The sequence below is a fragment of the Pan troglodytes genome, chromosome 7 (assembly GCF_028858775.2).
Source record: "Pan troglodytes isolate AG18354 chromosome 7, NHGRI_mPanTro3-v2.0_pri, whole genome shotgun sequence".
NCBI lineage: Eukaryota > Metazoa > Chordata > Mammalia > Primates > Hominidae > Pan > Pan troglodytes.
This window is the reverse complement of record NC_072405.2, coordinates 48,786,050-49,314,672: the sequence shown is the minus strand read 5'-3', so window position 1 is coordinate 49,314,672 and position 528,623 is coordinate 48,786,050. Positions and strand designations below refer to the sequence as shown.

The window sequence follows — 528,623 nt, the reverse complement described above, 5'->3', positions numbered from 1 at the left end:
AAATACAAAAATTAGCCAGGTGTGGTGGCATGTGCCTGTAGTCCCAGCTACTTGGGAGGCTGAGGTGGGAAGATCACTTGAGTCCAGAAGGCAGAGGTTGCAGTGAGCCAAGATTGTGCCACTGCACTCCAGCCTGGGCAACAGAGCCAGACCCTGTCTCCCCCTGCCCCCCAAAAAAGGCAAGTATAGTTTCTATTGAACACATATTGTTTTCATACTATTGTAAAGTCAAAAACTCTTGTCAAACCATTGTAAGAGACCACCTGCATATCGTATGTTGAAACTACAAATAGAACAGCCTCCCTTCCTTTCTATATTCTTTTTTTTTTTTTTTTTTTTTGCAAATATGGCCTTCTCTCCATGCTGCCTCTCTAATCTTGCTTTAGTTGGTCTTTTGATGATAACAAAAGAATGCCAATCCCTTTTCACCTAAATTTCATTTTCACCAGTAAATGAATGTTTATTGGCAAAAATTTATCAGTTAAAATATTTATTGGTGAATATTAATTCATTTATTGGTTGGCTAGACTGAATCATCAGTTTAGTTGTCAATAAACATATAAGGAAATATACATATGAGATATATATCTGAATATCTGAAAAGTCACATGTGAAAAACACAGGGGCTATTGAAAAATTCTGTGGACACAAAGTTCTCCCTTAGGAGTCTGTATAAGTGGCTAGACTGTCTTTCGGCATTTATTTTTGTAGAGAAATATGAAGTCAAGGGGTTTTCCTCAATTTACATAACGTTTTTAAAAACGCTTATTTTTTTTCCCGGACTGAAATCTTGTCTTACCTTTTCTTTATCTAATATTTGCATAAAAATTACAAATCAAACATCTGTCTTTTATATAAACTCTCTTTTCACTAATCCTTGTTGTGAAACCTTTTATCTGCATGGTCTTTTTCCTTGTCTGGGTTTTCTAGAAAACAGAGCCTGAGATAAAGCTTATATGCTAAAGCCTCATGGAAAGTATGATCCCAGGAAGGCAAGGCTGAGGGCAAGGCAAGAAGAGAAAGAAAGCAAATATAAGTTGGCGAGTGACAGAGCTGGCTGTAGCTTCTCATTCCTTGATTATAAGTGTGTCTTCCAGAGGTGCCATGGGACCACTGCACCTTAGAACCACCACTCTTCCCTTGGTTATGAGCGCGCCTTCCAGAGTTGCTGCGGTACCACTGCACCTTGGAACCATCATTGGGTGCAGAATGAGAGAGAAATCGATCTGTTGCTCCTTACAGTCTCTTGCCTTTCATTGCTCGGAGTTCCTCCTTGGGTGTTAACCTTCTCTCCTTTCCAGGTCCTGATGTGCTGCCTCTTCCAGCAGCCACTGGGGAAGCCACACCCAGTCCCCTGAATCAGGGTGTGCCATTGGGGTTCAGAAGTGCAGGAAGGAGGATCAGGGCTTCTGGGGTCAGATGGGATCTGGCCTGGCTGCTGAGAGCTGCCTGGCTTCAGTCACAGTGGTCTGTGGAGGCCTGGCCCACTCTTACCAACGGAGGAGTGGCGCTCGCCTCTTGGGACGTGAGGCAGTGATGGGGTCAGGAGATGAGGCATCAAAGCCAAGGCTCTCCACTGAGCAAGTGGCCAAGCATCCTTGGGGCCAGAGGCACCAAACAAATCCAAGGAGGAGCAGGAACTACAGCGAGCACATTTGCAAGCTCGTGCTTCTCAGGCGAGAATTTCCTTTCCTTTCCTCTAGATTCACAATCTTAGGTTTAAGTTTAAAAGAAGTTCTTGGTTCTCTGTATTTAAATTTTGGGGTGTTCTTTAGGTTTGTTTTACAAGTAACTCTTTCAGCCCCTTTCCCAATGGCTTTTCTGCTCTTCACTGCCTACATTTAATCCTGATCTTGCATTTTTCGTTTCCTTGAAATCCTCACCTCATTTAGATAATTCTGTCATTCTTTTGTCAGAATCTGTTCTTTCCCTCTTATAAATACTAAATTAATTTTCTAAGGATTTTCATTCAGTTGAAATAGCAAATACTTTCAGAGGATTTTAAAAAATCATCAGTTCTATTTTCCTTGATCTCAGCATTTTTCCCTACTTAGATATCTTGCCAGTATTTTTCATCTTTTTCACTCGAACAAGAGGGATAAACCTATCCTGATGAGCTTTGTAGATTGTTGTTGGCCCCACTCTGTCTATAATACGCACTGGTTAAACTGTATTTTGGGCATCAAATTTCACAGTGTTTGCAGGCTTTCCTTCAGTGTTACTCCCCTAGAATGAGAGAAAATTTCTCTTATTTCTATGGCCCGGAGATCATACACACTCCCCGTTACACACACATACACTCTGTTTGTAAGGATGCATGACCCAGGTGAGCATTAAGCCTCCAGCTTCTCCTTTAATGCTTTCTTTGAGGGGGTTATATCTCCCAGCATATCCACTTTCAAGGGCCTCTTCCTACTACTGATATGATTTCTGGATGATATAGCCCTTGACTGGATATAGAAAGAGGTAATGTATGCATCAAAAAAGCTTGGTGCAATAAATACAGAGCTAATTGGTGGTGTGGTGTTTTTCTAGCCAGGGGCCAGGTGATGGGATAGAGGTGAGGAATTCAACCACCTTCTTTAAGAAAGATAAGATTGCTCTGTTACTGCCAACATCACGTGGATGGAGAGTTTTTCAGTTCAGTTCCACCTGCTTTATAGTCAGTGGAAATTTGTACCAGACTGTGGAAATAGATTAGCCATCAGTTCTAGTGTTCACTGTTCTTTTCAGTTTTCGTCTTCCTCTGTGTCTTTGTGGGCATTTAGAGAGGGGCTACATCAGAGGCCGCTGGTCCCAGGACACTTTAGGGTAGACTTCCTCTGAGTCTATCATTGTGCCCCCACCAACAGCCCCACACATGAGCCCCCTCCTCCTTAAATTAGACACCTCCTTGCTGTTAGCAAACCCTCTACTCTTGTTCCCCATACCAGTACACCCCTCTTATTTCCTGTGCAGTCTCAAATTCTGAACATCTTGCAGTTTTCACTTCTTGCTTGAAGTTCTCCTGGCTGTTCCAGCTCTCCCTTGATTCCTAGGCTCCTGGCAATCTGTGCTGTGCAACCATGCAAGTAGTTACCAAGGGCCTGGTCCTGTACATGTGTTGGATTTCTTCCACTAGATTGTCAGTTTTGACTGAGAAGGGGTCGTGCCTTATTTATCCTTCTGTCTTCTTTATGGAAATAGACATGTAGTAGACAGTGTCCTTTTGTGATAGCCGCCTATGGGTGTGGCATTTTAGAAACATATCTAGAAGCCATCTTGATACCCACATTTGCTCCAAAGAATTTAATATTGCCATATCAGTAAACTCTTTTATTAGGGGGTAAACACAAGTGTGTAAGACAAGTTCAACTACCTATCTATGTGTTCATCTATATGACCTTTTTTTTCCTGATCTCTGAAAAAGAAACTCATATATGAACTCTTTACTGAAAAATATGTAGTTCATTAATATGCTGATGAATATCAAGGTTAAGAACACGGGTTCTCAGCTGGGTCCGGTGGCTTATGTCTGTAATCCCAGAATATTGGTAGGCTGAAGCGGGAGGATTGCTTGAGTCCAGGCATGGGAAACCAGCCTGAGCAACATGGTGAGACTCCCTCTCTACCAAAAATTAACTGGGCACAGTGGCACGTGCTGGTAGTTCCAGCTACTCAGGAGGCTGAGGTAGGAGGATCCCTTGAGCCTGGAAGGCAGAAGTTTCAGTGAGTCAAGATAGAGCCACTGCACTCCAGCTTGGGTGACAGAGGAGACCCTGTCTAGAAAAAAAAAAAAACACACACAGGTTCTGGTATTAGATGCCTTAAGGTGGAATCCTGTTTCTGACATTGGCTCAGTTTTGTCTTCTGTAAAAGGGACAAATATATTATTATCTGCTACAATAGTGTTTTTGTAAGGATTAAATTATTTAGTAGCATTTACTTAATGAATACTTACCAGTGCTTGGAAATGGTTATACTGCATAAGCTGGCCTTCTTCATTTCAAACCCGTTGCTGGTCTCACATTGGATGTTTTCTCCCCACTGCCTAGAGTGCCCACAAAAGCATTTTATACAAGCCTCACCCTCTCCCCACAGCTTTATCACCATCTTTACCTGGGGTTTACTCCTCCAGGGACACCTGACTCACATTTCATTCAATGAGTTTTTTTTGTTGTTTTTTTTTGTTTTTTGTCTTTCCTGAGAGTTTTGGGATGGAAGCAAATGCTATTTTGGTCTCTTTTCAATAGGAACTGGAAGAGAACACCAAGACTGTCTCTCAAGTCAGCAGTGGGCACCCTACGACCTCTACGGTGGATTACCCGTCATGCCTACTTGACCCACTTGGATTTGTTGTCTTGTGGAGTCTCACATTTGCTGTTAACTTTTCAATTATTAGCCTTGCCTCTCCAAAACTTTCAAAATCTCCCTTGAAGAAAGAGAAAGAAAGTAATTTATTGAGCAATTCCAGGTACCATGCTTGGTTCATTTAGTTCATTTTGTATTTATCAGGTAGTTTAGCCCATATACCACCTCCAAGATGCATTATTCACATTTTCTCTCTGTCTTTTTTTTTTTTTTTTTTTTGAGATGGGTGCTCAGTACTCTCTTCAGGAAGATGGGTAGTTTAATCCATATATCAACTCCAAAATGCATTATTCACATTTTCTTTTTTTTCTTTTTTTTTTTTGAAATGGAGTCTTGCTCTATTGCCCAGGCTGGAGTGCAGTGGCACGATCTCAGCTCACTGCAACCTCCGCCTCCCAGATTCAAGTGATTCTCCTGCCTCAGCCTCCCAGGTAGCTGGGACTACAGGCATGCACCACCATGCTAAGTTAATTTTTGAACATATATATATATATATATAATATATATATATATTATATATATATATAATATAATATATATATATTATATATATATTTTATATATATATATAAATTATATATTTTATAATTTATATATATTTAAATATATATATTTATATATATATAAATATATATAATATATTATATATATATAAATATATATATATATATATATATATATATATATATTAGTGGAGATGTGGTTTTGCTATGTTGGCCAGGCTAATCTCAAATTCCTGACCTCAAGTGATCCTCCCACCTTGGCCTCCCAAAGTGCTGGGATTATAGGCATGAGCCACTGTGCCTGGCCCATTATTAATATTTTCTAGCTGAGGAAATGAAGGCTCCAAGAAATTGTGACTTGCCTAAGATCACATAGGCATGAGCAGGTTTTAGTACAAAACACTTAGCATTGAGACTTACATATAGTTAGAAATCATTAAAGAGCCACGCAAAAGTCATCCTTAAAAACAAAACAAAAGAAAACAAAGCCACCTTTTGGACAGAATGCAGGAGGATATGTCAGTCAATGTGATCACATGCATATGTGTTTTCTCCCGTTGCCTCTGAGTTCGAGTCCTCTCTCTTGCTTCCTGAGACACAGGATGTTCTGTGGCAATGCTGAGATCGCTTGTGGCAACATGACTCAGGTATCTGTTACAAGAAAAATTTCCCAGGAAATACACTACAAACCTGTAGACAACCTCAGTGCTCTTTTCAGGAAGCCCCTACACTTCAGTTATTGGAGACAACTGTCTGTTCACCTGGGGAAATGGCTCACTTACTGTCTTGGTTTGTTCCGGCTGCTATAACAGAATACCGTAGACTGGGTGGCTTATAAACAACAGAAATGTATTTGTCACAGTTTTGGAGGCTGGGAAGTCCAAGATCAAGGTGCCGGCAGATTTGGTGCCTGGTGAGCCCTCTTCCTGGAACAAAGATGGTGCCCCTACCTGTAATCTCACGTGGTAGAAGGGGCACAGCTGCTGTCTTACGTTTCTTCCTATAAGGGCACTGCTGTCATTGAAGAGGGCCCCTCCCTCATGACCTAACCACCTCCCAAAGGCTCCCTCTCCTAACACCATCACATTGGTGATTAGGGTTTAACATATGAATTGTGTGGGGACACAAACATTTAGACAACAGCACTTACTAAATAGAATTTTACTTATCAGGACCTGCTTCAGGGTTCTTGCTTTGCTGTGGCTGCTGCATCTAAAGTCTTTTATCACAAATCTTCCCAGTCAGTCCCCTGCCTTGAATGACCCAATTTAACCACTTGAGCTGAGACATCAAAGCCACAAAAATATCTCACTTCTCTCCGCCCCCTTCTGAGACTCCGTCATGGCGGTGTTCTCTCTTATGGCAATGCCTTGAAATACAGTGGCTTTTACTTTATTAACAGGTTTCCTGGTGACATTCTGGGGAGTTAAACACCCCTGAAGTCTTGGCTTATTTTCATCTTTGACAAGATGATAGCTTTGGGTTGGCTGTTTGGAATACTAGGTTCTGGTGACAAACTCTGAGTGACTGTTTGAGAAAAGGCACTCCAAATGGCCTGTGATGAAGACTCACTTTCATTTCCCTTTCACCAGGGGCTAGGCAAGGGCTGCATAGCTTCTGTTAGTGTCTAGCCTTTTTTCAGAAGCCAGTCTATAGAACAAGTCAAAGGTATAGCTTCTGCTTTCTTGGAGTTGAAATGTGATACACTCAGAGTACGCTCTTTTAAGCCAAGGCTTCTATTAAAATGTTAAGTATATAACCTAGTGAGAGGAGAGCACTGTGGTTTTTTTTTTTTTTTTTTTTTTTTTTTTTTTTTTCTGAGACAGGGTCTCACTCTGTCCCCCAGGCTAGATTGCAGTGGCATGATCTTGTCTCACTGCAGTCTCGACCTCCCAGACTCATCTGAAGAGGGCCCCACCCTCGTGACCTAATCAATCCTCCCACCTCAGCCTCCCAAGTAACTGGGATCACAGGCACACGCCACATACCGGGGATTTGCCATGTTGCCCAGGCTGGTCTAGAGCTCCTGGGCTCAAGCAATACTCCTGTCTTGGTCTCCCAAAGTGCTGGAATTACAGGCGTGAGCCACCACGCCCAGCCAGGAACACTTATTTTCATATAAAATTTGCATACCTTATTGTATAAAGGGTTGTGGAGAAAATCTTCAGTCCATCCAAACTACCCTTTTCTCCTTCCATAAAACCATTTTTATGCTTGGGGTTTTGTGAGGATGTGGAAATATCCTTTGTGGGTCTGAATTATTGTGTGTGAAAATTTTAAAGTAGAAGTTGTTTATGTGACTCACACTATTGTATTGCAGGAACATAGAATTCTGACTTAATAACTTAAACAAAATAAAATGCATTCTTCCACATAACAAGGGGCCTGGGATGAGACAGAGCCAGGCATGGCACATGGGGCAGGGCCTCCCTGTGGTTCTCTGGGCTCCTCTGGTTTCACTCTCAGTCTGGGGCATGGTCGCTGGGGACATTCCATTCCAGGCCTTGCCTCCAAGCATAACAAAAAAAGGGTGCTTATTCCTTTGTCTCATTCTTGAGGGTGAGAGGTCCTTCTCAGGAGCACCCTGGCATACTTCCTGTCATGTATCCTTGGCCAGAATTAAGTCATCTGTCTATTGTTAAGCCAATCAGGGCCAGGAGGAATGGCGTGAAGCAACATTGGCTCAGAATAGTCAGGCTGGCCTTGGGAATGGGGTCTCCTTCTCCTGAACCACTCAGGGCAGATACTGAAACAAAATAGGACTCTTTTAGAAAGGAGGAGGGGGAAATGGATAATTGATGGATAACTAACAATGTCTGCTAGATTGGCACATTTAGTATAGCATTCTATACATGTAGTGTATCGCACCTTACATGTAGCCTATAGCACCATACACATAGTGTATCTCACTATTATGTGACACAGAGCATGCATCCTCACCTCGAAGTCCCCTAAGATGATGGTAGAAAAGGGGACTTGTTCAAAGTATGAAGCATAAATTGGGAGCTGGTTTATTTCCCCTAGGACTCTTAACTAATAACTGCTGGGTCAGTGGTTCTGGAGTACAGGGGTTCTAGAGTCTTCTCTGGTGATCTTAAGACATGTAGGGAGGGCAGGGCTAGAGGCTTCTGATGGCCACTTTGCAAATCACATCATAAACAAATGAGTGGGTAAAATCCTCAAGCCACCTCCTGGAGCGTGAGCAGTTTTTAGAACTTCTTTCTCAGAATTCCATAAAAAGCCACTCTAGTTGCTCATTTGTTTTGAAGCTCAGAAAAGGGTTAGCAAGCCAAGAACCAAAGAAGAGGCTGAGACTTTTCCAATTCCTATTTTCTACTCTCACAGTAAATAAAGATGGGAGGGAGAAACAATCAAATCTTCTTAGAGATGCCAAGGGCATCTGCCTTTGCTCTCACTTTGGTCCCCAGATAGCCTAGTACAAAACTGTCTGTTGCCAGAGGAAACTATTATGAACCTATTTCAGGATTTTGCAATTCAAACTCAATATAAACCCCTCTATGGTACTTGCAGGATATTCCCAGATGATGTTCACGTCAATAGCAAAGGTTATTATTTTCTCATTCCCTCACCTTCTCTTGTTCCACTGCCAAGGTCTAGAGGCCTCTACATCTGGGTTGGCCACAAATCCTACTGAAATTCCTGGTAGGATGGTATCTATGTTTGTCTCTGGCTTGTATAAAAAAAACTTCATATTTTTATGGCATTTTCTACTTTTTCAGGCACGCTCATATTTCAAAATAGCTTTGCAAGATAATTACCCCAGCTTCATACGTAAGCCGCATAAATGAAAGACAGTTAGTTCATTTACATTTGTGATAGTGACAATTGTTGAGTTCAGAAAGGTAAGTTGTTCCCTATGGGCATGTGATGAGGTGGGGTTAGGGAGAAACGGAGCTGGCCTCTACATCTTCTGACCTCACTCTCAGTATACTATTTTATATGTGGAACATTTTCTCACTGGACTCCAATGTAAATAGAACCTGCCCTGCCTTATAGTGATGAGGTAAAGGATTATTTTGGGGGGACTGGGGGACAGGAGAAGACATAGGAAAAAGAGGACATGGGGATGTGGGCTTCCTATGCGATCTCTGGACCCTCCAAGTGTTCTGAAAACAGAAAGTGTCTCTCAGCTACTTCCTAAGTTAGGGGATGGCTGAGTCCAATCACTTTATGTAGCTTCCATTTTTTAACCATTCAACACATTTTTATGAGTGAGGCCAAGTTAAGAAATTCCAGAAAAAGTTTGAAGAGGTAAAAAGGAATCTTGAGAGTCAGTTGATTCAGCAATCCCTCTACTGGGTATCTACCCAAAGGAAAAGAAATCACTAAATCAAAAAGATACCTGCACACATATGTTTATTGCAGCACTGCTCACAATAGCAAAGTCACGGAATCCACTTATGTGTCCATCAACAAATGATTGGATAACGAAAACGTATATATACACCACGGAATACTATTCAGCTCTAAAAAAGAATGAAATCAAGTCTTCTGCAGCAATGTGGCCCTCAAAACTGAAGGCCATTATCTTAAGTGAAACAACTAGAAACAGAAAGTCAGATACTGCCTGTTCTCATTAATGAGTGGGCGCTAAATAGCATGTACACATGGATAGACTGTAGGATGACAGACGTTTAGACTCAGAAGAGTTGGGGGGTGAGGGATGAGAAATTACTTAATAGGTGGAATATGCACTATTTGAGTGATGGCTACACTAACAGCCCAGACATCACCCCTATGCAAGATATCCATGGAATAAAAATGCACTTGTACCCCTTAAATTTATACAAATACAAAAAATGTTTCAAGGTTAACTTAAAAAAAGGCAGTTGGAGGAACCTCCAAGTTCTCTTAGGATCATAGTGGCTGCCAAAATTTTAATCTCTCCATATGTTCTGCAAAAACCATATAGAGCAACAAAGAGAGCAAGTCATAGTATCTATAACCCATGTCTACAACATTACTAGATGACAGAGAACACTGCAAGCTTCAGTGCGGGTGTAATTAAGAGACAGACATCTGAAACAATAGTGCCAGCACTGGCACCCTCCCCACAGTGGAGTCAGATGGGCACTGCAGAGCAGAGGGAAGGGCACCCGGGCCCCAGCAGGGAAGGAGCTCAGATGAAATTACTCTTAGGAAATGAGAGACCCGGCCAGGCACGGTGGCTCATGCCTGTAATACCAGCACTTTGGGAGGCCGAGGCAAGCAGATAGCCTGAGCCCAGAAGTTTGAGACCAAGCTGGGAAACATGGCAAAACCCCGTCTCTACTAAAAACAGAAAAATTAGCCGGTTTGGTGGTGTGCACCTGTAATCCCAGCTACTTGGGAGGCTGAGGCATGAGAATTGCTTGAGCCCTGGAGACAGAGGCTGCAGTGAACTGAGATCAGGTGACTTCACTCCAGCCTGGGCAACACAGTGAGACCCTGTCTCAAAACAAAACAAAACAAAACAAAAAAAGTGAGGTCACTCTGAGTATGAGTGGGGAAAATGAAAACAAGTGTGAGCTGTGTGAACTTGACAAAAAGCTACTGGAGGATCAAAAAGAAAAAGTATTCTCAGGGCAGTGGCTCATGTCTGTAATCCCAACTGTTTGGGAGGCTGAGGCAGGAGTATCACTTGGGCTCAGGAGTTCCAGACCAGCCTGGGTAATCTAGCAAGACCCTGTCTCTATTTTAATTAAAAAGAAGGAAGAAGAAGAAGAAGGAAGGAGAAAGAAAGGAAGAAGAAGAAGAAGGAGGAGGAGGAGGAAGAAGAGGAGGAGGAGGAAGGAAGAAGGAGAAGAAGAGGAGGAGGAGGAGAAGAGGAGGAGGAGGAGGAGGCAGCTGCAGAAGCATAAGCATGTAGTGGACCGGAGGTGGCGGTCTCAGGAAAGCGCCAGTTCTGGCTGGTAACTCAGAGAGGGCAGGTGTTCTTTGGAGGCTTAATGGGAAAGAGAAAGAAGGAATCCAGAGACATAAATTAAAGTTTCTATGGAAACAAAAGAGCACCACAGGATCAAAATACACACCCAATCATTCCCCATAAAAAAGACATTTGTACTAAAACAAAAGCAACAAACTGCATCTTATTATAGTGAAAGATGAGTGGAATCTTGAACTAAGAAATGTAGTCCCCTAAATCCTCCTGCCCACCTACATCTGTTATTGCTGACCCAGGAAAATATTAGACCCGCTAGAGGAACGCAGCACAAAGGACAACTTCCATACAGAGCCACCGTGAGATGAAAATGGGAAATGACAATGAACGCTACCCTCCCCATCAAAACCACCACAAACCAGGGGAAAGCGTAAGTCAACACCTCATCCAATCTACACCTTCTTTACGAATAATTCTCAGATTGGAAGCAAATATCTTGGATCAGAAAACTAAAGGCAAAGTGACTAACTTGACAAAAATTTAAAGACAAAAATGACAAAAGCCAGAAATTTGTGAAATGAATGATGGATTGCTATCAGAAAAGATAAGTAAGAACCATCTCAGAAATAAAAACTCCATCACAAGATTCATTGAGAGAATGGATTCACTTGAAAATAAAACAGGGAAATTGAAGAAAGGAATGAAAATACCCAAGAGAACAAAAATAAAATTAAAATAAGAGGTAAAAATGGGATCACAAAGACAATAAAAGCTATAAATAAATAGGCAAAGAAAATCTGACTTACATGTAATTGAAATAGAGGAGTCAGACTAAGGAGATAGAAGAACAGCAACAACAACTAATATTTATGTAAAGCTATGGCACAAAAACTCTTTCTGAAAATAAAGACAATCTTCATATTTCAAAGATCTGTTGATATGTTCTCAACTGTCTTAATAAAACAATCTGACTTTAAAGACAAAGGAAAAAATCCTTTAAGTGCTCAATACAATCCTCCAAGCCATTTACAAAGAAAAGAAAATTGTGCTGGCGTCAGCGTTCTTAACTTCAAAAGAGAGGCAAGACAATAGAGGAGGAATATTGTAATAAATAAATTTGTAAGACTAGAAGAACACTAAATATTATGAGTTCTAATAAAGTAATAATTTAACTAAAAATGTGAAGAGAAAGAGGAAAGGGAAATAAGCTCATTGATTTCTAGATGCTAATAGGTAGGTGTCAAATAATACCCTTTGAAGCTGACAAACCAAACAGTAGAAAAATAAATAAGGAAAAGGAAATAAATTGGTTAGAAATGATATTAATATAGGGGAACATGGTAGAACAAAAACACAAACCTTCAAAACTCCACTCTTCCCTAGTAATTTAAAACAATGAAAGAAACATACCACATAAAGAAAGAAAAACAAAAAGAGTAAATAGAACAAAATGCACCAGTAAATAAATGATTAAAAATATGTCAAAGTTGAGATGAAACATGTTGCCTATGTTAATAAATATAATGAATTTATGTTCCCTACTAAAAGAAAAAGAATTTCCAGGCCAGGTGCAGTGCCTATAATCCTAGCACTCTGGGAGGCTGAGGCAGGAGGATTGGCTGAGCTTAGGAGTTGGAAACTAGCCTGGGCAACATAGCGAGACTTTGTCTCTGCTAAAAATAAAACAAAAATTAGCCGGGTGTAGTGGTGTGCACCTGCAGCCCCAGCTACTTTGGAGGCTGAAGCAGGAGGATCACTTGAGCCAGGTAGGTCAAGGCTGCAGTGAGCCAAGATTGGGCCACTGCACTCCAGCCTGGGTGACAGAGATAGACCTTGCCTCAGAAAAAAAAAAAAAAAAAAAAAATTCTGACTGGCTCATAACACAAAAATCAACCATATAAAAGAAGCATAACTGAAATAATGTGATTCAGAAAGGCTAAAAATAGAGATGAGTAAATGCATTTCCAGAAAACAGAAACAAGAGATTCTGATATCAGACAAGGTAGAGTTTAGTCTCAAAAACCTTGCAGAACAGCAACACAATAACAAACAAATAAAAATTGTATACTGTAAAATGCTAAAGGCTACAATTTACAATAAAGATATGTCAGTCCTGAATACCTAGCCAAATAACAGAGCAACTAACCCCTTAAAGCAGCAACAAGAAACACAGGGAGAAATAGAAGCATGCTATTGGCATGAGACTTTAACATTTAGTCCAAGACAGACCATGTGGACACAATGTTAGCTGAGATATGATATAACTTAATAAGGTGGACCTAACAGCTCTACATCAAACTTGACACGACTTATAGAAATACACATTCTTCTCAAGCATACATAGAACATTCATAAGGATTGGCTATATATTAAATCACAAGTAAACCTCAATAAATACCACGAAGTAGAACTAACATAAATAACATAATCTAATCACAATGCCACAAAATTGAATAACAAAATCAAAAGTGTAGAAGAGCCTTCTGCCTGCCAGTTAAAACAAACAAACAAACAAACAAAGAACTTTATATACAAGCACATTTAGGACAAAGTGGGAACTACAAATCAAAATTGTAGAATTTCTAAGAAATAAAAAAAATAAGGAACATCACCATCAACCTTACAGAAATAAAAAAGATTACATACAAACAGTTTGAACAATTGTTGCCAACAAATTAGATAATCCAGAAGTAAATGAACAAATTTCTAGAAATACAAAAATGACCAAAACTAACCTAAAAAAGAATACAGAATCAAACGTACCTATAACAAATAAAGTGATTGAATTGGTAATTTAAAAACTTCTTGCAAAGAAAAGTCCAAGTCAAGGTGGCATTACTGGAAAATTCTACCTAACATTTTTTTAAAAATTGACACCAATCATTCACAAAGTCTTCCAAGAAATAAAAGAGGAGAGAACTCTTTCCAATTCATTTAATGAGGCCAGTATTATCCTGAAACTGTAACCAGACAAAAACATGGCAGAAAACGATAAATCAATATTGAATAAAGAACAAATCCCACTGATCACCTCAATAGACACAGAAAAATTATTTCACAAAATTCAACACATTTTCAGGATGAAAATACTCAATGAACTAGGAAAAGAAGGGAACTTTCACAACCAAATAAAGGCCATCTGTATAAAAACCACACCTCATGTCATACTTGAAGGTGAAAGATGGAATGCTTTTCTCCTATGATCAGGAACAAGACAAAGATGTCTACTCTCATCACCTCTTTTGAATATTGTAATGAAAATTCTAGCCAAAGCTATTAGGCAAGAAAAAGAAATAAAATCTATCCAGATTGAAAAAAAAAGAAGTAAAACTAATCTATTTATAGATGAAATGATCTTGTACAAAAATTTCTAAGGAATACACAAAAAATATTAGCACTAATAAATGTGTTCATCAGTGTTTCAGGATGCAAGATCAACGTCATAGGCAGAATGATGCTCCCCCAGCCCAGAGATGTCCATGACCTAATCTCAGAACCTGTGAATATGTCAGGTTACATGTCCAAGGGGATTGAAGGTTGCGGAGTTGAAATAAGATTGCTAATCAGATGATTTTTAACATAGGGAGATTGCCTTGGATTATCAGGAGATCCAATGTAGAGATGAGGGTCCTTCCAAGTGGAGGATGGAGGCAGTGGAGGAGGTCAGAGTGATGGAACATGGCAAGGTGTGACCTTATGTGGAGGGAGGAAGGGACCATAAACCAAGAATCCAGAGACTGAAAAAGGTAAAACAAGAGTTTCTCCCTGACAGCCTCCAGAGAGAAATGTAGCCCTTCTGCCACCGATGAGACCATATTGGACCCTTGACCTGTAGAACTGTCAGATAATACATTTGCATTATTTAAAGCCCCAAGTTAGTGGTAATTTGTACAGCAGCAATAGAAAACTAATAACATGAGCATACAAAAATCAATTGTATTTATATACACTGACCGTGAACAATCTGAAAATGAAATTAAGACAGCTATTTCATTTACAGTTGCATTGAAAATAATAAAATACTTAGAAACAAATTTATAAAAGGTGTGTAAGGCTTGTACATTGAAAATCAGGAAGTATTCTTAAAAGAAATTAAATAGAAGTCTGGGCGTGGTGGCTCACACCTGTAATCCCAGCACTTTGGGAGGCGGAGGCAGGCAGATTATGAGGTAAGGAGATTGAGACCATCCTGGCTAACACAGGTGAAACCCTGCCTCTACTAAAAATACAACAAAAATTAGCGAGGCATGGTGGCGGGCGCCTGTAGTCCCAACCACTTGGGAGGCAGAGGGAGGAGAATGGTGTGAACCCGGGAGGCAGAGCTTGCAGTGAGCCGAGATTGCGCCACTGCACTCCAGCCTGGGGGACACAGCAAGATTCTGTCTCAAAACAAAACAAAAAAAAAAAAGAAAAGAAAAAAGAAATTAAACAGAAAGATATCCTGTGTTTCTGGATTGGAAAACTTAATATTGCTAAGATAGCAATACTACCTAAATTGATCTACAGATTCAACACACACCTCTCAAAATACACTGGCTTCTTTGCAGAAATTAATGAGGTGATCCTCGTGTTCATATGGATATGCAAGGAACCCAGAGTAGCCAAAACAATTTTGAAAAAGAAGAACATAGTTGGAAGACTCACATCCAAATTTCTAAACTTATACAAAACTACAATAACCCATAGTGTAGTACTTGCATAAAGACAAACATAGACTAGTAGAAAATAACTGAGGACTCAGAAATAAATCCATAAATTTATAGTCAATTGAGTTTTGACAAGGATGCTAAGATAATTCAGTGGGGGAAAGAAAAGTGTTTTAAACAAACGGGGTTAGGGCAATTGGGTATCCACATGCAGAAGAATAAAGTTGGACCCCTTACTTACACCATCGACAAAAATTAGCTCAAAATGGATCATATGGACAGAGATGATGGCTTATGCCTCTAATCCCAACCCTTTGGGAGGTTGAGCAGGGAGGATCCCTTGAGGCTAGCAGACCAGCTTGGGCAACATAGCAAGACACCATCTCTACAAAAAATACAAAAGTTAGCTGGGTGTGGTGGCACATACATGTAGTCCCAGCTACTCAGGAGGCTGAGGTGGGAGAGTTGCTTGAGTGCAGGAGTTCCAGGCTGCAGTGAGCAGTGGTTGCATCATTGCACTCCAGCCTGGGCAACAGAGTGCGAACCTCTCTCTCTTTCTCTTTTTTTCTCTCTCTCTCTCACACACACACACGAAAAAAAAAAAGAAAAAGAAAAAAAAGAAATTGAGGGAAATAAAAGATTAAAATCCCGATAGAAAAATGAGAAAAATAATGAACAAAGAGTTCACAAAAATCATAAATAAGTGACCTCTAAGCTTATAAAAGATACACAACTTCACGGTAAAAAGAAGAATGCAAATTAAAACTGCGTGGGGATGTCATTTCTCACCTATGGATTTGGCAAACATGCGAAAGACTTTTTAAGAGCACACCTTTGGCAAGGCTGTGGGGAAACCGGCCCTGTCCTACAGGGCTGATGAGCCTGCGAAATAGGACAGGTCCTAGGATGGGAAATTGGAAAAGAGCAAACAGAAAATAGCATTTACACTTTGACCAGCAACCCCACTTCTAAGAATTCTCTCTGAAAATGTATCTTTACTCATCACATGTTTAAAACAATCCGCTATGCATAAAGTTATTTGTTACTGGAATTATTTGTAATGACAAACTGTTGGAAATGAACTAAAAGCCAATCCATAGGAGACTGGTTGACTAAACTGTGGCTTATCCACATAATGGGAGACTGTTGACACCATCATGGAAATGAGGAAGATTTCTCTGAATGAACACTGAGTCTTCTTCAAGATATATCATTAGCAGAAAAAAGAAAAATGTGAAAGTTACATATGTTTTATTAACTTTTGTGTAAGAAACATGGGGAAACTAAATCGTGTGTGTGTGTGTGTGTGTGTGTGTGTACATTTGCTAATTTTTGCAAAGAAGAAATACAGGGAGGATAAACTTGATCCTAATAAAAGGGTGGATTTCCATGAATGACATGCTGGTGGTCTTGCATTTTTTTTTTTTTTTTTTTTTTTTGAGACGGAGTCTTTCTCTGTTACCTGTTCTGGAGTGCAGTGGCATGATCTCAGCTCACTGCAGCCTTGACCTCCCGGGCTCAAGTGATCCTCTCACCTCAGCCTCCTGAGTAGTGTGTGCCACCATGCCTGGCTACTTTTTGTACTTAGTGTGTAGAGATGAAGTCTTGCCATGTTGCCCAGGCTGGTCTCGAACTCCTGGCCTCAAGCTATCCTATCACCTCAGCCTCACAAAGTGCTGAGATTACAGGTGTGTCAGTGCCTGGCCTTTCTATTCTCTTCTTTTCTTTTTTTTTGGTAGATTTGAAATTTTTAGAAAATAATGTTAAAAATTAAAAGAACAAAATCACCACAAAAGCCCAGCCTACCAGGGGTGTTATGTCAGGGAAGAGAAAGTGTCCTGAGGTTTTGCCTTGCTGATTGGCAAGGAAAGCAGCGTGGGGTGAACTGTTGTCATGTGTCTGGGGACAAACCCTTTCTAAAATTAATCACCTGAGGGTCTGCTGCATTTATCAGCAACGTTCCTGCAGCAGTCATAAGTCTAGTCTCGGCTTCCCTCCCTCCCTCGGGCCTTTTGTCCTTCCTCCCTCTGTCTTTTTTTTTTCCCTTTTATTTAACATTTATTAGGTGCCTGTTATTTATTAGGGTCTGTGTTAGGCTCTGAGGATGCAGAGATGGAAGAGATACCGTTCCTTTAAGAGGCACATAATCTACGGGGGCAAATGGGGAAGCAACAGATAAGTATAATTCTCACTGGCATGCGCTGCAGGAGAGGAAATTGACGGTGCTCTGAGAAACCAGGAGCGGGACTGTGTCTCTTTCATCTGATCCTCATCCACCAGGGCTGTCTCGGGGCCACCACCCTGATTCTTTGTACTGCGGGAAGAGTGCCAGCCACCCCAAAAGTGGACCACCAAGCCAGGTGGTCGGGAGGCATGTGCAGAAGTGTGCCCACTTGACCTCACAGGGTTCTCCCATATTTCCTGCAGGTTCCCTGCAGAACCTTTCCCTCAGCTTTTTCACTTGGGACTCGGGTTCCGTCCTGCACGGCCTGTGCTGGCCCATCCCTCGTTTCCTTAGAGACAACTCTGGCCTGTCTATGGTGCCTCTCCTGGCTGATCTGAAAAGGGGGCTTGGAGGTGATCGCAGCGGTGGCAGAGCCCCCCTACAGAGGGAACTACCCTGCTACCTTCCAGATAGGGTCTCCGGAGACGTTACCTCCTTTGTCTATTACTTATATATAGAGAGAACACAGCACAAGAAGTGGTAAACATCCCCACCATCCTGTTGCTTTTCCTTTCCTTTTTGTTTGTTAAAAAAAAGAAGAAGAAGAAGAAGAAGGAACCGGGTAATCAGTAAGTTCCCTTCTGATAATCTATGGTTCTTTTATCAAGAGGAATTATCTAGGGCAGGGGGACTCTGAGCCCGGGACTTGATTTTTCAACCGAAGTAAACGGCGAATTCTTGATATCCCTTTGATTGTGCAAGCTGAGAAAGTAGACTGAGAATGGTTCCTTGCTGATCATCGTTTTGAGGGCCCTTTGCTGTGTTTTGACTTTGTGTTTTGGCTCAGAACATCCCTTTGTCCTTGTGGAAGCCAGATTTTTGGACAGGCGGCCGCAATGCCACCGTCTTCCACATGGTGGCAGGTTTTGCCTGGAAAAAGAGGACCTGAATGGCGTGGGTTCACAGAATTAGGTTCCTTGACAAATGTCATTCATATTGATTGCTTTTGTTGATGCATTAGAGAGAATGTGTGCTCAGGATACATTCCTGGTAATGTTTATTGCTTTTTCTATTTAGGAAAAGAAACTCAAACAAATAAAGCTTTAACCCTTTTAATAGCTCGTTACCGGGGACCAGCCATAATAATAACGTTAGAACTCCGGGGAGGATGTGGCAGGGAGAGGTGAAAGAAACAACTTTTGAATGTAGGTAGATACAGGCAGAAAGCCTTCCATACAATTGTTTTCTTCACTGTTTGTAGTTAATATTTCTATATTGCCTTTTCAGTAATTCGGAAAGCTGGGAATGGCTTTTCTATCATTCCTTTGTGTTTGTAAAGTGAGGTTCAGGAACAGGGTCTGGATAGATTCTGTGTCAGCGAGCGCTGCCCAGCTCACACAGTTGCAGGTGCCTGCTCTCATCCAGACCTCAGGATATTTTCCCTGAGTCCTGACGCCAGGGTTCTGCGGGCTGCTTCCTTCCTAATTGCTGAAAATTGTTCCTAGAAATGCTTCCTAAACAAAAATACAGAGGAGTCATATTTCAGAGGAGATAGAAAATTAAGGAGATGCTGGGAGTCTCTGCTTCTGAGCCTTTCTTTACTTCCAGCCAAAAAGACATTAGAAAAGGCAACGAAACACGTCACACATCAGAAAACTCTTATAATTACCATTAAAACAATATTTTGGTGAGCATTTTTCTCACTCTTTGTGTTTTGTGTTTTATGTTTTAAATTCTTAAGTCAATTTGCAGTCATGATACTGATTTGAAATCTCACACGAAGGCAATGAGCTTGCAGATAAACAGGTGTACAATGAAGATGACGGAGTTCCCTCACAACTGCTGCCTGTCCCCCTCATGCCATTGTCACGGTCCCTGGCACCTGCTCACCTGATCACAACCCACTGTGCACTAACAGAAATCTAACAGGAGAGGTTCTGTTCCTGGAATTTTGAGCTGTGTAACCCAGATGACCACAGAGGCCCTCTCAGATTAAAGGCAGAAATCACCCAAATGACTCATGTCAATTACACAAATAGGGGAAGAGACAGCTGGGAGGAAATTTGCCTGGAAGCCAACAGTAAAGGCAGGGAAACCAGCCACTCTGCACTAACAGAGAGGCACAGCTGCAGGAGTTGGGGATTTGGGCTCCTGGCTGGGCATGAGCCAGTTAGTCCCGGCTGATGTACGGATCAAGGAGCCCTGCCAAATATTGCTTCCACAGGCTTTCCTCAGAAGCCATTTCTGTGGAGTAATGCTAATAGAGGGCCCCTTTTCTCACAGTGCTGTGCCTAGGGATGCAAACGTAGCTCCTTGAATTCCAAGCCTGTTGCTTTCAAATCCTCAACCCAAGAGAATGAGTAACAGGGATTCAGAAGCTAGGCAGGTCCGATGTGACAGCATCAGTTGGTTTTTATTGTTGGCCCCTAAAATGCCTGGCAGTAGCAATGAAAAGTTTGACACCCGAAGGCCCAGGGAGTCTCAGGAAATCCAGCCTCAGGTGCCCCCACCCCAAGCAGTGAAGAGCTCCTACCCTTTTCTCAAGGTGGGAAAAAAAGACACATCGTGAGAACTGGTCCCATTCGACAATCGCAACCTCTGAACTTCAATGGACCTCACCATCTCCAGGCAATCCTGCTATATTTTCCTGATCGAGTCACTTTCCTTGTTTTCTACATATCTAAGAAAATTTTCCTCTCTCCTCACACAGCCAAACTTCTCTCACATCCTATTTCAATGGGAAAATTGAAGCAGCTGGAAGGAAACTTCCAAAGACTCTGCTGGCCACCACATCTGTCCCTCGCGGCCTCCAGCCTGTCACCATGGAGGAGCTGTCCCCACTCCTGTGCACGCCCATGTGGTGAGGAACCCTGCTCAGGGCCCCAGAAGTGCTCCCCTCTCTCCCCCTCATAAACGATTACCCCAGATTATTTCAATTGGCAAACAAACATGCTGTTATTTTTCTCACTTTTAAAGAAAAAGTAGAGAAGGAGCAAGATTGACAAAAATACCATAAAAAATTAAGAAATAAAATAAGATAAAAAAGACAATAAAAACAAATGTGTCTTGATCCCACTTCTACTAGATTTCCCTCCAAATGTTTGCTTATCTTTGCAACAAAACTTCTTTCCTCCCACTGGAACCCTCTCCAGTCAGGCTGACGTGCCTCCACAGTTCTGCTGAAATGGCTCTTCATGTCACCAGTGACCTCTACATAGTTAAATCCGGCGGTCAATTCTCAATTCTCAATTTCCGGCACCTGTCAGCAGCACTTGACCCAGCTGATGGTCTCCTCCTCCAGGATGCACTTTTTTCTCTTTCCAGGACAGCACAGTCGCTGGCTCCTCCTCTTACCTCACTCCTCTCTCCCGCAAGGGCTCCTTTGCTAGTTCCTCCCTGAGGTGCAGCTTGTAGACCTCTCCTTTTCTCCAATACGCTCACCTATTGTTGAGTGATCTTATGTGTAGAGTGGCTTTAATGATAGTTTCTACATCAATGACTCCCAACCTCCATCTTCAGGCCTCACGCCCCTTTGTTAGACCCCACACTCATATCTCCATTGCTTTCTCACGTTTTCGTTTGGTAGCCCACAAATGTGGCAAACTCCAAGTGAACAAAGCTTCACTGTCGTCTTCCCACTTCAAACTTGTGCCACTGGCTGCCTTTCCCATCTCTCTTTATGGTAACTCCATCCTTACAGTTGCTCTGGCCTGTCAATCTTAAATAATGAGATTCAGAAAATAGGATGAACTATACAGTTTATTAGAGTGCCAATCTTAAGGATAGCCATATGCGAAACACAGACTCCAAGAAAAAGGGTGAGCATTCCAGAGTGAAGTTATGGTTTCACTTACACAGGCGGAGACAGAGAGATTGAAAAGGGTTGCAATATCTCCCAGGCAAGGTCAGTACAATGTCATAGCAACTTGATCGGTTACAGCTTGCTACATTCCAAGGAAGATTGCTTAACATTCTGTGAGGAGGGGTGATGATCTGAGGGGGTCTTATCTCTGGTGCCACAAGACCTTCTCTAATCTTTTACAGGAAAAAGCAGAAGTTGCAACTTCATGCTGCGGGGCCCAGGCCACATAGCCACATTCCTCTCAAGGCTCAAAATAAGTTCCAACCACTTTAAGTTTGAATTATTTAATTTTACAGGCCAAAAATCTGAATGTTAACATTGACTCCTCCCTTTCTTTAAGCTATCAATCTATTAGGGAATTCTACTTGCTGTACCTTCAAAATAAGTCAGATGCTAATCAATTTCTCAGCATCTCCACTGCTACCCGCCTGGCCCAGGCCACCATCATTATTGACCCTTGTGCCCTATAGGGCAATGGCTGTTATGTCCTGTCAGTTCACAAGTTAAAACCTGATGGCTCTGATGGCCCCAGGGTAAAAGAATGGAATATGAGCAATAGCTTACTGGGTCTTGCATGGAAATCTGACTCTTGGTTACTCTTACTCCTGCCTCCCCTCCCCTGCTCACTCCACCACACTGGCCCGGCCGCTCCTCTGCAAACAGGCTGAGGGCCTCTGCTCCTCTTGCTCCCTCTGCCTGGAACATTCTTCTCCAGGTACCTTCTTGGACTCCCCCTCACCTTCTTAAGATGTGTGCTCAATTCCCTTTACATCAGCTCTGCCCTGACCACCCCTTTCATAGCGCCCCCTATGCTCCTTATCCTGCATTACCTTTTCTTTTTTTCAATAGTTCTTATCACTGTTTTCTCATGCTTGTGTGTATTTATTATGTTCATTGTTTCCTTTTCTCTTTTCCCTAGGTTGAAACTCTGCAAGGCAGAGATCTTTGTCTATTTTACTCACAGATGAATAAGCACCTAGAGCAGTGCTCATAGTCATCATCAACAAATATTTGTTGCTGATGAATGAATGATCGAATGAATACAACTGGTCAGTGATATTAACACCTCAGTCCCTCCTGGGGTGTGGGTAGATCCTGGCTATTTGATAACCTTTCTTCATTAGCCAGCCACACGTGGATGGGGTGTGGGTCCTGCTGCAGCTAACATCAAAAAGCACTTCTTATGGGGTGCAAGGCTGTGTGGGTCTGGGCCATGCTGCATGTTTGCCATCAGCTGCTGGTCAGGGCGGCCCAGGGAAGTTGGGCAGAGCCTCAGGTCTAGTGGTTCACAGGGGGACATACACAGCAAACTGAGCTCAGAGGAGTCTGAGTGCAAGAGGATTCAGGGAGAATTGAGATGCAGGGAGTAAAATGAAATTGTGATGCACTGTTGAGACCATAGTCATGCGTGACATGGGAGCTGGAGGTCTGCTCTAGGAGTGTTGCTAGTGTGAGGCACAGGACAAAGCTTCCAGACTTCTCTCTGTGAATGCGTAGACCATGGCAGATGTGCTCATTGCTGTGCAGCCGATTTCTAGGAGTGTGCCTGGCGTCAATGGTGGGTGGCCGGTAACCCTTTACGAAAGGATTGAATGTGTGTTGAAAGCGGTTTCATAGGATGGGACAATTTCCAACCTAGTACCTGCCACAGTTCCCTGGCTCAAAATTCTAATCCAACAGCCTCCTATTCCCAATCCCTATCACCAGAAAGTTCCTCTTTATTGAGTAGATGGTGATATGGCGGCAGGTTCTCTGCTGTGTCTCTCTGCATTCCCAAGGAGCATCAACTAGGTTTGCTCTATCTGAGTGACTCTGCCTACATTTTTAGGCCTCAGTTTCTTCATCTGTAAAATAAAGATAAGACTACTATCTACATTATAATGTTGGGCCTGGCTTATATAGTCACAGGAATTGTTAGTTTTGGATAGAAGTCTGAAACCTTGGGGACTGTGTTCCTAGGTCCGGCAGCTGCTAAGTAAAGTTCTGTGGGATCATAACGCCATGGTCACTTGATGCCAGGTTTCAGACTGCATTTGAATTTGTGTTTCCCTGCCCTTCTTACTCCCTCCTTTGATAATCATTGGATGTTCAGACCAACAGGAGGCTCCTTCTGTCCCACTGCACGGACACTGGGCCCCTTCTTAAGAGCCATCTCCTGGCCATCAGCCCAGCTCTGCCTGTACAGCCCTGATGGATTCCTCATTGGACCATGGCACTGGGGGCTCTGTGTCACAGCAGAAGGTGATGGCCAGGGGTAGATGGGACCCAGGTGACCTTCAGTGCCTTGACTCCCTGGGTAACTGCCTGCCCCTTCTTCACTCCAGACAGGCCCTGCCCGGATCACTGGCTCATTCTCCCTATGACTGCAGAGTTAAGAACATCTCGGGTCTTGAGCAGCAGCAGTGTGGTTAAGTGATCACATGTTTGGATGCGGAGGATTCATCTGTAGAGTCAGCTCCACTTAAACATGGAGACAAAACTGCCGCCATCTGCTTATGCCTCTGGGTGTTTGCCTAGAAACTTTGCTTTGACCAGAATCTGGAAGTGTGAATGGGTTTGGAAACAGTGTTGTTGCTACCAGAGTGTGGCTGATGGGACAGGGTAGTGTGCAGGGGGGCTGAAATTACTAAGTTTAGTCCTGGATGTGATGTTTACTCATCTTATGACCTTGGACAAATCACTTTCTTATTCTAGTCCTCGAGGTTTTCCGTCTCGTTTTATTTATCTCTGATAATTTTTTAAAAAGTTATTTCATGTGGAAGGCAACTTTATGGCTATTACAGATCAAATCAAAATTAAAACTGCTCTCAAAAGGGGAGAGGTTGAAGTGGCCCAGAGACCCCTGATTGAGAACCTCCCCTCAGATGTGCACACTAGCTGGCTCGAGGGGCATCTCCATCCCACTCCGAGGATCCTATCCCACCCCATCCTGCTGAACACAGCTGGAAGCCCCGGACCAGGTGATCTTTCAGCCTTTCTGGCTCTGACAGTTGTTGAGATTCTGAGTTAGCCCCTCTGTTGGGAACTGGAAGCAGTAGCTCCTGATCTGCAGTGCAGATTCTAACTCTGTTGGGATCTGGGTGCAGAGAGATAAGGGGGCAATGATGTGGAATGGCGGAGAGGATGAGGAGAAGACAGTGCATGCCTAGGGGAAAGTCATTCCCAGGACTGCAGCCTTCCCTGATTCTATCTTGTGTACCTGACTGGGCTCTGCCCGGGACATACCCCCAGGGATCTGCCAGCCATCCTGCTCCAGGAGGCTTCCCTGCAAGGAACCCCAGACCTGTGACCACAGATGCAAGAGGCGTCTGCCGGCTAGGGCTCAAATCTCTTATTTCTGATTGCCTAACATCCCTGTTGAAGATGTGAAGACAGATGTGATCCAGCATCCTTGGGCCACTCGGTCTGGTGGGAGAAATCACCTACAGGCTCTAATGGGGACTTGGGCAAGGGCCAGTCCAGTCCAGAAGAGTGTGCCCATCCCTCTGTCTGTAGGAGGCCAGGAAGAGCTCGGAGAGGAGCTGAGGTCTGAGCTGTGAATGAAGGCGTGAGTCCTAAGCCAGGCAAAGTGTGGAGAAATGGGGGAGTCAGGAGGGGACCCTCAGGCAGAAGGAATAGCACAGGCAGAGGCCTGGGGGGCTGAGAGAGCACAGGACCTCTTTGAGCATGTGATGTTATGATATCTCTATATCTGTCTCTGTCTCTGTATCGGCATCTGCATCTGTATCACCTATCTAACCTATATATGGGTTTTCACCCCCTGTTCCCGATCAATAACTCCCACATCTCTTGTTAGAGTCTTTTGTTGTAATGGCGGCTGTGTTAGGCCTCAGGAAACAGAACCTCTCTCTGCCCTCCTTTCACCTGCCCCAAGGCAGAATTCACTCTTCCCTGCCTTTCTGACTGTGGGTCTTAAGGTGCTCCCCTGAGAAGCCTCCATCCTATATACCCTGAGGGAAGGAACACTGATGACATGAAGCTTTCATAAAAACCCAGGAGGATTGAGTTAGGAAAGCTTCCCAACATATGAGGTTCCTGGACGGTGGTGCCCAGGGAGGGCATGGAGGACCCGCACCCCTTTCCCCACACCTCACCCTCATGTCTCTCCATCAGTATCCTTTGCAAAATCCTTTATAATAAACTGGTAAATGTAAGTAAGTGTCTCCCTGAGTTCTGTGAGCCACTCCAGCAAATGAATCCAACCCAGTGAGGGAGTCATGGGAACCCCAACTCGAAACAGGTCGGCCAGGAGTTCCGGAAGCCTGGACTTGCGAGCAGGGAGGGGTGGGCAGTCTTGGCAGTTGAGCCCCCAGCCTGTGGGATCTGATGCTACCTCTGAGTAGACAGCGTCAAAACTGGATTAGAGGACCCCAACTTGTGTCCACTGCTTGGTGTGTGTGGAAACACCCCCTGCCCCCACATTTAGTCACAGGAATCTTCCTCTGCGTTGATGATTGTTCTTCTGGTGTGAGAGCAGAGGAAAAGCATGGGTAAAGGGAGTTTTTCGTATGCAGAGACAGAGTCTGTTTCCATCTGGAAGCTCACGCACCTGCAGCCAGGTCCAGGTGTTCCTCCCTGGAGCCCAGGCTGCAGGAGGAAAAGGCCCCTCTATGGAAGCCACCGGCTTAGCTTTAGTTAATGGCTGGATAATCTCCATTTAGCCAGAAATGATGTCAACCCATTATTAAAATGGTGAGAATCATACATATGACTTGTTCCTGGAATAAATAATCACATCAGACCCAATCCAAACATTTTGTTTTGCTGCTATAGGTATATTTCTAATGCAACAACTGGTTAACCTGCTGAAGGGAGTGCTTCAAATAGATTCTTCTAGTGCGTACTTGATCTGTGCTCCCAGAGGGCAAAGAAAGGGAAAGAGACCTTGGAGAATTCTCACAGAGATTTGCAAGCAAAAGCAGCTATTTCAGTCAGTGACTTCTCTTTTTATGAAAGAAACATTCCATAAGTTACAATTAGGGCCTGGCCAGAAAGAAGAGCTCCCTAAGAGAGAAACTTTCTCATACCTTTGCTGGGCTCATCTTCACGTCCCTGGATGAATCCCTGGATATCCAGATCTCACCTTGGGCACCTTTCTGGAGAGGATCAGGAGGCTGTCATTTGGTTCTTATTTCTAAAATAAATAATAAATAAATAAATAAATAAAAAATCAACATTCATAGCTCAGGCTGGGCAACGGCCTTCCCATCCTGACTGCGTCTCCACCACCTAACACATAGCAGTCTCTCTCCTTTCCCCTCTGCTCTGTGCCTGCCCAAGTGCTTATTCCATTGAGACTTATGCCCCCTCACACTGCCTGCATGGGAGCTGGCTTGGTGAGCAGACTCCTTCATGGACAGGAATATTCATGCCCGTGAGCTGCATCACAGCCTCTGCAGCTCTCATCAGGGTTCCTCCCCACAAATCTCTGAGGATGTCCCAAAGCCTGAGGTTGCCCTCACACACATTTGAACCAATGCAGCTGATTCTGTATCTACTCTTTTTAAAAATATGAAAATATGTAAATATAGGTATGCAATTTCTTAACAGATTTACTATCCACTTTTAAGTCTTTTGGCAATAGGAGAGTTGTAATTTACCAATAGTCAGTTACAATAGTTATAAATTAAAATCCTAAATAGATCGCATGGTCCTGGGATCAGGGATTTCTGACACTCCCGCTTGAGGAGGATCAGCAGGACATTTGATGGGGGCTGCAGGATGGTGGACTGTGGGCAGCAGGCTTAGAGGCAGAGCCTAAGTCCTACCTCTTTCTTTCCCTTGTGCTGAGCACAGCAGCCAGCACACGGTGGGCGCTTAGCAGCCATTTAGCAAGTGCATGATCAACGTGGCTTCTTTGAGAATTCAAGTGCCTATGTTGATCAAACAAGATGACGGGTTGACAAAAGTCCTGTCTTCGGGAAGGGTCATGCCCGAGATGGTGGCTGAGCATGGGGTGACTTCTAAAATAAGGCCCAGGGATGCGGAAGTCCTCTCCTGGCCAGGCCTGGGAAACAGCAGGCACAATGGGAGTGATGGAGAAAAGGAAAGGGGCCAATTCTTCCACAGCAGTGGAGCTAGAGCCCTATCCACAGTGCAGGGGAGAGCTTCATTGGCAGTCCTTCCTCCTGAAGAGGCCTGGTGGCTTTCTCCTTTGCCATCATCTTCCTGGCCTCCCGTGGATCTGGGAGGAAGCAGGGCATTCTCTCCATTCCCGGGGGTGGGGTCGGGGTGGGGAGGAGGCCTGGGGCTGCTGCTTTGCCTGGACTTGCCCTGATCAGAGTGCCAGCCTCCTGAAGGAAGCTCTGCCTGGGGGTCAAGGAGGGAGACCGGGACAGTCCACCACTCTGTATAAAGCGGGTCAGCGGCTTACGCATGCTGGATCACACTCAAAGCCACCAGTCGGCAAGCGTTTCTGTAAAGGGCCAGGCGGTAAATCATTTGAGTTTTATGAGCCTTATGGTTCCTGTTGCAGCTACTCTATTCTGCTGTTTTAGTGCAAAAGCAGCCACAGACAATACATGAATGTATGGGTGTGGCTGTTTTCCAATAAAATTGTATTTGCAAAGTGTGCAATGGACTGGATTTGGCCCATCAGCTGCAGTTTGCTATTTCCTTCTGGAAACATCTGGAAGCTTACGTCTCTGACAAGATGACTTGATTTTTTTTTTTTGGATACAGAGTCTCGCTTTGTCACCCAGGCTGGAGTGCAGTGGCACGATCTTGGCTCACTGCAAGCTCTGCCTCCCAGGTTCACACCATTCTCCTGCCTCAGCCTCCCGAGTAGCTGGGACTATAGGTGCCAGCCACCACGCCCAGCTAATTTTTTGTATTTTTGGTAGAGATGGGGTTTCCCCATGTTAGCCAGGATGGTTTCGATCTCCTGACCTCGTGATCCACCCACCTCGGCCTCCCAAAGTGCTGGGATTACAGGCAGGAGCCACCACGCCCAGCAGTTTGATTTTTGTCTCTATTTTTCTGACCTTGTTTTCTATTTGCTGAATGCCACAGATCCTGACGTCTGTGTGTCGGACCCTAGCCTGGTCACCCAGGCCTTATTGCTGTGGTGTCTGCTGCCTGGGCTGGACTCTGGCTCCGAATGGCCCTGGCACAGCCACACACCCATGGAAATGGAGAAGAGGCACACGGAAACCAGTGGAGAGCAATGAGCGAAGAGAGTGGAGCTGCCCAAGAAGGAAGATGTGAGTACTTATCTTGGGTGGATTGATGAGGAATAGCAGTCCACCAAGCTTGTTTTCAGAAAACTGAAACTCAACTGAAACTGCTATTTAGAGTCTCCCTGGCACAAAACCAACGTTACAGTGTTAGATTTCTCCTGGGAGGGATTTGCAGAACTCTGGTCCAGGCTGGCTTACATGCCTTTGAGAGTTTAGATGAAATCTCTTGACTTTACTTTGATGTCACCTGAAGCCAGTGGAGCCCTTCAGGGGAAATGCTTTTTCCACCTTGGGCTAGGGCTCCCTCCTCGCCTCTAGATTGACTCTGGGGTGTTAACTTTTTTTTTTTTTTAGATGGAATCTTGCTCTGTCGCCAGGCTGGAGTGCAGTGGTGCGATTGTGGCTCACTGCAACCTCTGCCTCCTGGGTTCGTCCAATTCTCCTGCCTTACCTCTCAAGTAGCTGGGACTACAGGCATGCACCACCACACCCAGCTAATTTTTGTATTTTTAGTAGAGATGGGGTCTCATCATGTTGGCCAGGCTGGTCTCAAACTCCTGACCTCGGATGATCCACCCACCTTGGCCTCCCAAAGCACTGGGATTACAGGCTTGAGCCACTGCGCCTGCCCGGAGTGTTAACTTTTTCTCTCACTCTCAAAGCCTGAGGGAATTGGGTGGGGCCAGGGGATCACTGGATCTAATTTTGTTGTGTTTTACTGGCAAATAAACCAAATCTCCGACGGAGAAACTAACTTGCCCAGTGTCACAAGCCAGTCAACAGCAGAGCTAGGACCCAGACTCAAGCCTCCTGGTGCTGACATCTGTCCCGGGCATGGCACTTACCTCTTCCACCTTGCTCCCTTTTGGGTGCCTGTTTTGAAAAAACCTTTCAAACTGAGTTTCTCCTCTACTTTCACACCAACAACAATCATCAACACAGAAGACTTCTGTGACCAAAGGTGCAGGTTTTTCCCACACACACCAAGTGGTGGCTACCAGCTGGGCTTCCTCAAATTCAACTCCAACACTGTCTACCTAGAGAGAGTGTCAGACACCACAGTGTGGGGGCTCAGTCCCCAAGAATGCCCTCCCACCCCAGACACCGCTCGCAAGCCCAGACCTCCGGAATTTCTGACCAACCAGCTTCAAGCTGGGGTGCCCAGGACTCCCTCTTTGGGTTGACAAATTTGCTGGAGTGGCTCAGAGAACTCAGGGAAACACTTATCTGTTTATTATAAAGGATATTATGAGAAATACAGATGAAGAGGTGTGTGGGGTGAGGCATGGGGGAAGGGTTGCGGAGCCTCCCTGCCTTCCCTGGGCCCCACCCCCAGGAACCTCCACGTGTTCAGCCATTTGAAAGCTCCTAACTCAGTCCTCTTGGGTTTCTATGGAATCTTCATGGTGTCAGCATTCCTTTCTCCACGATATAGGACAGGGCCTTCTCTGGGGTGAGACTCTTAAGACCCACAATCAGAAAGGTGAGGGAAGATTCGAGTCCTGCCTGGGACAGGTGAAAGGAGGCCAGGAAAGGTCAGGAGATTCTGTTTCCTGAGGCCCAACACAGCCAACATTATAGCAAAAGACTGTAACAAGGTCCATGGGGATTATGAGCCAGGAACTGTAGATGAAAATCTACAGCTATCTACCTACCTACCTACCAATCTACCTATCAATTCTATCTATCTATCCATCCATCCATCTATCCATCCATCCATCCATCCATCAGATCACAACATCACAGTGTCTCACTCCTAAATTTCCTGAGTTGGTCACATTTTTGCTCCAAAAAGGAAAAGCCATGAAATGTGAAAATGACCCCCATGAAATTTCTTCTCATGACCGTTTATTGTGATTCTGGTTCTCCCTGCCTTTGTTCCCCGCCTCACCCTGGAAACCACTCTGGTTGAGATTCCTGCAGCAGGTCCTTCTCATCCTTAGGTAGCTCGTGGTGCTTTTAGAATGAGAGTTCATTATGAGAAGTGATTATTCATGTGCCGTTGGCAAAACAAATTCCACCTTCCCCTCCCTACTCACCCACCCCCCGTGAATTGTTAGAACACAGTCTCATTACCCATGTCCTGTCCATAAAATATGCACTCGCGTTGTGGGAGATCATGGCTGTTCTTCCTTAATTTTTTAAAAAGGCAAACATGAAATAAAAACAAGAGGACCGAGGAGATCTAGTTAAGACTCCATAAAGCAGGGGTTGGTATCTCCATTATCTGGCCAGAGTAAGATTGCTGTTTTCTTTCTACCCTGTCACTGATATAAATGAGTTCTTAATTCCTCCTTTTGTGGAGAACAGGTTATCGCGTTCCTATTCATTAAGCAACTTCAAGGCCCTGCAGCAGAGCTGAAAGCTGGTTTAAATTCACAGACTCTTCCCCTGGTGTCATTGGTGGGGCAAGAATAGGGAGTTCCAGGAAAGGTATGCAGCCCCCTGAGCACCCACCATTTCTGGGTTTGGGGGCTGAGGGATGAGGAGCCAGATAAGTGACCTTGGAGGTATTTGAAGGACATTCCCATCCATCCCTCCTCCCTGCCCACAGGATAAAGCTCAAACTCCTTACCGTGCATGGAAGGATATTATGTTGTTTCCTCTGTAGCTTCCTTTTCCAATCTTTTTTCCTTTTTCTTCTTCTTTTTTTCAATAGGGACAGGGTCTTGCTCTGTCACCCCAGATGAAGTACAGTGGCTGACCATGGTTCCTTGTAGCCTAGAGCTCCTGGGTTCAAGCAATCCTCCTGCCTCAGCCTCCCCAGTAGCTGGAACTACAAGCACATGCTGCCTGCCCAGCTAATTATTTTTATTTTTACTTTTTGTAGAGACTGAGTCTTGCTATGTTACCCAGGCTGGTCTTGAACTCCTGGGCTCAAGCAATCCTCCTGCCTCAGCCTCCCAGAGTGTTGGGGTTTCAGGTGTAAGCCACCGCTCCTGGCCCCTCTCCGATCTTAACTGATATCTTTCTTCCTACCTTGTCTCCCCAACAGGTGCTCACTGTGGCCGCAGTGAGTCACCCTTGGGGCAGCTCCTGCAGCTTCCTGTTTCTGGCTTTTGCTCTTAGGATCCACTGTAGGGAATGCCCCACTCTTCCTGCCTGCATCCTGTCCCCTGCCGGAATTTTTCAAATCTCACCTCGAACGTCCACTTCTCTAGGAGAACATTTTTAGCTTTCTAGATATAGCCAGTAGCCTCCTTATAATTTGCAGAGATATTGAAAACACCATGGTTAATACACCATTGCACATTCTTGCTGGTCCTACCTGGACCATAGACCCTTGTGAACAGGGTCTTCATATCCACTGGGCCTCACTGATGTTTGACACATAGTTGTTCACACTTGTTCAGGAGGGAAGGAAGGAACTAGGAAGATGGAAGGGCAGTGCAGGCTACAAAGGAGGGAAAGGCCATTTGACACTCAACGCATCTCTGGGCCTGGGCATTTGGTTAAGGAACCAGGTAATACTCTGCTTCATGGCTACGTCCCTTTGTTCATGCAGCCAACATTGAAGGTTGGCTTTGAGCACTGTTCCTTCTCTGCGGTTTCTGTCCTGGATTAACCTGCAGACTTCAACCCCAATGCACCATGTCTTAGGACCACCCCCATTTGTTGGGATTACCAAGCTCAAGACACACAGATGTCTTTTCAGGACCACTTTGAAAGTGGAGTTTTAAATTAGATGAGATTCTTGACAAGAACATCTCATCCACCAGTCAGAGAGATTCAGTGACTCTTAGGTGCTGTGAGTCTGTGTCTATTTGTTTCAGGTACAAATCTCTTTACTTTTCAGTAACATAGCACCTCAGATGAAGAAAGCTCTTCTACTATTATTATTATTGTTTTGCTCTGCCTATGAAAATGTGTGATTATGTCAGGTTCTCCAGAAACAGATCAAGGATTTATTAAGGAAATTTTCCCAGGAGAAACTAAAAAAAGAGTCAGAGAGCTGGATAGGGAAAGAAGAGGCTGGGTGAGGGTGTCAGCCTCAGCCTGACCCTATAGTGGAGCTCTGTGGGAGGAATTACTTCTGAGTTTGTCCCGACACGGGGAAGGGCGCTGAACACCCCCAAATTAGGTGTCAGCTAAGAAGAGAGAGGGTATAAACTCCTGGACACTTCAGTTCTTTGGGCTTGAGGACAAAATGGCTCTGGTAGTCCAAGGGCAGCCCTGAGAAGTGAGCCCCAGATGCAGGCTGTTAGATGTGGAGTGCACAGATAGGGGCAGTGACGGGATCCAGAGTGTCCACTACAGTCCGCACTCAAAACCCAGCACCGCTAAAAGCCGTACACCTTATAAGCATGGATAGCCTCGCCTCGCTTTCCTACATCTGAGGCAAACAAGGTCAAGGGAAGGAAAAAGACGCTTTCAAGCCCGCGCGGCTTGAGAGTGGCAGAGCTGGGACTTGAATGCAGCTCTTCTGACCTCAGTCCAGGCCTTTTGTCTGACATCCAGCCATCTGTTCCCAATATGGTGTAAGCCAAAGATGTTTACTGGTAACCCACTTGGAAAAAAAAAACTCAATATATTGGCTCTAAATTTAGGAATCATTATTTTCAAGGTAATTAATAATGGTGCAAGAAGAATTCTTCTCTTTAAAAAGCATTTACAGATTTGCATTAAATTGCAAGATCCTCTACCGTCTGCAAGGTCCTCTACCGTGTGCAAGGTCAGATATTTTACAAGATATTTAAAGAGCTCAAAAACTGAATACATGTACATCATGTTTCTTGCCCCTCTAACCTTGCCGTCCTTCATTTTGTCCTGCTCCAGCCGTATGGGTCACTGAAATGTGGTCAAGTGATTTACCCACTTTCCTATAAATGATCAGCAGGTAGAATGGGAAGAAAACCCAGACCCCATGGGAAACTAAGTTGAAGGTCAGTACTTTTTTTTTCTGAATTGCAGGTTGTAAGGGATATCATAGTGAAAGTGACATGTAGGGCTTGTGGATTTGGCATTATCAAAAGTGGATTGTTCAGCTGATGGTCAAGAAATGGGTATCATGGGCCAGGCACAGTGGCTCATGCTTATAATCCCAGCACTTTGGGAGGCCAAGGTGGGTGGATCACCTGACGTCAGGAGTTCGAGACCAGCCTGGCCACATGGTGAAACCCTGTCTTTACTGAAAATACAAAAATTAGCTCGGCATGGTGGCAGAATCCCAGCTACTTGGGAGGCTGAGGCAGGAGAATTGCTTGAACCCAGGAGGCGAAGTTTGCAGTGAGCCGAGATCACACCACTTCACTTCAGCCTGGGCGACAGAGCGAGACTCCATCTCAAAAAAAAAAAAAAGATAACATGGTTGGAAATGTATCTTACATGATATCTCCATAACTTCACATTCCAGCCTCTAAGTCCTGCCAAATTTTGAACAGTGACAAAACCAAAACATTGCTTCACCGTTGTACTAAATTCTTCAGCGAAGTTTTTCAAGAGCAAATTCCCCAGCTGCTGCAATCTTCAGCACACAACACATTGGCTCTCTCCACTGTGGGCCTTTCAGGGGACAGCCAATGAGTTTGGCACACAGAACCACACTGGAGTCCACACTGAAACTGCATCTTTTCTGCGTCAGTCATAAATAGCAAAACTTAAAAGGGGGATTGCAGTGTTATTACCAGCAAGAGTGTTGACAGTGTCACATCCCTGTTAATAGCATTCCAAAAATTGGGGTTTTATTTTGGACATTGAAATTCTTTTGAGCACTATAAAAAAAGTCACATGGAAAAGCAACGTAGGCCGGGCATGGTGGCTCACACCTGTAATGCCCACACTTTGAGAAGGTGAGGCAGGAATATTGCTTGAGGCCAGTAGTTCAAGATCAGCCTGGCCAACACAGCGAGACCCTGTCTCTGTTTAAAAAAGAAAGAAAGAAAAGCAAGGTAGATGTTTGACAAAGAGCAATTAGATTTTATGGTCAGGTAAGGGAGAAGGATTCCAGCATGCTGGAAAAAGGTAGGGCAGGAGGCAGAGAGGGTAAGAAAGCCTGCAAAGGTCCATCCTTATTCATCCGTGTAATGCAAACAAAAGTTGTCTGGGGCTGACTGGAGAGGGGACTGTGTGTGATGGGATCTAATTGAAAACCCTGACAAATGAAGCTCGTGACTGGCAGGACTAAATGAACAAACATCTTCTTAGGCAGCTCTTATTATCTTTGAGATTTTTTTTTTTTATTCCCTTTCCAAGGTAGAAAGTGCTCTCCCGGCTGGGGTACTTGACAATGATTCACCCTGGGCTAATGTTCACTGGGACCAGGGATTTATTTGAAAGAGGTGCTCAGAAGGAACTGCCTGGTTTCAGACAGGAGCACTTAGACTTCTCTGAAGGGAAATGGAATATGTGCCACCTGAGGTTTGCTCTCAATTCACTCACAGGTTTGAGAATCCTTGGATATGTGGCTTGAGTCCCAGGAAATACACCTGGAATTTGGCACTCCTGCCATTGTTGAAGCACAAGCAGGGGCCCCTTGCAGAGATCACTGGATGCCAGGAGAGAGCATCCCACTTGGAAAGCAATCGATCCATGCTTTGTCTTACCTTAAACTTAATTTAGAGTTATGGAATTCTTGCTAGTGCAAAATGTGCACAGTGTCCCTGAGTTGCTGAGTAGACCTGGGAAGAATGTGGTTTGGGTCAATCTGGAGTCCCTTGTTGAAGATTAATTTTGGGGGGATTTTCCAGGTTTTAATAGTTGTGTCTCTATCAAAGAAAGAGGTTCCTGAAATTAAAATTTAGCATCTGTGAGGGGCCTTGTGGAGTAGCCAGGGGAGGTGGTGAATCTTCTTGAATCCCTATGACCATTTTTGGCTCAAGACAGGTGAAATTTGATCACCTCTGGAAATCAAGTAGCCTTAAGATATTATAATGTTGTGAAATTCAGATTTTATATCAGTTTGTGGGAAATCTTCCTCCCAGTGTTTCTGAGTCCGTCTTCTCACCTGTCAAATGGGAATAATAAGAGCACTTCCCTCATTCAGTTGACTTAGATGATGCGAGGCTTGGACACAATAGCTCAAGGGAAGGCAGAACGCCTAGGATGTAGTAAGTGCTCACAACTATGTCTTATTTCCAAAGGGAAAGTCATCAGGCTTGGAGTTAAGAAATTGACATAAGAAATATAAGAATATAATATAATATAACATAGTATTAAAAACTTTCGGTTTTCTCATTCATATAATGGAATCAAAACACCTGCCTGGCTGACCTCACAGGGTTGCTTTGAGAATCAAATGAGATCCTGTAAGTGAAAACGCAGATGAATGAGAAAATGCAATGCACATCTGGAAAATTAGTAAGCAAGCCTTTCAATGTCCTCTCACCTCCCCACAGAGTCACATTCCTTTGGCCACATGGAACTTTTCCTTCTCATTTTCTTGTATATAATTTAAGAAAATTCCCCTTCCATACTATTTGAGCTATGAACAACCCCCTTTGTCATAGACAGGAGCTAACTGGTGCTTCTTCCAAAAGGGAGCTAGTGAGGGGCAGGAGGCGGTGACCCCGAGGGGAGCAGGAGGCTGGCAGCCCCTCTGGGCATGTGGCCACCATTGGTTTATCCCTGGACCCACCCAGGCTGCTTGGGTTCTGGGTCCCTCGGCACCTGGAGGGTTCAGTCATAGTTGGGATATGGGGGCAGTGATATAGTTTGGATATTTTTCCCTGCCCAAATCTCATGTTGAAATATAATCTCCAGTGTTGGAGGTGGGGCCCAGTGGTAGGTGTTTGGGTCATGGAGGCAAATCCCCCATGGCTTTGTGCTGTTTCCATGATAGTGAGTGAATTCTGGCGCGATCTGCTCGTTTAAATGTGTTTGGCACCCCCTAGCCCACCGACTCGCACTCTTTTGCTCTCGCTTTCACCATGTGAGGTGGTGGCTCCCTTTTCACCTTCTGTCATGAGTACAAACTCCCAGAGGCCTTTCCAGAAGCCAAGCAGGTGCCACCGCCATGCTTGTACAGCATGCAGAACTGTGAGCCAATTAAACCTCTTTTCTTTATAAATTACCCAGCCTCAGGTATTTCTTTATAGCAACATAAGAACAGCTAACACAAGCAGCTTAATAGCTCACCAGATGACTGTGGAAACCTCCACTTTGAGAGCACAAGGAGGGCCGGGCACGATGGCTCATGCCCGTAATCCCAGCACTTTGGGAGGCCAAGGTGGGCAGATCACTTGAGGTCAGGAGTTTGAGACCAGCCTGGCCAACATGGTGAAACCCCATCTTTACTAAAAATACAAAAATTAGCCTGGTGTGGTGGCATGCATCTGTAATCCCAGCTACTTGGGAGGCTGAGGCAGGAGAATTGCTTGAACCTGGGAGGTAGAGGTTTCATTGAGCCAAGATTGAGCCACTGAACTCAGGCCTGGGTGACAGAGAGAGACTCTGTATCAAAAAAAAAAAAAAAAAAAAGTACTCAAAGCACAAGGAAGCGTTTTTCAGGGCTCTGTGTCTGTAGGAGTTAGGGCTGGTCTGGGGGAGGGCAGTGCTCATGGGTACCTAGGCACTGCCCTACCTTCTAGAACTGTTTGGATTCTTTCCAAAGAGACAGCCCCAGCACCAATACCTTAGCTACACGTGGACATTCCTGTGGGACAGTGGGACCGCTGAGCGTGCCGGTGGGTCCTCACATGGTCCACTCTGTGGATGGTACTGGGCAAGTTTGATAAGGCTTCAGCATGAGTCGCCTTCCACCTGGATCTGTGTCCCCAAGAGCAGCCTTTCCTTGTAGGTCAGAGTCTCCCCAGCATCTGAGTACCAGGCCTTGACTTGATGAAACTCTAAAGAGTTCTGTTCTTTCCTGGCCCCAGAAGGATTACGATTCATTTCTGTCGATCTCTGACACCATCAGATTCCTCCTACCCCAGGTGTAGAACTGCCAGTCCCCAAAATACAGATGTATTCTAAATGATCAGTCAATGAGCTCTCTGTTCATCCGGAGTGTAGGGCATCTGCTGTGTTAACTAACTCTCTTTTGATTGTAAGCAACAGAAATAGACTTTAACTATTTGGTGGGTGGAGAGGAGATTCATTCAAAATGTCTCATAGCTGGAGACTGCTGGCATCAGCCAAAGCTGTTCTTCCTTCTTCCATAGCAATGGAGTTGAAGCAGGGTGTGGCTGCCCAGCCAAGGACATGGCCCAGCCCCACCCGTGCAGCTAGGTGTGGCTGATGTTCAAGTTCCTTCCAGGGAGCATGAGCAGAAGTTTTAGGTGTCACTTCCAGGCCTTGCCCCCAAGACTTTGCAGGTTCACTTCTGCATCTTTTCCCCTCCTTGTTTCTGGCTGGAATCATTTCAGCCCGAGCAGCTCTGGCAGGCACTTAGTGTTGAAGGAGGCAGAGCTGCTGGCGGTCAGGGCCGATAAATGACTGCATGGAACCGAGCAGTCCCGATGGACTGTTATTTGCAATAAATAAACATCGAGTTTGTTTGAGCCATTGCATTTGGGGGCCCTTTGTTTTAGCAGTTTAACCTTTACCCTAATGATTTCAGGAGACTGAATTGAAAGAATTGCTGAATAACTAAGCCTCAGGAAGGCAGGGATGGGGCAGCTTTGATATCTCAAGCGACAGGATTTATAGAGCTAACTCTCTCAGATGCTGCCAGGAAGCCAGCTCTCTTTATTGTCTGTCACTACTGTGTCCTTCCATTCAAGTTTCAGATTCTCACAAGATGATTTGGCTGACCCAGCTTGGGTCAGGTGTCTATGCTGGGATCTATAAGCTATGGCCGGAGAGAGCAGGTGCTTATGGAAATGTGAACACTGAGGCCCTCCACCTCTTGCTTTTTACAGTCTTTTCTGGAAATGGGAACACTGAGCAAGTGTGTCTCATACCATGTATATGTCAGAATCAGATGAGGCAATGCACACAGAGGGAGGACCAGGAGTTTGGATTTCAGTGGGGGAGACAGGGAATTGAATAGACAATTATAAAGAGGTAAGAGTTAGGTTTCAGATTTTCATGGGCTATCATGAGAGCTCAAAGGAGAGGCAACTAACAGGTTAGAAGAAGGGGTTTAGGAAGTCTGTATTGTTTGAAAGTGGGCTTGCTCTCGTGGAAGAGGTCAGGCCGACTGGAGCTAAAATATCAGCACCAGTGAGTGGCCTGGGGTCAGCTACTCAGATACTTAACCATTCTGAACATTTGTAAAATTAAGATGATAATACAAAATCCTGTGTGGCAAGGCATAGCTCTAGAATTCCTGGGAATAAGAAGGGGAAGTGGTAGACCAGGAGGGACAAGAGGTGAAAGCATTACCCTGATGCTATTTGTGGGTAGATAGGCCTAGACTCTCAATTTTCCATAATGAATTTGTTGTCGATGACTATTCTGGATCTGTATCCCTTCTGGATACAGTCTGTGATGGTCGGTTTTATGTTTCAAATTGACTTCTATAGTATCTCATTATTAAGCCAAACACTAATCTAGGGGTTGCAAAGGTATTTTACAGATGGGGTTAACTTGGACAATCAGTTGACTTTAAGTAGAGGAGATTGTCCTTCATAATGTGGGTGGGCCTCATCCAATGAAAGCAAAACAGGTTTTCCTAAGAAAGAGGAAATTCTGCCTCCACACTGCAGCATCAACTCCTACCCAAGAGTTTCCAGTCTGCCCTGTGAATTTCAGACTTGTGAGCCCCCGCAATTGTGGGAACCAATTCCTTGATTATGTCTCTTTCTCTCTCTATATATATAGATCCAATGCATCTTCCTCTGTTTCTACGTGCAAACACACACACACACAGACACAGACACACACACACACACACTAGGGGACTTCAAAAAGTTTATGTAAAAATGAATTATAATATAAGACTAAAAATATAAACTTAGTTTCTCAACATAAGCTCCATCAAGGTCAAGACACTTTTGAAAGTGATGATACCAGCCATTTAGTCCATCCCTAAAGAACTGAGGGTCCTGGGAATGTAACCATGTCAATGCAGTCTTTTTTTTACATAATTAACTGAAGAAAAATGCCTGTCTTTTACAGATTTTTAAAGATTAGGAAACAAAAAGAAGAAAGAAGGATCCAAATCAGTACTCTAAGGTGGATGCCTAATAATTTCCCATTGAAACTCCTTGTTTATTGAAAGGAATGAGCAAGAGCATTGCCGTGGCGAAGGACTATCTGGCGAAGCTTTCCTGGGTGTTTTTCTGTTAAAATTTTGGCTAACGTTCTCAAAACTCTCTTGCAATAAGTGGATGTTACCATTCTTTGGCCCTCCTGAAAGTTGTTTTTTTGGTTTGTTTTTTGAGACAGGGTCTCGTTCTGTCACTTAGGCTGAATTGCAGTGGCACTTATCACAGCTCACTGCAGCCTCCAACTCCTAAGCCCAAGCAATCCTCCTACCTCAGACTCCTATGTAGGTGGGACCACAGGAGTGTGCCAGCATGCCTGGCTAACTTTTAAATTTTTTTTGTAGCAATGAAGCCTTATTTTATTGCCCAGGCTGGTTTTGAACTCCTGGCCTCAAGTGATCTCCCTGCCTCAGCCTCCTAAAGTGCTGGGATTACAGGCATGAGCCACTGTGACTTGCAAGCCCTGCAGAAAGTCAACAGGCAAAATGCCTTCAGCATGCCAAGACACTGTTGCCATGTTCCTTGCTCTTGGCCGGTCTGCTTTTGCTTTGGCTGGACCACAGCCACCTCTCAGTAGCCATTGCTTTGCTTGCTCTTTGTCTTCAGGATCATACTGGTAAGGCCATGTTTCATCTCCTGCTACAGTTCTTTGAAGCAATGATTGAGGATCTTGATCCCACTTGTCTAAAATTTCCATCGAAAACTCTGCTGCTGTCTGCAACTGATCTTGGCGCAACAGCTTTGGCACCCATCAAGAGGAAAGTTTGCTCAACTTTAATTATTCAGAGAATTGTGTGAGCTGAAGCAGTTGAAATGTCTACGGTGCTGGCTATTGTTTCTGCTGTTAACCATGAGTCCTCTTCAATTAGAACATAAACAAGATAAATTTTTTCCTTTCAAATTGATGTGAATAGTCTGCTGCTTCAAGCTTCATCTTCAACATCGTCCTGTCACTTCTTAAAATGATTTATCCACATGAAATTCCTGATTTCTTTGGGGAACTCTCCCCATACATTTTTTGTAAAGCATCAGTGATTTCACCATTTTTCCACTGAAGCTTCACTATCAATTTGATGTTTTTTCTTGGTTCAATTTTAGTAGAATTCATATTGCTCCATTAGGGGCTATTTTCAAACTGGTGTCTCATCCTTCTTAGTGCCTCAAACTAGATCCTGTTCAGACATATTATAACAAGTTAGTACAAGTTTATTTTGGTATAAAAAATTAAAATCCATGCAGACATAGTGTTTTCATATAAGCATTTTCCATAAACTTTTTAAAATTTCCTTGTAAACACACACACTATATATAATACATATTATATACATATATCCTGGTGGTTCTGTTTCTCTAGAGAATCCTGACTAATCTGCCATCTTTCTCTTTTTGTTCCCATCCAAATGCTGATTAGACCCTATGAAAGTTTAAGCAGCTTTTCATAGAAAAGTAGACAGAGGTGGAGATTCAGAGGTGGTTCCTCTGGAGGAGCTCCTCTGCCTCTTCTCCATGTGCCAGCGGGAGAGACCTCTGGGCCAAGCATTCAGGGAATGCCCCAGGCAGTCACACTATGATTTTCAAACTCTTGCACTTTTTTTTTTTTTCTTACTTTAGGTGCAGAAGATTTAGTTAATCGTGGTATTTGTTTCAGGGCATCTTACCATTTATTTCTGCAAGGCTCCTTTCTTATTGCTATGCTTTGTTATTTATGACTTTTAAATTCTCATTTCCTTTTACTTCCCTCTCTTAGAAGATCTTTCTAAGCTACCTGATATGTATTCTTTCATCTTGGTTTGTGTTGCTGTAGAATATGTATTATATATAGTGTTGATAGGTGCAGGAAGAAGATAAGGTGGAAGGTCCCGGAGAATCTCCCACCAGCCTGAGCACTGGGAGGACGGGGTGGAGCCTCAGGACGTTCTCGCCATTTGCAGGAGGGGAGGAGCCTGGCCTCTCCTGTTCCTGGGTAGAGACCTGGAATTCAGTCTGTGAGGTGGGGGTCTGTTAACAGAAACACCTCTCGCTTTGCTGAGTTATTTTCCTTTTTGCCCAGTAAATTCCATTTCCCCTCACCCTTCAAAGTGTCTGTGAGCTGAATCTTTCCTGGTTGTGTGACAAGAACCTGTTTTTTTCTACAACAGTGTGTGGAAGTATTCTAATGTACATAAATGGAATTGTTATTTCTGTGTTCTAGTACAGCAATATATTTGTAGCCTCTCTTCATGTTGGTCTGTGTACTTCTGGTCTCTTGCTTCTAACTGCTGCGGAGCATTACACCTTGTGCACCGACCACATATATTCTATGCCTTCCCCTCTAGAAAGGACGCTCAGGTTGCCTTTTATCCTCCCTCCAGCACAACCAATACTGCAATAAACAGCCTCATATGAGTCCCTTTGGGACCTATGGAAGAATTTCTCTACTATACTTACCCAGGAGCAGAATTTTTAGGCCAGAGAGAGTAACTAAATGTTTCTTCTGAGTTATTACAGAATGATTCCTAGAACTGGCTGCACCTCTCCGCACCCTTACCACCACTGCGCCAGGACTCCCACATTCTCACAGCCTCAAAAATCACTCGCGTTATCCAGGGTTCTAAGTTTTTGCCAAGCTGACAGACGTTAAGATAGAGCATTGTTGCTTAATACATTTTTCTCTAATTACTAATCAATTTGAGCATCTCTTTAGTGCTTCTTGTACTTTTGGGATTTCGCTTCTGTGAAATGACTATTCATAGTTATTGACCATTTTCTTTTTTTTAAATTATACTTTAAGTTCTGGGGTACATGTGCAGAATGTACAGGTTTGTTACATAGGTACACATGTGCCATAGTGGTTTGCTGCACGCATCAACCCGTCATCTACATTAGATATTTCTCCTAATGGTATCCCTCCCTCCCTTTGCCCCTCACGCCCCAACAGTACCCGGTGTTGTGTGATGTTCCCCTCCCTGTGCCCTTATGTTCTCATTGTTTAACTACCAATTATGAGTGAGAACATGCGGTGTTTGGTTTTCTGTTCCTGTGTTAGTTTGCTGAGAATGGTGGTTTCCAGCTTCATCCATGTCCCTGCAAAGGACATGAACTCATTCCTTCTTATGGCTGCATAGTATTCTATGGTGTATATGTGCCACATTTTCTTTATCCAGTCTATCATTGATGGGCATTTGGGTTGGTTCCAAGTCTTTGCTATTGTGAATAGTGCTGCAGTAAACATACGTGTGCATGTGTCTTTATAGTAGAATGATTTATAATCCTTTGGTATATAGCCAGTAATGGGATTGCTGGGTCAAATGGTATTTCTGGTTCTAGATCCTTGAGGAATTGCCAAACTATCTTCCACAATGGTTGAACTAATTTACACTCCCATCAACAGTGTAAAAGCGTTCCTATTTCTCCACATCCTCTCCAGCATCCCTTGTTTCCTGACTTTTTAATGATTGCCATTCTAACTGGCGTGAGGTGGTATCTCATTGTGGTTTTGATTTGCATTTCTCTAATGACCAGTGATGATGAGCAGTTTTTCATATGTTTGTTGGCTACATAAATGTCTTCTTTTGAAAAGCATCTGTTCACATCCTTCACCCACTTTTTGATGGGGTTGTTTTTTTCTTGTAAATTTATTTAAGTTCCTCGTAGATTCTGGATATTAGCCCTTTGTCACATGAATAGATTGCAAAAATGTTCCCCCACTCTGTAGGTTGCTTGTTCACTCTGATGATAGTTTCTTTTGCTGTGCAGAAGCTTTTCAGTTTAATTATATCCCATTTGTCAATTTTGGCTTTTGTTGCCATTGTTTTTGGTGTTTAGTCATAAAGTCTTTGCCCATGTCTATGTCCTGAATGGTATTGCCTAGGTTTTCTTCTAGGGTTTTTATGACTTTAGGTCTTAACTTTAAGTCTTTAATCCATCTTGAGTTAATTTTTGTATAAGGTGTAAGGAATTGGTCCAGTTTCAGTTTCCTGCATATGGCTAGCCAGTTTTCCCAACACCATTTATTAAATAGGAAATCATTTCCCCATTGCTTGTTTTTGTCAGTTTTGTCAAAGATCTGATAGTTGTAGATGTGTGGTGTTATTTCTGAGGCCTCTGTTCTGTTCCATTTGTCTATATAACTGTTTTGGTATCAGTACCATGCTCTTTTGGTTACTGTAGCCTTGTAGTATAGTTTGAATTCAGGTAGCGTGATGCATCCAGCTTTGTTCTTTTTGCTTAGGATTGTCTTGGCTATATAGGTTCTTTTTTGGTTCCATATGAAACTTAAAGTAGTTTTTTTTTTTTCTAATTCTGTGAAGAAGTCAATGGTAACTTGATGGGAATAGCACTGAATCTATAAATTACTTTGGGTAGTATGGACATTTTCACAATATTGATTTTTCCTATTCATGAGTGTGGAATGTTTTTCCATTTGTTTTGTCCTCTTTTATTTCCTTGAGCAGTGGTTTGTAGTTCTCCTTGAAGAGGTCCTTCACTTCCCTTGTAAGTTGTATTCCTAGGTATTTTATTCTCTTTGCAGCAATTGTGAATGGGAGTTTTCTCATGATTTGGCTCTCTGTTTGTCTATTATTGGTGTATAGGAATGCTTGTGATTTTTGCTCATTGATTTTGTATCCTGAGACTTTGCTGAAGTTGCTTATCAGCTTAAGGAGATTTTGGGCTTAGATGATGGAGATTTCTGCATATACATTAATGTCATCTGCAAACACAGACAATTTGGCTTCCTCTCTTCCTATTTAAATATTCTTTATTTCTTTCTCTTGCCTGATTGCCCTGGCCAGAACTTCCAATACTATGTCGAATAGGAGTGGTGAGAGAGGGCATCCTTTTCTTGTGCCAGTTTTCAAGGAATGCTTCCAGCTTTTGCCCATTCCGTATGATATTGGCTACAGGTTTGTCATAAATAGTTCTTATTATTTTGAGATATGTTCCATCAATACCTACTTTATTGAGTGTTTTTTAGTATGAAAGAGTGTCGAATTTTTTCAAAGCTCTTTTCTGCATCTATTGAGATAATCATGTGGTTTTTGTCATTGGTTCTGTTTATGTGATGGATTACATTTATTGATTTGTGTATGTTGAACCAGCCTTGCATCCCAGGGATGAAGCCGACTTGAGCATGGTGGATAAGCTTTTTGATGTGCTGCTGGATTCAGTTTGCCAGTATTTTATTGAGGATTTTGGCATCAATGTTCATCAGGTATATTGGCCTGAAGTTTTCTTTTTTTGTGTTGTCCCTGCCAGGCTTTGGTATCAGGATGATGCTGGCCTCATAAGATGAGTTAGGGAGGAGTCCCTCTTTTTCTATTGTTTGGAGTAGTTTCAGAAGGAATGGTACCAGCTCCTTTTTGTACTTCTGGTAGAATTCGCCTGTGAATCCATCTGGTCCTGGGCTTGTTTTGGTTGGCAGGCTATTAATTACTGCCTCAATTTCAGAACTTGGTTTTTGTCTATTCAGGGATTCGCCTTCTTCCTGGTTTAGTCTTGGGAGTTTGTATGTATGTGTCCAGGAATTTATCCATTTCTTCTAGATTTCCTATTTTATTTGCATAGAGGTGTTTATAGTATTCTCTGATGGTAGTTTGTATTTCTGTGGGATTAATGGTGATATTCCCTTTATCAGTTTTTATTGTGTCTATTTGATTCTTCTCTCTTTTCTTCATTATTAGTCTGGCTACCAGTCTATCTTTTTTGTTAATCTTCTCAAAAGCCAGCTCCTGGATTCATTGATTTTTTGAAGGGTTTTTGTGTTTCTGTCTCCTTCAGGTCTGCTCTGATCTTAGTTATTTCCTGTCTTCTGCTAGCTTTTTGAATTTGTTTGCTCTTGCTTCTCTAGTTCTTTTAATTGCGATGTTAGGGTGTTGATTTTAGATCTTTCCTGCTTTCTCCTGTGGGCATTTAGTGCTCTAAATTTCCCTCTAAACACTGCTTTAGCTGTGTCCCAGAGATTCTTGGATGTTGTGTCTTTGTTCTCATTGGTTTCAAATAACTTACTTATTTCTGCATTGATTTCGTTATTTACCCAGTAGTCATTCAGGACCATGTTGTTCAGTTTTCATGTAATTTTGCAGTTTTGAGTGAGTTTCGTAATCCTGAATTCTAATTTGATAGTACTGTGGTCTGAGAGACTGTTTGTTATAATTTCCATTCTATTGCATTTGCTGGGGAGTGTTTTACTTTCAATTATGTGGTTGATTTTAGAATAAGAGCCATGTGGTGCTGAGAAGAATGTATATTTTGTTGATTTGGTGTGGAAAGTTCTGTAGATATCTATTAGGTCTGCTTGGTCCAGAGCTGAGTCAAGTCCTGAATATCCTTGTGAATTTTCTGTCTCGTTGATCTGTCTAATATTGACAGTGGGGTGTTAAAGTCTCCAACTATTATTGTGTGGGAGTCTAAGTCTCTTTGTAGTTCTCTAAGAACTTGCTTTATGAATCTGGGTGCTCCTGTGTTGGGTGCATATATATTTAGGATAGTTAGCTCTTCTTCTTGCATTAATCCCTTTACTATTATGTAATGCCTTTCTTTGTCTTCTTTGATCTTTGTTGGTTTAAAGTCTGTTTTATCAGAGACTAGGATTGCAACCCTTGCTTTTTTTTTGCTTTCCATTTGCCTGTAAACATTCCTCCATCCCTTTATTTTCAGCCTATGTGTGTCTTTGCACGTGAAATGAGTCTCCCGAATACAGCACACCGATGGGTCTTGACTATCCAATTTGCCAGTCTGTGCCTTTTAACTGGGGGATTTAGCCCATTTACATTTAAGGTTAATATTGTTATGTGTAAATTTGATCCTCTCAGTATGATGCTAGCTGGTTATTTTGCCCATTAGTTGATGCAGTTTCTTCATAGTGTCGATGGTCTTTACATTCTGGATTGAAAATTCTTTTCTTTAAGAACGTTGAATATTGGTCCCCACTGTCTTCTGGCTTGTAAGGTTCCTGCAGAGAGATTTGCTGTTAGTCTGATGGGCTTCCCTTTGTGGGTAACCCGACCTTTCTCTCTGGCTGCCCTTAACATTTTTTCCTTCATTTCAACTTTGGTGAATCTGACGATTATGTGTCTTGGGGTTGCTCTTCTTGAGGATTATCTTTGTGGTGTTCTCTGTATTTCCTGAATTTGAATGTTGGCCTGTCTTGCTTGGTTGGGGAAGTTTTCCTGGAAAATATCCTGAAGTATGTTTTCCAACTTGGTTCCATCCTCCCTGTCACTTTCAGGTACACCAGTGAAACGTAGGTTTTGTCTTTTCACATAGTCCCATATTTCTTGGAGGTTTGTTCATTCCTTTCCATTCTGTTTTCTCTAAGCTTGTCTTCATGCTTTATTTCATTAAGTTGATCTTCAATCTCTGATATCCTTTCTTCCACTTGATCGGTTCGGCTATTTATACTTGTGTATGCTTCATGAAGTTCTTGTGCTGTATTTTTCAGCTCCATCAGGTCAATTATGTCCTCCTCTAAACTGGTTATTCTAGTTAGCAATTCCTCTAACCTTTTATTAAGGTTCTAATCTTCCTTGCATTGGGTTAGAACATGCTTCTTTAGCTCAGAGGAGTTTGTTATTACCCACCTTCTGAAGCCTACTTCTGTCAGTTCGTCAAACTCATTCTCCATCTGGTTTTGTTCCCTTGCTGGCGATGAGTTGTGATCCTTTGGAAGAGAAGAAGCATTCTTGTTTTTAGCATTTTCAGATTGTTTGCACTGGTTTCTCCTCCTCTTCATGGATTTATCTACCTTTGGTCTTTGCTGTTGGTGGCCTTCAGATGGAGTTTTTGCTTGGTCATCCTTTTTTTTTGATGTTGATGCTATTGCTTTCTGTTTGTTAGTTTTCCTTCTAACAGTCAGGCCCCTCTTCTGCAGGTCTGCTGGAGTTTGCTGGGGGTCCACTCCAGACCCTGTTTGCCTGGGTATCACCAATGGAGGCTTCAGAACAGCAAAGATTGCTACCTGCTCCTTCCTCTGGAAGCTTCGTGCCAGATGCCAGTCGGAGCTCTCCTGTATGAGGTGTCTGTTGACCCCAGCTGGGAGGTGTCTCCCCATCAGGAGGCTCTGGGGTCAGGGACCCAGTTGAGGAGGCAGCCTGTCCCTTAGCGGAGCTCCAGGGCTATGCTGGGAGATCCACTGCTCTCTTCAGAGCTGGCAGGCAGGAACATTTAAGTCTGCTGAAGCTGCGCCCACAGCCACCCCCTCCCTCAGGTGCTCTGTCCCAGGGAGGTGGGAGTTTTATCTATAAGCCCTTGATTGGGCCTGCTGCCTTTCTTTCAGAGGTGCCCTGCCCAGAGAGGAGGAATCTAGAGAGTCGGTCTGGCTACCCTGGCTTTGTGGCACTGCAGTGGGCTTTGCCCAGTCTAAACTTCCTGGCGGCTTTGTTTACACTGACCATTTTCTTTTGATCTTCTCAATTTTTCTTGTTGACTTTTTGATTTGTGGGAGTTCCTTGAAGATTCTTGATATTGGTCCCTTCCCAGTTTCAGATGTTGTAAATATCTTCTCCCATTCTCCTATTTGTCAGCCAACTTTTATTGCATGACTGTTTGATGTCATGCATCCAGCAGTTTTATAATGGATTATAAAATCCGTTAATTTTTACCTTATGGTTTGTGTTTTTTGGGTTTCGTCTATGCAGTTCTTTTCTAGCCCTAAGTTATAAATAAGATGTAAATATTTATCTTTCATATTTAGATATTTAATTCATCTGCAGTCCTTTGTGAGATGCTGAGGTAGGTAAGGATCCATTTCTATATCTCTGTCTTTTTTTAAAGTTTTATTTTATTTTCATTGACACATAATATTTGCGTATATTTATGAGGTACAATGTGGTGTTTTGACACATTTATACATTGGGGAATAATCAAATCAAGCCAATTAGCATATCCTTCATCTCAAATATTCATCATTTGATTTCTTTTTTTTTTTTGAGATGGAGTCTCATTCTGTCGCCCAGGCTGGAGTACAGTGGCATGCTCTCTGCTCACTGCAACCTCTGCCGCCCAGGTTCAAGCTATTCTCCTGCCTCAGCCTCCCGAGTAGCTGGGATTACAGGCACCTGCCATTGTGCCCGGCTAATATTTGAAAACATTTAAAATTTTTTATTAGCTATTTTGAAATCAACACACTATTATTGGCCATAGTCACCATGCTATGCAATAGTAGATCACCACAACTTTTTATATGTATCTAACTGAAACGTTGTACCTGTGGACCCATGTCTGCTCTTTCCCCATCCCACCCTCACCCTGCCAGCCCTTGAAACCACCATTCTACTCTCTACTTGCATGAGTTCAACTGTTTTAGATTGCACATGTAAGTGTCATACAGTATTTGCCTTTCTGTGCGTGGCCTATTTCACTCAACATAATGCTTCTAAGTTCATTCACGTTTTGCCAATGACAGAATTTTCTGTTTTTCTAAGGCTGAATAGAATTATATTGCATGTATCTATAGCACATTTAAAAATTATTAATCCATTGATGGACATTTAGGTTTTCATAACTTGGCTGTTGTGAATAATGCTGCAATGAACATGGGAGTGCAGACATCTCTTGATATACTTATTACAGTTCCTTTGGGTATACATCCATTAGTGGGATTGCTGGATCATATGGTAATTAATTTACAATACCACCAACAGCATATAAGTGTTCCTTTCTTTTCATATTCTCACTAACACTTGTTATTTTTCATCTTTTTGATAATAACCAGTGTAACAGGTGTAAGGTGGTACTCATTGTGATTTTAATTTGCATTTCTCTGATGATTAGAGATGTTAATCATGTTTTTATTTATCTGTTGGCCATTTCTATGTCTTCTTTTGAGAAATGTCTATACAAGTTGTTTGCCCATTTTAAAAATAGGGTTATTTGTTTTCTTATTAATGAGTACTCTGAGTTTCTTGTGTTTTTTGGATTTTATCCCCTTATCTGATGTGTAATTTGCAAATACTTTTTTCCAATCTGTAGGTTGTCTCTTCACTCTATTACTTTTTTCCTTTGCAGTACAGAAGCTTTTTCATTTGAAACAATCCCATTTATATATTTTTGCTTTTATTGACTGTGCTTTTGGGGTCATATTCAAGAAGTCACTGTCCAGACCAATGTCATGGAGGTTTCCCCCTATGTGTTCTTCTAGTAGTTTCATAGTTTCAGGTCTTAAGTTTAAGACTTTAAACCATTTTGAGTTGATTCTTGTAAGAGGTTAGATAGGGTCCATTTTTATTCTTTTGTCTGTTGATATTCATTTGCCCACTTATTGAAGACATTTTTCTTTCCACATTGTGTGTTCTTGGCACCTTTGTCAAAAATCAGTTGACTGTGTGAGTTTCTGTGCTTCCTATTCTATTCCATTCCATTCGTTGATATATCTGTTTTTATGCCGGTTTCATGCTATTTTGATTACTGTGGCTTTCTTATAGATGAAATTCTGTAGTGTGATGTTTCTAGCTTTGTTTTTGTTGGTTTGTTTAGTCAAGCTTGATTTGGTTATTTGGAATCTTTTGTGGTCCCAACGCAAATTTTAGGATTTTTTTTTCTATTTCTGTGAAGAATGAATTTTAATAGGAATTATATCGAATCTGAAGATTGTTTGGGGGAGTATGAACACTTAATTATGCGAACTCTTCCAATCCATGAACATGAGCTATCTTTCCATTTATTAGTGTCATCTCCTATTTCTTTTTATTAAAGGTTATAGTTTTACATATATAGATTGTTGACTTCATTGGCTAAAATTTTTTGGATACAATTGTAAATGGGATTGTTTTCTTAATTTATTTTTCAGGCAGCTTGTTGTAGTGTGTAGAAATGCCACTGATATTTATTACTAAATTTCGTGTCCTTCAACTTTACTGAATTTGTTTATAAGTTCTAGCAGTTTTTGGTGGAGTCTTTAGGATTTTCTATATACAAAATTATGTCTTCAGAAAACAGGGATGATTTCACTTCATTCTTCTCCATTTGGATTCCTTTTATTACTTTCTTTTGCCCAATTGCTCTTGCTAGGACTTCCAGTAATATGTTGAGCAGCAGTAGTGAGACTGTCTTGTGGGCATCCTTGTCTTGATGATGCTTTTCACCACTGGGTATGACATTAGCTGGAGGATTGTCATATATGGCCTGCATTGTGTTGAGAAATATTCTTGTTATACTTAATTTATTGAGTTTTTTTTGGTCATGAAATAATATTGAATTTTGACTGATCCTTCATTCTGTTAATATGGTGAATCGAATTTATTAATTTGCACATCCTAACCTTGCATCCCAAGGATAAATTGCACTTGATTATGGTGAATGATCCTTTTAATGTGCTGGTAAACAAAGTTTGCTAGTTTATTTTTTGAGGACTTTTACATCTATATGCATCAGTAATATTGGCCTGTAGTTTTCTTTCCTTGTAGTATCTTTCTCTGGCTTTCATATTAGGATAATGTTGGCCTCATTAAATGAGTTTCGAGGGCTGGGCACAGGGGCTCATGCCTGTAATCCCAGCGTTTTGGGAGGCCGAGGTGGGCTGATCACAAAATCAGGAGTTTGAGACCAGCCTGGCCAATATAGTGAAACCCCGTCTCTAATAAAAATACAAAAATTAGCCAGGCATGGTGGCAGGTGCTTGTAGTCCCAGCTACTCAGGAGGCTGAGGCAGGAGAATCACTTGAACCCAGGAGGCAGACGTTGCAGTGAACTGAAATTGGGCCACTGCACTCCAGCCTGGCAACAGAGTGAGACTCCGTCACAAAAAATAAAATAAAATAAATAAAATAAAATAAAATAAAATAAGAGTTTCCAAGTGCTCACTCCTTTAACTTTTTGGAAGAATTTGGAAGAATTGGTATTAGTTCTTCTTTAAATGTTTGCAGAATTCAGCTATGAAGCCATCTTCTATTTTTCTTAATCTAGTAAGACAATTTTCCCAACACCATATATTAATAATTAGTTTCAGTTTAATTTGTGGGTTTCAGCCCCATACATACAAGGACTCTATCATAGTTTTCTTTTCTTCTTTTAGACTGTTATTTTTTAAATTTTACCTTTTTTTTTTGCAGAGGAGTCTTGCTCTGCCACCCAGGCTGGAGTGCAGCAGCATGATCATGGCTCACTGCAGCCTCAGCCTCCCGGACTTAGTGATCCTCTCACCTCAGCCTCCAGAGTAGCTGGAACTATAGATATATGCCATCATGCCTGGCTAGTTTTTAAATTTTTTTGTAGAGATAGGGCCTCCCTATGTTGTCCAGGTTTGTCCTGAACTCGTGGCCTCAAGTGATCCTCATGCCTCAGCCTCTCAAAGTGCAGGGATTACAGGTGTGAGCCACCATGCCGGGCTTTGGACTGTTTTTTTTTCTTAATTTTTAATTTTTGTGGGTACATAGCAAGTGTATATATTTATGGGGTACATGAGACATTTTGATACAGGCATCTAATGTGTAATAATCACATCAGGGTAAATGGGGTATCCATACCCTCATGCATTTATCCTTTCTTTGTGTTACAAACAATCCAATTATACTTTTAGTTATTTTAAAATGTACAATAAATTATTACTGACAGCAGTCACCCTGTTGTGCAATCAAATACTAGATCTTATTCATTCTAACTATATTTTTGTACTCATTAACCATGCTCACTCGCCAACCTCACTATTCTTCCAAGCCTCTGTAAGGGGTACATCCATCATTCTACTCTCTATCTCCATGAGTTCAATTGTTTCATTTATTTATTTTATTTATTTATTTTTTGAGATGGAGTCTTGCTCTGTCAACCAGGCTGCAGTGCAGTGGTGCAATCTCGGCTCACTGCAAACTCTGCCTCCCAGATTCAAGTGATTTTCCTGCCTCAGCCTCTTGAGTAGCGAGGACTACAGGTACGTGCCACCACGCTCGGCTAATTTTTTTATTTTTTATTTTTAGTAGAGACTGGGTTTCACCATATTGGCCAGGCTGGTCTCCAACCCCTGACCTTGTGATCTGCCCGCCTTGGCCTCCCAAAGTGCTGGATTACAGATGTGAGCCACTGTGCCTGGCCTGAGTTCAATTGTTGTAAATTTTAGCTTCCACAAATAAGTGCAAACATGCAAAATTTGTCTTTCCATGTCTGGATTATTTCACTCAACATAATATTCTCCAGTTCTATCCATGTCATTGCAAATGACAGGATCTCATTCTGTTTTCATGGCTAAATAGCACTCTATTGTGTATATGTACCATATTTTCTTTTTTTTTTTTTCTTTTTTTTCTTTTTTATTGATCATTCTTGGGTGTTTCTCGCAGAGGGGGATTTGGCAGGGTCACAGGACAATAGTGGAGGGAAGGTCAGCAGATAAACAAGTGAACAAAGTTCTCTGGTTTTCCTAGGCAGAGGACCCTGCGGCCTTCCACAGTGTTTGTGACCCTGGGTACTTGAGATTAGGGAGTGGTGATGACTCTTAACGAACATGCTGCCTTCAAGCATCTGTTTAACAAAGCACATCTTGCACTGCCCTTAATCCATTCAACCCCGAGTGGATACAGCACATGTTTCAGAGAGCACAGGGTTGGGGGTAAGGTCACAGATCAACAGGATCCCAAGGCAGAAGAATTTTTCTTAGTACAGAACAAAATGAAAAGTCTCCCATGTCTACCTCTTTCTACACAGACACGGCAACCATCGGATTTCTCAATCTTTTCCCCACCTTTCCCCCCTTTCTATTCCACAAAACCGCCATTGTCTTCATGGCCCGTTCTCAATGAGCTGTTGAGTACACCTCCCAGATGGGGTGGTGGCCGGGCAGAGGAGCTCCTCACTTCCCAGTAGGGGCGGCCGGGCAGAAGCGCCCCTCACCTCCCGGACGGGGCGGCTGGCCGGGCGGGGGGCTGACCCCCCACCTCCCTCCTGGACAGGGCGGCTGGCCGGGCAGAGGGGCTCCTCACTTCCCAGTAGGGGCGGCCGGGCAGAGGCGCCCCTCACTTCCCCGACGGGGCGGCTGGCCCAGCGGGGGGCTGACCCCCCCCACCTCCCTCCCAGACGGGGCGGCTGGCCGGGCAGAGGGGCTCCTCACTTCCCGGTAGGGGCGGCCGGGCAGAGGCGCCCCTCACCTCCCGGACAGGGCGGCTGGCCGGGCGGGGGGCTGACCCCCCCACCTCCCTCCCGGATGGGGCGGCTGGCCGGGCGGGGGGCTGACCCCCCACCTCCCTCCCGGACGGGGCGGCTGGCTGGGCGGGGGGCTGACCCCCCCACCTCCCTCCCGGACGGGGCGGCTGGCCGGGTGGGGGGCTGACCCCCCCACCTCCCTCCCGGACGGGGCGGCTGGCCGGGCGGGGGGCTGACCCCCCACCTCCCTCCCGGATGGGGCGGCTGGCCGGGCGGGGGGCTGACCCCCCCACCTCCCTCCCAGACAGAGCGGCTGGCCGGGCAGAGGGGCTCCTCACTTCCCAGTAGGGGTGGCCGGGCAGAGGCGCCCCCCACCTCCTGGACAGGGCGGCTGGCCGGGCGGGGAGCTGATCCCCCCACCTCCCTCCCGGACGGGGCGGCTGGCCAGGTGGGGGGCTGATCCCCCCCACCTCCCTCCCGGACGGGGCGGCAGGCCGGGCAGAGGGGCTCCTCACTTCCCAGTAGGGGCGGCCGGGCAGAGGCACCCCACGCCTCCCGGATGGGGCGGCTGGCCAGGCGGGGGGCTGACCCCCCCACCTCCCTCCCGGACGAGGCGGCTGGCCGGGCAGAGGGGTTCCTCACTTCCCGGTAGGGGCGGCCGGGCAGAGGCGCCCCTCACCTCCCGGACGGGGCGGCTGGCCGGGCGGGGGGCTGACCCCCCCACCTCCCTCCTGGACGAGGAGGGAGGACGCTCCTCACTTCTCAGACGGGGTGGCTGCTGGGCGGAGGGGCTCCTCACTTCTCAGACGGGGCGGTTGCCAGGCAGAGGGTCTCCTCACTTCTCAGACAGGGCGGCCGGGCAGAGACGCTCCTCACATCCCGGACGGGGCGGCAGGGCAGAGGTGCTCCCCACATCTCAGACGATGGGCGGCCGGGCAGAGACGCTCCTCACTTCCCAGATGTGATGACGGCCGGGAAGAGGCGCTCCTCACTTCCTAGATGGGATGGCGGCCGGGCAGAGACGCTCCTCACTTTCCAGACTGGGCAGCCAGGCAGAGGGGCTCCTCACATCCCAGACGATGGGCGGTCAGGCGGAGACGCTCCTCACTTCCCAGACGGGGTGGCTGCCAGGCAGAGGCTGCAATCTCGGCACTTAGGGAGGCCAAGGCAGGCGGCTGGGAGGTGGTTGTAGCGAGCCGAGATCACGCCTCTGCACTCCAGCCTGGGCGCCATTGAGCACTGAGTTAACGAGACTCCGTCTGCAATCCCGGCACCTTGGGAGGCCGAGGCTGGCGGATCACTCGCGGTTAGGAGCTGGAGACCAGCCCAGCCGACGCATCGAAACCCCGTCTCCACCAAAAAAAAACGAAAACCAGTCAGGCGTAGTGGCGCGCGCCTGCAATCGCAGGCACTCGGCAGGCTGAGGCAGGAGAATCGGGCAGGGAGGTTGCAGTGAGCTGAGATGGCAGCAGTACCGTCCAGCTTCGGCTCGGCATCAGAGGGAGACCGTGGAAAGAGGGGAGAGGGAAGAGGGGAGAGGGGAGAGGGGAGAGGGGAGGGGGGAGGGGAGAGGGGAGAGGGGAGAGGGGAGAGGGAGCTCTATCTACCACACAGTCTTGGGTGCAAAGTCCCTGTACCACATTTTCTTTATCCATTTATATATTGACAGACACTTAAGTTGTTTCTAAACCTTGGTATTATGAATAGTGCTGCAATACACATGGGAGTGCAGCTATCTCTTCAATATACTGATTTCCTTTCTTTTGGGTATATACCTAGCAATGGGATTGCTGGATGATATGGTAGTCTTATTTTTAGTCTTTGCTGCTTTGGACTGTTTTTGTCCTTGCATATGCCATATTGTTTTTATCAGTATGGATTTATAATATATTTAGTAGGGCAAGTCTTTCTACTTTAGTCTTCATTTTCAAAGTGGACTTAGTTTTGTGTGAGCTTTATTTGTCTATATAATTTTTATTGTTTTGACAAAAACTGGTTAGATACAAAATATTTATAAAATATGTGTATAGTATGAAGGATAAAAGTAGAACAACTAGCCATGTACTTACTCCCAGTAAATAAAATGAAGCATTATCTTTGAAGTTCCCAACGCACCATTTCCCAATTCATTCCTGAGATTCATTCTTCAGAGGTCAACTTTATGCTGAATTTTGTGTCTATCATTCCACTGCTTGTCTCAGCCCTTTGCGTAACTAAATGTAGATTATTTAGATTTGATTTTTTTTCTGTTTTTAGTTTTGATTATTTTTAAGTTGTATAGAAATGTAATTATACTGGATGTGTTCTCCTTCTGCTTTCTTTTATTCCCTTTGACATTATATTAGTGAAATTCATCCTTGTTGTTGTGCATGTTTTAGATCATTAATTTTCACTGATATATGGTATTCCATTGTATGAATATACTGTATTCCATGTATCATACTGCTGCTGAATGGTTTCCAGTTTTTGCTATTACTAGCAGTACTGCTATAAATATTCTTGTATATTTTTCATGCTGCTCATGAGAAAGGGTTTTTCTACAATAGAGCTTCTTAAATTGTTTTACCTCAGGACACTTTTCATTTAAAAAAATTATTGAGAACTCTAAAGAGTTTTTTAATTATACAGTTTGTATATACTTATATTTGTTTTATTAAAAATTTAAATTGAGAACATTTAAAGGTATTTATATATTCATTTAAAATAGCAGTGGTATGCTGGGAGAACTGGGTATCTACATGCTGAAGAATGAAATTAGACTCTTTTTTTTTTATTATACTTTAAGTTTTAGGGTACATGTGCACATTGTGCAGGTTAGTTACATATGTATACATGTGCCATGCTGGTGCACTGCACCCACTAACTCGTCATCTCGCATTAGGTGTATCTCCCGACGCTATCCCTCCCCCCTCCCCCCACCCCACAACAGTCCCCAGAGTGTGATATTCCCCTTCCTGTGTCCATGTGATCTCATTGTTCAGTTCCCACCTATGAGTGAGAATATGTGGTGTTTGGTTTTTTGTTCTTGCGATAGTTTACTGAGAATGATGATTTCCAATTTCATCCATGTCCCTACAAAGGACATGAACTCATCATTTTTTATGGCTGCATAGTATTCCATGGTGTATATGTGCCACATTTTCTTAATCCAGTTTATCATTGTTGGACATTTGGGTTGGTTCCAAGTCTTTGCTATTGTGAATAATGACGCAATAAACATATGTGTGCATGTGTCTTTATAGCAGCATGATTTATAGTCCTTTGGGTATATACCCAGTAATGGGATGGCTGGGTCAAATGGTATTTCCAGTTCTAGATCCCCGAGGAATCGCCACACTGACTTCCACAATGGTTGAACTAGTTTATAGTCCCACCAACAGTGTAAAAGTGTTCCTATTTCTCCACATCCTCTCCAGCACCTGTTGTTTCCTGACTTTTGAATGATTGCCATTCTAACTGGTGTGAGATGGTATCTCATTGTGGTTTTGATTTGCATTTCTCTGATGGCCAGTGATGATGAGAATTTTTTCATGTGTTTTTTGGCTGCATGAATGTCTTCTTTTGAGAAGTGTCTGTTCATGTCCTTTGCCCACTTTTTGATGGGGTTGTTTGTTTTTTTCTTGTAAATTTGTTTGAGTTCATTGTAGATTCTGGATATTAGCCCTTTGTCAGATGAGTAGGTTGCGAAAATTTTCTCCCATTCTGTAGGTTGCCTGTTCACGCTGATGGTAGTTTCTTTTGCCGTGCAGAAGCTCTTTAGTTTAATTAGATCCCATTTGTCAATTTTAGCTTTTGTTGCCATTGCTTTTGGTGTTTTAGACATGAAGTCCTTGCCCATGCCTATGTCCTGAATGGTAATGCCTAGGTTTTCTTCTAGGGTTTTTATGGTTTTAGGTCTAACGTTTAAGTCTTTAATCCATCTTGAATTGATTTTTGTATAAGGTGTAAGGAAGGGATCCAGTTTCAGCTTTCTACATATGGCTAGCCAGTTTTCCCAGCACCATTTATTAAATAGGGAATCCTTTCCCCATTGCTTGTTTTTCTCAGGTTTGTCAAAGATCAGATAGTTGTGGATATGTGGCATTATTTCTAAGGGCTCTGTTCTGTTCCATTGATCTATATCTCTGTTTTGGTACCAGTACCATGCTGTTTTGGTGACTGTAGCCTTGTAGTATGGTTTGAAGTCAGGTAGCGTGATGCCTCCAGCTTTGTTCTTTTGGCTTAGGATTGACTTGGCGATGCGGGCTCTTTTTTGGTTCCATATGAACTTTAAAGTAGTTTTTTCCAACTCTGTGAAGAAAGTCATTGGTAGCTTGATGGGGATGGCATTGAATCTATAAATTACCTTGGGCAGTATGGCCATTTTCACGATATTGATTCTTCCTACCCATGAGCATGGAATGTTCTTCCATTTGTTTGTATCCTCTTTTATTTCCTTGAGCAGTGGTTTGTAGTTCTCCTTGAAGAGGTCCTTCACATCCCTTGTAAGGTGGATTCCTAGGTATTTTATTCTCTTTGAAGCAATTGTGAATGGGAGTTCACTCATGATTTGGCTCTCTGTTTGTCTGTTGTTGGTGTATAAGAATGCTTGTGATTTTTGTACATTGATTTTGTATCCTGAGACTTTGCTGAAGTTGCTTATCAGCTTAAGGAGATTTTGGGCTGAGACAATGGGGTTTTCTAGATATACAATCATGTCGTCTGCAAACAGGGACAATTTGACTTCCTGTTTTCCTAATCGAATACCCTTTATTTCCTTCTCCTGTCTAATTGCCCTGGCCAGAACTTCCAACACTATGTTGAATAGGAGTGGTGAGAGAGGGCATCCCTGTTTTGTGCCAGTTTTCAAAGGGAATGCTTCCAGTTTTTGCCCATTCAGTATGATATTGGCTGTGGGTTTGTCATAGATAGCTCTTATTATTTTGAAATATGTCCCATCAATACCTAATTTATTGAGAGTTTTTAGCATGAAGGGTTGTTGAATTTTGTCAAAGGCTTTTTCTGCATCTATTGAGATAATCATGTGGTTTTTGTCTTTGGCTCTGTTTATATGCTGGATTACATTTATTGATTTGCGTATATTGAACCAGTCTTGCATCCCAGGGATGAAGCCCACTTGATCATGGTGGATAAGCTTTTTGATGTGCTGTTGGATTCGTTTTGCCAGTATTTTATTGAGGATTTTTGCATCAATGTTCATCAAGGATATTGGTCTAAAATTCTCTTTTTTTGTTGTGTCTCTGCCTGGCTTTGGTATCAGAATGATGCTGGCCTCATGAAATGAGTTAGGGAGGATTCCCTCTTTTTCTATTGATTGGAATAATTTCCGAAGGAATGGTACCAGTTCCTCCTTTTACCTCTGGTAGAATTCGGCTGTGAATCCATCTGGTCCTGGACTCTTTTTGGTTGGTAAGCTATTGATTATTGCCACAATTTCAGCTCCTGTTATTGGTCTATTCAGAGATTCAACTTCTTCCTGGTTTAGTCTTGGGAGAGTGTACGTGTCCAGGAATTTATCCATTTCTTCTAGATTTTCTAGTTTATTTGTGTAGAGGTGTTTGTAGTATTCCCTGATGGTAGTTTGTATTTCTGTGGGATCGGTGGTGATATCCCCTTTAACTTTTTTTATTGCATCTATTTGATTCTTCTCTCTTTTTTTCTTTTTTAGTCTTGCTAGCAGTCTATCAATTTTGTTGATCCTTTCAAAAAACCAGCTCCTGGATTCATTAATTTTTTGAAGGGTTTTTTGTATCTCTATTTCCTTCAGTTCTGCTCTGATTTTAGTTATTTCTTGCCTTCTGCTAGCTTTTGAATGTGTTTGCTCTTGCTTTTCTAGTTCTTTAATTGTGATGTAAGGGTGTCAATTTTGGATCTTTCCTGCTTTCTCTTGTGGGCATTTAGTGCTATAAATTTCCCTCCACACACTGCTTTGAATACGTCCCAGAGATTCTGGTATGTTGTGTCTTTGTTGTCGTTGGTTTCAAAGAACATCTTTATTTCTGCCTTCATTTCGTTATGTACCCAGTAGTCATTCAGGAGCAGGTTGTTCAGTTTCCATGTAGTTGAGTGGTTTTGAGTGAGATTCTTAATCCTGAGTTCTAGTTTGATTGCACTGTGGTCTGAGAGATAGTTCGTTATAATTTCTGTTCTTTTACATTTGCTGAGGAGAGCTTTACTTCCCAGTATGTGGTCAATTTTGGAATAGGTGTGGTGTGGTGCTGAAAAAAATGTATATTCTGTTGATTTGGGGTGGAGAGTTCTGTAGATGTCTATTAGGTCTGCTTGGTGCAGAGCTGAGTTCAATTCCTGGGTATCCTTGTTGACTTTCTGTCTCGTTGATCTGCCTAATGTTGACAGTGGGGTGTTAAAGTCTCCCATTACTAATGTGTGGGAGTCTAAGTCTCTTTGTAGGTCACTCAGGACTTGCTTTATGAATCTTGGTGCTCCTGTATTGGGTGCATATATATTTAGGATAGTTAGCTCTTCTTGTTGAATTGATCCCTTTACCATTATGTAATGGCCTTCTTTGTCTCTTTTGATCTTTGTTGGTTTAAAGTCTGTTTTATCAGAGACTAGGATTGCAACCCCTGCCTTTTTTTGTTTTCCATTGGCTTGGTAGATCTTCCTCCATCCTTTTATTTTGAGCCTATGTGTGTCTCTGCACGTGAGATGGGTTTCCTGAATACAGCACACAGATGAGTCCTGACTCTTTATCCAATTTACCAGTCTGTGTCTTTTAATTGGAGCATTTAGTCCATTTACATTTAAAGTTAATATTGTTATGTGTGAATTTGATCCTGTCATTATGATGTTAGCTGGTTATTTTGCTCGTTAGTTGATGCAGTTTCTTCCTAGTCTCGATGGTCTTTACATTTTGGCATGATTTTGCAGCGGCTGGTACTGGTTGTTCCTTTCCATGTTTAGTGCTTCCTTCAGGAGCTCTTGTAAGGCAGGCCTGGTGGTGACAAAATCTCTCAGCATTTGCTTATCTGTAAAGTATTTTATTTCTCCTTCACTTATGAAGCTTAGTTTGGCTGGATATGAAATTCTGGGTTGAAAATTCTTTTCTTTAAGAATGTTGAATATTGGCCCCCACTCTCTTCTGGCTTGGAGAGTTTCTGCCGAGAGATCCGCTGTTAGTCTGATGGGCTTCCCTTTCAGGGTAACCCGACCTTTCTCTCTGGCTGCCCTTAACATTTTTTCCTTCATTTCAACTTTGGTGAATCTGACAATTATGTGTCTTGGAGTTGCTCTTCTCGAGGAGTATCTTTGTGGCATTCTCTGTATTTCCTGAATCTGAACGTTGGCCTGCCTTGCTAGATTGGGGAAGTTCTCCTGGGTAATATCCTGCAGAGTGTTTTCCAACTTGGTTCCATTCTCCTCATCACTTTCAGGTACAACAATCAGACGTAGATTTGGTCTTTTCACATAGTCCCATATTTCTTGGAGGCTTTGCTCATTTCTTTTTATTCTTTTTTCTCTAGACTTCCCTTCTCACTTCATTTCATTCATTTCATCTTCCATCGCTGATACCCTTTCTTCCAGTTGATTGCATCGGCTCCTGAGGCTTCTGCATTCTTCACGTAGTTCTCGAGCCTTGGTTTTCAGCTTCATCAGCTCCTTTAAGCACTTCTCTGTATTGGTTATTCTAGTTATACATTCTTCTAAATTTTTTTCAAAGTTTTCAACTTCTTTGCCTTTGGTTTGAATGTCCTCCCGTAGCTCAGAGTAATTTGATCGTCTGAAGCCTTCTTCTCTCAGCTCGTCAAAGTCATTCTCCATCCAGCTTTGTTCCTTTGCTGGTGGGGAACTGCGTTCCTTTGGAGGAGGAGAGGCGCTCTGCTTTTTAGAGTTTCCAGTTTTTCTGTTCTGTTTTTTCCCTATCTTTGTGGTTTTATCTACTTTTGGTCTTTGATGATGGTGATGTACAGATGGGTTTTTGGTGTGGATGTCCTTTCTGTTTGTTAGTTTTCCTTCTAACAGAGAGGACCCTCAGCTGCAGGTCTGTTGGAGTACCCTGCCGTGTGAGGTGTCAGTGTGCCCCTGCTGGGGGATGCCTCCCAGTTAGGCTGCTCGGGGTTCAGGGGTCAGGTACCCACTTGAGGAGGCAGTCTGCCCGTTCTCAGATCTCCAGCTGTGTGCTGGGAGAACCACTGCTCTCTTCAAAGCTGTCAGACAGGGACATTTAAGTCTGCAGAGGTTACTGCTGTCTTTTTGTTTGTGTGTGCCCTGCCCCCAGAGGTAGAGCCTACAGAGGCAGGCAGGCCTCCTTGAGCTGTGGTGGGTTCCACCCAGTTCGAGCTTCCCAGCTGCTTTGTTTACCTAATCAAGCCTGGGCAATGGCGGACGCCCCTCCCTCAGCCTCGCTGCCGCCTTGCAGTTTGATCTCAGACTGCTGTGCTAGCAATCAGCGAGACTCCGTGGGCATAGGACCCTCCGAGCCAGGTGCGGGATATAATCTCATGGTGCGCCGTTTTTTAAGCCCGTCGGAAAAGCGCAGTATTCGGGTGGGAGTGACCCGATTTTCCAGGTGCCGTCCGTCACCCCTTTCTTTGACTCAGAAAGGGGACTCCCTGACCCCTTGCGCTTCCCAAGTGAGGCAATGCCTCGCCCTGCTTCGGCTCGCGCATGGTGCGCGCACCCACTGACCTGCGCCCACTGTCTGGCACTCCCTGGTGAGATGAACCCGGTACCTCAGATGGAAATGCAGAAATCACCCATCTTCTGCATCGCTCACGCTCTGAAATTAGACTCTTATCTCATACTACATGCAAAAACCAACTCAAGATGAATAAAAAACCTAAACTTAAGACCTAAACTGTAAAACTACTAGAAGAAAACATAAGAGAAAGCTTCATGACATTGGTTTGAGCAATGATATTTTTATATGACCCCCAATCATAGGCAACAAAAGTGAAATTAGACAAATGGAATGACACAAAACTAAAAAGCTTTTGCATTGCCAAGAAGACAATCAACCAAGTGAGGAGACAGCCTATGAAATGAGAAAGAAAATATTTGCAAACCATACATCTGATAAAGTGTTAATATCCAAAATACATGAGGAACTCAAACAACTCAACAGCAAGAAAACAACCTGATTAAAAAATGGGCAAGGATCTAAGCAGACATTTCTCAAAAGAAGACATACAAATAGCCTACAGGTATATAAAAACATGCTCAACATCACTTATCATCAGGGAAATGAGAATTAAAACTACAATGAGATATCACATCACAGCTGTTAGAATGGATATTATCAAAAAGATTAAAGATAAGTTCTGACAAGGATGTGAAGAAAAGGCAGCCCTTGCACTCTGTTGGTGGGAATGTCAGTTAGCACAACCATCTCGTGGAAAACAGTGTGGAGGTTCCTCCAAAAGTTAAAAATAGAAATACCATATGATCCAGCAATCCCACAACTGAATATACACCCAAAGACAATGAAATCAGTATGTTGAAAAGATATCTGTGCTTCCATGTGTATTGTAACACTATTCACAATAGCTAAGATATGGAATCAACTGATGTGTCCATCAATGATGAATAAAGAAAATGTTGTATTACAGACACAATGGAATACCACTCAGCCTTATAGAAAGATAAAAATCTTATTATTTGCAATGACACGGATGAACCTTAAGGACATTATGTTTAAGTAAAATAAGCCAGGCACAGAAAGATAAATACTATATGACCTCACTTACATGTGGAATCTAAAAAAGCTAAAGTTATGGAAGTAGAGAGATAGTCAAAGGATAAAAAATTTCATTTAGATAGGAGCAATAAGTTTAAGAGTTCTATTGTACAATGTGGTAACTATCGTTAATAAAAATGTGTTCTTTAAAATTGCTGAGAGTAGGCCAGGCACAGTGGCTTATGTCTGTAATTCCAGCACTTTGGGAGGCTGAGGTGGGTGGATCACCTGAGGTCAGGAGTTCAAGACCAGCCTGGCCAACATAGTGAAACTCCATCTCTATGAAAATACAAAAATTAGATGGGTATGGTGATGGGTGCCAGTAATCCCAGCTACTCAGGAGGCTGAGGCAGGAGAATCACTTGAACCCAGGAGGTGGAGGTTGCAGTGAGCCAAGATCGCGCCACTGCACTCTAGCCTGGGTGACAAAAAAAAAAAAAAAAAATTGCTGAGAGTAGATTTTAAGTGTTCTCACCACAAGAAATGATAAGTGTGTGAGGTAATGCTTATGTTAATTAACTATAGCCATTCTAGAATGTATACTTATTTCAAGATATAATGTCTTATGCAATAAATATATATAATTTTTATTTGTAGTTCAAAAAATAATTAATAAATTAAAAATTATAGCAATAAGCCCATTATATGTTGATATAAATAACATACTTTCATAAAAAATAATTCTGTTTTTCAAAATAAGAAAAATTTATGAAGAGGGTATTGTTTTACATTTTTGAAAATCTCTTCAGCAGAAAGCAGCTAGATCTTCATATGTGCCTCTATGTTCAAACTGTAACATATTATTTTGGTTGAAGTATGTGAAAAAAATTTGGCCTCACTCAAACATGTAGTTGGAAAAGGTAATGGTATTTTATGAACCTTTTCAGATAATTGTGAATCTTCTTCTTTGGCACTATACCTAAATTTGGCCAATGGTAATTTCTTAAAGATTAGTTGCAATATGGAATCTGAAACCGTATCAATGACCTTTCCGTCCTCTGTTACATTAAAATTATTGCTCTTTCTTGCCCTTTGTGTGGAAATTTTATTCATGTATTATTTTGTAAAATCATGAATGTGTCATTTGGATGTTCACTGACTTATGCAGATATCACAAATACTGATACATTTTCTTATAAGACACCGAAAGTTTGCATTCATTAATATCACCACTGATCTCATCAGAAAAGCCTTTACATTTTGGGAAGTTTTTCAAAATTCCAAGTTTTGCTTGAAAGATTGAATTTTATCATTGACAATAAAAAATAACAAATAATGTTAGTTTTCCCTAAAGTGATAGACTCACTTCATCCATTTTGATGAATTGTTGGTCAGATAGTCAAGTCTGAATAGATATGGTTTTTCTGTTAGTATTTGTTTCAAATAAAAATGGTGTTCTTTGGCAACAATGGTTAGTTCAGCTCAGAATTCAAACAATGGCACAAGGGCTTTTGAGAGACACACTTCATGCTTCAATATGCAGCTGAGGTGTTTCAGGTATATTTCCCATTTCATCACATAGAATGTTAAAAAGATGTTTATCTAGAGTTGAGATTTAGGCTGAGTGTGGTGGCTCATGCCTGTAATCCCAGCACTTTGGGAGGCTGAGGCAGGCAGATCATGTGAGGTCAGAAGTTCAAGACCAGCCTGGCCAACATGGTGAAAACCCGTCTCTACTAAAAAATACAAAAATTAGCCAGGCATGGTGGCAAGCACCTGTAATCCCAGCTACTCGAGAGGCTGAGGCAGGGGAATCTCTTGAACTCGGGAGATGGGGGTTGCAGTGAGCCAAGATGGCGCCACTGCACTCCAGCCTGGGAAACAGAGTGAGACTTTGTCTCAGAAAAAAAATATATTGAGATTTAATAAAGTTAGTACCTTTTCTTGCCTCAAGGACATTCTTAAGTAATACTGGCAATTTTTTTTTCTGTGCGTACATGATAGTGTAATGTAAACAGAATGAAAAAAGCAAATTATGTCTAAGTGTGATAACGAACATAGTTTTGACTTGTGGAACCTCCTAGAGGGTCTCAGGGACCCCGAGGAGTTCATGGACCACACGCTAAGTACCTGCTCTAAATGCCTCAAAATGAAATTGCTGGGTTATACGTATTCACATCTTCAGATTTCCTAAAGAATGTCAAATTGTTTTCCAGGTAGTTGTAACAATTTCTGCTTCTATAGGGAGTGTAAAATAATTCTCATTTCTCTGCATTCTTGCCAACATTTGATATGACCAGAGTTTTACATTTTGGCCAGTATGGTGCATATGCATGAGCACCCCACTATGGTGTTAATTTGCATTATCCTGTTGAGTATTTTTTTTTATATCCTAATGGGTTATTTGTGTTTCTTCTTCCATCAAGCACTTAAGTGTTTTGCTTAGTTTTCTCCTGATTGTTTGCTTTCTGTTGTTATTTATAGCCATTCTTTGCATGATATGGATTCCTCCATCCTTTTCTCATTCCAGAATCCTTACCCTTTATTTCTTTCTTCTCTTCTTTTATCATGGGATCTGTCACCCTTCTCTATAGAAATCATACATTTTCAAGAATTTTTTTTTTCAGTTTCTTCTTATGTCTTGCAAGGCCTGTGGTCGCTGGCATTGCGAGGTAGTCCACATCTCTTCTCCTCCACCCGTCTGCTGATGCGTGACAGTACACTCTGGTCTCAGTGTCTGGCAGATTTCCAGAGGAGGGAGGGAAGGGTGAACTCTGGACGCTGGACATCTCCCACTAGGATTTTGTCCCAGACTTTTGTTTTCTCCGAGGTCTAAGCTCATTATGTAGATTATATGTGGATAGGTAAGGGAGAGAAAGGAGAGAGAACATACAGCCTTCTCTGTGACTGGGGAAGGGGACATGATTGGAGGAAATGCAAGCAGCAGGAACCTGCACCTCCAGCCCTGGCAGCTCCCTGGGGGAAGGGCAGCATCTCAGAAGACAGGGGCATTTTCAGCCTCAGCAAAGATTCCCATGCCCCAACGACCTGTGGAAGGGGAAGACGCCAATCTTCAAGGGTCTCCTGCAACTAAGGACAACGTGGATGCCAGCACTCACCATGGGAATTGGGGGCTGTTCTGTTTCCTGGGTACCACATGGACCTCAGCTGGCTGAGGGATGGGGTGGGAGAAAAAACTGAGAGGGACTTTGTTGTCATCCCAGAGAGATGAGCTTTAAACTTAGATTTTAAAGAGAATAAATAAATTGGTGTTTCTTACACACAACTTGAGGGACTAACGTTTATGCCTGTTAAAATTGTAGCTTTGATTTTATTTCTTATGAACAAATAACGCTGGCTTTATAATGCTTTGAACACTCCCTTCCTTTCTGGCCCTGAGTTAAAATTTCCAAACTTCCTACTTTGACAAATATAACAAGTCCATGACCAAATCAATCAAGGAATCTGTGATCTGTGGACATGTGTGGGATCCAGGAATCTACAGTTTAACAAGTCCCCAAGTGATTCTGATGCTAGGACCCGTGTTTTATTTAACGCTAGATTTCTCTAAGTGGTTGGTGAGAGATAAAGTTTCATTCAGTCCTGCTTCCATATTTGTCAGGCAAAATTGTTGCCAGGATTGAAGATTTGTTTGCAATGTGCCCAGCCTAAAGTAGAGAGGATCAATTAGGGATACGTTCTATTATTATGATCACTAGGGAGGGTGACACTTGGGTTAAGTTTTAAAGGTTGAGTAAAAATTGGCCAAAGAACAAAGGAAAGGAATATTTCGGCCAGAAATCAGCATACCCATGTAGCAGGTGTTCCCGAGGGAGCCTGCTGGAGAGGCGGGCAGGGACCGAGTCTCTCATGCCAGGTTTGTACGTGGCACATGGGACGTGTGGCAAATGGATTGCAAGGGGGAGGGATTGGAGCCACAGAAGGAGTGAAGGGTTATTCTAATAATACAGCCTCGAAATCCTGACAGCCAGTGCTGCGTGAGTCTTCTAATACTCCTTTTGGCCTTTAAATCCATGCTTTAGTTGTTGCCTTCCTTGAAGACATGGCTGGGGGTGTCATCTTAGTATTTATAACCATCAGTTATGATTACATTGACAGCATCTAGTGGGAGGGAGAGTCCACTAGACCCCATGGCTGGAAATCTGAAGAAAGAAAGCTGGCATGCGTTATAAAATCACAAGAATAGCCAGCACCATCTCCACAGGCTGTGGAACCCCGCGCGATACCAAGGGGATTGGAGCAAGCAAGTTACTCTCTCTGCTTCTCTTTCTAAGGTAGGTGACCTCAAGGTAAGTGAAACATCCTTGACTTGGGGAGCAACCATCAAGTCACAGGGAATGGGTAGTATCCCTACCCTGTTCAGAATACAACCTGCCAGCCACTTCAGGGAAAAAGTAGATAAAGCCAGAGCCAGCTGCCTAAACCTACCGCCTCCCTCCCCAAGAAATTGGATGGAATTTTGCTGTAGATTTCACACCCTAAGCCCCTCTTTGATACCACACTTCTAGCCTCTGATTTTTATCTCTTTTTATTTACTGCTATCCCCAGGATCTAGAACAGTGTACATTACATCTTAGAGGCTGAAATACTTGCTGTCTGAACGAGTAGCCTCAGAGAAGATGAGTCTGCTGCAGGCTCATCCTTCTATGTACTCCCAGCTCACCTCATTTTTTCCACCTCCCGTCTCTGCACCTCAATCTCACTTTCTATTGGAGCCTTCTCACAGCTGATAAAGGGGCTCAAGTCTCCCTCATGTAAAAATAGAAACACTCTCTGGCCCTCTAGCTGATAGTCTGATTACCTTGGCTTATTTCTATTTATTCCTCATGCTTCTCCCATGACCTCTGTCTCCCCCACTCCCCTAGAAGGACCTTCATCAAGGTCGTGAGTGGCTGTACTGCTGAGTCCACTGTCGGCTTTTTAGTCATTATCTTAGCTTTTGTATAAGCCGCTTCCTTCCCAAAACTTTCCTCTCTTGGGGGAGGAAACATTGTGCTTTAACGGTGGTTCCCCTGATTTTCAGATCATTGTGTCGTATTCTGCCCCCAACCATGGGTTCTTCTATCTGCCCCCTAAACTTGGGGTTCCTAAGGGCTCCACCTTCAGCCCTTTTTCTTCTCACTTCCTACGCTTCCCGAGGGATTAATATGACCCATATGCTGAGGGTGCACAGATATTCATCTCCAGCTGCACTTCCCTTCCCAACTCCAGACTCCTCCTGGGTGGCTCCACATGGATGCTTCCCAGGAGACCCAGAGAAGCGAGCAAACCAATCACAGAATCCCATCTTTGGGGAAAGTCTATTTCCTGAGACCACCTGGGTACTAGCAACTATACCAGTCAAGATGTAGTATTTATTAGAATGAATGGAAAAGCAGAGAATAAGCACTCAGATAACCAGAGGAAGCAGCTACTGCAGCACCGCAGGGTGAATGAAGGAAGAGATTGCTGCTAATGGAACCCAGAAAGTTTGAGCAGAGCTGGGGAGAGCTGAGACTCAGACTCTGCAGAGGGCACAGCCAGCTGGGGGTGAAAACTCAGCAGAAGCCACAGAGCTGGGACTCAGGCCTCTGAGGAGGGACCCTGACCGGCTGGTGCTGCTATTTCTGAAGGGATACAGGGGGCTGATTCTTGGGGCTGAAACTTCAGCATCTTCTGCTGCGGCCTGGAGAATGAACCATTGCTGGCACTGTGGAGGGGAAAGGTGCGTCCTCTCCTCCTCCAGCCTTCCGTTACCCTCTAGCGGCCCCTGTTGGTAGAGCCTGGTGGGGACCCCTCCAGAACGGGAGCAGTGGTTTTCAGATTTCACAAGGATGAGTTTGGAGGTGAACTGATGATTAACGTTCTGTCATTCACCTCTGAACCTGCTCCTTCCGCCATGTATTTCAACGTGGTAGGTAATGATTTGTCTGCTCATACTCCACGCCAGAAAAGTGAAGTCATCCTGGACTCCACTCTCTCATATCCCATAGCCAATAAATTTGACTTCCTATTTATTTATTTATTTATTTATTTATTTATTTATTTATTTAGAGACAAGGTCTTGCTCTGTCTTCCAGGCTGGCCTGCAGCGGTGCGGAATGAGACCTCATCTCCAAATAAATAAATAAATACATTTGTTTCTTCCTGTATGTCCCCAGTGCCTCTGCACTTTTTTTTTTTTTTTTTTTTTTTGATGGGGTGTCACTCTGTCATCCAGACTGGAGTGCAGTGGCATGATCATGGCTCACTGCAGCCTCGATTTCCCCAGGCTCAGGTGCTCCACCCACCTCAGTTTTTGTATTTTTAGTAGAGATGGGGTCTCACCATGTTGCCCAGGCTGGTCTCGAATTTCTGGGCTCAAGCAATCCACCCACCTCGGCGTCCCAAAGTGCTAGGATTACAGGCATGAGCCATCGCACCTAGTCTTTTTTTTTTCCTTTTTCCTTTTTTTTTTTTCTTTTGCTAGAGAAAGTGTTGGTTTTATTATTCAAAGAATACTTTGGAAATGACACATAGACATCAGTGTCATTTTGGAAATGACACAAATGACAATTGACCAACTAGTTTGCCTTGCATTTTTATTTCAGTTTTGTAAAATATATCGAAAGGTAGATAGATGTGTTTGCACTCATTTTGACGTTTGTCATCATCAAACTGAGCAACTGCTGCAATACCTTTTACCTGATCTTTTTGACTCTTTTGTTGTTCCTTGCAAGCCTAAGTGTTCTTTTTAAAATGCTAATTGCTAACATTGCGTCCGTGTTGCACACCTGTTTATGGCTCTTCTTCACGACATAAGATGCATTCTAAGACTTTATCACCCTGCCTTTGCCTCCCTCTTCATCATTAACTTCCTCTCACCTTATACTTTCTCCATGTACGTGGTCCCAAGCACTGCACTTTTACTCCCCCATCCATGTCTGTAAGTGGGCTCCCTCTTTGAAATGCCTACCTATCATCCCATATCCAGGCTGCCTGGCAATCTCCTTCTCATGCTCTTAAATCTGGCTACTGTTGCCTTTCCTGAGAAGCCTTCCCTAATCTCCCAGGTTAAGTTGATCTTTCATTTCTTTGTGACCATGGCTTGTTTCCATCATGTTATTGACCACACTGAATTTTGTATTTTCATTTATGAATCTGACTCCAGATCTGAATGAGGATTATATTCAGCAGTAAGTGACAGCAAATCAAAAAAGACAGTAGCTTACACAGTGTCAGTGCTTATTTCCACATAGAAGTCATGTGCAAGTCGGCAGTGCCTGGTCAACATGGCTTCCCTGGCCCAGGGAGATGGGGGGCTTACCTTGTTGATCCACTTCCCTTAATGCACAGCTTCCACTTCCTGGTCCACAATGGCTATTCTAGCTCAGCCTGTTAGGTTTGCCTTCTGACCAGCAGAGAGGAGAAACAGAGGGGGAAGGACACATCTCCTTGGTCCAAGGCCACTTGTCCCCTGACTCAAACTTGTAAGAACAGGTTTATGTTAGTTTGCCAGGACTGACATAAAAAATTACTACAAACTTGTGGCTTAACACAACAGAAACTTATTCCCTCACTGTTTTAGAGGCCAGAAGTCTAAAATCAAGGCATCTGCAGGGCCGTGCTCCCTTTGAAGGCTCTAGGGAAGGACTCATTCCTTGCCTTTCTCCCACGCTTTAGTGGTTGCTGACAATCCTTGGTGTTTTATGACTTGTAATGCATCACTTACATCTCTGCCTCCACCTTCTTTCTGTGTCTTCACATGGCCTTCTCATACAGATACCAGTCATTGAATTTAGGGGCCACCTTAATCCATGGCAACCTCATCTTAACTAGTTACAAATGCAAAGACTCCATTATCAAATAATGTCACCTTCTGAGGTTTTGCATACACATGAATTTTGGGAGGACACTATTCAACTCATTACAAGGTTCTTATCTCTTCATCTTGCAACATGAGGCACCGTGTCTAGAACATAGTAGGAGCTTAACAAAAAGCTTTTAGAATTGAATACAACTGATTACTGGCTTCCAAGGTGTTTGGTTTCAGTTCTCTTCAATTAACATTCACTGAGTTCCTTTTTCCACAAGCTGGTTAATCATTTTATAATATTTTCCCATGAAAAATTAGAATCAAGTCAGCATGGGATGATTTCCTGGTAATTTATCCAAATTATATACCACTTTATCCTGGTAAAGTGAAATAATACTTTGAAACATTAGGACAAAATTATAACAAAATGTAGTCATCCCTTTCCCATTCCTCAGTCCTGCTCCCTAAATGCAACTGCTGTGAATTCTTCCAGCTGGGTCTTGAGGTATTGAACTCCATGTTTCTAAGTAACATATGCTCACCACAATCCTTTGGGTCATCAGTTTCAGGCATTGCAGTTGACCTGCCAGGGTCCCACCTGGTCCCTTGGACCTTATCCCTCAGTGCAGCTTGCCTTCTTCTAGCTGGCAATATCTTCATCTCTTTGCCGGAGAATTTTCTTCAAAGACTGCTCACCTGTGCACAGGAGCGGGCATGAAATGTCAGGCAATTTCCTCAAAAGCAGATCCAACCTGGCAGGGCTTGGTGTATAAATCCCCCCACTCCCTTGCCCTTGTTGTGGGCTAACTCAGGCAGGTGCTGCACCATTCTCCGGAGCTTCTCTGAGGGATTGAGACATAGTCTCCTCAAGGGGTTTCTGGTTGATCATGCACCATTATTGGTGGCTTCCCTGCCTGTCACTCTCTCCACTCCTCTATGGTGTTTTCTGTATCTCCCAAGTAAGCTTTTTAAAAATACCTTTTATTGTAGTAAAATGCACAGAACATTTATCATCTTAATCATTTTAAGTGTACAGTTGGGTGACATTAAGTACCTTCACATTGTTGTGCAACCATCACCAACATCCATCTCCAGCACTTTTCATCATCTCCAACTGAAACTCAGTATCCATTAAACAGTAACTCCCCATTCCCTCTCTCCCTCAGGCCCTGGCAATCCCTTCAAATATGATTTTGCATTAATTCTTGTCTCTGGGTCTGCTTCAGGAGAAACTCAAGCTAAGACAGACATTAATTATTGATTTTCTGTCATGGTAATTCATTCATGACTTTATTCAACTAGTATTTATTAAAAATCTCCAAGGTGGCAAGCAATAGTCTATAAGTTACATATATCTGTTAGAAAATGTTTTGAAGAAAAATAAAGCAGAGTAGGATGATAAGAGTGCTACAGTTTGGGGGATCATTATTGCTGATACATTGGACAAAAGAAGAGACATTTAAACAGGGACTTGAATGAGATGAGTGAGTGGGCCTCGTCCTGTCTGGGGAAGGGAGTTCTAGGCAGAGGCACCTGCTAGTGCAAAGGCCCAGAGGTGGGAATAAACTTGGATAAGGATTCAGCATTCTTATTCTTCCCACCTGCAGGCATATACTTCCCTTTCAATCTTCTCAGTACAGTTATAGCACATGCTTTGGATAAGTTAATAGTTGATTATTCCATTATTTGGCTTATGCAAATATTGTTGACTGCTAACCCATCCAATGTACAAATTTTTTTCTTGTATAAACTTTTGTTTTGTTTTTCCTGGAGCTAGACATGCTTTTCATGTGCTTAGTTTAGCATAGGTAAGAATTTTATCAGAGAAGCAGAACCACTATGGTTTCTAAAAGTTATTATTATGAGTTCTCCTTTTTTTCCTGGATATCTTCCCCCTGAAGCTTTCTGTTTTTCTGTCCCTTCTCTAGTTATGGCACATGGGACATGGCTGTCCTTCTGGGACTTCTCTCCCCTGTTTCTCTGATGTGTCACTCATTTCCTGCATCCAGTCTTCTTCTTTCTTGGCTCACTCCCCCCATCTATCTGTTTATTGGTATGTATGCACGTGTTTATTGCTGCAACTCATCTTCTGGTAGCTTCTAGAAAATAGTGCATGAGAGATAGAAACAAATCTACCTTCAAATTTGGTTGACAGGTTAAGTATTTAATTCTGAACTAAAAGTTATTTTTCCCCTCAGAACTTTAAAGAAATTGTCCCACAGCCTTCTAACATCTGATGAAATTCTTGAGAAATCCAATGTCATTCATATCCCTAGTTCATTGCATGTAACCTACCTTCCTTCCTCCCTTCCTTCCTTCCTTCTTTCCTTCCTTCCTCTCTTTCCTACTTTATTTTGATTATTATTTTTATCCACATGTTGTAAAGTTTCATGTTAAGGTTCTTTGCTGTGAACCTTTTAAAATTCATTGCATTGGTTATTAAATAGGCCCTTTTAATCTGCCCAGATAGGAATTTTTCCATATTATTTCTTTGTTAGTATCATCTTATTCATTTTTTTCTCTTCTCTATGGGACTTCTATTAGTTAACTCTTGGTCTCCCTGAATTGCTCATTGAATTTTCCTCCTTGCCTCTCCATAGCTCATCTGTTTGTTCCTCCTCTTCCTCCTCCCCTTCTACTTCTTCCATTTTTAAAGTATTTTCTGGAATAGTTCCTTGACTTTATTAACTCTTTTATTGATTAAACAATGTTTGATGTTCATAATTTTATTATTTCATTTTTTAATAGAGTTTCTTATTCTCTAATTGCTCCCATTTTGCTATTGGGGCCCTCTGTTCTCATTTCATGGTGTCATCTCTTTTTTGTATCTCTCTAAAGATATTGATAGTCTTTGGAACTTCTTTTCTGTTCTTCGTATAATCTCTGTTTCCTGATTTAAAAAATAATTTGTTTTGATCTTCATATTAGATTCTTTCCTTAAAAAAATCTGTTGATACTTTGCTGTCTGTTTACATTTTGAAATTATTAAGGACTCAAGGGTTGATGTGAGGCTCTCTGATTGCAACAGGGCACTGATTCTGGACTTCACGGTAGGGTGGTGGGGCTGAAAACTGGCTTTTCCCTTGAGAGACACTCAACTGTATCTGTACATATACTCAGGACTTTCTGTTTGTTAGCATAGAATTCTGTTTCTTGAATATTTTCCCATCTCCTGTCTGGCCACTGGCATTTGGGGACTGGGACTGGAAGAGGATGGTGAGGAGTGAAGGAGGATGAAGGTGTCTTTGTTCTGTAGACAGAGATCATTCAGCCCCTCTCTTCAGCCTGGCAGCTGGCCCATGTCTGCCTGTGGGCCTCAGGGGCCCTTTTCTGAGGTTCATCCTGCAGGGCCAAGGAAGGGCCATTCCTTGGCTGTGCAGGGTATGGGGAGGGGATTTAGGAGCCTGACTACTCTGTATGAAAGCTTTCAGACAGGTCTCTTTTTAGTCTCTTCTCTTGCCCCACTTTCCCTCGGAACTCAATGCTTTCATTCTGGGCCTCCCAGGGTCCTGCAGTGAGCGGCGAGCTGCCCAGCCTCCCTGGCCTGTGTGGGGGTGCACCGCTCTTTCACCCGCCATTTGACTTCTGGAATCTTGCTGCCTCTGCTGCTATAAATTATTCTCTTCTCATTGTCTTTGTAGATTTACTCCTCTTTTATTACTTTCTTATGATATTACTACTATTTCAGGAGAGTAGGTATAAATGCTTATGCTCATTTCACCTAGTTAGCTGGAAATTCGCCTATTTTGCCATGCTGATTTGCATGAACAGTTGGTGGCTAATGCTATTCACTGCACTTTAGACTGTTCTCCACAGAATGTGTGCAGGGCTCCTGGCAACAGCAGAATAAGGCAACGCTGAAGACCTTGAGCTCTGGCCTGTTTGCTTGGAGAAGTCACATCCTCTTTGTTTCTCAGTTTCCTCATGTGTGAAATGGGGATTATGATAGTTCTGATCTTAGAGGTAAATTAGATAATGCTTGTAAAATGCTTTGCTGTTTTGAGCACAGAATAACGGTTCAATAAATTGGAGCAATTATTGTTATGAATACAATTAATGTATCCATGTATTACTCAGTGATAAGAATGTCTTGCAAACACTATTACTATAGCTGAGATAGGACCCAGTAAGAAAAAGACTCAATATTATAGACAGAAGCCCCTAATAATTCCAACCAAGCAAGGTATTTATTAAGCACCTAATGGATACCAGCATTATGCTAAGCACTGTGGAGAACACAGAGAACAGTGTTCAGATGCAGAGTCTGTCTTTAGGGAGCTTGCCGTTCAGCTGGGGAGAACATTTAAAGAAGAGCTAAGACCTAAGTCATAAGTTACTGGTCAAAGTAGAATAGAGACAGAAGGGAGAAGATGTGGGGGTTAGATTAGGGGACACATGGCTGCCTGGAAGATAGAGAATCTGGGCTGAGTTTGGATGAAGAGGAATTTCTTGATGCGCTAAAGGAAGGAAAGAGTCATCCAGGTTGCAGAAACAGCAGGAGCCCAGCAGGATGGGAGGGAGAAGCCTTGTGTCTGCAGAACAGTGAGCAGAAAGCTCAGGTGAAGGAGAAGCTGCTGGACGTAAGGCTGGATATTAAAGGTGTGATTAGACTCTGAACAGCTCAGAAAGTGTGACAGAGGAGCTGGCAGGCCATATGGCAGACTCTGGCTTTTGAGCAGGGAGCAGCAAAACCCTTGAGGTACAGGAGGTACCCGATGCTTTACCGCGGTCTCCAACCACCCGAAGGAGAAGGAGAACGTAGTAAGGTCTCCAAACTTGCCTGAGAAGTGAGGGATGAGATGGATAAAAAAGTTGATGTGGATCTTAAATACTGTAGGAGCAAAAGCGCTAGATACACACAAGGATGGTGTTCAGGGAGCGGCTTCCCCTTCACTTGCAGTGGGAAGAGCTCCTTTCTGGGGACAGAGGAAGGAGACAGAGGTGCATGCCCCCGGTGGATGGTGGGGCTCATCTCAGGGGTTAGGGTTGCTGCTGCTCTGGGGAGCCCTGAGGTCGCAGGTTGAAGCTGTCCATGTGGTGGGGGTGGGGAGTGCATCCCCTCTCAGCCTTGAGGCCGCCGCTTCCCTGGCTTCCCCTCAGCTCCTGCAAGGGGAAAGACAGACTTGGCCTCTGCTAAACTCACTGGTCCTTGCTGACAATTATTTTTCTTTTCTGTGTGCCTCACAGGCTTGTCCTCATGAGCCCCCTCTATGGGCACTTCTGTGCTTTGGGTTGACATTGAGAAGTCCCTGTGACCCTATGGGGTTTTCCTCTTTCATCCACCTGCCCCTCAGAGAACTGGCACGGAGATCTTTCACCTCTAACAGGCAGCAAAGAGTTCTTGTACCTGAATATCTGCCGACTAACTCCCTTCTGAGGAGCAGAGAGAAGGAGAGACCAAGCTCTAGAGTCTCTGCATCCGCTCTCAAGGGCACTCTCGCTGCAGCTCAAGCTGTTTCTCATTGGCCGTCTCTGGCAGTTTATTTCTGAACTGCTGAAGATTTTGCTGGGCTGTCTGGGGGTGGGGTACGTAGTGTGAGGGCAATAGTTAAGAGTAAGTGAGGCAGGCGAGGGAAGTGAGAAAGGGCCCGCCTAGGGGTGTGTTGATAAATGTTTAACAGGGATGGAAGCGGAGGACGTTGATTTGTAAAGTTTGCTGATTTCTGTGGTGTCAACAATCTCCCCCTGGCCAATTTCAAGCTACAAACAGGATGTTAAGAGGCTAGCATAATTCTTAAACTCACACAAGCTGGTTGGAGCTTTCACCAGTGCATCCCTGTTTCCGCTGTCTCTGGAAGTTTACAAGCCCAAGCTTCCATCGTGCATTTTACCATTGTAAAAAATAAAGTAAAAGTTCCTCTTCAAAGACTTTCCTCCCCATTTAATTAGGAATAAATAGTAACTTCTCTTAGAAGCAAAATTTATTCAAAGACCTGTGCTAACATTCTTAAGTATCTGCTAGCCGTGATAAAGAAATCAATGTACTTTATGTTCTTAGCTCCTACAGTTTAGCCTAAATATTTGCCCTAGCATACTTATACTGGTCCAAGCAAGCATTAGGTCATAGCCTGTTCCTCTTCCTTATTTAAAGGTGTTTTTACCTTTCTCAGCATTCCACAAGTTACTTCCTCCTTCCTTTGTTCTCCACTACCTGTGCCTCTTTTAAAAAGGTCTAAGTTGCTAGCCAATCAGGACAAATACAAAATGTAAGGTCCCGTTCCAGCCAATGAAAACTGGACACAGCAGTAGGGTGGATGCATCAGGATATAAATGACCCTGACTCCTTTGTTCGGTGTACTCTCGTGGCAAAACCGCTGGCGAGTGTACCTTTTCTGCAGAAAGTATAAAAATGGCCTTGCTGAGTAAATTAAATTTACGTTCAAGTGCTATTTCTTTATGGCACTGGGGACAAGCATTTCAAACACCACCAATCACAGTTGAACTGAGTATCTTTCCTCTCTGTGCCTCAGGTGGCCAAGAGCTTGGGTCTCTCTGGCCCCAGGGCAGGTCACCAGTGCAGAAGTTATCAATTGGAAAGCTACATGGAGCATCGGAGAGTTCTTTGGGCTCTCTGACTGCTGTGGGTACTGCCTAATCACAAAGCACAGTCAATTGCAAGAATGAGGGAGGGACAGGAAGAAAACAAGGCCATCACCTCAGAAACAAAGGGGTCAGCTTGCTGGCAATTGATCCAGGTCTGTTTGCCTGCTTAGGGGTATAGACTGTTGCTCCTCTCACCAGCTGCAAGTTTTCTGATATTGCCCAAGCATGCGTCCTTGGTTTACGTTCGTGATGGCTAACATCAATCGAGCTTCATTAACAGGTCAGGCGCCGCAACGGCTGCCAAACAGACTTCATCCGCTAGTCCGTATAACAACCCTGGGAGGTAAGCACAATATTTTTCCCTGCTTTAAGCAGAAGAAGACTGAGGCTTGGAATAAGTTGCATGCCGAGTGACACAGTTGTTAAGTGTAGAGCTGGGATTTGAAGCTGGTTCTGTTTGATTGTGGGCCCTTTCTGGAACTCTGGACATTAGTGATGTGGACATATCCTCTGCCATTTCTTATTTCTGGCTCTGTGAGGTACAGACTCACAGGACCTTCCTTGACTGGCCCCAGAAGCCAGATTGCCACATTTAGTTCACCGAAGGCCTGTCTTCGCTCCAGTACCCCTGCAGTCAGTGGGGCGTATGGAAGCCCAGGTCGACTTCACCCTGAGGATAGAGGCAAGGAAATGCCACCCTCTGCAATGGAAGCAAATTAAATCCTGCCAGAGGCAGAGGAGGACAGCCACCTGAGAAGAATATCCACTCTGAGGAATAATTTGTCTCTATGTTGCTGAGAAGACTAGAGGGTCCCTTGGCCCTTACTGCAGAGTCAAGGGTGCTCTATAGAAGGCTGTCAGAGGCCTCTGATGCACAGAATAACTCATGCGAGATAAGCTACAATCTAATGGGCTGTAAGACACCATCACCATGTCACAAAATGGCAGAAGACTTGAATGACTGATAAAGAACAAGGGACCCTCCCAGCACTTTGGGAGCTGAGGCGGGCGGATCCCCTGAGGTCAGGAGTTTGAGACCAGCCTGGCCAACATGGTGAAACCCCGTCTCCACTGAAAATATGAAAATTAGCTGGGCGTGGTATGGGCACCTGTAATCCTGTAATCCCAGCTACTTGAGAGGCTGAGGCAGGAGAATCACTTGAACCCGGGAGGTGGATGCTGCAGTGAGCTGAGATTGCACCACTGCACTCCAGCCTGGGTCATGAGAAACTCCGTAAAAAAAAAGAAAAAGAAAAAGAAAAAGAAAAAAAGAACAAGGGACCCAAACAGAGCAGGCTGAGGCATGTCAGGGTGTTCCCACAATACATGTGTAGACCAAAAATAAAATTCTAAGGCCTCTGACAGACAGAATGGACCCCCATGTTGGCCAATGGGATCCCAAAGAAACCTAAAAAACTAGTTAAAGCCATAATGGTTGTGGGGGGAGGCGGGCATGGTGGCCCATGCCTGTAATCCCAGCACTTTGGGAGGCTGAGGCGGGTGGATCACCTGAGGTCAAGAGTTTGAGACCAGCCTGACCAACATGGTGAAACCCCATCTCTACTAAAAATACAAAAAATTAGCTGGGTATGGTGGCAGGCACCTGTAATCCCAGCTACTCAGGAGGCTGAGGCAGGAGAATCAGGAGAATGAACCTGGGAGGTGGAGGTTGCAGTGAGCGGAGATTGCGCCATTGCACTCCAGCCTGGGCAGTAAGAGTGAAACTCCATCTCAAAAACAAAAACAAAACAAAACAAAACAAAACAAAACAAAAAAGCAGCCATGATGGAAAGTGGGGATCAGACATGCTCATCATAGCCTCCCTCCTTTGGAGTTGAGACTCAACTTACCAGCATTAACACCATAACAGAGATCTTAAGACTGATGAAGCAGACTCTGTAGCAATAGGATACCAAATTTTAACCTGACTCTGGTACAGCATCACATGACAGATAGCAGGCCGTGAAGGAAATAAAAGTATTTTACCCCCAAATATATTTCTTTGACATATTTTGAAATGGCCCTGCAAAGCTGTCTCTTGTGGGGGAAATTTACAGTCTGCAGAGAATCTCCTTCCCTTACTAGATCCTTTCTGGAGAGTCTGACACTTTTTAAGGTCCAATAAGAGATATTCACATCTTTCTGAAGCCTGCTACCCGGAGGCTTCATCTACCTGACAAGAACCTTGGCTTCCACAACCCCTCTTACCTTAACTCAAGCTGACTTCAACTTTTCAGGCAGAGCTTCACTCTTTCAACCAATTGTCAATCAGGAAATCTTTGAATCCACCTGTAACCAGGAAGTCCCCCTGCTTCAAGATGTCCCACCTTTCTTGGCCACACCAATGTATACATTGCATGTACTAATTTATATATTTTCCAGTAACTTATGTCTCCCTAAAATGTATAAAACCAAGCTGCAACCCAACTACCTTGGGCACGTGTTCTCAGGACCCTCTGAGTCTGTGTCACAGGTCCTGGTCTTCAACCTTGGCGAAAGAAACGTCTAAATTGATTGAGATCTGTCTCAAATACTTTTTGGTTTACCCATGGAAGATGCAATTTCAAGTGGCTAGAACAGATTATGTAGACAGAAGGCTCCACACCCTGGAAAAAGCAACTTCATCAAGGTTTCATTTCTCCATGGACACTTCCCTTAAAAGTTCTCTGCTCTCTCTGGGTGAGGTGACTCATGCCTGTAATCCCAGCAGTTTGGGAGGCCAAGGTGGGAGGATCACTTGAGGCTAGCCATTTAAAACCAGCCTGGTCAACATGGTGAAACCCCGTCTCCACTAAAAATACAAAAATTAGCTGGATATGGTGGCACTTATCTGTAATCCTAGCCACTCTGGAGGCTGAGGCAGGAGAATTTCTTGAACCTGGGAGGTGGAGGTTGCAGTAAGCCGAGATTGCGCCACTGCACTCCAGCCTCAGTGGCAGAGCGAGACTCCGTCTCAAAAGAAAGAAAGAAAGAAAAAAGAGTTCTATGTTCCATTTGTTTGGTGACTGTGAGGCCGAATCTGGTACTCCTTCATAGTTCTAGCACGTCTTCCCTCCACTGCACACAAGACTTCCTCATTTTCCAACCTCCATGTCTTTGCTCACCTATGTTCTCCTTGGAATGGCCCCCCTGTATCATATTCCTTACAAACCTTTACACTTCATTCTAGACTCAGCTTGAATGCTGCCAAGAACAAAGGGAGGTTCTGATTCTCTCCCTACTCCCCACACTCCCTGCTGGAAGGATCTTTCCCTCTTCTGTGCTCCCTTAGCAAGTCATCTGCATCCTCCTATAGCACGTTCTCATCCATGTTGTATTTATGTGCAGGGAAGCTTCTCGAGGGCATGACCCATATATAACTTATCGCTGCCCTCACCACAGCATCTGGCATGGCGCCTTGTGCATAAGTAAAGACTCAGAAGGTATTAGCTGAGCAAGATATTTAATTTTATTTTAGGGCAGAACCTACCTACCAAAAATTAAACCTGGGCAATGACCTGAATGGGCCATCCTGCTGGGCCCACATCTCCCATTGAGGGATTACTACCCAGTCCCTTGTGAATTTGGTGATTATGGATTCTTCCCCAAATATGTGTTCATCCTTAGATGAACCAATGCAATTTAATTTATTAACTTTAAAACAGACTCAGACACATCTGAACTTTGTTATGGCCACCTTAAGGCACAGCCTGATAAAGTATAATGCCTCTGGCTAACCTTCTGACTGTTAATCTTCCTCAGAACTTTTGCATTAAGAGCAACAGTCTCAATTAGGTGAGAAAAGTCCATGATAATGTGTTCAGTGCTGCACTTCAAACTGATTAAGCCCAGAAACTAGCCATGCAGGGGATCCCAGACATCTAAATGTGGAGTTGTATCAAATTTAAAGTACCTTTTCTTGGTCTGGTTGTAAAAATCGCCTTTGTTGGCTTTACCTTCTACTTTGCTGAGGAGCAGGAAAGGTGACGGCAGAGAAACCCAAGCTGCATAGGGGATAATCTGTGTTCTAGGAGGAAAATGCAGCATGTCTATCTGCAAAGAGGAGAGTAAACTCCATGCTCTTCATCATGATGCCTGAGGCTCCAAAATGTAATGGGAGAACTCTAGGAGTGATGGAGAAGCAAATTTCCCGCCTGGTGCCTGGAAACCATGGCAGTCCCAGTACATCCGCATCAACAAGCCTGCAGGGCCTCCAGCTCTGATTGCCTGCCTGCTCTAGCCTCCAGGCCACACAGCCCAGTGGCCCAGCACATAGTGTTAGCATCCTCCAAACAGGCTGGCTGATCCCTGCAGGGCCGGAAGAGAGAGGACTCTCCCTGCCTCTGCCTCTTCCTTTGCTGGAATTTGGATTTGAAGCTCTGGGCCTAACGATGTCCTCAGGATGAGGACGGAAGCTGCCATGCTTCATCCATCTTGAACGTCACCTTTAGCTTTGGTGGACACTTGTGTCTTCTGGATTTGTTTTTGTTTTCCTTCCCTCCCTCCCTCCCTCCCTCCCTCCCTCCCTCCCTCCCTCTCTCCCTCCCTCCCTCCCTCCTTCCTTCCTTCCTTCCTTTGTTTTTCTCTACTTTCTTTCTTTTCTTTCTTTCTTTCTTGATGGAGTTTCCCTCTTGTCGCCCAGGCAAGAGTGCAGTGGCGCAATCTTGGCTCACTGCAACCTCCGCCTCCCGGCTTCAAGTAATTCTCCTGCCTCAGCCTCCCGATTAGCTGGTATTACAGGCGCCTGCCACCACGCCCAGCCAATTTTTTGTATTTTTAGTAGAGACGGGTTTTACCATGTTGGCCAGGCTGGTCTCGAACCCTTGACCTCAGGTGATCCACCTGCCTCCGCCTCCCAAAGTGCTGGGGTTACAGGCATGAGCCACCGTGCCTGGCCTGGATTCATTTTTCATTGCTGCACAACAAATTACCTCATAGCTTCTGTGGGTCAGTGAGGATTCTGGATGACTTAGCTGGGTCGCCTGCTCAGGGTCTCAGGCTGATGTCACAGTGTCACCTGGGATTGCAATCTCATCTCAGGCCTTGGGTCCTCTTCCACACTTTCTTGTAATTGGCAGAACCCAGTTTCCTGTTTTAAGACTGAGGTTCCCATTTTCCTGCTGGCTGTTGGCTGGGGTCACTCTAAGCTCCCACAGACTGCCCTCAGGACCTTGCCCTGTGGCCCGCTCCATGTCACACCTCCAGGAAAGTGTCTACTGCTGCTTCTTGTCTCTTTCTCAGCTCATCTGATGAGGTCAGCACTGCCCAGGGTAGTCTTCCTTTTGGTGAACTCAAAGTCAACTGATTACAAACCTTATTTCTCCTGCCATATAACAAAATCACAGGAAAGCTATCCCATCACAGTCATGGTCCAGGCCACACTCAGGGGGATGGATGGATTATACATGGTGTGTGCACTGGGAGGGGTATCATGGAGCCACCTTTAGAATTCTGACTACCACAGCTTCTTTCATCAGCTCCAGGTGTCTGGCTGAGGGATTTCTCTGGCCATAGGAGCACTGGGGAGGCCTGAAGTGCAAGGAATTTACCACCACCAGGGGGCACTTTCAACTGTGAGGGGAGAAAGTGGCTGCATAAGTACCCTGGCCTTCTGGTCCCCTGGTGAGACAACTCTGAGGTGTGTTTTGCCCAGTTTCACAAGGGTCTCCAAGAGGGAGTGAACTCCATGTCCTAGAGCAGCACTCCACCCAATAAAGTTCCCTTGAGTAGCTTTCCTCCCTTGCCTGACTCAGTTCTCTATTCTTCACCACACTTCTGGGGACCACCTCTTAAATACTATTTGCACCTAAATCAGGATACTAAGTCAAGAAATTTATTCCTCATGTCCCTTTTGCCTTTCCCATAGCAACCTTGTTAAAACACTTCACTCTCCTCAGAGTCTCCACTGCTTCATCCCACCCCAGCCCTCAGGAAATGACCCAGCCTTCTGACTGAATCTAAAAGGTGGAGGCTTCTTCTGCTTCTGTGATGTCTCCTTCAGGATTTCCTTCCTCGCCCACTACATGTATCTTCCTTTCCTTGTGTGCAGAGAATGAAGGGCTCCTTTCCTGCACAAGTCAGATTCCATCCTTTCTTTTCTACCTTGGGACTTTACCTTGGCTGCCATCTTTTTTCTTTTTGGGTTCGCTCCCTCTCAAGCTACTAGCTCTTCTCCTTCTCACCAATACAAAGGCTCACATCTCCCCTGAAACAATGCTTTCTTTTGTTCAGTAACACCTAAGCCACCCTCCTTCAAAATGAGGTCAGTTCTCTCAGCCTCTACTAATGCATGGTCATGGACTCTCCAAGCCCAAGTAGGTTCCTCCTGACTCCCTACCTGCCAGAAGCTGCCTCCCCGTGGGTCCCAGTTGTGGCTTCTTTTCTTTTCTCTTCTTTTCTTTCTCTCCCTTCCTTCCTTCCTTTCCCCTCCCTTCCTTCCTTCCTTCCTTCCTTCCTTCCTTCCTTCTTTCCTTCCTTCTTTTTATTTTTTAGAGACATGGTCTCCCTGTGTTGCCCAGGCTGGTCTCCAACTCCTGGGCTCAAGTGATCTTTCCTGCCTCAGCCTCCCAAAGTGCTGGGATTACAGGCATGAACCACTGTGCCCAGCCCTGAATGACTTCTGATGGCAGCCTCTCAGCCTTTCTTGCTCTCATTCTCATTCTCTCTGTTGTCTCTGTAGGATTTAAAACTCCCGCTCCTTAAATAAACTCTTTCCTCTTTCAGTTTTCATGAAAGTGACATTTTTCAGTTTCTTTTTTTTTTTTCCTGGCAACTCCTTTTAACTTCTGGTCTCCTCCTTTCGTCTTCATGTCCCAAGCATCAATAACTGCTCAGAGTCTCCACTTGCTTTGTCGTCCTTGGCAGTCCCAGAGCCCCGATAACCACTTGACCCCCTGCTCCCACTCCCCTGGGGTCTTCACCGCTGAGACTGCCTCACACTCTACTCCCGGCTTCAAGACCACGTCTTTCCTGAGTCAGGAATGATTTAATTTGTGCTAAACCACCGTTTGAGAAATATGGCATCCAGGCAAACATTCTGCCAACAAACTGTGGTGCCTCCTTGTGTGAAACGAGACTCCAGTCTGTCTGTGTTGGCCTCCACCCTCCCTCCAGGACCAGGGACAGTGGGAGACCGCCCCTCCTTGAGTGCAGGCAGAGCTTCTCTGGTGTCATTTTGTTCATTTCATTCTTATGGAGGCTACATGGGGTAAGAAATCCTTCCCTACATTTTAAAAATGAGTACACTGCATCCTAGAAGCCTGAACTATTTGGTCTAAGTGGGCTCTCAGCCCCTGCTGCCTTCTCTTTTGTTGTCTACACCACCTTACTCCAACCCCCTCTGCCTGGCATTCGATCCCTCTCCATAAAAAAGCACTATAGTGTTGGGGACTGAAACAGTAGACATTTTCCTACAGTTCTGGAGGCTGGAGGTCCGGGATCAAGGAAACCGACCTGCAGGTTCGGTTTCTTTTGTGACCTCTCTGTTTGGCTTGCAGATGGCTGTCTTCTCCCCGTGTCTTCACGGGGTCTTTCCTCTGCATGTATCTGTGTTCTAACCTCCTCTTATGAGAACAATGGCTGTCATTGGATTAGGACTCACCCTAATGACCTCATTTTAACTTGGAGCCCCTATCTTTAAATAAAGTGACATTCACAGGTACTGGGGGTTAAGACTTCAACATATACACTTTGGGGTAGGAGGCACAATTCATTCCATAACATTCCCATTAGGCAGATGGAAAAAAGATGAGGGTCACATGGTTGACCTTCTGACCATCGCCTTGTGCTACCAATACATGGCTGTAGCCCCTCTGCCTACTAGGCCCAAGGGTGCCTGTAGGGGATGTGGCCTAAGCTGTCACCGTCCCTCCAACCTCCTGCTAAGGCCCAAGATGACCCAGCAGATCTGCCCAGCTCTGTTCCTGTCTTCTCACCATACCCTGCTGCCTCCAGGTGGATGTGGCCCACTCCCAACGACCTTGCTTTGGACAGACGGAGGCCCTGAGGGAGCCTCTGTGATGTGATTCCACAGGGAATGCCTTCTCTTCCTAGCGTCTTCCTTGGTGTCCTCTGAGACGCCCTTCCTCCCACCTCCGTGCACACTGCCTTCCCTCTGCTAGCAGTCAGCACCCTCCCTTTCTGTTCTTGATTAAGTCTCTTCTTGTTCTCTAATTGTTCTCCCTTGTGTGGTCTTGTCATTCCAACAACGTTGCCAGCTCTTTGAAAGCAGCAACTAGGTCCATACTTTCATTCCTCGCAGGCCCTGACTCAAGACTAGACCCATGCTAGACGATCAGTAAAGGCAGAGAGGAACAAAAAAGTGTGGAAATGCTTCCTTCCGTTCCTCACACTCGCTTTACAGAATGAAGGAAGAAAACTGTTTAACTTTAGGAGAAACCTTCAATCATTTTCTTCTGCTCTCTTCTGATTTCCTCTCCCCACTCTTCTAAAGGACTTAGGATGTGAAGGGAGAGTGGGGGGCGTTTCCAGGTACCTCTCAGAAAGTCACTGCCTCCTCTGCTGTTTCTCCAGCTCCTCTCTCCTCTTTTTGCTGTTCTCTGTCCTCTCTGGTGCCCACGTCACACACCCTCATGAGCAGCGTGCATCCTTCGTCTCCCTCGTTCTTTCTGTCTACACACACATGCACACACGCATGCATACACAGGCACACACACAGGTACACACACACACGCATGCAACTCCTTCAAGAGGGTAGACCAGTGTTGGAAGGGGGACTGTAAGGGCCCGGTGTCTTGCTCTTCTGAATGCGGGATTCTCTGTCTCACCAGAAGAGAGGTGCTACCGGCGTTTCCCAATCCCCCCCATGCCTCCTGCCAATTTTTGTGTTGTCAGTGGCTGCCAAGTGCCTGCAGTGATGTTTCATGAAATAGGGCTCAGAAGCCCTAGTCAACGAAAAGTGCCTTGAAAAATGCACTCTCTTGTAAAATAAGTTAGGGGAACATGACTACTCTATTTTCCTCTGGGGAATTCACAATCTGCATGTATATTTAAAGGCTCTGAGAAGTTCTGCGGTAAAGAACCCGCTCATCTTTACCAAACTCAGCTTTTTCTATTTTGTGTTACAGTCCCGCTTACCCTTCAAATCTCCTCCTACACATAACACCATTTACTATCCTGCAGAATCATTTAGGACTCACGGGCTTACAAGTGGGGCAGCACACGGACAGTGGCTGATGGAGGAGAGAGGAGGCATCAGAAGAGATGCTATGATGGAATCTGCAGTCGCAGTAGCAGCAGTGGTGCCAGGACCCAGGCTGTCAACCTTCCCCAGGCGCTCAGATCGGTGTGTGACACGGAAGACAGCCGGACGCGCGAGTTGAATCTCCTCGGGGTATGGAACCGTGCGGGAAGGGGGAGGAATGAAGTTTCCTAAGTAGCAACCATGGCTGCGCTGCTGGAGGCCTGACTGTGTTTCTTTCCCTTCTCCTTGTCTCTCGGACATACACCCTCGTCCACCAAGTGAAGGCCCTGAAACATTAAAGCTCAGCCCACAGCTCAGTCAACAGAGGCAAGGACGGGAGAGTCCCGGAGGCAGCCAGGGGACAGAGGAGCTGTAGCTTTGGTATTCTGTTGAGAAAGGCTGCCGGCACCCATATCAATAGACTGATATTCTTCTGATGAAATCTCCCATGGCCTCAGGAAAGAGCCTGGGAGGCAGAGAACAAGGGAAGCAGCTTGACTTCTCCGGGGCTGATCCTGAGTGTGCAGAGCGGGTCGGCTGCTGCTCTTGGGAGAGACCTGGGGAAAGCCCGTGCTCCTCGGGGAGACGGCAGGAGGCCCTAGCAAGCTTCTCAAGAGCCTTCTCCCCGCTGCCCTTACTTCTTCCCAGCCCCAGCCTCGGGGGCAGCCACGTGGGGGCTGCTGGGGTGGGCCTGGTGCAGCTCTCAATCAGGGGCGTTGCCGCTGCGGCCTGCACCTCTGGGCACAGGCTATGCCCGGGGCGCTCTGCTCTCACGGAAGGCATGGGGAATCTCATGGGACCGCCGAGCTGGCAGAGCAGGGATGGAATCGCTGAGGTGGAAAACGTCGTAAGCTGAGTTGCATTAGGGAGATGGATTTCCTGCTCTTTTCCACGTCTCATAATTAGTACAGAAGCCTGAACAGCGTGCATGGCGAGCAGGCCCACAGGAGGTGCTGCGGAAGGGCTGAGGGAAGCCCAGACTCCTCTGAGCGTCTGCTTTTCCTCTTGCAGGGGCGGCGGGGGTGGGGGTGTGGTTCTGGAATCCATGCCAGCTGCAGATATTCCTGAAGTCTGATGACGAGAGACCGAGGAGGCAGGGTGCACGGCACACACACAACCTCAGACAGCCGGGCTTTCTCCTCTGCCTGTGGCACCTGCTTCTCCATTTCCCACAGCAGCCCTGACAGCTGCTTGTTCCCAAAGGCAAGAGAAGGGAGGTGGGCACGGGGTGTCTTATTATTGTGAGCATGGTGCATGCGGGGCCCGATGGGGACTGGATAAGGATACAGTGGAAAGGGCTGTGCCTGTGGGGCCTGAGAAACGTAGGTTCAAATCCTGGCTCCACCACTTCCTGGTGTTTGGCAGGTGATTAACTTCTAGAGTTTCTGCGTCTTCATTTGTAAAGCTGGAGCATGATACCTGCACTCATTTATTTAATGAACAATATGAATATATGTAAATCCACACTAAAATGTATTCTAGGTGCTAAAAGTAAAGCAGTGAACAAAATATAAAGTCTCCCCTCTTAGGATTTTTTGTTTGTTTGTTTTTGAGGCAGGGCCTTACTCTGTTGTCCAGGCTGGAGAGCAGTGGTGCTACCATAGCTCACTGCAGCCTCCAACTGCCAGGCTCAATCAATCCTCCTACCTCAGCCTTCCAAGTAGCTGGGACTACAGGTGTGCCACCATGCCTGGCTAATTATTTTGTTTTATTTTTTGTAGAGTCTCCTTATGTTGCCCAGGATGGTCTCAATCTCTGGGCTCAAATGATTCTCCCACCTTGGCCTCCCAAAGTATTGGGGTTACAGGGATGAGTCACCATACCTGGCCATAGCATGTTTATATTCTAATGTGAGAGGGTGAAAAACTCAATAAATAAATATATGATGTATCCGGTGGTAATAATATTATGAAGAAAAATAAACAGGATAAGTAGATTGAGAGTGACAGTGATGTGTGTGTGTGTGTTCATGGGAAGGGTTTTTTTTTATCTTTTAAGAATGGGCAAGGAAATTATCTCTGATGGGTGATACTTGAACAGAAACTGGAAGAAAGTGAGGTTCCATGTAGATGTCCAGGCACAGGCAAGAGCAAGGTCAAAGATGCCAAGTGGAAGAGCGCCTGGTGCGTTCAGAGAGCATGGACACCCTCAGTGTGAGGACCAGAGGTTTATGTCCTCTCAGACGCATGCAGGGAAATCCCAACTCTCCAGGTGATGACATGAAGAGGCGGGGCTTTTGGGGGGTGACTAGGAATAGGATTAGTGCCCTTATAAAGGAAACTCCAGAGAGATCCCTTGCCCCTTCTGCCCTGTACAGTTACAGTGAAAAGCCAACCATCTATGAACCCGAAGGCAGGCCCTCACCAGACACTGAATCTACAGAAACCTTGATCTTGGACTTCCCAGCCTCCAGAAATAAATACAAGAAATAACTTTTTTTGTTCATATGCCACCCGGTCCATGGTATTCTTTGGTATTCTTTTTTTTTGTTTTGTTTTGTTTGTTTTTTTGAGACAGAGTCTTGCTCTGTCACCAGGCTGGAATGCAGTGGTGCGATCTTGGCTCACTGCAACCTCCACCTCCCAGGTTCAAGCAATTCTCCTGCCTCAGTCTCCTGAGTAGCTGGGACTACAGGCATGCACCACCACACCCAGCTAATTTTTGTATTTTTAGTAGAGATGGGGTTTCACCATATTGGCCAGGATGGTCTTGATCTCTTGACTTCATGATCCACCTGCCTCAGCCTCCCAAACGTGGTATTCTGTTATAGCAACCAGAATGGACTAGGACACTCTGTGTGTCTAGAGTAGAGGGAATGAGGAGAAAGTAGAGAAGAGGGTAGAGAGATTGTGTGTGTGTGTGTGTGTGTGTGTGTGTGTGTACAGGGAAGTCAAGTCATGTGGGCCTTGCATAATTACTTTAAGGGAAATGGACAGTCATTGGAGGCTTTGAGCAGAGAAATAACATGGCTTGACATACATTTTAGAAGCATCACTCTGGCTGCTGAGTGGAAAGAAGATGTTAAGGCTGTTGTTGGGGAAGGAGGAAGACCAGTTGGGAGGCTGCTGCATCTTCAGGTGAGAGATGGTGATAGCTTGGATTATGGAAGTAGTGATGGTGTTAAGAAATAGTCAGGATCTGGATATATTTGGCATTTAGAAGCTAAAAGACTTCCTGATGGATGGATGTGGAGTGTGTGTATTGTGAGACACAAAGAATGCCTTCAAGGCTTTGTCCTGAGCAGCTAGTAAAATGGAGTTGTCATGAACTAAGATGAAGAATCTGCTGGAAGGAGACTGTTTCCATTGTGGCGGGGGCTGAGATCAAACGTTTGGCTTGAGGCATGTTAAGTTGCAGGTGCCTATTAAACATCCAAATGGAGGTGTTGAGTAGGCAGGTGGATGTGAGAGTCTGAGCCTAGGGGAGAGACTGGGGCTGGGATATAAAGTTGGGAATCACCAATTTGTAGGTAATTTTTTAGATCTTGGGACTGCGTGAGATGATAAGGAATGCATTAGGATAGAGAAGAGAAAAGGTCTGTGGAATACTCCAGTGTTTAGAAGTCAGAAAAATGAGAAGGAGCCAGCAGGGGAATTTAGAAAACATGCTAAAGACAGGCATGTACATAGCACAGAGCAGGAACTCAGTTAAAACCCAGCCACCACCATCATCATAATCATCCCAATATTTATGGTTCAACTACTGGAAAAAATAGTTTTAAGCAAAAATAGCAAGTGTGCAGGAGGGTGTACCTCACCCACATTTTGTCTGTTTTCCTTCTCTTTCCTTTCTAGCTCCCGATTACTCATGGTTTCAGACTTCCATCAATTTAATAAAAACAAAACAATAGAGTGAAGACTGAAAAATTACCTATTGAGTACCATGTTCACTGTTTGGATGATGGGTACACTGAAAACCCAGACTTCATCAGCATGCAGTATATGCATCTAAAAGCTCTGCACTAAATATTTGTGAAAAAGAAGACAAAACAGGCAATAAAATAATTCTGATATATTAAAACAGCCAGCCCATAACTCAGTTCAAAATATTCGAGCAAAGCTGAGGTCTTTGGGTAGTTGGTAGGGTGAGTAATAACTGAATGGGGTGACAATGAGGAGAGTCAGGAGGGCTAAACATGGCTTCCACCTCTTGCCAAAGCCTGGTGTGGCCGCAGCCGAACCATTTCATGCCTCCCATCCTTGAGGAGGGTGGAGACCACCATTCAGATAGGAAGATGGATCATACTTCTCATATGGCATCTGCGCCATTTGCTTTTCTGGTTTCCAAGGCATCTGGATCCTATCCTCAATTATCAATGTAAGATAACGGTTCTCTTGTTTTTCTTCTGAGAGTCTCACCTAGAATTGTTGCCCATTTAGTACCCACATTATGTGGTGAGAGAAGTGCCATCTAGGGGTGACTGTCCAAAGTCCCACATGCCATCCACCCCTGTAAGCACTCTGAGACATATGATCTTAGCAGACCATCAGAAGGCAAATTTCTTGAAAGATATTCATTTGTTTTCTTACATAATTACCTTCCTTGGATTGCATTTTGAGAATCATGCCCTTGGCTTTAATTAAACGTGCTAGAAACAGTCATGCAAAGTTCACTGCTACATTTGCAGAAGAACTATGGTCGCAGACACCATCCTATACCATTCTGGAAAAGCCTTTTCCAAGTGTGTTTTGTGGAGTGCAAGTCTGCAAGATACTAATAAAAATGTCATTATGTGGTGGGCACGGTGGCTCACCCCTGTAATCTCAGCACTTTGGGAGACTGAGACGGGCAGATCCCCTGAGATCAGGAGCTCCAGACCAGCCTGGCCAACATGGCGAAACCCAGTCTCTACTAAAAATACCAAAAAATTAGCTGGGTGTGGGGGTGGGCGCCTGTAATCCCAGCTACTGAGGAGGCTGAGGCAGGAGAATTGCTTGAACCCAGGAGGCAGAGTTTGCAGTGAGCTCTCCAGCCTGGGCGAGAAGAGTAAAATTCCATTTCATGGAAAAAAAAAAATTCTTCATGGGGAAATGTTAGAAAGTTTGCGAAAAACAGGGATGATTTTCCTGAAGGTTGTTTAAGAGGTTTCACTAACAACAACAACAAAAATAAACATCATGGATCCTTAGAAAGGGGATACACTGTGCAGCATTTCCCATTCCATTTCATTGACCATAGAGTCCTATTTTGGGCTGCATCTCTTGGGAGTGTGTTCCATGCATCCAGCGGAAGAGGCTCTGGATGCTTCTTGCTCAGTCAGTTTAGCACCATGTGCTGGGTCATGCGAGATGCGGAGAGGAGGGGTACATATGCACTTCATGGTGTGGAGAGCTGCAAGTGGCTCCTCAATGCATGGTGGTCTTTGGTGCTAAGGGTTCCAGGAAGCTGTGCAGCATTTTGGCTGCATTAGATATTAACTTCTGCTATTCATGATGTCAGGGGTCCAATTTCAAATCTATCACTCAGCACTCTTCTGTAAAAACAGTACACAAAGTTAGATATTAAAATTTTAATGTTGGGAAAGGGGTATGGAGATAATTTTGGTATATTAATGTTTCATGGTGGTGATAGGGTGTGATGCCAATTGTTACTACAACTTGCTACCTAGGAATAGCACTGAGGGGCTCCCTACCTCCTCCCCTACAGAAGAAGTCTCCCCTTGTCACTTCCAAACACATACATTCCCTAAATTTCCCATCATTCCCTAAACTTCAGTCTCTGAAGCTCCAAGGAAACCCCATAGGAAAAACTTGCTTCTCCCCTTCACTGGGCAGATCGACCACCATAGGTGTGTGTGGAGATTGCATGCCCTCCTATTGACACAAGATTAATTATTTAGAGGCTGGTGATTGCACTTTAAAGTGGGAATTGAAATGTGTTTTGCTATAGCTTCCAAAGTGGGAAGGAAGAAGGGAGGAAGATGTAGATCAATGGGTGTGATAGCCTGATGGTCTTGGTGTAGCTTTATCGTTAAGCCTATATCTTTAGCCAGGAGAGACAGCAAGATTCACAATATTGAAAGCACCCTTAAGAGAACCAAACTGGTCAGTTAGAGTCAGCCTAGTGTGGCGTTTCAGATGGGGGCGTTTCAGCTAGAGTCAGCTGTCCATGTGGTGAGATGTAAGGGAATGCTTCATAAGTTCTCTAGCCCTAAATAGGGCTACCTATAATTTTATCACTAGAGCTAAGTCAATTGTATGGTTTGACTGTGTCCCCGCCCAAATCTCATCTTGAATTGTAACTCCCACAATTCCCACATGTCGTGGGAGGAACCCGGTGGCAGGTGATTCAATTATGGGGGTAGGTCTCTCCTGTGCTGTTCTCGTGATAGTGAATAAGTCTCACGAGATCCAATGGCTTAATAAGGGGAAACCCGTTTCTCTTGGCTCTCATTCTCTCTCTTGTCACTGCCATGTGTGACATGCCTTTCACTTTCCACCAAGGTTGTGAGTCCTCCCCAGCCACATGGAACTGTAAGTCCAATAAACCTCTTTCTTTGATACATTGCTCAGTCTCCGGTATGTTCTTTATCAGCAGCATGTAAATGGACCCATACAATCACTTTGACTCTTAGAGATTTTTCTGCATTCAAGAGCCCTTGGAAAGCCAGGCATGGTGCCTCATGTTTATCATCCCAGAACTTTGGGAAGCCAAGGAAGGAGGATAGTTTGAGACCAGGAGTAGGAAACCAGCCTGGACAATATAGGGGGACTCCTTTTTACAAAAATAAAAATAAAAATTAGCCAGGCATGATAAATGTGGTCCCATGGCAAATGGGACTACATGCCTGTAGTCCCAACTAATCAGGAGGCTTAAGTGGGAGGATTGCTTGAGTCCAGGAGTTGGAGGCTGCAGTGAACTATGATTGCACACTGCACTCCAGCCTGTCTCTAAAAAAATGAGCCCTTGGAAATTCCTGAGATTTCTTGCTATCAGCTAACACGGTAGCTGGAGTGGAACTGAGGGTAGTAAGAATGAAGAAACCATGCCTTGGGGGTCCCTGGTGTGTGTACCTGACGCCAAGGAAGTGAGGGTGACTGTTTAAGAAATATATCCAGAGCCACGAAACTGATTGGAGAGGAAGTAGGGATCTTTACAGGCTCACATACATCCCTCCCCTCATATCATTTGGTGGTTTGAGAGATGAGGCAACATGAGTTTTGCTGTTGAGTCATGGTCTGAGTCCTACTCTCCAAACTTAGGGGCAGGGAGAGAGAGACGGATGTGCTTTGACCATGTGCAGAGCCCCTCTCTCCAGGCCTTGTCCCAGGAGGTTTAGTCTGTGTCTTCCAGGGGGATGTGAGGGGTTTCTCTAAATAGGTGACTGCAGCAGATGAGACAGGGAGTCTACATGATCCTCTCTGATGGAACCAGCACTAGAGAGGCCAGTACATTAGTCAGGGTGCTTCAGAGGAACAGAACCAATAGGAGTTCTATATCTGACATAGAGGTATATGTACATATCATACATATATACGTATATATATATGAGGGGATGTATTGTGGGAATTGGCTGATATGATCATGGAGGCTGAGTAGTCCTGCGATCTGTCATCCGCACGCTGAAAAGCTGGGGAAGCCGGTGCTGTAATTCAGTCTGAGTCCAAAGATTCGAGAACAAGGTTGGCTGCTGGCGTGCTTCCCAGTCCAGTCTGGAGGCCTGAGAACTGGATTGGGTGGCAGACTTTGTAAGTCCTGGAATCTGAAGGTCCAGAAACCAGGAGTACCAACGTGTCAGGGAGGAGAAGATGGAAGTTTCAGTTCAAGAAGACAAAGAGTAATTTGCTCTTCCCTTGCCTTTTTGTTCTACAGGGCTCTCAAGGGATTGGATCTTCTTTACTCAACCTACTGATTCAAATGCTAATCTCATCCAGAAACACCCTCACAGACATACCCAGAAATAACATTTTACCAGCTATCCGGGCATCCCTCAGCCCAGTCAAGGTGACACATGAAATTTACCATCACATGCAGGCAGGGAGAACTTCTGGGAGTCCTGTTGTGGAGTCCCATTAACTCCCTGAGTGGGAAGCAGACAGGGACATCAGAATTCTGCAATGAAGTTTGCCTGGGAAGCAGCCCCCTGCAGCCCCTCAAAGCACAGGCGTCTTTCGTGAGTCTCAGGCTTCAGTGGCTGTGCTCTCTCTGTGTAGGCAGATGACTGGGGGACACAGAAGAAGAGCCACAGTAAGATGCAAGTGGGTGGTGACTCCCAGGAAGTGGCTCTGCTGGGCTGGAGCAGCCACCATGAGCTTGCGTGGAACCTGGAGAGGGTGGTCCTTGGTAGAATTGGCAGCTATGCAGGACTGCCCTGCTGAAGCTGGCTGCAGGGCCAACTTTTCAACATTGTCTTGGAGGCTCTTCCTGGGGAAAACAAATGTATGTGTTGGGGGGCATATGGATGGAGTTAGGGAGAAGGTGAAATTATCAAACTTGGTGATGCGAGATATTTACAGAGCTTGCTTTGCACTAATCTGAGCTTTCTTGGGCCCCAGTAACAGCCTGAAGAAAAAGTGGTCCCACAGGCTTCCCCAGTGTTAATGGGGCTGTGTGGAAGCCAATAGCAAAAGCCCCAGGCTGGGCGCAAAGGCTCATGCCTGTGATCTTAGTGCTCTGGGAGGCTGAGATGGAAGAATTGCTGGAGGCTAGGAGTTCAAGACCCACCTGGGCAACATAGTGAGACCCCCCCCATCTCTACCAAAAAATTTTTTTTAAAATTTTTAAATCCTGAAAAACAAAGGACCCAGGAAGACGAGGGTAGGGTGCCTGAGTGGTCACATTCATGGAGGCCCATCAACACAGCAGGGAGCAGTCTATTACTGACAGCAGGCAGGCCCAGGCGAGAATCCTGGCACCCGTCTTTTCACAACCTCCTCCCTGAGCCGGCTCTTCTTGGTGGAGACCACAGAACCTCACTCGCAGCAGGTGCTCAATCACTGCTCACAAAGCAGACAGGTTATTGAATACAGCAGAAAATGGCACAGAGGGGAGGAAGGGCACACGCAGAGACTTTCTGTCTTTGCGGTTCTGTACAAGGCTGTGCCCAAAGCCACTGATGTTGGCTTTATATTATCCAAAGGGGCAAGCGAGTGACCCTACCCAACCCAGAAATCCTGAAATATTCAGAAGCCCTAATGTTTGTGTGAGGAGAGAGCCGAGCCTCTTTCCGATGGGAAATTCAATTATTCAGTAAGGCTAGAGCTCTCTGGGTGTCCAGAAGTGCTGGAGCACACTGGGAGGCTGAGGTCTCTGTCCCACTGATTGGAGACCGCTTTGCTGCCGGTGGGGATGAGCACTGGAGGTCCTGCCCCAGAGACCCACCAGCCACCTGCCCTCTGTTCTGCTCCACGGGTGCTGTGGGGCTTCTTCCCAGAGTACTTAAGCTCTGGGGCGCTACCCACCCCCTCAACAAAACACGCAATTAAAGTGTGACAACAACCTATTTCTTGCTACAGAATGTATTTCTGATTCAGACTAGGGTTTGGTTTGAGGCAGGTGACTATTGCAAACACCCACTTCAGCTGCTGTCAGGGTCTGGCACCAAGAGTTGTGTGAATTTAAGGTGACTTTGTTCCAACAGAGCTTGTCATTATCTGTATAACATAAACAAAGGTGTACACAGGTATACACTAGTTAGATCTTTCTCCTTTTCCGGGAAGTGTTGTTCCCAGCAGCATCAAGCTGGGGAGACAGACATTTCGCTATTCTGCGAGTCCTGGGGTGGCGGGGGGGCAGCTGTCACACAGCGTTAATCTGGCCGCCCCCGGCCCACGCAGAGCAATGTGATGAGGAATGCTCCGTCTAGCACGAGTGGCAATGGGGAATGGTTGAGAGTCCTGCTGCATTCTACATGGCTCCTAAGGGAAGAGCTGCTACAAAGATGAGCTCAAGTAAGGGTTTCTGTGGTGGAAATATGCTTTGGCTCACTCATGCCTTCAAGAAGCATTTATCCTACTATGTGCCAGGCATACAAGGGGTGGCATAAATGTTTTCAAAGAGTCTGCAGTTGTGTGGTGGGGTGCACCTGTACTCAGCTACTCAGGAGGCTGAGGCAGGGGAATTGCTTGAAACTGGGAGGCAGAAGTTGCAGTGAGCCGAGATCGTGCCACAGCATTCCAGCTGGGGCAACAGAGCGAGACCCTGTCTCAAACAAACAAACAAACAAACAAACAAAACAAGAGTCTGTGGTTGTATGAAGGAAGCAGCTGCATACATTGTTTCAAAATACCATGAAAAATACTAGAAAGGAGCTGTGTCATTGTTCATTCACTCATAACAGCTAAAAGGGGTTTAACCTGTCCTGGATGCTCCAAACTTGGTCCACTGACTTTCAAGCTAGACCAGACTGCTTCCCAATGGAGAAAGGCATGGGAAAGGCAAAGGTGGAGGAATTGCAGAAAAGAGGGATGAATTCCAACCACTGAGATCAAGTTCATGGCAGGCGGCTGTGTGGTTTGTGTTCATTCCTCCGGGGGCTGCTGCAGCGTTTCCAGGAGAACTGCTCCCTCTCCAGAAGTGTGAGGACTGCCACCCTTCTCTCCTCCTACTGTGCCTCAGGGTCACCCAGAGGGCATCTTCACCAGCTGCAGGGACTCTGCTACCATGCTGGGCTTTCAGGCCCCGTCCTGGGAGAACAGAGGCGCAGCTGTGCTCCATGAAACACAGCCTGATTCAGTCCTCAAGTGGAGGCAGGAGGAAGGTCATGTCTCTGAGACATCACACGTTTTGCAGAATCCTGTAGCCCTAAAGTTCCAGCCCTGGCTCCTGGTGCATTTCTAAACTAGGGACCTGACAATGCCCACAGCGCCACCATGATTCAATGGATTAGCCACTGCCTCCAGCTTCAGGTCAGTTGCTGATCGGAATGACGTTTGCTAAGTATCGAGGAAGCAACTGTCTTTCTTTCATGGAGAATGAACTCTGCCTCATCCTCACCACAAGTGGAACAACGCTAAGTGCTGAAAAGGTCAGGCAGAGCCTCCTTGGGGTCCTAAATTCCAGCATCCCCAATCATAGTGATGGACAAACAGGAAGAACATGATAGGACATTCACAATAGAGCCGGAGCTGATGCCCAACAAACAAGGAAAGACATGGACCCCACAGCCATCAAAGAAATGCAAGTTATAAGCATGGAAAGTTTTTGCCTATCTCATTGGTGGAAATTTACTGCAGAGGATGTGGAGAAATGGGTGTTCTCACCCCTCACCCACTGCTGCTGATGGGGATATACATTGGTGCAAACTTTCTGGAGGGTTATTTGGCAATTTATGTATGAACAGCCTTGAAGTGTTCATACACTTTGAGCCAGTAATTTTAGTTTTAAGACTTTATCCTAGGCAATAATCAAATTTATGTACAAGATTTATGTTCGAGAATATTCATCTCAGCCATTAGTGTAATGGAAAAAATATTAGAGGCTACCCAAATGTCCCACATAGGAGGTTGGTTAAATTACTGATGATACAACTAAAGAATGGAAAACAATTTATTCATTAAAAATGGTTTTCTCAGGGCTGGGCACGGTGGCTCACGCCTGTAATTCCAGCACTTTGGGAGGCCAAGGCGGGCGGATCACGAGGTCAGGAGATTGAGACCATCCTGGTGAACATGGTGAAACCTCGTCTCTACTAAAAATAGAAAAAATTAGCAGAGGGTGGTGGCATGCACCTGTAGTCCCAGCTACTCAGGAGGCTGAGGCAGGAGAAGTGCTTTAAATTGGGAGGCAGAGGTTGCAGTGAGCTGAGATCGTGCCTCTGCACTCCAGCCTGGGCAACAGAGCGAGACTCCATCTCAAAAGAAAAAAAAGATTTTCTCAAAGAATATTTAATGATGGAAGGAAACAGTGAAAAAGCAGGGCACAAGATGCTGGATGAAGCATTTCAATTTTGTTGACATTTGATAATACAAGTACAGAAAAAGTTATCAAAAAACATCAGGTATATTATTACAGGGGCATTTTTTTCCTTTGCATTTTTCTGTATTTTGTTTACAATAGTGAATCACATCTTCTCTCTGAGCCCCAGTGTACCGTTCTGTAAGATGGAAGTCATCATGCCTATGTCACATGATGCTGAGAAGATCCACTTCAATATTTTTAAAGCATCCTGCACAGTGACCAGCGTATTATGATACTCAGTGGATGGTTTATGATATCATTATCTGCAGTTGCCAATGAGACACACCTAGTCCAGATATTGATCATAACAATTACTAAAGTTGTTCCTCCTCACTGTTTTTTTCAAGACTGAGTCTTGCTCTGTCACCCAGGCTGGAGTGCAGTGGCACGATCTCGGATCACTGCAATCTCTGTCTCCCTGGTTCAAGTGATTCTCCTGCTTCAGCCTCCCGAGTAGCTGGGATTACAGGCACATGCTACCACGCCTAGCTAATTTTTTTGTATTTTTAGTAGAGACGGGGTTTTGCCATGTTGGCCAGGCTGGTCTTGAACTCCTGACCTCAAATGATCCTCCTGCCTCGACCTCCCAAAGTGCTAGGGTTAAGATGTGAGCCACTGCACCCGGCCTCCTCCCCACTTTTTACCAAGATAACAAAAGGATTAATTGAAAAAAACCTAAGATATTTTTACGAAAGTTCTAGTGTTAACCTTCTGTTCTTTTTCACAAGGTTGGCTGGACTTTAAGCATTGTGTCCTGTGCAATAATCTCCGATCTTGCCTAGTTCAGAGTTCCCCTCATTCAAAATTCAGGCTCTGTTGATCTTTAGTATCTCATCCCCCTACTTATCTCAGGTGATTCTATGTTGGGGTGATGCATGCAACATATTTACTAATTACAGAGACTTCCAGTCCCTGTAGTTATAGTAGCTCATAGCTCTGTTTTAAGTAGTGTTACCTTCAATGACATTGAAATACTGGTTTGCCCTTAATGCTCTCTGCAATATGTCTGTTTTTTGCCTCTTGATTCGGTTTTCTAGCTCTCTCCTTTTTTCTCTTTCTTGGGTCTGTTTGTGTCTCATCTGTTGCTCACATTCTCTTGAGGCTGAGATTTATATTCTGAGCATTTAGGTGAGAAAAATAACTTCTAACTCGGGTCAGAGTTGAAAAGGACCCCACCTGCACAAAAATTTAAAAATGAGCAAAATACATGTCTTTTGAGACACTATTAATTAGTCTTTGGCTGGCATAGCATAGAGTTTTATTAGTTAACTAATTCATACCTATCAACTAATAATTCCCCACTAATGGAATCATTCAGGAGCTCTGAGCGGGTGCCCAGCACAGGTGGTAAGGCTGAGGTAACTGGCAGTCTGTCTTCTTTATGTACAGGTATGAGAGCATCTTCTTTTCCAAGTTACACATTCCCAGCCCATCTGACTCATTTAGAGGAAAAAAACACTTTCACCTGCCAAAGTGATTAGAAAAAGATACAGCCTACAGAGAAGAGGGCTATCGTGGGGAGGCATTCTCTTATTTGTCCAGATACGAGCCTGAGCTCCTGATTCTATAAGACACACAGTCTTTTAAAAATGTTATGCGACCGATGCAATGAACAGCTCATGGCCGGGCGGCTCACCCAGGGTCTTTGCCCCTGACCATCCGAAGATGAGAAAGCCCCAGTTCTACTGACCACCACACTTTCCCCACCTTGGAAGGAAAACAAGATGAGGCAGAGAGGAGCATCCAGCATCATGGTTGGAGTTGCACAATTCCATTTTGACTCCTACGAAAGTCCCAGACTCAGATGGCTGGGCGCATGCAAGCTGTGGGCTTATGTATACAAGGGTTTGTGGGCATGGGTGTGTGTTGCAGATGAGAAATGTCCTAGTGCCATGCAGCTCTTGTGCAGGGAAACTTGAGCTCCAAGTGAGTGCTCCAGATTTCAGTAGTGACCCTTTTGATGACAGAATGAGGTGGCTCTCTGACCCTGTTTCTCCTCTCTGAAATGGGAATAATACCTACCAACGTCTTGCCTTCCAGGGATGCTGCGAAGGCTCCATGAGCTAATGAATGTGGAGTGCTTTAAAAATCAGTGGTGCCCACAAGTGGCATTGTTACCCCTGGCAGAAGCTTCTGCTTTCTTAATCCATTTGAGGAAAAACATCCAGCTTCTCTCTGATGCCATCTGCTCGGGAGGTGTTCAGCTGGAAAAGGATTATGTGGGTTTTAGTATATAAATGACGTGCAATTTGTTCTGTTTATAAAATAACTTATTCTCAATGTAAGGAATTCAGAAAATACTGAAAACATAAAAAAAGGAAACAAATTTCAACCATAATCCCATCATATAGAGGCAACTACTTTCAGTGCTTTTTGGGAGTTTGCTCACTTCGTTAGCTAGACAACTAGGTCAGTTAGAACCCCCTGACCTTATGGGAGAAGGCACTCCCTTGTTTTGGGATTCACCCGTTTGTGGTGCCCAGGTCCCCAGCCTGCTCTCGACTCTCTGACACTGGCTTGCTTTCCCAGGTACAGAGTAAAGCTTGAGTTGACTCCATGGCTTCTTCAAGGGCCCTGCTTTCAGGACTGAAGGATGACCACCTGCCCTTGGGAAATGTTACTAAATATCAGGACCTCAAGTTGGGCGGGACTGCCAGGAGGGAGAAGGTAGTGTCAGGGGAAAGGCACTGACATTTCAAACACAACTGGCTACTCTAGCCTCATGGCAATGGCTTTAGTAACTTCACATCTGATCCCTGGGATTGAACATCAGGACTATTAAATGCTAATTGAGTTGAAAAGCCTTCCCCAAATGCTCTAAAACTTTTAGGCAGTAAAGAGCTCCTGGCCACATCTGGAGCTGTGTGCTGGGAACCACTCGGCAACACGCTCTGCCCACCTCTGCTCCTGTTCATCTTCCCCTTCTTGACACAGCATGACTGCTATATACAAACAGGTGTTTTTCTTTTTAAGCAGAATGCCCATTTGCTGTGGCTGCTGAGTCAATGCTTTGGAGTGAGCTGTTTGCTCTCAAACGTGCAGGTGCCGCAGCCATGAAGCCTGGACACTCTAATGTGTGCCTGGAGGTCCTTCCACTGTGTTTTTTTTTCAGAGATGCTGATTAGGCAATACCGCAGTTTGAATGAACTTCACAGGAGTTTCCCCAGGATGGATGTGATTCTTTTCTTGTGCCCAGAAGAAAGATCCTCTGTGAAGCTCTCATTGACATCTTTGCCCCTCCCCACTCTCTGTTCTTTTTATTTTCTCTTGCTCCCCTGTCCCACTCCCAGGAGAAGATCTGAAAATTACATCCAAAAGTAAGATTATTGGGGAATTGTGTTTTGTATTTACTCTGAAAATAAACTGTCATTAAACAGGTGAGGAGGCAGAGAGCCAGGCATTAGTCAAGTATCTGCCTTGCTGCTGGAACCTGTGTCTTCCCATCTGAGTCCAGCACCTTCATCACCCTATCACATTGTGAGACAGAGGAAGGACCCCCACCCCCCAAGCCCCGCCTTAGGGACCTGTGGGGGCCCCCAAGCATGGAAATAAAGAAAAATCTTGAGTTCCTTCAAGGGAAATTCCAGGCACCCAGCTAGCCTCGAGAAGTAAATCAGCAACTTGATAAGCAATAAGGTAATAGTAGCCTAAGGCAGCAGCCAAGGACGTGGGAGGCAGGAGATGTTTGGTTCCTGTGGAAACTGAAGGTAACATCTTAGCATGTGTCCCTGGGTTGTTTTTCACAAACCGGGACCCCCTTCTCAATAGATCCGCTGACACACAGACCTCAGATAAGGAGAAACTAAGGACTGAGCTCTGACCGCTGTTCTGCGTTCTAAATTTCTTCCTAAGGGGCCTGGAGGAGGTCACACCCAGGAGCCAGAGCTAACATTGTTTTTCTGCTGATCCCAAATTTTTAGACAAAACTTTGATTCCTTAACCAATTGTGAACCAGAAAAGCTTTGCATCCACCTATGACCTGCCCCCGCTTCGAGGTCTGTTTTTGGGTCAAACCAATGTATAGCCTCCAAGTACTGACTTAGGACTTTACCTGTACCCTCTGCCTCCCTGCCTTTCAAAGCCCTTACCTGTAACCCATCTGAGAGCTCTAGTCTTAAGCATGAGCTGCCCGATCCTCCTTGCTTGGTGCCCCATAATAAATGCCTCGCTTTCTCTCCCTGCAGGCCCAGCATCAGTGTTTGGCTTTGCTGCACAAGGCCAGTGAGCCCCAGTTTGGTTCAATAACCATCAGTACCTCCTCTTCTCTAAAGGAGGCCCACACCATATTTTGAAAATAAGAGGCCAGGCATTGAGACCATCTCAGCTGAGAGAGCAGGAAGAGACCACGCTCCTGTTGCTCTCTCTGAAAGATGAGGAACTTGCAGGCTACACGTTGTTTCTTCTCGGCATATTGCAGGGGCTCCATTCCTGTAGCACCCCTGAAATGCCACCAGACATCTGCATCTGTGCTTCTTGATCATCACTGAGAAAATGAATGACACAATGCCCATGATGAATCGAGGGCTGATGTCATAAAGGGGACCTTGCCATATGGCGACAATATTTGTGGAGCTTTTTACCAGCTAGTATGTAAATGCTTTATATGTGTTCACTCACTTAACCCTTCCAATAACACTGTTAAGTTAGGACCTATTACAATGCCTATTTTACTGAATGGGAACAGAGGTGCAGAATGGTCAAGTGTAAAATCTTGTGATTTTAGTCCCTACACTAATATATATTATGTAATAGATAACTTATGATACATATTGGCTGGGCACGGTGGCTCATGCCTGTAATCTCAGCACTTTGGGAGGTCGAGGTGGGTGGATTACTTGAGGTCAGGAGCTTGAGACCAGCCTGGCCAACATGGTGAAACCCCGTCTCTACTAAAAATACAAAAATTAGCTGGGTGTGGAGGCGGGCACCTGCAGTCCCAGCTACTCAGGAGGCTGAGGCAGGAGAATCGCTTGAACCTGGGAGACGGAGGTTGCAGTGAGCCAAGATCGTGCCACTGCACTCCAGCCTGGGCCACAGAGTGAGACTCTATCTCAAAAAATAAAAACAAACAACAAAAAAGATAACTTATGATACATACTATATGTAACGTTTCATATTATATTATTATATATATTATACATTTTATGTATTTCTTATAATCTTCACAAAAACCTTGTAAGGTAGCTATTATTACTCTTATTTTATGGATTAAAAAACAGAGAGTCTAACAGCCTGAGAAATGTATACAATGTCACTAAATCTACTAACAAATCATTGAATGGCAATTTGAAACTAAGTAACACCTTTTTTCCCCCACAAAAAATCTATACTTTGTTCATGCTCCACCAAGACATATTTTGGTCGTGACTTAACGTTACTCTCCCAAGCTGGTCACTAAAGCAGATGATAAGGTGCTGATGCTTTACCAGAAATCACCAAAAGGCAGCATCAGGCAGGAATCATATAAAAAGGTTGAGGAGCTGGGTAATGCATATTGGCTAAATAGTTCCCTGGAAAGCAGAACCCCCTTTCAGAGATCTCTCTGGCAAGCGATGCACCCGGGTCTACAAGAGAAGCTTGTCCTGAACCCCAGGTGCCTTTCAGAAAAGCAGGGCAGAGGACTCTTCTGCAAATCTCTGAAGTTAACAGCAAATGGAACGTTCTTTCCTGAGCACTGTCTTGTCTTTTAAAAAATCCTATGAGAGGAAAACACATTATACCTCCAGCTTAGCCATAAAGATTACCATATTTTGGTTAGGCATAGTTTGAACAAGAAAGAATACTGGCTTTTAGAAAACAGAAAATGGTCTAAATTGGGGTGTATATAAATACAAGCTTTGGGAACTAAAAAAGGAACACACAAATTGAATATGTTTGTATCATCAACTTGGCTTTAAGAGAAAGGTTGGTAAGGGAACCACTTTATTTAAATGAAGAGGAAGCTTCAAGCAATACTAAGCAGCTGGTAAACCCCAATTTGTGGGCTAATGTTGAAGTAAGTTAATAAAGTGACCTTAGGGAAAGATCAAAGTGATGTTTTATAGAATTCTGGAGCTAAAAGGGACCTTGGAGAACATCTGCTCCAAAGATCTCATTATAAAAGTGCAGGAACTGAGGCTGGAAGAGTAGGGGTGACCTCCCTATGCTCACAGAGATATAGTTGTTGTGCATAAAACCCATTAAATATTTTTTTATTTGTATAAGTTTAAGGGTTACCAATACATGGACATATTGACTAGCTGTGAAGTCTGGGCTTTCAGGGTAACCGTCACCCGAGTAATGCACATTGTACCTATTAGGTAACTTCCCATCTCCACGTCCCTCTCACCACCCTACCCTTTCTCATCTCCACTGTCTGTCATTCCACACTCTATGCCCATGTGTACACATCATTTAGCTACTTCTCATTAGTGAGAACATATGGTATTTGACTTTCTGTTTCTGAGCTGTTTTACTTAAGATAATGGCCTCCAGTTACATTCTTGCTACTGCAAAAGGCAACCAGTCAGAATGGCTATTACTAAAAAGACAAAAAATAACAGACGTTGGTGAGGAAGTGGAGAAAAGGGAATGCTTATACACTGTTGGTGGGAATGTAAATTAGCCCAACCTCCATTGAAAACAGTATGGAGATTTCTCAAGGAACTGAAAATAGAACTACCATTCAACCCAGCAATCCCACTACTGGGTATTGACCCAAAGGAAAAGAAGTCATTATATCAAAGAGATACCTGCACTTCCAGGTTTATTGCAGCACTATTCACAACAGCAAAATCAGGGAATTGACCTAAGCATTCATCAAAGGATGATTGGATAAAGGAAATGTAGTATGTATACACAGCAGAATACTATTCAGCCATAAAAATATTAAAATCATGTATTTTTCAGTAAATATTATTTTTTGAGTAGTTGTGTGGATGTGCGGATGAGAAAACAGAAAAGGTGGAGAACATTTGCTTTCCTAGTTTATTACCATTCCTCTTTAATACTATTTGACTTCAAAACCTTACTCTCTCCCTATGTTGAACACTCTTTTTTTGATTAGCTGTAAACAGTAAGGTCTCGTTAAAGAAAAGAATAAAGTCAAGGACTTTAAACGTTATTTTATTTATTTATTTATTTTTGAGACAGGGTCATCCAGGCTGGAGTGCAGTGGTGCGATCTTGGCTCATTGCAGCCTCCACCTCTCAGGCACAAGCAATTTTCCCACCTCAGCCTCCTGAGTAGCTGGGACCACAGGCATGCACCACCATACCCAACTAAATTTTATATTTTTTTTGTAGAGATGGGGATCTCACCATCTTGCCCAGGCTGCTCTCGAACTCCTGGACCCGAGTGATCCTCCTGCCTCAGCCTCCCAAAGTGTTGGGATTACAGGCATGAGCCACTGTGCCCAGTGTTTTGTTCTTTAAAACAATTTGTACAGATGATACAAAATCAGAAAGTTACAAAAGCTCTAGACTTAGGAAAGCATCTGGATCTCACCCTGGCTCCGACTGGGCAGCACCCCTTCCTGGTGGGACTCACCCACTGCTGATGAGCCTCGCGTGCCCTTCCAAGGTATTCCAGGCATGCACACGCACATTTGCAAATGCGCACTGCTCTTTCTTTTTCTGTTCTTACGCAGCTGTTAACACTCTATTCATGGCATTCTTCATCTTGCTTTTATTATTTAGCAATGCACCTTAGGGACTGCTGACATATCAGGCTCTACTGAGCGGCTTCTTTTCTTCTTAAATGGCTGCATAGTCTTGCATTGTCTGGAAGTACTATAATTTATTTAATACATTTGGGTCATGTCCTCTTTTTTGCTATTTCAAACAATGCTGTGATAAATATCTTTGTACATACATCATTTCACACATGTGGGAATATAACTGTAATATAAATTCCTAGAAATGAAATCATGGGGACAAAGGGGACACGTCTTACATTTTTTCGATATTGCCAACTTTCTATACCACTAGCAAAATATGGAGGGCCTGTTTGCCCACACTACAGCCAACATACAGCATTATCAAGCTGTTTATCTTTTTAAATGTTTAGGCTAAGTGAAATTGTGATGGGTGAAAAAATCTGATTGTATTTTTTTAAAATCTGCATTTGGAGTTGAGTATTTTTTTATATGTTTAAGAGTTTTCACAGGAAAAAATATGCTGTTTCTTTTGCTCATTTACCTGCTGGTTACTGGTCTTTTCCCTTACTGATTTATAAGAAATCTTCATAAATCATAGAAATCAGCTGTTTATCTGCTCTATTAAGTGTAAATATTTTATTTTTATTTTATTGTTATTATACTTTAAGTTTTAGGGTACATGTGCACAACGTGCAGGTTTGTTACATATGTATACGTGTGCCATGTTGGTGTGCTGCACCCATTAACTCGTCATTTAGCATTGGGTATATCTCCTAATGCTATCCCTCCCCCCTCCCCCCACCCCACAACAGTCCCCAATGTGTGATGTTCCCCTTCCTGTGTCCATGTGTTCTCATTGTTCAATTTCCACCTATGAGTGAGAACATGCAGTGTTTGGTTTTCTGTCCTTGAGATAGTTTGCTGAGAATGATGGTTTCCAGTTTCATCCATGTCCCTACAGAGGACATGAACTCATCATTTTTTATGGCTGCATATTATTCCATGGTGTATATGTGCCACATTTTCTTAATCCAGTCTATCGTTGTTGGACATTTAGGTTGGTTCCAAGTCTTTGCTATTGTGAATAGTGCTACTATAAACATACGTGTGCATGTGTCTTTATAGCAGCATGATTTATAATCCTTTGGGTATATACCCAGTAATGGGATGGCTGGGTCAAATGGTATTTCCAGTTCTAGATCCCTGAGGAATCGCCACAGTGACTTCCACAAATCTCCTTAAGCTGATAAGCAACTTCAGCAAAGTCTCAGGATACAAAATCAATGTACAAAAATTACAAGCTTTCTTATACACTAATAACAGACAAACAGAGAGCCAAATCATGAGCGAACTCCCATTCACAATTGCTTCAAAGAGAATAAAATACCTAGGAATCCAACTTACAAGGGATGTGAAGGACCTCTTCAAGGAGAACTACAAACCACTGCTCAATGAAATAAAAGAGGATACAAACAAATGGAAGAAAATTCCATGTTCATGGGTAGGAAGAATCAATATCGTGAAAATGGCCATACTGCCCCAGGTAATTTATAGATTCAATGCCATCCCCATCAAGCTACCAATGACTTTCTTCACAGACTTGGAAAAAGCTAAAGTTCATATGGAACCAAAGAAGAGCCCACATCGCCAAGTCAATCCTAAACGAAAAGAACAAAGCTGGAGGCATCACGCTACCTGACTTCAAACTATACTACAAGGCCACAGTAACGTGTAAATATTTTATCCCTTTTGTTACTTGTCTTCTGATCCCACACCCCATTAACTTTGCAGAAGCTTTTTTTATTGTTGTGATCAAATATGTGGACCTTTCTCTTTATTTGTGTTTGGATTTTGTGTCATACTTAGACACTTTAAAAACTATAATATGAAATCTTCTTATGGTATACTTTGAGTACTTTTAATAGTTCCATTATTGTATTTCAACTTTTAATATATCTAAACTTTATTTTATGTAAAATATGCACTAAAGAATATAGCTTTATTTTTGCAGATGTTTAAACAGCTGTTCCAATATTATTTATAAAACAATCCACGTTTACTCATTTGAAATGCTATCTTTATTACATGAATTTGCGTCTACTTCTGCCCTTTCTATTTGAAGCCATTAATTGGTCTGCTTAGTCAAGAAACACTACGTTATTTTAACTCCTATAGTTTACAGCATATTTTAATAGTTGTTGGGGTTCTACTTAAAAAAAAATTTCTCACTCTTCTTGCTTATTTGTTTATTATGAAAAATAAAATCAGTTTGTCACTTTGCCCCTCTTCCTCCCCAAACACTGTGGGTTACATTACTTTTAAGATGAATTTAGGGATAATTGACATCTTTATGATGCTGTATATTTCTCTTCAAGAACATGGCACTCATTTTATTCATTAAATTGTTCTTTTATGTCTGTCAATTGCATTTTGAAGTTTTAATTACATAGATGTTACACATTTTTAATATATTTTCTAGGTATTTTACTTTATTGTTACTATACTTTCATTATATCTCCCAAACAATTTCTATTTTTGTTTATATAAAAAGTATTTAGTTTGATATGTTAATTACATACCCAGTCATCTTTATCAATTTTCTTATTTGTACTCTTTGTAACTATTCTCTTATGCTTTCCAAGTATACAATAATATTATGTGCAGATAATAATAGTTGTACTTCTTTTCTCCCCAAATCCATACCTCGTTTTTCTTTCATATAATTATATAGGCTGGTGTCTCCAGAACAATGTTAAGTAAAAACGGTTGCAATAGATATACCTATTTTGTTTCTGATGTGAATGAGAATAGTTGCTATATTTCTACATTTATCTGGCTTTTGTGGTGATCTCTATACATGGATATACACAAATATACATATGTGAGTTCTACATTTTTTATTAAGTAAACTTTTATTCCTATATCATTAAAAATTTTTATCAAGAAGAATTGCTGGTTGGTGGTTGGAGAAATGTTGGTCAACGTATACAAAATTTCAGTTAGGAGGAAGAAGTTCAAGTCATCTATTGTACAACGTGGTGACTACAGTTAATAACGATGTATTGAATACTTGAAAATCACTAGGAGAGTAGGTAAGTAAGTGTTCTCATGACAAAAAAAAATGCTTGCATGAGGGAACACATATGCTGATTAGTTCAATTTAGCCATTCCACAATGTATGCATATTTTAAAACATCATATATTTGAGGTTATTTCCATTTTATTTTCTCTTATGTTGAATAATTGTACTTCTCTCTTTTACTTGATTGGGTGAGTTAGCAATTTATTAATTTCAGTGTCTGCTTTAGTCAAAGCGTCATAATTTAGGAATTAATTCTTCCAGTTTTAGTTTCCAAATTTATTAATTTCTGGTATTATTTTAATTAAACACTAATTTACTCTAGGCGTATTTTGTTGTCTCTAATTTGTGGTATATATTTTTTTATTTTATTTTGATTATTAATAAAAGTTTTCAAGGCATTCTTGTTTATTAATGCATTCTTAAGGAGTTTTCTTCAAAACACTAGTTGTATTAAATAGTTTATATTACATAGTATTTTAAAAACTATTGATGCTAAACTGATACATGTCCCTATAATGCTCAAGTCAGTATCCAGATCTTAAAGATTCTTGAGTAGAAAAGTAATTTATAAACTCATTTGAAAGAATTTTCTACTCTAATATTTGGGAGAATAAAATCAGGTCAGCTTAACATGAGTTCGATAAAAGAACTGAGTTGTATTTATTGTTTAATGTCCCTCATACATCGTTTCTGAATGGTCTCTTTTGAATTAATGTTCATGTTTAAAAGGATTGATAATTTTTTCACTAAGTAATACCTAACAAATAAAAAATTACTATCATCTTTGGCCTCCAAAAGTCCTTTCAAGTAACAGTCTTAAGAGGAATTATTTTAAAATTCATAAAGAAGAAACTATAATATACTTCGTAGCAATGCACTTCAGTGAAGGAGAGTTCACCTGAAAAGCAGTGAATGGTTTGGCACTCTTTGATATATAAATTAACAGGAAGTAATGCATTACTCTCATGTAACATTATTCAAATTCAAAATACATTTATTGAGAATTATGGTATGTCTAGCACTGTGTTGATGAATTTAGCTACATTATCTAATGTAGTAACCCTCCTTAATAGTGTTGTAAGATAGGTGCTGATTACCTTTTAAAGTCATGGAAGCTGAAGCTTAGAGAAGCTCTGGGTAGAAAAGGACATAGGTGAGAATTAACGCCAGATCTGCTGACTCCTGATCCAGCACTTGCCAGATGAAAAAGAATGAGCCAAATATCGGTACACTAGTCTTTTCTTCCATCCTGCTATGCTACGAAAACGGCAATTATGTTAGAAGTGCCATTCTTCCTTGAAGCATTTATTGAGCACCACTTTCTATAAGACCCTCCTCCGGAGATCTCCCAGTGGAAGAGATCTCTCTGCCTTCAGAGTGTGTCTGTTCATGCGACAAGGGGGAACAGGCTGTAGGACTTGGAATGACAGAGCATGCCAGGAACAGGAGGAGGAATTTAAGGAGAAGTGTGCAGACCGGGATTCTGGAGGGGGCTCTAAAGACTGAAGATGCAGTTGGAGGCTCTGAAAGGCAGGAATATAGCAGGCAGGAGGGGAGGTTGCCAATAGTGCAGGATACCATCTATTGCAACCTACAGTCAGGCTTATGTCCCACGCTTTGTTTTTAATGTTCAAACGTTGAAAATTAGTGAACTTGGGCCGGCGCGGTGGCTCACTCCTGTAATCCCAGCACTTTGAGAGGCCGAGGCGGGCGGATCACAAGTTCAGGAGTTTGAGACCGTCCTGACGAACATGGTGAAGCTCCGACTCTACTAAAAATACAAAAAAAAAAAAAAAAAAAAAAAAAAAATTAGCCGGGCGTGGCGGCGGGCGCCTGTAGTCCCACTCGGGTGGCTGAGGCAGGAGAATGGTGTGAACCCAGGAGGCAGAGCTTGCAGTGAGCCGAGATCGCGCCACTGCACTCCAACCTGGGTGACAGAGCGAGACTCCCATCTCAAAAAAAATAAAGAAAATTAGTGAACTTAATGGCAACAACAGTGACAAGAAAAAGGAGAGGCAAAATAAAAGGAAAGAAAAGACAGTTTACGGAAACCAAGAACAATCACAATTTGGAAGGTAAAAGATGTTGGAATCTCATCCTTTCCATTTTTTCATCTTCATGGAGAATTAGATATATATATATATTTTTTTTTTGAGATGGAGTTTCGCTCTTGTTGCCCAGGCTGGAGTGCAATGGCACAATCTCTGCTCACTGCAACCTCCGCCTCCCAGGTTCAAGCAATTCTCCTGCCTCAGTCTCCCAAGTAGCTGGGATTACAAGCATGTGCCACCACGCCCGGCTAATTTTGTATTTTTAGTAGAGATAGGGTTTCTCCATGTTGGCTAGGCTGGTCTCGAACTCCTGGCCTCAGGTGATCTGCCCACCTCAGCCTCCCAAAGTGCTGGGATTACAGGCATGAGCCACCGTGCCTGGCCTATACTCAAACTATTTTAATGAGGTGAGGGAACACTCTCATGGACTAAATTGTATCCCTCCCCTACCCATATTTATGTTGGAAGCCCTAACTCACCTGCCCATGTGACTGTATTTGGAAATAGGGCCTTTATGGAAGTGGTTAAGGTTAAATGAAGCCATAAGGATAGGGCCCACCCTGATTCCACAGGATTAGTGTCCTAATATGAAGAAACACCAACTAATCAACGGGATTAGTGTCCTCATAAGAAAAGACACCAAAGAGCTTCCTCTCTCCCCTCCATGTGAGGACACAGCCAGAAAACTGTCATGTGTGAGCTGGGAAAAGAGCCCTCACCAGAGCCTGACCCTGAGAGACCTTGATCTAGGACTTTCAGCCTCCAGAGCTGTGCAAAAATAAGTTTCCTTTGTTTAAGCCACTCAGTCTGCACTTGGTCTGTGGTATTTTGTAACGGTAGTTTCAGACGATGAATGCAAGCACACTCATATATCTCAGAACTCTTCTCTAAAACTAGAACTCTTCACTAATCTCTCATAAACACCAGTGGCCTTAGCAGTGATCAGAAATAAACAAGCAGCGATGAGGTGAAGTGCATCTCCCAGAGCAACTCAAGTTAAAACATTAAGCAGGTCTTCTGTTAATGACATATATCCCACCATCCTGAGGTAGTTGCAGGCTAGGTTAGAGACCCCTCAACATTTGGTGGAGATGTTTGAGGAGATAAGTTGGAAAAGTTGAGGGTAGCTTTGTGTAGAGTTGCTTGTGTGTATAGAAACTTACAAAGATGTGATGTTTAGGAGACATTCCTAGTCTTTAAATGTGAAGTCAAGAAAGAAAATCCTTCCTGGGAACATACTTGGAAATGAAAGGTCATGCTACATGGGCCAAGGTTTAAGTCAATGATACAATTCATTCATTCATTCATTCATTCTTCAATAAATATTAATATTTATGGAGCCCTAGTGTGCACCAGCCCCTGTGCTCTGGTCACATCAAGAAGCTGCTTGCTTAGATCCTCCCACTTACATCCTCATCCTTTTTTTTTTTTTTTTTTTTTTTGAGACTGCATGCCACTCTATTGCCCAGGCTGGAGTGCAGTGGCACAATCTTGGCTCACTGCAACTTTCCTCTCCCAGGTTCAAATGATTCTCCTGCCTCAGCCTCCCAAGTAGCTGGGATTATAGGTGCCCACCACCATGCCCGGCTAATTTTTGTATTTTTAGTAGACACAGGATTTCACCATGTTGGTCAGGCTGGTCTCAAACTCCTGACTTCAGGTAATCTGTCTGCGTTGGTCTCCCAAAGTGCTGGGATTACAGGCATGAGCCACCAGGCCTAGCCCCTCATACCTCTTGAAAAACACTTTTTGCTGATCTTCTTGGGACTCAGAATGTTCTATTGGCCAGGGCTCTTTGATGAACTTTTGTTTATCTACCACTCAAGACCTTCAGCGTCAGGATGAGGAGTCCAGACATATTTTCCAAGCCCAGTCTCCAAGAAGATCTGTGATTACTTCATAACCTCAGAAAATATTTTCTTAACCAGTCAGGATGGTGAATTCCAGCTAGGACTTCCTGTGAAACTGACTATAAGCTTTATTAAAACTTCCACTCATGAATCCACATTTGTGCTCTTATTCCTGCAGACCAGGCCATTCCACTGTGCCCACTACAAGGGCAGAAGAACCATATTTCCTTGCACAAATGCCACCCTCAGTGGCACCAAGGAGGAAGAATCATGAAGAGAACAATGGTTCCTAGACCCTGTAAATCACAGAAGCCTAGCAGTGCCTCGGAAGTTGGAAAAAAGATTCAAGGCCAGCCCTATGCACAGCAGTGGCTCTAAATATGTTGGCAGCTCCGTCCTTTTCCAGCCCTTCAGTATCTTGGGCTGTGGAGACTTTTTTAAGGAGCTTGTGTCAATTTCAAAGCTTTCCTCTGGAAGTCTAAGCCCTTCTTAACAGTTCTTTAATAGCTAAAAGGCAGAGTTGGATTCTGAAACTCCGTCACTCAGACATTTTGTAAAACTGATGTTAAGAAGATTTAAGTCGAAATGTTGGCACCATCATTCTTTTCTTTCTCATCTGTCACTTTCTTGATCCTTGGCCCCCCTCAGACAACCCTCCCTGATTAGAAATGGGAGTAATTTTAATGAATTTCCGCACTAAGGAGTCATTTGCTGAGGTTACCTGAGAATAATCCCCCACAACCCAACTCCTGAGAAAAATCAGTAATGTGTTCTGTAGTCATTATGCTATGACTGTATGTCATACTGGTCTCATAAATAACTTTTAGCCTAAAATCTTTAAAAAAAATTAAGTATTTGCTGTTCTGTTTTTTCCCCCCTAGGAAATCTAGGTGAAGAGGTGGAGTTGCATTCCCTCCAGTAAGACTAGAGATGAGATTTTCATGTCCCCTTTCTTCTCACTGGCTCAAAAATCAGCATAGGCTGATTTGTAAGAGAAAGAAGTTACCTTTAGGAATATCTGTCATGAGGGTCTAATGTGGGAAATTGAAAAGGAAAGTAGGAAGTATAAGGAAGGGAAGAAAGATGAGAGGGTATCTCCAGGGGACATGGAAGGCTCACCTGCAGGAACACTCTTTGACAGCATTCCAACAGGAGGAGAGGGTCTTCCTGTTTCCTAAGATCTGCGGAGCGGCTGGCACTGCCTTCCAGTCTAGGATCCAAGATCGCCTCTTTATAGCCAGCCCATCTGTCATCTGCTGCAGCTTAAAACCCGCCCCCCTGCCCTGGTCTCTAGGGCAGTTGGTCATAATTGGGCATTCCCTACTTTTTACACGTGGGAAGAGACCTTGTTTAAAACAGCCCCTCCTCCTCCTTTTTATAATGATAAAGTGAAGTAAAAAAAAAAAAGTGTTTGTGGCTCAGACCTATAACCCCAGCACTTTGGGAGACCAAGGTGTGCAGATCCCCTGAGCCCAAGAGTTCAAGTCTACCCTGGTCAACATAGCGAGAGCCCATCTCTACACAAAATTTTAAAAAATAGCCACGTGGTGGCCTGCACCTATAGTCCAAGCTACTTGGGAGCTAATGAGATGGGAGGATTGCTTGAGCTGAGAGGTCCAGCCTGGGCAACACAGTGAGACCTCATTTCTTATAAACTAGCTGTTGAAATAGAAGCAACTCTCATTAAGAAGAAGAAAAGAGGTTTTGTTTTTTTGTTTGGTGGAGAGAGGGAAATGGGGAGAACCTATCAGAATCTTATCAGCTCCTGTTTGAGAAAGGTTGTTCAAAACCTTTGGCAAAGACATAGAATAAAAGGCTCAGCACTCTACCAGCAAACCAAGAGGGGCAATGGTGGGGAGAAACCACTGGAAGCTGCAGTTCTGGGAGCTGTTACAGAGGAAACCGCCCAGTCTTCCTGTCTTCTGGGGGAATAGCTTGGAAGAGATGGTTCAGATGCTGGGGAGTGCTTCTAAGCAGATCTGAATGGGAGGAATAAAAGTGTTTTTCTCTAAGTCTAAACCAAACTAAACATTAAGGTAACCAAAGCCCGTGACTGGGATGTGTAGTTAATTTCCACTTCACAACATTTTGTATTTTTTTTAAATTTTATTTTAAGTTCTGGGATACATGTGCAGAATGTGCAGGTTTGTTACATAGGTACACATGTGCCATGGTGGTTTGCTGCACCTATCAACCTGTCATCTAGGTTTTAAGCCCTTCATGCATTAGGTATTTGTCCTAAGCATTTTGTATTTTTTAAACTTTGAAGTAAATAGATGGTTAAGGTAGTTTCTATTGTAGCTACCTTCTATTAAAGGCAACTATTGTATAGTAAACTCTTGTAGAAAGAGTTATTCTTGAGATCTGTCTTTTCTAAACGTGTGATGCTGTCTTGAAGTGACTATACATTAGAATAATCTCATTTTTCCTTAATAATTTTGGGTATCACCATAATATCAATTATTTACCCCAGTCACCTTATAATGTAACCAGTTGGCTGTGCTGCAGTGATTGGAAAGAGGTACAGCTCATCACTGGTCAGAGAAGACTTCTAGTATGAGCCCGTCCTGAACATGAGGAGTACAGAGGAGTCTTCAAAAATGTTGGTTTGCTTTTTCCATCAATCACCTTTCCATCTTAACAGTGACCAACTCGTTCCATCTTAACAGTAACCACTTCTGTTGAGCAACCAGGAGTTCCTTCCCTTTCTTGCCTTCCACTTCAATTCATTTCTCACCTCCCTTCAGTTTTTCTACCCCAACCTCACCCACCCCCAGGACTCCTCGTTTATTTCAAAGAGGGCAAATATACCTGCCCTGCAACACTGAGATAGAAAGTGCTTCCTCCAAATACAGCCTCACGGCAGACCAGTGTCTCCTTGCTTGTGTTTGTCATTAATACTTTTCCTGGGTAATGTACATGCAGTCTTTGCTAAAGCACAACTGCCCAGGCCTTACTTACCAAGGCTTCTTCTGTGCTGGAGAAAGAGTAAGGGAATAGAGAAGAGGGAAAATGAGGTCCTGCCACCATCTCAATGCTTTTGGTGCTTCGCTTTCAATGGATGCTGAGTGGGACTTGTGTGTCCCAAAGATGGGATACTTCACTCTCTCCTGAGTGCTTTGAACATTCCTGAGCGACCTTTGGGCTAGATGTTACCTGAGCATTCTTCCTTTTGTTAAAGTGGTCAGTTTCCCCCAGCTGTGAATAGAGCCGATCTGCCCACTTTCTCATCAACTCTCCAGTGCTGGGATTTCTATACGTGTTTGTCTAGGAGAATTCTAACTGCTGTGGGCATCATTGTGGATTGCAGCGGTGGGGGGGTGGGGGTGGTTCCTATGGAAACAATAATGAAAATACAAACAAGAATGTGATTCATTTTAAATTCTGTGGTGCAGTGTACAATTGAAAGGGCTGGGCAGACAGGAGTAGTGAGGGAAGGGGAGATGTGGGCTGGGCCTTCAAGGATGACTGCAATCTCACACGAGAAGGCAAGGTGGGAGGGAGAAACTGAGGCAGCCATGCGAAGGTCAGGAGGTCAGAATGTGCAGATTCATGGGAAGGCCGTGATTAAATTGGGGTATGTGAAGATGAGAGTAGAATAAGGTTAGGCAGATGGGATGGAGACAGATCTCACCCATCTCCGGAAGCCAGGCTGAGGGCAAACTAGGGGCGTTCGGCTTGGGATGCTTAAACCCCAGCCTCCTTCAATATGGAGTGTGTTTCCGGAAAGTCAGTGCTACACAAATATTTGGGGCAAATCTATTGATTAATTGACTGATTGAGACAGAGTCTCACTCTGTTGCCCAGGCTGGAGTGCAGTGGTGGAGTCTCGGCTGGTCAATTCAGGTCTGGGTACTAACTGAGTCAAAATATAGCAAAATGGAATGAAGGGGACCACAGACCGATCAAAGCAGGCAGCAGCGAAGAATGTGCGCAGCGTGTCCACATAGGTGTGTGCCTGCACGCACATTTGCATAAGGAAGGGGCTGGAAGGGTCTGCGCCATGGAAACAAGAAATTTTTTTTTTTTTGGTTGGAGTCTTGCTCTGTCACCCAGGCTGTAGTGCAATGGAGTGATCTCGTCTCACTGCAACCTCCGGCTCCTGGGTTCAAGGGATTCTCCTGCCTCAGCCTCCTGAGTAGCTGGGACTACAGGTGTGTGCCATGACGCCAGGCTAATTTTTATATTTTTTGTAGAGACGGGATTTCACCATGTCGGCCAGGCTGGTCCCTCGGCCTCCCAAAGTGCTGGGATTACAGGTGTGAGCCACTGCACCGAGCCCAAATCATTTCTTTAACTCATATATCAAAGTTGATACATTTTGGAGTAGCATAGAAAGTCCACGTGATTTGAATAATAAAGCACGCACATTTGAAGAAATTCTGGCTTGTGGCAGATCACTTGGATGACACCTTCACATTCGCAGGTCCTCTCTTCCAGAGCAGCATAAATCAGTGGAACAGTTTGAGAATTTCCTTAGGAAACAATTTCCCGCAGCTGTGCCCCTATGTCCAGAGCAGCTTTCCTGCCCCTCTGAGTATCTTCAGGTCCCACCCCAAGAGCGGATGTAACATCTGGTCTAGGACAGCCAAGTGGCTATGCATCACAAGAATATTGACCCATGCCAAGACATTCCTGCTATTGTCACTAGGCTTAACATCAAGGGCAGGACATCTGCGTCTTCTTTTGTAGGTTTATTTGCCATCATTCTCTCAACAGCCTTAGAAACAACGATCACTCTGCTTTATAAATGAGGAAATGGTGTGTGGCAGGTGTTGTAAACACATGTTCAATGGGTTCTTTCAAGAAAGCAGCTATGTTAGAATGTGGGTCCTGGCTGGCAGGGGTCCAACAGCTGTCTCCATGTGTGCAGACCTTTATTCTAGAAGGGTGCTTCACACTACACATGGCCTGCCAGCCTCACAGAAGGCAAGCTGACCTTCTTAATTCAGCTCCCCTACCCCTGTCAATTGTTGCATCGCTGGACAATATTTCATGACATCTTTTAGCTGCATATTTCTTATGAAGAATTTAACTGAAGCGAAACAGAATTTAGGTGGGCAATCTAGCTTTGCAAGTCTTTCTCTACCTCTCCATCTGTCTCTGTCTCTGTCTTCCTCTTTCTCTTTTTCAGATTATTTACAACTCTGGCTCACTAATAAATATGATTGTGATTTAAAGAAACAAAATCACCTGCTTTATTCATCAGGGTATGTTAAATAATAAAATATCCTTACTGTTTTCAAACCTCATGAAGCCTGTATATTCTAATACCAACTTTCTAAAGACTCATTAATAATTAATGAAATCATTAAGAATGGTTCATGTTGACTGACACCCTCCTGGCAGCTACAGTCTCCTCTTATGCTTTGTCAAAATGTCACTGGCTCCACAGGTTTGATTTTCATGGTGGGAGTGGGGGTGTGGGTGGAGGGGGAGGGAGTTTGATTTCACAACAGCTATCAGCTAGAGCAGAAAGCTATGAAAATGTTCTTCCAAGTTTCTCTACTTAGGAGACTGTGCTGGGAGAAGTTTTCTGAACAACCTTTCATTCTTCCAATGCTAGGTTCAAGAAATCCTGCTAATATGTTTTCATTGAAATGGTATTGTAGGGCTGAAGTCAATAAGCAAAGATGTAGTGTTGAAAGTCACCCTCTTTTTTTTTCTTGTTTTCACACATTTTCCTCTTTCTTGGCATTGCCTAGATTTATTCTCCTCTTCTCCCTTTTAGAAACAGAATTTGGCATAAATAAATGATAACTGAGAAAATGGCATACACGGACAAGTAAATGCAAGATTTCTCCAGCCTCCCACACTAGGTCATGGTAATTTGTTGTAGCAAGTGGTTACCCACAAGAATGATGGAGGTTCTGGCGGCTGCTATCTAATTTGTGTTTTAATAAAGAAACCCACATTCTTTCCCTAATTACTCAAAATGGAACAGGAACCCCCAAAAGCCTTTCTGACCATTAATGTCCTGAAACTGTTAAATCAAAATGGACTGCTTTGCCGAGTATGGCCCACAAAATGGAATTTGGTACATTTCATACCCCAGTGAATTTAAATTGTATGGAGCTGATATTTAATACTAATGCAAGTACCAGTGGAATCTGCATATTTAATATTCATTCTCTAACTCTCAGAATTAAGCGGTTGATCTATGGGACACAAAGGGAGCATCCTTCTCTCAAAGAGAATATTTTATGACCAGGCAGTTTAAAAGACACTGACATAAACAACTGTTTGCGGCTTGCTCTCTTTCTTTCTCTCTCTCTCATCTTCAAAAGGCAAAAAGTACATGTAAGGACATGCTGTTTTAGACAAAGCATTTTAGAAAATCACTTGAAATGTTTTCCTTTTCCTTCAGGGACAACTAAACCTTTGATAGATACTCAAGAGAGTTCTTATAATTTAGTTTATTTCTCTTATTTTCTTAAGGGGGGCAGAAAAAGAGATAGTATGAAGGCACAAAGCTGAAGCCTACTTTCACTCGAAAGTAAAAATCATACTGCTTAAATAATAAAAGTGTTATTTATGGTTTTTACACCATGACTGAACACACCAGATTTTCTAGGACAGTGTCAATTTCAAATGTATAGCTAAGTTTAGTTTCATTATTGTGCCTTTGTGTGATTTCACCTAGACAAAAGAATGAAATAGAAAACAAATATTTTGCTACATCCCTTGCCCTAGTTTTGAATTCCTAATATACGGTCACTGTCTTCTACTCATGCTGATATTTGGAAAGCCATTATGGAAAGGACTTCATTTTTTGAGGTCATGCCTTACAAGTAAAATGTGCATCCCACATCCTTTCATTTCCTTCAAATGCTTGAGGGAGGAGGAAGGTACTGGGTGAAGACCTGCCTCATTTTCCAGAGAGAACACAGAGAGCTTCGAGTGACTCTGGAGCTGCCGCATTTCATAGGCATTTCACAGTGGTTAGTCCTGAATTTTTAGCTCTTGGACTCCAGAGTGGGCCCCCTCCACACTCTGCTCTGCTGGAAGAGTAATTGCAGTGGAATGAGGATCGCATGAGGCTTAGGGCTGTGCACCCTGGATGCTTTGAATTGGGTTTTAGTAGTCAGCCCACTTATTGAGTGCTAGGTGCTATCTGTGGAGTGATAAAAATATGCATGATACCATCTCTGTCTTTACAGGGCTTGAAATGTATTTAGGGAAGCCAGGCATGTATGCGTGAAATAGAAAGTCACCATACAAGGCAGTGGGGCACCTGCCATTTGCTGCAGAGGACACAGCTGAAGATCAGGACTACAGTCGTTCAAGGCCCCAGGGGAGGCCAGGGCAGGACTGGGACCATAGCCTCACCAAAGTCATGGAGATCCTAGGATAAGAAGGCTGAAGGGTTAGTTTCTGGATCATCTGAAATTTGATATTTTAAAAGCTTTCTTTAAAAGACGCTTTTATAATTCTCTCTTAAAAAATTCAGCCCATTTTATCCTTTGCCATTTTTGAATTGGGTTATAGGTCTTTTACTTATTGATTTATAAAAGCTCTTTCATTTTAGAAACATTAATAATAAATATTTTACCTAGTTAAGAAAATTTAGCTGCCAAGTGATGTCTTTTCCATATGGCGACAAATACATTAAGGAGAGGGGAAGGTCAAAATTTGTGCTTTATGATTTCTTCTTAATTTTAAAAAATTTTTAATTTTATGGGTACATAGTAGGTGTATATATTTATGGGGTACATGAGATATTTTGATACAGGCATGCAATGTGTAAAAATCACTTTAGGGTAAATGGGGTATCTGGCACCTCAAGCATTTAACATTTCCTTTTCTTACAAACAATCCAATTGTACTCTTTCAGTTATTTTAAAATGTACAATATGTTTTGCTGACTGTAATAACCCTGTTGTGCTGTCAAATACCAGATCTTATTCATTCTATCTAACTCTATTTTTGTACCTAGTAACCATTCCACCCCCGCCCCTTCCTAGCCTCTGGTAACCATCATTCTATTCTCTCTGTCCATGAGTTCAATTGTTTTAATTTTTAGCTCTCACAAATGAATGAAAACATGTGAAGTTTGTCTTTCCATGCCTGTTTTATTTCATTTAACAGAATTTCCTCCAGTTCCATCCATGGTGTTGTAAATGATAGGATCTCATTCTTTTTTATGGCTGAATAGTACTCCATTGCGCATATGTACCACATTTTCTTCATCTAATTTATCTGTTAATGGACACTTACATTGCTTCCAGATCTTGTCTATTGTGAATAGAGCTGCAATAAACATGGCAGTGCAGGTATCTCTTCAAGATACTGATTTCTTTTTTGGGGGTATATACCTAGCAGTGGGATTGCTGGATCAGATGGTAGCGCTATATTTAGTTTTTTGAGAAACCCCGATACTGTTCTCCATAGTGGCTGCATTAATTCACATTCTCACCAGCAATGTAGGAGGGTTCATTCTCTTTTCTTCACATCCTTGCCAGCATTTGTTATTGCCTGTCTTTTGGATAAAAGCCATTTTAACTAGGGTGAGACTTTATGATTTCTTGGTGAACAAGGAAAGGTGTTTAAGCTGTTCCCACCCTTTGATGGGTATGTTCTCTCTTCACGTGCGTAGGTTGTTGACGAAAGTCTAAGCGATTAATTTAAGCCATGTCAGAATAAACCAAAGTGAGGGTCCCAGCAGAATCATTCGCTCTAGAATGCTTGGCTTTCTGGACCTCCCAGTGAGAACAGTGAGAAAGTCCAGAGTTTTATGGATTTTAAGAATAGCTCTTCTGAGACTCTTTGGACAGGGTGCAAAGGAAAATTGTCTCCTCAGGTTGGGGGATGAGGGGGACTGTGAGATAAAGTACTGATAGATAAACTCCAGGTATGCACCTACCATGCTCCCCAAGCAATCTGCCATGTCCTTCACATGTCCTCCAGGGTGGCCCTGTGAAAAGCATTACTCCATTCCTTCAGCCTTCAACCTTGCTCGGCTTTCTAGAGTGTGTCTCATGCCGGCAGACACCCTATAGTTATTATTCTCTCTGCCCTCAGCAACATTTACCAGTTAGGGGGAAAATAAAGCCAGAAAATTGTTGCTATGGGCTCTGTTTTGTGGAAGTTAAAATGCTAGAGCAAGAATCTGATTGCTTGATAGCTCCATCTCTCTCTCTCTCTCCCTCCTACCCCCCACATCTTCTCCTTTTCCTCTCCCCTCCACCTCCTTCCCCTACCCCGCTCCCCCACATTTTCCTACTCATCTCCCCTCTCTCCACTGGCCTCCCGGTCCTGCCCCCACATTGGGCTGGAGGAGAGCCTTACAGGTTGTCAATGAAACATGGAATTATTTCCTTTGATGGCTTAGATAATAGTAGGAGCCAAAGCAATGAGTGAGGTCGGCTGAAACCAATGCAGTCCTGCCCGGGACTGGAGAGCCAATCGCAAGAGCAGAGGGCGGGGCGTCGGCGCCAGCAGATAATTGCTAAGTGCATCGCTAGCACAGTTGGTCCGAGCTGCCGAAAGGTCTGGTCGCAGAGACAGGAACGCGTAATCCTCAGCGTGCTCCAGCCCACAGCTTCGCTCTACTGCTCGGCAGGGCAGCTGGCCTCTGGGCACCGGCGGCCCCTCTGCTTCGCGGAAAAGGTACCTCTGCCTGCGTCCCGGGGGTGCAGCGCCTGCGTCTCCATTGCCAGTGGCTTTGCAGTTTAGCCTAGGTGGAGGGATTGCAGAAAGAAAAGTTTCTGGGAGGAAATGTGATAAAGGTGGGAAATCACTGTCTTTTGTTGGGAGGAAAACAAGCGGACAATTTGGGAAACTTCTGCGCTGGCAAGAAATGGGCTTGTTTACTACTCCTAATTAGCTGCGCTCAGGTCTGTCTAAATAGGTCTGGTCTCGGGCTAGGGTGTCTGCAGGGCTGGGGTGGAGATTCGGGTGTGCTGGGTGAAAGAAGTTGGATCCCAGGGTGTGCTGTTTCCTGGTGCACCCATCATGGATAGGCTGGTTCCGAGAAACGTGATTGGTTGTTTGTGTTTTCCGCTATAGGGTCTGTCCCCTTCGTATTACCTTGATCTGCCTTCCCCAAACTATTGTGACCTTCAACTGGAGTCCTTCCTCAAACTTCTGCCTCCTTCCTGCCTGTCTCAGTTCATTTTATTTGGTGGAAGGAGACATTCCCTGGGGTGGGTGGGTGAGGATGGGCTATTCTGTGTGACCTGGTGGGCACCTACGTGACAACTTGGTGACACGCCAGCAAAACAGTTCTCAGAGGAGAGGAAATCACATAATTAATTAGCTCCCGAAAACTCTGGAAGACTTTCCAGGCTTGGGGTGTCCTTAAAAAAAAAAAAAAGAAAAAGCCAAAAAACGGGATAGAGAGTTCGGTTTGGTACCGTGTGAAGCTTACACCCTTGTCCCCAGAAGGGGTGCCTGGCCCGGAGCATCCCCGCAGCTCTGGGAGGTGGAGGCTGGTGGAGGGGGTGGCTCCGTGTAGGTGCGCAGGTTGTTTTGGTGCACAGGTGCATTTGTGGCAGAGGTGGTGCTGAAGTCACCATCCACACTGCTTCTGCTAACTGCTCTTGAAGTAAAACAGCTCACCCCGGCAGGCAGCTGGTTCAGCCCAGAAGCACCCTTGAGCATTCTAAATCGCGAGACCTCAGGGGCCTCTCTTGCTCTGAGACCCTTGGGAAACTCCTTTCTCCCCCTGCCTCCTCCGCCTTTGGCTTCTGCTAAAGGGAGATATTAGGTAGGTGAGTCACTAGGAAGCAGGGACCCATGGGGAAGCAGGCGATGTGCTTGGTCTCGAACTTTCTTCCTCTTCTGCGAAGGCAGCTTCTGCTTGTGTGCCCACCGCACTTCACCAGGTGCGCTGCCTACCTGCGGGATACTCTGAAGCTGATAGTCTGGGGGTGATCTTCCAAGTCCTAGGGGCATTGAAGAGTTTAGATGATTTTCATCCCTCTGATTTCCGTTAAACCCGCAGCTGGGGAGTTCGATTCCCAGTCCTGACAAGACTGCATGTTCTGGGAGGGATTCTCCAGTGACACCTCTTCCTCAGGGCACCCTTCCACAGAGATGCAGATGACAGTCTTGATTCTCCAGCTCCACAAATCCCTTCCACTTTTTAATTCTTATTTTCTTTAACCACCACAACAGATTCTCCTCCACCTCCTGTAGGCAGCTATTTTGGGTGGGAACTGTGATTATTGAAACTCTATTCACAATGGTTAAAGAAAATGCCTGCCCACTTTTTTTTGGGGGGGGGGGTGTCAAAATACCATCAGCGTTCTCTTCTGTACATCCTATCCAACAGTAAACAAAACAATTTTGCAGCCCTGCCAATTATAATCCTTTTGTGTTTGGGGGGCCTGGAGCGGAAGCTGAACTTTTCCCAGCCGGTGGGCATGGTTAGTCATGGACGTCGTCCTCTGTGGCCTCTCCAGGGCACGTGACCCCCAGGGAGCCCAGGAGGGGCAGCCCCCAGCACGTGGGGGATCTTGCATGAGAGCACCTTGGTTTTCATGAAGGCAGTAAGGAAACCAGAAAATGCTTTTGAGTTTGAGGATTGCAAAACTGGGGGTTCCCTTTAATTGATGCCAATCTGTTGGATTTCTATCGTGATAGGAAACATTAAAAGTAAGGCATTTGAAACAGCTCCTGAAGGGTGACTCATGCACAGAGGGAAGAGGCAGTGTGGGGGGAGGGGGCGGAGGGGGCCTTGGAAAGTACAAGTGGGACACGCTGGAGCGCTCGCTTTCCTTCCCTCTGCCTCCTCCTCAATCCTCTTTCTTGTATTTCCCCATTCGGAACAGAGATCATTAAAATAACAACTTTAGACCAAAAAAAGGATCCTAGGAGCTGAAAAATAATTGACAAAGTGCAAAACACCCTCATCACAGCTTCACCTTGGATGGGGTGAGGTGTGAAACCCAGGACCCAGCGCCTCTGCTGCGATCCAGTTTGGAGAATTTAATTGCTGGTGTTAGGCTAATTAACTCCTTGTGAAGCTGGGTGCCTGTTTGTGTATGCAAGGACCGATGGATGCCTAGGAAATTAAATGTGTTACTTGTCATTTCATCAAACATGATGGCTTTGGCCAGGACCCTGGATAAGCACTATCCACAGACCCAGCGTTTTCTCCTCTTCCCAATTGGCCAAACTGGATCTCTCTCTCTTTTAACCACTGTGGTGGGAAGGGGTTGTGTCTTTCTCCTTTTCCAAGCCCTGCGTGAGTTACCTGGCAAATAAAAGTCCTCTCCTTACCCCTCTGTCCCTCCATCCCTGTCATCCTTCTGTTATCCCTTTTCATCATAAACATATCAGTAAGTAATCTTTTTGCCAACCTACTTTGATCTTGTCATTTTGTGCTGATTTTTCTGTTAAAGAAAATTGTCCCCTGAAATAAGACTGAAAACATATTAAAATTTTTATCAGAGAAGAGCCTTTTTGCCTTCTGCTTTAAAATTTAATTTTGTGGTTTTGGGGAACTCTAATAAGCACGCCTATTGTGTTCGCTGTTTTGGTAAACGCTTTTACAATGTCTTGTTTTTTTTTTTTCCTGTGGATGTGTGAATTCCCTTCCCGTCCTAGGGGAAGGTGTGTCTGGAGATTTGAAACACTCTGGAACACCTCAGAAAGTTGAAGAGGTTGGAGCACGCTATTTCCATGTATTCAAGGTGGGGTGAAGGCTGTTTTGAAACCTAGACCCTGAAATGTATTCACCACACTCTGCTATTTTCCCTCTTCATCTTTCATTTAGGAAAATTTCATAGCCCAAATTATGAGTAAATCGTTCATCCGACTCACTCTCCTTCCCATGCTCGTGCCCCTTCCTCCCTTCCTCCATTCCCCCTTGGGAGCTATTTCACACTGAAGCGGGTACCTGGGTAATCTTAATCTGACATGTAGGGTTACCTCTCTTTCCTGGTTACTTTTTGTTTCTTCCTTCCTGTCATTTCAGGGGGCCCCAGGGTGGAGATCTAATTGTAGATGTTTTGTGCACCTCACTCCTGAAACAGTTAACCAGGGGACATCAGGAATTGTGGAATGTGATAGGAGCCTACCCTAGGGGAGCAATGAGGTAATCCTGTCCCCAAGTTCAGTTCTATGCAGACCTCACCAGAGCACCTGGAGTGGTGCAGCTGACCTGCATGAGGCAGACAGGGCAGATGCTTCGAAGCACAGTCCTGTCTGACACCTGGAGAGTCCCACCAGCCGCAAGCCCTCACTGTGCCACTGTCCTGAGGCCTGCGCCTGCTGCAGCCCCATGCACAGAGCTGACCTTGGAAACATTAGCATGCAGGGAAATTTGCCTGCTGTGCTCTCAGTTTCTTTGCTCTTTGTTCTCACCCCTAAATCTGTTAATAGTTGGAAAGGATCAAATCTACTCATTCATACTAAGGTGTGAACAGTTAATAGTGTTGCTACTTACAGAGGTATTTACATTCTTAAAGGAAATCAAAGATGTGTGTATGTTCTCACTTATAAGTGGGAGCTAAGCATTGAGTACACGTGGACACGAAGAGGGGAACAATAGGGGCCTACCTGAGGGTGGAGGGTGGGACGAGGGTAAGAATCAAAAACCTGCCTATCAGGTACTATGCTTACTACCTGGGTGATGAAATAATCTATCTGTACACCAAACCCCTGCCACATGCAATTTATCCATTATAACAGACCTGCACATGTACCCCCGGACCTAAAATTAAAAAGTTGGAAAGAAAACAAAAGATGTGCACAGTCAAATTCCAGGCAGCTGCTAGTGGGATTGGGCAGAGGCAGACTGAGTTTGGATGGGGAGCAGAGTGGGGAACGGCGGCCTTCGCTTTTTAGCTCTGGCTGGTCCTGCTCTGACCCATGCTGAAAACATGCTGCAGTGTCCCAGGGCTTTGTGATCTTACTATCTGGGCTCTGGCACTTGAGCTAGATCCCTCAGATTTGAACTTGGGCATGTGCTTATGTGCCTTTTCTGACTTTTAGTCCCTTTAGATATGGAGCCAGGGGTCAGGACTACGTTCTCACAGGCTCCTTTCCGCTCCAACCTTCTCTCTTGATTTTGCCACAGAGCCCTACATCCCACTGCAGATGCTACAGCTCTGGAAGCTCTCGGAGCCTGCAGAGCATCCTCTCGTGCGGGCCATGGTGATCAGCGATGCTTTCAGAGCTGGAATCCATGAGGGCAGCTCGGAAGATGTTGTAACAGAAGAAGCACAGGATGAGGGCTGATGTAATAACTGATTTTGGTTTAGGAGGGGATGTTATATGGAGGATGGCGACCAGCTGTTCTCCATCTCCAGCAAGGATTGAACTAGAGAAAATAGACAGAAATTGCAGCAGATGGACTTAGATTAGATATGAGGAAGAATTTTCCATCAGCAAGAGATGTTAAAAAGGGAAGGTTGTTGAGCCTCTGTGATGATCTTTAGGAAACGGATAAGCAGGGGCTTTTAGCTGAGGGAGGAGCCACAGATCTGTGAGGAGGGGAAGGCAAGGGCCATGGAGTGCAGGCATCTGTGCCCTCTGCTGATGAGAGCCCCTACCTATTTCCCTGAGCCTGGAGACCCTTCCCCTGCCCTGCACCAGCTGCCACCTGGACTGGCAGATTCTGTCTATTGCATGGGAATCATTCATTAAGTCTAATCTTTCACTTCCAGATGTGGCAGATGATGCCCAGAGAGGTAACAGGCCTTGGCGTTGTCACACAGCGAGCTGATAGCAGAGGGAGGACCAGAATCCAGGTCCTCCATCTCCCAAGTCAGTGTTATTTGCTTTGTAGTTCATTTTCTTCTTGTTTCCAAATTGAATAGACCATTTGCTTTCTCTAGGCTCCTAATTTCTCTGTAACCAAATGGCAAAGACAGGAACACCTGTGGTTAAGCAATATTTATTGAGTGCCTGTTACTAACACCATGCACTCCACTCCAGCTTCCCTGTTTATGCCGATGACTCTTTAGTTCTGGTTGAGTGGCTGGGAGGGGCTGCTGACCCATCCCTGGGGGGGCTCCTGAGTGTGGCTGTGAGGCCAGGGTGGTGGGAATGTGTTCTAGAAACCAGAGCTGAGAGGAGGGGATGGGTAGACCAGAAGAGGATGAGAAGAGAGACACTGGGGCAATGAGATACTTAATCTGAATCTTATGAAGGGAAGAAAGACTTTAGATATCTCTGCAAACTTCTCATTGGATAAATGAAATAAGATGGGCCCATAGCATGGGATCACTCTAGGTAAGACAAATCACCTGTTACCTTACGGAACGGGATGAAACATACCATGTGAGGGCGTTCAGGGAGGGTGGAGTGGTGGCCCAGTGGAGAGTGCGCACCGCCACACACGTGGTGGCCTAGCTCCGGACCCAAAGGCAGGCTGTCAGTGAAGTCGGGAAGTCTCAGTTTTGAGAATGAGGCTGTGACCAGCTGTGGAGGGTTTTGCTTTGTGTTGGTTTGAGCCAAGTAGGAAGCAAGATAAATTGGTGAACTGAGCACCACAAAATAAAACCATTCTGTGTGTAGCCCTGAGAAGAAAGAAGAAAGCACCCCAGTTAGTGATGAGCTAGGCATCAAGAGGACAGCGCAGGGTCGGCAGTGAGTGTGGGGAGGCGCAACCCTTCCATGCCCCTCGCTGGCCAGGGTGTCCCTGTGCTAACAAAGGCATCCTGGGCCTTTGTGCCCAGCACGGAGGTAGGCACTAGGGGATCTACCAGAAGGAAGAGGGGTTTTTTCTCCTGCAGCAACTGGCCCAGCGAGACCATCAGCCCCTCAGGCAGCAGGGCAGGGTGCCCTTCCAGGGATTGGCTGAGACAAGGCGTGGAGAAGCCTCAGGGGCAGAGGGCCCAGGGAACGCCAGGGGCTGGTGGGCCAGGCAGGGAGCCCAAGGTGTGAGACAGGCTCAAACTTGGGAAGGTGCAGATGCGGGAAGAGCGGTGGGTCAGCCCAGAAAGGGAGGAAACCCAGGGACCACAGTGCCCATCTGCAGAGGGCAGAGCAGCCCACATGGCCCATGGAGAGAACCCAAGGGATACACCAGGCAGGGTGGCCAACCCGGTGACCACCATGTGTCCTTACCACTCACAATGATGTTCACTGAGATCACCACACTGTCTTCAATTTCCCCTTCCCCCTCCCCCTCCCCTTCCCCCTCCCCCCTCCCCTTCCCCCTCCCCCCTCCTCCTTCCCCGTTCCCCCTTCCCCCTTGCTCTCCTCTCAAGTCTTCTCCTCTCCTCTCCTCTCCTCTCCCCACTCTGTTGCCCAGGCTGGAGTGCAATGGTGCAATTATGGTTTACTGTAGCCTCGAACTCCTGGCCTCAAGCAATCCTCCCACCTTAGCTCCCAAAGCTCTGGGATTACAAGCACACACTGCCGCATCCAGCCCCTGCCCTGGATTTTGATGCTGCAGACATTACTGGAATATAGTCAGGTGTATTAGGTGGATAGAGTGCATCTGGGTGTAGGGTACACCATGATTCTCCTTATTTGGGGTGGGCAGAGGAGCCTCTGGGAGTGAGGAACACCTGAATGGGACCTGAGGCTTGAATAGGTACCATCAGGTGGATGGGAGGAGGGTAAGAAAGAGGGAGCCATGGTGGCAAAACTCCATCCAGCGCATGATTGGCACAATGTGTCGGTGAGATGTGGATGTTGCTGAATCTGCCCATACGAGGCATGTTTTGGGGGCAAGGGGAGGTAGGGTTGTGGGTGCCCACCAGGTAGGGAGGGAGGGGCCACTGCCACATGAAGGAGCGAAAACTGTCAGGCAGGAAATGACATGCTCACATTTGCATCTAGGAAAAATGGTCCAGCAGTTGTGAAATGAAGAGTGGAGGTGAGGTTTGAGAGGGGCGCAAAGGAGAGAGGCCAGTTCAGAAGTAATTTGCTGCTGTCCAGGTGAGAAATGGCGAGGGCCCGCAGGAAGACAGTGGCAATGGGGAGGGGGAGGAGGGCAGCATCAGAAGCCGATACTTTGACTTCATAAGTTACACTAGATCAGGGAAAAATGAAAAGGAATTATTCATCCCCGGGAGGAGAAGCTGACAGGTGACAAAGAAAGGTCATAGTGTTAGGTGAAAGAGAGAGCAGTGTTCCCTCTGAAGATGGGATGGGAGGAAATGGGTTTAAACTATAGGAGAAGGATCCACACTGGACATTTAAATTAATGCTTCAGTGGAGGTGTTCGTGAGACGTGGGGAATGGGGTCTTTCAAGGGGTTTGTGGATTCATTCTCTTTTTCAAAAAGTGTTTTTAAAAATCAGCCTTTCCCTGATAGAGAAGTGAGCAAAGAATGGGAATAGACAGTTCATGTAACAAAAGAAGTAAGAAAAATATGTAAAAGAAAAGTGTCTCTCCTCACTAATAACAAAAATGTGAAATTAAAACAAGTTATCGTTATCCATTTAACAGATTAGCAGAAATTAAAAATGATCATGTAATATCCAGTGTTGCTGGGAAATGGACATTTTTAGACTTAGCTGGTGGATATGTGAAATGAGATAATTTGGAAACATAGGAGATGTGTCTCAAAAAAATATACCCTTTGAACCAGTCAGCAATTCCTCTTCTAGGAGTTTATCCTAAGGAAATAGAGATGTGCAAAATAGTTCTAATTAAGAATATTCCTTTCAGCATTATTCATTACAGCAAACATTGCATGGAGGCATTAATTAAATATATTATGGTTCCTCCATAAAATGGAAATCAAGAAAACTATTAAAATTACATTGAATAATACATAAGAATATGGGAAAATGCTAATAATATATATTAAGTAAGTAAAGACTTAAAAGTAAATAGAGTATAATTGCAATTAAAACAAAAGGTGTATGTAGTCCTGAGAACTAGAGCAGAATATTATATTATCAAAATTTTCATGGTGGTTATCACTGCATTTTGGGAAACATATGACTTTTGATTTCTTTAAACTTTTTTGTGCTATCCAAATTTCCTCCAGTAAACATGTTATTTTACAAATTAGACAACATGCTTTCTAAATCAGTCATTCCAACCACAAATGTTCAAGTAGTGACTATCCATGTAGCAAAGCTGGGTGCGATGCTGTTCACTAAGATGTGAAATGCCTGTATCCTGAGTCCATTTGGTGGGAGAAGATAAACGCTCACGTGAAATGCGGCAAGTGCCGCCTGCTTCGTCAGTAAGGGCTGGACCTCTGCTGCAGCCAGATGTGAAGTGTGCAAGATCCCTGTGCAGGGAATATCCTTGTTCATTCCTCTTCGCTGCATTCCCACCTCCGGGCCCTGTCACCTGCAGTGGTCAGGCCTGTCTTAGCATTTCAAGGGGTGCATCACATATATCTGCTCATTTCACAAGCAGAGAAGTTGAGGCTCCGAGCAAAAGGCTGTCTTGGTCAGGGTCACAAAGTCAGTGAGTGGTTTTGTTAGGTATGAAAACAAGAAACTTTACTGCCCCACACCATGCTCTTTTCAGAGTGGGCTACTCTGGGGGTTCCGTGTGCTCTAGAAGGGGGTGGTAGATTTCTGCAAGAAGGTGTGAAGCCACCCTTTCTTCCTGTCATCCTTCCTTCCCAGAAGCCATGCCTTTGGCTTAATCCACTTATTAATTAAGACCAAATGCATGTGTGGCAGCTATTCCATTTACAGCAGGGACTTTGGGTGCTGCGGGTCCCCCCGAGGTGGCCCTCTGGGTCTCCTCCTGATGGAGTGTCGCATTTGTTAATGCTTTTCCAGAATGTGTTTGCTCCCTGCTGTGGTTTCCTTTGTTGCATAAACTCTGGGCAGCCTGAGACAGTCTCCACAGGGTGAAAGTCACAGCTGGCTGGCTCTGTGATGGGTGCCAGGGCCACCTAGGGGCTCTGGGGCACCTTCTCTAAGCAGGTGACAGCTCTGATGGGCATGCCTTTGGACCGTTCACAGGCTAATTGGGAAAAGTGGACAGGCCTGCCTGAAGGTAGGGCATGACAAAGAGGAGTGGTGGAGGCTGCATGGCTGTTTGCTGCTCTGTTTATTTTAATAATAACTCATTGTGTGGTGTTTTGTATTTACAAGCCTCAGAGGTGGGTGGGGAAGGTGCTGGCATCCCCATTTTGCAGAGGGGGAAATCGATACTTGGAAAGGCAAAGCCACTCTCCTTAGTTTGTAAGGGCAGCAGGCATAATAGCCAGGCATGGAAAGAGCTAGATTTTCTGTCTGCAAATACAGCCCTACCTGTCATGGAGAAGGGCTTCCTGCTGGCCTACCTGATGTTTCTGGAAAAGGAGGGGTGTGGAGTAGCACTCTGTTCGGCCCTGGCCGATGCTGAAGGAGTTAAGAGTAAGAGATGACTTTGGGTCCAAGGGTGTATTCAGCTGAGGTAGAGTGTAGGTGCTGAGAAAAGTGGATAGTGCTGAGGGTGAACACGGACTCACAGGATTCATGGAGGCAGAGGGTCCCAAGCCCTGAGCATTGAAGGATGAGGGCCTCATGGGAGGCAGGAGGGTTGTGCTGGGGACAAGCGGAGATCTGGAGCTGAGACCTGGCGTGAACTTTGTGTGGCTCCTCAGGGGCAGATTGGCTCCACGAGGGGATGGGAGGGGACAATGGCAAGAGGTGCCCCAGCATTCCAGGATCTGTCTCAGAAGTCTCTCCTGTTTATTACACCTGCGATAACATGGCTGTGAGAGGACCGAAGGGAGGGGGAGCCGAGAGGCAGGGGAAGTGGGTTGAGGGGTCTCATACCTGTTCTTTCCCCTCTGCCCTGTCTCTGGGTTTTGTTCCTGTTGAGAATGCAATTGCTCTGTGGGGTTGCAGGAAGAGAGAAAGGAAGACTGGGAGGGTTGCTCGCCTGCCAGTTCTTACCATGCTTTGGGAAACACATGACTTCTGATTTCTTTAAACATTTTTTTTGTATTTTCCAAATTTCCTATACCAAACCACTATTTTACAAATCAGAAAACATACTTTTTTTTTTTTTTTCTCTCAGATGAAGTCTCGCTATGTCGCTCAGGCTGGAGTGCAGTGGTACAATCTCAGCTCACTGCAACCTCTGCCTCCTGGGTTCAAGCAATTCTCTTGTCTCAGCCTCCCGAGTAGCTGGGATTACAGGTGCCCACCATGATGCCTGGCTAATTTTTGTATTTTTAGTAGGGATGGGGTTTCACCATGTTGGCCAGGCTGGTCTTGAACTCCCAACCTCAGGTGATCCACCCTCCTCAGGCTCCCAAAGTGTTGGGATTACAGGATTACAGGCGTGAGCCACCGTGCCTGGCCAAAACCGGCTTTTTTTTTTTTTTTTTGAGACGGAGTCTTGCTCTGTCACCCAGGCTGGAGTGCAGTGGCATGATCTCCACTCACTGCAAGCTCCGCCTCCTGGGTTCACGCCATTCTCCCACCTCAGCCTCCCAAGTAGCTGGGACTACAGGCGCCCGCCACCACGCCAGGTTAATTTTTTGTATTTTTAGTAGAGACGGGGTTTCACCATGTTAGCCAGGTTGGTCTCGATCTCCTGACCTCTTGATCTGCCCGCCTTGGCCTCCCAAAGTGCTGGGATTATAGGCGTGAGCCACTGCGCCCTACCTCAAAACTGGCTTTTTAAATCAGTCATTCCAATCACAAGTGTTCAAGCAGTTACCATTCATGTAGCAAGGTTAGGATAGGAGGATTTTCGGAATGTGGGAAGAGAAAGGAGAAGTTATGAGACACCAAGAAAAATAAAAAGGAAAAAAAGGGAGCAGAGTGGGGAGTTTTTGGAGAACCCAGGAGGGATGTTCAGAAATTCGGGAGCAGCTCACGGCACAGCAACAAGCCTGTGCGTAATCTCTTTTAAAGTTAGAGGTAGACTTTTGGTGTGATAAGACACAAACCAGAAAGAAAGAAAAAGAACCTAAGGCTGCCTGCCCACTGTTTTCAGATGTTTAAGCATTTGGTCATCACCCTGGTTTTACAGATGAGAAAACCAAGACTCACCAAGGTGACACTTGTCCTGACTGGGCGACTCCAAGCCTGTGCGCCGTCTGCTGTGCTGCACTGTCCACTCACCCTTCCTGGGCTGCAGCCAGGACTCCAAGCTGTGTGACTCTGGAGGCCTGGAAGAGCGAGGGAAGGAAGCATTTGGGGCATTGCTCTGTCTGCCTCCAGAGAAGCTGCTTCTGCATTTGCCCCTTCTGATCCCCAGGGGCCTGAAGAAGGATGCCAGCAGGGCATTCCCTGATCAGTCCCCTTTGTCTCTGGGGACTGTTTGGCTTCAGTCTCTTTAGCAAGGGACACCCTGGCTCTGGGGTTGTGTGAGCTCTGAGCCATGGCTCTGTTCTTTGATTTCTCCATGAGGCAAACAATGTGCTTCTCTTTCCCATCCTTCAGTTTCCTTAATAGGAGATATGAGCTTTTGACATGTTATGTGTTCTTTTATTCAGTGCTCAGAATGTTGGGAATTGGTAGGTACACATCTAAACTTAAAGGATTCAGAATGGACAAAACTGACCCAGTTCCCAGCCTCTCAGAGCTTAGATTCAAGTGGGGGAGATGGACGGCAAACACATAAGCAAACCTGTGGAAGGGCCAATGAGTGCAAGGGAGAAACGTGAAGCCCCACAGGGGGAACAGGGAGTGAGAGGGTCTCACTTATACATGCCACTTAGGCAGAGACCTGAAGGCAGCGAGGGATGGTCCCCGTGGGTATCTGGGGGACGGGCAGTCCAGCCCAAGAAGACCCTGAAGCTGGAGACACTTGGGGTGCCAGGAATAGCAGCGAGGACAGGGTGCGCTTCCTTGAACCACTGGGAGTTTTGAGCTGAGGAGTAACACAGTCCATGATTTAAAACGATTGCTCAGGAGGATCACTTGAGGCCAGGAGTTCGAGGCTGCAGTGAGCTATGACTGTGCCACTGCACTCCAGCCTGGGTGACAGAGCAAGACTCATCTTAAAATAAATACATGAATAAATAAAAATGTAAAAAATGAATAAATAGGTTACTCTGGTTGCTATGTTGACAGTACAGTGGAGTGGGGCTGTGTGGAGGCAGAGGCACCCTCGGAGGCACTGGTCCTGGCAAGAAGGGAGATGGCTCGGGTCGGATGGTAACAGCGGGGAGGGAGAGGGAGAGGGCAGATCCTGGATGTATTTTGAAGGGAGAGCTGGCAGGATTTGCTGATGGGTTGAAGGTGGGGTTTGAGAGACCAAAGGGTTCGAGGATGATTCCAAGGCTTTTGGCCTGAGATGGTGGGAAAGACTGTAGAAGGAGCAAATTAGAAATTGTGAGGAGTAGAGAGGGAGGAAACGAGTTTTTTTGGGGGGTTGCTGGAGCTCTAGTGAAATGCCCACTAGATAGTTGTGTTTTGGTCTGGAGTTCAGAGACGAGCTCTAAGCTAGACAACCCTGGGAGTGATCAGAGTTTCATGGTGTCTGTGAGATCACCTAGGGAGTGAGTGTAGACAGACAGGACGTAGAAAGGCGGATCCTGAGAATGGCAGTATTTATAGATCTAGGATGGGGTTTGCAAACTCTTTATTAAAGAGCCAGATAGTAGATATTTTAGGCTTTGCAGGCTGCACAGTGTTTACTGCAGCTACTCAGCATTGCTGCTGCAGCACAGAAGCAGCTATAGAGGACATATAAATGAAGGAGCATGGCTGTATTCCAATAAAACTTTATTTACAAAGCCGGAAACCCACCCATAGGCCATAGGTTTGCTGACCTTGGATCCAGGACACTAGAGAGGAACCAGCAATGGGGACTGAAGCAGGAGCAGCCTGGAGATTGGGGTGGACCAGGAGAGGAGGTTGCTTCAGAAACTAAGCAAAGCATTTTTGCAGAAGAAAGTAGTGATCTGCTGGGTCAAATCCTGCTGGCATAAGAAGTAAGATGAGGACTGAAAATTGCACGTGAGCAGTGTAGAGGCCATGGATGAGCTGATGAAAGCACTTTGGTGGAGGATGAGGTGAGAGGCTCTTTGGAGTGAGTTCAAGGAGAGGCATTGGAGATAGTGCATGCAAACAGCTTCATGGAGGAGTGGAGCTGTAACGCTGTGCAAAAAAAAAAAAATGAAATGTCAACTCTAGGGATACATGGGGTCAAAGCTAGTGTTGGTTATTTAAAAATGGGAAAAGTAGCGGGATGTTTGTATTGGATGGAAATGGGCCAGTGGGCAGGGCACAAAGATGATGGGTGGGGGCGGAGGTGAGAATGGCCTTGAGTGGGTGAGGGAGTGAGGCCTGGCCTCTTTGACAGCTCTCAGGGGAAGAGGAGTCCGTAGCCAGAGGCCATGTGATGGGGTGGGTGAGGCAGGGTGGGGGACCCTCTTGGATGCCTTCATTTTTCTCAGAGAGTAGCATGGTGGATCACAAGCTTCGAGACAGGACAGCGAGGACCTCAGTCCAGCGGGTCGTGGAGACAAATGCTCCCTGCACACAGAGCGAGAGGGATGCCAGACAATGACAGAGAGTTATGCTGCGTCTCTAAATCAAAATTAAAAGGTTTCTGCCGATGCTATCACTTGAGCTTTTCACTACGAAAGGGGCTCTGTGAGCTCTGGAGAGTTATGACTGAATTAATAAGGCCAGGATGAGGGCATGGATCGAGATCCTCAAAAGCAGTCTCATAGATTCCTACAGGCCTGGAGCTGCTGCGGAGGTAGCTCTCGTAGGATTGAATTGAAAAGAAACAAGAGTTGTTGCCCAGAGTGAGTAATAACCCTCCTCAGAAGTCAGACAGGTGGCAATAAAGAGTCCATTGGCCTGGGCTCAGGGGGAGTTAGGGGAGATCAGGGCACTTTTTTCTCTCCTCCTAAAGCTTTTTGCTTTCGAGATCTCTTGCTTCGTTTTTAAAAGTATCTTCCTATGAGGGAGGAGGCAGTGAGAGGAAGGCCACCTTCTCTAACTTTTACCTTAAGAAACTGTCTTGGAGAGAGAAGGGGCTTACCTACGGTTGTGTGATTTGAATGGGAGGGTGGATCTCAGAAGGTGGGAGCTGAATCCTTTGCTGTCTTCCTCTCAGACATCCAGGAGGGAGAAAGGGAGGCAAGGAGAGGAAGAGACTTCCTGGAGAGGGGTTCGACATTCCAGGTAGTCCGGGAAGAGGGAAATGCTGGTGTGAACCATGAGGAGATGGAACACCTAATGGTTCTATTTCCATGTCTACAGGAAAAGAAATAGGAAAACAGACTAGGGAACATGTGGCTTGTCAGGAAGGAAACTGCCTTGGGGTTTTGGAAAAGAGAACCGTCCAAGGTCACATACCTGGAGAATGACTTTTTGTGGAGACTGCTCTGCCCAGGACTGAGGGTGGGAACTGAGGCTGAAGGGACACACAGCATTTGCTCAGGGAGCCTCAGCAAGGGTGCCAAGGGACCTGTTTATGTCAGTGCACCATCAGCACAGCCCGGAATGGCTTTGGCCTCATGATGTGCAATTGGCCCTGGGTCTGTCAGTTTCTCTGAGAGGGAACTCCTCCTGTTGCAAAGGGTCCAGCACACTGGGTTCACTTAGACGGCAAGGTTGAGTGCCAGAGTGATAACGGCAATAAGGAGTTTGTGGCTCAGGATTAAGCAGGGAAGAGAACTCACCCATCTTTTCTTCACATCTGACTCCCGGTGGTCTTTTTGGGATGAAATAGAGAACGTGGGAGCACAGAGCTATAGCGAACCGAAGTTGATCTAATCCAAGGTAACTCCACAGATTTCTCTCAAATAGTCCAGGAGGCTGCTCAAAGTCCCAGTGTCCCCAGCTCTGAAACACCTGGTACCTGTCTCATAGTGGGGGGATTAGATGGAGTGCAGGTGCCAAGCGTCTAGCGTATTGCCTGTAACATACAAAGTGTTCCAGGATTTATGGCAAGTGATAAAAGCCGCTGCTGGTGGTGGTGGTGGCAGCAGGCATGTAGGGGTTCTCTCTCCCAGTGTGCCAGGCCAGGGGGCTGGGGTGGCCAGGTCCTGGGTAACCTGTGCTGCTGCTTGCTGCAGAGCTTCTGGGTTGGTAAGTAAGAAAGCTACAATACCTGTGTCCGACTTTCACAGCTCCAGCACTTCCTTCCAAATATTGCCGGCCAGGGTTTTTGCGTTCTTTGGAAGAAAGACACCGGAGAGGAACAAGGTAGCGTTGCCAGGGTAGCACCTTCAGAAAAATAAATCCTGGAAAGGAAACTCTGAAAGCTTCTAGAACCATAATATTGAGACAGATTTAAAGGGAACCCAAAATTCCTGCAATGCTTGGAACAGCAGAAACATAGATTTCTCATACTAATCAAGTGATTTGTGGGAAAACCCTATCCATCTCTCTAACCTGAGCTGAATCAAGTGAATGATCAGCTGTGAGTTGCAGAATGAGCTCCGAGGCAGCCACAAGGCTGGTTTATGATTCTGCAGAACTTTTCTGCGGCATGAACTCCTGGACAAGCAGGTGATTTCAAAGGAAAGAAATGCCCTCCCTCCTCACCTTTCCTTCAGCTGTTGGTGCAGGGATTGATGTTGGGTGAAAGGGTGTCCTCTAATTAGGCCCTGGGCGGGCTTTCCGGGGCTCTCATCCTTCCAGGTGATTCTGCACACTACAGGGGAGGGTGGTGGCATGTGTCCTCAGGCTTCTGAGGAGTGGCGGTGATGGAGAGTGGCTGGCCTGACTGTGCACTTAAACACTACATTGTCTTGGGAGCTGTTGGGCCGAGCTATTCCCATCTCTGTATGGAAAAAATACAATCAACTTCGCGCTGCACCTCCTACAAGGAAAAGAATGGGTGTTCTGATAGCATGGGCTTTGGGGAGAGCTGTTTTTTCAAGCTGATCCATGTTATCAGTCCCCATACAGTTGCTCCTAAGTATTGCTGCTTTGACAAGGAACTGATATTATTCTTTCTTTCTTTCTTTCTTTCTTTCTTTCTTTCTTTCTTTCTTTCTTTCTTTCTCTTTCTTTCTCTTTCTTTCTTTCTTTCTCGTTTCTTTCTGTCTGTCTCTCTCTCTCTCTCTTCCCTTCCTTCCTTCCTCTTTCCTTCTTTCTTTCTTTCTTTCTTTCTTTCTTTCTTTCTTTCTTTCTTTCTTTCTTTCTCTCTTTCTTCTTTTTCTTCCTTTCTCTCTCTCTCTCTTTCTTTCTTTTTACAGAGTCTTGCTCTGTTGCCCAGGCTGGAGTGCAGTGGTGTCTCACAGCTCACTGCAACCTCGACTTCCTGGGCTCAGGTGATTCTCCTGCCTCAGCCTCCCCAGTAGCCAGGACCACAGGTGTGCACCACCATGCGTGGCTAATATTTTTTTGTTTCTACAAATTTTTGTAGAGATGGGGACTCGCTATGTTACTCAGGCTGATCTTGAACTCCTGGCCTCAAACGATCCTCCCAGTTCGGCCTCTCAAAGCACTGAGATTACAGTGCATCAGCAACCATGCCCAGCCAGTGAACTGGTATTTTTCAATCAAGGCTTACATAAATTCCAGAACATTCTAAGTAGTCTCGAGAGGTTAGACGAAACCAGTTTAAATGTTTCTTAACCTACAGGGAAGACGCTGTGTCATACTTAATGGTGTGGGGAGTTGGGCGGTTGTTTGGGTTGGGCTGAGCTGAGGAGGAGTTAGGGGGTGATGTGTGAATCTCGGCACAAGCGTAGAGTGTCAAAACATTCAACATTCTGGGGGGTGTTTTCCACACAGAAAATAAATTTACTATAGTTCAGAGAAAGAGAAATATAACAGCTAAAAATACATGGAAGGATGTTTAACTCCCTGAGTAATTAGCATAGTATCATAGTCAGGTGGATAGCTTTGGAGCCAAGCGTGGAGTCCCGGCTCTGAAGTTAGAGGTTTGGCTTTCTGCAAGTTACTTGGTTGTACCTCGTTTCTTCCTCTCAGAATGAGGACAACATGGCCTACCTCATAGGCATTTTGTGGTGAAGGGAGATGATTCAAGCCAAGCACTTATCACCAATAAGAATTCCAACAATAACAATAAGAAAAATGTTAATTAGAATGGAAATGAGTTGCCATTTTCCAGCTATAAAATTATTGAAGGTTAAAGATGACATTGCTCAGTGTCACAGAGATACAGTAAGGAAATGTAATTGGTGCCCTCTTTCTGGAAAGCGTGATTTTTTAGGATTTCTGTACTTTTTTTTTTTTTTTGAGATGGAGTTTCGCTCTTGTTGCCCAAGCTGGAGTGCAATGTCATGATCTCAGTTCACTGCAACCTCTGCCTCCCAGGTTCGAGTGATTCTCCTGCCTCAGCCTCCCGAGTAGCTGGGATTACAGGCATGTGCCACGACGCTCGGCTAAGTTTTTGTATTTTTAGTAGAAATGGGGTTTCACCATGTGGGCCAGGCTTGTCTTGAACTCCTGACCTCAGGTAATCCACCTGTCTTGGCCTTCCAAAGTGCTGGGATTATAGGTGTGGGCCACCACGCCTGGCCGGATTTCTGCACCTTTTGATTTAGTTCTAGGATCCTATCCTAGGGAAATAATCAGAAATGTGGGGAAATATGCGTGCACAAAATCGTTCACTGCAGTACTATCTATCTTCCTCAAAAACTGGAATCAACCTCCCCAGCAGTGGATAACTAGTTAAGTAAACTAGTTCGGTACGTCCATACAATGGAGTATTAGGCTACCATATAAAATTATTTGAAGCAGGTTAATGATGCGAGACAATGCTCATAAAGCTGAAAGTGAAATATCTTCAAACTGGCTAATGGAATATGTCTATGTGCATAAATGTAAATAAAATACGCCAAAATGCTAATAGAGATTCTCTCTGGATGGTAAGATGATTGATGATTTTTGTTTTCTTCTTTATATATTTTTTTGCGGTTTTCAAATATTTTACAGTGAGTCTTTATTCATTTTTATAACACAAATAATAAAAATTACAGAAAGAAAATGAGACCCAGTTGCCTCTGAGTCGTTCCCCTTTTTAGGGAGTGAGTGTTTTACTATGGATCCGTCCTGGCATGGATTTCCTAGAAGCCCATCAGAAGGCTTTGTGTGGAACCGTTGTTTACTCCTCCCTGATTCACATGGAAATAACAAATGTTTTGGGGATGGAAACAAACGTTTATTTCATTTTTATTTTTTAAGAGACAGGGTCTCTCACTTTGTTGCCCAGGCTGGAGTGCAGTGGTGTGATCACAGCTCACTGCAGACTGGAACTCCTGGGTTCAAGGGCTCCCTCTGCCTCAGCCTCCTGAGTAGCTGGGACTACAGGTGAGAGCCACCATGCCTGGCTAATTTTTTAAATTTTTTGTAGAGCTCGGGTCTGGCCACGTTGCCCAGGATGGTCTTGAACTCCTAGGGTCAGGTGATCCTCCCGTCTTGGCCTCCCAAAGTGTTGGGATTGTAGGTACGCACCACCATACTCGGCTGAAACAAATATTTTGGAACAAAGAGGTAGACATGGGTGTGCTGTGGAGACAGCATCAGGCACACTGCATTGCCTGTCCTCGTTTGCATGCTGCCCTGAACTTCATTAGCTTCCAGGAAGCCACAGACAGGGTAGACTCCCCAAGTGCTAGTCAGCAGCAAAGCCACAGCCAGAATGGAAATCAGCTGCCCTCTCTTCTTTAGGATTGTCATTGGAAAGCCAGGAAGCAGTTTCTTAAAACAAAAAAGCAGCCCTGCCCACTCAATGCTAATAGAACATGGGGCTGGAGATGCCTGGGATGCTGGAAAAACACTCAGCAGAGGCGATGGGCCCAGAGGAGGGGGCATCTCCCAGGAAACAGTCCTCCGAGGCCAGAGCTGCATCTCTGGTTTCTCTCACCTGCCGCACCTTGCATGGCGAGAACGGTGCCATGGGAAGGAAATGTTTGTAAATTCTGTGGTACATTGAGTGCACCAGGGGAACGGGCTACTTAACAGAGATAATTTTCTTATACAACAAATATCTTTTGAGGATATGTAGCATGTCAGGTCTTGGGCTATGTGCTAGACATTCCCTGCTGAGTATAAAATAGAGGCCTTGGCCTGTGTGGAGTGAACTCATTTTTCTAAGTTGGACAACTTACTTCTGATATATCTGGTTTCAAATCAGAATTTTTAAATGTATTGGTTTTACTGAAAGTAGGACACACTTGCTTTAGATCTGTGAAATATTGTAGAAGTAGTGTTTTTTTTCTTTTAGTGCAGATGTCCCAAGTGTTCTATAAGTTTAAATATTTTTGTTTAATTCATTCTTAACACCATCATCTGTGAGATGGGGCAAGGAGGGGGAGCCACCTGACTTCAAGTGAGGACCGGGGGGACAGGTTTTGGCCCTAACTTTGCCCCTTCTGAAATGTTTCAGGCCACCCCTCGACTTCCGTTCAATGATACTGGCTTTCATGATTGATGGTTGACCACTGGCCACTTGGAGGCCCTTTGTTGAGGAGCCGCTATATGTTTTCTGCCATTGGAAGCCATTCATTCATTCATTGTAGAGCTTTTTTAAGGCTTGAAAATTCAGTGGCTATTGTGTTATTCTTTCATTACACTGGGTGCCAGAATGAGCTCCCTAAAATCCTCGGAGGCTCCAGGTTCGGTTTAGCAAATGTAAATTATGACTTCTGTATGGATGCAGCTTTCCACTGTTCAGTGCGTCGGGACTTGGGTTCCCTCTCCCTGCTTTTGGAATGCGCCCAGGTGTTTTGCTTCTTTTAAAGATCTGACATGACCGTGGCCAGCTCTATAAATAGTTCCAAACAGCAGCTATAATGCTGGTGTGATGCTGATTTTTTTCTCTGCCACCCACTGAAAGTCTTGGGAGAAAACTCTCTCCGTCTTTCTCTGTCTCCCTACTCCGTCTCTCTCTGTCTCTGTTTCCCTCTACACACACACACACGCATATGTTTATAGTTTCACGTCTAAACAGAAGTAAAAATTTTGAATGTGTTCAAACACATCTGTGGTTTTGTTTCTTTCATTTTTTTAGCATTTAAATAAAAAAGGAGTTAAAAAGCTTTTCAACAATGGAGAACAAAATGACTTGCCTAAGTACGTACTATGTCCAGGCATGGTGCTGAATTAAATTAGCTCCTGTCTTCAGAGGGCAGAGTTCAGCAAGAGGGCACCTTTGTCAGCAGCCAATCGTTCCAGGCTTCCTGGGGATGAAACATAAGAAGATACCTTTCATGTATTCCTGGGGACTTCACAGCCATACAGAGGATCGTTAACTATTGTATTAGTTACTAGTGCAGTGGTAATGAAGTACCACATACCAGGGTGTTTCAACAACAGAAATTTATTGTCTCCAGTTCTGAAGGCTGGAAGTTCAAGGTCAAGGTGCCTGCAGGGCTGGGTCCTTCTGAGGGCTGTGAGGGAAGGATCTGCCCCTGACCACCGTTCTTGGCTTGTAGACGGCCATCTCCTCCCTGTGGGTCTTCACCGCATCTTCCCTCTATGCGTGTCTGTCACTGTGTCCAGATTTCCATTTTTATAAGAACATAAGTCATTTTAGATTACAGCCCACCCTAATGGTCTCGTTTTAATTTGACACCTGGGTTAAGACCTTCTTTCTAAATAAAGTTGCATTCTGAAGGAGTGGAGGCTAGGATATTAACATGTGAATTCAGAGAGGATACAATTCACCCTGTAACAAGAGTCTTTTAGGTAATGCTTCTCCCTCTGGGAATAACTTTCCTTAAACCATCCCAGGCTGCCAGATTCGTAATACAGTCCATCTGTGAACAATGAAGGGGTTAAGGGTGCCAACCCCTTGCACAGTCGAAAATCCATGAATAAATTTTGACTTCCCAGAAACTTAACTACTAATAGCCTACTACTGATCAGAAGCCTTACCAATAACATCAACAGTCAAATCACACATATTTTGTATGTTCTGTGTATTATATACTGTTTTCTTATTATAAAGTAAGCTAGAGAAAAGAAAATACTATGAAGAAGATCATAAGCAGGCCGGGTGCAGTGGCTCATGCCTATAACCCCAGCACTTTGGAGGCTGAGGTGGTAGGATTTCTTGAGCCCAGGAGCTCGAGACCAGTCTGAGCAACACAGCGAGACCTCATCTCTACAAAAATGTTTTCAAAAAGTATCCAGGCATGGTGGCGCCTGCCTATAGTTCCATCTACTGGGGAAGCTGAGGTAGGAGGATCACTTGAGCCCAGGAGGCTATGGAGCTATGATTATGCCACAAAGCATTCCAGCCTGGGCCACAGAGAGAAACCCTGTCTCAAAAACAAACAAAAGATCATAAGAAAAAGAAAATGCATATACTATTTATATTTACTATTCATTAAGTGAAGGGATTATCATAAAGGTCTTCATCTTCATTGTCTTCGTGTTGAGGAGGCATAGGAGGGGTTGGTCTTGCTGTCTCAGGAGGGGCAGGGACAGAAGAAAATAAGAAAATAAGCGGGTCATTGCAGTTCAAACCTGTTCAAAGGTCAACTGTATTTCTCTCCCCCTGCTCTCACTAAGGAGTGAGTTCCACAGTTCACATTATTTTCAGATTTAATTCTACAAGCCCAATCCCTTTACTATAGCTAAGCCCATTTCCTCTTCTGTGGTGCTGGTGGAGAACAGCCTGTCGCCACCCTTGGTCTAGTGGGTTAATAGCCATTTTCAAGGCCATGACATATCCGTCGTCTTTCCCATTCCCACATCACTTGTTGGCCTCCCCTTGGTACAGAACTCTTCTAATTCAACACAATCGTGCACACCTACAAGGAAAGTCTCGGGGGGTTGGGTCCTGGGCCAGATGGATGCACAGAAGGGCGGACCAATGACCTCCTCCATTGTCTTACTGCCTGACCGGCCCGGGCACTGTGGGCAGAACTTGTACTTCCTGGGGGAGTAGCATGACCTCAGTTGCATTTCAGCTTCCATCCTGGGCTTGGCAGTGCCCTGGGGCTGAAGCGCTGACTCTGTCAGTTCACACACCCACCACCCCCATGGCCCATGAAGATACCACACCCCACACACACTCTAGCCTGCTTTCCCACTGTTCTTTCCAATTTGGAAATCCCGTAGGCAATAACTGGTATTTTTGTTGCCAAGATGGTAGGGGGGTGGCTGCAAGCACCAATATGCTGTATTGACTGTCAGTTCCTTTTGCACCCATGCTTATTAACTCTTTCTTTTCAACCAATTCCCCTGTAACAACAACAAGCTTATCAGCTCGTCTGTTGTCTCCCCCTCAACATGTGCTTGTCTTAAACCTGCAGTCACCACACCTGGGGGGTTGGTCCTGGGTAAAGGCAAGATGCAGTCCAGTGGTACATTTGATTTGAGCACACACATCTGGACAAGAGCTTGTATGTGTACTATGGGAGGGGACACGTGGGCAGGGACTCAAGGGGTCAATTATGTTTGCCCAGGAGGAAGCCAGAGATCCACCAGGGAGAGCTAGAACTCTGAAGGCCAGGAATAGACAGAGAGGCAAGCATCTAGCTTTGTCCCTGGATGTCTGAATGCCTTCTCCAGATGTTGCAGGGGTTATATTGGACAGTTCCTGGGTGAGGTACCAACAAATACAGCCCGGGGAGGACTGGCCAGCATATGTACATTTTGGGGGGGCTTTCACCTGCCCTTCCCTGACATTCTGGAGTGCGCCATGTGCTATAGACTGGAAATCAGTAGGAAAATTGGAAGAGGGAGAGGCATTTTTCTTCCATTGAATTCTGAATCCAGCCATCACTGCCTTCTTTGATGTTGTTTACTAAAATAAGCCATGTCTGAAACCACGCCTGCTGCAGTCCAATCAGCTCAGACCAAGAGTTATAATTAGGAAAGGGCTTGGGTCACTGTTCAGATAAAACTACTAAAATAAATTCCAATAGCCAGAAACCATCCAGGTGCAAAAGTGTAACCATCAATAAATTGTGCTTAAATTGGGTATGCTTACCTGCCCTGGGAGGGCTACAGAGAAACACATTCTTAGTATAAAGCAGAATTTTCATAATTTTCACCTGTGGGTGAGAGAGAAGGGGAAGCAAGGGAAAGATGCATGTGTGTAGTTTAGGGACTGCTCTTCTCTGGGTGTGCCAGAGACCCAACTGTGAGATTCGAGGCAGGTGGATCATTCCATCGGGGAAGTAGGAAAGGGTTAAGGTGAATGCTGACATTTACTCCCGTATATATTATATCCATTTGTTAACCAAAACAAACACTTTCTTCAGAACCCACTAAATAGCCACCACCCACCATCTTCAGGTGAGCCCCAAAGTTAACTCTTGCCAGGAGGTTCTTCTCTGCAAAAGAATGCCCGGTGCTGATCTCCACAGCTGGACGTGATGGGTGTGGCCAGTGCGGGTGCAATGCTGGGTGGCACCAGTTCTGCCTCTGGAAGAGCACTGGGCACAGCAGGCATTCACTGGCATGCTGAGTGCTCAGAACTTAAGCCACGAAAGAGGCCCAAGGCATGGATTGACCCTACCTACAAATTGCAGAGAATGAGGTGGCAGAACAATCAAATGTTTAGAGAACAAGGAAGGGTTCAGTGGGGTCAGCAGGGTGCTGTGAGCTTGCAGAAGTGGGTGACCCTGATAGGTGGCCAGAGCAGGTTGCAAGTGCAAGGAGGGGGTTGAACCAGGGCCTTCTTAGTCTTTAAGAAGTAAAAGGTGCCCTGGCTGAGAAGATAACCTGAGCAAAGGCTCCTAACAGGCTGGGCATGGGAGGTGTGGGTGGAAGGGAGAACAGCCTTAGCCCTCCCGGCCATCAATCTGTAAAGGTTGATGGTGTTTTGAAAAATAGTCCCAGTTAGTGTTTTTATAAAACAGAAGTCACTAAAAGGAGACCAATACCTCCAGCTCATTACAATATCCCCAGCAGCTTCCATCAACACAGTCCTGTCCCTGGCCATCAACGCTATGGCTCCAGTCTATTCTTCTCAAACTATTTCTCACCCTCAGCCTGCCCATTGCCACTCTGTGCCTAATTGAACCCACTCTTCTCTAGAGGACCTCTATAAACCACTGACCCCCTCCGCCTGACTACTCTCCTGTCAACTCTGCAGGTTCAAACCTATTCATCCTCCAAAGTTTTGTTCAAATATCATATCCTCTATGCGACCTTTCTTGACATTCTCTCCCTCCCATCCCTGGCTCTAAGAGATGCTCATAGTCATTCATACGTAGTGTTCTTGATTATTCTTACTATTTACTAGTAAAATATTGATTGGGAACCTACTAGGTATTAGGTATTATTCTCTGTACTTTGGGTAAATCAATGAACAAATCAAAGACTTCTATTCTCATTGAGCTTACATTTTAACCACGGAACACATATAATGGATAATAGAAATAACATAAGTAAATTATATACAATGTTAGAGATAATAATTTTTTTTGAGACAGGGTTTTGCTCTGTTGCCCAGGCTGAAGTGTAATGGTTCAATCATAGCTCACTGCAGCCTGGAACTCCCTGGATCAAGCAGTTCTCCCCGTTCAGCTTCCTGAGCAGCTGGAGTTGGGACTACAGGTGCACACCATCACACCTGGCTAATTTAAAAATAAAATTCCAGAGAGATAGGGTCTCACTATGTTGCCCAGGCTAGTCTTGAACTGCTGGGCTCAAGAAGTTTTCCTATCTCAGCTTCCCAGTTGCTGGGATTACAGGTGTGAGCCACTGCACCTGGCTTGTGATAACTGTCATGAACAATAGAAAAAGAGAGCAGGAGAATGGGGTTGGGAGTGCTGAGATTGGGAAGGCACTGGGTTGCAACTTTAAATAAGGAGGCCTTTAAGCAGCCTCCTGGAGGGGGGGCATCTGTGCAAAGGCCCTGGGGTGGAAGTGTGCCTGATGTATTCAAGGAAGAAGGAGGCCAGTATTATCATACAAGGATGGAAAATGGGAAGAGAGGTAGGGAATGAGCAAGAGAAGTCATAGTGGGAACACCCACATAGGGCCTGCTAGGCTGTTTTAAGGACTGAAGGAGACAAGAAGCCATCAGATGATTTTGAATAGAAGAGCAATATGATGCGATTTGCTCTGCAAAAGAGTCCCTCTGGGTGCTGTGTTTAGAACAGACTAAAGGTCATGAAGAATGGAAGCAGGCATGGGGCAGGGGGGCAGTCAAGAAGCTGTACTTTAGTCATCCAGGTGGCCTGACCGGGAGGAGGTGATGAGAAGGTGGCCCCGTTCTGTGTGTATTTTGAATTTTATTTTTGATGAGTAGATTGTGAGACAGGGGAGAAGGCACAGAATCGAGAATGACTGCAAGAAATTTGGCCTGAACAACTGGAAGGTTGGAGTTGCCAGACCAGAGATAAAGAAAGCTGCAAGGAGGGCGGCTGATGAATGAAGAGGGTTGAGTTGGTCCCCGTTGGACTGGAAGCTACTTAGAGTGGGTTTGCTGCACGATTCATCTTTGCTGCCTCTTTGGGGACTCAGGAATAATAATTGATGGATGCCTATTTCAGAGGCTGTTATGATTGCAAAGCATCCCTGCCATGGGAGGGCATTCGTGAATTTCAGGATGGTTGCTGTGGTTGGAGCTCTGTGTCTGGCTGCTTCCCTGACTGGACATTTGCGCTTTTTTGACACCATCCAGAGGTTCAGTGCTGAGTCTCCAGGGGAGCAGGATGGGTTTGATGAGGATTTCATCTTGAGTGGGTTAATCTCATGAGCACCTGGAACGCTGGATATCGGCACAGAATATTGTGTTGGCAAAAATCTCTTTCTAATCTTTTCTCTCCCTAATGAAGATGATTAATTGGTGTTAATTGGTGTGCTAGCAGAGTATGAATGCATTAAAAATTAAATGTTCCTTTTGGATTCTGGGGAGGCCACAGTGGGGGTGGGGGGGTGGGTGTGTTTAGCATTGCATGGGACCTGGACTTCAGAGGCTTCTGGTCGGAATCCCACTTCGTTGATAGAGAGATGGGGGAAAGCATACCTAGGCTAAGACAAGGGGCTGCTTAGTTACAACAATCCTAGCGGGGTTGTACCAGTGATGAGGACTTATTGACACTGAACCTGACCATGACCAAGTCGGTGCAAGAGGAGACTGTACTCCACAGGTGCTTAGAGATCATCTGCTCAGTGCCAGCCACTGTGTCAGGCATGGCGGGACACACAGGGGCCTGACACCCTGTCCCTCCCTTTAACACATAGTTTATTGGAAGAGGCAGGAGCATGAACAGTAACCGGGAGAGTTGGGTTCTGGAAGAGGAAGCGGTCAGTTACCCAGTGGACCTGGAGGTGCTTTCTAGAGGAGATGGTGGTTGAGTTGTGTAGAGAAGGATGTGGAGTGTTCTTGAAGATGAAATGGAGAGGCCTTTCCAGGCTGATGGGAGCAGCCTGGTAGGAGGGACACCCTTGGAGGCAGGGCTCAGTCACCAAAAGCCTTGCGGGTCATGACAGAAGTCTGGACTTTATCCAATAGCACTGGGTAGATAAAGTTTTTAAGAAGAAGAATGATGGAAATTAGTGACTGGGTCTCTAGAGTGTCATGAAAGTGAGATTGGAGGATAGAATTCTGGAGTCAGACAGGCTAAAGGCTTTTTGCAATAGTCCAGGTGAGAAGGGATGATGACCTGGATTAGGGCATTAAATGGTGGAGGCCAGTTGGAGAGGTATTGGTACCTTTCTTCACCTCAGTTACTTTTGAGTCTTGAAACTACTCTACAATGGTAATGATGGCAAAAACTGCAGTTACTTTTGCACTAACCTGATATTAAGAGCTAGGTCCTTTCCTCAGTTAATTTCCATGACCACTCTATGAAGTAGGTATTGTTATGAATTCATCCCATATGTGAGGGAAACTGAGGCACAGATTTGAGTAAGCTGCCCGAGGTCTCACTTAACCACGGTGTAAGTCTGGGCTTTTGATTTCACCATCCACACCCTTAATCACATCATTATTACTGCCTCCCAGAGAGGTAAGACTGTCCATTGCATGGATGAAGGGCCTGAGGGAGACAGAGGAGACTTTGGGAAATGAGGGAAAGGAAAGCATCTCGGATGGCTCCTGGTTTTGGATTCTCAAATCTGGGGAAATGTGAAAATGCTGACAACAGGTCTGAGTGTTTTATAGGGAGTAGTGTCTGGGGCGGAAGTTACAGAAAAGAAGCAGCAAGATGAGTGTGTGCTTGAGTGTGTGTTCCTGGCGGAAAGGACCTCTGATAGGAGAAAATGCAGCTCAAATCCCACAGAGTCACTCATCATCTTCCCTTTTCCCTAATCTCAAATGGGAGCAGTAGGTTTGTGGTGAGAGTTGAACAGGATCATGCACGCCGGGCTTACTCTGTTAATGTTAATTAAGGTCCTCACCCCCTCTCACCACCATCCCAGGGTGGAACGCTCAGGTTGTCTGAATGGAATTTACATCATCAAAAACAATAGAAGTTAAAAATAGTGAGGAGGACGGACGTTCTCCAAAAGGTCACATGTCCTAACCGCTGATGAAGTGAAACCATTTTAAGATCCTCTGGGACTACTTTGTGGGGTGACCTTGTTTGACCAGATCCTGTGAATCTAGATCTTCCATGGGCAGAGCATGGCAGGCAGGTGTGGGGGCTCCTTTGTTGCTGGATGACCTAGCTTTGTCATCAGAGATGGGTAGACTGAGGAATCAACCTCTTGAAGGAGAAGCCATCTTGCCTAGTAAGGTCACAGAGACTCCTCTGTAAAACAAGGGACCCATGCACCATTTTGGGGTCTTTCACTCCCCAAAGCCAGGGTGAGGGATGAGCATTCCACGGCCAAGTCAGGGAATCCCTGCACTGAGTGGGGCCATCACAGAAGGCTGTCGTTGATTTGGAAACATCTGCCCTGCCACAGGAAAGGTCATGGCAACAGCTTTCGGTGACTCATTTGCATTTTGTATAATGTTTTAAAATAGCTTTATTTCTGAGAGCCATTAAATCCTGATAAGTGGGCATTTTTGTAGCCAGAAAAACAAATAAGAAGCAACATTAGCATTATCTTTTCTGTGCACATGTGGCAGTGCATCCAAGGAATGCTGATTTGGGACTTGGGTTGCCAATCAGGTGACACAGGGGGCTTCTCAGATGGGCTGAAGGCAACACATCCCTCAAAGCTGCAGTTGCCCCCTTTGTTCCTCCCAAGGATTCTTCATCTAAATCTCTCTGTCACCTTGCATGGATAATTTTTTTTTAACCTCTTGGGGCTTCAGAGACTGAGGCTTATTGGTACTGACAAGCCCTGATTATTTAGAATCCTGGAGGCCATGGTTTCTGCTGTGCTGGTCCACAGAGGGTTGAGCTGACCGAACCCTGCTGACGGCTCTAGTGGTCTGTGTTTTGTTAAGGGCTGTGTGGAATAGCACTTCTTTCCCTTTAAATTCCAAAACAGCTGACAAAAACTAAAAACAAAAACTAAAGACAAGCAAAATCTCCTTTGGGCCCCTCCACCCCCTACCCCAATTGGCATCAACCATCCCCCCGAGTTCAAATCCAGTGTTGTCTTTTTGACAATTGTCTTATAATTCTAAGCACCCAGAATGTTGCAGACAGCTTACTTCGGGCATTATCTGAGGGGGTGTGGAGTGAGGGACTGCTGGAAGGAGTACTCTGCTGTCACCAGCACCTTTGATCCACTGTGCCACCCTTGGCAATCCCCCTGGCCCCCTAAGGCCCACCCCTTACCCCCAACAGCTCACTAAGGCAGAGAGGACAGGTGCCTGCCTGCCCAGGACAGGAGCTTTGAGAGCACACTGGTGGCATTTCCCAGCTTGTTTACTCTCCTTCTCCAGGGTTGGGGGGTGGTACTGGGGACCCCGAGGCCTACAGGGAGGGGGAGCCACTGTTACTTAGCAACAGCCACATCCTGTGACATGACTTGGGTCTGAAGGAAGGATGTTTCCACTGGCACCTGGAGGGCTGGGCAGCTTTTGGTGGTGCTCTGTGGGATGCCCCCTTCAGACTTCTTCCTTGTGGGATGCTGTTTCTGCCTGGAGCAGAGGCTTGCCTGCTCAGTGTGTGCGTGTGTGCATGCATATGTGTGTGACTATGTACACTTGTGAATACGGTGGATGTGATGGGAGTGGAGAAGCTGCTTGAGCAGCTCCTCAGTCAGTGCAACCTCAGAGGTCCTGGAAGGTGCTCTTCACTTCCAAGCAGAAACTCCCTCCCCTGTGGCTGATGGCTGCAGCTGCCAGAACTTCTGAATTTGTCAGTTGGCCCTGATTTCAGATATCCTCTTCTACTTTGAAATCAAGTCCCATGTTTTTCCCTGAAAGTCTAAAATTTGAGATGAATTTCTTTCACATTAAGCTTTAATCTGAGCTGAAAAACCAGTATATTTAGGAGTGGAAACTCATTTTAACTCATCAGGAGGTAGTTTGTCAAATCCTTTCCTGAGAGCGCATTTTTATAGAGGAGAAAAGAGCATGAGGGAATGAGCCACGTGGTGGAAGAGACAGACTTCCCTGCAGAGGAAGTGCTGAAAGGGAAATTGTGCATGCTGTCGATGAAGGATGAGTCCACACCTCAGTGCTGTCCTGGGCTAGCTAGCGGGTGGGTTGTCTTATTCCTCTTGGGAAGACCAAACTCACTATTGGCAATGGTACCCTTCATTGCTCCATGTCCTGGTTGGGAATCTCTTTTTTCCCTGCCTCTTCCCACTACTCCCTTGCTTCCCTTCTGCCCCAGCCTTCTCTGCAGCTCAGTGGAGATTTTGAGAATTCCTTGTATATTGCAACTTTATGCTTTTGGTATTTCTGGATATGAAGTTAGAGAAACATGGCTGTCTTTTTTTCTGGTGCCTGAAGTTCAGCCTTATTGTGTCTATTTTCTCCACATCCCTTTGGACTTGAGAGTGGGTAGGGATGGAGTAGGGAGGAAAGAGAAAAGAAAGATTTAGCTTTATAGGAAGAGGAGGGGAAGGTGAAATGAAAAGTGGAAAGGAGTCTTTGGACATTGTGCACTCATAGAATTGTACTAATCTTCTCTTCTTGGGCCTCTTTATTTGCCCTGTAGCATATTTAAGCAAATGTTGTAGCAACTCTTGTAAAAGAGAAACTAGTGCCTGATGTCTCTGTGGGGCAGGAAGGCACAAGCTCTGTCTTTACCTGAATGAATGGGCAGTGGAGTCATGTATCTTCCCATAGAGTAGCCCTTTCCTTTGGGGATGGAGAATGTCTCAAGTGAATGGTCTCATTCGTCAAGCAACTTCCCTTGAAGGTCACTGAAGAGGTTATGGGGCTTGCTTTACAAATAAGGGAGCTGGTAAAGAGAGAGAAGAGTGATGTACATGCACTCATACCACTGTGCAAAATGGGCAAGTGACCCAGGACACAACAGCTGCTGACATTGTGGCTCCAGCATCCTCTTCTTTAGCCTGGTAAGGGAATCTCTGCTTTATTTGCAAAATCTCAATGCAGACCCATTTCTGCCTTGAATTGTTAAGGTCCACAGTTATAAAATGGCTTTATTGAGTCAATTGTCTCTTTTTATTCAGTTACTCAGCAATTATGTTTTTCAGCCTCTATCATGTGCCTGGTGTTTGAGGGACATGTTGGTGCCAGAAATATTCTCGGGCTCTATGAATCCATTCTCAGTCTTGTACGAGGACATAGGACACGTAAGGAAAGAAACATACTGAGGGCTTTAGCAACACAAGAAAGATGCAACTGGAATAAATAATTCACTTCTAGGGAAGGATAATCTTCTCTTCTAGAATTAATCAGACTTCTTAATTTTTAAGCTGTGTGTATAGGGGAGGGAAAAATGGCTTCTCTCTGCCCTCCCAGGTTCTTTAGTTGGGCTACAAATTAAACTGACGTAAGACAGACTAACAGGAGAAAAAACATTTTAATTACATGCATACACATGGGAGTCCCACCAAATATGAGACTTGAGGAAGGGTCAGATGATTGAAGCTGATACAGAGTCCTGGGCTACAGAAAGGAAGAGGGGCCAGAGCCTCCAGGGGAGGCCACAACCAGCCACTGGAGGGCGAGGGGAGGAAATGCATGATGAACAAAGGCTGTCTTGCTGTGCAGGTAAAAAGTCTCTTAGGGAATAAAAGTTGTCTGGAGCAGCCCTTTTCCTGGTACAGATACATTCACTAATCAGATTTCCTTTATAGATGTACATTTATTTTACAAAAGGACATCTTTTCAGAGCTACTCCTGTGTCTGCAGTTTCCTAGAATAACCAGCCCAAAATATGCTATAGAAGTGTATTTTGGGGTGGCATATTCTGGTCTCCTGCTATCATATTTTGGGGTGGTGTGTCCTGAGCCCCAACATGTGGAAAGTTGGAAACATGCCCAAGGATGGTAAAGAAAAGATCAGGGGACAAGCACAGTAAGAAAGAACCCAGAAGTCCATGCTGTCTCAGCCAGGAGGAGAGAAGGCGGATAGGTGCCCTGCTAATGGTGCTCAGGTGTGTGGAACTCTTCTCTGAGTGGTCATGCATCGTCCTTCAGTTGCCTAAGAATAAGACTGTCAGGAATAGCTGCTTTTTGAGGATATAACACTGGGTATTGTTCGAGGAATTGTATGCACATGATTCACTCACATTTTCTCGTGATTGTGAAGGACTAAGTGTCAGTTACTGTCCTGGGCACTCAGGTGGACGTGGTAAAATCCCTGCCCTAATAGAGCTTCAAGATTATCTCCTTTTCCCCTTTTGTTCTTCTAATAATCTTGTGATGTAGATATTCTTATTCTTCTTTTCTAGATAATGCAGTTGAGACTGAGAGAAATTACATGTGTTAGCCAAATCCAGCCATAGTGCCTGGCAGGCTGGAGGTTTTAGTCTAGATCTGTCCGACACCAAAGCCCAGCATTATGTTCCTTTCTTGTGGGCAAAAAACAAAAACAAAACAAAACAAAAATCCCCTTAGATATCAGTGTAAGGGAAATAGACACCAGCCAATTGGTAAATGTTCACTGGGGATCTCAACTAATATTCTGTAAGACAGTGGTGTTATGCAGACTCGAGGTGGTGTAAAGTTTCATAAGATGAGTAGAGTTTCTTGAGGAAGATGAAGGTTGTCTGGATCTTCTAGAAGCATGGCTCATATTTATATGTCTAAAGGGTGGGCTTTCCAGGTAAAGGGAGTAATACAAACATAAGTGAATAGAGGAGAAAACAAGCCCAGACATGGGAAATGGGAGGGAATGAAGAACAGTGTCTAAACCAGTGGGCTCAGGTTGGGGGATTCATAGCAAACAGGGTTGGACAGGTAGAGAAAGTGCAGCCCATCCCTGCAGGACTGTGAGGTCAGGAAGGGGCACTGCAGTTTGGTATAATGGGCAATACTGCCGATTTTAAAATAGGGACACCACATGCAGTGATGGTGTTTAAAGATTGTGAATCCTCTGGCGGGGGTGTGCAGTATGAACTAGACAAGCGGAGTTGAAGTCAGGGAGGCTGGCTGGTGTGCCTGCTTTTGGTGGCAGCCAGGCAGTGGAGAGGCACGGGCAGGCACTTCTCAAAAGCCTGTTAAGGCAAGAATGCAGCATTAGAGATCACCCAGTCAGCTTTAGGAACCGGGGGGATTTGTGATAATCTTTGCTTGAAGATGGGAGAAGAGAGTAGACAGGTCAGGTGACCTTGGACCCTCTTCTGCCTTAATAATTCCAACCCACTCATTTTCTTTCCTATTGTTTTCTTGTATTGGCTGCCACTGAGCCCTCCTTGGTGCCCAAGTGCAGTCTGTGGTGGGTGGACTTTCTTGACCCTGGTCCTAGGGTAGTGAGATGTTGTATCCTGAGAAACTGCTGGGATAAGCCCTCAGACAGTGCAGACATAGGTGGGGTGCCAGGTTTACTTCCTCCCCTGTGGTTCTGTAGCAGGGCTTAGCTGCTCCTGCAGGCAGAGTCCTGGAGCTGCAAGGAGCTGCAGGCACAGAGGAGAATGGCTTGTTTTCCTTATATAATGTAGGTTTCCAAGCTGCTGTGGCCCGCACAGCACTCTGTCTCCTGATATCCTGTGGTCCTCTTGATTTTGTCTAATTTTATTATTTTGAATACAGGAGATTTATAAATGGAAACCTAAATGGCTTTTTTTCCATGTAAATACACTTGCAAACCAGAGCAAAACATTTGTTCATTCTGCACTCAACAAATATATTATGGATATGTGTTATTTATATATCATATATATGTCCATAATGTATTTGTTAATATATTTGTGTTAATATATTCTTGCCTCTGGGGTACAGTTAAGGACAGAAATCCTTGCCATCATGGAACTTACAGTCTGCTAAGTGGAGACAACCAGAAAAATAATTAGGCAAATCCTTTAATTTTTTTTTTTTTTTGTATTTTATTTTAGGTTCCGGGATATATGTGCAGGCCATGCAGGTTTGTTACATAAGCAAATGTGTGCCATGGTGGTTTACTGCATTCTATAGTATTTTATAGGATAATAAATGCAGAGTGGGAAAATAACAGAGTAAGAAGAGGGATTGGGAAGTCTGGGGGAAGGTTTGCAGAAGAGGAATGGAATCCTACAGATAGTGGTTAGGTGGCAACTGAACAAAGACTCAAAGGAAGTGAAAGAGATTGAGCTGTGTGAACATCTGAGAAGGAGACTTCCAGGGACAGGAAATGCCAAATCCAGTGGCCTCAAGGCAGAGTGTGCTGCTATATGTAAGAGGCAGCAAGGAGGCTGGTATGGCTGGAGTGGAGGAATGAGGACAGAGAGTTAATGGTTTGGACGAAGAGGCAGAGGGTGGAGGGTGCAGATCATGCAGGACCCTGCAGCTACTCCAAGGATTTTGGCTTTTACTCTGAGAAAACTGAGAAGCCACTGGGGAGGCCTGAGCAAAGGAATCATAATCTGACTTCTGTTCACCAGGATCACTTTGAAAACAGACGCTACGGCAAGCTTGTCCAACCTGCAACCCACCAGCTGCACGTGGCCCAGGATGGCTTAGAATGTGGCCCAACACAAATGCTTAAACTTTCTTAGAATATTATTTTATATATATATATATTTCTTTTAGCTCATCAGCTACCATTAGTGTTAGTGTATTTTTTGTGTGCCCCAAGACAATTCTTCCAATGTGGCCCAAGAAAGCCAAAAGATTGCACACGCCTGCCTAGGGGATAAGATGCGGTGCAGAAGGTCTAGGGGGAAATCCATTGTAATAACATCGGCTAGAGGCGATGTTGCCTTCCAATGGTGGAGGCTGTAGAGATGGTGAAAAGAGATGGATACATTTTGAAGTTAGAGAAGAAGAAAGAGAAGAGTTAAGGATGACTTAGTTAGAGCATCTAGACCAGTCTAGCTCTTGCAGATCTTAGTCATTCTGTGGCTAGCCATTGAGCTCACTGTGCCCTCTGAGTGCTGTCTAAATGTAGATTAGGGGGATTTGTATGCCATATGTATGTGTATAAATATGTTCACATGTTGCATGCATGCATATTCATGTGTGTGTATGCATGTTTATATGTGTATCCTGTTGGATATCCACATACACAGCACTGAATTTCTTACTCGAGGACTCCCCGGGTGCTTGCCAGCTATTTACACACCAGAGAGAAGCAAAAACTCCCCCTTGCATTTGGTTGCACATTTTGCAGGTGTTGCCCTCCTCTTAATTATTCATCAACTTCCTTTCCTAACCCTCTTCTTTTAGGAACTTAGGGGGAAAAAAAGATAAAACAGCCAGATGTGAGCCCAGTCTCATCAGTAATGTATAAAACACCAAGCACACCCCACTCATCTTTCATGCTTTATGAAAAGTTAAAATTAAATCAGGGCAGCGTTATTAAGCTAAGTGATTTTTGCTTGGTTCGGATGAATTCCTATGTGTGCCACATTGTTTGTTGGAAACGTGCCTGGGGTGCCAGTGGGCTCAGAGCGCACATCCACCAGCTATTAGCGGAAATGTTTCTGCTCACAATGGGGCATTTGGGGCGTCCCAGTGCCAGCCCTGGGGCACCAGCATTGTATGCAGAACCCTTGTGCCCATAGCCCTAAGTCCTCTTGTGCCCACCAATTCTTAAAACCAGAAAGACAAGATATAGAACTAAAGCAAAGGAGTGCAGCTGCAGCCATCATCCCTGGTTTAGCGATAGATACAAATTCAAGTGAAAGAACTTTAAGGAATCACTTTCTTTCTAGGGGCCCTTGAAGGTCAGGGTTGGTGATAGTGTATTTTCGGAATGCCTTGTTCTAGGAAGGCTGTTAAACAGAATTGTTGATCCCTGCTTTCAGCCAGGAGACATTCAGAAGCACTAAGCTTGTTTGGCACTTGGCACACAGAGGGCACTCCTGGGGCCGAGCCTTTGTCGAATCCAGTCTCTTGCATCGTAGCTCTCTTCTTTTGAGCAGCTGGAAAGTTAGTTGGTTTGGCCTTCTAAAATCTAAAAATTGGTTGGGACGATCAGATTGCTGTTTAGCAAATGGCGGGGGGAAGAAAGAATGTCTCTTAGGGCCCAAACTTCTCCACATTCTGCGTAGTACAGTTAAAACAGCAGAAGACGGAGTCTAAAAGTCCGGGTTCGAGTCCCAGCTTTAGAAACTGAGGCTGTGTGATTGCAGGTAACCAACATTCTAAATTCCAGTTTTCTTCTGAGTGCCAGTAGAATATAAATGGCATAATCCCTCCCACCACGGTTGCTGGGGAGAGCAGACCGTGTATTTCAATCCCCCAGCTGGCTGTGCAGCATGGCACAGATGGCAGATGGATGTTGATGGTCATTGTCCATCCTCTGAGGGTTCAGGAGCAGAGAGGCCTGGGCTCACTCATAGGGTTTCCCAGAGGCTGAAGCCACATCCTGCCTGGAAGATCCCTCTGCCATTGGTCATTTCCAACTCCTCTCCATGGCCCAGATCTGCACGGCCTAGCACAGGCTGCAGTGGTGATGCAGGCTGAATTGGGGGAAGATTTCTTTTTTCTGGAAGGTGACATTTTCAGAGGGATATCAGTCGTGGCTTGTATTTGCACCTTGTATTTTGCTTTCATGTCTTCCTTTTTGTCTTGGACTTTGTAAGGCAAAACATTGTGTGATACTCCGAAGCGAGAGAATAAGTGGCATTTGTCACTCTTGCTACGAGCCGTTGAGAATGTGTGAATGCAGCAAAAGGTTGATTCTTTCAGCCCTCACTTTTGCTGAGATATGTCCGTGCAAAAAGCATACGTTTAAAGGGAATCTTGCATCAAAATTTGCCAGTATGATTTAATTTCACATTTTTGCTTGACCTTGCATAGAATTCATTGAGTAAAATTCTGGGCTGTGTGCAATGTCACCCTTTTATTTAAAAAGCTGACTTCCTAAATAGAGGAAGAATTTCAGTAAGCATTTCAATAAAAGCTTTCTGAATTTTATATTTTTAGGAACTTCGTACCTCATAAATATTGGAATTTTATATCCAAATCAGCTTCAGTACATTTTCAATTTTTGAAATGTTATGACATATAGTTCAGGTTTTGGGAAATATAATTTGCTAGACTTTTTACAGCCATCTCCTCACATGCTAGAGGCTGTCTCTATGTTTTTGCTGAACTTAAAGTTATACCATCACAGTGCATAAAAATACCAGTCACTGGGGTAGGTCACAACCCAACTGTCATCACTGAGACAAAGAATTTAAAATGGAGACACTGTGGCACCTTTATGACCTGGGGTCATGATGTCATCACCAGCTCATCACTGCCACAACTGGGGTGAGTACCCAGGCCACACAGGGTATGTGTGATGCCTGACTTTTTTGTCCCTGCTACCACATTGCATTAGCTGCCAGAATCATCTTTTCCCACCTACATAGGGAGGACCTGAGGTGTGCCATCCTGGTCACCTGTCATCCTCAGACCATCTTGCGTGACACCCAAGCATTAGAGACCCACTTTTCTCAACTTCTCTCCAACTGCTTTTAAAATACAAATGCTTTCATTTATGCAAAGTTCTAGTGACATATTAATATCAGATCTGAGGGTGTACATCCAGCATAGTAAGAGGAGAACAGGAAACTCTCAAGGAAAGAGGAATCCCAGGCGAGGTCATTTCCTGCTGATTTTCGTGGCTCAGGCAGATTGGCAAATGCCTTTCTTTCTGCTCCAAGATGAAATGGGCCAGATTTCCTGAACCCGGGAACACCCACCTCTGGTTTATGTCCATCCAAGCACAGGTCAGGTGCATTCATTAATTGGGAAAAGAATTAAGAAAGTTATTTAATCCGGGAATCAGATTCCATGCAGTGCACACGGTGACTGAGTACCTTCCCTATGTTGGACACCATGTGAGGCACAGGAGATACAGATATAAATATGGACAAAAATACATTCCCATTTTCTAGGACTTTATGATCTAATTGAAATAATGTGTGATAATTATTTTGATATAGGTAAGTGTTGTAATAAACTTGTGTGTGTAAAATATGAATAGTAGAGCATGAGTAGTGGTGATAGATGGCTTTACTTTGGTTTCTGACATAATGATTTTCACAAGGTCTTCCATAATTGGTATCTCATGAAAGTTAACTATTCTAATTAATTTTGAGGGTAATTTTGTGTATTCCCCTCATCAATGACTGTCCTTATATGGATTTTTAAAACTCTCTACCCCTTGTCTAGATCTTGCTATGAGCTGCTTTGCTGTGGTCCAAGCAATTAGTACTGGACATTTCTACTGGAAGCTGCATAGGAACTTTCAACTTAGCTGGTTGTGAACTGAACCCATCATCTACAGCTCTTCTCACAGCCTCCACTTCCACCTCCTCTTGTGTTCTTCTCTGCCCCAGTGAAAGGCACCACCGTTCACACCACATGCCAGAGGGTAGTTCTTGATTCTCCTTCTCCCTTTAGCTACCTCATCAAAGGATGCCTAAGACATGCAGATTCCACTTCATACTGATTTCCTTTGTACCTCCGCTCTCCAAATTCTCCTCCATTTCTGGAACAGCCCTCCATAATCCTTCACATGGTTTAATCTACACGCTTTTACCAGTTTTTTTTTTCTCCTTTCTGAGCATTTTCCACATTGTAGCAACAGTAATACAAATCAGATCACCTCACTCCCCTACTTAAAGCTCTTCTGAGGTCCGCGCCATCCTTGGGATCACACCCAGACCCTTTCAGCAAGGCTTCCGTGGTGCTGCGTGGCTTGCTCACTGCTTGCTATTCCAGCCTCGGGTCTTGCCACTCTCCTCACCCTCAGATGACCTCTGCTTCACCAGAATGGATTTTTCTTTGCACTGGCTGCATCACCTGCTTCCAACAGTTAGTCCTTTGCACAGGCTGTTCTTCCTTTCTTTCTTTTTTTTTTTTTAAATTATGCTTTAAGTTCTAGGGTACATGTGCACAACGTGCAGGTTTGTTACATATGTATACATGTGCCATGACGGTGTGCTGCACCCATTAACTCATCATTTACATTAGGTATATCTCCTAATGCTAGCCCTCCCCCTCCCCCCACCGCATGACAGGCCCCGGTGTGTGATGTTCCCCTTCCTGTGTCCAAGTGTTCTCATTGTTCAATTCCCACCTATGAGTGAGAACATGCGGTGTTTGGTTTTTTGTCCTTGCAATAATTTGCTGAGAATGATGGTTTCCAGCTTCATCCATGTCCCTACAAAGGACATGAACTCATCCTTTTTTATGGCTGCATAGTATTCCATGGTGTATATGTGCCAAATTTTCTTAATCCAGTCTATCATTGATGGACATTTGGGTTGGTTCCAAGTCTTTGCTACTGTGTATAGTGCCGCAATAAACATACATGTGCGTGTGTCTTTATAGCAGCATGATTTATAATCCTTTGGGTATATACCCAGTAATGGGATGGCTGGGTCAAATGGTATTTCTAGTTCTAGATCCTGGAGGAATTGCCAGACTGTCTTCCACAATGGTTGAACTAGTTTACAGTCCCACCAACAGTATAAAAGTGTTCCTATTTCTCCACATCCTCTCCAGCACCTGTTGTTTCCTGACTTTTTAATGATTGCCATTCTAACTGGTGTGAGATGGTATCTCATTGTGGTTTTGATTTGCATTTCTCTGATGGCCAGTGATGATGAGCATTTTTTCATGTGCTTTATGGCTGCATAAATGTCTTCTTCTGAGAAGTGTCTGTTCATATCCTTTGCCCACTTGTTGATGGGGTTGTTTGTTTTTTTCTTGTAAATTTGTTTGAGTCCTTTGTAGATTCTGGATATTAGCCCTTTGTCAGATGAGTAGATTGCAAAAACTTTCTCCCATTCTGTAGGCTGCCTGTTCACTCTGATAGTAGTTTCTTTTGCTGTGCAGAAGCTCTTTAATTGGATGCCATTTGTCAATTTTGGCTTTTGTTGCCATTGCTTTTGGTGTTTTAGACACGAAGTCCTTGCCCATGCCTATGTCCTGAATGGTATTGCCTAGGTTTTCTTCTAGGGTTTTTATGGTTTTAGGTCTAACATTTAAGTCTTTAATCCATCTTGAATTAATTTTTGTATAAGGTGTAAGGAAGGGATCCAGTTTCAGCTTTCTACATATGGCTAGCCAGTTTTCGCAGCACCATTTATTGAACAGGGAATCTTTCCCCATTGCTTGTTTTTGTCAGGTTTGTCAAAGATCAGATGGTTGTAGCTGTACACAGGCTGTTCTTTCAGGAGAGTCTTCTCAGTCATGATTCATCTAATTCATACCTACCGAGCACTTAGCATGTGCCAGGTACTGGACCAAGTGCTGCTAAACAAAAGAGACAGGGTCCCCCCTGGCCCTAGCAGAGTTTCAGACTAATAGAGGAGGAAGCATGAACTATGAATATGTAAATACCGATAATGATCAGTAAGAGAAAGAACAGGGACTGTAAGAGAGTGTCAGAAGCTCTGAATTTAGATTAGGAGGGGTGGTCAGCACAGGCTTCCTTGAGGAAGTGACATTGACCTTGAGATCTGCTCCTTTTTTGGGTCTGTCTCCCACCACTTCTCCTGGGAAGCTTTTCTTGGCCTTCCCGATGGTGGGTGCAACAGCCTCCTAAGGGCTCACATAGGGCCAGGTGCTTCCCCTGGTCAGTCATTGGTCCGATTGCACTGCATGTAGCTCTCCACCTCCAGACTGCAGACTCCAGGATGACCAGGCAGAGCCATGCTTGCTGCTTCTCCCATTTCAAACAGACAAGGGGTCGCTCATGAACATCTGTGGACCATTTTGGGTAAAGCCAGAAGCTCTTCCCAGTCAAGTGAGAGACATGTAGTATGTGGTCTGTGTTCTCTGCCAAAATTCTCCATAGACTGAAAAGATTTGGGAGCTATTATCCTAAGGTCCAAGGTGGCAAACACACAGATCTATGGCTGGGTGCTATTCTCACCCTGTGGCTCTTCACAGAGCTTCATGTGTGGGCCTGGAAGCTCATAGGAAGGAATATTGCTGTTGTCCAATGTAACAATATCATGGTGAAAAGGAATATTATATTCTCTGAAGGACCTAAGATGATATTGGATAAATAAAGTGAAAAATTGTCTGTTTTAATCAATACGTTAATTATGCCTGTAAATCTTGCGGACAGAGTGTGGCAATGACCTTGATAAATACTGGATCCTATCTGGGTCCAGCTTGGCCTCTGCTCATCTCATGGTCCCAGCTTGGCCTCTGCTCATCTCATGGTCCCAACCTCCCCTCAGGCTGTAAAAGCCATGAGAACCATCATCATTTTCTTTTTAATTGGGAGATATCTACAAAACAGCCTTTTGTGGCAGGTGTCATTACTGAACGCTGACTCTATATAAGCAAATATTATTCTCCATATTTTCAGATGTGGAAACTGAGGCTGAAAAGATCTGTGTCTTGCTCCAGGCACAGCTCTCAGAGCTGGGATTAGTCCTTAATGGGTCTGGCCACACGGAATCCTTTTCTAGACCATATTACATACAAATTTGTTACTTTTCATTCAGTAGAGTTAACAATCTCTTCCTTCAGCCTAACCTCGACATCTTTCTCTCTATTTTAAAGTTGCTTGGGTAGTAAGACTGGAAAGTAGATCCGGGAGGTGCTGCAGAAATTGCTCTTCTGATCTCGTTACACCAAAACAGAAACTTCTGTGACCTCTCCTGCCTTTTTTTTTTCCACTCACCCCTCATGACCTAACTTGGCTGCTCATAGTCATCAAGGGCTCTTTTAGAAGCTTGGTTATACTGCAGGGTAATTTACATTCTCCACCGCCCATTGGCAATTAGTGCATCTCTCACGTGCACACACAGCATTTGGTTTGACATTTGATGGGACATGTATAGACTTGTAGAGGAGAAACTGCCTCTTACCTGGAGCTTCTGTCCTTAATTGGGGTTGTCTTGCTTATGTTAAAAGCCCACTGAAGGCAATAGCTGGGCCTGTAATTCCCCTTGTCCGATAATTAACTCAGAATCCTTAAGGGGTGTGTGTGTGTGTGCATGTGTGTGTGTGTGTGTGCGTTGCTAGACACTTCTACTGCCACCGGCAGGGATTTTGAGGGATTGAAGATTTGGGTTTCCATACATGCACTCCTGTCAGGGGAGGAGGGTGGAAAAAGGGCAGAAGCAAAGGAAGGAGCATTGCCTTTCATTTTGTGAATTTGTGTCACCTGAGCAGCCTCTTCACCAGCTGACAAGGGTGGGGACAGCATTCCTGCAAGGGAGAGCTACCTGGGATGGCTCCTCTGCAGCTTCTGAGGCAGGGGGAATCACGGCACCTTGAAGGCACAGGACTTCACTGGGTATTTTGCATAAATCTAATTTCCCAGGAACGCACAATCCTTCTGAAGTTGCTGAGGTCAGGACCGGAAAGGCAGGCGCCAGCAGCCCTGGTCCAGGTGGGGAAGAAACAGCATTTACATAGTGTTTATTTGCTCCTCAAGGGTGATGGCAGAGGCTTTCCTTGGGTTTCTGGAGTCTCCTCAGTTTAGTTAGGTGCAAACAAAGTGCATCCTAATGTTGAGAGGATGACAGGACATGCTTCACCATGGATCGTAAACATGGCTGTTCTGCAGGGTCCCCTTTTGTCTCCCAGGGGATGGCAAAGACCCGTGTACAAATGAGCATGGACAGATTTCCTGTATTTGATCATGTTGATATGGAGGACCAGGGGCAGGAAGATGAGCACGGTGGAGAAGAGGAGAGGAGTAGGGAGAAGAAATCTCTAATGAGAGGACCTTGCTAGTACCTTGAAGACTGAGGTGGGCTCTTCATTGGCGGAATGAGCCCTGTGAACCGAGGGGCATGGGAACCTTTTTTCACCCTAGCTCTGTGACTGATCTTCCATGGAGCCTAAAATTTTTCCAGTTAGTCATTCCTCTGGGTCAAGACATTGAATCTCTCTAAGACCCAAAGAAATGAAGCCATCTTCTCAGCCAGTGTAGCACTTTAGCCTGACATTATTCATTAATGCATCCATATACTTGCTTATTAAACCTGTCAATCTTAGGATCCAGAAGGAAGAGGAAAATTACCACCAGATCTCAATTCCAAGCCAGCTTCCAGTTACTGAGGATCTGTTTTGCACATGGCCTTGTACTAAGGGGACTTCAGGGAGCTTGTGGTCTAATAGGAGGCAAAAGACAAAAACAATGTTGCAAAGTATAAAGAGTGTTTCATAAAAGGTGAAAATGAGCACCACCTCACCCCCATTGATTTCCCTGTTTCATTAGTGGCAAATTTCTTCTTCCGGTCTGTCTGTTGGAGCTCTTGAGTCACTTTGACATTCTCGTTTTCATGTCTTCTCATGTGAAAAAAGTATTGAGGTCTATTTTAAAGCATACGATAAAACGCATAGATCTTAAGTGTAGAGCTCAGTGAGCTTTGACAAATGTTTACCTTGTGTTCCCTCCACCCAAATAAAATATACAACCTTTCCATCACCCCTTTCTGGTCAATAACTCCCATTCCCCAGAGGCAATCATTGTTCTTATTTCTCTCCTATAGGGTGGTCTCGTCTGCCCTTCAACTTCATATAAATGGATCATACAGTATGCACATTGTAATGTCTGGCTTCTTTTGCTTCAATAATAATGTTTTTTGAGATTGTCCCTTATATTTGTAGTTCATTCCTTGTGTTGCTGATTTTTTAATTGTTCCAGTGTATACATATACCAAAGTGTGGTTATTCATGTTCTGTTGATGTGCATATGGGATATTTCCAGTTTTTCTGCAAAGTTTCAATGTATATTCTTATATGAGCCTTTTTGGGGACATATGTTTTTATTTCTCTTGGATAAACTTCTAGAAGTGAAATCGCTGAGTGATAGGGTAGATATATATTTCATATTAGCAAAAAGTTTCTAAACAGTTTTCCAAAGTGGATGAAACATTTTTTCCTTTCACCTACAGTGCATGAGAATTCAAGGGACTCTGCCTCCTCCCCAGCACTATGTATTGTCAGCCTTTTTAATTGCAATCATTCTAACAAATGTGTAGTGGAATTCCATTGTGGTCCTTCATGTAAAATTAACCATCAAGTCCCAGAGAATCATTTCTTGACATTGTCTCTTAGACCCATCTTTTCTGGTTTTTTTTTTTTTTTTTTTTTTTTTTTTTTTTTTTTTTTAAGAGACAGGGTCTTGCTATGTTGCCTGGGCTGGAGTGCAGCGGCTATTCTCAGGCATGACCACAGCTCACTGCAGCCTTCACCTCCTGACTCAAACGATCCTTCTGCCTCAGCCTCCTGAGTAGCTGGGACTATAGATCCATGTTTTTCTTTCCTTTTTTTGGCCTACAGTTGTAACCCAGTCTTATATACTTTTTTGTAACCCAGTCTTAATCAACTTGTCTGAACTAGGCAGTGGTCTCTTCACTTGCCTGCCTCCCTCCAGGTAACCAGGCTCCTGGTATTGCCCAGGTAGCTTCCTGATCATCTCGATCTTTTGCTGCTGAAAATCTGTAATAACTAACACCAATATCAGGATTTTCAAACCTTTAATTATTTATGACTTTAGTGGAGAACACTTTCTTCACAGCAGAGCTTGCCTGGTTAAAAAATGGATGAGGCCAGCTTCTCCCCCATCCCCATTTGCAATCCCTTTCCAGTGGCAGACTCTGGGGTTCATCCACAGGACTCCTGTGCTCTTTGGAGTCTATGCTGGAAACCACCTACTGACCAGATCTCCCTGACCTGGTGCCAGCCATGTGTAGAGCATCCCACATCTCCTTCACCTTCCCTTCCAGCCCCTGAATGCAAAATGCTCTTCCCTGTCCCTGGAAAGGGGATGCCCGCCCATCTCCCAATGTCACCTGGGGAAATATGACATCCTTTATGACAACATGCTCCAGGATTCATCCTTCAAGAGGTCTTCAGGGTTGATGTCTCCTGGCTTTATGCTACCACCTGCCTGTAGTCATAATCACCTTTGATTCTGCAGTGCCCAGATGTCTGACATTCAATTTCCTTTATATTATGGCCTCAAGCTACTTTTCTCACATTAGCTCCATTTACCTCCATGCTTTAACCTGTACTCCTGCCGAGTGGTACACAGACCATCCTGTGCAAATTTCTCTGTCCACATCTTTGCCCATGCTGTCCTCCCTTACCTGGAGTTCTCTCTTCCTTTTGCTTTCTTTTTCCAACCCTTCCCATCTTTGCGCTGGCCCCTGAATTTCACTTCCTCCATGAAACCTTCTCAGGACACCCAATCTAGCAGTGCACTCTTTCTCCTCTACTTAGTACCTCTAAATTCCTTTGGCGCTCACATCTTTCCTAATGGTTCCCCCTTAGAAAAGCTCACCATCTATTTAGAGAGTTAAGACAAACACAAATGCAGAGATCAGTAGCCGCATGATTTAAACTTCATTGTACGTCCCCTCTGCCTGTCCTGTGGGCCTGTGTGAACCAAGATTTACTGGGGCCCATGTACTATTCCCTACTGGGGGGAGGGTCTTGTGGAAGGGATAACTAAATTGTATCCCACTTTAAAAAGTTGTGGTGGTGGCTGGGTGTGGCTGCTCATGCCGGTAATCCCAGCACTTTGGGAGGTGGAGGTGGGTGGATCGCTTGAGCTCAGGAGTTGGAGACCAGCCTGGGCAACATAGCAAGACCCCATCTCTACAAAAAAAATAAAAAAATAAAAAATAAAAAGTAGCTAGGGATGGTTGCATGCACCTGTAGTCCCAGCTACTCAGGAGGCTGAGGTGAGAAGATTGCTTGAGCCCAGGAAGTTGAGGCTGCAGTGAGCCATGATCACACTACTGTACTCCAGCCTGGGTAACAGAGCAACCCTGTCTCAAAAAAAGAAAAAAAAAGTTTTGGTGAACAGAATGACAACACCAAATGCTGGTGGAACAGAGCTACCTGTAGGTCTTGTGTAGGACTGAAGGACAAATTTTACTGTCACCAAGATTTGTCACTGGTCAATTCTGCTTGGGAAAATGCCCCAGTTTCCATGAGACCTGGTTTGGATTTGATTCAGGGGCATTGGCTACCTAGTGGAACTCTTTGGTTCTCTACTCCTACAGAACCTGTGGAGTTTTGTGGAGGGAGACAGTTTTTATCTCTGTTAAAGATGTCTTGGGCCCTCTGCTTGGAATCATCTGAGCCTAGCAACAGAGAGCCAGAGGGGTTTTGAGTCATTTGGCACTAGGGCCAAAAGCAGGCAGCAGAAAAGCCCATAACCACCTCTGATGGGCTCCAGTGGGCTCCATTAGGATGCAGGATGTTCTAGCTCTGCAGGGTAAAACCACAGCTTGTCAGAAAAATAATACAGGCTCAAATGGCTCCTGGTCTGGACACACCGTTTACAAAGAGCCTAAGTTAAGTGGGCAGGTGGCCAATTTTTGAAGTCTAGTGTCATTTGAAATGAACACAAACAGCGGGGGATTGCAAAAACCCGTGAATGCCACTGTGTTCAAATTAGCTGTGGGAGTTTCAGATATTGTTGGTGTACACTATGCATTTGGCATAAACTTCATCTCAAAAATGCCCTACCTGTCCTTGGATTTTGATCTTTCATTAAATCAATTTTTGTTGTTTTTCTGCGTGTGTGTGTGTGTGTGTGTGTGAAAACAATAATTAGCCCTTTAAAAAATTGAGTCCTTTAAAAAATAATTAGTCCTTTTATAATTAGCCCTTTAGGGTATCTCGCAGTATTTCTCCTCCTTTCTTTTCCAAATGCAGAAATTGACCACTACCGGTACCCAGGCAGGGGCTTTTGCCTTTCCCTTCCATACTGTTTTAACTGCCAGGAGCTGTGTGCACCTGTCCTCCCTGCCATCCTTTTGCCTTATCCATGCCAGCTCCACCTGCAGGCTGTGGGCTGAGACCTTGGTCTTTGGGATCCTCGTAGGTCAGGGGACCATTCCCAGGAGTGAGGTGGAAGAAGAAACCCACAAGCCTGAGCTAACTCTGCCGAAAGACTGGACTCCTGGAATCCCTTCTGCCTGATGCATTGGACTCCCTGAGGTCCACAGTCTGCATGCTTTCAGCACTTAGAATTCTTACCACAACCTCCATTTTGTCATCACTGAGGTTCTCTTATATTCCTCGGAGCTGTTTTACCAATCTGCTATTTGCATAACTATATTTTAAAGGGAAGTGTTTTGGTCTTCATTTCCTTTGTGCTGTCCTAGCTTCACTCTCTGTAGGAATTTCAAATGGTGTCTACATAAAGTCAGTGCTCAATACATGTTTTCATTTTGGAGTATCTCACTGGAAAGTCATCCAGAATGGTGGTTCAGAACATAAGGTCCGTAGACCACTCAGGTTTCCTAAGACTCTGATATAGTTTACTATGCATCCCCTCCAAATCTTGTGTTGAAATATGATCTCCGGTATTGGAGGTGGTGCCTGGTGGGAAGTGTTTGGGTCATGGGGGCACTCTCTTCATGGTAATGAGTTAACATGAAATCTGTTTGTTAAAAAGAGACTGGCTCCTCCTCCTCTCTGTCTTGCTCCTTCTCTGGTCACGTGACTCACTGCTCCCCCTTCACCTTCTTCCATGAGTAAAAGTGTCCTGAAGCCTCACTAGAAGCAGATGCTGGCACCATGCTTCCTGTACAGCCTGCAGAAACATGAGCCAAATCAACCTCTTTTCTTTATAAACTACCCAGCCACAGGTATTCCTTTATAGCATCATACAGACAAATACAGACACTTTCACAGGTTCTCTGGGGTCAAAACTACTTGCTTAACGATGTTAAAACATTATTTGCCTTTTTCACTGTGTTGAAGCTTAGACTGATGAGGTAAAAGCAAAATGGGTGAAACTGTGGGTGCCTTCATCCAAATCAAGACAATGGCACCAAATCACTGAAAATCAGTGCAACTGCCTCACACCCACAGTAAAAAGAAACCAAAAACAAACAAAGACTGCCAGTTTTACTTAGGAATGTCCTTGCTGAAGTGGTAGAAATTATTTATTTTATTTATTTATTTTTTTGAGACAGAGTCTTGCACTGTCACTCGGGCTGGAGTGCAGTGGCAAAATATTGGCTCACTGCAACCTCTTCCTCCCGGGTTCAAGAGTTTCTCCTGCCATAACCTCCTGAGCAGCTGGTATTACAGGTGCCTGCCACCACACCCAGCTAAGTTTTTTGTATTTTTAGTAGAGATGGGGTTTCACATGTTGGCCAGGCTGGTCTCGAACTCCTGACCTCATGGTTCACCTGGCTCGGCCTCCCAAAGTGCTGGGATTACAGGCGTGAGCCACTGCGCCCAGCCCACAAATTATTAATTGTATTAAATGTCAACCTTGAAAACACATCTTTTTAATATTCTGAGTTGCAAAATGAGAAGCATACATAAAGGACTTCTGCCTCCTACCAAAGTACAAAGATTGTCTTGGGGAAAACACTTAATGCAATTGTTTGAGTTGTGAAATGACCTAGAGCCATTTTCATGGGATGTCATTTTTACCTGAAAAAAAATGACTGGTAGACAAACCATGGCTATTCAGACTTAAATATTTGGGAGGCGTTTTCTTAAAATGGCGTGAAATGAGCCTGCCATTTTCAAGGAACATAACTGACCACATTTTTTTTTTGCCCATGATAAAATTCAATCACTCAAGCAAAAATTAGAATTGTGTTAAAGTTTGGAAAATTCCATCATGATGAACTTGACAGCTTCCCAAATCTTATAGGCTTTTCTGATGAAATGGTTGATATTAATGAGTGTTCTTTTTGGGTATTATATAATGAAATGTATCAAAATTTGGAAGATCTACATAACTCTGAACAGTTTTACCAATGCATGATGTTACAAAATCATGGGTGGGTAAAGGATCTCTCTGAAGTGCAAGATACACCAAAAGAAGTTTTATAATGGAGTACAAAAAGTTCATTGGTGTGGTTTCATATTGCCTATTGCAAGTAACCTTTAAGGAGCTATCCCTTGTCAAGTTTTGGTGAAAAAACAAACAAAAAACATTCATAACTACCTGATAAAGCTATTAAAGCTTCCCTTTTCCAACTATATATCTGTGTGAAGCTGGATTCTCTTCACATACTTCAACTAAGACAGTATATCACAACAGATTGAATACAGATGCAGATAAGAAAATCCAGCTATCGTTTAATAAGGCAGACATACAAGGGATTTGCAAAAATGTAAAAACCATGTCCCTCTTCTCACAATTTTTCTAAAAATACAGCTTTTTAAAATGAACCTTTTATTTTAAAATAATTTTATATTTAAAGTAAAGTTGCAGGAAGCTAAACAAAAGTCAATATCATAGAAATATAAAGTAGAACAGAGGGTACTAGAGGCTGGGAGGGGCAGTGGGGCTGGGGGATAGAGAGAGATTTGTTAAAGGACACGAAATTATAGCTAGGCCTGTAATCCCAGCATTTTGGGAGGCCAAGGCAAGTGGATCACTTGAGGTCAGGAGTTCAAGACTAGCCTGGCCAACATGATGAAACCCCGTCTCTACCAAAAAACACAAAAATTAGTCAGGCGCCTGTAGTCCCAGCTACTTGGGAGGCTGAGGCATGAAAATCACTTGAACCCTGGAGGCAGAGGCTGCAGTGAGCCGAGATTGTGCCACTCCACTCCAGCCTGGGCAACAGAGTGAGACCCCATCTCAAAAAATAAAATAAAATAAATAAAAAATTGCAGCTAGATAGGAGGAACAAGTTCTGGTGTTCTATAGGGTGTTCTATAGGAAGTTCTGTTGATTTAACATCCTACAACTATAGGAAGACTGTAGTTAGCAATAATATATTGTATAGCTTCAAACAGCTATAAGGGAGGACATTAAATGTTCCCAACACAAAGAAATGATAAATGTTTGAGATATGTATATATGGTAATTACCCTGATCTGGTCACTGTACATTGTATGTATCACAGTGTCACTAGGTACTCCATACATATGTGCAATTATTATGTGTCAATTAAAAATTAAAAATAAAATGTTGCAAGCATAGTTCAAAGAGTATTTATAAACCCTTCACTCGGTTTTCCCCAATGTTAACATCTTACCTGACTATGGTACACTTGTGAAAACTAGGAAATTAACATTAGTACACAACTATTAACTAGACAGTAGATTTTATTTGAATTAGTTTTTCTATTATATATCCTTTATGTGTTCCAGGATTCAACCTAGGATACTACATTGCATTTAAAATATAGTTAAGTTTTTTTTTGTTTGTTTGTTTCCTTTTTTTGAGATGTAATTTCGCTCTTATCACCCAGGCTGGAGAGCAATGGCGCAATCTCGGCTCACTGCAATCTCCGCCTCCTGGGTTCAAGCGATTCTCCAGCCTTAGCCTCCCTAGTAGCTGGGATTACGGGCAATGCGCCACCACACCCAGCTAAGTTTTATATTTTTAGCAGAGACAGGGTTTCACCATGTTTGCCAGGCTGGTCTCGAAATCCTGACCTCACGTGATCTGCCTACCTCGGTCTCCCAAAGTGCTGGGATTACAGATGTAAGCCACCATGTCCGGCCAAAATATAGTTAACTTATAGACATATATTACATATATTAACATGTAATGGTTTATTTTTATTTTAAAATGAGTTAATAAAGATTTTAAACATTTCTCAGTTTTAACTTTGAACACAGTAAATAATGATAGATATGCCGCACATAGACAAAAGCCCTTTTGAAATCTCAATGATTTTTAAGTGCATAAAAGCGTTCTGAGAATAAAAAACTTGAGAAGTGCTGACCTAGAATATTCTGCCTGAGGAGAATGTTTACATGTGTAACTGCCGGACTGTAAGGAGAGGCATAAGGTGAGGGTTTACGTAATGTCTCTGGGGAGTTTAATCCCACCCCATGTGATCTGTAAATGCACGAGTGTGCGAAACTAAATTTAGTGAGAAAGAACTCAGAGACTGGAGACAGCTCTAGATAAAGCACTTCATTTAGCCAGCCCACAAATGTTTTCTAAGTGCCTATTGTGTGCCTGTCAGTGGGGATACAGCTATCCATAAGATAGAAGAGATCTCTACCCCACAAAGCTTACATTTTGGGGGGCGGAAATTAGACAAAAACACATAAACAGAGACTTTCCATGACTGTCTGCAGTGATCCGCCCTGTGAAGCAGAGAAAGGAGAGTAGAATGATGTTGGCAGGGGAGGCCTGGGCCGTGCAGATGGGGGCTCGCTGTAGGGACATTCCACATCTGTGCTTGCTCCACAGTCGATGAGGGGAAGGCTAGTGTGGAAGGAGGGCAGTGAGTGGCGGGGGAGGCTAGCAGGGTGCAGATTGGATGGGGTTCACAGGCCAGCGGAGGGCTTTGGAGTTTATTTTCATTGCCTAGGCAGCATTTCCAGGCTTGAAGCAAGGGAGGGCCGGGATCTGATTGACTGCATGAAAAATGGATTGTGAGATGTCTGGATGAAGGCAGGAAGGGCAGGTGTCCTCCAGGTGAGAGACAGTGGCAGCTTAGGACCTGGGTGTGCTGCCTGAGGACGGTAACATACTGTCAGATTCAGCATGGACTGCAGAGGTCGAAGTGACATGTCCTGCTCATAGATCAGATGGGTGGGAAGAAAAGGGAGTGGATGAGGAGCGATCCCAGGTTTCCATTCTGAGCAGCGGGGTGAATGGTTGTGCCAGGTACTAGGTGGGGAAGCCTCCGGGGCAGCACACTTGCTGATGGCATTTGGTTGAACTCTTTGGGCTCAAGTGAGGTTTGAGCCCCTTTAGATATCCAGGCACATAAACTGCTATGTAATTGAGCAGATAGTGGTCACATATCTACTCTGTGCCAACCACTGATCTAGACACGGAAGGAGATCCTCATGAATGAGACACACACACGCACATAATAAAAGATCATGTTGATCCCTCTCTCCCGTCTTGGTGCTGTGGACATGGAGAGAACAGAGTGAGTGATGCCATCTGGGTAAGTTGTCTTCTCTCCCCACCCTTTTCTTGGGGATATGTTGTGGGTGACGGAGGTACAAGAGAACATCTGAGAATCCAGGCAGGTGTGTGTTCTTCAGGGGACAGGTGGCATCCCTGGGAAATCATTTTGCAAGTTTTTGGGACCCAAGAGATTTAAATAGAACATCTTTTATCTCTTTCTCTTGGGAGGCTTCTAGCATTTTAAGTTACTCTTTCTTCCTGGATCTGTGGGAGAGAGGTGGGTGGGGAAATGTCATTACTTATAAATATGTTACGAGTAAATAATGAAAGGACTCAGAAAGGCAGAAGGGAAGCCTGTTTTTCTGTGGAGTGCCTGGCTGTGTTTGTTTGGTTTAAAGATGATGAAAACAGGGCAATTGTGTGTTGAGAGTGGCCTGAGGCCAGTGCAGAGCCAGGGAAGAGGCTAACAGGCTTTGTCGATTCCTCCCACGCCCCTTGGCCCCCAGCTTTGTTCCTAGATTTGCAGGCTGGGTTCCTGGCTGTCTCTAGGCAGCTGTGCAGGCCTGACCCGGGAACTTCTGATGCCAGCATGGGATGGGATGGCATGGGATGGGATGGCACCTCCAGCCTGACAGCAGCTTGTCCTCCCGCATGGCTCGCCATCTGTCAGGACACAGAGCGGTGACCTGCAGGGGACCTTGGAGAGCTCCTTGCTGCTGAGTCTGGAGTCATTTCCAAAGCAGGTCATTTGGGGGTGGCTAGAATGATGTAGGTGCCGACTTTGTTTTTGTGGAACCAGGAACCACAATGGACGGATTTTTGAATTAAAGAAGGAAATGAATAAAGAATTATACAACCACCCCCAATTCCTGAGTAACAGTACTGGTATTACCAAGAGTAATAGTACTGGTAGTAATAAATATAATAGTAGCGACCATTTATTTAATTCCTACTATGCACCAAGAACCATTGGGTACTTTTTATATTTTTTTCTCCTTGTAACAGTGTTATGATGTGGTTATTATTATCCCTGCTTTACAGATGAGTCAACTGAGGCTTGGAGATTAAATGATTTCCCCAAATTTATATGACTAGCGAATGGTGAAGTCAGCATTCACAGCTTGCTGCCTGTGTCCCCAGAGCCTGTGCTTTTTCCTCCTCAGCTGCCTGACTCATGCCCAGGCCACCTCCCACTTTTCTCCAAGAGGTTCAGATTCTTCCAAACAACAGAAGAAAATCACTATGTTTTTTCAGTGATGGTGTTGGTAGAATCCTTAATTCAAATATTTTATTGTGTTCCTGAGAATCATCACACTAAAAATCAGATGTGATGGACAACGGGTGGAGTCCTACAGTGGAAAGTCTGACTTCCACATCGAGGGCAGATGTGTCACCCATAGGCTTGTGTTCTTTCTTATGGGCTGGTGTTGCTTTGGGACAATCATTTCTCTTCAACAGTTATTACTTTCCACCATTGGAAGCCCTCTCCTTTTGTTTCTCTAGGCTGTTGGGTTTCGTTTTCCTTTGTTTGGGTTATTAACATCTTTTTCCCAGGACAGTGGATGACACAAGGAGCAGGTAGACAGAAGGGGAGACAAAATCTAGTGTTCCAGCAGATAAACCGCTCCTCATTTACAACATTGCCCACTGCCAGAAGGCAGCCTGGTCCCTGTGGGTCGGAGAAAAAGCCTGGAACTTAAAATTAGAGGACACATCATGTGTGCTTTCAAAATGATTTCACATAATCTGTGGGTAGGTTAGCACTCTCTGGAGGCAAAGAAAGGCTGACCTCAGGGTTTTCTGTTGGAGCCCTGCAGACATCGGTTTGATTAAGCAGGGCTGGCTTGCACTGGTGGACGGACTTCAGCTGCCACAGAGAGGGGATGCCAGGGAAGACTCCTGGGACAGAAGTCACCTCTGCAGGTGCCTTCATTTCCCTCACAGCCCAATTATAGGGAACGTGAAATTTAGGGGGGAAGGAGTTCCTTGGGAAAGCAGTCTGTGATCTGCAAGCTCTGCTGGCTGCCTCAAGCCTAAGGGCCATGATAATGAGGTCTCAGAGCATACCTGACATGCTGCAGAGGAAGAAGCGGAAATTTCCCAGGAACGCCCATTGCCTTCTCACGTCCTCCCCTTCCCTGTTCTTCCTCAGCGCACCTGGCTTAAACTAGGGAGGCTTAAGTTGCTTTGGGAAACAGCCAAGCTCTCTGCTTCTCCACTCTTGAGTTGCAAGGAGGCAAGAACAATGCCAGCAACTTCCTGACATCATGTAGACATTGTGGTTTGAGGAGCGCTTTCCTGGGTAACACGTTGTTTAATTCTCATTAACACCTTAGTGTAATCAACAGCAAATATGACTCTACGCATTTTTTAGAGGGAGAGGCTGAAACTTACAGAGGCTATTTTCTCCAAGGTGACTGGATTTCCCCCAGTTTTTTTTTTTTTTTTTTTAGATGGAATCTTTCTCTGTTGCCCAGGCTGGAGTGCAGTGGCACAATCTTGACTCACTGCAACCTGTGCCTCCCCGGTTCAAGCGATTCTCCTGCCTCAGCCTCCTGAGTAGCTGGGATTACAGGCACACGCCACCAGACTGCTAGTTTTTCTATTTATAGTAGAGATGGGATTTCACCGTGTTGGCTAGGCTGGTCTCGAACTCCTGACCTCAAATGATCTGCCCGCCTTGGCCTCCCAAAGTGCTAGGATTACAGGCATGAGCCACTGTGCCTGGCATTCCCCACTCCTTTTTTATAAGGGATTGGGAAGGGTGTGTGTGTTTAAAAGCCATACAGAACAGCCTGAATTATGCTTTTAGTGTTCCCTATAAAATGATGACCTACCTGAACTCCTCCTGCCGTTAAACATTGGAACGAACGGTAGCAGCTCTCTCTGAGAGGTGAGCCTCATACACGTTTGCAGCAGCTGTGCGGGTCTGCCCTGCCAAGTCCCCACTCTTTGGCAATGCCCAGCCCTGCTCCTGCAGTTCCTGAGTCAGTCTCAACCTGGAAAGATGCAGGATGCTCCTGGAAACGGGGACGCCAAGGGGGAGTGAGGTGGAACGACGCTGCCGTGGCTCGTTAGCAGTTTTCACCATTTATCAAAGGAAATGAAAAACAAACAGCGCAATGATTTTAATTACTCTGCATCGAGGAGGTGATCAAACACCCAGTGACTTTAATTATGGAATCCAGAGCCAGGCAGCTCCGCGGCAGCTTCAGCCTTGCCCAGGACACCCTCTCCCTCTGCGGACCAGAGCTCTGCTGTCCCAGCCCTGAGCTCTGCGCCTTTGCTCTCCCTGTGTGTCCCAGAAGAATTTATGGAAATGGGAGAATCTGGCTTCCTTGTGGGCTGGGGATTGGGTTGAGTGGGATGATAGGGGCCATGGTGGAATGGATCATGGATCAGGGAGAGAGAGAGATGTAAAAGGTTATATATAAGAAAAGAAACACCGCCAAGTATATTTATTTATTTATTTTGGTAGGGAGCGGGGTGGTGCGTTTGGAAGAAGGTGTACAAATAGTTGCTATCTCCTGGTCTCAGCTGGGGCTGGCTGGTCTGCAGACTGTTTAGTGAAAGTTTGACAGATCCAGCTGCTGTCTCTCCTAATACCTTGGGAAGGCTGTGGTAGAGATGCTCTCTCTGGAGTTTAAAAGAGGCTGAAGTCCAAACCTTCGAATTCCAGGATTCACAGATTAGGAGAAGTCCTGCTTCCTCTCTGCTGGAGGGCCATCTGTCAGTTGGCTGGTTCTCCTCTTGACATCTTGTTGTCTTTTGGGGCCGGTCCTAATTGATGCTTGGCTCTATCATTGTTAAGTACATTTTTCACCCTCCCTGCCCCCTCCACCCTTAGTCTCTCTCTCTTTTTTTTTTTTTTTTTTTTTTTTTTTAACTACTAAGTGTATTGAACTAGTGAGGTTGAAACATTTCATAGCAGGCTTCTAAAAAATTTTCTTTTTTTGCAATTCCTTGGGACAGCAAACACAGGTTTTCACTGTGTCTTCCCAGTGGTCTCTTGGGGTTCTCACTGTGTCAGGACTATCTTGCCTGAACATAAGCCCCTGTCTCGCCTGTAGTTAGATTACAGGACACTGTTATTTTTTTTTTCAGAAGGCTGCTATAATCTGCCTATTGATAGACCATTTTACCAACTTCAGCAAAAGCCGCATTATTTTTCAGAAGCAGAAAAATTGTCAACTGGCACACAGTGTCTGGGAGAGACCAGAATCTGAGGGCAGCGTGTTTTTAATTGCCTGGAGATACCCATTAATAACCTCTAACTTTTTGTCCTCTTCTGTGGGCAATCAACAGACTGTCAAATCTTGAAATAAGAGCGTTTTCTCTAGAGAAGCAAGGCTTTTGAAAATAATAATGAAGATGCCTACATTTTTTTTCTTTTTGGAGCTGCTTGCCCATATTGATCTGGGAACAGACCCAGGGCATCCACACACTTCGTTCAGGAGGACATCCAAGTTGCATGAAAGTGGAGGAACTGAGCTCACTGAAAGGTGAAGTTGTAAGAGCTGTAGATGCGATATTTATTGGTGATTGATATTCTACCCAGAGACTCGCTCAGCACCTGCAGTCATGTTAACGGGAACTGAATCTTTGGTGGACCAGGGAATTCAGTATCTTGCTTTTGTCTTTCTGGTGCATGAGTATGTGCAGTTTATGGTCGTGAGGTCACCCAGTGGACCATCCTTGCTGGAAGAATCTTATTATTTGAGCTCCCACCAATGCAATCAATAGGTGCCTGAGTTCTTACCCTGATTCTGTCACAGTCCATGTGACATTATGCAAGTCACTTAATTTCTTGAGGCCTCAGTTTCTTCATCTGCCAGATGTAAGAAAGACACTTTTACTACCCCAGGTGAGTTTAAAATATGATGAATGTGGGATCACTTTGGAATGCTGGAAAGTTTATTGCTAATGCAAGGTGTATTAGCCAGGGATCTCCAGAAAAACAGAACACACACACACACACACACACACACACACACACAGAATGAGAGAGAGCATGCAGAGAGAGAGAAGAGAGAGAAGAGAGAGAAAGAGTATATATACATATATGAGATTTATTTCAGGAATCAGCTCACATGATAATGGAGGCCAAGGGAAGGCCTGCATTCTGACATTTGCAAGCTGGAGAACCAGGAAAGCTAGTCATGTAATTCAGCTTGAATCTGAAGGACTGACAATCTGGAGCACCCATATCCCAGGGGCCAGAGAAGATGGATGTCTCAGCTCAAGGAGAGAAAGAGCAAACTCACCCTTCTCTGCCTTTTTGTCCCATTCTAGCCCTCAACAATTGGGTGATGCCCATCCTCATTGGTGGAGGTGATCTCTGCTCAGTCTACGCAATTCAAACACTAATCTCTTCTGGGAACACCATCATTGACATACCCAGAAATACTGTTTTACCAGCTATCTGGGCATCCCTTAGCCCAGTCAAGTTGACACATAAAATTACCTATCACATGTGGTAAATTATTATTTTATTTACCTCCTTTCTTTAGAAAAAAACAATATTCTCTTCTCCTGTCACTCTTCAGCGGTTAGGTCGGCTGGTGGAATCATTGGGCATTTTCCAGAGTGCTCCAGGCTGGGCTGAAGAAGAAGCCCAGGGTCTATCAGTTGGACTTTTGCTGAATTGTTCCATTTCCAGTTATGTGAGTCTCTGTTTTCTAGGTGCACTGTGTACATAGCCTATAAAATTGAGGGGAAAGACAGAAGGGACTGATCTTAAAAATGTGTGCACTTTCTTGCTGGATTTATTTTCCTGTCATGCCCCAATTGCCCAATCAGCCAAAACTCAAGGCTGGCATCAAACCCACTCAACTGATTTTCATTTCTCTGATAGCTTCTGCCATCTCATGCCACCAGGATGTAGTGATGACTTGCATGCACACATTCTGCAGAGAGTAGACAAGGAGCAGTCTCAGGTGTGATTCTTGAGTCTCCTTGAGATCCTAGAGCTGGCAGCTGTTGAGTCAATATTGCACTTCTGTGGAGTAACCACTGTGAGTGTTGAAGGCTGGAAAAGTGCTAAGAACATGGAGATAAAAGCCCAAAATACTAGGGCTTGCTGCTGCTGCTTTAGAAAGATCAGAGAAGAGATTTTAGTCCAGTGGGAAGAGGAAGTGTCCACTCTCCTGGGAAGCATTCTGTCCCCTGTAAAAGCAGGATCTTATGGGTCTCTTCCTCAGCTCCCTTCCAGTTCTGACCCATCTTGCAACATACAAACGCCACCTAGGAGTGAGCTGGACACAGGGCCCCATGAGCTCCTGCTGGGTCTCTGATCCAGCCAGCACTTGGTCAGTTGTACATCTGGGGCCTTTGTCATGGGGCTGTGGGGTCGAGCAGTGACTGGAGAGGTTGCCCAAATGAAATGTGTTAGAATGAAGGACTTGATTCATATTTATAAACAAGGTCCTAGCAATGAGAGACTTTGATACAGTTTTGCTCCATTTAGAAGAGATGGGTAGAAGGAAACCAAAATTGCTTCTTGGCCTTGCCTCTCTGTCAGGGGCTTGCATTTCAGAGCTACAGATGCTTTGGAGAAGTCATTTAAAAAATGTGTTTTAGGCCGGGGACAGTGGTTTATGCCTGTAATCCCAGCACTTTGGGAGGCTGAGGTGGGTAGATCACCTGAGGTCTGGAGTTCGAGACCAGCCTAGCCAACATGGCGAAACCCCATCTTTACTAAAAATACAAAAAATTAGCCAGGCATGGTGGTGGGCACCTGTAATCCCAGCTACTCCGGAGGCTGAGGCAGGAGAATCGCTTGAACCCCGGGGGCGGAGATTGCAGTAAGCAGAGATCGCGCCATTGCACTCCAGCCTTGGCAACAAGAGTGAAACTCCATCTTAAAAACTAAATGTATTTTATAATACCCTGTAGGACTCTGGTTGACTAAAGACCAGACAAGGACCAGCCATGTCACAGCTCCATCATTATTACCTTCTTCTTGCAGAAATTTAAAGTGGAATTAAGTGATGAGAAGTGCCTAATTGTTCATGGACTTTCTATGTCACTGGCAGGTGAGGATGACTTGTAAATCACTGCTTTCTCTTGACCCCCAAATCAAATGGAAGAGTGCAGGCAGGCACTGTGCAAGGCTGGGTGGACTGCAGCCTAGAATCGGCTTTGACTTTTCTGACTGTGAAATCTAGAATTCTGTCAGGGCCACAAATTATTTCTCCTTTCAGCAATTGAAAAGAAAGAAAGATAACTGGAAGATAACTGGAGTGCTTTAATAAGGATTACAAGACCCTTGAAGGAAATGCTAAGCCAACAATTTGATTTAAAAGCCCTGGAAAGACCCCCGGATTTGGAGTCCAGACACGTGGGCTTGAATCACTGCCCTGTTTCTGCAAGTTCACTGTGGTCTGAATAGTGGATGAGGCCATGGGAGGGTATAGCTCAGAACAGAGGTGCACTTGGTGGGAAGAGGGGCAGTTGATGCACTTGCTTAGTCCCTTGGGGGACCACCATTGCTGCCCCCAGGAGCCACACTTGCTTCTTTTTCTTGGCATCACCTGCATGTTCAGGTGCCTCACCTATAGGAGGGCCGTGTGGGGCTTGGGGGAGGGAAGACCTAATACTTTCTACCCAGACCTGTTTCTGATCACAGAGGCATCATTTTCTAACCAGAGAGTGGAGGTCCTCCCTTGGCTCTAGACACTGGAATGTCTACACCTGTGGGCACGTGCTGCCAGGCTCTTCCTGGAGACTGTTCTGCCCCAGGAGAGTGCAGAAGTGCATCCTGCAGGTGCTCTCTTTAGGACCACCCTCTGGACTCTTCTTAACAATGTTCAGGGTAAGACTCAAAATAGAAACAGGGAGTTCTACTGAGAAGCAATAGATTACACTAGTGCATTTTACTTTTATTATCCATTCCCAGTGCATTTTATCTTGTTATTTTATCAGTTTATTATTATCGGGCTAAAGTGCTTAGAATGGTGCTGGGTACTGAGTACAGAGAAGAGAGATACTTTTTGCCTCTAAGGGGCTCACAGTCTAGAGGAAGAGCAGGCAGCCAAGCACAGCATTGCAGGGGTGTACGACACCTGTCGGGCGTGCACACCTATGGGGGTGCACAGGGAGCCTGGGAGCCTGGGGAGGGGGCACTGACCCAGCTTGGGTAAGAGGAGTAGGGGGATGTCTCAGAGAGGCAATGCTTAGCACATGACAGATGCAGAGGAGAGAACACAGTCTAGCATTTAACAAGACGTGGAAGGGACAGGGAGCAGGCACATTTGTTGGTGGCAGGGGGGCGGGCCTCTGGAGTGGCTGGGATTGATTGGTCATGAAGCTGAGCTGGAGGCCTTGCCTGGTCCCAGATGCATTTACATCCAGTAGGAGTTAGCAGTTACTCAGGTTTCAAACTGGCTCTTATCAGAAACTGAGGGGTAGGCTGAGGTCCTGGGGAGAGTGCAACTGCCACTGGGGCCAACTCCTCATTTGGAGGGTTCACCGCAAAACACTTTAGACTGTACTACGTTTCACCCTGGAGTCGTGCTGCAGATCGAATGACGTTGCCAAGGACCATTGTTCCTATAGGACTAAGTAGCCTGTGATGTTGCTCTTCTTTTTGCCCCTGACGCCAGAATCCAACAGGGTTCTATTGTACACAGTTTCCATTATGTGGGGCTCCACAGAAAATTAGCCGAAGAACTCCCCCGGGTGCCAGGTGGCTTGTAATATCTCATTAGGAATAGCTGTGTGGGAAGAAACAATATTTTTAGCAGTGGGTAGGAAGTGTTATTGAAATATGACTTCTTTGACATTATGGAACTTAGAATCATCGGTTCAAATCAGATGGTACTATAGTAACTGTAACTACATTGGGGACTGAGATCAAAAGAATGGGAACCAGAATTCGGCACTAGCTTATTTCTCTCTTTTGCATATGATTAAGCAGTATTGAACCTATCTCAGAATACAGCGTCACCAGAAACAATGCCTTGCCTAGTACTGCATAAATGCTACTCAGACAATACGTTTCTGGACTCCTGGAGGAGTTCTGAATCTTTGGGAATGGATCTGCTGTCTGACTAACGGATGTAGCAGGTTGCCAATGTCTAATGAGGTGAGGTCCACAGTAGGGCTGTGTGAGCTCTGCTTCATAGGGAGGTGAGTGAGAAGAAATGCCACAGTCAGGGTTTGCCAGGGAACAGACTTTGCAGAGTTTAGTGCTCAGGGTGCCTACCGGGTGGCTCTTGGGAGGGATATTTGTGGAGGGAAGAGCAGAAGCAGGATTGGAAAGAGGGAGAAACTGGGCTTTGGTGCAGGTACAGTAGCCTCAGCCAACTGCATGGGGAGTCATGGAGCTGAAAAGGCCCGTCAGGGTTGGTCCATGTTGTGTTGCAGTGACTGGGCTTTTTCACCTATGCAGCTGTCAGTTAGTAGCCGTGGGTACCCTGGAGGAGTGTGATTTTGGGGGCATGGCTCTCTGAAGCAAGCCGTTCCTGAAGGGACAGGCTGCTGAAGGCTGAGTGCCAACTGTATTCTCAGCAAATAGAGGCAAGCCTTTCTTCCTTGAAAGGGCACCTCAGCCATGCATCTCCCTTGTCCACCACAAGATTTCCAAGTACTTATTTTTATGTGAGTCCAGGCCACTCCATCAGTAAGCATCTCACAGCCCACTGACTTGGGAGGATCACCACTTAGTTTTGTTTGGTGGGAAATAGGAATTACTGCTTATAACAGGAATTGCCTTTTAAAATTCATACAAATGTATGGGGTACATGCACAGTTTTGTTACATGCATAGAATGTGCAGTGGTAACATCAGAGCTTTTAGGTTAGCCATCATTCATTAACTAATTTCTCATCATCCACCCCCTCACTCTTCCAAGACTTCATTGTCTTTCATTCCACACTCTATGTCCATGTGTTATACATTTTTTAGCACCTACTTATGAGTGAGAACACGCCTGGCTTTTGACTTTCTGTGCCTGGCATGTTTCACTTAAGATATCGACCTCCAATCCATTCATGTTGCTGCAAAAGGTGTGATTTCATTCTTTTTATGACTGCATAGTATTCTATGGTAAACCACATTTTCTTTATCAATTCATTCATTGATAGACATTTAGGTCGATTCACTGTCATGACTAGTGCTGTAATAAACATACAAGTGCAGGTATCTTTTTGGTATATTGATTTCTTTTCCTTTGGGTAGATAGCTGGTGGTGGGATTGTAGCTAGCACTCAGTTTGAGGTGGAATCTGTACTTAAATGTACTTTCCAATTTGACCTTAACATCTTCACGTCTCACAAACCTCTGGGCTTTGCCATTCTAGACAAAATGCTTACTTGTAAGTTTCTGGAGGGTGGCAGAAGAGGCAAGGCACACCTGAGCACAGCTGCCTGTCGCTGGCCCTTGCTTTCGTCTCGCCAGCCTCTGGGGATCTGACCTGGAAGGTAGTCTTTTTAGGCATCTCTGCACCATTGCTTCTGCTGGTCAGAGTCACAGAGGGCTTGTTTCTCCAAAGCTTAAAAAGGTGTTTTTGATTTCTGCCTTCCCAAGGTGATTCTTCAAAGGAAGGTAGTAAATATTCTGGACGAGGCAGTGAGCTGCAGGGAAAGAACATTATTTCAGGAGTTAGAGATCTCCATTTTGCCTTTTATGTACAGGGTACATTTGGATAAGTTTCATCACATTCCAGGGTGTCTTTTCCATATTATTTGGGAATGTGAAAGGGTGAGATTAGATGGTCCCTATGGCCCTTTCTGGTGCTGTGATGTTTTCATTCTTATCTCCATCATTAATGTGACCTCATTCTCTCTAAGCCACTCAGTTCCAATTGCCTTCATGTCCCGCCCCTTTATTTTGGCCTCTTCACCTTCCAAATCCTTCCTTCACTGCCCACCTAACTGTTCATGTCTTTTGTTTCCTTCCAGCTCTTCCCTGATGCTGGTCTTCTTTCCCCCACCTGGCAAGCGTGAGAGGGTGTTAGGAGGGGCAGGGCTGGTGGCATTGACTGAGAGTCAGTCTGGCCATGGTAGGTGGGCAGGATGGTTGAAGACACCAATAGTTCACTGCCAGGCTTAAGCAGAGCTGACGAGGAGAGTGAGGAGTGCATTAGAAGGGTATCACCCCCAGCCTGGGCAATATAGTGAGACCCCATCTTAAAAAAATCAAAAAGTTAGCTGGGCATGGTGGCACACACTTGTAGTCCCAGCTACTCTGGAAGCTGAGGCAGGAGGTTTGCTTGAGCCCAGGAGGTTGAGGCTACAGTGAGCCATGATCATGCCACTGCACTCCAGGCTGGGTAAGAGAGCAAGACACTGTCTCAGGAAATAAAAAAATAAACAAAAGAAGGGCATCACCAGCTCACAGTGATGCTTCCGTGCTGTCCCCAGAGCCAGGAACTTCCCAGCCAGGGAATGAATCTATATCCATGCAGTCTCATTTCCTGGAAACTGGCCAACTGCTGCTCACCTCAGCTAAAAGGCGTGAAGAACGGATTTGAGGGAAGAATTTGACAGTGTAACTACATTAAGAGGTGGAGTGATGAGATGTGTGCCTCCTCCCCAGCATCAGGGCTGTTGCCAGATGGCCCAGCTATCTGTCATCTCTGGCGAGGTGACAAGACCCTGCGACTTCGATGTGTGGCACTTGCTCATTACCTGGCATCCCAGTGGTCAGGGCCATCTGCTCCGTTTGCCCCTCACAAGATGGCAAAGCAGATTCTGCAAGGCACCAACACCAATGTGCCAGGGGTGAGGAGCATGGGTCTGTTCCAAACCAGAGAGAAACAGAGCAGACTTCTTGGCAGGTGCCACTGGTACCTGAGAACATTCTCCTGGTTGGCGCATCTGTAAAGATGCTCCCAGCCCGTGTACCAGGACACACGCCTTGTCCTGCGATGATACCCTGCTTTCCCACGAGTTGCTTGATTTTAGCCCCCAGAAGCCACACTCTGTTCAAATGAGAAATCGAGCGGTACTGACCTGAATGAGCATTCTCAGTGAGGTCTGCACTGTTTAGTGCCATGACCCAGAGAGCTGAGCTGGAGAGACAAGAGATTAGGTTTGGTCTCTGGACTCTCAGACCCTTGAATATCTCTGGCTTTTTCCAATGCTCCGCTACAAAGCACATAAGAGGTTTCACTGGGTAAAAAGTGCACTTTGTGTATTCTTTTTCCCCAGCCGTGCCAAGTGACTCAGGTTCAAGTAGAGTTAGTTAAGGTCATGCTGGATAAATCCTGGAATCATAGTGGCTTAGTGCCTTAGAGGTTTAGTTCCCATTGACACAAAAGTCCAATGGGCACCAGGGGTTGGGGAAAGGGGGTTCTGCTCCACACAGTCATCCAGGAACCAAGACTTTCAGAGACCCTGCCTTCTTTACCATGTGGCTTCCAAAGTTGACCAGGACTGCAACGTCCAGCCTGCAGAAGGAGAGGAGGTTAGATCAAACAGCAGGTTTTTAAGGGCCAGGCCTGGAACTGTGTCCATCATTTTTGTGCACATTTCATCAGCTAGAACTCAATTATGTGGTGCAGTAACTGCGAAGGAGGCTGAGAAATTCAGTCTGATCTTTTGTGGCCAGGAGAAATGAAAAAAACAATGTCTCTATTGCAGAGGGTGTGGAAGATTCATTTCTAGAAAATTGTCTCTCATCATTATTGTGTACATGGTATCTATCCAGCCATTATTTGTCTATGTATGTATCTATATTTCTGTCAATCAATCCATCATCTATCTAGTTTCTATCTACCTATGTTTCTATTTATCTACCTATCATCATCATCTCACTATCACTAACATCAGTTACCGTCGTTAATAACAGAATGAGCACCCGTACAACATCTTCTAAAGCAAAGCTGAGATCTGGCAACCGCTTACATCTGTCCATGTGTTTCTCTCTCATCCCTTCTGTCTCCCCAACCTAAGGCAAGCATCATCCTGAATCTTGTCCTCATTTCTCTGCCAAACATTTTTAGAGTTGTATCTTTTCTACATGTAGGCCCAAGATGTCTATATTTTCATTTCAGTTGTTTTTGACTTTATAAAAAGGATCTTGTAGATGTGATCTTCTGATTCAAATTCTTCATGTAAATATTAGATTGCTATGATTCTGTATTCTGTATTCTGGTTTGTTGCTGTGACTGTACCTCAGTTTATTCATCCACTCTCCTGTAGGTGTGCTTTTGGGCTGATTACAGGCTTTGCTATTTGAACAATGCTACTATCATCATCTCTTACATGCCTTGTGTTGTACGTGAGCAAGATTTTTTCTTGCCTGAAATTAGGAGTGCAGTTGCTGGGTTGTTCAGCTTGATGAGATGATGCTTAACTTTCAGCTTATCCTCCTGTGAAAATGTATAAAAATTCCTGTATCCATTTTCACACCTTCTTCAACTCTTGATGTGGCCAGATATTTTAAGTTTCATCAATCTCCCCATTGTTTGTTGATGATCCTAATACACATACAATAACCTTTCTATGGTTAATTTCCCATAGTGGCTGAATTCCCAAACCAATCATTATTTTCCCGATTTCTTACTGCATCCCAAAGTAGGGGGTGTCACAAGATCTCAAACCAGCTCTGAAATCTGAAAGGAAGTTCTAATGGAAAGATTTCATGGATGGGGGAGGCTGCTGTGTAGAGATTTGTAGGGAGCAACTGGATAGTGAGTCCCTTCCTCTGCCTTTGCAACATTTAAATTCCTGTATCTTCCTGTCTTGGCCACTCTAGATACTTTTACATGGACTCTACATTTTCACTGAGTTTAGGAAGGTCAGGAGACAAATCAGCACCGAGCAGTTAGAATTCCTCGGAGAAGCCCAGTCAAGTTAATATGCGGTAGAGGAGAAGGGAACTAGAATGTCTGCTGGCTGACTGACAGCACTTGCAGCAACCTCGGAGTATGGATTCAAATAAAAATAATAGTTTTCCCTGCAGCAGCTTGGTCTGTCTCGTCGGTGCCTTCCTCTGCAGTTGAATACAGGTGCAGAACTCTGCTTCCCTGGGCCCTGAATGCCATTGCTGCATTTAAATCTGCCCTCAATCTGTCTGGTTTTGTAGGGGCAGTCTTGTGAAGATAAATCATGTAAACAAGTTACAGTAATGGAATACTTATTTAGAAACTGTATTTTTGAAGGCATGCATTCACATTGAAAGGAAGCGTCCTGTAGTCGTTCAGCTTGTTAAGAAAATCCACCTGTCTGGAGCAGGTACTTGCTTCACTCAGGTAGCCAATACATAGTAAAGTGGGGGGACCCACGTAGGCTTTTCTCCGTTGAGTGGGGGGAGGGTAGGAGCCTATTCTTTAAAATGTGAGTGGCTTTTCCGCCTGGGTGCACAGCCCTTTGGTGTGATGGAATGAGCGACAGGAAACATAAGGAGCATGTTTTATTCCCTCATATTTTCTCCTCCTCTCCCTGCTTCTCTTTGCAGGCTAGTGATCTTTTCTGTTTCTCTCTGCCTCTGGCTTTCCCCCATGATATGGGCTCTGTTTTTGGTCTGACTTGAAGTGGCAAACTAGTTGAAAATCCAAGCTCTCCACCTGTCACTCACTTTCATCCCTCTGAAAGTGCAGAAAGAGAAAGCAGATGCTTTGGGCCCGCTGTGACTGGAGAAGGTGCTGGAGTTTATCCATTAGTGCTCTACAAAAACATCCGCACTTTCCCTGACATCTGCGCTCCATCATGCTGCCCGGACCCATCAGCTGGGTGCATTTGGGCTTGCTGCGCATTACCACCTGACACCTTGGGCTCTCCCCAAAGCTGCCACTGCAGGGTACCTTTGGAAAGCCAGATAGAATGGCTCTTGCCTTGCAGAGTCTCTGCTAGTCCCCACCTGCCTCTGGTACTCAGATCCCTGGTCTCCCTGTTAGGTGGAGGCAAAGGTACAGTACTGGAGCCTTAGCAAGGACCTACAGGCTAAGGAGATGTTCCAGAAGGATGACACGTGGGCCTGCCAGAGCCATTGTCTTCCAGCTGGCATGAATATTCATTCTATTTATGTGTTGAAGCAGGTGGGAAGTCTGTCTGTGTTTATGGAGGGTGGTGTGTGCTGGATCCCAGAATGTGAACCTTTCCCGTGAGATCAGAACCTTGTTCCCTGCTGCAGACTGAGTGCTTATAGCAGCACCAGCCGTATAGTAAATGCTCAATAAAAATTCGTTTCATGAATAAAGAGAGAATCCAAGTGATGTTGTATGTCCAGGACTTAAGCAGAGGCCATTTGGTGAATCACATAGAAAATCTGTGGGATTTGCATAGAATTTACAGTGAAAATCTGAAGTCTTGGTCTGGGCTGGTCAGCACCTGCTCTGCTCATGCCCCCTGGAGTCTACAATTCAGACTTGTCCACGCAAACAAAGGACAAGGGATCAGAGAGAGGAGAGGTGGCAAAGAATCAGTTGCGTGTGCCTGCCCTTGGAGGTTGGACCAGAGAACCGCCCTGCAGGCTGGGGCTGCCTTTGCTGCTCTGCTTCCCAGATGTCATCAGGCCAGCCTGTGCCGTGTGAGACTGACAGCTCTGGTTCCACGGCCCGCGGCTGGGGTGAGGTGCTTGTGCCCAGCAGTGGCCGATGCCTCTGAGTCAGGAATCAAAGAACCTGGTTTTATAAGTGAAGAAAATGGTGCCATTAAAAGGCAATTATTCAAGTGGTGTGAGTCAGCGATGCAGCTCCTGGCAACGCCAGGCAGGAGAAGGCAGTGGTGTGGGGAGTTTTCTCTCCCTCTCCCTCTCTCTCTTTTTAAACAAAGCTCAGGCTGGAAAGCAGCGCTTGCACCTGCATCTGGGTGATGTACGGTAAGCTACCTAGACTGCCAGATTCCTTTATCTGAGCAACATCAGGAATGGGAAAGACAGCCTCAGACCAGAAGAAAGATCCTTATCCTGTGGAACAGGGAATTGAAAGGGTCCTTCAAGCTGGCTGTGTACTTGACCTTCACCCTGCTCTCAGATGCTGCATGGGGGATTCTCCTGCCTGTCGACCCAGGTGGTGTGTGAATGAAAGAAAAGTGTGTGCTGGAGCTGGTGGTCCCGGGAGTGGGGGTCAGACGTCTTCCCCTGCGCTGCACCCTAGCTGCCTGCTGTTCCCTTTCTCTGGCATGATTTTATGGAAGACCATGATGATTTCATGTCATTTTTTTTTTTTTTTTTTTTTGCTGGAGTGTAGTGGTATGATCTCGGTTCACTGCAACCTCTGCCTGCCGGGTTCAAGTGATTCTCCTGCCTCAGCCTCCAGAGTAGCTGGGATTACAGGCGCGCACCACCACACCTGGCTAATTTTTGTATTTTTAATAGAGATGGGGTTTCACCATGTTGATCAGGCTGGTCTCGAACTCCTGACCTCATAATCTGCCCACCTCAGCCTCTCATAGTGCTGGGATTACAGGTGTGAGCCACCACGCCCAGCCAGATGATTTCATTTCTAGAGTACTTTTCTTGTTTCTGTTTTTTTTCCCCTCTAAATCTGCTTTGTCTGCTGCCACGGCAACCAGCACTGCATTACCACCTTCACATGGAGAGAGGTGTGATGGGGACAGGACAAACCCTGCTTCCAGCCCATCCTCTGAGGCTCCTGCACTGGCAGGCATGGCAGAGATGATCATGAAAACCACCCGCTTGCCTCCTGAATCTTTTTCCCATTGTTGGTAGACAGCCTAGAGAGCAAGGAGTTTTTTCTTTCCACAGAAGGACAGTGGCAGGGGAAAGGGAGCAAACGTCAGGCAACAGCCACCAAAGTACCAAATATGGGTTTAAGGTTCAGGGAATAAAAACTCAAAATTATAACAAAAGGGCAAACCAAGTATGGAAACAAGTCAGCCCTCGCTCCCATACTTCCCTCCCTTCTGAGCAGAGTCTTAGCCCCTCTCCTTTGTTTTAATAAATCAAAGTAGAAACAAGTTCAATTGCTTTTTTGAGAGGAATAATTTTAAAATTGGCTGAGTTTAAACAACAGTGGAAGGCCTCCTGTCTGTTTCACATTCATAACCAGGTCATAGTTCATCTTAATTGGTAGCATTTTTAGTCGGCTGTGGAGTTTGTCAAAATTGAAGGAGAGAAAAGTTCAGCCTCTCTGCCTTGGGTTCTGGGAGCTGGTGAGCTGGTCAGCACTGCCAAGGGCAGCTGGGCTCGGGGCCAGGCTGTTTGGTGGTGGCATGGGTGAGCAGGGGGCATCATCTGGTGGAAGGTCCCAGACTGGCTGGAGAAGGGCCAGCAGGACTCAGCAGAGGGCACAGTGGCTTTTCGAGGTGTCAGGCCACGTTGGAGGGCAGCAGTAGGTCCTGGATCTACTGAGGGCGAGTAAGGTTGCAGAGGTGCAGAATCGTGGTTGTGCAGGCAGAAGCAGAACTAGAATGTCCAGGCAGATGTTAGCCCGTCCCAGCTCAGTTCAGGCAAACACAGAAAAGAGAGTCTGAGCACTGAGGTCAGAAAAAGCTTCCAAGGCTCTACCTGGACAGTCGAGGCTCTTCAGGCCCCAGCATATTAATTCTGCACTGAATGTCTGTCCTTGGCTTTCCTTTTATGAATTTTTATGGTGGTCACGAGCTGGAGGTGGCAGGGGACAAACTGAAGGGCATGCCCAGTGCTGAGGACAGAGGCCCAGGGTAGGGGTGAAGGCCGTGGGCACAGGGGTCAGCCCTGGCTTGGAAAACTGAGCACCACTTAGGAGCTGAGTGACCTCTGGGTGAGTTACTTAATTGCTAACCCCGAGTCTTCTCATTTAGACAATGAAGCTGACAAGTCTATACAGCTCTTTGAGGGAATTAAATCGGATGATTTATATAAAGCCCTCAGCACAAGGCCTGGCTCAGGGGAAGTACTTCAGTGAAATCTTTATTCCTTCTGGGTCAGGAGCTCTCACAAGGGGCCAGGTCCTGTTGGGATCATTGTTAGAGTAGTCACAATCCCTGATACTGGAGAGCTTGCACAGTCACACGGAGTGGCAGTTTGGAAATTCAGAAATCCTACCTTAAAGGCAAGAGCTGCTCTTTAGTTGAAGTGTCCATGAGTCTTAAATTCTATCTTTAAAGGGCCAGTGAGGGATAGTATGGGTGGAAAGTAGGTTATTAGATATTCTAGAGAAGCTTTATAGGGAAATAGCCCAAATCTGTAACAGAAGGATGCTCACCTGGTGGGGAACACCAAGCCAAGAGCTTCTCTCCTCAAGGGACTGGGCTGGAGGAGATGCCACCCTGGGGCCCTGATGGCTGCGGCCGCCTGGGGACTGCCACGGTGAGTGCTGTGGGTTCTGTTTGCTGGAGTCCCTGGCCCTCTGCCATATTTTGAATGACATGCTTCTCCCTTTGCATCCCCCTGGGAAACAGGTCATGGGAGGTGAGCACTTGTGGGAGGACGAGAGGGTAAGACAAAGTTCTCATCAAACTTCTCCGTCCGTCAGGGTCAGCACCTTGTGACAACAAAAATAGATTTTTAAATGTTTATGCAGTACGGGGTCTTCACAGGCCTGAGTTTCAGCTGGCAGGAGGAGTGGGCAGCTGCATTTCAGTGGAAACGAGCCATCTTTGTGGATGGTATTGTTGATACAAAAGAGAAAGACTATAATAGCAATAAAAGCTATGATTTCAATACACCGACTATGTTATCTTCCCTCTTAGCCTTTCATGTGGTTCTATTTATTTCTCTTCTTAAATATTTACAGCATTCCTCTGAAAATAAGAATAATGATAATACAAAATTAATAATATTAATGATAATGATGGTAATATCCCCTTTTTGTGTGTCTCTGCTATGCCACAGTCTGTGCTAGATGGTTTATCTACATTATTTCTAATCCTCACAATAACCCTGTGAGAATTTTCCTCCTATTTTACAACTAAGGAAACCAGGGCTCAGTGAGGCTGTGTAAGTTGCTGAACAACCTAGTTGGCAAGCAACCACACCTGGATTTGAACCAATGTCTTTCCCTCTGAAGAGCCCTGCATGGGTTTTGGGCTCTCTGAGTCAGAAGTTATTTCAGCACCATCAGAAATGGAATGGAATGAAGAATATTAATCTTTTTAACAGAATGCTTTTGTTTCCTCTGCACAGATACCCCAAAAGACACCTGCACTTACATGTTCATTGCAGCATTATTTACAATAGCAAAGTCATGCAGCTAACTTAAGTGTCCACCAATGGTTGATTGGATAAAGAAAATCTGGTACATATATACCATGGAATACCACACAACCACAAAAAGAATGAAATAGTGTCCTTTGCAGCAATAAGGGTAGAGGTAGAGGACACCATTTTAAGTGAACCAACTCAGAAGCAGAAAATCAAATACTGCATGCTCTCACTTATAAGTGGGAGCTAAACAATGGGTACACGTAGACATAAAGGTGGAGAGAAGGACACTGGGGACTCCAAAAGCGGGAAAGAGTGGAAGAGGGGGTGAGGGTTATACCATTACCTAGTGGGTATAATGTTTAATATTTGAAGGATAGCTGTACTGTCCCCACCATTATGCAGTATACATATGTAACAAACAAGCACCTGTACCCCCTGAACCTAAAATAAAAATTTAAAAAGAATATGACTCTTTTCCATGAAGCCCCAGGTCTCTCTGGAATTTTAGCCTGCATTCATTCCTTCAATCTGTTCTTGAGAAGCAGAAAGAAGCAGAAAGGAAGGTTTCATATCTACCTCTGAGGATCCTAAAAAAGGCCATTTCTTGCACCTTAAGAAACATTTCGGGACCTGGCTTTTCTCCCCCAGCCTCTTTTTCTTCCATCTAGGTTTTGAGATTCTCTTCCTTTCATTTTTCCACCTTCCCCCTTATGTTAAATTATTCCAAATTAGCCCCACCTATGTCCCTCCTATTATCTTCTCATGCTTCGTGGTAGTAAGATTTTTCTCTGTGCCAGGGAAAAGAATTAGCTTCTTTGTTGGAACTCATTTCTCTCCACTCTAATCCTATCCATCCTCAAATTTTCAACCCTAGTAGAACTTTCTTGAAGAGATTCTTGATAATCCTTTCTGTCTTCTCAAATCCTATATCACTTTCCATCCCCCAAGTTCTGTTGGAATTAGTTGCCTGTGCCTTAGGTGTTGGTGTGTGTATGTCTCTTCTTACTCAGTAGCTCAGCAAGATTTGGAAGACAGGGGTTGTGCCTCTGTTATCCCTGAGCCTCATTCATGCTAGATTTCCCCAAACCATTATAGAATCAATAAAAGCACTCCTCCTCGATGCTTCCTTTATTCCTGATACCTAGATGCACCTCTGAGCCTCACACCATCACTGCTATACACATGGATCTGTAGGAACTCAGACCCCCAGACAGCACGTGAGAATGTGACCAGACTCCCTGCTCTAGTACTGCGTCCACATCGGGTGGAGGCCTCTTACCTCCATTGCAGATAGTGCCAACCTCTGTGAGTACTGCAGAGTGATGAGAGGTCATTCAGATCCTCCAGTGGTTGCTTGGCAGTGTGCCTGCCTTTGCAATGTGCCTTTGCAATGTGCTGGGCCTGGGAGTACAGATGGTGCTTTCTTTCAGATCTGTTTCAGACCCAGGAAATCAAATTCCTGTCTTCCCCTACTCTTGTATCCCTCCTCAGAATGTCCCAAGGCCTCATGGCACAGCACAATACGAATGTTTCCAGGGGCAGGTCACTAGACACTGGATCTGATGGGACAGATTGGACTGACCAGTAAGTGATCAGTGGCTCTGTCTCTACTCCAGTTGCTGGAGTACAGCATGGGCTCCTCAGGATCATGGACAAGGCTAAAAAACTGGAAATCTTTTTTTTTTTTTTCCTTTTTCTTACCAGCTGTCTTGGTGAAGACAGTGAAGGCCAGTGAAGCTAAAATCCTCTTCTAAACAAACCAGGGGAGGGGAGCAAGTGACATCCTCCCTTCTTGGGAATTCCAGTCTCTGCATGATAAATCGGACCCTCTGGTTGTCTAAAGTGACCTACATGGACTGCGCTCTCTTTTTCTGGAGGGAAAGCCCTCATGTACAAAACAGGCTGACGCTTGTCCACTAATTGCCTCCCACTGGAATGTGACTTGTTCAGATATTCCACTCAGGTGTCATCGATTTCAGAGGGGTCCTTATTGCCTTTTAAAAAATTGCATATGGACTTGTTCAAATCAATATTCTTATATAAAACAGTGGAAAAAGCCAAGATATTTTCTCTTCCCTTGAATTTTTTTTAGTATACACATTTTATATTCTGCCTTTAAAGCTATTTCTGTTGCACAGCTGCTTTACCGAGACTCAGACTCCTACGGGCCTGCTTGGTCCGACACGTACCTTGAATATCCTTTCACAGTGTTTGATTTTTGCAGTTGGTTGTATAATGAGGAAGGAGTGTGCAGTGAGTTTGGAGATTCCTATTAACCAGGTCACCCGTGAATCTATTTTTGTGTGCTTCTTTATTAGAAATAGCAGGGAACACGATAATATTTAAACACAACCACTTATAGGAGCTTGGTTAAAAAATATACCTTAGTAAGTTTTCTTTTCCCATTAGACATTTCAAAATGTTGTACTACAGTTCTTCATCATCAAAACATCTTTTCTTCATTTACATTCTGGGACATGAATACAGACCATTACAAATGACTATGATATTGTCGGTTGGCACTGGAATTGGCAATCCTTTGCCTCAGGTAGACCATCTCCGGAGTGCCCGCATTCTGTTCTTGGTCTTGCTTTTGAAGATGGACTATAATGAAATAGACTCAGGGCAAGATGATGAGGCTGGGTAGGACTTGGAAGTAGATAGAAGAGTGTTATCTTCAGACACTCGAGGGAGGATATCTCATGAAAAAATGGAGACTGGTGTGGTGCCATGTTGTACCTAATGACAGAATCACTGAATGAAAACTACGGTGGGACAGATTTTAATTCAACCTAAGAAAAACTTAACAACTAGAGCTTCTGGCCTCTCTGGAACAGGTTGCCTTGTGGGGGAGGAGGTGAACCTGCAGGCACAGTAGGTGCTAGACTCCAGGCCAATTGGGCCACCTGCCAGGTGTGGTCCTTCTTGAAATAACAGGCCCATATCAACCATGAGACACAGTGGTACCTGGCATAACTATTGCTTGCTGGGGGCATTGAAAAACCACAGGCATTATTGTCTCTTAGGAGCAGAAACTGTGAATCCTTTTGAATTGCTGAATACAAATGCCCTGAATGAGCCACTAGAGCCAGGGCCAAGGACAGAACATGAGATTGGAGTAGATGAGGTAGACATCCTTTTATTTCAGGCAGATACTTTATGAATGTGGCCTGGTTATTTAGATCATTTCAAAAATCACCTAAAGTGAACCACAGTTCACTTTACTTTACACAGTTCACTGTTGAATTGTTCAGGACTTGGCCAACATCTTGCCAACATCAGGATGTTATTAAAAATATACTACTGATCCCTTTCAAATGCAGAGAGTTTTACGGTTGATATAGCACTTTCTCGTATATTTCTCCCTGTGATCTTCACTATCACTTTCTTAGAAGGCATGGTAAATATTATTATCTCAATTTTTATATGGGGGAAACTGAGGTATGGAGCATTGAGTGACTCATCCAATGCCATGTGGTAGCATCAGACCTAGGATGGATCTAGCTTGTGGAAATTGGAATCATGCAAGCGAGGCCATATTTTTGGCTATGCAAATGACTAGCAATGTAACTTTGGACTGTCTTATAGGTAAGATGATGGTGGTGGAATAAGATAAACTCCAAAGTGCCTACCATATTGCTGTTGTCTGAGATTCTTTTGCCTCTTCATACAGCATGCTGTCTGCCATGGTCTTTACTTCTTGCTTGGCAGGTAGGAGGTGAAACAAGTGGAGTTTGTGGGCTGGGTGAAGGAATCGGATGCACTGGGGTGTGTTTCCAGGGTGGTAACATGAGATCCTTCAGCTGCCATAAGATCCGTTTCCGACAGATTGCTTTCAGAAGCTTGAGATCCTTGGCTGCATTTTGATTCCGGGTTTGGAATTTGAGAATATGTTTATTTACTTTGTGGGATCATTTGTGGTGTGCGGTGGTGGAGGTGGCCTTTATGAATTCAACCACCCTAAATGGAGAAGAGTCAGCTTGAATAGTGAGGTCTCCCTGTGTTGCAAAGTATGGGGTTACAAGGAAAGTTATAGTTTAGTCTGATTTTATTTTTTAATTTTCTAAGTGCAACTATTTAACTCTAAACTAGATTTTATACTGCTTAAAGGCTCTAGACAAAGCTAACTTCTTCCTTGACTACAAAAGTAATATGTGATTGTTGAAGAAAAATTTAAAAATGAAGAAAATTGCAAAAGCAATTTTCTATCATTTCCCAAAGATAAGTGCTATTAAAATTATGTTATAATTTCCTGGAATGTTTTTTAATGCATCTATACATATTTTAAAACAAATTTTGTATAATGCTATATGTACTTAAAAATCTCTTTTGTTAATGGTAAACCTTTTCCTAATGTTCCCTGAAAGAATAATTTATCTGAATTTGGATTTGGAAGCCACATAGTTTTCTAGTGTGATGATATATCAAAGTTCATTTAACCCACTTTCTATTGTTGGATATATTAGGTGCTTACAACATTTCATTAACATATAAATATATATAACATGCAAAAATATCTCACATAAATCCTTTTTAAGAATTTTTATTTTTGTAGAGACAGAATCTCTCTATGTTGCCCATGCTGGTCTCAAACTCTTGGCCTCAAGTGATGCTCCCACCTCGGCCTCCCAAAACACTGGGACTACAGGCGTGAGCCACGGTGCCCTGCCCTCACATAAACTCTTGACAAGGCATTAGATATAAGTCTGGCTTGTTCAACAGAAAAACTATAGCTGGATTTCTATTTTTTAGGGTATAGCAACTCTGTTGGGCATTTGTGAGAAAACTATAACCTATGCACATATTATGGTTAATCGATATGATAATGTCAAGAGTGTAGGGAGATCCACCCCTCTGTCACCATTGTCAGACCTGTTACTGTGATCCTGGCTTTTCATACGGTTAATATCTTGCATAAACATCAAAGCAGTGGATTCATTTTTCTTTTCTGTTGATTCTCTTGTAGCCTGATGAAGTCCTCCGATATTGATCAGGATTTATTCACAGACAGTTACTGCAAGGTGTGCAGTGCACAGCTGATCTCCGAATCGCAGCGTGTGGCCCACTACGAGGTAAGGACAGCGTTTCCCACTCTGTTTGCAAATGTAGGAGGGAGCAGCCCGGGTCATTGTTGTAGGACTCCAGGATCCTCCTTCTGGACTTGGGGCACATTTGAAGAACCACAGGACTTGAGCCTGTACAGTCTGAGGTCAAGGCCAGGACAAGTGTATATGTGTGGGGTTGGGAGTGAGGGTTGGGGATGTCATTGTCAGACTCTGGCTGCTTCCCAGATCCTTTTTTTAAAATTTGTATCTCAGCCCCCGGAGACTCTGCTTGGGCTTTCTCTACTTGTTAAATCTGTCACTGTGCATCTACAAAGTTCCTTTCAGGGATCCAGGGTGCAATGCATTGTGCCAGCTCCTGTCTCCACCTATGACCCCGAAGATAAGCTCAGAAGACCTTTGTTAAACACTGTAGGGAAAGACAGCAGCAAGTAATGAAGCAGCCGTGGGCCACTTCCTCCCTGAAAATTGCTTCCACCTGATGGCCAATACCCAACATGTGCTTATCACAATCAAGATGCCTTCTGCAGAGTTATAACCAAGTTTTAAAGTGCAAATACTCTTCAAAGTCATAAATTAGTGGCACTGGCTGTTTCGAATCGGGGAGCAACAGACCACTTTTTGATCCTCTATTGGGAGCAGAGGATGAGAGGAGAGAGGTTGGCCTGTGTCCGAGGATGAGGAAGGAATGAGGTGCTGTGGATTGAATAAAGAGAACTGGGGGATCCCAGGATGCTGAGAGCTACTAGGGCATGTTCTGTTTTCAAAAGAACATATACTAGTAGGAACATGAATTTCTTTCTTTTCTTTCTTTTCTTTCTTTCTTTCTTTCTTTCTTTTTCTTTTCTTTCTTTCTTTCTTTCTTTTTATTTCCTTTCTTTCTTTCCTTTCTTTCTTTCCTTCCCTTCCTTCCTTCCTTCCTTTCTTCCTTTCTTTTTTTCTTCCTTTCTTTCTTTCTGAGCTAGCATCTCACTCAGTCATCCAGGCTGGAGTGCTGCGGCATCCCAAGATGCTGAGAGCTACTAGGGCATGTTCTGCTTTCAAAAGAACATATACTAGTAGGAACATGAATTTCTTTCTTTTCTTTTCTTTCTTACTTTCTTTCTTTCTTCTTTCTTTTTGAGACAGGGTCTCACTCAGTCATCCAGGCTGGAGTGCTGTGGCACGAGCATAGCTCACTGCAGCCTCCACCTCCTGGGCTCAAGCGATCCTCCCACCTCAGCCTCCTGAGCAGCTGGGACTACAGGCACATGCCACAGCACTCAGCTAATTTTTTACTTTTATTTTTAGTAGAGACTGGGTCTTGCTAAGAACATGAGTTTCCAAGTGTAAGAACTTGTAAGTAATTTTATATTGGAAGGCTTAGCCAGCAATTTTCTTTTTGTCTGACAAGTCTGACAAATGCCAGTTGTCACTATCATTCCTCAAACTCCTCTGGGCCTCAGATTCCTCTGTGCACAATAAAAATAACTATAATAACACACACACACATATGCACCCAGAAAGACAGTCAATGGGCCCTGCATACTCCTCAGGATTTTGTGGTGACCAAATGAGATCTATCGAAATTGTACCTGTGAAAATGCTTTGGAAGCTGTGAAGTCTATCAAATATGCAAAGTTATATGCTTATTCATCATTAACTCCTTTGCAGCAATGTTTTGATGAAAGCAAATGTTTGACGAAAACTTTTAAAATCAGCACCTGTGAAAAAATTCGTATAGTCATTGTTAAAAGGCAACCAAGTGTTAGAAATCAATTTGAGCTTTAAAGAATTATCTAAAAAAGTCTATCGTTTGAAATTAAGGACTTTCAAATTTCTGTGGCTATGGCTTCATAAACACACACACGCACACACACACACGTGTGTGTGTGTATATATATGTATATATATGCATATGTGTATATATATGTATATATATGCATATGTGTATATATATGTATATATATGCATATGTGTATATATATGTATATATATGCATATGTGTATATATATGTATATATATGCATATGTGTATATATATGTATATATATGCATATGTGTATATATATGTATATATATGCATATGTGTATATATATGTATATATATGCATATGTGTATATATATGTATATATATGCATATGTGTATATATATGTATATTTGTGTGTGATGGAGTCTCACTCTGTCACCCAGGCTGGAGTGTGGTGGCACGATCTCAGCTCACTGCAACCTCCTGCTCCAGGGTTCAAGTGATTCTCCTGCCTCAGCCTCCCCAGTAGCTGGGACTACAGGCACGTGACACCACACCTGGCTAATTTTTTGTATTTTTAGTAGAGACGGGGTTTTACTGTGTTAGCCAGGATGGTCTCGATCTCCTGACCTCATTATCTGCTCACCTTGGCCTCCCAAAGTGCTGAGGTTACAGGTGGGAGCCACAGTGTCCGGCCAGATTGTTTTATTAGTATGTTTTCCCCAGTTAAGGAAATGGGGGAATTTGTCCCTGCTCTGAAATTCCATAGCCTCCTATTAGTACTTTATGTTCTTCCTTTATTAGACTTTTTGTGTTCATTTGTAATCATCTTACTAGATTCATGGGGACAGAAACAGAGTTGTATTCATTTGATCTTTCGTAATTGCTGGAATAGTGCCTGCCCATGACAGGTGTTCAGTGAGGGTTCGTGGAGGGGGTGGGTGTGTGAAAAAACTGCACTGGTGACCCTGCCCCACACTGCCTGACTAGAAAAGTAATGTCAGAACATTGAAAACAATGAAAAATTGTTTAAAGGAAGAAAAAATTCAGCTGCTCAATGAAGTGTTTAGTTATTTGATCGCACATTTTGCACGTTTTCCTGTTAACATACTGTACCCTCGCTGTTGCACAATCTAATTGTTTAGAGAATGTGTTAGTGTTTGTTGGATGTAGCTAGATGACATAGAGAAAATAAAGCAATTACAATAGATCTGCAATTAACAGTGTTACACATCATCGAGATAACATTAAATGCATTCCCATTAATTGTGGATGGGAACTCTGAATGATATTTCCCTCCCTTCTTCCAGGCAGAGGTAAGGCCCTTCCTACAGTGAGAAAGAGCTGTGCATTCTTGCCGCAAAGCTGCTGAGCATGTGAAAAGGGCACAGTCAGGACTGAGGATACCTTATATCAATTTCGGGCCTCCCCAGCTTTGGTTGAGGTTTCTCCAGCACTTTCTTTCTCTCTAAGAAGATGGCTTGCATCAGATGATCTCTAAGGCCATTTGAAAACTGATATTCTATCAATCTGCCCCTTCCCTCCAGAGACACCTTCCCTGCTGAAGTGACTTATGGAGTGGGTCTCTAGGAGATCGAAATTCCATTCAATTCATTGAAATTGTTGTCACACTTAGTCTCCATGCCCTATTACTGATTTACTGTTATAGTATGATTTCATTTTTCAGTTCAACCTGATAGTTTTCTCAGCTTCCTTATGGGGCAAATCAGTGAGAATCCACTGCGTATTTTCTGTATATCCAGCAATATTAGGGTTAGTTATTGCAGGGGATTCTGAACCTATATGAGAAATGATCCTTGTCCCTGAGAAGCTCATAAACTTCATCGAGAGAAAAAGTCACCAGTAGTTCAGTGTGGCAAAAATACCTGTACGATTCCAAGCACATGATCTGTAGAATTCTGCTGTCTGCTTTTAAGGAGCTACTGACGGAATTTGATACGAAGAAAGTGTTAGTTCTTTTTCCCACTTGGCGTCCTGTTGTACATTACATCGTGCTGTTAACTTTGTAGATATTTGCATATTACACTTTAAAAGAGGGAAGCATCATTTAGAGCTATTATGGCCAAGAAAGACTTGTTGGAGAATGTCATGATTTATCCATGCCTCCACAAATGGGTTAAGTTTAGGGGCGAGGGGAATGAGAAAAATCTTGTTATCTATCTTTAAGGAGTATTGAGAGGGCTACCCTGGCATCATTGTGTTAGGAAAGGATGGGGTCAGGATATCAAGGAAAGAAGAGTTTGGAATCTGTGAGGCTCTTAAGCATTTGGCAGCATAACTCTATAACTGAATATTTCTAAATGAGAGATAGTTGGTGGTGGTCAGGGCATATTGTTGGGGAAGAGAATGGCTTTTGGTATGACTTTTGCTGTGAGACGAGTGTGTTAATCTTCCAAAGTAGGAGAGCAAAACAAAACAGATGGGTTAATGCCTAATAGCTGCACACCCCTTTTAAAAGGCTGAACCTTTGCACGAGAGGACAGAAAAACCTAATATATGTCTAACCAACCAAACCTTTACATGCTATGCTTTAAAAATCTCTTTTTGCATATGAAGTCCTCAGGTGAAAAAAAATAGGGAACATAGAGGCATTATTATTTTTCTTACTTGCTAAGCGTTAAGAACACATTAACGTTTCAGTAGGAAATATAATTAGATGTTGTCTCTATTCACTGGACGAATAGTCTGAGTCAACAGAACAAGTAGACACAGACACAGAAGGAAGAGAAAGCTTTCAAAGGAAAGGGCCTAAGCGTTACGGGGGTAAAAAACAGTTTCCCAGGGAGGTCATTTGTGTGGTTTGCTGCAGTTTCAAGTGACTAAAGAATAATTTCCTGCAAAGGGAAAGAGTTGCTTGTATGAATGAAGGAGTGGTTTTCTGCAACGTGGGAAAAAGAAAAAAGTACAGGGCAGAAAGATGATATATGTGTGTGTACACACATACACACTCCCCCCATACACATACACACACACCCATCCCCAAACCCCCAACACACACACCCACACCCACACATACATACACATACACACACATACATACTCCCCCCACACACATACACACATACACCCACCCGCAACACACCCACACATACACACACATAAACCCACACACACATATACACACATACACACAGACACACACATATATGCCCCCCACTTCCTACACACACCCACACACATAAACACACACATACACACAAACACACACATAAACACATACACACAAATGCACACATAAACACACACAAACACACACATAAACATACGCACATACACACATAAACACACACATACACACACCCACACATATATACACACACAGACACACCCATAAACACATATACACATACACACACCCATACATAAACACACACATACACGTGTTTATACACACACATAAACACACCCATATACACATACACACACAAACACAAACACATCCCCGCACATAAACACACACACGTAAACACACATACGTATGTGTTTATACACACACATACACACACCCCAACACACACACATATGTATGTGTTTATACACACACATACACACACCCCAACACACACACATATGTATGTGTTTATACACACACATACACACACCCCAACACACACACCCACACATACACACATACACATATACACACATACACCCCATCACCCCACACACACATAAACACACACAGATACACACAGCCCCCCCACATAAACACACACAAACACACAAACACCCACATACACACAAATGCACACATAAACACACACACACACCCACATAAACACATACATAAACAGCCACACACACCCACATCCACAAATACATAAACACACACATAAACATACACACATGGCCTGGCACAGTGGCTCACACCTATAATCCTAGCACTTTGGGAGGCCAAGGTGGGGAAGATCATGAGGTCAGGAGATCGAGACTATCCTGGCTAACATGGTGAAACCCCATCTCTACTAAAAATACAAAAAATTAGCTGGGTGTGGTGGCGGGCGCCTGTAGTCCCAGCTACTCGGGAGGCTGAGGCAGGAGAATGGCATGAACCTGGGAGGCAGAGCTTGCAGTGAGCCAAGATTGCACCACTGCACTCCGGCCTGGTCGACAGAGCGAGACTCCGTCTAAAAACAAAACAAAACAAAACACATACACACACATATACACACACCTACACATACACACACATAAACACACAAACATACCTCCACACATAAACACACACATACGCATGTGTTTATACACACACATACACACACACCCCAACACACACTCACACATACACACATACACATACACATATACACACATACATATACATAAACACACATACACCCCAACCCCCACACATACACAAATAAACACACACAGATACACACACACCCCACACACAAACACATATACACACAAACACACAAACACCCACATGCACACAAATGCACACATAAACACACACACACATACACCCACATAAAGACATAAACACCCACACCCTGACATACACACATACACACACACAGTTAAACACACCCACACACATACACACATCAACACCCACATACACACATACATAAAAGCACACACATACACACATAAACACACAAACACACCCCCACACATAAACACAGACACATAAACACACACATACACACAATTATATGCACACGTAAATACACCCACCCCAACACACCCACACACACGCATACACACATACACATATACACACATGCATACACCCCTGACAATCCCCACACATATGCACATACATACACACACACGTAAACACACCTACATGCATATGCACAAATGCACACATAAACACATACACAGACATACACACATACCCATACACACATAAACATACACATAGACACACACACATATACACACATACACACACATGCCCCAGACACTCCCACACACATACACACACATACACACATATATGCACTCCCACATACAGATACACACATAAACACCAAAACACACTCACACACATACACACACAAATGCACACATAAACACATGCACATACACACCAATACACACATACACAATATACACACATACACATAAACACACATACACCCCCAGACCCCCACACACAAATACACACATAAGCACACACTATACACACACTTTCACACACACACACACAAACACCTCTACACACCCACACACGTACACACACACAAACACACACATAAACACACACATACACATATACACACCTAAAGACCCACACCTGCACACACATACACACATAAATACACATCCACAGATACACACCAATACTCACATAAATGCACACACATACACACACATACACAAACGCACACATACACACATACACACCCGCCCACACACACACACACATATATTCGGATATACACACACACATGGAAAGTCCATAATGTTATGCATGGGTTTTTGTAAACTATGACTTTAAGTGAAATGGTGTATAATGGAACCAATTTTTTTTCCTCTTCAATGTTATACTGAAATTACATTGAATGAAATGATGTTACTTGAGGACCTGCTAGACCTGGTTTCACTTAAAGGTTCAGTTTCCAAGAACCTATGGATGATGTTAAGTAAGGACTTTCTCTCTCCATATATATATATATATATATATATATATATATATATGAACATATGAAAACATATATATTCGCTATATGTTCTCTATGTATTAAAATATATATTTAGAATATATACATATATATTAATAAAGGAATTCATAAACACACACACAGCCAAAGGAAGAAGGTACTGAGTAGACCTAAGAGAGCGGAAAGAACTCTTGCTGGGCAGATCCCATCAAGCCAGCCATACATGCACCAGCCCAGTTGCTTGTCCCTTCCTGTGAATCCTAATAACCCTTGTGTTGCTGTGCCACATGTCTCATGAAATCAGTGGTTAGGCATCCTCGTCCCTCCCAAGAGGACTGCAAGCTTCCTGAGGGCAAGTGGGAGCCATGTGCTGAGTGTTTTTGTGCATTCTTGCCATACCTCCCGTGCTCCCCCCTGTAGAGCTTTGCTCCTGGCTGTCATTTACTGACACTGACAGGGGATGCACAGGCTGGGGGCTGAAGGTGGGGGAGACTGGAGGAGGAGAGGGGTGGGACAATTTTGATGAAGGCCTAGGTTTCTGCACCAGAAGAAGGGATGACGTATTAATACATTGAGCATTGGTCTGTACTTGAGACCCCAATGTCAAGATATGGGTTATGGGTGATAGTTTTATAGTTATGGCAAAGGCATTTCTTCAAGCCAGTGGGAAAGTTTTCAAACATCTCTGAATCTTGATGAATATCAGTACTGGTGAAAGAGCCCTTTTAGCCCACCTGGGAATGGCAGAATCTAGTATTGTTCACTCATCATGGTAGCAGCAGGCATATTGGACCTACAGAGACATGCCAAAACATATATATTTTTTCTGTTTCTGCTGTTCTGATTGACTTCCAACAGAACTTTGGCCTTGGCTAGCTTCTATTTAATCCAGGGGAATAGCTGGAAGGGCATTTTCTATCTTCTGTAAGTCAGGTTGGAGATCAGGTGTAAGTGTTCTGTGGGTAGTGATAAAAAGGTGAAAATTAAGATTCTTAAAATGTGCTGATTAAAGTTTCATGACTTTCCAGAGCTACTAATGCCTTTGTTGCCTTTTCTCCCATAGACTCTCATACCTTCTTCTTGTTACCTTTGCTTTTTCTTTTTTCTAATAGCCCGAAGTAAGCATGCGGGCTAAATGACTTCCTTCTGATGCGTGAGAGTTGTGGGTTTTAGATCAGGCTGTGTGACTGTAGCCTGTCAGCACCACCCAGCACTGCCCCAACTGGACTGGACTTGAGTACTGTCAGGGCCTGCTAGGCCCACACCTACCCTGGGTAATGCAGGTGAAGTGTTCAAGGAGATGCAAGTGCTAACTGGGTAAAGACTAGGAAAAGTCTTTATGGCAGGATGCCTGGGAGGATGCCTTCTTTGCACTACACATTGAGAATCACTGTTTCAGTATTTTTGAATGTCTTGGCATCATGAGTGCTTAATTTCTCCCAGATGATGTTAGTACAGTTATTGGTACATTTGTCCAGGGTAATATCTTCGTAATATCCTAGGACTTACTACACAGATAATACTTCTGATATGATAAATACAATTATTCCATATGGAAGATCTTTTTGGATGATTGGTGTGTGGTGGCTTATCCCTGATTTCCTGTTAATGTACAACTTCTGTTTCCTTGTCCATTTTATTGAAGATTCTTAATCTTCTGTAAGATTTCTAACTACTTTTATATTTTCCTTTTGTTTTATTCCAGCAGGGCCAGCATGGGCATCTTACATTTTATCAGTCATTATTAGTCAAAATAGTTCACTGGAACACAAAGTGAATTGCTGGTAAGAGGCTATAATGAAGTAGACAATAGGCTGAAGAGCACACCCAACTCAGGGCAACATGCACACGGCTAAGAGCAGTTGTTAGATGATGTGCTTCATGCTCACTGATTAAGGGGACATGGGTAGGGTATGCTCTGTAGCCTGAGTTCTCATTTGCAGACAGCAGTTGATGTCACTTAGTGGATTTTAGGAGTCAGACCATATCCCATTGGCTAGCACTCAGTCACATAGCCCACCTACCTGCAGGAGAAGTTGGAAAATGCAATTTAAATGTGTGGGTAAAAGGAAATGGATTTAACAAACACATAGCACCATCTCTATCATGGTCTACCCTTCTGGCCACCAACTATCCATCTCATTCTTTCCCTAACATGGAACACACACATCCCCTCTTAACAGGAGTGACCTCAAGTTCTTCCCAATCACTGTGTTCAGCTCACATTTCAGGATCTCCAGGAGTGGGCCTCCCTGTTGAGTGGGAATGTGGCTCCCCTTGGTCCAGTGACCTATGAGCAAAAGAGAAATATTACCACTTTCCCCTACACTTTTCAATGGTGACGATAACAGTGACATTTCTCACCCAGAAAAAAGAAGAATGAAGACAAAGAGAAATCGCTGGTCCACAGCAAACCTAGTATCCTGCAGGGCAACACTGTGACTTTTCCCTTTCCATAAAGTGGGGCAAGTTCCCAGAATAGAATCTGATCTTCCTCTGCAGGATAGACTTTTCTTTTTCATTATCCCAATGACCCCTGGCACTGATCCCTGGAGTTCTTTCCTGTCCATTATTCTCCTGGCCACATCAGAAATGGATCTTGGGTCTTCTCTCCTCCTAGGGACTGCCAGCATTCATAGTCTACTTCCTTCCTGAGACTGATTTAAGGCTTGCAGAATATTAAAAGTGTTTCTAATTTAGTGTCATAATGTCTTTAGTAATATTATTCTTTTAATAATGTAAAAAGGCTTCTGATTTATTTTTTAGAAAGTTCCATGTATCAGTAACAAAATAATTCTCTCCTAGATACAATTTCAAGACTGCTTGTTTATTTTAATGCTTCCTTACCCCTGTGAGGAAGCATTGTCTTTCTTTTTTCCAATTTAATGGTGGGTGTCTTGAGATTATCTAAAAAAAAGCAAGTGGAAAGGCTATGCCCTTCATTTGATTTTTGCCAAAGGCCTGAGTCACATGCTCAACTGAGAAGTTTCCCTGGGTCTCCAACACTCAATGTGTTTAAAAATGCCGTCTCTCATGGTTGGATGTCTAGAAGCAATTGGCAAATGGTCTTTCCAATTCTCTATGTCCCAAATTTATGGATTGTCTCTCTTTCATATGACTTCTATCTGCTAATGGGTCAGTTGCATTCTGACTTTTTTTTCTTGAAAATCTTGACCAAACACTAATATAGACAATTAGTAATGAATATAGTAACAAAATAACATATATCAAAGTATTCTTCATCCTCTTCCAATTTTTCTAGAACTCTATCCATGTCCTAGAAGTCCTAGAATAGAACCCTCTGGTTTTCCTACAACTGTAAGCTCCGTAGGCAGATAGTGTGCCTTCCAGAGTATTGTAGGCAAGTTTTGCCAGTATTTTGCTACCATATAACCTAGATCTACAATATCCTAACCATCCCCATTTACTACCCACCTGCCAAGCCAATGTCATATTTTTAGGGTTTGTTTGTTTGTTTGTTTCAGGATAACCCCAATATCTACGTTAGACAAGGTAGGCTAATTCTGGCAACAAACACTTTCCGCATCTTAGAAATAAAAAAAAAAAATTCTTTCTTCCTTACATTATAGTCATTATAGGTTAGTGGAGGGGGATTTTGGGCCACAAAATTATTTAGAACTCGGGCTGGCAGAGGCTTCTGACATTGCCCTGAGTATCAAAATCCAACTGGTATCTGGGGAACTGATGGGGATTGTGGGTGACTGCACAGGACATTTTAGAGGACAGCCCTGGAATTGGCAATATCATATCTCCCAGGTTCCATGGACCAGAACTCAATCGCATGTTTTCTTCTTACTGTAGAGAGGCTGGGGCATGTCACTTTGCCGGGTGCCCAGGAGGAAAATGAAACTGGTTTGGTGAACACATAGTATTGTCTCTGTGCACTGTGTATGTGTGATGCTGGAGGAAATGTGATTAGGACCTGCATTGGGGATGCTGGGGTGAAAAAGAAAGAGAAGGAGAGGAAAGACTGTGATTCCCAAAGGGAGTGGTTTTGGCAAATGAATGAAACAACTGTTGAAACCAAGTGTTTGGGAGCTGCCGTGAAGCTGATGCCCATTTTATTACAGTGCCGGGGAGGAAATGGAAGCAAACAACATACAGTTTGTCTAAAAGGCAAAAGAATAACAAGCTATTGACTTAGACTTTTCTCTTCATTTCCCCTGACTTAGTTGATCAAGCGCAAGAGGTTTTCTAGTTGGAACTTGGAGCCTGTGTGCCAAGTGGCATGTCTGACCTATAGCATTTCTCTTGTGCCCACTTTTTGGGGCCAGCTGTCTCCTAGGTCCTGAGCTCTGTGCCTCACTGCTAAATAGCCCGAACCATCCCACCTTCTGCGTGGAGATGGAAGGACAGGACTCTCCTGGGGGTCTCCTCAGCTGTGCCCTGTGGTTGAGGACACTGCCTGTGGTATCCCAGGGTCTTATTTAGATGGATGTTTGAGAGAAATTTTCCTTTGCTCTCCTCTACAAGAAAAGCCATTCCTCTTTTGAGTGGCAGCTCAATGTAGACCCTTGACTCAGTTTTTTGATTTGCTTTTGACACCAAATTCATGGCCACATCCAGCAACCAAACAGGATGCTGTGTACACATTTCTTGTGCTTGACTTACCTCTGATTGTTATTTTATTTCCCCTGTTTTATTTTATTTTATTTTTATTTTTGGATGGAGTCTTGCTCTGTTGCCCACACTGGAGTGCATTGGCATGATCTCAGCTCACTGCAACCTCCACCTCCTGGATTCAAGAGATTCTCCTGCATCAGCCACTCGAGTGGCTGGGATTACAGGCACACACCACCACACCCGGCTAATTTTTGTATTTTTAATAGAGATGGGGTTTCACCATGTTGGCCAGGCTGGTTTTGAACTCCTGACCTCAAGTGATCTGCCTGCCTTGGCCTCCCAAAGTGCTGGGATTACAGGCGTGAGCTGCCGAGCCTGGCCCCTCCTGTTTTATTTTAAATATGTATCACTCATTTATTTTATATGATGGTATTAGATGTAGATATATTTTGGTATTTGTTCTTGAAGTCTTTGAGCAAAATGGTTGAGTATAAATATGCGAATATTTGTTATTTTAACATTTTATTCATTCATTTTTTTGAAGAGGCAGCAAATTCACAATTCAAAAACTATGAAAAGTATAGTATGTGAAAAGTCTCCCACCTATTCCTAGTTCTTAGCTACCTAATTCTCAGATGAAACCACTTTCCAATTTTCTTTGAAATATTCTATGCATATAGATGCAACTTAATTTTTCCTTTTATATATTTTTCAGAAATGGTAACATGCTATAATCTTAGTTTCATTTGTCTTAATTGTGGCATAGATTTTCATTTTATGATTGTATCATAACTTGTAAAGCACTTATTGAATTGCCTGATAACTCCTTGGTAGCCTTGATAAAACTCTGGTAGAAAAAGACTTTCTCCTTGTGAATACTTGTGTAGTGATGCACATATCAGTTGCTTTCCAGATCTCGACCTGTAATGATTGGTTATTGACTGTGACAATTTTTCTTTCAGCTTTTCTATTCCCAGTATTCACTTGAAAACATATGCATTCCTGACCCCCAAGTAATTCAGCCATCTGGGCTTGTTTATTGTTTCAAAAAGATATTAACAGGACGGGGAATCCCCAAAGCAGGTGGGCTTGAGTGTGGAGCAAAACCATGTGTCTTTGCCTAAATCTCTTCTGATACTTGGAGGTGTTGAGAACAGCCTGCTCTTGTTTGCTGTGATTTGAGAATTTAATTAGTTTCCTCCGGCTTCTATACTAAGATGATTTAATTTTGAGTGGAACTTTTCTAACTTCAAATGCTATCACTTTCTCAGAGGATCCTACGAATGCGTAACTGCACCTGTTCAGGAGGTGCTCAGGCCATCTTCACATCTCTGCTCCCGTGACTCCTCTCCACCCCGTCCCCAGCCCCCTGCTCCCCGACCTCTGGGATCACCTTTGCTGTCACTATTCCAATTGCAGGAAAGGCTCTTAGAGTCCTTTTAAAGTTTTTAAGTTTTATTAAGAAAATAGGAAAAAGAGAACAAAACTGTTTTCTATCTCTGCCAAATATTCCTCTTCTGAGCCTCTCTACAGGCCTGGCTATGCCATTCCCCAACTTTGTTCTGATTTAGGAAATTTCCCTGCCTTCTGGTACAAGAAATCCTTCCCATTGATGTTTTTCATTAATTCCATGGAGCTATCAACTTGTCAGTACGTCTTCTGGAAATTTAGCTTCTTCAGGCTTGGCCCTAGATAATACCTTTTGTCTGACTCACTGGGTCTCTGGCCCTAAAGCCAGCTCCGGTGTATAACCTTACGGCGAGCCCTTTGGCAAGCCGTCACTTGCTTTAAAGACTCAAAGCCACATCTTCCTTTCCCACTTCATGGAAAGGTTCATGCTTCCTTTGGATTCATCTACTGAATTTTCCTTCTTCTACCCCTGGAGTGAATTCACTCTTAGTTTATCCTTAGAGCAGGCAGAGCAGGTCTTAGCTATGAAAACAGCTTTTGCTGTACCCAGGGTCAGAAAGCCTATGTTGTAGGAACAGTCTTAGCTAAATCACTTTACCCTTCCTGATTTTAATTTCTTCTTCTGTAACACGAGGTTGGGGATCTTCTTTGTTTTTAACCCTTTTCTCATACCCATCCCCTCCCTATGCCCTCATGGGCAACTAATTCATGAGGTTTGATATGACTTTTATTTATATATGTTCTTTAAAGTATGCATGGCTTTGTGGGCATGGATTTTTTTTACATAATTTTTAAATTTTAGAATAGTTTTAGATTTACAAGAAGGTTATAAAGTATGGAATATTTTTGTGTACCCAGACATACTTTGTTCCCCCTATTGTTAACATCTTACATTGCTGTGGTACATTTGTCACAGCTAATGAACCAGTATTAATACATTATTACTATTATATAACATATATATATTTTTTATTTTTTAAATTAAATTAAATTAAATTAAATTAAATTTAATTTAATTTAATTTAATTTTATTTTTGAGATGGAGTTTTGCTCTTGTCGCCCAGGCTGGAGTGCAGTGGCACAATCTCGGCTCACTGCAACCTTCACCTCCCAGGTTCCAAGTGATTCTCCTGCCTCAGCCTCCTGAGTAGCCAGGATTACAGGCACCTGCCACCACACCCAGCTAATTTTTTGTATTTTTAATAGAGACAGGGTTTCACTATGTTGGCCAGGCTGGTCTCAAACTCCTGACCTCAGGTGATCCGCCCGCCTCGGCCTCCCAAAGTGCTGGGATTACAGGCATGAGCCACTGCACCTGACCTATATCCTATATTTTAAAGTGTCAAGTCCAATCTTTGTTCATATTTCCTTAGTTTCTCTGTCGTGTCTTTTTCTGTCCCAGGGTCCCACCCAGGATTCCATGTTATATTTTGCATCACGTCTCCGTAGGCTGCTCTAGACTATAACAGTTTCTCAGGTTTTCCTCGTTTTGGATGACCTTGACAATTTTGAAGATTACTGCTCAAGTATTTGGCAGGATGGCCCTCAGCCGAGATACGTTTGATGTTTCTCTTATAATGAGATTGGAGTTATGTGTCCTTGGAGAATAAGACCACAGAGGTTAAAGTGTCCTTCTCATCATGTCACATCAAGAGTACGTGCTATCGACATGACTTATCAATGTTGGTGTTGACCTTGATCACCTGGCTGAGGGAGTGACTGTCAGGTTTCTCCACTTCAAAGTCACTCCAGTCCTTCTCTTTCCATTGTGTACTCTTTGGGAGGATATCATCAGGCACAGTGTATGTAGGCATGTATTTTTATTTTATTTTGTTTTTAGAGATGGAGTCTCACTCTGTCACCCAGGCTGGAATGCAGTGGTGCAATCTCAGCTCACTGCAACCTCTGCCGTCCAAATTCAAGCAATTCTCCTGCCTCAGCCTCCTGAGTAGCTGGGATTACAGGTGCGCACCGCCACGCCTGGCTAATTTTTGTATTTTTAGTAGAGACGGGATTTCATCATGTTGACCAGGCTGGTCTCGAACTCCTGACCTCAGGTGATCTGCCCAGCTCAGCCTCCCGAAGTGCTGGGATTACAGGCATGAGCCACTGTGCCTGGTCCGGCATGTATTTTTAACATGTTATTATATGACATTGGGGTGTGAATCTCATTCTTATCTTGCTATTCATTTGGCAGTATGTTTCCAAAAGCCATCCATGTTCCTGCATTTACATGTAATCTATGGCTTCTAACTGCTGTCTAATACTCCATAATGAGCATCTATTACCTTTTAACTTTCCCATTCCTTCAGGGATGGGTAGTTAGTTTGCCTCCAATGCCTTACTAACACAAGCAATGCTGTGACAAACATCTTAACAGATTCCCTAAGGAACCTTGGGGGTTTTCTCTGAGACCGTGTGGAGACAAAAGTGACTCCACCTTAGATGCAAATCCACCACGTTGGCTTCCGATTACCCCAGTCTTGTGAATGCCTCCTGATTGCTATTTTATCTCCTGTGCGTAGTGCTGTCAACCTTGATGTTATGGCACACATTACAGGCTGTGACATTTGCCTGTTCCGGAGGATGCCTTTAATTGTCTTGCACAGATCATGTATCCCCTTTCCCTATGGAAATATACCCAGCCCTGGGTCTGGGGGTCACAGTTGTGAAGATCCACCCGTCTTACAACCACCCAAGACCATGCTTCTGTCTGTAAGTTCCTCCAGTAAAACACACTTTACCTCCAAACTGAATTTGTCTCCCCTGTTCTTTTTTGGCTCCTTCAGCATTTGGGGGCCACTTAGTACATTCAACCCTTTCATGGAACAGATGAATATACAGCCACCATAAGGTATATTATTACTGAATTGGACTCAGCCTTGCTCTACTCTCCAACCAATTGTACATGAGGGTTCCCAGATCTCTACATATCTGCCAATCATTGGCTTTATTCAGCTTTCACGTTTTTTCCTAATCTAGTCAATATTTGATATATATTATTGTTAATTTAAATTGTATTTCCTTAATTATTATAAAGCTTGAACAACTTTTAAACATACTTTTTAAATGATTTCATTTTTAAATGATTTCTGTTCGTATCGTTTGCCCATTTTTTTATTGGTGTACTTGTATTCTTTTTATTTCCTCCTATATTCCTTGTTGAATTTATACATTGTGACTATCTTCTCCCATTCTGTCATCTTCCTGTTATATCTGTTCATGGTGCCCTTTGTTAGTTTTAAGCTTTTCCATTTTATGTGATCAATTTAGTAAACATTTTGCTCTACAGTTTGTTTAAGAAGCCCTTTCCACTATTAGATAAAAAATATTAAGTATACTATAATTAATCTGACACTTCCATTTTTCATATTCATATTTTTAACTCTGTTTGGAGCTTACCTTTAAATATTGCATAAGGTAGAAATCCATTTTGATTTTCTTCCATATGGGGAGCCAGTTTTCCTACCACCATTTACAATTCGTTCTTTCCCTGTAATTTGGGGTATCACTTTGCTGTGTGTTAATTCCCACATGTGCATGAGTCTGAATCAGATCCTTTTCTTCTGCTTTATGAATTTAATTTTCTTGATCTTGGTCAGTCTTTACTGTATTTAGTTACTGTGCTTTAATATCTGAGAGGGACAAATCACGTATCTATCTTCTTTTATTGTAGAGTTGACTTAGCTATTTGTTTAGTGTATGCTTTTGAATCCATGTGAATACTTGAAGAAGTCCGCAAATCCATTGGAAATCTTGATTGGAATTTCTTCAAGTTTAAGAATTAATTTAAAGACAATGAATATATACATACACACACATGCATATATATTATATACATACATATATACACATATATATGTATGTGTGTGCATGTTTGTGCATGTGTGTGTATATATATATTTTGTTTGTTTGTTTTAAGACGGAGTTTAGCTCTTGTCACACAGGCTGGAGTGCAGTGGTGTGATCTTGGCTCACTGCAACCTCTGCCTCCTGGTTCAAGTGATTCTTGTGCCTTAGCCTCCCAAGTAGCTGGAATTACAGGTGCCCGCCACCACGCTCAGCTAATTTTTGTATTTTTAGTAGAGATGGGGTTTCACCATGTTGGTCAGGCTGGTCTTGAACTCCTGACTTCAAATGATCTGCCCACCTCAGCCTCTCAAGGTGCTAGGATTACAGGTGTGATCCACTGCACCCAGCAACAATATTTTTATAGTATCAAGTCATCTTATCTTAAAGCAGGGGTATCTATCTATCTATTCAATTTTAAACCAATTTCTATATTAAAATTTCAGAGAAAGGTAACTTAATAAACATATAAACCATGAGAACACACAAAATTGTTGTGTGATTTGATTCTTAAAACTATGTTTTTTCTTTCCATTATTTTGTCAAGGTTTAATCATTAGTCTTTTAACTAAATTGTAATCATGTTGAGAACAAAAGCCATGCCTTTAATTTCTTTTCTTTTTTTATAAATAATATCAAGAAGTATTTGAGATTCTGAGGATACATGTACAGGTTTGTTACATGAGTATATTCCCATACCCCAGGTAGTGAGCATAGAACCCAATAGGTAGGTTTTCAACCCATGACCCTCTCCCTCCCTTCTCCAGTAGTCAGCAGTGTCTGTTGTTCCCATCTTTATGTCCATGTGTACTCAGTGTTTAGCTCCCACTTATAAGTGAGAACATGAAGTATTTGGTTTTCTGTTCCGGCATTAATTAATTTAAGATTATGGCCTTCAGCAACATTCATGTTTCTGCAAAGGACATAATTTTTTCTTTTTTGTGGCTTTCCATGCTGTGTATGTACCACACTTCCTTTATCCAATGCACCGTTGATGGGTACTTAGGTTGATTCCATGTCTTTGCTTTTGTAAATAGTGCTGCAGTGAACATACTAGTGTATGTGTCTTTTTGACAGAATAATCGACCCAGCAGTCCTAGTACTGGGTATATACCCAAAGGAAAGTAAATCATTCTACCAAATGCCTTTAATTACTTTTTATCCTTTCTGTGTCTCAACATAGAAAGAGTTCGGGAATAGTTTTTTTTTTTTTTTTAAATAGTTGGCATCCAGGATAAGCATCTTACCAGAGGCGAGTTTTTAAAATTAGTTGGCATCCAGGATAGTTGGCATCTTATTGGAGATTTTCTCTGACATCCTCTTTTTCCTTCTTCACATTTCTTTTTTTTTTCTTCCTCTTCACTGATTTGCCTGCTCTTTCCCTCTCTTTCTTGTTGCCTCCCCTGAGTGAAGATGTCTAATGTGACCATGTAACGGGAGCTCACACCTACCTCCATTTATTGAGTGAAGCTCAGCACTTTTTTCTTTTTTGCAGTGTGGTGCAGTTCCTCTGGGAATGAGCAATGTAACTTAAAACTAGCTGTGTCAATAAGTCAAGGTGAGTTTTCAGCTTTATACTACTGCATTGCCAACCGTTAGAAAGATGTTAACATTTATTGCCAAGCTGTCTCTTAAATATCCTGTAATAAAAAGCCAAAATATGCTTTTTTTTCCCCAATTTCACCCTTAAGCTGCATTTTCATTACCACATTTTCTTTGCAAAGTGCTGTAACATTCTTTATTGAAACCTTTATTGTTTCAGGTGTTCTCATAGTAGTCTCCTTTGATCTAAAGAAAAAAAATTATTTTCTTAAATGAAGGGAAAGGAAAGTATTATAGTGTATCCTTTTTATTTTGCTAGTGACCTGTTTAACCTCTGCCTTGTGGGCTGTTATTGCCTCGTGTCTGCTTTTCAATCTATATAATTATGATGATCCAGAGACATAATTTGACCTGTACCCTATCAAAATCCATATAATAATAAGCTATATGATAATGCATTTTTCCTACTTTAAAAAGTGTTTCAATCTGATTGTGTCACTGTGCACAGAATGAATCAAGTCAGTTTTCTTTGACACTATGTGCACTGGGAAGGCAAGACCATGTTTGAAGAAATAATTATAAAAATCAAATGCTGAATTTGCTGAAGGCACTGAAAAAGCACAGTATGCCTTGCCTCTAGTATTTTAAGAACCTAAATGTCTTTGGAATTCTTTGGCATTGCTGAGATAATTGATATTGGTGATGCCAATTATGGACTAATCAATTTTCTAATCCTGTTGAGGAGGAAACAAAGTTTTGAAATTAATGATGTCACTGTGTCTCTATGGCATTTAGAATTTTTCATGAAATGTTTTCTCAGTAAAGGAATAAGAGATAATATTTACTATATTAGCACCTGAAAGACCAAAATGTGTTTGCTCAGAAAAGCAATCCTGTAGCTAAAATGTGAATGTGGCAGAGAGGTACATACTCTGTTTCATAAAAATAAAGAGCCATGCCGACTTGTAAGATCCAGGGTTATTTCTTTCATCTTTGAGGACTTGGAACACTTAGATCATCCGTAGCCACTTAGACTTGACTCCAGAATTCAAGAGGGACTTTTGTTTTGTTTTGTTTGAGACAGAGTCTCGCTCTGTCACCCAGGCTGGAGTACAGTGGCACAATCTCAGCTCACTGCAACCTCCGCCTCCTGGTGTTCTTAGAGATTCTCCTGCCTCAGCCTCCTGAGTATCTGGGACTACAGGCGTCCACCACCATGCCCGGCTAATTTTTGTATTTTTAGCAGAGACGAGGTTTCGCCATGTTGACCAAGCTGGTTTTGAACTCCTGACCTCAGGTGATCCACCCTGCCTTAGCCTCCCAAAGTGCTGAGATAACAGGCATAAGCCACTGCGCCTGGCTGACTTTTTTTTTTGTTGTTTTTGTCCTCACCCCACTACCTCCCCCTGCCCAAGAGAGTTTTATCTTGCTCTCTGGGCATATTCACTCTGGGAAACTGCAAGTTCCTTCTGCTTGTTTTTCTGACAGTGGTACACAGAAAGATACACTGGTTAATGTTCTTATATTTAGGTCAGCCAAATAGCATAAGATCCTAAAGGTGGGTGACTTGCAGCTATTTCTGAGCGTTTTCTTCTAAGTTTGGAGCCTGGTGATAAACAACTGTGATGTGTGCCTGCATTTATTATCCCAACATATTTTTGAACATCTACACTGTGTAAATGTACCATAATAGCTTCTATTTTCTCCTCTATGGGGATTCTAGATTTTAAAAAAACACATCAAAAATCTTGCACTCATTTTGGGTAGGGAATTAAGACAGAAGCAGAAATGACATCCATACAAATGAGAAGGGTGTATGTAGCATTACAGATGCATAAATATGTGCCGTCCATCACAGAGATTTAGGATGACTTGGTGAGAAAGAAAATACAACTTGACTTATTCTCTATTCAATGAAATGTGAAAATAATATAAAGAACTGCCTGTGTTTTTTAGTAGAGTAGCTCTGTATACATAATATATTTAATAATTAAAAAGGAATTGTGGTTGTTTCGTATACAGAGCAAAGCTCTGTTTATGGCAGCACTTGTCTGAGAATGAAGGCTGCCCAAAGCCAAACTTTAGGAAGCATTGCTTTTCTGTATTTGGACATTTTTCATATGTGTGATCATGAGGAGCTGCACATCCATGTCATTAAGAAATAAAGTCATTGCTAATGGCCTGAATTAAAAAGAAAGAAAGAGAGAAAGAACCAAAGGAAAACTCTGATGTGATGCTTAGTGTTTGCTTCCATAGAGGTTTAGACGTTTGAAACTCCAAGTGCCCCAGTGAGTATTCACACACTGTGGATCGAACTGCCCGCATGCAAAAAGTTGTGAATGCTGTTTCTCAAACTGGGTATAACTTTGACATTCTACAAATTCTTTTTGACCTTTACCGTTTTGGTTTTTAAATAATTCTTAATGCATGTATTTTACCAGGTATAAAGATGAAATGTTCCCCTTTTTCGTGATAAGAATTAAGATATATTTTTTCTAGAATAAGGTGAGATTATTGTTATTTTTTCTCAGACAAGGTTCATCAGATCTTTGAGAATTTTGTTCTTGTGAAAACTTTTTTTTTTATTATTATACTTTAAGTTTTAGGGTACATGTGCATAATGTGCAGGTTAGTTACATATGTATACATGTGCCATGCTGGTGCACTGCACCCACTAACTCCTCATCTCGCATTAGGTATATCTCCCAATGCCATCCCTCCCCCCTCCCTCCACCCCACAACAGTCCCCAGAGTGTGATGTTCCCCTTCCTGTGTCCATGTGATCTCATTGTTCACTTCCCACCTATGAGTGAGAATATGCGGTGTTTGGTTTTTTGTTCTTGCGATAGTTTACTGAGAATGATGATTTCCAATTTCATCCATGTCCCTACAAAGGACATGAACTCATCATTTTTTATGGCTGCATAGTATTCCATGGTGTATATGTGCCACATTTTCTTAATCCAGTCTATCATTGTTGGACATTTGGGTTGGTTCCAAGTCTTTGCTATTGTGAATAATGCCGCAATAAACATATGTGTGCATGTGTCTTTATAGCAGCATGATTTATAATCCTTTGGGTATATACCCAGTAATGGGATGGCTGGGTCAAATGGTATTTCCATTTCTAGATCCCTGAGGAATCACCACACTGACTTCCACAATGGTTGAACTAGTTTACAGTCCCACCAACAGTGTAAAAGTGTTCCTATTTCTCCACATCCTCTCCAGCACCTGTTGTTTCCTGACTTTTTAATGATTGCCATTCTAACTGGTGTGAGATGGTATCTCATTGTGGTTTTGATTTGCATTTCTCTGATGGCCAGTGATGGTGAGCATTTTTTCATGTGTTTTTTGGCTGCATAAATGTCTTCTTTTGAGAAATGTCTGTTCATGTCCTTCACCCACTTTTTGATGGGGTTGTTTGTGTTTTTCTTGTAAATTTGTTTGAGTTCATTGTGGATTCTGGATATTAGCCCTTTGTCAGATGAGTAGGTTGCGAAAATTTTCTCCCATTTTGTAGGTTGCCTGTTCACTCTGATGGTAGTTTGTTTTGCTGTGCAGAAGCTCTAGAATTTTTTTTTTTTTTGCTTACACTTGAGAAATATTGGTTTAAATGATATTATATCTGAGCCTACTACTCAGTTACTCCTTTTTGGTCTTAATATTTTATTTTATTATTATTATTTTTTTAAGACAGAGTCTCACTCTGTCACCCAGGCTGGAGTGCAATGGCCTGATCTTGGCTCACTGTAACCTCTACCTCCCGGGTTCAAGCAATTCTCCTGCCTCAGCCTCCCAAGTAGCTGAGATTATAGGTATGCGCCACCACACCCAGCTAATTTTGTATTTTTAGCAGAGAGACAGGGTTTCTCCATGTTGGTCAGGCTGGTCTCAAACTCCCGACTCAGGTGATCTGCCCACCTTGGCCTCCCAAAGTGCTAGGATTACAGGAGTAAGCCACCGCTCCTGGCCTGGTCTTAATATTTTAAAATTGCTTTTGTGCCAATAATCTCCAAAGTCAGTCAACCAACAATTAAGATTATGAAGATGATCATTAGATAGATAGATTGACTGATTTATCCATTTCCCAGATATGTTGTGGTTGTGTTTTCAAAATGGACTTCCTTTTTTTTAGGACAGTTTTAGTTCACAGCAACATTGACTGAAAGGTATAAAGATTTCTCATGTATCCCCTGCCCCACACATGCACAGCCTCCCCTATTATCAACATCACCCACCATAGAGGTGCATTGTTAAAAGTAATGAACCTACATTGACTTACATCATTATCACTCAGAGTCCATAGTTTACCTCAGGGTTCACTTTTGGTGTTACATATTCTATGGGTTTGGACAAATGTATAATGATTTGTGTCTAGGATTATAGTATCATACAGAGTAACTGTATTTCCCTAAGAATCCATTGTGTTCTGTCTGTTCATCCCTTGCTCCCCACTAATTCCTGGCAACCACTGATCTTTTTACTGTGTCCTTAGTTTTGCCTTTTCTAGAATGTCATATAGTTGGAATCATACATTATGCAGCCTTTTCAGATTAGCTTCTGAAATGTAGTAAATGCAAGCTGCATTTAAGTTTCCTTCATGTCTTTTCATGGGTTGATAGTTCATTTCTTTTTAGTGATGAATAATAGTCCATTGTTTGGATGTCCCACAGCTTATAACTTCATCTACTGAAGGGCCTCTTGGTTGCTTCCAAGTTTTGGCAATTATGAATAAAGTTGCTATAAATATTCGTGTGCAGGCTTTTTTTGTGGGCATGAGTTTTTCACTCCTTTGGGTATATACCAACGAGTGTGATTTCTGGATTATATGGAAAGAGTATGGTTAGTTTTGTAAGAAACTGCCAAATTGTCTTCCAAAGTGGCTGTACCATTTTACATCTCCACCAGCAATGATGAGAGCTCCTGATGCTCCACATCCAATACTACTGTCAGTGTTCTGGATTTTGGCCATTGTAATACGTAGTGGTATCTCATTGTTATTTTAATTTGCAGTTCCCTGATGACGTCTGATATGGAGCATCTTTTCATATGCTTATTTGCCAGCTGTGTACCTTCTTTGGTGAGGTGTCTCTTAAGGTCTTTGGCCCATTTTTTAGTGGGGTTGTGTTCTTGTTGAGTTTTAAGAGTTCTTTGCATATTTTGGATAACAGTCCTTTATCTTTTGGGTAGGGAATTAAGACAAAAGTAGAAATATTTTGCAAATATTTTATCTCAATCTTTGGCTGCCTTTTCATTTTCTCAACAATGTTTTTCACAGAATAGAAATTTTTAATTTTATTAAAGCCCAACTTGTCAATTTTTTCTTTTATAGATCATGCCTACGGTGTTGCAACTAAAAAATTATCACTGGTCCCAAGGTCATCTAGATATTTTCCTGTATTATCTTCTAGAAATTCCATAGTTGTATATTTTAAATTTAGGTCTGTGGCTCATTTTGTGTTCCTTTTTGTGGAGAATATAAGGTCTATGTCTAGATTCATTTTTGTTTTGTATGTGGATGTCCAGTTGTTCTAGCACCATTTGTTGAGCATACTCTTTTCTTCATTGTGTTACCTTTGCTCATTTATCAAAGATCAATTGACTCTATTTATGTGGGTCTATTTCTGGGCTTTCGATTTTGTTCCATTGATCAATTTGTCTATTCTTTTACCAATACCAAACTGTCTTTATTACTGTAGATTTATAGCAAATCTTGAAGTCAGATAGTGTCAGTCCTCTGACTGTTCTTCTTTTTCAATATTAAGTTGGCTATTTTGGTTTTTTGCCTCTCCATCTAAACTGTAGAATCAATTTCTAAATTGATTCAAAGTTATCCACAAAATAACTTTTTCAGATTTTGATTGGGATTGAATTGAATCTATAGAATAAATTGGGAAGAACTGATGCCTTGACAATCTTGAGTCTTTCTATCCATGAACATGGAATATCTCTCTACTTATTTAGTTCATCTTTGATTTTATTCGTCAAAATTGTACAGTTTTTCTTATATAGATCTTATACATAGTTATATTTATAAATAAGTTTTTGTGTGCTAACATTCATAGTATTGTATTTTGATTTCAAATTTCACTTGCTGTTGGTTATAGAAAAATAATAGACTTTTATGTACTAGCCTTGCGTTCTGTGACTTTGCTATAATCACCTATGAATTCTAGGGGCCATTTTATTGATTCTTTGAGATCTTTTATAAAAACAATCATGTCATTTGTGAAGAAGGATAGTTTTATTTCTTTCTTCCCAAAAGGTATACCTTTTATTTCCTTTTCTTTCCTTATTGCATTAGCTAGGACTTTCAGTATGATGCTGAAAAGCAGTGGTGAGAGGAGACATTCTTGTCTTTTTCTGATCTTAGCAAGAAAGATTTGAATTCCTCACTGTCATGTATGACATTAGCTGAAGGTTTCTTGTAGATGTTCTTTATAATATTGAGAAAATGTTTCTCTATTCCTATTTTACTGAAAGTTCATAACATGAATGGGTGTTGGATTTTGTCAAATGTTTTTTCTGCATCTTTTAATAGATCATGCGATTTTTTTTTCTCTTTATCCTGTTGATGCAACGGATTACATTACTTGATTTTTAAATGTTGAACCAGTCTAGCATACCTCAAATCTCACTTGGTTGTGGTGTATCATTTATTTTGTACGTTGTTGGATTAATTTGCTAATATTTTGTTGGAAAATTTTGCATCTATGTTCATAGGAGATATTGGTCTGTAGTTTTCTTTTTCTTATAATACTGTTTTCTGATTTTGGTACTAGAGTAATGCTGGCCTCATAGAATGAGTTAAAAAGCAGCTTATGGAATTATTGAAATTGTTATTATTATTTTTTTAAGACGGAGTTTTGCTCTTGTTGCCCAGGCTGGAGTTCAATGGTGCGATCTCAGCCCACTGCCACCTCTGCCTCCTGGATTCAAGTGATTCTCCTGCCTCAGCCTCCTGAGTAGCTGGGATTACAGGTGTGCACCACCTCACCCAGTTAATTTTTTGTATTTTTTAGTAAAGACAGGGTTTCACCATGTTGGCCATGCTTGACTCGAACTCCTGACCTCAGATGATCTGCCTGCCTCGGTCTCCCAGAGTGCTGGGATTACAGGCGTGAGCCACCGCACCCCACCGAATATATATATTTTTAAGAAAGTATCATCAGAAAGACACCATAGAGAATTGGTATAATTTTTCCTAAAATATTTGGTAGAAGTCATTAGTGAACCCATTTAGGTCTGGTGCTTTCTGTTTTGGAAGGCCATTATTAATTCAATTTCTCTAATATATATAGGCCTATTAACATTATTTCTTCTTGTGTGACTTTTGTCAGATTGTGTCTTTTAAGAAATTGGTCCCATTTCATCTAGGTTATTAAATTTTTGGACATAGAATTTTTCATGGCATTTTTAAATTATTGCCTTAATGTTCATGAGACCTGTAGTAATGTTCCCTTTTTAATTTCTGATATTAGTAATTTGTGTCATCTCTTTTTTGTTCTTAGCTTTGCTTGAGGCTTATTGATTTCATGTTTTCAAAGAATGGGCATTTGGTTGTGATAATTTTCTCTATAATTTTCTGTTTCTAATTTTGTTTATTTTCATCTGCTTGCTTTGAACTTAATTTTTTTCTTCTCTTTGTAGTTTTCTGAGTTAAAACCTTATGTGATTGATTTTAATTTTTTCCTCTTTTCTAATGTATGCATTCAATGCCATGAATTTTGCTTTAAACACTGCTTTACTGCATCTCACAAATTTTAAGTTGTGTTTTTATTCTCATTTGGTTCAAAATATCTTAAAGTGTTTCTTGAGATTTTTTTTGACCCATGTGTTATTCAGAAGTGTATTGTTTAATCTCCAAGTATTTTGGGATTTTTAAACTATCTTTCTGTTATTGATTTCCAGGTTAATTCCACTGTGGTTTGAGAACTGATAGTGATTTCTATTATTTCTATTATGATTTTTATTATTTTAAATTTGTTAAGGGGTGTTTTAAAGCCAGAATGTGGCTTATTTTGATGCATGTTCTAAATAAGTTTGAGAATGTGTATTCTGCTGTTGTTGGATGAGATAGTCTATAGATATCCATTATATTCCGTTGATTAATGGTGTTGTGTTTATGTTCTTATTAGTTTCTGCCTTTTGGCTTTGTCCATTTTGGATAGAGATGTGGTAAAGTGCCCAAGCATAGTAAGAGCTTCGTTTATTTCTCCTTGAAGTTCTATCAGTTTTTACCTCATGTGTTTTGACGCCTTGTTATTAGGTCTATACACTTTAAGGATTGTTATGTCTTCTTGGAGAATTAGCCCTTTATCATTACATAATTCCTCTTTTTATCCTTGATAACTTTTCTTGGGCGTGTGGTCCATCGTTGACTCCAATGCTGTCATGCAGCAAATGACTGTAGTTAGATTAATATCTAATATATTTGTTACTGTTTTCTATCTGTTGCTCTTGCTTTTTGTTTCTGTTTTTATTTTGCACTGGTTTCTATTGAGCATTTTATATGATTCCATTTTCTCTCCTTTATTAACATATTAGTTATTCTTATTTTTTACTCTTTTTATTGCCTGGACTACAGTTCATAATATTCACTTACAACTAATCCAAGTCTACTTTCAAATAGCAGTATACCCCTTCATGGTTGGTGTATCTCATAATATCAAAATGGTCCTAATCCCTTTCTCCTTTCCCTTGTTTTATTGCTTTCATTCATTTCACTTATACATACTTATACAATTGAATACATTGTTGCTATTATTATTTTGAACAAATTGTTATCTGTTAGATCAATTAGAAAAAAAATTCTTTTATTTTACCCTCATCCATGCTCTTCCTGACTTTATGCAGATCTGAATTTCTGACCTTCTTTATTTTCCTTTACATTTTTAAAATTGTTTTAAATTTTTAAAATATCTGCCTTTATTTTGTGCATTCAAATGGAAAACCCTTCAGAGAGCCCTCAGAGCCCTCAGGATAAAACTCCAATGTAAAGAGGCACAAATCTTTAAATTTGGAATAAAGAAAAAACCTTAGTCTTTCTTGTCTGTCTTTGCTTTTGTCTGTCTCTGTCTACACATATCAGAACGGAAAGGGAAAGAGAGAGAGAGACAGACAGACAGGAACAGAAATATTTTTAAACTATCTAAACATCATTGATATCTAAATATAGTTTTGGATATATATCTGTCTCTCTCTCTCTCTGTCTCTATCTATCTATCTATCTATCTATCTATCTATCTATCTATCTATCCATCCATCCACCCATCTATCCTTCTCTCTGTCTCTCTCTCTCTCTATTCATCCATCCATCCATCCATCCATCCAGCCAGCCAGCCAGCCAGCCATCTATCCTTCTATCTATTTATCAAGATGGAAATGGACACACAGACAGACACAGCAAGAGAGAAGCTAGGCAGGATGCTAAAGGTAAGGCCAGCTGGGAATATGTCCCAATTGAGGGGACTGGCCTGAAAAAAGCCCCTTCCAATGGCTAGAAACACAGTTCAAAAACTTGGAGTAGAGAAGAGAGGCGGAGGAAAGTCTGTATGCTGTTAAAACTGCCTTCAGGTTTAACCATCGTTTTATTTACTGATAGAACCCTGTGTCGGTCTAGGTCGAAGCCCTAGGAAGTAATATTGAGAAATAGTAGCAATAGCAATAAAGGCAAAGGGAAATTAATCTCAGCCGAGTGCTGCTCTGGGAAAGCAGGTAAGAATTATCCACTTTGTCAATGAAGTTTTCTTCTGTCAGAGCCAACAGAAGTTGAAAGTGATCAGGACTATCAGGAGCATCAGCAGGGACCTCTGTGGCTCTAAAGTGGGGTGGATTTATGCAGCATATGGAAACTCAAGGCAGCTCTTCACGGTGGAATCAGTCAGGGAGTAAGAGGTGTTTATTGGTTTCTAGTGTTCTTTTCTGCTTTTCAGCAACGTCTTTTCTCATAAAGCCTGCAAGCGGGGCTTGACAAATAAGATGTCCTGCCCGCTGTGGGTTGTCATACATTAAAGAGCCTGGCATTGGGACCTTGGAACAGAGCGATGCCAGTCAGCAAGAACACATTCTACTGTGGAGCTTGATAAATGTTTGCCAGGGGAGGAGGAAGAGAACATCAGAAAGTTCTTTCCGAGATGTGTGCGGATCATTAACTTGCAGATCAGGTCCCTGAGCATATCTGCTCTGGTTTGTGTGTGGATTTCCAGTTCTTTGAAGACTTTCCTAGATCACAAGGGGATGCAGGAAAAAGCCAGTGAGGAGCCTGACCGCTTAGCCTGAAGTAGAGGTTCCCCCTGCCCCCGGTTCTTTGGCGACATACTGTGCCCTCTTGCTTCCCCTGCTAGGAAGCTGGGCTGTGCCTGGTGGAGCAGTGAAGACCCTGGAGAAGAGTGAAGGGCATGGACACCTGATACTGCCTCCCTAGGACCTTGCCTTACCTGCCAGCCCCTCAGTGCCCTGGCTTAATTGCCTGGCTCACTCCTTAGAGGGTTCTGACTTGGAATTCAAGGTCTTGCCCCATATCCAAAGGCTGCCTGTCCTAGTGCATGTTCTAATGTTCAACACAGCTACCTCAAAATGGGGGATGCTGCAGGTGAGGAGGCTGTGACCTGTCGACAGATCCCCTGCCTGATAAGCTTACTGGTGGCAACATTTCCATTTACTGAGGACCGAGTGCTGTACCAATCTTTCTGTGCATCCTGTCATTTCTTTCTTCCGATGACCTCTCAAGTGGTAGATATCTCAATTTTGCACGCTGTTCCTTAGAGGAAATTGCAGCTCATGGAAGTCCTGTAATGTGCACAGCTACCATATCTGGGCCCTGTTATTTTGCAAATTCTCCAAATACCACCGTCCTTAGTCTTGTCACTCCCTCCCCCTCCCCTTCACTGTCTGAGGTTAAAGGACAGGTGACAATGCAGTTGAGTTCAATTGTGGTCTCTTTAATTCAGTAAGGATGTATTGGGCTCTTAGAATGTGCCAAGCACTGAGCCTGGGGCCCAGCACGCAGGATGGGCAGTAATGTTGGCACTGTCTGGGTAATGGCATGGAGCTCCTTGAGGCCAGAGATCAATGTGTGAGGCACAAGTGTCATATCACTCAAGTGGCCCTAAGTGCACCGGCAGAGGCACACTGCTCAGACAGGTGCTGGTGCTTTTTTTGGTGTTAGTGGCTAGTGGAGTAGGATGTGGTGTGGTGGACAGGCCCGGATTCACAGAGGCACTGTGAGGTGGGATCTGCAGAGTGAATGAGGGTTCAGTGGTTAGACAAGGGGAAAAGGACACTCCAGGTGGATGGCACAAAAGCTGAGAGCTCTGAGTGCATGGAAATGGTGTGCAGTGTAGCTTTGCTGGAGCATAGAGTGAGGGGAGTGAGTCTGGGAAGCTAACCAGGGGTGATTCCCTGCCTGTGGCCCCTGGAGGTGAAGATCAGGCGAACTGGCTAAGGAGGGGCCAGTTAGCCAGTTATGGGGCTGGAAGGCCTTGTGCTGCATGGATCCTGCCCTGGGAAGGAGATAAGATCTCCGAGCACAGCAGGTGGCTGTGTGTTCTGGGACTTCATGCAGTTTCCCTGACACCCAGAAGAAAGAGAGAAAACAAGGTGACCTCTGACTGAAAGGGGAAAGAATTCCAGACTAGATCTGATGAAGAAACAAAAGGGAATACTGTGAAAAATGTTTCAGACTTGCAATTCCAGGCACCTTCACCTCTCCAGTCTCTGCAGCAGCTGTGCGGGGCGGGGCCGGGGAGGGAAAGAGATACCATTCTAACTAGTGCATTGAAGGGAGAACTGTAGGTCTGCAGTTTTGAAAGTTTTTCTTTCTTTCTTTCTTTTCTTTAAATACCACAGAGACAGTGATAAAGAGCTGGGTGAGATTCAAGGGTTCTGGTTAGCAGACAGCCACTTGGCGAGTTGCTGACTTCAGCACTTGCTCTCTCCCTTCCTCAAGTGCTTTTCTCCTCCTCTGCTAAATACACAAAAAGAAGCACCCTGACATGAAATATCAATGTTTTTTGTTTTCATTTTTCCGTACTGATCTGAGTAAATCATGCCAGGGTCATTTATTGGGAAGGAAAATGTGGCATGGCAGGCGATATGCCTTGAGGTGAGTGTCATGTTTAAGCAGAGCAGACAACGGTGGGGCCGGTTTCCTCTCCCTGGGGAGCCTCTTGGAGCCTGCTGTTAGGTGCATGGGCGCTGTGGATGCACACTGGGTATCTGTTGATATACAGGCTTTCAAGGCCGGTTAAATATGGAGCGGAAACATCCCCTTTCTTTGTAGCTGCGTCAGCCCCTGAGAGTCAGCCAGAGGGGGAGAGCTGGGTTGTTCTGAGGAGGGGCTTCACAGACCAGAGTTGCTATTCTCTATCTCTTCATTCAGAGATAGAGAATACACACCAGAGTTCCTATTGAAGACTCTGAGTGAGAAGAAAGTGGGAAAGAAGAACAAAGAAGAAAGTGTGGAAAATTAAGAAGCTGTGATGATATATTTTAAGCACTTCTGTTGCTTTTCAGGTTCATTTTGTAACAGGAAGGGACCAAAACTGGTCTAGGCAGTGTCTTGGCTAAATGCTATGATACTTGTGGTGGTAGTGAATGGAATATAAAACATCCCTTTGGATGCTCAAGAATGTCATCAGTTTGCAATTTGCAGAACGGAAAATGTTTATTATAAAGTATGGAGAAATTTTTATATGCAACATTAATGCAACGGATTGTATAAAATAAATCTGGGGATTGAAAGTTTATATCCTGAGTTCCTGAGTCTCAGACCTTTAAATCAATACTCCACTCCACTGATGAGAGCAGTTTCCCAACTGATGCATCAGTACAGCCAGTCAAAACATAAAAGGAGCCCCCAGGGAGGAAGCAGGTGTGATACTAAATTCTCCTCTCAGCCTAGGGACAGCCTAGGCTCTGAATTGAATTTCTGTAACTGTAAATTCTGGAGTTAACTATGTTGGCCAGAAATTGCACTAAAAAACAGTCTCATGGTCTGGTGATCATGGTATTCATAAGGATCCCTTACAGCTTTTAATTCGTGTCCTTGGCTGCCTGATGGACAGACCTTGTGAGGTTTGTATTTGTGTCTTTAGGAGTCAGGTGTGCCAGGGCCTCTTTGCATGGGTGTTTCACGTGAGTGTGCAAACCATTGGCCACAACTGCTCTTGGAGGTTTGCCCCCAAATCAGCTGCAATGATTGGATGCTTGGCTATAAACATGGACTCAAGGTTAGGGCTTTCAAGGTAAGGGCTAAGTCCAGAGTAGATGTGTGATTAGACTAGGGTCTGGGGAGTTGTACCATAACGCCAGGACCATAGAATAGCATTGCTGATGAGACATTGGTAAGTGGAGAAATAAAGGTGCAGAGAGGACTTCTGAGGCTTTGTCTTAGGTTCCTAAGCTAAGACAGAGTGTTTCTGCATCTGTCACCCTCCCTCTTCTGAGCTTCCAGGGCCATCTAGTCCTCCTCTGCTGTCAGGAAAATGAGATTCCATTTGCCACTTTTGCCCAATGCCCACCCCCCCCACCTGTAAGCCCTTGTCTTCACATGAACGCAATCATTGCCACACAAAAGCACAACCCCTTGACGATGACAGCTGGCCGTTTGTGTCCCCAGCTGAGACAAAGACCCAGAGAGGAGAAAACTGATCCACAGGGGAGGGACATGCCTGACCTGGGAATACCTGTGTCCATTGGGGAAAGGAGAGTTAGAAAGGCAGCGGGACTGTGTGTGTCTCACAGCATCAATGAGCTAAAACCCAGACCACGCTGCCCTGCGGTTTCCTGTGCCAGGCCACGTGCTCTGCTGTTGGGCTGCATTTCTTCTGTAGTTGTCTTTCCCCCATCCCTAAGACAGGGAGGCAACACCAAGCCCAAGTAAACTCCCCCAGAAGAAGGCTGATAGAGAAGCAGGACTGTGGGCTATTCTGTAGAGAGTTCCTGGAGTCATCTGGCTGGAGAAAGGCTTTGTGAAATGCAATGTAGTGTGTTTCCTTTCTGGGTGCCCTAGGTTTCAATGAGTAGTCAGAACCAAGACACATAGTGCTATATGGTGTGTTGGGTAACTCCATGTCTGAGTCAGGGGAGATTCTGATGCCTCCAAATGCCCATGGAGTCTCTTATGGTGCCAACAAGCTATTTCTCATCCATGTGCATGAGGTCAGTTCTTCCTAAAAGCGTCTTACCCTGTAAGAAAGTGAGGCTTGTTATCCGAGTTCTGCACCACATTATGCATCAACACTAATGCATCAGTGCATTTGATTAAATGATATTTATGTTTCAGTTCAAAAATTTCCAAAAAACATAAAAAAAATTGCCTTTTGATGTCTCCTAAGGCAGCTGGCAGAGAACTAATTGCAAGGGAAATTCTCTTTGGTGAAAGTGGACATTCTGCTTAACTGAATGAGAATACCAGGGGGTGGGGAGAAATAAACATGCTTTGTTTTCCACAGAAGGGAGCTTGCATATGTCCTTGAGGAGTGTACAGATCTGGGGCAGAAAATACACAAATATGTGCTTCTACTAAGAGATCCCAAGGAGGGGCGAGTCCGTCACACTTTTCCTGAAGAAGGTGACAAGAGGAATTCAGATGGATTGTAATTACAGATGTCACACCTCAGGGGACCCCTCAACCTTGAGAAACCTCAGGGCTTAGACAAACGACATAGATACAAATCAGTGGCTCTGGTCCTCACAGACCAGCAGGTTTGAAAACATTGGGGACATTACTTGTCGTGAGCAATTCATTTTACTTGGAAATATTTGCAAGTGTTGGACTTTTCGGCATGACTTGGAGATGAGATTAAACATCACGAGAGCTTTAGAAACACCCCCAAATGGAAAATTTGTAACGCTTGAAAGGAAGCAGCAAATTCGCAAAAGGATTTCAAGGCTGTTGTTAAATCATGCTATTAGGAAAGAAAGGTCAGCTCTTGCCCGATTGGAAAATCGATGGAGCATGGCTCTGGAACTTGTCTTCCTCCTTGTGTGGACAGCGAAAGATGGCATTCCCCCTCCAGGGGCACACGGCCTATTCTGTGCCTTCTCTCAACTGTCCTTCAGTCTTCTTACCTGGCAATGAAAGGCAAAGTAGGGTTTTGTTTGTTTGTTTTTTGTTTCTGTATTTTTAAATTCACAGACTTATTTTTGTGCTCAGTTTTAGGTTTACAAAAAATTGAGTGAAAGTATCCATGTACCCCCTCTCACCACGGTTTCTCTCTGTTATTAATATCTTGCATTAGTATGGCACATTTGCTGCAATTAATGAGCCCACATGGACACATCATTATCACCCAAAGCCCACTGTTGCGCTCAGGGCTCACTCTTTGTGTTATATCTTTGATGAGTGTTGACAAGTACATAATATGTATCCACCATCACAGTATCATACAGAGCAGTTTCCCCAGCTGAAAAATCCTGTGTGCTCTGCCTATTCACCATCCCCACACCCCTCAGGCAACCACTGATCTTTTTGCCATGTCCATAGTTTTCCATTATTTAGAACATTATATAGCTAGTATCATATAGGATGCAGCCTCTTCAGATTGACTTCTAGTACTTAGTAATATGCATTTAAGTTTTCTTTATGTCTTTTCATGGCCTGATTGCTTAGTTATTTTCTTTTCCTCCCCTCTCTTCCCCTCCAGTCCCCTCCCCTTCCCCTCCTCCCCTCCCCACCTCCTCCCCTCCCCTCCCCTCCCCTCTCCTCCCCTCCCCTCTCCTCCCCTCCCCTCCCCTCCCCTCCCCTCTCCTCCCCTCCCTTCTCCTCCTCTCCCCTCTCCTCCTCTCCTCCTCTCCCCTCTCCTCCTCTACCCTCTCCTTCCCTCCCCTCCCCTCCCCTCTCCTCCCCTCCCCTCTCCTCCCCTCCCCTCTCCTCCCCTCTCCTCCCCTCTCCTCCCCTCCCCTTTCCTTCCTTCCTTCCTTCACTTCCTCCCTCCCTTCCTTTCATTCCTTTCCTTCCTTTCCTCCCTCCCCTCCCCTCTCCTCCCCTTCCCTCCCTCCCTCCCTCTGTCCCTTCCTTCCTTCCTTCCTTCCTTCCTTCCTTCCTTCCTTCCTTCCTTCCTTCCTTCCTGAATACTATTCCATTGTATGGATGTGCCATGGTTTACCTACTAATCTATTGAAGGATATCTTGGTTGCTAATGGCAAGATTTTTAATCTTATCATTATATTAGTATTACTGAACTTGAGAAGGGAAAGTGGCCAATTCAGGGAATATATAACTATTTATAGTCTCCTTTTTAAAAATAAAACAAGACTTTTGTCAGTTTATAAAAGAAATAAGGTTGAACCATATGAAACTGCCAATATTTAATCCTTTTTTCACATACAAAAATAGTAGTTTCATATGGTTCAACACAGCATATGCTCACAGTATATAGCTCACATACAGAAATGTAGAATATTGAAAGTGAAACATAGGATTTTTTTGTAGGTAAGGAAATACAAAATTAATGTAAAAGTATTTTCTGCCTCAAAGTCCAGTCAGACTAGTTTCAACCCCATAGCTAGTTTTAGTCTTTTTAATCCCAGAAAGAGGTGAACTCATTACATGCTGTGGGTGGATAGCAACACTGGTGGATTTTGAAGCAACCCACCCGGACATGGAGTTATGGCCCCTCTGCTGTGCAGCGGCCCTCCTGATGAAGTTAGCTGGTGCTCATAGCTATCCAATTTATTGACAAGCCAGTGGACACCAGGGCACAGGGCTGGCCTCCTATAGCTTCCTTGTCTGTGGGCTATAAGGGAGAGCTTCGATTTCTCAGGCTAAGACAAAACATGGCAGAATATGCTGCTCAGTGTAGTGAAAAGTGTGCTGGTCTTAGAGTCAGTAGTTGGTCAATAGCTATTATTTAAAAAAATCTATGTTCTGAGTTCTGGAGATTTAGCAGTGAGCAATTCAGACTATTCCCTGCCCTCAACAAGCTTATATTGCAGAATGCTGGATGTGGGTGTGGGGAACTACATGAGCAGAAGATGACCCAACTCAGCCATGAGCCAGGACAAAGGACCTGTGTGACCTTGGCTGGTTGCTCAGCCTCTCTGAGCCTTAGGGTTTTTGGAGGATCAGAGGAGATGGGCTATTCATAGTATACATGAAATCACTTTGTAAATTGTACATTACTCTCTCAGTGTAGTTTCTGTGGTTATCTGTTTTCAAACTATAACCCTCTGCTTTGGAAGCGGGATTTCCCAGGCTTAAGTACTTTGGAGCTCCTAGGAGCGCTTCCATGTTACCTCTTATTCCATCATGATTTTGGAACCTGGTCACATCTGTGCTCCCCTGCACTCTCTGGATGCCATCCCATGCTCCTCCAGTCCCTTCTGAACATCTGTTCCCTGAGTGGGTTCTGGATATTTTTTCTAGAAGTTTTATTATTTTAGGTTACACAGTTAGATTTATAATCCATCTTGAGTTAATTTTTAATACGGTGCTGATATAGATCAAAGTTAATTCTTTTGCTTATGGATATCCAGTTGCTTCAGCATCTTTTATTGGAAAGAGCAGCCTTTCTCCATTGAATTACCTTTGCTTCTTTTTCAAAATCAATTGACCATATAAATGTGAATCTCTTTCTGGCCACTGTGTTCTGTTTTCATTAATCTGTTGGTGTATATTGATAGTAATACCACACTGTCTTGATTACCATAGCTTTTTGATAATCTTGAAGCAGGTAGTGTAAGTCCTCTATCTCTATTCTTTGCTTTCACGGTTGTTTTGGCAATTCTAAGTGCTTTGCATGTTCAAATGCATTGTAGAATCTGTTTGTCAAATTCTACAAAAAATGGCTACAGAGGTTTTCATTGGAATTGCATGGAATCTGTAAGTAACTTGTCAGATAATTGACATCTTAACAATATCGAGTCTTTAATCCATAGTATTAATATATCTCTCAATTTTTTTGTTTTCAATTTCTCTCAACAATGTTTTATATTTTTTAGTGTATAGGTCTTGCACATATTTTGTCAGATTTATCCCCAAATATTTCATATTTCTGATAGTATTATAAATGGTATTTAAACAATTAAATTATAAATGTTATTCTTTAAAATTTAAATTCTCTATGATCACACCACTGCATTCATTCCGGGTGACAGAATGAGATCCATCTTTTTAAAAATATCAATTTCTAATTTTGTGTTGCTAGTATGTAGCAATGCAATTGGTTTTAGATATCAATCTTGTATCCTGAAACATTGCTAACCTACTAATTAGATCTAGAAGCTTTTAAAACCATTGTTAGCTACCAATTAGATCTAGAAGCTTTTAAAATAGATTCTGTATTTTCTACTGCTACAATCATGTTGTTTGAGAATAAAAACAGGTTTTTTTCTTTATTTTGTGGAAATAAATGAAGACCATCCAAATGAAAACAAACAAAGGGTATTTATTCAGAGCTTGCTATAGCAAGAAAGTCAGCCACAATCATTTGTGTTTAACAGAGACTCAAAGGCAGGCAGGGGAGTGGGGAAGCTTCATGGTGGAAAAGAGAGGGAATCATGTATGCCTTGACTGGAAGTGATTGGCATGGGGAAGCTTTAGGTGGGTTAACTAGAAGTGGGGCAGTGTACATGACTGGTTTGGGGTGGATATTTGGCTTTTTTTCCAGTTGGTTCTAAGTTGGAAGTGGGAGCAATATGAGAAAAGCTGTCAATTACTCATTATATTCTGGCTGTTCTGTGCTGATTGCTACAGGAGTTATTGTTTGGCTTTCTGGGCTGTCTGCTACACAGTAGTTTGCCTTCCTGGACTCATTACTGCAGATAGTAGGTTGGCTTCCCAGGCTGATTGCTACAGTTTGTGGGTCAGAGTACTATTTGTTTTTAATTTTTAATTTTTGTGGGTACACAGTAGGTATGTATATTTATGGGGTACATGAGATATTTTGATACAGGTATACAATGCATAGTAATTACATCAGGGTAAATGGGGTCTTCATCTCCTCATGAATTTGTCTTTTCTTTGTGTTACAAACAGTCCAATTATACTCTCCTAGTTATTTTAAAATGTATAATAAATTATTGTTGACTCTAGTCACCCTGTTGTGCTATCTAATTTTTGTTTTTATATATGGTCTGACCATTGTCCATTTGCATATTCAGTCTTTCATTTTGCAATTTTGATGCACTGAATTTCTTTTTCTTGCCTTATCATGCTGGCTAGAACTTCCCAGTACAATATTGCATATAGAAAGGGTGACAGTAGACACCTTTGCCTAATTCATCTTGGAAAAAACATTCAGTCTTTCACCATTAAGTACAACGCTAGCCATAGGTTTTCATAGGTGCCTTTTACAGGGGTGAGGAAGTTTCCTGCTATTCCTAGTTTGCTGAAAGTTTTCTTTTTTAAATCAGTTTATGTTTGAGTTTCTCACATGCTTTTTTTTGGCATCTATTCCACAGTTGCAATGTTGATGTGAGTTTTCTTCTCCCTTCTTTGCCTTCCCTCTCTCCTCCCTCCCTCACTCCCTTCCCTCCCTTCCCTTCCTTTCCCTTCTCCTTCCTTCCCTCCCTCCCTCCTTTCCTTCCTCCCTCCCTCCCTCCCTCCCTTTCTCTCTCTCTTTCTGTAGATATGATAAATTCTATTAATTGATTTTTAAATGTTAAATCTACCTTGGATTCCTGGGACAAATGTCCCTTGGTCATGATGTGTTATTCATTGTATATGTCCTTATATTTGATTTGCTAAAAATTTGTTAAGAATTCTTATATCTATGTTCATGAATGATATCAGTTTGTGTGTTTTTTTTTCCTTGTAATGTCCTTGTTTTTGATATCAGAATATTACTGGCATCAGAATGAGTTGGAAAGTATTCCCTCTTTTTCAATTTTGGGAAGAGTTGGTGTACAATTGGTGTTTTTTTTTTTTTGTTAATGTTTGGTAGAATTTCTTAGTGAAACCATTCAAATGTGATGTTTCCTTTGTGAAAAGATTTTAACCACAAATTTAATTTCTGTCACCCAGCTGAGATTGTGCAGTGGTGCAATCTCAGCTCACTGCAAGCTCTGCCTACTGGGTTCACGCCATTCTTCTGCCTCAGCCTCCCGAGTAGCTGGGACTACAGGCACCCGCCACCACGCCTGGCTAATTTTTGGTATTTTTTAGTAGAGACGGGGTTTTGCCATGTTAGCCAGGATGATCTCGATCTCCTGACCTCGTGATCCACCTGCCCCGGCCTCCCAAAATGCTGGGATTACAGGCGTGAGCCACCGTGCCCAGCCTATTTATTCTTAAGTAAGCTTTGGTAGTTTGTTTTTTCAGGTAATTTGCTCATTTCATCTAAGTTGTAGAATTAATTGGCAGAGTCATTTATAATATTACCTGATTATTATTTTAATATATGTAGAAGGAGTCATGTTTTTTTATCTCTCATTCCTGATATTCATGATTAGTGTCTTTTCTCTATTTGTTTCCCCACTGGTCTGACTAGAGATTTATCAGTTTTACTGATCTCAGAGAACCAGCTTTTGCTTTCATTGATTTTCTCTTTTGTATTTCTATTTTTGTTTTCTTGATTTCCACTCTAATACTTATATTTTTTCCTTTCTTCTGCTTTCATGAGGATTAATTTATAGTAGTCCTCCTTATCCATGGTTTTGCTTTCCACAGTTTCAATTACCCTCAGCCAACCATGGTCTGAAAACATTACAAGGAAAATTCCAGAAATGAACAATTCATAAGGTTTAAGTTGCATTCTTTCCTGAGCAGCACATGAAACCTCACACCATCCAGCTTCATCCCGCCCTGGCTGTGAATCCTCCCTTTGCCCAGTGTCTCTGCACTGTGGGTGCTCTCTGCCTGTGAGTCACACTTGTAGACCTCATGGGTTGTCAGATCCACTGATGAGGCCTCACCATGCTTGCGTCCAAGTCACCCTTACTTGACTTAATAATGGCTCCAAAACACAAAAGTAGTGGTGCTGGCAACTCAGATACGCCAAAGAGAAGCTGTAAAGTGTTTCCTTTAAGTGAAAACATGAAAGTTCTCAACTTAATAAGGACAAAAATTGTATGCTGAGGTTGCTAAGATTTACACAAGAATAAATCTTCCATCCATGAAATTGTGAAGTAAAAGAAATTTTTGTTACTTTTGCTGTCTCATTTCAAACAACAAAAGTTATGACCACAGTGTGTGATAAGTGCTTAGTTAAGATGGAAAGGCGTTAAATTTATTGATGGATGACATGGACAGAACATGTTCTGATTGACAGCCATGGGGATTGGCACTATCTGTAGTTTCAGGCACCCACTGCGGGTCTTGGAACCTATTCTATAAAAGAAGACTGCCGTACTGTTCTTTTTCTAGTTTTATAAGGTGCAAGCTGAGGTCATTGATTTCAGATCTTTCTTCTTTTCTATTATAAGCATTTAGTGCTGTAAATTTGGGATGGCATTTCAAAGTCTCCATATAATGAATACGGAGTGTTAAAATTGATTGGGACACTTGAAATTCTCATGCTCTATCTTTACATTTTACAGTTAAGGAAACATATATTAGTCAGCATTTTACAATTAATTTATGTACCACTCTTGGTGTTTATTGAAAAAATTTCTCGGGTGAAACCAGTTTTGGAATGTTACCTATCTTTATATTCAGAGACAGACTCTGTCTGTTCTGTTTTAATCTTGTTAACTGAATCCAAAATTACATTCTAGTTACTCTTTGTGGACCTAGAACAGCCTTCAGTGAAATGCAATCCCAATTTTCTTCTGTAAGCACAGTCTGTTTGTTCCCATCTATCCTAGGGTCCAGAATTCTTGAGGAAGGGGAATTTCATTAGACATACTAAGCCAAAAGAAGATGTCACACTGAAGAAGGTGGCTGTGTGAATTCTGACCCGTAAGTTGGGAGGCACAAGGACTGAATGAGGATGGTTAATGAACGGATGTTCACAGAAGGAGATGCTGAGATTTCACAAGAGAATAACCAGAACGTGCATGCTAGCTGTTCTTTGTTTTGGTAGCAATAACTCAACCAAAATACTTCACATTCCAGATTACTTAAGCAGGTATATTTTGACCCTTGTTTGTATATGGTATGCATCAGAGGTTTGAAGAATGAATGAATGAATGAATGAATGAATGTCATGTACTTCTGTGTACTATTTACCTTCTATAATTCATAACCGTTCAACTTTTCTCATAGCTGAAATATAGCATAACTTGTTTTTCTTTTTTTGGTAGAATTGGTTTAATCTAGTAAAAAAAACTATGAATATTAATAGGACTCAAACCTTTGTCAATTTCCTTTCTCACTTTGGCCCAGTTTTGTAAATTCACTCTCAGCAGAGAGGAGTAAGATTAGAAATACCAGAAATTGGATTGAAATGTGACTTAGAATCAACACATCACCCCCTTGTTGAAGTCCAGAAGAAAGGGCTGTGCAGAAGAGAACAGATGGTTCTGTTTAAGGCACAAATTTCTTCTGGCTTCCTAATTCAGCAAGGAAGAAAGGAATCCGCAGCCACAGCCTCCCCTTGGCTGCTGTGTTTTGTCATGGAAGTCAGAAACAACTGCAGTGGGCTGTCGAGGAGCTGAAGGCAGCTAAACCCTCTCTCCTTTAAAAAAAAATAAAGGTCATCATTTTCCACCCTTATTAACCAGTTTTCAGAATCTTAGTACATTTCTATGAAACAGCAAATTAGTTAGCAGGTAAAAAAAAAGTGGGCCAGGCTTATTTGAAATCTAGCTAAGAGCAGATGGTGGGAGGGAAAGGGTTATGCATGGTACTGCATAATGTGGTGCCCAATAACGTTAGGATGAAGACTTTATTATTTTTCCTGGATGAGAAAATGTCCAGCCTGAATGCATGACTACACTGGTTAAACACTTCTCAGTAGTTTTGGACTAACTTTATATGTGCATATTTATCTGTAGGCTGACTTTTGTGAAGAGACTGAATCAAAATTAGATTGTCAAAAATGATGAGGGTCAGGAAGAAATTATAGAATCCTGACCATGTGTTTGAGAAAGACAAGCAGAACTGAGTTTGACAGACACTTCTGTTTCTTTTGCTTTAACTTCAGTCTGAGACAGTGAGACTAATTAATATACCAGAGGTAATCATTTCAAACCAAGGAGCGTTTTTTGGACACCTACAGTACATTGTACCTTGTTAGAATACAGAAGATCTAACATGCATTGTTCTTTGCCAAAGGGTTGTGGTTTGGAACCACATGAGACAAGCTGGGCAGTTATTAATCTGTCTTTTATGAATTGCCGAAATGAAAATCAGAAAGGGCTAAACTATGTGGCCAAGACAATGAGAGCTGTGAGAGGTCAGTATAGGATGAAATTAGTGTTCTGGAGATACAGGAGAAGATTTCAGAGACGGGTCAGTCTTGCAATAGACATTGAAGGGTCTGTTTACATATACATAGTCTAGTATATCAAAGGGAGGCATATGTGTATCCCAGGAACTGGGGTGAGAATCAGCAAATGCTTAGAAGCATCAATATGCAATGCGTGATCTTGGGTGCTAGGAAAACGTATCCTGCAGTCCAGCACTGGAGTTAAGACTTTAGTCTCTGAAGTCAGAAAGCCTGGGTTCAAATCCTGGCTCTATACAGTGTGTACTTGTACAAGTTAAATATTATTTAACCTCAGAATGCAGAATGTTAAAAGTTCATAATATGTTTTTCAACTCAGTCTATGCAAGCCACCTCTCTTATTATTTACTGACTTATGTACTTTTATCATCACACCCTGGGATGGATTTGACCTTAGGCAAGGCAGCTCTCTGCAGCTCAGGGGATCCCTGAAAAGGCTGGGGTCTGTCAAACCCCAGGAGCAGGGGTAATGATTCTCTGTTGAATGGGGATCGGGGCAGTGTGTCTTCACGTCCATCAAACTGATGGAACTCTGAGTTTTAAGGGTCTATGTATGGATTCTGCCAAATTTTCTAGATAAATGTTTGTTATTATTTGCAAACAATACGTTTTAGCTCTTCCCTTCCTATTCTTAGATCTCTTTCTTTCTTGGCAGGGAACTCCAGTGCTATATTCGGCAGCAGTAGTGATAGTGGCCATATTTTTCTTGTTTCTAGTCTTTAAAAGAATGCTATCAATATTTCCGTATTAAGTATAATGGTTGTTATAGATTTTTCATATAACCTGTATGGAGAGAAGAACAGCCCTATCTTTCCCTAGCTACTTGAATTTTTAAAATATTATAAATAGGTGCCGGATTTTGTCAAATGATTTTTCTGCATTGATTTAGATATGTAGTTTTTCTTCTGTTAGTCTATTAATGTGGTGAATAATATTGATTTTTTAATGTTGTGCTATGTTTGCGTTACTAATTAATCCATGATTGATCATGATATATTATTTAAAAAAAACACAATGTTGTATTCAGTTTTACTTAAGGGTTTTGGCATCAACATTTAAAAGCAATGGACCTATCAACCTCATAAAATGATCTGGGCATTTGAACCTCTAAAAAATATTGTTGGTGGTGTTAGTGGTGGTGGTGGTGGTGGTAGAGAAGAGAGGAAGTGGTTGGTGATCATTTCAGTTATTATTATTTTTTGAGACGGAGTTTCGCTCTTGTTGCCAAGGCTGGAGTGCAGTGGTGCCTTCTCTGCTCACTGCAACCTCCGCCTTACGGGTTCAAGCAATTCTCCTGCCTCAACCTCCCAAGTAGCTGGGATTACAGGCACCTGCCACCACGCCCAGCTAATTTTTGTATTTTTAGTAGAGACGGGGTTTCACCATGTTGGCCAGGCTGGTCTCAAACTCCTGACCTCAGGTGATCCGCCCACCTCGGCCTTCCAAAGTGCTGGGATTACAAGCGTGAGCCACTGTGCCTGGCCTCAATTTCTTTAATACTTGAGATTTTTTTCAAGTTCTTTTTTATTCTTGGGATTTTTTATCATGTTTCCTAGATATGCATCTCTTATGTTTATGTAGTTATTTATAGTAGTTTTTATAACTTTAATTTTTAAATAACAGCTTTATTTTGATATAAATACTATGAAGTTTACCATTTTAAGTGTATAGTTTGGTGATTGTTGGTTATTTGGTGGAGTTTTGCATGGATCACCACCACTGCTTCCAGAACATTTACACCACGTCCTCCAAAACCCCTAAACTCACTAGCAGCATAGGTTAGTAGTATTAAACAAACTCTGTGCCTATTCTCCCCTTTGCAAAGCCCCTAGCAACCATTAATCTATTTTCAGTCTCTGTAGATTTGCTTATTCTGGATATTTTCATGTGTAGAATCATATCATGTGTGCCCCTTGTTTCTGACTTCCGTCACGTAGTGTAATATTTCAAGGCATATCCATGTTGCAGCATGTGTGAGAGTTTCATTCCTTTCTATAGCTGAATGATATTTATCATAGGATATACTGCAGTTTTAAAATCCATTCATCAGTTGATGGATATATGAATTATTTCCACATACTGATTATTATGAATAATGCTACTACAGTCATGGACAAGTTTTTGTGTGAATATGTTTTTCAGTTCTCATGAGCGTACACCTATGAGTGAAATTTCAGAGTCATATGGTAACTCTCACTTCTTCACGAACTGCCAAACTGTTTGCCAAAGTGGCCACACCATTTTATGTTCCCACCAGGAGTGTGTAAGGTCTCAATTTCTCCACCTCCTTGGGGAACACTTGTTATTGTCTGTCTTTCTGATAGCCACCTTAGCATGTGTGAAGTGATATTCCAAGGACCTATTTTTCCAGTGACCAATGATGGTGAATATTTTACCAATGACCAGTGATGGTGAGTATCTTTTCATCAACTTATTGACCATTTGTATATCTCTTCTGGAGAACCAATACCTCCCCTCAAGCCTCACAACTCGCGCCTTGACTATAAATCCCCACTTGTTCTGATTGTATTTGGAATCAAGCCCAGTTCCATGCTGGAGCATTTCTTCCCTTCTTGCAATAGTTTTTGAATGAAATCTATCTTTACCACTTTAACATCTGCCCAGCTCTGGTTTTCTTTAACTAAGTCCTTTGCCCATGATTTTAATTGAGATATTTGTCTTTTTATAATTAAGTCGAAAAAATTGTTTACACATTTGGGATAAAAGTCCCTTAACAGATATATGATTTGAAAGTATTTCTCCCATTCTGTGTGTTGTCTTTTCACTTTCTTTTTGTTTTTGTTTGTTTGTTTGTTTGCTTGTTTTCAAGACGGAGTCTTGCTCTATCACCAGGCTGGAATGCAGTGGCATGATCTCTGCTCACTGCAACCTCCGCCTCCTGGGTTCAAGTGATTCTCCTGCCTCAGCCTTTCAAGCAGCTGGGACTACAGGCACCCGCCACCATGCCCAGCTAATTTTTATCTTTTTAGTAGAGACGGGGTTTCACCATATTGGCCAGGCTGGTCTTGAACTCCTGACCTCGAGATCCACCCGCCTCAGCCTCCCAAAATGCTGGGATTACAGGCGTGAGCCACCAGTGTCTTTGAAGCACAACATTTAAAAATTTTGATGACATCCAATTTATTTATTTTTCTTGTCACATGTGCTTTTGGTGTCACATCTAAGAAGCCATTGTTTAACTCAAAGTTACAAATATTCAAAGGCTTTTATAGTTTTGGCTGTTACATCAAGGTCTACAATACATTTTGAGTTAACTTCCATATATGGTAGGAGGTAGGAGTCCAACTCCACTGTTTTGCATATATTTAATTGTCCCATCATTATTTGTTGAATTGTGCTGGCATGGTTGTCAAAAATCCATTAACCACCAATGGAAGGATTTATTTATGGATTTTTAATTCTATTCCATTGATCTATATATCCATCTTTATGCCAGTACCACCCTGTCTTGATTACTGTAGCTTTATAGTAAGTTTTGAACTGGGGAGTGTGAGCTCTCCTACTTTGTTCATTGCAAGATTGTTTTGGCTAATCTGAGTCCATGTGAGTTTTAGAATCAGCTCGTTCCTAAGTATTTTTTTTTTTTATGCTATTGTAAATGAAGTTGTTTAATTTCATTTTTAGATTGTTAATTGTTAGTGTTTAGAAATGCAATTGGTTTTTGTATTTTGATCTTGCTTCTTGCAACCTGGCTGAATTAGTTTATTAATTATAATTTTTGGTGGATCAGTTAGGATTATGTCATCTGCAAGTAGAGAGAGTTTTATTTCTTCTTTCCAGTTTAGATGCTTCCCTCACCCTCCTCACCCCCACGATTTGTCACTTAATTGTCCTGTTGTGAACCTCTGCTACAATGTCAAATGGAAGCGGCAAAAGGGGATGTTCTTGTCTTGCTCCTCATCTTAGGGGGAAAGCTTCTGATCCACCGTGAAGTTTGCTGGTAGGGCTTTTCACAGATGGCCCTATCAGGTTGGGAAACTTCATTGCTATTCCTAGTTGTTGAGTGTTTTTGTCATGAGAGGGTGTTAGATTTTGTTCAAAGCTTTTTCTGGCTCTATTGAGATGATCTTAGGGTTTTTGCCTTTCCTTCTATAAATGTGGTACATTACATTAATGGGTTTTCATCTATTAAACCAATAAATCTTACTTGGCCATGGTATATATTCCTACTACCCAATATGTCTGCTTTATATTTTTTATGATTTCATGTTTTTGCTTCATATTGGTAATATCTTCTCAACTTCTTAAATATATTTGTCTTTCTTATTTAAAATTCTTGGTTCATATATTCCAATATTTTGGTTTCACTTGGTTTTGTGCTCGTTGCCTACAAGAATGTCGGTGCTCTGGACTAAAACAGGAACATTGAGCAAGGGATTTGATATAGGAGGAAAGATAATGGTTCTTTCTGGAAGTACAGACAGTCCCCAACTTACAATGTTTCAACTTAACAGTTGTTCGACTTTATGAGAAAACGATTCACCTTCTGTAGAAGCCATACTTCAGTACAGTATTTAATAATTCACATGAGATCGTCAACGCTATATTATGAAACAGGCTTTGTAGTAGATGATTTTTGCCAGCTGTAGGCTAATGTAAGTGTTCTGAGCTTGTGTAAGGTAGGCCAGGCTAAGCTATGGTGTCGGGTAGGTTAGGTGTGTCAAATGCATTTCAATTTAGGTGATGCATTTCAATTTCAGTTTACCGCAGGCTTATGGGGAGAAATCCCATCGTGAGTCAAGGAGCATCTGTACTGAGTTTCAGTAGGGTGTTCGGATAGCTAAAGGGCAAGGTTGTGAAGGTGGTTAGGAAGAGGAGAAAAAAAGTTGGGAGGGGAGGGAAAGATAAGATTCTGAGAAATGAAAACTGGCAGTTGAAGAGGTTGAGAGCTGGAAGGCATTAGAGCAGTGCCCCTGCCAAAAGTGGGCTTCCTTTATGCTCCACATCTCTCAGCCTGCTGTTTTCAGGTTGCCGGCGGGTTGGCCTTGAGACTATTTCTCCCTGATTTTGCCTCTCACTGAGGTGCTATCCAGCTGAAGCCAGAAGACAGCTCACTCAGTCTGGTTTCTTTTCCTGCCAATCTGGGCTTGGCAGCCACCAGGGAGAGATGGGAGAGTTGAAAGGAGAGGAAAGGAAAGCCGCGATTTTTAAAAATCCATTTTCCTAGGAAGCACTGGGGGAGCTGGTGAAACATCTAATGCCCCAAACTCTATCCCTAGTAATTCTTATTATTCAGTCAGGAAACTGCCTTTTAAAAAAACTCCCTGTGATTCTGAATAGGTGATCCAGGCATCAAACTGAGAGAGAATGGAAAGGAAAGGACTCTTGCAGTTTGACTTCTGGCAGTCCCCTCTCAGCTCTCCCCAGGAGTGGGTGCTTTGCGTGCCCTCACCTCTAGAAATGTAAACCTCTGCCTGTGTTTCTCTCTGGCTCCTCTCTGGTCCCTCTAGTTGAGGGAGAGGCATGACATAGAGCTCTGGGAGTTTCTTGGCGGATGGGTACTTGCATTAGTTCAGTTTTCACCCTGCTGATAAAGACATTCCTGAGACTGGGTAATTTATAAAGAAAAAGAGGTTCTACGTGGTTGGGGAGGCCTCGCAATCATGGTGGGAGGCAAAAAGCATGTCTTACATGGTGGCAGGCAAGAGAGAATGAAAGCCAAGCAAAAGAGGTTTTCCCTTATTAAACCATCAGATCTTGTGAGACTTATTCACTACCACAAGAACAGTATTTGGGGAAACTGCACCCATGATTCAATTATCTCCCACCAGGTCCCTCCCACAACATGAATTATGGGAATTATGGGAGCTACAATTCAAGATGAAATTTGGGTGGTGACACAGCCAAACCATATTAATACTGATTAAATACAGATAATATATTTCCAAAATATATAATCCAGCTTCTCTAGCCAGGTGGTTGAGTTGAGGATGCATTACAATTTAAAATAAAAGTCCTGCAACTCAAAAAATCTTCTACTCAACAACATGGCTAGAGATGATGGATTACGTATTTCAGAAATTCTTTCATCATGCCATCAATTGAAAGCAACCTGCAAACAGACTAAAATCTGGGTCTTTGAGTAAGCAAATAGAAAAATTGAAAAGCAGGTGGGGGTTGAGCTGCAGGTGATAATGGAATTGCAGCTGGCAGCATGCGCCTGCTTCCCCTAAGGCCTATAAAGTTGGATTAAATAAAACAAATACTGGTGGAATAATCAAATATGCTTTGGAGTACTTAACTCTGTTTGGGGACTCAGAAAGATGGGATTCAAAAGAAAAAAATTCTGTTTTCCCATCATTAGGTGAAACAAAGCTGCTTACCTATTTTTCTACAGTATTATAGCTGGCCCCAGCTGCATTGGTGAGAGAATTTTCATCCCTGCCCCTCTTCCACTGAGTAATTTTCTGTGCAAAAAACTGACTCAAGGGTGGGGAGGGCAACATTAGTGTAGAGATGGGAGCGACAGATAGGCTGTTCTGTGCACATTATTTTACACTGAGAAATGTTCTTTATAGAACTCTCTGATCACTTTTTTCAGGTTATAAATGTTATGTATTCCTAGAAGTATTTTTTGAAAATAATGTGGATACAAAATCTTCAAAAATAAAGTCACATTTTAAGTGCACCCTAGGAATTTGACTTTTAAAATATAATTTGATGAGAGATGGAGAATCCCTTTGTTCAGCAAATACTCTACTATTTTGTTTGTTTAGTTAATCCGACTTTTTCTTCTATTATTGCTCTGTTTAAAGTGAGTTTCGTTTAAGTTGTGTTTACTGTAATCCGATTTACCTAGCTACTTAAATAGTTAACGAGTATTTAAAGAGCAACAGCCCTGTGCAGAATATTTAAAGGTGTGTTGTGGGGTTGGATCAAGAGAAATAGAAGATTCACTCAAAATAACAGAGTTCAATTTGAGAATAATTAATGATACATGCTACAAAGTATAAAGTAATAGGGTAAAAAGATAATCTAATATAAAAATGTTATACAGAATAATGAGGTGATCAGAGTACGTTGGGGGAGCTCCTGGGAGCCTTGTTGCAGCTGTTGACCTTATTGGGGTTGTCTGAGAGACTGCCCTGCCTGCCTTGTCATTCACATAAGGGTGGGGACACTTGTCCATTGTTTTTTCCCGCAGACTAAACCTCACTCGAAATCAGTGGCTATCCATTCACATGTGAGCTCTCTGTGGCCCCTCTCAGTGATCCCAGGTGATCCAGCCATGCCCTCCGCCCCTCTGCCCAGATGCTTCAGGGGCCCTGCTTTTCAGGCTTGCCCTCACCAGTGGCCATCAGCCAACACTCAGGGATGTAGCTAACACCACTCCACCAGTGCTTTCGGTAGGAAGAGCTGAGGCTGCCTGGGAGGCCCGGGGCAACAGGAAAAGGGCTCTCTCAAGAAAAGAGAATCTCCCACCAGATGGAATTGCAACCCCTAAGCTTGTTCAGCCTTATGGTCTGAATTCAGATTAGGTTGTCACTCAGTCTGAGATGTCAGGAAAGGCCTTCTGCAGACAAAATGTCCCCTCTCCCCGCCCATCTGCAGCCAGGTGTGTGCTGCACGGCAACCTTCCCAAAACATAGTGTGGATTTTAAAAATTTGTTTATTTTTGATTCTCAACCACTTTATAATGTATTTTTAAATTTATTTTGTAATATCTTGTTTTTAAGTATTGCTGCTATCCCTGTTATCCTTCCCATTGTTTTCATCACTGATTTATTTTGTGAAAGTTGTACACTAATGTTCTGTTTTATGTCAAAATCAAAAGTATTTAATGAAATACTAGTTCTATTTAATGTGGTTATGGAACCAGCTGGAAACACAAAACAAACAGTGATTGTACAGCAGGCTGGACCCAGGAGGTCAGGTTCATTTTGTTACATACGCAATAAACTCATGACTTTACAAAAAAAAAAAAAAGAAAGAAATCGGTGGCTATCACACTAGTCCTTGCTCTTGCCAGTGGTGAGGTTAATTTTTGGACTCCACACAGTGCTATTTTTACAAAGTGCTATAATTGTTCTTAGTCCAGCCACAAATTTTATAGAAGAAACCTGAGACATTAGAAACTGTAGCTCAGGATTGGCTCATGTTGTTTAAGATTCCACATTTCAGAAGGATTTGTTAACTTTGTTACTTCACATTACCCAGTCTTCTCTGACTTTAATACTGATCACATTGGCTTTATTTTTTCTCTTATCCCTACCTTTAACTTCTCTTCAAGGGCTTTCTGGGGAAATAGTGCTTTTTCCCCAAACTGCAAAAGAGAGGCCTAGATGAGCCTGTGTTCTTTTATTTCTCATGTGACTCTGTTTAAAATGCACAGACATCATAGAGACATATTTAGCTCTGTACTGAACACCACAGAAAACTGTTCCTCCAGGCTTTGGTGGTAATTTAATTTTTTGAGTTGCAGGACTTTTATTTAAAATTGTAACACATTGATGTAGTCACTTGTGTAGGCAGACAGCCACGTAGATGATTACAAACATGATTCCACAATCACGGGCACTGCACATCCCACCGTACATGATTTTTTTCTCCAGCAAAAATTTGCTTTTTCCTAATACTTTTTATGGTAAGTGTTCCTCACTTTAAATGCTGTTTTAAACATATTTTGGAAGAAACGAAGTGACCTAATTCTAGAAACATTGGGACTACCCTTTTTGCTTTTGGAAATTGAACTGATTGCTGTGTAGAAGAAGAAAGACCCCAGGAGAACATCTAGTGTAGATGGATGGCATATGTATTAGTCAGCCTAGGCTGTGTCATAACAAGATACCAGATTTGGGGGCTTAACCAACAGATATTTATTTTTTTGCTGTTTTGGAGGCTAGAAGTCCATGATCAAGGTGCCAGCAGGGTTGGTTTCTGGCGATGGCTCTCTCCTGGCGTGTAGACAGCCGCCTTCTTGCTGTATCCTCACATGGCCTTTTCTCTGTGCACATGGACAGAGAGCACAATCTCTGATGTCTCTTCCCCTTCATATAAAGACACCAGTCCTATCAGTTAGGGCCCCACCCTTGTGACTTCACCTAACCTTAATTACCTCCTGACAGACCCTGCTTCCAGATACAGTCACATTGGGCATGAGGGCTGCAACACAATTCAGTCCAGAATAAAACAAATGTCCACGATCCTATAATTAAAAGCTAAGGCATGGCACCTTCAGCCACAGAAGCCTGCATATCTGATCACAGGTCAAAGGACACTTTACCAAGCTAGTATCTAGTGGATCCCTGACTCTTGGAAACAGTAGAGGAGTTAACTCTGCCTTGTCCCAAACCTCTCTTCCTCAACACACTGCCTCTGTTTGAGCTGTGGACTCTGCAGCAAGACAGCTGCCACCCTGAATCTCCACTTTTGCACCAGTTGCAGCAAACCCTCAGTTTCTTCAGAGCTTATGCTTCAACTGCAGCCTTCATCAGCTCACCTGCTGAGACGTTTCCTCCACCGTGCACTCTGTCAAATGCCTGTGGGCAATGCCGCTTAGGACTATCTCTGGTCTGCGGGCTCCCTTGCTCCTCTCTGACCTGTACTGCAGCCATGGAGTTTAGAGATGGAAGTAGATGTGTGAGGCTTTCAATTTCATTTTTTGAATGCAACGGGATCTGTAACAACATGATTCAAATGTACACGACACTTTTACACAATGGTCTTAATTCTTCAAGGGTCTTGGGTTCTTGTTCCGAGGTTAACTTATTCTTTCCTTCACATGCTGAATCACTGAAATGACAAATCTTTATTGAGCACCGGCCATGTGTCAGGCATTGTGATAGATTTTGGGGATACAACAGTGAAACCAACAGATATAATCTCTGTTCACTGAGAACCTGTAAGTTGTGGGATCTTGAGAAAATCTCTTGGTCTTTCTGGGACATATATTCCTCATCTTAAGGCAGGACTATTAGAATGATAAATCATCAGTGTTAGAATGAATCTTTAAAATGATGATTTTTCCATCTGATTATTGGAATGATTTGATCTTCTAAGTAATCTAAAATTTCCAAAAAGCATTAATAAGAAAACTTAAAGTCACTTGTAATCCATATAAACAATGCTAATCCTTTTGTACGTTTCTTCCTAGATCTTTGCCTTGTATATGCATACAGATGCATATACATTTTTGTTTAAAAATTTACATTCTGATTAGAAACTGCCTTTTAATATTTATTTTATATATATATTTCTATGTCATTGAATAGTATTATTATGCTTGCCAGTGGCTCTTTGGTATCTATTATATGGATATATTACAATATTTGTCCCTCTTGTTTTAGGGCATTTAACTTATTTTCCCATGTTTACTACTATAAATAAATGGAAATACATGTCTCTGATTGCTTCCTTAGAATAAATTCAAAGAAGTAGGATTGTTGACTCAAACAAGTTTTTGCTTTGGATATATATTGCAAAATTTCCATCCAGGAAGCTTGTATCAATTTACATGCCTATTATCTATGTACACAAGTGCTAGCTTTTTCTGCATCTTCACCAATATGGATATATATATTTTGTAAATCCTTGCCAATTTGATGGGAGAAAGAAACACATTTTTTAAATTAAACAGTTGTAAGGTAGCACTTGGATGAATTTCTTTTTGTAAGTCTTTTAACTATTAGTATTTCTACAATTCCTATTTCTATCCTTTGTCTATTTTAATGTTGTTTCTTTCTGAATAAATTTGTGAGGACACTTCTGATCTCAAAGATAGTAAAGCCATTTTCTTTTACAAGCTGCAAATATTTTTCCTACTTTGTGGGTTTCTTCTTACACATACGTATTTCAAATTTGTAGCCAGGTCCATCAGTCCTGCATTTTTTTCTTTCTTTGCTTAGAAAACTTTCCCATCACAAGGTTAAATATATTTTCCTAGTTTTCTTTTAGTCCCAAATTATTGACTCTATTTTGGGACTTTTCATTATATTCCATGTATTTGTCTGTTTATTCTGCCATTAAAGCCATATTACATTTGTTCTGTTTTTTCATGTATAAGATCTTTAGTTTCTTTTTTTTCTCATTTTACTTTTTATTCTAAGCATTCTAGAAATTGTCTCTATCTTGACTTCTACATAGATCTCCTGTGTTGATTCTGCTATTAAAGTGAAAGACCTTCACGATTAAGCTATGATGTTTTAAATTTCCGTTCTGCATTAACTCAGACCCTAATACCTTATCTCAATCTGTTGTCTTATCTCATCTTTCAGCTTTTACCCTGTTGATATTTTCTTGAATTAAATGACAAAAAAGTGCCATTTAAAACTTCTACTTATTGTAGTAAATATTTTGCAAACAATTCCTTAATTTCCTTGAGAGTTTCTCAAAAGCCTTCTTTCATATTTTTTTCAGTTTTTTTTTTTATAGATGCCACCAATCTTTGGCAGAGCAGAAGGTTATTAAGGCCAGCCATGTTTCCCTGCTATGTGTGGTTGGCCTTGGATCTTTCCAACATCTACCTAAAGCCTTTTAGAATCTTCTGATTTGATTTTAGCACTAGGACTCAATTAAAGACCATTTCAGTAGCCCAGTGGCCTGGGCAGGAGGTCTGGGACCTGGCACCTCGGGGTCTTCCAGCAGAGGAGTTTGACTTCTTCCTTCCCTATGTTGGAGAAGCCTTCCTTTAGGGACCAGCTTTCTCTTCCTAGAGTTTTAGTTGACCCATCATTCACTCTAGGTACAGGGAGTTTCTGTGCCCAATGTTCTTCCCCTGACAAATAAGAGAAGATACATCCATTTGGAAAAGAGTTCCATTCGTTAGAGGGAATCCCCGGCACTTGTGGTTTTCTATTTGTCTTGTCTGCATTTAACCCTGCCTCCTAGTGAGACCATGCTGCACCTTTTCCAGGGCTCATCCCTGGGACCCTCAGTGAAGGGATGCTTCCTGGGGTTCTGCCAGGATGCCCTTTCATTTCATCCTGTGTGATGGAGTCCCTCATCTCGCATCAGCCGGTTGTTTTGCAGGAACCCCAGTGTTCTAGATGTTTGGTGTTTGCTGTCCTTTCCCTATTGGCTCCTCTTCTCCCCGGAATGACCTCAAATGTGGTGGCACGTGAGAATCACTCTTTGTTCCAGGTTTTCCTGTTGTATTGAGGTCCTCGGCTTATTTTAGCTGGTTTCTAGAAGAGGTATAATTAGATCCTTCTGATGAAATAAGATGGTGGAAGACTTATTTAGGAAATCAGAAATGGATCTTAAAGCTTATTTGAGATAACACCTCTCCTGCCAGCCTCACAACTGTGATTCGGGGATGAAATAAGATGATGAACGTGGAAGGACTTTGAAGACTGCCTGAAGCATTATGCAAATACAAGGTTGCTTTGTTATCGCCACGTTTTATGATACCAGAAATCGGTAGCCCTGCTGGAAGTAAATTTGAGTTGTGAATTTTTTTGAGGCATGTGTGATAATGGAAGATGGTTATTTAGGTGAAGCAAAAAGCCATTCTATTTCTATGTGTTTCACCTCCTTCTTTCACAGCAATACATCTGAAATAGAGGTTTGTCTTGTTCTTTATTCCCCCAAAGAGAAGGCTGGCCTGAATTTCCATTTTAGGCTATTTCCTTGAGTGCCAAGAGATTGTTTCAGCAAAAGAAACTAATCTTCAGATAGGTCTGTCCCCGCACAATGCCTAGGATCGGGGGTAAAGGCTTTAATTAAAATGGAAGAGTTGGTAATTTCTGGTTGATCTGGGAAGCTTAAAGTTGATGTGGTTTGAATGAAATAAATGAGTTTTGCTCAAAATGCAAATATTAATGCAAAAAAGAGCCTGGGATTGACTCTCAGTGTAATTGGAAGAGATTGTTAATTCTTTTTCATGTCTTTTCCCTTAATGTAATGGTTCTTTTTTTCCCTCTGAAACTCTGTAATATATACATTTAACAAGTGAGTATTAAGTATTCTCCTTAAAGTTCTTTTCACTTGGCAGTTTGCCTGTCTTTTCAGACTCTTAAAAGCAGTGGAAATTTTGGTACTAATAAATCTTGGGAAAAAGTAATAAGGATGTGTTTTTGCTTGTGTTTATTTGGATGACGTAAGAGCCAGTTTCAGATGTAGCTTTTCCTCCAGTCCTTCACAGTGTAGTTGTGCGTATAGCTTAGGCCCAGCCATCCTCTAGTCTCTATTTATACACAGAAAGTGAAAGTGACACTTATGTACCCTGGCATATGTATGTACTAAAATGAAGTTTTAAAATTGGAAGTAGCATATATTGCTCTTGGGTTAAGAAGGCTCATCTAATACCAAGTACTCCAATGAAACAGAAATGCATTTTGAATGTTAATAAGACATTAACAAGGGTTGATGAAAATGTGGACAATTATACCAGTATACATTAACAGCATTTCTGATAAGTGATGCTTTTTACTAATTACAATAATTGTGGGTAAAAAGTATACATAATGTGAAATCAAAATGGCTTAAGCATTGCAAAATTATTATTATTATATTTATGTTATAGGCAAATTTGTTATAAAAATAAAAAATAAAAACCAATCATACTCCCCATATCCTAATGAATCATGGGTTTTTTTTTCTTTTTCTTTTCTACCTGTATTATCTACTTAAGCACTTTTGTGTAATTGTAATCATAGTATCTGTGCAGTTTTGAGTTTAGCATTTTTCTTTCAACATTCATTATATATGTAGGTACATATATATGTATATATATAATATACATTTAAAAACCTTTATATATATGTGAGTGTGTGTGTATATATATAAAGTTTCTTCCCCCCCCCGCAATTCTCCCTTTAACACAGGGCATGCCACGGCTGCTTTATCAGCCTTCTGTTGTTAAATCTGCAATTGTCTCCCTAATTTTTTGTTCCTATTTAGGTAATGCGGCAATGGATATCTTTGTTTCAATTAATTTTAACTTTCTTGTTGTAGGAAAGTTTTTGTTCATTTGTTTGTTTTTTAGAATAAATTGAAAGGAGTGAGATTACTGTGCCAAATCTCATAGAAATTCTAGTAGGTACAGGGTAGAGAGGAGCCATTTAGAGGAAGACACTGTGTCTCAGAGAGTCTCATTTAGAGAGAGAGGTGAGAAAGCCAGGAAGAAAGGAAAGGATGGCTGAGGTGGGCGGCTCACTTGAGGCCATGAGTTAGAGACCAGCCTGGCCAACATGGTGAAACCCTGTCTCTACTAAAAATACAAAAACTAGCCAGGCGTGGTGGCATGCTCCTATAATCCCAGCTACTGGGGAGGCTGAGGCAGGATAATTGCTTGAACCTGGGAGGTGGAGGTTGCAGTGAGCTGAGATTGTGCCATTGCACTCCAGCCTGGGCAACAGAATGAGACTGTGTCACACACACACACAAAAAAAGTGAGAGAGAAAGAAAGAAAGGGAGGAAGAAAGGGAGGGAGGGAGGGAAGGAGGGAGGGAAGAAGGAAGGAGGGGGCTCCCTGGCAGGTCTCCATCCTCAGGTGCCACAGGCCTAGGTTGGAGGCAGGGCAAGCTGTAGAAACCCCAGGAACGATCTGCAGGGAACCTCTTTCCCTTTGTCAACCAACGTAATTTGGAAACAGCTTTGGATTTGAGTCAGGCTAATTGGGAATGTGACTCCACACTCGTCCCCCTGAGAAGTCTACAGATTTTCACTTCCTGCTGGAAGTTGTGGGCAGGGAAGGCAATGAATCTGGTCCAGGCACCCTGGGGAAAGCAAAGAGAGGGAAAAAAGGTGCCCAGGGAAAAGGAATGCTGCTAAATAATGAACTAGGATGCCTCCGCCATCGTTCCAGAATCAGGTGGTATTTGCCAAAGCTCTGATTTTCCTCACAGGAAACCCTAGGCAAGGGCACTGCTTGCGGTGTAGCCATTCCTTTTCCTGCCAAAACTGGAGGTGGGGGGCCCCGAGGGAGGAAAACAGGCCTGTACTGATCAAAATCACTAATAAGCCTCAAATCCCAACATCTCACATCACTAATGGCTTCATATCAGAGCTTGGCATTTATTTTCCTTTCCTTTTCAGCCAATGGGTTCTGACTAGTTTGTCTAGCTGTAATTAAATAACTCAGTGAACTCTGCCTTTACTAGAAGGTCTTTTTAAAAGAAATGGAATACTTTAGATTAAGAGGAAAAAAAAAACAGCCACAAACCAGGCCGCATGATGAGATTTCCAGTTTTGCCATAATTTCATTCTCTGGAAATCCAGAGCTTTAGGAGATTGATAATGCAGGGAATGTGAAAAGAAGTTCCTCTATGGTAACAAATGTAAAATTGAAAATCCACTTCAGCCACATTTGAGCTCACATTGTTCCCACTTATTTTTCCACCCATTATCGTCTGCGTGCTTTATCACCAGCTCAGGTTCTGTCCACATTCAGCATCTTGCAGGTTAAATGTTCCTTTTTATTCTTTTGACTGTAGTAGTAGTCCCAATATAACCATGACTCCTTCCTTACCTCTAAAATACCCTCAGCAAAATGGCAGAAAATATGTACAGATGTTAGTAAGCTGCAAATTTATTTGCAAAGAGAAAAATATAAGCCTGCATTGTCATTTTCAAAAACATGTAGAAGCCGCAAAATAATGTTGACTCATCTGACATACATCTACATGTCTGTTTCTCTTAAAAAATCTTCTAGACAAAAACAAACAAACAAACAAACAAAAAAAACTCCAGATGACCTTGGATTAAAACCTACTATGTAACCTAGAAATGGTGCTATAAGTGTTGACAATATATTTCTAAGTCACATTTCAGTACTTTTACACATTTGTAAAAATTTTTCATGTTTCATTGGCACTTTTAAACCCATTTAAAGGCCTTAAAAGTGTTCAGGGATTGTCTAGAAGCTTGGTCTTGTTGCTCTAGACAGAATATAGGAATTAAGAAAGTGATGAATGAGGAAAATGGACAGGAAGGATTTACAATCTATCCTGTAAACAAGATGCAACTTTCTATGTGTTCTCTGAAAATCACTTTGCCTTCATGGCTGATTCATAAAAGTAAACCACCATCCAGGAGATGGGCTAGGATGCAACTGTAAATAAAGTCATAGTGGAACAAAAGCCTGGAAAAGAAGGAAATAACCTCTGAGTAAAGGAAAGGGAAGGGGGATTGGAATTAGGGAACAATAGATTCGAGAGGTGATGCAGTCAACAGTGAAAAATGTTTAATATTATGCAGATTGCAATTTTTCATATGCAATGTCTCATTTGATTCTTATGACACCCTAGCAAATATTGTGGTATTCATTTTGTACATGGAGAAAATGTGACTCATTCTGATATAAACACATTCCAATAAGAGACTGGCCTAATATCACACAGCTAGGAAGTGGTAGAGCTGGAACCCAGATTCTGAATGTGTGATGACTCTTAGTGTTCTTTTCACTCCGCCATCTTGCCTCAGGTAGAAACTTGAAGTTCTAACTGTATTCTTTAAACGTGATGGGAATCCGGGATGAAACTCTCAGTTGAGCAAAGAAGAGGAAATAGGGAACAAAGAAGGCATCAGTTTCTCCATGCTGGGCATGGACCAGTCAGTATAGCCAGAAATCAACAATCCTGCTAATTCCAAAGAAAATGAGTCTTTATTTGCTCAACTGCATCATCTGCTGGCAGGTAGCTTAGGCTGTGGTCAGTCCGCAGACTGACATACAATTCTCTTTAGTTTGCTCATGATATCTGACCTTAGAGAATCCCATCCCTTTTGATAGCTTATTAATGAAGTCTGTGTGTGGGAGAGCCGTGAGAAAAGGCTTCTACTGGGGGTGAGGTGTACCAGGCTCCCAAGGAGGCGTTGTCCCCAGACCCTGAGGGCAGGGCAGCAGTAGTGAGAGAGATCACTGTGCCTCTTCTTATCACAATTAATGCTTATGTTATTTCCTTTGCTTATTTGTTTTTATTTTTGGGGAAAACTAAATATAGTATATTATCCACCCTAGGCTACATGATTTCAATGCCTTCACCTTCTTCATTACTGTGTTTTCTCATCCTGAAATTACATTGGCTTTAGAACTTGGGGCAAGCCACTTAACCTATCTGAAACTACATCCTACATCCCTCACAGGAGTATGCAGAAGTGTCTTCTACTGAAAATACATTTCTTTTTGCATTTGCGGGCACTGGCTAGGTTTCAAAGGTTTTGAAATGGCTTATCTTTTACAGTGTCTGCTTATGCTTTTCCTTCCCAGAGTCGAAAACATGCAAGCAAAGTCCGACTGTATTACATGCTTCACCCCAGGGATGGAGGGTGTCCTGCCAAGAGGCTCCGGTCAGAAAATGTGAGTATCTGGTACCACGTGATATCCTCAGATGATTTGTTCTGTGTACTGAGAACTTTGCAGGTGTAGGAATTGTAGTCTAGTCCAGATTCATAGAAAAGCTGAGTGAGTAGAAATAGTTCTCACTAAATATTACAGGTACTATGATATATATCGAGGTTTTTTTATTTTCCTGCCAGAACTTGCCCATATAGTATTGGAGGAGTTTTTGATGACATTGCACTGGGACCATAAACAGTGAGAATACACAGAGGTTGTGGGGCAGAGAGCAAGGCTGGGTAAGGGGAAGCAGGACCACAACATGATGAAGTATTAAGAAGACAGGACCTCAGGGGCAAATCTGTCAGAAATATTAGATACTTCACTTTTTACATACTTTATTTTTCCTCTGGTGTATAAAACAGAATGTCTTGTTTGTTAATTTATAATGAAGAGTGTGCATATTTTGCAAATAAAAATACCCAGGCTTCTTGATCCCTCTCTCTGAAGGAACATTTGCTTGGGAAGACAAGTGACAATTATAAAGTCGCTTTGAGGGAGTCAAGTCAGAGCAAAGGGCTTATTTCAGCCAGGCCAAGGCAAAGGCTGATGAAATAAATATTCCTTCCTCCCAGCAGGCGTTACTTTTCCTAATGAGTAGAATATTCATATCCACCAGCTGCAGAGGCTCCTCCTGATAAACACTGTGGATTAAACACAGAAATTCCTCGCCCTTTGAGTTAAGAGGAGGCTGCAGGCGTAGAATTTATACCCCACACCATCCGTGTGCTTGTGATCTTGTTTTCTTGCTGCTGCCATGTAGATGACGGTTTTCTTTTCTCATTAAAAATTAATACATGATCATTGAAGAAACTTTACAAAACCTTCACTTGTGTATTTTTCACAGGGGATAAAAAGAGGGAGCAAGAGAACTGCCTATGAGCAGAGGTTGTGAGCATCAGGGCTGGTGTTTTTAACAAATTCTAAGCATGCCTCTTGGTGTCACAAAATGAGCTGTTCATACACAGACTAATCTGGAACACTGCAGATCTGTCTTTACTACCTTGTTGAAGCAGCCTTTAGAGCTTATTGGAAGCAAAAGATGTCTTGAAAACTTTGCAAGCTGCTAAGAGCCGGGACTGAGTCTAGTTTTTTTTAGCCCTTAGCGTTAGGACCCTGGGCAAATAATTGATCTCTTGAAGGCCCAGTTTTCTCAGTCAGGCAGGCCATAATCATCATATTTTACTTTCCTCACTGGACTATGGTGAACATTAAATGAAGTGGTAGATAGGAGGCGTACTGTGACTTGCCAAGCATCACATGCAGGCACTGACAAAACAGCTAAATAAGACGCAGTGTTGCCTTAAAGAAATTCATAATGTAGTATGGGAGATTGACATTGTATAAAGAGTGGCTATAATATCACAGCATAAGTGTTTATTAACATCCTGCACAAAGAAACATGGAGACAAAAGGCAAGCGGATCATGCCAAGGGGCTCTGGTCAGGGAAGGTGCTCCTGAAGAGTTGGCATTTGAGCTGGAGCTTGGGGGCATGAATGGATTTTACCAGATGGAGGCCGCAGGAGGGAGGGAGGAGGATACCAATTTCGTAGGCACATTCCTCTCAGAAAAACTTATTAAGCCATGGGAGAGTTGGCCTACACCAGCTTTTATGTAACCTCTGAACTCTATGGCTACTGGAATCGTTCTTCCCATTGGGAGAGTATCTATTAGCAGAAAGAATAGAATTCGTTTTTTACTTCTTGAAATTATCCAGCAATCAGATCTGAATCCCTTCATATAATAGCCATTTAGTGTCTTATGCTAATGGTCAGAGACAATGGGGTTCACGGCCACTTGACAATTAGCTTAAAGTGGCAAAAAGCTTAAAGTGGCAAACAGAGATGACTGCACTCAAGCTAGTGTTGTATTTGTACAGACTCAAGATGGTCCTTGCCACTCTGGTCAGGTGCACAATCCCCTTTAATCAAGCTCTGGTGCTGCCAATAACCGCAAGGACAGTTTACAGTGGGAAAGATGTTTGGATTTCAGAGCAAGAAGCATCTGTTTGCATTCTTTATCAAAGTCCCCGTGGAAAACTTTTTTCTCTGCTGTTTCCTGGGTTTTGAAAAACCTTGATCTACCAATGATTTATTTATCAAATCATTTTTCTATAATTTATTGAGCATAATATAAAAGCAAACCAGTAAACAGAAAAAGCAATAAAATCATCTTACTTTTTGAGAGTGATAGTTGATGCTTTTGTTACACTGTGTGTACATTTGTAGGTGAATATATACTTTCCGCTATGCATTTTGATCTATTGGACACAGCGTGGAAGTCACCCCCAATACTTCTCAGGGGCTTTAAGAGTGTATATTGGTAATTATATGAATCAACTTTCTTTTGTACAGGCTTATACCTAAGAATTGAGAGACTGAATATATAAGGACGTTGTCTGGAGAATAAGAAATGGTGTCTTATTTTTGGGCATTGAAGCCATTGCTGGGTCCGGGGCCAGGGATGACTGCCGTTCTGGGTGAGTGGGTGCAGTGGCTCACACCTGTAAACCCGGAACTTTGGGATGCTGGCAAGAGGAACACTTGAGGCCAGGAGTTCAAAACCAGCTTGGACAAGATAGTGAGACCCTGTGTCTACAATTTTTTTTTTTTTTAATTAGCCAGGCATGGTGGTACATACCTATAGCCCCCGCTCCTCAGGAGGCTGAGGCTGGAGGATTGCTTGAGTTTAGGAATCAGAGGCTGCAGTGAGCTATGATTGTGCCACTGCACTCCAGTCTGGGCAACAGAGTGAGACACTGTCTCTAAAAATAATAATAATAATAATATCGAAGGTATAGATTTTTCATAAGGCCCAACTGACATAAGTCATATTTATTTAGTATTTTGTTTTCAAAGCACTTTCTGCATGTATTATTATTACTGATACTCTCTCCACTAGCACGCTGTATTCTCAGAAGGATATAATAACACTTTATTCTACTCACCTCACTTCCTACTCAGATTCTGTGCTCCCGGGGGCTGTGAGAGGTTTGCATCCCAGTGTTAACTGATTGAGAAGAGCATTCACATCTGCCCTGAATACCACCAGTGTATGGCTTCTGTAAACAGAGAAAATGTGTTCCTGATTTCCCACACCCTGACCATGTATGAACCCTGCTCCCACCCCATTCGTAGGAACTCGAAATTTACTTACAAACGCAGTGAAGGGCCTATTATACTTCTAAGGTCTATTGTTGCCATTTCTACTTCAGGCCATTTGGCTTTTGCTGTTGTTGTTTTAAACACCCAAATTCATTTCTATCTTCTGTTTTGACATTGTCAGCTGTTTAAATTTTCTCTTCACATGCTTTTATCTTTAGAATCCTTACTCGGATCTTACATTTTTTCCCCCTGGAAGACATTTTTCCCTTGGGGCCACAGAGTAAAATTAAGTGAGAAATAAATTGTTATGGTCAATTGCCTTAGAGAAATTTTCAGTAATCCCTCCAGCGTTAGAGACAGAAAGGACTTCAGTGTTCACGCAGTCCATTGAGAGTCTCCGTTTTTCACCCTTTTATTATCTTCACACCCATGGTTCAGATGCTTTGGGAAAAAATGATCTGTATGGGAAACAGCATTTTTAAGTAAAAAAGGTGATTTAGTTTTACCTGGGTTTTTTAGTGTGTGTGTGTGATACTTTGATTTTTGCAAAATGTAAGTAACTGCTGACCAAAATCGCAAGTCAGTTTTAAGTAAACAGTATTTTTATGTGGGGTTAAGATAATTCCCTCTAAACATAGAGAAGCTTGGCATTTGGTTAGTGTCATCAGTGTTATTACTCTCAATATACATGCTTTCCTTCAGATCTGAAATATTCTGCATAGCTTGAGAAGCTGAGTGTCACTTTTACAAGTCCCTAAACATCCTAGAGTCTAGATGGGGAAGAATCAATCTAATCTAAACCCTTCTTATTACAAAGGTGAAAATAAAGAAGTACCATGACTTGACCAAAGTGGTCAGACCTGAGATTAAAATCCTGCTTCCCTAAATGCTATTCCTAGTCTTTTCCCACATATCTTGAAGTGGTGTCTTATTTTTCGGCCTTGTAACTGTTACGGGGTCTGGAGCCAGGGAGCACTGTTGTTCTGGGCAGGGTAAAAATAGTGGCTGGCTTTTATCATGCACTTTCCACACATGTTCTAAATGCTTTATATATATGAGTGATCTTTCATCTTCACAAGCCCTGGAGAAGGCAGGAGTTGTCACTGTCCCCACTTAGCAGAGAAGCAAACAGAGAGATTAAGTAATTGACTGTGATCACCCAGCTAGTACTTGACAGAGACATGGCTGGAAAAGTAGAAAACAAAAGGAGATTTACTCTGATACTGTAAACTAGCTCCACAACATCCCATCGTAAGACGATAATGAGCATCTGCAAAGTGCTGGGGGACATGGACACCTTCCCCAACACAGATCAGGATCTAGTGGGGAAGTCAGATGTGTAGACCCTGTATCTCAATGCAGCGTGATAAGTGCTACCATAGACATATGCCTGGGCATGGTGAAGGGTCCCTGGCCTCTCCTGATAGGATGGGGCTAGATAAGGTTTCCTGGGGAAAGTGACACTGAACCACTTCTTAAAGGATAGATTTGGGTGAGCTAAATAAAAAAGAGTGGGAAAAGGCCCTTTTGAGTGTACAGTCAGCATTGGTAATGTCTTCAGGGAAACAAAGTCAGAGGCATTTCTTGAGTATGAAGTTCTAGCACTGTTGACTACCTAAGGCTGCTGTAACAAATTGCCACAAACTGGGTGGCTTCAACAAAGAGCATTTATTCTCTGGCGTTCTGGCGGCTATAAGTGTGAAATTGAGGCATGGGCAGGGCCTTCCTCTGGAAAGTCTGACTGAGAACCTCTTCCTTGCCTATCTCATAGATGCTGGTGGTTGCTGGATTTGCAACTGTACCACACAAACCTCTGCCTCTTCTATCTTTCCATTTTTGTTTTTTTTATTTTTAGAGATGGGGTCTTGCTCTGTTTCCCAGGCTGGAATGCAGTGGCATGATTATAGCTCATTGCAGCCTCGAACTCCCAGGCTCAAGGGATCCTCCAGACTTAGCCTCCCAAGTAGTTGGGATTGCAGGCATGCACCACCACACCTGGCTAATTAAAAAAAAAAAACTTGTAGAGATGGGATCTTGCTGTTTCCCAGGTTGGTCTTGAACTCCTGGCTTTGAGTGATCCTCCCACCTCAGCTTCTCAAAGTGTTGGTATTACAGGCATGAACCACCACACCTGGCCTTCTTCTCTGTGTGTATCTCTGTGTGTTCTCTCTCCTTCTTATAAGGACACCAATAACTGGATTTATGGCCCAATATAATCCAACATGACATCTTCTTAACTACATACATGTGCAAGACCCCATTTCCAAATAACATTGCATGTCCTAGGTTGATATGCATTTGGAGGGGGACATTATTCACTTAGTACTATGGCAGAGGCAGGAGTCGAGGTTGGGATGGTGGGACATTGTGCGTAACATTGACATTTACTTTGTCAAATGTCCCCTTGTCTTCTCAAGTGGTCTGCTGCTGACTTCGTGGTCAGTTCTCAAAGACAGATGCGTTTACCAACAAGTGCTGTGTGTTTTGGCTTCCAGCTTAAATAGTACCCAGCATTGAGAGTTAGAAGTGGAGATTCTATCCCCAGTTCTGCTACGCATGAGTTTCACAACTTTGCTTTAGACTTTCTAAGACTCAATTACCATGGTTATAATCAAGCAATATAATTGCTGTCCTGACTGTCTCTCAGAGTTGTTAAGGGACTCAAGATAAAATCATGTTTGTGAAGGTGCATGATAAATTGTAAAGTGTGTGTCAAGTATTCTGTCGTGGAATTTTTTCTTCTTTCTTGTGGATTATCTCCTGATCTATGGGCCCTTTCATAATTAATTAATCAATCAGCCAATTTCTACTGAGCTTCTACTATGTACAGAGTACAGAGCCGCATACTGTAAAGGACACAAAAAAAAGAATGAAATATGGAGTTCATCAGGTAGTTGGAGAGAAAAGTCATACAGAAAGCAATTTAAAAACAATCAAGGGCTAATTTGTGTGGCCCTGCCTCTAATGAAGTTGATGATCAGAGAAGTGATTTTTTGATGGAAGCTGGAGTGCTTAACAATGGCTTCCCCAAGGCAGAAGCTTTAGAAGGCTCTGAAAGATTTGTACCATGACGGGGCGCCTGTTCTTGGTGGAGCTGCCTGCTGTGCAAAGCCTTAGAGGCAACAGTGAGGAAGGCCTGTGGGAGACCTGGTTAGGCAGAGACTTGCAGGGGCCCTTCAAACTGACTTTCATTCAATATTTATTTAGAAAGCCCCTTTGAAAAATTAGCAATACATATAGTTGTTTTATATTCAAAATAAGGAATCAAGTCCATAACCCAGTTATAACATTAAAACTTGTTTGGAATTGGATCTCTTGTGGATAGCTATAGTTACACACATTTGGCCAAGATAGAGATTATGTTTGTGGATATAATTATGAAGTACTATATGACATATGTTTAAAATTTCCCTTTATTGCCTTTTGTTATAGCAAATTATGCCTCCCCCCACTGCCCCAGCCCACCCTCACCTTTCTTTCTTCCTTCTTTTCTCTTCTTCAGCCTCCTTTTGTTAATTTCCGAACTAGCAATTTCTTGGGAGGATAATTAAAGGTTTATAATGTAGGTAACACAAATCCTTCATTTTTAGGAAACCACATGCAGTATCGGGTTCAGGATTGTAGCTGACCGTAACTGTCAATTCTACGTTGGCCAAGCCCCAGGTTGGTGATGAAATCTGCTGTAGCTCTGTGCAACTTGCAGGTGCATGGTGCAAAAGCACGAGAAAGAGAGAGAGAGAGAGAGACCGCGACAGAGAGAGAGAGAGCATGACAGAGAGAGAGAGAGTGACAGAGAGAGAGAGAGAGAAAGATCTTTGCGGTCAGAATGTTGCCTCGACCATGAAACAAGTCAGCTTTGCCAGAAGCAAGAACCATTCAGAGTTAGTCAGTGGAAACTTGGCTTAACAGGCATTTTGTTTTTTCTGACTTCTTTCAGTGCAGATTTTGTACTGCTTTTAGTTAGGTGACCCAAGATGCTGCTTAGCTCTCCTACCCCCAATCTGGTTCTGGTGAGGGTGCTGCGAAGCAGGGCTGGAGCCTGGGGTATGTTTGGGGAGGGATGGAGACTGGGTTGGCCAGTAGGAGGGGCTCGGTGCCTGAGGGCAGGTGAAAGATTTGCAGAAGCAAGTGTATGCCAACTTACAGATGTTTCCAAAGGGTCAAATAAAAGAAAAAAATCAGCACTTAGGTAAGGACTGATCATATATGGAAGTCTATTGCAATAGGGGGAATGTCCCAACCACTTGGAGAAGTAAAGCATGGCTAGAAGGAGCTGGGTGTTGGAGAGTCAAGGGAGTAGGTACTGTGAGTGAGCAACTAAACAGGAATGTTTCTCTGCATATGTAGTCAGTCGATTATAGGGAAAGGCTGTTGGCAGTAGTGGTGTCTTGTCTGCATTCTTGCATAAGCTCTCAGTGCTCGCACAAGCATAAGAGTGGGACAAAGTTCAGGGACCGTGGGAAAGCAGAGAAGACTGACCAAAGTTTGGTCAGGCTGCGTTAGTGGGCATTTTGTCCAGATTTGTTAGTGGGGACAGATAGTTCAGTTAATTATTTATGAGCTGAAGAATGGGAATTGGGAGAGTTTGTGTCTGGCCTTGTCAATAGGTAAATAAGATGATCATCCACACATCTTATCTATGTCTTTTGGGGAAAGGTTGGTCTTTGCAGCAAGCCCTTTCCTGGAACAGAAAAGGATGGGAGATTTAAAAGAAACTTCCTGTTTTCCAGAAGCAGGAGCTCATGTTTTTCCAGGACTTCAGCTGAAGTTCAACATTGTCATGTGGGTGGGGCGCGACCAAGACAGTCGACCCTTGTTTTAGTTGGCCTGTGCTGCTATAACAAAATCCCACAGCCTAGGTGGCTTAAACATCAGAAAGGTAATTCTCACAGTTCTGGGGAGTCTGAGATCAAGTTGTCAGCCGATTCAGTTTCTGGTGAGGGTTCTCATCCTGCTTTGCAGATGAACATCTTATGGCAGTTCAGGTGGCATATGGGATAGCAAGAGAGATCACCTCTTTGTGTCTCTTTTTACGAGGGTACTAATCCCATTCATGAGGGCTCCACTCCCATGACCTAGTCATCTCTCAAAGGTAATACTATCTTATGACCTTTACATATGATCGCACTGGGGATTAGGTCTTCAATATAGGAATTTAGCAACCATAGATTCTAGACTGGCTTTTCCCTTTTTTTTTTTTTTTTTTGAGATGGAGTCTCTCTCTGTTGCCTAGGCTGGAGTGCAGTGGCCCAGCCTCGGCTCACTGCAACCTCCATCTCCCAGGTTCAAGTGATTCTCCTGCCTCAGCCTCCTGAGTATCTGGGATTACAGGCACGCACCTCCATGCCCTGCCAATTTTTGTAATTTTAGTAGAGACGGGGTTTCATGATGTTGGTCAGGCTGGTCTCGAACTCCTGACCTCATGATCTGCCCACCTCGGCCTCCAAAGGGCTAGGATTACAGGCGTGATCCACTGCACCTGGCCTAGACTGGCTTTTCTCAGATACCATTCCAAAGGGCTGATGTAATACAATTATGATTGCAATAGCGTTATGCATGTTTCTTTTCTCCAGTAGGTGATTAGAAAGCATTACTGATTCTCTGTTTCATTTTCTTTGAATGTCTAGCGTCCTTTCCGTTGTTCTGTCTTTAACCAGTAGAGACAGTTCTCTCTGTGGCATTAGCAAGTCTGTGTCTCTGCTTTGCTGCACGCTTATGCTAGGGAGCACTGTCACCATCCAACTCTCAAGGGTCAAAATCCTATTTATTCCCAAGATCCATTTTTCTTTGCTTCCTTCTAGAGACCACCAGGTATTCAGCTTTTCTTCTTCTTTCTATTTAGTATTTTTTTCATAATAAGTAATTTTTTTGTGTGCTGTTCACACAAATGGAAAAGACCACAGACAGAATTTTAAATTAGACATTGTCATTTACAGAAAATCTATATTCAGGGAAGGAATGGTTGAGGGTCCTTAATAACTAAAATCTGGTGATGACAGTGCCATAGTTCTTTAATATGTCAACACAGGAATTGTTGCTCTGTTTATTTTTTGAAAGGGATAATGATAACATACATTTGAAAAGAGTCATGGTGACTAATGAAAAAACATTACAGATTGTCATTTCACTGAGTCTACCAACTTTCTCTTACGACTGATGTGGAGTGGTGACTGTGGAGGGACTGGCTTCATGACAAGAAGAGAAAGGGAATACAATGAAGTCTTCCTCCCATTTCTGTCCTTCAGTTGTTCAGAGGAGTATTAGGGTTCTCTAGAGGGACAGAACTAATAGGATAGATGTATATATAAACAGGAGCTTATTAAGGAATATTGACTCACACGATCACAAGGTGAGATCCAACAATAGGCCGCCTGCAAGCTGAGGAAAAAAGAAGCCAGTCCGAGTCCCGAGACCTCAAAAGTAGAGAAGCCGACAGTGCAGCCTTCAGTCTGTGGTCGAAGGTCCAGGAGTCCCAAAGCTGAAGAACTTGGAGTCTGATGTTCTAGGGCAGGAAGGATCCAGCATGGGAGAAAGACTAGGCTGGGAGACTCAGCCAGTCTAGTCTTCTCATTTTCTTTTGTCTGCTTTTATTCTGGCCACACTGGCAGCCTTGATTAGATGGTGCCCACCCAGACTGAGGGTGGGTCTGCCTCTCCCAGTCCACTGACTCAAATGTTAACCTCCTTTGGCAACACCTCACAGACACACCCAGGAACAATACTTTGGATCCTTCAATCCGATCAAGTTGACACCCAATATTAACCATCGTGAGAGGTAATTCATTGCCCTTCCAAGGATATTTGATGTATACATAAATAAAGATATTATTTTCCTATATTTTACATAAAGTATGGTACAGTATATGTACCATTTTACCTTTTCTTTTTTCTTTTTATTTTTTTTTTGAGATGGGGTCTTGCTCTGTTGCCCAGCCTGGAGTTCAGTGGCGCAATCTTGGCTTACTGCAATCTCCGCCCTCCAGGTTCAAGTGATTCTCCTGCCTCAGCCTCCCAAGTAGTTGGGACTACAGGCACGTGCCATCATGCCCGGCTAATTTTTTGTATTTTTACACATCTTGGAGGTCATTTGACATGAGGTAAAGCGTGTTTGTGTGCGTGTGTGTGTATGTGTGTACAGCGGATGCTCGTTATTTGTGGATTCCATATGAGCAGATTCGCCTACTCATTGAACTTTACTTGTAACCTCCCATCAGTACTGGCACACATTTGTAGTCATTCACAGCCATGGGCAGGGTAGTGAAAAGTTTGAGTCACCCAAAGTGCATGTTTCCAGCTGAGGTCAAACCAAGTAAGACTCTGCCTTCCTGCTTCGGCTTCCATACTATGAACAAGTGTCCTTCTCACGGTCTGTTTAGAGCCATGCTTGTTACCTTTTTGTGCTTTTTGTTGTCGATTTCACTGTTTAAAATGGCCTCCAAACACAACGCTGAAGTGCTGCCCTGTGTTCCAAAACACGAGAGGGCTGTAAGGTGCCTCAGGGAGAAAAGACATGCATTAAATAAGCTTCCTTCAGGCTGAGTGACAGTGCTGAGTGACAGTGCTTCAGGCTGAGTGACATTGCTTCACGGCTAATACTGGCCGTGAGCTCAGTGCTAACAAATCACCAATGTATATCAAATAATGTGTCTTTTAACAGAAACATACATAAAATGAGGTTACATATTGATCAGTTGAAAATGTTATAAACAGAGGCTCACAGGAAGCTAATCTTGTATTTAAGAGCAATGGTTCAGTATTTGCTAATTCAGTGTTCATAGCAACTTTATAGAACAGAACTACCACAAATAATAAGAATCCAGTACACACACACACACACACACACACACACACTTATAAACATAAACCCGAACAGATGCTGAGTATTTCATTGTAAAGATATCCCATAATTTATGTAGTCCCCTACTTACGGATATTTGGGTTTTTCCTATCAGTTGCTATTACAAAGAATGCCATGATTAATAAATGTGTGTATCTCTTTTTCAGGTATACAAGTGTGTGTGTGTGTATATATATATATATATATACACATATATATATATATATATGTAAAAGAACATTTCCTAGACATGAAATTGCTGGGTGAAAACATGTGTGCATTTATAATTTTGATAAGTGTTGCTGTGTTTCTCCATGGAAGCTGTATTCGTCTACACTGCCCGGGGCTGCCAGCACCTACAGTCTCCTGGAGCACCTTTCTCCACAAGCCTGGTGGCAGAATGGAACACAGACTTTGGACTTTTCTTTGTGTTTTTTAAGACAAATACACAGAACTTGATGTTTGAGAGTCTGCTCTGTATGCCAGAGGCATGAGAGTAACTTTAAGCATCCAGATGCTTTTTATCTTTCCCCACTCAAAGTACACCTGGTGGGAGGAGAGTGAAGCAATAATGTTTAAGTTCCCAAGGAGAGGATCAATGTGTATGGGTTCCCTTCATTTGGGTCTCTTCAGGGTAATTTGCAACTTCTATAGTCCAGTTAGGACAGGCCTGCTGTTCCCACCTGGAAGAACTGAAGGGCAATTAGAAAATCAATAGATGCGATTTAGTATTTACTAATGTGCCTCACTGGCTCAAGTCAGGAGTCAGAAAATAACCACTGGCCAAATTCAGCCACTGCCTGTTTTTGTGTGGTCTGTAAGCTAGGAATAATTTTAAAAAATTTTAATGTTTGAAAAAAATCAAAAGAAGAAGGGTGTATCATGGCACATAAAAATTACATGAAATTCAGGCTGGGTGCAGTGGTTCGCACCCGTAATCCCAGCATTTTGGGAGGCCAAGGCGGATTGCTTGAGTCCAGGTGTTTGAGACCAGAGTGGACAACATGGAGAAACCCTGTCTCTACAAAAAATACAAAAATTAGCCGGGCATGGTGGTGCGTGCCTGTAGTCCCAGCTTCCCGGGAGGCTGAGGTGGGAGAATTGCTTGAAGCCGGGAGGCGGAGGTTGCAGTGAGCCGAGATCGGGCCATTGCACTCCAGCCTGGGTGACAGAGTGGGACCCTGTCTCAAAAAAAATTACAGGAAATTCAAATATTAATATTCATAAATAGAAAGTCTTATTGTAACACAGCCACACACATCCCTTTACATGTTATCCACAGCTGCTTTCATGCCACAAGGGGAGAACTGAGTAGTTGCAACAGGGATGGTATATCCCAGAAGGCCTAAGATATTTACTGTGACCCTTTACGGAAGATGTTTGCTGCCCATTGAAACTCTAAAGGTGCCTTTCTTCTCTTCCTTATCAGACTTTCAGTTTGTGGCTGTTAGGTTGAAAGTTTCACCTAAGAGAGAAGCATCATTTCAAACCCCTGAGTTTCCATTTGCATTGTTGCTATTTGGCTTTGTTTCTTTTCAGAGAAAAGTTTGAAATTTGTGAACATATGATGTGGAAACAATGAGGACAGCTTATTTCTGTTTCTTTCTTCTTTTCTTTTCTCTCTCTTTCCTTCTTTTCTTTCTTTTCCTTCTTTCAAGATAGGGTCACTCTCTGTTGCTCAGGCTGGATGGAATGCAATAGCATAATCGTAGCTCATGATCTCAAGTGATCCTCCCACCTGAGTCTCCAAATTAGGCAGACCACAGGCATGCATCACGGCAACCAGCTAATTTTTAAATTTAAAAAAATTTTTTAGTTGATACAAGGTCTCACTATGTTGCCCAGGCTGGTCTCGAACCTCTGGCCTCAAACGATTCTTCCGGTCTTGGCCTCTCAAAGTGCTAGGATTACAGGCAACAGTCAGCCCACCTGGTCGTTTTATGCCATCTGTCCTCCAAGCCAAATTATGGTAACCCAAATTTCTGAGTTTTCTAGGACAGCCCAGATTTAATATGTTCTTTCTTGTCAATACAAATCACCTCACCAAACTATACCCCCAGGTGGAATAAAAATTTTTTGTTATACAGGTACAAATACACAAATAATAATTTAAATGAAAAAAAATTGTAGAACTCGTCATTGGTGGAAACATATGGCATATTGCTTCAGCTACACATGATTTTCTCGGCCTGAGACCAATTCTCTAGCTTGGGACTCTGCTTCTGAAACTCATTTATACTGAGATATGTATCATAGTTATAACTTCTGCCTAGAATCTGATACAAAGGAGAGGAAAGAAGGATTCATTGGAAAGACAGCTGTGGAAATAATTGTTTTCCCTGGTGGAGATAGTGCCATGGGTCTTTGATCATTGGAAAGCCTGGTAGCCCCCTCCTGTACTCTAACTCCACTGCTTTGTTCTTAACATATCATTGCATATACTCTCTTGTTTGTTTGCATGCCATTTGTTAAACCTTTTTTCTTTTTTTTTTTTTTTTTTTGAGATGGAGTCTTGCTCTGTTGCCAGGCTGGAGTGCAGTGGCGCGATCTCGGCGCACTGCAACTTCTGCCTCCCGGGTTCAATCAATTCTCCTTCCTCAGCCTCCCGAAGCTGAGACTACAGGCATGCGCCACCATGCCCAGCTAATTTTTGTATTTTTAGTAGAGATGGAGTTTCACCATGTTGGCCAGGATGGTCTCTATCTCTGCCCACCTCGGTCTCCCAAAACACTGGGATTACAAGCGTGAGCCACTGTGCCCGGCCTAAACCTATTTAATGTGTCAGGCCCTATGCTAAATACTTGATAGAAATTTCATGTGAACTTTATAAATATGAGTAAGAATCTTTGTCACCTCTGGTGAAAAACATGTGGAAGGAGCTTAAGTCAAGAATCTTATCCAAAGTTACACACCTTGTAGGTGATACAGCCAAGATTCAAACTCAATACTGTTTGGCTCTAGAACCTGAGGTCTGTATTATCCTGTGATCTTCAATCATTTATTTTTTCATTCAGAAAATATTAATTGCTTGCCTACCAAGAGTCAGGCAGTGTGCTGATTGCTGGGAATTCAACAGTGAATGAAACAGATGCAGTTTCTGTTTACAGAACTTACAAGGATAGTGGTGGGGGGGAATGGATGTTAATTTTTAAAAATCGTACAAATATTTAAATAAAGAAACATAGTGGAAAGCTTAGAATAAAGAACTCCACAAGGTCTTTGGAATCAGAGAAGGGCTTTCCTGAATACATGATGCTTGAGCTGTGTCTGGAAGTTGATTAGTGATTAACTAAGCACAGAGATATATGTTTTGCAGTGATGGTGGGGAAGGGTGCGGTGTGATAATTCCAGGTAGAGTAAGTAGGATGTGCAAAGGCCCTAAGGTCTGAGAGAACATGGTCTTTGGAAGGAGTAAGAAGGAAGTCATAAAAAAGAATGAGTTCATGTTCTTTGCAGGGACATGGATGAAGCTGGAAACCATCATTCTCAGCAAACTAACACAGGAACAGAAAAACAAACACTGCATGTTCTCACTCATAATTGGGAGTTGAACAATGAGAACACATGGACACAGGGAGGGGAACGTCACACACCGGGGCCTGTTGGGGGGTGGGGGGCAAGGGGAGGGAGAGCATTAGGACAAATACCTAATGCATACGGGGCTTAAAACCTAGATGATGGGTTGATAGGTGCAGCAAACCACTATGGCACATTTATACCTATGTAACAAACCTGTACGTTCTGCCTATGTATCCCAGAACTTAAAGTACAATTAAAAAAAAAGAAGAAGACAGCCAGCATGAGCACGGCTGGTGTCTGGAGACAGAAGCAGGTAGTGATGGGAGATGCAGAGTGGACTCAGGGAAGAAGAGCTGAGGGGAGCTGTCGAGTATCAGCCTTGCAAGAGTCCACTGAATCAGTGTGGCCTTGGATGAGGCTGATGGCAGAAGTGAAAAATGAGACATTGATAGATTTGGAGGATACCTGAGTAGGTAAAAATAGATGAATGGGATAATTAGTGTAAGACCAAAGGAGGTTTCCAAATGACTTCCAGGCTGGGAATTGGAACATTGCTGTCCTGTCCCGCGGTCACAGGGATGCTGATCTTTAAGGCCATGACTGCAGAGAGTGGGAGGACCTGAGAAGCAGGGAGGATGTGAGGAAAAACCCTTTCTCCAGGTTATTCCAGGTTCTTCATGTGGAGCAGGAGTGAAGTTGCATGAAGATGCAGTTTGCTTCCAGCCAAGGGGGTAGTGGGCAGCCTGGTAGAAGGGACTGGGCAAACTCTTGTTCTCCGAGCTTCCTTTAAGCCAAGCCTTTCTCCTTCTCTGATGACAAGAGGAGTAGGGGGAAGGAGGAGAAGTCAGGGCAAGCCCAGTGGCAGAGGGACACAGGGACAGAGGCTAGAGGCACCCTGCAGTTGTGCTGATGCCCAAAGCCAGGAGAGTGGGCTGGGTTCCAGATAGGTGCCAAGTGAGAGGGCACCCTGGTGTCACAAAGTAGGGCAGCAGAAGGTTGTCTGGATGGCTTCCTGGGGGAATGCAGAAGTCAGCAGTGATTTGATATGTGCTTCCAGTAGGAGGACTGGGGTTACTTAAACAGCTGGTAGAACTCAGGTGTGGTCTTGGGATCTCAGTCCCAGTAACTCCCGGAGGGTCCACCCTGTTCTTCCTTAAATTTAAAAGGCAGAGATGGGAAGACCCAGAGATCACAGCGTTAGACTTTAGGAGGACAGGGGTCTTTCCTTATGCATCTTTGCATCCTCAGCATTTTGCACAGGGGGGGTTGATGTTCATATTTTCATAATACTGCCCTATTGTTTTTCTTTGAAACAATTTTAATTTTAAAAATTATTTTAATTAAAACCTGTCATTTGTATAGAAAGTCTTACAGAGCAACAGAATTGCATCTGGTTTTCATTATACACCTATTGAAGTCATCCTCTTCTTCTGTAACCGCCCTCTTACTGGCTGTCTCTCTTGGTCATCGCTACCCTAAGCTTGACCTTATTTCACATCAGGCCCGTTAGTGCAGGGGTTGATGTTATAGTTTGGTTATTTGCCCCACCCAGATCTCAGGTTGAAATGTAATTCCCAGTGTCGGAAGTGGGACCTGGTGGGAGGCGATCGGATCATGGGAATGGATTTCTTGTGGGTGGTTTAGAATGGTTTATCTAATTAATGGTTTATCATGAGGACTGCACCATCCCCTTGGTGCAGTCCTCATGAGAGTGAGTGAGTTCTTATGAGATCTGATTGTTAAGTGTGTGGCACCTACTCCCCACATCTCTTGCTCCCACTCCTGCCATGTGAGACACCTACTTCCCCTTCTGCCATGATTGGTAGCTTCCTGAGGCCTCACCAGAAGCAGATGCTGGCACCATGCTTCCTGTAAAGCCTGCAGAACCATGAGCCAATTAAATCTGTTTTCTTATAAATTACCCAGTCTCAGGTATTTATTTATAGCAATGCAAGAGTGGCTTAATAAAGTTGATTTGCAGCTAGCAGAGGTCAATGTCCTTCCCAGATTCAATCCATATTTCAGCCATAAGAGAGAAGGAGTGTGTTCCTCAGGAAGTTCTTATCTGGAAGACATTATGGCTGTGCCTCAGGGGTGAAAGGATTGATCATACATATTGCATGACCCTTTGTCATGGAAGATTATATGCCACATCCTTTAGCAGTGTCTTTCCTTTGACACACTAAATGGGCCCTTGAAAATGAGCCCAAATCTATTTTTGTTTAGGGTAGTTTGAATAAAAGAATTCTGGTGGCAACAGACTGCAAAAAAGAGTGATTATTTTATATCACAATCACTCTCTAACTTCAGTTCTGCAAGGTTAATTTCCAATGCTGGTGTTTGTTTCTGGGGGGCCCCACTGGGGTGGCCAGGAATCTCCAGACATGGTCTGATGGCCCACCTGGGTGTGGCAGCTGGGTTCTTCAGTATTCTCTTTCCTTTCTGCTCTGTTTCTTTTTTTCAGGTGTCTGATTCTCCAGTATATCTTTCCTGACCCCATTTTTCCCCTGATAGATGGATTTCTTTGGTTAACATGCTAGAGTCCCACAAAACATAAGTTTATTTTTCTCATGAATCTCAACTCTTTCCTGAAAATTTGTATCATTCGCTTTTAATAAAATTCCTTTCCTTCTATGTCTGGGTCCATTTGTCTTCATCTCTTGCTGGGGTACAGGGAGGGATCTGGGAGGATCTTGCCTCTTTGCCTTCCTTTGTCCTACATAGCACCGTGAGTCTTCACTCTCATATGGCTCTCATAAATCACGCTTGCTGTCTTCCCATTAGGTGACCCCCTGTGACCATTCTGTTTCTCTTTAGTAACCTCTGGGCATTCCCCATGCCTAAAATATTATTCTTGCAGAACGAAGAAGTCTGTTTCCTTCACTACATTCTGGCTTGTGACTGTTTGGCTTTGTTTAGGTTCATGTGTTCTTTTAAGAGTATATATATATATATATTTTTTCTTTTTGCCTTAGAATCAGCCAAGGGTTGTGACATTAAAATACAAGATACATTTATAACTTCATGTGACCTGGATTTGGTGCAGGTCATGCTGAGACAATGATGAATGTCTCCTGATCAACACCAGAAAACCTTGCAGAAAATACATTTAAAAATAGGAGTGATGTACTGAGTTCTACTAATTTGCAGTAAATTGTCTTTTTGGACTTAGGTCTGGAAAACCCCTACTGTGCACCTGCCCTGTGTCACAGGCTGCATTGAGAAATCTGCATATGTTATCTTACATAATTTTCAGAAAATTCTATCATGTAAGCATTACTGTGTGCATTTTGCAAATGATCTTAGGAAGGGGCAGAGGGCAGTGGAAGTAGAGATAAGATCAAAAGTGAGGTCACCTAAATCTAGCACCTTTTTTATCTTGTCACCTCCCTGTGGCCGCCTTTGATGCATTGCATTTCTTTATTTTTAAGAACATAACTTTCACTCACTCCTGCCTCAACCATTTCATGCATAAGTGACCTTAGTAGTCCCAGGTTCCTGTAGAACATTTTTTGTGAGAGTAGCTCAAGGAATTCTTCCCCTCAAAGCCTGCAGTGGGTGGAGCAGTGTTCACAGGGTCATCCTAACTTTGTTCTTTTTTCCCAGGTGCCTGCTGAGAGTTGGTGGCTTGCAGACTTGTTGAAAATCTGAGGGGTCAGATAATGTGATGCCACTAATTCAGCATCATGTAAAAGAGAGGGCATAGGCTTTGAAAACTCCCCTGGGGTCAAGTCGTGCCTCCAGTTCCTGCTAGCTGAATGACCTCAGTCAATTTCCTTAATTTTTATTAGGTTTAGTTTCTTCATCTAAAAATTTTAAAGAATAAATATGATAATCTAAGCTTAAAGCAAGGAGTACAGGATGTGGTGAGAGACAGGTGCTCATTAACTATTACCTCCTTCTCCTTTCCAGTGGACCAGATGATCCTGAACCTCTTTCTGATTGGATAGTTGATAGTGTATTAGTCTGTTCTCATGCTGCTAATAAAGACATACCCAAGACTGGGTAATTTATAAAGGGAAGAGGTTTAATGGACTCACAGTTCTATATGGCTGGGGAGGCCTCACAATCATGGTAGAAGATGAAGGGCACGTCTTACATGGTGGCAGACAAGAGACAGTGAGAATCAAGTGAAAGGGGTTACCCCTTATAAAACCATCAGATCTCATGAGACTTCCTCAAGAACAGCACTGGGGAAACAGCCTCCATAATTATTATCTCCCACTGGGTCCCTCCCACAATGCATGGGAATTATGGGAGCCACAGTTCAAGTTGAGATTTAGATGGGGACACAGCCAAACCATATCTGATAGGGAGTAAGAGAAATCAACAAAAAAAGACTGATTAGAATGAGCTAGTGGGTCTGTATTCCAAGATCAAGTGCTGCTTAGAGATGCATTTCTTAAAAAAAATAAAAGCCCTAAGTAATTGTCGATGAATTAGAAAAACAGAGAGAAAATATTACTGTGTTCAATACCATTCTTGTTTTAAAGAAGCTAAACGAATACAAAGAGTAAAAAAATATGGTGTTGGCATTTGCACATTGGGGCTTTGCTTGGAGGAACACAACTTGTCATTACTTGGCTGTGATCCAGCCCCAATATTTAAGTCTAGCCAGAAGAGAGTTAAGATATTTTGAACAGCTCTAGATGACAGCACACACAGCCCTGAACTGTGTGCATGGAGCAGCTGGTTGTATTCCCCTCCCTTCTGCTTATGGGTGGTGTTATTCAGTCATGGCACAGTGACTTTAATAGATATTAAAAATGCAGCTATTTGAGCGTGTTATTCTCAAAGCCCCATTGAAATGCTCTACAGCAGCATATGTGACTGAACATGGTACAAGGCCATTACCTGCCTGCAACAGGAACCATTCCTTTTGATCTGTGACTCCGTATAGCAAAATAGTTTTGTAATCATGTATAATTCGTCTATTAGTTTTGTCTTTGTGCCAAGCATAGTTAAAAGAAAAATCATGTGGAAAAGATTATTTTTATTATGAATTCCTGATGGAAAAAGGCATTTTCCTTCAAAGTTATTATCTCGGTTTTACAGCTGACCTTTAAAAGAGTGTTTATGACTTTAAATACTCCAGAGCTCAGCAAATATTATCCTCCATATAATTTTAAATAGTCATTATAGCTTTGTCTATAAGCACTGAGTATGTATCATAAGACACGATGTTGGTCATTTAAAATTTTTGATATTTTATTGTAAAAGAAAAAAATCTTGTTTCATTGGTACATTGAGTGATGATTGACCTTTTCTTATTAAATTTCCTCTTCACATTTCATCTGTATGTAATCCTAGAAGGTCACTGGTTGGCATTAGCAACCCCAGAAATGAATGGTCATGATGTCACATCCTAGAATTAACAAATTAGTTTGTTTGGTTTCTCATTATCTATTATATCCCCTACTGTAATGGGGGATGAAAAAATTCAAGATGGAATTGTGGCCTGCAATGTCTTGAACACCAAGAATTAGGGATCCTCAGTGTGTCCCTCCTCCCACCTCTCTTACCATACATACTTTGCATTTTTATGTGTTGTTGTTTTTTTTTCTGTATGCTTTATGACATACTCCTGGGCATGAGTTTTTTGCTATCATGGCTGATGATGCAAAAAAAGGGGGAAAGAGAAAGAAGGGAGGGAGAAAGGGAAGAAATAGAGTGCTATCGAGGGAAAAGTAAAACTGAATCATAACCAAAGAATATCTGAGCCTGGAAGGGTTTATATGGCTTTTCAATGGAGTCTTGCCACCTAGAAATAAAACAGAAATCTATACTCCTGTGTGCATTTCACTTGGACTTCCAGAAAGGCTGGGAGATCATGGGCGAGTCATGTAACTTCCCTGCATTATTTCCTCCTCTGCAATAAATGATCAATTGTTCCTTTCTAATTTTAATAGCATGTGATTTAAAAGCTCCTTGGAAACCAATACCATGATTTAATAAACCAAACAGATCAGTGGATTGTTGATAATTTCAAGTAATTCTTTTATTTTATCATGAAATCATTATCCATTTTTATAAACCATTAATCCAAGTTTCGTGCGTATTCTGGCATAGCATAAGTAGTGAGCACAGCCGGGAAGGGTCCCTGCCCTCCATTGAAAGTGGCAGCTCTCATAAGTGCTATGGATGAAGGGTCACGGTCCCTGGGAGAGCACGTGGGGAGAGATCACCAGCCTCGGAATGAGGGAAGTTTTCTGCAGCAGTGATTCTGAGTGGCATCTGAAGGGTGCACAGGCTTTTACTGGGTAAGAAGGTTAAGGAAGAGCATTCCAGGAAGAGGGACAGCATTATGAAAGTTTGGGGAGAAACGGAAAGAAGGCAAGTGAGGCTAGTGCAGAACAAAGCAGGATGTCGTCATAGAAAAGGCTAGCATGACCAATATGGTAGGAGCCAGACCATGTGCGGTTTTTAGGGAAGGAGTGACAATATCATTTATCATCCAAACATGACACTTCTAAAAGTGAAAGGGCACTATTAGTAGTAAAACTGGGCCGGGCATGGTGGCTCATGCCTGTAATCCCAGCACTTTGGGAGGCCGAGGTGGGCAGAGGTCAGGAGTTTGAGACCAGCCTGGCCAGCATGGTGAAACATGTCTCTACTAAAAATACAAAAATTAACTGGGTGTGGTGATATGCGCCTATAGTCCTAACTACTTGGGAAGCTGAGGCAGGAGAATTGCTTGAACCCAGGAGGCAGAGGTTGCAGTGAGGTGAGATTGCGCCATTGCACTCCAGCCTCGGCAAGAGAGCGAGACTGTCAAAAAAAAAAGAGAAAGAAAGGAAAGAAAGGGAAGGAAAGGAAAGGATAGGAAAGGAAAGGAAAGGAAAGGAAAGGGAGAAAGAAAGAAAAGAAAGAAAGGAAGGAAGGAAGGGAGGGAGGGAGGGAGGGAAGGAGGGAAGGAGGGAAGGAGGGAAGGAAGGTGGGAAGAAAGAAAGAGATGTTAACCAGGAGTGGCAGTTCCTCTGCGGAGCTCAGAGGAGAGATTTGGGTGGGAGAGTTAAATTAGTGTGTGAGCTCTGCAGTTGAGAACGTCTACCAAGAAAGCTTGAGGAGAGGAGAAAAGTGAGCCGGGAAACCTACTGGCTGCGAAGATGGTGAGACCACCAAGGAGACCTGGAAGAAACAGGCAGGTAGGAGGAAAACTAGGAGTGTGTTGTGTCAGGGAAGCTAAGGGATGCTTAGCTGAGTACTAACAAATTAGTGCTAGAGGATGAAATAAAAATCATGTGCATTTTATTACTGTATGTTCAATAACATATATATTGAGTGGACCATTTTTGTTTCCTCAAGAGAGGAATTGAGTGATGAGCAATATAAAACACCAAATGTCCCTATTTTCTCACCTTCACAGTGATTTTGATGATCTTAGAGATAGGCATAGGAGAAATCCATCCTCTGGCTGGATATGGGGGAATATTGCCTGGCAGATCTGGCTCTGAACATTGTCCTAAGTTAAGGAATGTGCCATCTGCCATCCTCTTTCAGCACTTATTCTCTCTCAGAGCCATTGTGCTTGAATTTCTAACAGGATCTTCACCCTATTTCCAGATCCTTGGCTTGGGAAAGGACCTTGCAAACTCATTTATATTAAGGTGTAAAGGATTGATAAGCCTAAGTCTATTGTTTTGCTCAGAGAACTACACCTGAAACAACAATAAAACTGTCTCTGTTCTGGAAAATGCAGTTTTCTGAGTGTGGGGAGGATGTTCTGAACCTGCCTCTTTTACTTGAATTACTTGCTTGTAGTTTGCTTTTAAATACCTTCGAAATAGAACCCTAGGGTCACACAGTTGTAGACTTTGGGGTGCTTTCAGTCTAGAGTAATCACACCTCAGAGGACTTATCTTTCCTTTCTCTCCAAACCTGCTTCCTCTTTTAAATTTCCTTTTAGAATTTGATTAATAACACCAACTTCTTCCCTTCTTCCCTTCACCCAGGCTAGAAACGATTGAATTATATTTGGCCTGCTAGCTCACCACATCCGGATGCTGTGAGTCGGCCCTGCCTGCCACTGCTGGCTTCATCTTTGTCCCTTCCTGTGGTTTCAGAGTGAGATCACGCTTTTATCAACTCCCCCTTGGCTTCATGCCTCTGCCTTCTGACCCTTGTTCCAAGTCTGTTTTCTTCTATTCAGCCTAGAAATTGTGCTAACAGAATTGCCTTTCTTATGTAAGGATCTGAACTTGGGCCCATCCTCTCTATACATCTTTGCTGGTGCATTTTCTCCTAAAGCCTAAATTTCTCAAAGCACCTATTGTCCCTTCTAAGGGCTGCCGAACTAGAGCTTGCCTGCCTTACTTGTTATTTTTGTTTGACGTTAGTTGAAAATTGCAGGATAGCAAGAGAAGAGACCAGCTAAAACATTTTACTCTTTCTTCATTCCTAGCCGAAGGTGGGGGTCTATCATTTTATGCCTCTTTGTGAAGATGCAAGTCTCAAACTACCCAAAAGAACCTAACACCTGGGGTGGGTGTTGCTTAATCATTCAATGGGGAGGAACTCTGTGGGTTACGGCTGAGCAGCTCCAGGAGGCTGCAGTGAGGAGGGTGCTGGAAGTGGGGTGAAGGCTTCAACTTGATGTATTCTTTTGCTTAGGACAGAAATGGTGAGCCCTTGGGTAAATATTATCACATTTCTTAATATTTATTTAAGATGCCCTTATTTAAGATGCTGAAGAGCAGGGTGTTCCTAATATTTTCTAGAAATATAAAAGGAAGCCAGCGTGATGACTAAGCCAGCTGGACACCTGCAGATGTGTCTTGCCACCTGGCCTCGGCTCCATCTCCCTACCCCATCTTCACCCCTAGCAGGAGCAGACTGGCCTTTGACTTCTGCTGGCTAGGGACACGGACTCCCTGGATTCATCTGGATTAAGAATCCAAGACAGTAGTCATGATCTGTGAAGCAGTCTCTTCTGCTTCCCAGGAGGAAGAAACATCTTAACAGGTAGGGTTGGAGAATCCAAGGTCCCACGGAGGGGACTTGTCATAAAGAGGCCCTTCACAGGCCTGTATTATCTCATTCTAGTCTCTATCTTTCTGGGCTCAGTGCTGGACATTCACTGAGGTGAACCATAATCATGTCAAACCTGATACTCCTTGCTCCTGGGAGCATTCATTCTAGCCATATTTTTTCAAAGCTGTTCACCCTTCCAGAAATGGACATATGCTCTCCTCTTCCTTTTTCTGGAGAAGCCCATTCCTCACTCACGGATCTGCTCAAACAGCACCTGTACCACGAAGGCCACCGTGATCTGTGGCTCCACAGCCAGAATCAGCCGCTCCTTCTCCGTGCCCCTGTCCCCATTACCACCATGATCTGTGGCTCCAGAATCGGCCGCTCCTTCCCCGTGCCCCAGTCCCCATGACCACCATGATCTGTGGCTTCACGCCGGAATCGGCCGCTCCCTGCCCATGCCGCTATCCCAATTCTGTTTTGCGGTGTATGTGTGTGTCCTGTGTACCCAGGGCTTCCAACTCTCTGAGAGGAGCCAGGATCAATGGGATTCTATTAGTCCGCTGTGGTCCTCCTGCGTCACTCATGCTTCAAGTCCTTGTGCGTTGTAGGCACTCAGTGAGTGTAGGATGAATAAATGAAGGACCAAATGAGAGAACAGCCCCTGGGTTTTAGCCAGACCTCTGTCAGTGCAGAACGTCCCTTGCGAAGCTGACATCCTGGCCCTGGGGAAGTGTTTGGTGGACAACTCAGTCAGGAGAACCTCCAATCCGCTGTCTGGGGCTCCTCCCGATTTCTTGAGTCCATTAGAGAATAATCAGGAAGGAAGCTCCCTGTTCAGCTGTCATCCCAGGTCACTGCTCTCAGGTGTTCACTGAAACGATGCAATCAAATAAATGTTTTAAAGCCCTAAATTCTTCCTGAGTAGGGAAAGACCTCAATTATTCAAAGGCTTCTTTCAGAGAGGTCAGCCTTTGGCCAACACAGAAAATAAATAAATGTATTTATTTTCTTTTCTGATTATAAAATGATGTACAATGATTGTTTTTTAATATTGTAGCTGGGATTATAGGTGCCTGCCACCATGCCTGGATAATTTTTGTATTTTTTTTTTTTTTAGTAGAGATGGGGTTTCACCATGTTGGCCAGGCTGGTCTTGAACTCCTGACCTCAGTTGACCCACTTGCCTCAGCCTCCTAAAGTGCTAGGATTACGGGCATTAGCCACCGTGCTGGGACAATGTCTTTTTTAAGCTTTCACAACCTTTTCCAAATTTTCCATTGTTATTTCTCCTTAATTATTGACTTCTACATTTTATTCTTTGTGCTTTTTCCCCAGTTTGTGAAATTGTCTTCTAACTTTGAGACGGCTGTTTGTGTGTGTGTTTGTGTGTGTGTGTGTGTGCATGCGTGCACATTTATCAAAGGTTGTTGCTGTTCACATGAATTTTTGCTAAAGGAGATAACACCCACTGAAATAGATTCTTCAAGAATGTATGAAGTAGATTAGAGGGAGGAAATGAAAATTGGAGGGAGGCAACTTTGAATTTGAGGTCCCTATGAAATCAGTTTGTACATTTCTGCTGCAGCATCTCAGTCCTTCAACACTGGCCCCCAATTATTATTTTTTAAATATTGTTTATTTATTTTAGTTGAAAATTAAAATCCCTCTCCTAAGACACATCACTGTTAACAGTGGGATATAGATTGATCCTTTCAGATTTCTTTACTTTTATGTATCTGCAAATATATATATATATTTATACACATATATTTATATACAAGTGATATATATTTATATATATAAACCACATATAGAAACTATATTTCTATATTATATATATATGGTTTTTTAGGCAGAATTGGGGTTACATTATCAGTAATATTCTGTATTCTACTTTTTTTTCGAGACAGGGTCTCACTCTGTCACCCAGGCTGGAGTGCGGTGGTACGATCACGGCTCACTGCAACCTCTACCTCCTGAGATCCCACCTTAGCCTCTTGAGTAGCTGGGGACTACAGTCAGGTGCAACCACACCCAGCTTGGTTTTTTGTTTTTTGTTTTTTGTTTTTTTTGTATTTTTAGTAGAGACAGAGTTTTGCCATGTTGTCCAGGCTGGTCTCAAACTCCTGGCCTCAAGTGATCTGCCCGCCTCAGCCTCTCAAAGTATTGGGATTACAGGCGTAAGCCATCATACCTGGGTATTCTACTTTTTATATACTAAAATAGTTTAGTCAGATTTCTATTTCAATACATATGTTTTATTTTTAATGCTTTCTTGTTTGGTGTTATATTGATGGATATTTTCTAATATATTTAACCAATCTCTTACAATTGAAAATTTATGTTGTTTCCAACTTTTCGCTATTATTTTTGTCCACTGGTACAGGAACTTACCTAGAGACAGTCCGACACTTGGCATTGCCACAATTCAATGCAATGCACATTTCACAGCCTTTGAGCTGTGTAGCCAGGCTGCCCTTGCTGCCCTGCAGAAAGATGGGAGTCATTGATATTCCCAGCACCGATATATGAAAGTCTCCACTTTACCTCGTCTTCACAAACGATATTGTTAATATAATAATACTGGATATTACTAATCTTTTTAATCTTTATAAATTTGATAGGCAAAAATGCAATTTCTTTCATTAATACAGATTTAATCACTAGCAAGATCATCATTTCCTATGTTTATGTCTTTTTTTTTTTTTTTTTTTGAGACAGACTTCCGCTCTCTCGTCCAGACTGGAGTGAAGTAGCGCAATTTAGGCTCACTGCAACCTCTGCCCCCTAGGTTCAAGCGATTCTCCTACCTCAGCCTCCCCATTAGCTTGGATTATAGGTGCATGCCACCACGCCTGGCTAATCTTTGTATTTTTTTAGTAGAGATGGGGTTTCGCCATGTTAGCAGGGCTGGTCTTGGACTCCTGACCTCAGGTGATCCACCCTCCTCGGCCTCCCAAAGTGCTAGGATTACAGACATAAGCCACCATGCCCAGCCAATGTCTTTTTTAAACCTTCACAACCTTTTCCAAATTTTCCATTGTTATTTCTCTTTAATTATTGACTTTTACATTTTATTCTTTGTGTTTATTTCCAAGTTTGTGAAATTGTCTTCTAACTTTGAGATAGCTGTGTGTGCGTGTGTGTGTGTGTGTGTGTGCATTTATCAAAGGTTAGTGCTGTTCAAATGAATTTTTGCTAAAGGAGATAACACCTATTGAAATAGATTCTTCAAGAATGTATAAAGTAGATTAGAGGGAGGAAATGAAAATTGGAGGGAACACCTTTGAATTTGAGGTTCCTATAAAATCAGTTCACACATTTCTGCTGCAGCATCTCAGTCCTTCAACACCAGCCCCCAGTTCGTTCGTTTTATGTGTAAGGAGTTAGAGCACACAGATTTTTCACAAGGCTCCATAAACTGCTGTGTGCACAGTCCTAGAGGTCTGTGAACTTAGATGGGAAAAATTGCATCTTTATATGCACCAATCTCTTGAAAGTTAATATTTCTTTCAATTATAAATGTGAGTAACAACTAACAGTAATACTAGCAGTTTCTGACACCAATAAAAACCGATATTTTAAAATCACATTACTGTTGTTGAAGATATCTTAAAATATCACTACTATGAATTGAAACTAGATTTTGTTATTTTATAAAGAAGCATATTGTTATTGTATCTTTTATCACACAAGCATTACATATTTTGATGGTTGCATTTCAATAGATTGTGACCCTGTGCGTTTTGCTTTATGCATTTAAAAATGTTGTTTTGTGCAAATCAAAACCACAATGAGATACCATCTCACGTCAGTTAGAATGGCAATCATTAAAAAGGCAGGAAGCAACAGATGCTGGAGAGGATTTGGAGAAATAGGAACACTTTTGTATGTTGGTGGGAGTGTAAATTAGTTCAACCATTGTGGAAGACAGTGTGGCAATTCCTCAAGAAATACCAGAAATACCATTTGACCCAGCAATGCCATTACTGGGTGTATACCCAAAGGAATATAAATCATTCTACTCTAAAGACACATGCACATGAATGTTTATTGCAGCACTATTTACAATAGCAAAGACTTGGAACCAACCCAAACGCCCATCAATGGTAGACTGGATAAAGAAAATGTGGCAACATATACACCATGGAATACTAAACAGCCATAAAAAGAATGAGTTCATGTCTTTTCAGGGACATGGATGAAGCTGGAAACCATCATTGTCAGCAAACTAACACAGGAACAGACAACCAAACACCGCATGTTCTCACTCATAAGTGGGAGCTGAATAATGAGAACACATGGACACAGGGAGGGAATATCATACACCGGGGCCTGTCGGCGGGTGGGAGGCAAAGGGAGGGAGAGCATTAGGACAAACACCTAATGCATGCTGGGCTTAAAACCTACACGACGGGTTGATGGGTGCAGCAGAACACCACGGCACAGGTATACCTATGTAACAAACCTGCACGTTCTGCACATATATCCCAGAACTTAAAGTAAAACAAACAAACAAACAAAAACCCTGATAGGTAAAGAGTTTAAGTGGGCACATAGTGAGTAAGTAGCTTATGTCAGCTCTTTTCTTCCTGTGTCAGTTGTACTGCTGGAACTCAAATAGATCACTGTATTACCTTTTACAATCCCAAATTAAAGAATTTCCAGAATCAAGCTTGTCATCTACTATCAGTGTCTTACACACTTTAATATTCTCTTCTCTCAGGAGGGGGAGATTTCAAAAGAAATATGTTATTTTGAAAAGGGGTCTTTAGGCTTCAACAGGCTGCTAAGGGCATCCAAGGCACCCATAGGTTAAGAATCCCTGAGCTGGAAACAGCGTTAAAGTTACGAGAAGGGTCTAATTTGCTCCTTGATGAGAAGCTAAGGTTTCTTCTGTTGCCGTGACTCCTTTTGGGTATTCTTTTGCCCATGTGACTGAGTTAAGAGCTTTTCGGAGGCTCCTGGAAGCTTCTCAAATGCTGTATCAAATGTATTAACATCCACCCACGTTCCACATTAAATGCATTTTCATTATAAAAACTTGAAAAAATTATTTAATTTTGTTTTTTAAATCCTTGGTTTTGAGAAACTAATTTAATTTACAACTGAATGCAATTTCTTGACAACCAGTGTGCTTACTCAGGGGTTCTAGTAAAGAGGGAAAATCTAACATACAAATTGTTTTCTAAATGTAATGAAATTTTTATGAGCACTAAATTTCACGATTAATGAAGTTGACACACGATACGTTTTGTGTACATTTAATTAAACATTTAGCAATAGCAATTTTTGTGATTTTCTTTTCATATTTTGGAGCCATTTTTTGAAAGTCTGTTTTACAGGTCCTGGAAAGCACCTAGACGCTTGTGCCAGTGTCTAACAGATTAAATGTCGACAGGGGCCGCAGCCTTTTATACTCAACCTTTTCACAGAGCACAGCCTCCCCCTCCTCTCAGTAACTGAACACTTGGTTCCCTCTCTTCGTGCAAGGACTTTCCTGCCGCCATCTGTAGGAGTGGAGGCTATTGGCTGCCCCTTGCTGGGGGGACAACAGGCAGTGTTAGCACATTCCTACTTCTTCCTTGCTGCTTGCATGCTTTTACTCAGTGCAAAACCATCCCCTGTACTTTAAGATTCATTTTATCCACAGATATCATCCTGATAGTTCTCCTTTTGCTGTAAGCTGTTTTAGCCTTTATGCTCTTTGATCCCTGAGTTAATAGCCTTCCTGCTGTCCAGCCACCGCCTTGCACAACTTTCACCTCCCATGGGGACAAGGTATCCTGCCTTCTAACCTCAGAGCTCTGTGGCAGGGTCTGAACTTTGTTCAAGGCGTGTCTCCAGCTTCCCAAACAAAGCAGAGTCATTTTCTCAAGAAATGTTTGTTTCTTAACAATGCATGAATTCTCTTTGTCTCCACTGCAATCCAACTCCCCAGTTTGACTCTTATTCCTTTATTAACACCTGGTACCTCTTCTGTATTAAAATGCAATATATAAACTTCTAGTCAGAACCTCCTACCCGTCTAATTCTCCAACTCCTGATTCTTGGGACTCATTCTTTACCTCATCCATATCCGCCGTCCCTTCCTGCTTTTCTTTCCAACCCATCCAATACTGACTTCTTTGCTTCTCTTTTCGCAGCTCTCCCTTAGACCAGTCTTTTGCCAGCATCCTCAATATCTTAGCTGTAATAAGAACAATGGCAGTCATATTAATCACTAACATGACCAAGTGCCTGCAGTGGACCAGACTCTAGGCTCAGTGCTTCCCATGCATTGCTTCATGGAACTCTTTGATGTAGGTACTATTATTCTCTTCATTAAAAAAAAAAATAAGCAAAGGATAAGACAGATTAACTTGCCTCATATGATTTGAAAATTCAGACCTGATATTTTATGCGATTTTCCACTATATGTATACATAATCAGACTTCCTCTCAACTCCACTTCCTCTCCTTGAGCAAGTTTACGCAGGCTTCTCATCTCATTTACGTCCTGCTCACATGGCTACGGGCACCTCTGAAACATTGGCCAAGGTTACTGATGACTTGCTAATGACCGTGCCAGTAGGCCTTTTTAGTTCTTTTCTCACCTGCTCTTGAGCATATGATACCAACAATTATTCAAGTATTATTTAAAACAACACTTTATTTTTTTCCTCTTGGATTCAATGACTTTTCTTCCTCCTCCTTTTCCTTCTATTTCTGACCACTTCATTCTCTGTGGCTGGCTTGCCTTCCATTGCTCTTCTTTCAAATTCTGACCCACCCGGAGATCTCATCCTTGCCTCCCATCCCTCTTCTCCTTAAATCGGGGGTGTCCAATCTTTTGGTTTCCTTGGATCACATTGGAAGAAGAAGAGTTGTCTTGGACCACACATAAACTACACTAACACTAATGATAGCTGACGAGCTAAAAAAAAAATCGCAAAAAAAATCTCATAATGTTTTAAGAAAGTTTACAAATTTGTGTTGGGCCACATTCAAAGCTGTCCTGGGCCACGGGTTGGACAAGCCTGCTCTAAATGTGCTCTCTGTGTTGTTTTATTTGCTGCAGTGGCTTCAATCACCACCCAGCCTGTTGACCTTCAGACCTCCTGCTTACTTCTGGACCTCCGTGCCCAAATGCTTTATAGATCTTTCCATCTGGAAGTTGCTTAGGCACTGCTTATGTCCAGTCAGAGCTACCTCTATTCCCTGTATTTCCAATCTTGGTCAATGAGCCTGCCCAGCCCCTAGGCTGGAGTCTATCTCACTTTTACCCCTATTTTCAGTCCATGAGTACCTCGTCTCTGTTGTTAGCTGCTTAGCCCCTCATCTCTGTTTCCTCCACCTGCCCCTCACTGGTTTTCACATCCTGCTTTGCTTCACTCCTGCCCATCCTCACAGACTGCCAGAGGACTGTTCTCAATTGCAAAACCCATTACTTCACGAGCCTTCCTCTGCTCATACTATTACCTCCAATCACTCCTTATTCTTGTGGACTGCCTCCCTTAACTCCTTTTGTTATGTATTTGTGCAATGCTTCCAAGAATTTTGGTGACTGGTTTTTCTGCTTTCTTTAGTTTGGCTCTGCGTGCCTTCTGGGCAGCCATGATGCCTCTTCATTTTGTACCTCCAAGTGCTTATATGGTACTTTTCTTATAGTGGGTGTTCTGTAAATATTCACTGAATGAATGAGAATCATGAGATGCCACTTGAGACTGTGAGCTAGACCTTACTGCTGAAAGATGTAAAAATAGCATTCCAGGAAAGCAAGAGTTCTGGGTAATATCTGCCATTGCCTGACTGACATTTGTTCCTTGATATTGGTTTAATGTGGCCAACAGGGTCCCTCCTCCACCTCCTGTACATTTTCCTGGTGAGCTGTTTGCAGCAGTCAGGAAAGGTTAGAGGAGTTGTCATCATTTTTACCAGCTTGATGTGTTTTCCTGGACTCAGTCCTTCTCCATGTTCCTGAGGCCATTGTGGTTGAAAGATTCCTAGGAGATAAGGTGAGGTTGGTCAGAGTCTTCCTGATCCCCACTGATGGGCTGTAGGTCTGAATAGCATTGGTGGACTTTATACAGTGTTTCTCCCGCTCTGCACTGTGGCATTACTGCATCTACTGAGACATTTACTTGTCTTATCTGCATTCCTAAATAATCCATCTTGGATTCTTAGCTTCTAAGAAGACTGAATTTGAAAGATCTAATTTCCAGCTTCATCTCAGCTACCAATTTACTGTGTGCCCTGGGACAAGTCACTCCCACTCCCCGTGCCTGTTTCTTTCTCTGGAAAAGGAAGATGCTTCCCAAGCGCCCATCCAGACATGCTGTTCTGGGACTCTGAGTGTTGTGATGGGTCCTGCAGTTAAACGTCCATATGTCTTTGTTTACAGTGTCTTAATAGTGAGACACTGAACTCACTGCTTTACAGAGACTATTGAATACACTGAACACCATGCTTAGCAAATTGTGATTGCCAGCTATAGGAATGTCCCTTCTGAGAGAAGAGTTGAAAAAGTGGCTATAACACAAAACCTGTTTCCTCAAGCTTTATGATGGGTTAAATTCCTGAAACCAGCTCTCAAATATTTTTTAGATCCAGTTTCTAACTCATATCCTTTATTTTAGTAATGCTTTTAAAAAAATCTGGCACTGTCTGAAAATGGACTATTCTAAGTAAGTATGTTTTTCAGATAACTGACTATGACTCTATGAGCACAAAAACTGAATAGTGCTCTTTTTATAAGGATGGAAATCCTTACAAAATGTATAGAACATTGTCTTGTCTTATAAAGAGAAAATATTGAGTATAATAGAATTTAAATTTCCTATGTGACTAAAGTCATGTCTTTTATTCCTTTATTCAACAAATACTTATTAAACTCCAAATATATGCTAAGCACTGTGCTTAAGTAATGGGTATCTCATGTCTTACTTTGCAGATGTATTACCACCAAAGATTCCTCCTTATTGCTTCATTTATACAAGTTGACTGTTTTGATTTTATATATTAAATTTGGAGTTCTGAGCAATGATAAGGCAGAGTTTCTGCCTAGAGCATCAGATTTGGTGGGCAATTCAAACTGTCACATGCTCAGTCAGTAAAAAGCTGAGTCAGCTGTGTCTCACACCAGCCATTTTAGTCATCTAGACATAGGCGTTCCCACAACAAAGAGTTTGAAATAGCAAACAGCAAACTCAACAGGCTCTGTAATCTTTAGGTCCCAGTAGATTCTAATTTTATTTTATTTCAAGCAAGAGGGCATTATTGCAAAATATTTAATTTCTGCATTAATGTTTTTAGAGATTTTTTAAATTTGGGACAATTCCAATCATATAATTTTTTCGTTAGGAGATTTTCAAGGTTGGCCTCCAGTAACCTTGAAAACAGACTTAAGTCATATTATGGGATGGTGGCGTTCTGGAATAGTTGCTGTTAAATGTAAGGTGACTCCTACTTTCCCTTTGACATTCATTTTAAACCTGGAGATGGTTTCTACAGAGAGTTGGGAGAACAGACTGGGGAATGTTTTCTAATGAGAGATGGGTGATTACTAGAGTCTTCCAGAATGTTAGAGCATGCCGACAGGCTACTTCTACTCTCTCTCTCTCTGCTCGGTTGTACTTTTCCATCTCCAGAATCTTTCACCTAGGACACAGGGCAGTCTCTTCACAAGGAAATCGTCTAAATTTACACCCAAATCTTCCAGACTTTGTTTTCTTTTATTTTGTAAAGTCTCACGAAGTCGATTGTGGTTCACACGCAGGTGCCGATGATACATTACACATTTCACACACTGCATCTTAAAACTGGGGCTTGTAACTCCTCTTAAGTGCCATTTAAGAATGTGCCAGGGTGTTTTTTATTGTTGCAGTGGGGTGTTACAGGTACTTAGCAGGAGAGGCCAGCCATGCCAAATGTCCTGCAATTTGGAGAGCAATATTTCGTAAGACTATTCCCATCTAAAATGCCAAACGTGTGCCTATTGAGAAATAACTACCATGTCCAGTGCATTCCTTGTAGCTTGCTGTCCTCATTCTGCTAAGCACTGTTCATCTTTACTACTTGCAAACACTAATGGTTAAAATCCTGTTATCTTTGAGTCTTACCTAGGAACTACCTTCCTTGTGGAATTCTCCTTGAATTTCTTGCTGGAAATAGTGTCTCCACCATTTTAGTGTTCATAGTATCTTGTTTTTACAGATCACTTCTGGATGTAGCTAATTATTAATATCTACCACCAAGGTGTCAGCACCTTCAGGGCAAGGATGTGTCTTACTCAGAGTATTCCTGGAATACCATGGGGATTCATGGCAAGGCTCAGGAAACATTTGTTGAATGAATGAACGAGAGTTGTTGAGTAATAGAAAACTCTTCATTCCTGCTAATTTAGACCTGTTCTAAGGCTGCCTTTCACAACCAGTATTTCTTAAACTGGATCCCACCTATAATAGTTATCTGAAATCCCTGCATATGTCATTCTTAATGAAATCTGAAAGCAGTGCCTAAGGCTCCACCAAGAACAGCGATTCTCGTTGGCCTGTCCCTGAAATTGTCTTGACACAACTTGTAATAGGCTATGACTGCTCAACAAATCCAAAAGCTTCTGCATTTCAGCAACTTGTTAACAGGCCCCCAAACAACTCTAGTTAATTCTGTAGAATACACAAGATTCACTTTGAAGTATATAATAATATTAACACAAGTCCTGTGAATTAACATTGTGACTAGGCATGCATTGCAAATTAGATGCAGTTACCCTCTCTCTGACTTTTTAAAATGTAGAACATAATAGAGTTTCAAGGCATTTTAAGCTTGGAAATGAAATATACCAGATTTTTGATTTTTGCAAAGACAATGACAAACTTAATGAAAGACCAAGAATGGGTCTGTTCTATTCACTGAACCCCCTGCAATAATTGTCTGCTTGCAAAGATGAATTCAGGGCTCTTAAAAAGGATGTCAGCTCCCTTTAACTGTGCTCAGATTTTTAAGTTAGAAGTGTGGAGGTCAGCCAAACATGTTGGGTTTTGCTTGTAAGCCCAGCTACTCAGGAGGCAGGATTGCTTGAGGCCAGGATTTCAAGACCAGCCTGGGCAACATAGCAAGACCTCTAAGAAAATGAAAATTAAAAATTAGCTTGGTGTGGTGGCCTGTGCCTGTCAACCCAGCTACTTGGCAGGGTGAGGTGAGAGGAATTCGCTTGAGCCCAGGAATTCGAAGATGCAGTAAGCTATGATCATGCCACTGCATTCCAGCCTGAGCAACAGTGCTAAACCCCCAACTCAAAAAAAAAAAAAAAAAAAAAAAAAGGAGGTCTTGCTCAGCCCAGGTCTGCCAGATGTCCCTGGTTCCCAGTGTCTGCCTTTTTCCTCTTCCCACAGTTGAGGCCACTGGGGCATCCAGGCCTCAGGGCCTTTTTGGGAAGAGATGATGAAGGCCTACCCCATAACGCTGGACACCAGTACCAGTCATGCTTGCTCCAAGGCTTATCCTGCCCTCATGGACCTGTGGATATTTTGGATAGCTATAGACTGTCCTTCCTCCTCTGCCCCTGTGGCATCTTGGTAATTTAGCTGCCACTCTGGAGCAGGTGACTGTTCCTGCCAGGGAGAAGAGTCCTGGATATGAATCCAGCCCAATGGCTTGGGCCCTGCTCACTGCTGCCCGACTGTACAGATGCCAGATGCCTCTTTTCTACTTGGGTTCCTAAGGCTGCAGACCCTGGCACCTCATTGTGCTGGCTCCAGCTCTTTCTGGTGCCAAGTGTGTGCCTAGGCTGGCATCTCTTTCTTGCTGGAGCTGGCTGCCTGCCAGTACCTGCTGCAGGGTCTGACCTTCCCGTTGTAGGCACTCTTCTAAGGTCCCTTTGTCTTTTTTTCTTTTTGTCCCAATTTTTAAAAATTGGGGTAACACATGTATATATAAAATTTACCGTCTTAGGCATTTTAAGCATACAGTTCATTGGTATTAAATACATTCACAGTGTTGTGCAAACATCATCACTGTCTGTCTCTAGAACTCTCTCCATCTGATAAAACTGAAACTCTATACCCATTAAACAATAACTCCCTGATTCCCCTCCTCCCAGCCCCTGGCAATCACCATTCTACTTCCTGTCTCTGACTCCCATAGGTACCTCATGTAAGTGGAATCACACAGTATTTGCCTTTTCATGAGTGACTTGTTTCACTTAGCATAATGTCCACAAGTTTCATCCATGTTGCAGCATTTGTCAGAATTTCCTTCTTTTTAAAGGCTAGATACTATTCCATTATATGTATACATCACATTTTGTTTATCCAATCATCCATCCATCGACACTGAATTGCTTCCACCTGTTAGCTGTTGTGAGTCAAGCTGCTGTGAACGTGTGTGTGCGAATATCTCTAATTCTTATTTCGACTTTATTCATAAATCATTTTCTTGACTTTTTCCGTGTCTTCCCTGTAGTCTTTGATCAGCTTTACGACAGCTGTTTTCAAGTGTTTGTCTCATAGATTTGCCATCAGGTGCTCTTCAGGGGCAGTTTCTGCTGATTTACTGATTTACTGTTTTTCCTTTGAATGGAATGTACTTCTCTGTTTCTTTGTATGTCTTGTGACTTTTTTCCTTTTTGTTGATAATTTGAGTCTAATAAGGTAGTAACTCTGAAAATGATTCTTCTTCTTCCCTTAGGTTTGCTGTTTCTTGTTATTGTTTTTGTCTGTTTCTCTCTCTCTCTCTCTGTCTGATCATTGTAGGCTGTCTCTGTGCCAAGGATCAACCTGAAGTATGAATTTAAAGTCTTCTCAGGTCTTTTCTGAGCCTGTGCCTTTTACTGGGCATGTGCAGTCATTTTCTAATTCCCGCCCCCCCCCCCCCCACCATATGCAGTTACTGTGGAATGTTCCAGTCTTTCCTGGCTGGCTCCCGAAAAAGAAAAATACAAGGGAAGGGAATGGGTACCAGTCCTATAAATCCCCTGGAACGCACTCCAACCAGGGGAAGTTGGGCCTGCAACAAATTGGGAGGTGCAACAATAGTGTCCCCCCAGCTCTTTGCACCTCTGTGATCAGAAGCAGTGATCAGAGATTAGGGTTCAGATCCCTGATATTTGAAGGCCAGGGTTCTTTTTGCCCACCCTGGCTCCTGCAACTCTGTGTAGGTTGCTCCAGGAACCCATACACAGTAGCCTGCTATGGGGCTGTGGCTGGGAGATGAGTAGCTGCTACTGTGCAAGGAGCTGAAATTGACTAAAATTCACTGCAGTTTACTGTTCAAGCCTGCTCTTGGAAGTTGCAAGCCTTCAATGGACTCCAGAGTTCCAAAACAGTTACATTAGATAGACTCCATAAGTGTGACTGCTTTCTAGATGGGGAAACAGATTCCAGGAATTTCCTACTCCCATGATCTTCCCAGAATCCTTTCTTGGGCTCTTTTTCTTTGAGCCAGATTTGTTTGCCCTTCTTTGAGGGGAGTTGTTTCCCTGGGGTTTCCTTAGAGCCTTCTGAAATCCCCACCAGGCTATGTCAATCCCACTCAGACACACACTTAGATCTGAATCCTTTGGGGCAACATGGGTTGGGAACACCTTCAGAACCTACATACACAGAACATAGAATGAGTACATACACAGAACATAGAATGAGTACATACACAGAACATAGAATGAGTACAAATTTAGAGGAATAAAGTATTGTGAATGTGTTAGATTAGGCAAATAAAAAAGGATCATCATAGGATGGCACATTCATGCACATTTATAAATAACATTTCTATTTTTGTATGTTGGAATCCCAACAGACATGCTCATATTTCCAAATGAGGGATAGATTTAAATCAATTCATCTTCAATCACAGTTTTCCTGTTATGTATTTTTATCATGTTCTCATATATGTGAAATCATTAGTAAAAGTAAAGCAAAGAATGCTGGTCTCTTTCATCTTTCAGCATTATTGAAGCAGGAAAGATGACTTTTCACAATGTGTTTTTAGGGTGCCAACATTTAAAGGGACTGGGAAAAATTTTACTGTAAAAATATTCATGAATTCATGACTATGGGCTTCCATTCATGGGTAATTGTGATAAATGTTTCATTTACATTTCTATTATTATGGATTATCTGTTTTCTTTTTAGTTTAGATTAAAACATAATGTACTCACATATGAAATTCAAGTGAAGCCTTGTGTGAATCATAGGTCTGAAGATTTTAAACATAATTATGGTTACTCAAATATATTGTTTATGCCTGATCAACCATGTTTTAATCAATGCCAAATAATTTTGTTTTTTTAAATACTGAGGCTTCAAGAAAGAAATATATGCCCAAGCGGGCCTTTAATCCCAGCACTTTGGGAGGCCAAGGCAGGCGGATCACAAGGTCAAGAGATTGAGACCATCCTTGCCAACGTGGTGAAACTCCATCCCTCCTCAAAATACAAAAATTAGCTGGGTGTGGTGGCACGTGCCTGTAGTCTCACTTAGGAGGCTGAGGCAGGAGAATCATTTACTTGAACCCGGGAGGTGGAGGTTGTAGTGGGCCAAGATTGTGCCACTGCACTCCAGCCTAGTGACAGAACGAGACTCCTTCTCAAAAAAAAAAAAAAAAAAAAAAGAAAGAAAGAAAGAGAGAAAGAAGTATACAAAGAAAGCACTAATATGCATTAACTAAAAATTATTTGTTGCTTTGGATATTGGTTGATTATTTAGTATCTACTTAGAACATGTGTATAACTACTTGAAATATGATGTTGCTTTGCTGTTTAACATGGTTAACAGTAAAATGTTTAAATGAATAATAATGCTTTAGACTGGATTTCAAAACGTACTATATATGTAGCATGAATACCCCCACAGCTTTTACTTAGCTCTTCTAGCTTAAAGGTCAGCACAATACACAGACCTCCCATTTGGATACTTGATATGACAGAGATAATTAACTGTCCTCCAAAAGATTTGTACCGTACCTCCTAGAGTACAGAATTGTTGCTGACAAGTGTCTTTCCTACTAAAGACATCATTTCCTAGCCCTCCTTACAATTAGATGGGTCATGATACTAGTTCTCACCAGTGGAATGTGAACAGAAGTGAAATGCATCACTTTTAGGTCAAACTGTTTAAAAAGAAAATGTAAAACGGTTGAACAAAGAAACAAATTCATGATGTATTCATGCATTAGAATACTGTTCCTCAATGGGAAGGAAAGAACTACTGATTCTGGCAAAACATGGATAAGTTTCAAAACATTGTGTGCTAGAAGCCAAACACAAAAGAGACCATACTGTATAATTCGATTCGTATGAAGTCCAGTAATAGACAAAACCAGTCTATGGTGAGAAAAATCAGGAAGTGGTTGCCTGCGGGGAATGGCGGGTTGACTACACATGAGCACTAGACAACATTCTAGGTAGAAAAAAAAATGGTTGGCGTCTTGTTCTGAATGGTTATTACACAGGTGTAACAGTTGTCAAAACTCATTGAACTCAGCACTTAAGATCCAAGCATTTGTGTGTGCATGTGTAAATTACATTTTAATGAAACCAGATGTGCCTTCCCGACTCTCTCTTTCCCCATCCGCCAACTCAGTGGTTCTCAACCAGAGGCAATTTTGTCTCCCAGGAGACATTTGGCAGCAGTAGGAGGCATTTTTGATTGTTGTGCCTCTGGTGTCTAGTTAGTAGTGGTCAGTGGTGCTTCTCAGCATCCTACAATGGCACACAATGGCCCTCCACAACAAAGCATCATATGTTCTGAAATACCAGTGATGCTCAGGTTGGGAAACTGCTGTAGCTGAATGCAGTATGGACCCACAAGATGGAAACATTTTTGCCACCAGCACAGGATGTTACATGAACAAGAAAAAAATTTATACTCTGTTAAGGTACGGAAGTATTAGAGTTTGTTTGTTTCAGTGGTTAGCATCACTTTAACTAATATACCAGACTTTAAATCCTTGATGCTAAGAATAATATTTATGATGAAATGTGAGTGAAATTTATCTTAAGTTTTAATATCAAGCAAAGCTATGCCTAAACCATTATTGTAATTTTATCTTAAGGACATTGTCAGTTTTATAATTTCGTGTGTTTCCCTTCTTGTTTCAAATCACAGAGAGTAATTCTTAGGCAGCTCTTAACTCTCCAGGAACACATGATTTGCGTTTCTGCATGCTCCCCTTGTCTTTAATATTTTTCTATCTTTATTTCCTAGCACTAATCTCATAACTACCTATTTTTGCTTTTGGTATTTCATTATTTTTTAAAGGCTAGCTCATATTCTTTGCATAAAAATTCAGCTTATAAAAAATAAATAAAATGTTATTCAAATACTTAACATTCCTTTATTTTAGGTTTTGAATTAATAATGGTTTTTGTATCTCAGACCTTGAAGGGATTTTTATCTTGTCTTAACCTCTTAAGATCGAGAGAGATAAAATGTTCATAGTGATAGTTCATAAAATTATTTCATGTCTAAAATAGAAGGTGTTCTCTACTGTATATAAAAGTTCTATACTTTATACATGGATTATAACTTGTTCATCTGTAATTGGACACACCTTTTGAATTATTCTTCTGATAAGGAAATGGGATTCATGCCACTCTGTAGTAGACATTCTTGGCTGCCTACTCAATATCCACCCTCTTCTCCTTTTTCCTTCTGGCAGATCTCCAATTTTGTTCAAGTATCCACTCATTTCAGCTAATCTATAAGCTTCACAGGAGAAATACATCCACTTAGCACCACGGGTGGCATCGTGGTTGGATTAAGCTGTGGCCTTTGCCTCCTTGTCAGTCATTGGTTTAATCCATGGATCGGTGGTGCTATTCTGGCTACTGAAATGCAGAAGCCAACTGAGGTGGGGAGTGGAAGTTCCAGGAATGATTTTCCTCAACCTTAGAAATAGACACGAGGGAAGATGATTGTTCTGTTGCTTGTGGACACTGTTGTATCTGCCTGAGATGACGAGAACTCTGGCAGCCATCACAGGACTATATGGAGAGTTAGGCAGAAGCACAAACCAGGCAGGCCAAAGATAGCAGCCAAAGAGATAAAAAAGAACCTGAGTGTTTATTAGACCTCCAAACCACTAACTAAAAGGACTCCAGAGCTAAATTCCCTCTCCCTTTGTTGTATGAGAAAATAATTTCCTCAAGCCAGTTGGTTTAGGGTTTTCTTGTACTTGTAATTGAAACTATCCTTCCGAAATATCTTCTTGTACCTCTCCGATGACTTAGGGTGGTTTTAACATTTACAATGTTCCTGTGTGTGGCCAGTATGAAATCCAGGCTTATGAACTAGAGGATGTGAGACCTTTACCTTAGTCAAACTATGCTCTAAGAAGCGGAACGCATTAGCCCAAGCCCCCAAGAGAGTTGGCAAAGTTCTTCTGTGAAGAGCCAGAAAGTAAGTATTTTAGACTCTGCCGGCCGTATTGTTTCTGTTGCCACTCCTCAACTCTGCTGTTATAGTACAAAAGCAGCCACTGAGACTACATAAGTGAGTGAGCATGGCTGTGTGCCAATAAAACTATATTTACAAAAAGCAGGCAGTGGGCTAGGTTTGTGTTGTGGGTTTGCTGACTATGGTTTGGGTTGTGTGGTTTGCTGACTTCTGACCTAAATTACATTCAGTCCAACTATAGATAATCTAGGTTGATGGGGACACGGAACAGCTGTGAGATTACTTACCTGGCTCCACTTTCCCTCCTTTTTCTTGCATTATCTGCCCTCTGGTAGAATAACCATTTTGCAGTAAGGCGGCAGAAAGGCCAAAAGTCAGGAGAGAGAAAATTGAGAACAAGAGATTTACATCATAGACATTGTACTTAATCAGTTACTGAATAACCAATGTTTGGCTACACTCCTCTGAAACTATTTGTCTAGAAAACCCCATGATCTTGATGCCACCAAATGAATGAGAAAAATGCATTTGAACCAGGTTTACTCTGATCTGTCTGTTTTAACACAAAATATCTTTGACCAAATAAAAGGCAACATGTTCCGACTTCAGAGTTTTCATAAAGGCAGGTGCATCTGGGCAGTCTGTGCAAGGATGCTGTTCTAATTAGGGAAATGGAAAAGTCTTTAATTCTGAAAGTGCCAGCCTGTCATATTTAGCCAGCATACTCTGAGATCTAATAAACCTCTGTCAAAAACAACAAGGGGTAATGGAAATCAGGTATGATTGATTTAGGAAAATGCCAGTGATGAGTATCTGTTGAGAAATAAATAAGACAGGAAAAGCAGAATGGAAATTGGAGCATCCTGGCTTAGCTGGTCCGATGATAAAAATTATGCTAATGTGCACAGCTCATCTTTAGAATACTATTATCAATTTTACAAAGCCCATCTCTTACTTCTCATTCCCCTGTTTCTTTAAATGCAATGCTGTCTCTGAAAGTAGGCTGACATGAAATCATGATTGTTTTTTCTTTTTTTCTTTTTTTTTGAGGCAGAGTCTCACTCTGACACCAGGCTGGAGTGCAGTGGCACGATCTTGGCTCATTGCAACCTCTGCCCCCCAGGTTCAAGCGATTCTCCTGCCTCAGCCTCCTGGAAATCATGACTTTAAAGGAGATATTTAGTGTACATAAGCCCCAGAGTGAAAGCATCCCAGAGAATCACTTGATTCCTCTGTGACAGCTGCAGAGGATCCGCAAAGCACATGCATCTTAGACTAAGCATTTTGTTTTCAAGCAACATTGGACTTTGAAGCCCATTCCAAATAGAAGTATACATGCTTCACATGAATACATGCCATCTCGAGACATTTTTATCCAGGACTTTAGTGGACTCTGATTAATACTAATACATACAAAAATGAAAATAGAACAAAAGATATCCCCCCTGAGGAAGGCCCCTCAGGAAAGACGTTACATTAGCTTTGTTTCTAATTAGGTCCTTTCTGCCTTTTGGGGAATGGAGGAGACCTGAATCCCTCTAACTCTTTCATCCAGTCACTCCCCACAGCCTGACTGCCACTTTACAATTAATTGAAAAACCTATGCTTTTAAGTTGATGCCAGATGACTTAGCAGGAATAAACACACTTACAGGTGTCTCAGGAAGCACAACTCTAATGCCTAGGAATTCTTGATGACTTCCCTCCTGATGGCACTTCCCGCAGTTTGCAACTAACTAGGCAGGCGTTCCATAGCAAAGTGGTTTACTTGCAAGTCATGTAGTGATGGAAAAGGAGTCATAATTTTAGCACTATTAATGGAAAATATAGACAGGTTAAACAAGAAGTATAATGCTGAGTTCCAATCCTTCAGTTAGTAAAAATATTCTGCAGTGAGTGTGGGGAGCTAAAGGTATCATCCCAGCTAGGTCTGGAACCTTCTTTTGGCCTGGATCCTGCCTCCCTATCTACTTCATCTCCTGCTCTGCATTTCTTTCCCTTTTCCAGATGATGCCATCTCCTTTCTCATCTCCACATCTCACATAGGCTTGGCCAAGTCCTATGCATCCTTCAAGACTCAGTTCAAATGCTTCTTCCTCTGTGAAGGCCCCAGTGCTCTTAGGGAAAGTTATTGTCTCTTCTGTGCTTCCCCTTGTCTACTGTAGATCCCATCACAGTGCATTGAGGTTGACTGACCCAGTGATGTGTCATTCTCCTTCTTTCACTGCAAACTTCTGAAGATTGGAATTATTCATCATTGTCTCCTCAATGCCTGGCATATAGTAGATGATCAATACATATCTGTAAGTATGAGTCAGACCACTGAAAAGCTAGATGTCATCTTCAGACATTGTCCAATGATGTATTTATTTATAAAACAGGTTGAAACAAAGTCAAACGTTCTTTGCAAGGCTGTCAGAACACACTACTGGACCGAAAGCCAATAAGCTCCAAATCTGACAGCTTAGAGAATGATTTCACATCTGGACTTCCTATGTGACTTTGGTCCACCATAGAGACCACATCTGGCTTTTCCAATGGTGTTGCCATCCCTTTTTCCCCATCCAATTTTGGATTTTATTACCAAGTAAAGTCCCAGAATGAGGTCTACCTACCCCTTTTCTTGTGGTTCTTATCCCAGGGCTGCTTTGCTGGGCAGAGAACTGAAAACAATGAGAACACTGGGGAATGTCTTTTGTGCAGAGAAATCTAAGTGCAGTGGGAAGAACAAGCCCAAAGGACAAGAAAAGAAAAAAAAAAAACCTCACATAAACTAAGCAGAGTTGCTTATCTGGATCTTTGGGGAAGAGCCTTGGCTGGGAGCAAGTGAAGGGATGTGTACCAGGAAGACTTGGGGAAGCAATTTTGCACATAGGGACTCGGGAGGGTGGAACCAGGGTGCATTTTCACATGTGGCATTTTCAGGAAGTGGCCCCTCTCTGCTGGCTCTCACTACCCACACAGGGGCAGGGGGCACAGTCCCCCTCTCCACCAGCAGCACCTTTCTCCAAGACAAAGGGCAAAAATCTATCCCCTGGCCCTCCTCATTAGTCACCAAAGGACAAATGTATTGTGTTCCAATGGTTGATTTATAAATATGTTACCTAGAGTATGAAACAGTTTTACCCCACAGGAATAATATAAAATCTGGTTAGATTCCTAAATCTGGTTAGATTCCACCAATCCTCATTAATTTAGAATTAATTTAGAGAATTAAAAGAAACTTTTGGCTTTCTTTTAATTTAATTAATACCCAATCTTTTTTTTTTTTTTTCTTTTTTTTTGAGATGGAATCTTGCTGTGTCACCCAGGCTGGAGTGCAGTGGTGCAATCTCAGCTCACTGCAACCTCTGTTTCTGGGGTTTAAGCCATTCTCCTGCCTCAGCTTCCCCAGCAGCTGGGATTACAGGTGCCTGCCACCATGCCGAGCTAATTTTTGTATTTTTGGTAGAGACGGGGTTTCACCATGTAGGCCAGGCTGGTGTCAAACTCCTGACCTCAGGTGATCTGCCCACCTTGGCCTCCCAAAGTGTTGGGATTACAGGCGTGAGCCACCGTGCCCAGTCCTACCCAATCTTTAGAGCATGATTTCTATTAGAAGGTATATTTTGGGCTCTAAATGTAGATACTCATTCTCCTATCCCTTTCTTCCCTGCCTGAGGAGACTTCTAGGTCCTTGGTATTCATAGGCAATGCTCTGGGGGTTACAGTTCTAAGCACTGGTTAGTTTCTCACTTTTAAAACAAGTGACACCTCTGTTGCTGCATTGAGAAGACATTTTCACATCCCTGTCTTCTCCCCAAGTGAAGATGCAATTCCAGTTACAATGGGGTGGGAAGAAATGGCATGGTCCCAGTGGGTAGGGGCCTCACATGCTTTGGAAAACCTTTTCTTGTACATGAGCCATTCTTGTGTTGAGAATTTGTATGTTGGTGATGTTGAGGACTAACTTCTGAGTATGCATGTGGACGCTCACAGGTGGAGATGTATGTGAGCACTTATCACCCGGTGTCTGATTCCACCTCTGTCTCCTTCCCCCGGTAGAGTCAAACCATTCTGGAGGTGCTTCGTGCAGCCTGCTACAATCCCCGCAGGTTCCTCCTCCTGACTGTGAGCAGGGAGGGTGTTTGTTGGTGGTGTATGTGCAGCTTTTTCCTTTGGGATTTCATTAGATAGCTTTATTTTTATGCATCAAAGAAAAAAGAGCAGAAATATTAGGCTTTTTGAGAGTAATGTGAATGTGACTTTATCATATTTGATGGCAATTTACTTAAGGACACACTTAGGGCTCTTTGTAAAGAAATGCAGAGAGTCTACAAAAAAATCATTGCAAGCATAATAAAGCTGGGGAAGTGGCTTCAAGATGTGTGTGATCCAATTGTATACAGTACTTATCTGGTTATAAATACGAATTCCCTCCCTACTAAGATGCTTCTGGCTAATAGCTCTAAATTACAGTCGCATGGCCTGGCTTTAAGACAAAGCTATATAAGGTGTAGGAAACCTCCACCCTCAGTGTCACCTTAAAGCTTAAAAATAGCTTTCTCATGACATTGACTACTCTGCCTCTGAGCCTCTATTTCCCCCCCTTCCCTCCCTCCCACCTTACTCAGATTGTGCTAAAAGGAAACAGGGCTTCTAAAAGAGTCTATCTGGCTGGGCATGGTGGCTCATGCCTGTAATCCCAGCATTTTGGGAGGCTGAGGTGGGCGGATTACTTGAGGTCAGGAGTTCAAGACCAGCCTGGCTAACATGGTGAAACCCAGTCTCTAGAGAAATACAAAAATTAGCTGATCATGGTGTGGGTACCTGTAATCTCAGCTACTTGGGAGGCCGAGGCAGGAGAATTGCTTGAATCCAGAAGGCAGAGGTTGCAGTGAGCCAAAATCATGCCACTGCACTCCAGCCTGGGTGACAGAGCAAGACTCCATCTCAAAAAAAAAAAAAAAAAAAAAAAAGATTCTACCCAGGCATGCTGATATTTTATCTGGCCTGTGATCTAGCTGGGCATTGATGCCACACTTCCTGTCTGCCTTGTCCTGTAAGTCAGATGGATGATTACAGCAAGGAGGAGGGGATAATGCAAGTCCTTCTGACCACAGACTAATACCTGCATTCATCCAGAGCCACAATAAAGAGTTCTAGAAAACCAAGTGTAGATTTTATTAAGTTGGGAACACCTACTCTGAATGGTCTGCTAACACCCTTTACATTCATACTCAATAATAGTGCTGGTTAATAAGATCAATAGTGACAACAATCACCTGAATGGAATTGCTTTTATTTAGATCATGAATCATGACCATGTTGATGTTTTCAAACAAATTTCTGAGACTAAATAACATGCCCCAAAAGTTGATAAGAATGTTCAGCTGCAGACATTCATTATTACTTTGCAATTAGGGAGAGGCAAGTCCATTGTTGACCTAGGTTCATGGGAGGCAGAGAATTAAGTAGATGGTCACTGGGTCCTACTTCAGAGGGCATGGTGGAATTGTCTACATATCTTAACATCCAGACAGGACTCACCTTGGAGAAGCATGAGGAGTGTGGGGTCTGTGCCCTTTGCCTCCAGGGAGAGCAAGCACATTAAAAGGCTTTGAATGGGCCGGGCACGGTGGCTCATGCCTGTAATCCCAGCACTTTGGGAGGCTGAGGGGGGGCAGATCACCTGAGATCAGGAGTTCAAGACCAGCCTGTCCAACATGGCAAAACCTCATCTCTACTAAAAAATATAAAAATTAGCAGGGTGTGGTGGTGGGCACCTGTTGTCACTGCTACTCTGTAGCCTGAGGCACGAGAATCACTTGAACCCAGGAGGCGGAGGTTGCAGTGAGTTGAGATTGCACCACTGCACTCCAGCCTGGGTGACTCTGTCTCAAAAAAAACAAAAAACAAATAACAAAAAAAAGGGCCTTGAGTGCCTTCTCCACGAACTCGCTGCCTGTCAGTCACTGTTGCTGAATATTTCTCCCTGCTTTCTCTAATTTACCTTCATTAAAGTCTATTTATTTATTTATTTATGTTTTGAGACAGAATCTTGCATGACACCAAGGCTGGATGGCACGATCTCAGCTCACTGCAACCTCCGACCCCAAGGTTCAAGCAATTATCTTGCCTCAGCCCCCAAGTAGCTGGGACTACAGGCGCCTGCCACCACGCCTGGGTAATTTTTTTGTGTATTTTTAGTAGAGACAGGGTTTCACTATGTTGGCCAGGCTGGTCTTGAACTCCTGACCTCATAATTCGCCGTCTCAGCCTCCCAAAGTGCTGGGGTTACAGGTAGGAGTCATCACACCTGGCCTCAAAGTCTTAACAACTCATATGTCAACTTCTTAATTACCAAAAGAGAGAGAAGAAAACATCAGTTTGGGGTAATGCATTTAAAGGGAGCCCTCGGGCTGATTTCTAGGCCCCATCTGGTTCTCATCTGAGTGAGCAGTATTTTGAAGTTGCCTCCAAGAATTGGACTTGATCATTTAGTTTCCTCTCATTTCTAAGGATTCCTGGGATTCCAGGTCAGTGCCACAGGGGAACCTTGGAAAGTGTATATATGTCAGAAATTTAGAGGAAGAATGTCATCAGAAATTGGAACTGGAATCCACAAGAGTATGAGAGATAATTGCTTCCACTTTGGAAGTCATTATCTTGTGCCCCCAGAACCCTTATGTATAGAGCAGGCATGAGAACTATGGTTTAGATGGGCTGTTTGCACATTTTACTTTGTGCTACAAATTTTTTGCTTGCTTTTCTCTCTGTGTGTGTCTCTGTGTCACTGTCATGGAGACGAACTGGATGAGGGAAGGAAGAAGGAGGCTGGGTGAGCAGGTAATTGTGCAGTAGCTGTTCTCCAGAGAATCCTACCCAAGGGTCATGGGTGATTTATGTTTTTCCTCCACCTTTGCCCAGACTTTCTTTCTACTGTTGCCTTTGAATAAACTGGAAATTAAAAAAAAATCATAATTGCAGTTTCCTAAATCATTTGACACTCCAGTCATCCTGCAAGTATTGTTATAAGGAGTTTCCCACAGAACAAACTGGCTTACTTCTATCTTCAAGGATGGGATCAGTAAGCTTGGCTAGATTGTCCAGTTCATTTGGGCCCAAAGCAGATTTCTTCCTCTAACCCAGGCCTACCTAAGAGGATGCTGGGGTCTGAGTAGAGCTAGCCTAACCTCCCTCCATGGCAGGCTGGTGACACTGCTGACGCAGACTGGTCACTGCCCTGTGGATTGCTTTATTTTTGGGCAGAATTGCTACCAGTTATGAAGTGCAGGATGCTGTGTTGGGTAATTAACAGCTATTTATAAGTGGCTATCTATACGAGGTTCTAATCCAGAAGTTGGCAGGAAGAAGTAAAAGAGAAATGAAAAACAAAATGCTAAATGCAGCGTGGTATCCTGGATTGGATCCTGAAACAGAAAAAGAACATGAGTGGAAAAACTAGTGAAATCTGTATAAAGTCTGGAGTTTTGTTAATAGTAAGCTATCAAAGTTAATTTCTCAGTTTTGATGAATGTATCACAGTTATGTAAGATGTTAACAGGAGGGGAAACAGAGAACAGTATGTGGGAACTTACTGTACTTTCTGCAAATTTAAAATTATTCATAATTAAAAATTTATTAAAAATAAAAAGAAACACCATCCAGAGTCACCATAACTTTAGTAAAGTAGGTCCCTATTGACAGATTCTTTGAAGTTTTAAGTTTATGTATTTTTTCAAGAAATGTACATTTTTACTGAATGCTTTATTTTGTTTTTATTTATTTATGATTTTAAATTAATTTTTTTGTCTGCTTTTTAGAGACAGAGTCTTGCTCTGTCACCCAGGCTGGAGTGCAGTGGTATAATTACAGCTCACAGCAGCCTTGAACTCCTGGGCTCAAGGGATCCTCTTGCCTCAGCCTACCCAGTAGCTGGGACTAGAGGCGTGCACCACCACACCTGGCTAGTTATTTTTTATTCTTATTTTGTAGAGATGGAGTATCACTGTGTTGCCAAGGCTGGTCTCAAACTCCTGGCCTCAAGCAATCCTCCTGCCTGGACCTCCCAAAGTGCTGGGATTACAGGCGTGAGCCACTGTACCCTGCCTGAATGCTTTATTTTGACTATTTTGTATTAGAAGATATTTCTTGATGGAACTAACACAGAAAAGCTAATAAATATGTGATTTGTTTTGACCTTTTTGTACAATCTGTATCAGAGACCAGCTACTTATTAAATGGTGAGTGGAAATCTCAGAATACTTTCCATCTGGGTCCTTCAAATTGGGACTTAAGGACCTTCATTGTGTGCAAGGTTTGATAAGCAAAAGGATGACTTCACCCTACTGGGAAAAGATGGTATTACTGAGCAATCAAAGATAAAATTACAGGATTATAGACGAGATACAACATGTTTCAGCTCTTCTCTTTGTTAAAATCAAGTGCTCAGAGCTTTTCATAGGAGGACAGAGTTTTATATCCAGAGAGATTAACTTTCCAGTGACACAGTTTCACAATGATAGGTATGCTAGCGTCCAGGGAACAGGAGGAGAAAAGGCAGGTCCACGTGATACCCATGGGCTTCCTGGAGAAACTGCTAATGACAAAGCTCCAGCTCAGTCTGACCAGCTAACAAAGTAAAAAGGCCTAGGTCGGTGTTGATATCTCAAGGAGACTTGCTTTTAGAAACCTCCGTGGAGCACAGAGTAGTAATGAAGATCTCCTGCTAGAGGGCGAGACATTTGGACCCTAATCAAACTGACTCGCTCTTATTTATTTTTATTTATTTTTGAGACAGTCTCGTTCTGTCGCCCAGGCTGGTGTGCAGTGGCACGATCTCAGTTCACCACAACCTCCACCTCCCAGGTTCAAGCGATTCTCCTGCCTCAGCCTCCCAAGTAGCTGGAATTACAGGCATGCACCACCACACCCAGCTAATTTTTGTATTTTTAGTTGAGATGGGGTTTCACCATCTTGACCAGGCTGATCTCATACTCCTGACCTCAGGTGATCTGCCTGCCTCGGCCTCCCAAATTGCTGGGATTACAGGCATGAGCCACTGTGCGTGGCCCAAACTGACTCTCTCTTAAGTAAAGGGAGGAAGAGTCCAAGGAAACACCTCCTGTAGTGGATTTGTGGCATTCTTTAGCATGGGGCTGACTCTCTCCGAGGGCTTGATCCCCTTCCCATATTTCTGATGCAGCAGGTCTGGCGAGGGGCCCTGGGCATTTGCATTTCCAGCAAGCTCTCAGGTGACACTGATGCTGCAAATCCGGGTACCACATTTTGAGAATCCAGACTTTCTTTTCTGAGTATCATGAATACAGTTGAGATTTGAAATCTTTTCCCCTATAAAGCCCTCCATTAAAGTTATATCTTTTCTTTAGGTCTGATCCTTTTCTTTTCCTCTGTGCTGAGTGATAAAGATAGCAGTGGAAATTGGAGGACAAGTGTCTGTCTCTGATTGGCTTCTCTACAGAACTGAGGACCTGAGGTAGCACTTGGGGTGATAAAGTTATAAAACCACAGGCGCTTATAGGCTTGGGCAGAAAACATTCATCTTGATGCCTTAGCAGTTTTTCTCCATGACTTGGAGGGCCTGGCTGTTGTCAGGGTTGCAGGTTGTTTGGAAGTCCACATGGCATGTAAATGGACCCACAGGGGAACCTGCTGAACGAAGGGACCCAGATTAGTGAGGTGGGCCACGCTGGTGGCAGTGCCAACTAGAGACATCTCTGTAGATTTGCCCCATGCATGTCTGGGCTTCCTTCCAAAGAGCGAAAGGAGATCTTATCTTGTAAAGCACACACTCTCTCTCCCCTTTCATCTGTTAACCCTATAAAATTGTGGGATGAGGGGTTTACTTACTCTAAATAATTATTTTTCAAAATTTGATTTCTTTTTTAAAAGTAAAAAAGTATCACCTACTGTGGAATGTTTAGACAATTCATAAAGGACAAAGAAAAAAATAATTTTGCATAATCAGATGTATATATATATCACCTTTTTAATATTTAGAGGCTTGCCTTTCAGGTTTTGTTTTTACTCTTGCTCTTTCACACATGTGCAAATCTTCTTTCTGGGTACTATGTAGATCATGGCTGTTGTTGCCTCTCTATGGCTTTGCCTCTCACTCTGGGTACCAGCTACGTCTTTATAATCAGCTACAAGGCTCTGTTTGGTAGTCATCATTTCCCCATCACTGCCTGAGCTCATTGCCTCTTACTCCCTCTCCTCTCGTTTGGCTGGTTTCCTTTGCTAATCTGTGCACATGCTGCTCACCTCATGCTCAAGGCCTCTCTACTCACTGTTCCTTCTACTTCGAATGCTGTTCCCCAGTTCCTCACTTCTTTCTGGCCTTTATTCAAAAGTTGCTTCCATAGCGAAGTCTTCTTGGACCCCTTTAACATTTCACACACTTTTTTTTTTTTTTTTTTTTTTTTTTTGAGACGGAGTCTCCCTCTGTCGCCAGGCTGGAGTGCAGTGGAGCGATCTCGGCTCACTGCAACCTCCAACTCCTGAGTTCAAGCCATTCTCCTCCCTCAGCCTCCCAAGTAGCTGGGATTACAGGTGCGTGCCACCACGCCTGGCTAATTTTTGTATTTTTAGTAGAGATGGGGTTTCACCATGTTGGCCAGGATGGTCTCAATATCCTGACCTCATGATCCGCCAGCCTTGGCCTCCCAAAGTGCTGGGATTACAGGCGTGAGCCACTGCCCCCGGCCTATTTCACACACTTCTTCCTGTAAACTTATTTCATTTCTTTCCTCCTTAGAAAGCATGACTAACTAACATAATATGTATTCTACATTTTACTTACTTGTCAACTATGGTCAGCTTCTCCAGCTAGAATATAAACTCCATGACAAAAGGCATCAATGGATTGCATTCTGCACTGTCCCCAGGACAGTGCCTGGTGGAGGGTTGACACCCCATAAAAAGCTGCTTTAAGATGTCAAATGAATGAGCTCAACAATACATCATAAATTATATTCCATATTCCATGGCATATTTTTCTATATCATGATTTTTAATAGCTGTTTCCAATAATAGCTTTTTCCCATTGTATCAATATATGACTATACCATAGTTAATTAAACATGAATTTAATAATGAATACACAACAGTTTGTTCAAATATTATCCTCTATTAACTTCAGTATTGTAAGTTTCTGCTTATTTTGCTGTTATAATCGGCACCTTAGCAATCAGCCTTGTATGTATTTGCTCAAATCCTGATAATTTTCCTAGAATAAATTTCCAGAAATTAACTTTCTGGGTCAAGAAGAATGTACCTTTAAGGTGTTTTATCCACATTCTCAAATCACTATCGAAAAGACTGTTTCTCTAAGCAGAGATTTCTAATGCTGATTTCTTTGCACCTTTGACAATAAGACATTATTTTTCAAAAATATTCCAATTTTTATGAGTAAAAAATGGTAACTCATTAAATAATTTTATGTTCCTTAGGTCACTGGTAAAATTGATCTTTTTTATATTTTTTTAAAATTGGATATGTATATTTCTTTTCTTTTCTTTTTTTCTTTTTCTTTTTTTTTTTTGGTTTTGTTTTTGAGATGGAGTCTCCCTTTTGTTGCCCAGGCTGGAGTGCAGTGGTGGGATCTTGGCTCACTGCAACCTCCACCTCCTGGGTTCAAGTGATTCTCCTGCCTCAGCCTCTCAAGTAGCTGGGATTACAGGGACCTGCCACCACACCAGGCTAATTTTTGTGTTTTTAGTAGACGCCAGGTTTCACCATGTTGGTCAGGCTGGTCTCGAACTCCTGACTGCAAGTGATCTACCTGCCTCCGCCTCCCAAAGTGCTGGGATTAGGGACAAGAGCCACTGCGCCTGGCCTGGATACGTATATTTCTTTTTATCCATTTTTAGTTTATGTCGTTTGCTTAACTGGTGGGGTGTTAACTAGCTTTCTTTTAACACTTTGCAAGTGTTCTTTATATAGATAAGCATTTAAAAATATGTATGGTTAATATTTTTTTGCCATTTGCTTTTAAATACCTTCATGTTGTTTTTTTTTTTCTACCATTACCTTACCTTGATCTTGGCTTCGTGTTATTTCTTGATATACAGAACATTTATATGAAATAGGATATGCATATATTTTATGTTTTGAACTGTTTTCAATGTAAGGCTTAAAAAGTTTAACTCATCCTAAGACTGTATGAGTATTTCTATTTATTTCTCCTAGTGACTTTATGGTTTCATTATTTTCCCCAAATTGTTATTCAGTCCTTCAATTCCATTTATTGAATAATGTCCTTTTCCTCCCTGACTTGACATTTCCTTTATTACATACTAATTTGAATGTGTTATTTTGTTGTTTTGGCTCTGACTGTTTTATTAACTTGTGCCTTTCTGTAGCAGAAACCAACTTTAAAAATTATTAGAGTTTTATAATATGTTTTTCACATTTCAGACTACAACCACTTCTCATTTTTGATTTTCAAAATTATCTTAATTATTTAGTATCCGTATTTTTCTTGAAGAAGAAATTCAGAATCATTTTGTTCCAACCTCCAGTGTTCAAACTTGCATCAGTTTTGCAAATACATATGGGAAGACATTATTGCTGTTGGCTAATTCAATTGGCAAATTCTTTAGTCCCTTTCTTTAGTGCCATTATGAGATGTGATTTGATATGCACTGCTTCTGGGGCAATTCCCAATTTCTGGAAGTTCTTCAGCTAGCAAAGCTCTGTTCCTCCAGGTGCCATCTTTTCCTGCTCCTTGCTACCTGGTTTCCCAACATTAGGAGACAGGGCCTTCTGTGAAAACCTTGATTTCAGGATATGGCGCTATTGGAGCTTCCCTGTCTGCCCATGTAGCCTGTCTGTTTGTGGGTAAGATGGGGAGCTGCATTCACCAGCATGCAATGTACTAATTGCCTTCCCCATCCTGACTGCTAAGTAGGCATGGATGTCACAGAATGGATGTAGAAAGATGGCGAAACAATGTGTGTTTTATTTATTGATGTGATAGCATGTGCTAAAGAAAGAATGGAAACAACAGAAGCCCATGGTACAGGATAACAGGTCAGCGATTTTGTTAGTACAAATCTGAGTCTGGGGGACGCAGTGGAGATATCCTCCATGCCTTATCTTTGTTTCAGAGGTTTCTCTTTTATGGGACACAACTCTGGGTTGGTTGGTTTTTAATAAAAACAGTAGCTTATTCTTAAATATAGTTTTTGCTCTCTAGGTTAGGCACCATTCTAAGTACTTTCCACATACAAACTCATTTAATTCTCAAGACTGCCTTATGAGAGAAATCCTATTATGATTTGAGTTTTATGGCTTATCTCAATTGAACTCCTTATGCCTTACAGCAGGTAGAAATTCACTTTAGATTCTGGCATCAGGTGGTCTATCAAATTAATTTTTAGTGTGCGCTTCATCCTTTTCTATCTTCGTCAATATTTAAAAGTTATAGTTAGGGAGACATCTAGGGCTGCTAACCAGGTACATTTTAATCTGGAATTCATCTTTTATAAACCTTTTATTAGAAAATAAAACCCACATACAAAATTTAGAAAACAGATGTATCCCTTAATGAGTCCTAAAGTAAACACTATTATAACCACTACCCAGGTTGTGAAATAGATCTTTGCCAATCATTCCAGAAGCTTTTCCCATTGTCTCCTACCAAGGTTGACTCTCTCTTTTCCACAGAAGTAACCACTATCCTGACTTTTCCAGAATCACTTTCTTGAGTTTTTGTAAAATTTTATCACTAATGTACCCCTCTAATGAGCATAGTTTAATCTTGCCCAATTTTTAAAATCTTGACATACTTTTTACATCTATTTTAGTCTGCAGGTTTCTTTTTCATCTTTTATTCTTTACCATTTACCTATAAAAGAACCTGGGGGCATTTGACCTAAAGAGTTTTCTAAAGTATAGGTTTTGCTGATTGTGTACTTGTGATCCCCATTCAACACTTTCCTCTGTCCTTTCCGTCCTCTGAAAATTGGCAGATGGTTCCAGAGACTTGATTGGATTTGGGGTTGATACATTTGGCAAGACTATAAATGGTGTTGAGTTCTTTCATTAAGAGGCAGATGATATCTGATTGTCTCTCTTTTTGTGATGTTAGCCGCTGCTGATGCCCAATGCCTAGATCCATTAATTCATTGGAGGTTGCAAAGCTGTTTTCTTCTATTTTTTTCATTGATTAATTGGAATACTTTTATAACAAGTGATTTTCCTCATTTATTGTTTGATACTCTGTGCATTTAGGAAAAGCAGAAAAAATACTTCATTCTTTTCTTTTATCAGTGTCTAATTAAAGAACTGGTTCCCTATCATTCTACAAAGTGAACAAACAGGTTTTTAGGAAATATTACTATGAATTCATGTATTTGGAGCTATTTGAAAAGTCTTGGCCGCACACAGTGGCTCATGCCTGTAATCCCAGTACTTTGGGAGGCCAAACTGGGTGGATCACGAGGTCGAGAGATCGAGACCATCCTAGCCAACATGGTGAAACCCCGTCTCTACTAAAAATACAAAAAAAAATTTTCTGGGTGTGGTGGCACATGCCTGTAGTCCCAGCTACTCAGGAAGCTGAGGCAGGAGAATCGCTTGAACCCGGGAGGTGGAGGTTGCAGTGAGCCGAGATCGCGCGACTGCACTCCAGCCTGGCGGCAGAGTGAGACTGTGTCTCAAAAAAAAAAGAAAAGTCTTGATCTTTTTAAAGATCCAATTGTCTCATTTGCTTCAAGGTTGCCTTTGAGTCCTTGTGTCATGACTGTAGTAGTCATTCCTAGCTTTCGTGTTGTCTAGCATGGCAAGATATTCCAGGATCATGTGGCACACTTCTTAGAATTAGTCTTTTTTTTTCCCCCACAAAAGGCTGGGTTTCTTTTTGTGGCAATGGCACTTCAAGATTGCTAGGGTTTTTGAGTGCTAGGGAAATTTTGTAGAGTTTGTCATTGTTTTTAAGGCCTCTTCACTGGTTAGAATTAAGAAACATATATGTTTATATGATATCTCAAGGGTTTATACTAACATTTCCAATTCAAATCACAATTACAGGGTTTGATACTCGCCTGTATGCCATCTGCTCACTCTTTTTCTACACTGAGTATGTTGGTTCACAAAGACGCAGGAAACGATGAATTAGAATATTCCATAATTATTGATATACTTTATCCAATAATATTGCACATATCCCGTGAATAACAATATTGATGCTACAGCACCAGTATAATTAACTGAGAAATTAAATCTCTTTATTGCAGCACATATTCTCCCCAGTGTCTCCCCATCTTTAAATATGCTGTATCTATGGTATCTGAGTTCACAGCCATTTTACACTGTACTTTATCCCCATTGGTTCTATTTATCTTAATTATATCTATTTATATATCTATATGTATATATCTCAGACTACCATCAGTTTTTTTTTTTTTTTTTGAGACTGGGTCTCAGACTGTTGCCCAGGCTGGAGTGCAATGGCACGATCTCGGCTCACTGCCACCTCCACCTCCGGGGTTCACGAGATTCTCCTGCCTCAGCCTTCCCAGTAGCTGAGATTACAGGCGAGCACCACCACACCCGGCTAATTTTTTTTATTTTTAGTAGAGACAGAGTTTCACTATGTTGGCCAGACTGGTCTCAAACTCCTGACCTCGTGATCTACCAGCCTCAGCCTCCCAGAGTGCTGGGATTACAGGCATGAGCCACCACGCCCAGCTCAACTACCACCAATTCTTATATCAATGTCTCCATAGTCATTTTGGTTATTAAAATCAATCTTACATTCTAGTAGGCACATCAGAGACAGCTCATGAGAACAAGCTTCCCCGAGTTCTGGCCTGTTTTCTCACTGGGGCCTTTATACTTATATGTCAGCTTTGCTGGATATACAAAATTTGTCACACATTATTTTGCAAGTCTAAAATATGTTACATCATTTGTTTTTGAAGTAAAACATTGCAGTTGAAATGTCTGATGATAATCTAATTTTGTTTTCCTTCCATCTTTTTCTTAAAGGCTCAGGTAATTTAAAAATATCTTTCTATACGGTTTAGTAATTTTACTGAAAAATTTTTTTGTGTTGATTGTTTTGGGTTGACATTTAGGGGTATACATGAGGCTCTTTCAATACAGTTGGCCCTCCATATTCGTGGGCTCCACATTCATGGATTCAACCAACTGCAGGTCAAAAATATTTGATAAAATGAAATAAAAATAATACAACAATAAAAATAATACAAATAAAAGATACAGTATAACTATTAGCATAGCATTTATATTCTCTTAGGTACTATAAGTAATGCAGGGATGATTTAAAGTCTACAGGAAGATGCATGTAGGTTCTATGCAAACACTGACATTTTCTTTCAAGGACTTGAGCATTTGCAGACTTTGACAACTGTAGGGGGTCCTGGAACCAATTCCCCATGGATACTGAAGGATGACTGCATATACTTCCTTTAATTTTAATTGTAGGAGAGTTTTCTCAATTTATAGTTTGTTTTGTTTTGGTTTGTTTGCTGGGATTATGCCTGTAATCCCAGCACTTTGGGAGGCCGAGGTGGGTGGATTACCTGAGGTCGAGAGCTCGAGACTAGCCTGGCCAACATGGTGAAAGCCCATCTCTACTAAAAATACAAAAATTAGCTGTCGTGGTGGTGCACACCTGTGATTCCAGCTACTCGGGAGGCTAATGCAGAAGAATCACTTGAACCTGGGTGGCGGAGGTTGCAGTGAGCTGAGATTGCGCCACTCACTGCCCTGCAGCATGAGTGACAGAGCAAGACTCACTCTCAAAAAAAAAAAAATCAAGATTGCTTTCCTAACTTAACAGAGCTTCTTTGAGAGAGAGAGAGAGAGAGAGAGAGAGAGAGAGAGTGTATGTGTGTGTGTGTAGTGTAGCGTAGAGTTTAAGAACAGAATGGTTTGTTTACGGAAGTGTATTAGCTCCACTCTCCCCCACATTTGTCTGAACCTTTTCTTTGCTTTGTCTCCATTGTTTTTGTCCTCAGTTTTAATTCTACTCTCAGCAGTTTCTCCTCAGTATGAAGCTGTGGTCTGAAAAAAGTTCTGGTGGGTTGTACAGAAAATTTGCAGGTCTAGGCTGTGTCTGCCCCTCCAGGCTCTCCACAGACCTCTCTTACAATCTGCTGTGGGGATGGGACATGCGCTCCTGATGCCAGCTGCTGTTCTCACACAGGGCTGCCAGGCTTTCTGTGAATACCTGCTGCTATTGAGGGGTTCCTCTGGCTCCAGGTCCAGCAGAGCTCTCATTGCCTCACTCTATTTCCCTGCACAGATGCTGATAGCATGCAGATTTTGTGCTATTACTGGTTTATTTCCATTCACTTATTTTTGAGGTTCATGAGAACAACCATGTCACCTAGTTTTGTAATAAATATTATCTGTGAGTTTTTTATTTGCCTTTCTAGTTCTATTTTTATTTGGGAATTTAGAGAGATTTAAAAAAAACGATACCACTGCTGCCAACATTTTCTGAGAAATCTCATTTTATTTTGTATGTACGTAGTTTTCATCAATCAATAGATATTTACTAAATGGTCTATGGCAGGTCCTATTATAGACACCAAGGATATAGCTATGAACAAAACAGAGTTTCTACCCTCAAGACATATAATAGGAAAAGAATGGTATTGAACATATACACCACTAAATAAGTGAAAAAACATCAAATATACGTAAATTTCATGAAGTAAATGAAGTGAGATAATATGTATCTATTCTTTTAAACCATTTGATTACATGTATATACACACAGACATACATACACATACTTTATATACACACATATACTTATTATATATATGTATGCACACACGTATACATACTCACACACAAAGATATTTGACTTACATACAAATATTTTTGAGTAGTATTTTCTGGATTACAAAGCGTGTTTCCATACAATGCATTATATTTTTATGAATAGGCAGATAGGGTAGGTTTTACTCCCCATGTGACAGAGGAGGAATTTCGTGTTTAATAATTATAAGTGACATCCAATACACTTACAGCCAAAGCTTCATCAAGTATCTTTTGAATCTGAATCTGCTCTTTTAAACTTAATATTCTATTTTTAATACCACATTACATAAAACACTGTGCTGGGGGTTAGAGATGACACCTTTTCAGCCCAAATAATTGAGTTTCAATGAGAGACAATAAGATATATGCTTAGTGCTGTCAGATGGGGGTGGGAGGGTCGGGGGGCAGGCCTGAATGAAGTTCTGCGGGAGTGAGGAAGCATCAGCTGTCTTTGTGTTGGGATGTCCCGGGGAAGCCTAATGAAGGAGACTGCATCTGAGTGGCCCTTGCATATAGAGAGATGGGGCATTTCTAGTTGGAGTGAACCATGTGAACAAAGACAGGTAGACATATCCTTAACGTAGCTGGAGGAGAGCGAGAGTTGAATCAACTGTTTAGTTTTTCTTCATACACTCATCATTCAATGAGTTTTTAAGTTACTATGTGCCAGGGCAGAGATAGAAAGATAGATAGATAGGGAAGGAGCTTAGTCTAGTGGGGGAGAGGTGTGCTCCCCACCAGATTCGAAAGTGAGACCTTTCAGTGGGACTGAATCTTCACTTACCTGCAGCATCCAACAAAAACAGGCAGCCGGGAGATGAGGAGCAGAGGATTTTAGTGCTGGGATTCTGAGCCATTTTCTTGGCAGGCTGCTTGGCTGCTTGGTGTTCCTAACCTTGAAAAAAATCAATTTGCTTGGAGCATATTATGTCTGAAAAGCTCCCGTGGAGGAAAAGACTATAAAAGTGTGTTGAGTGTTAGATGTTAGTGGAATTTAAATGTCATGATAAGGAATTTATTTTGGGGTAGTAAAGCGTGGTTGAGAGTTTTCGACAAGAAGACTGACCTAAGATGCCAGTGTGTCCATGAATTCGGCCAAAAATTCAAAAATCAGTCCCACCGCTTTCTGAAAAGATGACATATTGAAGAATTTATTTAAACCCTCTGAGCTTCATTTTCTTGATCTGTTAAAATTGGGAATTTATTTATGTATTTATCCACTGACACCTCATTTATTCATTCATTTTTAAGTTCAACTGATATTTAATAATTACTCAGTTCTGGCTGGGCGCAGTGGCTCACGCCTGTAATCCCAGCACTTTGGGAGGCCGAGGTGGGTGGATCACGGGGTCAGGAGATTGAGACCATCCTGTCTAACACGGTGAAACCCCGTCTCTACTAAACAAATACAAAAAATTAGTTGCACATGGTGGTACATACCTGTAGTCCCAGCTACTCAGGAGGCTGAGGCAGGAGAATCGCTTGAATCTGGGAGGCTGAGTTCGCAGTGAGCTGAGATCGCATCACCGTTGCCTGGGTGACAGAGCGAGACTCTGTCTCAAAAAAAAAACAACCAATAATAAATAAATAAATAAATAAATAAATAAATAAATACTCAGTTCTGGAGCTACATGGTGTAATGCAGTAGCCACTCACTCAAAAGTGCTATCGAACACTTGAAATGCAGATAGTCTGAATTGAGATGTACTATCAGTGTGAAATATACACTTGATTTGGAAGTGTTAGTATGAGAAAAAGAATATAAAATACCTCATTAATAATTTTTATGTTGAATACATCCTGAGAGGAAAGAAGAAATAAGTTTAAGAGAGCTATTGTACAGCATGGTGACTATAGCTAATGATGATAGATTATATTACTGAAAAATGCCAAGACAGTTGGTGTTAAGTGCTCTTGCCACAAAAATTATTGCTATGTGAGGCAATACATATGTTAATTAGCTAGATTTAACCATTCCACAATGTATATGTGCTTCAAATGCATAGAATTTTATCTGTCAATTAAAAAATAAATTTGAAAAAGTGTTTTTTGAAATTAATTTTTTTGGTTCTTTTTTTCAAAGATATGTCATTTAGAATATTTAAATGTGGCCTCATTTACAGCTTGTACTGTATTTCTATTGGACGATGCTGCTGTAGATACTGAGTGTACAATATTGAATAGTGGTCAGAGACAGATAGTAAATAAGCCCATTTAAATATCTAAGTCATCTAATTCTAGACTGTGGAATAAGTGCTGTGATCTTCCCACCTGCCTCTCATCCCACCTTTGCTCTCTCGGGCCCCTCTATTCATTTGCAGCGTTTTCTTAGCCACTTCTCTTGGTTAGTGGGGCTTATCTAACTTACATAGTTGTCCTCTCTCAGGAACTCTGGCTAATTTCTCCCTTTTGGGGTCTTGCAACTAATGTGACTATCTGTTTAAATATTTCTTCAATGACTGAAAAAACAAACTAAAGCCATCCAAATTCCAAAGGCAAACAAAATTCTTCAACTGTCTTCAGTAGAAATCTTCATTCTGTCTTTCCTTTATTGTCAAAAATTACCATTTCCCCCAATACTATGGAAATTGGGAGTTTTCATCCACAGAATGTGTGGTTTGTATCCAAACAGCAGGGCATATATCTGTCTAGTTCATGCCATCCTTCCTGTAGACACTACAGCTTCCCCATGGGACTCTGAACATCACCCACCTTCTAGCCATAGGACACATCCTTTGTATGTGGACAAACTGACACAATAACATGTCATTCCAATTATATCCATTTCAGTACAGAGTATGATGCCACTTTATGCCAATTGGCCTTTTCCTGAGACAAAGCAGTCATATTGGTAAGAAAGCGAGGGAGATAGTACATTAGGTGGAAAACAGAGTTAAGTGACCAAGTTAGAAATGGTTAATGAATGGCCATGTCAAGTCGTTCAACTATTTAGTTCATGTTTATCAAGTCTGTTTTATAAATCCAGACCTGTGTCAGGCACTGGCTATGATGGGAGGATAACTTCTAAAGTTCTTATAAATTTTCTGCCTTTAAGATGTTTTTAGAAAGCCAATTCTAAAACAAAAACAAAATGCGAATAAAGCAATTAAAGGGCAGGACCAAATCAAAATGTATGGCAAGGATGTTAAGGACTGGGAGAGGTCAGGAAGGAAGATGTGGATGAAATTTGCAGACGTCTTGAAATAACTCTTGGAGAAAATGGACCTTAATATCTGGATGTGACTTAAACAGGTCAGGAGGAGAGAGAACAGCTTGACCCAAATGGAGTGGAACGGGATGCATGAGAGAGAACAGTGGGAGACAACGTTACCCAGGACCCTGTAGTCAATCAGGAAATGTGACTTCCAGGCCTTTTGATCCCAGTAAAGTGGGAGAGAAGAGACATCATTTTCTGCATTCTGCTTTTCTCCAAAGTTAAGTACCAGAATATAAGGAGCAACATGCATAACACTGGAAATAGTGGCATTTATTGGACATTCTATCTTACTACAGGGTATGTGCTGAGAGGTGCAGTTATTTCTGCGTCTAGCAGAAGGTATCAGATGACTGTTGCCTTCAGGTGTAGCTTAGTAGCAGCTGCAAGTGGAGTTTCATTATAGCCACAGAATGTCTTTTGCCAAAATCAACACCAGTGATCAGGATCTTAGAATGTCTAGCCAGTGCTCAAAGAAATTCCATATACTACATGGGAGCCAACATGAACAAACTACTTCTTATTATGATTCGCTTCCTGAAAGAGTTTCACCTACAAGAAGAGGATGCCTAGAAAAGAGAAAAAACAACAACTTAAGCTTCAAATTTCAACATTATCTTTGGGCTTTTGAAATCATTTAAATGAATCTTTTAGACTTTTCCTCTAGAACAGAATATTGACATACAATTCATATGTCACAAAACTCACCTATTTTTAAAGTATAAAATTCAAGGGTTTTAGGTATATTCACAGAGCCGTGTGACTGCCAGATCTACAGTAACCTTGGAAACTCTTTACTCATTAGCAATCACTCCTCATTTCCCCTCCCATCTCCCTCCTCCCTGCTCCCCCACTGCCCTCTGATTCCTAGACAATCACTAATTCACTCTCTGTATTTATAGATTTTATTCTGGAAATATCACGTAAACAGAGTCATACATTATGTGGTCTTTTGTGATGGATTGGCTTCTTTTATTTAGCATAATGTTTTCAAGATTCATCCATGTTATAGCCTGTATCAGTTCTTTAATCTTTTGGTTGCAAATACCATGCCATTGTATGGACATACCACATTTTATTTACTCCCTCTGCAGTTGGCAGACATTTGGGCTGTTTCCACTTTGGGCTATTAGGAATGATGTAGCTATAAAAACTCATGTAAAAGTTTTTATGTGGACATATATTTTTATTTCTCTTGAATGAAATACATTCAATTCTCATTTTCCACAGTAGTTATGTTCTATAAAGTTGTCATCAACACTGAATTAGCAAATGCTGAGCCACTGCTCCTAGGTAAAATTCAGGATTAGGTCTGGGAGACCTCTGGTCACAATATTTTTGTCAATCCATCCATATGTAACCTTGTTTTGTGTGTGTTTCTGTTTAGAGGCACCTTATTGTGTGTGTATGTGTGTGTATATATATATATATATATATATATATATATATATATATATAGTAAATTTCTTTGCTTTTTAGCCTCACAACAATGCTATCCACTATGCTTTTTTATCGATTGTTATCTCCGGAATTCACAAATTTAGACAACTTTTTTCCATCGCTCCATTACTCTCTATGCGTGTTTCTTTAGCATTTTCTGGAGTGGTCTCACATACAGACCAGTGAATTTTCTCTCTCTCCTTCTGGATGTAAGTACTAGTGATTGATTCACATTGAACTCAAGGCCAGCAGCACTATGACGCATGCCTGAGTGAAGCTTAGCTAACTCGTGTGTTTTCTCCATAAAGAGTTTCACCAAACTCCTCACTCTGCCATTCTGAAAGTGCGTGCCTCCCTCTTAGGCTTTCTACCTTCACCTAAAGCAAATGAGAATGAGGACAATCATCTGAATTAAATTAAAGAAATCTTTATAACAAAAGGGAAAGGTGTTTGGGGATTAAATTTCTAGCCAGTCAGTGAGGTTTTCCATCCTGATTGAATTCTTCTGAAAACTTTTTAACTTTGCAAAATGCTTTGACTGAACAGCTTTAGGTTACTCCACAAACATTCTTTTTATTTCTTTCAGCAATGTGGACGTTGCATTTAAAAAGCCTGACTGAATTTTTGCCTCCAGTTTGAAACTCATATTTTAAAGATAATCTTTAAGCCAGAAACTTTAAATATATTCATTGAGGTCAATTAATCAAACTGTATGGAGTTTCTACCCCGGGCTATATATCAACCTTGCTCTGGATGCAGCAAGATACTCTAATGAAAGTGATGTCTTAATTCTTTTTGTGCTACTGTAACAGAACACCACAGCCTGAGTAATTCATAATGAACATAAATGTATTCAGCTCATGGTTCTAGAGGCTGGGAAGTCCAAGATTGAGGGGTTGGATCTGGTGAGGATTTTCTTGCTGTGTCATAACGTGGTGGAGGGCATCACACGGTGACCGAAAGCAAGTGAGGGTTGAACTTGCTTTTACAGCAATCCCACTCTCTTGATAACAAAACCCATCTCTCCATAACAGCATTAATCCATTCATGGGGGCTCAGCCTTCTTAAAGGTCCCATCTCTCAACACTGTTGCATTGGGGATTAAGTTTCCAACATATTCAAACCATAGCAGATGATATAATCTAGAGTTGCAAAGAGCCATTAATTTGGGATTTTGATGGCTAAGAATATGCAGTTAAAATTCTGCATAGTGGGCTGGGCGGTGGTGGCTGATGCCTGTAATCCCAGCACTTTGGGAGGCCAAGGTGGACAGATCACTTCAGGTCAGGAGTTCGAGACCAGCTTGGCCAACATGGTGAAACCACATCTCTACTAAAAATACAAAAAATTAGCCAGGCATAGGGTGCGCACCTGTAATCCCAGCTACTCAGGAGGCTGAGATGGGAGAATCACTGGAACCGAGGAGGTGGAGGTTGCAGTGAGCCGAGATCGTGACACTGCACTCCAGCCTGGGAGGCAGAGTGAGACTCCATCTCAAAAAAAAAAAAAAAAATTCTGCATAGTTGTGTATCCACCAGTGTCATTAGAGCAGTTAGTGTTAGTGGCAGTTAGAATTGCACTATGTGAATAACTGGCCCCTTTTGTAAAGTATCTCACTAAGTGTGTACTGTTGGCATGAAAGGCTGCCTAACTTTTCAGGGCCTCACAGCCCCTCTATTGTCAGGTACCTAAAATTGCCTGGTCCCTCTTTTACAACTATGGCATAACTATATCCCATGATACATTATTGTATAAGAATTAGTTTTCCTCTTCTATTACTTTTTATTTTTCTACATGATAATGAGATTGCTCAGGAGAGCAGAAATCTAGGAATATATATTAAAACTACCATTGTGAAACTAACATATTTCCCTACTGAACCCTCAAGTTGGTTTATAAATTGTTGTCACCTCTGGTTCTTTACCTGGCCATCTTTCTGTCAGTTGGAAAAATGGTGGGTTGCCATAGACCTCCCTGTGTTACCTGTCTCTTCTTTTGACTTTTATGTCATACAAGTTACTAATCCCACAAACGAACCCTCTGCTCCATTCATTCAGTACACATTTGAAGGTCCTCCAGTGTGGTAAATGTGGTGCTAGGTGCTGGCTCCTCACTATCAATGAGACAGTTTCCTAGACCTTAAAGAAGTTTTGCCATCTCATGAGGCGGACAAATATGAAAACAAGTAAGTGCAATAATTCCATGTTCTGTAGAAGAAGAATGTACAAGGCACCCAGGAGACCCAAAGGCTGGTTCTCACTTCTCCCAGACAGTAGAGGGAGCCAGAGGGAGTTTCAGGCTGGTACAGTGGCTCACTCCTACAATCCCAGCACTTTGGGAGGCCAAAGCAGGAGCATTGCTTGAGCCTAGGAGTTCGAGGCCAGCCCGGAAAACAGGTTGTAGACATTCTCTCTCTACAAACAATAAAAAAGTATTATCCAGGTGTAGTGGCATGTGCCTGTGATCCTAGCTACTCTGGAGGTTGAGGTGAAAGGATTGCTTGAACCTAAGGAGTTCCAGGCTATAATGAGCTATGATGGCACCACTGCACTCCAGCCTGAGTGACAGAGCAAGACTCTGTAGCCAAAAAAAAAAAAAAAAAAAAAAAAAGCAGCAGCTTCCCCTCAAGGAAGTGATGAGCCAGGAAGACAGATTCTGGTACGACTGAATTAGACACGAAGTGATTCAAAAGGGCATTCCAGCATTTCCTTTAAGAAGGCTTAAAGATGAAAACCCACACAGTCCTGATTTACATTAATGTTTTTTTTTTTAAATCTTACAATTAGGAGTATGTGAGTCCAATATGAGACTCTAGTTCTTTGATTATAATACTTCCCCTTATTTTCTGTCTACTTCTCCAATTCTCCTGGTGCCAGCCTCCTTGATAACAGGGCATGGAGTCATATTCATCTACCACAGCACCTAACACAATTAGTAGGTCCTTAAAAATGTGTTGGGTAAATAAATACCATAAATCCATTTTTCATTCATTAAGGGCAACTCTTTGCCCTGGAAACTAGTTCTCAGTCATTTTGTATGGTGATGCTGGCCTCTATGTCTGGGCCTCTAGACTTTCTTTAGACATTTCTACCGGTTAGAGCTTCAGGAAGAAAGGCCAGGCATGGCTGGAGTTTTCACTGGAAGTGGTGGAACAGATGCATAGATTCTAAAGAGAATGCACAGATGAACAGATACACAGATTCTAAGACTGAGAATTAAGCTCTGGCTTATGAACTTGTTCCTAATTTTAAAAAATTACACGCTTTGACCTATGTTATGCGTAAGTAGTTAAAAAATGGTATAATTCAAACACTCACTTTCACCCTTATAATCTTCCTTTTTAAAAAAGGGTAAGACTTGATTTCATTCTTTTTTATGGCTGAGTAGTATTCCATGGTGTTTGTGTGTGTGTGTGTGTGTGTGTGTGCATTTACATTTTCTTTATCCAATCGTCTATTGATGGACACTTACGTTGATTCAATATATTTGCTATTGTGAATAGTGCTGCAATAAACATAAGAGTGAAGTTATCTTTTTAACACAATGATTTTTTTTCCTTTGGGTAGATACCCATTAGTGGGATTTCTGGATCACATGGTAGTTCTATTTTTAGTTCTTTGTTACGCTAATAGCCCAGACTTCACCGTTCTGCAATATATCTGTGTCACAAAACTGCACTTGTATCCCTCAAATGTACACAAATTTTAAAAAGTGAGACTAATACATATCCTCCAGCATGTAGTAAAGAGGCACCAAGTTTGGTCTCTCATTCCTCTTGCATAATCTACTCCTCATTTAATGGGCTGGAACCCTTCAGGAACTCCCTGATTTGCCTCTTCCTGGTGATCCTGGTATATGCCATCTCCCTGGCTTCCATCCTGTCTCCTAGGCTTGACTGAGGAGGTAGGTAGCTCAGGGGAGCCAGGAAGCCAACCCTGCCCCTTACCTCCAGGTCCATTTCATTTCCATAGTATTCCACACAGAACTAAAAGTATTCGTACTATTTTGTTTTTTTCTCTATGGAGAAAACTGAAAGCACTTTGGCTTTAAACCCTCAGCAAGAGTATTGCCAATGAGCACAGCCTCAGGGCTACTAGATTTCCTAGCAGGAGAGGACCTATTGGGAAAGCCCCTCCTCTCTCCAGTGGTCATTTCCACTCACTGACAACCTCCATCCTAGCCCCAATGTTTGAAGTCTCTCCCTGAACTTCAGGCCAGCCTCCTGCTCCTGGGACACACACACAACCCCTTCCTTCCAAGGATGAAATGCTAATTATCAGAGATATTACAGAATAATGTCTTAAGGAGGAAGGAGTTCATTTCCTAACTACCACATAATTTGCAAGGCAACACTCTCTCTAGCAGTCTGGACATCTTATTACTACGCAGATAAAATATGTAATTCCTTTCCTCCAACCAGTTGCGACCCTCATCCTCCTCACCATCCAATTTTAAATTGTACTCTCTGGGCTTACTAGGAATAAGAGAAGCGGCCATTGTGGGGCCATATACTCATTCCAGCTTGCTCTTTAACAAAGAGATGTTTGGCTGTTGCTGCACCATTAAGGAATAGATTAACTTCTTATTTAAAAGTCTGTTCTACCCTCCATTTCTAACTAAGCAGGAGGGGAAGCAATGGATTACTCCTTCCCTTCATAAGTATAGGTAATTGATGACCTGCGAGCACAATAGCAGGTCACATGGTCTGACCAAGGATTTATTTTTTTCTGAATTATGATTCATTTTCATTAAGTCTTACAAAAGAATAAAAATCCAGCTGGATTTAAGCATTTTGTGCAGCATTTAATGAATCACCTTTCCTGAAAAAAAGGAAAATTATGCAAACTCTCCCAGAAAATCCAGCCAGCACAGTCATCATAGCTTTATGATACAGAATCGAGTTAATTATGAAAAACACTCAATTCCTTAAAGAAATCTCTAAAAATCTTGAACATCATGGCCATGTATCCTGGTGAGGCTAAAATTGGTCAAAAGCAGAGTGGAATAACAAATGATAATTTCTGCTAAATAATTCAGGCTATCTGAACTCTGATATTTTACAGACTTTAATGAGTATAATGGGTCCAATTAGAGACTGCTTTCCTTCACCATGCCAGGCTCAATGTGCCCTCTCTTAATTGTGGGCCCCGTTTTTATTTGGATAACTCATCTCTACAAATTTGTCCTGAAATCCCAGTATCTGGCATTAATAGCTACTAACTGTATGTCAAAGTCAGTCACTGAGTAAGTTTTGATGATGATTATCATGAAGAAAAAGAGATTGCACCGGGGCCTGTCAGGGGGTGGGGGGGCTAGGGGAGGGATAGCATTAGGAGAAATACCTAATGTAGATGACAGGTAGGTGGGTGCAGCAAACCACCATGGCACGTGTATACCTATGTAACAAACCTGCACTTTCTGCACATGTATCCCAGAACTTAAAGTATAATAAAAAAAATTTTTTTAAAGAAGAGAGTAGAAAGCAAAGCAAAAAGAGAGAGAGCTTGCAGAACAAAAACTAGATATTTCAATACACTAGTTCATCTGGGTAAGTCTCATTTGTAAAAGAATGGAATGGGTTTCTCTCACACGTGGCCTTTCTTTCTCCCCGCGCAGGGAAGTGATGCCGACATGGTGGATAAGAACAAGTGCTGCACACTCTGCAACATGTCATTCACTTCAGCGGTGGTGGCCGATTCCCATTATCAAGGCAAAATCCACGCCAAGAGGTTAAAACTCTTGCTAGGAGAGAAGACCCCATTAAAGACCACAGGTACGTGCAGGAACAGTGATCGTGGGGAGACCCTGAAAACCAAGTGCTGGCCTGTCATGCGGATCATGCTCCTCCTTCAGACGCAGTTGCCAGAACCAGAGCCTAATGGTGGACGTCACTCAAAGCCTAAAGGGATGGGTGGCTGACCTCAGCAGACCTGGCTGTCCTAAGACCCCTAAATACCATTTCAGGTGCTCATTCTATCACCCTAGTTCCTTTCGATGAAGTAATGCAGCAGCTTGCAACTGCTGAAGAGCTGTGTGCATTGTCTATCATGCCTACTGTGTATTATATAAGATGTGATATCTATTCTGTTTTCTAGATTCCATTTGCAATTAGTGTGGATCATGCATGCTGTGTCATGTGTAATAGAGAGGTCCCCTACCAATGTCTATAATGCAGGACATCATCCTTTTTTTTACCTTGGCAGGGGAGAGTGGGAGGAAAAGAAAGGAAAACTGTAATCTTTAAAACTACTTTAGTGTGCCAAGAACTGATTTATTTATTTTTTTTCTGAGATGACATTCTCATCATCTTTGCAGGGGATCCTGTGATTCATCTTGCAGGAGATCCTGTGATTCAAGCCTATTAACTTTCACAAGTAAAACCTTAAATATTGATAACCGATGATTTGACCTTCTAATTGCTTAGCTAAAATAAATTCTTCAGAGGTCTATCACACCATGAAACTAAAACACTGTTATAATTTAATCAAGATAAACTATTTGGACAAGATTTATGTTGTGGCAGAAATGTGACCAGACAGGTTAGAATCCAGAGAAGTTGGGGGCATATTTCATGGTGCCTACTCTTTCCATGCGATTAAAATTTAGCAGTACATTTTATCTGCTGTCTAATGAATCATGCATAAACTGTAGGTGTAATTATTTTGTAAATGCCATTTTGCAAACTGGAGAGAGCCTAAAACAATGCTTTGCTTTTATCCTTACCACTGTTTTTCTTAAGAAAAAATGTATTCTTTTACCTAGAGAATCACAAGGAATCATTTTACTGTATTTTTCTATTTAGTTTAACTAAACAACATTGTTTTTATAAAGGTGGCTGTGACATTCAGGCATAGGATGAGGCTGCAAAACACATGAAATCTGGAGACAAGCTCAGTATGTTTGGGGGCACAGGTTGTGTTTCAGCCTTTGACAAGCAGCCAGTCAATTGAAACTCCTGATTCTTGCTCCCTTAAATGATGCATATTCACCATGTAACCTACTTCCCATCAAATCTCTTAAAATAGACACCTCAAAAAAACAGTCACTGGAAAATTTTTACCTGTTTTCCATGAATTAATAACCAGTCCATTTGTTCTCTCTGCTGAAGCAGAATATTACTGTTAAATTAAATTTTGGAGGTAATGATGGAAGAGGAGAAGGTGTGTGTTTGCTTATCACATCAATTAGCAAATGGGAGAGTTATTCTTTCTGCAAAAAAAAAAAAAAAATTGCCACATGGCAAAACCAGTTCTTTGTGAATTTAAATACAGCTTCAAGACAACCAAGCATCCAATTGTTTTCCTGAATTCAAACACCCTCAGATCTGGGAAATAGAACTCGAGTGTAATTTGTTAGCCGTCATCAATATATTCCAAAGGAAAAGGAAAAAGCGAAGTACAGCCTTTACTTAATGGCTTAGTCTTGGCTGTTCATGGGACTAGCTCAGCCTTCCCTGTTGCAGAAACCAGGTTGCTGGATAGGCAAGAAGGGAACGAATAGGGTGTGGTGCACCGAAAGCTATGGCTCAGGTTGGGCCTGCCTTGCGCCAGCTCCCCCTTCACACCCAGCTTATACCCCCTTCTGCAGCGTGCCCTCCCATCCATTCCCCTCTGCCGCTGCTTTGAGCAGAAAGGATCTTGGAAAGTGGCAGCACCAGACAGATCAGAGGGCCTAGGAAGCTAAACTGGCTCCTGGCTTGGGTTGGTGTCAACCCAGCTGTTGGCAGGGAGCAGAGAAAGCAAGGCCTCCTACTAGAGGGAGCATGTAGTCAGACATGAGGCAGATTGGTTAATAGGAGAAAAGACATGCAAATGTATGCAATGTGTGTACACGAGTGCCTTCAGAATGAAGACCTGAATGCAGTAGAAATTGGTCATTTTTATGGTTACTTCAACAAAGTAAGGGCAGCCTTGTAGAAATATGATTGCACAAAAAGGGAACGATCCAATGCTATTGGACAGAGTGGGGACACCCGGCAAAGCCTGTCTGTCTAGATTCTTCTTGGCCTCTCTGAGCAGCACTCCTTCCTTCTGGGTGTGGAGCAGGACCCTCTCTGGAAAGGGGGTCTCATGTCCTACTCTCCAGCAAGGTCAATCAGATAATTTCTTTATGGTCAGTTTTTACACAGAAAGGGGAGGGGAGTGAGGGGAAGTTAGATCAATAGTTTTTAGGTTTTATGGCTGGCTTTGGGGAAAAGGGGGTTCTGGTTTCTAAGATCTGCTTTGGAGAAGCAGGTTTCCAGGCTATCCTTGGGGGAGAATGGGACTGGGAGACAGGAGGGTAGGAGAATGTCAGAGAAAAACTTCACTTCTGAGGCTGCTGCTCAGGTCTTCATTTTGAGATATTGTTTTGAGTCCCAACAGCAGAAGTAGGCATTGTGGGGGTGTCCCAGTTTAAGGGTTGAAGGCCTGATAGGAGGATGGCACCAGCATCGGAGGCTCTGGGCCCAGGGAGCATGCAGATGAACCAGCAGTGTGCTGGTGTTGGGAAAGCCTGGCAGATGGTAGCAAGGCCTGCTGCAGTCCTGGGTTCTAGGAAAGGATAGGCTGAGAAGACCATGGCAGGACACCACCATTTAATACAAGCATGCTGGGCTGGAGACCAAGCGTAGAAAACAAAACAGGAACCTGAATTCTAGCCTTAGAGTATAAGGTGGAGGCTTGGTCTCAAGTTACTGCAAGTACAGGAGAAAGACCAGGAGGCACTGGAAAAGAAAACCCACACTATGGCCTCCTGAATTATCAAGTACAGCTCCCTGAATGGAGTCTGGATGGCCATCCTCCCTTACTGCCTGCAGCCACACCCAGCAGCACCTTCTCCAGGGCTTCACCTTCCACGTGGTGGCTGCCTTGTGCTCCTCTAGGAACCGCACTGCCTAATTAACCAAGCTGGCTTGAAATTGCTTCTATAATAAAAACAAAAGGAAAAAAAAAGGAACACAGAAAATCCAGTCAACTGAATCAAGATGTAAGAGAAACAATTCTGCTCAGGTATGCTGCCCCCACCCCCGTGAATAACAGGCTCTTGAACTGGGGTGATTTCTGTGTTGGAATAATTGAACCACAACTCATTGCTTCTGCCAGCTACTTCATCTGATGAGGGTGAGCAGTTGGGATCTGTGAATCACTACCTTTCCACCCCCTCCAGCTGCACTTTGATCAAGCATCTTCTGGGTCTCCTGCAGAATGAGTTGCAACTTGAGTCGCCTTCTCCAGATGGGTGCATGTTTACTAGAATTTCTGAAATGCTTGGCAGAGCCGCTGGAATAACACTCATTCATTTACATATTGTCTGTGGCTGCTTTTATGCTGCAATGGCAGAAGTGAGTTGTTATAACAGGGATGATCCAGGTCACAAAGCCTAAAATATTTGCTATGTGGTTCTTTACATACAAAGTTTGACTCTTGATCTAGAGACTGGATGATTTTGAGGAACATGCATCCAGGAGGCAAAGGGTTTTTTATACAGAAACTCACAACAGGTGCTAGGGTGAGTGTCTGTATAAAATGAAAGCAGTCTTCCAGGCTGTGCACCAGTCAGGAGCTGGGGAGGTGCCTGGGATAGAGATTGATGAAAAGGATGTGACTGAGAGCAGGCTCATACCTGTAATTCCAACACTCTGGGAGGCTGAGGCTGGAGGATTGCTTGAGCCCAGGAATTTGATACCAGCCTGGGCAATGTAGTGAGACCCTTTCCCTACAAAAAAATAAAAATTAGCCAGGCATGATGGCATATGCCTATAGTCCAAGCTCCTTGGGAGGCTGAGGTGGGAGGATCGATTTAGCCTGGGAGGTTGATGCTGCAGTGAGCTGAGGTTGCACCACTGCACTCCAGCCTGGGTGACAGAGTGAAATCCTGTCTTAGGGAAAACAAGAAAAAAGACCCCAGTCATTGGGTTTAGGGCACACTTTAATCCAATATGATCTCATTTTAGCTTAACTAGTTACAGTTGCAAAAAACCTATTTCCAAAAACATTGACATTCTGAGCTTCTAGGGGGACATAAATTTGAGGGGACACTAACCCGGTATATGAGCAAACTCCAGTTAACTGCTGCCAACTGGCAAAGATCATAGGCCCTGATTCAGTGCCTGCCACCTGGTGATTCTCCTCCCCCAACCTCTTTTTTTTTTATGATAAATCCATATCAGCAAGATCTCATTCAAAATCCTGAAGAAAACATCATTTAACTGTTCTCTTTAGAAACTTACTTTTGGAGAAAATATGAATGAGAGGAAATCTGATGTATGGAAAAAAATCCTTAAACTATAGTTATTCTCCATTTTCCACCATTCATCAAAGTGATTTTTAAGATTATGCATAATTGGAATGGTTAGGTTCTATCCAGCATTAATAAGAACATTCATCTGTGTCTATAGCAGAGACTTTGCTTATCAGACACCCATTTGCTTTTTATCTGCCCCAGACTTGCAATTGATTGTGTGTTAAGACCTGGCTACAAGATGGAAGAGAGCCATTCAACTGCATTAGACTTTGCACGAACAAGAAATAAGCCTTTATTGTGATACTTTGCAGTTGTCTGGTATTACAGGAGAGTCTAATCTATCCTGGTGGCTACATTATCCCTTAAAGTTATTGTTTCAGTTATAAGCTTTTATGAACACATCTATCATTCACAGTAAAAATGGATATGAGTGCAATCTTTCATATAATTCCAAGACATCATTAGTTTGACAGGTAATGACATCAAATTTAGCAATAACCTTTCTTTCATTTTTGACCCTTCAGAGTTTGAAGTGGCCCTAGGGTTATGTGTGTCTTCAGTAACAAGGCTGGATGGATAGAGAACCATTCTGAGGTGTGCTCTGCAGGGACCACAGTTATTACCGCCTCTGTTCATGACTGTACCTCTGGGCACATAGTAGGTATTTAATTAATACTTGTTCGATGTGTAAAAATTGGAAGCATACATTAGAATAATAATAGGCAGTTAGGTGTCTATAGTTTTATTTTCAAATTTAGTTACCTTGGTTATTTAAATTTTAGTCAAGTATGATGGTAAAAAACAGTGGTTTTCCAATTTAACAGGAATGTATCGTCCCTGTCCACTTGCTTGATCTTACAAAACTCCTTTCTTTGTAAAATAGGTGATATACCAAATACCAGAGGCCACAAACAGAGGCTGTGAAGTCAGACCCAGTTTTAAATTCTGCTTATATCCATGGGAACATTCACAGGTGGTTTTAACTGTTCAGCCCTCAATTTGTTAAAGGTAAAGTGACAGAAACACATTACAGAATTACTATAGTAAGGCAGAAGATATAAGTAAAATACTTACTATAGTGTCTGCCACACAATTCAGTGTGGAATGGATATATTATTATATGTAAATACATGCAAGTGTAAGCATACACACAACTGATTCTCATTGTTTGAGGATTCTGTATTTATGAATCCACTATGATTTATTTGTAACTCCAAATTAATTCTCCTGGCACTTTTGGGGTTATTCCCAGACATGTGTGGAATTGTGAAAAATGTGAGTCATGCCAAGTGCACATTCCCAGCTGAGGTTGAACACGGTGACATTCTGCCTTCTTGTTTCAGCTCTCATTCTGTAAACAAGTCTCTCTCTCTCTTTTTTTTTTTTTTGCAGTCTATTTAGTGTCACGTGTTTTGCACATTTTGTGTCTTTTGTTGGTGACTTTGCCATTTAAAATGGCCCCCAAGAGCAGTGCTGAAGTGCTATCTAATATTCCTAAGTACAATAAGGCTGTGATGAACCTTACTGAGAAAATAAGCTTTGCTCTGACATGAGTTACAGTGCCATTGGTGGTGAGTTTAAAGTTAATGAATCAAACATTTATATTAAATCAGACACATTTAAGCAGAAACACACATACATCAAGGTTGTATATTGATTGATCAAAACCTTGTAACCACAAGTTCCTAGGAACCTAACCCTGAATTTCTCCTAGGAGCAAATATTCAGTATTTGCTATTTCAGTGTTCCTGGTAACTTTGTAAAACATAACTATCATGAATAACAAGAATGGACTATATTCATAGCAAAAGTACTTTGTATTCATTGCATTTATATAAAAAAATTTCAAAAATCTGTTTATTTCTCAACAATTAAATAAGAATATGTAATATTTAAAAGATTCTGGGTGTGGTAAAACTATATATAGTCGAATAGACTGAATCTAGCTTAATAATGAAATCAGTAATCATAACTGATAATTGTAATTGTAAAGATATTATACAGATACAACACATGCATTGTTTGACCTAATCTTCATAAAAAGCATGACATTTACAGTATTATTGTATCCAATTTACTGAGGAGGAAACTGAGACCCTGCAGGCTGAGTAACTTGCCTGATGTTACATTGTAAGATACAGAATTGTAAGTCAAACCTACCTTTTTTCATTTCTAGCAATACATAATGTTTTATAAAGTGATTTACTGGTATTTGCTGGTCTACTGAATAGAACATTTCAAAATCCAAGGCTCTCACTAAGTGGATTGGTAGCAACAAAGACAGATATTTATACACTTTAAATCAAGTATTTCATATTTGCAGGAACAGTAAACAATGTAAGAAAAGCAACAGATAAGCAATGATCTCATTCATTGCATGTATTGTAAGTGTGTTTATTGTATATTCCTCTTCTAAAATCTTATTGGTTCTCTTCTTTTTTTCCTTATTTCCTGTTGAAAATTAGAGAGACAGAGCTTCAGAACTTTTACATAAATTTCCATGCCAGACACAGAATTGCTTATTTAAGTTCTCTGTTGAATAAGTAAAGATCAGGGTAGTCTATATCTGCTTGAAAGTTACATAAATTCAAATTTTGAATAATACATGCACTCTAGGTTCAATCAGCACCTCATATTTGCATATAAGATTTCATACACCATAGCAGTTATTTCATCTGAATCAGGTTATTTGGTTTGTGTGGCATAATCTGTCTAGATGCTTGCTTTAATAGATGCAAACAATAGTTTGTCAAACAAGCAGATCTTAATAGTGGTGCATCTTCTTTTAAATTAGGAAAGCTGGCATGTTCTGAGGCATCATCTCTAGATCAGTGCATTTGTTCCAGTTGATGTTTTGGCTTTTCTAAGCTTATAAATGTAAGTAATAGATTCACAGAATTGCAGAGCTGGAAGGGGCTTAGTGATCGTTATTTTAGCCATCTCAGATACCTTGTGAGAAAACTGAAGCCCAGAGGGGTGAAACCATTTACCCAAGGTGATACAAGTGGCTGACAGCAAAGACACTTCTCTTGCAGTAATGCTTCCCTGGTGTCACTGGCGGGAGAAACCATGCCTGTTAGTCCATGCCTATCCTACAGCGAGTAGGATTTAAATCCATTAGCAATGTGAGGTAAGCTGAATTCTTTTGGCCATAATTTTTCTGCGCTGGGTCATAGCAAGCTTGGGGCAATGATTAGATTAAGACTGCTGTGGTTTTTGTTTTATAGTTGATGACTAATGAAACAAAAGATCAGTGATTGGATAAAACTAAAGATTTTAACAAGGAGCCTACTGCCTAGGTGATTTTCACAGTCCTTTTCAATACCATAAACTCGATTTTCTCTTTTGAGTGATCACATAGTGGTATAAGACAGTTGATGATCTCAGCATCTTTTATGATGTGGTTATACCTTTGTTTCAGAAAATATTCTTTGACATACTTCTATAAAGGAAAATAGTAGAACAATAAAATAATCAATTTCCTGTGCATACTCTGAAACTGTCAACAGGAGACATGGTCAGGACTTGAAATCCATACGCAAAACACATTACTATTCAAAAAAAAAAAAACTACAAGCAAAAGATTTTCTGGCAACAACTCCTGAATCATCTATTAAAGATAAGAACCCTAAAAGTGTCTAGTCTATGAAATTGAGAAGACACTCATAAAGTAAGCATCACACCTGAAATAATGGGTAGTAAATGTCCCAAACTATATTCCCATTCTTTGAAATATCTATACATTTTAAATATCAGCCTCAAAATTCTCACTTAATGCTCAGATTGGTTTCTTTAAGAATCAGATGCAATAGGTGCAAATTACTGCATGGCATTTGAGTGCGATTAACATAACATTTTAAAATATTTTCTAAATTCATGTAAATTACTTCTGTTCTCTGACCCTGAAGGTTGGTGAGAAGACCGGCCCCAGCCATTCACTGGGGTATCCTCCCTCTCCCTCTTTAGTGCCACTCAGAGGGCTCAGAGAAGTCTCCACCTGTGGACTCTGGCTACTTGATGATCTCACCCAGGATGCTCTTGTGTTCTCAGCCTCCACAAGCTGGAGGTCCAGCCCTGGGGCTCCCTCAGAAGTGTATTTTAATCATCTGTTTTCTTCATGGGCCAAGTCTCCTCCGTTTCAACCTAGACCATGGAAAAGAAGACCAAGGCCCCATGGGAGGCATTCCTAGGGAGGTCCCACCATGTTGGACACACTGTTTTTAAGCTGCTCCGGTCTCTATCAACAGTTACAACTCCCTTTTTTCCTAGTCCCCAAGAAGCCAATTACTTTCTTGACACCAGGCATACTCCTCTTTGACATTCAGATCCCTTTGCCTCTCAGACAACTCAACACAAATCCATTTGCTCATCCTCTCCCAGAGGTGGGGAAAACCAGACTTCAGAGCCTAGCTACGTTTTTGGAATGGAATGCAAAAATTCCTCTCATTTTAATGAAGTGAGCCTATAAGAAAATAATTTCTAATTTCTCGATAGGTTACTCTGCTATGTTAATTGTCACATGACACAGACACCTAGCATGTTCACTTACTGAAAACAGAAATATGAAATTTAATATATTTTCCTCACTTTACCAGCCTTCAGAGAAGTTGTTTCTCTTGTGTAGGATTTCCTGCTAAGTGATTTTCTTCTATTGTTTGTTGAGCACTCAGTAGTTTATGGCTCTAATCATAAATCCACCTAAGGTTTGTAAGTGTATTTTGGCCATCTTGAGGTACCATGAATTGCAAATGGGAGATTAAAGGGGCCCAACAAAGTTTATTTTATTTTATTTTGTTTTTATTTTTATTTTTATTTTTGAAATGGAGTCTTGCCCTGTCACCCAGGCTGGAGTGCAGTGGTGCCATCTCAGTTCTCTGCAACCTCTGCTTCCTGGGTTCAAGCAATTCTCCTGCCTCAGCCTCCCGAGCAGCTGGGATTACAGGTGCATGCCAATACACTCAGCTAATTTTTGTATTTTTAGTAGAGATGGGATTTCACCATGTTGGTCAGGCTGGTCTTGAACTCCTGACCTTGTGATCCACCTGTCTGGGCCTCTCAAAGTGCTGGGATTACAGGCATGAGCCACCGCCCCCCGGCCTATTTTATTTTATTAAATTTGTTGTGGTGGTGGTGGTGTTGCTCAGTTGCATTGAAGGACTAAGCAACGAAGTTTTTGCAACTCTTTTTGGAGGCAGCAATTTGTCTTGGTCGTGGTACTGGCTGAAGAGATGATCTGGGCATTCTGAGTGCAATCCTCAAGACTTAGAAATCAGTAAGTCTATGGAAGCTAAGGGTCCTCAGTCATCTGAAGGAAGGATTGCTGCTCTCTTGCCACTTGTTGAGATCACTTAACTGAGAAGCAGGAGATGGGTTGAAGGCCTACCCGTGAATTCTTGCTGTGATTATTTCCTGATTAGTGGAAACTGCTAATCATTAGCATCTTCATTTTGCACTTCACTCTACAGAGCAGATGAAATCTTAATGCCTGGCCTTTCATTTTCAGTTAGCAAAACTAATATATCAAGAATGCTGATGAGAAGGTGAGGGAAGGATTCACTGTAGTATATGTGGTAAATGGACATTTAGTCCATCCTTTTTGACACAAAGGGAGGTTTTATTTGTAGTCAAAGTAAGTCAGAGAGAAAGAGGTCCATACAATTGATGAAACCTGATGATTTAATATTCAAAAATTGTGCTTTAAAAAAAATATTTCATCCAGAGTATAGGGTATAGAATGACTTCTACCTAGAAGTTCATGAATCTTGAATCACCAACATGTTTTCTGTTTCCAATAAGATTCTATTTAACTCTTTCTCATTGGCTGGTATGCTTTACCCAATATCTCTCCCTCCCCCATCAGGTATTAATAATCCTAAATTCTACCAACCTCCCAGAACCGCCCTCCTCGGGACAGTCAGCATGCCTTCACATCAGGGATCAGCTCCCTTAAGCTCCCTCTCTTCTGTGTTTCAAAACTGTTTTTCAGCAGCTTTGGGAAACAGCTGGCCATCAGCCCAAATTCTGTCACCTTCTATGTGTCTCAAGTGTCATTAAGTTGTACTTCAGTGCCCCGTCTTCTGGCTAAGTAATTCCACATCCTTTATGCTGCATCATATACTTTTCTTCCTCATATCATCTCTCTGCCTCTTATATATACTTTCTATTATTCTGTAAAACATCGTAGATAGCTTTGAAGGAATCTCTGACTGCTGGAGTGTCAGCAAACTTACGACCAGCTACAGGAACATGCCACCACCACTGCACTAACTTTTCTGACTCACTCTTACCAACTGCTTTTCCCGCCTCATGTTCTTCACAGCCCAGCAATGTGGGATTGAGGAAACAACACAGGGCAGCAGTTAGGGGATCTGGGTTCTAGTCTTAGTTTTCTCTGTGGTCAAGATGCCTGCAAAGTAACTTTTGTCAAACAGACACTTTCAAACCTCACAACAAGGTTGTGAAATTGAACCACTGGCCCCATTTTATTTTAGGAAACATTCTCACTAGGTAAAATAACCCACCAGAGTTGTGATTTGAATCTAGTTTTGGTTTTATTTCAAAATGATATTTCATGATATTATTTTCTTTGTACCTGTTGCTCTTATGATTTTTAAAAATTGTTATTACTTTTTTTTTAATTTGTAGAGACAGGGACTCACTCTGTTGCCCAAGCTGGAATGCAGTGGCGCAACCACGGCTCACTGCAGCTTCCTGGGGTCAAAGGAATCTCTCACCTCAGACTCCCGAGTAGCAGGGACTACAGACGTGCATCACTATGCCAGGCTAATTTTTAATTTTTTTTCATTGAGACTGGGGTCTCACTCTGTTACCCAGGTTGGAGTAGAGTGGAGTGATCATAGCTCACTCAAGCTTTGAATTCCTGGGCTCAAGATTTCCTCCTACCTCAGCCTCCCAATTAGCTGGGGGTGCAGTCTCACTATGTTGTCCAGGCTGGTCTTGAACTCCTGGTTTCAAGCAGTCTTCCCACCTCAGCCTCCCAAAGTGCTGGGATTACAGGTGTGAGCCATCGTGCCTCGCCTGTGATTTTTTTTTAAGTACATAGACTTCTGTAGAATTAATACATCTTAATAAAATAGTCCTGTAAAATTAGTTCAAAATATGTCTATTTCAGACTTTAAGCTCCTTGAGGTCATGGATGGCTCTCTATACCTAAGGCAGGGCACAGTGCCAGAACATAGTTGAATGAATGAAACATGACTATATGAATATTTGGTATGGCTGAGGTGCAAGTGAAGCCCATCCCTACTCTGTTGCTCCAGTCTGAGGGTTCCCAGTCCTGTCTGCCCATTGGAGGTACCTGCAAAGCTTTAACATCTATCGTGGCTGGGCCCCACCCCAAGCCATTCTGAGCTCATGGCCTAAGTGGGTCTGGAGTCTTTGAGTGTCTAAACATCCCCAAGGTGATTCTGACAGGAACCTAATCCAGTGCTTTCCTAATTTAATTTGCATATGAGTCACTCAAGCCTCTTGCAAAATGCAGATTCTTATCCTGTGGTCCAGGTTGGGGCCTGAGATGGGCTTCTTTAATCAGCTACCTAGTGCTTTGAATGGTCTTGGTGGGTGGTGCACACTTGGAGCAGCAGGTTTTAAAGCAGCTACATCCTCACTGGCTGTTAATGATACACTTGTCCTAAAAAAAATCCCTCAAAATAAATCATTCATATTTTGTCTCATGTGCTCCCTTCCATCTGTGTCTGCATGGCAATAATGAAGTATGCAATTTTTGACCAAGCCATAGTTAAATTAATAATTGTGGGTGACACAGCAGAATAATTCAGGCTCTAAGTAGGCTTCTGCTCCCCTAGGGACTGAATTTGCTTAAGGATTTTCCAACTTTTGTCTGCAAGTCTTATGTACCCTAAAACCGACTTCCTCCTTTGCAGTGCTCCTTTGTTCATCAGCCTCATTGCTCAATTGGAGAAGCAGTGGTGTAGGGGTGTGGTCTTCAAGCCCTCAGGGACTAGGGTACCTTCTTGCTTTTACATTTAATACTCTGAATTCTTTCAATCTTGGTGATGGGAGGGACTTGACATGATGGAGCAGAGTAGCCCCATCTACCTTACATCTGATCTCAAGAGTTCTAGAGTTGCTTTTGATTTCATAGACTGACTCAGAACAGCAGTTCCCAAATGGCAGTTGAGATAAAGTGCTTTATTTCTAGATTAAATTCAAAGTGATACATGCAAAATATATGCATAACTAATATTCATCATTTAAATACAAAACGCAGCCAATTTTCATAGCTTGCAAACCATGGGTTATAAAGACCAATGTTATTTTTAGGGATATATGCTTAAGGCAACTCAAAATGGAGGTTCAATAGAGAAACCATGAGGTCCCTTTTTTCAGGGGTGGGGGTGGTAGCTGAAGAGCGGTTATAGACACAGGCATTCCACTCACAGAATGGAACAGCACCAACTTCCGTAAATTCATTCTAAAGTCACAGCTCTATTCTAGCCCAGGACAAAAGGCCACCCTCTTTGCCTCTCTTCCTCTAAACTTAGCCTGCACTTTCTCTCTGCTGTGCCTCTGGCACTGATCACTTTCCTCATCTTTGAATTCTCTATAAATATTCATAAGGATATAAGAAATGATCCAGGAAGCTGGCTCTCTAGTTGAATAGCTAATGCTGCCGGATAAGTAAATCATTCCCCAACCCTGAGCACGGGGTATGGATTAGGTGTCTGGGGAAGACTGGTAGAATTAAAAGAACCAAAGCTGGTTTCAGTTCCCAGGTGTCAGTGCACCAGTCCTGTAGCTCCTATAGGATACTGCCAGTGATCCAGGGGGTGCCTCCAGCTCAGTACTCCAAGAGCGGCACCTGCAGTGGGCATTGGGAGTGCCAGTGGCTCAACCAGTTCCTGTCAGGGAAGCCCACGTTGTCCTTTTGGAACTCCGTGTTAAATGTGGGGTTTGAGGTTTACGACAAAAGGCCATCATGGTTTCTAGCAGTGCCCAGTTAGCAGATCATTGATTCTTGCTAAGCAATGCGTGAAGTCATAACTCTTAGAGTTTCTGAAATTTTACCACAGTCTTAATGTCTCTGTACTCTTCTTTTTCTTTTGCTATTCCCTTAGGTCGAAAGAAATGCCTAATAGGTAAGTTTATTAAATAGCTAGGTCCAAACAACTTAAGTACTTATGTCCTAATAATTTAGTAGCCATCTGATTTTTTTTTTTTTTTTCTAAGACGGGATCTCCTCTGGTCCCAGGCTAGAATGCAGTGGCACAAATATGGCTCACTGCAGCCTTGACCTTATGGGATCAAGCAATCCTCCCATCTAAGCCCCTCCCTGTGTAGCTGGGACTACAGGCGCATGCCACCATACCCATCTAATTTTTGTATTTTTTGTAGAGACTGGGTTTTGCCATGTTGCCCAGGATGGTTCCAAACTCCTGGGCTTGAGTGATCCACCCATTTCAGCCTCCTGAAGTTCTGGAATTACAAGCGTGAGCCACTGTGCCTGGTCTGAAATAATTATACCCACAAATTGAAAAAAAAATTCATAACATTTTTGTTTCCTTCTTAAATAACTACACTAATGAATGTGTTTGCCTGGTGGGTACTGCATAACTTTAAAACCAAATTGGACCTTGTCACCTGTGTTTCTTGTTTCTCAGTGAATGATTTGATTGACTGGTCATACACAGCAGTATCCAAAAACCCAGTTTCACAGAAATCAAAATAATTAAAAGGAATGTAGCATCTAAGTTGAAACTGTGAGCTACCTTAAGCTAATGGTCCCTGTGGTGTCCAACAGATGTTATGAGGCTTTCCTCAAAATGTTAAAATACCTTACAGATTTCTTATGACTTAGTTCATTGTGTCATCATAGGACAGCTCTGCACAGAGTTTGAGAACTGTGGCCATAACCGGAGATTTTAATAATGAACTCAGGGAGTGTAGCACCTTGACTGAGTAGTGTTTGAAGATTTAATACCATGAGTATACTACAGGGAAATAACTGATTTTCAGATCCGTCTGGACAGGGTGGATGCTATCATTGATTCCGGCATTCATCGTTATACCTGCAGGATGTCCTCAAGTACAGCAGTTTATGTAAGAGAAGTGATTTCTTCTCTTATGTAAGTTACACTATGGAGAATAAGCTGCTCCCTTCATTCAAGAAGGGTTTATTTAACACCTATTATGTGCCAAGCCCAGTTCTAGGTACCTGGAATCTATCAGTAAACAAAGGATAAAAATCCTTGCCTCATGGACCTTAGATTCTGGCCTCTTGATTTCAAGGCAAAGAATGTGCAATATTACAGCCTTTGGATTCTTTTGCCAAGAAACACAAGAAAGTCATAAAAGGACTTTTATCCCCTCTAAAGTTCTATTTAATGGCGTATTTTCAAAGATTAAAATTCTGCAGAAAACAAGCATACTTACAATATTTAGAACTTATTCAAGTGACTGAAACTAGAGGGAATTATTCTATATTAATGAAACTCAATGGTCTATGAATACTCTCTTAATGAAGACTGACGATATATGAATGCAGTGTGGGTAAAGAAGCAACTTCTGTTAATAGGCTGATTATACTTAGAAGGTTGATGCATAATTGAATTGGACAGTCCCCTTAAGTCATCTTCATTTTCGTTCATTCTCAGGAAATGTGAAATGGCATGTATTTTGAAACATCGGATATATTATAGTGCTTTTTAATTTCCTTTGTGGTATAAAATAAATAGCATGTGGATTTTTCTATCTCATGGTGCTGGGTAGCAGAATTCGCATCCAGACATATCATGTGAGAAGACACGTACTTCTTTTTATCTAAACAATTAGAGCCATATTTGGATCTGTGATAACAGTGGGACAACTGCTTTTCTCAGGATCTTTTAGAGAAATCAGGGAAGCTGGTACTTTCACATTATGTTCTGACTGGGCCAGCCTTCCTCCAACTCATTTTACCTCAACTCTACAATAAATTAGTAATAAAGCATTGCAAATAAAATCTTCTGAGATTTAAGACTGGGTTGTGGCACCACAAGTTCCCTAAGCAGTGTTTTTTAGACTTTGTACTAAAACAAGGTAATATTAAATGTGGCCTATATATAAATGGTAAAATAAAAATGTCTTCCATCTACATAGGGGAGTATATATCCATGAGTACAAAGCAGATCACCCATATTCCACAACTCAGAAACACCTATTACTAAGATTTTTATCTATAGCCTTCTAGTCTACATTGTTTTATACATATATATAGTAATAGTAGTAGTTATAGTTATATAAAGTTTTGCAGCTATGTGTATAAGTGATTTTGTTGATATTATACATATAAACCACATCTTTTAGTTTACATCCTGTTCTGAACATGTCCCCAGGTATCTAAATACTTTTCTAAAACATACCTTTTTTTAATTTCTGCATGTCTTTCAGAGTATAGATGACTAAAATTTATTTAATCTATCATCTATTAAGAGTATCTAACTTGTTTCTTTAACCCTGTAAAATAAGTTTAATGAAACTATCAAATATTTAATGTTTAGCTATAATATTTATCAAAACATGAAAATTCCCCCGAAGTTGATATTAAAAGTCACCAGTACTTTTCTTCATGTATTTATCACATGTTCATTGAGCATCTACTATCTACACAAGAGGCCCACGCCTCTGCCAGAGATGCAAAATAAATCTAAGTATGAGGCCTGACTTTGTGGTGGGCACGGAGGTGAGGTGCTTCCCTGAAGAGGAGGCTGGACTGTGTGGTGACAGCACTACAGAATGACACTGACAGCTGCCTCTTAAGCCACTCACTGAATGATCTAATCTAACTTTACTGTTGGTAGCATTTGCAAAAAACAGTGATATTTGCTGAAGAAATACTGCTATCATTAATTTGATTTAGGGTAGGAAAAAAATAAAGGCAGTTTATCATAGGGACTGGAAATCAGAAAAAGTGTTTTTTAGAAAAAATGCACATTTCCAAATAATCGCCACTGAGAGCAGATGTTGAAGCCTAGGAAATGTGTTTTGATTCTAGAATTAATCTGTTTGTTTATTTGGCCTATTGCTCTGTAGGCATTATTGGAAACGAGTTGACATTGAAATATGGGGCTGGTCTTAGAGTCCAGAGATCTGGTCTTTACCACTTCCTCTGCTGCTTATTAATCAAGGGACTCTACACTAGTGGGTTCATCTCGCTGGGTTTCAAGCTGCCTTATTGACCAGACAAAATCTCTGAGTAACTTAAGAAAACACAAGGAACAGACATAATAAACTGCATAATATCACACAACTGGGAAGAATTATTGTTGTGGATAAGAATGGCTTAGGTGAGAGAAACCACATACTTTAAAATGAATAAATTCTGGCTTTATTTCTCTATATCAAAAGCCCCCACATCCCTTGTGAGAATGAATTAAACTTCGCTATCCTAAAGCCTAGAAAGCATTAAGCATGAGAGAAAAGGGAGAGAAAAGAGGAGAAAAGAAGGAAGGAAGAAAATAAAGAGCCAGGGGCTTGGGGAGGGAGCTTGATGGGGGATGTAGAGAGAGAAAGTGTATGTGTGTGTGTGTGTATGTGTGCATTAGACATGTAGAGATAGAGAGAGAGAGAGAGGAGTGTATGTTGTCAGCTTGAATGGCAGAGAACCCTGTGGCTCCTTGGCAAACTGGAAGGGCCTAGAAGGCAGACAGGCAGGTAGGAATTTATCTCACTGCTGACGGTGTCACCCTCTTCCCCAGCTAATGACGCTCACCTGGTGGTCTGACAGAGCTTTGAGATCTGTCCGTGAATCTTGTCTTCTCGGTTGAAACACCTGCTCTCATCTCTGGAACAGTTGTTCCCAAAGTCTTTACTAATTTCCCAGGATGATGTTAAATCCAGTCTGTCCTCCGAAGCTGGGGTGACCAATTTCAGTTTGCCTAGGACTTTCCTTGTTTTAGCCCCAAAAACCGCAGGTCCTGGGAAACCCTCTAAGTCCCAGGAAAGCTAGGATGGTGGGGCCATACTGAAAGCTGGAGTTAGGGTTTGGATGCCAGGATAAACAAGTCAGAGTAAAAGGTTTCCTGTTTGAAAGTAAATTTTCCAGAAGGATGTGCACTCTCTGCAACTTACAGATATAGGCCACCTCAGAAAATATAAGTTTGGGGGAATAATGGCTTTTAATATATTTAGTTGAATCCAAAAGAAGGAGAGAGACTGTGATATGTATGTACACTTTGACATGTTACCTTTCTTCAATTTAGCCACCAGGACCTTGTCAGGTACTGGCTTATATTTATATTGACTGGCACAGGACTTAGCTACCTAAGCTCTAAATGACACAATCTGGAAGAAACAAGAAAACTCTTGGTTACCATATTTCTTTACTTTCTCATAGTGTAAAGAACATTTTATTTATTCATTCATTCATTTATTCATCAAAAGGCTTGGAATTTACACTATGTGTCTGTTGCATGCAAAGTGCTGGCGCCATGAAGAGTTAGGTTGTAGAATATGTTAGACAATTAGACAATGTAGCCAATTACAGAATGAGGAAATTTTCTGATAGAGACTGATATGGTTTGGCTGTGTCCCCACCCAAATCTCATCTTGAATTGTAGCTCTCATAATCTCCATTTGTCGTGGGAGCGGGGACCCAGTGGGAAGTAATTGAATCATGAGGGTGGTTACCCCCACACTGTTGTTCTAGTGATAGTGAGTGAGTTCTCACAAGATCTGATGGCTTTATAAGGGGCCTTCCCGTCCTTTGCTTGGCATTTCTCCTTCCTGCTGCCATGTGAAGAAGGACGTGTTTTCTTCCACTTCTGCCATGATTGTAAGTTTCCTGAAGCCTCTCCAGCCCTGTGGAACTATGAGTTAACTAAACCTCTTTCCTTTGTAAATTACCCAGTCTCAGGTATGTCTTTATTAGTAGGGTGAGAACAGACTAACATAGAGACACACACAGGAGCTGTGGAAATATTTTTATCCTTAAATCAACTATGATTATTATGCATGGAATAAATAAATATAAGATGAATATACATATTATTTTATATTATTACTCAAGACAACATATCCAACAGGTGACAGCAGCTGATAACATACTCCTTGACAAACCTTGCACAAGGTACTAAGAGTGATGTTGAAATTCATTCCATGATGAGGTGATTCTTAGAAATCAAGTGTTGAAAACTGACTTGCTTCAATTAGCTCAAGCCTTAGAGGGCTCGCATTGATTTTACTGACTCTGAATCAACCACAGATCCATGATCTTTTGTTGAAAATATTTGGGGCTGATTGTATTTTGCAGATCAGAAATTGTAGGATTTGGGATGTATAATAAGGCACAGATACCATACACTGTGTTTATATGGAGATAGGACAGCAGTCCATGACCAAAGATATTAATAATTCTATTGCAATATGTATGTACGTTTATACCAAATGTAAAGACTATAAATAATCTCATGAGACTTCAGGTCAGGTTTTGGTAATAAATGAATCTGAAAAAACTTGAGTTTCAGGGGTTTTTGCATTTTTATGAATTGAAACAGGGATTGTGAAAATGTACTAGAAGAGAGCCAATGCAAAAGTGTCTAATGGGAGCTTCCGTTCCAATTTCCCTTACACATACACACAGATGCGCATTCACACAGCTAAGGTTACAAGGTGGTATTTAAGAAATGCCAAATGAATTGTGCAGTGAGTAAATGCTTTATAAGCTTAGAGGAGGGAGAACTACTTCTTGCTTAGGTTGTTAAGGCCCCACAAAGCATATGGGATTCAGTAGCATCTTGTGGGACAGGTGCATGGCTATGTGGAGAGCCTGGTACAGGTCAGCACACCATTCTGGTCATGGCCTTGGGCAAAGCCTGGTGGGATAATAGCTTAATGTTCTCTTGAGTTTCTTCATGGGGAAAGGAATCAGAATTTCCATCTAACTTTACCAATATTAATTTATAATGTTAGCTACTATTTTAGAGATTCTTTTATGTTATGGTGAAATGGGAAAATTAATTGGGGTTTTAAAAAGGCAAGTAATTATTTCTTTCTGTCTCATGGATGATATGACATTTTGGCTATTGCCTACAGCAAAACTAGCTCCATTGCTGTTGGATGTATTATGCTTCTTTCTTTTATGTGAAGATCTAAGAAAGCTTCATTTTATAGTTATTTTCAAAGAAAATGTGGCAATATTTAGATCATTTGTTCTCAACATTGGCCGTGCTTTGGAAACACGAATCAGGCTGTGGGAGGAGGGAGGTTTTAAAAACATCCTGATGCTTGCTTCCCACCCCCAGAGTTTTTGATACAATTGATCTGGGGCACAGTCTGGACACAGAAACTTTTAAAGCCTGGTGAGTTTAATGTTGAAATTACTGGTTTCGATTAATTGACTTTTGGTTGAATCTATATAAAGGGCAGGTAAAGTAAATATTTAGTTAATATTTTTTGCAATTAGAATAAAAACAAACTATGAAATCAAAATAGAAATTAACTACATGTCAACTAAAGTGTTTTTTAAAGCATGTTTTTAAACCAAAAGATAATCTTTGCCCCATTCTTCATTCATTTTATTGGAATAATACACTCTGCCAAAGCATGTAAGTGTTAGGGTTCATGTACACACACAGATTTATCATTAAAACCTGGAAACTGCTCTCCTCCCACATAATTTCTATATTTGGTATTGAATGAAAGCTGTAGAAGGGACAGAGCTTCCACAATTTGTTCTGTCCACACCCTATGGGTTAGCTGCAAAGTATGTTAATTTTAAAAGAGATGGTGAGTCTGAATTTTTACCTTGAGGAAACCAGGGACATTAGAAATTTGCCAAAGGTCACACAGCTCACTGATGGTGGAGTCCCACCCAACCAGAGTTCTGTCTTTGATTCAAGGCTGTTTTTATGCTACTGCCTTTGCCTGCTTTTATAGGCACTAAAGGAATATAAGCTGGGTTGAAATGAGTGAAGACAGTTACAACGGAAGCAAAAAAAAAAAAAAACCCTTTAAACTTTCAGACTATACACAAGATAGTGGAATTATTCAGAGGGAGAAGCTACATCAAATTACTTCCTTATGTGCAAGATAAGATTATCTTATTTGATGAATATTCTATTGTGCCTCACTCCTACCAGGATATGGTGTAGAAGGTATCAGTTGATAAAATCGACTAAAATGTTTTATAGGGCTTACTTTAAAGAAAAATAAATTATGCTTCAAGAGTCAACATTTATTCATATTGTAGACATTTGATATGTTTTCCATTGCCATCAAAAACAATAGCTAGCTATAAATCCTCAGAAATTGATAAGGATTTGGGAAGCTTTGAAAGTGAGATTCAATTACCTTCAGAAAAGTGGATAGAGATCTTTTCACATCCAGGTCAACTGCATATTTGTAGCTTTTATTTCTAAGTCATAGCAGAATGATACTGGGTGGCTGCTGGAATGGCCCACATTTGAGCTTTATTTCTACATGGTGATACAGACCAAATCCCACAATGAGGCTTTTAAGGGGCGTACTGTTTGTGAGTCCCTGTAGAAATAACACCATTAAGTTTAATCTAAACTAGCTAAAACTTCTCGATATGATGAAATCTCTGGATAAAGAAAAAAGAGCTTCTTAGACATACTGTTATGATACAGGCATTACTTGAATTAAAATGTCACTTAACAAGTATTTGTTTCTATATAAGTTATTTAATCAAACAAAAAGTCCACCTAAAAGTTACCTGAAAGCTTGGGGAGTTGGTTAATTGGCTCCTTAACTTGTTATTGAGGTCTCGGACCTCAGCTTTTCCTTGGAACGACAACCCTAATGCTCGTGGTTTTGCCAGCTGCATCCCACATCTCAGAGACCAAGAACACACACAGGATGCTGCTATACTGCTTTAGGACTAATGGCCCATGTGAGAATTTACATATTGATTTCTTCTCCAAAATATTTGGATCGGAATATTTTTTCCAAAATTTAATGAAATCCTATATGAAATAGAAAGATGATGGATCTAGAAAAAATGTCCCTTAGCTTATTAAGAAGTATGAAAAGGATCCTTGGGAAGGTATTGAAGGGAACATTGACTTTGGGAATTCCAGATTTCATTTTAGTCCTGTTTTTCCCATCACTAGATATCTCACCTTCAGTAAGCCACTGGCATTTCTGAAATCAATCTATCATCTGAGAAATGGGATAAAAGGCCAAGTCATAGTCCTTGTAAGGATGGAAGCAACTTGTATGTTGTAATACATAGAAAAGTTATTTTTACTTTCCATTAGTAAGCTCCTGCAAGTTAGGCTCTTTTTTGTTTGTTTGTTTTCTGGACCAGAAATAATCCTAAGCTCACAATAAAATGTGTTAATTTAATAGGTGGAACAATGAAATCTCAAAATAGTGATACATGTCTATTCTGTTTGGATAAGTACACCTGATCTATAGTATTTTTCTTTTGGTTTTTAGAAAAACATTGTTATTTCAGCATCAACGTGAGCAGGTAGAGGTTGAAAACAGCCTATTACAATAAACTGAAGCAGCTGACAATAAAATTAGCATGACTTCCTCAATTAATACAACCCATGTCACCAAAAGATCAGTTTCTACCACTTAGCCAAATCCTTTATTTATTGGTTAATTACATTTATAGCACACAAACTTCCAATTCATTCATTCGGAATCTTTTGAGTCATGATTGTCCAATGTTTACTTCAAGTATTAGCTTTATTTTGACTGATAGATCACTCCCTTACCTCTAAGAATTTATTTATTTAGTTGCATTTTATCCAATATTTATTTTTAGTGTTATGCACACACAAAAATAATTGAAGGCAATTACAATAGGCTTATTGCATTATTAGTGATGCTAGAAAAATTAAGTTACTGCTCAAGTTTTACCTGGCTCATTGAGCTTGTCCCCTGTATTTTACTACCTTTTTTTTTTCTCTAAATGCCAATGTTAGAGCAGAATGCATTTTAAAAGTGAGTGGGAAAGGCCTTCAATAACCATGTTTTCAAAGCTACTCCAGGCAGCCAAATACTTAGAGCTATTGTCCATAGCTCCTGAGAGCCACAGTGGGAATAACTGAGAACTTATTTTTTAAAATCTTATTTTTCCCCTAAGGGATGGTCTCCTGAATTATCAGATTTTGGTATAACAATACGCAAACTCTGATCTCAATACATTAAGAATTTTTATTTGTGTCCCAACTCAAAAATGAAAGCTGGCAGGGCTAATTTTCCTGCTGTCAATGAACTCTTGGGGATGTTTAAGCTCTAGAGTGAACCGGAGACTTTTGGTCTTCGGGTATTGAGGAAGAGTGGACTCAGTGTTGGACTAACGTGGCTGTGGTTCTCTGGTTGTTTCCTTTCACAGCAACACCCCTGAGCCCACTTAAGCCCCCACGGATGGACACTGCTCCGGCGGTCGCATCTCCCTATCAAAGAAGAGATTCAGACAGATACTGTGGGCTCTGTGCAGCCTGGTTTAATAACCCTCTGATGGCCCAGCAACATTATGATGGCAAGAAACACAAAAAGAATGCGGCAAGAGTTGCTTTGTTAGAACAACTGGGGACAACCCTGGATATGGGGGAACTGAGAGGTAAGGGCAGCTCTTCTCACTTCTGCCACAAAACTGGGCTTTCAGAGAAAAGATGGGGCTTTCACAAATCGGAATGATTCTTCTTCTTGCTTTAATTATTAAGGAAAAAGTGAGGCTCACCCAAAAGAAATGGACAAGAAAGGAAATGAGCAGAAGGCTTGCTTTAGTTTAATTTTTATAATCTCCTTTGTTTCAAAGTGTTAATTTCCATATTTTTATTGACTGCTTTTCAGACCAAAGGCACATTCATGAACCAGATTGTTTTCCTTCTGCTTTATCTTTAACTGCCTTCTTTAACAAATGCTTTTGTAGAGTAGCAGTGTTTAAAAAAGAAAAAAAAGATGCTGAATGGGAGGCTGAGGCGGGCGGATTGCTTGAGGTCAGGAGTTCAACACCAGCCTGGCCAATATGGTGAAACCCCGTCTGTATTAAAATACAAAAATTAACCGGCTGTGGCAGTGCGCACCTATAATCCCAGCTACTTGGGAGGCTGAGGCAGGAGAATCGCTTGAACCCGGGAGGCAGAAATTGCAGTGAGCCGAGATTTCGCCATTGCACTCCAGCCTGGGTAACAGAGTGAGACTCTGTCTCAAAAATTAAAAAAAAAAAAAAAAAAAAAGATGCTAAAAAGGCCAAATGGTATTATCTTACCTTAAACTTTTGTGCTTTTATAAATTTAGCCAAAACAAAGCAACAAATTGACTCAACTTAATGACTTGAAGCAAGCCCAAGCCCCTTCAATAAAATCTCCAGGAAATCACGGCAAGACAGTGCTGTGTGGCACTATGTAGTCAACACCTGTCTCCTCCGCACCATGCCCAGACAGGGTTTTCTTGACAGCTAGAAACCATGTATCATTTGAAGTTCCTGTGAGGTTTCACAGAAGCTGCTGAATTTGGAAAACATAGCATGAGGATTACTTCTGTGGATTCCTTAGGAAGCCATCAACCAATTTGTGGGACTAAATAGAATATTTTATCACCAGCAACCATTTAAGCATTTTTGATCACCTACATACTTTTGATCAGCTCGATGTTGGCAGCATAGAAGTACAGCAAAATTGCATATTATATTTTCTGAGAAAATGCATTTATCTCAGAAAAATAAAAATAATTCTGCAAGGGGTGCTATTGATACTATACTTCAGATTTGGTGTAAGTTTGATGAGCTTTTGTGGGCAGGTCATTCATAACGGCTGTAAGCTATAGATAATAACATTTGCAAATCAATTTGGAGACAGCAACCTGGGTTTAAACAGGGTTCTGCCTACAGAGCCTACAATTCTAATTACCGTAATCTGGCTGTGAACCTGTAAGGGGGATAATTATAACAGAAAATGACTTGGAACATTTCTAGACAAAATAAGTAATATAAAAGGTCATGCTACAATGAGTTGAGAGGAGGGACAGGTCACTTCTCAATATGTTGGTTGCAGAAGATCTCACCAAGGGAATATACTTGATTTGGAACTGGAAAAGTGGGTGGCATTTTAGAAGGTCAGAAGGCATTCCATGTGAGCAGAATCACATATGCATGGGCAAAGGTCAGGAAACAAGCTAGAGACAGCTAAGAAGTCATCATGGAAGAATCTTATACTGCAGCATAGATTTAAAGTTGGAGATCCATGGCTACGTACATAGAGCTTGATTCGAGATTGATTTTTTCCAAAAGACCTGATTAAAAACAACAAAAAAAGAGCAAATATTAATAACACTTTATTTATGTGTATGTGTTCTAGCTACAGAAAAGCAACTTGGGGCTTCCTATTTCAGTATGTTGGATAAACTCATTGCAGAAGCTGTTGAGTCAATGGTACTACTGCTTTTTGATGGAGGATTTCACATGTTTTCAGTCTATGTCTTGTTAAAACAATAGGCAGGGTCTCTCCATAGCTGAAGGCCTACCTGCAATGCCTGTGTTACTGGCAGATAACAAGTTGTCTCAGTGACTCCTTCCCGGCTGGGCGGTGAAGGAGAAAAATAGGACTTTATTTATGTTTGGTGCCAGATATTATGACTTGAAGAAAAATTATTCCTAGAGCACATTCTTCCTGTCTATTTTGAATTATCAGTGCTGCATCTTTTATGTACAACTACATCTTAATGACTTTGGTGTCTGAATTCTGTAACATTTGAGCAGCTTCTCTTTCATACAGAAGACAAAAAGGCTGCTTTGACTCGATAACTCAATGTGACTGTGACTCAGTAGCCCATGGAATGCGATTAGCATTGAGCACAATGCCCTTGAAACCAACCTTTCCACACGCTCCAGGTGATATCCTGATAGATATTTATTCAAGCATTAAATATTGCAAAAGCTTAAGAATAAAGCAACTATGGTAACCCAGCACTTTGAAACACACACACATGCCACACACACCCGCCTCTATTCCTGGAATGCTTCTAATGTATGATCAATCAATTAATAAAGGCAAAAATGCTAATCCATAAATATAGGCATATCTATGATTTTAATAAAATGGTATCAGGCAGCTGAAGCATGATATAGCAATATAACAGGATGGTAGGCTTTTTCTCTTTCTCTCATAGCACTTCTCACATTTTTAAACACCGCCTTGTTTACTTACTTTTTTTTGTATTTTCTTTCTCCCTACTTACTTTATAGATTATTAGCATCTTAAAAGCAGGCATTTATGTCTGGTTTGCTCATTTGTATGTTCAAAACACCTAGAGTAGTGGCAGACACATAATAGTTACTCAATAGTTTCTGAATGAATGAATGAACAGAGAATGCCCTAAAACAAAATCACTTGAAATCTTACATTCTTAACATGGCAATCATTTTCATTTCTAGAAGGATTCTGATTTAATATTTTTTATAAGAAACTATTTCTAATTTTGTTTTAATTTTTTAAAATGATGCATATTATATGTATAGTGAAATGCAGAGATATTACATGTTACAGTTCTATGAGTTTTGACAGTGCAAACACCTGTGTAACCCACAGCCCTATTAAGATACATAACTTTTCTATCATGGGAAAATTCCCATGTCAACTCCAACCCTCCATTCCAGAGAACCACTTTTCTCATTTTTTCATCATAGATTAGTTTTGCTTGTTCTAAAACTCCACATAAGTGGAATCATAAAATATGTATTTCTTGTGTGTCTGGCTTATTTTGGATCGCACATTGTTTATGAAATTTATCCATTTATAGCATATAAAGCAAAGTAGTACCTTTTTTATTACTGAGTAGTATTCTATATGCAAAAATACCACAGTTTGTCTATCCACTCTATTCATTGATGACCTTTGGATTATTTTGGTGCTATTTTAGATAAAGCTTTCATGAACATTACGGCACAAGACTTTTTTTGGTCAACGTATGTTTTACTTCTCTTGGTAAATAGGCATAGGATTGCTGGGTCATAAGTTGCATGTATTTTTAACTATAGAAGAAACTGCCAAAATCTAAAATAGTTGCATTATTTTGCACTTCAAAAAGCCAACACATAAAAATTCCATAGCCTCACCAACATCTGTTCATGGCAGTCTTTTAAATTTTAGCCATTTTAGTGCATATAGGAGGGTATTTCATGATGCCTTTAATTCATATTTCCATATTGACTAATGATGTCAAGTACTTTTTTTTTTTTTTTGAGACGGAGTCTTGCTCTGTTGCCAGGCTGGAGTGCAGTGGCACCATCTCAGCTCACTGCAACCTCTGCCTCCCAGGTTCAAGAGATTCTCCTGCCTCAGCCTCCCAAGTAGCTGGGACTACAGGTGCATGCCACCACGCCCAGCTAATTTTCGTATTTTTAGTAGAGACGGGGTTTCACCATGTTGGTCAGGATGGTCTTGATCTCTTGACCTCATGATCTGCCCACCTTGGCCTCCCAAAGTGCTGGGATTACAGGTGTGAGCCACCACACCCTGCCGTCAAGTACTTTTTAAATGTGCTTATTGGTCATTTGTGTATCTTCCTTTGTGAAGTGTCTGTTCATGTCTTTTATCTATTTTTAAAAATTTGTTTTTTGCCTTTTATTAATGAGATGAGGTAGAAGGCTTTCACATATGGATTCACATTCTTTGTTGAATATATGCATTATGAATATTTTCTCCTAGTTTGTGACTTGGCTATTAATTTTCTTAAGCCTTTCAATGAGCAGGCATTTTTAAATTTTGGGAGGCTAACTTAACTTTTTTATTCTTTTATAATCATTGCTTTTTGTGTCTTACCTAAAAAACTCTTTGCCTGTACCAAGATATTCTTGTATGTTTTCTTCTACAAATTTCATAGTTTTAACTTTTACATGTAGGATTATGATGTATCTGAAATTAATTTTTGTGTACAGTATGAAGTAAAGGTTAAAATTTATTTCATTTTTATATATTTACACAGTTGTTACAGAAAGTTGCAGAAAATATTTACTTTTCCTCATTGAATTGCCGTGAATGACCTTTATTGAACATCTTTTGATTGTGTGAGTCTATATCTGGACAATTTATTCTGTTCCATGGATCTCTTTGTCTTTATACCAGCACCACACTGTAATGATTTTTCAGCATTCTAGAAGTCTCGAAATGAGGTAGTGCAAGTTCTCCAACTTTCTTCTTCTTTCTCAAGATTATTTGGCTGTTCTAAATCCTTTAAATGTCTATATAAATTTTAGAATCAATCTTGCATAAAAGCTTTGTTGGAATGTTGAATGGGATTGAATTCAGTCTATAGACCAATTTGGGAATAATTTATTTAAATTCTTCAAAGTATTGAGTCTTCCAATCCATGAACATCCTGTATCTCTCTATTCATTTATGTTTAGGTTGTATAGGCAATGTTTTGTAGTTTTCAGTGTAAAGGTTTTGCACACCATTTGTTAAATGTGTCGCCAAGTACAATTGACTCTTGAACAACACAAGGATCAGGGGCACCAACCCCCTACACGGTTGAAAATCTGCAAATAACTTTTGACTCCTCAAAAACTTAACTACTAATAGCCTACTGTTGACTGGAAGCCTTACCAATAACATAGTTGATTAACACATATTTTGTGGGTTATACATACTTTATACTGTAATTTTACAATAAAGTAACATAAATAAAATGTTATTAAGAAAATCATCAGGAAGAGAAAATATATTTACTATATGTTAAGTGGAAGTACTCATCATCTTCATGTTGAGTAGGTGGAGTAGGATGAAGAGGAGGGGTTGGTTCTGCTTCTCAGGGGTGGCAGAGGCAAAAGCGGTGGAAAAGGTGGAAGGAGAGGCAGACAGTCAGGCACTCTCGGTGTAACTTTATGAAATACATCATCATTTATTTGACTTTTTTGCTTTTTTATTTCTCTAAAAATGTTTGTCTACAGTACCAGTCCCTCCATTGCTTGCTTTTATTTCAGTATCTGTATCATATAAGGGCCCATGTCATAAAAGAAGTCAAAAAGCAGTCTTGAATCATTGGACTGCTTCTGCCAGATTGTCTAACATCGACTTGTTTTCTGGCACTGCTTCTTCAATGTCTTCTTCCTCATTATCTGTCACTGGCTCAGATGCACTCACTTCCATCAAGTTGTCTTCTGTTAATTCCTCTGGTGTAGTGTCTGTTAGGCCTTAGATTCCAAACTTTCATAATGTTTTCTCTATCAGAGTTCTCTTCCATAGTGTCCACAGTCCTGTCCATAGAGTACTGTGTGTAATGAGCCTTAAAGTTCCTGACCCCCCTGACCTATGGGCTAAATTATATACATTGTGTTTAGTCAGGGGTAAACCACTTTGACATCTTCAATGTTGAATTTATGGGGTTCTGGGTAGTCAAGGGCATTGTCCAATATTAAAAAAAAAAAACACTTTAAAAGGCAGTTCCTTACTGGCAAGGTACTTCCTAATTTCAGGGACAAAGCATCGATGGAGCCAATCCAGAAAAATGGTTGTTGTTGTCCAGGGCTTCTTGTACAGCCAAAAGACTGGCAGCTGGTGTTTATATTTTCCTTTCAAAGCTGGTGGGGAAGGTGGGTAGCAGCTTTATAGATAAGGGCAGTCCTGATCATAAACCTGACTGCATTTGCACAAAACAGTAGAGTTAGCCTATCCCTTCCTGCCTTAAACCCTGGTGCTTGCCTCTCTTCCTTAGTAATAAGTGTCCTTAGTGGCATTTTTTTCCCTAGAATAGGGCAATTTTTTCTGCATTAAAAGCCCATTCAGGAGGATTATTTTCTTTTTTTTCTTTTTTCTTTTTTCTTTTTTTTTTTTGAGACAAAGTCTTGCTCTGTCACCAGGCTAGAGTGCAGTGGCGCTATCTTGGCTCACTGCAACCTCCGCCTCCTGGGTTCAAGCAATTCTCCTGCCTCAGCCTCTGGAGTAGCTGGGACTACAGGTGCGTGCCACCATGCCTGGTTAATTTTTGTATTTTTAGTAGAGATGGGGTTTCCCAATGTTGGCCAGGCTGATTCCAATCCTGACCTCAAGTGATCTGCCTGCCTCGACCTTCCAAAGTGCTGGGATTGCAGACATGAGCCACTGCGCCCAGCCACTCCTCAATAGTTTTCTTAATGATTCCTGGGAACTCTTCTGCTGCTTCTTTGCTGGCAGAAGCTGCTCCTCCTATTATCGAACCTTCCCTTGCTGGCATTAACTTCTACAGCTTTAGATCCTTCACCTTCTTTTTGCTTTAAGTTGTCATACAATGAATTCACTTTTTCTCGAATCATATTAGGTATGCCTTTCCTATAGCAATCCTGCACTCACATAAAAGCTGCATTTTCAATACGAGGGCAAAAGTATTTCTCATAAAGTTCAAGGTTTTTATGCCTGCTGATGTGGCTATAGCAACAACTTCATAAATTTCTTTTTCTTGTTTTTTTTTGTTGTTGTTGTTTATTTTTTTTTTAAATAATGGACCTTATGCTGGATTCATTTATCTTGAAGTGGCAGGCAACCAATCTGAAGATCTCCATCCATAGTACATATCAAACCATTCAACTTGTTCTTGTAGTCATGAGTTTCCTGTGCTTCTTAAGAGCACTTCCAGCATCACGAGTTACACTTAGTATAGATCCCATGGTGTTATTCAAGGTTTCCAGCATTGCATTAAACATGATGAAAAACACATGAGAACCTCGAGAGATCACTTTTTACTGCAGTACACAATTTACTGGGGAGACAAACTGCTTACGTGGAGATGATTAGCATCACATGGCATTGTAAGTGAATCCTCACGATACTTGCGCTCATTGCAACAGGAGATGGTTATGAAATTATTGCAGGACAGGGCCGGGCACGGTGGCTCACACCTGTAATCCCAGCACTTTGGGAGGCCGAGGTGGGTGGATCACGAGGTCAGGAGATCGAGACCATCCTGATTAACACTGTGAAACCCTGTCTCTACTAAAAATACAAAAATTAGTCGGGCGTGGTGGCGGGCGCCTATAGTCCCAGCTACTCAGGAGGCTGAGTCAGGAGAATGGCGTGAACCTAGGAGGCAGAGCTTGCAGTAAGCAGAGATTGCACCACTGCACTCCAGCCTAGGCGACAGAGCGAGACTCTGTCTCAAAAAAAAAATAAAAATAAAAATAAAAATAAAGAAATTATTGCAGGCCAGTGTTTACCACCTTAACTTTACGCAGCTATGATTTAATACTGCATCTTTACATTTCTTTACATTTCTTTTGACTACAAATGGCGCCATGCGTGCAGTCTGTGTATATGTGTGAAAGTTTTGATAACTTTCAACTTTTAATAATAGATTTGTGTGTATTTTATAATAGTAAATGTAAAATAGACTAGTATCTACATATATTTTAGGCATTCATGACATACCTAATTTTTATTAATTTTTTGATATTTCTAGGCTTTGTGGTTCTCTGCTTTCTCATATTGTTGCAAATCTCCAGATATTTTTCCGATATATTGATTGAAAAAAATGTGTGTATAAATAGACCCATGCGGTTCAAACTTGTGTTGTTTGAAAGTCAACTAAATTTTGTGTTGTTTAACCCTAGTATACATTGTATTGTATTTTTGAAACTTTATTTTGTGTGTTTTATTTTTATGTGTTGCTGATATATAGAAAATGAAATTGAATTTTGTTCATTGGCCTTGATTCCTGTGACTTCCACATAACTTTCTACTTGTTATTAGTATATACTTTAATGGTGCAAATAATTTCCTCCTTTTGTATTTTTTTAATTTTCACATTAATCATTGGGAACCCTGTGAAATTGTGTTATTCTTGCCTTTGCTTCAAGTAGCAAATCAAATTTTTAAAAATAAAATTATTTTTGTAGATTAACAAAGAATTATAAATGAGGTTGGCCTAGATGGTTATGAATATGCATAACTTGATTGCTGACTCAACTCTAGTGTTATTTGTTCCAGAAAAAGATGATACCTGTCTCTACTTCCAAGTTTTAAATTAATAAGAAAAAAGTCTTATCTTCCTGAATATGTAATGTAATGTAGAAAACAAAGGAAGTTATTGAGTTATGGAATTATAAAGTTCGATGGTCTGAAAGTACTTTAGAGGTTTTCTTTATAGATTAAATTCTTCTTGCCAGTATAAAACACAGATAGAAGGCAGTTTCTTACTTAGAAACAGTGGCCATGTAAATTATAAAATTATGGCTAGGTTAAGATAGAATATTCATTTTGCAGACCTTTATCATGTATTCTTTTAAATACTTTAGGATGGAAAAATGCACAGTTATTTTATTGTTGCAGAGGAAACAAGACTATTCTATTGTAATTCTCATCTGAAGACACAGAACAAAAGAATTCATTAAAAAATTTAATAATGTTTCCAAGAACCGTAAGCTGAGCTGTGCTGGAAAAGACAGTCAATATCATTGAATTATATCCCTTCTTTTTACAGAGAATGATTCTGAGGCCCAGAGACGTGAAGTGACTGTCCCGTTCTAAGTTAGGGCTAGACCCATGGCTCCTCACTGAGGGTGTCACAGTTTCTGGTGATTCATCATTGACCACCCAGAATCCTGAGTAATTAACTCTTTTGTTTAAACAGTTGAGTTTGGGAGACTTGAATATTTTTCGTGTAGAAAACTTGCTTTGAACTGAAGTATAGAATAAGCACAGCCAACTCTGAGTTTTCTGGGAATGGATTATTTGCAACACGCATTATGTACCTTTAACAAAGGACTTTCCCTCACATTCATGACTTCATCTCAGCTGGAGTGAATATAGCCATGCAAAGAACTGTAGTCACTATTCATGGGGGCCTGGGTGAGAGAGGCAAAGTTCTAGAAAGAGAAGACATACTGCTGGAGAGGCCCCTAGAATGTACAATAGCTCCCCCTGTAATGCAGCTGCTGCCTCTCTGTGTGGAAATGGGGATGGATTGCAAGAGGATGCAGGCAGCTTATCTAGGATTTCAAATCATGAAAGTAGTATGTGCGACAGAGGAACAGATTTGCCTCAAGATAAGCAGAACCTGGTGGTTGAGAGGGCTTTACATTTTTTGTTTTGTGTGTGTGTGTGTGTGTGTGTGTGTGTTTGTTGTTGTTTGTTTTTTTGAGACAGTCTTGCTCTGTCACCCAGCCTGGAGTGCAGTGGCGCAGTCTCAGCTCACTGCAACCTCCACCTCTCAGGTTCAAGTGATTCTCCTGCCTCAGACTCCTGAGTAGTTGGAATTACAGGTGCCCACCAGCACGCCTGGCTAGGGCTTTACGTTTTGAATTATTTCTGCTGTGAGCTTTCAAGTGACAGAGGATTAACTGCTTCATATTTTCTTCCACTTAACCTTGGCATGGCCTTTGTCCACATCTCAGGCAGTGGACACCTTAGTCATGTCAATGTGGTGACACTTGTCTACCTTCAGGTACCCAAGTTACCTGTGCATGGGCACTCAGGCTGTGGGTCTGCTCCAAGACCAATCAAAGGAAAGACATTCTAGGTAAATATCAATAGCAATAATTATTTTTAAAAAGTTTTATAAGGTAACCAATGCAACTATTGCTGTGCAATAATTACCTCCAAACTTAGTGGCTTACAACGACATCTCTCACAGTTTCCATGAGGGGATTTGGGAGTGGCTTGGCTCAGTGATTCTGCCTTGAGGTTCTTCATAATATTGTAACAGAGACATCAACCAGGGCTGCTGTCATCTGAAAGCTTGAACGAGGCTGGAGTGTCTACTCCTAAAGCCAGCTCATTGCATTCTGGGTAATAGGTTAGTGGTTGCCAGGCATTGCAGAGGGCAGGACAGATGGATGATAATGGGGTATTGGAAGCATAATGGAAATTATACTTGGATCATGGTGGTGGCAACCTGGCTTTATGGTTTTGTCAAAATCTGAATAGCTATGCACCAAGAAGAGAGCAGTGTGTACATTTAAAAAGCTAAGTAGAAGAGAGAAAAGGCAGCTGGCTTATTGGTGAGAGGCCTCTCACACACCTCTCACACACCTGGCTTATTGGTGAGAGGCCTTTGTCTCCTTGTGGGCCTCTCCTTGGGGTTTTGAATGTACTGGTGTTGTGTTCGCTGGCTTCCTACAGAGTGAGTGACCCAAGGCAGCATCTGGAGGAAGCTCCCCTTTCTATTACACTTGAAGGTCTCTGAGCACCACTTCCACACATTCTATTTGTTAGAACTTCTTCATATCACCCACAGTACCCAAAACAAGGTGTTGCTGATAGAAGTCCTGGAGGATCGGTCTCCCTCCTGTCACCCAGTGGAAAAACTACACTCCACATTCTCCACTGTCTGTGGTACAGTCAGAATTATGGGTCTCAAACCGATGATTCAACATTTTCAAGTACTGAATACTTGACAGAAACTAGTGTCAAATAATATGTACTTTGATTACATTTAATCAATTAAAATAAAAGCATTAGTTCTCTTTATACTAATATTTTCAATCTCTGAAAGCTGTATGTATTGTATCTAGTTAAGAATCAGCAGAAAATAGGACCTTTAAACAGATACGATAATTATAGAACACAATTCTAAATTAAATGTTAGTGAAGAGGTGCCAGAGAAAATACTCAGCTTAGATTACACCTGGTTATTTTTGCATTATTATTTTTAATGTGTTTTGACACCTCAGCTGTTCTATGTAGACTCACTCTGATCTTCAGAGCCCACATTTTGGATTAGATAATTAAACTGCTTAAATGGCTCATGTTCCTGTCATATTATTGGGGTAGGAATGAAGTGGGAAAATAGTGTGATATAGAAGAGATAATTTTGGTTCTCTTATTTTGTCATTCATTCATTCATTCACTTATTCAAACACACTAAGTTCCTGTTATGTGAGAGGCCCTGTGCTTGAATTTATAAGGGAATGTGACTCATCCTCTAATCTCAAAGGGTTTGAAGTCTGAGGAAGGGAGGGGGAGAAGATAATATCTTTATTGAAATAAACATAACACAAAATGTGAAAAAAAAGCTTGGGAGCCCTCCAACCACAATGCTTTGGGAATGGAGAACACAGAAAAAACGACTTCCAACTTGAAGTTAGCATTGAGATATGTAGAAGTTGGTGGCTAGTTTCCCTAGAGTGGAGAGATCAGCATGACTACAGGCCAGAGAGATGGGGAAGGGTGATCATAACTAGCATTCAGGTCAGATGGGACCTTGGGTTCGATGAAGGTAAGAGAAGGCTGAGAAGACAGATTGGAACCAAATTGTAAATGGCCTGGCATGTCAGGCAAAGCGGAACTGTATTTGGTGGCCACTGATGTGTTTTTGAGTAGAGAGATGAATACTTGTCAGTAGAAGATGTGATCATTGGAATGAGGAGATTCTGAAAGCCAGGAGACCAAATCGAATTCATGCAGAGGCCTGCTGAGGGCCTGGAGGAGACCAAGGCAGAGGTCAAGGGGGAAAAGTGGAACAAGTGAAAGATATATTTCTTGGTGCACTATTCAGAGTGCTCTCCCAGTTAGCAAAATGAAAATGAGCCTGTACATTAGAATTCTCAAAGACACCTTGGCAAGGTCAACGTTTCCTATTGGGAACTCCAATAGGAAAAACAGAAATGTAATGAGTAACATGAGTAATAATTTAGATTTCTGTTCAGTCTCAAATCCAACAAGAAATGTAATTGATGAACATTCTCAGTCGTGTGTTTACATACTGTAGGGGCATTCTTCCTTCAGCTGGGATGGGTTTTGCCTGTTATTGTTATTAATGAAGCTAATAAATGGAACACTCTCTAAAGACGCTTGGTTAACTCTTCCATCATCACTGACTAGGTTCCAAAAGAGATGAGAGCTTGGCTTCTAAAATGAAATCATTTTTGCACTACTGCGTCCATTTATGCACTGTGGGCAAACTCAAGCAGGAAATTAGAAACCTATCCGGATTTTAAATATTAGAGTCAGCTACTACATTGGAAACAGCCCTGTATTTGAAATATGGAAATACTGTTCTCTGTTATTAGATGTTGACCAAGAAAAGAGCAAAAGCAACAACAAAACACCCCTACTCATATCCAAAGTACTTACCTGGGCCGGGTGTGGTGGCTTATGCTTAGAATCCCAGCAATTTGGGAGGCCAAGGTGGGAGGATTGCTTGAGCACGGGAATTCGAGAGCAACCTGGGCAACATAGTAAAGCCCCATCTCTATAAAAAATAAAAAAAAATTAGCCAAGCATGGTGATGCACACCTGTGGTCCCAGCTACACAGGAGGTTGAACTGGGAGAATCACTTGAGCCTGTGAGGCAGAGATTACAGTGAGTCATGATTGCACCACTGCACTCCAGCCTGGGTGACAGAGTGAGACCCTGTCTCAAAACAAACAAACAAAAAAATTAACCTGTTCTTTAGTTACCAATTTTGGCTACATTGAAGAAGCTGACAATATCATGTGAAACTGCTAACCAATTCATTTTTCTCCTCAGTGCTCTAAGACCCTCCCTTCCTGGGTGTTGACTAAATATCTCTATTGTTTAGTTTAAGCTCAAGAACGGGTGTAGTATTTTGCAGGAGCTCAGCATAGTGGTTTCATAAGGTTCTAGGAAGATGTATCCATTATGCTGCCTCTAAAAAGCTGTGGGCTTTTTTGTGGCCCACATTCATTTGACAAAACAAGAGATCCTTGTGAAAAGATGCAAAATCAGGAGAAGATGCAAAATCAGGAGAAACCTGTCCTAGAACAAATGGGAAACTATTTTGTTTGTTTCTAAAATTATAACTTTAACTCCATAGAAAAAAGTAGCCTTAAGTGTCTTTTATTTTAAAGCTGCTGCAGATGGACCTAATCCCAGTAGATGGGATTCTCTAACTGATTGTGAACTGAGATTATGGTATAAGAAACAAATGTCAGGTTTACTCAAAGTAGAACATACCTATTGATGTATTTGTTTACTACCTCATTTTGACTAATATTTAATAAACACTGGCTGGGCATGATGGCTGGCCGGTAATCCCAGCACTTTGGCAGGGCAAGGCAGGTGGATTGCCTGGGGTCGAGTTCGAGACCAGCCTGGCCAACATGGTGAAACCCCATTTCTACAAAAAATACAAAAATTAGCCGGGTGTAGTGTGCATGTCTATAGTCCCAGCTAGTCAGGAGGCTGAGACAAAAGAATCGCTTGAACCTGGGAGGCGGAGGTTGCAGTGAGCCATGATTGTGCCACTGCACTCTGGCCTGGGCAACAGAGCAAGACTCTGTATCAAAAAAAAAAAAAAAAGTCAGATTTACTCCAAGTAGAACATACTTATTGATGTATCTGTTTACTATCTCATTTTGAGTAATATTTAATAAGCACCTACTGTTTAACAGGCATGTGATAAACCCTGGAATACCAAGATGCCATTGTCCTGATATCTAAAAAAAGACATGCTTTCTCTTTTAAAAGTCCATATCATTGTGATTTCCGAGGCAAATAAAATACTGTGAAGAGCTTTTTACCTGAAGATGTCTGGTATGTTTTGTGTATATAAAAGCATAGAGATAAGGTAAAGAAAGAAATGAACAAAAGCTGAGCTCATTCAGTACTCTACAATTTGCTTTTCAAATAGATTCTGCTGCTGGCCATTATCATCTTATGTGAATGTTTCCCCAAGAAAATGGGGATTTTATAGTTGAGGTTGAGGTAAGGGAGGAAACAGCAGATGTCCTGATAAATTGCATCTGAAACCTTTGTATGACTCTATACCCAGGACCAAAACCGCTACCTGAAAATGGAGAAATTAAATTCTATGGTGCTTTGCTACAGTGGAGTCACCTTAGAGAAAGAGCTCTTCATTTGTCCATCCATGAGTCACTCAACAAATGCCTATTAGGTGGTTATTATGTAACGGGCACTATACCCAGTACTGAAGATACAATAATGAAAAAGGGATGGTTCTTTCCTTCAGGAAACTTCTAAGCTAGCAGGCAATGCAAGCAATCTAACATTATTTGAAGGATGCTTTTTAGATCCTCAAATGATTTGCATATCTTTACTGTAAGAATAGGAAAACTTCCTTTAAAATCTTGAAAAAGCCACTTCAACTTAAAAATACACAACTAAAGATTTCTTTACAAATATTGCGGCTGGTGGTTTGCTGCCAATAGAAATGTTACTTACCGAAACAGATCCTTTATTTAGAAGGTGAGTATGATGTCTACATTAGATAAATGGGTTCCTAGACCCGAATAATAAACAAAAATATGCAATAACTTGAATTTGGAACCTATTTTTACAAAGTATGACAAATAATATGTTTACTGAAATAGCTAATGGGCCAGTGGCATGGTAGCACAGCTTTTCACAGATACCCGCTGGCAAACTGTTAAATGATTTGCAGTGAGTTATCAAGGATTGCTGTTTTGTAAATAAGAGTCCTGATTTCTTTTGCAGTTGTATGTAAAAGAAAGGCATCTGTCACTCAATATAAACCCTATTGCAGGAAGTATAGTTTTACAAAGTCCTAGTGAATCAGTAAGGTTCAGCGTAGTGGATTCAGGGTCATAAGCCCTAAATCTGAGTCCTGCTTTTCCTACTGAGTAACTGTGAGACCTTGATGAGTTGCTTCATCTCTCTGGGCCTCAGTCTCCTCTCAGAAATGAAGGTGTTGGGATAGGTGATCTCTTTTAGCATTGTTGTCCATCTAGTTTCCTTCTAGGTCAGTCTGTACCACAGAGAAACAATAAATTGTGAGTCTGTGAACTTGGATTGTGAATAATTGCACCTCCAGAATATGTGAAATATCAGATTGTTCAAGCTTATGTTTAATGATGCACTGACCCTACCCTGGGACCACAAAAAAAGGTTTATTTTGTCCCCTCTCCATTCTGTTTGACCACTCCTGGACTTCTGCATCCAGGGGCAATGCAAGGACTCAAGGCAGCTATATGTTCATAGCAAAAAGCTTTTTATTATGATTTGGCTTGAGTCTGGACAAACTGTATATTGACTTGTGGCCCTAAGCAAAACAACATATGAGGAACTTTGGAGGTGTCTTAACGCACCCCCTCATGCCTAAAACTTGCTCTCTACCCTCAAGGGGCAATGTCTACTAAATTTATTGACTCCTGCCCTCATCTCGTTTCCGTTTCATAACCTCCTTCACTTTAAAGTGCACACTTAGGAGTTTTATATTTTCAGCTTTTAGATGTAAAGGTTCTTTAGTGGAGTCGTCAGTGGTCTTGGCATCTGCAGCACATGTACACACTCATGTACCCACCCATGATTCCTGATCATATATGTTGTTTCTAATTGTCACTCATATTTTCCAAGTGTGGTTACCATGTGAATGGAAGTCACTACTGCTGCAACCACGTCTTGGGGATCCATTTCTACTAATGCTAGAGTAATCAGACCAACCCTTCTACTGATAATATTTGTAAACTCTGGAGAAAATATAAAAATCATCTACTTGAAGACAATGGGGAGCAATCAAAACCAGGCAGAAACTGGAGGGAGGTGAACATTTGGAATAAGGAAAGAACATTGAGTGAGTTTTCCAGTTTTTGTGGCTATTTTCCTCAGGGCTGATCCAGTCAGCAGCAAGCTGGCTGGCTGGAATATAGGTAAAAACCCACAGTCTTACTGGCTTGAAGACCAGAGGAGAGAGCTCTGGGGAACCATAGCACTGGAAAGTAGAGCAAAAAATTCAAGAAAGGGGAAAATCAGAGTTTTGTGTGTGTGTGTGTGTGTGTGTGTGTGTGTGTGTGTGTGTGTGTCTAACGCTGCCTAAACCTGTCCTGGATAAGTAAACAATGTACCAATGGAGCCAACGCCAGACATCTTAGCTCAAGCTAAAAGTACTGAGCAGCAATTTCAGCTGCTTCACACACACCTCCCAACCCCCCATGCCCCATCCCAATTCCCACACCACCGCTACCACACACACATCACAGGGGAACAGAATTTGGAGTTTGACTTCACCTAAGTTTGCTGCCAGCTTTCAAAATCAATGTTCTGGAGGAATATAACAGAATCCAAAGTTTATACAATGTATCATTCATAATATTCAGATGCAGTCTTAAATTAATATGCATAGGAGGAACTAGGAAATGTGACTCATGCTCAAGAGAACAAGCAATCAATAGAGACTAATACTGAGATAATCCAGCTAATAGAATGCAAGGATTTAAAAGTAGCTATTATAATTATGCTCAAGGATATAAAGGAAAGTATACTCACAGTGAGTTAGGGAATAGAACATTAATCAGCAATAGAAACAAAAAGAGCCAAGAGAATCTGAAAAATAAAATATTCAAAGTGAAAAATATACATGGAGTTTATAACATGAATTGGATTTAAAGAGAGTGAACTTGAAATTAAATAGGTGCTACCTAATCTCAAGAACACAGAGAAAAATATTTTTAAAAATTAAAACACTGTGTGTGGGACAATGTCAAAAGTCTTTCATATGTGAAAGAAACACATTTGCATGTTTAAGAAGCTCATGAATCCTAAGTAAGATAAATATAAAGAAAACTACACCTAAAATTATTACATACATTAATTCCTCACTTAACGTCTTCAATAAGTTCTTGGAAACTGAGACTTTAAGTGAAAGCCCTACAGCAAGTCCTCGAAGAAGATCATTTTGTTCAACTTTATTTTGTTGATGAGAAAAAAATCATTTCTTTATACATTGTCTCATTAAAGTCACAATTTCTAAGAACATATTGACAACATTAAGTGAGAACTTACTGTACATAATGGTCAAATTGCTGAAGACCAAGGAGAAAGAGGAAATCTTGAAAGCAGTCAGAGAAGAATTACACATTATATAGATGTCAGCAACAATATGAATGATAACTGATTTCTCATTAAAACAAAAAATTAAATCCAGGATTGAGTAAAACTCTTTAAAGTACTGCAAGAAAAAAAAAAAGCCTGTTAATCAGTGAAAACATTCTTCAAGAATAAAGGTGTAATAATGACATTTTTAAATCAACAAAAACTAAAGAATTTGTTGCCAGCACATCTGTACTACTGGAAATGCTGAAAGAAGTTCTTCAGGCTATAATGAAATACCAGATGAAAAATCAGATCTTCAAAAAAGATGGAAAATGACCAGGAATGATAAATACGTGTATTAGCATAACACGCTTTCTTTGTTCTTAATTTCTTTAAAATACATACGATTTTTATGACTCCTTTAAGAAACTGAGACATACTCAGCTACTTGGGAAACTGAGGTGGGAGGATGGTTTGAGCCTGGGAGGTAGAAGTTGCAGTGAGCCGAGATTGCATCATTGCACTCCAGCTTGAGCGAGAGAGCCAGAACCTGTCTCAAAATAAGTAAATAAATAATAAATAAATACTGAGACATAATTCACACACCATAACATTTACCATTTTGAAGTATACATTTCACTGGTTTTTAGTATATTCATGAGATTGTGCAACTGTGAACAAAATTAATTTTAGGGTATTTCACCATTTCCTGTTATTCTCTCACCATAGCCCCAAGCAACCACTAGTCTAGGTTTTATCTCTGTGGGCTTGCCTATTTTGGACATTTTATATAAATGTAAATGTAAAATATGTGCCTTTTGTGTCCCTTTTTTATTGATACATAATAGTTGTACATATTTATGGGGTAGAGGTTTTTTTTGATATATGCATGCTGCCTGTAATGATCAAATCAAGGTAGTCTCGACATTCTTCACTTCAGATATTTAGCATAATGTGTTTAAGGGTCATTTATTTTGTAGCATGTATCAGTACATCATTCATTTTTATTATTTAATGATATTTTATTATGTGGATACACTTTTTGTTTATTCATTGGTGGACATTAAGTTGTTTCTATATTTTGACTTATGAATAATACTGCTAGGTACATTCATGGAAAAGTTTTTGTGTGGATATATGCTATCAGTTCTCTTGAATATATGCCTAGGAGTAGAATTGCTGGGTCATATGATAACCCTATATTTAACTTATTAAGTAATTGCAAAGTGTTTGCAAAAGTGATTGCACCATTTTACATTCCCACTAGCAATGTATAAGTGTTCCAATTCGTATACATCTTTGTCAACACTTACTATTATCTACCTTCTTTATTCTGCCTATCCTAGAATATGACGTAGTAAGTCACTGTGGCTTTGATTTACTTTTTTCCTGATGGCTAATGAGATTGTGTCTTTTCATGTGTTTATTGAACATTTGTAGTTCTTCTGGGAGAAATACCTATTCATATCCTTTACTTAGTCTTTAATTGAGTTATTTGCCTTTTATTGTTGAGTTGTAATAGATTTTTATGTAGTCTGGATACTGGATTCTTATCAGATATATGATTTTCAATTTTGTCTCTCATTCTGTGGACAATCTTTCAATTTAACCATAGCATTTGAAGCACAGACATTTTAAATTTTAATTAAGTTCCATTTCTATATATTTTCTGTTGTTGTGGTTTGCATTTTTTTATCACATTGAAGGAAATATTGCCTAATCTAATTGTCACAAAGATTTACATCAAAATTTTATTCTAAGAGTTTCATAGTTTTACTTCTTACATTTATGTCTTTGATTCATTTTGGCTTAATTTTTGTATGTGATTTGAAGTAAGAATCCAACTTTATTCTTTTGCATGTGGAATTTAGTTGTAATGGTACCATTTGTTGAAACGACTTCTCTTATTGCATTGTCATGGCACCTTTGCTGAAACTCAATGGACCATAAATGTATGGGTCTATTTCTGGCCTATCAATTCTATTCCATTAATTCATATGTCTTTTTTTTTTCTGCAACACCGCACAATCTTGATTACTGTAGCATTGTAGTAAGTTTTAAACTCAAAAAGTGTCAGTTCTCCAATTTTGTTCTTTTTTTTTTTCCAGACATTTTTGGTGTTTTGGGTTTTTTAAAATTTTCATATGAATTTGAGAGCCACATTGTCAATTTCTCCAAAAAGGCAGCTAGGATTTTGGTAGGGATTGTGTTGACTCTGTAGATAATTTTGAGGAATATTGCCATTTCAGCAATATTAAGCCTTCCAATTTATGAACACAAAATGACTTCTCATTTATTTAGATTTTCTTTCAACAATATGTTATAGGTTTCAGTGTGTAAGTCTTGCATGTGTTTTGTTAAACTTATTCCTAATATTTTTACACAATTGCAAGTGGAATTGTTATCTTAATTTTATTTTTGGATTGCTCATTGTAAATATGTAGAAATATAATTGTATTTTAAATATAAATCTTGTATCTTGCAACCTTGCAGAATGTATTTCCTAGCTCTAATGGTTTTATGTGCTGTGTGTGTGTGTGCGTGTGTAGGTATTCCTTAGGATTTTCTAAATACAACATCATGTTATCTCCCAATAGAGAGTTTTACTACTTCTTTTCCAATATGGATGCCTTTTATTTAAGTTTCTTTCCTAACGGTACTGGCCAGAACCTCCAGCACAATCTTGAATAGAAGTGGCAAGCATGGGCATACTTGTCTTATTTCTGATCTTAGGGAGGAAGCTTTTAATTATCACTATGAAGTATGATGTCAGCTGTGGATTTTTTCATAAATGCTCTTTATCAGGAGGAATTTTCTATTATAGTTTGTTGAGTGTTTTCAGCATGAAAGGGTGTTGTGCTGTGTCAAATGCCTTTTCTTTATCCATTGAGATGATCAGGCGATTTTTATCTTTTATTTAATTTATTCCATGAATTACATTTATTGATTTTCATACGTTAAACCAACCTTGCATTCCTGGTGTAACTTCCACTTGGTTATACTGTATTATCATTTTTAGGTTTCTGGATTTAGTTTGCTAGCATTTTGTTGAGAATTTTGATGTCTATTTTTATTAGAAATGTTGGTCTGTAGTTTTCTTTTTTTGTGTGATGACTTTTTATGGTGTTGGTATCAGGGTAATACAGACCTATAGTGAATTTGTGAAATTTCAGGGTTAAACAATGAAAAAGATATGACCAGCAGCACACATGAGCTTTATGTATGTGATGCTTTGATAGGCTTGTATGCAAGGGAAGTGCCTCATTGCATGCATTTCACAGGCTACAGTGTGAGGACCACTACCCAGAACAGGAGGAGGTTCAGGAAACTTCTAAAGGAGAAGATAATCAGAGAGGGGACTTGACTGTATAGGTAATGGTGCTCAGCAGCATGGCAGGGAGTGTCTGGGCTAGAGAGCCATGAAGGCAGTGGTGGCTTTGCATCTTTTATAGCTACAAGATTTATTTTGCCTATGACTAGCAGATGTTGAGCACAGTTTCACAGGGTATGCAAAACAGGCAGGCTCAATGTGACAAAAATCTGCTTACCTGGCTCTATTTAATACAAATGAATGCATAAAAAATTTGAGTTTGGTTCTGGTGGATTTTGGGCTAACAGATCTCAGCCTGCTATGAAGGAGGAACCAACCTAGGGCCAACATACAGGGGGCATCTTTGGCTCATTTATATGACAGCAGCTTATAGAGTGAGTTGGGAAGCATTTCCTCTTTTCCTGTTTTTAGAAAGACTTTGTAAAGGATTGGTGTTAACTTTTCTTAAAATAGTAGAATTCACCAATGAAGCCATCCAGTCTGACTCTTTTTTTGTATGAAATATTTTTGATTTCTAAGTCAGTGTCTCTACTTGTTATAAGTCTACTCACAAATTCTATTTTTTCCTGAGTCAGTTTTGGTAGTTTCTTTCTTCTATGAATTTATCTGTTTTAAGTAGGTTGTCTTATTTATAGGCATGCAATTTTCCATAGTATTAACTAACAATCCTTTCTATTTCTGTAAGATCATTAGTAAGATCATTAGTGATGTCCTCTCTCTCATTTTTTAGTTTAGTAATTTGTGAGTTATCTCTTTCTTGTCAATTTAGCTAGATATTTATCAGTTTTGTTGATCTTTTCAAATAACCAACTTTCAGTTTTGTTGACTTCCATTATTGTTTTTCTATAATCTATTTCATCTTCTTCTATTCTAATGTATTATTTCCTTCCTGCTGCTTTCACTGAGTTTTTTCATGAGTATTTTGCTCTATTTCTAGTTTTTAAGATAGAAGTTTAGTTATTGAATTGAGATCTTTCTTATGTTTTTAAATGTTTTATTTATAGTTATAAATTTCCCTTCAAGTACTCCTTTTGCTGCATCCTGTAAGTTTGGATATATTGTTTTCATTTTCATTTATCTCAGTAGATTTTTTGCTGTCCATTTTTATTTGTAACTTGATCTATTGGTTATCTAAGAGTGTGTGGTTTAATTTCTACTTATTTTTGGATTTCTCAAATTTCTTTTATTATTATTATTATTATACTTTAAGTTTTAGGGTACATGTGTATATTGTGCAGGTTAGTTACATATGTATACATGTGCCATGCTGGTGCGCTGCACCCACTAACTCGTCATCTCGCATTAGGTATGTCTCCCAGTGCTATCCCCCCCCCACCCCACAACAGTCCCCAGAGTGTGATATTCCCCTTCCTGTGTCCATGTGATCTCATTGTTCAGTTCCCACCTATAAGTGAGAATATGTGGTGTTTGGTTTTTTGTTCTTGCGATAGTTTACTGAGAAAGATGATTTCCAATTTCATCCATGTCCCTACAAAGGACATGAACTCATCATTTTTTATGGCTGCATAGTACTCCATGGTGTACATGTGCCACATTTTCTTAATCCAGTCTATCATTGTTGGACATTTGGGTTGGTTCCAAGTCTTTGCTATCGTAAATAATGCCGCTATAAACATACGTGTGCATGTGTCTTTATAGCAGCATGATTTATAGTCCTTTGGGTATATACCCAGTAATGGGATGGCTGGGTCAAATGGTATTTCCAGTTCTAGATCCCTGAGGAATCGCCACACTGACTTCCACAATGGTTAAACTAGTTTACAGTCCCACCAACAGTGTAAAAGTGTTCCTATTTCTCCACATCCTCTCCAGCACCTGTTGTTTCCTGACATTTTAATGATTGCCATTCTAACTGGTGTGAGATGGTATCTGATTGTGGTTTTGATTTGCATTTCTCTGATGGCCAGTGATGGTGAGCATTTTTTCATGTGTTTTTTGGCTGCATAAATGTCTTCTTTTGAGAAGTGTCTGCTCATGTCCTTCACCCACTTTTTGATGGGGTTGTTTGTTTTTTTCTTGTAAATTTGTTTGAGTTCATTGTAGATTCTGGATATTAGCCTTTTGTCAGATGAGTAGGTTGCAAAAATTTTCTCCCATTTTGTAGGTTGCCTGTTCACTCTGATGGTAGTTTCTTTTGCTGTGCAGAAGCTCTTTAGTTTAATTAGATCCCATTTGTCAATTTTAGCTTTTGTTGCCATTGCTTTTGGTGTTTTAGACATGAAGTCCTTGCCCATGCCTATGTCCTGAATGGTATTGCCTAGGTTTTCTTCTAGGGTTTTTATGGTTTTAGGTCTAACGTTTAAGTCTTTAATCCATCTTGAATTGATTTTTGTATAAGGTGTAAGGAAGGGATCCAGTTTCAGCTTTCTACATATGGCTAGCCAGTTTTCCCAGCACCATTTATTAAATAGGGAATCCTTTCCCCATTGCTTGTTTTTCTCAGGTTTGTCAAAGATCAGATAGTTGTAGATATGTGGCATTATTTCTGAGGGCTCTGTTCTGTTCCATTGATCTATATCTCTGTTTTGGTACCAGTACCAAACATGCTGTTTTGGTTACTGTAGCCTTGTAGTATAGTTTGAAGTCAGGTAGTGTGATGCCTCCAGCTTTGTTCTTTTGGCTTAGGATTGACTTGGTGATGCGGGCTCTTTTTTGGTTCCATATGAACTTTAAAGTAGTTTTTTCCAATTCTGTGAAGAAAGGCATTGGTAGCTTGATGGGGATGGCATTGAATCTGTAAATTACCTTGGGCAGTATGGCCATTTTCACGATATTGATTCTTCCTACCCATGAGCATGGAATGTTCTTCCATTTGTTTGTATCCTCTTTTATTTCCTTGAGCAGTGGTTTGTAGTTCTCCTTGAAGAGGTCCTTCACATCCCTTGTAAGTTGCATTCCTAGGTATTTTATTCTCTTTAAAGCAATTGTGAATGGGAGTTCACTCATGATTTGGCTCTCTGTTTGTCTGTTGTTGGTGTATAAGAATGCTTGTGATTTTTGTACATTGATTTTGTATCCTGAGACTTGACTGAAGTTGCTTATCAGCTTAAGGAGATTTTGGGCTGAGACAATGGGGTTTTCTAGATATACAATCATGTCGTCTGCAAACGGGGACAATTTGACTTCCTCTTTTCCTAATTGAATACCCTTTATTTCCTTCTCCTGCCTAATTGCCCTGGCCAGAACTTCCAACAATATGTTGAATAGGAGTGGTGAGAGAGGGCATCCCTGTCTTGTGCCAGTTTTCAAAGGGAATGCTTCCAGTTTTTCCCATTCAGTATATTGGCTGTGGGTTTGTCATAGATAGCTCTTATTATTTTGAAATACGTCCCATCAATACCTAATTTATTGAGAGTTTTTAGCATGAAGCGCTGTTGAATTTTGTCAAAGGCTTTTTCTGCATCTATTGAGATAATCATGTGGTTTTTGTCTTTGGCTCTGTTTATATGCTGGATTACATTTATTGATTTGCGTATATTGAACCAGCCTTGCATCCCAGGGATGAAGCCCACTTGATCATGGTGGATAAGCTTTTTGATGTGCTGTTGGATTCGTTTTGCCAGTATTTTATTGAGGATTTTTGCATCAATGTTCATCAAGGATATTGGTCTAAAATTCTCTTTTTTTGTTGTGTCTCTGCCTGGCTTTGGTATCAGAATGATGCTGGCCTCATAAAATGAGTTAGGGAGGATTCCCTCTTTAATTGATTGGAATAATTTCAGAAGGAATGGTACCAGTTCCTCCTTGTACCTCTGGTAGAATTTGGCTGTGAATCCATCTGGTCCTGGACTCTTTTTGGTTGGTAAACTATTGATTATTGCCACAATTTCAGATCCTGTTATTGGTCTATTCAGAGATTCAACTTCTTCCTGGTTTAGTCTTGGGAGAGTGTATGTGTCCAGGAATTTATCCATTTCTTCTAGATTTTCTAGTTTATTTGCGTAGAGGTGTTTGTAGTATTCTCTGATGGTAGTTTGTATTTCTGTGGGATTGGTGGTGATATCCCCTTTATCATTTTTTATTGCATCTATTTGATTCTTCTCTCTTTTTCTCTGTATTAGTCTTGCTAGCGGTCTATCAATTTTGTTGATCCTTTCAAAAAACCAGCTCCTGGATTCATTAATTTTTTGAAGGGTTTTTTGGGTCTCCATTTCCTTCAGTTCTGCTCTGATTTTAGTTATTTCTTGCCTTCTGCTAGCTTTTGAATGTGTTTGCTCTGGCTTTTCTAGTTCTTTTAATTGTGATGTTAGGGTGTCAATTTTGGATCTTTCCTGCTTTCTCCTGTGGGCATTTAGTGCTATAAATTTCCCTCTACACACTGCTTTGAATGTGTCCCAGAGATTCTGGTATGTTGTGTCTTTGTTCTCGTTGGTTTCAAAGAACATCTTTATTTCTGCCTTCATTTCGTTATGTACCCAGTAGTCATTCAGGAGCAGGTTGTTCAGTTTCCATGTAGTTGAGTGGTTTTGAGTGAGATTCTTAATCCTGAGTTCTAGTTTGATTGCACTGTGGTCTGAGAGATAGTTTGTTATAATTTCTGTTCTTTTACATTTGCTGAGGAGAGCTTTACTTCCCAGTATGTGGTCAATTTTGGAATAGGTGTGGTGTGGTGCTGAAAAAAATGTATATTCTGTTGATATGGGGTGGAGAGTTCTGTAGATGTCTATTAGGTCTGCTTGGTGCAGAGCTGAGTTCAATTCCTGGGTATCCTTGTTGACTTTAGGTCTCGTTGATCTGTCTAATGTTGACAGTGGGGTGTTAAAGTCTCCCATTATTAATGCGTGGGAGTCTAAGTCTCTTTGTAGGTCACTCAGGACTTGCTTTATGAATCTTGGTGCTCCTGTATTGGGTGCATATATATTTAGGATAGTTAGCTCTTCTTGTTGAATTGATCACTTTACCATTATGTAATGGCCTTCTTTGTCTCTTTTCATCTTTGTTGGTTTAAAGTCTCTTTTATCAGAGACTAGGATGGCAACCCCTGCCTTTTTTTGTTTTCCATTGGCTTGGAAGATCTTCCTCCATCCTTTTATTTTGAGCCTATGTGTGTCTCTGCACGTGAGATGGGTTTCCTGAATACAGCACACTGATGGGTCTCGACTCTTTATCCAATTTGCCAGTCTGTGTCTTTTAATTGGAGCATTTAGTCCATTTACATTTAAAGTTAATATTGTTATGTGTGAATTTGATCCTGTCATTATGATGTTAGCTGGTTATTTTCCTCATTAGTTGATGGAGTTTCTTCCTAGTCTCAATGGTCTTTACATTTTGGCATGATTTTGCAGTGGCTGGTACTGGTTGTTCCTTTCCATGTTTAGCGCTTCCTTCAGGAGCTCTTTTAGGGCAGGCCTGGTGGTGACAAAATCTCTCAGCATTTGCTTGTCTGTAAAGTATTTTATTTCCCCTTCACTTATGAAGCTTAGTTTGGCTGGATATGAAATTCTGGGTTGAAAATTCTTTTCTTTAAGAATGTCGAATATTGGCCCCCACTCTCTTCTGGCTTGTAGGGTTTCTGCCGAGAGATCCGCTGTTAGTCTGATGGGCTTCCCTTTGAGGGTAACCCGACCTTTCTCTCTGGCTGCCCTTAACATTTTTTCCTTCATTTCAACTTTGGTGAATCTGACAATTATGTGTCTTGGAGTTGCTCTTCTGGAGGAGTATCTTTGTGGCGTTCTCTGTATTTCCTGAATCTGAACGTTGGCCTGCCTTGCTAGATTGGGGAAGTTCTCCTGGATAATATCCTGCAGCATGTTTTCCAACTTGGTTCCATTTTCCCCATCACTTTCAGGTACACCAATCAGATGTAGATTTGGTCTTTTCACATAGTCCCATATTTCTTGGCGGCTTTGCTCATTTCTTTTTATTCTTTTTTCTCTAAACTTCCCTTCTCGCTTCATTTCATTCATTTCATCTTCCATTGCTGATACCGTTTCTTCCATTTGATCACATCGGCTCCTGAGGCTTCTGCATTCTTCACATAGTTCTTGAGCCTTGGTTTTCAGCTCCATCAGCTCCTTTAAGCACTTCTCTGTATTGGTTATTCTAGTTATGCATTCTTCTAAATTTTTTTCAAATTTTCAATTTCTTTGCCTTTGGTTTGAATGTCCTCCCGTAGCTCAGAGTAATTTGATCATCCGAAGCCGCCTTCTCTCAGCTCGTCAAAGTCATTATCCATCCAGCTTTTTTCTGTTGCTGGTGAGGAACTGCGTTCCTTTGGCAGAGGAGAGGCACTCTGCTTTTCAGAGTTTCCAGTTTTTCTGTTCTGTTTTTTTCCCCATCTTTGTGGTTTTATCTACTTTTGGTCTTTGATGATGGTGATGTACAGATGGGTTTTTGGTGTGGATGTCCTTTCTGTTTGTTAGTTTTCCTTCTAACAGACAGGACCCTCAGCTGCAGGTCTGTTGGAATACTCTTCTTTGTGAGGTGTCAGTGTGCCCCTGCTGGGGGTGCCTCCCAGTTAGGCTGCTCAGGGGTCAGGGGTCAGGGACCCACTTGAGGAGGCAGTCTGCCCGTTCTCAGATCTCCAGCTGCGTGCTGGGAGAACCACTGCTCTCTTCAAAGCTGTCAGACAGGGACATTTAAGTCTGCAGAGGTTACTGCTGTCTTTTTGTTTGTCTGTGCCCTGCCCCCAGAGGTGGAGCCTACAGAGGCAGGCAGGCCTCCTTGAGCTGTGGTGGGCTCCACCCAGTTCGAGCTTCCCAGCTGCTTTGTTTACCTAATCAAGCCTGGGCAATGGCGGGCGCCCCTCCCCCAGCCTCGCTGCCGCCTTGCAGTTTGATCTCAGACTGCTGTGCTAGCAATCAGCGAGGCTCTGTGGGCGTAGGACCCTCCGAGCCAGGTGCGGGATATAATTTCATGGTGTGCCATTTTTTAAGCCCGTCGGAAAAGCGCAGTATTCGGGTAGGAGTGACCCGATTTTCCTGGTGCTGTCTGTCACCCCTTTCTTTGACTTGGAAAGGTAACTCCCTGACCCCTTGTGCTTCCCAAGTGAGGCAATGCCGTGCCCTGCTTCGGCTCGCGCACGGTGGGCACACCGACTGACCTGCGCCCACTGTCTGGCACTCCCTAGTGAGATGAACCTGGTACCTCAGATGGAAATGCAGAAATCACCCGTCTTCTGCGTCGCTCACGCTGGGAGCTGTAGACCGGAGCTGTTCCTATTTGGCCATCTTGGCTCCTCCCCCCAGACTCTCAAATTTCTTTTTTTTACTGATTTCTAATTTTGTTCCATTATGGTTAAAGAATATACTTATCTGATTTTAATCCATTTCAATTTATTAAGACATGTTTTATGGCCAAACATATGATTTGTTCTAAAGAATGATTCATGTGCACTTGAGAAAAATATGTATACTGTTTTTGACTAGTGAACTGTTCTACAGATATCTCTAAGGTTTACTTGGTTTATCATGTTGTTCAAGCCTTTCATTTCTTGTTGATCTTTTGCTAATCGTTCTATCCGTATTGAAAGTGGAGTAGTGAAGTCTCTAACTATTACAGTTGAATGATCTATTTCTCCTTTAAATTCTATCAGCTTTTGCTTTATGTACTTTTGGGGCTCTATTCTTAGGTACATATATGTTTATAGCTGATGAACTGACTGTATTATCATAATGAAATGTCCTTATTTGCCTCTAGACAAATTAAATTAAATTGACAAAAATAAATACAATTTATTAAATGGATACTTCTTATTTTAAATTGGTTAATATAAATTACACTGTCAACTATATAATCGACTATAAAGTTGATTAAATATTAATAAAATTGACAACTATCACATAAAGAATAAGACTGTAAGGTTTTTATACTTTATGGAAAGTGATACAATATTAATTCTAAGTAGAATAGAAAGTTAAAGTATGTTTACAATAATACTTAGAGAAACCACCATGAAATACAAAGAAACATAGCTAAAAAGGTAACTGATAAATAAAAATGATAGTCTAAAAAATTAAATTACATAAAAAAAGCACGAAGAGAGGAACAGAGAAGCAAAAAATAGATGAGATAAACAGAAAACAAGTAGTGAAAATGGAAATCCTAAATTTAATCATCTTAGTAGTTACATTAATTATAAGTGAATTAAACACTTAAAAAGCAAAAATTTTCAGAATATATAAAATTGAAAACACAACAAAACCAGTCCTCACTGATTTCTATATATTAATGGTTTATAATATATATTAGGACCTATATATTAGTAGTTTATAATGGAGACACTTCTTTGTGTGAAATTATTACAAAGGAGATGCTTATCTATTATGGTGTGAATAACTCACAATAAGGAGATTATGATTCTAGTGGTAAATAAGTGTATTATCTGTGTATCACTTTGTTGTATTATTGTTACATTGCTATATACATTATATATACATATTACTGTATATGGTTATATACATACAACTGTGAATACTATACTTTATGGATGATTTAAGTTTATTCAAAGATAATTTTGGTTTTAATGCATTTGTATCTCATATGAAAATTGCACCTGCCATGAATTGTCACTCAGTTGTATTTAGCTCACCTCTCTGTATGAATCTCAGCCAGTGTTGGAGATGTTACATCCAAACTTGAAGCATTTCAGTTATATCTCAATCAGGCATTTCCTTGAATACTTTCATCCTAAGGTGCTCCAGTTTTTAGGCTAAGAATTCTTTTCCCCAGGCAACAATATGGCTGGACATAAAGTTTCTCTTCTATAGATATTTTCTTCTCCATTTTTACAAATGTTTATTCAAATAAAGACCATCACTGCAATGGACCTATATTTTCTGTGTGTTCTATTTAGTTTTATATATTCTTCTCTCTAATCCATCAAACAAAACTTCCTTAAACACAATATTGATTATGTCATGGTTTTTCCTAAAACCTTAATTCTGCCCTCAAATACTGCTTGCTTAGTAAAGTTAGGTTCTTTCTTATCTCAATAACTTAAAATTTTCATTCCTATCCATGTCTTATTTATCTTCTAAGTAAACATTTTATTTTAGAATAGTTTTAGATTTACTGAAACATGGTGAAGATAGCACAGTTTTTATATATGCCACAACCAGCTTCTCCTGTTATTAACATCTCACATTTGTCACAATTAATGAGCGAATATTTTACATTATTATTAACTAAAGTCCATAGTTCATTCAGATTTCCTTAATTTTTACTGAGTGTCCTTTTTCTCTTTCAGAATCCCATATAGAATACATATTAAATTTATTCATCACCTATTTTTAGACTCCTCCTCTTGGCTGTGACAGTTTCATAGGCTTTCCTTGTTTTTGGCGATTTAATAGTTTTGAAAGCACTGGTCAGATATTTTGGAGAATGCTCCTCGACTGGAATTTTCCTGATGTTTCTCTCAGGGTTAGACTGGGATATGTGTTTTTGAGAGAAAGACCACAGAGGGAAAGTCCCATTTTTATCACATCATATCAAGTGTGCATACTATTACCATGATTTATTGCTGCTGATGTTGACTTTGGTCACCTGGCTCTTGATCATCTTGGTCACTCTTAATCATCCTGTACTCTTTGGAAGGAATTCATTATGCACACCCCAGCCTTAAGGAGTGAGGAGTTATATTTCACCTCCTTGAAGGTGGAGTATCTACATAAATTATTCAAAATAATTCTGCATGTGAGGTTTATCTATCCTCTTTGTTTATTCAGTCATTTATATTTGAATAAACTCATGGATATATTTATTTTATAGTTTATATTATAATCTAATTCTACTGTGATTATTTTATTGTTCAAATTGCTCTAGATTTTGCTATTGGGAGCTCTTTTTGTTGGCTCCCATGTGCCTTTGATATACTCAAATCATTGTGTGTGTGGGTGTGTGTGGTTTTTTCTGTACTTCCTTATTTTCCAGCACAACAAGATGCTCAAGGCTCATTTTGTAAATTTCCTGCCTCAGTCCTAGAAATAACCATTTCTGAAAGGAGTTCCAGTCCTTTTTTTCTGGAGAATGATATTAGAAACCAAGATTTGGGTGCTAGGTTGCTTGCTTAGGTTAAATGATTTTCTCTTTTTTATTCCATCTAATCAAATTCTTTCCCTTCAAATATTTGTTTAAAATGGCATCTATACCTTTTAGCTTATCCATTCCTCTACTATAAGCTTAGAGTGTCCTAAATGGTTTCCCTCTTCAACCTATTTTCTACTTGGCAACTATAGAGATTTTTATAAAATACAAATCTCATTATGCCATTACCCTGGTTTAAAAACCTTCATAATCTCAGTATTGTCCTCAGGAGAAAGTTTAAACTTAATATTGCTGGAAATGTTTTTGGGATCTGGTTTCTGGTTTCTATTTTCCTCTCCAACTTCACCTGTTAAAAATTCTCAACCTTGGTTTAAACTGCATCCTTACTAAAATTATTTTCATTTCTTATGAGCCTTTGCATAGTTTTTTTTTCCTGGAACACTGACCTTACTCCTTTTTTTTTTTTTTTTTTTTGCACACACACAGACACACACATGCACACTCTTACTTCACTTTGTAGATTTCTACTCAATTTTCAACTTTTTCCTTAAATGAGCATCTTTTGGGGAGTTTTCTACAGAATGCTTCCAGGCTGGGCTCGCTTCCTCTCTCCACCGGGCTCTGTACAATTGCAGCACTCATCGCAATGGGCAGTAATTACCATTTTACTGTCTCTTCCCTCTGGACGGAGTTTGTGATGGCAGAGACCTTGTATCTTTGTTTCATCATTGTATGATTAACATTTAGCACAATATCTGTCACTTGATATGCACTAAAGAAGTATTTATTTAGTGACTCAATAAATTATCCATGGGATATTCCCCACCATGCTAGCTTTGGATGTAGTGGTCACTGACATATTTCTAAAGACATATGGTTTTCCAAGTGTTAAATACGTATTTATTTTTGTAGGCAAAGCATGCTTCAGTATGAGACATCTCCTCCGCAATTGAAAGATGAGAACAGTTACTGAAGATCATCTGTGGTTACTCATAGTTAGGCAGAGTTCCTGGCTTTCTTTGTTCTTCATTGCCACCGTGGAAACAAAAGGCAGATGAAAGCTTCTCGACTGCTTGGGATCAGTTCTTATCTAGTGTGTGGGCACAGACATGTGCTTGGTTAAACACACTGGGAAGGCAGCCATGGAGAAATGTACAGGAATTCTAAAGCTGCGAAGGAATTTACACCTGCACCTCATAGCTCAGAATAGAACATGGCCTCCATGGTATCTTCAAATTCCAAAACTTCTCCAGTTTCATCCCAAGAGTTATACACTCATGAAGAATCTAACACAGGGACAAGTAGATAAGGTTTGACTTTGCCTACTCATACCCTTTTTTTACTCAGAGAAAACTTGGGTATCTTTTAAATATCTTCCCTAGGGAAACTGGGACAGTCATTTTGGTCTCATGAAATATGGCTTATATGTGAGGTTTCCAGAGCTGCTAGAATGGAAATGATCTCTGTTCCTTCTGAACATATGAACAGCTGTGCTCCTCCTCTAAATCTGGTAGTATATTGTACACATTCCCTCCAGTCCTCTTGACATAGCTCACATATCCTGGGGATGGAGAAATGGAGAGAATATTAATAGCCCTCCTCTAGCAGATAGCTTTTCTAGGGAAGAGGCTAAACTTGCCACAACTTTGCCAGGTTGTTCTTATGAAGGAAGAACATACTTGTGTGTTAGGTTTGAAAACAATCTTTACCTTGGTACTAGATAGAGTTAATGATGTATTGTCTTAAAGGGATGACCCTATTTGACCCAGTGAGAAAACTGGGACAGCCAAATGGTCTGAAGTATTTGGCTTCTCTAGTCTCCTGGTAGCCACATTGACTGTGTATGTGTGATGTCCCTCTCAGCCACAATAATTAGGAAGACTAAATGTTTAATTATTTTTCCTACTCTTTGCCCTTGATAACCTAGCATAACTTTTGTTGGATACCCTATATTATTGAATGTTCACCCACTAGAGCAGTGCACCATTTGGTGCAGGTATGAATTTTTTTATGGCCTCTAAGTTTATCAGATAAAGTACCAGATGACTAATTGAATTTGAATTTCAGATAACAACTCTTTTAACCTGAGTACAATAAGTATGCAGGTATTTGGGACATACTTATACTAAAAATCTGTTTGTTATTTATCCAAAATTCAAATTTAATCGAGCATCCTGTATTTTTATTTGGTAAATTTGACAACCTTAATGACCTGCCAACTTTTTCAGGTTTAAATATCTTTAAAAGTTTAAATTTCAATCAAATAAAGAGTATAAGGCCATTTTAGAGAGAGGAAATGAGTTCACTTTATTTTTATTTATTTTATTATTATCATTATTTTAGACAGATTCTCGCTTTGTTGCCCAGGCTGCTTGTTCATGATCCCAACATTTGTAAAGTCATTTAAAAAAAGAATAACTGAAACCTTATATCCTTTGACTAATAAATCCTAGAGATCTAATAGGCAGAGTGCCTAAACTTAAAAATACTGTATTGTATACTTAAAAATACTGTATTGTATACTTAAAAATTTGCTAAGAAGGCAGATCTTATGTTAAATGCTTTTATCACAATTAAAATAATAAGAATAAATAAAGAGGGCAGAGGAAACACAGAGGTGATGAATGGGTAAGAGCACAGATTGTGATGATGGTTTCAAAGGTGTACATTTAGCTCCAAATGCATCAAGTTGTGTACATGAAATATTTACAGCTTTTAGTATGCCAATCCTACTTCAATACAGTAGCTTAAAAAATAAAAGAATAAAATCACTAAAACACTGTTTTTTAGAATAATTCTTTTCTGTACAAATTCTTGAGATGTTTAAAGTGCGCAAAAAAATCTGAGCTTTTCTTTCATTCCCATTTGTCTAACAAGATTTGGAAAGTCACCTAACCAAAATAAATGTAAATGTTTTTTCCACATAAAGTTTGACTTTTTTTTCCATTATATTGTGACATCAAAGCCTCAGCCATCTTCTCTTTTCTTTTAAAAGGCTTTTAGTGGTAATTTTGCTCATTTAGCAATGTGCCCAGTTAGCACCTTTGCTACACTTTTATCCACAGATAGATTATTTTATCTGCCGCCTTGACACAGATCTATAGAGATATTGGAAATATTTGACACATATTTACAAAATAATTCTTACTGTGATTAAGCTAGCTTTAGTCATTCTTTTAACTGTTTAGGAAATTTGGTTTGTAAAGTTGATGAATTCTTATGCAAGTCCTGTGAACCCTGTTCTATTGTAGTTGCTGCTGCTGTATAGTCTATCTTTTTTTTTTCTTTTTTCTTTCTTTTTTTTTTTTTGAGATAGAGTCTCCCCCATCAACCAGGCTGGAGTGCAGTGGTGCAATCTCGGCCCACTGCAACTTCCACCTTGCAGGTTCAAGCAATTCTCCTTCCTCAGCCTCCCGAGTAGCTGCGACTACAGGAATGCACCACCATGCCCCGCTAATTTTTGTATTTTTAGTAGAGATGGAGTTTCACCATGTTGGCCAGGCTGCTCTTGAACTCCTGACCTCAGGTGATCCACCACCTCGACCTCCCAAAGTGCTGGGATTACAGGCATGAGCCACCATGCCTGGCCTCTATACTTTTTTTTTTAAGTAAAGGGAGCTAAGTTGACAAAAACCTTTTTTTCTTTTTTCTGGAACTATCCCAAGATCTTCCCAGAACTTTCCAGAACTATCAAGGCAAGTTTCTGATACATCTTTAAAATTACTTGGCAAACCAAACCTAGATATCAAAAAATGTTTTTTGTTAGTCTGTTCATTAGCAGACACTGCTTGTGCTGCATTTGTGATGAGAAAAATGCAGAGAGGTGACCTGTGGAATCATGAGAGTGCCTCTGTGCAATCAAGATGGAGCCACTGGCAACTGTGCCTTTTCAAGTATCACTAAATAAATGGACCTATTGGATTCTGCTGAGCTACCATTCTAGTCTTCACATCCTCTGCAAAGTCATCCAGAACATTAAGACAGATATAAGGGGCTAGTTCTGTGGTTCACACCTGTAATCTCAACATTTTAGGAGGCTGAGGCAGGAGGATTGCTTGGGCCCAGGAGTTCAAGACCAGCCTGGACAGCTTAGGGAGACTTCATCTCTACAAAAAACAAGAAAACTTAGTCAGGCTTGGTGGTGCACACCTGTAGTCCAAGCTATCCAGGAGGCTGAGGTGGGAGGATTACTTGAACCCAGGGGTTTGAGGCTACAGTGAACTATGATCTCACCACTGCACAGGGTGACAGAGTGAGACCCACGTCTCAAAAAAATACATACATACATAAATACATACATAAAATTTTAAAAAAGAAAGATGGATATAATAGAATGAGAGAGGACCAGACAAGGGAGTTATTTGGGTTAGTTTTTTTACCCTTTTTAAAAAGTTATCTCCACACTTTGTGTTCTCTCCTAGATCTTTCCACTGTATAATAATGTACAATAGAATATATACAAAGAATGTGTGTGTGTGTGTGTGTGTGTGTGTAACAAAAGGACTTAATTTTGTTAGTTTAAGACATGTATTCACCCTTAAAGATATGAGGGTTAGAGCCAGCAGGCAGGAACTCAGATACAGGTTCTCTGTAACTTCATTGTGTGTGTTCTTGAGTGTGTGTGTGTGTGTGTTCTTGCCTTCTGTCACCCACTTTCCCTTCTGCCCCCTTTATTTTTTGTAGAAAAGTTATTTTGGAAAAATCCAACTTTACTTTGATCCCAAGAAAAATGAGATTTTTGTCTTTCTATTCTAACTTTATGAAGAATTGTTAGGAAAATATCCTTCATGGCCAAGAGTTGTAGTAATTCCAAAGCTCAAGACTCTCCACTAGGCTGGAGCGCTAGGTAGCTGGAGATCCCGATGTCGGCTAAGGGTCTTGGAGTCTACCTGGGCACATCAGCCCCAGCCAGGCTTTGCCATTTCACAGACCATCTCCAATCTCATTCAAAAACCCCTGGGAAACTGTACTGGAGCACAGTCTTTATATCCCCAATTTTCATAACTAGATTAAAAATTGTGCAAAGCAGTGATAGATAAGAAATTTAAAAAGCTAAAAAAACCCAGCAAAGCTGAATGCAAGAATTCCTTCTGAAGAGTGGCCGGTCCATGTTTCTCCAGGCTCCTGTCTGCAGCATATGTCCCTCCCATTGCCAGGTCAGCCCAAGAAGCAGCAGAGTCAGACACCTGGCCATGGACCTGGCCGAAGGTTGGCTGGAGGGGCATCCTGCAGTCCGCCAGCACAGAGGGTAGTATGGGAGTGCAGCAAGGCTACTGTGACTAAGAACACTTATTCCATAATGGTATCATCACTTAACAGTTATGTATTAGACTGATTGCAACTATCGTAAACTCACAAAAGCTTTTCTGTTGACTTAATATTTATAATGTGCATTCTCTTCATTATCCTTTTTTATTCCCCATACTTATTACCTTGTACATTTACACAGGATTCTCTATTTAAAAGAAATCCAAATAGTGGATATAATCATTGCAGAGCCTCTGGTTTGTGTTCCATTTTCTCCATAGGATCAGAAACTTTTTCTGAGGCCTTCACATGCAGGCACAGCCTGACAGATGTAAAATTGAGAAGTGGGTGAAATTTGACTTTCATGAATGCACTTGTTTCCTCTGATGCCTTTTCTAGCCTCAGAGTCACTCTTGTGGTACTTGTCTTCTTGGTTGCCATTGATTCTCTGAACACTGTTCCTTATAACAAACATAGATAGTCTCAGAGTCTGATAAATGGGTGCTTTATTGTAGAAGAGACTCAGTGGATTTCCTCTCCTAGCAGAGGTGGCTTTTAACCCTTACTTGAACTGTGGAATGAAAGACTCTATCTCTCATTAAATGAGTATAAATTAAAGACAAATGTAAGATGTGTCTATTGTTTTAACTTTATCTTTAATTGACAAATCATAATTGCATATATTTTGGAGTACAAGGTGATGTTTTGATACGTGCACCCATTGTGGAATGATCAAATCAGGCCAATTAGCATATCTATTACCTCACATATTTATCATTTCCTTGGGGTGGGAACATTCAAAATCTACTCTTTTCACCATTTTGAAATATACAATACATGATTATTAACTATAGTCACTATATTGTACAATAGATCACCAGAACCTCTTCCTCCTCTCTAACTGAAATGGTGTACCCTTTGACCAACGTCTCCTCTTTATCCATTTACTGATCTTGCTTCGACCTCTGATAACCACGATTCTACTCTCTTTTGCTATGAATTCAACTATTTGAGATTCCACATATGAGTGACATCATGTGGCATTTGTCTCCCTGTGTCTGGCCTAGTTCACTTTGCATAATGTTCTCTAGATTCATCCATGTTGTTGAAAATGACCATTTTTCTTTCTTTTGAAAGACTAAATAGTATTCCATTTTGTAGGTTGGCATAAAAGTCTTCCCAATACCTCTTAAAATATAGCACGTGGTATATACTATTGTACTCACTAGCCTCCTAGGGATCAGTGCTTAGTAGCAAGGTGGGTCCAGGAAGGACAGCTCCACCTGAGTCACGTGTGTGGTTTTCCCAGGTGTTCTTAAATGCAGTCATTTGTCCAAGTTGTCATCATGGTCTGAATTGCCTTAGTGCCTCTTTCTATTCTGCAGCTTCTATTGCAGCAAATGACCCACCTAGTAACTATTTTAACATGGCATTGGGGAATTTATGTTTCTAAAATTAATCTTAATTATTCTCTAATTGAATCCCCTTAATCTCCCTCTCTCTCTTTCTGGGGAGACAAGGAGTGGTAGGTGCACAACTTGAAGGAATTACCTATTAATGCCTTGGTTGAAGTCACTTTGTCCAGACCTTGGTTGATTCAGAGACTTGACTTTAGAAATCCCACATTTGCTGGGATGTCAGCCTCTTCAAGTTTGAGTCAGCCTCACTGTCAATAATTCTGATTTGGTGCTCAGCAATTCCCATGTTAACTGCTGACTTTTATTGTGTTTCTAAAATTGCTTCCATTCTGAGAATGATTTGAAAATAATTTTATGTTATTTTATTTTGATTGTATTACTGTGGCATTCCCTCGGACCACTTTTCTAACGTTTGCAATTTGACTGAGAAATGTGGTTTCAAGACAGAGAAGACATTTCAGGACTTCTGTGTGCCCACATGGGAATGGGAATCGCAGAGTTTTTTTTTTTAATCTATTTCATTATTTTTTATATTTAGGACTCAGACTCTCATCTTCTTTTTGGAACTTTTCAAGGTGATTATTTTTTCCCAGGAACTACACCTTCAAGTCTCAGCTAAAGAAGCAATTACTTTTTAAAGATACCTAGTTTTGCATTCGGCAGCTCTCAGATCAGAAATAGGTATTGTGACTCCCTCTGGAGGGAGGTGTTCTTTAAAAAGATAAAAAGTTTTCATTTGAAAAGTTGGCAATTGTGTCTCATGAATTTGGTGGAATTAAAATTGATCCTGGGGCCCCAGTCCCTCATTAAAGATTAAAGATTCCTCAATGCTCCAAATGTTCCCCATTAGGCTGCTACTTGATCGTCTAAGACAAACTCTTCCCTGCAGAGGATCCATTGTCAGTGGTTTCTCTTTGGTACTCAAAGCTCCACCTTTTAATTACAAGCTCTCCTAGGCTCTGTCAGTGGTGATTGTCACCCTGTTTCTCTCCTCTGATAGCCCCTGAGGCTCTAGCAGCACAGCACATTATCCTCCTTTTCTAAGTTGTTATTTGTTTTCCTGAAAGAATAATGGAAGCAGCTGTAGAAATGTGGAGGCATTTGAAGCTGACCTTCTGAACACCAAAAAAACTCCACTGTAAAGGCTATGTTGATTGGGTTTGTCAGAATAAATTGAGCACTGGCTAAAAAACGTGATGGATATGTGCAGAACTTGAGGCAACTCTTTGGCTCGATGTCAGAGATGTGGATTTTTCCAAACTGAAAGCTTTTGTGCGCCATACTTCAACCCCTACTGCTCAGCGAAGTCAGTTTTTCAATTGCAGTCCATTTTGTGAGTGCAAGCCAGTTTCTCAAGATGAAAAGGGCTGCACACTGTGTGTGTGTATGTATATGTGTATGTGTGCTTACGCAATCTCACATTTCTAAGACATTTTCTCACGTCCACTGAATTAAAAAGCAATTGAATATTGAGAGGCATGTATGAATCATTGCAGGCTCTTTGGGGGAATATCTTGAATTTTGATTGCTAGACTTGTTCACAGTTCTGCACAACACACCTTACAACAGTCGGATAGGAAACTTACTCAAACGTCTCTAACCTTGAAATGAATCTGAGCCACTGCTACTTTTTCTTGAAGGTGGTAATAGAGGCCCCCAAACTGTTCCAGAACTCAGAAATCTTTTCCCCTCTCCAACTTTTACTAATTAGCTTACAGTTTGACTTTTAAAAGCTGTCCTTTTAAAATGTTGCCTTTCAGATCACATCCACAAAGACCATGTCTATTAGTCATTTACCCTACAATAGCAAATATTTTTTAGGAGCCTTTTCATGGCTGTAACACCAAAGTTAAAGACAAGATCATTGCGGATGTAGAGTAATTTTTCAGAGGTGCAGAATTAATAAATCAAAAAGCAGCAATTCAAACCTCAGACTTCTATGTTTAAGTCTGGTGCTCTGTCTGAGACATTGCCACCACGCCCTCACTGAGAAATACTTAAAATACGTATTTATTGTACCTCTAATACCAGGGAATGGAAGTTTTGATTACTTGCATCAGAGGATGGGCATCTTGGAACAGAAGTATGCCTGAGGTTGGGACTGAAATGTGTGTGAGAGTGTATATGCGTATGGTGGGGTCGGGGTGCTCTTTGCAAAGATGCAAGTGACAGCACTTTGAGGTGTGAGTGTATGTCTGTGTGTGGTGGGGTGTTCTTAAGAGGCAACAGTGGATTGTTAGGGAGAGAATGAGAGGCAGAGAGGCAGATAAAAGGTAACAAGGACATAATTTCCCCTAGTTATCCTACCCACTCGTATTAAGGCCCCTAGCGGAAGCAATGACTAAGACTCACTGAAAATCATTCCCTAAGCCATCTTTTATATTTCGATGCCTTGGCTAAGTGATCCTCTCAGAAATCACATAAATGAAATTGCTTTGTACAGGTTTGGGAGACAAAACCTGGAACACTGTTGTTTACCAGATTTTTTTGGAATTCAGTTACCTGTACTGTAGTTGAACAGTGTACTCATAGAACCCCAGGAAATTGCTGTCTTTGCCTTTAAAAAGATCTCTCATCACCTAAATGGGGAGACAGAATGGAGACATATAATTGGATTCCAGAAATATTGCTACAAAACCCCTATAAATATGTACAAATTAATATACTGCAAATGAAGTGCAAGGTGCTGAAGGCATGTGTGTAATGGCCTCATCAGAGTCTGCAGGAAGCTAGATTGCAAAATAAACCACGCATCAGTGTCTTTTCTGTAACTGTATGGATGGCTCCATTCTTTAGACGCTTTTATACACAAGCGAGTTGTATGAGATTATTGGCCTTTGCTTGTTTTTTTGTAAAGCGATAAGGTATCATCAGTGCAAAGAAGGTAATTGGTCTTAAGGTCACCATGGTAAATGATTCCTCAAGAAAGGAAACCTCTACCAGCAAACAGCGTGCATTCCCTGCCCAGCTCCTTGCATATAGACTTAAAACTTCTGGAGCCTCTTAATTACATGTAGGATAACTGCTTGATGCATGACATTATTGCTTTGGCTTACATTTAAATTTCTGGGTGAAATAAAGGATGTGGAAATAATCTTTCTGTGGGATTGGTGTTATAGGAGTGTTCTGTGTTGTAAAAAATGATTTTTTAGAGTTGAGTGCAAATAGAAAATATTTCTCTCTAGCTCTTTTATGGGGACAAACTGAAGTAATAAAAGCCTCAGATTCATTCACATCATGCTTAGATGCACAGAGGAATCAGGTTCTTTGTCTAGACTTACAGGGTCTTTTTCAGGAACCTCTACCTACTTGTGGACCAGGAAGAAATTAACTTCATTCAGTCCAATGCTGTTTAAAGCTCCGTTGTGTCTGATGTTTAAACAATCTTTTAGAGAATTCTCCATCTCTCAGATATTTGCCAATTTGCCCATACCTTTTGTTTTGCTCCTCTCCATAACTTTTTTTTAAGATAATGTTTTTGCCCCTTTACTTTTCGTTCATTTCTACCTTCCCAACCACTTCTTCAAAAATGTGCTTGGGTGCATGTGGACAGCAGTGGTTCATGTGACCTCAGGGTCCAGGGGAGGTCCTTGGACTCAGTGTGTCCTTCATCACTGCTGATTTCCCAGGAGATGTCACTCAGCTGCCTGGTTGCTATTTCCTGGTGGCATTTGGAGTTGTCACTGAGGTAACTCATAGCTAAGCTGCTTTCCGAGAACGGGCAGAGCTTCATGGTGCTCCTGGCTTACATGGACTCACGTCTGCCCCTGCAGATGTAGTGGACATCTTGAGACTCTGCCTGTGACAACTATTTATCCTTGCCTGATGAGCTGTCCTAAAGCTATTCCTGTAGAATCATCTCATTCCCACTTAGCCAGTCCCCTTTGAGAAGCTCCCAGTCAGACTCAAACATGCTTCTGGTCCTTCTCTACACTATTAGGGAAGCTTGAAAAAGCTCAACTTCATGGCTTGCTCACACTAGCCTCACATTACCTTGATGTTGTTACATTCCAGGTTGGTGCAGGGTAGCTCTGAGATGGCCGTGGAGCGAGGACAGACCTTTTATGTGCTACCCTCACTAACTGTACTTCTGCCCAAATATCTCCCCATCTTCTGGTCACCCCTTGTCCCTCGCTACTTCGCACTGCCGAGGGTCCCAGTGATTAAATATCTGTTTTCCCTACATCATATCCTCTCTCTGCCATCACATCGCATGTGTCACTTTCCCACTTATCGGGTTTCCCACTTATCAGGGACAGAAGAGGTGTTTCTGCCCTGGGAGAACTCTATGAGTTGAATTGCTCAGGCTTGGTTTTTGGTCAGCTCAAAAGTATAGATTTGAGGGATGAATATGGGGTTAATAACAGGAAAAACAAAGGGATTTTGAAAAATTTACATTCTAGACAACAGCTGAGCTCCCATGGCTATGGCATTACTACTGTACAATTAGGTCTTGAAAGTCAAAAAATTAATGTTAATTTTTTCCTCGCATTTCTTCTGTAATGAATTGTAATCTTCTTGTCATCCAAACCTACCCTCCCAGCCCTGGAAGATTCTTGGGACAAGGAGGATGAAAACCATCCACAGAAAGGCAAAAGAGGACAAGTCCATGACAGTGAGTCCTTGTTGTGTCTGGGACATTGAACAAGCTCAATAAGTAGTAATCTCCCTCCCCTTTAACTGAAATTAAAATGAAATCTAACCCACAACACCACTACATCACATCTGTGTACATGTGAGAAATACAGAAAGGAGAATCACAGTTTTGATGAGTTATGGTGGTGAGGTTTCACATGGTTGCATTCTTTTGCTAAGGTTGCCATAACAAACTGCCACAGCTGCGTAGCTTAAAACAAAAGAAATTGATTATCTCACAGTTTGTAGGGCAGACTTCAGAAATCCAGGTGTTGGCAGGGCTGTGCTCCCTCTGCAGGCTCTAGAGACTCATCCTTCCTTGCTTCTCCTGGCTTTCCTTGGCTCACAGCTACAAAACTCCAATCTGTGCTCAGCTTTACAGGGCCTTCTTCTCTTTGTCTCAGTCTTTCATAAACACGTTAATCTTTGGATTTAGGGCCCACCCTCCTCCAGGATGATCTCACCTCAAGATCCCTACTTTAATTACATCTGAGGTCCTGAAAGGACATATCCTCTGGGAGTCCCTATTTAACCCACAACAGGGGCATATGTTCTCTTTTACTATTTTCTTATTTTTGAGATAGCATTGTTTTGCACATTACCAACTAGTAATAAGGAGGGGAGAAAATGGCATGGCTTTCCAAAAAAAAAATCTATAAAACTATTTTGCTAGGATTATTCCCCTTTTTAAAAACATTTTCTTGCCCTTCGCTCCTGAAAAAGTTCTATGTGCCTGGCCTTGTTTTTATGGAAATCCTTGCATCTAAAAACAAGCTGTGTAAAACTGGCATTCCAGACCTCAGGCACCAAATACTTCACCCCAGGAATTCTCAGCCCAGTCTGTTCAACCACTAGACAGCTATAAATAGAATCACAAACATTTTTGGCTCTGCTTCACCAGTTGGACCAGGCAGGAAAGGCTCCCTGTGGTTGTTTCACTTGGAAAAAAAAACTGGATTTGAGCAGAAACCTAGCTCCAGAGAAAGAAATCACTTAGCCCTTATGCATAGGCACAAGATGTCTGCAGGGCAATATTGACTTGAGAGGTTTCGTCTGAGTATTTGAAGTGGGAGGATTCATCTTGAAATGAAAAATGGATTGCCATATCTCAGGGTAAGATTCCAGCTTAGTCTTGTGTTCAGTCACCTTTTACAGCATAGCTCTCCTACCAGAAATCAGGTTTCCCATCCAATGGCTTAAGAGCGTAAAACTCTCTCTAAATGCCTAACTCCATTTCTCTTTCTCAATTTCCTGTTTTGCAAAATGAGAGTGGATATCACATGGTACCATTATGTTGCTTCTATGTCAAAAAGTATTAAAGAATGTGATTTAACTTCTATCCCCCCCGTCTCCTGATCCCTCTATTAAAACATGGAACAATAGGCAGGAACAGGCCAGAACAGGGAACTGCATATATCTCGCATTAGAACTGAGTAGAATTTAACAAGTTGCTCAGCTTTTCTAAGCCTTAGTGTCTACTCTGTAAAATAATGGCATCAAAGTAGATAATTCTGGCCTGGTGCGGTGGCTCAAGTTTGTAATCCCAGCACCTTGGGAGGCCGAGGTGGGTGGATCACCTGAGGTCAGGAGTTTGAGACCAGCCTGGCCAACATGGTGAAATTCCATCTCTACTAAAAATACAAAAATTAGCTGGGTGTGGTGATTTGCACCTGTAGTCCCAACTAGTCGGGAGGCTGAGGCAGGAGAATTGCAGAGGTTGCAGTGAGCCGAAATCTCGCCTCAGCACTCCAGCCTGGGCGAGAGAGTGAGACTCTGTCTTAAAAAAACAAACAAACAAACAAAAAAATAAAGTAGATCATGCCTATAAGCCTTCCCACCTCCCACCTCTCATATTCCATTACAGTGTGATCTAATATGATAGCCAAGAGCCACATGTTGCTACTGAGCACTTGAAATGTGGCTAGTCTGAATGAAAAGAAACCGTAAGTGTAAAGGACACGCCAGATTTTCAACACTTGCCATGAAAAAAAAAATGTGCATTTCTAATTAATATTTTCATATTGATTACAAGTTGTAGTGATAGTATCTGGATGCATTAGGTAAAACATATTACTAAAATTAATTTTACTTATTTTGTTTTACTTTTGACTATGGCATCTAGAAAATTTAAAATTACACATGTGACTCTTATTTTGTTTCTGTTGTCCAGTACCACCCTATAATAGCTACGCAATACACTTTAGAAACTAAAGTCCAAATGTTCAGAGTTAAATAGAGTGCTCATATGTCATGGATGCATAAATTTGTGCACATGTATGCATTAACTGTGACTGGGGTTTTAGCGATGCTGCTGTAATATGTTTAATTACATATGTTTAATATGTAATTCGTTTGTGTGCATATGGTACATATACCACTTGTATTCCCATTTTCCCACCAGTCAACCACTGCCAAATACTTCCCACTTCCTAGGATTGAACACAAGACTAATCGTCAGCATGATGATGTCCATGCTTAAATTCTAAGTTCCCCACGGTTTGGTTGTGTGAGTCTAGGAAAGTAAAGTGACCTCTTTGACCCTCAGTTTCTTCGTTTATGAAGTGGAACTGATAGCAGCTATCTTCCACATACGATATATATGAGGTCTAGAGAAGATAATCCACTAAAGGCACCAATTCTAAGCCTGCCGGGAAATGTGTTTCCAATGAAGGTGAGTTATTGTTTTCTAACTGTGGACACGTCTATAGGCAGGAGAGACATTTGAAGTATACAAATAAAAGTACTGTGGATTTCTTATACCAGTTAACACATACTTCTGTTTAAAGAAGAAAAGAAAACTTGCAGAAGATGGAATTTGGTCCAAACAAGAGAGAATTTGGATAAATACTGTTGAGGGTTGGACATTTCAGGTAGAGGAACCAGCATAAGTAATATAGAACCTGCCCTGTGGAGCAGAAAATTACTGAATAGGGATTGAAAGTAAGTTTTCTGAGGGGAGATAGAATTAAAATTGAAAAGGAACCATTGTGAAAGTCAGTGTGGCGATTCCTCAGGGATCTAGAACTAGAAATACCATTTGACCCAGCCATCCCATTACTGGATATATACCTAAAGGATTATAAATCATGCTGCTATAAAGACACATGCACACGTATGTTTATAGCGGCACTATTCACAATAGCAAAGACTTGGAACCAACCCAAATGTCCAACAACGATAGACTGGATTAAGAAAATGTGGCACATGTACACCATGGAATACTATGCAGCCATAAAAAATGATGAGTTCATGTCCTTTGTAGGGACATGGATGAAACTGGAAACCATCATTCTCAGCAAACTGTCTCAAGGACAAAAAACCAAACACCGCATGTTCTCACTCATAGGTGGGAATTGAACAATGAGAACACTTGGACACAGGAAGGGGAACATCACACACCGGGGCCTGTTATGGGGTGGGGGGAAGGGGGAGGGATAGCATTAGGAGATATACGTAATGCTAAATGACGAGTTAATGGGTGCAGCACACCAACATGGCACATGTATACATATGTAACAAACCTGCATGTTGTGCACATGTACCCTAAAACTTAAAGTATAATAATAATAAAATTTAAAAAAAAACTCCATTGCAGGCAAAGTCAAAAAAAATTTCCCAATAAGAAAGGCATGGGGAAAAAAACTCAGAAGAAAATGAGAAAATATGTCCAGGGGATGAAAGAAAAAAACAAAGCCTGAAATTAATAACCTCAAAATAAAACAATATCTTTTATGAAATAAAAATCCAGATGCACTAAAAATGGACAAATCAATTTTTTACTCACTAAATAAATGTAAGGGACTATCTTAAAATGCAGAAATAAAAGAGGCTGATGGAAATAAAAGAAGGGAAAAAATAAGACAGAGGTCGAATCATGGAAGTATAACATTAAGTAAACTACTAGGAGTCCCAAAAAGAAAATAAAGAGGGCGAAGGGATGAACAAAGAATAAAGACATTAAAAAAAAAAAAAGAAAAGAAAGCTCGAGGGCAGGATTTTCCCAAGCAAACATTAAATATATCTACATGTGATGTTTCATAGAAACGCAATCTTCATTTCCATTGTATGGTGTCTCTTTACATCTATGTAGTTAGATTCTAATAGAAGTGATTCTGTATAGTAGAGATGTATGTTGGCATTTTTCTCTAGTGGATACTCCTTATTTTCATCCTGTCTAAGCCTAAAAGGACCCAGAAGTGATGTTGGAAGTAAAAATCCTTCTACTTTATGCCATTTCAGAATTTCCCCCTCTCTGCTCCAAGTTAGTAATCATGTCCTTTGAGGATGATGCCATCCAGCTACCAACCTTTACACCATCTTGTCAACCCCTCCACCAATTCCTCCTTCCCTCCTTTCCACACAAAATTTCACACCTCGACCACAGCTTTCTACACTTACAAGTTTCTTAATTCCATAATAGCCATTCTCCATGTGGTCTTATAATAAAATGGATGGGAGCGCCGAGGCTTCCTATTTTCATTATGTTATTAGCAGTATGACCTTGGATAATTTATTTAACTTCTCTGAGCCTAGAATAGAGATAATCATAACACACACTTCATAAGGTTATTACGAAGACAAAATGAAAGAATGTATATTAAATGCTTAACGCGATGCTTGGTGCACAGTAAGTCTTCCAAAATATTATTCAGTGTTAACAATCTTTTTAGTCCTTTGATCCATATATTACCGTCTTATCAACGCTTTCCTGTCTTCATCTCATTTCTTATTTAGCCTAGACATCAATATGTCTCTCTATCTTCAATAAATCTCTTCTTTGTACCCTTGGGTCTCCAGCCCTCTTGAGTTTATACCCTCTCAGGCAGACTTTAACTGTGAGGCATGCTATGATCGAGATGTTGAGACTCCAATGGAGAAAATCTTGATAAGTTAACAAAATCCTCCCTTAACTCTTAAATTAGACTCTAGCTCTTCTGTGTGTCCCTACAGAACACTTTTCTCCTCTTCTCTGTGAGCAGACATTTCAAAGCTTGTTTGAAGTCTCTTTCTAACTCCACCACATTCCCTTGCAGCAGGTGGCCTCCCCTCTCACTACAGAGACAAAATCATGATCTTCAAGCCTTAAATCCCTCAGGCTCCTGCCTTCACAACTATGGACTTATCTTTCCCTCCCGCCCCATCCCCTCAAAGGATTCTCTAAGAAATAGGGCTATATCAGTTGGAAAGCCTTATTAATATACCTATTTGTTGAACATAGGGAATGTTCATTGCTATGTAAGAAAAAAAGATACTTCTCTCAATGGATTTAAAATCTGAATAAGCAAGCTGAAATAACTCAAATATGAAAAACCATCTAGAAAGTATTTAAATCTCACAGGCATAAGATGTTTTAATTGTATTCCCTGCTTATACATGGTTGAAAAATTTTAAATGGTAGAAAAATTATAACTCAAATCATAGGTTGAATTATGATATTGTTAATAAGTGTTATTGAATATTTTAGGAATACATATATTTTCTTCATCCACAAAGACAGTAAAACAGTAAATATTTTCTCTGTGTGTGTATATTTATATATACGCACATGAACACATATATGTATATACACGTTTGTGTGTATGTGTGTGTTTGTGTGTGTGTACTTGTCTTTTGCTTAAGCATTAGATTCTCATGCCTGGCTACGCTACAGATATATTTGGTTCTAAAATGTTCCAGTTATATAATGTGATGATACATTCTTAGTGTGCTTAGTGCCCTTGAAAATCTCAGCCTCTCTAATAGAACATTCCACAGCAACATTCTTAGCCTGAATACAAATCTCAGATTTTCAAGGACAAACTGACTTCAAATATCCCAACCTACTAGTTGACTGAATATTGATTGGTTCAATAATCATTTGCTGAGTATCTGCTAGGCCAGGCACAGTTCAGGGAGGGAATGAGCAAAGATAGATGATGGCCATGCAATTTTACAAACAGAATTATCAGGGAGACCCATAAAGGGCATGGATCATTCAGAGCAGGGTTATTAGGAGAAGCTTTAGAGTCATATGTCCTAAATTTGGGTTTGGATATTTAGTTCATCAAATGTATAATCCCATAGCTTCCCATTCTCTCCTTCTTTTACCCAAACTCCAAACTCAGTAAACTGTAGCTTCTCTGTGTGCAGCTGTCAATGGCCACCTCCAGCCTCCCTCCCTAGCTCCATCATAACTGGTGCCTGTCCATCCAACATCTCACATTAGCAATCCCAGTGTTGCTTTGTCTTCTCTAAAGATCCATGGGCATTTTTATTTGGTCACAGAGGCCTGACTTCACACCAGCAGGATAAAGATCTAGTCTGTTTCTCAATGTTATGGCTACAGGGGGATATCACAAAAAGATTCCTAACTAACCAACTTTGCTAAGTCCCCAGACATCGTGCGTGTTTGCTGACCATGGCATGGAGGCAGGTGAGACAGGTCCAGAATCTGGGGCTGGCAGTTAGCAGCCTAGAGTCTACCCTGGGCCCTAACACAGAAGAGTTTTATATGTTTAGGAATTTTTCCTTTATTGGTTTCTTCCTTTAAGCATGAGGTCTAAAGTCTCTTCTAGTGCTGCTGTTTCTAGAGAGTGGAACCATGAATTCCTATGTTGTCAGAACCCTCATCTTACTAAGCTAGAAACACTCTTATTTCCTATTGGTTTCTGAGATGCCACACTTACCTGGTTTTCTCCTCACTAGCTGCACTTCCAGGGCACCTTGGCAGCTCCTCTTTCGTACTTGATTCCAGGGAAGGAAGTGCCTCAGGGATTTCTCCTTAGTCATCTGCTCTTTTCTTTGTATACATCTCCCTCATGCTCTTATTTACCCCCAAGACTTCCAATCCAGTCTTTTTTTTTTTTTTTCTGAGGCAGAGTTTTGCTCTTATTGCCCAGGCTGGAGTGCAATGGCGCAATCTCAGCTCACTGCAACCTCCACCTCCCGGGTTCAAACGATTCTCCTGCCTCAGCCTCCCGAGTAGCTGGGATTACAAGCATGTGCCACCACACCAGGCTGATTTTGTATTTTTAGTAGAGATGGGTTTCTCCATGTTGGTCAGGCTGATCTCAAACTCCCGACCTCAGGTGATCCACCTGCCTTGGCCTCCCAAAGTGCTGGGATTACAGGCATGAGTCACCGAACCCAGCCCCCCAGTCTGGTCTTTATGCAGATGACTAACAAATTTACTTACCTGGCTCCAACCTCTCCCTTAAATGCTTGACTGATGTACCCACCTCCTTGCTCTACATCTGTGCCTGGTGTCTACTAAATATCTCAACCTTAACTTTCTCAGAGTCAGTGATCTCCTCCCCATCTCTCCCATCCCTACCTCCCACCTTGTTGCTGTAAATGGTACCACATCCACACAATTACTTTTGCCAAAAGCTGTGTAAGTCATGATCAATTCCTTTCTTTCCTCTAATGTCATGTTTAATCTATAAACCCAGTATTCTCTTCTCCCAAATAGACCCACAATTTGGCCATTTTTCCCCACTTCTATCGCAACCACCCTAAGCCCCTTCAACCTTCTCCCTGACTGTGGCCACAGCCTCCTAAATATTCTTCCTCTCCTGCCTGACAGAGTCATATTTCTAAAGCATAAATTAGATGATCACATGCCTCTGCTCAAATATCTCCAGTGGCTTCCCATTATAACTGGAATAGAATTGGAACCGGTTCTTAGGGTGTGTAAGACTCACACTATCTAGCTCCTTCCTGCCTCCCTGTCCCTTGCTCGCTGCCTTCCCTCCGTTCTTCCTCTCATTTTTTAAGTACCAGCTGCTGATTTTCTTGCTGTCCTCTGGATGCATCAGGCTGTTCCCTTTCAGAGCCTTGGGATTTGTTAGTCTCAGTGCTTGGCATTTTCTTCCCCAGGCCTTCATATGGCTACCACCCGCTCATTGTTCAGGTTGCAACTCAAATGTCGCTTTTTCAGAGAGCCTTCTCAACATTCTGGATAAGGAGCACCGCCCCCTCCTTTTACCACATCACCTTAATTCCACTTCTTCATAGTCCTTAGCATTATTTGAAATTATCCAATATTTTGACATGTTTTATGTCTGGCACCATCCATCACATGCTAAGCTCCTTGGGGCATGAACTCTGTCCATTGTCTTTAAGGCAGCATTCTCAGTGGCTGGATCAGTGCCTGGCTGTGGGAAGTGCAGAGTACGTATTTGTTGACTGACTGACTGAAAACTAGGCTTGACCAGCTCTTTTTGCTTTACCTCTTCAGCAACTGTGTAGAATATTGAAGTTTTCCAGTTAAGAGGGAATCCTTTAGTCCTAGGCAGAAAGAGGATATGTACTGAGATCTGGGAAGAATTTAGAAACACTTTGAAATATAGTCATGACTAAGCATCCAACAAAATATTCCTTTATTTAACAAATATTTCTTAAGGATTAAAGATGTGTCAGACACTATAGGCTGGAGCAACAAGGCAAACAAATTATTGTTTCCATCCTTAAGGAGCTAATAATTTGGAAAGGAAGGTGGACATTATCTTAGTTTGGGCTGCTGTAGCAAAATACATAGACTGAGTAGCTTAAACAACTGATCTTTATTTTCTGACAGTCCTGGAGTCTGGAATTCCAAAGATCAGCATGCCGTCAGGGTCTGGTTCTGGTGAGAGTTCTCATCCTAGTTGCAGACCACTGCCCTCTCGCTGAACCTCACATGATCTTTCCTCAGTGTGTGTGCAGAGAGAGTGAGAGAGAAATCTCTTTTTGTCATCTTATAGGGCCACCATTTCTATCCGATTGAAGCTCTACCCTTGCGATCTCACTTGACCTTAATTACCTCCTAAAGACTATCTCCAAATATAGTTGCATTAGCATTGGGGTTTAGGGCTTCAACATATGAATTTTGGGGGCACATAATCCAGTCCATAGCAGACACATACACATACCCTTGCAATTCACCAGCAGAGGAAATTGCAGAATACTAGAAGCACAGGCAAGAAAAACAGTATGACCTGGAATTAGTAGGCCCAGGCACTCCTCCACAGGTATAGACCAGTGAAGCAAGCCAAGAAAATTGATGTTTCTCATAAGCTTCAAATGCCTGTAGGATCCAGGGACAAAGGGCCACTAGTCACAGAAAGTGTCTTCTGCTAGAATAAGGCAATTCAGCACTGTATTGGCTTAAATGGGGCTGATGGACACTCTGCTATTTCTGTGGAGAAGGAAGGGATCCTTTATTTCATCTTAGGCCTATGTAGCCTTTCAGGGGCCCTGTGGTTTCTAGGATAACTTTGTCTCTCATGCCCTGTGTGACAGATTTCCAACAACCAAGAGAACTCTCACCCTCTGGTTGTTGCTGGAACGTTTGATTCAGTTTCTTGTACACATGGTCATTTCTGATAGTCATAGGCAAGACAGACTTGGAGGTTCACAGGCTAGAGATCACCACTTCTTCCAGCAAGGCTAAGCAGGCCCAACTAAGGCAAAATTGCAAAATGTGTCTTCTCACTTCTTGGCTTCTCTTGTGAGTAACTTGGATATCAGTAAAACTGAATATAGCTACCATAGTTATGCTGGGCATTTGCTAGTATTTTCTCATGCATTCTCTCTTTTCAATCTTCACACTTACCCTGCAAGGAAAATATTATTCTTGTTTTCCAGAATCAAACAAGAATGCTTACAGTGTTTGCCTAGAGTAGGCTCCAGAATCTGCATTCTATGCCATATTCTACACCACATCATCCTAGTGTCTGCCATGAAGCCAGGAACTCGGATGACCATGCTATTCTCTAGCTGGGCTTCTTCTGTTACATCTAGTGACTTTCCCTCTGTCCTCTTAGCATCCACACTGCCATTTTTCCATCTTCATTTTGCTCAGGGCTTTGCACTGTCCTTATTATTCCTCCAACAAGACAGAAGCCTTCTTAATGTCTTGGATACTTTTTCTTGTCTTGGTGTCCCCAGTACTTAATACAGACTCTGACATGGAGGAAAGAGGTGATAAAGGTTTGCCAAATGAAGTGTAACTACTATCTAACCTTTTGGACTCACAACACTTGAGTTGGCCTTAAATTCCTGATATACTTTGGATATTTGTCCCTCCAAATCTCATGTTGAAATTTGATCCCCAGTGTTGGAGGTCGGACCTGGTGGGAGGTGTTTGGGTCATGGGGGTGGATCCCTCATGAATGACATGTACTGTCTTCATGGTAATGAGTAAGGTCTTGCTCTGTTAGTTCTAGTGAGAATTGATTCTTAAAAAGAGCCTGGCATCTTGCTGTCACCATGTGACACACCAGCTCCCCTTCCTCTTCCGCCATGAGTGGAAGCTTCCTGAGGCCTCACCAGGAGCAGATGCTGATGCCATGGTTCTTGCACAGCCTGCAGAATGATGAGCCAAATAAACCTCTTTTCTTTATAAACAACCTAGCCTCAGGTATTCCTTGATAGCAGTACAAACAAACTAAGATAATCCCCTCTTTAGCAAATGAAACATAAAACCCAGAAAAGGGAAGAGATTTGTGCAACTTCACCCAGTTGGTAACATGGTTTAGGGCAGAGCTAATTCTGCCAGTGTTCTTTTTTCTCCGTAACTCTGTGTTATGCCAGGTTCTTGGAAATACAAAACCCTGGCCTCAGAGGGGCCTCCCCTTAAGTGTTGGAGAAGGCAGGCATTTGGGGCAAGGGTCTTTTCCTGTATCATTAAGTCACAAGCCACCCACACATATTCAAGCTCTCTACTGTTCTCTTTGGGCAGATACAAGTAAAGTATAAACCCCAAATATCTGGAATAAGCTATTTTGTTTATCTTATAATTTAAACATATGAAACATAAGCCATAGTAATTGGTTAGTGAAAAGAATTACCAGGTCATTTTTCAATTAAAAATACCCTTGTACTTTCCGTTGTGCTTTCATGTATTGGGAATGTGTGATGTAAACATGTAAAATACTTGGAATTGACTATTACTATTAAGCATATAATAAATGTTCTTATGGTGAATTGAAATGGAATGTCTATTTTTACTAAAACTAAATGAAAGACTCAATATTGATAGTGCCTTTTTAATAAATTCCATCACCCCATAACTGCTGTTAGTTCTGCCACAACTGAAATAGGAAAGCCATAGGTGGGTAAGCTTTTTCAAAATGTGATTTAACTTGCCTTGAACAATTCATAGATGGTATCAAAGAATCACTAGAATATTAAATCTTAGACCCTGAGTGGCTCTTACAGATCTGGTCCAAGTCATTCATTTCACAAAGAGAAAAATCCAAAGAGGAAATGTGCAATATTTTCCTGATTCCCCAATCCATTTCCCAGCAACCTTCAAAACCAAAAATTGTGATACTGAGCATGCCCAAGGCAGGGTCTCAGGAGTCAGTGCCATTAGCTTAATGATATCAAATCATGTCAGTATTGTTACTTGTTCCTTCAACTCTAACTTTGCGCTTGAAATTCCCAGCCTTGCCTGCTCCCACATTTCTACCATCTCTCAGCTTTGCCCTGCCCTTATTATCTGTTCCAATTTCAGAAGCCCTGGATCTTTGCAAATTATCAGCTGCTCAGACCTGATCATTTTGGGCTCATTAGCACCAGCTGATGGAACTGTATCCTACTCTCAGTCATTTCCCTCCAGATTTGAGTACTAGTTGGGGATTGTCTTCAGACTTTTGCATCTGTAGTCATCCCTCAGTGGTCTAAGTTCTGGTCTCACCTAAGTATTTTAACATCTTCCCATCTGTCCACCTGGTGAGTTTTCCTGGACAGGTGGCCCTGTTGTGTGCTGGCCTGTTTCACTTGCATCAGCACTGTGTCTGGCACAAAGTAACTTTTCCGAGATGATCCACTCCCTCGCTGGTAGGGCTGAGATTTTAAGGACAGTGTTCTGCCTTCACTGAGCCCATGTTCTTCATGGTACTCACTCTTGTTAGGCTAGAAGGGCAGAGACCAGAAATAGTGGATGCCACTTCTCTAATAAAGCAACTCAAGCCTCAATTTTGTGGAACAGAAATGTTGCTAATATTAGAATATAAATAAGTCCATCAAGACTTTACTAGTTTCCTAAGATGCATTGGAAATGAATAAGCAATAGGGGATATATAATCAAATGCTTCTGCTGAAAAATAAATGTAAAGCACAGACTTGAAAGGAGCTTGAGCCACAACAAGGCTTGCCTGAGAATACCACTAAAATATAAACAGATCTTCATCAACATTTTTTAGCCAGTTCTCAGAGAGGTTGTGTTAAGCACTGTAACTGCAGAATTACAACCTAACAGGGCCATTTGTTATGGAATTTCTCAAGTAGCAACAATAGGAAACCAAATGACCTGATCAAGAGCTTAATAATAACATTTGTAAAACAAGTGATGGGAGTGAAGAATTGTTAATTGGATAATTTGTGTCATAATAACATATGATGAATTTTTACATCGAGAGCATCTCAAAATCTGACAATGGTCTCTCTTCCCTTTGAACAAAATCTTTGGTTTGCTATTAAATGGGATTCCTCAGGAATGATCCTCAGCTACAAAAATATTCTTTTACAGAGGAATAAAAGTAATATTAATCAGGTTAACAGATCACTAGCTCTGGGGAAAAATGATCTCACTGTGTCCTTGTCCTGTGGCCTGAGGTCACTAGCCCTGCCGCGCTTTGGGGAAGGGTGGAAGAAAGCGTCTTCTGACATTTCCCACATCAACCTTTGCTCCAGCATCAACTCTCTGTTGTTCTAAATGCCCATACTTTTATTTCTCACATTATAGTTAGCCTCTGTTGTGATTCTTCAGGATCCACAGTGGCAGAGGTAAAATTCTTACAAGGTGGTCAGTACGCATACCCTATAGCAATAACCTGCTGCATTCCTAAGTAAGCTGAGATACTCTCCTATTTCAGGATCTCTGAGAACCCTACACGGCTAGTGAGAAAAATCTAGATTTATTTTTCATGTCAAGCACTCTGCAAATGCTAAGATTTTGTTTGGCTGAGATCCTAGCATTTATGGAGCTGAATGTTTCTACTGTACATTTTCCTTGTTGTAAGTGATTCACTCAAAGAAACTAAATTGAAGTGTCTTGGGCCACTGATAATGGGTTGTGCTTTAAGTCTGAAAAAGACATTATTGACCCACAGTTAAAGGGCATGCATTTTGGCTGTTTATGGTGGGCCTGGTCTGCACGGGTCCCTTCACACTCTCTTCCCAGGTCACACTTCCTTACTCAGGGGATTGTCGAAAAGCCTGAATCACCTTCAGAGCCTCTGATTTAAATGTCATGGTGCATAGCTGATGCTAAGAAATGATGAAATACAATTGCTGGCTGGCATGAGCTCTTCCCTAAATGCTGCTGCCCTCTCTGGTGCTCTCCAGTGCCTGCCTACCTGGGCCTTGCCCCTGCATGCCTGTCTTGTCTCCCTGTTCTGTGTCAGAGAATCAGGTTCTGCCGCTGCTCTCTGCCTGCTTGCCAACAGTGCAGTGCAGAGCCCTTTCCTGCATTTCCCATCCGGACTCAACGATTTCCCCATTAGTGTCCGCCTTAAAGACAATCTCTGATTCCAGTGTGAATCCCACCCCAGCACAGCATATCTGATGAAGGCACCAAGTGTGCCCTACTCATGTATAGAGATCCAAAGAATCTGTGCCTTTATTATTATTTTTTAAACATTTAAAAAAAAATCTCCAAGTCATCTTTCTGAGCTGGACAGACTGCAGACAGTTGGAATGGGCATAAAAGGGGCTGATCCTGTTGGAGCCCCACCCATATTTTCTACCCACAATCCTTTAGTGCACGTGGACTCAATTCATCATTGTGGCCACCAACGTTTCTTTGTCTGAGGGCTTTCTCTGGTCACTAGAGCCCACTTTGATGTCCCTGTGGCCAGCTGAAAGCATCAGGGAATTAATAGTTCTGCCCCTTCTCCTAGCAACCATTCACCAATGATGCGTCAGGAATTGGTTACTGACCCACTCCCTCACCTCTCAGGTGAGACTACTCCAAAACATTAACTCCTTTACACTCGCTCCCAGAGTTCCCAGTATGATTCAGCTTTATTCATGGACTGCAAACCCTTCACTAGACACTTAAACTTACCTGTCTAATTTCCCCACTCCCCATTAGTGTTTCCTGGAATTGCTTCTAGAAGAAAGTTTTTGCACTCAATTCCTTGAATCCATCGCTTCTGGGGAAACCCAAACCAAGATGCCATTTGAGCAGGAGCAAGGAGAGGGTTGGGCAGGAAACTGCTTTTCAGGTGCCTGCAGTGCTGTCCTGAGGGAGCCAGACTCTTGCTCTCCTCCCACTTTCCATCTTCTGTATGGATCTGACCTGGGAAACCAGTCATTTCTTTTTTTTTTTTTTCTAGTGGTAGAAAAACTGTAGTATACTGTATAAAAATGACTACATAGTTTCAATTTTTACATTAAACAAATGAATTGGTAGCTTGGATTTAAAGGTATCAAAAGATGATTAAAAACCTTGTACTAAATAGTACCTGATTTTCTGTCAATACAAACTGCATCCTCTTAAAAGATATTTAAACAACCGTTGTATTTTTTAAATCTGCAGCATCAGTTAGACACCATGAAATATATCTGGTGTCAAGGAGTATTATTAATACTCACTGTTTCCCCAGCCCCTCTGACAGAATTGTTTGTGAGCGTTTAGTTCCGTAGAGCAGGGATGTGGAAGATAAATACCAGTGGGTCCTCTGGGACACCCCACTACAGAAGAACAGGCTGCCTCGTGTTTTTTTGTCCTGGTCATGCCAGGACAAAGAATTTGTCTTCTCTTTGTTATAAGTGGACTGATATTTTAAAGTTCCTCTAAATATTGAGTCTGAAAAGTCATATTAAGATGGTGCTCTTCCTAGGGTTGGTTACCTTGTTAAAACATGCACACCAGTGGTGGAAATCTGGTGCCTAGAGATTAACGTACAGAAAGCAATGATGAGTCCAACTCACACATCCAGCTAGTCTCCATCACACCTTCTAAAGGTAGAGAGTGTGGTAGAATTTGAGAGAATATTCCAGTGGTCTGATCTGTGCTGTGTGCCTTATTTATTTTATTTCCATCTCACACCAATTGTCTGTAACAAAACTATCTGTGGGAGGAAATTTTTCATTTTGAAAAAGCAAAACATTGCATGTATCTTGGGCTGCCTCAGCAGAGAGCATATTCAGTAAACCGTTTGTTTCTAGGGGCACAGTTTATTGTACATCATCTTGCCCTTCGTAAAATGCTATCATCTTTTGTTGTGTGGCTCTTCTTCTGGATTTTATTGTAAGCTTTGATGCAGGGACCATGCTTCAACTTTTAAGCAGCCTGAATTTCATACGCTATGCTGTTTATTTAACTAGGGCATTGTAACCAAAGAGGGCATTTACAGATATTTGCTCAAAGAATATTCAACTGATCCATAATTTTCTATCTCATTTTAGCTTTATATATATTTTATGCTTCCTGAAACCCAAACAATTGTGTCTGCTTGCATAGCGTTTCAGCATTCCAAGATGATGTTTAGAATGCTCTCTTAGAAGCTGCCTCTGCTACTAAAATTGCAACAACTTTCTGTATTACGTTTAGGTGAAACTGTTGGAAATTGCCAGTGTTCAAACTTTGGTGTGCATTAGGTTCTTCTTGTCTAAAATATACCTGCATAGGCCCTAGCCTTGGGGCACTGATTGGTAGGTCTGGAGGGACCCCGAAATGTGTATTTTTAAGAAACTTCTTATGTACATCAAAGTTGCAACCAATGTTCCAACATCTTGCTTTTGCCTTTCCCTAAATTCTAGTGCAAGAAAAAGCTACATGGGAAGTACTCTGTATTTTTACACTTTTTGTTAACAATATATAATATAAAGAATATGATCCTTTACTTTGCTTTAAGACCCTTGTGTAAAGATCATCATCACACCATGTCACAATATCACATTGTGACATCATGATAAATTCTTCTCAAAGCTCAGGGTCTAGTCATAGCTGAGATATTTTTTCTTGATAAATTTACTTCCAATTATTTCTTCATGAGTGAGAATGATTATGTGTCCTTCTTCACTCTGGCTATTAGAAAACCTAAAACCAAGTTTTGTAAAATTACTGTAGTTCTGCTCTAACAAGCTTTTTTTTATATATATACTTTAAGTTCTAGGGTACATGTGCACAACATGCAGGCTTGTTACATATGTGTACATGTGCCATGTTGGTGTGCTGCACCCATTAACTCGTCATTTAGCATTAGGTATATCTCCTAATGCTATCCCTCCCCTCTCCCCCCAACCCACGGCAGGCCCTGGTGTGTGATGTTCCCCTTCCTGTGTCCAAGTGTTCTCATTGTTCAATTCCCACCTATGAGTTAGAATATGCGGTGTTTGGTTTTCTGTCCTTGTGATAGTTTGCTCAGAATGATGATTTCCAGCTTCATCCATGTCCCTCCAAAGGACATGAACTCATCCTTTTTTATGGCTGCATAGTATTTCATGGTGTATATGTGCCACATTTTCTTAATCCAGTCTATCACTGATGGGCATTTGGGTTGGTTCCAATTCTTTGCTATTGTGAATAGTGCCACAATAAACATATGTGTGCATGTATCTTTATAGCAGCATGATTTATAATCCTTTGGGTATATACCCAGTAATGGGATGGCTGGGTTAAATGGTATTTCTAGTTCTAGATCCTTGAGGAATCACCACACTGTCTTCCACAATGGTTGAACTAGTTTATAGTCCCATCAACAGTGTAAAAGTGTTCCTATTTCTCCACATCCTCTCCAGCACCTGTTGTTTCCTGACTTTTTAATGATTGCCATTCTAACTGGTGTGAGATGGTATCTCATTGTGGTTTGGATTTGCATTTCTCTGATGGCTTGTGATGATCAGCATTTTTTCATGTGTCTGTTGACTGCATAAATGTCTTCTTTTGAAAAGTGTCTGTTCATATCCTTCACCCACTTTTTGATGGGGTTGTTTGCTTTTTTCTTGTAAATTTGTTTGAGTTCATTGTAGATTCTGGATATTAGCCCTTTTTCAGATGAGTAGATTGCAAAAATTTTCTCTCATTCTGTAGGTTGCCTGTTCACTCTGATGGTAGTTTCTTTTGCTGTGCAGAAGCTCTTTAGTTTAATTAGATCCCATTTGTCAATTTTGGCTTTTGTTGTCATTGCTTTCTAAAAACGTTGAAAAAAGATTAGACGAATAGCTAACTAGAATAACCAGTGTAGAGAAGTCCTTAAATGACCTGATGGAGCTGAAAACCATGGCACGAGAACTACTTGATGAATGCACAAGCTTCAGTATCCGATTAGATCAACTTCAAGAAAGGGTATCAGTGATTGAAGATCAAATGAATGAAATGAAGCGAGAAGAGAAGTTTAGAGAAAAAAAGAGTAAAAAGAAACGAAGAAAGCCTCCGGGAAATATGGGACTATGTGAAAAGACCAAATCTATGTCTGATTGGTGTACTTGACAGTGATGGGGAGAATGGAACCAAGTTGGAAAACACTCTGCAGGATATCATCTAGGAGAACTTCCCCAACCTAGCAAGGCAGGCTAACATTCAAATTCAGGAAATACGGAGAATGCCACAAAGATACTCCTCGAGAAGAGCAACTCCAAGACACATAATTGTCAGATTCACCAAAGTTGAAATGAGGTAAAAAATCTTAAGGGCAGCCAGAGAGAAAGGTTGGGTTACTCACAAAGGGAAGCCCATCAGACTAACAGTGGATCTCTCAGCAGAAACTCTACAAGCCAGAAGAGAGTGGGGGCCAATATTCAACATTCTGAAAGAAAAGAATTTTCAACCCAGAATTTCATATCCAGCCAAACTAAGCTTCATAAGTGAAGGAGAAATAAAATACTTTATAGACAAGCAAATGCTGAGAGATTTTGTCACCACCAGGCCTGCCCTAAAAGAGCTCCTGAAGGAAACACTAAACATGGAAAGGAACAACTGGTACCAACCACTGCAAAAACATGCCAAAATGTAAAGACCATCAATGCTGGGAAGAAACTGCATCAACTAACAAGCAAAATAACCGGCTAACATCATAATGACAGGATCAAACTCACACATAACAATATTAACCTTAAATGTAAATGGGCTAAATGCTCCAATTAAAAGACACAGACTGGCAAATTGGATGAAGAGTCAAGACCCATCAGTGTGCTGTATTCAGGAAACCCATCTCACTGCAGAGACACACATAGGCTCAAAATAAAGGGATGGAGGAATATCTACCAAGCAAATGGAAAACAAAAAACAGCACAGGTTGCAATGCTAGTCTCTGATAAAACAGTCTTTAAACAAACAAAGATCAAAAGAGACAAACAAGGCCATTACATAATGGTAAAGGCAACAATTCAACAAGAAGAGCTAACTATCCTAAATATATATGCACCCAGTACAGGAGCACCCAGATTCATAAAGCAAGTGCTTGGAGACTTACAAAGAGACTTAGACTCCCACACAATAATAATGGGAGACTTTAACACCCCACTGTCAACATTAGACAGATCAACGAGACAGAAAGTTAACAAGGATATCCAGGAATTGAACTCAGCTCTGCACCAAGCAGACCTAATAGACATCTACAGAACTCTCCACCCCAAATCAACAGAATATACATTCTTCTGACAAGCTTTTAAACTAATAACTATTTATTTTTTATTTTCCCTTCATACTTGAACCAGAAAAAGGTAAATGAGCCAAGGATTTTATGTTATTGTAAAGAGGATTTTATTTAACGTTGCATTCAATCCTTTTTAGAATTGTTCTTAGTCCTGGGCTTCCTAGAAAAGAGAGCTTGAGGCAAAGATTAAAATGCTGACACTTCCTTTGCAAGGTGCAAACCCAGGGCAGCAAAAGTGAGGAAAAAACATAGGGGGTTCAAAGAAAGACGCGAAGCAATAAAAAGTGACCCATGACTGTGCTGGCTACGGCTTCATGATGAGCTGCAAGATGACACAGAAGGTGACCCAGCAAGGTTGTCACTCAGTATGTGGGACACTTATGGACTCTCCATGTCAAGGACATTTGCTTTAAAGCAGCCCATAGGAGGGAGGAATCAGGGGCATTCTTTTGTTCAGGCTTATCTCAGCTCTTATGATTTTCTATGGGGCAAAATTGACCCCATGGAAAGCCAACTCTCCCACACTTCCAGCTTGAGTCATCCAAGTCCTTTGGAGGCTGGCTTGGATGCTGATTCCACGCCCTCCGGTGCAGTGATTCCCTCAAGTTCAGAAACTGTGGAAGGAGCTGGAAACTCAGGGCATGCGCCTGGCCTGGCACTTTCAGGGCAAGTGACTTACTGTCCTCTGGTGGTGTCATTAAGTCCAGGAAGCAGGCTAGCTGAGGAAATCCAAGATGACAGATAAGATTTGCATTTAAGACAGAAGCAGATAAGAAGTAGGGAGCATGTGTGAGCTGGGAAGAAGACAGGAGGGAAGGAAAATCCAAACCTGAATAAAGTAGTAAATATACAAATGTTGGACAAAGGGCAAAGTGTATTTCACCAATTTGAATGGGCAGGTGAGGCTGGGCATGGTGGCTCACGCTTGCAATCCCAGCACTTTAGGAGGCCGAGATGGGCAGATCACTTGAAGTCAGGAGTGTGAGACCAGCCAGACCAACATGGTGAAACCCCATCTACTAAAAATACAAAAAATATTAGCCGGGCATGGTGGCAGTCACCTGTAATCCCAGCTACTCAAACGACTGAGTCAGGAGGATTGCTTGAACCCAGGAGCTGGAAATTTCAGTGAGCCAAGATCCCACTGCTGTACTCCAGCCTGAGTGACAGAGTGAGACTCCATCTCAAAAAAAAAAAAAAAAAAAAGAAAGAAAGAAAGAAAGAAAAAGGGTAGGTGAAAGATTTCAAGTTTAGAGAATGACTGGATAGAGGCCGGTCGCAGTGGCTCACGCCTGTAATCCCAGCACTTTGGGAGGCTGAGGTGGGCGGATCACGAGGTCAGGAGTTTGAGACCAGCCTAGCCAACATGGTGAAACCCCGTGTCTACTAAAAATACAAAAATTAGCCATCCGTGGTGGCGGGCACCTGTAATCCCAGCTACTTAGGAGGCTGAGGCAGGAGAATCCCTTGAACCTGGCAGGCGGAGGTTGCAGTGAGCCGAGATCACGTCATTGCACTCCAGCCTGGGGGACAAGAGCAAGACTTCGTCTCAAAAAAAACAAAAAACAAAAACCAAAAAACAGAATGACTGGGTAGAAATCCATTGAATAAAGTATACAAAATATACGGAACATGTTTTTAGGGAGGTAGGGGAGGGGATTGCGTAGGATGAGGTAGCACAGATGCTTTGGTCATGTTGAGTTTGAGGTAACTCAGGTGAAGATATCAGGTATTCGTTGGATATATGAGTCTGGAACTTAGCAGGAAAACCAGGACAAACATATGGACTTCAGATCATAAACACAAGGTCATGACAGAAGTCTATGAGTGGATAAAATCAGTGACAAGGTAAGAGCAAGAAGAAAAGCAAACAAAGCACAGGAACTTGAGGAATACACACTTTTAAGGAATGGATACTGTGTGTGCATGGGAAGCCAGGGTCCATAAAGGAAATTTGGAAGGGTTGCCAGTGCTATGGACAACTTAGAAATTTTCTGTGGTTGTCACTAGTAGCTTATATGGCATAGAACCTGCATTTCCTGCTCATTATTTGTATTGACACACAAAATGGTCCTGGGGTCTGTACTATTGCCCCAGAGCAGTAGCAGATATGATTTAGCATGCACACAGTTCTAAGAGAAAGAAGACAGAGGATATGAATGAGCATTGATTGAGTATTCATAATATATAATGAACTGTGCTGGGTACCTTATGTACGTGGCCTCCTTTGTTGATCCTGTATAACTCTGTGAAGTGAAAGGTATTATCTTCATTCTTACAAAGCAGGAAAATGGGCCCCAGTGTCATGACAGTAGGTAATGCTGCTGCAACTGGAGTCTCAGGTTTGTCCCATCCCAATGCCCATGCTCCTCCCGTGTGCTGGCCTACTCCAGCCTTTCAACAATGACAGTGGGGGTCTGTTCACAAAAATTCTTGCTGGAAAATCAGCTCTGTAGTTTCCAGACCCTAAATCTTTCAGTTTAGTACTACATTTTTTCTGTGAAATGAAAATAGATGATAGTAAAATTTATTTTTGACCTCTGTTAAGAAACTATTTGAACATTCAAAACTTTACTTTTCATTTTTACCGATCTCCCTTACTAGTGTTCAGAATAATGAACATGAGACAAACATTTTCTCTAGAAGGAAATCCTACATTGATATGATGTAGGACAGGATAATGTTTTTCTAAATGTGATTACGTGCACCAGACAATAAATTAAAATGTGAGTTTCTGGCTGGGTGCAGTGGCTCACGCCTGTAATCCCAGCACTTTGGGAGGCTGAGGTGGGTGGATCACCAGGTCAGGAGATCGAGACCATCCTGGCTAACACAGTGAAACCCCATCTCTACTAAAAATACAAAAAATTAGCCGGGCGTGGCGGTGTGCGCCTATATTCCCAGCTGTTGGGGAGGCTGAGGCAGGAGAATGGTGTGAACCTGGGAGGCGGAGCTTGCAGTGAGCAGAGATCGCGCCACTGGGTGACAGAGCGAGACTCCATCTTAAAAAAAAAAAAAAAAAAAAAAAAAGTGAGTTTCTGAGATCAGATATATTCTACAGATAATATGTAAAAGTTCCGGGCAGAAACAATTAATGATGACACATTGATGTAGTTTAAATGGACCACAACCTAAATAATGCTGTAGCTGATATGCTAGACCTGTATTTTTGCCCTGAATAGATTTTCCACATTTGAATGGAATATTTATGCTTTTATGCTAAAATGAAAGAGCAAAGTCAAATAAGCTATTACATAGTCCATTAAAACTACTTTCAAGTGACTCTCAATAGGAGAAATTTCCACAACTTTTGCATTTGCAAAAGGAACTTTTCAGTTAAGCACAGACCGCTGTTCTCAGAACTCGCAGATGCCACTCGGGTCTTTTTGGAGATGATAATTGTGTATTAGTTATATAGTGATGAGCTAAGACAAACCAAAAAAAAATGCAAAAGGGCAAATCTGGTTTTTAAGTCTGAGAATAGGAGAAAATTTAGTCTAGGACTACCCCGGATTTGACATATAGCCTTTTTTTTTTCATTTTTTCTATGGCCTATCTCTTATTCCCCTTTTTGCTGTTTATAGAGCACATCGGAATCAAAGATATGCCCAAAGAATCAAGAGGGCATGAGGCATCATCTCTTTTTTTTTACAATCTCAAGGAAAACATGACAAATGTACAAGCATCAAATGCCTATTTCTATGTGAAACCCCGGCGCTTTTCCCAAGCAGAGAAGATAACCGAATTAAATTGTATTCATGCTATTTATGAAAGAAATTGTTCCTGCTTTCATCCAAATGAAGCAGATGACTCATTTTCCCTTAAGTGGTTCCACTGACAATCATGCTTCCCAGACAAATGAAATGAAAAATATATATATATATATATAGAATTTGGTTGATCATCCACTTGATTAGGAAATTTTTGTTAGATTGTCTTTGGATATCTCCTCATGGAATGAATTGCCAACCCTGCATAGCTCCCTCACACAACCCATATTTGCTTTGTAATATTGTGTCTACCTAAGGCATGATATGCTTGCAAAGTTTTATTGGTTTGATCTATGATAAAAGGTAAGTATACACCCAGGTGTTCTTTGTGCATACAAAAAATTTGTTTGGGTCTTCTTTAAGTTGATTGATGGGTGTCTCTACAAATGATTTATCTATTATTTCCTGGATGTATTATATAAACGAAAGCTTTTCACATTCCGGATTTGGTACTCAATGGGGACCTATTTGTGGATTCTTTGTAGTTTTGTTTGTTTTCAAAGATTGGAATTATCAGAGGATATTTTTATTTGTTTATATTATTGAAATAAACTATGTAGCATTCACCAATTAGAATCTGTTATAATTGCAGGACATTTATTTAGTCTTCTAACAATTGTAAAGATCAAAGATGCTGTCTTACCTTGGCACTGTTTTATATCAGGACAGAATAAAGGGCTGAGACCTGAATCTGGTGCAATGTCCATTCACTGACAGCAAATTCCGTGACTTGCATCCTTGCTGCACTGCGGTTGTGTGGGCTCAGGTGGAACACAGAGTATCTCCTCAAAAGAAACTAAGTAAACAACAGGACTTAAAACTGGGGGAAAGCCAAGGTTCAAAGCTATAAGAATTTACAGCAGTGATACAGCAAAGAGCCCTGGATCAGTTTTCCATCAAGAAATCAAGAAAGTGAGAATAGGTAAGAAGAAAATTGAGAAGAATCCAGAAAAAAAAAATCGTACCTTACTATTTTGTCATATGAGGCATATATGGGCTTTGGCTAAGTTCAAATGACTGATGGTAAGACAGCTTGGCCAATATTAGAGCCTAACTGTGGGTTTTACAAGTAAATTCTTATTGAAAGGGAGAAAATGGAGAGCCTTCAGGCAGTAGTCATCATGTTGCTATCCAGAGAAACATACTGCCAGCCCTCAGGATGCTCAAGGTGAAGTGGTGGAGTGCACCAGGGGACAATGGGTAGAGGGAGCCTGTTTTTGAGGTCTGGAGGCAATGAAGAAACTCCAGTGGATTGAAACAGTAGCTCATAGACCAATGCTGGTCTGAGAACTGATTTTCACTCATCTGCAAAGACACAAGTATAGACATCAAGAGTAATCATTCAGAGACTTTTTCCCATACTTTATAGAGTAATATTAATTCTGTTGAATCTGATGATAAAATTTGGGTCTTACATTTTATAAGCTTTTGTTTTTATTATATTTTCCTACTAATTTAATTTTTATAGAATTTTGCAAAAGTATGGTCTGCAATGTATTGAAAATTAAAAGTTGCTGATGACAGAAAATGGCAGATAGGAGGCAGGACTAACTTGCAGCTCCCACTCGGACCGACAAAGCAGTGTGTGGACACTCACATTGTGAACTTTCACTCCAAGAACTACCGCAGGAACATACCAGGAAAGCCAAGAGAATCCACAGACCCTTTGAAGGTAACAACTTGCCACCATGAGACAGCTGAAAAACTGTGAGTGCCTGAAGTGTGAAAGGGGGAAAGTCTGCCCCTGAACACACATCCTCACTGGGGAAACTGATGGTCCAGATCATGGGAGGATTTAATCTTACCTGGAGCTGAGACAAATTGAGAGAGCCGAGTGAAATATAGGGGTAAAGGAAGCAGCAGGAAGAACGCTGTGGGCACTCTCAGTCCCCAGGGAGGCCATTTCTGACTTTGTCTCACAGGGATCCTTGGGGAGGACTACCAGTGGAGCTGAGGAAGGACATCAGGGAGAAGGAAACTTCCAGCCGAACTCTGTAACAATTCTGACTGAACACGAAGTTTCCTGGACAGAATCTGGGGGATGGAGCAAAGATACCAGCACAAAAACCGTGGCAGGTGGGGAGGAATGAAACCTGAAAACCCCACCTGCTTTCTCAGCAGGGAGGCTTGTAGCATGGGACTTATTCTCAGCCCTGCTCACTGGCTGCCTGGAAATAAACTCAGTGCTGTTGGGAGGCCACAGTGGGAATGAGACTGGCCTTTCTGGCTGTGTGGAAGCTGAGTGAGGCCTGTCACTGCCAGCTTTCCCCCATTTTCCATTGACCTGGATGATGCAGCAGAGGCAGCCATATTTCCCCTAGGAACATAACTCCCATGGGCTTGAGAAACACACTTCATCTCCAACAGCAGCTACAGCAAGCCCTGCCCAAGAAGAGTCTGAGCTCAGACATGCCTAATCCTGCCCCCATCTGATGGTCTTTCTTTACCCTCCCTGATAGCCAAAGACAAAGGACATAATTTCTTGGGAACTTCATGGCCCTGCCCACTGCCTGAGAAACCCGAATACTTATCCAGACAACCCTAGGGCAAGCTTGTATCCTCCCTATACTACCTCCTGGCTGAAGGCCAACCAACATAAGACCAACACAATAAAAAAAATACAACCAAGGACCCCCACAAAATCCACTTCACTCCCCTGCTGCCTCCACTGGAGCAGGTGCTGGTATCCATGGCTGAGAGACCTGAAGAGAAATCACATCCCAGGACTCTGCAGACACACCCCAGTACTAGCCCAGAGCCCAGTAGCTCTGCTGGGTGACTAGATCTAGGAGAGAAATAACAATCACTGCAGTTTGGCTCTCAGAAAGTCACATCACTAGGGAAATGGGGAGAGCACCACATCAAGGGAGCACTCTGTGGGAAAAAAGAATCTGAATAGCACCCCTTGAACTGGAGATCTTCCCTCGGACATAGTCTACCCAAATGAGAAGGAACCAGAAAAACAATTCTGGTAATATGACTAAACAAGGTGCTTTAACACCCCCAAGAAATCACACTTGGCTTGGATCCAAGCCAAGAAAAAATCTCTGAATTGCCAGAAAAATGATTCAGAAGGTCAATTATTAAGATACTCAGGGAGGCACCAGAGAAAGGTGAATACCAAGTCAAAGAAATAATTTTAAAAAGGATACAAGATATAGGCCAGGCACTGTGGCTCATGCCTGTAATCCCAGTACTTTGGGAGGCTGAGTGGGCAGATCACGAGGTCAGGAGATCGAGACCATCCTGGCTAACACGGTGAAACCCCGTCTCACTGTGTATTTAAAAATACAAAAAATTAGCCAGGTGTGGCGGCGGGTGCCTGTAGTCCCAGCTACTTGAGAGGCTGAGGCAGGAGAATGGCGTGAACCCAGGAGGCGGAGCTTGCAGTGAGCCGAGATCGCGCCACTGCACTCCAGCCTGGGCAACAGAGTGAGACTCCATCTCCAAAAAAAAAAAAAAAAAGATACAAGATATGAAGAAAAAATCTTCAGAGAAATAGAAAGCATAAATAAAAAACAATCACACCTTCTGGAAATAAAGGACACAGTTGGAAAAATGTAAAATACACTGGAAACTCTCAACAATAGAATTGAACAAGTAGAAGAAAGAACTTCTGAGCTTGAAGACAAAGTTTTCAAATTAACCCAATCCAACAAAGACAAAAAAAAAAACAAATTTCACAAGACCTATAAAACAATAAAACAATAAAGGAAAAAAGTATTCAGGAAACAACTAGCATGATGAAGAGAATAGTACCTCTCATCTCAATACTAATGTTGAATGTAAATGGCTTAAATGCTCCACTAAAAAATACAGAATGGTGGAATGAGTAAGAATTCACCAACCAAGTATCCACTGTCTTCAAGAGACTAATCGAACACATAAGGACTCACATAAACTTAAGGTAAAGGGGTGGAAAAAGATATTCCATGCAAATGGACACCAAAAGTGACAGAAGTAGTTATTCTTATATCAGACAAAACAGACTTTAAAGCAAAAACAGTTTAAAAAGACAAAGAGGGACATTGTATAATGATAAAAGGACTAGTCCAACAGGAAAATATCACAATCCTTAATATGTATGCTATATATGCACCTAACACTGGAGCTCCTAAATCTACAAAACAATTACTACTAGATCTAAGAAATGAGATAGACAGCAACACAATAATAATGGGAAATTTCAATACTCCACTGACAGCACTTGACAGGTTATCAAGACAGAAAGTCAACAAAGAAACAGTGGATTTAAACTATACCCTAGAACAAATGGACTTAACAGATATTTACAGAACATTCTACCCAACAACTGTAGAATATATGTTCTGTTCATCAGCACATGGAACATTCTCCAAGATACACCATACAAGTCTAAATAAATTGAGGAAAATCAAAATTATAAGTACTCTCTCAGGCCACTGTGGAATAAAATTGGAAATTAATTCCAAAAGGAACTCTCAAAACCATACAAATACATGAAAATTAAATAGCCTGCTCCTGAATGATCATTGAGTTCACAGTGAAATCAAGATAAAAATTTAAAAAAATTTTAAACTGAGTGATAATAGTGACACAACATATCAAAACCTCTGGGATACAGCAAAAGTGGTGCTAAGAGGAAAGTTTCTAGCATTAAATGCCTACATCAAAAAGTCTGAAAGAGCACCAATAGACAATCTAAGGTCACACCTCAAGGAACTAGAGAAACAAGAACAAACCAAACCCAAACCCAGCAAAGAAAAGAAATAACAAAGGTCAGCACAGAACTAAATGAAATTGAAACAAACGGAAAACAATACAAAAGATAAATGAAACAAAAAGCTGGTTGTTTGAAAAGGCAAAATTGATAAAGCATTAGTAAGATTAACCAAGAAAATAAGAGAGAAGTTCCAAAGAAGCTTAATTAGAAACAAAACAGGAGATTCACAACTGATACCACAGAAATACAAAAGATTATTCAGGGCTACTATGAGCACATTTATGCATACAAATGTGCCCTCCTAGATTAAACAAGTAAGAAATTATACTCTGAACAGACCAATGACAAGCAGTGAGCCTGAAGTGGTAATAAACAAATTGCCAACAAAGATATGTCCAAGACCAGATGGATTCACAGCTGAATTCTATTAGACACGCATAGAAGAATTGATACCAATCTTATTGACACTACTCCAAAAGATAGAGAAGGAGGAAATCCTTTCTAAATCATTCTATGAGGCCAGTATCACCCTGATAGCAAAGCCAAGAAAGGACATAACAACAACAACAAAAACTACGGATTAATATCTCTGTTGAAAATAGATGCAAAAATCCTCAAAAAAATACTAGCAAACCAAATCCAACAGCATATCAAAAAAATTATCCACCATGATCAAGTGAGTTTCATACCTGGAATGCAGAGATGGTTTGACATATGCAAGCTAATAAATGTGATACAGCAGATAAACAGAAGTAAAAACAAAAATCATATGATCATCTCAATAGATACAGAAAAAGCATTTGACAAAAATCCAGCATCACTTTATGATCAAAACCCTCAGCAAAATCAGCATAGAAGGGACATACCTTAAGGTAATAAAAGTCATCCATGACAAACCCACAGCCAACATTATACTGAATGAGGAAAAGTTGAAAGCATTCTCCCTGGGAACTGGAACAAGACAAGGATGCCCACTTTCACCACTTCTATTTAATATAGTACTAGAAGTCCTAGCCAGAGCAGTGAGACAAGATAAAGAAATAAAGGGCAACCAAATTAGTAAAGAGGAAGTCAAACTGTCACTGTTCACTGACGATAGGATTGTATACCTAGAAAACCCTAAAGACTCATCCAAAAGCTCCTAGATCTGATAAATGAATTCAGTAAAGTTTCAGGATACAAAATCAATGTACACAAATCAGTAGCACTGCTATACGCCAAAAGCAACCAAGCTGAGAATCAAATCAATAACTCAATGCCTTTCAGAATAGCTGCAAAAAAATTAATTAAAATACTTAGAAATATACCTAATCAAGGAGATGAAAGACATCTACAAGGAAAACTACAAAACACTGCTGATTGAGAGGCCGAGGCGGGCAGATCACAAGATCAGGAGATTGAGACCATCCTGGCTAACACGGTGAAACCCCATCTCTACTAAAAATACAAAAAAATTAGCTGGGCATGGTGGCGGGCACCTGTAGTCCCAGCTACTCGGGAGGCTGAGGCAGGAGAATGGCGTGAACTCTGGAGGTGGAGCTAGCAGTGAGCCAAGATTGCACCACTGCACTCCAGCCTGGGCAACAGAGTGAGACTCCATCTCAAAACAAAACAAAACAAACAAATAAACAAACAAAACACTGCTGAAAGAAATTATAGACAACACAAACAAATGGAAACACCTATCCCATGCTCACGAATAGGTAGAATCAGTATTGTGAAAATGACATTACTGACAAAAGCAATCTACAAATTCAATGTAATTTCCTTCAAAATACCATCATCATTCTTCACAGAACTGGAAAAAGCAATCCTAAAACTCATACAGAACCAAAAAAAGAGTCCGCATAGCCAAAGCAAGACTAAGCAAAAAGAACAAATCTGGAGACATCACATTACCTGACTTCAAAGTATAATATAAGACTATGGTCACCAAAACAGAATGGTACTGGTGTAAAAATAGGCACATAGACCAATGGAACAGAATAGAGAACTCAGAAATAAAGCCAAATATTCACAGCCAACTGATCTTTGTCAAAGCAAACAAAAACATGAAGTGGGAAAAGGACACTCTATTCAACAAATGGTGCTGGGATAATTGGCAAGACATGTGTAGAAGAATAAAACTGGATCCTCAGCTCTCACAATTTTGTACTTGAGTAGTACAAAATTTCATTCAAGATGGATCAAAGACTTAAATCTAAGACCTGAAACCATAACAATTCTAGAAGATAACATGAGATAAACTCTTCCAGACATTGGCTTGGACAAAGAGTTCATGACCAAGAACCCAAAAGCAAATGTGACAAAAACAAAGATAAATGGATGGGACTTAATTAAACTAAAAACTTCTGCACAGCTAAAGAAATAATCAGCAGAGTAAACAGACAACCCACAGAGTGAGAGAAAATCTTCACACAGTATGCATCTGACGAAGGACTAATGTCCAGAATCTACAAGGAACTCAAACAAATCAGCAAAAAACAAAACAAAGCATAACAAAAACAAAAACACAAAAACCCCCAAATAATCCCATCATCAAAAAGTGGGCTAAGGACATAAATAGACAATTCTCAAAAGAAGACATAAAAATGGCCAAAAAACATATGAAAAATGCTCAACATCACTAATTATCAGGGAAATGCAAATCAAAACTACAAAGCAATATCACTTTACTCCTGTAAGAATGGCCATAATCAAAAAATTAAAAAAAAAATAGTGATTGGCATGGATGTGGTGAAAAGGGAACACTTTTACACCCTTTGGTGTGAATGTAAACTAATACAACCATTATGGAGCAACAGTGTGGAGATTCCTTAAAGAATTAAAAGTAGATCTACCATTTGATCCAGCCAGCATTCCCACTGCTTGGGAATCTACCCAGAGGAAAAGAAGTTATTATACGAAAAAGATTCTTGCACATGCATGTTTATAGTAGCGCAATTCACACTTGCAAAAATACGGAACTAGCCCAAGTGCCTATCAATCGAGTGGATAAAGAAAACGTGATATATATGTATACACACACATAATACTACTCAGCCATAAAAAAGAACAAAATAATGGCATTCGCAGCAACCTGGATGGAATTGCAGGCCATTATTCTAAGTGAAGTAATTCAGGAATGGAAAACCAAGCATCATACGTTCTCACTCCTAAGTGAGAGCTAGGCTATGAGGACACAAAGGCATAAGAATGATACAGTGTACTTTGGAGACTCAAGGGAAAGGGCAGAAGGGGGAGAAGGAGAATACACATTGGGTAGAGTGTACACTTATTGGGTGATGGGTGCACCAAAATTTCAGAAACCACCACTAAAGAATTTATTCATGTAACCAAAAACCACCTGTTCCCCAAAACCCTACTGAAAAAATTAAAAGTCAATAAAAACAAAAACATCTGTTGCCTGTACCAAAGATAAGATATTTTGAGAAGCATTGACAATGTAAGAGGAATAAAACACGACTTATAGGGTCCCTAGTCTCTCCCTCGCCTTCTACCTTTGCCTGCCTGCCTGCCTGCTTGCTTGCTTTCTTTCTTTCTTTCTTTCTTTCTTTCTTTCTTTCTTTCTTTCTTTCTTTCTTTTTCTCACTCCCCCTTCCCCTTTCTCCCTTTCTCTTTCTTTCTTTCTTTCTTTCTTTCTTTCTTTTCTTTCTTTCTTTCTCCTTCTTTCTTTCTTTCTCTTTCTTTCTTTCTTTCTTTTTTTCTTTCTTTCTTTCTTTCTTTCTGTCTTTCTTTCTTTCTTTCTTTCCTTTCTTCCTTCCTTCCTTCCTTTCCTCCTTCCTTCCTTCCTTCTTTTGGCTATCAGCCTCTTTACCTGTGAACTTTGAAGACCTTTTAAACCAAAATAAATCCCTTATTTCAAAAGATTATTTTGATGGTTATTAGTACCCTGGACTGCAGTTTCTGTTAAAGTGGAAAAAAAAATGCTGCCTAGGTCAAAATTACAAAGACACATACTGGACTTTCCCCTACCCTGTAAAATCCTGACCCTGTTTCCACTACCAGGAATCACCTGGTCTCCAGTGTTCCTGATGATGCATCAACTGAATAAAGTTTTTCATTTCTATTTGAATCCCTTACATTGTTTTCTTTCAACAGCTGAAAATATTCAAGCAATGGGGTGCTAAAAGTGAGTCTCATTTTCAAGTTGATGGGATGGAGGTGAGTCTTATACTGCTTGCTGTCAGTCTATGACATATGCCTGGCAGTTAAGAGTTCAGGTGTGGATGGAACAGCAGATGTTTTTCCTAACCCATTGGGATAGAGGGACAAAAGTTGCTTATTTTCTGCCCAGTGGGTTCCTATTAATTAAGAGAAGGATGCAGCAGCTTGCTAGTCTGTCTGTGGACAGCTGGGAAGGGATGGGGATGGCAGTGTGGGCTGACATGAGGAAATGAGTGCTTCTCCTGGACAAAGGCCCTGGTATCAGGACTAAGTCAGGAATCTGATCTGCATACTCATGGAGGAACTGGAGTTTGGCACTCTAGACCCTTGGAGCCCTTCAGAAGGCCTGTTATTAGGACTGTGACACCCTAGCAAGATCAGATTATAGCAAGTGTGACTCACTGCTCTGTCCTGGGGCATAGAATTAGAACGTCCTCACTTCCTCTTCTTGAGATTAGGACAGCCCAGAGACTGTCAAAGGCGAGGCTGAGCATGTGGTGAAGGGAAGGTGGGCTCAGCAGAGAAGGAGTAAGAAGGCTATGTGGGCTGGAACCCAGGCAGGAGCCTGCCCACACCCTGTATGAAGTGGTGTAGGAATGCTTTAGTTTGCCCATTTTTATCTTGGTACAGTCAGCATGGCTCATGCCAGAATGGAGGTCAGAATAACAGAATATCTGAATGCAAGAGATATTTTGCTTTGCTTATCTGCTGACTTTTGTCCTGGGAGGAATAATGGGTGTTGGAGACGTTGCAGATTGGGATATCCAGTTTATGGAAGTAAAGCAAAAACAAACAAACAAAAACAAACAAACAAACAAAAAAACACCTTTCTCCGTCCTCTGCAGTCCAGTAAATAGCCCCAATACATGTATACACACACATGTTTAATTAAACAGCCATTTAGTGAGCCGCACAGGGAGCAGCGCTCTTGCAGGTGGGGTTAGATAGAAAGATGCCTGTCTTGAGATGGCATTGTTGCTTTGAAGCAGTTTTTAGTTCGAACAGGGACATGCAAGCATGGCAACACATGAGACTGTGCTAGCTCGAGTAGATCAGGACCAAGGGGAGTCCCACACTCTGCTTGATGAAAGGAGATAATCAGTCTAAGGAACCCAAAGGGTGACTCAGGCACTGTGCGTGGTAAGGAAAGATAACAGAAGGGACCGGTGCTGGGAACCGAGGACTCACTGGGAGGAGGGGTGGGGGCCCCCCTATGCCTCCCACCACTCTCCTTACACAGCATATGTTCAGGCAGACCCCTCCCTCGTGTGTCTCCCATCCAGATGTCTTCAGCCCACTCTCCCACCTGCCTTTAGGCATAGCCCTGGGGGAGAAAGCCACACGTAGGACAGCAAGGCCATCTGCTTCCGCAGCTCTTGTTAAACTTTAGCTGTCAGGTTGAAGGGAAGCTGACATTTCCTTAAGATGGTATTTCATCAGGTAATGTGTTCCTCTATTTTTACCAAAGGGAGGAGAAACTTAACTTTTCATGGAGAAGACCCCTTAAATACTAAAAAACCCCTTCTTTGGTCAAGTTTTCCAATTTTACCTGGGAAATATAGCTCTTCAACTTTCTGGAAGTCAGTATGGAAAAACGTTTATGTCTACACACACACACACACATATATATACACACACATATATATGTGTTGTGTATACATATGTATGTGTGTGTACATATGTGTGATGTATTTGACAATGAGATTCCTACTAATTAACCTAAATTATAGATCAAAATTGAATACCTACTATGTGTCAGATCCTATGTTGGAACTATATAAATGAATCAGACATTTCTTATTCCCCAGGGGCCTATAACCAAGTAGTATAGGAGGGCAGAGTGTTAGATGACTAAAGTGTAATGAGGAAAACAGAGAGATGGAGGAGAGAGAAATTACAATAAGGGAATGTGTAGTACCTTAAGATTTCAATTGTGAAGTATTTTAGAATAGAGGTCAATGTCAGACATTAGACTAAAGGTCAATGTCAGGCATTTAAGAGTTCAGAAAATCTTATATTTAAAACTTATGATTGATTTGTCTGTGTCTATTTCTCTTATTGAATTAACTATTTTGCAGTCAAACTCCTCCTCCACCACCCCAAATTGTAATAATTCATTAAATAGCAGACATTCGTACTGGCTGATCAGGAAAACCCCGTAACAATCCAAATCTATGGTGATAACTATATCTAAAAACTGCATTTGGAACATTAAGGAAGTACTTTCTAGCTGTTGGGACTTTATCTCATTGAATTCTAGGACTAATATTTTATTTATTTTCTTATGCATGTTGACATAGAATTCCAAAATAAATTCATTATACCCTTTAAAAATATACATTGTGCAACGTATGTTTATTGCAGCACTATTCACAAGAGCAAAGACTTGGAACCAACCCAAATACCCATCAATGATAGATTGGATAAAGAAAATATGGCACACATACACCATGGAATACTATGCAGCTATATAAAAAGAAGGAGATCATGTCCTTTGCAGGGAAATGGATGAAACTGGAAACCATCATTCTCAGCAAACTAACACAGGAACAGAAGACCAAACACCACATGTTCTCACTCATAAGTGACAGTTGAACAATGAGAATACAGGGACACAGGGTGGGGAACAACACACACTGGGGCCTGTCAGGGGGTGGGGGTGAGGGAAGCGAGAGCATTAGGACAAATATCTAATGCATGTGGGGCTTAAACCTAGATGGTGGATTGATAGGTGCAGTAAACCACCATGGCATATGCATACCTATGTAACAAACCTGCACATTCTGCACATGTATCCTGGAACTTAAAGTAAAAAGCAAACAAACAAACAAAATATATATATACACATTGTGCATTACTTTCATGTTCAAAGAAAGCATATCACTCACATATTGACGTATGAAAAAGAAACATTAAATTAAATGTGCTCTTTTTTCTGAATTGTGGTATAATCCTATAAAACAAAATTCAGGGAGCTTTAAAAATGCACATAGTCTTTGCCCCTTCAAACATCCCCTTTTGGAAAAGGCATATTACTGTCTTGATGGGATGAAGAGACACATTATAGTTACTCTTAAATGTTCCTCTCTCATCCATAAGCATTGGTTTTAAATTGTCATGAAATTCAAATAATAGCTTGATAAATTTTTCCATCCAGGTTAAAGAAAAAGAATCATTTGGATACTTCTCTAAAGATTAAACATTCCTTCAGAGTTCAATTTATCCACATTACCTTTTAATGTTTATTCATTTCATTTGTTCATCTATTCATCCATGAAAACATTTTTTGAGCACCTATATGTATCAAGCACTCCTCTGAACTCAGAGATATGAGTTACCAAAAGACAAAAGAAAAATCTGCCTTTTGAATGTTAGATTCAATGCAGCATTTCAGAAAAAAATTAAAAAGTAAAATATGTAATATATTACCTATTGCTAAATGCTGTGGAGAAGGATAAGATAAAACAGGGCCTGGGGTTGAGATTTGCAGTTTAGCTGGAGCACTCAAGAAAGACTTCACAAAGGTGACATTCGAAGGAAGCCCAGAAGGAGCTGAGGGTGACCCCCGCACAGATCCAGGATCAGACAGGGGAAGCAGCAAGCCCAGGCCCAATTTTCCAATCTGAGTTATTGCAACTGGCCTGCACACCAGTCTCTCTCCTTCTGCTTTTTCACCTCCACTAGACAATTATCAACACAAGAGTTAGATTAATCCTATTCATAATATTCCAGTCCAATGACTCTGATCAAAAGCCAAAGTCATCAAGTGGCCTGCAAGTCCTCACATTGTCTTGACCTTTCGTGTTGAGTGTATACATGCACTAAATTCTCCTTATTCATAGTAGTTATCTTCTATAGTCATCTTGCCCTGAGACACTGAATAAGCCAATACTGAAAACATTGCTCCTACAAGAAATATGTACATCTATTTATCCATCCATCCATCCATCCCCATATCTCACATAGATTATAACCTTAATTCCTAAAAACAACTCATTCTGGATTTTCTTTACTTACAAAAGAGGAAATGAGGCTCGGAAGCCATAAGTGAGTTTCCTGGAGCCACCTTATTAGCAGGAGCGGGAGTTGAGATTCAAATCCCAGTCAACTGGCCCCAGAGCTAGAACTCCATGCACTGCCCTATGCTGTGCCTATGGCCTTCATCCTCTCTGTGGGAGAGTTGGAACAGGGAGACGGAGGTTGTCTCATTCAGCCTCAGCGGGCTACTTGCACATGGGCTACTCTATTGATTTGGGGGTTACAAATACATTTTAGCAAGTAGACAAATTCACAAATATGAATCTGTAGATAATAGTGAGGACTGAATGAATATAGACATATACAGTCATGCACCACATAACAAGGTTTTGTCAACAACGAATCACATATATGATGGTGTTCTCACAAAATTATAATGGAGCTGAAAAATTCCTGTCACCTAGTGATGTCCTGATGATCCTGACCTCATGTAGGCCGAGGCTGATGTGCGTGTTTATGTCCTCATTTTTCACACAAAAAAGTTTATAAATTTTTTAAAAATCAAAAATTTCAAAAATAGAAAATCTTATAGAATAAGAATATAAAGAAATAAAATGTTTTTGTACAGCTGTGCAATGCATTTGTGTTTTAAGCTGTTATTACAAGAGTCAAAAAATAAAGTTTATGAAGAAAATTAAAGTAAGCTAAAGTTGATTTATTATTGAAGAAAAAATAGTTTTTATAAATTTAGCGTAGCCTAAGCATACAGTGTTTATAAAGTCTGCAGTAGTGTACAGTGATGTCCTAGGCCTTCCCATTCACTCATCACTCACTTACTGACTCACCCAGAGCAACTTCTAGACCTGCAAGCTTCAATTACAGTAGGTGCCCCATACAATGTACTATTTCTTATCTTATATTGTGGGTTTTTTTTTGGTTTTTTTTGGTTTTTTTTTTGAGACAGAATTTTGGTCTTGTCGCCCAGACTGGACTGCAATGGCACAATCTTGGCTCACTGCAACACTGCAACCTCCCCCTCCTGGGTTCAAGTGATTCTCCTGCCTCAACCTCCTTAGTAGCTGGGATTACAGGCGCCCACCACCATGCCTGGCTAATTTTTGTATTTTTAGTAGAGACGGGTTTCACCATGTTGGCCAGGCTGGTCTTGAACTCCTGACCTTAGGTGATCTGCCTGCCTCGGCCTCCCAAAGTGCTGGGATTACAGGAGTGAGCCACCGTGCCCAGCCTTACATTGTGGTTTTATAGTACTTTTTACATAAATACTTACCACTCACTCACTGACTCACCCTAAGCAACTTCCAGTCTTGTAAGCTCCATTCATGAGAAGTGCCCTATACAAGTGTACCATTCTTATTTTTATGCTATATTTTTACTGTACCTTTTCTGTGCTTAGGTATGTTTAGATACACAAATACTTACCATTGCGTAATAATGGCCTACAGAATTCACTACAGTAGCATCTGTATAGGTTTGTAGCCTAAGAGCAATAGGCCATACCTTATAGCCTAAGTGTGTAGGTAAGCTATACCATGTAGGTTTATGTAAGTACACTCTGATGTTCACACAACAAAATTCCCTTATCATGCATTTCTCAGAACATATCCCTATCATAAAGCAACATATCACTGTGTGGTGTGTATACATATATACACACATATATATGTGTGTGTGTGTGTGTTTGTATACATTTATACACGTGTGTGTATGTATGTGTGTATACTTTTTCTATTTGGGTGCTTCAAAGTCTACTGGGAGATCAGTCTGAACAGTTGGAAAGGTATTGCTACTCTCCCCAAAGCCACTGCCTCCTCAGAGTTCAAAACAACCCTAGAGCACAAATGGCATTGTTCGCAGAGGTTGTTGATAGAAAGGAAAAGCAAGGCTTCAGATGGATCCTGGAGTGCTCTCCTTAAAAATAAAAAACGTGCAATTACACGATTTTCAATATATCCTTTGCTTTTTCTTTTTATCTGGTTTATGAACTTAACTAATTACCCATTTAATAACCTCAATCACTCAATTTAAAACAAAGCAGGGAAAATATATTGAGATCCACTGTGTCAACAGCTTTCTTAGAAGATGTTCGTGTAATGTTGTATCTTCCATGTTTTCAAAAAATGTTTAAGAACGAAGACTCGAGATAATTTTCCATTCAAATATATGCCAAGAAAATATAGGATGATTAGTATATAAGGAAGCATTTGACCTGTCAAAAAAGATGGGTATAAATAGCATCTGTAGAGAAGGCAGCCTGCCAGAATAATTTGAACATGCCTGAGGATGCCAAAAATGAGTGTTCCTTCCAGAATATTAAATTGTTACAAAATGTCCCACTCACGAGTTAGGTCTTTATTTTTGTCCAAAGCAAAGAACCATCCTGATTAAAAATAATCATAGTTTACACTGATTGAGCTGTTTGGGCTTTTTCAAAGTTGTTTGCCTATATTAACTCATTTAATTTTCATATTAACTCTTTGAGTAGGTACAATTATTATCTCCATTTTAGGAAACAGAGACACATAAAGGTTACAAACACATATAGAATGAAAAAGGAGAAATTAGGGAGCTCCTCTCAATGAAAATGATCTGTAGGTATGTTATTCCTTCATTTCTTCTGTCTCTTCAGGCCTCAATATATTTGGAAATTTTTGAGTTAGAGTCATTTCTAGGCTTTATAGAATGTTTTCGTTTTCTACATATCAACACTTTCTCTTATCTATAATTTGTGAGTTCTGTTATTCTCTGTTACCTTGTAAATCAAATGAGGTCAGGTATGTTTCTATAAATAGATAAGGCCACTGAGATAACTGTATTAAACTGGGAGGCCCCCTGTCATGTGTCCCACAGAAAATCTTCCATGAAAGTGGCAGTGGGGCTGTCAGGTGTCAGGGTGTCAGTGTCAGGCTGGTGGAGGGGAAAGGAGAAGCAAGCAGCCATCTGGCTTTGGTGCCTCGGGGGCCACTGTCTATGAAACTCTCTCCAACCTAACTGGCCACACCTGAAATTTCATCTTTAAAGGTGTTTTCTTCTGGTGTTGAAGACTTTCTCATTTAAAAGGCCAATACTGCAGGGATGCAGCAGACAACCAGGACTTAACCCAACATTTGGCAGTCTGGCTGCTGAAAAAAGATAAAGACCTGCTGTAAGCGATGTGTCTCCAAGCAGGGGAGAATGAAGATCTAAGAGCTAGAAGGACACCGAAGATTAGACGCAGGTACCCAACAGCTGGCTTGTATGTGAATGGCAGAGAGGGTAAGAGAGAAAGAGTGTAATCTGGTTTTAATAAAACATGTTAACAGGAGATATTGACAATTAGCATCTTCTTTTAACGACTCAACGTCGAGTCCTGGTTGAGTCTGGAAAATCACCACCAATGCTGCATCCACTTCCCTGGGCCCTTTCATTGGCCAGGTGGCAGGTAAAGCTCTAAAGTGGAGGTTGGTGAAGACACATTAGGACTTTCAGCTGATGTAGCTAAAAGGCAAGTATCACAATCCTTCGACAGTTGTCACCTATCACTATTGATGCTTACTCAGGGAAATCATAGAGGCCAACAATCCCCAACATTTGGGAAGAAATGAGAAATAGCCTGGAAGAGATGCCACTGCAAAGCAGAGGGAAGGGAAGAAGCGTGCCTCTAGACTTGTTCATTGTGCCCTGCATACATACCGCTTTCTACCACCCCAGATAGTAACAAGCAACTGTTTGAGCTTTAATCCAACCCACTGTGTATCTTGATACCATAATCCACAAATCCATGTTAGAAGCCCAATCCACTTCAGGCATAAAGGAAGCTGAATTAACAATTGTGTTCTAGAAAAACGAATTTTATGAAAACACTGTACATAAAAAATTGCCCTGCTGTGTTAGTGCTTCCCTATATCCGACGAGATCTATGGCACCGGCATGGGAAGGAAAGAAAAAACACATTTCGTATCTATGAATTTTCATTTGCATCACATCAAAACCCAGACCAACAAAAAGATATTTCTCCCATGTATTGTTATTTAATATGTGGTTAAAAGTCACTTTGAGTACACTTCAAAGGAATAGATTGCTTCAGAGTAGATCTATTTATTTATGTTTTCTTAACGTTCAATTCAGAGCACAAAAAAACAAAACAAAAAAACAGCTTAATTCCTTAGGTTTCTTGCAGTTTGCCATAGTGACCATCTCCAAGACCAAAATCAAGGTTGTCTGAAGATGATTTGCTCAAATGTTAAAATCTATCATCTTCCCTCTGCTGTATAGAATACATCTAAACCATCTTCCAATAAACAAGCTCTTTAAATATTTAGAATGATCTACTGTGTCCCATCTGAATCTTCACTGTAGGGTGAGAATTTTCCAGCCCTTTCTTGGGTCAGGCATCCAACATGGCTAAAATTGTCTTTTAATGACTGAGAATAAATTTATTCCCTAGCTTTAGATTTCGTTTGTTTGGAAACAACTTTTGAAGATGCAAAGCCATTTGCTTCCCAATTAAATTTTCAAAGCTTTGCATATATACTATTTAAATAGAGAAAGAATTGTTTTAGAAATTGTGTGTTCTTTGTTTAATCGACTGTTTGGTACCCTGCAGTCTATGCCTGCAGGCAGTGAGATGAATTCAGAAGGCTAAACATTTAAACATCCTGTACTTTGGAATGACAGTAGTATGGAGTAATAGAGTAATACAGGCTCTTTAACTAGGGCTGTGTCAAACCCTGATATTGGTGAGTTTTCTTAGATTGAACTCAGAGGGAAGAGCTGTTTTCACTGTGCAAGTGTAAGATTGGATGTGCCCCCATTCCTAATATTATCCTTATGGGAATGGCATGGCAAACTGTTGTGATTTCCCAATGGGTTTGTCCCTGAGGTTCCTTACTTGGGACACCCTAAGAGCTGTGCTTAAAATTTGATGGGAAACTAACTGATGTTCCACACCCCTACCCCCCATTTCAACTAGAGCAGCCATGCTTCATCTATTTCACATAACAGTTTCAAAATTAGGTGTTTTAAAACAAACAAACAAAAGAAACAGGGTTCTTCTATTTTCCCTCCCTCTATTTTTTTTCCATAAAAGACCTAGTGCAGTAATTAAGGTAATTAATTTTGAAATAGGAAATAAATATTTTCAGATCTGGCTTTTCTGCTTACTAGTTCTGACTTTAATGTCTTTGAACCATGGTTTTCTCATCTGTAAAAAGAGCTCATAGTATTCGTAAGGTGGTTTTGAGGATTAACTGTGATAATAACAACCCTTTCATCCTCTTAGGAAAGCTTTCTTCTCTTGGCTTCCTTGATACCACCAAATTCCATACCAGGGTTTGATGAGAAGAATAAACCACTACGAATGATACAGAATAAGACCTTTATGATAAGGATTAGACCTCATGCAATTATGGGAGCTGGTGAGGCAGTCTTTGTAAGGCTGTTTTTTCTGCATCTTTTGATGGGCCTGCTAGAAGAATAAGGGAGGTGAGGCAGGAAGGAGCAAAGAGAAATGGTACTGGGGTGGGGAGGGGGAAACTGGAGCCCAGGAGGACAAACTGGAGGCTGTGACTCTGTCTTAGTGTCCCCAGCCTCAGTCACATGAGTGACCGACCTGCAGGATAGATTGGGTCCTTGCACCTGGTTCCTGCACACACATCTGGCCCAGGATTCAGCAACCTTGAGGGTGGAGATGCAGTGGGAGCTGGAGGTACCTATGGGCTTGGCCTTGCCCCATGCATGAAGGTGAGACAGCAGATTAGCAATGATTCCACACCAAGTGTCACTGTACTAACTGCTCTTTCACACTCTGGAACTTCCTTCTCTTTACCTACACCACCTTCATACATGATCTGACCATCCCTGTGGTTTTAGATGCCACCTAAGTGTTAATGACTCCCTGGTCCACCAGCACCTTCCTTGCCCTGAATTTTCTACAATATATGTCGATAGGCTGGAGCTTGAAAGACACAGATATGAAGAGTCAGCCACTAGCACCCCACCCCTCACCGCAAACAGATGAGGCTAATAGATGATAGAAACCTCTCCCTATCAGCTGGGGTGAAGCCTCATAGTGTTTTCAGAGCACTCTAGACAGTTACTACCAGCCAATCATAATTGACACATGAGCTGAATTATATTTGCTATCCCTAGAGGAATAGGTAGAACTCATTGAGATGGAACCTAATGGGGACAAACGTTAATATCTAAGTAATCAAGCAGAAAGAGAAAATAAAGATGTGGCTTAGCAGAAATGTGTGTAGAAAAGTCTTAAGGGAATTGATCGATAGCAGGTTCAATATTACTATTGATTTGTGTCTCAAGGCTCACACACACACACACTTATACTGAAAGCTTTAAAAGTATTGATAGAAGTAATAGTGTACAAGATCTGTGACTGTCCTTCTCTACTTTGCACTGATGAGACCATAGTAGGGACTTGGCCCTCAGTTTGACAGTTGTAGTTTAAGAAAATTATCAACAAAGAGGACGTGCCGTCTAAAATGGCCTGGAGGTGATGCAGGAAGCTTGAATGCATCTTCCAATGAGAACACTGTAAAAGAGCCGTTTGACTTTCAGCCTGGTAAACAAAACCTTAGGGGAGATGATAACTCTCAAGTATTTGATGTATTTAAAGAGATGAGAATACACTTATGCTAGGGACCCACACAATGCAGAATTTAGGCCAGTGGATAGAATTCAGCTGTATTTAAGAAAGTATTTAGGCCAGATATGGTGGCTCACATCTGTAATCCCAGCACTTTGGGAGGCTAAGGTGGAAGGATTGCTTGAGCCCAGGAGTTTGAGACCTGCCTGGACAACAAAGAAAGACTCTGTTTCAACAAAAATAAAAAATAAAAAAAAATTAGCAAGGCATGGTAGTGCATGCCTGTGGTCCCAGCAGAATACTAAGGAGGCTGAGGGAGGAGTCATGCTTGAGCCCTGGAGTTCGAGGCTGCGGTGAACTACAATCATGCCACTGTATTCTATCCTGGGTGCAGAGCAAGTCCTCATCTAAAAAGGAAGGGAAGGAAGGAAGGGAGGGAGGGAGGGAGGGAGGGAGGAAGAGGGGAAGAGAAGGGAAGGGGAAGGGGAAGGGGAAGGGAGAGAGAGGAGGAAAGGAAAGAAAGAAGAAAGGAAGGGAAGGAAATAAAAAAGAAAGGAAAGAAAGAAAGGAAAGGAAAGGAAGAAGGAAGAAGGAAGGAAGGTCTCTAAGTGTAAGATGTTTCATGGCACCAATGGTATTAGCGCAGTTACAAAAATCAATTCTGCTTGTCAACGATTTAACAAATTCCTACAAACCCTATGGAGTTCGGAGGGACCAATGGTTTCTTCAATCCTTTAAGCTTTAAAAATATATAGATTTCTAGGTACCAATGTAGATTTACTGAATCATAATCATCTAGGATAAGGCTGGAATTTGTGTTTTTAACAACTCCTACATGATTCTCACTTGTCAGGTGGGCAGATATGAGAATACCGGACCAGATGATATTGAAAGAGCTTTTCATACTTCCTTGATTCTACTTCTAGTCCATGTCATAGGAGGCAATATTCACAGTGGGAGGAGTATAGACTCTACAGCCAGAATGTGTGGGTTCAAAACCCAACTCTGTCTGCCACTAGCTAGATGGTTTTGAGTAAGTCTGCATACCTCAGTTTCCTCTCTGTTAAATCGGTATAACAATAGTATCTACCCCCAGAGTGTTGCAAAGAGTAAATGAGTAAATGGGAAAATGGGTAAAGTAAGCACATCCGTGCTTATATATGGCATATATCAGTATTAGCTATTTTCCTTCTGCTCAAAGATGACAAATCCATGTACAAGACAGTTTGATTAATGGATGTATCAGAAGTGGAAAAGAAAGAAATTACTCAAAAACAAAGACCTTATTGTTTCTACCTTTGTATTATTAGTCATCTTTCAAAATAGTTCCAGCTTTAGTGAACATTATAATGCAGATCATACGTAAATATTTCTTTGAGTGTTACGATCGATTCTTGTGTTGATGGGCATTGGGGTTGTTTTGAGGTTTTGGCTATTGTGAATAAAGTTGCTAGAAACGTTCTTGTAAAAATCTTTTTTTAACACTAAGTATTTGCTCCTTTTAGGTAAATATCTAGGAGTAGAATTTCTACTGCTAGACATTTCTTGTCATAAGGTAGATATATGTTTAACTTTATTAAGTACTATCAATCCATTTTCCAAATTATTTGTTCCATTTTGCAATCCCCTCAAGAATGTGTCAAATTCTAGTTGTTCCATATGGTCATTTACATCTGGTATTGTTTTAATTTGATGTTAGCATTCATGGTGGGTGTGCAATAGTATTTAATTGTTCTTTTAATTTGTATTTTCCTGATGACACATGATGTTGAGCACCTTTTCATGTGCTTATTGGTCATTTCTATGTCTTCTTTTATGATACATGTAATATATGATTTTGCCCTTTAAAAAAATTAGATTGTATTTTTATTATTGAGTTGTAGGAGTTAATTATATATTCTGGATACAAGTTCTGTATCAGATACATGTGTTACAAATATTTTTCCCCCGGCACTGTCTTATCTTTTTGTTTTCCTGATGGTCTCTTTTACAGACAGAAGCTTTTGCTTTTTATAAAATCTAATTTGTCACTTTGTAAGAGTCAATACTTTTTGTTTCCTAAGAAATCTGTGCCTGTTCTAATTTCATGAAGATATTATTTTATATTTTTCTAGAAGATATTTCTTGTTTTTATGTTTTTATAGTTTTGGTTTTTACATTTAAATATATAGTCAATGTTATTATTGATGTGCATTGGAAGGCATTCTTAAGCTTTGTTATTGGCTAAATTGTATTTAGAACTATTAGGTTCTCCTGATGAATTTCTTCTTTTATCATTATAAAATATTTTCTTAATCTCTGGTAAAAACATCTTGTCATGACATCTATTTTGTCTAATATTAATACAGACACTTCTACTTTCTTAAACTTATTTTCATAGGATGTCTTTTTCTATCCTTTTACTTTCAACCTATAAGTGTTTGAAGTGCATCCTTTGAATTCAGTGTATATTTGATCTTCCTTTTTGTCTAGTCTGATAGTTTTGGCCTTTTGACTATTTAATTCATTTATATGTAATGTGATTATTAATATGGTTGACTTTAGCTCCATAATTTTGCTATCTGTTTTCTATTTGTTTCTTCCATTTTCTGTTTTGCTATTCCTTCTTTTCTGCCTTATTTTGGCTTAATCTAATACTTTTTATTATTCCATTTTATTTTCTCTATATTTTTTAGCTTTCTTTCTTTGTATTTGCTTATTTGTTGCTCTAAGAGATTACAGTATACAACCTTAAATTATCACTGCTCCATTTCATATAAAATATAATAGTCTTTCAACAATATTGTTCTACTCCGAGCCATTCTTGAGCTGCTGTTGTCATAGATTTTACATGCCTGTACATTATAAACAGCATAATACACAATACAGTGTTTTAATTTTTGCTTAAATTGTTTGCTTCTTTCAAATAAATCAAGAGGAATTTTAAAAGATAGATACCCACATATTAATAATTTCTGAGATTTTTCTTTTTTTTCCCCATAGTCTGAGTGTGGTTGCATTTCCCCTCCACCAGAAGACCTCTATATAGCATTTCTGTAGTACTGGTTTGCTGACAAACTATTCATTTTATTTTTGTTCATTGAGAATATTCTTAGCCTACCTTCAATTTTGACAGAAATTTTTGCTAGAAATAGAATTCTGAGTGAACAGGTGTTTTCTGTTTGTTTTTCCTTTTTTTTTTTTTTCTTTTATCACTTTTTGTTCCTTGAGCAGTTCAGGCCCATTTCCACTCTGGGCCTCTATGCTTGCTGCTTGCTACCCCTGGATAGCTCTTTACCCTCCTCTTCACGTCTCAGGCTAATCAGCATTGTCTGGTTCCATTTCACACTTCTCCGAGAACTCTGTTGACCATACTATCCCAAATCACTCTTCTTCCCACTTACTTTCTCCCTCATGATCCTGCTTATATCCTGTGCAACACTTTCACAACCTTTAATTATATTTTTTAATTTGTTTACTTGTTTCTTGTCTTTTTCCCTGATTAGCTCTATAAGAAAATGTACTCTGTCTTATTCTCTCCCATATTCATAGCATTCAGCAAAATATCTCACACAGTAATAAAGGCTCAATGATATGTCTCTAACGTAGAATGGATACAATTGAAGTCATAGGGACTTCTAGCTTTGCTAGACTTGAAAAGACATATTGAGTAGTCATGTGCTGCTGAAGTCTCCAGGACCATATGTTTAACAAACACTGTGCTAGGAAATATAAATACAAAAGTGATGCATCTTCAAGGAGCTTTTCCAGATCCTCTGAGTTAGAAACAATCTCCTCTCCTCTAGCTCCTATAACATTTCACTTCATCCTCATTGTAATACTTTTAATGGTCTATCTTGAACTGTTGCTACTTCTATATCTGTTTTCTGTCTCCAACTGGATTGTCTGACAGGTCCTTGCAGGTAGGAACTATGTTTTTCTAACACATATTAGGCAATCCTGCAGAAATAGCCTTTAGGTCGGCAGAAATTTTAGGATACTCTTAATATGGTGTTGCGCTGAAAATGAATTGAACAAGGAAGTTAGCATTTTTTGGTTTAATAAGATGTTCTGGTTCTCTAAGGAAAAGAAGACTCATATAATACCAAAGTAATTAGGATTTCAACTGTGCATTAATAAAGCACAGTTCCCACCAAGGACACTGTGTCATGCGTGGGGGAGGACTCCTCTGCCCCTTCTCTGTCTTTGTTCTTGTTTATATGCACTGCCTTTCCAATTTATAATCCCTGTAGTTTGCATCGCAATAAAGTGCCAAATATTTCCTGCCCACGCCTCTGGCTGCAGAGCGTGAGAACTGTTATGGAAAGCAACAGATCAGAATATGTTTTAGATTTGTTGGAGTTCTTAAAAATGCCCATTTTTAAACATAAATATTTATGCCTATTGCAAGCTGAACCTCTATTTGTTATGAGAACTTTGATTAGCCTGTAGCCTGAAGAAGACCCATATAAATAGTAGTTAATATTTATTATGACAAGATTAATGGAGAACTCTGGAAGGAATAAACCCTGAAGTTGGTTTTAGTATTCTGATTCCATGCATAGAAGAGGAGAATGGGTCAGACCTGGATAAGCATTTAAAAACTCACACACTGGTAGTGATAAGTTATAGCCTCTGGGTTTGGGGACCGTAGTAATCTTACTGAATCATGAATCCCTGTGAAATGGAAAGTCAGTATAACTATAGCACTTTTTTATGGAACAGCTTTTTTTTAAAGGTCCAGTATTGTTCTGACAAATTTAAGTTCCCAAAAGGAGTATGATTTTTATGGGAGTATTCTTTGTAAAGTGCAGGTGTATGGTGAGATTGGGGGTTATGATCTGAAACTTCTTGTACATTTCCAAGCCCCAAACCAAAGCTTAGAGTATCAGAATCTCCCGAAGTTTTGCCTGGGAATCTAGACTTTCTCATGATCACTGGAGGATGCATCCACACTCTGATGTTTGGGAGTCACTGCTTGAGAAAATAGGTTTCAACATTTATCTGTTTTATCTCTGAACTGGCAGTTTGTACCTGAAAAGTTGTCAGTCTCTTAGGCTGCTTCCTAAGAACACCCCAGATATTTGTGGTTTCATTGTTCTTTTCTCATAATTAAATGGACTATTAATTGAACAATCAGGTGAGTCAGTACCTGATTATGTGATTGAAACAAAAACAAAAACAAAGCTAGCTCTCATGCCAACCCACCTAGCTTACTATATACATTTCAAAGAGGTCTCTCTGAAATGCTCACTTGGCCATAAGAATGTGAACGCCTCCAGGAAACTCTACTCTTTGTTCAGATTATAGATGTGGGCAGTTCTAAGGACACTGACATTCAGGGAGCAGGACTCATTGGATTTGATGCAATCGGAAAGTAACTTTAGGCCTGGTGCAGTGGCTCACGCCTGTAATCCCAGCACTTTGGGAGGCCAAGGTGGGTGGATCACTTGAGATCTGGCGTTTGAGACCAGCCTGGCCGACATGGTAAAACTCCGTCTCTACTAAAAATATAAAAACTAGCCGGGCATGGTGACACTTGCCTGTAATCCCAGCTACTTGGGAGGCTGAGGCAGGAGAATTGCTTGAACTCGGGAGGTGGAGGTTGCAGTGAGCTGAGATCATGTCACTTGCACTCCAGCCTGGGTGACAGAGCGAGACTCCATGTCAAAAATAAAAATAAAAAACTTTATTTCTTTCCTCCATTAGCTCATTCAAATTGTCTTTGTGGGGTTATTCTTTCCAAGCTTTTAGATAGAATCTAGGGCAAGTTTCACGAATTTTCACTTATTTTTAAGTAGTAGAGTCCTTTGCTACTTGTAAATACATAAATTCTGTATTCCTTAATTAATATATCCATGATAGAGCAGTAATTTTTAAATATTTCCAAAATTTATTAAAAGTTAATTGTCCCCTCTTCCAGCTCAGTCCTGCTTGGCGCTGTCTACTTAACACGGGAAAAGAGGGTGTGGGAGGCTTCTCTCTTTGTTCTGCCTGGAGCTTTTGCTTTTCTTCTTTGACCTCAGTACATTGCTCTGGCTCCTCCAGGGCTGAGGGACACAGGTGGAAGACTAGCAAGGGAAATGGAAGTTTACTTGGTAGGTCCTGTGCAAAGCTAGCATGGATACTGCTTGACTGGGCAGGAAGTGCGAATTGATTCTCCTCAGGATGCTTTTGTGAAAGGAAAATAAACTCAGGACCCCAAAATCACTAAGCCAAGCGAAATGTCAAGCTGGGAAACCTGCCTCCCATTTTCTTCCTAAATATGATAGCTACAAATTTCAAAAGCTACACACCTCCCTCACAACTTGCCTTCACGGAAATTCCTCGTGGCCAAAGGGCAGACAGAATTCAAAGTCATCCATCTGAGGCTCACCTGAGACAAATGCATATATGATTGTTTCCTCTACCCTATTGTTGATGTAAAAATGCACATTCGCTGAGCCAGACTAAATTCTGTATTTAGTGGGAGGCCGATCAAGGGATCAAAAGAATGCAACCTTTTGTCTCTTGTCTACTCATGACCTGGAAGTCCCCGCCTCAAGTTGTCCCACCTTACCAAACCAAACAAGGTACATCTTACACATATTGATTGATGCCTCGTGGCTCCCTAAAATGCATAGGAGCAAGCTGTACCCTGACCACTTTGGGCACATGTCCTCAGGACCTCCTGAGGCTGTGTCAGAGATGCGTCCTTAAACTTGGCAAAATAAATTATCTAAATTGAAATTGATTGAGACCTGTCTCAGATACCTTTTGGTTTACAATTTCATGACTTTTTCAGGGACTTGTCATTACTTAATATGGGCTAAGTAGCTCCTCTGGTATCACTTTAAGCACCTAGATTAGCCAGGTGAACACTTCCAGCATCTTTTTGCTGAAGTATCATTGCCCTCAACTTCAGGCAGCCCTTTTGGGTAGTATCTAAGAAGTCATCAAATCAGCTTCTTTCATACAGGGTACACACAGTCTGTGAGAAGCTTTCATATATCCTTTCTTCTGACAAGCTCTGAGAACACAGGCCATGCCCAATTCTGTCACCTTTTATACTTTGCCACCAGAGAAGATAACAAACCACAGTCTCTAGCCATTTGGATCTTGCAGGTGATGACAGAGTCCAATCTACCACTTCCCAAGTAACAAGAAGGTACTCCTCAAGCCCTCTAGGTAGTTCTGTGCAATCCCTTCTCCACAGGCTTAAGGTGAGGGAGAACTCCACGGTCCCACATGGATCTCATGGTACAATATAGCTCTCTCTTAAGAAAGTCTCTACCCATTTCTTTCTTTCTTCTTCAGTCTCTTCTTCATACTGGTGGTGAGTGGTCAGCACAGGTTCGTGACCACTTCCCCTGGACGTTCTGCACTGATGCTCTCTTACCTCATTTTGGTAATGTGGGTATAGTTATCATCTGTGTCTAGCACTTCCCAGTAGGGCTTCAACTGGACACTCAAACAGAAAGTGTTTCCATGTTAACATCTCTTCAAAATAGTAAAAATAGCAAGCCCATATTGATCACTTGTTATGTGCTGGGCACTCTCACATACATGCCAGGTCTCACTCAGCCCTCCCCACAATACTGTAAGAAAACAGAAGTCCAGAAGGGTCAAATAATTTGCATAAATTTACCCAGGTAGTAATTTGCTAAGCTGTCCCAGCATAGTGCATTATTTTCTTTTCAGGAAAAGAGGAATAACTTTGCCTGTTAAAATTAAATACTATGCATTGATAAAAACAAATGCTACAGCTTTCAGTCCTGGCATTTACAATGCTAGAACAGAATTTTGTACTCATTTGCTAAACATTGTTGTATATATATGTCACTTTTTTTTTTTTGAGACAAGGCCTCACTCTGTCATCCAGGCTGTCATCCAGGCAGGCAGTAGCACTGTCATACCTCACTGTGATCTTGAACTGGGCTCTCAGCCTCCTGAGTAGCTAGGACTACAGGTGTGTGCCACCATGCCTGACTTTTAAAAATATTTTTTTTTGGGACCAGATATTGCTATGTGGCCCAGGTTGGTCTTGAACTCCTGGCTTTAAGCTATCCTCCTGCCTCGGCCTCCCAAATCATTGGGATTATGGGCCATTGTAATATCTTATTCACCTAGTTCTTACAACACCTGGTGGTGTGATCAGCCTTGTCTTCCTCTTGTAGATGGAGAAACTGAGGCTAGAAATTTCATGACTTCCTCCAGATCACAAAACTAGAAATGACTGGAGTCAGAATTAAAATCCAAAGTTTCAGATCATGACCAACTTTACTTTTCTGTCTATTCTGAAGGGACATACTAGCTGAAGGAATATGTTTCATTATGGGTCTCAGCTCTGTGGCAAATGTTTAAGGCTATTTGGTTAAAGCTGTTTTCTAACATAAATTGGCTCTAGATCAGTCAAGATTTTTACTAAACTTCTGAAAGCAAAGAGCATCTTATCCATCTTGGAATCCCTAGTACCTGGCCCAAAGTTGATACTGTATTAGTGAATTAATTAAATGAATGAAAAAGTGAATGAATAGATTGCCTTCTAAATTCTGGTGGAAAGTAAGACTTCACATGAACCAGATTGATGTATTATTCTCCTCCTGGTATTTACATTTTATAAAATAATCCTAGAAGAAACACCTAAATGAGTGATGTCTAAAGTTGAATTTTCATTGCTGTCATTGGAGTAGAGTGGAAAGGAATTAGGATAGAGTTTTTCTCTGGAGTCTCAAGTTTCACTGCAGAGATGACAGTGTATTATGTCTATATGATCTAGAGAAAAATAGAATGCATCTCTGTTTGAGTATAAAACGCCCAGGAACACCTTACCTCAATTCAAAGAAGGATGCTCTAATAATTTAAGCCTTCCAGAAATGAAATAAGCTGCTTCTAACATATTCATAATTACACTTCTGCTAAGAGACCTGTTGGCTGTGCTCTGCAAGGAAGGGTTGAAGTGTTGGTGGGGTAGATCAGGAGTTATCTCTGACACTGTGTCCCTGAACTTCTGGAGATGCTAAGATTCATTTCAGGTGGTTGATGACTGGATGCAGCTAACCAGGTCTGTCTGTTGTCCACAGGTCTGAGGCGCAATTACAGATGTACCATCTGCAGTGTCTCCCTAAACTCAATAGAACAGTATCATGCCCATCTGAAAGGATCTAAACACCAGACCAAGTAGGTACTTTTGTGCTTTCACTCTTCAGTTTCTTCGATGTAATTTTTAGTAAGATGACTAAAGGCTCAACATTTCATCTATTTCTAAATAATTAGAGTGGAAATTACATCTCTTTTGCTTCAAAGTTAGCATGATATTTATGCTTACTTGAAGAATGGCTTCTTCCCTTTATTTGGCATGAGTAATAAGAATCTCTTTTTCATTTTTTCAAGGACAGTTTAGCATACTTTTATGAAATTAGGACATATTAAAATCTATGCTAAGTGTTTTAAAATCAATAATATTATTCTTATTTGTAGGATGTACCAAACTTTGATGACAAATTCTATGAATGTCTTCTACCACTTTCCCTTTCTGGATGAATATTGTTGATTATTATAGAAACATAACAAATCCCCCAGGATATTAAGTCATTTATATACAATGACTATTCACTATTATACAATGACATTTATATACAATGACATTCACTATTTCCAAGTGAATGGAAACTTATTCCATTTTTTTCAAATATTCCCATAATTTTAAACTGAGAAAGTCTCACCAGGCACCATTTCACCTATATTTATACTATGCAGCTCTTTAAAAACCACTGGACATTTTTAAACCAGCTGCTAGGACTGTTAATAAAATGCTAATAAAATATGAAAAAAGCAAAGAATGTCTCAAAAAGATGTAATTTTCCTGAGCATAATTATTTTCATTTCTCTAATATTCATTAGGAGGATCATTTAACAGATTGGACTGTATCAAGACCTCATGAATTATGAATGTTAATTTAACAAACATTTGTCGAGAGCCCACTATGTCTCATACTCCAAGCTGTGCACTAGGGAAGAAAAGACGAATAGGCCGGGCGCGGTGGCTCATGCCTGTAGTCCCAGCATTTTGGGAGGCTGAGGTGGGCGGATCAGGAGGTCAGCAGATAGAGACCATCCTGGCCAACACGGTGAAGCCCCGTCTCTACTAAAAATACAAAAAATGAGCCAGGCGTGGTGGCACGTGCCTGTAGTCCCAGCTACTCAGGAGGCTGAGGCAGGAGAATCTCTTGAACTCGGGAGGTGGAGATTGCAGTGAACCAAGATCAGGCCACTGCACTCCAGCCTGGGTGACAGAGCAGGACTTCGTCTCAAAAAAAAAAGAAAAAAAAGATGAATACATCGAGTCCTTCCTCTTCCCCCTGCCAGGCTGAGAAAATAGCTGTGTAAACCCATAGATTGTTCTCTAATGCCACGTGTGCACCCGGAGCTTTAAGCATGGGGGAGGGAGCAATCCAGGGCAAGCTTTAGGGGACACTAGTGCAGAGGTTGGTGCATAAGGATGAGGTCATGGTCTGATTTTGCTCAATACAATATCCTTGTTTCCTAGCACAGCATCAGATATATTTTAGGGTCTTTATACACTTTTTTGATTAAATGAATATGTGATTTCAAAAGATGAGTAACAATTTTCTAAGCAGGAGTATGAAATGGAGCATTACAAGCAAAGAAATTGTTTTGCAAAGATATTGTAAAGATGTACATCACAGGGAGTCTAGCTCAGGTGAGAAAATTTAAACCCAAAGTTAGTTACTGACTCTCAGTTTTCTTCTCAATATTCTGCCTTGTGAGTCAAAGCCAGTTCCATGGCTTGCATTACTCTGGTCCGCCCAGAGGACTCTTATTGGAATAATTCTTCCAAAAGAAGATTTTCCTTGATTTGTTATGGAATACTAGAGTTCTTGTATTAATTATCGGATACTGCTCATCCCCCCAAGCTGTTTTCATCATTTCTCTAAGTAACATTTTGTTACAGGCACCATACACATTTGAATTAACCTGTATCTGATGTGCAGACAGACACACAAATACCTGCAACAATAAAAGATAACTTTTTGAGAGCATGTATTCATCACTCAATACATAGAAAAAGATAAACAATGACTTTAAATGGTATGAATTATTTAAATAACTAATACAGAGAGTACCTCCAGATTCAGAAAAATGTCTCTCTTCTCTGTTCTGTACATATATAACTTCATGGGCTAGAATCTGTGCTAGGTATTTTCACATCTATTATCTCATTTAATTCCCTTAACTACCCTTGAGATAAATATTAATATTATTGACCTGTTATCTTACATGAGAAAACTAATGCTTAGAGAGGTTAAGTGACTTGCCCACTATCGCCCTGAAAGCAGATGGCAGAGCCAGCACTGATCACAGTGGTGTCTGACTTATGTCTCTACTTACTCCATGTCGTTCAGTTACCACGAACTTAGGCTTGGAATGGGAGCCAATAGAGAGTAGTATGTGCATTTTGAAAAGAGGGTTCCACTTCCTTGAAGTGATTTAAATACACAAGACTTCAGAAGGGAACATCTCTTATAGTGCTGCCTTCTTTCCTATAAATAAGATGTTATTCATTTCTAACTCAAAAGAACAAAGCTGCTTTCTTTGTGAAGAAAATAATTACACTGTCCTGTTTCACATGCCTGTTTTATCTGCCGTTAGACCTAATTTGCATATCATGTGCGGGCATGCTTGTGATCGAGATTGAGATTGAGAGAGAGAGAGGAGAGAGAGAATAAATGATAAATGTTTGTTCAATTCTTTTGTCTGTTTATAAAAATCAAATTTTTTTAGTAAGTTGTAGAAGTGTCTAATTTTTAAGGAAGTCTAATTTATCAGTCTTTTTTTATGGTTAAATTTTTTTGAGTGCTATTTAAGAATTCTCTGCTTATCCTGAGGTCGATAAGATAATCTCCTATGATATTATGTTGTTTTTCCTTACAAATATAGGTCTTTGATCCACCTAGTGTTAATTTTATGCATAGTGTGAGGGAGAGATTAAGTTTCATGATTTTTTTCCATACAGATACCAATTAATCCAATACTATTTACTGAAAAGACCATCATAGACTTTTTTTGTAAATCAGGTGATTTACATATATGTGTACGTGTGTGTCTGTCTCTATATTCTGTCTCAGTGTTATATTTCTTTTTTTATGCTTATGTCACATTACTTATTTCCTATAGTTTTATAGTGTCTTGATATCTGATAGTGTAAATCTTCTAATTGTATCTTCTTATTCAAGACTGTCTTCACTGTTCTTTCCTCTTTGCATTTCCCTATAATTTTTAGAATCAGCTTGTCAACTTCCTCAAAAAGTCCTTCAAAATACTGAGTTTTCTAATTCATAATCATGGTATATACCAGCGTTTGTTTATATCTTCTTTAATTCTTTCAATAGTGTTTTGTAGAGTTCTTTGTAGAGGTCTTAAACATCTTTATTTAGATTTATTCCTAAGAATTTATTGTTTTGGGATACTAGAATAAATTTGATTATTTAATAATTTCTTTGTTAAAATTAATTACTAAATTAAATAATAAAATCTATTATTGTTTATAATTGATACATAATTGTACATATTTATGGGACCTAGTGTGATATTTTGATATATATTTATAATTAGCAAATTCATCACCTCAAACATTTATCATTTCTTTATATTGGGAACATTTACAATCCTCTCTTCTAGCTATTTGCAAATATGCAATACATTTTTGTAGAACACTAAAACTTGTTTCTTTTATCTAGGTGGAATTTTGTATCTATTAACCAATATTTTCCTCTCCCCTCTCCCACTATTCTTCTCAGCCTCTAGTAACCACTATTTGACTCTACTTCTATGAGGTCAGCTCTTTTAGCTTTCATATGAGTGAGAAGATGTGGATCTTCTTTTTGTGCCAGGCTATTTCACTTAACATAATGTCCTCCTGGCTTATCCATGCTTCCATGAATAGAAAGAGTTCATTCTTTTTAATGGCTGAATAGTATTATATGTCTTTATATAGATGACATTTTCCCTATCCATTCATCTATTGATGGACACTTAGGTTGATTCCATATTTTGGCTCTTGTGAATACTGCTACAACAGAAATGGGAGCACAGACATCTCTTTTTTTTCTTTTTTGAGATGGAGTTTCACTCTTGTTCCCCAGGCTGGAGTGCAATGGCACAGTCTCGGCTCACTGCAACTTCTGCCTCCTGTGTTCAAGCGATTTTCCTGTCTCAGCTTCCCAGGTAGCTGAGATTACAGGCATCCACCATCATGCCTGGCTAATTTTTGTATTTTTAGTAGGTACAGGGTTTCACCATGTTGGCCAGGCTGGTCTTGAACTCCTGACCTCAGGTGATCTGCCCGCCTCAGCCTCCCAAAGTGCTGGGATTACAGGTGTGAGCCACCACACCCAGCCACCATTTCTTAAATACACTGAATTTCTTTCCTTTGGATACGTACCCAGTAGTGGAATTACTGGATCATATGGTAGTTATATTTTTAGATTTTGGATTTATTGTTTATCTTTGCAGTTTGATGGTTTTTCATAGTGATAAGGTTTGATTCCTTTACCTTTCTCTTTTGTTTATCTGTCCCACCAGTGAGATACTTTCACATATTTTTATAATGGTAGTTATTCTTCTTTTATTTCTAGATGTAGGACTTCCTTAAACGTTTTTTGTGAGGCTGGTCTGGTGATGATTAATTTCTTCAGTTTTTGCTTGTTTAGGAACTTCATTTCTGAAGAATAGCCTTCCAGGTAATAGTATTCTTTACTGACAGTTTTTTTTTTTTTTTTCTTTCAGCCCTTCAAATATGTCATCCCATTCTCTCCTGGCCTGTGAGGTTTCCGCTAATAAATCGGTTGTTAGTCTGATGGAGATTCCCTTACATGTGACCTGATGCTTTTCTCTTGTTGTTTTTAGAATTCTCTCTTTGTCTTTGACTTTTGACAGTTTGACTGTAATGTGCCTCAGAGAGGACCTTTTTGGGTTTAATCTACTTGGGAACTTTGAGCTGTGTTTATCTGGATGTTTATGTATCTCAGTAGGTTTGATAAATTTTTAGCTGTTATTTCATTAAATAAGTTTTCTACACATTTTCCCATCTCTACTCCTTCTTGAACTCCCATAACACAAGTATTTGTGTTATGGTTTCCTATATGTTTTTAGGCTTTCTTCATCTTTTTTATTCTTTATTATTTTTCTATTTTGTCTGCCTAAGTTATTTCAAAAGGTGTATATTCAAGCTTAGAAATTATTTCTTCTGCTTGAGCTAGTCTGTTTTTTTTTACGTTCTTGATGGTACTTTTTATTTTATTCATTGAATTTGTCATTGCCAAGATTTGTTTGGTTATCTTTTTTGAGATATCTTTTTGTTGAATTTCCATTCTGATAATGAATTGTTTTTCCAATTTGTTGAATTGTCTATCTGTGTTCTCTTGTATCTCACTGAATTTCCTTAATATTTTTATTTTGAATTCCTTTTCTGGCATTTTGTAATTTCCTTTTTTATGCCTTTATTACTGAGGAATTATGATCCTTTGGAGGTGTCATGTTTCCTTCACTTTTCATGTTTTTTATGTCTCTACATTGATAACTGTGCATTCAGTAGAATAGTCACCTCTTCCAATTTTATGGAATAGCTTTCATAGAAAAGACTTTTTCCTGTAGATGGATCCCAGAGTCTCAGTAGAATAGAGTGTACTGACTTTGATTCTAGGTAAACACAGTAGTATGGTCTCTGTATAGTTTCTCCAGCTGTAATTAACAGTGGTGATGTTGTAAATGCCTCAGTGGCCTCAGCTGTGGGAGTTTGTGGTGGCAGTGGTGTGGCTTTGCTGAAGGTGAGCTTAGTGAGCTGGTTCTCAGTCTGGGGACATGGCCATACACTTGGTGGGTCAGCTGGCTCTGAGACTGATTCTCTTGGGATGAAGCTTTCAAGCTGTTTCTCTAGCCCAAGGCATAGGGGTTTGGTGGCTTGGGCTTCTCAGGGCTGTATCTACTTGGGGTGGGTCCACAAGTGTGTTTCTCTGGCTGGGCGCATAGCATACAGTGGCTCAGCAATTCAGGGACATGTCTGACAGGCTGTTTCTCCAGCCAGTGGTGCTAGGGAAGACTATCTGGGGGCAGGTTTGCTGAGCTGTTTGGCTTGGACAGCCTGGGGTTGACTTCCTTGCTCTGCAAAATTAGAGTCATGGCCATTTCTGAGCCTCAGCCTTGAGCAGCCAGGGTGGTCATGTTGCAGCCACTCATGTGAGCTTGGTGAAACAACAGCAGAGTCCCAAGTCTAGAAAAGCACAGTGGCTATCAGCTCCCCAGAACAGGTCACACTCCAGCAGTGACTTTGATTTCAAAATAATGCCATGCTGCAGCAGCTTAGATCATGGGGTTATGATCAGTAAACAATGTGGGCTCCTACTTTTGGAGTAATGTAGCCACAAGAATTCTAAGCATCTCCTCAAACTGGGCTCAGGACTTGTGAAGACTTTGGGATTCCCCTGTAGTAAGAACTACAGGTGTCTGCAGTGACAATGTGGGCTGGTGAGGGTACTTCTGCCTATCTTTTCTCCACATGGGAAAGTCCTTCTTGGCTCTGAGTCAAATGTGATGGAGAAGACAGGGTAGCAGAGGTGGGTGCCTCATTCCCCTCTCTATGCTGGACTTTTGCGTTCCACAAGGATTTTGCCAATTTTTTGCTGTACATCAACACTCTCTTTCAGACACTCCAATCAAATTTTAGTTGTTTATTTTTTATTTTGGTTCTTTTTTTGTGGGAGGAACAAATGTCAGGCACCACTAGTCAGCCATCTTGCTGTTGTCTCCTTACTTATATTCTGTCTGCATATTCTACCCAGGAGAAACAGGCAGTTGAAAACCTTTAACTATAAATATGGATTTGCCTATGTATCCCTTTTTCTGTATATTTTTTGGTTTTATATAGTCAAAGTATATTATTAGATACTTACAAATGTAAATTTTAACAATTTATTTCCATTCATTTGGCCCTTTGTATCAACTTTTATTCATTATCAAATGTTTTTCTTTCTCCCTAATAGTATTTTTTCCTTAAAGTATACCCTTTCTGATATTAGTGTACACCAACATCAATTACACTAACTCTTCAAAGCTTTTAAGGATTTCAAATATTTTTTCCTTTAAATTTAATAATATCCAGATTTTATTTTGTTTTCAGATGGAAGGTTAGTGTGATAATACTTAACTCTACCATAGTTGAAAATGTAAGTCAGCCAAATGTACTTAACTATTGCAATCTGACCAATTAAATAAAAGTAAGTATTCAGGTGCCAGTGATTATAGAGGTATCAGATTTATATTTTTAATAATAATATCTAAAGAAGTGTTGGTAAGAAAAAAGATTATTAAACTGTGTGGTGTAAAGAGCACTGAATTGTGAGTTAGGAGATTTTAATCCTTTTGTGACTTTGCCACTCAGTGGCCTTGTACACTGACAAATCTTTTCTCAATCTTAAGTTCCTTCATGGATTAGTGATTAGTGATGACAAGAACACGACAAATATGGGTCCACTTTCCATGCCCTTGCTCATGATCCTGGCACTCTTTCCAGCTCATCCTAACTATAGCTTTAAAATTGTTCTCAAAACAGATTTCCAGATAGCCTTTGCCATTTTATTGGAGCTAGCAGTTTGTATGTATAGTGGGTTGAATAATGTCTTTCCAAAATTCAGGATCCCCTCAGAGCCTCAGAATATGGCCTTAGATGTAAATAGGGTCTTTGCAGATGTTATCAGTTAAGATTCTCAAGATGAAATCATCCTAAATCTATAGTAAGCCTTAAATCCAATGCCTGGTGACTTTAAAAGAGAAAGGAAAGGGAGATTTGGATACACAGAGAAGAAGGCTAAGTGCTGATGAAGGCAGAAATTGGAGTTATGGTTCCACAAACCAAGGAATCACCAGGAACTGGAAGAGTCAAGGAAGGATTCACTCCTAGAGCCTTTGGAGAGAGAGTGATGAAGCTGACACCTTGATTTCACACTTCTGGACTCCAAAGGTTGTGACTAATTCTTCTCTTATGGAGAGAATGATTTTCTGCTGTAAACTACCCACATTGTGATACATTTTAGGCAACCCTTTAGACACATTTTACTAAGCCACTGCTTACAATGCCTGCCCTGGTGATGATGATGATAGAGATGATGCCACCATGGATAACTGGAGTGTAACTTGTGAGCCTCTGGAGTACAGCAACAAATTTTATTGTTCTGAAAGTACTAACATATCTAAAATGCACAGCATTCTTTTAGTTGGCCAGATGTTCTTATCTTCAGGTTGTAGGTTAGAAAATTGAGTCTCAGAGAAGTTAAATGACTTTTCCAAGGCCCTAAAAGTAATTGTTAGCAGAGGCAAAAGTCAGGTCATATGCCCTTATTACTACTACTATTATGATAACTAATCAAACTGTAATTGTCAGATTGCTCTTTGCTGGTAGTAACACAGACACGGTCTTTTACATTTTTGGGGAAAAGCTGTAAACAGCATATGGCAGTCAAATTTCTCTCCATTGTTAAACAACAGGAGAAATATTAACTATCTGATGAGATTAAAGGTTTGGAAATGCAAATGCTCACGGCAATATTTAAAGCAAATGCCTATTAGTAGATTTTTCAGAGCTTCCAGGGGATATAGTCTGTCAATTAGTACAAATGATTAAAATAAAATGTAAAGGCACTGTGAGTATGTACCATAGACTAATGAACAATTCCCCATTAATATACTTAAATTTGAGCTTAGGGAACACTCCAGGCCTCAGGACATGATGTTACCTAGAAATAAAGGATATGAAAGTTGTCATTACTTACTTTGATACTTCAGTTGGTTGAAAATGAGATACAAGTGTCTAAGATAATAAATCAGACTGACCAAAAATTAATAGTAATTTCTAAATCTGCTTCTTCCTTTGAGAAGAGGCCTTAACGCATGATATCCATTTGTTTCTCTGAGGTTTTTTTCTAACTGGTATGAATCCTCATGACAAAAGCCTCATATTATTTATTTCCCCATTATACTCATTTATTTGGGAAGTACTTGAATGAATGTTCAGACTCATTTTCAGGGATGGAGTATCTTTGTTTTCAATATTTTGGAATTCGCTTCCCACATTCAGCATACTAGTGAGTTAGCTGAGGGTCGCACAGTAATAAATAAGACACTTTTGTAAGATACGTGAACCACAAAGAACCTTCTATATTTAATAAAAAAATAAAAGCAGCTTAAAAGCCTGAGAAGATGTTCTCTTTGAAAACAATCAAACAAATCATAAGTCATGCATGGATTTCCAAAGTTAAACATATTAATATTCTTTGTAGAATTTTCAATGTAGTTTACTGATATTAACCAAGAACCCCAATAACCAAGAAACCTGAGACTTCGATATTGTGCTTTTCATGAGAAAGCATTTTTTTTTCTGAAAAATACAAAATATGTATCACCAGTAAAGTTTTGAGATAAGAGGCCATAAGAAAGTATTGAAAATGGAGCTATCCTTTTCCAAAGAATGTAAAGTTATTTCTCTTCAGCTGATAATCATTTGTAAGCTGATAGTAAAGCTCTGAATAAAGAGTGAAATCTGGAACCCATGGCTAATTCTTTGCTTGCCCGATTTTATAATTCTGAATGTAAAAAATAGCTCTTCTCCCTGAAAGTAAGACTTGTGGTGTGTCATCAAGTCTTTCTAGCTAAGGACTATCTGGGTAATCAGCGTCACTGTGACAACGACAGGAATGAGGCTGTGTCCCAGCCTTTGGGCCAAAGGCTGCTTTCTACCTAGCCCTGTCTTTAATTGGTAGAACATTGAAATCCACTATTGTTAAGAGCCCTCCATTCTATGAGGAAGGCCTCAGAAGAAACAGGCTCTAACTTCTCACATGGAAAAGGCAGTAGCTTTCAGAGAGAATTTCAGAGATGCCAAAAAAGACTGTTTATATCTCTCTATATCTACAGCACTAATACATAGGCAATTTTAGCAGCTCTATTTTTCCTAAGTTGCACTTGCATGCTTTTGCTATACAGGCTGTACCTAGGGATACATTATAATTACAGTATGTGACTAGATGAGGTGTTTTGCAGACTTGAAAAGAACTAAATGGGGAGCATGTTCATTCTTTCATAGCACTTCTAGAATTACCGATGACACCTAATATTGTTTAGCTCATTCATTTCCTCCCTGCTTCCTTCTTGGGGGACCTATAATCATTATTTTGTCTTGCTTGAAATTTGCATGAGTCATGATTGCCTCCAGAGTGGTTCCGAGCTGATGATTTAATGTCTCAGCTTTAATTGTGAACCCCACGGAATACCTCTCATGCTCTTACAATGCTGCTTCAGATTAGTCCTCCAGTACCAGTCTCCACGGGTGCAAGGTCATTACCCGATGTGGTTCTGAGAAGTTTATTTGCATCAAGAAAGAAAAGAACTGGAAGGAGAGTGGTGGAGCCTTATAGACCTGGCCTGTGGTGGAGCCTTATAGACCTGGCCTGGGAAGCAGATGGCCAGAGTCCCAGGGTCAGCCCTGTCTCTCAAATCCTGAGATCCTGAGTGGCTTTAAAAACTTCACAAGGTTTTTTTGTTTTGTTTTGTTTTGTTTTGTTTTGTTTTTTTTCTGTCGTTGTTGTTCTTTGTTGTTTTGGAGACAGGGGTGCTCTCTGTTGCCCAGGCTAGAGTGCAGTGGTTCCATCTCAGCTCACTGCAACCTCCACTTCCTGGACTTAAATGATCCTCCCACCTCAGCCTCTGGAGTAGCTGGGACTTCAGGTGCACATCAGCACACCTGGCTAACTTTTTCTGTTTTTAGTAGAGACGGGGTTTTGCTGTGTGGCCCGGGCTGGTCTCAAACTCCTTGTCTCAAGCAATCCTCCTGCCTCGATCTCCCACGGTGCTGGAATTATAGGCATGAGCCACTGCACGTGGCCCCACAAGTTACTTTTAAATAAACCGATTAAGCTGCAGTTGAATACAATGCTATGCATAGATTTCAGTTATACAATTTGATGGGTTTTGACAGTCATCTACACCATGCAACCATCAGCCCAATCAAGATGTAGAACATTTTCATAACCACCAAAGGTTCTCTTGGACCCCTTTTTGCCCAGTTTCCTACCCCCATCACAGCTAACCATTATCTGATTTCTATCACTGTGGCCTAGTCTTGTCTATTCTAGAACTTAATGGAATAATATGGCATGCTTTCTTTTTTGTCTGGCTGCTTCTGCTCAACATAATGTTTTTGAGAGTTGTTCACATTATTACATGCATCATTAGTTCTTTCTTTTCCTTTGTGGATTTGAATAAAACAAGTTCCCTCACTGAGTTTTACTGTCTTCATTTGACATGTGAGGGGTTGGAATACAGAGTAGTCAAGGTTCCAATCAATTCCAACAATCTCTAATATTATGACCTTAAAGTTTAACTGAAGTTTCTTTAGTGTTTTTATATTTTCCAGCTGGCAGAAGGTTGTCTGTAAAATCTTTTTTCTCCAGTGCTTTCTTCTTTACTGCACGGTGGCCTAGAAGCTGACCCACCCTGCAGTTGAGTCCAGCTAGGCCTACTACAAAGAACAACATTGTGGAGGCCTCTTTTTCCTGTTCTTACGTTAAAGGCAATAGGGCTGTTCAGGTGGCTATGACTTGGGGCAGAAGGGATAAAGTCGGTTTTACAGGGAGAAAGTGAAGAAAGGAGCTTATTTTCACTTTATTTCCTGCTATGAATACAGAGCATAAACTCTAATGACTTCTCAGGCAAACAGAGATGGGTAAGAGGGAGTCAAGAAGGTTCTAAAGGAGATCCTGGCTTCTCCTCTGAGCAGCCCAGGCTGCTGGACTTACCCTCATTCTGGGTCTTCTGTAAGTTAGTGTAGTGCCTTCTCATACATTTCACCAAATTTTATAAGAAATTAAAATATGTCCATTTGTAGACTATCTATAGCTGACATTGATTTTTACAAAAACTTTAGTAGAATTTTGAGTTTAGCCAACATTTCTCTGATCTCTCAGAAGTTGTGGATTGTGGAATACCCAGCAATTGAATTAAGTAAATGAGAAATGTCACTTCATTTAATTAGATTTTGCTGGGGAAGTAGGGAGAGAAGGTAAGTTGGGAATGGACATGCCCTCGATTGTGTTCCTGAATCAGTTATTTATCACTTCTCTTTGGGGTGGAGGATAAGAGCTCATTTTGGCTGGGATTTTCATTTTGTAGCTGGAGTGGTGGTGTGAATTATTAGACAAATCAGCTCCCCCATCCCATTTAATTTAATCCCATAATCAAAATCCGTTGAGTACTGACTGTGTTTGGGACATTAAAACAGGCCCTAGGGGCAATGCAAAGTGATTATAGAGATGATTGTACCTTTTAACAATTAATAATCTAGTTGAGGGGATGCAACAAGTAGTGATTACAGTTAATGTCAACATATGATATGGTGAGTAAAAGAGGTGCAAAACATGGGTAGAATTCAGGGGAAGAAGTAATTGCATCTGCCTGGAGCCATCAAGAAAGGTTATTGTGGACTGGGTGCAGTAATGTGTATTGGCAATGAGACTGGCTGGGTTCAGTCCTGAACCTATCTACTAATTCTGTGACCTTGAACAGATACTTAAATACCTCATTATGGCTTAGTTTCCATATCTGTGAAATGTAATAGTTATAAAAAGTACCTACCCAAACTGACTATAGTGAGGATTGAGTTTTAAGAACAAAAACAACAACAATAATAATAATAAGTACTAAATGGGCCCTGAGGAACGGGTAGATGAATGTTGAGGTGTAACCCTCAATACTTCTATCCCAAAATTATGAAAATGCCCAGAATTTTTCCTTGCATGGCTAGTTTCTTGCCCAAGGTTGGGGTTTCTGGATTCTCACAAAGTTCCGGCCTGCTCAGGGTTTAGAACCCCAGTGGATCTCAGTGAAGCTGCAGGATAGAAGAATCGATCCAGGAAAGGTCTCGAAAGATGATTCTCATTCTGAGTTTCTTGTGGTCTTCTGCCTCGTTTTATACAACAGTTTCAAGCTTGATATTCAGTCCTGCATTCTCGGAAGAAATGTTTCCTGAATGCTCTCAATTATATGTGGCCATTACCCACTCAGACTCCCACTTCCTCTAGCTGTTTGACAAAATGACCAAGTTCATTTTGTCAGTCATGTACAATTAGCACATTATTCTCTGGAGACCATGGAGTATTAACCTTGACAATAAATAAAATAAATGAAACTATTTTCCTGGATGAATTTCCTAAATCATTCTCCCAGTGGTCTGTGGGATTCTCTACGTGGAATTTCTTTACCATTTTGATTTTAGGAAGGTTATTTTTCTTCCCATTTGCATTTTTCATTTTATTATTAAACATATATACACTGTCTACTCAGGAATCTTTATGCTACCACTGGTAGTATATTCTGGCTAATCTCCATATTCACTGATTAAATCTGAGTGATGACATTTGATAAATGCTATATTTTCCAGAGTTGGAAGGATTTTTTTCAAAAAACAAATGATGTCTATGCATGACAGAGACATCTCTTTAAGTGTTAAACACTGTTATTTAGGTAATTATTTAGTGATAAACATTTTAAAGAGTTTTGGGTTTTTTTTTTTTTGTTCTTTCTTTTTTTTTTTTTTTTTTTGAGACAGTCTTGCTCTGTCCCCCAGGCTGGAGTGCAGTGGCATGATCTTGGCTCACTGCAACCTCCGCCTCCCGGGGGGGTTCAAGTGATTCCCCTGCTTCAGCCTCTGGAGTAGCTAATATTTGTATTTTTAGTAGGGACAGGGTTTCACCATGTTGGTGAGGTTGGTCTCGAACTCCTGACCTCAGGTGACCTGCCCGCTGGAGCCTCCCAGAGTGCTGGGATTACAGTAGTGGAGCCACCATGCCTGGCTTTTCTTCTTTTTTGAGTTAATGTTATCTAGACCGTTCTATATTGTGTTAAGCATAGCCAGATGTAACCAGAATCTATACCTCATTCAGAATATAAACTTATATAAATATCAATAGTAATATGTATTACCTGCAATAGTCCTTAACAGCAAATAGGAACCATGCGTTTTTCTTTAGCTTTTAGAGTAACAGAAAAATCTCAGTCCATTTCATGCCGAGTAGTCAAATACAAATCAAAATCTATAAAGTTCGCTTTCAGAAATGTTGGTGATATTTCAAGCTCTAGGACACAATTAGTTCAAAGTTCTATCTACAGCCTCTGGTGCTATTGTACTCTCCAGAGATATATCTGTCTTTTCTCTTCCTTATGTAAGTGCCTTTCCTTCTAAAGACACCCAACAGGATAACATGTGCACTTTACTCTTTTTGATTTCTAAAACCATCACCACTGAACTGATTTCTATTCTAACAAAAAGATCTTATAAATGCCTTAAATAGATGAGTTTCAGACCTCTGGTTTTATTTCCTGGGACATGGATAAAGTTCAAATAATACATTCTGTTTTCTGACAACTTTCCACTGCTAAATGACATAAGCTTACTAGATAACTCAGATGTCATGGCCAGATAGCTTACTAAATTAGCATCTAGTTGTCCCTTAGTATCTGTATTGGAATGGACACTTTAAGTCTCTGTGTAGGTGGGTCTAACTGGGTATGTTAAAGTTTCTCATTTTAAATCTAGCTTTTGGTCAGTATAATTCCTATTCAAGGCAACTGAGTAGGGGGGAGCTTCAGATTTTTCAGTATCCTCCATACCAGAAGGTTTGGAAGTCATACAGTTTTCTATTTCTTAGTCTTGGAACCAGATGTCATCATTTCTGTATTCCACATCCCGTGAGAGTCCTGAAAGTAAAAATGCACCTCCCATGGAAAGGAGAGATCAGGTCACAGTGTAATTTGAGAAAGTCATCCCAGCCTGGAAATTGAATGATCACCCTCTGCTGCACCCCTTCTAAAGGTAATAGGAAGGAGGTCAGGTTCTCTCACACCCACATGTCCGGAAAACATCAGCACAAGTTAAAAAAAGATCTGGTCAATGCTCTTCATTCTATGTGCACATTGGAGAGGCAGCTTTCATTTCCAAGTTACTCTAAAGAAACCCAGTATAAAATAACTAGTCAACCTTTTGGAGCATGCAAGTGATATTTCTGGAGTGAATCTAGAGAGTTTATTTCTGTGGATGAAATCTGGTTCACTCACGATCTGGAGGTTTTCAGTGAGATAGTGTGTCACGGTGGAGGAACATCAGAACTTTCCTTGATTTGGTCAATAGTTTAGCAAATATTTATTAAGTGACCCACCCACTCTGTGCTAGGCTCTGAATCACATAGTAAATGACAAGTAAATAAATTGATTTCTTGTCCTTAAAATGCTCAGGTAATTTTTAAAACGCCTAAACCCTAAAGCGCTATGATTCCAGAAAAGTCACCCTAATTCTTGAACTCATTGAAATCACAGAAGAGAGTGCTGGGGGCCTTCACAGTGGTGAAGGTCATGGAGTCCTATTAGCAGCTGTCAGGAGTGTGGTGTTGGGTGACTGGGCACCGACATGGACCTGCAGTTCTTCCAAGCCCAAGTTATCACTGGCAATGTAGGTTCTCTGGGGAGCTCTTATTAAAAAAAAAAAAAAAAGGTAGCCTGGAACCTGAGTTGGGAAAGAAGGCAGGCTTAGGATCTAGGAGGGATGTCAGATATGAAAAAGATGGTGGCAATGACCAGGCGTGGTGGTTCACACATGTAATCCCAGCACTTTGGTAGGCCGAGGAGGGTAGATCACCTGAAGACAGGAGTTCGAGACCAGCCTGGCCAACATGGTGAAATCCCATCTGTACTAAAAATACAAAAAATTAGCTGGGTGTGGTGGCGGATGTCTGTAACCCCAGTTACTCATGAGCCTTAGGCAGGAGAATTGCTTGAATCTAGGAGGCGGGGGTTGCAGTGATCGCCCCACTGCACTCCAGCCAGGGCAACAAGAACAAAACTTCATCTCAAAAAAAAAAAAAAAAAAAAAAAGATGGTGGCACCAAACCAGCACTTGCTGTTGTGTTGAATGAGTTGATATAGAAGCTTTGACTTCTAAGGACTTACCCAAGGAAATTACTTTTGTCACTTAGAAACTCATATTTTCTGGGCATTCTCTGAAAAGCCCTCATCACTTATATATGAGGATTTAAATTTTGTAACACCTGATAGAATATTTCATTGCTATTAAGTAAGGGAAGAAACCAGGGTTTAAAACTTAAGTTAAGAACAAATGACATTTGTGATCAAAGAATGATGATTAGAGACATCAATCTGTCCAATCTCTGTTGAAAATTACTTTGGTTATTCTTTCTCCCTAATAACACTTGCTCTAGTGTCATTTAAGGAATTGGTAGCAAATGAGCAGCTCCAATAAGACAGTGTACAGATAAAAGAGTAAGACTGGATGTCAGATTTTGTTAACAAGAACTGCTTTAATGTTCTAAAGCAGATTTTTTACTATCCGTGCAGGTAATTTTTCTTTTAACCTTGAAGTAAGATTATTCCTGTGTCTTCTGATTAAAATATCTCATCCTGTGCCCACAATGGATGCTCAACAATTAATGGTCTTTCTTTTCTCAACTGTTTAATTAGGGTTGAGGCCAACACATAATTTGAATGACTAAAATCAATGAATATCATGAATATCATTCCAAAATGTACTCTACTAATGTGAGTAATTTCTCCATTCCCATGAGACAATGGAACAGGCTGCAACAGTGGCCCTGCCTTATGATGTGATTTCAATAAATTGCTTCCTTTTCTCAAAGTGATATCTTCTCCCCTATACACACCTGCTAGGTAACTGTCAACATTTTTTCCACAGAGGAAAACTTTACTTTTGTCTACTTTGCAGGCAGGGATAATTGCACAGTGAGATGTGCAAATGACAAATACTAAAATCTTATCTGTGAGAAGTTTAGAGGGGGGTGGCCCGAGACTGAAATATAGAGTGTCATTGACAGGGGGAGAGAAGGCAGAAAGAGGAAGCTGGCACCAGCAAGGAAAATCTTGGCCTTTCAGGGTCCAGGGTTAGGCAATCCTGTAGAAATAACACCTGCTTCAATATACTCTCGACTTATAAAAAGAGAAGTGATCAATACAAAACTCAGTGAGTTAAATATTGTCTTCTACATGAACACATTCCTGGACTCCCTTACCATGGTAGCTTTGTCCATGAGGATTTCTTTGCGTTCTCCAGCTTAGTGTTCATAAGGCAAATATTTCAAGTATTCTGGAACTACTTGACCTCATTCATGTATTTTTTCTTTTTGGAGGACAGACCAAGAATAAGTAATTTCATGATCATATTTATTCAGAAAAGGCTGGTGGAGATTAGATGTGTGATCTCTGACAATCCGAGGGAGCCTGGGATGAGAAAGTGAAACGACATCCCTTTCCTCAGCCACTGGGTGGAAACTCATTGGTTTCCCCTGTAGGAGACCTGCCATGGGGAGCAAGGGTAGGGGCTGGAGGAAACTAAGAGGCCCTCCTGCTCCCTCACAGCCTACCAGCATCACCCCAGTTTCTGGACTAGTTTTCAGAGTCAAGGAACAGCTACCTTTAAGGACAGAGCCACTGTGGTCAAATAAATCATGTCCTTTACCCTCTGTCACAAAATTCATGGGTCTAAAAAGAGAGTTGGAGGTGGAGAGAAGTACCTTATCAAGTCAAGCAGAATCATGCATGTGGAATAATTTCATAAGACATCATTGTAATTCAAATTTTAAAGTCTAGTTCAGAACATTTCATGTTCTTATCTGTTTTTTCATTTCAAAATTGTTTCTTCTACTAGTAGTGCTCAAAGAAGATGAATTGCATCTGTTACCTTTGGATTTAGACAGCAGATATATTTATGGTTTCCTAGCATGTTCCACTTTTGCTAGAGACCTAATACTTGAGAGAGATTCAGTTCAGTTCTGTGTATTTACTCTGTGTCTAGCTAAGTGTCAGATATCGCAAGGATATAGCACCAGCAAACAGTGTGATTCCTGCCTGCAGTAAACCTATTGTTTAACTGAGGAGACCAAATTAATAGATGAAAATAATCAAAGAACATTTAAATGCTAATATATTTGAGACTGACTTTATATACCATGTAAGGACTTGAGAGAAGGGAGAGATGATGCAGACATGAGTAATGAGAGAAAGCTGCCTGGATGAGATGAACCTGGGCAGGGGAATGAGAATGAATTCAGTTTGAGGTGGATGAGTTTGAGGGGCCTAAGAACATTCAGATGAAGATGCCGGTGGGCATTGAGGTTTATGGCTCTGGAGTTCAAGAAACAAATGAGGTCTGAAGATTCAGATTCAGGATGCTTAGGGTCACAGGAGCTGGTTGAAGTGTCTGATATGGGAGTAGACGAGTTCACTCAAGGTGAGAGTGTAGAGTAAGAGGAACTTGAGGAATAAACACACATATGTTTACACTGCACACGTGTGCACACACACGTCGTGACAAAGGAAGAGAAGTCAACACTTTTTCTCATAATGATACATTTTGTATTTCTTTTCTAAGTAGGAGAACAGGACAGATTAGTGCTTCAGAAGTCAAGGGAGAAAAAAACATTTCAAGAAGGAAGGTGTAGAACAAACTGATTAAATGCCAGAAAGAGTCAAGTAGAAAGAGGATTGACAGATGGCTTGTCAATCAGGAGGGGTTGTCATTGTTTGCCTGGGGAGTTTTGTAGAAGTTTCTAGACCATGATTACCACAATGGCTGGGGTAGAAAGAAAGAGGGGGAGTTCCTTACCAGTGTGCCCCTGTATGAGGGAGGGTGCCCCAGCAGCCCCATTGATGACAGCACCCAGGAGGATGGAGGGTGGTGTGTAGCTGTTTGCCATGCATAGGGGAAGGGGTTTGCATAAGAACTCAAATTAAACAGCAGAACCCTCTCTTAAAATAAGTAGCGGGTGGAATTTCATAAAAGTAGTCTTTTTTGGAATTAGACATGTTGGGTCAAAAGTGCTACCCAGTGAACTTCCTCCCTGGCCCCTGCTGATCCCTAGAACTCTGAGGAACCATTGATAATCATTGATGATGGGATTTCTGAGAGGATGGCCTAAGGTGCCTACCTGTCTTCAGCTTAGGAGATGGGAGAAATTCTGACAGAATCTGGCCAGGAGTGAGGGAGTTAAGTTTTAGATACAGTGCTTTTGATGGAATGGTGCTTTGACTGAGCAGGAATGTCCTACGGGTTCTTGGAAAGCAGACCTGATATGAAGACTTGAACCAGACTTTGAATGGACATTTTGGAGTCAGCTAAATGGGTACAAGTTAAAGCCAGGGAGAAGACGTATCGTCCAAAGTAGAGAAAGGTGCAGAGAGAAAGAACCGTGCCCTAGGCATTGCACCTGACTGACTTCAGTCAGAGAAGCAAGACCACTAGGAGGTGTGTGTCTGTCTCCCTCTCTTTTTCTCTCTTACACACAGACATACACTCACACTGGATTTATAACAGGGATTAGACCTTACCAAGGGTGTCCAATCTTTTAGCTTCCCTGGGCCAGATTGGAAGAAGAAAAATTGTCTTGGGCCATACATAAAATACGCGAACACTAATGATAGCTGATGAGCTAAAAAAATTGCAAAAAACTCTCATAATGTTTTGAGAAAGTTTACGAATTTGTATTGGGCCACATTCAAAGCCATCCTGAGCCGCATGCAGCCTGTGGGCTGGGGGTTGAACAAGCTTGCACTGAGCCTTTGTGAGAGCTGGTTCAGCACCCTCTCTAATGCTGGTGCTTGGAGCCTGGAAGACAGGCTGTTGGAGGAGAGATTTTGGGTGGGGAAGAGAAAGTGCTACTCATACCCTGAGCACCAGCTGGGACCTCTAAGGACAGACTGAAACCCGAGTTAGTTCTCTCCACCTTCAACCTCAATAAAGTGGTAGTTCTGCAGGAGAACCTGGTGCTTAAATGTGGAAGCTGTGAGCCCTGACCTTCTGAGAGTGAAAACCAGAAACATATAGCTAAGGGAATTATAAGAACGCTGTGCAGGCTGGCCATGTTAGTACACTGTAAAACCACCAGAGTACCCTCTAAAGCTGCCAACTAACACTACACAGCAGGACAGTTAAATGTCAAATGAAAGACCACAGCATTAAAAGTGCTGAGTTTTCTTGTCCTTCTTTGAAAAAAAAAATTAAAGATATAGTAACTTAAGATGTTTCCATTTTTCTCAGAAAAATGAGCTTATTTTATTAACAAATGACACTGAATCTCTTTGCACAGTACACAGAAAAACTTATAAATCAAAGACCATCTTTTCTTTAAACAGAACTGTATGATTTTAATGAAAATATTCTAGAATCATATGTGCAGTGCCAACATAGAAAATATGGAGAGGTAAATCTCTACTAAGTAAAAGGGTTTTTTGGGGACTAATATACAAGAAGTATGATTGCAATGCGAGACATACATAAAGACCAGGGTGGCCTCCTGCATGTCCAGAGAACAGAGGAAAAGGTTAGGGTTTAATTGGGGAAAGAGTAGATTATACAGGTTATTTTGAAAGTTCATTGGCTGGCGATGTCTTTCAGGATCTGGCAAGCTCTGGTGAGTGACAGTGGGGGCATTGCTAGATAAAACTTGTAGTCTCAAAGTCATAGCAGCTGTTTCTTTGGATTGAGTTTGTGAAATAGTGTGTCAGGCAAGTGTTTTTGCACAAGTGGCTGGCTTTCCTTGTGATCATTCATATTATCAGGCAAATTGTATTAGGACAGCCCTCCCACCATGATCTTCTCTGTCTTTATTTTGCCAGAGTTTGACAACAAGTGACACAAGACACAAGTGACTCCATTTTGAATCTCAAAACTTTCACAGTAAATGTTTAATATATATCTAGGATGACTTGTTCCCAGGATGCTAAAGCATTGAAATATCACCTGGAGAATTCATAGCTTCATCTGCATTCTGAGATTACTTTGAGGGGAAAGATATGATTATTTGTTTTCCAAGAAAAAGCATTGATGAATAAAATGAAAAAATATATTTCTGCTGGTACTGTGGCATAGGAATTTACTACAGAGCTTTAATGGAAAATAGACTGTCTATAATTGGCGGTATTATTATTTACATAATTTGTTCAGGACAATGAGTTAAGATAAAATGTACAATTTCCCTTGGTCAAATTTTATATATATATATATATAGTTTGACAAGATTATGGAAGATAATTCAAAGGAAATCGCTTGGCACTGTGTGACTAGCTTGAGCTAGAAATGTATTAGAGCCACAGGTATTGACAGTGGCGGGAAGCCATGGACAAACTGTCATTAGGACAGGAATTAGTGGGAGAGTGGGACAGACCTCAGCGAGCAAAAATGCACAAAAATTACACCTGACATGGAGTCTTTGCCCAGCCCCATTATCTCCTCTGTGGTTTCTGCCTGAGGAAGATTATCGCGTAAGTTTGATCCCAAAGGGGCCATAGGGATTATTTCTGGATCATCTATTTTTTTCTATTAACATACTCAGGAAAAGCTCTAATCTAATTTCACAAACATGTGTGTTTGTATTTGTGTGTACTTATGTGGTTGTGTATATCTGTGTGTTTCTGTAATTACGTGTATTCGCATGTGTGTTTGTGTGTTTTTGTGTTTGTGTGGTTGTGTGTATTTGTGTGTGTGTGCCTTCAGTTCTATATCTACAACTCTGCCCTATCCACTGAGTCAACTGAAAAATTATATCATTTATAAATTTTGAAGGGAGACTTTATTTTTTATAAGGAGTTACAACCTATAAGATGGGCATTCTGACAGGTTGGGAAGCATTGTCTCTAGCAGAGGCCAAAAAGCAGGCACTTCACAGGAGGGGAGGGAGGCACAAGGATTTGTGCTAAACAAGTTGGCCAAGTACACATATTTAACAGGTTATAGGAGGAGGTATGAATATTCATGAAGGGGTTAGGTTATGTTAGGAGAAGGAATGCATATTCATGAAGGGGTTCAGTATGATGCATGCATACGGAACAAACATGCATGTTACATGTATCCCATGTTCCCTTTGAGGTGGAGACTTAACATTTAAGTGTATTATAATTAGGCCCTGTATGTGAAGAGGTGAAGCAGGGACATGAAGGCACTCAGTGCACAGCCTCTGTAAAGCCAGCCAGAACCAGTTCACAGTCAGTGGTCTTTTATCAGAAGAAAGTTACAGACCAGTCTATTGTGCAATCAAAGCTATAGTTATGGTTGTAGAACAGGAGGACTCAGTTAGTCAGTGTCTGGTGGTGGGCGAGCTGCAATTGTTTCAAAACTGCTTGTCTCAAAGCCAGTGCTTGTTAGCTGCTGAAGAAAAAGACAAACCTGTGGCAGTTAAAACATAGTTTATTAGTTTATTCTTTAAGTGCAGGGGTGCAAGGCTTAACCCTTTTCTGGCATGGCCTTAGGTCCTGTTTATGATTTGGTATCTTATTGCCACAAAGAGTCTGTTCTGTCAGTCTTATGGCCTCTCTTTTAAGATTAATGTTGGTTGGCTGTCGTGTCTAAAACACAAAAGGGCGTGGGCCTAATGAGGCATATCTGACCTCTCATCCTGTCGTGGCTGGGATCTCTGGGGTCCCCTCGGCCAAGAAGGGGGAGCCCATTCTGTCAGTTGGGGGCCTTAGGATTTTATTTTTAGTTCTCACATGGGACTCAAGACTCTCAATTTAGATGTGCAGCAGGCACCTCAAACTTCACATGGTCATAAAGAGAATACTTGATGTCAGCCAATGATCTTCTACCTCCTTCTCCCCAAATCTCCCCTTATTTCTAAATAACACTATTTTTATCCAGTTTCTCAAGGCAGAAATCTTGAAGATTATGGCAGTTCCTTCCTTCCCCTCCATTTCCACATCTGTCCATAAGCCAGTTCTGTGACTCCACCTCCACACGCCTCACATTTGCCCCCTTTTCTCCCTTTCCCCTGCTAGTCCCTTGTCCAAGCCTCCAGTCTCTCTCTTTGATGGGCTGCCCACGACAGCTTCCTAACTAGCTCCCTGTGGGGACATTTGCCTTTCTATGTGCCATTCCTCACAGCAGCCAGAGTGAACATTGGAAAATATCATCCAGATCATAGTCCCCTCTGCTGGCAATCCACTGACAGCTTCCCATTGTACTCAGAAGAGGATTCGGACTCTTCGTGCTGGCTCCCAGAGCCCTGTGTAATCCAATATCAACCTACCTCCCTGCCTTGGCTCAGGCAAATCTCTCCTCCCCACCACACCCATGGCAGCCTGGCTGGCCTTCTTTCTGATTTTCAAGTAGCCAGACTTTTTCCTGCCTAACTGGCGTTTCCTGCTCTAGGTGGAATTGCTTTCTGTTGTGCACTGCCCCCATTCATCACATGACTAGCCCCTTCTTGTCAACCCAAGCTCAGCTCAAATTTCACCTCAGTGTTCTCTGTCACATCATCCTATTTTGTCTCTATCTAGCAGTTAACCCCCATTATATTCCCATCTCTTTATCATATCAATCTATCAATCAATCAATCTATCCATCCATCCATTCATCTATCCATCTATCATCTATTTATCTATCTCTTCTTTTACAAATAGAGTAAAAGCTGCAGAGGTGTATGGCTTTTCTGGGTCTTGTTCACAGCTGCATCTCCAGGGTTTAGAAGGGACCAGCACACAGAGGGCAGGCACTGCACTCTAATGTTGGGAAGAGACAGCCAGAGAGAGGGGATGTTATTATAAGATGGGAAATGCCTTGTTAAGAAAAAGCAGAGAGTGCTATGGGAATATAAAAGAGGGGCTACCAACCTCACCTGTGAGGAGAACTTGAAGAGCTGGTACTTGACTTGAGTTGTTGAAGAATGGACAGATATACAGGAAGAGTAAAGAGGTTGGTTCAGGACCATAAGTAAAGGCTGATTTATATGTTTAAGACGGACACTTGCATGATATCTTCAGGGAACTACAAATCTTTAAAATAGTATTAGAAAAAACCCTGGAATGCAGAGAGGAAAGAAGTAAGCCTGAGACATTAGCAGGAGGTAGGAGCTAGAGTAGGAGTAGGAGCTAGATTAAGAACCTAAATGGTATTTTAAATTAACTATTATATTCTTTTTATGGCTGAAGAGTATTCTATTGTGTATATATACCATATATTCATTGGTCAATGGACATTTAGGTTGATTCCGTATCATTGCTATTGTAAATAGTGTTGCAATAAACATGAGAGTGCAGGTATCCTTTTGAAATATACATTTCTCTTCCTTTGGGTGAAACTTGAGGTCATTACGTTAAGTGAGATCAGACAGGCACAGAAATACTGATGCCTCATGTTCTCACTCATGTATGGGAGCTAAAAAAAAATTGATCTCATGGAGGTAGAGGGTAGAATGATAGGTATCAGTGTCTGAGAAGGGTTTGTAGGTGGGAGTAGTGGTTAAAGAGAGTTGGTTAGTGGGTACTAACATCCAGTTAGATAAAACAAATAAGCCCTAATACTCATTAGCAAAGGAGAGTGACTACGGTTAGCAACAATGTGTTCTATATTTCAAAGCAGCTAGAAGAAAGGACTTAAGTAGTCCTAACAAATAGAAATGATAAAAATTCAAGGTGATAGATATCCCAAGTACTCTGACCTGATCATTACACATTTTGCACATCTAACAAAATACTCACATGTACCCCATAGATACGTAAAATATTTTGTATCAATTAAAGTATTCTACAGGTGGTGCAGTCACATGGAAGTGATTTTAATTCAGCAAGTGGGAAGTTGGTTTAAGAAGGAAAAATCTAGGAACAGAAATAACATTTAAGAAACTATTTAGGTAGTCCAGGCAGGATGTGATGTGCTTCTTACTCAGGAGAGTGGTTGTAGGACTGGGTGGAAAAAGGGACAAGAGATTTATCTAAGACATTAACAACACTGTTAAGTTGGAGAGAGGGATGAGTAAAAGACAGTTGTATAAAACAATCCCAGATTTCATATTGAAAAATTGGATTGATGATGGAGGTATCACTCCAATAAAGGAGGAAATGCTAGTTTGAGAGAATGAGAAAAATCATGAGTTGAATTGTATTCATGTTAAATTTGAGAAGTCTATGAATTATTAAGAAGAACTTTTTAAGTAAAAAACTGAACAAGAGTGTTGGGAGAAGCACACAATAAGTTAAGGGTGGAAATACAAGATTTGAGAATTCTCATCTAGTGGTAGTTAAAACCATGAGCATGGGTGCTAGGTAGAAAAAAGGATATAGGGTAAGGAGAGAGGCAAGCAAGGATAAACCCTAAAAAACAACAAAATGTAAGTGTGGGAGGAAGGAGATGAAAAAGGAATTGCTATAGAAGTAGGAGAACCATGTGACTGGTATCTCAGAATAGAGGGCAGAGTTTTAAGGTGGGGGACCGTTGGCAGTCAAACGCAAGGGAGAAATATGGTAAGATAAAGTCCAAATACCATCTGCATATTCTAGAAGTGGGCTGTTTTGATGACCTTAGCCAAGGCAGTTGGTTGAGTGGTTGGGAGAGAAAACAAATTGCAGTGTGTTAAGTGTTAAATAGAATGGGAGAATCCTGTCTGTGAGTAGGAGGAGGGACCCACTCTGAGATTTGGGGAAGAATAGAAGAGACCATAGTCTATTATTCATCTAGTGAAGGAGGCTGGGGGAATTCATGCTGTAAATGATCAATCTCATCAGTGACAAAGGAATGATCAGTCACAAGAGGAGTAGAGACCGTAAAAGAGACAGTATGGACTCTGACATTGTAGTTATGTGTTGCCACTACAACTCATTAGCTGTGTGACATTGGGAAAGTAGCTTATCCTCTGTGAGTTTCAGTTTCTTTATTTACAAAATGGGAATTCCACCTCCTGTTTCATGGGACTATGAGAATTGAAGATCATTATCACAAATCTGAGGACAAGTGCTTAGCCTGAGCAAGCTTTTACTAAATGTTACCTGTTATTTTCGTGATGGTGGTTGTTAATATTGAAGACTGTGGAGTATATCTGAGATGGTGATTAAGAAGTATTTGTAAACTAAAAATAGAACTACCATATGATCTAGAAATCTCACTACTGCATGTTCATCCAAAGGAAAATACATCAGTATATCCAAGGGATACCTGCACTCACATGTTTATTGTGGCAGTATTCGCAATCGCAAATATATGGAATTAACCTAAGTGTCCATCAATGGATGAAAGGATAAAGAAAATGTAGTATATACACAATGGAATATTATTTGGCCATATAAAAAGAATGAAATCATGCCATTTGCAGCAACATTGATGGAACTCATTATGTTAAGTAAAATAAGCCAGGCACAGAAAGGCAAACATCACATGTTATCACTCATGTGTAGGAGGTATAAAAGTTAATCTCATGGAGATAGAGAGTAGAATGATAGATACCAGAGGCTGGGAAGGATGTGTGGGTGTGGGTATAGGTGAGGAGGTGGAATTAAGTGAAACTGATTAATGGACACAAAATACAGTCAGATAGAAGAAATAAATTCTGGTATCTGATAACAGTAAGGTGACTATAGTTAGCAACAATGTGTTGTTTATTTCAAAGTGGCTAGAGTAGAGGACTTTAAATATTACCAACACATAGAAATGATAAATACTCAAGGTGATAGATATCCCAAATATGCTGGCTTGATCTTCACACATTCTATGTGTGTAACAATATATCACTTATACTCCATAAATATGTAAAATACTATGCATCAATTAAATTTAGAAATGAAAAAAGAAGTATTTGAGAAGTAGTTGATGAAAGACCAATACGGATATTTTAAATATTTTATTCATAGATAAAAATGCTATTGATGACCCAACTGGGATGAATGAGAAAGTGGTATGAGACAGAATGACATTTTTCCCAAAGGTTTTTGCTTGATTTCCACATGTTTATGATTGCTTAACATTTTCAGACAAATTCTGTGAGGACAGAAGTTTATATCTAGTTTTTTCGCCAGTGTATTCCCAGTACTTAGTTAATTAAGTACTTAGTTAATTAACTAATTAGTAGTTAATTAACTAATTAACTTAATTAACTCTTTAGTTAATTTTTGTTTGTCTTAAAAAAACAATGGTTGGTTTGTAGTTATCAAAAGCAGAAGCAGAAGTTGGTGGTAATCTTGAAGGTGGTGGTTTGATTGAGGTTGTATTTGAAATCTGTTCTATCCTTGCTTTTTACCCAAACACAAAAAACTTTAAGTGACCCCCAAAAAAGTACTTAGGGATAATCTCACCTTATAACGTGTCAGCTTATAACTACAAAAACTAAAAAGGGACAGAAATACTGAAACCAGACTGTGGTGACTTTGATATGCTATGATATGATATGATATGACATGACAAGACATGTATATGTATAATACCTGTTCCCTTAAGTGGCATGAGTGGCCATGAAAATGCTCTTGTTAATTTCTTTCACCCTTGAGAGTCCTCATCTGTAAACTGATGTTATCAAGAGCTGTATCATTGGATGTGATGATTAAATGAAATAAATATAAAGTACCTGGTGTGCTCCTTGGCACAGAATGAATAATTGGTAAATTTCTTTCTTTCCTCTCCCTATCATCTAACAGTCTTTGGTTTAGGAAGAGATTGATCTAGAAAGTGTAATAGAGATGGAATCATGTTGGTTTGAAATTCAGGAATTCTGAATTCTCATGCCATCCATATCATTCATTATCTATGCAACCTTAGGTGATCACTTAGTATCATCTATACAATGGAGAATAGTAATTTTTCCTACTTCTCCAGTGGAATTATTGTAAGGATGAAATGATATCAGGCATGAAATTCTGTCTGGATGCCAGGTGCGACTATTTTGGTCCTCACAGCCACCTGTTGCCCAGATAGACGTTCCTATCCTGGGATGACAGTCAACCATAGTGTTGAAAATTTTTTTTGGCATTTTTAGGTCTCAAAGCTGATGGCACAAGAAATTCAGAAGCTAGCTGAAATGCAGTATGCCACCCTCTACTTTTAATGAACTTCAAAACATCAGAATGTTCAAGTTTTCTATTAGCCATCCAGGGCTGTATAAGAAATTACCTGAAAACTCGGTAGCTTGAAACAACAAATATTTATTGCCTCATAGTTACTGTGAATCAGGAATGATGTCAGAATGTAGTCTGGGGCTACAGTCATCTGAAGGTTTGAGTGGGGCTGCAGGATTTGCTTCCAAGGTGTTGCACTCACACGGCTGTGGGCAGGAGGCCTCTGTTCCATGGCTCTTTCCTCCTAGGATGGAAGCTAACATTTTCCAGGGTGGCCTGTCCAAGAGAAAGAATAAGGAGTGGACACAGTTCATTTTATGACCATATCTCCAAAGTCACACACCATTAACCCATTTATGCCTGAGGTTACAATTTTTTGAATTTTTACAATCAGTCCTTGGTGATGACCTTGAGCAGCAGGATATAAATAACTCCCACGTGCTTAGCTTTCCAATAATGGAACACTAGGCATAAGTGGCTACTACATTTTTTTCTATTTGTTAGAAGCAAGTTAAGTTCAGCCACAGCGACGGGAGGTGGGGTGAAGATTAGGCTCCTCCTCTTGAAGGGAAGAGTGTGAAATAATCTGTGGATGTATTTTTAACACTACTACATTGTGCTATAGTCAAAGTTAAAGAGGCCCCTTGTGGCCTTTTGGTCATCTGCAGAGTGTGTGGTTGCCTGTGCTGATGACACACTTAATATAGGAGACTCATCCTTCTCCACTCATCTCCCTGGGTCTCAAGTTCTCCCAGTAGAGTTTGGCTTATGTTTATATATGTGTTTTCATACACTGTCTCCTTTAAAATATAATGTCTCTGGCAAAACAGAACACAATGCCTGGCACAAGTAGGAGTTCAGTAAATGTTAGTTAAATGTATTGAAGTCTCCCTAACACAAATGGCTTATCCAGTCCTTTGCAGTACACAGATTTTGGTATGAGAAAGAGGGAGAGGACATAAAGACTTGGATAGTAGGAATAAGGGAAGGGGACCAACTGGGGAAAAGATGCAGAATTTGGTGCTCAGAGCATAGCTTTATGACTGCGTGTGTTTAGGGAGGGCTAACTGTGAGACCTGAAGGTGGACTAAGCCCTGTGAAAAGCATAGTAGCAGCTTGATTGGTGGCAAGATGACCTAAAGAGTGGGAAGTACATTGGGGACATTTCTCAAAACCTGCAAAAGAGAGCTCACTCAGAACTGGAGTTGGGAATAGTGACCAAAGAGTAAATGGGTCCAGCAAGAGAAGAGAGGGCTATTATGAGAAATCTTTCCAAGTAGATTTTAATCCTGAAGACATACCATGTTGTAAATTCATCTCAGACATTTAAAATGCATTAGATGCCATTCTGGCCCTGGCTGCTGATTCAGCCGGCATTTGTTGAGCGGCGATTGTGTGTCAGACACAGTTCTTAAGGCGTGCACATTGATAATCTCATTCAATCCTCACACACCCTGTATGGGAAGTTTTAGTACTCTTCTTCTTTGATAAGAAATTAGTGCTCTGGGAGCTCATGTGTCTTATTCAAGGTCACACTGCAAGGAGAAAAACTGAGATTTGAATCTAAGTTTTCAAACTTTATCATGCCACAACTTTCATTTCTGAAAATGAGAAATTACAAGTGCAGATATATCATGGATTAAATCACATTTCTTAAAATATAGCATCTACCTAAGTGAGAGACTAGTATTAGGTAAGCAGCGAGCCCATCTTGTTTCATGAAAAATACCTTGGTCTCAACAACAGAAGTTTATTGTAGCAATGCTTAAAGTGAGAGTGGTGATTTTCTTTTTGGAGTTTGTCCTGCAAATTCAGATCTGTCCCGCTCAGAGGTATGGTTGAATCTTCCCCAACACAAATCATCTACCTTTCTTGATCATCCAGACTACACTCATACATCGTCTACTGTATGAAAACTAATAACCATGTAACCACTACAATAGTCAAGCATAACACAATTGCAAAATGTTAAAGCCTTGATTGATGATGATATATTTAATTGAAAGTTTAATAGAACAACGTGATATCTTTCTCATGATCCTTACTGATTAGAATTTACTCATTTTCTGTACTTCCTTCAAGGAAAGAAAATATTTTCTCTTTTGCCCTTATGTTTTTCTGGGTTCTTTGATTTCTACCCCTGTCCCCCAGGCTTGTGTGCCATTCATTCATCCATGTATTCAGTAAACATTAATTCATTCATTAATTCTATAAACATTAACTCTTTTAGCATGTATTTATTATCTACTATGTTCTAAGTACTTTCCTAGTCACTAAAGAACGATTATGGATTGTAGGCCAGCCACTCTGCTCACTTTTGTGGATACAGAGATGTTGTATGAGACAACATCACTGTAATAAACAAATGAAGCATAATAGGAGATACAATGGCATTTCAGGTGGGATACAGTAGGGACATGAAAATGTACAAACCTAATATTAGTGGTTCTGTTATATAGTTAAAGTCTATATGATATTCTCCTATTATATATTGTTTTACCTGCAGGAGATAAGCTATTTTCCAGAGGAGAAACCTGTCGACTAAAAAGTAGGTATATTAGTCTGTTCTCATGCTGCTGTGAAGAAATACTTGAAACTGGGTCATTTATAAAGGAAAGAGGTTGAATTGACTCATAATTCTGCATTGCTGGGGAGGCCTCAGGAAACTTACAATCATGGTGGAAGGCAAAGGGGAAGCAGGCACCTTCCTCACAGGGCAGCAGGATGGAGTGGCCCCAAGCAGGGGAAATGCCAGATGCTTATAAAACCATCAGATCTCGTGAGACTCACTCACTGTCACGAGAACAGCATGAGGGAAACCACCCTCATGATCCAATGACCTTCAGCTGGTCCCACCCTTGACATGTGGGGAATATGAGGATTACAATTCAAGGTGAGATTTGGGTGGAGACACAGAACCAAACCATATCAGTAGGCCTTGACAGATGGTCATTGTGTTAGTGTGTGACCTGTTCCTCTGAGAAGCAGATTCCAAGACAGAATTCAACATGCAGGAATTTTATTATGGAAAACACCTGTGAGAGAAATGTGGCAGGATCTAGGAGGAACTGGGAGAGCTGTTAGACCACTATTCTAAGCCTTTGTGGAAGACAGAGGGAAGGATGGTCAGGTGGAAGCATCCTGGACACTGTGCAATCTCAGAAAGCAGGGCCTTTGGGAGATGGAGCCAATGTTTCTCTTCAGAGGAGCCCTCTGGTTTCAGGAGGGGTCTGCTTTAAAATCCCTGCTGCATTCATGGTCTGGGAATGGCCCAAGAGAACCCATCACAACTCAGGAATTGGAACCTTGATTGACTGCTCCCCGTAGGGAAAGTTCTGTGGGACACACTCTCAGGGCTACCACAGTCACCCTGAGTTGGTACTCCAGGCTGAGAGGGAAATTGGCAAAGAATTTGTTTAAAGCAGTTTGGTGCGTTTTAGGAGAATGACAAGCTCAATATGGCAGGATTATAAGGTGCCCTTTGGTTGGAGAAACAAGAAGACAAAAAGAGAGAATATTGAGAAATAACGTCAGAGAAATGCTCAGTACATTAGACTCTGATATGATCAGTAGTCAGATCAGAGTCTAGTGTATAAATCTAAGGAATTTAGGCAATGAAGAGAAATTGGCAAATTTTAGGTAGGGAAGGACTCAATTAGTTTTTTTTTTCCTTCAAATAAATCAGTTAGTGGACATATTAGAAGATGTGATAAGAAGCAGGGAGATGAGTTGGAACAGAGTATATTTTGAACTATAGCAGTGACAGTGGAAATGTGGAAGCTAAAAAAGTATTTGAAAAGTAGAATTAACATCACTGGATCACCAGTTGTGTGTGAGGAATCTCTGATTACCTGGTTTCTGGCTTGGACACTAGATAGGAGCCATTCCCTCATCAAAAGATTGCATGAAGTGACACTGGTTTGGGGGAAAACTAGTTAAGATTTGGACAGTGAAGCATTTTAGGTCTCTCAGATACTGATTTATCCAGCAGCCAAAAGATAATTCAAGGCTTGAAATGCAAACTTGGGAGTTGTAAGCCTTTCTTTCTCAGGAGCCATTTTTAGCAACCCTAGTGGAGTCAGTCAACAACCACAAATCTTGTAAAGGGAGGGTGTCTTAGTCTGTTCTAGCTGCTGTAACAAAATACCTCAGACTGGGTAATTTATAAAGAACAGAAATGTATCTCTCATGGTTCTGGAGGCTGGGAAGTCCAAGTTCAAGGTGGCAACAGGTTCAGTGTCTGGTGAGGGCCCATTCCTTATAGATGGCAGCTTCTTGTTGGGTCCTTACATGGCAGAAGGGGCAAAAGCGTTCCTTTAAGCCTGGTTTATAAGGCCCCCATATTTATGAGGGTGGAGGCCTCATGACCTCATCACCTCCCAAAGGCTCCACCTCTTAATATTATTCACCTGGGGATTACGTTTCAACATATGATTTCTGTGGGTGGGAGTACAGACATTTAGACCATAGCAAAGGGTATTGGTTAGCTTGCTTCTCTTGAATCTTGGCATCTCCTTTGACCTTTGTCAGCTTAGCAGAAGTCAGTAAAGAGAAGAACGGCCATAAATTGATGTAATGCCTACAAGATCACAAGATTCCAAAACAAGTTTTTCACCAAATGGACAAAGAATTCTATCAGCCTCATTCCTGTCTTTGTCTTTCTCTCTTTTATTGTTTTGTTTTGTTTTGTTTTAAGACTCTATTACTGCATTTCAAGCAGATGTGTGGAGTGAATCTGCACACATTGTTCAAGAACCCCCTTATCTCTGGACCTCTTATGAGCGATGGTGAGACATTATCGGACTTTCTTGACTTAGCCATGCAGAACTCACCCACAGAAATCATCAGAATCTCTAAGAAAATAACATACTTTGGCTTTAAATTTCATTTCTATTGTTTAAATTTCATGACATTAATTCAGGCAACATAAACATTTCCAACAAAACTTCTATGCATAAATCACAGTCTTGGGGGAATGAAGAAGAGAATGAAAGATTGTTGTGATTCTGTGGAATGTGAAGAAGCTTTCAAAATAGCATTTTAAAAATCACCTATCTATGCCAGGAGATAGCTATATGCTTTATATCCTTCCTCTTCCTCCTCCTCCTTCTCTGTTTTTTTTTTAATCTTCTTTTAATGCACTAAATCTTTAATGATCAAACCACCCACTCTGTGGTTCAAAATAAACAAATGGTTTTCCATCTTGTTCAGCATAAAAGTGTGATCTTGTGTCATGGCCTGAAGGGTCCTTCCTACACCTAAATGTTTGATTATCTCTTTGCATTCCTTCCAACTTCTTACCCTTCTTCCCTGGGCTCCAGCCACATGGATTTCTTAGGTGCCCCTTGAAGACCTCCGTGGAACTCTGGCTTCAGAGCTTTGCACTTGCTAGTCCTTCTGCCAGCTCTTCCCCTGACAACCACATGCCAAATGGTCATTTCCCAGTGAGGCCGTCCCAGATCACCCTACTTAAAATTGCAAATTCCTGCTTCCACATCCTTCATAATGCTTCTCCTGCTTTATTTTTCTTCACAGCCCTTATCATTTTCCAATGTCCTATATAATGTATTTATTTTCATTCATCGTGAGTCTCTCCATATTAAATATAAAGTGTGGGTTTTTGCCACTTTGATTTTCTGCTGTATTTTCGGCATATTAAAAGTGATTAAGAGAAATACCTAATGTAGATGACAGGTTGATGGGTGCAGCAAACCACCGTGGCATGTGTAATGTAACAAACCTGCACGTTCTGCACATGCACCCAGAACTTAAAGTATAATTTTAAAAAAATAAAATAAAAGAGTGCCCAGCTCTAAATCTGTGTGAGGGGTAAATATTAACATTCCCATTCATGTGTAAAGGGATTGGGGTGAGAAAGCTTAAGTAATTTGCCCAAGTCACATGATTCATAAATTGCAATGTTAAAATTCAAATTCAAATCTGTCTGGCCCCAAGGTCCATGCCCTACCCTTCGTGCTGTGGCTTCCTTCATTTCCAAACAGTGAAATGCTTTCATAGAATGAAGATGAGGCTTCTTAACAGCGAGCTGCTGCTTTCAAAACTCTGGATTTTAGATCAGGGAGTCAGATTGTGAGAGACCCATGTCAGAGGTCTAGAGAGGAAACAAACACCATCAACAAAACAGCGGGATTTGCAGGCTAACCCCAGCAGCCATTCATGAGATCACTGAACACCTTCTTCCTGGCTCCCAGGCTGGGTTGCCCGCACACAGACTGTGGGAAAACTGGTGACACACGCAAGCCCGCCAAGAGTTCCATTTAGATTGCATGCACAGATGTCTAATTGGAGTTCTCTGTTTATTAACATAAGCTGCTTTGCCATTCCGAAATGGGAGTTAATCAAAATATTGCAAATGATGCACCTTAAGAAATGTCACTCTTTATCATGATTGCATTTCCATATTGTTGCCATGAAAGTTTGCTCTGTGTGTGTGCGTGAGTGTGTGTGTTTATGTTCAATTCTTCTAAAAATCTACTCTACTAAGATCAGGCGCTGGTGGTGGGATGTGTCTGAATCTATGTTCAGAGGAACTGGCAGAGGCAGTAGGAGCCACAATCCATCGCAGCTTTATGTACCGCACATAAACTACATTTCTACAGCAACTGGTTAGGAGCAGAGTGATTTCCTGGCATTTGCAGCTCACACCGAGCTCTGGAGGGCCTTTCTCCCTTCCCTTTCTGTGTCTGTCACCAGGGAGGAGAGGTCATCAGCTGGAAGCAGATAATTATGCTGCCTCAGGAACTGGCACTTTCCTGTGAGGACCACTGGAATGTAATTCATTTCTTCTGTCTTTCTTCTTGAGTATTAACAAAGTCAACAAAAAGGATTTTCTTCCCACCAGGACTTGCCTGCATTGGATGAGAGCAGTCAGCATGAATTTTAATCAGAGTGACTGTTTTTCAGCCCCAAATTTTCCATAATCAATTTCTTTTTGTCTATTAATTGAAAGTGAATATAGAGTTTGAGAAATGATGGATCCTAACACCTCGAATCCCACTCAGTCACATTCAGAGTTGAGCTCTGCTACGTCTCCATAGAACCTAGAGTTATGTAAGGGATGCATTTGAAGATGATTTTCTTTTTTTTTTTTTTTTGTTCAAGTGATTCACCCTGTGGTTTCTTTAAATAGGTCAGCTAGTGCTGTAAATTAATTTACACAGGAGGGAGTCAAATTTTCCTTCCTCTTTTTTAAAAAGAAAATTCATATTGAAGATGAGATTCATGTGGATTTTCTTAAATTTGCTTTTCTTTTTACTGTGCCTTGTGGTTTGCTTTGCGTTGTTTTCCTCCAGCTACTCTTACTTTTGTGGGCTGTGTGAAGGAGAGACCTGCCCACCTGGGACACTCATTACACTGGCTCCATAACTTCCTTTGTGATCAGAACAGCCTGATGCTGATGGTGTTTGAATAGGGATAAACATATAGACTTTTTTTTTTTTTTTTTTTTTTACTGGGCTTCAGGGTGAGGGGGTCAGCATTTCAGAGGACTGCTAGGATTAGAGCAAATTGTTCCTTGGTTACTTTTTCCTGCTTGGTGTCACACCTTTCTTCCTTTTTATTGACTGTCTCAATTCCTAGGGCTGCCATAACAAAGTACCAAAAATGAGTGACGTAAACAACAGAAATGGGTTCTCTCGCAATTCTGGAGGCTAGAAGCTCAAGATCAAGGCATAAGCAAGGTTGTGCTCCCTCTGAAGGTGCAAGAGAAGGGTCTGTTGTGGCCTTTCTCCTGACTTCTGGTAGACCTTTGGCTTGTGGCAGCAGAACTCCAGTCTTCACATGGCTTTCTTCTTGTACATGCTCTTCTATGCCCAAATTTGTCCTTTTCATAAGGACACCAGTCATATTGGGTTAGGAGTCACCCTACTCTAGTACCATTCATCTTAACTAATTATATCTACAATGATTATTTCCAAATAAGGTTGCATTCTGAGACACTGAGTGTTAGGACTTCAACATATAATTTTTGGGGGGAGCATAATTCTACCATAACACTGACTATTAGTTATCAATTGTTGCTTAACAAATCACTCAAAAACTTAGTGGCTTCAAACAACAACATTTATTATCTCACAGTTCCCATGGGTCCAGAATTCAGGAATGGCCTAGCATAGTGTAACTGGGTTCTGGTCTCTAGTTCTGAGCTTCTCCTGAGGCTTCAATCAAGGCCATCATCATCTTAAGGCTCAACTAGGGGGGAGTCTGCTGTCAACCTCACTCGCGCGGTTGCTTGAAAAAATCCACAAAGATTTGGTTCCTTGTGGGTTGTTGGAATGAGGGTCTCAGTTCCTGTTGAACTCCAGGCCAGAGGCATCTCTAGGCATGAGAAGCTCACAACATACAGCAACTCACAATGATCACAGTAAACAAGCAAGAGGGCAAAAGAGGAACAAGATGGAAAACACAGTATTTTATAACCTAATCTTGGAAATAATACGATTCATATGCTATTTGTTAGAAACTGGTCATCAGACCCAGCCTACACTCAAGGAGAGGGGATTATACCAGGACATGGATCCCAGGATTCAGGGACCTTTGAAAGCAATTTCAGAAGCTGCTACCTTGGTCCATCCTCTGAGTCATCCCTTTTCATGAAAACTAGAGCTTGTTTGTAACTGATTAGTTTACTTGACTTGCTGCTTCCCATTAGAATTCCTGGGGTCTACTAACCTTTTTTTCATTTTGCACTGTCTCTGCTACTTTTGGTACAAAACGACAGTGTTTCTGCTGGTGACATTAACTAAAAAATATTGTGGGATTTCTGTGAATCTTATTTGAGTTTACTGTATAGAAAAAAAGTTATACCCACAATTCTCTCCAAGAAAAGCCCTGCTCCACCTTTGGGGTCTGCTCAGAAGCCTGAGAGATCATGTCTTGATGCTTCCTAGTCGTCCGACTGTTCCATTGAGACAATCGGTAAGACACACCTTTCATCTCTTTAAAAGGCTCCTTGTGAGACAGAATAACATGCTGATCCTTTGATCTTTTTGAAGTCTTAACCAGTAGTTATGCAGTCTTACCTGTGGCTATATGTCTATACCACGTTTTCCTGAAAGTACTCAAAAGCCATTTCTTAATTCTAGCATATTTTGCTGTCCAGAGAGATTGAGACTTCTCAAAATTATCAGGTCTTGGTTCCTTTATGTTTAACAATTCTTCCTTCAATTTATCACTCTTACAGTTTACTATAAGCAGCACAAAAAAGCCAGATGGCACCTTCAGCCCTTTGCTTGAAAATCCCAGCTCAATCACTAAGTTCATTAGTGCTGGCCAGGGCAGAGTTGTGAGGTTGAAAATAGACTCAGTTGGCTCCTCCCACACATGTGCACCTCCCTGTGGCATCCCCTTCCCTGACTGTCCTTCCCTCTCCACCACTGGCTTCAACATTTTTTGCAGTTTTTGACTGCATAGGGTGAAATTTCCAACACCCAGCTTGACATGTCTTGTTTCCAATAGCTTCAATATATTAAATTCAATTCCCTGGACACTTGGAAGTCCATGATGATAGTATTTATCATATAAGCAAATCATCGATAATGCTTTGGTTGGCTAATGTTGTTCCCTCTACCTTATCTCAGTTAAAATGTATAAAATAGTCTTTAAGGGGTGGTAAGGTCATATGATGATATAAAGTTATAATTCTAATGATTTCTACCTGAATAGCTTTACGACTACTTTACCATTTATAAAGGGCTTCCTTTCACTCATTTATTCCTCACCAAAGGCCTATACGGCCAGTGTCTTCTTAATTTAGAGATTAGGGAACTAGGCTCATAGAGGTGAAGTCATCTGCTCTAGGTTCCATGATTTAGACGGTGCTGAGTGGCACCAGCAGGACCACACTCCACAGCACTGTGTCCCATTCCATATCCTCGATGTCCTGCTGGAACAATTTGGAGTATATCGTTATTTGGGGTGGGGGATCAGGGTGGATTTTGACTAAGATAATTCCCAGACGTGGCTGAACTGTTCTACAACATTGAGTTTGACTACAGCAGACGCTACACCCATCGCTGCCTTTGCAGTATGGGCTTTGCTTTGTATTCGTCCAGACCTGGGTGCCCTGGGGGTTGCCACATCAGACCACAGTCTCCCAGAGCCTCCGCAAGCATGTGCTGGCTTTCTCTATCCTCTTCCGTGGCCTATCAGCACGTTTATAAGTTACAGTTTGGCCCTGTCTGCAGAATGTGCTGACAGCTTTCAGTAATGGATATGGACGTCTGCTGAAAGGTTTGGCTGTGTTTGTAGCTGGGTGCTGGTTGGCACATAAACTCTGAGCCTGAAGGAGAAAAAAAAAAAAAGTTAGCATAGAATTCACTCTATCTGTGGATTTGTCATTTTGGAGTTTGTGATCATTTTAGACAGGACTGACAGAAACTGCTGAACTTGGAGCTGAGTGACGTTAGAGGCGTGAGCCCATCTCTGCTGCAATGACGTTGGCCAGGCCACAGGCATTCAGCCTGGTGGAGGTGAAAGGAACTTAGGGAATGGCCTGGTCCAATTCTTCATTGAATAGATGAAGAAATTGAGGCTTGTGGAGATGAAGTGACATTTCCAATGCAGCCATTTAGTGATAAATCCATTGTGTTGATTGATCGTCATTTCATTCTTTTCCACAGTTCACTTATTCTATTACATAATGTTGTTTCAGCGTTGTCCCGATAGTATAATTATTATCAAATACTTTGTTGTAAAAATTGTATGAGGTCAGGCACACTGGTTCATGCGTATAATTCCAGCACTTTGAGAGGCAGAAGCGGGTGGATCAGTTGAGGCCAGGAGTTGGAGACCAGCCTGGGCAACATAGTGCCACACCGTATCTACAAAAAATAAAACAATTAGCTGAGAGTGGTGGCATGTACGTGTAGTCCCAGCTACTCCAGAGCCTGAGGTGGGAGGATCACTTGAGCCCAGGAGTTTGAGACTGCAGTGAGCTATGATCACATCACTGCACTCCAGCCTGGGTGACAAAGTGAGATCCTGTCTCTAAAAATAAATAAATAAATAAATAAATAAATAAATAAAACAAAATTAAATTAAAAATCGGATGATCATATTACTGCTTTTTCTACCTCTCATAGGCCAGCCCTTGTACCAGGGTCCTCCCTGACCCCTCGGTGGCCCACACATGAGTACAGCCTCCCTGGTCTTCTCCATCAGCTTCCCAACTTCTTTTTCTCCATCTCAGCCTGGCATGTTCCTTCTGCAAGCAGGGCTGCATCCCATTCCACACTACTCCTTCTCAGCAACCTACCACATACAGTGCTTCTTTTCAAACTTCACTGCTTCTGTTCCCAGTCCTTCCCTCCCCTCCGGCCTCTCCACCACACATTCCTCCCCCCAAAAAAACATACTTCTGCCAACTCATCCCTTGCACCTGCTGCTCTGCCTCTCTATCCTTCAGTCCCACTCTGCCCAAGGGCCAGCTTTGGAGAGTAACTTTCCACTCCTGCCAGTGGCTGACCTGAGCATAGTAGTAATTGCTGGCACTGTGGGACTCTAGATTTTCACAGAATGTGTACTCCCGGAGACGTGCTCATGAGCTAAAGGGGAGTCCGACATTTTCCCTTCCCCTGCTCCCTGCACTTCGAGGTACTGCAGTGTTTGAGAGAGAGACACAAATTATTACAACATAGCAGTGGCTCATTTCTCTCTCAAATTCACCTGTTATTTTTTTCATTTTATTTTCTATTTGGGAAAAATCAGCGGATTGATTTGCATTTCAAAACATATCTGATTTCAGACACTTTCAGTGACACTAGCCCAGAACTGTCCAGTGGAATGTTCTGTGGTGAGCGACATGTTTTATATCTACTTTACAACACAGTAGCCACTGGCCAGACTCGATTGCTAATACTTGAAAGTGGCTAGTGTGACTGAGGAACTGAATTTTAAATTGTATTTAATTTTAATTATTTTATATTTAAATAGCCACACATGGCTACTGGGTACCTAAGTGGGCAGTGTAGACTAGACCATTATACCCTTTGTTGAGGGGAGAATTGTGAAATCAAATATTAACATTCCCCCACTTCTACCATCTTTTTGCCACATCCCACCACGTCCCATGATCCTTTGCTTGCCCTTGAACAGGTAAAACCAGGGCTACTCTTGGCTTCTAGAAGGTATATCTGACTTCAGTCCCCCGTCTCTGTTTCTGCCAATTATATAACTTAGTAATTGACTTAGCCTAAAACCGAGGCTCATGTAGCAAATAAATAATAATAAATAATAAATAATAGATCACATTTATTTGTTGCTCCATATGTACCAGGTATGTAATACTTCCATATATTAATTCATTTAATCTTCAAAGCAGCCCTGTGAGGTCTGTGTGTTATTATATTATACCCATTTTATAGTTCAGGAAACTGAGGCAAGAGCTACAGAGCTACTACGTGCCAGAACTGGAATTTGAAGTTGGGCATTTGATAGTAAACCTCACTCTTGGGCACCTATTGAACTGCATCTGCCATATGCTCCCCTGCAGAGAAATTCCTGGCCTGGCATCTTGGATGCTCTCTGTGCCTGCCAACATGGAGTGGGATTGAGCTCTGTATACTAAAAAACAGAAACAGAATCAGAATCAGAGAGGTTTGCTACTGCAATATTGCAATGCAATTCTGACGCTAACTACCTAGAGTTAGTGCAGACTTCACAACTTAAGGGCACAGACTTCAGCAAGACCGCCCTCACTTCAGATGTCAGCTGCAAGCTCTGAGGGTCCCAGGATGCCTGCACTTCTGACCAATTGGCTACAAATTTGGGGTTCCCATTACTCCCTCAGGTTTAATACCTAGAAGGAATGTCAGAACTCGGGAGAGAGCTAGACTTGCAATTACAGTTTTATTATGAAGGCTACAAATCAGGACCAACCAAATGACAAGATGTATATAAGAAGGTCTAGGAGGGTCCCAAATTTGGAGCTTGTTTGTCCTCTTCTTGTGAAATCAGGGTTGTGGGACTTTTCTTTAGTTCAGCTAAAGATGGGGTCCTTGTCACATGGCCACAAAAATTTAGGCTTGCAGACAATTTAAAAGGTGAGTAAGACAGGATTTTATTGGGTGAAAAGGGAAAAAAGGGAAGGAGGGACCCTTCACAAGCCAGAGTCCCTGCTGGTGCGCTTCCTGCCCGCAGCTTGAATCCCAGGTTCCACACAGGAAGAGGAGGGGCCAGGCTCCTTGTCCACTGCAAAGGGTGCCAACTTCCTGAGGCTCCACCCCAGTGCACAGGCTGGTTGGAGTTTTCCTAGGAACCTCTTTGCACTCAGCTGTCTTATCAAGACACAATACTCCCTCATCACGCTGATGTGTTCACTCAACTGAGCTTTGGTGTCCAGAGTTTTATTATGCTTTCATTATTTAGGTATGACTGAAGTATTGGTCATGTGACTGAACTCATTGTCCAGCCTCTCCTCCCTAAAGGTTGGGCTACTATTATTTGGCCTCAACCCTCTGATCACACAGTTTATCTTTCCAGCATGGCCAGACTTCATCCTGAATCTATCTAGGGACTCACTATGAGTCACCTCATTAGCATAAGCTGTCAAGTTCCACCATGAATTACAAAGATACTGCTATCATTTGGGAAATCCCAAGGGCTTAGACCTCCACCTCAAGAACTTGGAAAAAAGACCTGACAAACTCTATTGTACAAGAGCTACATCAGAAATTTTTCTTTCAAGTAACTAAGAGTAAGGAAACAAGCATTTCTAAATGTTTAGTGGTTACTGGTCACATTCATCTACATTATATCATTTAATCTTCATGACATTCCTAGGAGGAAGATATTATCGATGTCTTTGTTTTATAGATGAATAAACTGAGGCTAAATGAAATTAATAACCATGTACATGAACATCCAACTAGTAACAATTGGTATGGAAGTTTAAAATCAAGTTTAAAACCTAACTTTCAATCACAAGCCCTTTGAATACATTACAAGAATAGTAGGAGGAGATAAGAATAGAGATATAGATGCTTTCAACACCTAATTGTTTTTCTTATCTGAAAATGCAGGATGGGAATGGACTTGCCCAGGATAGGACAGTCAAGGAGAAATGTGAGGATCTGGTAGTGAGGCTTCTTCCCAATGTGCCAAGTGACTCCTTTTCTGATTTTCCTCATGTATTTATTTACAAAAGATTACGTTTTAATGTGTGTCAGGCCTTTAATGTGTAGCAAGCATTGAAAATACACAAATAGAGAGACACAGTCCCCAGGCTTCCTTGAAGAGGACACAGACAGTACATAAAATATTGCAATGTGACATGGCTACTGAAACAATAAAGAAAAGCACTTAGAAAAATGCAATAAAAGGCCGGTTGTGGTGGCTCATCCCTGTAATCCCAGCACTTTGGGAGGCCGAGGCGGGTGGATCACGAGGTCAGGAGATCAAGACCAGCCTGGCTAACATGGTGAACCCCTGTCTGTACTAAAACTACAAAAATTAGCCAGGTGTGGTGGCGGGTGCCTGTAATCCCAGCTACTTGGGAAGCTGAGGCAGGAGAATCGCTCGAACCCAGGAGGCAGAGGTTGCAGTGAGCTGAGATGGTGCCACTGCACCACTCCAGCCTGGGTGACAAAGGAAGACTCTGTCTCAAAAAAAAAAAAAAAAGAGAAAGAAAAATGCAATAAAGGAAACAATAAAAGAAAGTTCTAATTAGAAAGCGGCGAGAGGAAAAGGGGAGTCAGGAAAGATTAGGGGAGAGAATGCAGGAGCTAGGGGTTGGAAACAAACAAGGATTAACCAGATTTCGAGTTCTGTAAGTGAATAGAAGAGGGGTACTGAACTCTCTCACTTCAGATGAGGAGACTAATATGTTGTCGTCGACAAAAAGAGTTAAACTCTGTAAAATATTTAAATAGATGTATTCTTAGCCAAATATGAGTTACTATGGCCCGCGATGCAGCCTTCAGGAGGTCCTGAGAACATGTGCTTAAGGTGGTCGGGGTGTAGCTTGGTTTTATACACATTTTAGGGAGGCAAGAGACATCAATCAAATACATTTAAAAAATACATTGGTTTGGTCCAGAAAGGTGGGACAACTAGAAGCGGGGTTCGGAGGCTTCCAGGCTATAGGTAAATGTAAACATTTTTTGGTTGACAATTGGTTGAGTTTGTCTAAAGACCTGGGATTAACAGAAAGGAATGTCTGGGTTAAAACAAAGGGTTGCAGAGACACAAGTTTTTATCTGCAGAGGAAGCCTTCAGATAGTAGGCTCCCGAGAAAATAGGTTGCAAAGTGTTTCTTATCAGACTTAAAGTCTGTATTGATGTTCATGCTGGAGAGGTATAATGAGGCAAGTCCGACCCCCATTTCCCATCATGGCCTGAAACAGTTTCTTAGGTTAAATTTTAAAAGAGCCCTGGCTGAGCAGGAAGTCCATTCTAATGGTTATGGGGAGGGTTTCTTAGAATTTTATTTTTTGGTTACACGGTCCTGAGGATGCCCAAAGCCTAGCACTTTGCAGACCCCTTGCTCTGCCTCAGCTGTAGCCAGAACCCCCAAAGTAGAAGGGAATGGAGTCACCCAAATAATGGAGGTCAGGTTGTGATGTTGTGGATCTCAGGAATGAGGAGGATGTGTGTGTATTAGGAGTTCCAGCAAGTTTCCTCATCTGTAAAATGATGATGTTCGACCTCCCTAGATAATCTCTGGGATCCCTTCTGGCTCTAACATTTCATTAATTTGTGATTTTATGAAAAACGTTTTGCAAAGCAAATGAATAGTGTAAACAAGATTATAAAGAGAATATTTGCCTTCTTAAGGGAATAAACTGTTCTGAAGCACATCAGGAGTGGTCATTTGCATATAAACAATGCAAATTCTATATAAGCAGAGGAGGCTTGTTTTCTTAGGTGTTTTGGTAAGTCAATTACAAATCGTTCTTATCAATTTTGCTAGTGTATGTGTATTAGGAAGCAGAAGAGTTGAATTCATTTTAAAAGTGCTATACTTTCGAATGTTCCCAATTTCTTGAATGTTCCCAATACCTGACTTTTCTCTGAATTAGCCTGAGTTTTCTTAAATTATTTCTTTATTCCGTGGGTTAAAACATTTGTGATTTGTTTTTTTCAAGAAGGTTTTGGATAAATTGTTATGTTCATCAGATCTCAGAGGTGTCAACTGAACCCCATTCTACTTTCAGTCGTCCTGAATGGGCTTAGGACTACCCAACAAAGTCTATAACCTGTTAGGGTCCAAAGTCCTGCCTCCACTTTTGATTCCCAACATCTTAATGATCTCTCTTCATCTTTCTCCCCTGTATATTTGAGTGCTTCTTTTTCCCACTCCCCATATCAATCAGACTACATAGGCTTCCAATAAAAATTACCACTTTGGAAGTATTTTATTTGTCTAGATGACTGTATTGAAGATTTGGTTGTCATACAGAGCTATCAACATGCAGAGAACAAAGCCATCTTCCTGATTCTATTCTCTCTAGGCCTCTTCCCCTTCTCTCATATTCTCTTTCTCTTCTCTCTTTTTTTTCTCCAAACCCCCTCATCCCCCTGACATTCACCCTTTTCAGAAGCAAGACACCTTGTGCCCCTTGTCTTAAGCACAGCAGTTTCCTTCTGTAGCTTGGGCATTTTCTTAAAGTTTTGTTCTCCACTCCCAGGTGGTTGCTCAAAATATTCCAAATACATTTTGTTGTGTCAGGGTAAATTCAGGAAACACGATCTGGAAGAAGCAGGTTTCCACCAAGGGGGATAGGAGAGGCTGGGCAAGCAGAGAGGTGGGGGATGAGTTTCCAAGCAGAAGGAACTGCCTGCACCAACCATGGCAACATGTGAGAGCCAGCACGTAGAGGAGCCTCACCTGATTTTCTGTGATCCAGATAGGTGGAGTAATCGCAAGGAATAATGAGTAAAAGACAGGAATGGAGAAGAAGATGCCAGTGACATTACAGTGACCTTTATGTGTCATATTAAGACATTTTTATTTTCTCAGAAGGTGCTGGGAACCCAGTGAGGCATTGCAACACCAGTGTGATGAGGCTGCAGAGCTGACTGCAAACATCCCAGATAGAAAACAAGTGCAATGCCACAGACCAGGAGTAAGACATGGGGCAGGGGATGCAGAGGAAATGGGACATTTAAGAGAGAAGTAGGAGACCAATAAGATTTGGGATTGATTGATTATGGGCTGATGGAGAAAAAGGAACTGGCCAGGGAAAACGCTGCACTTTTGTCTTGAATATTTATTGGCCAAGTTAGGAAATACAAGAATAGAAATTAGGAAATGTTCAATTTTGGAAATATAACTTCATTTGGTTTATCACTGCACTATTTTAATTTATGGGCCCAAAGTGTTACGTCCTTGGATGTCATTCAGTTCTCAGGCAATAGGCTGAACAAGTTCCAAGTCATGACTGTTCAGCAACATTTTTGTGAAAAATGCCTTAGACATGACTCCTCCTCTCCTAACAAACTCTGGCCGTATCACTTCATGTAAACCATGGCCCATGACTGCCTTTTCCTTGTCACTATAAGCTTGCTACCTGGCTATCAGAAATTAGGCTTCATCATGGCTAAGGATGTTCTGCTCTGTTTTTTCACTGGCTTATTGAACAGTTTACATTCAGTGTGGGACCAATTAATCATTATACATTTCTCTAGCTACCACCTTCAAACTCACATGGTCAAAGTGCTTTCTTCATTCTTCCTCCATATTGTTAATATCTCAGGAAGATTGTGTACATATCTGGTCATTTTTTTTTTTTTGAGACAGAGTCTTGCTCAGTCGCCAGGCTGGAGTGCAGTGGCAAAATCTCAGCTCACTGCAACTTCTGTCTCCTGGGTTCAAGCAATTCTCCTGCCTCAGCCTCTCAAATAGCTAGGACTACAGGAGCATGCCACCATGCCCAGCTAATTTTTGTATTTTTAGTAGAGACAGGGTTTCACCATGTTGGCCAGGATGGTCTCGATCTCTTGACCTCATGATCCGCCTGCCTCGGCCTCCCAAAGTGCTGGGATTACAGGCGTGAGCCACCACACCTGGCCAAGGTGAGACCATTTTCAATGGTTGTTACTAGTCTATCTTAAGATTTCTGTCTCAAAACCAGGTCAGAGAATCCCCCTATCCTGGACCTTCAGGATGAGAATAAGGGGAAAGACTAGTGGTGGAAGAAGCGGAAGCTTTTGGACATGGCTGTTCCTACAGATGTGATTCTCATCTGGCTTGCGCTAGAAGGCTGCCACATGCCCCGTGTGGCCCAGACTTCAATAGGGGCTGAACATCACAGAAGTTCTATGTTGCGCCACATTCCCTGACAGGGACACTTCTCTTTTGGGAAGGCAGAGGTACCCATTCCAAATTGCCCAACATTTTTCTAACTGCTTCCTGAGACCCCATGAAAAGTCCCTATTAACACTCAGTTACATTAGTTTTAGAAAGGTAGCAAATGTGGGCCAGACGCGGTGGCTCACACCTGTAATCCCAGCGCTTTGGGAGGCTGAGTTGGGTGGATCACCTGAGGTCAGGAGTTTGAGACCAGCATGGCCAACATGGCAAAACCCTGTATCTACTAAAAATACAAAAATTAGCCAGGTATGGTAGCACGTGGCTGTAATCCCAGCTACTTGGGAGGCTGAAGCAGGAGAATTGCTTGAACCTGGGAGGCAGAGGTTGCAGTGAGCTGAGATTGTGCCACTGCACTCCAGCCTGGGCGACAAAGCGTGACTCAGTCTCAAAAAAAAAAAAAAAAAAAAAGGTAGCAAATGTGCAAATGTGAAACTGAGGCCATGTTTTCATCATGTTTGTGGTTTCATATATGTCAAAAAGAAGATGAGTTATCTGAGTATGATTGGTATGTATATGGTGCAATTGAAATTCTCTCTTCAGATGGAATCATATTTAAGGCTGTCCGAGAACAAAGACTGCCCTTCGCCACAAATGGAAGCTATGTGATGAATTTTTTTCCCTATGCCTTTCTTCAATTTTCTATTTAAAGAAATTTCTGAAAATACATGAATTATGCAGCTTATCTCTCAGATGAAAAAGAATTTTCTTCTTGGATTGGATGGCTGCGTGTTTATTAATAGCAGTGAAATTTTCCGTGTTCTTTTGTATCAAATGGGATGCTGACTAAAATATGAAGTAGCCTTCCCAGCAAAAATAACAGTAATGGATGAATAATTACAAAAGCTATAGGGAACTGAAAGACATTTTAATTTGTCATTATTTGTATGTATTCAGAAAGGATCTGAATAATTACAATGACTATAAAAAGGAAGAGTGTGATATTTTTCCTCATTATGGGATTAAGTTCTTAATATACCACTATTACTATAAGTTTAAAAAAAACCCTTTCATCTGATTTTCTCTAACTATGTAATCATGACTAAAGACTGTTTAGCTGTGAATATTTGGTCTTCTTACTGTTACGTGAAGATGCTGTCCTTCAAACTCTTTTTAATCTCAAAACTGTTCATCTTTGCAGTTTATAAAAATGAAATTATACTTATTTGCTCAGTGAGAACTTTCAACCCTTATGTCACATTAATTTTTGAAGATGACAAGGACTGTTGAATTTCTTTAGGTCATGACCGGATGGTAGCAGAGTATGAGATTCTAAAACAGGATTTTAATTTTTATAACAACTACTAAAAAGTGGCTATAGCTACCAGGGTCATGCTAAGGCAAAATTTCAAACATTTCAAAGCTATTTTTAAAAATATGCATATAGTCTCAATTTTTTTAGTCTACATTATACCAACAATGTTCAAATTCTTATTCAGATCCTAAGAATATTCTATGACAGCACTGTTTTTGGAAAATGAAATTTCAACATATGCTCTGTGTTTCTAGGTGAGTGATAGAATTTTCTTTTGTAGCTTTTGAATTTTCATTTACCAGACTGCCAGTGAGACATTTGGACCTTAGCGAAGGAAGATGGGAAAACCTGTGAAAAGAGTCTAACCTGCTCTAACACTTTTGCCACCCTTCCCTCTAAAGTATTCTTTAAGGGAAACAGCCACCAGTAGAAGATGCTTTTCCAGCAGCTTCCTTTCAGCTGGAGCACTTCTTCAGCAGCATGCGAGAAATCCCCGGCAGAAGATGTCAACAAGCTCTCTCACCTCCTGCTTATGAGTTTTTCCAGGGTTCAAGTTCCACCGCTTAACAGCTGTTTGATCTTGTGCCATTAATTTAGCCAAGTGAAACCTCAGTGTTCTCACCTTTAAAAGGGGTGGAAATGGCACACATAGTAAAAGTGGTCTGTGGATTAAATTAAAATGTAAAGTAAATGTAAAATTCATGACTTGTAGTAGGCATGTGGTAAGAGGTAGTATCTTGTTGTCATAAAGAAAAAAACAAAACTAAAAATCCTTCAAAAATTGGCTCTCAATTTGATTAAATCAATACTTTTTGCAAGTAAGGCCAGAAAGAATTTTTTTTTTTTTTTTTTTTTTTTTGAGATGGAGTCTCCCTCTGTTGCCAGGCTGGAGTGCAGTGGCACGATCTCAGCTCACTGCATCAGGTTCAAGAGATTCTCCTGCTTCAGCCTCCTGAGTAGCTGGGACTACAGGCACGCTACCATGCCCAGCTAATTTTTGTATTTTTAGTAGAGACGGGGTTTCACCATGTTGGCCAGGATAGTCTTGATATCCTGACCTCGTGATCTGCCCACCTCCACCTCCCAAAGTGTTGGGATTACAGGCATGAGCCACTGCACCTGGCCCAGAAACAATTTTTTTTCTATTCATCTAACAGAGAAAATTCTGAATGAGTGGACAACGAGGCTTATATTAATTTGAAATTTAGCCACTGTAATGTTGCTCTCCACTTTCAACAAGAGGGTTCTGCATGTAGTTATACCTGAAACTTAAAGATGGGTGTATGCAGCATGCCATAAATAAAAATCAATTCATTATTTTTATTTAAAAACATTTGGAATGAATTTAGTGTCTGGATTGACAATGTAGAGCTATACATTTTCTTGTACGTATGTGGAGATGGCATTAGTAATGGAGATATTATATATACAGGTTATTTAGAACCTGAAAGATTAACTTTACAAATTCAGATGCATTTGAATTTGATGGTTAAGGTAATATGAGAAGTAGAAGGGAGACAGGGGGTGCGGGGAGAAAGAGGTGTTGGAATTTGTAATTATGAAAGAAGGTAACACTGTGTTTCCTTCTGTCTTATAGCCTGAAGAATAAGTAGTGAAAGCATCAATCAAGAGATAAGAACAAAACATCAGCATTTCTCTGCCGTGGAGAATTGCTTATCAACCACCAGAGGAGGCTTCTTTCTTGAACAATAAACATTTCTTACAAGGATTCACAGATTCACATACGACTGATCTTGATTTTTGGAAATGAATGAGGTTTCTTTTTTCTTTTTCCTTTTTTTAATTTTGGGGTAAGTTATGATATTTGGATGGATTTTTAAATTCTTTCCTGATAACATATTTAGCACATGTTCTAAATTATAATCCTATAGCAAACAGTTGGAGCATTATTCAAACTGAAAGTGGAAAAATTTAAATTTCCAATTTATTCTAGATTTCCTCAGAGCATAATTATTCTGTTAAATCCTCAATGAGTGTGATGTAAACCACCTCTATCCAGAAATATACATTCTTTTCTCATCATGTTGGACACAGTTGAGGGTGACATGCACAGAACTGGAACAGATCACTATTAGTGGAAAATACCAAATGGACAAATAAATACCAGTCGTTCTCCGTTCTCCAAGCACAGGAGCCAGGTTTACCATCTGAACAATGAAGACGAAGGGAGTAAATAAAGGAAGAATTCTCATCTTTTTTCCTGATCATTCAAAGAACAGTTTCTCAAGGTTAAGCCAAGTCCTCCTTGCAAGTTGCCAAATAATAGCTTAGGAAAAGAATTAGTCTGCCTGCATGATGATCTTCTTAGGCAAAAACGTCTTCACAGCCCTTGACCTTGGTGAATTTTTTTCCCCAAAAGCATCTAAAAGAAGAATTATAAACCCCAGAATGAGATGGAAATAAACAAGTATTTTTTTTTATGATGTTTGGCCTGAACTGTGGGCTTTAATTGGGGGATACTGATCGTTTGGAAAGAAGTGAGAAAATTCTGAAGAAATGGCGGCCTTGGGCTAGGCGGGGTCCCCTATTTCTTCTGTTTCTCACTGAAGTCCTACTGCTGAGCCAAGACTCAGTCACTCTGGAAAGAGCATGACCGATAAGGAAAACAGTTCCTTTCTGATGGGGAGCGTCTGAGTGCAGATCATGAGGCTCTTTCTCTAGGTTTAATTCTTTTCCATGGTGACCGGACTTGGTGTCTTGTAGCCTGGTTACGAAGTGGGACGTTGAGCTTCTACTGACGATGCCCTGCATGGACCAGCTGGGATCTGGCTGGGGCTGCCCTGTGTCCCTAAGGACCATAGGCAATCCATCTTCTTGTGTCAGCAATTTCTGGACACCCACTGTTTTCCACCAAGAGCTTAGGTGGCAACAACTCAGTGAGCAATAAACAAAATGACACAGAAATGCACAGTGTTGTTATGAAGGAGCCTGTTTCCCTGTGTTCAAAATCTGGCACCATTCCCTTGAGCAGGGCCCGCTCAGGAGGGACCAGGTCTGCCAGTTTCTGTGCCTGCAGAGAGACGAAGCCCCACGAGCCACACCCTACTCTCCAAGAGGAAAGGGGGTTGGATGGGAAGAATCTATTTTGCTGTTTTGGAAAGCACACAGCCGACCTACAAACCTCCTGTGATGGTGTTTCTTCGGATGTGTAAAATAAGGCTTTATTTGTCAATTCCGCTGTAAAATAAGCATTGTCCAAGTAAAAACAGCAACAACAACAAAACACTGTTTCTGTTTGGGTTTAGTGAGTGAGCTTATGCCCTAAAGTGCTGTGCTGTGTGTGTGTGTGTGTGTGTGTGTGTGTGTGTGTGTGTTTAAAATAACCTAATATAGAAAAGTCTATGAACATAGATTTCTTTTACTTTACAGAGAGGCTATGCCAAACCCTTTATAGATAATCTTCCGGCCATAATAATCAGATTATTTCAGAATTCCTCATCTAAATACCATTGCTCCTTGGCAACCTGTCAAATGCAAGTGAATACCCTGCCAGAGGTTTTGTGTGTTTGTTTGTTTTCAAATTTCTTTATTTTTGCCCATGCAGATAATGGAAATTTTCATTCTAGTGTACCCTGGAGATGACATATTTAGTTTTAGGCAGGAAGGGGCTGCTAATGTTGTTTACATTTTGGGAATTCTGGAATGGAAAGATTCCTACTTGGGAAGCTAGCTGTTTGTGGTTGTCTTTTCTGTTTGGTTTGCTGTGGTTATGTTTGTTCAGCTAAGTCATATCTTACCTTCCCATTTTTTTATGAGTGGATGGGAGTGGGATGGAAGGTAAATGTTTTCAAATAACCAAATCAATTCTGAAGGAGAGGAAAGAGACCCACACAAACCCAGGTGTGTCCCTGTCTTACGTCCAGTCCACCCGGAGCTGCTGACACGTGGTCCCAGCAGAGACTCCGGGCAAGCTGAGAACATGAGTCAAGTGATTTTCTGTAAAATGTTAATTAAAGGGACCTAGGAGAGAACCCATATGTTTGAAAGAGTGAAGCTATTCAAATTATCAATATTTAAAGTATTTTTACTATTCCAGAGTTTTTATAATAATGTTAACTAAACTAACCAAATACTGCCCATTTAAAGTTTTGCTGCAGTGGGGGAAAAATTATTCAAAATTAACATAACACACAAGCTTAATGGACTCCTTATACTATATCAGAGTAAAATTATTTGTATTTAAAAGGTTAGTGGTTACGTGGTTGAAATTGTCTTCTTAAGAAGATAAAACACTCCTATAGTCTTGGTCATGCAGTTAATTTACTTTGCAAAAAGTTTTTCTCCGTCAGTACAGAGGTAAGCTTCAGGCTAGCACCTGTGCCAGAGGCCACAAACGCCACGGTAGTGAAACTCAAATTAATAGGTCTTCGTTAAATTTAGTCTCCAAAGCCCAGTGAACTAATAAATATAGTCATAAAGTAATCTGCTAAGTAGAGGGGACTACAGTGATTCCTTTGGCTGATAAAGGTAGCAATAAAACTCTCATCCACAATTGCTTGACTACAAAGACAAATAGGATTTGTGTTTCACTTGCCTGTTAGATGACATATATAAGCATAAATTGGAACTGAAAGAGTCTTTACACTTTTATATTGACATGAGTTTATTAGGTCAACCAGACCAAAGGATGAAAAATTTAAGATACATGAAAAATACTAAAAGTCCCATAGGAAAATTTGAGCCTTCTGGTTGGGGCTGGGGGTGGAGTGTGGGGGCATCCTAACTCTTCCAAAGCTGATATTTTGAGTCGGAAATTTCTGATGGGTCAGTGTGAACAAAGAATATTAAAGCCCCACTAAGAAAATTACCTTTTAAAACTGCCAGTTAAATAACTATACTCTCTCTATATTCCATCCAAACAAAATATTCATTGTTCACTTGACCCACTTATATGAGGAACTGTTTTTCTTTTGTGACCAGAATAAGGAGGGTCCAATCAACATATTTTTGTGAAGATAGCCTTTTTTTTTTTCTGGCTTCTACCTAATTTATTTATAATAAAGACAAGCTAGGCTACCTCATAGGATTCTGGTGTGGATTCGCTAATTAATAAACATCAAGTGCTTAAAAATATGGATCTCTGTATAAATCCTGCCTTAATTTGTTTTCTAGTTTAAGATGTGCATGTCAAATCAACTGTCTGAATATTTGATTGTAATATTCATGTTTGTAAATTTGGCTTTAAATTTAAGATATAAAAATTTTGATGTGAAATGGAATCCTAGCATGGGTTGAGAGCATCTAACCCAAGACTGGCAGATATAGCACCTAGGGAAACAAAAAGCACCTGGAAACCAAACCAAAATGTTTTTAGAAGGCATTTTTGACTGGGCGCAGTGGCTCACGCCTGTAATCCCCGTACTTTGGGAGGCTGAGGCTGGCAGATCTCTTGAGGTCAGGAGTTCAAGACTAGCATGATCAACATGGTGAAACCCCATCTCTACTAAAAATACAAAAACTAACTGGCTGTAGTGGTGCATGCCTGTAATCCCAGCTGCTCCAGAGGCAGAGGCAGGAGAATTGCTTGAATCCAGGATGCGGAGGTTGCAGTGAACCGACGTTGCGCCATTGTACTTCAGCCTGTGTGACAGAGCAAGACTCTGTCTCAAAACAAACCAACCAACAAACAAACAAACTAAAAAAGTATTTTAAAAGAAGGGAAGGAGGGAGTCTCAGCACTGGTTTGAGGAGTATATTAAGTAATTCTGTGTTCTAATAATTAAAATGCCAAGATTCATCAATGAGTTATATAAAAAGTAGACAGGATTTAAAGTGAAGACTATGATAATGTAATCCTTACTTCATTCCCATGTTGAGTGAAAGGTAAAGGGAAATCATAGCTAGTCCACATATTTCTAAATACCTGCAAGAGAGACTGTGCAGACCAACTTGATTTGTGTCTTCATAGAAAAATGTTGAGTACTATTTTTTTAAATGATGTAGCCTAAAGAGAAAAGAATTAAATTAATATCTAACAGTTTCTTAGTAACACCATCTGAAGGCTCTATGGTAACTAGTTAAAAGATGATTTTACTGCTGGCTGAACTGTACTGCCATTTTCCCCTTATGATTAATTACTCCTTAGTCACTATTCTGAGTAGCAGTTTTATTTGCTAATTTCAAATGCCTCCACTTAATTAGCAATTCGTTCTGACCTTTAAAAACTACATTCTATAATCTTCAAATTACATGAGCGAAGGAAAAAAAATCCAATTTTACCTGCCTCCCACCACCAGCCACCCATAGCGGGTTACATTGTTTCTGGGATACCGTGAAACTACTGTACAGTGTCATACTTGAGTTAACGGTGGTTGTTTGAAATCCAGGCTAAAGTTCCCTCATCCTTCAGGGGGTCAGTAGGTTCAGTGAGAGGTAAGGATGCTCCAACTTCAGAGAGTTGAGGTAATGTATGATGTAGCACATCTGAATGGTACGTTTTATTTTTTTAAGTAAAGAAAAATGAGAAAAGGTACACACAATAATGGATTCCCTTTTGTATCCTTACTCACAGCTCTCTTTTGAGAATTCTCAGCACATTTTCCACTTGAATTGTTGCTCAATTAAGTGTCTGACACTAAGACCATCCAAAATTAGCAATATGAGTTTTCCTTGGGGTTACCAAGTCAGTGGCCAAGGGGTCTACTTTGAGATCAATTTTTTAAAATTCTCATATTTCTTGAAATTGTCTTTATTGTTGGATGGGGTGTTAATCAGGGTGAATAACATTAGTGCTAATGATTTTACTGTTGATAATTCAAAGAGTTACCATGCTGAGTCAACCTCATATCCCATTAATCCAGTACTCTGACTGTAAATAGTCTCTAAGAATCTCATAATCAGGGGATATGATTTGTGTCCCTGATATTAGTTCCAAGGAACTCGTTAATACTAGATATGTGTAAGCAGAGAAGCCGGAATATTTCTCTATTTTTCAAAATTATAATATTTTTGGCTGATTTTGAGAATAATGGAATCACGGGCAGTCACTATGCAAGGAAGGCATTCTACAGCAGCCCTTATCCTCAGAGCCTCAGAGTCAGCACACCCTGCAGCGAAACCACAGCTCCTACCCTCAGCTGTCCCCATTTGGAGGGCATCCACGGTTGGCTTTAGGGCCATCCATACATGGTTTAAGTTTGTCATCCTTCTTGTGAATCAATTCTTCTTGTCACTTGTTAGATCCACTTGGTGGCTTTCATATTGGTTGGCTCTAAGGACCCCATTTTCAGAACGTTGGGGTGTTTAGTCCTTTTTTCCACCACTCTTTGGTTTAACCAGAGCACGTTGCTATTAAAAAGGTGACTGGTAACATGACAATACAATCGGTATATGGAAGATATTTGCCATTTTGGAGACGTATTTTTTTGAAAGCCAACAGGTTTCCACGTTCAACTAGTTATATGTCTATAAGCTTCTTTCTTCATTATCCCCTTCTTTACCACTTAATTGAAGGCCAATTACAAGCCCATCTCCTACATCTTTATATAAGCTACCATGTTTTGGTGTCCTTTAGGTGTAGAGAGTTTAATTGTGATGAAACCTGATCAAGTACCCTTTAAAAGCCACCTATGGGGGTATGTAATAAAATGATGTTCCCCCTGGGGATTTGTAAAAAACATTTATTTCTTTGATAGTGTTGAATTGTAAATGAACTAAGTGCTTGAGCTTTTATTTTTCTAGTCACTCGTGGGTTCAAAAACTGCCCATCTTCCTTATGCATGGCGAACCTTTCTCTATGTGGAATTGACTCAGTCTTTCTCCATTTATACTTAGTAACACATCTTCATTACTTTAGGGTCTCTTGTCTGTAGATGTGCAGTGCAAGAAGGAATACAGCCCCCACTTGTAGGAAATGACTGATACTCTCTGACTTATTGCTGCGATTTGAGGCAAATATATCCTTTTTCTTTTGAAATTATCTTCTTTAGCCAACTTTTTCTGAGAATTGAGATGGGTACCCCTAAAATGGAAAAACCAATAATAAAACCGATTTCTGTGCTAAACTCTAGTTATCCAGTTTATAACAAGTAGTAAAAGGATCATTATATTATGTTTATCATATATTTACATATTAAGTAATTAATTATTGAATATAAAGCTTCAAAGAATGTTCTTGTAGAGGAAATGGTACAGGAGTTTGAAAACCTGTATTTAGAATATGATTCTGCCATTCATTGGTCTTGAGATCTCGGGCAAGCTTCAGTTACCTAATATCTAAAGTGGGGATAATAGAATTTCTTCTTGAGTCGTAAAGAGGAAACAAACTTACTACATGCATTTCTTCTTCTCTTCTCCACCATCAAACTAGCTAATAACTGTGCAGTCTAATACAGAACCATTGAATGGAGAGCTGGAAGATATCTTTGAGACCATGTTATCCGTCTCCCTTATTTTGAACATTCTAGTTGTTAAAAATATGCCATGAAATAGAACCTTATGAAGGAGAGGATCAGCTCTAGTATAACTCTTGTAGCAAATAGCTCCCCAGAAAGGCAAAACTCAAAGTGTTCCAGAAGTTGTCAGTGTGAGTTCCCAAAAGGCACCTGTTTTCTCCTCCCCCTCATCTTCACTCATGTATCTCTGCCAGCATCCCCTCCTGCCCCTCAAGCCTCATGCCTCTCTGCCAGCAGCCAGTCAGGCTTTTAATCAGTATGAGGACCTCACCCTTGCATGTGGCTGAAGAATATTCAAGTAAGGAGATGGGCCAGTTACAAGCCCTTCTCCTACCTCTTTATGTAAGCTACTATCTCTTGGTGTCTGGGAGCAGCTGGCGAGGAGGGCCTGAGATCAATTTTACTCCAGCACAGAAGGAAAAGACATGCTGCTTCGCAACATTTTCCCACAGGAAGAGCAGAGTTCAACATATGTTCTTATATAGTATTTGTATGCAGCGTACATACATATATGCATATAAATATAAATCGACTACAGCACGGCCTATTTATTTTGACATTCTTTCCTGTTCTTTAGTGAGGTGCAGAATGAATAACACAGCTGTGGATGTCTCCCCTTTGTTCTTTTGTCTCATGATAGGAGCCATTTAACTAAACATGAAGCTGGATTTATGACCGCCAGTCTGTTTGAGTGGTAATAAATGTCAGACAGACATTGCTGAGTCATAAACTCAGTGAGTTTGAGCCTAACTCACTGCGTAAATCAGCTTTCTACACGTTAGCCCCAAATTCCAGAAAGTTGGCTCACTACAAACGGACATGAAGCTCCAACAACCCAGTCTTCCAAATATGTCTGCAGCTTGACACCCTGATTTTTTTTTACTGTTGACTGATTAGAATGCTGTCTTTGTTCAGAAATTTGCCCTATGATTCAAGGAGTTCTTCACGTCATGAATACCAGAGAAGCAAGCATGTGGTTGGTGTGTAGACAGAATCCTCATGATTGGGGGTGGACAGTGAATTCCCGTGGGTTGGAGCCTACTTATTTCTGCTTAGTTCTGTGCGAAGCATGATAGGTTTAGGAAGTCCCTGAGCCAATGAGAGCCCTGCTTGGCAATGAGAGAGGTCTGGGAATACACTGTTGCCCTTCTACCTAGAACCTGGGGTTCCTGTGCTATTCACACTGCTACGTATTCACTTATCTGGCTTTGGTCTCCTTGTACAGTCCTCAACATGTGCCCCAAGTGATGACTGCTCTGTCTAGCACTCTACTCTTAGGTCCCTTTTCATGGAGCCTGGTCCCTAAATGGAAGTTGTGTTTATTTCACCAGCCCCCTCAATCTTGATGAGGTGTGCTACTATTTTTCCCCTGCAGAGGTGAGTTCTGTTCTGGTTAGCTCTTTTATGCCAGCAATTACTAAGCTTCCAACCTTTTTCATGCTAGGAGTCTTCTCATCAACTGTGGACAGGACACTGACAGTCCAACAAGTAGAGAAAAACAGTGGAGGCATGAGTTTATATGGTCTGCACACTTTTTTATAAAAAAACCAGCTTCACTGGTTCAGGTATCTGAATGGATTAAATAAATTGTTCACAGAATTAAAAATGAATGTAATTTGAAACTCTGCCTATGAATTGGAAGCATCAAAATGCAGTCACAAAAAGGGAACTGAAATTTAGGAGACAGTGGTTTTAGCCATGTTCTCCCAGTAGAGAAACTTGGGACTTTGTAAAGCAAGTTACTTTTATTTCTCCAGCCCCAACTTTTTAAGGTAAAACTAGGGGGAGATGGATCTAATGGTCCCAGTTACTGCCCTGTATATTTGAAATCAATGGAATATTAAAGAAAGTGACTGTGCATTTTTACTGCCATAGATTATAACAAAGTAGTACAGCGTGCTTTAAGTTAATTTCAGTATTTAAGAATGTGAATTAAAACAACTCAGAAAAGTGAATTTGAAAAGAGCACACGAGGATAGCACTGATGCTGCCTGCATCAGTAAATGAAATTTGCAATGATTTTGTCTGGAATATTACACTAGCATCAACTCCCAAATGTGTCCAGGGCATTTCTGGATTTTACCCTGTGCCCTTAGCTTTTACTCTGATGCCATCTCCACTGGCCTGTCATATAATATGGTTTCTGACTCATTTACTTTTCATTATTGCGGATGTGCAATTGTCCAATATGTCCCTGGTTTCAGTTTACAGTGACAGAGCTGCCTTAGTTCTGTAACCAAATATGTAAAGCAATTTAAATAATTAAAACAATTTAAAAAAAGAATATTGACTTCAAGATCAAATCAATATGTAGGTTACAGGGAGCAGAAGGAAAGTTCTCATCCCAGCCACAGTGACAGAGTATTCTGCAGCCTATGTGTTGTCAGAACCATGCACATGGTTCTATGGTGTTCTGTTTCACAGCAGGGTGAATACAGTTAACAATAATTTATTGCATATTTCAAAATATCTGGAAAAGAGGATTCTGAATGTTCTTACCACAAAGAAATTATAAATGTATGAGATGATGGTTGTGTTAATTATTCTCATTTGATGATTACACAATGTATAGATGTATTGAAATATCACACTGTACCCCATAAATATATATAGTTATGAAGTGTCAATAAAACGCTGAACAAATTAGACATAGAAGGAATGTATCTCAACACAATTAAGGTCATATATGACAAACCCACAGCTAATATCACACTGAATGGAAAAATGTTGAAATCTTTTTCTCTAAAATCTGAAACAAGACAAGGATGCCAACCCTCACTACTCTTATTCAAGATAGTACTGGAAGTCCTTGCCAGAGCAATTTGGTAAGAGAAATAAAGGACATCCAAATTGGAAAGAAAGAAGTTAAATTGTCCCCGTTGGCAGATGACATAATATTGTATATCTATATAGAAAACACTACATATATATATATATATATATGAAATGCTACAGACTCCACTAAAAAATTCAAAACTGATACACAAATTCAGTAAAGTTGCAGGATACAAAATCGACATAGAAAAAGCAGTAGCATTTTATACCTTAATAGCGAACTATCTAAAGGAGGAAACAAGAAAACAATCCTATTTGCAATAGTTACAAAAAAATACATAGATGTAAGTTTAACTAAGGAGATGAAAGATTTCTACACTAAAACTATAAAACATTGGCAAAAGAAATTGAAAAGACACAACTTAATGGAACGATAGCCCACACTCATTGATTAAAAGTATTAATATTGTTAAAATGTTCATACTACCCAAAGCAATCTACAGATTCAATGCAATCCCTATCACAATACCAATGACATTTTTCACAGCAATATGAAGTCACTACCTGACTTCAAAATATACTACAAAGCTATAGTAATCAAAACAGCATGGAATTGGCATAAAAATTGACACATAGATCAATGCAACAGAATAGAGAACCCAGAAATAAATCCACACACTTACAGCCAACTGATTTTTGACAAAGATGCCAAAAACACACAATAGAGAAAGAACATTGTCTTTAATAAATAGTGCTAGAAAAATTTGATATTCATATGCAGAATAATGAAGGTAGACCCCTTTTTTCTCACAATACACAAACATCAACTCAAAATTAATTAAGAGTTAAATATAGGGCCTGGAATGATAAAACAATTAGAAGCAAACACAGAGGAAACACATCATGATACTGGTATAGGCAAAGATTTTTTGCATAAGACCCCAAAAGTACAGTCATAAAGGTGAACATTGACAAATGGGATTACATCAAACTAAAAATCTTTTGCACAGCAAATAAAACAATCAACTACTGAAGATGAAAATACAACCTACAAAATAGGAGAAAATATTTGCAAACTATGCTCTAACAAGAAGCTAATATTCAGAATATATAAAGAACTCAAACAACTCAATAGCAGAAAAACAATGTAATTTAAAAATGGGCACAGGCCAGGCATGGTGGCTCACGCCTGTAATCCCAGCACTTTGGGAGGCCGAGGCGGGTGGATCACGAGGTGAGGAGATTGAGACCATCCTGGTTAACACGGTGAAACCCCGTCTCTACTACAAAATAGAAAAAATTAGCTGGGCATGGTGGCGGGCGCCTGTGGTCCCAGCTACTCGGGAGGCTGAGGCAGGAGAATGGCATGAACCCAGGAGGTGGAGCTTGCAGTGAGCCGAGATCATGCCACTGCACTCCAGCCTAGGCAACAGAGCAAGACTCCATCTCAAAAAAAAAAAAAAAAAAAAAAAAAGGGCACAATGCCTGGATAGATAGCTCTTAAAAGAAGACTTACAGATGGCTAACAAGTACATGAAAAAATGTTCAATACCATTAAATACTAGGGAAATACAAGTCAAAACCACAATAAAATGTCATCTCACTGTAGTTAGAATGACTATCATAAAAAGACAAAAAATAACAAATGCTGGTGTGGATGTGGAGAAAGGGGAACGCTTATATACTGCTGCTAGGAATGTAAATTAGTACAGCCATTATGGTAAACAGTATGTAGGATCCTCAAAAAATTAAAAATAGAATTACCATATGACCCAGCCATCCCATTACTGACTATATAATATACTCAAAAGATTTGAAATATGACCCAGCCATCCCATTACTGACTATATACTCAAAGGATTTGAAATTATATGTCAAAGAGATGCCTGTACCCCTATTTACTGCAGCACTATCCACAGTAGCCAAGAGAAGGAATCAACCTAAATGTCTATCAATGAATGAATGGATGAAAAACCATGTGATATACAGGCATACCTCATTGTATTGCACTTCACTTTATTGTACTTTGCAGATACTGTGATTTTTATAAATTAAAGGTTTGTGTCAACCCTGTGTAGAGCAAGTCTATCAGCACCATTTTTTTCCAATAGCATGTGCTCACTTTGTGTCTTTGTGTCAGCATTTTTTAGTAATGAAGTATTTTTAATTAAGATATGTATATTTGTTTAGACATAATGTTGTGGCACACTTAATAGACCACAGTATAGTGCAAACATAACTTTTATATGCACTTAGAAACCAAAAAAAGTGTGACTTGCTTTATTGTGATGGTCTGGAATGAACTGACAGTATATCTGAGGTATGTCCATATGTACATAATGGAATACTCTTCAGCCATAAAAAAGAATGAAATTCTGTCATTTGCAACAACATGGATGAACCCAGAGGATGTTTTGTTATGTGCAATAAGCCAGGCACAGAAACAAAAATACCCCATAGGATCTCATTTACATGTGGAATTTAAAGAATTTAACCTCATAGAAATACAGAGTAGAATGATGGTTACCAGAGTATGGAGATGGTCGGAGGAAGGGGGAATAGGGAGAGATTAGTCAGTGGGTGCACAGTCACAGCTAGACAGGAGGAATAAGTCCTGGTGTTCTATCTACATTAAGGTGACTATGGTTAACAATTTTGTATTGGATGTTTCAAAATAGCTAGAAGAGGGGACTGTTAAATATTCTCACCACAAAGAAATGATAAATGTTTGAGGTGATGGATATGCTAATTTCCCTGATTTGATTTTTACACAATGTACACGTGTATCAAAACACCACATTGTATCCCATAAATATGTACAACTATTATGTATCGATTGAAAACAAAATAAAAAAAAAACAAAATAAAAAAACCCACAGATGTGTAGCCACTAATCATTAATAGGAGTCAGTCATCACCACTGGCCTCTGTGAGTACAGCCCAAACAGAATGTTCTTCTTCTACCTCCTGGCCCCTGAGCCAGAGAGAAACAGTACATGCCAGAGAGCTCTTTGAAAAATGAGGCAGCATCCCTTAGCCTGGTTGGGGGCATGCTAACAAATGTCTGTATGAGAAACAGAAGAGGCTGGGGCTGTCTCTTCTCACATCAGAAGCTGCAATTGGGAGCAGGGCGAGGGAAATGGAGCCTTCTCCATCCCCGAGCACAGTGCCGGGGTGGCTTCCAGGCTCCCGTCCCTTCCGATCAATTCCATTTAAATCTACCCACTATTGAAAAATGTGAAATCTTTGTCTGCTGTTGTGGAGAACACCCACTTGGTGCTGGATGGGAGAAAGGGAACAATGGGGATAGGGCTTTGGAACACAGCACAGTGAAGAGAATTGCTCCGGTAATAAACCAGCCCCGCAATGGATGAATGCTCACTGCAGGGAAAAACTCTGGTATAATAATGGTTGTTAGGATGGAGAATGTAAATAACAGGGAGTTTAAATTGAATATTTGAAAACACTGAGATCCTGTGAGTGTGCACTGAATTTTTATGTTAAAAAAGAGCTTTATTTAAACAGAAGGCCCGCAAAGGCCTCAAAAACATCCCTCATTTCACTTAGTAGGGAAAATATTTTCTGTTTCTCACAGTTGGAAATGACAGATATTGTCCCCTATGTGGAGTAAAAAACATCCCTTGGAAGGGGATGTTTTAGGTAATTACTTAAGCCAATTTGCTTCTAAAATGACAAGATTGGCAAACTGCCCATTGTCACATTGGCATATCAAATGATGATAATGTTCCCGAGGGATATTAAGGCACTATGTGAGTTCTACTTCCTGGGTAGGGGAGAGGACTGGCTCCTTCCTGGCAGGGAGGAGAGGGCTGGCTTCTGCAAAACTGTTGTAGCTCAGCAAAGGTTCTAGATTGCGGTGGGAGAGGATAGGAAAATAAGGAGGATGGGAAAGGCAAAACCAGGGCTTCAGGAAGAAGGAAAAGTGTGAGTTTTCTGACATTTCTTTAGACATTCCACTTGATACTCATATAAAGAAGATAAGTTGAAAACTTACCTTTCTTGTGTCACCTAGACGGGGGACAGGCCAACAGTTTGCATGATGCCTGGAGGTGACCTTCAAGGTATCTCCCTGACCTCCCGCCATTGTTTACAAAAAGCTCAGGCACCAGAGTTCTAGTTTCATTTCTGCCACCAACTCTGAGACTCTGGGAAAGACCTTCTCTAAGCCTTACCTTTCTAGTCTATAAAATGTAAGATTGGGCTGGGTACGGTGGCTCACGCCTGTAATCCCAACATTTTGGGAGACTGGGGCAGGTGGATCAAGAGGTCAGGAGTTCAAGAACAGCCTGGCTAACATAGTGAAACCACATCTCTACTAAAAATATAATAATTAGCTGGATGTGGTGGCATGTGCCTGTAGTCCCAGCTGCTCTGGAGGCTGAGGCAGGAGAATTGCTTGAACCTTGGAGGCAGAGGTTGCAGTGAGCAGAGATCGTGCCACTGCACTCCAACCTGAACAACAGAGCGAGACTCCATCTCAAAAAACAAAACAAAACAAAACAAACAAACAAACAAATGTAGGATTGGTGTGAGATGATCCATAAGGTATTTGTTTTGGTCAGTCATTCCAGCTCATCCTCCTACCTATTCTCTGGATATATCAGAAAAACCATCAAATCAAGCCCTGACTTCTCTGCAAAACAAACTGAGAGGGTTGGCCAACTCACTCTGTTTGATGTTAACTTTCTGCCTCAAGTGTACATACTTTCTCTGAACAAGACCTTTCAGGAAAGGAGATGCTGAGGGAACCTTCTGGTTACTGATCATTGCCAATCTTCAGTGGAAATCTATTGTCATGAAGCACTGCCTTGGAATAATGAGACTTGTCACATCTTGAATGCCTTCCCAAGTGAGATACCCAGAGACCTGAACATCATACATCAGCAGAAACAAACATACAGCTGAATCTGGACGGAAACTAAGGAGACTGACCAAACGGCAAGGACTCGTGACAGCAAGAATTGCATGAAGGACCATTGAGTGATTTCCAAAACAAGCTTGCAAACTCTGGTGGGATTTGGGAGTGTTCCCATCCAGTGGAGCACAATCTGAATGTGGATAAGGGAAAAGGACCACATGGCCAGGCAAATGTTGCCAAGAGGCTGGAAAGAGAGAGACTAGAATGTAGCCATCTGAGTAAAACACACATCAAGAGCTGGTCAGGACAGGAGGTGAGCTGCCGGGGGTTTGCCTTGGCTTTCAGCTGGTGCTTTAGGGACTGCATCAAAAACAGGACCCAAGTTGGATGAATCTGGAGGAGGCAGCAGGTGGCTACAACCTGCCATCCCTGGACTGAGAAGGGGCTGAGCAAGAGTGAAAGCCAGGAGAGGGCACACATGCAGTGACGAGGCAGAGAGTTAGAAGCCAGAAGAAAGAACAGAATCCAGAAAAAAGCACCTCATTGGAGGTGCCAAGAGGCAGAGCCAAGTAGACAAACCTAGAACAGGGGCTGCAAGAGCAGAATCAGCTCCCCAAGCACCCACAAAGTTCTGCCTGATTGTTGGTTGCTACTCTAACTTTATTTCAGTTTTCTCCACCCATAGCTGCTTGTGATAGGATAAGTATCTGATTTCTGTTCCAGTCCATCATGGCCAGAATGGTCAGGTTAGCCATGGCATTCAGCTGCTGAGATGCAGGGATTATATGGGTAATACAGGATCTGGCTCAGTGGGCATGAAGCTGCTGCTGAATAATGCCCTCACAAGATATTGGCTTAGAGAATTTGGAGAACAGAGACTGCAGCCAAGAGAGGCAGGTGGATATAGGCTGCATGTAAATGTTGTGAAAAAACTCCCCAAACTCATTAAGCCAAAGGGAAAAGTTGAGCTGGGAACTGGGTGGCCAAACCTGCCTCCCCCTTTTGGTTCCTAAATAAGATGGCTACAAGATGAAAAGCTACATGCCTCCGCCATATTTTGTCTACAAGGAAATTCCAGTGAGCTGCAAGATATTTGCCCTAATTTGTTTCTATTAAAATTTTACTATGGTAATAGAAATTGATAGCTTACCTTTGCAGGTGCAGTTGCCCTGGCCCACCAGACACAAATACATATCTGATTGTTTCCCTGCCCCATTTTGTTCATGGTATCTTATGTAAAAAAAAAAAAAAAAAAAAAATGCAAATTTACGCTTGAACCCAGGAGGCAGAAGTTGCAGTGAGCTGAGATCGCTCCACTACATTCCAGCCTGGGCAACAGAGCGAGATTCCATCTCAAAAAAAAAAAAAAAAAATGCAGATTCACTAAGCCAGACAAAGGCAGGAGGGACTATTTTTCCCTACTCCCTCCTACCTGAAAACTCTGTACTTCATATGCCACACGTTTCCCCTTTAAATTTGGAGCCCTCAAAATCATCTTCGGAGAAAGGAATAGACCTGTCTCCCTGATATGCCTCCTTAACTTTGGCAAATAAATGTCCTAAAATGATTGAGACTTGTCATTTTTCTGCATTGACGGTGTTAACATAGGCTCTTTGATCTACTCTCAAATTAACACCAAAAGGAAGGGCTATATTGTGGGCACAAGTCACACTATTGCAGATTTAGTTTCAATGCATTTCAGAAGCTAAAAATGCAGTATAGAAACGTTCTCTTAGGTTAAGGAGAAACCCGTGCTTGTCACAGACTTAAAGTTCTAATTAGAAGTGCAGTTGCTTGGAATACTATGAAGCCATAAAAAATGATGAGTTCATGTCCTTTGTAGGGACATGGATGAAGCTGGAAACCGTCATTCTCAGCAAACTATCGCAAGGCCAAAAAACCAAACACCACATGTTCTCACTCATAGCTGGGAATTGAACAATGGGAACACTTGGACGCAGGAAGAGGAACATCACACACACACCAGGGCCTGTTGTAGGGTGGTGGGGAGTGGGGAGGGATAGCATTAGGAGATATACCTAATGTAAATGACGAGTTAATGGGTGCAGCGCACCAACATGGCACATATATACATATGTAACAAACCTGCACGTTGTGCACATGTACCCTAGAACTTAAAGTATAATAAAATATATATATATACATATAAAAGAAGTGCAATTGCTAATCGCATCATTGGTATTCGAGTTTACGTGCATAGAAAAATGTAATTTGCTTATTGTACTGAGAGGCTGTGCTAAAGTAATGTGAAGCTCTGAAAAACATAGATGAAAGTGCTGTCTATTTGATTAAAGGCCAATGTGTTCTGCTCTTCACCAAAAAATAACTTGTCATGTTAATTTCCTCTGGTAGTTTATGAAATATGCCAGGCTGGTTCAAGCCATCAACATGAGTCAGCCAATACTCTGAAGGATCTAAAGGTTTTAAACCACTTTTGGAATATCTACCCTTTTCCTTCAGAAAAAATCCACCTCAGATCTTGAGAAATAAATGAAATCAAATCACTCTATGGGCTGGAACAATGAGTTTGTTCTTCATACATTTGTAGAAAGCTATAGATCATCCATGGACTCCTTCAATGAGGAAAGTCTGCTAATCATAGTAACTTTGGCAAAAGAAAATTAGTTAGACCTCATTAATCCTCTAAAAGTGAGTGAAAATGACTTCTATGAGAGACAGAAGGAGAAAACTGGTTATTTCCACCCATTTGTTGAAGTAATTGCTGTCTTGGAAATATGAAGGCCATCAGATGTGTAATGCAAGTGATAGATGGTAAGAAGTAATTAACAAAATCATAACTAAGACATGCCTATTGAATTTGGTCAGAGTCTCTTAAAAATGAATCAGAGAGAACGAAAGTCTTATTCACAGGCATGTACAAAAAAAATAAAAAGAACAAAGTCATAACTTTATTGGCGGTGCCAAGAGGCTGAGCCAAATAGAAAAAGCAAGCCCCACCTAGAACAGGGACGCCCAGAGTGGAACCAGCTCCCCAAACGTCCTTCTCTAAGGATAGACCCTTGCAACATCACTGCTCCCTTCAGATTCCGATGTCCTTGGAGTGTACCATTTTACAGCTGACTAAAAGGAGTCAAAGAAAGGTAGATAACTTGCCTGAAGTCCCAGCTGCTAGTGCAGGATTAGGGCCAGACTCTGGGTTGTAAGGTCACTTTGTAAATATGATACTTGGTGCTTCTCAAACTCGAGTTGGGGTCTAGGTAACAAAGGGCTCATATCACAGCTCAGCATCCCTCTACCTGAGTCAGGCCCCGAGAATGCTTTATGTGTCCCTAAGGTTTGAGAACTCATGACCCAAGCCCTCCCCACCCCTCCCCCACAAAAAAAAAAAAACCCTAAAGAATATACTAGTCTCCAAAATGTTTGTTATCCTTAACCAATGATGGTTTAACCTGCAACCTCAGTTTATATTTCCAAAAGAAGGTGAGAGTACCCTTTCACAAATATATCAGTAGATACTTCTTCTTGCTTACCTGCACATTATATCAGACTTTCTTTTTATGAAGTACAGCAGTTTGTACACACTGTAAAAATACTGAAGATCCTAGAAATGTAACAGGTGAGCTATTCCATTCACATTGTCTTTAAACCAACGTACTACCATGGGCTCACGGAATGTAGCCATTCCATTTTGCTGAGTCCTGCAAAAACTCCCACCCATCTCCTGAGCTCCATTTGGTCCTTTTCTTATTCATAAATTTTCCTGGTCATTGCTGCCATACTGCATGCTTTGCATGTTGCACAATTTCCTCTGACCTCCAGAATCATTGCAACAGTCCAATGGTTCATTTCCATAAGCACACGAAGTATCTGTCATGCCAAAAATATCCAGTTTTAATTATTTTTTCTGAGTTAACTTAACTTTTTTTAATCCTAATAAAACATCCCTTTGTGTTGGTGTATTCCACACCTTCTCCTCTGGTATTTATTGGGCCTGCTGAGTTTTATGATATTTGTGAAACACTTCAATACTAAGTTCAAATGTAACAATTCAACTAACAGAACCAACAAAGATCATGCCTGGGCTACATTGTATGAACAAAAGACTGCATATTTTGGTGGCAACCTCATCAGACGCTCTTTTTTCTTGTGTGTGTCCCTACTTATCCCTCTGCAAATTACTATTTAAAAGTCAGGAAGCAGGAAAGTTTTAGTAGCTGAGTTGTACCCAGCAAAAAATTGGCCCTGAGCTATTTGTTAGCTGTTCAAAGAGTGTGCAAAGCTGTCTCACACTGCCCTGTCTGGGGCCAGGAGCCCACCAACTGGTACTAGGAGGTACCCAGAATGCTGCCAGTGCTTGGCTACTTGAGTATCCCTGGAATTGTTCTCATGAACAGAGCTCGGCCCTGTCCCGGAACCAGTGAGAAGGTAGGAGGTTAGAACAGCAATTCCCCTCCATCAACTCCCAGCCATTCCTCCTTCCCCACATAAACACTCTTCCTGTAGGCATATGCTGAGCTCTAGCTGCCTAACCCCGCCCTCCACCACACCATATCCTGGGTCTCCTGGGCATCCTGAGAATCTCTGTTACCATTCCACCATGGAATTTGGAGGAAGGGAGGGAATTCTCCCTAACAGCCATCTGAACGAAGGCCAGCTCTTAACTTTATTCCTGCCAATTCTTTTGTTTTTGACAGAATTTAAAGAATGACACCAGCTCAGCCCATGCTTTTTCTTATCTGCCATTTGCATTTCCAAAGCTTCACCTCTGTGCAGTCATCTAAGATCTAAGACCAGATGTCTTATTTCCTCATCTATAATTTAGGAATAATAATACCTCTTTCAAAATACAGTTGTGGAACCATTCCTGGACAAGATGGCCAAATAGGAACAGCTCCAGTCTGCAGCTCCCAGTGAGATCAATGCAGAAGGTGGGTGATTTCTGCATTTCCAACTGAGGTACCTGGCTCATCTCATTGGGACTGGTTAGACAGTGGGTGCAGCCCATGGAGGGCGTTGCCTCGCCCAGGAAGCACAAAGGGTCAGGGAACTCCATCCCCTAGCCAAGGGAAGCTGTGAAGGATTGTGCCATGAAGAATGGAGCACACTGGCCCAGACACTACACTTTTCCCACAGTCTTCACAGCCTGCAGACAAGGAGCTTCCCTCTGGTGCCTACGCCACCAGGGCCCTGGGTTTCAAAACTGGGCAGCCATTTGGGCAGACACTGAGCTAGCTGCAGGAGGTTTTTTTCATACCCCAGTGGCACCTGGAACACCAGTGAGACAGAACTGTTCACTCCCCTGGAAAGGAGGCTGAAGCCAGCGAGCCAAGCGGTCTAGCTCAGCAGATCCCATCCCCACAGAGCCCAGCAAGCTAAGATCCACTGACTTGAAATTCCCACCGCTAGCACAGCAGTCTGAAATCAACCTGGGAGGCTCCAGCTTGGTGGGGGGAGGAGTGTCTGCCATCACTGAGGCTTAAGTAGGCAGTATTCCCCTCACAGTGTAAACAAAGCCACTAGGAAGTTCAGACTAGGCAGAGCCCACCACAGCTCCACAAAGCCTCTGTAGCCAGACTGCTTCTCTAGAGTCCTCCTCTCTGGGTAGGGCATCTCTGAAAGAAAGGCAGCAGCCCCAGTCAGGGGCTTATAGATAAAACTCCCATCTCCCTGGGACAGAGCACCTGGGGAAAGGGGCGGCTGTAGCTGCAGCTTCAGCAGACTTAAATGTTCCTGCTTGCTGGCTCTGAAGAGAGCAGCAGATCTCCCAGCACAGCACTGGAGCTCTGCTAAGGGAAAGACTGCCTCCTTAAGTGGGTCCCTGACCCCTGTGCCTCCTGACGGGAAGACACCTCCCAGCAGGGGTCAACAGACACGTCATAGAGGAGAACTCCAGCTGACATTTGGTGGGTGCCCCTCTGGGACAAAGCTTCCAGAGGAAGGAGCAGGCAGCAATCTTTTCTGTTCTGCTGCCTCCGCTGGTGATACCTAGGCAAACAGGGTCAGGAGTGGAACCCCAGCAAACTCCAGCAGACCTGCAGCAGAGGAGCCTGACTGTTAGAAGGAAAACTAACAAACAGAAAGCAATAGCATCAACATCAACAAAAAGGACGACCATGCAAAAACTCCATCCGAAGGTCACCAACGGCAGAGACCAAAGGAAGATAAATCCACGAAGATGAGGAAAAACCAGAGCAAAAAGGCTGAAAATTCATGCCAAAAACCAGAATACCTCTTCTCCTCCAAAAGATCACAACTCCTTGCCAGCAAGAGAACAAAACTGGATGAAGAATGAGTTGAACAAATGGACAGAAATAGGCTTCATAAGGTAGGTAATAACAAATTCCTTCAAGCTAAAGGAGCATGTTCTAAGCCAATGCAAGAAAGCTGAGGACCTTGATAAAAGGTTAGAGGAATTGCTAACTAGAATAAACAGTTTAGTGAAGAACATAAGTGAACTGATGGAGCTGAAAAACACAGAACGAGACCTTCATGAAACATACGCAAGTATCAACAGCCAAATCAATCAAGTGGATGAAAGGATATCAGAGATTGTAGATCAACTCAATGAAATAAAACACGAAGACAAGATTAGAGAAAAAAGAATCGAAAGGAACAAACAAAGCCTCCAAGAAATATGGGACTGTGTGAAAAGACCATACCTACATTTGATTGTTGTACCTGAAAGTGACGGGGATAAAGGAATCAAGTTGGAAAACACATTTCAGGATATTATCCAGGAGAACTTCCCCAACCTAGCAAGACAGGGCAATATTCAAATTCAGGAAATACAGAGAACACCACAAAGATACTCCTCGAGAAGAGCAACCCCAAGACACATAATCATCAGATTCACCAAGGTTGAAATGAAGGAAAAACATGTTAAGGGCAGCCAGAGAGATAGGTTGGGTTACCCACAAAGGGAAGCTCATCAGACTAACAGCAGATCTCTCTGCAGAAAACCTACAAGCCAGGGCTGGGTGTGGTGGCTCACACCTGTAATCTCAGCACTTTGGGAGGCAAAGGCAGGCAGATCACGAGGTCAGGAGATCGAGACCATCCTGGCTAATGTGGTGAAATCCTGTCTCTACTAAAAATATAAAAAATTAGCTGGGTGTGGTGGCGGGGGCCTGTAGTCCCAGCTACTAGGAAGGCTGAGGAAGGAGAATGGCGTGAACCTGGGAGGCGGAGTTTGCAGTGAGCTGAGATCACGCCACTGCACTCCAGCCTGGATGACAAAGTGGGACTCCACCTCAAAAAAAATAAATAAATAAAAGAAGAAAGCCTACGAGCCAGAAGAAAGTGGGGACCAATATTCAACATTCTTAAAGAAAAGAATTTTCATCCCAGAATTTCATTTCCAGCCAAACTAAGCTTCATAAGGGAAGGAGAAATAAAATCCTTCAAAGACAAGCAAATGCTAAGGGATTTTGTCACCACCAGGCCTGCCTTACAAGAGCTCCTGAAGGAAGCACTAAATATGGAAAGGAAAAAATGGTACCAGCCACTGCAAAAACAAAGCAAAATGTAAAGACCATTGACACTACGAAGAAACTGCATCAACTAATGGGCAAAATAACCAGCTAGCATCATAATGACAGGATCAAATTCACACATAACAGTATTAACCTTAAATGTAAATGGGCTAAATGCCACCAATTAAAAGGCACAGACTGGCAAATTGGATAAAGAGTCAAGACCCATCAGTGTGCTGTATTCAGGAAATTCATCTCACATGCAAAGACACACATATTCAGGAAACTCATCTCACATGCAAAGACACACATAGGCTCTAAATAAAGGGATGGAGGAAGATTTACCAAGCAAATGGAAAGCAAAAAAAAAAAAAAAAAAAAAAAAAGCAGGGGTTGTAATCCTAGTCTCTGTTAAAACAGACGTTAAACCAACAAAGATCTAACAAGACAAAGAAGGGCATTACATAATGGTAAAGGGATCAATGCAACAAGAAGAGCTAACTATCCCAAATATATATGCACCCAACACAGGAGCACCCAGATACATAAAGCAAGTTCTTATAGACCTACAAAGAGATTTAGACTCCCACACAATAATAGTGGGAGACTTTAATATACCACTGTCAATATTGGACAGATCAATGAGACAGAAAATTAACAAGGATATCCAGTAATTGAACTCAGCTCTGGACCAAGCAGACCTAATAGACATCTACAGAACTCTCCACTCCAAATCAACAGAATATACATTCTTCTCAGCACCACATAGCACTTATTCTAAGATCGACCACATAATTGAAAGTAAAACACTCTTCATCAAATGCAAAAGAACGGAAATCATAACAAACTGTCTCTCAGACCACAGTGCAATCAAATTAGAACTCAGGATTAAGAAACTCACTCAAAACCACACAACTACATGGAAACTGAACAACCTGCTCCTGAATGACTACTGGGTAAAAAAATGAAATTAAGGCAGCAATAAATAAGTTCTTTGAAGCCAATGAGAACAAAGACACAACCAGAATCTCTGGGACACAGCTAAAGCAGTGTTTAGAGGGAAATTTATTGCACTAAATGCCCACAAGAGAAAGTGGGAAAGATCTAAAATCAACACCCTAACATCACAATTAAAAGAACTAGAGAAGCAAGAGCAAACAAATTCAAAAGCTAGCAGAAGATAAGAAATAACTAGGATCAAGCAGAACTGAAGGAGATAGAGACATGAAAAACCCCTTCAAAAAATCAATGACTCCAGGAGCTGGTTTTTTGAAACTGTTAATAAAATAGACCACTAGCCAGACAAACAAAGAAGAAAAGAGAGAAGAATCAAATAGACACAATAAAAAATGATAAAGGTGAGATCACCACTGATCCCACAGAAATACAAACTACCATCAGAGAATATTATAAACACCTCTATGCAAATAAACTAGAAAATCTAGAAGAAATGAATAAATTCCTGGAAACATACACCCTCCCAAGACTAAATCAGGAAGAAGTCTAATCCCTGAATAGACCAAAAACAAGTTCTGAAATTGACGCAGTAATTAATAGTCTACCAACCAAGAAAAGCCCAGGACCAGAAGGATTCACAGCTGAATTCCACCAGAGGTAAAAAGAGGAGGTGGTACCATTCCTTCTTAAACGATTCCAAAAGATAGAAAAAGAGGGACTCCTCCATAACTCATTTTATGAGGTCAGCATCATCCTGATACCAAACCTGGCAGAAACACAACAAAAAAAGAAAATTTCAGGCCAATATCCCTGGTGAACATTGATATGAAAATCCTCAATGAAATACTGGCAAACTGAATCCAGCAGCACATTAAAAAGCTTATCCACCATGATCAAGTCAGCTTCATTCCTGGGATGCAAGACTGGTTCAACATACACAAATCAATAAATGTAATCCATCATATAAACAGAACCAATGGCAAAAACCACATGATTATCTCAATAGATGCAGAAAAGGCCTTCAATAGAATTCAACACCCCTTCATGCGAAAAACACTCAGTAAACTAGGTGTTGATGGAACATATCTCAAAATAATAAGAGCTATTTATGACAAACCCATGGCCAATATCATGCTGAATGGGCAAACCTGGAAGCATTGTGTTTGAAAACCGGCACAAGACAAGGATGCCCTCTCTCATCACTCCTATTCAACATAGTATTGGAAGTTCTGGCCAGGGCAATCATGCAAGAGAAAGAAAAAAAGCGTATCCAATTAGGAAAAGAGGAAGTCAAATTATGTCTTTTTGCAGATGACATGGTTGTATATTTAGAAAACCCCATTGTCTTAGCCCAAAAACTCCTTAAGCTGATAAGCAACTTCAGCAAAGTCTCAGGATATAAAATCAATGTGTAAAAATCACAAGCATTCCTATGCACCAATAATAGACAGAGGGCCAAATCATGAGTCAACTCTCATTCACAGTTTCTACAAAGAGAATAAAATACCTAGAAATACAGCTTACAAGGGATGTGCAAGAAGAAGTATAAACCACTGCTCAAGGAAATAAGAGAGGACAGAAACAAATAGAAAAATATTCCATGCTCATAGATAGGAAGAATCAATATTGCGAAAATGGTCACACTACCCAAAGTAATATGTAAATTCAATGCTATTCCCATCAAGCTACCATTGACTTTCTTCACAGAATTAGAAGAAACTGCTTTAAATTTCATATGGAACCAAAAAAAAGCCCATATAAGAACAAAGCTGGAGGCATCATGCTACCTGACTTCAAACTACACTACAAGGCTACAGTAACCAAAACAGCATAGTACTGGTACCAAAACAGGCATATAGAGCAATGGAACAGAACAGAGGCCTCAGAAATAACACCACACATCTACAACCATCTGATCTTTGACAAACCTGACAAAAACAAGCAACGGGGAAAGGATTCCCTATTTAATAAATGGTGTTGGGAAAACTGGCTAGCCATAGGCAGAAAACTGAAACTGGACCCCTGCCTTATACCTATACAAAAATTAACTCAAGATGGATTAAAGATTGAAACATAAGACCTAAAACCATAAAAATCCTAGAGGAAAACCTAGGCAATACCATTCAGGACATAGGCATGGGCAAAGACTTTATGACTAAAACACAAAAAGCAATTGCAACAGAAGCCAAAATTGACAAATGGGATCTAATTAAACTAAAGAGCTTCTGCACAGCAAAAGAAACTATCATCAGAGTGAACAGGCAACCTACAAAATGGGAGAAATTTTTTGCAATCTATCCATTTGACAAAGGGCTAATATCCAGAATCTACAAGAAACATGAACAAATATACAATAAAAAATCAAACAACCTCATCAAAAAGTTGGCAAAGGATATGAACAGATACTTCTCCAAAGAAGACATTTCTTATGCAAACAACAAACGTATGAAAAAAAAAGCTCATCATCCATGGTCATTAGAGAATTGCAAATCAAAACCACAATGAGATACCATCTCATGCCAGTTAGAATGGCAATCATTAAAAAGTCAGGAAGCAACAGATGTTGGAGAGGATGTGGGGAAATAGGAACGCTTTTACACTGTTGGTGGGGGTGTAAATTAGTTCAGTCATTGTGGAAGACAGTGTGGCGATTCCTCAAGGATCTAGAACTAGAAATAGTATTTGACCCAGCAATCCCATTACTGGGTATATACCCAAAGGATTATAAATCATTCTACTATGAAGACACATGCACACATATATTTATTGCAGCACTATTCACAATAGCAAAGACTTGGAACCAACCCAAATGCCCATCAGTGTTACAATGGATACAGAAAATGTGGCACATATACACCATAGAATACTATGCAGCCATAAAAAACAATGAGTTCATGTCCTTTGCAGGGACATGGATGAAGCTGAAAACCATCATTCTGAGCAAACTAACACAGGAACAGAAAACCAAACACTGCATGTTCTCACTTATAAGTGGGAGTTGAACAATGAGAACACATGGGTACAGGGAGGGGAATATCACACACAAGGGCCTGTCAGGGGGTAGGGGGCAAGGAGAGGGATAGCATTAGGAGAAATACCTAATGTAGATGACGGGTTGATGGGTGCAGCAAACCACCATGGCACAAGTATACCTACGTAACAAACCTTCACCTTCTGCACATGTATCCCAGAACTTAAAGTATAATAATTTAAAAAATACAGTTGTGAGGATTCCATCAAATAGTATTTGTAAAAAGTGCTTAGTACCATTATATTCTCACCAAAAGTATTTCAGAATGATTCGGTCATAAGTGTCACAACTATTATATGTATGTTATGAATAATATTTCTTTTTCTTTTCTTTTTTTTTTTTTTTTTTGAAACGGAGTCTCACTCTGTCACCAGGCTGAAGTGCAGTGACGTGATCTCGGCTCACTGCAACCTCTGCCTCAGCCTCCTGAGTAGCTGGGACTACAGGTGCATGCCATCACACCCAGACAATTTTTTTATTTTTAGTAGAGATGGGGTTTCACCATGTTGGCCAGGATGGTCTCGATCTCTTGACCTCATGATCCACCCGCCTCATCCTCCCAAAGTGCTAGGATTACAGGCATGAGCCACCACGCCTGGCCATGAATAATATTTCTAACATTATGAACTAAACTTCTGCTTTGATTAATACTTTATGCCTTATTTTCCATTATTAAGATGACCCCATCCTTCTTTTATTAAATTTTACTTTGATTTATCTTTTCTCAGTTTCCCCAACTTTTAGCTTCCTGTGTCATTTTATTTTAGATGTGTCCCCTGTAAAAGTATATTACTTGGTTTCATTGTATTTTCGTTTTTGTTTTAATTCTTGCTGAGAGTCTTTGTCATTTACCAGAAAAACTAAGCTGTTATAGACTTTGGCATTCCTAGAACATTTAGTCTTAAGTCATTTTGCTTTGTGTTTTTGCGTGTTACCTTCCTTTTCTTTTGTACTCTGTTATAGGCACTATGTTTCTTCTTTTTTTCTCTAGAAATCTGTAATTTAAATAAAGTTTCAGTTGTTTAATGGTTACCTTTAAGTTTTTTGAAGAATATATTTAAAACTATAGTTCTTAAATTTTAAAGTTAGAAAATCGAGTATCATTTAATTTTATCTTATCTGAATTTAAGAAATCAGTATGATTTAGGTCAAAATTGTCTCATCCTCTTATTCCCTTTCAAGAAAACCCTAATGTGAACATTGCTGAATTGTGTTCTGAGATCTGATAAACAAGAGAAGTATAAGTCCAGTCTGATATTGTATTAACAATATTTTAAACACATAGTTGTTTTTTTTCATGTAGCAAGAAGTTGAGAGGTGAGTAATCGAGGAATAGTAGAGCTGCTCAAGGATGTCTTAAAAAATCCAGATTCTTGCATAGCTGAATTTCCAGCTACTTGGGAGGCTCAGGCAGGAAGATTGCTTGAGCCCAGGAGTTTGAGGCTGCAGTGAGCTATGATGGTGCCACTGCACTCCAGTGTGGGAGACAGAGTGAGACTCTGTCTCTTAAAAAAAAGATAACCCAAGAATCCAGATTCTGAGTGTCCTTCTCCTTCTCTATCTTTCATCACTATATTTCTGGCTGGATTTTTTGACATGGGAATGCAAAGATCAATAAGGCATATTTCTTGCTTTCAAGATGCTCACAAAATACTGTGTACAGTGGATAAAACATGGTCATAAATTCATTGACATTCCTCCCACCAATAGGTGGGATTGGTGTCCCCTCTTTTTGAGGCTTTGACCACTAGAACATGGCAGACATGATATGGTGCCAGTTTCAGGCCTTATAGATTGGCAATTCCCAGTGCCTTTCTTTGACAGAACTCTGAGCCACAAATAATAAGTCTGATCACTCTGTTGGAGAGACCATAGAGAGACTGTGAAGCTGCATAAAAAGGAAGAGGCTCCCAGCAGAACACAGCCTCCCAGCCCTCCCCACTAAGTGCAGAAATGTGAGTGAAACTGCCTGAACTTACCAGATAGACCTATCACCAGCTGAATACCACAAGTGAGCCAGTGGACCCCACATGGAGCAAAGGATTCTCTCGGCAAGCCCTGCCTGATATCCTGATCCATTTCATTGTGAGAAAGAATAAAATGGCTATATTAAGCCACTCCGTTTTGGAATAGTTTGTTACACAGAAATAGATTACCAAGAGATAAGTGCATACAAACGGACAATTATTAAACAATATAAAAGGTTATTGGTAGCTGCTTAGGAGAATAGATTTCAATGGCAAATTAAGTAATTGTAATAATAGGCACCTGTTTCTAACAAACGATAAGCTTAAAATCTACATTTATGTATGATTTTTTCAATTTTATTTATTTTTGTAATTATTAACCAGGTCTCTTTTAGTAGCAGGTGGCAGTTATAGAATTCAGCAGAACCAAAAAGAGAACTCAATGGGCTTCAGGACTGAAAAGAAGAAATTCCAGGTAGGGCCCAGGAAACTGGGCCTGCACCTTCTCAACCTTTCTTCATCACTAGTCTGCTCTGCTCGTCTCACACAACAGGCAGCTTGTCTTCATGGGGATGAGAGAAGAAGCTGACTGTGGACAGCCCGGGCAGGTTAACTTGTTCTTCCCCACTTTGCATTGGTATAAATAAATGGTCTTGGGAAGAACTGCTCAGCCCTGGCTCTGCTCATTACCATGGACTGAGGTTTAAGATGTAGGGTCTGTAAGATGAAAGAGAATAGGAAAAATCATGGAAATAGTTTAAATCAGTGCTGAGCAATTACTGTTATTCCCAGGGAGCTGCTGTACTTGAACTTACAAATTCAGAAGATTCTCCAGAAAAGAGATGCTTAAAAATAAACAAAATCTAATGTCAGGCAGTGCATCATTACTTGGAAAATGAAAGTTTTAGGGGATATTAAAATTATTATTAAGTTCCTACTTGGTGCAAATCACAGTCCAGATTCTAAGCAGGATATAAAATGAAGGATTTGACCTGAACAATTTTCTGATCTAATTTTATCATGTTACATAAAAGTTTAACAGTTTTACCCATCATAAAAGATACAAATATGAAAAATGATAGCCCATTTTAGACCAATTTGTGAATATTGTTAAAAATGTAGTTTTGTGAAGGGTTCAAGATGTGATTACCTTTCATAGTCTGTGAAAAAAAAATGCTGGTGAGGCTATACTGTCCTTTATTTTAATAAGAAAAAAATGATCTTATTGATGGAATGTTGAATACTGAGAAAAAAATTGACATCCTTTCAAACATATTAGTATTTTAGTTACCTTATTATCTTATTATTTTAAAAGTAACTTTACCATTTTAAGAAAGATCCTGTTCTTTATAACCAGTAAGAGATTGAAGATGAGAGCAAGCTCTGTGCTTTTACCCATAGGCATTGCCCATTGAGTATGGCACTGGGGCACCATACAGAAATATTGACATTTGCTATTCTGCCATATTTCCTCTACTTTTCCTTTGGGTTTGGTAGAAGAGAGATAGGTTTATCTGAAAACTCTTGGAGTTTTTGACTGACTACTGAGATGCAAAACTTGTATTAAGATATGTCTGGCTTGGCTGGGCACAATGGCTCGTGCCTGTAATCCCAGCACTTTGAGAGGCTGAGGCAGGAGGATCTCTTGAGCCCAGGAGTTTGAGGCCAGCCTGGACAACATAACAAAACCCCGTCTCTAGAAAAAAATTTAAAATATTAGCCAGGCATGGTGGTGAGTGCCTGTAGTACCAGATACTCAGGAGGCTAAGGTGGAGGATTGCTTGAACCCAGGATGTTGAGGCTGCAGTGAGGTATGACAGGACTACTACACTCCAACCTGGGTGACAGAGCAAGACCTTGTCTAAATACACACACACACACACACACACACACACGTGCACATACACACACACCTGGCTATTTGCTTCTTCTCACTCATTTTACTTCCTTTTAGTGACCTTTTAAAATCTGTGCCTTGGGTCTGATGTTATATTTATAAATGCTTTTTTTCTGGTTATATATTTTATTATTGCTTTTGTTCCATTTATTCATCTTAACTTTGGTTGTCTGCATCTGTTTGCCTTTTTATCTACAGTCAAGTGGAACTTTTAAGGCTCCTGCTCTAGATTACTCCTTTGATTTTTTGCAGTATTGATTTTGTCTTTGGGGACTTCTAAAGCAGATTGCAGTTCTATGATTGCATTTAAATTGTCTATAATCTTTCCTTATTCTACCTAACAACTTTTTATATCTCTTTCTGATTCTCAGGTTTTTTTTTCATCTCAACTTGTGTCTCAACAGCTAATCTTTCAACTTTCCTTTTATAAAGTGTTCCCATTCTTAAGATTGAGAATTTAAGCAACTGCTTTCAAAATATATTTTTTTTGTGTCCTGTACTAGATGATACAATGTGTTTCCTCTTTTATATCAAAAATATATCCTTAGGCCCAATGCATATCTTCTTTTCACTGCTCCTTCTCCCTAAATAGGGGCCAGAGCAATTAGGGTCTATTGCTTGCCCTCAAAACGAGTAGAATTTCCTAGCTCCCCTGTTCTTGCTGTTTGAATTATCTGTTCAATCTCAAGCAGCAGGATATACGGACATTACGAGTTTATTTAACATAATTTGCTTTAGCCATAGATCTGGTGCCTAGCATTTATTTGTCTAGTGTGTATCTTTTAGATCTGTATTGTTCAATAGAGTAACCAGTAGCCACGTGTAGCTATAAATTAATTTAAATTAAATACACTTAACTTTAGCCTCCTAATTTGCACTAGCCGCATTTGAAGTGCTCAGTAGCTCCTGATTGCAGACCTGAGACATCCCCATCATTGCAAAAAGTCCTACTGGATGATGTTATTCTAGAGTGAGATTCATCTGCTCATACTCTGCAGTTATCTGGCTATGAAACTTTGAATTTGTTCCCATAATATTAAAACATTCTATGATTTTCTTCTTACAAGATACAGAAAATGAAAAGTACAATCCTCCATGTATGACTCTACCATGGGTCTTCCTATCTATACCACTTTTTAATTATATTATTAATATTGCAAGATGCAAGACAGCCCCATTTATCTAGACTCTTCCTCTGTCCAGTAGGACTTTTTGCAATGATGGGGGTGTCCCATGTCTGTAATCAGGAGCTATTTCCATATTGGCCATTACTGGGCATTTGATTCCCAGGAAGGAAGTGCTCAGAAAGAGGGACAGATTTTCAGAAAAAGAAACAAATTGAGGAATGTGTGCATAGGTGGGAGAGTATGAAAGACTGAAAAGGCCTCAGGTACTGCAGAAATCATTGCTTCACATGAGAAGTTGTCAGACTGCTGGCTGACAAAGGCTCCTTGTCTCTCAAGAAGGGACACATGAAGGGAGTCATGAAGGCCTCCTCTGTGGCTACATGGCCAAGTTGTATCTCAAAGTTTCCTCTATGTTTTTCTCTGCACAACACCATTTGCCAATGTTCTTATCTCCAGATAAATGGTAACTTAACTTGTCTTTTCAACTTCCAAGGTTGTTCCAGTGGAAAGGTAGGGAAGGGTGAAACCAGTGTTGGAATGAAGGGATTATCTTCACCAGAATGAGCCTATGTGGGCTCAACTTTCCAAGGTCAGCTTCCTCCCTGAGCATGGTGCTGGTGCTTCCTAGTTCCTTTCTGACCCTCCTTTCCTTCTCTCTAGTACTTTTTGCTCCCAGCAGGATGCAAACCTTGCCCGGCGTAATATCCAGTTGAAAGCTAAGTAAATATACAGCCTGTAACCTATTTTTGGTGAGAATGAGAAGTAGAAATTTGGGATAATCTCTTTTTTCCATGAATGTTTTACCTTGCTTTCAAATATACTTCTTTTCACTCTATTAAAAAAAAAATTATCTGAAATCCAAGCCCAACATATAGGGAGAAATCCAGCCTAGACTGGACTTTAGTTCCATGAAGGCAGGAGTAATGTCTATCTGGCTCACTGCTGTTTCTGCAGGACCTATGTGGATTTCTTTCAGTCTATAGAAAATATATACCTTGATGCTTTACAAAATGACTCAATAGAATTTTTAGGGGCTTCAAGATCAACAAAATTTATTTTGCTAGTGGAGTCTTGAAGTGAATTTAGTGCAATCTCCTTATTTTACAGGTAGGGAAACTGAGGAACAAAGAGATAACTTTTTTAAAAAACATAAAAAGAGCGCAGTCTTTGGAGGTGAGTATATTTGGATTTCATCACTCATTAGGTAAGTGGGCAGTGGATTGAATGACTCTCTACCCAACTTTCTCATCTGTAAAATGAAACTAATGATGCTTCCCTTATATGATTCTTTTTTTTTTTTTTTGAGACAGAGTCTCACTCTGTCACCCAGGCTGGAGTGCAGTGACATGATCTTGGCTCATTGCAACCTCTTCCTTCCAGGTTCAAGTGTTTCTCTTGCCTCAGCCTTCCAAGTAACTGGGATTACAGGTGCCTGCCACCATACCTGGCTAATTTTTGTATTTTCAGTAGAGATGGGGTTTCATCATGTTGGCCAGGCTGGTCTCAAACTCCTGATCTCAGGTGACCTGCCCACCTCAGCCTCCCAAAGTCCTGGGATTACAGGCGTGAGCCAACACGCCCAGCCCCTTTATATGATTCTTATGAGATAATGTACCCATTTGTCATTCTACAAAGAACAGCATTATTTCTCAAAGGCATGTAGAGAGTTAGAATCAAAGTGCATCTCTTCTCTTCCCCAGAACTGGGCTCACTGTCTTTGTGGGATGCAGTCCAAATCACATGTGACAGGGGCCCAATCCAGAGGGCTGATGACCTTTGGGGAAATGAGGTTGCTGAGGAGGTCAGAGGTGGAGAAAGGCAGAGCTAAATTAACTGGCCAATCAATGTCCCGCATGCTCATCCTCCTGTTTTGTATTGAATGTTCGGAATACATTCAAATTGCTAAATTAACTGGCCAAACTATGTCCCGCATGCTCATCCTCCTGTTTTGTATTGAATGTTCAGAATACATTCAAATTCTCAAATTCATTGGCCTGCAGAGAATTTCTCATGTGAAGGTTGAGCTGTTTCTGGCTGTTTCGAATAAGTGCCTAATCTTCCCATAGTTGTGGGCATTAGAACTACCGCCCTTCCTCTTTTCTTTCAGTAGGAAAAGCTGACCCCCTCCCACCGGTGGGAGGAGCAGGCAGAACAAAGGATAATAGTGATGAGAATAAATCATACAAGTAGAAGTGGGTATAAGTGTTCTACCCGGGAAACTTCCTTAATGCCAACCTTAGGCGATGGAGAACAGCCCTCCTCCTATTACGACTCTCCTCTTCACTACAACCCCAACTACAAGGCCAGCAAACTTTTGGCTCTAAAGGGCATAGATAGTAATGACATTAGGCTAGGTGGGTCCTACCATTTCTTTTGTAACTGCTCAGTTGGGCCTGTACAGTAGGAAAGCAGCCATATTCAACACATAAATAGCTGAGCTAGCTGTGCTCCATGCAACTGTATTTGTGAAGACTGACATCTGGATTTCGTATAATTTTCACATGCCACAAAACATTATCATTCTATTGATATTTTTCAACCTTTTAAAAATGGAAAAGCCTTTCTTAGCCTACAAAAAATGTCAGTGGGCCAGATTTGGCCCCTGGGCTATAGTTTACTGACCAACACCTGCTTCCGTAGCAGACCAGGGTAGCGTTTTTGAAATAATTTCACTGGAGTGCCCGAGGCAAATTTTGCAAAATAGATCAAAGTTTGTCCCCAGCCCCTCTTGCCTTCCCACTGTGTTCCTAGCCTCTCTCTTTTCTGGATTTCACTTTAATTAGGGTTTACAGAGAACTCACACAGGCTCTTTGTCTGCCAGTGACCCCCACACCCAGCCAAGGGTGGAATGGATGGGTCATGATAACTAGAAATGATAAGAAAATCAACCTATTTTGAAGAATTTGCACTGTCAGGTTTAAGACTTCTTCCTGTGGGTAAACATCTTCTCCTTTAAAATACAGAGTTTTTGAGTTAGTGCATGAATTGAAAATAATGACAGTGTTCCCAGATCTTCTTCCCTGCCTATTTGCTGGCCCTTCTGCAGTCTGTGACATTTTTCTCCTGAAGCAAGATCAAAAGAAAGGGGGTCCATTACTGACACCGAATTTCAGCAAAGTTAGCAACCTCATCCCTGGCATCTCTGGGTCTTTCTCCTATGGCCTCTGCCTGCTCACACAGCCAGACCTGGCAGGACCTGGTGCCCAAGCAAGGGCCGGCCTAATGTCTAGTTTGGGTTTCTAGCACTGAAGGGCCCCTAAAAGAGAAGCAGAGGCTCCCTGAGGGTCCTTTGCTTACTGTACCCGAGTCCAGCCCACTCCAGAGAAGTGAAACATGTTCTGCATTGGCTGTGTAATGAGGATCACCAGCAGGCAGGTAGGCCTGGCAGGGGCAGACGTGGCAGCCGCAACAGGCCCAGGACACAGCAAGCTTGCAGCAGAGCCTGCGGGGTGCCTGCAGCAGGGAGACCCCACCAGGACCCAGTGATGGTAAAGGATCTGCTTTGGGTCTTTCACTCATGACAAAAGGCCAGTGCTCTGCCACTGGGACCCTCTGGGCAGTACCCTCTAATTATGACTTTCCCTTGCCTGCCTTCAAGGCTAGACCTGCCTTCCGAAGCAACAGCATAGAAAGGCAATAAAAATAGGATGAGCTTGCGTGCTGGTTCCAGCTTTACTACTAAATAGAATGTGTCAGTGTCACTTAGCCTCTTTGATTTTAGGCAGTCTGTAAAATGAGGAGCTGGATTAGGTCAATGAATTTCCTTATAGGACAGGGTACATGGGGTGGGGGAAACTTCACAAAATGCACCAGAATCTATGTAGGATCATATTCTAAATAGCATGTGAGCCTCCTGCACCAACTCCAACCCAAATGTATCAGAATTGGGGTACAGCATAGACAGGGTATGAACTTTGAACAATCTTTGGCAGACACTGAGATGAAGAAACCCTGACCCAGATGAGAACCATCAGGCTAAATCCTTTCTAAAGACCCCTTGAGCTCTGATAGTCTATGATTCTGTGAAAAGAATAGAGTCGCCCTCTCCCTCTCCCTCTCCCATTTCCCTCTCCCTCATTTCCCTCTGCCTCATTTCCCTCTCCCTCCACGGTCTCCCTCTCCCTCTCCCTCTCCCTCCACGGTCTCCCTCTGATGCCGAGCCAAGGCTGGACTGTACTGCCGCCATCTCGGCTCACTGCAACCTCCCTGCCTGATTCTCCTGCCTCAGCCTGCCCAGTGCCTGGGATTGCAGGCACGCGCCGCCACGCCTGACTGGTTTTCGTATTTTTTTGGTGGAGACGGGGTTTCACTGTGTTGGCCGGGCTGGTCTCCAGCTCCTAACCGCGAGTGATCTGCCAGCCTCGGCCTCCCGAGGTGCGGGGATTGCAGACGGAGTCTTGCTCACTCAGTGCTCAATGTTGCCCAGGCTGGAGAGCAGTGGCGTGATCTCAGCTCGCTACAACCTCCACCTCCCAGCTGCCTGCCTTGGCCTCCCAAAGTGCCGAGATTGCAGCCTCTGCCCAGCCGCCACCCTGTCTGGGAAGTGAGGAGCGTCTCTGCCTGGCCGCCCAGTCTGGGAAGTGAGGAGCGCCTCTTCCCGGCTGCCATCCTGTCTAGGAAGTGAGGAGCGTCTCTGCCCGGCCACCCATCGTCTGAGATGTGGGGAGCGCCCCTGCCCCGCTGCCCCATCTGGGATGTGAGGAGTGCCTCTGCCCAGCCTCGACCCCGTCTGGGAACTGAGGAGTGTCTCTGCCCGACCGCCACCCAGTCTGGGAGGTGAGGAGGGTCTCTGCCCAGCCGCCCCATCTGAGAAGTGAGGAGCCCCTCTGCCCGGCAGCCACCCCGTCCGGGAGGTGGGGGGCGCCTCTGCCCGGCCTCCCCGTCTGGGAAGTGAGGGGCCCCTCTGCCCGGCCACCACCCTGTCTGGGAGGTGTACCCAACAGCTCATTGAGAACGGGCCATGATGACGATGGCGGTTTCGTCAAATAGAAAAGGGGGAAATGTGGGGAAAAGAAAGAGAAATCAGATTGTTGCTGTGTCTGTGTAGAAAGAAGTAGACATGGGAGACTCCATTTTGTTCTGTACAAGGAAAAATTCTTCTGCCTTGGGATGCTGTTAATCTATAACCTTACCCCCAACCCCGTGCTCTCTGAAACATGCACTGTGTCCACTCAGGGTTAAATGGATTAAGGGCGGTGCAAGATGTGCTTTGTTAAACAGATGCTTGAAGGCAGCATGCTCCTTAAGAGTCATCACCACTCCCTAATCTCAAGTTCCCAGGGACACAAACACTGCGGAAGGCGGCAGGGTCCTCTGCCTAGGAAAACCAGAGACCTTTGCTCACTTGTTTATCTGCTGACCTTCCCTCCAGTATTGTCCTATGACCCTGCCAAATCCCCGTCTCTGAGAAACACCCAAGAATGATCAATAAATACTTAAAAAAAAAAAAAGAAAAGAGACAACAGTGTTATCACTCTGTCCTCTCTGAATAATCTATGTGGAATAATGGAACACTTAGTTCAAAAATACATAACACTGCAAACATGGTTAATATTGATTTTTTTAAAAATTATTTGTAGATGTTTGATTTCTTGCAGCATCTACCCTTAGGAGGATATTGCTCTGAGATGAATCAGATGCAAGTGCACCTTGGGAGTGGGAACATACTGGTATCAGGCCAAGGTATCCTAGGTAGAAATTGCATACCATGCAGGTAACACCTTGAATGTGGACAAGGCCAATCCAGACAGGGCTATCTGTTAGTCAAAGCCATCCTGGCCTCTGGCACTGTTAGACTGTGTGATGCGTTGATGTTCAAATCCTTTGGTTATTGGACCCACGCTTTCACTGGTGAGACATTCTGAAGTTTATTACTGTTTTTCTGATAAGGTCAAGATGTTCTTCCAACATTAGATGCTCCAACAGTCTTTTGTATCTTCTGTTCGGTAACATGTGTCACATTTGTAGCTGCTTGTGAAATTGTCTGTCTTCTTCACTGAAATGTAAGCTCCATGAGAATAGTGACCTTGTCTGTCATGTTCAACATGGTGCCCAGCATGGGGCCCTGCACATCATGGAAATTCAATAAAAACTTATTAAATATGGATGCTACCCTGTTTAAAGAGACTTTGCCTGTAGAATCTTCCCCCAGACAACTGCTGGTTCTCCAAACCACACCAGCCTGGAGAACATCATAATTCTTTGCTCAGCCTCAGCCCATGAAATTTCCTGGTGCTCCAAGGCCCCACTCTAGGTCAGCC

General features: G+C 41.6%; 1 protein-coding gene and 1 long non-coding RNA gene across 7 annotated transcripts; one reads left to right on the top strand and one right to left on the bottom strand.

Moving 5' to 3' along the window:
* Positions 1–110,462: 110,462 nt before the first annotated feature.
* Positions 110,463–116,636, bottom strand: LOC129135698 (uncharacterized). Its single transcript, XR_008536709.2, has 2 exons — positions 116,352–116,636; positions 110,463–111,260 (listed from the first exon to the last, which is right to left on the bottom strand). It is a non-coding gene; the product is annotated as an uncharacterized LOC129135698 (long non-coding RNA).
* Positions 116,637–122,828: 6,192 nt separating this feature from the next.
* On the top strand, positions 122,829–503,124 carry ZMAT4 (zinc finger matrin-type 4). 6 transcript variants are annotated; one of them, XM_009455235.5, is made up of 7 exons: positions 122,844–122,999; positions 198,310–198,415; positions 257,662–257,751; positions 326,673–326,829; positions 349,609–349,836; positions 442,406–442,502; positions 491,460–503,124. In XM_009455235.5, exons 2-7 carry the CDS (start codon positions 198,314–198,316, stop codon positions 491,473–491,475), a joined length of 690 nt encoding a protein of 229 aa, XP_009453510.1. In that variant the 5' UTR covers positions 122,844–122,999; positions 198,310–198,313; the 3' UTR covers positions 491,476–503,124. The 6 variants fall into 6 exon arrangements, with proteins under 6 accessions (XP_063673116.1, XP_016814876.1, XP_016814875.1 ...); XM_063817046.1 differs by lacking the exons at positions 442,406–442,502; positions 491,460–503,124 and adding an exon at positions 413,731–413,995 and having other exon boundaries at positions 122,829–122,999; XM_016959387.4 differs by lacking the exon at positions 349,609–349,836 and having other exon boundaries at positions 122,841–122,999.
* Positions 503,125–528,623: the final 25,499 nt, after the last annotated feature.

Bases quoted from the DNA above. Each gene is read 5' to 3' on its own strand.
- ZMAT4 (XM_063817046.1), top strand. From the start codon at position 198,314: ATGAAGTCCTCCGATATTGATCAGGATTTATTCACAGACAGTTACTGC. The intron at 257,752-326,672 runs GTGAGTATCTGG...CTCCCCGCGCAG, and splicing joins AGAGGCTCCGGTCAGAAAAT to GGAAGTGATGCCGACATGGT. The intron at 326,830-349,608 runs GTACGTGCAGGA...TTCCTTTCACAG, and splicing joins GACCCCATTAAAGACCACAG to CAACACCCCTGAGCCCACTT.